This window comes from Caretta caretta, chromosome 11 (assembly GCF_965140235.1).
Source record: "Caretta caretta isolate rCarCar2 chromosome 11, rCarCar1.hap1, whole genome shotgun sequence".
Lineage (NCBI taxonomy): Eukaryota > Metazoa > Chordata > Testudines > Cheloniidae > Caretta > Caretta caretta.
Genome location: NC_134216.1, coordinates 30,351,825 through 30,928,540, shown reverse-complemented (window position 1 = coordinate 30,928,540; position 576,716 = coordinate 30,351,825). Strand labels below are relative to the sequence as shown.

At 40.9% G+C, this 576,716-nt stretch overlaps 3 protein-coding genes, 2 long non-coding RNA genes and 2 other non-coding genes across 13 annotated transcripts in view; 5 read left to right on the top strand and 2 right to left on the bottom strand.

Moving 5' to 3' along the window:
- GPD2 (glycerol-3-phosphate dehydrogenase 2) overlaps positions 1-32,261 on the bottom strand; it is a 122,289-nt gene extending 90,028 nt beyond the window's left edge. Inside the window, exons 1-2 of one of the 5 annotated variants that reach the window (XM_075117843.1) lie at positions 32,161-32,261; positions 5,891-6,000 (exon numbers count right to left, since the gene is read on the bottom strand). In XM_075117843.1, coding sequence (XP_074973944.1) covers positions 5,891-5,992 — 102 coding nt within the window. In that variant the 5' untranslated portion in view covers positions 5,993-6,000; positions 32,161-32,261. Of the gene's footprint in view, positions 1-5,890; positions 6,001-30,988; positions 31,008-31,158; positions 31,401-31,710; positions 31,821-31,860; positions 32,084-32,160 lie in introns of those variants that run through there. The other 4 variants (XM_075117841.1, XM_075117845.1, XM_075117842.1 and 1 more) reach the window with 4 other exon arrangements.
- A 19,242-nt stretch (positions 32,262-51,503) lies between these two features.
- TRNAG-GCC (transfer RNA glycine (anticodon GCC)) lies at positions 51,504-51,574 on the top strand. Its single transcript has one exon. It is a non-coding gene; the product is annotated as a tRNA-Gly (tRNA).
- Positions 51,575-51,862: 288 nt separating this feature from the next.
- TRNAA-CGC (transfer RNA alanine (anticodon CGC)) lies at positions 51,863-51,934 on the bottom strand. The gene has a single exon. It is a non-coding gene; the product is annotated as a tRNA-Ala (tRNA).
- Positions 51,935-96,606: 44,672 nt separating this feature from the next.
- NR4A2 (nuclear receptor subfamily 4 group A member 2) lies at positions 96,607-104,471 on the top strand. 3 transcript variants are annotated; one of them, XM_075117839.1, is made up of 8 exons: positions 96,607-96,966; positions 98,613-98,734; positions 99,179-100,044; positions 100,838-100,967; positions 101,342-101,430; positions 102,250-102,452; positions 102,689-102,867; positions 102,986-104,471. In XM_075117839.1, exons 3-8 carry the CDS (start codon positions 99,181-99,183, stop codon positions 103,240-103,242), a joined length of 1,722 nt encoding a protein of 573 aa, XP_074973940.1. In that variant the 5' UTR covers positions 96,607-96,966; positions 98,613-98,734; positions 99,179-99,180; the 3' UTR covers positions 103,243-104,471. The 3 variants fall into 3 exon arrangements, with proteins under 3 accessions (XP_074973940.1, XP_074973941.1, XP_074973939.1); XM_075117840.1 differs by having other exon boundaries at positions 96,608-96,966; positions 99,357-100,044; positions 101,342-101,505; XM_075117838.1 differs by having other exon boundaries at positions 96,608-96,966; positions 101,342-101,505.
- Positions 104,472-111,397: 6,926 nt separating this feature from the next.
- Positions 111,398-443,077, top strand: LOC142068446 (uncharacterized). The gene is made up of 3 exons (XR_012664277.1): positions 111,398-111,517; positions 331,923-332,011; positions 443,003-443,077. It is a non-coding gene; the product is annotated as an uncharacterized LOC142068446 (long non-coding RNA).
- Positions 443,078-463,066: 19,989 nt separating this feature from the next.
- On the top strand, positions 463,067-497,364 carry LOC142068445 (uncharacterized). Its single transcript, XR_012664276.1, has 5 exons — positions 463,067-463,163; positions 486,635-486,774; positions 487,648-487,725; positions 488,036-488,158; positions 494,987-497,364. It is a non-coding gene; the product is annotated as an uncharacterized LOC142068445 (long non-coding RNA).
- Positions 473,547-479,218, top strand: LOC142068489 (uncharacterized). The gene is made up of 3 exons (XM_075117634.1): positions 473,547-474,197; positions 474,786-475,163; positions 479,214-479,218. The coding sequence occupies exons 1-3, from the start codon at positions 473,615-473,617 to the stop codon at positions 479,216-479,218; spliced, it is 966 nt and encodes a 321-aa protein (XP_074973735.1). The 5' UTR covers positions 473,547-473,614.
- Positions 497,365-576,716: the final 79,352 nt, after the last annotated feature.

Sequence of the window (576,716 nt, the reverse complement as noted above, 5' to 3'; positions counted from 1 at the left end):
ACCAAATTGTATGGATGGTTGAATGAGTCAGAAATGTATCCATTTCTAGCTATCCGCTACTATTTATATTCATGTCTCTACAGTACATGCAAGTTTGTTTTATTTTTTTAATTCAAAAATTGCCCCTCATTAAATTAGTTCTATACAATAGACAAGGTAAGATCCTTTAACCATTATCACCCTCCCTTCACCAAAAGAGTTGTGTCAATTTCAACATGTTCAGCTGGACATAATATTGCCAGAAAAACAAGACTCAGCACTCAAAGGGCGACAGTCAGTGTGTACAGCTGAATATTTTCACAGCTATACCCAGGTAAAAGAATAGATCCTTTGATATAAAGTCCTAAACAGATACCGTATTAGTGTACATACAGCATGGTGCCTGGCTCACTCAAAATTGATATTGATTCATCTTGCTGTCAATTAAATGGGAGACCGAAGGAAAGCTGCATACAGGGATTCCATCTGCAATAATGTTATTCGTTTGGCAGCAAACACTTGTGTTTACCGAAATAAGCGATTGCTGTTTATATCTACAATTTCTCGGGGAAGAGTTCCTTGAATGGTTTTGATTATATTCTTTGGGAGAACAAATTTAGTTTGGTGGCCTGAATTTGGAGTTCTAAAGTAATCTGGTAATTGTAAAGTAAGCATTTCTGATGATAATTTGCCCTGTATTATCTCTAGGTAGGTTTACATCATCAAACTCATAGGTTTGGTAAGATGCCATCATTTGGTAAGAGTAAGATTAAAAAAAGAATCTGTTTCCTTTTCCAAGCAAAATATTCACCCTAATAGAGTGACCCTATTAGCCCCATCCAGATTCACATACCCTGATAGTGTAATGGTCATTGTTTATTACACATCAGCCTCTGTGCCAGCTCGACAGAGAATGCAAGTCTCTTACAAGTCATACATACAGGGCCTTGGTCTTTAACTCAAGCTGCAGAAACTCATGCTTTTAGCTCTGGGATCCCTGGTGCAACCCCAGTGCGTTGACCAAAATGGCAGACATCACAATAGCAGAAAGAACTGCTTTAAAGGACGGAAATGTTACCATGAAGGCATGAGAAAAAACAGAGAGTGAGCCAGCCACAAGGAAAGAAAATCTAGTCAATATCTTCAATACAGGCCACATCTGTGGTTCCATTTGTGACCATCAGCAACACAGTTACAAGGTTAGCTGCACCTCTACCTCCATTCTGGTCTCAGAGTACAACCCCCTCAGGTGTCAGGCCTCATGCATCTCCCTCTCCTAGGGTTGAATTCTGCAATTCTCCAACTCTCAGACTGAGTCCTAGGCTTCAGAACCTAGAATATCACCTGTGCATAACCAGTGGGTGCAACTGGGTTCTATGCCAGCAGCTCTTCCCTTCAGGAGTCTATTCCCAGTGGTGAATACAGTGACCAGAAGTGTTCTGAAAACAAAGTATTGTTTCTTTCCAATAGCAGGGAAAAACATAGGATGGGGAAAAAAGGATTTTTTTAAAACAGTCTACATGCATGTCTATCTTACCTATATAGACTCCCCATCTGCGGACAGTAGCTAAGGCAGGCCTAGCTGCTTCAGATGTCCCAGCAGATGCCTGCCTTAGTCTGAAGAGCTCCCCAACAACTTTGCTCTCTAGAAACAGGCTGTTTTTATCCAGCCCAAGTTCTATGTCCATCAGTTCCTGAACTTTTGGCCCTGCTTCTCCAAACAAGTTTGGTAGGCTGCACAGGAGGTTGAGCCAGTATCCTCTGAGCCAATGGCTTTCCCACTGTCCTGTAACAACCTTTAAGTGTTTACTTGGTGTGCCTTATCTTGAGCCAGTGTCCTCCCTCTTGTTTCCTCAGAGCCTGCTATTAAACTAAATCAATATATTCATACAGGAAATATCCTAGTGACCAATATTCAGAAATTATTACAAAGCAGCTCCATGTCCATGAGTTAAGCCTGGTGATTAATTTGTCTTTTGCTGCACAAATCAATGCTTATACAGTGATGGTTTGAAAAAGAAGAGGGAATCACTTGCAGCAGCTTTTGGTGCAATTTTCCCAGGACCACAGGTATTCCGTGATACTACAGCTACAGAATTTACTCCTAATACCATTCTTTACTGGGTAATTGTGCTCCAGAATCTGACAGGGGAGGGTTAAATTATTTTTCCTATTGCCAATGGTTGTGAAGAAAACCATGAACAGCACATAAACCACTGAAGAATTTCTTCGTGAATCTGTAGGCAGTCTGTAAACATAGTTGAGGTTAACTGCCTCATTCATGTTGACTCTGAAACCTAATTGTGCTAATTTAAGTGCCAAAATAAACTACCATTGCAGATTATTTTTAGCAGAAATTTTAGGCAGCTAATGTGCTCATTAAGAATTTAAAACGTCCTCCCACAACTTCTCAAGTTCCAAAAGCCCCAAATCTCCCCAACCCAGCTGCCAAAGCCTCTAGCTTCCACCTGACAATTTCTATGGTGCAGCTGTGTGATTTCAATACAAAAATTTGAAACACTGAATGTGGGAAACAATGTAAAATGAATTACATTTTGTATCAAAATTAACAAGAGCTGCTGTACTGATTGTCTTATTCCTTTTCATATTAAAGACCTCAATTTGTTCATGTTCAACTTGATGCTGGCTGCCGCAGACATTTCAGTTTGCCACATCAGAGTGCCACAGAATCCCGAGTCCTTGCCATAGCACTGAGGTACAACTTGCCACAGAGTAAATGAGGTCATTCTTACAGATAAGGGGAAATCCATATGCATATTAATTTAGGTTTTCTGTGACTGTGTGATAAATTCCATTTTTGAAAAAGCCACAGATTTACTACAATGTGTAGCCAATTAGTATGCGTCTTGGGGCAACATCTTTTCCTGGCTCTTGTAGATGGAAAAATCCTTCGCCCTACCATATATTTGATTGGCAGGCATTATTAAAGAGAGGACAGTTTTGCTGTGGGATATGCTCACAGCTTAGATATGTCAACACTGTAAATGAGCTGTTCTCCATTGTGTCAATCCCTCCAGTTATGTCCCACCTGCTGCCCTCCATTGGGTGTTTAAGGAAGTAATTTTTAAGGACATCACAGAGCAAATGTGCAAGTTACTACAACATGGAAGCATGAAAAATTATATGTTGTTCACTTGCCACACTCCTTGCTTATAAATATGCTAGAATTTTTCAGAGAAGTTTTTTAGGACAACCCCACAGTTTGCAGTAGCTTCACAGATCAGGTCACAAGCCAATGTTTCACTTGGCCATTAGGGTCACATCCATCCCAGAAAATAGATTTCCATATGATTTCGAGTCTTAATGGAGAAGGGAGCAATTCCCTGAATTTTGGGACATCAATTTCATAAAAATCCATGTATGTAATTAATCTGTTACAATTAGAGCTGAGTAAATAATGGATTTTTTGGTCTGGTTTTTCTTCCAAAATGGGGCAGTATATATATAAAATAAATTAAATAATCTCATTCAATTTCAATAGAAACGAAATTTTCTTCTAAACTCAGAAAAATTGTTTTGAATCCAACAAAATTTTCCAGTAGACTCAGAATTAAATATTTTAGATTTTCTAGTCAATTTGATTCTTTGAGTGTTTTCTACATTTGTGTTCTGTTTGTTACTGTCAAACTTGAAAACACTAAGTTGTTTCAAAATGAAGAATTAAAATATATCAACTTGGGGGGTGGGGAGATCAATTTTTTTTCCTAGTGACATTTCTCTGCCCAAAAAAATTTGCCTGGCTCTAGTTACAATCCTAACTGGTATTAGCATCCTATGTATTTGGTTCATTTGAAGTTTATTTGAAGCATCCTATGTATTTGGTTTATTTGAAGGTCTAAGCTTTAAAATGTTACAGTATACTAATTCAGGCAGACTCCTGATAAAGACCCCAGGGAATCTTTGGAATAAACACCAACTAGTATAAGACAGATGCAGCAGTTGAACTGAACATACGATCCAAATGTGCTATTTTACAATACACTTCCTGTTACGTTATATCTGAAGTTACAAGGATCCAGGACTATCCTTTTTCCAACTTTACTCATGTCATGGGGCACAATCTCTTATTCCTGCATCCATTCTACTATTTCTTTATTTTTTTATATATATATATACATATACATATATATATACACACATACACACACACACACACACACGCACACAGAAAAGTTTCTGGATTAATACAAAGTATTCCTGGTACTAAATGAAAGCTGTCTACAGTCAACTATTGTTGCTCCTGCATTAGACCATTAAAACCAAAACCATATCTTATTTTATCATTCAAATCAAGCAAATTTAAAAATTAACATACAGTAAAAGATGAGATGTTAATTGTCCATGGCAAGCTATTATATTGCAAGCAGGTTAAAGCAAGCAGCTGGCTACACATATATTGTGAAAAACAATATACAAATTTAGCACCCAGTCATCTTGCTAAATGAATTGGATATAATCCAAAAGGATTTCTAGGGATCAGGCTCTATTTTCAAGCCCAGACTGGGGCTAGTGGGATCAGAGAGCTGCCCACTCTACCTACTCAGACTGAGCAGAGTTAACAGAAAGTTGGTGAATGGCAGAGACTCTGAAAAGGGGAGCTGCCAGGCTTGCAACCCGCACTAAGGACAAGCCCACTAGGCAAATTTCTACATCCACAGATGCCCAGGCCAGGCCAGAATATTTATAAATCCATAGCACTGCACAAAGCCAGTTACTGTATACAATTATCTGCATAGAAGGCAGAGTGGTGAGTGGATTGTGCTGACTGGTACTTAGTCACCACCAGCTCTGCTGAAGACCAGTCCAAACACCCCATAACCCCTCTGTTCACACAAGCACTCCCATACTGGCTCCACTCCTGAGCCTCCTTGGGGAAAGAGGGAAGAGACCAATAGCTCTGCTCCTCCTTTTAGGAAAGGAGAAAATACAACCATTTCCTACAATGTTAGGAATCGATCCACAAAGTGAAACCAGCAACCCACTGGGTTGTTTTGTTTTTTTTAATGTCTCTGTTTTGTCCAAAAGTACCCTTACAGACAGCCTTTCCCATTCTAGGATTTTGTTTTGTCAACATTTTAATTAACGGGGGGAAAGGAGTCTGTTCTGCCTCTTGGATTTTGACAATGACCAAAGTTTTCAAAGATGGGTGCCTAAATTTAAGCACCTAACCCTGGAAGTCAACAGAAATCTTTGTATTAAGTTCAGTGGGAATTGGACCCAGTCCCCAAAGTAAGTGGCCTGATTTTCAGAGGTGTTGAGCAGTCAGGACTCCCATTCTGAAGCAAGAGAGAACTGGGAATATTCAGCACCCATGAAAATCAAACCACTTAATTGCTTATCTGATTGCTGAACAGGGCTCATCTACACACATGGGGTAATGCACTCTACAGGGATGTCATTTCTAAAGTGCACTCACGAGTTACACATTAATTGGTCCACGTAGATCCTGCTGGTGCATTTTAACACAGTGCTGTTTTAATCAGTACTACGTTAGAGCGCACTAGGGAACCTTTAGTGTGCACCAGGGATCATGTAGACAAGCCTGAGTTTGAAAATATTGGCCTACTCTATTCTGTTACCCGTACTGGTGAAGAAAAACCTACCCCACATGAACTCAACAGGAGATGAGGAAGTTTTCAAAAGCATTTTTATGGGAAGTTTAAAGCGTCAATGTTAAAACGATTACAAGAATAATGTCCATGTTTTCTTACTGTTCAAAGATTTAAAGCAATGAAACGTCATTAATACAGTACTCTAAATTAGTTCCAACCAAATCAAGCTCAGAGGCCCTTGGAATTCATATCCAAACAAAGCTATTCATATAAACCTAACATATGCTTTAGCAGATTTTAAGTTTCATATTTTATCAGAAATCATAATTAATACTTACGTGTTTGTTTCTATACTGAGAAAATTGAGAGAGGCCAAAAACTGTTGCTATGGCACCTCCTCCAATGAGAACAGTTCCTTTTACTGCCTTACGAAATGCCATTTTTTACTCTATAAAAAAGAAAAGAGTAAAATTAATATGTTTCACCCATGTTAGAATTTAGACTGTCTAGAATAAAGCACTAATTACAATTAGAATTGGTGCTGAGCATATAATATTTGGGGATAACAATATATTAGATTAATGATTTTGGTTGTAATATTATCAGTATAGAAAGTCGGGAAGAAGATAGGAGCAAAAATCCTTGGGAAGTGTGTGTGTTAGAGGAAAATAAGTGAGGAAAGTGTATAGAAATATTTAAATGTACTTACTAATTTACACACCTAGTACCTATCTCAACTGTAGGCAAGTACTTATGAGCAGAAGCAGCTGCTTTTGCCATAAAACATCCTAAGCACAACTAAAACTTCCCACTACTACTGGTTGACAGGTAAACTCCAGCCCAGAACTAGCCACTGAGTACACTTTGCAAACAAATTCGCCTTTTTTTTCCCTTTTTGCAAAGACCACCACTAGCGATCCTTCCTCGTTGTCCAGCTCCTTTTTACAACCCCATTTGCCCAACAGGATTGCACTCTAATCTGCCACCCGGGGCATAAATGAGGGCAAGGAGGCAGAGCCGGGAACCTCGGGGACCTCCTCTACCATAGGCTATCACAAATTCATGGTCTCTCCAGACTCTCCGGCATGGAAAGAGGGAGGAGAGGGGACCTGGAGATGGGGAAGGTGGCTTCCTCCTCGGACTGCAGCCCCTGGGACTCTCCTGGACCCAGCTTCCTGCTTTCCAGAACCCAAGGCAACCATCTCCTCATGCTGCCTCTTCCACTTCCGTGCTCACTCCAGAAAGGGATACAGCAGCTCAATGAGGACATGGAAAGTAACCTTCTTAGGAAAATTCTGATTGCACCCCCCGATTGCCACCCAAGAATGATAGGCAAGAAGAATAGTGGCCTAACAGACAATGAATGCTTGTTATATCAAGCCATGCTGCAGAGAGGGGTCACTAATGGTCAACAAACCACCAAGGGGAGGCAGTGGTAAAGGCAACAGACAAGACACAGTAGTTCAAAAAGAAGTGAAGAAGGGTAGATTTGAAGTGCAGGACTCCACCTCCTAGATGTTGAGACAGAAGACTAGGACTGTGTGTCAGACATTCTTAGAGAACAATGTTTGAATGCAGGACTGTCTCTAAATCCTAAATAGGCGTAGCCTATCCATTTTTCCTCAGGACCAGCAGAGCATCACTCACAAAAGAAAAAATATGGGCTGAGTGAGAATGGAGCAGTAACTAGAAGTCAGTCAAAGTTGTTTGGATAGGAAAGTGTTCTTTGTCCATGCCCTACATGAATGGAACTGACTCCATAGTGAGATTTGGAATAGTAAAAGTTTAAAGCTTTGTATGAAGTCACAATTTTCTGCCCTTTTAGGAAACTCGGCAGGGTATAGTGAATGACACGATATTATAATCTAGTAAATCTTTTCCTTCTCCAACTACGATAGATCTTATGATCTCAATGTCTGTTCTCTTAAACTGAGTATATGTAATTGCTTTTGATAATGACAACTTTCTTGTCAAGCACCTGCAGAAATAATCCTGAGTGACAGAGGACTGTGATTTGTATAATCCTGTAAATATGATTAGACTAGACATCTAAAAAATATACTGTACATCTCCATTTACATGTTTGTTTATTTCCTATCTAGCCATCTGCTAGACCAGGGGTCAGCAACCTTTTAGAAGTGGTGTGCCGAGTCTTCAGTTATTCACTTTAATTTAAGGTTTTGCGTGCCAATAATACATTTTAACATTTTTAGAAGGTCTCTCTCTCTAAGTCTATATATTGGATAACTAAACTATTGTTGTATGTAAACAAGGTTTTCAGAATGTTTAAGAAGCTTCATTTAAAATTAAATTAAAATGCTGATCTTACGCCGCTGACACGCTCAGCCCGTTGCTGGTCTGGGGTTCTGTTCACCTAGGGCAGCAGCAGGCTGAGCGGGGCCTGCAGCCGGGACCCCAGACTGGCAGTGGGCTGAGCAGCTCAGCCCACTGTCTGTCTAGGGTTCCATCCACCGGCTACTGCCAGCCAGGGCCCCGGTTGCCGGCCCCCGTCAGCTCACTGCCGGCCTGGGATCCCAGCCCTGCCCACATAGAGTGGGTACCTACCTTCTCCCTGGTTCTAGCCATTCTCTTCCTCTCTCTGCACTGAGATGAGGGTGGGAGTGTGCTGAGAACAGGGCTGTGAGTGAAGGAGAAGGCTGGGGGTTGGGGTGCAGGGTCTGGCCAGGAGCTAGAATGAAGGAGGGGGCTCAGGGTTGGGGCAGGAGGTTTGGGTGTGGAGCGCTTACCTGGGTAACTCCCATTTGGTGCGAGGGGTGCAGTTGGGAATGGGAGGGGGGGTGCAGGAGCTCCCATTTGGTGCTCAGGGTGGGAGTAGGGATGTGGGGGGTGCAAGAGTCAAGGCATAGGGCATGGGGGTATGTGTGGGGAGTGCAGGAGTCAGGGCTGGGGTTGGGGGTGTGTGAGGGGGTGTAGGGGTCAGGGCAGAGGGCTGGGGATGTGGGCTGGGGTCGTGGGGGTGCTCCCAGCCCCCTGCCCTGAGCGGCTCACAGCAGGGAGCTGGAAGGGATATGCCCCGATTCCACCCCCCTTCCCTAAGGTCCCCGGAGCAGAGAGAGAGGCGCTGCGGCTCCGCTTTTATGTCTCCCCCACTTTCACCTCTCCCCCTCCGTAGCAAGGGCCATCAGCTGATTGGCCACAGGGAGGGAGAGGAGGGGCAGGAACGCCGTACTGTGAGGGAAGAGGCAGGGGGAGGGGGAAGCTTGCCTGCCCTGCAAGGAGATCGCGGTGGGTGGAAAAGAGCAGGCCGGGCCTGGCAGGATTTTTAGTAGCACGCTGCTGTCTGCCTGGGTCCGGCAGGCAGCAGCGTGCCATTAAAAATTGGCTCATGTGCCGTGTTTGGCAAGCGTGCCATAGCTTGCCGACCCCTGTGCTAGACAAAGGTACTTCAGTCTCTTCAATAGTATGGGAGAAGGACACGGTACAGATGTTTTAAAGACATGTTGAATAAGGTCACTCAGTTCCAAATCACCATGCCTCCTAGTTCAACTTGACAGGGAAGGATAGCTCAGTGGTTTGAGCATTGGCCAGCTAAACCCAGGGTTGTGAGTTCCATCCTTGAGGCAGCCACTTAGGGATCTGGGGCAAAAATTGGGGATTGGTCCTGCTTTGAGCAGGGGGTTGGACTAGATGACCTTCTGATGTCCCTTCCAACCCTGATATTCTATGATATATTGAACTGAGAACTAACGGTCAGAAAGCCATTTTTAAACAAGCATTGGTCTTTGTGTGTGTTCTAATGATAACAAACATCATCTAGATACATATTGTAAACAAGAATATCATTCTCTCAACAGTATAAAGGAACATGGAAAGAAAAACTGCAAATCTAAGATTAGAAGCAAAAAAGTTAAATTATTTGCCTGTTTCCTCCAAGGTGGGCCTATATGGATGGGACTCTCAGGAGTTCAGAAGAAAAGTCACCAACAAGGCTGGGTTTCATATCTTGGTGTCTGGGCTCCTCTGCAGTGCACATATTTATAGAGGTTTGACTTTATTATAAAGGTTGGGTCCCTGTAAAAGCACTTACTGAAAATCAGGCCTCTTTACGGTGTCTCAAGTTAGGCACCTGAAAACTGAGACACCCAAAAATCATTAGATGCTTTTAAAAAAAAAAACACACTTAGTCCAAATTATTTACTGACTGCATGTCAAATTAGTTACAGTCAGCTTCCCTGACCCTACCTCAACAATAGCATGATGCATTTCATTCTGCATTTAGGATGAAACAATACAGAAACAATTTTGATAAAAATCACATAGCCACTTCTTTCTACTTAACACGTCAGAGGGAAAGGCTATGCAGTAGACAGCTCCAGGAACATTTTCCAGAAATGCTCTTGAAAGGGTTAAAACAACCCTCAAGAGCACTGCTCAGAACTTCGGTCCCAATAATCTGGGAGTCCAATTTGGCCACTGCTGTCACAAAGTCTGCGATATCTTAGTCCAGTTCTGGGGACACACCTATAGGTTATGTTTTCCCAGCAGAGTTAACTCAAGAGAGTATCTGTACTCCAATTACTTCGAGGTAGCCTAGTCTGAGTAAGAGGGATCATGCTGTGAAGTAACAGTTAAGCTGCTGCATCCACACTGACTTCTGGACCATATCCCATGGTTCTTTGCAATGCACTAAGATGAGCTACTTTAGGAATTATTTCCCAGTGAACTGCAGGAGAACTTGTCCGTCCTTTCTGGGCACATGGTAAGAAATGTGGGAAGGCATTGGAGGAGTACCAGCACTCAAGCAGAACTGGCATCCACACTGCAGAAAAGTCATGTTAGCAACTGACAAGTTGTGCTAACTTGAACTGTAGCCTGTATCCCTTGATAGGCCAAGTAACTTGAGTTAAAAGCACCACCACACCCAAAGGTCTGTGTGTGGACAAAACTCAAGTTACGAAAAACACTTGAGATATAGTGAAGATAAACTCGGATTCCATAAGAGTAGTACACATCAGTGGTAGCATACATCCATGCCAAAGCATCAGGTCTTTATGACATGCATCCACTAGTAATAGTCTAACTCATAACATTGTGTCAGTGTGAGAAACAGCAAGAGGATAAGTCACTAGATCCATCTATGTACTGAAAGAATGAAAGAAAAAGGCAAGCAGAATACTCTTGGATGACTCAAGTATATTACCTCATGTGAACAGCTCCTGCCAATAAGGTTTATCAATCAGTTTTGCAACATATTTGTGGCAGAGGCAAGGGGAAAAGTAAGTAAGTGAGTTCATCTGTATTGAAATACATGCCAAGGCATGCCTCCTGACTTGATAGATTAAGAATTTCCTGAACCACAGCCTAGAAATAAATGACTTCTCTCATAAGGATGGACAGAAAAGCAGCAGATTTGCTTTTAAAAACTTCCATCAGTGATGTTGCCAACCTCTTTAGTGCAATTAGTCTATCACTTGTTCTTTCATTAAATTCACATATACTCCCTCAATGTGGCCACGTAAAGAGCAGCCCATCTTTCTCTTTCACCACAATGCAGGAGAGGAGGCATAGAAAACAGTTAAAGAAACATCTTAGAGGAAAAGTAAGTTGTTTTGTTAACTAGAAAGAAAAGTAGGGTGCAGAGGTGTTGCACTAATGCTCAGATGCTATGGAGATAGATAATATAGACACCACAAAAACCTGCTGAAATCTTGAAGCTAGTAACCTCTAAAAGGTTCTGCCATGCATTCAAATCACCTCATTTTCTCCAATCTTAACTACCCAATTAAACAAAAGAAGTCCTTGAAATCCTTACTTGTGTATCACTGAAGTACAATTGCCTTCACTACCAGACACACCACCTTACTGGATTTGCTATTTCCAGTTATAGTTTTGGTAAACCTAATATCTTAGTTCATAGTGGTTTCAAAATGTGACTGCTGCAGAGAAGTGCAGGAATTTTGGAACGTTTTATGATGGAAAGGAAGAGAAACAATCAACATAAGTAAAACATCCAATACTCAAAAAGAATTAAGGTGCCCAACTAGAAAAATTATATTGCCATCATCAACATATCTTTTGTTTGTAGGGAATTACGAAAACGGAGAATTCAGCTTCAGTGAATGTATAACCATTATCAAAGCAGTCCATGTACTACTACTCCTACTGTAAACTTTCTTCAGTAGCCAGAATAATTAAGCATTCCGTTTGTAAACTAGTAGTCCCACGTTAATGTGGAAGCAGTTTCACACATTTGATGCAGCAGGAGTGAAATCACTTCAGAAAACGTAATGAATCTCTAACTTGTAAATGCTTGTTCTGGGAACACAATATGTTCTAGAATCCAAGTGAATTAAAAAAAGAACAAATTAGCATCTTCCAACACCAGGCAAAAATCAGCCTACATTGTCTGAGAATGAACTGACCATAAAGAGAATAAATGGAAGCAATTCCTTATGCTGTTGTTATATGGTTTATATTTTTATGTAATTGAACACATTTTATAAAATGTGATTTATTTCTAAATCATGAAACCTATATTTTTCCCATTCATATATATTCAAGTAGTGTATATCAAGGATCGACAATTTACTTGAGAATTCAGCTCAGTGCAGTAGTTTATGGTAAATAAATAGTAGCTAGCTACCAGTATCACCCTACAAGATCCTTAGCATCCCCAATACCCACTGCTTCGAATGAGCTGAAAGCACGCTGTGGCTTACAGAATCAGACATCTACATCTTTAGAGGAAAAAGCACAGAAAACTAGACAATGCAAATCTTAACACAATGCAAATCTTACTTTTTAAAAATGATACATTTGCACTAACAAAAGTATTCCACTTAAGGTAGTTATATCACATCGCTACACAAAGTACTAGGGAAAACTTTGCTTATGGTTTCCCCAGAGCAGAGGGCGTCAACTTCACCAGCAGGCAAAATACACCAAGGGTGAAATCCTGACCCCACTGAAGTCAATGGCAAGACTCCCACTGACTTCAATAAGGCCAAGATTACACCCAAAGGGTGCATACAGAATAGAACGTGGAAGAAAGAGAAAAGCAGTTTGGAAACAGAAGTGAAATGGAACCTATGTCGGACATTTAAATATACTGGCTATCTAAACAGAGTCAACCTTTCACAAGTGTAAATGGTAAACTTCAGAATATTAGTCCATGAGAATTCAGTAGTTTTAGTTATGAAAATAGTGCCTTATGCATGGTCTTCCTGTAGCAATGTCCCTTCTAGCATGTAAGTGAACTCTTTTTATAGATACTGAACAGCCTCGTTCGTTTAAATTGGAATTCTCGTGAAGTTAATTGAGAACAAAAGTTGTTTAAAAAGTCGATTTATATTAATTAGTTTTTAACTGTAAGCTGAAAATGGAACCCCCTTAAGAAGGCAACATGCAGAATAAGAAAATGTGTCATTTATCAAGATCATTTTGAAACAAAGATTGTGCACATATTTGAACTGACATTCTGCACACCATTTTCATTCAATAGAATTAAAGGTAGAGAAATTTGAGCTGGAACACTAACGAACACGCTGACAAAAATCGTAATGCCCATTTCCACATCTATGTGCTAGTCAATTTAAAAAACAGTGGTTTCCAAGGCAACTTTACCCATTATATTATTTATCAGCGGTTTCTAAACTTGAGAACCATAATCTTAAAGAAGCACATTCTATTAGGGCATTTTAACAAATATTTTCCCACTATTTTCAGAAAAGTCTAGTTTTTCTAGGTTGATAGCAATAACTTACCTATTGGTTTTGTTCAACTGACCTTTACATTTTCTTCATTATGGATTAAATAATCCTTTGTGCATCAGCCTAGAGCTAAAATTTTTCCTCATCACACAGAAAGTGTCTGATACATGTGAAGAAAAAAAAAATCACAAAGTTCTCTATCAGTATTTTCTTTTTTCTATGCTAGTTTTCTGCGGCTTGTGTCTGCAAAAATGCTACATAAAAATAAAGAAACAAAATCAGACTCAATTAACTGTTCAGATACACACCTACACACAAAAGTCACAACAAACAGCCAGACAAATCCAGCTACTATTTAAAATGTAAAAACTAAGGGGATGAGACAGTCATACTGTTAATACCTCTACAAACATTATTTCTTTCCTGCCCTTACCCAGCATATGCTTAAATCAGGAATGTTGTAGGTGCTATGGGAATCACTGGGTCGCTAGCATTGCTCCTTTGTGAATAGCAGCATACTGACCAAGATCTGGAACCACCACACCGGTATGGCTCTGGCCCAAGCACCCTCTCCCATCAGCTTCCTGACACCACTACCAGAACCACCACCACCACGATAATAGTGGCTTAGTGCACCAAAGTACCTAGTGCTGATCCTGGAGCACTGGCATCTCAACACAGCTCCTTACCGCAGATTCTTGAATGCACTGAACGGCCAGATTTTGTGAGAATTATCACATGCTATCCAATAAAGCAAATTTCACTCATCTATTATTTTACCCAAAAAAATGCATCTTCACGTATTTAAGAGAATGAATTTTACCACTGATTTATGAAGAAACAGTCCTGCAAAAACAGTATACACCCAAATCTGAAAGATTGTGAAGCCTTTTCTAGTATCACCATCAACACCTTCATACAACTTGCTCCATAACTATTTAGTTCTTAAGTTAAAAGCTTATATGTATTTGGAAAAAGGATGATTTTAAATGCTAATAAAGGACCACCTTAATTGCTGCAGATACACATTATATGTAAAACCACACTGAAGCATCCAATTATGATTTTTTGCTTGATATAAAACAGTGGTTTTCAACCTCTGGGGATACACAGGCTATGTGGAAGATTTCCAGAGGGATCTGCACCTCCAGTTTTCTAGGGGTCTGCAAATGAAAAACGGTTGAAAACCATTGCTACAGAACTACTGGTGTGAGAAATTTACACTTTGTATATATGTATGCTTCTTAAAGATACCTTGATATCTCAAACTAGGCTGCCAACGAAAGACTACCTTTTACTTTCATGGCAATTAAACTCTTTTGTATCAACACCCCTAAATCACAGTGCAGATTACCAATTTACATGTAATTAGGGACCAGATAGCAGGTGTGAAAAATTGGGACAGAGGGTGGGGGGATAATAGGAGCCTATATAAGAAAGAGCCCCAAATATCGGGACTGTTCCTATCATATCGGGACATCTGGTCACCCTACATGTAATACTTCAGGGAACAGAATACTCCTAGAAGACCAAATACTGAAATAGACTGTATGGGCTTCTCCTCACTGCTAAAAATGCTGTTTTTAAAAAAAACCTTGGGGTAACCAACATGCATGAGTTTTCCTGAGGTAAAAGACACAGTGAAGACCAGGCACTTCTGTTTTACTGTGAGGTATATTCATGGAGGTCAACCTTATACCCTCAACCTGGAGCGGACCTCTGCAACTTTATCTCATGGTAAAACAAAAATGCCTGATCTTCACTGTGTTTTTCTTTTTTTCCTCAGGATCACCGCAATGTCTGAAAAGGAAGGGGGGGAGGGGAAGCATTTTTTACTCCTGAGAAAGAAAGGCAAGCCGTGTGTGTGTGTGTGTGTAACAGGAACAGAAATTGTTTAACAAACTATGATCTTAGCATGATGCCCTGTCATTAGCAATCGGCCAAAGGAAGTAACAATGCCCTATAAACACCAACTGAAAGCAGAGTGGTCTATATAAGGGTGCACACACAGACACAGTAAACAGTGTTTTAAAGTAAGGGCCATCATGGGCCCAGATAGGGGCAGATGACCCAAGAGGCATGACATGAGAAATACAAGCATTTATTGAAATCAGAAAAATAAACTAGGCATTGCAAAGAATCATCTGACAGTAGATAATGTATAAAGTTTTGTACACTTTTCTAGCATATACATATTAAAAAGACATCTATTGCAAGTTCTGAGAGAAAATTTTATTCCTCTCCAAGTTTGAGATCGTTAAAAAAGTTATTGACGGCACAAACAGTCTATCTGTATTAATTTTAAAGGACTACAAAAATAAATCAGTTACTATGCAAGGCACACATTGCAAAATGGACATAAAGTTAGGTAGTCAGACAGGTTTATTCCACTATATTCCAAATATTTCAAACAGTTAATAGCATGAGCATGAACCTGGAGTGCTGTAATTTGACTAAAGACTTGAAATCATAAACCGCCACTAAGTGTCTTGTTCTTAATCTCTTATCCAAATGCAAATTATACCTGCATAACAGAACCACCCTAAGATCTATGATCTTGATCCAAAGTCCAATGTGGTCAATGGAAGTCTTTCCATTGACTTCTACAGGGCTTGGATCGTGCTTAAAGAATAACCGAGGAGCACTGAAATTCTTCAGAGCCAGGCTGTAACTAGTTATTTGTATTATGGTACACAGTTCAATCTGTCACACAAAGGGTTAAGCAAAACATGCAGAATGTAAAGCATCCTGCTGAGGGAACTAGTTTAGGATCAATAAAAATTCACAGGGACAATAATTCAAACTTACAGCTCCTGGTAGAGCGCCAAATATATACATATATATTAACATTTACAAGGAAATAAAAAAACAAAACAAATGAACATAAAAGGGAAAATATATTCAGGTTATTTAGCATAGAGGACAAATTTATATTTTTAACATTCAACTTCCAAAAATAAGGAGGTGAAATAATGTAACTTTTTCCAACAGAAAATAAAGTAAACCAAAATACTTATTAACCTTTCAGCAGTGCAAAAGATACCAGCTGAAGCTGAATTCCACTTTTGATTCTTCTTTAACATACTACACTGAAAAATTAAAGATGTCCCTCTCTGCGATGTAGACATCTCATTTAATAAGGCTAGCATCTTCCCAAGTGGTTCAAAATGTATAAGATATCACAAAGCTCTCTGAAACAGCATGAGAAATTGTGTTCTGCTACCAGTAATAATAATACCACCTCTCTCTTCTACAGTGCTTTTCAATATATAGATCTCAATGCGTTTTACAAAGGAGGTCAGTATCATTATCTCTATTTTACAGATGGGGAAACTGAGGCATAGAAAGCCTGCCTACGGTCACTGAGTAGACTAGTGGCAGAGCCAGGAACAGAACCCACATCTCCTAAGTCCTCTACTCTATCCATCAGGCAATACTGCCAAGACAACTGGGGATGGAAAGTTCTTGTTTTGCCTTCACTTTCAAGGAGCACTACGACAAGTAGCTTCAGAACAAAATAAGATATATCAGATTTATTTTAATTTGTGTCTTTGGGTCGGAGGCGCCCTCTTTCATGCACATATGTACTTCAAAATGCAAAGACAGATCCAAAATACATAGGGGAAAGTTGTCAAACTAATTAACTACCATTGTTTACTAGCCTTGTACACAAAAAGCCAATCAAAAACAAAACACAAATACAAGTTTTCTACATTTTCTTTCATTGACTTCAAACTTCTTCAGGGTTTAAGTAAGCAAGTCCTTAATGAATGCATTGTTAACAGGGATGATTCTTCCAAGTGAATCCTTAAACCATGTGATAAAAACCAGACTGGATGCAAAGAGAAGAGAATCTTTCTTCCCTATCTCAGGATCTATTTGCAACCAAAACTCCCTCCCGTTTTATTTGCGCCTTTCCCCATACCTCAGCCACAACAAAGCTACTGGAGCTCCTTTAATGGATGAGTTCAAGCCCTGCTATTCTTAGCCACTTGAACAGCTACACATGAATGAAGGGGAAGGAGTTAAGTGAGCTAAGCAGTGGCCTCAGCTCTGCTCAGCAAAACCACAGCAGGTCTGCCATCCAGAAAAGAGGCTACACACCATGTCCACAACAACTTCAGCAACATGAGACAAGGCCAGCCTCTTGAACTCGGCCTCAGTTCTAATCCAGCTCATTCTTTCTCCAGCCAGTTAGGGCAGTATCTGGTAGTCCAGAGCCGTGGTTCTCAACCAGGGGCACGTGCACCACTGTGGGTACTCAACTCATCTAGATCAGTATTTCTCAAACTGTGGGACTGCAGTCCCCAAGGAGGTCCACAGGATGGGTTTAGGGGGGTGGCAAGCAGGGCTTCAGCCCTGAGCAACAGGACTTGGGCTTCAAACAAGGCTCACCAATTAAAAACAGACTCAATTATCACACTGACATATAAGTACAAAATTTACATTCCAATTAATTTATTTTATAATTATATGGTAAAAATGAGAAAGTACGTAATTTTTCAGTAATAGTGTGCTGTGACACTTATGTCTGATTTTTGTAAGCAAGAAGTTTTTAAGTGAGGTGAAACTTGGGGTATGCAAGACAAATCAGACTCCTGAAAGGGGGACAGCAGTCTGAGAAGGTTGAGAATTACTGATCTAGAGGCAGTGAAGGACTCAGGCTAGATCTGGCCATGCAACTGGCTAAAGCACTGAGCAGGAACTGAGCTAAGGCCCTTACTCAAATTTGACTCTAGCCACCCAGCTGCACTGTAGAATGTTTGTGCCCAGCAAGCATTGCACAGGCCACTTCAATACTGCATGATCCCCATGAGAGTGCAGCCAATTTAACACTCAGTAGTTAGTGAAATCTAGCTCCACGGTGTTTAGTGTCTAGATTCCGCCTTTGTCTTTCTTCTGTGCCAACATTTTCCATCTTCCCTTATCGAATAAATAATTCTGGTCTACAAGGGTCAAATTCTGTCCTCAGCTAAGAATAAGAAGCCCCCTTTGAAGTGACTGGCAGCTGGGGAGAATTCAAGACAGTAATTAGTTTCTAGTAAATGTACACGAGTTCAGGGGATGATACCACTAGCACAAAGGTTTTTATTTTAGGTCGTGAGAGGATTTGAGGTCACATCCACAACTAACAGGACACCAGGACTTCGATCCTTAGGTTCAAACTGCTTAGTAGCTCGAGCACTTGCTCTTCAGAAAATAAGATAGAAGAAGACTCTACTTAAGTAGAAGTCCAGAGACTTCAGGCTAACAGATGGATAAAGTAAACAGTAAAGCTTGGTAGTAAGTGTGAAATGCTCTATACACTGCCATCAGACAGTGTTTGAGATGTAAAACCCATGAAGAGACGTAATCCAATCTGTGATGTTTTGTATTGAAGAACTATATGAGGCTCTTACCATGTAATCAGGTTGCCTTGCATTCCATTTTAAATCAGCATAACTAATAAAAAGTGACAGGTTTCAGAGTAACAGCCGTGTTAGTCTGTATTCGCAAAAAGAAAAGGAGTACTTGTGGCACCTTAGAGACTAACCAATTTAAAATAAATTAAAAAATAAAATAAAATAAAAAGTGAGTCTCCCAAATAGATGACTCAAAAATAGACACAATCCATGTAGACTGTTGTGATAATGATTGTTACTATAAATTGTCATTGGTTTTAATAGCTGTGCCTATTTTTTAATATTGTTTTCATTTCCTTTAAATGAATGTTCAAGTGAATTTAAAATGGTGAGAAATTCCAGACTGATGTCCCTATAGACTGATCAGACAGACAGTGTAAGCTTTCTCACACTGCCCTGCCAACATGCTTCTGCCCTGACCTGGAGTTACTACCCCAGGTTCCCTGCCTATTCAGTCTTTAGCCTTTCCAATGAGACCGCATTACTATGGTGCCAGTTGTGATAGTGGACAGGCAGGAGTGAGACAATCAACCTATGACTGTTTTGTCTAATTTAATAGAAGTTTAATGAAGTATTATCATGACTCAAGGGTAATCCTACATATTAACGGCTGTTTGCAGTCATCCCTGTGAAGGAAATACCCAGCAAGTAAAAAGGGGGGTTAAAAAATAATCTATTAAATGTGATAAGAATCACATGTGATAAGAATCAAATGAATCGATAAGAAAAAATGTTTATCAAAAAAGTTGATCAAAACATTATTTTACATTTAAAACTAACTGATTTATTAAACAAAGGAACTATTATCTGTAGTTAATAAACTTAACTGATTATTTCTGGTCACCATGTCATTCAAGATTTTAGAACCAGTAGATTTTCATCATCTCATACCTTGTTTTTATTCATAGATTGGAAGATGAAAACAAGCTTTCCTACTTTTTTGAGGGGGGGAGAGAGGATTCTTAACTTGAATGAATGAGTCAGTTAACTGAATTAGTTGAATAAACTGTAGTGAAGAAAATATTCTCTCTACAATTGCTGTCAAAAGCTAGCTTAGCACTTCATACTCTAGTTCCAAGTGCTTACCAAGTGCCTTCCACCAGGTCAGTGGTTTGACTCTCTTTAAAACTTGGCATCAAATATGTACTACTAAATTATTTTTTGCATTTAATTTAAATTTTAATAAATAACTAATAGTTAAATAACTATTTAAATTAGATTTGAAATGACAACCTATTAAATAATTTTTAATAAAGCTGTATTTGATTTCAATCTAAAAATCTCATTTTTTATTTTTTTTATCCACCCTGATTACTATGATCCTAACATTTACCCTTTAGCATCAGCCATTTTTTCCAGCCAAATAAACATTGTAGGAGGAAGTTGAGAGATACAAAAATTGTCTTGTTTATTCCAAAACTGGACATAGATCTGCACAGCTAAACAGACACCACCCTTTCAGTAATTTCACAAGAAGTAATTTAGGCATGTCAGGGGAGGATTTCAATTTTCTAAATTAGTTCCTCATCTGTAAAGCTGATGAGCACCTGCAACTCCCATCCAAGTGAGTGGGAGCTGCAGGTGTTCAACATCTTTTGGAATCAGACCCTTAATTAGCACATATGGGCTCAGTTTATGAAGCTAACACTAGTCTGATAGCAACATGTATAGCAAGATAATTTTCTAACAGGGCAAAAACAAATCAGGATGTACGTATATGTACTCTGTTTGGATAGGCACCCAGTAAATAAACTACAATTAAAGGTGTTCACTGAAGTTATTAACATTAGCCTACACTTTCTAGGTGGATGATCACTGGACATCTTGAAACTGCACTGAGAAAAGTAAGTGTTTTGTGTGGTGATGTTTTTTAAAATCAAACCAGTTAAACTGGATTAGGAATTGACTACCTTAGGGACATCAATACACATTTTCAAGCCACCCCTTTTGTTGCTTTATTGTAAAATTTTAGCTAAATGTAACTAGTTAACTTGAAAATAATTTTTTTGGTGTGAAATAATGCCTTTTGGTATTTTGGAAAAAAAACAATTATTTGCAGGGATTCAAGTGAGATCTGAGGTGCACTCTTCATTGCTGTGAACTGAGGGCAGAAGCCATGCAGTGACTTTTTTTCCTTTTTAATTGAAAGAGGGTTGCACTTGGACACTAGGGAGGGAAGCAGCTTGACATTCAGCTTTGAAAGAAAAGCCTGAGACTTTTTAAAGGCAAAATTACAAACATTTCCCTCCTCACTCCACATCCCCCACGAGTAAGACCTGAAGTAGTGGGAGGGATTATTTCGCATCAATGTTGGGCTCTTTTTTGTAAGTTCAGAATATTTCTCAGTCTAAAACAATATCTTCTTTTAAATGTTAAATTCACTAAAATGAATACAAAATGTTAATTTATTTTTACTGTTATGTAGATTTTTCTATAACTTATTTTCCTGGGCTCATCCTTCATTCTGCTGAAATCTGTTCCGTCTTCCTCTTTGACAGCATGTTTTTCCCCCCTTTTCTCTGATCTGCCTCACGATTAGGTTTTTTTTTTTCAATCTTTCATCTAATGTTTGTTTTATTTCCCTCCCTTCCCATGTTACCTTTTCACTCTCTTCATTAAATTGTTCCCCATAAACCTGAAAATGTAGCAGGGGTTGGGGGTCAACAACTTGTGTCCAGTTATTCAGGGCTATACAATGCATGATTGTCATAAGAGCCCAATCCTGCATTTGTATTACATGAATGGTCCCACCAATGTCACATCCCGATGGTCCCCTCCCTCAAGGGGTCCCCTGGGGAAGGCAGATCAGCATTGTATATTGCTAACGCTGTTGCAAGCATCGCAAAGCATTTTGGGGAGGGTCAAAGGTGTGAGTGAAGAGTGAAAGATTCTTTTGCAAGCTGCAAGAGGCCAAAGGGGGAAGGAGAAAGAGAGCAGAGAATGGATCAACTCAACACTGCAGCTAGCAAGCTCAGTCCAACGATAAGACAATGGTCCCAGCCCAAGGACACTGCTCACAGCTGAGACTTGGCTGACAGCCAAGAAAGACGGGGGCGTGAATGTGCCCGAGCAGCCATAAGAAAGAAAAACCCAACTGCACAGACCTACAAGGCAGCGAGGCCAGCAAAGAAGAAAACAAGGTCTAAGACCGCAGAGATTGAAAACACCAGCGAGACGGCAAGAGGGGGAGCCGAGCCTTGCATCCCTGGAGCCGGGGTGTTTTGAGAAAACTGAAGACACCATGGAAAGCTGGTTTGGACTGGCACAGAGGGCACCAGGAGCAGAAGTCCCTGAACGAAGCACCAAGGAGCCCAGGAATTAAAACCCTCCTGAGAGCTGGAGCAACTTGGAGATCACCATGGACCTGGATGACCTGTAAACACAGGACAGAACTCCCGTTCACCCTTCCCCCTCTTTTTCTTATGTTACACCCAGGCCTGGCCAGCCTCATGTAGTGCGTGTGAGAGTATGAAAGTGGGTTAGGGCTTAGGGCACCAACACTTTCTTCCTTCCTCTAAGTGATGTGGGGAACCTCCCACCCAGCACTCTCCACTGTTATATTATTTTATCAATAAAGCTTTAAAATTTAGACACTTGCTGTGTTATGTCATCTCCTCCCTTAACGATCCTGTGGCCTCAGCCTGATCACCTGACGCCTCACGCAGATTGGTAACAGAAATCTGTCACACCAACTTCAATGGCACACCCATGTGCGTAAGGACTAGTTACATAAGAAAATATAGTAAGATCTAAACTCATCTATACTAATAGACTAGAAGACCTATCTTTTTAAGGAAAAGAGAAAGTAGACAAAAGCTCAGGAAGAGGCAAAACAAGAATCTCTGGAAACCTACCTACCAGCATTCAAATAAACACCACAACAAGCCATACAGATAAAAGTAAATAGCAAATTGTTGTTTGAGTTGCATGAAAACCCTTGCTTTGAAACAGCCAAGAAAGACATTTACATTTGAAAATAGGAACCAACTTTCTAAGCTGATATTGAAAACAGTGGTATTCTTCAACTATACTTATGAGAGAGATTTTAGAGGGTAGAAACCAGAATAGCAAAGAACTGTTGTTTGAGTGGAAATTAGATAAAATTTACCTAATGTTTTCATATAGGAAACTGATCTACCAAAAGATGGCTTACCTTGGTCTCCTCTACCCCTAAAATTTTCCAGCTCCCTTCTAATCCCATCAGCTCGCCTTGCCTTCCCTTCCCTCCCTACCATTCTCTCCCCTGGTCACAGACACAGAAGTCTCATCAGCTCTCCTCCTCTAACCTCTCCACCAGCCTAGTGATCCCATCCCACCTCCTGTTCTCCCTCACACTCATTCTCATCACTTGCCATGCAAAGCTCCTTAATCATTTACTCTTCTCTGGTTCTTCCCTTCCTAACACAAACATGTTTTAGTCTATCCCATCTTAACAAAAAGCCAAAAAAATAAACAAAACAAAAAACTTGATTCTGCATGACTCCACAGCTACCTTCCCATCTCCCTTTCATCCCAAAGCCCCTTTCGACAACTGCAGTTTGGAGTCCCTCTCCCCCAGTTCCATTCTAGATTCTCTACTAACTGGTTTCCTCACCTTGCTGTCAACTGAAACTGCTCCTTCCAAAACCTCTAATTACCTCTTTTTAGCTAAATCTCCAACCCAGTACTCCATTCTCCTTCACCCATCAGCCACCTTTGACACAGTCAACCATATCCTTCTTGAAATCTTGTCCTCCTTTGGCCTCTATGACTCTGTCCTCTCCCGGTTCTCCTCCCACCTCACCAATTTCTCCTTCAGCATGTCCTTCAGAGGATCTTAATCTCCCTCCCTCCCCCGCTCCCCATTTTTTGTCTGGATTCCACAGGGCTCTATTCAGGACACCTTTCTTTACTCCCACTACACTTTATCTCTGAGTAATCTCATCCATAAACCAATTCAACAACATCTGTATGCTGACAACACACAGCTCTCTCTCTCCATACCAGACTGGTCGTCTTCTGTCCAAACTAAATTTTCAGCACATCTTTCTAACATCTCCTCATGGATGTCTAGCTGTCAGCTCACACTCAGCATGACTAAACCAGATCTCTATCTTCCCATCTCCCAATCCCTTCCCAACACCAACATCCTGCCTGTCACTCAGCCCCATAACCTAGACATTATCTTCTACTCAGACCTCTCTCTAAGTCTTCACATCCAGGCTATATATAACTCTCTCACATTCTTTCTGTATAACATCTCTAAAATATGGCCTTTCCTATCCATCCGCACATCTAAAACTCATCAGGTCACATTTCTACAACATCCTTTTCTCTGGCCCTGACAAATGCAACCTTGCTCTGCTCATATCTTTTCATAATGCAGCTGCAAAGATTATTTTTCTAGCCTGCCACTTGACCACATGATCCCTCTCTTTGCATCCCTCCAGCAGCTCTCGTCTCTATCCCAAACATAAGCAACTTATTTTCACTTTCAAGGCCCTTCACAGCCTATCCCCTCCCTGCCTATCACCTCTCATTCAGTATCAAGAGCTAGGCGATTGGCGTGCGTATAGCCCAGTGGTTCTGGCCGCCACTTCCACAGCTCCCATTGGCCTGGAGCAGCGAACCGCGGCCACTGGGAGCCACGATCGGCCGAACCTGTGGATGTGGCAGGTAAACAAACCGGCCGGCCCGCCACGGGCTTTCCCTGCACAAGCAGCGGAACAAGCTTGGGAACCACTGCTATAGCCTATCGTGCTATTGTCTTACTGTTTCCTTGTATTCCCTCAACAGTCTCTATAGGTATCTGTTGTCTCGTCTTATACTTAAATTGTAAAGTCTTTGAGACAGGGACTGTCTTTTTGTTTTGTGTTTGTACAATATGTAGCACAAAGGAGCCCTAGTCATAAGTCAAGGCCCCAAGGTGCTATGATAACACAAACAAACAAACAATGATAGATTGATCCTGAAGACACATTAGTGGTTAGCCTTCCATGGAGCATTCAGTACATTAATTTTCAGGACACTAATTCAGAATGCTAACAAAGCAATGCAGCATATCATTATTATATAAATGGGAACATTTTTAACATCTTTATAGAAATTGTACAGTAATAATCCAAAACACAGAATTCTGTACCATTACAGTAGTACTCAAAAAATAGATTTTTCATTTATATATTTTATTATATAAAGACAGGAATTTACTATTAAAGACATAATAGTTTAGATGACACTAAGTTATTAGGAGGGCCTACTTCAAGAATCATAAAAGTAACTACTGTGCTTACACATGTACGAATATATATGCAGCAACTGGAGCTTATCTGAGTTTTAATCTGATATGAAGATAAAATGGACAAGGGAATGCATGAAAATATAGAAACAAGGACATAGACACTTGACTGTGTCCTTAACTGTCAAACCTAGATATCACACACTAAGTAAAAGTTAACTAATCTTCAGTCATTGCCCCTTACTGCTGAACATTTATGATAATATATTACCTTTTCCATAAACCACTGAGATATAGCACAGCTCTGTTTGGCTAATACTGGCTAATATTTTGGCTAATATTATAATAGTATAATAAAAATATACTATTGCCATTGAATATACTATATGCCGAATCTGTTCCTTAATTAGTATGTAGAAACATGCCCCATTTTGGCATGGCACATTCATGGTCCTGCATGTGTTGTCCTCCTGGTCTTCCACTGCTCTGCCCAGCCTCCAACTCTTTCCCAGGTGAGGTGACACAGCCCTCCACGCTAGGCCACACAACAGCTCCACTCCTTCTCAAGTCCAAAATGCAGCTGCAAAGATCTAAACACAGCGTCTACCCAAAAAAGTCCAGTACAAGAATTCCACCCGCTGAAATCCACAATATACATGAAAAAATAAAATAAAAACTCATCCCTTTACCTGGAAAGGGCCCTGTTAAGAGCAGTCTTCCCAGTTCTTAGCCCCAGCCAACCTTCTCTCCTCACAGAAAGAGCTCAAAGTCTGTTCTCCCTCCCACTAAGACAGCACCTGAGCTGGGTTCTCCCTTTTTAACTCCTCCCTCAAAGAATGACACCAGCTTCAGATGCCACAGCATGGGGCTGATTTGGCCTCTATTAGCCTAACGAACCCTTGCTGCCTAATATGATATTTGTACACCCCATCATCACATGTTGTCATACAAATGAATATGTAGCTCTCCAGGTACTGTACCTACTGTTTTAGGATTTATCTAGAATTGGGAAATTTGCACCAGTGTGACTACATCAGTGTACAGGTTTCAGAGTAGCAGCCCAAATAATGTAGATAAACTCCATGAGTGCATGCCCCATCTTACATTGGTGCTGTATAGCTACATTGGTGCAAAAAAGCCCTGCATAGAAAGAGCCTGTGATGGAGTGTTCACCCACACCAGTCTTTAAGGGGTTAAGGTATGCTAGATGGGCCAATTAACCACATAGGTTGCTTCTGGAGGGGAGCCAAGGATCAATAAGGCTTAATTAAGGATGAAGCTTACCTGGGCAGAAACAGGCCGGGATTCAATAATACTAAGAAGCAGAGAACAGAAGGGACTTGCAGGGGGCATAGGGGCTAATTTCACAGGTGCTACGGGGCTACAGCACCCACCAGCAGTCAAGCTCCCCGCCCCAGCTCACCTCCACCTCCTCCCCTGAGCATGCAGAATCCCTGCTTCTCCTCCCAGCACCTACCACTGTGAAACAGCTGTTTTGCAGCATAACAAGCTGTGGGTAGGGGGGAGGAGTGGGAACGCAGTGCGCTCAGGGGAGGAGGCAGAGAAGAGGCAGGGCTGGGGCGGGGACTTTGGGGAAGGGGTTGGAATAGGGGCAGGGTAGGGGTGGAGTCAGAGAGGCAGGAGATGTCAAGCACCCACCTGCACCAGGAAAAGTTGGCACCTATGGCAGGGGGAAATAGTCAACAGGAGGGATGTTGGTTAGAGATTACAGGGTTGGAGAAGTAGCTACAGAGCAGAGGAATCTCTGACAGGTAGTAAACGAGAGGTGTGAGAGGACAGAGAGAGGAAGTAAAACAGAGCTCCGAGACGTAGCAGCTAAATCTAGAAGTAGATCATAGTTGCAGAGCATAGGATCTCTGGGCTAGAACCTGTAACAGAGGGAAGATCTAAGTTTCCCTACCAGAAAAGTGGCACAGCCTTGGATGTAGAACAGAGAATTGACTGGAACAGCAGAGGGACAGCTTACCTAGAAAGACACTAATGGCCATCCCTCCCATCCCATGAAGTGGAGAATTAAAGTGACCTGGATGGAGGGACAAGTAACAAAAAAGATTACTACCAAGAGTCCTAGAAGGTGATATTAAAACAATGGGCTGAGCAACTGCTGGAAGGGACGTCTGATCAGTGGTGAGCTAATCCCCAGATAAGCCATGAGTCAGTGCAGGAAGTAGTGAACCCTGCTATAAAGCCTTATGTACATGCAGAGCAAACATCAGAGAACGTAGCTCTCCCACTCAGCTAGCTAATGTTATATTATTTGAATCGTTAGAAAACTGGGGCAAATGTGGCAGTATTAGGTCCATAAATGTGCAACGTTTCAAATATAACCTCAGTGGGGAAAAAATCCTCCTGCAATGTAAGTTTTTAAAAAATTAAATAATACGTTCATTTTTGTGGTTTAAAATTAATCCTCATCTACACATTCACTGACATCAGAAGCAGAATTAGACAAGCATTTTCGCCCCGACAATAAACTTTTATGTACAAATGAGTCTTTTGAAGGCAAAAAAAACTTGGTCATTGAAAATTGCATAATGAATATACTTGGTTATATAATTATGGATGATGCAACTTGAGGCCATTTTTGAAAATATGAACCATGAGCCAAATCTTTAGCTAGTGTAAACTGGTAATTTAAGCCAGTGGAATTATGTTTACACCCATTGAAGATCTGGCTAGTCTCTTCATAGCTATATAAATAATCTGACAATGTTGAAGAATTCAAGGATCTAATAGCATAAAAATGACTTATAAATAAAGAAAATTATAGTTCTTATCAGCTTTGTCACTCTCGGTGAGCAGAAGAGATTTTTTAAAGAGTGAAACAAAATTAAAACGGTTGTATTAAAATGTGACTGAGATACTGTTTATCGGGTAAGTTGTCTTCTTCCTCTTTCTTGCCATTTCCCTATCTGGAGTCAGCAACTTGTATAGCCTTCTTCCAAAACTCATGCTTGTATGCCTGGCTGTTATACAATTTGTCTCCCTAAGGTCCATTGATATCTGGTCAATGTTCTGAGACTTTAGCCTTCCCCTTAGTCATCTTCCATCTACGATCACTACCAATATAACTCCTGGGTCTCCACTAGATATGCCCATACTAACGTAGCCTCACCTCTCTCAATTTGTCTTCAGTCAAGACAACCCACATTAGGTCCCCCACAACCTCATTTTGTTTCCTATCACAGAGTGTCCAACCATTTGACCATCTCAACATCTTCATTTCCGTGTTGGAGAGCACACTCATTTCTCTTCTTGTGGCGGGGCAAGTCTCTGTTCTATACATATAGGATTGGTCAAGTTACAGTTTTAAACACTCTTCCCTTTTAACTTTATTGGCATCTTTTTATCACAGAGACATCTCCTGCCATTTGTACCAACCAGAGTGGTACAATGCTGGGCATTACTCGGGAGGGTACCATATTCAGCAACCTTTGATCCTAGGTATTTAAATTCACTTATCTGATAAGTGCTATCTATAATACTACCAATCAGTACTCAGAAGATGGGCCTAACTAGCCTAAGATGACAAACCATATAGCCCCTGTGACAATCAGCTAAGTTGAATCTATACATATTCACACATGGGATCATGGAATGAAAGACCCAGCAAAATGCACAGAGCCCATGAAAGTAACACAGTTACAATTCCAGTGGAAAGTCAAAGTCTGAATTTCCTGACCTCAGACAAATTAAATCTCAAATCTGTTGCATTCATTATTTTAACATACACAAAATTAATATATAGCATCAATGATACCTCTTATATGTTCAAGAATTGTCCTAGGATGGACCACATCTAAATAGAGAGACTATCTCGTGGACAAACTCTCCTGCCATTTGCAATCAAACACCTCCCCTTTCATTTATAATCACATAACTGTCTTGTAGCAACTACAGTGATCATTACGCGGGAAAGTAATATTAGGAAAGTATTTAATATAGTTTAGCTGTTTTTTAAAGTGACTTCGTAGCTGGAAATAAGGAAAGCCAGCACAATATGACCAGCCAGCTTTCTGAAGACTGCCAGCAACTATTTTCAAACTTTGATCCAAAGAGTGTGTGTATGCGTATATATGTGTTGAGGGGGGAGAGAGAGGGAGAATATAAGAAAAGCATCTGTGATAAATATGGGTAAGAATCACAAAGTAGAATGAGTCTGAGACCAGTGTCACTACTGCAATAATATTTGTACAAGAGGTATCCACGGCTTGACAATTTCAGTCACCAGAGACAAGGAAACTCTCCCTCATAAATTAGGAACCATAAGAATTAAGATTCTATATAAAAATAACCTGCCCCTTATGGTCATGAAGATGAATTTCCAAATGTAACAGTGTTGTCTGAGTCTACAAACAGAACTCCAGTGCCCTGCTACTTATTCAGTGCTTTTTCAAACAGCATTAGTGTGAAATTGGTATGAGGATATTGAGTAGAAGCAGTGCAAATGCCTAGTCTTGTCAATTTCATTCTGTTGCTGCTTAAGAAAGCTCTAAGCAGCAGCAGTAGGCACTGGAGTTGAAAAACAACAACAAAAAACAGGACAGAGGATGGAGAAAACGCAGCTGCTAGGGGAAAAGAAACAGAATTATTTTTGCCCCAACAGTGGAGAACAGTGAGAGTCCAAAGACAGAGACAGATCCTACTTCTTATCAGCAGCCCGGGGTACAGGGCTAGCTTCAAGTTTATCTTTAGTATCATCCTCTACATAGGTTTAGTCCTAAGGAAGGTAGATCTGATAAATTTTTCAAGCCTTGGGAAATAGCTCATATAATTGAGGGTGTGTCCTAATGGCCTTCACACAAGACACTTCCCTAGCAGCTAGTGGCTGGATAGAAGAGAGAAAAGCTCAAGGAACTCCACCTGGTCATTAACTATACAGAAATACCCAACTCAAAAGATTTTATTCCATAAAAATCTTTTTTAAAACTCAAATTAAAAGTAATTCCCTTTATTTTCAAAAGTTCAGCAATGTTACCATGAATATGGTATTCTGTGGCCAGTATCCATCTTCCTAGAAGTTAGATTTGTATGGTATCCAATAGGAAAGCAAGACTCAATCAATGTTCCGCTATGTTTATTAGTTTGTTATAGAACATTTACTTTTTTGTCAATTAGAATTTTCAAAAAAAAAGGTGCAATATATAACAGACATTTTCAGTAGTGACACCAACTTAACTATAGTAGAATGCTTCATTAGCAGAAAAGTTAACCAAACAGATTCCACAATGTTTAGGGAATTGTCTGAAATGTCACTATATAAAACAAGAGCTTCAAAATACTAAGAAATACTCAGTGTACTTAACTACTGGATGAGGTGATGCAAAAAAAGAGGTAGCTACAAGGCACCTTACACAAGTTTGTAATGTATCATCAATTTTTAAAATTTAAATGTAAATACTTTCAACTCTTAAGTAACAACTGGAGTTTCTGTTACAGAACACATTCCACTGTGAAATCCCTGTTTAATCGTGTGATCTGAAAGGATGAGTATCCCCAAGAAATGTATAATAATCTGTTGGGGTTGTAAAAATGAGAACTTTTGCAAGTATGGGTAAATGTATAAGGATGGTTTATATAACTTTGAGTGATTACACTTAGTTTCATAACAAGTATATTACCCTGTTCATGGTTTGTTTTTAAAACCACTGAGCAACACTTTGCAGTGTTTCTCCCTCCCTCCCTGGATCCACAACTGTAAATATAAACTTACATCAGAATTAAATGCTGAAGCAAAAAACGTCACTTGCCGCCTACAAAAGTTTTGACAAGTCCATTACAATTTTATCTACGAAGCAAGAGGCAACGCAATCCATCGGAGTTATGACACAACAAAATTTAGTAACTGAGTCCTGAAGAAGTTGCCTGGCCGTAGTTTGCACAAGTTAAACCCTTCCTGCCCCTCATGCATAAAAATGCCTTTTGATGATGACAGCTCAGAAAGGAAATGTTTTCACCCTAGCTGTGCTCTTATTTGATTCTGCCAAATAACAAGAAGGTGAGGTGGAGTAGTTCCTGCAGCCCAGCCAGGGCAGCAGCTGCTTGACAATATCAATTGTGCTGCCAAGCCTTGTTTTATTATTTTACATGTACATATAATATTAAATTATTTATCAGATTACTTACCAGTGTTCCGATGAGTGCCCTCTCAAAAAAGCTCTGCCAGCCCACTATATTTAAATGGAGTGAGGTGGTATGCTTCAATTTTTCTCCCCCAGTATCCCTGTATATTATATTACTGACATGAAGTCAACTTAAAGCAAAGCAGCTTTTAAAAAAATAGCACGGACACTTACAAAGAGGGAATTTGCTGGCAAGGAGCCTAGTCAGGCTGTTGCTCCCTGAAACACGAGGCACTGCCCCGTAATACTAGCCGATGCTTCCAGCAAGGTTTTTACCGCCTAGGATGGAAGAGAAGGTGGATGCAGCGGGGCTGATGCAGCTTCCAGCCAGCAGCCTCGGTACCTGAGCGCTCAGCAGCGGCTCACGGGCTTTCTAGGTACCAGGACGCGCGGAAGTCCACGGGGGTCGGGCCGGGGCCGCCGGCTTAACTGGCGTCTCCTTCGCCCAATGGAACGGCGAGGCGCGAGCAGGCGGCGGAGAGGATGAGCTCCTTGCGGCGCTCTGGCGCTGGGCCCGGGCTTGCAAGGAGCACGGCGCAGCCTGTGCTGACAGGCTGCCGGTGCCCTGCACCGTGCCCGGAGGAGCTAACGCCACCGAGTGCAGATTAGGGCGCCAGCAGGATAGAGCCGTTACCCCTTGCACTATGGCCTGAGCACTCACTAGTGAATCCCCCTTAACACCCCCCATTAGGCCCAGACGCAACCTGATTCTGTGACTATTTATACCTCCCCCGTCGGCCTGTCCGCGCACTGCCTGGAGCTGTTGCCTAAAGGAAGCGACTCTTCCCCGAGCAGGGAGGGTAGGCTCCCCACTCGGCCCTGTGCAGCACTGGCCCCCGCTGCTCCGGGATGCAGGAATCCGTGCATCTCCCTTACCGTGCTTCTTGCTGCTTCCCAGAAGCTGCTTTCCCTGCTGTACTTGCCCGTCCAGCCCCCAGTTCAACACGCTTCCAGGCAGCACGAGGCGTGTCTTCTGGTAACCAGACACTGAGAAGTAACCTCCTCCTGCTGCTGCTGGAAGGAGCGGCGAGGGGAACAGCGCAGAGCTGTCCCTGCTCTGACACTGGCCGCGGCGGCTGCTGCGGGCGGGCGGCTGGGTGCGCGCGCTCTGATCCCCCCCGACCTCCTACCCTGGACCAGGGTCTCTGGCCACAGCGGCCAGTCCTGCTCCCCCACCTTGCGCTGTTTTGTTGGCTCGTCGCTGCTTTTGTCCCCTTGATGCAATTTGGATTTGCTGCCTCCCCCTTTGGGGCGGGGGGAGGGGGGGGCGCATGCCTTGACGCCCCTTCTCTCCCCTCTCTCTGCTCTCATATGCCCAAGAAGATCACCACCCCCCTTCTTGGCAACTGAGGGCCTCCTCTCACCGTTTGTTTCCCCTCTGCCCACCCGTGTCTGCCCCTTCCTGAACACTTCTTTCCCCTCCTCCACCTCCCATGTTTGCCTTGAGCTCTTCTCTCTAGCCATCCCCATGCGGCCGGGAGGGGCAGGTCACTAATATTCCCCTGGTTCCCCTGGTTCTTTTGTTTGGACCCTCCTGCCTCCTAGGAAGGAGGGCGGGCTATCGTTTTTGTTAACTGCCCCCATTTTTCTCCCACCACCGTGGCAAGCCCCCACCCTCCCCAATAAGGCTTCTGCCCCTTTGGCCCAGATGAGTCAGAGGCTGAGGGGGAAAGGGGATTCCATGGTCAACACTGTTGTCCTCTCCACTCCATGTCATCAGCCTTCCCTTCAAGGACAAAGTTTCCACTGTCAGCGCTTTCTTTTCTTCTAAGGGCAAAGGCAAGGGCCGACCAGAAAGAACTCTTGATCACAGCCACCCCATCTACGGGGGCTGGGGTTGCGTCTATCACCACCACCTCCAGATTTTCCACCCACTCCATAAGTCCAGGAGTACACAGTCCTAGGACCATGTGGCTGCAGAGTTACCATCTGCCGGAGCCACTAATTACCAATTACCAATTTTTCTCTGCCTAGAGCAACTGATGCCCCTTTCTCAACCTTGACAGTAGGACCAGGTTCTGGCTTTCTGTTCCTGGTGGTCACCTAATTCTCGGTATGGGCATTGTAGGCGGAAGGCAAAGCCAAAGCACGAGTCTCAGACAAGTGACTCTCTACAGTTTGCAGCAAGCCTCCCACTCACCATTCAGAGACGATGTTGTAGCTGCCTCTGAAATGCTGCCCCCTAGGACAGTCCAACAGATGGAAATGGCTGAGGAGGTAGCAGAAGGGGACAAAGTTGCTGTCTTCCTTTCTTTGGAGTCCTTGGTGGAATAGGCCTTGGGTGAGATCCCCCCGCCTTTAACACCATTCCCACCAGTTGGTGCCAAGGTCAAATTCTCCTCAGTGATTTATAGGGGGAACTCTGTGGACTTAGAGGCCATCTTTGAGGATATTGAGGCCCTGGGCTGACCCTAGTCATCCCATTGTAGTGCTTCCTCCTCTCCCAGTCCTTGACCCTGGTTCTGCCCCTGGCCTAGACTCTGGCCCAGTGCTTGACAGTAGTAGCCTCTTCGCTGTCATGACCAGTTTGGTGGGTAACAGAGCTTGGTGGCCAAACTTTGGGCCTTCTGGGATGCCATTAGATGGAGCAGCTTGTCCCTGAGCTCCTTTGAAACTGCTCAGGGACTCTGAGCCTGCCAAGGGGAATGTCAAAACCAAGTCAGTGGGTGCTGAGTCCATTGTGGCATTGCCAGTCCCTGGTGTTAAACTCATAGACTCCAGCCACAAAGATGGGTTGGAGTTCCTTGTTGATACCTTTACCAAGATTGCTGTGCTATTGTTGATCCCATCGTTGATCTAGGGGTGTTGACTAACCTCCCATATTCAACAGCCCTGGGGTAGTCCTCTCATTCTGCAAGGGACAGTCACCAGGAGGCTATATTTGTTTTTCTCCTTCTCCCATTCCCTCTGTAGCTGCTTTGCTCTCTCTGTCTCTAACACCTATGTTGAGGGACAGGTTGGCCTATGTGGTATAGGTAGTGCCAGGCCAAGCTGTTGTCACTGTGGAGAGGGGAGTTGTCCCCACAGGCAGAGCAAAAGTGATGAAAGTCTGACAGAGGATGACTGTGAGTCAGTGAGCTTAATTGAGTCCACAGACTCCTTTGTCTGCGCTGTTCCACAGGAGGACTTATACCCCATTTTCTGGAGCAGGTGCATAGCTTGACGAAGCTTGCTTTCCAGGAATTTTGGAGTTTCCACTGCTTCCTCAGTTCTGTGAGGGCCCTATTGAAGGAAGCAAGGGAATGGGAGTGGTACTCAACATAGTACCAGGGGGCCCATTGCTTCCACAATTCCCTGTTCACCTATGAAGCAGAGCACAGTGCAGCCCCCACTGTTGCAGGAGGTGCTAGATACTCTCCTACTTTTGGATGGGGGAATTTTCTATGATAATCATGCAGAAGACTCACAGCACTGTGCCTGCCCAGTCCACTTGGTTGTTGGAATGTGGGAAGGAGGGAGAATAGTGTGCACTTCAGTCACCTCACCAGGTTATCTGGCAGGGTAGCTTCCCTGTTTCTCCTGGACCTATCGTCCAAAGAGCTGAGGGTCACCAAGATTGTGCTGAGTCATCTGCTGCACTTCCAGGAGCATACAGTGGGGCGGGATTTGAGGACATCTATGCCCCCATAAGCCAAAATTAGTGCATTTATATCAGCAAGCATCTATCGTGTTTAGCTATCTTTGATCCTTTTGAGTGTCTAGTCCAAGAGAGGGATTTTTACATCAACTTTGAATTGTGGGGCTATATGAAGAGTGAGAGGTACTAGGTCACCACTGACATCTTCATTTTGGCCCATGAAGGAGCACTTACAAAGACCACAGTGTGGTAAGCCAGCTGTAGGATACTGCCACTCTGTCATAGTGGGCTTCATAGAACCCTCACAGGAGTTCTGGCTGGCCTGGCAAGGACAGAAGGGTGCTTTTACCATGGAGAGAAGGAGATGGTGGGATGCATGCACAGTTCTCTTGCTGCCACTACAGTAAGGGGACCAGTTTGTGGAAGGATGCAGCACTGGGATAGGAAATGATAGAGTTGGAGAGGTGCCTGGTCACCAACACCAATGATCCATCCCTCTGCAGACTGGAGAAATGCAGGAAGTTTATGGCCCTTGGTGACCACCATGCCTGTGATACATTCATTCATATGGTCATGTGCCAAAGTGCTTCAGAGAATAGATCATGTGGCTCTTCTATGCATTACAGAAGAGGAGGGTTTCCAAAAACTTTCTCTGCCTCCTGGCAGAGGATGGCGTTCCCTTTTATAGATCCAGAGGTGACTGGGAAAGAGAAAGGGCTTTTTACACTGATCTGTTCTCTCTGGATCTGACAAATGATGAAACTTGCGAGGTCCTTTGGGATGAACTTCCAAGTGTCAGCACAGGTGACTAGGTCCAACTGGAGCTTCCTCTCACTCTGTCTGAGCTGTTGAAAGTCCTCCATAGGATACTCTCCAATAAATGTCCAGGTATTGATGGACTGACCCGTTAGTGTTCTGAGATGTCCTCATTCCAGACATTCTCCGTGTCTCAACCCGAATCCATAGGGAGTGGAGCACTCCCCTTTCATGCAGATGGGCAGTGTTAGCTCTTCTGCCAAAGAAAGGGGATCTCAGTGATGTGAGGAATTGGTGCCCAGGATCACTATGCTGCACAACCTGAGCAGGCTACATACCACGCAGCTGGTCTGTCGCTGAGCCTTACCCAGCGAATATCTGCACACATTCCTGCTCCACAAGGTCATAATGAAGACCATCTTACTGTGGCTGAAGGTTGTGCTGGCAGTATTGATCCACCCCAACCAGACCTATGTCGTCTCAGGTCAGAGTATTTTTGATAACTCATTTCTGGTCTGGGCTGTGCTACATCTGGTATGTGTGGAGTGGTCTTCTGGCCAGGGAAAGGGTATCCCATGGAAACTCTGCTGGTGTTCAGATTTGGTCTCTGCACTGAGGGGTTCTTTCAGGTGCTGCACAGCTCTGTGAAGTCTTGGGTCAACCTCAACAGGGACCTGACCTAACTTGTCATCATCCAGGGAGTGTCAGGGCTCTCCTCTGTCCACACAACTTTACACCCTTGCCACTGAGCCCCTCCTCTGTCTCTTCCTTGGCAGATGATCAGGTAGGTGCTTCAGGAGCCAGACTGATAGTGGTAATGTTGGCCTATGCAAACAACATGCCCCTTGTGTCTCAGTACACAGAAAATCTGGTGAGAGTGTATGCCTGCATGTTCATCTACAGAGCGACCTCCTCCAGCAGTGTCATCTGGGTCAAGAGTTTTCCCCTGATGGTTGGGAATGGGTTCCCTCCCACCTATGCTTTGTACTATTCAGTGGGACACACATCCACTACTTTCTCTCATTATCCATATTTCTGTCACTAATCCCTCCCCACTTGTCAATTGGACTGAACTGGAGTCCAGGATATCTGACCGGTTGCAGTCAGGGCCTGGACTTTTCCAGTCTGCCTCTCAGTGGTAGGACACTGGTGATTAAATAACTGATCCCATCTATACTTTGGCACCAGCACAAAACCCTGAGCTCACTCCTGAGTAATGTGGCTAATACCAGAGGAAAGTCTTGGATTTCTTCTGGCCAGAGAAGCACTGGATCTCCTCAGTTGGTCTCAGCCTCCCTCTGGGAGAGCGTGGAAAGGGCCTGGTATGTGTACAAAGCTCTCTTACATCAACTGACAGGTCTCCCTTGACACCTCTCTGAGCTGCTGGTCTTTTACCAAGACTTGGAAGCTGGTCTATATAACAAGGTCTATTCAGGCTGTCAGGGGCAAGGGCTTCCTTGCCTAACCCCTCATACCCAACCCCTACCTTTGTGTGCAAGTGATGGAGTTTCCTCTTAGTGTTCTAAAGTTTGGTCCTGGTTGGCATCACCAGAGTAGGGTCGTTTCTACACTGCAGCTGAGAGTGAGCCTCCCAGCCCAGGTAGACAAACTCTCACTAATGGAGCTCAAGTTAGCATGCTAAAAATAGTAGTGTGGATTTTGTGGCTCGGCTGGAGCTTGGGCTTTCAAGCAGAATGGGTCAGGAGACTTGAGAACCCAAGATCCAGCCTGAGCCACAGTGTCCAAACTGCTATTATTGCACACTAGCTCAAGCCCCATGAATGCAAGGCTGTCTACATGAGCTGGGAGGCTTGCTCCCAGCTATAGTGTAGACATACCTATAGAGTTCAGTTGGTGGAACTGGGTGGACTGAACTGTGCTTGTCCAGTACGTGGGACTGCTCATCCCTTCATCTCCCACTGTGCTTCTGAAAATGAAGCTTCCCTGTCCCACACCTCTTGCTTATGTTGAGCAAGTCTTGTGAGAGAGTGCTCCCCACCAATCTGTATCCCCTGGCCCTCTCGAGCTTGATGTTAGGCCACTGTCAGGCCTCCAGCACCCTACCCAAGTATGAGATCCAGAAAGTCTGTCTCTGTGCTACACTTTGGGAATATCGATACATACTCATGCTCCTCACTGTATTTACAGCCCTCTAATCCTACCATGATCCCAAGTGTCAGGATCTGTCACCTCTATATAAGAGCTAAGGTCTCTGGTGGGCCAGCCTGTATTCCACTTTGGTTCCACAGTGTGCCAGGGACATCAGTTGGTGGCTCCTGTGTGGAGTGGGGTTGTGAGCACGGCCATGGATTTGATGTGGTTTACAGATTTCCCCTGCTCCCTGAATCTTGCTGTGGGAAGGAAACCCTGGCACACACTTATCTACAGTGCAACAAGTTGCAGCCTCTCTTCTGCTGACACCTCCTCCAAAATGTGTTACTAAAATTTGGCTGCACTTTTTCATACCCCATCCATGATGTCCCTACAAATATTCAGGGTCTCCTCCTCAGCCTCCTCCTGGCACTGGCCCAAATGACCATTTTGCAGGTCTAGGAGGAAGACGAATGGAGGGGCTCTCCCTGTCACTCTGGGGCCTTTCTCTGAGCACTCATTCTAGCATGTATCTGGGCAAAGTTCCTTGGAGGGGGATCCATTCAAAACCTTGATTCCTTCTTAGAGCAGTGGGGATTGTCTGATGTTCCCTTCTGGATCCCTTGTTTTGACCCCCCTTCTTTTCCTGTATTAATTTCTCTAGCTATTTAGCTGAATATTGTGCCCCCCCCTTCTGTTGATGGGGAAACCTCGTTGTTTCTCTGCCCCCTAGGCTGGAGGAGGAGGTGGTGGTGGATGCACTGGAGCCGATTCAGCATCCAGCCAGCACCCCCAATACCTGTGATCTCACAGTACACAGCAGCAGCATATGGGCTTTCCAGATACTAAGAAACGCACAAGACCAAGGGGGCCCGGTCACTGTTGCCTGATTAACAGGCATCTCATTCACCCAATATAATGGGAAAGCCCAAGTAAGAGGAGGACAGGCGCTTGGCTCCAGTTTGCAGGAAGCACTGCCTGACCCTTGCAAACTGGCTGCTGCTGCCCTGCACTGTGCCTGGGAGGAGCTGAAGCCATTCAGTGCAGAATGCCTGCCAGCGCCGATGCTAATCTTTAGCTCTTGCAGTGGGGGTCTTTTCACTAGGTGAAGTCCACTTAAAATCCCATGCTAGACTCAGAGGCAACCAGATTCTGTGGCTATTTATATACACCCAAGCTCCCTGTCAGCCTGTCTTTGTCCATGCACTGCCTAGATATGTTGCTTAAGGGAACTGGGATCTGAGAGGGCAGGATTGCCCAAAAGACCATGCATTTTACTGACCCCTGCTTTCTTGGGATGAAGGGAGCAGTGATTGCCCCTTACCGCATTTCTTGGCTGCGTCCCAAGAGCTACTTTCCTTGCTGTACTTCCCTGTTCAATGCCTAGTCAACATGCTTTCTGTGCAGGACAAGTCATGTCGTCTACCAGGCACAGAAAAATAAACTGCTGCTGCAAATCGATGATAGGGCCCATCTCCTGCCCTCACATACTGTCCTTAGGGCATGCTCCAGTCTCCTGGCAGCCAGCTAAATGTCAGCAGCAGGTCCCATCTGAGGAGTCCACAGAAATCCAATCCTTCTCCCGTTGCACATAAACATTAGCTCTGATATAACCAGATGAACTAAATTGGAAGCTGAACTAATAATATGTGGCTGTCACATCTCTAGAGATCACTGAAAAGCAGTAAACACTTTCCCCATACTCAGTGTTGGCTTTCAAAAATTTTGCAAAGTAAGTAATAGTCTTTGCTTCCAATTTTGGCAGCCTGAATATCTCAAATAAAATAGAGAGACGGAAATACTTTTTAAAAGGGGGGGGGAAAGTCATTGGCGTGAGAGTTGGAATTTTTCAATACCCTAGAACATCAAGTTTGAATTCCCTTAGAGCCAGCTCAGCCCTTTGCCCTTCTGGGGTAGATAAGCTAGGCACCATACAGTTTGCTTTGGGGGTGGAGATCCTTCAGATGAGAACTTAACAACCAGGAGCTTGTCTTCTCTGTATGTACAGAGTTAGACCCAAACCAAAAGCTCCGAACTTTACATGGAGGTGAAGGAAGTAAGGCAAACAGTAGGGTTCAAAATCCAAACCTTGATGCGTAATTTACAAATACCCCATGATATTATAATAGGTAAAAACAAAACTCCAAACTGAACATATACATCAAAACTTTGCAGAGGTTGTAAACTGGATCTGAAGTTTGCAGCTTGGTCCATCTCTTGTGGACACTAAAACCCCTAATGTATTTTTGTATCTTTGTCAGTATCTTTGACTAAAATTCTATCCTCTCACTGTGGTGGAAGGTTGCTGCATTTCAGTGGTGGTGTATGAATGCATATAGTTTGTCAAGTGCTTCTGGGTCATTCAAAATAAAAGGCATTATATAAATCTAAAAGATAATTATGTACATTTTTCCCAAGTGAGCACATTTTGAACTCTGAACCTTCTGTGTTTCATGAACCCTCCAAAACCAACAAAATCATGACTGAGTGGAAAAAAGTAGGGAAAGGGGCAGAGTTGCTCTTCTGAAAAAAAGCAAATCCAACAGTTAGTGAAATCTGTTTAAATTATCACCTTTATTAGGCAATATCCTTGCTAAACAACCCAAATAGCTAGAGCCCTGAAAATCTGCGGATATCCTCTTTATATCCGCGGATATCTAGATGCAGATATCCATAGACCATGCTTGCTGATCGGATGCAGTTACAAATTTTGTGTCTGCACAGGGCTCTACAACTAAGCCCAATGTACAAGGTATAATCCTGCCCCACCTTAATTAGAAAACTTCTGTTGAGCATCCAGTTTTTGTCAAATCCTTTTGGCTGTGCTAAGGACAGGTTCATAAGTTAAAAGGTACAGGACCGAAACAGTATTAAAACAGATTCTTTTCACAGTTAAACAGAAAATTAGGTGCCCTAAAATATTTTTTTAAAAATCATCCCTTTGAGTATATTGTTTTATTTAATGTCTAGGTTACATTATTATCTCCCAATTCTTCATGCAGTTTGCTGCTTGGGATGTACGTCAGGACCAGAATTTCAAATGGCCCAGAATCAAGTGCTCAGCAGGTATTGGGTTAAGGAAGAGTTCACCTTTTGTCCTTAAACCTTGAGGCAGTTTCTTTTTGTTAGCAAGGGAATACTGAGAAAAGTATTATCAATTCTTGACGATATACCAAAGTTTTATATCATAAGTAGGGCTCGACTTAAATTGCGGAGAAATCACACAATTTTCATGGGTTGGTCATGGCATAAATAGCAAAATTTTGCAGCTCTGTTACACATCCACAAAATTTGCTATTTATGCTATGACCAACCCATGACAAACATGGGATTTCTCTGCAGCATTTCTCAAACTAGGGGCCTGCACCCAAGGGGAGGTTGCAAGCCTATTAGAGGGTCATGGTATTGCTACCCTTACTTCATTGCTGCTGGAGGACGGCATTGCCTTCAGAGCTGGCACCCGGGGCAGCAGCCCCCACTCTCTGCTCTGCCTTCAGAGCTGGGCGGTTGGAGAGCAAATTTCATGAGAGAGACCAGATTTCACGGTCTGAGATGCAAATTTCACAGCTGCAAATTTGGTGGACCCCTAATCATAAGAGCTCCATTCTTGAAGACAATCTGTCCATACTGCTACTGTTTTCTTCAACTAAATTTATTTATTTTTCATTCCATTTTTGAATAATAACAGCAGAGAAGTAGAAATATATAGTGAGGAAAGGTTTCAGAGTAACAGCCGTGTTAGTCTGTATTCGCAAAAAGAAAAGGAGTACTTGCGGCACCTTAGAAGTACTCCTTTTCTTATAGTGAGGAAAATAGCAGCAGAGTCTGAACGCTGAGATTTCTTCAAGAGGGCTCTATTATAATTACTACCTTCAGAGAACAAAAGTACTTAGTCACAGCTATGATTAAACATTTAGAAATGTGTTTTCCCCCTCTCTGGCTGCTGCTATCAAGTATCACTTGATTATTCAGAAATCCAGTTGAACGGCTTTACACTAGGCACAGGTTGCCAATATATTATCAGGGAGTTCCTGCAAAAATGTTCCCCATTAGAGCGTGATAAACCTTATATTCCAGGGGTGTAAGTGCTTGAGGAGAAGTGGGGAATCCATTCATTTTCCCATTAAAAAATGCATTTTAATCATAATTAAGGCTTCTTGTTGTCATGTTAAAAAACATGGCTTAGTCAGCAAAAAATGCAAAAGTCACGATTTAGGTTTTAAAAGTGTATAGTCACCGGTCTCATTATTTGATGCAGAACACACAAAATAATGTAATGGCCAAGCCCAGGCTCCTAGAATGGGAGCACTTCACCATCTGCAGGAGGCAGGCAGTGGGAATAAGTGGTGTCTGACAGTGCAGTTAGCTCTTGAGCAGTATTTTTATGCAATCTACAGATAAGATGCTTCTGGCAGGGATTATTAATCAATATCTAGAAAAGAGACAACCCCTGCTAGAAGCAGGGGAACTCACCTCAACCTTCCCTTTATTTTGATGTGGAATGTTAACAATGGGCTCGTGAGGGCCTCTCCTAGCTTCCTCTCTAGCACAACACTGAATGGCAGAATTTGCCATGGTCAGATTTGTCAACCTAACGGGGGGTCACATGCAAAAGTGTCATAGTCAAAGCATTGCTAGGTGCTCTAATATCCATTCCTTATTAAGTGGGTTCTAGCCTGTGCCTGCTGGGGGGGAAGATACCAGCAAAAGGAGGACACTCAGGCCTAAGAATAGTAAACTATGCTTTATTGAAGGAAGGAAGAACTTACGCTCCAATCTGCCTGGGGATCCCCTAGGACGCGCAGAGGGGCTGCAGGGGATTCTAGCCGTTCGGGACAGCTGACCAGGTAGGACTCCGCCAGGGGGGGGAGTCCTCTGCAGTGCTATATTCTCCACGCTTATCTCGGGGTTACATGGGGTCAACAGCTGGCTGCATTCTTATATGTACAATTTATGCTTATTACATAAACTGACTCTTTTACAGGCAAAAATATGCTGAGCTATGCTACAATGTCTTTTGGCAGGGTCTGTCGGACAAAGTTCATTGAAACTGCCTGCATTCTTCGCTTACATCCAGTCACATACTGAGTCCACCACTTAGCTCCTCGCCAGTCTTCCGCAACCTTGCTCCTATATAGCCCACAAAAGCTTATGCCCAAGTAAATGTGATAGTCTCTAATGGGCCACAAAGACTCATCGTTATTCCTTACTCTGTTACACAAGACAGTCTCTCTATGCATTGCATAAATGCAAATTGCATCTTTCGACAACCAGAAGCTAAAGGTCTCAACAAACTCTCAAGTGCACACTCTCCCGTGAAACCAAGGCACTTTCATGAGCTGTGATCCAATGCAGTCCCTGCCAGAAATACACCCACCCTTCCAATAATTTCAGTAGACATATTGCAAATTTACACTGCTGCAACTGATATCAGAATCTGGCTCTGAAAGTCCAGTGAATGCCCACTCAGCCATTCCTGCCTGCTTACGTGAGTTTTCTGCTTCTCACATGATGATAATGATAGAGGATCACAGAGTTGTTTTCATCTAATACTTAACAAGGAAATTTATTAGAATAAGGGAGCCATTACTGTCCCTAAAGCTACTCTGTCTCTCTTCCCCAACTTCCTCTTGAAAGACCTTGCCCTTAGAACAGCATCCTGAAAAGCGGTTGCCTAGGGTCCTGCTGATTCATGCACAGTCAGAGCCTTAACTACGAAGCTTGATAAGGGCGCTAGGACCCAGCAGAAACCAAGGCCAAATTAGGGAAGGAACTGTTTGTTCCTATCACCCTCCTCCTCTTCCTTGTGGTTGCTTCCCCCACCCTGTCTGCAAGGCAGAGAGAGTAGCTCCTCCCTGCCCTGGATATGGCTCAGCTCCTGTATAAACTGAGCAGCTTCAAGGAGCTGGGGAACCAACCGCAGCTTCCTAGAGCAGTGCTGTTCAAGCTCCAGTCCCAAGTATTATGCAAGCAGGGAGAGGGAAGGGAAAAGCCCACCTCAGCAGCAGCACCATCACCACCTCCTCACTCAGGACTAGCAATCAACCCCACTCCACCATCACTCCACATACACACTCTGCAGGTGTACCACTCTGTGCCCCTAGTGCTCACCCACAGCACCCCTTGACACCATCAGCCATCCCCACATCCCCCACCTTGTAAAATCTGCATGTAACAAAATATGGCCAAATAGTTGTCTCATGTTCTAAATCCCACAATTCTTTGTACTCAAAAGGGACTGTGGGAGATGATGGGGCACAAGATTTTTTTGGTGCATTTATGGGTTGTGGACCTAAAAGGCATGATCTTAACAACTTCCTGAGTCCCCTGCTGCCTGGTTTCCCATTACAGTTTTAAAGAAACAGTACACACAACCTCACACAGCCACAAATTCGGTGATGCTGATGTGCAGGGTGGAATGAGACTGTGGATTTTCCTGCTTCTTCATCCTTGTTATTTTTTATAACATTGCTTCCTTATATCACCACCTTAGAGTAACTGAAACATATTATCTCACATATAATCAAGATAATAAGCATATTCTCTCATTTAATGGCTTCTGTGCCCTGGGGGGTGGAGGAATGAGGGAACAGGCCAGCAATGGGATAAAGCCTGTGCAGCAGTCATGGAGGCTCAGTAGATACAATAAATAAGGTATAAAACGGGAATATTTTTGCTGTCTCCAGGTGGCTAGCAGCAGCCCAAAAGTCTGGGAATGATAGAAAGTGCCTTGCAGCTCCTTTTTAAAACAAAAAACAAAATAAAAATTAAGATTGGCTTCTAAAAATCTCCCCAAATAAGTGGAAATCTTATTCCAGTTTCTGGAAATTATTATAAATGGTGGTGGCAAATCTTTTAAAAAGTTAAACATAAAAAAGAAGCTTACAAGAAGTGGAGGATTGGACAAATGACCAGGGAAGAGTATAAAAATATTGCTCGGGCATGTAGGAATGAAATCAGGAGGGCCAAATTGCACCTGGAGCTGCAGCTAGCAAGAGATGTTAAGAGTAACAAGAAGGGTTTCTTCAGGTATGTTGGCAACAAGAAGAAAGCCAAGGAAAGTATGGGCCCCTTACTGAATGAGGAAGGCAACCTAGTGACAGAGGATGGAAAAAGCTAATGTACTCAATGCTTTTTTTGCCTCTGTCTTCACAAACAAGGTCAGCTCCCAGACTGCTGCGCTGGGCAACAAAGCATGGGGAGTAGGTGGCCAGCCCTCTGTGGAGAAAGAAGTGGTTAGGGACTATTTAGAAAAGCTGGACGTGCACAAGTCCATAGGGCCGGATGCGTTGCATCTGAGAGTGCTAAAGGAGTTGGCGGCTGTGATTGCAGAGCCATTGGCCATTATCTTTGAAAACTCATGGCGATCGGGGGAAGTCCCGGACGACTGGAAAAAGGCTAATGTAGTGCCCATCTTTAAAAAAGGGAAGAAGAAGGATCCTGGGAACTACAGGCCAGTCAGCCTCACCTCAGTCCCCGGAAAAATCATGGAGCAGATCCTCAAGGAATCAATCCTGAAGCACTTACACGAGAGGAAAGTGATCAGGAACAGTCAGCATGAATTCACCAAGGGAAGGTCATGCCTGACTAATCTAATCGCCTTCTATGATGAGATTACTGGTTCTGTGGATGAAGGGAAAGCAGCGGATGTATTGTTTCTTGACTTTGGCAAAGTTTTTGACACGGTCTCCCACAGTGTTCTTGTCAGCAAGTTAAAGAAGTATGGGCTGGATGAATTCACTATAAGGTGGGTAGAAAGTTGGCTAGATTGTCGGGCTCAACAGGTAGTGATCAATGGCTCCATGTCTAGTTGGCAGCCAGTATCAAGTGGAGTGCCCCAAGGGTCGGTCCTGGGGCCGGTTTTGTTCAATATCTTCATAAATGATCTGGAGGATGGGGTGGATTGCGCTCTCAGCAAATTTGCGGATGATACTAAACTAGGAGGAGTGGTACATACGGTGGCAGGTAGGGTTAGGATACAGAGGGACCTAGACAATTTGGAGGATTGGGCCTAAAGAAATCTGATGAGGTTCAACAAGGATAAGTGCAGGGTCCTGCACTTAGGACGGAAGAATCCAATGCACCGCGAGAGACTAGGGACCGAATGGCTAGGCAGCAGTTCTGCAGAAAAGGACCTAGGGGTGACAGTGGACGAGAAGCTGGATATGAGTCAACAGTGTATCCTTGTTGCCAAGAAAGCCAATGGCATTTTGGGATGTATAAGTAGGGGCATTGCCAGCAGATCGAGGGACGTGATGGTTCCCCTCTATTCGACATTGGTGAGGCCTCATTTGGAGTACTGTGTCCAGTTTGGGGCCCCACACTACAAGAAGGATGTGGAAAAATTGGAGAGAGTCCAGCGAAGGGCAACAAAAATGATTAAGGGTCTGGAACACATGACTTATGAGGAGAGGCTGAGGGAACTGGGATTGTTTAGTCTGCAGAAGAGAAGAATGAGGGGGGATTTGATAGCTGCTTTCAACTACCTGAGAGGTGGTTCCAGAGAGGATGGTTCTAGACTATTCTCAGTGGTAGAAGAGGACAGGACAAGGAGTAATGGTCTCAAGTTGCAGTGGGGGAGGTTTAGGTTGGATATTAGGAAAAACTTTTTCACTAGGAGGGTGGTGAAACACTGGAATGCGTTACCTAGGGAGGTGGTGGAATCTCCTTCCTTAGAAGTTTTTAAGGTCAGGCTTGACAAAGCCCTGGCTGGGATGATTTAATTGGGGATTGGTCCTGCTTTGAGCAGGGGGTTGGACTAGATGACCTTCTGAGGTCCCTTCCAATCCTAATATTCTATGATTCTATGATTATGTATGATCAATAAAGCTGGTTGAAATTTTTCGATCGACATTGTTTTTTCACAAAAAATTGGGTTTTCGACTAATTAATTTTTCACAAAAAGCATCTGTTTTCCATGGAAAATTTCATCAAATTTTGAAAGTTTCTTCAAAAAAAGAATGCTTGAAAAATGAAATAGTTTGACAAAAGCTCAAAATATTTAGGATTTTGGACAATATTTTTGGTATGGAAATTTCTGCAAAAAATTGAAAATTTCCATAGAAATTATCAACAAAAACTTTTTTTTCATTTACAGTTTGCAAGACTGTTTCAGGATTTTTTGAATGATTTAAGGATATTTCTTTTCCACTTTTTCATAATTGTAGTTGTGCCACAAAGTAACAATACCTAATGAATATTCTTTTCTTTTTGCCAGAGGGAGAAAGGAAGGACTTGTCAACAGGCTTTTAGGAATCTGTAGTTCTCAATCCACACCCGTGAGAGATTGTCACTGCCTGCCCTGTAACCTTGGGTTCTTTGTCCAAGTTATCCTCTTCATATTATGTATTATATTGCTCTGCTGCTGTAGCTCCCTTGTCTGGACACTCCCAGCCAGCACACAAGCATGCATAGAGTGTCTGTGTGATAAGCAGCCCTGGACCAGCAATTCTGATCCCAGTAACCTGCTTGTTACATCCAGCTATACTCTGGTATCCACCAGCTTTTTGATTACACCTCGCAAGATGATCCCAATACCCTCCAGTCCTGACTTTTCTCAAAATCATGTACTCTGCAACATCCTGCCCTTTCCTGGACCATTCAGAGGAATAATAAGGTTCATTTGCTCCTCTAAAGAGACAAAATGCACAGCTTATCTCTTTAACTGGCGTTCACAATCACTTCAGTTCAGACCCAGCATTGAGTTAGTTGAGATTAAAAGTAAAACAAGTTTATTAACAAAAAGAAATAGGTTTTTAAATGAGTTCAAGTACAAAGGATAGAGTTAGAAATGGTTACAAGCAAATAAAAGTGAAAAATGCTTTCTAGAGACTAAGCCTTGACAAAACCACAGTCCTGGTTCAAAGTCAGATACTTACCATACTATCTTCCAGCAAGATGGCTGACCACCCCTCTTGGCAGCATCTCCCACAAAGTCCAAAGTGCTCAGTTCCTTTGTCTTGCAAGGTGAAAGATAACTTGGGGTTCTTTGCCCTCCCTTTTATAGTTCAGTGAACATTTGAAATCAATTCTTCTGAAGGTTACTCCCCAAAATAAAATTCATTCAAGCTGTGAGGAAGGATACATGGAGTCTGCTTGTGAAGGCAATTCCATGTTGGTTTCCTCCTGCACTGGTGTTTACTAAAATGCAAATGAATGGCCACTTGAAGAGATTGCTAATCAACTCTCATTACACCTGGCTAGAGACATTGGCCTGTTCTTTGTCTGGGAGAAGCCTGTTTACCCACTGCCCAGACTTGTCTGGCAAACATATTTTAGTTCCATGTTTCCTTCATATTTGTATGGTCCCTTGGGTGTTTACCGTACGCAAGAATATTAATGTTCAGTGTGTTATTAGTTTTCCAATGAAACCTTACATGATACATTAATGAACTGGGGCACACTGAGCTGGACAGGTCAACTGAAACTCACTACCAGATATCAGTGAGTCCCTTTCCCTCTTGCATTGAAAGTGTGCTGCAGTCACCTCTTCAAGTTGTAGCCAAAGAGTGGTGAGTACCAGGGTGGGGCTGTTGTGTTGTAGGAAGGCTGGTGGGGTTAAGGCGCTGAAGCAGGGCTGAAGAGCACACACAGACTCAGGATACTGCATGTTGGTTAGCTGGCTGTTGGTGTCCAGGTTGCGAGCCACAGCAGCCAAGCAGTTAAGGCACCCTGGGCTACAGGGCAGAATCCCTTACTGGTTATGGGTTGTATCCCAGAACATGACAGAAGCCTACTTGTTTTTTCTATAGGGAGACAATAACAGACTAGATTCAATGCCAGCAAACATGCAGGTTTGCTACTTTGTCCCTAAACTTTCTCCAGCAACAGTTCAAGTCATTAGTAAAAAATCTTAGAAAAATTATCTAAAGACACGTCACAGTATAATACATTTAAGAAGTAAACACGAGATTTGAATCCCATGTTGTCCAAGTTATATTCTTCATATTACAGATCAGTTTTCTCTTTAATTAATTAATTAATTAATTAACTTAGGCATTTGGATAATATTTAGATACAAATGCTTTCACAGGAGCCTATACATTCACAAGGAGCTTATGCAGGTTGCTAGCTATGTAATCAATAGCTGTCTACTGAAATAAAATTAGTTCAAATTATCTTATGTTTCTTGTAAATGTTTGTTTAGTAACCTTTTGCATTGCAGAACTATGCAGCTGAAAATAAAGGGAAATGAGGAAATCTGGGAGTTTTCATTTAGCTAAAACTGTACATGTGTTTCTGAGGAGACAAAAAAATTACCAGATATAAATGACCAATAGCATATTAATCTTGCTGATTGTATTTCGTGTTCTCAGCTCTTTTTCAGCAATATTTTTTGCAATGCCAGCCATCCAGTAGGCTCCTCAGAACATTTAATTAGACTTTTTTTCTACATAAATATTTTCTTTGTATATTAAAATAATTAATTGGGACAGGCCCACTGGGGGTTGAGATGAACTTAAAGGAGGCAGATATGTGTGACCAAGTGACCTTTTCCTGTCCTACAAGTCCCTATGCTCTCACTGTGCTTGAAGGGACACTGTCAAAATAGCTAGGCCTTAAAACTTTAACCCGCATTGACAAGTTGTTCGACATAGTAAGTCTTACCTTAAAGATTACAGCAATTGTTTTGCTTGCTTTGTTTAAACAATCTTTGCTGAAGGCTCTACAATATATATTTATTCTGTCTATGTAGATAGCTATCTTTAAATGCCCACTGTACTCTATGACACGTTAAACACAAATTGATGTGCACTTGCTTTCCTGGGAAAGAAATTAGGTGGTAGGCCAAGTTTTCTTCAGTTTCTAGAGAGCATGAATCCATAATACAACTAAGTAATCACTTTACAGGTTTATGATTAGTGTCCACTGTTTTTGGCCCAGTCATATACTTCTATTTCAGTTGGTGATATTCAGATCTGGTGTATTACTTAAATAAAAGGAACAAGAGTACGAACTTTGTTAGTCCTACAAAAGGGCATGGTTTTACATTTGTTTCATAGTTTTATTGTTTCTCAGAATAATGAAGAATTAGTCTTATTCTTAATGCAATATAATACTATTGAGCAAATGCTCAAGAAGGAGTGTGAGTCTAAGCAAACAGTACAAATATGTTTGTAGTCAGAGACAACCTGTGCCTGCTGATAGTGGGAGGCAGAGTCAGGGCAGCCAGCTTCAGCAGTGTTACTGAGCATGCTCAGTCCGTATAAGCATGTTCAGACAAGCCAAACAGCAAATCTGGGGAGGCACATGACCCTGCATGCCCCTCTCCTCCACACACATCACCTCTGTTTGTAGTGTGATCGTTTCTTTTTATTCACTCTAGTCTGGTTTACTGTAAGAAGTGTTTCTGTCAAGAAGTATATACTGTTATATATAACAGTTTTCAAAACTCTGTTAATTTAGCACTCGTGGGTGCGAATGGGCTTCATTTGTGCTCGGAGAATGACCAGAGGGTTAGTTGCTGATCGCACAAGTCTTGCTAACCTGTAAGGCATTCCGGTGGCAAGTTCCCCTGCATAAAATCAATCTAAACATTTTCTTGACGACTGCAATTCAACATAAATAAAACCTGTCCCATTAGTCACCTAAACCCTAATCCTACAAAGAGAACCACATTGGGGAACGCTTGTGGCTGTTTAGCGCTCTGCTGATTTCAGCGGGACGTTGCATGAGTACAGACATCTCTGACCCCACGTTTCTGGATCAGGTGCTGGGCCTTCGAGGTGTACTTTACCTTTTGATGCTCAAAGGAAATTCCTGCTATTAGATTAATTCCTACAATTAATGGGAGCTGAGTGATTAATATTTAGCAAATAATTTATTTGAACAAATGTTGCTATATTTCGAAATAATGTGTTTGCCTTAGTATGTAGATCTGAGTGAATAATTTTCAAATATAATAATTTGTCTGGAACATTTCATTGTTATTTTCTAAATAAAACATTCCTTTTTTTTCATTATTTACCTAACTCTTGGGAAAGTTAATGCCTATACCTGTTCTGTGGACAAAGTCTCCAATAATCCAGGGTGGGGGGGGGGGGAGATTTCATGCAGCCTCTCTTTTTACATGCAGAGAAAACTTGCACATTCACCCATTTGCACATGCTAAACATGCACTTATGAATGTACATAGGGTAGTCAGATCCACAGTTACAAGACTTATGTGCACAAATGGCCATTCGCATAGGCAAATTCATATTTTGACATAAATATTTTATGAACTCACAAAGCAGGAGAGAGCTGAAAATGTCCCTTGGTGTTAAAATAATTATTTTATTTTTTTATTCGAATCTAACAGATATCTGTTTTTAAATCTTCCATTAATAGTGTTTATAATTAATTATAGGCTCATTCTGGTTCAAATTTATTCCTGTGTGCCTTCTAGGCTATATAATTGCAGACACTGTTCTTACTTTCAGGTCTTATTTTCTCTTGATATGACTCACAAGTTGTTCTTGTTTTCCCTTGAAAGTCTTGCTTGCTATGCATGACAAGTCTTGAGAGTCTGTCCAACAAGACAAACTAAGGTGTCAAGACTTTCTATCATTTGTAACAACATTACATTGCTGCATCACAGTGCAAGTGATGACATTACACTGATACCTCATCAGTTCACAATGCTTAATTTTTAATTAAAATATCACTATACATCATATTATATCAAAATGCCAAAATATTAAAACACAATGTTGCAAATCCAGTCATGATGCATTGCTTTGTGGGAGGATAATGTGAGCCCTGGAAGTCTAAAGTCATGGTCCCTACAACAAAATCAGGCAAGCTCAGGATAAATAAAATGAAAAAAGATAACCCTAGTTTGCTACTTCCATTGCACACATTACCAGGCAATTTCCAGGACATTACACAAATCTTCATGTTTATTTATTATTTTTGCTATTTATTATTTTTGCATCTCAGAGACTATTTTATATAACCCTAATGTTATTTAGCAGAAGGTGGATTTAAAAAGTATAGTTTGTTTTTAAACAAATATTGCAACATAAGAAATATAAATTCTGATCTGAAGTACAATTAAGAAATACACATCAGATACATTTTAATAGGATGTATTTGAGGATGTGTTTACAGTAGTGCATTGGTGGTTCAGTGGTAGAATTCTCGCCTGCCACGCGGGAGGCCCGGGTTCGATTCCCGGCCAATGCAACTGGCCTTTTGCCCAGGACTAAATTCAATTTTAAAACTGTAATTAAAATCCACTCGTTCGCTCTGTTTTCACCGCTGTCTCCCTACAAGCGGCACCTCACCGCCAAAAACCAGACCTCACCAGAAATTTTTGCTACGATATTTTCAATATCCCCATTATTTGGCCTGGACTGGGAAGGACAGACACCAGCTCGGGGGGTTTGAGGGAGCCCGAAGGCAGCTGGGGGGGAACTGGATCAGCCCGGTGCTTGGAAACAATTATTTTTAATAAGGAAAAACAAAAACGGCTGGAGATGCCGGGGATTGAACCCGGGACCTCACACATGCGAAGCGCGCGCTCTACCACTGAGCTACATCCCCCAGCTGTCCTCGTGAGTCCCGCCAGGCCTATGCATCGTTCCCAAGGCCTGGCTCGCCCTGCACCAGCACCAGGCTCCCCCGCCCCCCCCAGGCTCGTGCCTGGCCGCGGCTGCTGCGCTCGGCGCGCCCACAGCGTCGCTGCCCGCCCCCGTCAGCGCTCGCGGCAACGTCCCAGGCCAGGCGCGGGAACCGCCCGGGCGGCTCTGTCTGCAGCTGCGCCTTTGGCCCAGAGTCAGCGAGCCCCGCTCGGCCCCGGCGACCCCGCCGCTCCGGGGCTGCCCAGCGCTGCGGGCTCGGCGCTGGCAGGAGCCTTCCTAGGAGCGGGGCAGTGGCGCGAGTGGCCCCAACGGACCCTGGGGCAAGAAGGGGCGGGCGGGGGAAGCCCTTCCTGACTCTGAAATCCGTCCCCGCAACCTGCCCCACCTGCCACCCATCCCGTCCCCACAGCCTCAAGCCGGCCCCTCCAGCTCCCCACACCCCCTGGCCACCTGCCGCAGTCCAGACCCCCCCTAACCTCTGGCCACTGGCCCCAATCCTCCCCCCTCCAGCTGCCCCACAGCCCCAGTTAGGAGAGGGGTAGACAAGAGCACTGTATAAATCCATGGAATGCCCAGGGGGCTCGAACCCCTGCCCTACAAGGAGGGAGACAAAAGAGCTGGGCGTTCTGATGGAGGTTTATAAACTCTGGAATGGCCTCCGGAAAGTGAATAAGGACGTATTATTTACCCCTTCACCTAACAAAAGAGTCAGGGGTCACCCAATGAAATGAATAGGCAGCAGGTTAAACACAAACATAAGGAAGTGCTTCCTCACACAAGGCACAATTTGTGGAACTCTTTACCAGGGGATGTTGTGAAGGCCAAAAGTATAAAAAAGAAATTAGTCAAGTTCATGGAGACTAAGCCCATCAGTGGCTATTTGACAAGATGATCAGGACTGCAACCCCATACTCTGGGTGTCCCAAAGCCTCTGACTGCCAGATGTTGGGATTGGATCACAAGGATGTATCACTTTATAATTGCCTTGTTCTGCTCATTCCCCCTGAAGCATCTGGCACTGGGCACTGTGGGAAGGCAGGATATTGGGCTAGATCAGTGGTTCTCTAACATTTGTGCTGGTGACCCCTTTCACATAGCAAGCCTCTGAGTGCGACCCCCCCCCCTTATACATTAAAAACAATTTTTAATATATTTAACACCATTATAAATGCTGGAGGCAAAACGGGGTTTGGGGTGACGGCTGACAGCTCGTGACCTCCCTGTAATAACCTCGCGACCCCCTGAGAGGTCCCGACCCCCAGTTTGAGAACCCCTGGGCTAGCTGGACCATTGGTCTGAGGCAGTATGGCCATTCCTATGTTCAGTCCAGCCCCTCCCAGTTTTCTACAGCGCTAATCTAACCGCCATCTTCCCTAGCTCCTGCCCAGCCCCTTAGCTCCAACCTAACTCCTCTCCAAATCCCCTGCACCTGCAGATCCCCAGTTCCTGTCTAACTTTACTTCAGGTTTGGGTTGCCAACTCTGAAGCTATTCTGGGAGATTCCCAGACATTATGTAATGTCATTTTCTTAAAATATCCTATTAAAATCTCCCAGATTGCTTTCAATAGTCACTGGGAGATGGATGCCGATTCCGGGAGACTCCAGCCCCAGGCCAATCCTGGAGGGTTGGCAACCTTACTTCAGGTCCCTTACAGCCCTTCTCATTCCCTTCCAGTTCTGATCCAGCTCCTCCCCCAGCTCTCCCTCAACCCCCTTCCAGTTTCCTTCAGTCCCTAGCCTTCAACTTCCCCAGCTCTGATTAAGTCACCACTCCAGCCCTTTTTAGATCCTCTCCTGGCCCCCATTCCCTGATCCAGCCCCCTGCTCAATTTCAGGTCCCTACAATTCCCCTTCAGCTTTCCACCATAGAGCTTTTCTCTAATCCCCAGATGCTCTCCCCATTCTCCCAGCTCTGATCCAGACCCCCTGAGCGCCACTCCAACCCTGTTTCCCCACCCTCCAGCTCCAATCCAGCAGCCCTGCTCTATCCAGTTGTGCTCCAACTCCCTCACCCCAGCTCCCTCTTTTTCCTCCTTTCCCAGTTCCTCTCCCGCCCCATGCAAAATGGCTGATAGTTTTGCCTTGTGCTTTGTCTTGGGATGGGGGTGTACCTGTCCTGTCTCTACTTCGACACACACACACCGTGCATATCCCCCAGTACTGCAATCCCCCCAAACCTTCTCCACTTGTCCTTGCCAGTTGCTCATGTCCAGTTGCTCATGGGGTTGTTCCAGCTAGAAGGACTCCCCATCCCAGGCACTCCCTGCCCCAGTAGGCCAGCAAGCCCCGCTCTCCACAGTGACTTCTCTCCACTGCGGTGTAGCTCATCTTCTTCCAAATTGGCAATGGCATGGACAGGGATACATGTCTGCAGCTAGACCCAAGCTCCACTGTTAGCAGCCCCCTGCAGCATCAGCACAGACAGCACACTCACACCCCAATTGCTGGACGCCTGGTTCTATCCACTGGAGGTAATCCATACAAACAATCTGGTTACATCTCCCGGCAGTGGGTGCACAGGCTTCCCGATACCTGCATCCCATCTACTACACTAGTTGGCAGTGCAATCCACTATATCACCAGACATGAGACAGTACCCTCCACCCTTGTCCTTCTGGACTCCTGGGTTCTAAAACAAACTCATAACCTTGTGGGCCCTGGTGCAACTCCACCACTTGCACCATTGTAGCAACTGAGCATGGGCTTCAGCCTCTAAAGACAGGTGTGCCTAAAGCTCTCTGGTTAAGTACCAAATAGCCTATGTTTCCCTTTGAGAAACTAGATCCTGAAAAATCCCTGCCAATATCAAAGAGTACTAGAGCATGTTGCACTAGAGGAGGCAGCCCAGACCAGCTCACCCCCGGGGAAGATTTGTTTCTTGTGGCATCCACAATGGCAAGAACTCGCTACTTCCTTTTACCCACATAGCCTTCAAAGTCATCCCAAGAATAAGGCACAGTACTGGGAGAGATGACCAGGGAAGAATCCTGCAGCTCTTAAAGAGTTTCCCCATTCTCTAGTCCAGAGCCTTGACCAATGAGTGGCCAAATGATTTTCCTCCCACTCCATGGTGTGGAAAGGAAGATGGAAGAAGGAAGTCAGAACTGTACACAGAGGGAAGAGCATTTGCCACCTGCTAGTGAGGTGAGATAAAATTGATGGCATTCACGGTCATGTTGTCCAAAAGCATAGTACACATTACAGCAAATCAATGGAATTAAAAGCATGCCTTGTGTAATCCTGTACTGTAACTAGGCTATGCCTATGCTTAAACCCCCACAGTGGCAGCAATGCAGCTGCACCTCTGTAGTGCTTCAGTGTAGACACTCACTACAGTGACAGGAGGGGTTCTCTGATCACTGTAATTAATCTAAATGCCAGAGAGGCGGTAGCTAGGTCAATGGAAGAATTCTGCTTATGAGGGGAGGATGGAATGGGGAGCCCAGACAACGACCAAAGCATCGGATGATGGAGTGGCACATAGAGCCCTGGGCATGACAGAAGGGATGGGGGGAGTTGGAGAGAGTCCTTGAAATAGACAGGAATGGGAGGGTAGCACATAGGGAGCTTGCTGGGGGAATAGAGGAATGCAAGGAGCCCCTGTAGGCAATAAGCTTGGCCTACAGAAGTTACAAGTGTGAAACCTCCACTATACATCTGTGAGAGAGAGACCCCTCTAAGGCCTGATCTACACTGCGGGGATAAGGGGCGGTATCGATATAAGTTATGCAACTTCAGCTACGTGAATAACATAGCTGAAGTCAACGTACTTAGATCTACTCACCGCGGTATCTTCACTGCGGTGAGTCGACAGCTGATACTCCCCCATTGATTCCGCCTGCGCCTCTCGCTCCGGTGGAGTACCAGAGTCGATGGAAGAGCACTCGGCGGTCGATTTATCGTGTCTAGACTATAATCTTTAACATACAAAAGGAAATGTTAATGTGGAAAACTTCATCCATCTCCCTCAGTTTTCTTCTTTTTCTTTATTTGCCTTCTCCTCTTTCTGCTCCCCACATCTTCTTTAAAATGTACTGTTACTAAGGACACTGAATTAGAGTTCCTGAAACCACGCCAATTCAGTTCCTAAATCATAGTTATGTTAAGTGGAGCCCAGCTATTGGGAAAGGAAGCAGCAATTTTCCTTTGAAGGATTTCCTAGTGTAGAGCTAGCAAGGGCACTGTAGAATTAAATTACTACTTGCTTGTGAACCCAGAAACAACATTTAACAAGTGGCAAGGCTCCTTTTAACTTTAAAAATTAACTTTTTAAAAATAGTCAACTATAAGTGTATTTAAAATAAGAAAGAAAAGTTGTTTATAATATTTCCCTTACCATTTCCCTTATCTTTCTGTTATTGGTTTCATAATAGAAGGATTATGTTACAGGAAACTCATACCATTGGATTTTTGCAAGGGTTTTGGTTGTTTGTTTGTTTTTGTTTTTTTAAAGGAAGAAACAACCTAAGAGCTGAGAATGTTGTAAGAGAGCTTTTCCTCTAGCTGTTTTCTGTGAACTCACCTGAGGGGCCTAATCCAGTCGGCAGCCTCTGAATATGCCTGCCTGATCAGGCCCCACACACAATTCACGTAGCTGAACATCTGTCTTCCCTGTTTTATGACTTGCTCAGGGCTTAGGTGAGAGAGGGTCCCTGGGGCACCTAGAGCGGAGCAGCAGTGCACACACTCAGCGGCAAAAACCTAGGTGCCAAGCTGCCTACAGCAGGGGTTCTCACAGCAAATTTTTTGGTGGCCTCAGAGTCCAGCTACCAGCTGTCACTGGTGGCCGCACTGACACTTTTTCCTAAAATACTTCATTAACTTTAGGAAAAAGAGTTAAATATGGACAGAGACACGTCCAAATCATTATAATTGATATTTGTAGAGTTTTTTGGCAGACTCAGAAGTAAAAATAATGCTGCCTTCCCCTTCGGGAGTGATATCTGTATATTTGTTAATATCACAGCGTACTTAGTAGCTACCTGGGAGGCTAGGAAAGGTGATATTAACAAACATACAAGTATCACTTTTCACAGATAGCTAGTAAGTCTGCTGCGAAAAGTGATACTTGCGTGTTTGTTAATAACACTTTTCTCAGCAAGGCCCAGGACCGATTAAGCCCTGGATCGGGGAACCGAAGGGGGGGCAGCAGGGGCCAGAGGTGATGGTGGGATGGATGTGGGCCCAGGGAAGGCAGTGGGGCCCCGAGGCAAGGGTGGGGATGGATGCGGGGCTGTGGAAGGCAACGGGAGCCAGAGGCGATGGGGATGGGTGGTGAGTCCCACTGTTGCGTGGCCAGAGCCAGGATCTGGTGTCTGCTGCCATGTGGTTAGGGCCTCAGTGCCTGCGGTCAGAGCCCAGAGCTGGGGACAGGAACTGCGTGGCCGAAGCCAGGGATCGGAGCCTGATGCCGTGCAGCCGGAGCTGTGGGGCAGCGCCTGGGGCCAGTGTCTCCCACCACACGGCCAGAGCCTGGAGCTGGATGCCGGAGCCTGGGGCTGTGTGGCTAGAGCCAGGAGTCAGTGGCCGGCGCTGTGACTGGAGCCAGTGCTCGCAGCTGCGCGGCCAGGGCCAGGGGTCAGCACCTGGGGCCAGGTCCCCCCACCACCAGGTGGCCAGAGCCTGGGAACAGAGCTGTGGGTTGATGCCTGCTGCCGTGCAGCTGGGGTAGAGGATCAGCGCCAGGTGCTGGGGCCACTGAGTAGGGATGTAAAAGTTTAACCGGTTAACAGATAAGTTTGATGCTTATCAGTTCCAGTTACCGATTAAACTCCGCTGCCCGCCCCCCGTGCACTTGGCATCCCAGCTGCCAGCCCGTGCGCCCGGGGCTCTGCTGCTGGCCTGCTCACAGGGCTCGACTGCTGCTGCGCCTGGGGCACTGCTGTTGCCCCCGGATGCCGGGCACCAGAGGTAGCAGATCCCCAGGCATGGCGGCAGCAGAGCCTCAGGTGCGGGGCTGGCAGCCGGGGCCCCAGGTGCGTGGGGGGAGCTGGCATCCTGGGTGTGGCAACAGAGACCCCAAGCACGCGGGATGGGGCAGTGGGGATCCCGGGTGCGGGGGGGAGCGGAGCCCCATGTAAACCTGCACCTCTAGTTCCCCATTAAACTTTTAACTATTTAACCGATTGAATTTCAACCGGTTAAACGGTTACTTTTTTTACCCACTGTTTACATCCCTACCACTCAGCCGGAGCTGTGGGTCAGCGCCGTGCAGCTGGGGAAGAGGATGGCTGGAGCCCAAGGCCAGCACCCGCCCCTGCATGGCCGGAACTGGGGGCCAGAGGCCAACTGACCCTCTGGGGCCGGAGCTGGGGGTCAGCACCTGCTGCCCTGTGGTTGGAGCTCACTGCCGTGCAGCTGGGGCTGGGGGTCATCGTTGCCAGGGGCCAGTGCCTGCTTCCACACAGCTGGAACTAGGGGTCGGAGGCTGAAGCCCCACAGCTGGAGTCGGGGGGTGGGGTTAGTACCCACTGCCCCATGGTCAGAGTCTGGCGCCGCACAACCAGGCTCCTGAAGTCCTGCCGCTGGAGTCTGCCACCCAAACCCTCTTCCCCCAGTATGGGTCAAGAACTCACCTTGCTCCTGCAGCGTTGTGCCCCACGTCTCGCCAGAGGCAGTATAGGGCCACGCATCCAGGAGCAACATGGAGGGAGTGGGAAGGGCTGGTGCTTTACCCCCCTCCCTCCCCTCATCACCACCCAGGAGGCTGTCATGGCTGCATAAAAAGCCCCTGGTGGCCGCATGTGGCCACGGTAGCCACATTTGAGAAATGCTGGCCAGTAGCTGAGCAGGAGTTTTGTGGATCGTAGTAATGCCTAAAAATGTAACTTAGGCGCCTGAGTACCTTTGTGGATCACACCCTCATAGCCTTTTTGTGCACAACCCAGTTGTGAGTTTTTTGCAGTAGTAAGGCAATCACATGAACCAAATCATTCTGAGTGGATGTTCCCTACTATAGTTTCCTTTTCCAAACAAAGCAAAGGGCTATAAAGTCAAACTTAAATACCTCCCCTTTGTTTTATGGGCTGAGTAATTCCATCAATTTTGTTAGAAATGTGGTTAGAAACTTTTCATATGTGTAACTGCTCTTTGACCTGTGCACTGTGCTTTTGCTTATTCTGGCTCATACAAAGATGATGGTGTTAGACTAATAATTTCAGAGTAATACTCTGTACTGTCCAGGAAGTAGCTTGAGAAGCCTTCAGTATGACTTGACCAGACTTATGATAAAGCATGAAGTATGCTATCAGATCATCTCAGACTGATTGATTAATTGATTAATACTCCTTCCCACATTAAATGATATTTCTGTTACTATGGCATTTGGGATTCCTAAGGGCAAAGGAGAAAAAAAAGAAAAGAAAAATGCTTGGTCTTAGCATTACTCCCTGTTCTTCAGTTCTCCATGGGTCATAACATAGTCTGGCTATCAAACTTTGAAATTTGAAGAGTGAAAAAAATACAGTCATTTTTAAATGCTCTGGGAAACATAAAATTAATTGATGATATAAAGTAAGAGTTTGTCCTCAAAGACTAATTGTAAAATGAACTATTTGCACCGACCACTGGAAGCCGAAGAACCACACCTCCGTCCTGAGAAAATCTTCCTGTCGAGGTAACTGAGCTGGCTTTCAGTTTGACAGCATCCCTTTGACTTTATTAGCTATTTTCCAAAGAATTCATTCCAAACATTATAATAAAAATATTCTGTTCTTTCACTTAAGATAAGATGTTAGCCAACTTCTCTCTCTTCCTAGCGTCAGTAACATGTTATGATCCCTTCACTTATATTCTCCCTTTAGATATTTTTTCTCCTTCTCTCTCTCCTTTTTCCAATGAACCTGTGACTCCGATTACTAGCTGCTCAAGGCAGTTTTTCTTCTTGCCCATCATGCATCTGGAATAATTTTCATTATTTTACTGAAGGAAGGTCTGGCTGGCCTTGTTTAAACAACCAGCAAACCATCTTTGTTGTCAAATAAAATTAATACATCTCCAGCAAGAAGAAACTGATCTGGAAGAAGCATCCTGACGCCTCATTATCATGTAGGCATGGTCCGGCACCGGACTATAATGTCTGATCTTACAAAGCTTATCTGTTCAGTATGTCACTTAGAAACAACATAAAAATCAGCTTGAGTAAAATTTATGTCTTTTAGAGTAGTGTATTTTCTCATGGGATAAGCTTTACTGACATTAAACTCCAATTATAAATGAAAAACCAGCAAACCCTTGTGTGAGCACTCCCACTGAAGTCAACAGCAAAACTTTGATTAGCTTCAGTGAGAACAAGGACTAGTCCCTTAGTTTCTACTCAGGTGTATTTCTTGAATCTAAGCAATATCTACCTCATCATAATGTAAGCTATTTTGCCTTCAGTTTGTATGCATTTATAACAGATGTTAACATAAGGAGTTGTATGTACCCATTGGTGCCAGCACACCCCCCTGAGTTGATGAGGATTCTATGCCTCTTAATAAAATTATTATATTCCTCTAGTATTTGAGGCTTTGAATTCATATATTTGGTGAAGGTGTTCTTTCAGACAGTCTATCATATCATTTTTCCATCCTATAAGAAGTAGTTATGTTCCTGAAAAATGCGACTTTAAGCGAAACGATGTTAAGCAAATCCAATTTCCCCATAAGAATTAATGTAATGGGTGGGGGTTAGGTTCCAGGGAAACTTTTTTCGCCAGACAAAAGACTACATATATATACATACACATACACAGTATAAGTTTTAAACAAACAATTTAATACTGTACACAGCAATGATGATTGTGAAGCTTGGTTGAGGTGGTGAAGTCAGAGGGTGGAGCAGCACATGGCTGTTGAGGGAGGGACAGTTGAACTGCCGGCAGTTGTTAGCCTGCTGGGTAGCTACCCCACAGGGAACTTAGGGGAGCGGGAGCTAATGAGGGGGCTGCTGGTCCACCCTGGTTCAAAGCCCCCACCAGCTAGCTCCAACGGGCTGCTCTTTCTGCAAGCAGTGGACAAAGCAGGGGGCTGCCAAACAAAGTTATAAGGGAGCATTGCACAACTTTAAACGAGCATGTTCCCTAATTGATCAGCAACGTAACAATGAAACAATGTTAACCGGGACGACTTTAAGTGAGGAGTTACTGTAGTGTACAAATAATTTGACATTGTCTTCCACACTTCAGACACTAACCACCAAGCTTCCAGAAATTAGTGAATTTGCTTTTGATAATTAATACAAAACACAAAATAATTAATTTAATCGTCAACAGAGCACAAAATAATAATTGTGTTTAGCACTAAGAGAATCGGATCTAGTCAAGGGAGGTGAGAAGCCACATTCTCCCCTCATTCACCTTCCTGCAGGGGGCGGGGTCTGAATAATGCATGATAAATGCATAGTATCCCTGTATCTTTAAGGAAAGCCTGCTTTGATGGACTGTCAGTCAAATTGTGAAACTTCCTGTTTGGGAGGCAGATCAAGACACCGTACATCCATGTCACTGAGGAGAAACAGATGCGGATCTCTAGAGTACCAGCAAGTATTTAATTAATGTTCCTTTTGTCTTACAACGTAAGAGGCTGTTTGCAGCTTATAATAAAGTGAAATCATGCTTCTGACACAGCCCAATTTAAATATCTCCCAGAGCATCCCTTAATAAAAGTAGAGTGAATTGAATCACTCAAACAAAACACTACCCTTGGGCTATACTCAGAGAAATAGATAGATTTAGATTGATCTATATAATATATTTTGCTTTCTTTACATAACTATAAATCTGTTCAGTACAAAACTCAGATATTCCCATCTACTGAATGCTTTTAAAACTTCAGAAAGCAGAAATCTAACATTGTTGTTGTTCCCATAACATTATGCAAAACTCCAAATGTTGCCACATACATATCTCATCTTTGTTCCAGATATCCTCCACGTCAGGCTTGTCCAGATGTCTGGAAGCAACCCATGGTTCCAGGAAATACTGTGCAGAACAATTTTTTAATTTTGCTGGATACCACAATGCAAACTTAACATTCAGCTTACTCAATAGCTCTCTCACAGGACTAAATTCACCTCTTTGTGTTTGTGTTTCTATGCTGACATCAGAGAAAAACAATGTCACTCTATTATATAGTAGTTTCTCTGCATTTCTCATTAAGATTAACTCATTCCTGGTACCTCAGAAATGTTGTACAGTAACTCCTCACTTAAAGTCGTCCCGGTTAACATTGTTTCGTTGTTATATTGCTGATCAATTCGAGAACATGCTCGTTTAAAGTTGTGCAATGCTCCCTTATAACATAGTTTGGCAGCTGCCTGCTTTGTCCACTGCTTGTAGGAAGAACAGCCTGTTGGAGCTAGCTGGTGGGGGCTTTGAACCAGGGTGGACCAGCAGCCCCCCATCAGCTCCCTGCTCCCCTAAGTTCCCTGTGGGGCAGCCACCCACCAGGCTATCAATTTCCGGCAGTTCAGCTGCCCCTCCCCCCACTGCCATATGCTGCTCCTGCCCTCTGCCTTGGAGCTGCTCCTGGGAGCCTCCTGCTTGCTGTGTGGGGTGAATGGAGGGGCTAATGTCAGGGTGTCCCCCTCCCCCCTGCTCCTGCCCCCCCACTTACCCCATCTCCATGGGGGTGGGGGACAACACAACGAGCCTCAGGACGGCGGGAGCTTGGCGGGAGCTTGCTGGCAGCAGCTGCTGTCTCAACTTGCTGATCTACTTAAAAAGGCAATCTACTTAGAGTGGGGGTAAGCGTACTTAAAGGGGCAATGCACATCTCTCTCTTTCTCTCAAACGGAGTTTATGTCTCTGTCTCTGTCTGCCATGCTGTCTCCCCTCCCTCCAAGTGTGCTGCCTTGTAGAGTGTGAGGCTACATTAACAACGTCTTAACTCTTGAGGGCTCAGCCGAGTGCTAGTTCATCATTTAGCAGCAAGGCATTCCCTGGGAAATATCCCACCCTCTTCCACCCTCTGACTTCACCACCTCAACCAAGCTTCACAATCATCATTGCTGTGCACAGTATTAAATTGTATGTTTAAAACTTATACTGCGTATATATATATATAGTATTTTGTCTGGCAAAAAAAGTTTCCCTGGAACCTAAGCCCCCCATTTACATTAATTCTTATGGGGAAATTGGATTCGCTTAACATCGTTTCGCTTAAAGTCACATTTTCCAGGAACATAACTACACCGTTAAGCGAGGAGTTACTGTACTTGTTCAAGAAAGGGCTTAATTGTCCCTGGGGATATGATCTCCAATGCCATACCTATGAAAGACTAGCAGCATTCTCTGTCCCTTAAAATATGGGTTCTCAACATGGCAGTCACAGTAGCCAGGGGGAGTTACAACCACCCTCACTTTCTTTTAAGATGTGAGGGGGAGTCCCAGAACTTTTCTTCTGTTTTAATAGAGGGTCACAGTTGGAAGAAGTTATTATTGGAACCACTGCCCTAAAATATTCCTAAATACAAAGATTAGACCACGTGAAAGTTTCAAGTTTTTCCATTTTACATAAACTCGAATTAGGTGCAGTTCTAAAATCCCTTTGTTACTTTGTAGCAAGGTCTCATTATAGCTTTCTATAATCCGATCTGAAAAGAGTTCAATATCAAATTTATTTAATTTCTAAACATTCATGAGAATGACAGAGGGTATAAAATTCTATAAGATTCAGAAGGTCTTTTCTGAAGTCCAATGGTTAGGGGACCTACCTGCAAGGTGGGAGACTCAGGGTATGTCTACACAGCAAAGAAACCCCGCAGCTGGCCTGTTCCTGAGCTCTGGGACCCTCCCACCCCGAGTCTGGAAGTCTACACAGCAGCGAAACAGTCCCACGGCCCAAGCCCCATTAGCCTGAGTCAGCTGGCCTGGGCCGGCAGCTGGTTTTTCTTTGCTTTGTAGACCTAGTGTCCAGTCCCTCTGCTCCAGTCACTCTTTCATTATTTGTCCACAGTGGAACAGCTTCCAGAGGAGAGTTTGAGGGAGACCCACACCAGACTATCTCTAACTCAGAGGTTACAGCTCTCCCTTAGGTGATGGGCAACCCTGTTCAAATCCTTTCTCCTCCTCTGCTAGGGAAGGGGACTAGAACCTGGGTCTCCCACATCCCAGGTGAGTACACTCACCACAGAGCTAAGAGTTATAATGTGAGCACTGTCTTCTCTGGCTCTTTTGTGTGGAGTGAAGCAGGTACTGAATTCATTCCCACAAGAAGCTACTTAGGCAACTAAGCCGCCTGACTCCAGGAGGCAGGTTTCTGTACATGGATCACTAAGCAGAGATAAGCACCTCTGTGCAGCCCAGCATTAAGTGCCTCAGGTCTGGTCTACTCTACAGGGTTTGGTTGACATAAGCTGCCTTGCATCAACCTAGCTGTAGAAGTGTCTTCACTTAAAGACTTCACACTTCACTTTTGAGTCCCACCAATGTAAGTGCCTTTCTACGCCTATTTAATAACACCACCTCCCCAAGTGGTGTAGAGTCACAGTCAACGTAATTAGGTTGATGCAGTGTGATAGTCAGTGTAGACACTGTGTTGCTTACGTCAACTATTACTGGAGCCATCCCATAATGCCCCACACTGTCAATACAATGAATACAAGCGATCCTGGTGAGGATGCACATCACCAACGCAAGAAGCCAAGTGTGCACACACACAAGCAATTTAATAACTATGGCGCCTGTATGCCAACATATGTTAGGTCAACATAATTTTGTAGTGTAGGCCTGGCCTCAGTCTGTGAGAGGGACGGGTCTTAGTACACATCCTTCTCGTCAGCATCTCCCATTGGTTAATTTAGGTAGCTTGCTTCTTAGCATGCTGGCTTTGTGGATCACCTTCAAAGGTATCTTTCTCTCTCTCCATTCATTGTATAGGGAGCGTAAGAGACTAATTCAGCCTTTTGGATCTCAGTGTTTTTCCTGTGATCTTCTAGGTGACTAAAAGTTAGGCGCTCTGACAGTGTTGCAATGCCAAATCCCTTTGTAGATCCCACCCTAATTCTTTGGGATGAAGATCTTTTCTTCCTTTATGTTTTTATAATGTAAACACTGCCAAGAACAAATAATAAATAATAATCTCTCATGATGCTAGAGCCAGTTGAATAATATCACAGATTTGTGAATAAACAAACAGGTCAAATACATTTGTTTCCATTTATAAGAATATACTGTACATTTTTTTTGTAAATATTCTAGTGGGTCATCACAAAATGTTCATGAATCTTTCACATTTCACCAATTTGTACCAAAGTATATTATTTGGTATTTCCATTCTCCTTGTAAAAAGTTTCCATCAGGGCTCAGAAACAAATTCTTATGACCTAGGTGACTAATTTTGAACAATCCATAGAATGCCAATTACATGCTTGTGTTATTTGTCAAATATTTTAAAATACAGAATGTATTTACAAAATCTGGTACAGGTTTGTGAACAGTTTTCAAAGCCAGCTCTGTGTATCACTCAGGGAACACAGTTATCAGAGTAAATATTACCAGGGAAGATTTTCAAAAGTGCTTAAACATTTAGGAGTATAAGTCCCATTGACTTTCAGTGGGACTTATGCTCCTAAATCCTGTAAGTGCTTTTGAAAATCTGCCCCACTGTCCTTTTACATAACTGATTTTTAATTACTTTCTCTCATGTATTTGATTTGGATTACTCATCTGAGAAAGGTGGTGGAGCATGCAAAAAAGTCTTTGTGTAACTCACATTCATACACTGCATGCCATAAAGACTGACATAGAGTCTAGATATTTAATGTCCCTAACAGGAATAGTCTAGTACACCACCTAAGATTCAGTTATATACAAATATGGTATTTACCATCACGTAATATGGAACAATGAAAGTTAGAGAAAAAAATTGAGATAGAAAGACAGAAAAACAGGATTAATGCTCTGAACTGCAAATTTTGTCATGGTTGAAGACAGATGAGTAAGTAATAGCCCTGTAGAAATTATTTGACTGACAAATTAATTGCACAGAACAATAATGGCTCCTTGAGCCAAATTCAGCCCTGAGGAAGCAGGTACAAATCCTAATGACTTATTAAAAGGAATCTTGACTCTACTTCAACTGAGTAAAAGTAGAATACGGTATTAACATTACTGGATTTTGATGTTAAATAGAAATTTTGTTGTAAAACTTAGAAACAAAGAGTCTCACTTAGTTATACAGATTTACGCAGCTTATAAAGCAGAAGTTTCCAAACAGTTAAATGACACTGCTTTTTACAGGCCTTTAATTTATATTATAATCCCACTTGTGAAGCCATGACAGAAGTTGATTTGGAAACAAACACAGCATTCCAATTAGGATAGATCATTAAACAGGACATTCATATATGATCGGGGTTTTGTTTTGAAAATGATTCATTTTGAAAAGCATCAGCTTATTTTATGAACCTTAGTCCAAGCATGCAGTTCTCCCCCTCTTTCCTCCCACTAGCCTGTGAAGGCCTTTAGAAAACACACATCATGAGAGAGAGAGAAAAATTACTTTATTTGTCTTTTAAGTAGTAGGATATTTTTAAGGAAGAGATGCTAAGGACTCAGTTATTGAAACAAATATCCTCCATACTTTGTCCTCAATTTGGTCACCTATTGAAAAAGTTTTGGTGCACTAAAATGTACATCTTTTGCTGCACTGAAACAAATCATCCTTTTGGCCCATGTAACTGATGATAATGTACATGTGTGTTCATTAGTTCATTCTGAACCAACATGTTATTGCAAATACTAGTGAAGACAGATGCCGACTGCATGAAACTGCTACATGAAAAGTGAAGGCTCATGCTTATCATAGTGACACAAGAGAATGGTCACATCATAAACAGCAAATAGAGGTCTAATTCCAGATACTTCCAGAGAAATTCCATCTCCGCTGTTCCTCTTTCTCAAACAGAATCTGATGCTTCAATATTCTCTGCATTTTTAAAATCAGAGTTACAGATAGAGTCCAAAATTGTAAGTCTTTCCAGAACAACCCCCCTCCCCCATCAGGAACAGTATCACCAATGATGTCACGGCAAACCTGGTGGCTGAACTTTGTGATTTTGTCCTCACTCATAACTATTTCAGATTTGGGGACAATTTATACCTTCAAGTCAGTGGCACTGCTATGGGTACTCGCATGGCTCCACAGTATGCCAACATTTTTATGGCTGACTTAGAACAATGCTTTCTCAGCTCTCATCCCGAGTGCCCCTCCTCTACTTGCGCTACATTGATGACATCTTCATCATACGGACTCACGGGAAGGAGGCCCTTGAAGAATTCCACAAGGATTTCAACAATTTCCATCCCATCATCAACCTCAGCCTGGATCAGTCCACTCAAGAGATCCACTTCCTGAACACTACAGTGCAAATAAGTGATGGTCACACACACACAACCTTATACCGGAAACCGACTGACTGCTATTGTTACCTACATGCCTCCAACTTCCATCCAGGACACATCACACGATCCATTGTCTACATCCAAGCCCTAAGATACAACCGCATTTGCTCCAATCCCTCAGACAGAGACAAACACCTACAGGATCTCTATCAAGCGTTCTTAAAACTACAGTACCCACCTGGTGAAGTGAAGAAACAGATTGACAGAGCCAGAACGGTACCCAGAAGTCACCTACTACAGGACAGGCCCAACAAAGAAAATAACAGACCGCCACTAGCCGTCACCTTCAGCCCCCAACTAAAACCTCTCCAGCACATCATCAAGGATCTACAACCTATCCTGAAGGACGATCCCTCACTCTCACAGACCTTGGGAGACAGGCCAGTCGTCGCTTCCAGACAGCCTCCAAAGCAAATACTCACCAGCAACCACACCACACAACAAAAACACTAACCCAGGAACCTATCCCTGCAACAAACCCCGTTGCCAACTCTGTCTGCATATCTATTCAAGGGACACCATCATAGGACCTAACCACATCAGCTACCAATGTGATATATGCCATCATGTGCCAGCAATGCCCCTCTGCCATGTACATTGGCCAAACCGGACAGTCTCTACACAAAAGAATAAATGGACACAAATCAGACATCAAGAATTATAACATTCAAAAGCCAGTAGAAGAACACTTCAATCTCCCTGGACATTCAATAACAGACTTAAAAGTGGCAATTCTTCAACAAAAAAACTTTAAAAACAGACTCCAACGAGAAACTGCAGAACTGGAATTAATTTGCAAACTGGACACTATCAAATTAGGCCTGACTAAAGACTGGGAGTGGATGGGTCACTTCAAAAACTAATTTCCCCATACTAATTTCCCCCTACTGTTACGCACACCTTCTTGTCAACTGTTTGAAATGGCCACCCTGATTACATTAGCCTCATTACCACTACAGAAGTGATTTTTCCTCCCTTGGTATTCTACTGTTGAGAATAGCCCACTTCCACTTTAATTGAATTGTCTTGTTAGCACTGACTCTCCCACTTGGTAAGGCAACTCCCATCTTTTCATGTATTGTGTATATATACCTGCCTACTGTATTTTCCATTCCGTGCATCTAATGAAGTGGGTTTTAGCCCTCGAAAGCTTGTGCCAAAATACATTTGTTAGTCTCTGAGGTGCCACAAGTACTCCTCTTTGTTTTTGCTGATACAGACTAACATGGCTACCACTCTGAAATTAATAACTGAGAAACTCTTGGGACAATAGTTTTCTGCTATGAACTTCAACTTCAGTTAATATATTCCTATAAGGGCAAGAAAGGGAGAGTTATGAAGTCAGTTTAAAGTTTACTTCCTAGAAGACACTACTAATATATGCCTTGGTGACTATGTCAGTGGGCCCTGAAGGTAAACTTTCTGTGCCTCTTTACATGTCAACATCCACACCTGATGTCAGGACTGTGCAACAGTTCAAAAGAAAAGATGAAAGAAAAGAGGTCATCCAGGAAAAGAAAGCAGAAATAAAGGAGAGAAACATTAATTTACTCTATGAAATCACTGGATGGTGGAGGTATCAATGAGCTTAGAGTGTAAATTAGAAAATTTAGTAATAGATGTCTTTAAAAGAGGCATTCTCCCAACCTTTATCTTCCCACCTCAGCACTGCTGAAAATCAGACACAAGATGTCTCAAATTAAGCACACAAAATTAGAACAGTTCTTCAAATGTTGGTCATAATATGTACAACTTGAATGATATGGCTATTTATTAAGAATGGTTAATTGGGATTTTATTAATTATATAATATTACAGCAAATACTCTATTTCATCATATTTTCCTGACTTACATGATATGGATTTCGCCCATAATTGCAAACACTAATTATAGCACTAAAATCAGGCCTCACAACTAAAGGTATTTTTGGAGTCTTTCTCTGAATCTGTAGGATTCTTTTGTTTGTTGATACAAGTGAAAGTGAATGTGTCAGTAGTTGGTAGATGTGTCTTTATGAAATATTTTGTGTGTACCTTCAGAGTCTACATGCCTATCTTATTCTAGCCCCTCTATCTACAAAATTATCGACATTTATACATTTAGGCATGTGCATTTTTTCTCTTTTTCTCTGATATTCAACTAAACACTCATTCAGTCTCCCCATTATTATACCCAGTCCTGCAAACCGTTACTTCCACAAATAATCTGAATTCCTGATAGTAGTCTCATTTATATCAATGGGATTGTGTGACTAAGGATTTGGAAGACCAGGCTGTTTTTTTTTCAATATAATGCATGTAAGAATAGGCCTATAATTACCTCTGAAAAGCACATAAGATGAGTTTCCAGATGTTAATAGTTATCTGCTACAAGTTTTAGTATATTGGCTATTACAGCAAGTATGCAGAGTTATTATTCTAATAGATGCTTATTTGTCACTTTCATCAAAGAGTTTTGCGTGGTCTAGAACATTTTTGAAGTGCTCCAGGCTTGTTTGCTGTCAAAGGATCTTTAATGTGTAATGAAACAATAATTAGATATACTACTCACTTTTAATTAAGAGTGCGTTAAGCAGGGTCTTCACACAAACTATAATTATTTAAAGTAAATTCTTAACAACCCATAATGTGACCACAAAATGTTTTAGTTAAATGAGGAAGAGTAAATGGTTTCCTTTTAGAAACTTTAACATAATGATTTGGAATTCAAATGACAGCGTGGGATTGATTTAGAACGTTTTCAAGTCAATGATAAAACTTCCCTGGATTACATGGAAGCAGGATTGGATTTTATATTCACAAAAGACTGTGGGCCAAATTCTGCTTTCGGTTACTCTACTGTAAATCCAAAGCGACTCCATTGACTTCATTGAAGATACTCCAGATTTCCACTAGTGTCAGAGAGCAGAATTTAACCCAAGGTGAAGTGGGAAGTGGGCAGAGTTCACAGCTAAATAAAGCAGAACTGCCCATTTCACCTTGAATTGTCTCTTGCAATCTAATCTGTTCCACCCTTGTATTTAGCTGTGACGCTCTGAGTACCTTTCCCAGACCTGAGGAAGAGCTCTCTGTTGTAAACTTGAAAGCTTGTCTCTTTCGCCAGTAGGTGTTGGTCCAGTCAAAGTTATTACCTCACCCATCTTGTCTCCGTAATATCCTGGGACCAACATGGCTACAACAATGTATCCAACACCTTTGAAACTAAATTTCTATTTTAAAAATGTTAAGCTTTTCCACTCCAAAGTGGGGTTATTTTCCTTCAGAAATTATCCTTCTTTTCATGTAAAGACCTAGAAAATGTTGCTGTGCACCATAGAAATACAGCCCTTGCCCCACAGGGTTTCCAGAAACACTCCCATATTTGTAAGGAGCTTTGAGATACGGTGCTTTCCATCTGTAGACAAAGGTTAATTACCGCTAATAAATACTTCTGAAGGTAAAGTTCAGCCTGTTGTTTAGGGAAGCCACACTACCTATGATAGGAATTGCACATTTGTGTCATTTTAAAGCTCAGTTTTGCTCTAAGGAGTTGACTATATCAAAATTGGTCCTTGTTATTCAAGGCGGGCGGGGGGGGGGGGGCATGGATCAGTGTTCCTGTCGCACTCCCCATCAGTACCCGGCCTGGCCTGGGGAAGCTAATGTTACAACCAGTGGGCCAAATTCGGTGATGAATCCTGGCCACGTGCTACCTGAGGCACTTGCACATATACAAAGAAGAAGAAGACACAGGAGATCCTCCTCCCTTTTCAGAGTATCTGCTTACTTTCATGTCAATCATAGTAGCCTGCCTGGTCCTTAACTGATTTTTCAATGGTACACCTCACATAAGTAAGGGGTGCAGTATTAAACCCCTCCCATTAGCACTACAGAATCTATGTATCCATGGGAGAACAAGCCGGATTCTATTCTGATTTGCACCTCATGAATGCAATCGTTAACTAAGGCCCGGATCCACAAAGGTATTCACGCACCTAATTCCTATTTTTAGGTGTCACTGTGCTCCACAAAACCCCTACTCAGCTGCCATCTAACCCTGTAGGCAGCTAAACTCACTCAGCTCCTAGGTTTTTACAGTAAGAAATCTCCAGGTACCTACGTTCCTGTCTCTGGGCTTGTGCACAACTGCCATACTCTAGGCATCTGGGCACCTGTCACCTGCCTAAGCCCAGGAGCAATCCATGAATCAGGGAAGATAGACGCTTGTCCTCCTATTTTGCATGCAGGGCCCAATCTAGTCGGCCTGATCAGAAGCAACCTAACTCCACACAAAGCAGGTAGGGGGGTAGGGCATGCTTCCCCCTCTGCCTAATGAGAAGGGATTTGAACAGAGGATTACCCTAACCGCTGAGCTAAAGAGTTACTCACTCTTTCTCTGCCCCAATTTATAATTATTCAGCAATGGAATTAAAGTGGAACAATTTCAATAGGAGAGACTGATGGAGAGGCTCACCACAATATTCCAAGGCCTACTTGGTTAGAGCACTCAGCTGAAAGGTCCTTTCAAGTCCCTTTTCCTCACCAGATAGAGTGGGGACATGAACTGGGGGTCTCCTACAGCCTTGGTGCTCTTACCACTGAACTACAAGATATAAGGAAAGTCTTCCTTCCTCTCCCTGGATCTTTTTGTGGAGTTAGGTGGCCTCTGATCACACCTGTAGGATTGGGCCCTGCACATGAGTCAGGCAGAGGTGCTCACTAGCAGAGATATGCACCTCCCTGCAGTCTGGACTTAGATGCCTATCTCCATGAGAGAGGCAGGATGTAGGACACACCCATTTTAGGGGTGCTCCACCTAGCATGTTGGCTTTGGAGATAGCACTCTAAGGGTATGCCTACACAGCAATTTATGACCGGGTCTGAGTCTGGGCTCAAGCCAACTCCCCCTTGCATCCACATTGCAATTGTGCTAAACCAGGGCTTGGATCCAGGGTCCCAGGACCCTGCAGGTCTGAAGGGTCTGAGACCATGTTAAGCTGGAACCCATGGTCTGAGCCCTACGGGTTTCCTGTGTATACATGGCCCTGGCTTGACTTGGGTCCCAGGAGCCCTCTGTATGTATCCCACAGCACAGCTCCTGGAGGCAGAGTAGCAGCACTGCAGGCAGCCAGCACAGCAGACCAGAAGCACCATTACTGCCTGGCAGAGCCCGCTCCCTGTTCCTGCTTCTCTCTCAGAAGTGACTCTGGCTCCCCCTTGCTGCTGTGCGGAGCTTGCCCAGAGCAGGGAGCAAAGTTACAAGGTGGAAGGTGGCTCCTGGCCGCTGGGATGTTGGGGGTCATTACTCCCTGGGCCAGCTGAGCCAGGAGCTCTGCCACTCTCCTTCCCTGCAAGGCAGCGCTTGGTCCCGCTCTGCTCTCTCGCCCTTGCTCCCAGGCTTCCACTGTCCTCTCTGGGGCTGTGTGTGCAGGGGCACTCGGGCTGTGTGCACTGTCAGGGCAGTGAGTGGGAGCCAGCCCCAAAACTTCCCTGCAGCCTCCTGGGGTGTGGCAGGGGCAGGGATAAGGGATCGATGGGTGGTGCGAGAGCTCACTGCACGCCAAGCCCTGGGCATGCACTTCATCGCTCCACAGCCAGCAGTAGTCAGGCTGGGGTGTGTGTGTTTTTTTCCTCTGATCCACTGCATTTTGAATACCAGAGCCCTGGTTCAGCACAGGTTAGAAAATTATTAACCAAGAGTTAAAATGCAGTGTAGATGCTCAAGCCCAGGGTTCCCTGACACAGGTCAGGTGACTTAAGTCCCACTAACCCTAGGCTTACTTTGCTGTGTAGACATAGCCTAAGGCAGCTATCTCTTCCCCATTCATTGTATAGGCACCTAGGTGTCTAACAAGCACCGTAAGGCACCTAACCCCTCCTGAGAACTGGAGACCTCTGTTCAAATCCCTTCTTCCCCTATGCCAAGGAAGGGAAATTGAATTTGGACTTACCACATCCCAGGTAAGTGCACTAACCACTGGGATAAAAGTTAAAAGGTAGGTACCACAACATTTTGTGTGGAGTGAGGCAGGCACCTAACTCATTCCCCCAAGAAACTACATAGGCTGCTAAGCCAGGAGCGGGGTTCCTGTTTGTGGATTGCTAGTAGAGCTTGGTGCCTCCTTGTAGCCTGGATTTAGATGCCTATCTGTGAGAAAGGGGCAGCATTTAGCACATCATTGTCTCTCATTGGCTAGTTCAGGTGGAGAGCCACCTGGCTTTTGTTGATCCAAGTCTAAGACGCACATTCTGTTTTAATTTACCAATGTAAATACAAAGTAACTCCATTAACATTGGTGCAGACACTCAAGATTTTCAGCAATGTTACAGAATAGAATTTTACCTGCAGAATTTTATTGTGGTGATGATTCATGAGCCAGAAAGGACTTGCAACTGATACCAGGCAAGGATTACAGGGCTGACAATCTTTTTACTTGTTAAATGAGCAAGTGCTGAATGACTCTAATAAGGATCAGATACTTATTTGATTTCACTGGAATTTGAATGAAATCATTTTTAGTTAGCTTTGCTTTTGGTCTGAATCCCTATCATCTGGAAAACAATATATTTGCATTTACTTACCAATATGTCTATAAGAGCCTACTTCTGTAAGATTTCTTGTTAAATAATATGGACTAATCTAATAGGAATTTGATTGATATAAAATGCTGTTTTGACTTTATTTTCTAATGATCTTTTCTATTGAAATGTTGTGACCCAGAAATTAATGTATTTGTGCTTATTTATCTTATCAATGGGGCTAATTTTTTTGGCTTTGCTGTTGAATAATCTGATAAATATAAAAATCAGTTTTGATTTGGGTCCATATACATTTTTATTTTATCATTAAAGCTCTTGTATCTGAAGAGTAGCATGTTTGTTTTCACTAATAATATTAATGAGGATCAATTTTCATCTTAGTATTAATCTAATTTTTCATATTGAAGAATCAGGTCCCATTTAGCTAAAATACAACAGACAAAAAGTGCAGTTTTTCCTTAGTTATATACATGTGTTAAATTTCTTTAGCCCAAAATGTCATTATTCAGTATTAGTATTCTTTCTCAAATCAATATTTCTTACTTAAGGTAGTCTTAGAGATAACCAATGTGATCCTATTATTTTATTGTGTATTGTTGCCTTAACATTGTAAGGAATATGTTATTCCATTTTAAAATGATTATGTTATTGATCTAATACACAAAATTATTAAAAGAAAATAAACTGAGCAGATTAAGACCCCAGTCATGCAAAGTGATCCATAAATACAAATTTCCCTACACCTGAACAGAGTCCTGTTGAAGTCAATGGACTTTGCATGGGCAGAAGGAACTGCACTGTGTGATTGGAGCCTGGATTTGTAGCTCACTGAGAGACAAGATGTGTGGAACCTCGCTATGTCATTTTAAAAGTGCCACTTGTCAGAGTCGAATTACACGTTACTATGAAGCTGTAATCTGAGAGCATTTAGGGTGGAAATGTTCACTTAGCCATCTTGCAAAAAGAAAAGGAGGACTTGTGGCACCTTAGAGACTAACCACAAGTCCTCCTTTTCTTTTTGCGGATACAGACTAACATGGCTGCTACTCTGAAATTAGCCATCTTGAAAGCTCTTCGTTGTCGTGGAGACATTCTGTCAGAGAGCAGAAACAATATCATGTGATGGAGGTGACCAATCACACAACAGAAATAGTGAATCGCAACTAGTGAATGCTTAAAGCAACAGTCACAACACATAATATGCAAGCAGCTTGTAGGCTGATCTAGGTACACATGAACTATTCATTGAATGTAAACAAAATAATGTGTAAAAATCGAGGTCTCTAAGGAAATTTGTAGATCTTGTCATAAAAACTAACTTTGTCAAATTGTTTGCTGTATGTAGTTTGCCCAGGTCTAGTCTGTATTTACTTCACACAAAACAGTACAAAAATCTGCCTCAATACAAGTAAACTACATTCACTAATGAAAATGCAAATATACATTTCAACTAGTATTCAGTAACACCAATTTTCAGCTTTTTGAAATTGATAATTTTAAAAAGTATAAAATTATTTTATGATCAGTAAATCATATTCAGTTTAATCTTCCCTTTTTCTAAGAGTTGGAAATAATTAACTGTTTTAAATGTAATTCCTTCATATTCTGTATTCAGGTCAGGCATTTAAAAAAAACAAAATGATATTTTAATCACTGTTTTCATAATTACAGATCCCGTTCTCCATTCAAGTCCCTTTTTCAATTAACATCCCATATTAATGGGCTTATTCTCTCTACCTTTTACAAGTGTAACATTCTTTATCTCTAATTATAGTTACATTTACATGTATATGTAAAAGAAAGAACGTAACAAATTTGTAACTAACAGAAGTTTTTTAATTTCCCGATCCTCCAAACTGTTATTTTCAAACTTTCTAAACTGATGGCTAAAGATGACTGGAGCTATTCAGAATTCTCATGTATTCACTCTGAATTTCTTGTCTGATACTTACCAATTGCTTTATACCTTTGACCAACTGAGTTCTGTCAAAAATTAGTTGCTCATGAGTTACACTGTACAAATTTGTAGCGGCTGTAACTCTCAGTTTATGATTAGTATAATACAATGCAAATCCAATTCATTTATGCACCATTCCAAGTCTTCCTCAATTGATTAACTACTCCAATTATTTTATCATTAAAATTAATTTAAAATAAGTCTCTGGTCAGAAAAGTGACTCTCAAAATAGGTTAAAGTTTCATATTTATTCAATATTAATGACTTCCAAATGAAACTTGCTCAATTTACAAATCAAAAATAGATTTGTCAAGCCACCACCTCATCAAGCACAACCCGGTATCGGAAAAATAAAAAATGGCTTTTTATCATCAACCATAAACATTTTTAGATATCAACTAAGGCCTGGATCAGAGCCTAATTTCAGCCAGATCTGTCCGGAGTGGATCGCCGGTAAATATTTTCAAACCCACAAGCCCCTGGCATGCCCCATGGGGCTGAACCCCCGGCACCTCCTGCAGGGCTGAAGCCCCAGGCTTTAGGCTCCAGGAGATACTCAATGAGAATTTAAGCCCTGGCCTTGATCCTGTAAGATGTTCCACATGAGCAGACCCCCTATGCCCTGCAAAGCTTCCGTGGAGTCTGTGTAGAGATAAGGATCCAGTTGTGCAGAACAGCTTGCAGCATCAGGGCTTAAGGGCCCAAACCTGCACTCCCTACACAAGCAAAATTTTCATTAGTTTCAGTGGGAGTTTTGTCTGAATCAGGAATGCAAAGTCAGGTTCTTAGCTGATAGGTTTGTTGATGATGCATGAGAGAAAATGGCTTTTCTGTAAGTATTCTGATTTTGTGGCACTGACTCCAGTAAAACCTGTTTGTCAGCTTTCCACTGAATCTAGGTATCTATAACTAAAAAGAAACCTAGCAAACAGTGTTTGGGTGATCATAACTACACTTTGGGTCCACTCTTGCAAGCCCTCCCTTCACAAAACTCCCACTGAAGTGAATAGGATTTCCATTCATTTAGGGCTAGTGGAACTTAGCCCCTTAATTTAACAATTTACAAAAATATGGATAAAATACGCAATACATCTCCTTTGGGGGTCTTTAACAATTATAACCACCTCTATTACACTTTCAAATCTTCTCTTGAAGCCTTAATGATTGAAAAGACTTATTTCTAGTCCTTACATGTCAATGCAAGAGAAAACATTCAGGACATATAAATAATGCTGTGTTGAATTGGATAAAATAATCCATGGTTTTTGGTATGTAATGGCATTTCACAGATACAGAATCAACATCCTTTATTTTGTACCCCAAGGTAAAGCATAGATAAATTGTATAAAAGAGGAGTCACATTGTCATATTTACTATGGATGTTCACTGTAACTAGTCCCTTGCATATGTTCACCTGTGGACAAACACCTCATTATTTTGGTAATTTATCTATTTGAAGGGGAAATGTTTGAGAGAGGGAGTCTAATGAGTTATTTTTAAATTAAGGAACAAAACAGAGTGTGGGGTCAGGTTTTCTCTCATCATTCATTTCTAATCCCAATTCAATCACTGGTTTGCCATTCTACCTTGAAAAAACCAAAATCTCTGTACTTCAGTTTACCTAAGTGTAAAATACCATAAGTACAATAATACCAATCTCACAGGATTATTATGAGTCTCAGTTAATGTAAACACACTGAGAACCTTGGATGAAATGCACTAACCGAGAATGAAAAATATTTTTATTTCATAATGCTCCTCTGAGTCCATTGAAAATTTTGTAATAGAGTCTTAAATGCCAAAAAAGGGAGAGAAAAAAGTGGGTCAAATTCTGTTCTAAATTAGTTTATCTGGAGTAAGTCTATCATTCTTTTATTAGTAATCCCATTGTTAACAGTTACATCAGTGACAATCTAGAGTAATTCTGTTATTATTACAGTGTTCCCAAATATTTCAATGGGTCATTCCAAAGTGTGAAGAACTCCCTGAAATAAATTGTTCAGTCTGTAAATACACAATTCAGCACTTTTCAGGAGCACTAAATTATCTTTTTAAATGAACCAGAAAAAAATATTTCAAACTCAAGTAATTATAAATCCTTTCATCACCCACCCTCTGGAGGCAGCAAGGAAGGATGGTCCACTGATGAGGGTTGCAGTCTGTGATTCAAGAGGCCCATGTTCAATGTCATGTTCTCCACAGATTTCTGGTGGCTTTAGACAAGTCAATTGGCCAAGATTCTTGAAATCAATGGGATTTAGATGCTGCCTAATTCTGTAGGTGCCTCAGTTCACTTGGTGTCTACATTTTTGCTTTAAAACATCCCTCCCTGCCTAAGTTTCTGCCTCTGGCCATAGGGTGGCCAGTCACACATTTCTGGATAGCAGACATTCTGGTACTTCTGGGAATGGAGTGAGCCTGCCCCCCTCCAGTGGGATCCTGCCTCCACCACATGACGTCACAGGCATAGTGTGTGTGAGGTCACACCCCACAGGAGTGCCTATCTTGCCTGTGGGGCCCAATTCAGCCCCATTCAAAATGCAGCCAGAGAAGAAGGAGCCTCCATTATAATTTTTAGCCCACGGGTTAGAGCACTCATCCAGGATATGGGAAACCCACATTCAAGTCTGTTCCCTTCTTCTCTCTCCCCCCCACCTGATGGGCAGAAAGGATTTGAATAGGGTGCTAACCATCAGGTTATGAGATACTCTGATATGAGTTTCCCTCAGTCTTTCCTGTGGAGGCTGTTCCACTTTAGCTAGGTACTAAAATAGTCATAGGGCCAGAGAGAGAGAACGTACCGGCTGCCGCTTCCCACAGCCCCCATTGGCCTGGAGCGGCAAACCGCGGCCAGTGGGAGCCGCAATCAGCCGAACCTGTGGATGCGGCAGGTAAACAAACCGGCCTGGCCCACCAGGGGCTTTCCCTGAACAAGTGGCATCCCAAGTTTGGGAAACATTGGTATAGTGCTTAGGGCATTCACATGTGTGAAACTGTGGTCCAATTCCCCTACTTCAATGACTCTTTAATAAATTAATGTTTAATTAGTTTAAACTATTTAATTTAATTATAATTAAGCATTGCAACACCTACGTTTCTTTGGAGGGGTCTCCGTGCCTCAGTTTCCCATCTATACAATACGGATAATAGTACTTCCTTGCCTCACAGAGGCATTGTGAGTATAACTACATTAAAAAAAAGATTATGAAACATTTAGATACCATGGTAATGGTACTTAAATACCTTATAAATACCTAAAATGAGATGCTGTGAATTTTACATGTAATCCATAAATATGTGTGGGTGTTTTAAGATTTTTGGGGGTGTGGGTGGGAGAGGGGTGCATTTGTATAGCATATGCTGAGATTCCCAGGCCAGAAGGGACCATTGTGATCATCTAGTCTGATCTCCTGTATAACACAGGTCAAAATAGAACTTTCCCAATATAATTCCTAGAGCATATATTTTAGAAAAACATCCAATTTCAATTTTAAAATTGTCAGTGTTGGAAAATCCACCGTGTCCCTTGGTAAATTGTTCCAATGGTTAATTACTCTTACTGTTAAAAATGTATGCCTTATTTCTAGTATGACTTTGTCTAGCTTTATATTATGCAGCAGAATAATTTCCTTTTTTAAGTTTTGTGATTTTTTTAATGAAACATTTAAGGTGTTTTTAATGGAAGAATGGGAGGGAGGGAATCACAAATACATAGGAAGGTAGACAAAAAGAACAGGAGAAAGGATTTCATATTAAGAAAGAAGGCTGACAAGACAAATTAGGGGATCAGATTTTAGAGGGATAGCCATGTTAGTCTGTATCCACAAAAACAACGAGGAGTCCAGTTGCACCTTAAAGACTAACAGATTTATTTGGGCATAAGCTTTCGTGGGTAAAAAACCACTTCTTCAGATGCATAGAGTGAAAATTACAGATACAAACATAAATATACTGGCACATGCAGAGAAGGGAGTTACTTTACAAGTGGAGAACCAGTGATAACAAGGACAATTCAGTCAGGGTGGATGTGGTCCACGCCCAATAATTGAGGAGGAGGTGTCAATACCAAGAGAGGGGAAATTGCTTTTGTAGTGAGCCAGCCACTTCCGGTCCCTTATTCAAGCCCAAATTAATGGTGTTAAGTTTTCAAATAAATTGTAGCTCTGCAGTTTCTCTTTGAAGTCTGTTTTTGAAGTTTTTTTGCTGAAGGATGGCTACTTTTAAATCTGTTGTTGAATGTCCAGGGAGATTGAAGTGTTCTCCTACTGGCTTTTGTTACAATTCCTGATGTCTGATTTGTGTCCATTTATTCTTTTACGTAGAGACTGTCCAGTTTGGCCAATTTACATGGCAGAGGGGCATTACTGGCACATGATGGCATATATCACATTAGTACATGTGCAGGTGAATGAGTCCCTGATGGTGTGGCTGATGTGGTTGGGTCCTATGATGGTGTCACTAGAGTAGATATGGGAACAGAGTAGGCAACGGGGTTTGTTACAGGGATTGGTTCCTGGGTTAGTGTTTCTGTGGTGTGGTGTGTTAGTTGCTGGTGAGTATTTGCTTCAGGTTGGGGGACTGTCTGTAAGCGAGGACTGGCCTGCCTCCCAAGGTGTGTGAGCATGAGGGATCGTCCTTCAGATCACTGATGATGTGCTGAAGAGGTTTTAGCAGGGGGCTGTACATGATGGCCAGTGGTATTCTGTTATTTTCCTTGTTGGGCCTGTCCTGTAGTAGGTGACTTCTGGGTACCCATCTTGCTCTGTCAATCTGTTTCCTCACTTCCCCGGGTGGGTATTGTAGTTTTAAGAATGCTTGATAAAGACCTTATAGGTGTTTGCCTCTGTCTGAGGGATTGGAGCAAATGCGGTTGTATCTTAGGGCTTGGATGTAGACAATGGATCGTGTGATGTGTCCTGGATGGAAGCTGGAGGCATGTAGGTAACAACAGCAGTCAGTAGGTTTCCGGTATAAGGTGGTGTGTATGTGACCATCACTTATTTGCACTATAGAGTCCAGGAAGTGGATCTCTTGAGTGGACTGATCCAGGCTGAGGTTGATGGTGGGATGGAAATTGTTGAAATCCTTGTGGAATTCTTCAAGGGCCTCCTTCCCGTGGGTCCGTATGATGAAGATATCATCAATGTGGCGCAAGTAGAGGAGGGGCGCTAGGGGATGAGAGCTGAGGCAGCGTTGTTCTAAGTCAGCCATAAAAATGTTGGCATACTGTGGGGCCATGCCAGTACTCATAGCAGTGCCACTGACTTGAAGGTATAAGTTGTCCCAAATCTGAAATCGTTGTGAGTAAGGACAAAGTTGCAAAGCTCAGCCACCAGGTGTGCCATGGCCTCATCAGGGATACTGTTCCTGACAGCTTGTAGTCCATCCCCGTGTGGAATGTTGGTGTAAAGAGCTTCACATCCATGGTGGCCAGGATGGTGTTTTCAGGGAGATCACCAATGCATTGTAGTTTCCTCAGGAAGTCGGTGGTGTCTCGAAGATAGCTAGGAGTGCTGGTAGCGTAGGGTCTGAGGAGAGAGTCCAAATAGCCAAATAATCCTGATGTAAGAGTGCCAATGCTTGAGACTATGGGGCATCCTGGATTTCCAGGTTTATGGATCTTGGGTAGCAGATAGAATACTCCTGGTTGAGGCTCTAGGGGTGTGTCTGTGTAGATTTGTTTCGTGCTGTAGCAGGGAGTTTGTTGAGCAGATGGTGTAGTTTCTTTTGATACTCCTCAGTGGGATCGGAGGATAGTGACCTCCTACTAGTGATAGTAGAGTGTGTGTTGGAGAGTTGCTTGGCAGCCTCCTGTTCATAATCTGACCTGTTCATGATGACTACAGCACCTCCTTTGTCAGCCCCTTTGATTATAATGTCAGAGTTGTTTCTGAGGCTGTCGATGGCATTGTGTTCTGTGTGGCTGAGGTTATGGGGCAAGTGCTGCTGTTTGTTCACAATTTCAGCCCGTGCACGTCTGCAGAAGCACTCTGTGTAGAAGTCCAGTCTGTCATGTCGACCGTCAGGAGGCGTCCATGCAGAATTCTTCTTCTTGTAGTGTTGGTAGGAGGGTCCTGTGGGTCAGTGCACTGTTCAGCGGTGTGTTGGAAATATTCCTTGCGTCGGAGACGGCGAAAGTAGGCTTCCAGACCACCGCAGAACTGTATCATGTGTGGGGCGGTGCGGGGGCAGAAAGAGCGTCCCCAAGATAGGACAGACTCTTCTGATGGGCTAAGTATGTGGCTGGATAGATTAACAATATTGTTGGGTGAGTTAAGGGTACCACTGTTGTAGCCCCCTGTGGCATGTAGGACTTTAGATAGTTTACTGTCCTTTTTCCTCTATAGAGAAGTAAAGTGTACATTTTAAATGGCTTGTCTTGTTTTTGTAAAGTCCAGCCACATGAAAGTTTGTGTGGAAGGTTGGTTTATCTGAGAGTCTCCAGTTTTGAGAGCTCATTCTTGATCTTCTCCTGTTTGCTATACAGGATGCTAATCAGGTGGTTCCTCAGTTTCTTTGAGAGTGTGTGGCACAATCTGTCAGCATAGTCTGTGTGGTATGTAGATTGCAATAGATTTTTCACCTTCAGTCCATTTGGTATGATGTCCATCTGTTTGCTCTTGGAGAGGAAGATGATGTCTGTCTGTATCTGTGCGAGTTTTTTCATGGATGGATTTCCACTTCATACAGCTAAATTCAGTGCTTTGCATGGTATCAAGTATCAGAGGGGTAGCCATGTTAGTCTGTATCCACAAAAACAACGAGGAGTCTGGTGACTTTTTTACCCACGAAAGCTTATGCCCAAATAAATCTGTTAGTCTTTAACGCGCCACCAGACACCTTGTTTTTTGGGGGGATCAGATTTTGTTATTTATTACATTAATGTATCTCCTAAAGAACTTGTTAAGCACGTTCAATAATTTCACTTTGAAGTTCTGATGAAATAAACAATCACTTGTGTCATTTTTGTGATGTTACCAGAACCTCCTAACAAAAGTTGATGGGACAGTATTTCTGAAACGTACAGCCACTTAAAGAATTTACAAAAACAAGCAGTTTACTATGTAGGTATCAGACATCGAGTTTTCACCTTTTTTCTAGAGTGGTTTAAGCCTCAAGAAATATTTTATTTTATTTTGTTTAACATGATGACTTCTTCATAACTAGCTATTGGGGGAATCATGATAAAAGAAACAGAGGCAAACAGAAAATGTTCACTTTCAAATATACTACATTCAGCTTTCTGACCATCTGCAGAAATTTGAATCAGATGTCTGCTGTTCAAGTTATTTACTATCTACTTAAAGCTTCTGGCAATGTTATCAACAGGAAAATAAGAAATGAGGTGGGAAACAGTAAGAGAACTTGGAAACAAAAGCTTAGTGTACTGGATCCTTTAAATGTAAATAGCTTCCTTTATGTCCAGGCTAACCTACTCAGCTAGCCACTTGGCACATTGTACAAAAACTAGGCATACAGACCCCTAATCACCAGCTTCTTGGTGATTGTGTTTTGTTGGTCTTGATAGTCAGATATTACTGTTTCAGCATTATCTTAAATTTAGTTCTTAGCATATAGATTGAGATCTAATTTGTTGGAAACTTCTGCTTTTCTACACGCATCCCATGACCTTCACACATAAATTCATAAAACTTTCAGATTCATTCAGAAGTTCAACAGGAAGCAAGCTCATTTCAAAATCCTGGAAAATCCGAGTTCTAACAATTTACTATCATTTTCCCTATAAATTACCTTTGTGGAGATAAATAGTTTTGGGGTTTTATTTGTAACTCATCTATAGAACCAACCCTGTTGGCTTCATTGTCTGATGACAGAAAGACAAAAAGGAAAAACAGAAGCTATGATCCTTGCTCTAGTCATTCCTACAATATACAGTAGTTACAGTATTATGGTCTTTTCAAAGCATTCAAGGAACTACTATCAGGTTATAAATTATATATATATATATATTAAGGAACACCTTACTTATGTTACTAATTCCACCACATATAATTAAAAATGAAAGATTTTGAAAATCTATTCTCCTGATTCTGCAGTTGGAGCTTCCCATATAGAGCTCCACTGACATCAGTCAAGCGGGAGCAGATCCTAATTTAGGCCCAATCTTTTTCTGCACCATGCAAGAGGTCTGTCCATAGAGAGCAGCCTTGAGGAACAGGGCCATAGTGTTCACCACAACTTGATTGTTTACCTTTGTATTTCATGCCACCTAGATAATAAAAGCAGACTAATTTGTTTCACTTTTGTTTACATATAGTCACTTTCAGTCTGGGGCTCTGGCACACTAGGTCAATGTTGCAGCATTTTTACAGTAAAAACAGCAGGGAGAGATTTGGCTGTAGGAAAAAGTTATTTTCATTTGAATTTTTAGATAATTCTGAAAATAATATGATCTGAATTGTGAACCAAATTTGACCTGATACAGTCCTTTAAATATTAATGACTAGAAAATACTTATATATTCCAAGATACGAAAGTGTGTCATCTCAAGAATTAAACAAAGGGAAAGCTATGAAAAAGCATAACTGCAGTACTAGCTAGGGGTACGTCTACACTATGGAGCCTATGCTGGCCTAGCTATTCTCATATAGCCCCTAGCAGAGACAAGCCTAGGCCTGGTCTACACTGAAGGGTTAGGTCAACATAAGCTGTCTTGTGTTGACCTTGCTGTGGAAGTGTGTTTACTTAAATTTTGCTCCCATCAACATAAGTGCCTCTATAAGCTGATTAGGTAACACCACCTCTCTGAGCAGCAGAGTCAAGGTTGATGTAATAAGGTTGATGCAGTAGACACTGTGTTGCTTACATTGACTCTGATTGGCTTTCAGGAGCCATCCCACAATGCCCCACTCTGACAATACAATCAGTACAAGCGCTCCTAGTGAGGATGCGCACTGCCAACACAAGGAGCCATGAGCACACTAGGGAGACCAGATGTCCCAATTGTGGGGTCTTTTTCTTATTTGGGCTCCTATTACCCCCCACCCTCTGTCCTGATTTTTCACACTTGCTGTCTGGTCACCCTAGAGCACACACAAGCAATTTAGTAACTGTGGTGGCTATATGCTGACATATGTTAGGTTGACATAAGTTTGTAGTGTAGACATGGCCCAAGAGAAGAGTTTGGGGTTTTTTTGGTTGGTGTAGGAACACCACCTCCCCAAACATCATTAGCTACATCAACAGAAGCACTGTCCTCTTGCATAGCTGTGACTACACTAGGGGTTTTGTTGACACAGCTATTTTAGTCAGGGGTGTGTTTTTTTCACACCCCTGACTGATGTAGCTATACCATTTAATGTTGAAGTATAGACCAAGCTTAAAAGGCACAGAGCTGTAACCTTTAGCTGTAAAACTGCAAAATGACTCCCTCAAGGCTACAGCTAGTTAGCTTTCTCAGATTTAAAGGGCCAACTTGCCAGTAGAGACCATACTGGGAAAGGCCCTTCTATAAAATGGGAGCTCCAACTACAGTGCTTATTGATATGGTACCTGCTTTTTGCAGATTATGACCTTTGATGACAAGTATGGCAAAGTTTTCATAACTAAAGTTAGGTGTGTGATCTATAATTTAAATTTATAAAATGTGTTAAGTAGAACACCAACACAAGGAGCTAGGTCTTGATGGTGTGTTTTCCAATCCTGTTAGGTCAATACAATTGAAAAGCCCCCTCAAGATGCAAGCTAAAGTGTTTAAAGCTGTGTTAGTTAGATGGGCTTCAGACTTGTTAGCCTGCATATTGACTGGGCTTTTCAATTTGTGTTAAACTAACTTGATGAGCTAACAATTGAATAACAATCCTTTTTTGCCTGTCAAGACAAGACAGGGAGAAGGAAAGGGGGAAAGAGAAACAGAGGCCCTCATTCACCAAGTTACTTCAGAACTCCTGGAAATGTAAACCTTAATCTCTCTGCGCATCAGTTTCCCCGTGTTAAAACAAAGATGATGCCTACCCCCCCCCCAGGTTTGTTATGAGGCTTCTTCATCAATGTTTATAAAGCACTGGGGGTGCCACAGAATTGGAAGGTGCTCTACAAAGCATGAATCTGCAGTAACTTGTTTCCAAACAATCATTTATGCCCATTCAACTTGATCATAAATCATTATAAACTTTACAACCGAAAGAGAAGCCCCAGGAAGAAGAGGCCAGTGAATGTTCATGGGAAGGACTCATCGTGTGTGGTTATGAGAGGAACTTGGCTGGGGGACCTGAGACCCAACGCCTCGGCCGTGTGAAAAGATTTCACAAAGCCCAGGATTCCTAGAAATGGTTTTCGCTTAATGAAGAGTTTGGGTTGAGAAGTTCCCCTGGCGGTGTTTGTGTTTTCACCGCGCCATCGCAGCACAGCGCCGCTGCTGGGAACGGCAGCGCGCGTTGCCTCCCTGTCCGAGCTCCGCGCGGGGGCTAAGCGGCGGCGGGGGGAGAAGTTCTGCGGCAACTTTGCTGGGAGGGGAGCGCACGTGGGGGCGGAGCGGGATTTCCGTGGCACGGGGGTAATGCCGGGCTCCCCAGGCGGGCCTCTGGGGTCACGGGCGGGGCAGAGCCCGAGCTGTGCAGGCTGGGGGCGGAGCTCTGTGTCAGCCCGCGGCCGCCGGGGGAAGCCCTGCGCCGGGCTGGCCGGGAGCCAGGCCGCAGCGGCGGGCGTTCGGGAGGCTCCCCCCCGTGCCCCCCTGTGCGTGCGGGGAGCGCGCCCGCCCCAGCCATTGTTTCCTATCTCCGCTCCGGCGTCAGTGGAAAATCCCCCCACCTGCCGCGCCCGGCTCGGGCTATTTATCCAGCGGCGCTGCCGTCACGGAGAGCGGCGCTGCTGACGGGGGAGCTGACGCTCTTGGCCGCTACCGCTGGGCTTGCGGCGGCTACAATGGGGCTCTGTGCGGCGCTGGGAACGGGGCGCGGGGCAGGGAGCGCCCCGCCGCAGCCCCCGCTTTCTCCTCCTCCGGGCCCCGCCTGCGGCAAGCGGGGGCCGGGCGCTGCTGCTAGCACCGCCCCCGGGGCGCGCCTGGCCTCGTCCTGCCTCCCCTCCGCCGGCGGCGCCCGGGCTGAGCTGGGGGAGCGCGGCCCGCGCTGCTGGGGCACGGCGCGGCTCTGCTGGGAGGGACGCGCGGCGGCGGACGGCGCAGGCAAGACAGGAGCCAGGTAATGTCGTTACAGGCAGGTGCGGGGGGGAGGCGTGTGCGCGCCGCTTATGGGGGACCAGTCCCGCAAGCAACACAAAGAAACTTCGGCTCCTAGCGCCCTGCCCGGAGAAAGGGAGACTTCTTTCCCCCCCGCCCCCCGGGGCTGGCTGGGGCAGTGGAAGTGTAAAGATGCTCCTTCAGCTGCCTAACTCTCTGTTGCCCCCACGCACCCACCCCACCAGTGCGGGGCTTCCGGGAGAGTCCAGCTGCGATCCCATAAAGTAGCAATCGGGGGGGTGGGGTGGGCGTACGACTGCCCTGCCCGCTTCCCCAGTAAAGGAGCGAGGGTGGGACCGGGGACCCGGCCCTCCGGCGAAGCGTAACTGCTTTTTCTCAAAACAGCCCCCGAATTGAAAGTTGAAAATTAAATTCCAGTAAAGCTTTTGCCTAATTTAACTTAACCGAGGTTTCTGTCGCCCTGGCAGGCTGCCTGCCTGCCTGCCTCGATTTAATGGCGTTAAGCTAGGCTTTTTTTACACAAGTACAATTCCATCAATAGTTTTCTGCACAGCTGGATTTCCGCTGGGTGCAGATGTTGCTAATGGCAGCTTAAGCACGGATGGGCAGATAACATATGGAATGCAACATGTTGCCATATGGTCCGTTTAGCCTTTCACCTCTAAGAATATCAATCAAATATGTTCTGGGAGAAATTTAATGACTCTCTGAACAGGAAGATGAATTGCTTGGTACGATTTATATTCTTTGACCTGATGCTATATAACAATAAGACGGTAAATGGAACTCACCGTTTTTATAATAAGAATGTGACCAAATGGGGCTAGATTTCAAATACTATAAACATTTGCATGTTAGGATCTTGACAGCTGTCAAATTATTCAGACAGCGAAGCGTGCCCCAATAAAAGCATGTCCACAATAAAAATGGACAACCACAGCTTCAACAGTCTTCAGTAAAATTGCCTACATGTATCTCTGGAAACATTTGACAGTATAAAACATTATTATTTATAAACACTCCAATATCCAAAACTATCCACACTTGTACAGCATGAACCAGGAATGAAGAAAAAGGGAGAGGTGCTATGGAACTAAGTATTAGGATTTTCCAAAAAACTAGGAAAATAGATCCTGATAAATTTGTTGCCTCTCAGTCATTTCAAACCGGTTTACATCAGGGACCACATTTGTTTATCTTTTTATGACCTAAAGTTTTTGACTTCAGTATGATTGATTAAAATTTTTGGCAGAAATTACACTTGCATAAAAATAAAGTCGCTAACTATTCTAACCGAAACAGGTATGTATACCCTTTCATTGTTGATCTTATACTTTGATGTAAAACACTTAAGTCCCAATCCAACTCCCAAAAAATCAATGGAAAGCTTCCCATTGTCTCCCAAGGCTGTTGGATTGGTCCCTTAGAGAACTGACAAAGCCTCTAGTATTCTATTTTTAGTGTCACAGGTAGTGTTTTGAAGTGTGAGCAGATTCTAAAGGACCTGCCAACCTGAACCTCTAGGGTGTTTATCTTTTTACATTTGCGCTCACTCTGAGTTAATTTTTCAAAGGCACTTTTACTTTTAATAACTAATGGATTGTATTCTTTCCCTCTGATATTTCATTCAAGATGGAAAGAAAATTAATATAATAAAAGCAGGAAAGAGAGATTTAAAATCCATCATATAACCATTTTGAGTCTGTCACTGATATTTTTAAACCTTAAATTAAATTACTTTACTTATACACAGGTAATCAATATTGATTGCAAGCTCCTTGGGGCAGGGACTTTCTCTTTGCTATATGTTTGTACAATGCTTAGAACTATGGGGCTCTGGCCTCTAGGTGGTATTGTAAGACTAATAATAAATATCACTGTATATCCCTCTATTTTGGGATAAACCTGATAAATTATTAAAAACGGTTGGTCAGCTAATAGAAAATGAGGTTTCATGCTCCCAAAAATATATATATACTATAAACAGGATATGTGAGCATGTTTTAATTAATATACAATATGTTTGGAGGTATGTATGTATCATGTACAAAAATTCTGTTTTTACAGGAAGTTATTTCCTTTTCCCAACAGAAAACCAAACTCTCTCTCTCAGTCTACTGGCGCCATTCTTTTTCCATTGGCTGCAGAAAGAGCAGAATTGAGCCCCTATTCCTAGTACATAATTACAGGAGCCTTTCCATCTAAATATGTGAAGGCAAAGTTTGAGTTGCGCACATATGAAATAACTTATCATGTTAGGCACAATGAGTTATTGCCATTTTGCCAACAAGTATAAAAAATGCTGTAGAGCCAAGACTCTATCATACTACATGCAATAATTTGTTTGACTTAAAAAAAAATGTTGATCAGAATATGCTTAGAAAAAATGGTATTCTGTTAATGCTTCTTGTATTTAACAGGATTTCCAATGGATGAATATTGTGGCAAGTGTCACTGTGTTGTGATATACAACTACTGTTCTCATAACATAGAGAACTAATACTTTTCACTCCAGTGTGTTTGATCCATGCATGATCTTCCTACTTATTGTGCCTGATTGAGAACTTTAAAAACAAATAAAACTGCACAGAATTATAAAGATCCCTTCAAGGGGACGTACATTCTATGAGTCTCTATAATTTTGTTTTGTACTCATTTTCACTTTTAAAAAATGCAAACCTGTTCTACAGGCATTAGTTCTGTTTTTTGGTCTCTGTGAACTGATTCTGTTCATGCATGTCCCACTCCCACATATGACTTGTGTTGAATTACTGTCTTAAAGTCCTAGGTAACATCCATTATAATTTTAACTTCATCCTGTATTCCTAAAGGTGCTCATTAAAGTGAGTGGGGAGCTTTGGCTGAGTAAGGACTATGGAGTCCAGGTCTAAGAAGTGGCTGATTGCCAGAATTAGCCCTATAGAAGGATTGAACTGCATTTGAACCTGTCACCATTATTCTAATGATCTGGGGAGGGAATCACATTGTTATGTGGATCACAATTTTATAGATTGGTAAAACATTGGATTTTAAAGTATTTGTTTAGATATGGGTCTTCAATGCCAAAAAGGCTTCATTATTCACATTCTTATCTCTTAAATTGCCAACTGACTGGAACATTGATTACATAATGGTGCACATACTTCATCTGTGGCAGGAAAGGAGAGGAAATTTGAAAAAATTCAAACATTACATATTGTGGATCCTAAATGCATTAGTTTCCTCATAGTGTAATTCTGATTGCATTACAACCACATTTGCTTATCGTTCACTCTGATGTATTAAAATATTTTGCACTTTTGCTTCTCATTTTGATGTAAGAGCTAAAGCAATATATTACAAACTTTAGAGAGAGTCAACATTATGCTGCTCCCCCCCATGTGAAAGTGTGCCTCTGATTTGTATAATAGTACTACAGTACTTCTTTGGTGGACAGATTGTCTCCCATCTTTTATTTTAAAAAGTCACTTTTTATTACTAAAGTGACCAGTACATCTCTTCTAAAATGGTTCGGTCTATTAAGTTACAAACATGTAGACAATATCACATTGATATGCAGTTTTTAGTTTATCCCTTTTAGTGGGACTATCATGTAAATATATAATGTAAAAGTGCACTTCCTATTTAATACTTTTTCAGATTGACAGTCGTTTTAATTAAATGTGTTCTGGTATTTAGATACCAAAATACAGCATTTCACTACATTTTATAAAATTGTGTTTTTGCATTTATTTAATGTAAGGTTCTTTTTTAAAGCATGTAGTCTTGAATGTTTGTTCTCCCTTTTTTTCACATCATTACTCTGATACTGCTTGATTAGCTCCCTCCCCAGTCATGATTGGTAATTAAAATAGGCATTAAAATTAGTCACTTAGCAATTTTGCTGTTCAATTGGCAATTAAATTACTTAATTGCAATTAAAGTCCTAATTTTAATTGGCAAAATGATAGATGTAGATTTAAGATAATATGTATAAATACTTTAATAAGTGTCTATATAAGGATTACTTAATTACTCAACTTCAAGTTTATGCTGTTAACTTTAGAACTTTTAAGTGAGCAATGAAATTTATATTACATCTATTCTAAGGATATGGTAATTAGATGTATTACTTATGATAAGGGTCTTTGCTATAAGTTATTTCTCTTAAAACTGTTGTGTGAGCTAACCATTGAAATATACACTATTCATCATCTTACAAACTAGTCATACTTTTAGTTTTGTGATTCAATGTGACTTTCATTCAAATGGTAGATTGGCTTACTGAAGTAGTCTAAGGTTATTCTGCTGAACATAAGTGAGATTGAACTACAGTAAACTGGTCATAATTTCAGGTGAGAATAACTAAACCCTATATTTTATTTCAAGTTGGAATTTCCAACTATTTAATCGATATCTGTTGAAATAAAGGATGATTAGAAAAAGCAAACCTGTTTTTAGAAAGAGATTCTGAAGATGAAATTTAAAATATTGCTGTACATGTGAATTTTTACTAACTTTACTTGTGGTCACTTTACCATAACACAGGGTATCAGTGAGACTTACTAAACAAATCTATAGTTAAGAACTTAAATCACATGCTATGAAACGTATTTGCATTATTTCCCTTTATTTCAGTGGGACTAGATATCTAGGAAAAAGCAAGCCGTTTGGGCCTCATGTTTGTATATCCGGTGCTATATTTACAATATAAAAATATTTTTAGCTCTTAAATTGAAAGCATTCTCAGTTTAGACACAATATCATGGAATAATTACTGATTGATACAGATTGCATGTTTTTTATGAGTGCTTTTGGACATGTATGTAAATATTAACTTAATATTTTGGGTGTTGGAATGTCAACTGTCTGCATTAAAAGATAATTTTTAGGGAGGGTTATTTTAAAATATTTCTCTGTGAAGTTTTTTGTTCATTCTAAACCGATTATATTTGCATATAATCTGAAAGATGTCTTTTTTAAGTCAATTTTTGTTAGTTTTATTCTATTTACGTTCATAATAGAAGAATATAATAGTTTTCTACAAGTCAAAAACAAGGCAGAAAAGAAAATTGCATGCAAATTGCCAAAGATCTGGATCATACATATTACAGAAATATCAGCTTACCTTATTCTTAAACTATATCAGTGGAAAAGTATGAAATAAACTGATTTGTGCGGGTTTTTTTTTTTTAAATATACAGACTTAATTGCAGCAGAAAACTCAATTTGAAGACACTCGGCAATTCTCAGAAGTTGCATTCTCACAAGAATCCAATATATGGGACAAATGTTTATTATGAAACTACTGCCAATGTCTAGCTACCTCTCTTTGCTCCTAACTCCAAGGAAGTGTAGTGCATCACTACACTGTTTTAAAGTGGTTGTTCTGTTGCCTTTTAAAATAGATTCCTAAAGTGCTCTTAATGAAAAGATAGTGCTCTTATTTTCACTCTATGTAACTTTACTCTGTAAATTAAGTTTTTGCTTTTTCAGAATTCTGTTCCGGTCACTGATCCCACTGAAGTCATTGGGAGTCTTACTGTTGACATCAGTAGGGTGATGCATACACAATGTTTCATATGTTTTTGAGATGAGGAAAATACTTATTTCATGCAAGCCTTTATTAACCATTTAATTAAAAGTTCCCTGGTTCAGGTTTAATTTCTAAATTGTGTTGTATTTTAAATGTATATACAGATTATGTGTAATATATACAATAAAAATATTATAATTGAGTTCCCTTGAGTGGTATTTTTTTAGATTTTAACACAGTGGTATGTAATTATTATAAAAATGCACATATAACTACTAGTCTTGTGCTAATTTTCAAAGTTATCAGAGCAATAGGACCACTGATCTATTAGTCTAAAAATGTTACTTTCTTTAAGTTTTTTAAAAGATGGCATAAATTGTGGATTTAGAGGAGGGAGGGAACACAGTGTCCAAAAAAACCCCAACAACCCTCACTATTGAAATGTTGTTGGTATGAGGAGAAAAGACACAGTGGAAAACATCCACTGCCATCAATCTATTCTTCTTAAAAACATTTACTATTTTTGAAAATCAAAGCTCTTTTTTAATTTTGCTGAGGCTCTGTAGAACTTTTCATTTATTTTAAAAGGATAAAGAGTAATAATTTTCATATTTTTATTCCCCTCTGTATTTTTTTTCAAGAAGATGGCAGTAACGGAATAACATTTAGAAATACATATACCATGTTTTTTAAGAACTGTATGAAGCCTTCCCATTTGACCACAAATCTTTAGAAGGTTAGTCATTAGGCTTTGGGCCTAAAAAAGGACTGCACATCCTGTCACACTGCCACATCATGTTTTCTCTGTATAACAATTTTGCACAGCTGGAGTAATTTTTAGTATGGGAAATCACTTACATTTAGCCCATTGTTTTACTGTTTATAAATTTGTGTGTGTGTGTGTGTGTGTATGTATATATATATATATATATATATATACACTCTCTCTCTCTCTCTCTCTCCCCCCAGTCAGGAATCCTCTCCTTAAGTTGATTTACTTAATGTTTTAAAAAATATACCTTTGGTTTTCCAAACCTGATTTGAATTTTGTTAGGTGATTAAAAAGCCACTACTTCTCATGGCATTTATGTGGACATAAAACCTCTTCCTTCTGAGGAGTTAGATTCCTAGAATCTGGCCCAAAATAGAGAGAACACCATGCCAATTTATTTAGGAAATTATTTAAAAGCTTGAAGCAATACACAAGTTGTTATAGTGATGGTTTCTATGCTGCTCTTCCAGAACCATATGCCATTCTGTACAAGGAGACAAGGTGGGTGAGGTAATATCATTTAGTGGAACAACTTCTGCTGGTGAGAGGGACAAGCATTTGAGCTTACAGAGGGCTTCTCAAATGTTTGTCTGTCTCACCAGCAGAAATTGGTCCAGTAAATGGTATCCCGCCTTGTATCTTTAACATCGTGGGCCCAACACAGTACCATACCACTGCACAGGCTGTCTAGGTGCGGTTTTGTATTGCTTGCGAAGTGTAGCCCCCTACTGGTGGGATCCCTGAACTGCAGTGGCTGGTGGTTTTGATTGGGCTGCTGCTGCTATACTTCCACCACTTTGGTGGTGGTTTAAACCTCTTCACACACTGTGTCCATGGGTAAACACATCTGGCTGCTGGACATCAGGATTCCTACTTAGCAGAGGAGTAGCTGCAGCCCAGTTTGTCACAACTACTGTTATCCCTTCACCAGAGGCACAAAAGAAGACCCAAAGATGTTAAGTATAGGTGTAATTTTGGTACAGAGCGGTGAGTGAAGAGAAATTTCAGTAATGTTTTGCACGGGTTAAAACAATACCTGCCCACTCTTTCTGAAAAGTAATTGTCCTCGTGGAAACTTGCTTCTCTTGTATTTTAGGAATGAGATTGATGCGGATTCAACATAGCTGCATAAAACCAATAGACAGATCATCATGCTTATCTGCAGAAAGATCATGGGGAACTTGCAAAGTTGCAATTCGGAGAGAGCTATCGCAAAAAGCTACAGTGGGGGGGGAGAGTGTGGTACACCTGTGAGCGCCTTTGAAGTACAGTGGCTCAGGGGAGCTTTTACTAAGAGTTTTGACAATGGCAGATACATTGCTTAACCCCCCTCCCCCCCATTTATAGCTAGTTGCAGGGCTGTTGTAGCCATGCCTGTCGTAGGGTAGCAGAGAGACAAGGCAGGTGCGTGCGGCGCCCCGAAGGAATGTTACAAGTGACTCCCGCTGTGAGCCCGCGGGCACCGCGCCTTGGCGGCTCGCGAGCTTCCGACCGGGGATACTTAAAATAGCCCCGCCCACTCTGGGGCTATAAGCGGCTCCCCGCACTGCAATGGAGCAGGGAGCCGGCCAAGCAGCTGCTATTTTTGGCGCAGCCGGCTGCTTGCGTCAGTAGCGGCGTCCCCTTGCGTCACGCGCCGCCCCGCCCAACTCTCACTTTTTCCCTTTCGTTCGCTTCAGCCCACGGGCGGCGGCTGACGCCGCTGCGCTCATGCTAATGAGCCCCCTCCCCGTCTGCCGCTCGCCCCAGCCTGCAGCCGCCGCCGAGCTTAAGGTGGCTGCTTCAGGTTCCCCTCGCGCGGCGCGCCTGGGACGCCCGGGGCTATTTATAGCGCTGCCAAACATAGCTCCCGTGTGACGCCCGGGGCGAAAGGGGTGGGCTGCCCCCGGCCGCCCAGCGCAGACACAGCGTCCTGGCTGCAAAGAGGGTCAGAGGAGTTGTAGCAGGGCAAGCCCCTTCCCGCTGATGGGGTGGGGGAGCCATCCAAAGGGAGCTGCTTCCTTGCAGCGTGGGCGTCAGGTTAACAGAGCTTTGAGCCCCAGCACAGGGAAGTCAGATGCTGCAGTCGTCGGGGGAACCAGGATAGATGAGGTGCCTCCCTGGAGGTTTAATGAAACCCCATTGAAGACTACCGGGCAGGAGCTGGGTAGGGACACCCGGACGGTCTCCGAAGGGGTCATGCCCTGCAGGGGAAGGGGATAAAACATAAAGCACAGACCATACCCTCAGGTCGAGAGCCAGCTTTTCCTCCGGCAAAAGGGGAGGTGGGGACAGGTGTGGCTCTTGCGGGAACCCTATAATTGTTCCTATTATGTACAGGCAAGTATATCTCCTTTTAGCAGGCATTTTCTGCACGCCTTCTCTTCCTTCTGTGAGTTGGAGTGCCCACTCCTAGCCTATTTCAGTGGGTTAACATGCAAAGCAGAGACAGGGCTGTGTGACAGCTTCTAGTATTACCCTGGTCTGAGTAAAGGGCACCCCCCACCATCACCCTTGCTCTGCACTTTTTCTCTCGGTAGAGCACAGAGGTATTGCAGCCATGCTTTTACATTGCATAAGTTAAAGTAAAATGCGTGTAACTCCGTACAAGCGGGTTCTTTATTCCCCGCGTACAGACAGAGACGTTGTCCACGGCGGGCCAGGAACTTTCCTCCAAAAACAAATATGCATTTCCAATGCCTTTAATTAGCACTTTTAAGTGGTGCAAGCGCTGAAAATATGCTGTGAGATGTAAACCAACCTCCCCCCCCCCCCCATCTTCCTAACAATTGGACAACCTGTTGCGTGAAGCTGTATTGTTTTGAGAGAAAGATGATTTCAAGGCACCGGCGGACTCAGATTTTAAACAATGACGATTGCTCTGCGGCGAGTAATAAAACATTCTCTCAAATAAGCCTGGAGACAGTGAATCTGGTGCTAACAGGCGCTGCTGTTTGTTTTTGGGGGGGAGAGAGGTCCTCATTTCTAGCTGTAGAAAATGCCTCCGTGGGTCACAAAGAAGGGGGGGAAATCTGTATCTAACAAATGATGAAAGTAGCGATGTCCATATGTATGTACGTATGCAAGAAAAATCCCCGTACCGTACTGTGGTATAGACACACAACTTAGCAGACCCCATGCAGACAGAGCAACACACGTTATTATACAGTGTGCCTGCGTGCAGAGAGCCGCAGAGAGATCCTCTAAGGTGTATGACACGGCGTGGGGGGGTGGGGGGGAAATCTAGTTCTTTGTTTACAGTCTAGCACATCTAGGGGGTGTAAGTGCGGGGGGATTGCACCTATTTTGGAAAAGCTGTAACAAGGTGAACCGAGGGGGCTTGTTCCCACCTTAAAATCTGCACTCTTGGTGATGTCACGTCGGAAATTTACCAAAGCAAGAACTGGCCAACTGTGGCGAGAGATCCAGCCCCTCGAATGGCTGATTGGGCGGGCGGCACTGACGTGCACTGACGCTTGGAGACTTTAGGTGCATGTTGGCTGTGGAATACGGAGCCCACATAAACAAAGGCACATTGGAGGGAAGGGCCAGTCTGTCCGGCTTGCTCGCACTGTGCTTTACTAGTACTGTACTTCCCAATAGAGAATAACTAGCAAGTGCTCCGTCATCGGTGGCTTTATCCGCCGATCTGCCCCTGGGAACCTGTTGTGCAGACGGTTGAATGAATGAAAAAGACATTGCTAACAAGTGAGTATTGATTTTTGTAAAATCCCCCTGTTTAATCTTGTCGTTGATTTACAGCCCTGTGCAGAATGCCCTCAGTCTTCACAATGGACTTCAGTGGAGGGGGCTGGGAGGGTAGATGGAAATAGGAGGCGTTAAAATATTGTGTGTGTGGTTTTCAAATGCCACCTTCTTCTATACTGTATTTCCAAAATGTCATTCGGTTAATTCATCGCTCAGTGAGCCTCCGATCTGGTTCTGTAAAAGATGCGAACATGAAATCAACTTTGGTGCAAGAATCTGCCCCTGTCTGTCTGCTGTAACTTTCACCTGTTTGGCAGACCTAGAATGTCGAAGTTGGGCTGTTCAGGTAAACGCGTGTAGCTGGGGCTGAACTTCCACGGTTAAATAGCAGGAGGAAAGTTCTGCTTGGGAACATTTTTCTCTCTCCATCTCCAAGGTTAGCAACGGTGCTGGCGGTATAAGGCAGCTCCATAGAGTTCTTTAGTGTCCTAGCACTTAGTTGCCTTTTTATATTTATTGCTGCCGTGCGCGTGTTATAAGCTTGCAGGGGGTGGCTTGCAAGGCTTCCTGCTAGTTTCATGGAGCGGAGTTATTCTTTTCGGCGGTGATCCTTTCCCCTCCCCCCAACCTGCTATTTACTTAGTGTACACTGACCATCAACAAAGCAAGCCGTCAGGCCAGGCGTTAATTAGTGGAAGAGAAAGGAGTGGATATTTGGATGAAGTGGAGTTGGAATGAAGATGCGTAGTCGCTGTCTGTGGTATCAAGGCAGTCTGGAGATGTTAGGGACGTTAACATGGTTTGTTTCACCCGGCAGGGTGTATATTAAGTTTGTGGTTCTACCACTGGTAATGTGTTACTTGTGTAAGGTGTCACACTATGAAGCAAATAGTATTGGTGGGCGTTTAAAGTCACTCCTGCTTAAAGGAGCCGGGGGCTCTGTTTATTTCACATGTCCCTTTTTGACTTTAGTTGTGCATAGTTAGAAAACAAAGCGAACATATATTAGGCGGCGTTCATTTATTGTTAATCAAGATTTCCCTGGGTAAGCGCATCCACTGGAAGCATTTTACAGCACTGTTAACCAGGTTTCTTTAATCTGAAACTCCTTTGGCTTCTTTGATTGTCTAGTTACCTTATTTAACGTTGTTCATTGTCATCTATGCCCCTTTTTAGAGCTGTCGTTAAAAGTCACATTGGATTGTAGGGACTTTCAAGGGAAGGTGCAAAACGGTGCCTTCCCCCTTTTGTTCTTCAATAACTGGACTCAGCTGTTATTTGGGGAGGGGATATGTGTTAAAAATCCAATCAATTTTCCGTTCCGTGGAAATAATAGAACAAAAAACAATTAAAAATAATAATGTAAATATCAACCTGCTTTCAGTAAGTTTTCTTCCCGATAATAACTCTTTGGGAGAACTAGTTTATATGCCAAAATGCCACAAGGACAACATTTCATATTCGCTCTGACTAGCTCTTTTCTTAAACTATTTTAAGTCTGATTTCTTCATTAAAAGGCCGCACAATGCCTCTTACTAAAACAGGCAAGCTCTTGTACTAGAGAAGCTCACGGTTTTGTGATACTACATTTGTTTCAAACCAGTCCTTAGTAAATCTGAACATAAAGTCTATTGTGTCTGTTTCAGAGAACGTACTGGGCAGTCTGGAGTCCTCACTGATTTTCTAAAATCTTGGAAACTTTGTCTCCATTGAATTCCGACACTGTCCACCTTTAATTCCCTCGAAAACGCCTGTAACTCGGCTGAAGGTTTGTGAGCTTAATTTCTTTAATATTCAAAAGAAACAACTTCACACTGAAAGCCAAGTAACATAAGTAAGACACGTGCGTAGATGTGTTCCAAACAACTTCACATTGTGCAACTCACTTCATCGTGTTTCTTTACAAATGAACTAGCTGAAAATATCATTGTACACAGAAATAAAGCGACTGGCGCTCATTCGGTCTGTTTGTGGGGGCCTGAAAGACATTTTGGGGGTACACTATGCACTGTAAACATTCACAGACATCAGAGCTCTATGTACTTTAGTGTAATCTCTTTTTATCCCCTGTGAACACGTTTTCTTTGCGCAATAAGAAGTGTGTGCGGCTTCCTAATGTGGCCCGCCGTGTTGTAGAAAGCAGGTGTACAAAGCAGGGGAGAAAGTATGCAGTTGACCAGGCTGAGTATATATTACACTGTTTCATTTCCAGCCATGCCCTGTGTTCAGGCTCAGTATGGGTCATCGCCTCAAGGAGCCAGCCCAGCTTCCCAGAGCTACAGTTACCACTCTTCAGGAGAATACAGCTCCGATTTCTTAACTCCAGAGTTTGTCAAGTTTAGCATGGACCTCACCAACACTGAAATCACTGCCACCACTTCTCTCCCCAGCTTCAGTACCTTTATGGACAACTACAGCACAAGCTACGACGTGAAGCCACCTTGCTTGTACCAAATGCCCCTGTCCGGACAGCAGTCCTCTATTAAAGTGGAAGACATTCAGATGCACAGCTACCAGCAACACAACCACCTCCCCCCTCAGTCGGAGGAGATGATGCCTCATTCGGGCTCCGTTTACTACAAGCCTTCGTCGCCCCCGACTCCCACCACCCCCGGCTTCCAGGTGCAGCACAGCCCCATGTGGGACGACCCTGGCTCCCTCCACAACTTCCACCAGAATTACGTGGCCACCACCCACATGATCGAGCAGAGGAAAACGCCGGTGTCCAGACTCTCCTTATTCTCATTTAAGCAATCACCCCCAGGAACCCCCGTGTCCAGCTGCCAGATGCGATTTGAGGGGCCCCTCCACGTGCCCATGAACCCCGAGCCATCCGGGGCCCACCATGTAGTCGATGGCCAGACATTTGCAGTGCCCAATCCCATCCGCAAACAGGCATCCATGGGCTTCCCAGGGCTACAGATTGGACATGCGTCCCAGCTGCTGGACACCCAGGTGCCATCCCCTCCTTCCCGGGGGTCTCCATCCAACGAGGGCCTCTGCGCTGTGTGCGGGGACAACGCGGCCTGCCAGCACTACGGAGTGCGTACTTGTGAGGGCTGCAAAGGTTTCTTCAAGGTGAGCTGGAGGTGCTGAGCGAGCGTGGGGAGGGTGGCGGAAGGGGTTAATTCACAAACTCCAAAGGGATCCCCGTCCTGTGCTCACCCACACCAATGCAAAGCAACAGCCTGGCCAAGAAGCTCAGGCGCAGATCCCACTGGGAGGGAGGGAGGGGAGAACGGCAAACACAGAAGGAGCAAGCAGGAGAGGAGGGCAAATGTCTGCAAATAACGGCGCCTTGTGCTCCTCTAAGCCCGATGTAGTTTTTGCAAAACTCCCCGCTGCAATGGGCCAAGACACACTGGTGTCCGTGGGGCCGGCCCCAAATGGCTGCAGATCCTTGGCGAGAAGTTGCGTGCAGGAGTTGAACAGGAGGCATTTGCATGTGCTAGAAGCTGCCTTCCCCTTCAGATTGAAATTGGTTAGGACAGAGAACCGTGTCTAAGCTAACCAAGTGGAACAGAATTCCCTATGGTAAAATTAAGTGATCTCTTTATTTCACCATCCTGATTGAATAATCTTATCATTTTAAATGGAGAAGGTCTCCAAGGAATGTAAATAATATGAATGCCCACGGATTTGTATTTACTGAGCGTCTCCTTCTCCTTCTCTTGGCATATAAAACACTGCTAGGAGCTGCAAGGTTAGCTCAAATGTTAACGCTATCAATTTTCTTCTGTTAAATGCCCTGGAAAAAAAGGGAGGGGGGGGGGGAATCCCAGCCTTGCAGGCATTTTAACTGGATCAGTTGGGGGCTGCAGAATTTAATGGAAATTAACAAATAATTTGTCATTTCCTTCTCTCCGTGCAGCGCACTGTCCAGAAAAACGCCAAATACGTGTGTTTAGCGAATAAAAACTGTCCAGTTGACAAACGCCGCAGAAATCGCTGTCAGTATTGTCGGTTTCAAAAGTGCCTTGCAGTTGGCATGGTCAAAGAAGGTAGGTCTTCAGCGTCCCCCGGCCCTTTCCTCTCAGCTACACCCTCCCCCACACATCCTTTCTGTTCCCCTCCGCCCACCCCCACCCCCACCCCAGAATGTCTTTGTGTCAGGCCTCAGCTGGGAGCATGATCCCGGAGAGCCACGGCGCTTTTGATTCAAATAGGATCCCCTTGGAATAAGAAATAAAATAAAGCAGCATTTCTTTGTGTTACCCTTCTCGGCTGTAGCCTTGCAGCCTTGGAGATTTATACACATCCAGTCTAGGTTGGTACCCATAGCCGGGGGGGACGAGGGGACGACAGCATCTGTGTGTTTCACTCTCGTGTGTTATAGGTGGGGGGAAGGAACGCTGAACGTCCTTTTCTTTCGCAGTGGTTCGCACAGACAGCTTAAAAGGCCGAAGGGGTCGCTTACCATCCAAACCGAAGAGCCCCCAGGAGCCCTCACCCCCCTCTCCCCCGGTGAGTCTGATCAGTGCCCTGGTGAGAGCCCATGTCGACTCCAACCCGGCTATGAGCAGCCTGGACTATTCCAGGGTAAGCTGGAGACAATACTAACATACAGACGTAGCTGCAAACACGCACACACGTGCCCATATGCAGAGAGAGAGAGAGAGAGAGAGAACAGTGACCGACCCCCCTTCACTCACCACGAGCAAGACGCACACCCTGCAGATGTCGGTCCCATTTGTTCCACAGAGTTTCGGGACTATCGTGACATTGTCAGGCACCCGTGTATACTCTGAGCACATGCTGTTCAGCTTCTACACACCCTGAAAGCCGGTAGTCCATGCACTGAGTAGTGATCCTGTGGCAAACTGGCCTGGGAGTGAGGGAGAAGGTAGCCTAGCAAGAATATTCGGTGTTATTCCAGCTGCGCGGAAATACAGCATCTAATGACGGGGGGGGGGGGTATTAAAATGTATAAAGTTCTATAACTTTTATTAAGGGGTTACCAGGCTTTCCAGGAGGCTAACATCGGGACTGGCATGAATACTAACTTGCTAATTGTGTTGTGCAGATAAGAGTGAACGCTTCTCAATGCAGGGTGACCCTCTGTTTAGTCTGTATAGAAATGGCAATTTACATATTCAAAGCAGCGACCTCATAGCACCATCCCTAATTGAATTAATTGCCCTGGAACATCTCATTTCCTTACTGGTCAGAGAGAGGTTTAATTGTTATAAAAACCTGGCTCCCCTACTAGAAATGGGGTTAGCAATTTCACGGGTTATATATTTTAGAGAACCTCATTAAGTGCTTTTTAAAATGAAATTCCAGTTCCAGGCTAACCCTGACTACCAGATGAGCGGAGATGACACTCAGCATATCCAGCAGTTTTATGATCTCTTGACCGGCTCCATGGAGATCATCCGAGGATGGGCAGAAAAAATCCCTGGTTTCACTGACCTCTCTAAACCGGATCAGGACCTCCTCTTCGAATCCGCTTTCTTGGAACTGTTTGTGCTGCGGCTAGCATACAGGTAAATGGCCAACATTCAAAAGGCAACTTCTAGATTATTATGAAATCAAATCCTTTCATGGTCCACTGATCTGCGTTTTATTAACTCCTGGGTAATTAGGTGCCTCTTAAATCCTCCATTTATTGCTCTTCACGTAATTAGTTGTTTAGCTTATCTTTTCTTTTTTCCCCCTTTCTCTTTCTCGCTTCTTCTCCCCTCTCCCCCCCCCCCCCCCCCACACCTTGTATTAATTGCAGGTCCAGCCCAGTGGAGGGCAAGCTTATCTTTTGCAATGGGGTGGTCCTGCACAGGTTGCAGTGTGTCCGTGGCTTTGGAGAATGGATTGATTCCATTGTTGAATTCTCCTCCAACTTGCAAAATATGAACATCGACATATCTGCCTTCTCATGCATCGCTGCCCTGGCTATGGTAACAGGTCAGTACAGCTCTACCTTCTTGTGTTTTGTGTTTCAACATCACTACACAGCCCAGTTGCCCTGTTCTGGTATCCACATTGTCAAACCTGTGATGTCCCGCATCCTTGTCTTTTGCAGAGAGGCATGGGCTAAAGGAACCCAAGAGGGTGGAAGAACTTCAGAACAAGATTGTGAATTGTCTCAAAGACCATGTGACTTTCAATAACGGAGGTTTGAATCGCCCCAATTATTTGTCCAAACTCTTGGGGAAGCTCCCTGAACTTCGCACCCTTTGCACACAGGGGCTGCAACGCATTTTCTATCTGAAACTAGAAGATTTGGTGCCACCTCCAGCAATAATCGACAAACTTTTTCTGGACACTTTACCTTTTTAAGACTCTTCCCGTGCACTTAAAGTGAACTTTAAAGAAAATAAACTCGACCTGTCTGAAGGGGAATTCACCTGTGCGCAAAGCAGCACCTTTGGATGCCAGATTCCCATCCCCAAAACTGTTGCTAACCTCCTGAAGGCAGAAGGTGAATGGGCATTTTGGCTCTGGGGCATCAAGGATTCAGATGATGAACAAGGACAACTTAAATACTGTGGTATAAGCTTTTTATTATCGGCTCAAAATATTATTAAGAGGACTTCTGATTAAAAAGACGATCATATTTGGCAACGCCGGACTAAGACTCATATGATGACAAAGTACTAAGGTGACCCACAAGTCTCACCCTCTTAAAGACTAAAGTTTTCTGACGTAAAAGAAAGCTGTAATATATACTAAAAACTAAATGTTGCGTGGGTGGCATGAAATTAAAGAAGGCAAAGGCTTGTACATTTATCAGATGCAGTTTGGCTCGTTAAATTATTCTGTGCCTATTTATGAATAAATATTAAAAACCAATTCTAAAAGGAAGAACATAAATGTGTTTTCAAATAAAGAGAATTAAGTAACTCAATGAAATGGGAAAGCATGATGATTCCAGGACGATAATGTTATAGGCACTTGCTATTTCAGTAATGTCTATATTCTATAAATAGTATTTCAGACACTATGTAGTCTGTTAGATTTTATAAAGATTGGTAGTTATCTAAGCTTCAAACATTTTCTCAGTTGTAAAATAGGTGGGCACAAGTATTACAAAACCGAAATCTTGGACAAAGGGGCACATAGTGTTTGTAAACACCGTCCAACATTCCTTGTTTGTAAGTGTTGTATGTACTGTTGATGTTGATTAAAAAAAGTTTATATCTTGATTATTTTGTTGTCTAAAGCTAAACAAATCTTGCATGCAGCAGCTTTTGACTGTTTCCAGAGTGCTTATAATATATATAACTCCCTGGAAATTACTGAGCACTTTGAATTTTTTGTTTTGTTTTTTATGTCTAAAATTGTCGGTTAATATATTATTTTATGTTTGAGTAATATTTTTAATATTGCCATATTCTGTAGTATTTTTCTTTGTATATTTCCAGTATGGCACATTATACAAGTCACTGCCTTTTTTTCTATGGTGTATGACAGTTAGAGACGCTGAATTTTTTTTTCCCTGATAAACTCTTTCTTTGGGAAAGACAATTTTAATGTTTACAACAATAAAACCATGTAAACGAATAGAATTTCGTCTCCTTTCTGTCTAAGCGAGAAGTACCAATACCAAAATCCATTGCAGATAAAGAAAATTGACGATATAGTCATAAAAAGTGAAAAGGAGAACGGATGAGCCGTGTCACTTATTTAGTAATTTGTGGAGCTGAATGTGCAGACTCTGAAGGAGGAGCAAGAGGAACACCTAAGACTAAAAGGTTGGTCCAGATTTTGTTCTTAGGAGGTTCCTGTCCTGGTACTGAGTTCAGGCACTACTTCCAATGGCACAGAAGTCATTTAAAGCTTCGTGTGTATTGTTTTTGTAAAAGCAAGCAACTTTTATGGATTTTATTTCCCAAACCCTGTACTGTAGCTCTTGGGGTCTATTTGGGATGGGGGAAAGTAAAGGGGACAGACGCTGGTGACAGTCCCACAGATGTTGTTTTCTGAAGTCTGAAGATTTTTTTAAAAATGTGTTTAAATTTTGTTTACATGGAAATATTTTCATTTTAGGGATCAGTGGAGCCCGGCTTAGAATACTTAGAGTTCTCTTTGGAGAAAGTGTCTGAATAAATAAGACAGGAATTGTCTGCTTTGACGCCGGCTTGCTATAAATAAGTTATGACATAGTCTCATATTTAGCGACTTCTAAAGTGTAAAGAAAATGAAAGCTAGAAAAGCTAATTTAGCTGTTTGCAGTGACCCCAAGCCTCTTGTATTTCAGTGTGAGACTGAGAAATAGGTCTCTGTTTCATAGCTTTGAACGATGCAGGCTGCAAATTAGTTCAGAAACAAAACATGGATTGGAGAAATTGTGAAACAATATAATGAATTTAAAATGTGGCTATTTGAATGATTAGCGCCAACATGTTATAATTATAGTGCAATGAAAGCTTTGGTACTATATCAGGGGAATTAAGAAAACTTCAGTCTCTTATGCTAGGGAAGGAAAATGTATGTGGAGCTGTATCCCGGAGACTATGCTCATCTATTATTTTCAATCTGTTTTGAATATATTATTTGCAAAGTATAATAAAGAAAATGGATGGACAGATTAGGGAGAAAGAGATAAAACCAGTTTTCCGGGTTTCCAGAAAAGGGGATTTAGGAGCGAGAGATTCTCAATCTCTTTTCAGAGTCTAGGAGCGTGGGAGGTAACAGCCCAAGTCACAGCTAACAAACCTTATTAAAATAAGGAAATTTGCCTCTGGAGTTAGATAACTGGAGGCAAAGGAATGAGAAGGCGAGAGCCAAAGCAGGGGAAGTGCGAGTGCGTCATTTAAACCTGTTCCATCCCATTGTGCGGCTCAAGTCTGCGTAGGTATCGTCAACTAGTTATTTCACTTTTTACCTGTCCAGGCTAACAGTGAATCCAGCTGATACCGTAGGAGGATGTGCTGTACAACGTACAGCCCCGGTATCACTGAACTCCTGTCCCCGGGGTTGTACCGCAGCGACGCCCCGGGATCTTCATTGTCTTCCCTTCGGAGACCGGCTCTCCGACTCCCCGCTTCATCCCCCAGGCTGCGCTTGGGCTAAGGCTGGCAGAGGACTGCCCAGCTCCAGAGCGGAGAAGGGACAGGTCCTGTGTCCAGCTTGTCTGTTGTTTGTCACTAAAGGGAGCAGGGTCGCGGGCTCTCCGCGGTACAATCTGCTCTCCAAGTCTCTGATTCTTTAGCAATACAGGGGGTGTAAAATCTTCCCAGTGTCACCCAGCTGTTTGGGGCCGGGGAACTCAAGGTCTCTGAGCAGGAAGCTTCTGTCGCTGCGGATCAAACTTTGTAAGGTTAGTGCCCTGACCGATCCCTTAAGCAGAGAAAAGGCGAGGGATCAAATGGCAGGGCCCTATGATTGCCTCACGCAGTCCTAGAAATCCAAGCCGGAGTGAGATTCTCCAAAGACCTCGAAACTTTCCAGGGCACGTTTTAGGTTCGGGGTTATTTTACTTCTTATCCCCAAATGCGCTGAAACTATCCCCCCGCTGGGCCAAATTCTGTTCTCTTGATGAAGTTACTCCGGATGTACTCAAGTGTATCTGTGATTATAACGGAGTTACTCCGGCGTTATCCAGATGTGCATGACATCAGAATACAGCCCAAAGCTTTTAACAGATGAATATTTCTCTAGGTAAATGTACAGATTATGCAGGATACACGTCAACAGAGGGACAATAGTATTAATTTATGGAGACACCTAGAGTTAAATCAATTTGGGAAGTAACGTTATTTTTATTTCCTGAGGCTGATCGTCTCTCTTAGCGTCTGCAAACTGATTTCCTCCTTTTCGTGCGCGTCTTCTGAATGTCTTTTCGCTTCTCATTCTCAGGGACTTTGCTTATTACTGGGACTTTGCTTATTACAGTTACTTTAAATGTAAAGATGCTTTTCTGTCAAGAACCACCTTTATATCTAGTTACAGACTCGCATCGGTCTGAAAGCCAGGGCACAAGGACGGAACATGTGTTTTTTACAAGTGATGGAAGAATTCATTTTTGCCTGTGTGACTTACTTTCTCAGTCGCTGGACACAAATAGCTCAGCCTTCCCTTTTAGGTGCCTCCTGCACATCACTGAAGGACAATAAGTGGGTCTTGGGAGTTATTGCATATCTCCCTGTGTATCTAATACACGTAGCTTTACAGAAGAGAGAGATCCATTGTCATATGAACACTTCATGTACACTTCATGTAAATACCTCTAAAAAGAGAGGATTACTTAGCTCCATAATATATAGCTCTGTGCACACAATTAACAATTATGGGAAGAACTTTCTGTGTTTTCTGTGTTGTTACAGATTTCATGTTCCCAGGGAAGTTCTCTGAACTAAAGAAAAATCTCCAGTTAGCCCAAATATGCAGACACTCTTTCACAGTGACCTTTCGTTGTTCACATACTCTCATCCACTCATACCCCTTAATCCAGAGCTCATCTGTTGCCTCTCTGGCATGGAGACGGCTGAGCCAAAGCTCTTTGCAACAAGGCCTAGCCTCTTCCGGGAGGCTGCATACCTGATCGCTTTTGGAGGTCAATAGGGGCAAAATATTGCCCCAGCAGGGGACAATATTCTGAGACAAAAGCCAGAAGGTGCAGGAACAATATTTTGCAGCTTTTAGTTGATGTAATCTTATCTGTTGTATTGCATGTGTGCATTGTTCTAAAATCATAGATCCTGGTTATATTCAACATCTGAAACGCTTCCAATTCTTTACACAGCAAACACTCCCATTTTGTCAGAGCGGTTATTTGATCCTGAACTCTGGTGGACCATTCCATTACCACAGTCAATATGGGGGTGCTGGGGATACACAACAAACAGAACCTATCTAACAGTTGCTGGAGGCCTAATGTGCTCCCAGTCCAACAACCTAACAAATATTACCACGTGGAATAGGGCCAGGGATGTATTTCTTTTTATTATATAATTGACTTTTTTAGTTCTCTCGGTGTGTGTGAGTTTTAAAGAAATCAGTTCAACACCTTTGCACTGACCGGTGGTTATTGGCACATTGTAAACGTCTACTGGGAGTGCATGATTTGTTCTTAGTTCTACAATCATGTTTTGCAAATCATTTAGATAGAAAACAAAAACCCTAGTGTGGTTCCTCATCCCCCCCAAACCCACATAACAGATCATCAGTTTAAGATGATGAGGCAATACGTCTTCGTGGCAATCTTTTAACATGTCATCAACCATTCGCATGCCTTAGCTCGAAGAGACCCCAATCTTGCTCCCATCGAAAGCAATGGCAACCATCTCATTTGCTTTAAAGAGCGTAGGGTCTGCCCATACATCGTTGATGCACCAGCGTGCCTGCAAGTGTGGCCGGACTTGTGAGCACGTGCGCCTCATTCATTGCCCTGTGGATGTTCCATCGCCTTCTGAAATCATTTTTCAGGCGCTATCACAGATCTTAATAGTCAAATGAAGCCTTTCAGGCGTTGAGAGGGGAGGGAGAAGTCAGCTTGTCTCTGGGGTGGCACTCATCAGACAGGAGGTGCCACACCTGTACCCATGCATTGCCAGAAGAGTGAGTATACACACCAACCGCGAAACTACATGCATTTTTCTATTCATTGTTTATAATACACCCTCACTGTGCAAACAGCATCGTTTCAGCTAAGCCTATAGGTCATGTTGCTTCCCCAGCCGCAGCTATGGCATATGTCACAATAACTCGGCTGGTTATTACAACAGAATGGAAAGGATACTGGTTTGCCTGGCTTGGGAAGAGTTTCATCTTCTACTCAAGGCTTATTCTCAGTAAATACCCTTAAACAAACCGGAGGTCACTGACTTTAATGGGAATCCCAGGACTAAAACCCGGAGCACCATTTTGAAAATGTAGGGGATAACCGTTAGTCTCATAATAAAAGAAGCCAGGAAATTCAGGTTTCATCTTGAAATGCCGTCCTTACCACACATATGGGTCTCAGTTTTGTTCTGAGACAGATGGGGCTCATTGCCACGTGCTCTGTAAAATCAGCAGCTGCTGGTGCATGCATATGCACTAGATGGTTTTACGTATATGTGGCGACAGGCACGCACCTACTAGGGGCAAGTATAAAACACATACAATCACTCACGGTTCAAACACCCTTGCAACAAGGAAAGGACGCTAAAGACATGTAAGCATCTATTCTCCTCTGGGTATCACAAGGAACTTCCACTAAAGGGAACGGGAGTAATGCACATATTAAAGGGAGGGTGCCATTTCATGTTGCTACAGAGTAGTTGTTTGAATGTAAATGTTACACGCTAGTATAGACTGGAGTTGATATCTCCGACGCATTTTAATACTACTACTCACATACAGCCAATTACCAATAATTTCTATGCACATTTACTATATTTTATGCGGGCTCACCTATTTTCAGGTTTTTCGGAGAGCCGTATAAGGCAAGTAACAGAGCTTATGAGGCTTCGGGTCAATTCATTATAGTCTTTTAAGCATATTTCTTTAGTGACAGTCATAAACTGGCACGTGCAGCACACACATCGGTAAAATGAGTGAGGATGCATTTATTCACGCACGCACACGTTTATGCAATAGGTATTAAGCTTTTTGTCAAGTCCTACGCATATCGGAAATGATAGCAAGTCCTTAAACATCTGCCAAACGTCCAGCTAAATCCACCGTTGAAAGTTTTTGTTAGGCATAAGAAGCGATCCCATTTTTCAGTAGGGGAAAGCTGTCTACTTGATCAAACGACAAAACCCTTGCAAGTATAAGGAATGGATTACCCCGCCCCATGAATAACAAGAAGTATAAATGCTAAGGTGGAGGAATTATGCCAATCGATTGGATTTCCCCCACTGCTTCTTTATCATCAACTATTATTTCTGTGATCGGAGAAAGAAACAAAGACTGTGGACAATACAGGCGAGCACAGCCAAATTGTGCTGTGATTCGAGCTCTGCTATTGCAGGGCTCTGCTGCTGTGGGGGTGACAAGATATTTGGTAAAGGATTGTTTTACTTCCTGCAGCTAGGGAAAGTGCCTGTCCCACTTCCAGCTCAGAGGGCTCGCACACGGATCTAGCGCTGATGGAGGATTCTTTCATCTTTAGTAGGCAAACGCCCAGCACTCGCGTTTATTATGGGGGAGTCTGCTGTGGTGTGAGACAGAGAGACAGGCAAAATGTAACCCTCCGGTCTGCTGTGGAGAGGGAGAGAGACGAGAGAGAGAGAGAGAGACTGAGCTTGAGTTGGACGGGGAGGGAGATGAGCCGGGCGAGAAAAAGGAAGAGTGGGACAAATGGAGGCTGGGAAAGGGGCGGGGAGTGGCGGAAAGAAGGGACGGGAGAGAGCAGACGGGTAGGTGGCGTGGGAGGAGAGATGATGTAGGGTAATTGAGAAAGAAGAGGGAGAAAGAGCACGGAGGGGGCAAAGAGATGGGAGAAAACAAGAGATCGGGGGAAGGGAGAAGCCAGGGGACTTGTGGGGTGGAGGGTAGGGGAGAGCGCACTGAGTCCTAGGGGGAAGGTCAGGTGGAGCTGGGGAAGGAAGGAGATATGGAGACTGACCCGCTGGGAGTGGGTGAGATCCGAGACAGCCGCTGGCCCTGAGCCTGGGGTGGACTTTTGGAGGAGGCAGAGGGAATCCGAAGTAGCTCAGGGATGTCTGGGTCTGGTGATCCTCTTCCCATTCAAGTTTCCTGCGGACTTCAATGGGAGGATGGAGCCCGGGGAGCAGAGCTGTGAACAGATGTCAGGATAGCCACCAGCTGACAGTGGGTACCTGGGCACCGGGGACTGCAAAGGGGGTATCACCGGGGAGCGGGTCTCATGGTGAGAGCAGGGGATGAGGAGCCGGGAACATGGCTCTGTGCCTGACTGCCACCCCCGCGATGTGACCACTGGGAATTGGCTGCACCCTTCGGTGCCTCCCTTCCCCCCTGCACCCTTAGGTGCCTCTCCCCCCCCCCCTTTTTAGGCTCATAATTGCAAAGAAGGGAACGCTGGGGCCCTTTCTACTGAACTGGGCGCCTGGAGTTTGCCTGGGAAAGGCCTCTCCGGGAGCGGCTGGGGTGGAGGAACTAGGCCGTCCTGCAGGGGTGGGAGAAGTAGACACCCGCGGGAGCCTGGCGGTGGGTCCCTTCCCCACAGCGGGTCTAGGAGCAGGTATCAGGCACATAGGAACCAGCGCGGGCCGTTTGCAACCGAGCCGTTGTCACACGGGCAGAAGTGGGCCCCTGAAGCCCAAGGAAACCCACGGGCCCTAAGGCAGCACCAGGCTGCGGCTCTAGACCCCTGCAGGTCCCTCACATCCCCCCAGCGCCCAGAGGTGGGAGCTCAGACCCCCCCTGGAGCTCCTGTGCCCGCCCACGTGCTGTGCTGGGAGCTGGCCCTTTAACTCTGGCGAAGAGAAGTCGCTGTCTGCCTAGGGCGGCCATTTTGTGGCTGGCTCCGTTCGCCTTCGCCTTGCCTCGCGGCTCCTGGGCGCTTAGGTGTGGTCGGAGCCCGGAGAGCGAGCGGGCCGGTGCGTTCGCCAGGCAGGGGAATGATTCCCGCAGCAGCGCCGGAGCCTGCCGGCCGGCCGGTGCCTCTACAGCAGGGCAGCGGGAGGGAAGCGGAGAGTGTGTAAGTAGCCGGGGGCGGCGGCTGTCCGTCCTTTAAGGCCTGGGGCGGGAAAGAGGTTGGGGAGTCAAGGGCCCCTTGAATGGGGAAGAGAGAGAGAGAGAGAGAGAGAGACCAGCTGCTCCTTAGTTTGGTTTCTCCAGCCCCAGGGAGCCCAGCCGCCTGCAGGTGTAGTTCAAAGATCGCAAACGTCAAGCTGCAAATTGGAGGAGTGACTGTAAAAGCGCTTTACCAATCCGTGTCTGTGGGCAATACAAACATTTTGACTCTTTTTACCCCCTTTTCCAGGTCACTGTCTTAGCTATTGTAGCTCCATAGCTGTTATGGAAGTTGTCTCTCTTCTGGGAGCAAGTAGTCACACGATGGTAGAGGAAGAAGAGCCCCCGCCATGAGCTGGCCCCCAAGCCTCATTTTGTCTTGCACCTACCACTTACAGAATCACAGAGTTGGAAGGGACCTCAGGAGGTCATCTAGTCCAACCCCCTGCTCAAAGCAGGGCCAATCCCCAGTTTTTGTCGGAGATCCCAAATGGCCCCCTCAAGGATTGAACTCACAACCCTGGGTTTAGCAGGCCAATGCTCAAACCGCTGAGCTATCCCTCCTGCTCACTTGAACTCCTTGGACTTGATTCTGACCTTATTTATGCTGCTATAACTTCACTGACTTCAGAGGAGTCAGGAACTCTGTACCCTGATGTGGAAGTGAAAGCAGAACCAGGGCTGTTAGCTGTAGTAATCTTTCTTTAAAAGCCACCCTTCCATTTCCGGTGAAGTCCATACAGCGTTTCCATGTGAAAGTAGTGGATTGTCTTTGCCTCCTTCCAGAGGACAGTGGAACATCTATCTGTGTCTGCTTCGTAAGGATGATGGGGTTGCACAAATATATTAATTTACAAAGTTTATTAGAATTTGCACAAACAAGATATGATGGATAGGGCCAGCTCTAGTTTTTTTGCTGCCCCAAGCGCCGAGAGCGCAACTGCCCAAGCGAAGAAAAAAAAAGAGTGCCACCGATTGAATTGTGCCATCCCAAACACATGCTTGCTTTGCTGGTGCCTAGAGCCGGTCCTGATGGTGGATTTAGGTCAGGTGTTTGCTTATACAATTAGATTCTGTTCCTTTTTAACATTTAATTTAAGCTTCATTTGTCTGAGGGCCTGGGTAGTATGAAAGTATGCTTTGCATGTATTATGCTGAGTCCCATAAAACTATACTTGTCTGCAGTTATTCTGAGATAATTCACAATTGGTGACTTAGGGACAAGAAAGCTATGCAACATCTTTTGAAACTGCCTTTTAAAGATGAAGTATTGAAAAGATAGATTACTGTAGGCAGACTCTTACAGGAGCTTTATTAGTTTTGGAATGCAACCAGCAATGCTTGCTTTATTAATCCTTTACTTAATTACCATAATTGCCTGTAGAATGTACAGTTAGAAATAAGTCAGTAGGAATTCATGTTTGATGTAGTCAAAACTTGAAAATCCCTGTTCTGTGTACTTCCTCCTGTGCCCTCTCAGTTGTAGGAATCCCTGGCCTGGCTGCATACTTCAAAACATATTTGACACACCTGTGGCTCATTTTTAAGTATAAGAAAAATAAAATCCATAACTGCAAAATCTGCCTTGGCAGGGGTGTTAGCCCTAAATAACCTTTACAGCTGGTTATGGTGTGGTGGGAGATACTGGTATTCATTAATGTTTTGACATGTTTGACATTTTGTATATGGTGTGCTGCTTTGTCTGTCTTCCTGATTCTCTCTCTCTCTCTCTCTTTTTTAAGTAAAATGTAGGTTTTGCCAGGTTGGTGTGGTGGGCTGGGTTGGAGGCAGGGAGCTGGGTCTGCAAAGAAATGTGTGGGATTTTGTTTTTGTTTTATGACACAATCGTAAGCTGAGCAGTTCTTGTGATGAAAGAGGTGATTTGCGTTTTCTTTCAAAAGAAAGACCTGAAGGCAATGGATTCTGCATATCTGAAGCTTGATGTAGATGCTCTATAAATGTGGTGTGCTTATTACCGAATATCAATTTAAAGTAGGGAGTGCTATTGTAAATAGATTAGGATGATAATACTCACAAAAATTATGGGTTTGTCAGCATTTGAATCTCAAATGTAATGTTTTCTACAAGCTAGGTAGCATAACTGGCCAATAAGTGACTTGTTTGATAGTAAAGGATTGATTGTGGATTACAAACTCACAAGTACACCTTTGCTGAGTAGGCTGCAAATATGGTGAAATTATGTCTAGAGTGGTTGTGTGGTGTATATTCTTTTTATAAGAAATCAAACCTAACTATCTAGGATTACAAACCTAAATTTGTGTAGGATCAGGAGGTTGATCTGTACTCCTGAGTGTGATAGAAGAATTGGTGTGACATTTTTGGCCCTTTTATTTTGATACTTAACATTTATTGTACATTTTAGAGTAAAGGGATCTTTGAAACAATGTAAGAGTGTAGTTTTAACCTTTATGCATCTGCCCATTTATGAGAAAAGATATTTTAATAAAATAACACTTTCCCCCTATATATAGTGCTTTTTATTCACATTTCCTTCACAGAGTATCCATGGCAGACACAGAATCCAGTGCCTCTGACAACCAGTCCCTTGTAATTTTTAAAACATTATGTGGGCATGGTTGTGCATGTATGCTTGAGAGTAGTGCTTGTGAGAGATGTACTTCAGCCTTGTGGGTAGAAGTACTTTATCAAAACAAACAAAACCCCCTCAATACAGTATTGTCACATAATGTGTCCATTCAGTCACACTTAAATGAATAGAATAAATTTTCAACATTAGATATCTACTAGCCCTATTTTATTTTGTTTTCTAAAACAACAGACCCATCTAAAGCTTTAGACAGTCTGTCATTATTTAAAATCACACACGAAATAATACAGTATAATACATTCACCAACTCAAGACCTGTGCGTTGTCAAAATTTAGCTGTAATCCAGTAATAAAACAAACAAAGCAAAAAACCATTGCTTGTGCTCCCACCCTCCACAAAAGCCTGGGCAAACAGATTAAACTTGTGATGTGCCCTAAAATATTAAGGGAAAAAATGATCAGTGGTACATTAGTTACTGAATTATAGAGTTGTGCTATTTTGGACCGAGGGGTAGGTAGGTAAAATATCTAGAATTGAGGGGCTCTCATAGACAAGTCCAGTGAAGTGCAGCAAGGCATACTCTTAGGCTCACTTTGATTTAATATCTTGATTAATGGTTAAAGTATCTCCTTTAAATCAAGAACAGCCTCCCCTTCCAATTCTCTCAAACAATGCCTTCAAAAAGAGCCTACAAGAAGGGGCAAGCTTTGCAGCATGTCTTAAAGGCCAAAAAAGATGGCTGGATGAAGGCTGAAGAACGAATTGCGGAGTTGAGCCCCCCTTTGATGATGATCTGCCTCCATCTTCCACTTCTAGGGAATGTGACCTTGAGAGACTGAGATGTTCTCAGTAGCTGGATTATAACATGGGGAGAGAAGTAGTCTCTAAAATGCACAGCACCCAAATTCGAGAGGGCTTTATAGATCAAAACCAATACTTTGAATTGCACCCAGAAGCAAATTGGAAGCCAGAGCACACATATCATTCATGAAAGAACAATCATTATGTAAGCCCGCAGCCACATTCTGCACCAGCGGAAGTTTCTGAGGTGGGCTCCAGGTACAGACCCAAAGAATAACTATAATTTCGTCTGGCACTCACAAAAGAATCAATAATTGTGACTGCACTATAGTTGTGGCTATGTGAGTTATAGAATGTGGTACACTGTATGGTATAGTATCTGCTGTAGTTTGTGGCTGTGTAGTAGCTGCATGTGTGTGTGTAATATCATGTTTTAACATGCTCATAGGTAACTGCCAGGTGTAACAGTTTTGAATGAAAACTATATGCGGACGCTTATTTCCATAGGTGATGAACGTAAATGGTATGCAAAACCTTTTCTGTGTGCTCAATCTGTGAGATAGGCTTGGCAGAAAGTTCTGCAGGTGATTTAGTAACTATAATATACCACTAATCACTTTTCCCCCTTAACCCTGATGTTGCTAATTCTGTAGGATTATTGTAAATGTTATTCTCTTTAAGAATGTTCCTAACTTTGTAAGGTCTGACATTTTTTTCGTCCCAGATATTTCTCCTGTTTTTATCTCCACTTACTTCTTGTCAGCTGCCATGACAGCTCCTTACCTCCAGGTGGAAGGGCAGGTGAGCAGCTTTCTCTGGAAATGATGTCAGGGTTGGTTTACTTCATGGAGTTGCTAGGAATGGATGCTTTATGAGCAGTTTGGTCTGTACGCTTTCCCTGGAGTCTGAACTCATCATTACTGTGACATGCTCAGCTTCAGTGGCCTGGGGTCTGGGATCATAAGTCCACCCCCAGTTTGCAGTGAAATTTATTGCCTATCTGTATCCAGGCGAGGTAAATTAGTCCATTGGCATTAAAGCAGGGGTGCTGGAACAATTGTTATAGTGGGGGTGCTGAGAGCCATTGAACCAAACTGCAAATGCTGTATATAATGGAAACTACTTCAAGCCGGGGGGGCTGTGGCCGCACCCCTAGTTTCAGCACCTATGCATTAAAGGATCAGTTTGAAAAGTAATGTTCAGAAGGTAGCCTTACAAATTCTGCTCTTTATTATCAGAATGTGAGGCTATAAATTCTGCACACTGGTTTAAAATTCCTTCTAAGTATCAGCATGTCTCCTTAATTACTTGGAGAATTAGGGTAAAAGGTAACTTAGAATCCAAAGTCTCTTCTGCGGGTTTGAAAATTGTATCATTTCCCTTTATATGGAAAGTAATTTTAAGTTACACTAGGAGTATTTATATGCCTGAAAAGACTTCTATTATAAGATTACAAATTAACATGGTCCTAATTTCCAAAGTTAGGGTTTAGGGAATTAAAATAAAAATGTTGAATGCACTGCATTTTCCTGTTTAAAAACATATTGAGCGCACATACACCACTTATAGTCTGTCCTTAACTGGAGCACACGAATAGGATGAAGCCATATCTATACCTGCTTTCTAGAGTGCATTTTTTCTAAAACTTTATATTTTGAACAAATTGACAAAATAAAACAGTATAAGCAAAATGGCATAAATGAAGTTAGATAACCATAAGAAGGTGCTGGTGTAGGTATCAAAATAAACAGGATGGGATCATGGTTATTTAGCATTAACCTGATGTTCATGGTTACCTATTAATTTGCTGATATCTTCTGGGTCATCAAAAAGAAGGGAGCTACAGTTTCAGAAAGCAAGGGGCTGGGTGCAGGCATTTAGTCATTGTTAAGAAATTTTTGTATCCCTGGAAAGGTTTGTGTCATGCAGATTTCTTTGTAAATTTTGATTCTGGAATAATAATCCCTTTGTGAACAGAATACATACATGCCATTTCTGGGAACATTTATAGTATGTTTTAGATGCAGGTGGACTAAGTACTCAGTTAGTATGAAAAATGCAATATTTATTCAGGAAAGTTATGTAAATAATATGAGATTTTTTTTATATGGAAGAATCTTGCCAGTCAAACTCAATCATTTTTTATAATTATTTACAAAGTTAGTGGATGAAAGGAAACACATTAGATGTAATATATGTGGACTTTTGATACAGTGCCTCACAAAATCTTACTTCAAAGATTAATTCAAACTGGCTAGGTTAGGATACGAGCACTTTCACGTGAATGAAAGCAACTGAAGAGCCATAAATAAAATGGTAAGTAAGATAAACAACAATGTATCGAGTTGTTAGAGATGTAGAATGGAGTGCTACAGTGATCAGCATCTTTATCATGATTTGAGAGAGAAAGGTGAACAGAAAGTGAATTTAATTTGTAGATAATAGTTACGTGGGAGGAGTTGCAAACATCAGTGAGGACAGATAAATAATACAAAGGAGACACTGAGAGCTTAGGAATATGGATCTTGCTCTTGTAAGCAGATCCATGTGGAGTCACACTGAATGAGGTAAGGTGTTCCATATGGTTTGTAAGGGACTGCCTCAGTGGATCTGATTAAGGTCACGGTCAGGAAATAGATTTTGAATTTTTTTTAGGTTGATTCTCATTTTGTTAGCTGGTGAAAAGTAAACACAAAACAGATATTCAGTGGGAGGGAGATATCTGGAAAGTAGTGATGTTAAATCAGAGCTAAGAGTGAACAGCAAGTTTAATTTGCGCTTGTAATGTGATATGGCGACAAAAGAAAAAGGCAAATACGATTCGTAGTTGTATATGCAAAGGCATTGTGGGACAGACCTGGGCAGTGATAGTCCTTATCTATATGAGGAATCTGTACCTGCTGGAATATTGTAGTCTGTCCTGAGTATTTAATTATTAGAAGATGTCAAAAAGTTAGATGGAATTTCGGGAAGAGTAAAATAATTAAAGGGCCTCAATGGCATGCCAGGATCTGTGCCTTGAATGAGTAACCTTAAAAATGGGTTAGTATTATTGTATTTGTGTTAAGGTTGCAATACTAGAATAAATTTGCTTCTACTGCCTTCAGGTGTTTCCTGCCAATGCAGGATTGTTCCTTATATTTTAGAGCTTACTTTCATTAAAGTCAGTGGTTAAACTATTCTCTGCTTCCTTAAAAGCATGTTTCAAACTCTGTTAGACTATAGTAAGGTGCTACTCAGTGCGAGTAAAGGTGGAATAATTGGACTTCTAAAAATCAGATTTGTTTTGGAGTTAAATATAAAAAAGTGATAAAAACAAGCAAATACCTTTTTTTTTAAAGGCATTATCCTAAACCAGAAAAACATACATATTTATTTAACAATTAAGGTCCAAACTCAAGGAGCTTTGCTTGCATGGGCCCTTGTACCTACATGGATACCTATTGAATCAATAGTGCTCCCTGCAAGGGTCTGCCTGCATAGATTTTTTTAAATGTATTTTATATGTTCTTTGGTATAAGGTCTTTAATTAGAAAAATTTGTTTCAGGTTGGGATCATGTATGGCCACGGAGACTATTTCCTGCCAACTAATAAACCCCATTAAAATAGGATTTTTAAATGGAAGTGTTAATACAGCCTTGAATATAGCATTGCAAAAACTGTCTGTATATATTTTCACCTATTGACGTTCTAAAAGACCTGTTTTCAAATCTTGCTAGTCACAAATAGAAATAAATGTTAGTCTCCCCCCAGTCCCTACTGGACGTCTGTCCACATCAACAATAAAAAACCCTCTGCCACATGGTTTGGCACAGCTAGGCACAGTTGGCAGCTTCTCCTCAGCAGCGGGCTGGGACTGGAAGAGCAGATGTGTTGCAAGTCTGCTTTGTGGTGCGTTGGCACAGCTGTGTGGGAAAGCTTGTACAACAATTTAATGCATTAGTTTGGCTCCACTTTGCAGTTCTACAGCTAGATTCTCATGTTTCTAGCAATAGAAGTGAATCTACATTTTTTAAAAAAAGGGTAAGGCAGTGGTATTGTGTGTCAGTGTTGTTTTTTCTTTATGGAACTTGTAAATAGGAACAGTGTAAATAGATGAAACCACACAGAGTGTCTTTAATGAGCATCCATTGCATAAATGTTGTTTTTGGAAGATAGTGAGAAAAAGGGAGCATGTATTAATGGAAAAAGTATGTATCAGTCAAACTGCTAATGAGAGCAACTTCTGTTTGAAGCGATGTTCAGTGTTTTGTGCACATTTGTTGAAAACTGAAGAAAATCATTGCTTGAAAGTAGTTTTTTTTGTTTTTGTTTTTTTAACTTTTTGATGTCCCCGAATGTAAGTAGTGTTCTGCTAATATCTAAAGCCTAAATGCTCCCACAGTTTCTTTGAGTAGAAAGGATCACGGATCTGGACTGGAAAAGAATGAAAGTGAGGAAAGACAACATCATAGCATGCTCCCTTCCTCATTTCTGACCCTTCTAGGGGGTCTGAGACACTCACCCTTTGCAGACTGGGAGGAAGTGGAGCATGTGTTGAAGGGCCAGTCTGGTGCAAGTTACTGCTTCCTAAGGTCATGCTACTGGTGACACTTAGGTCCATGGTTAACTTTAAGCTTGGTGAATAGTCCCATTGAAGTCAGGGGAATTGCTCACAAACGTAAGTTAAGCATGTGCACAAATTCCTCTTCCATGATGTTTAACTTCATGGAGGGGGATTCTAGAGGCAGTGGTTGTCAAGTGAGTTTGCAGTTTGGCTACTGATGGGGGCGGGGGAAGAGAGGAGGAACTGTGAGAGGAAGCAAGGTTTCCACATCGACAAATCCCATGAGATCCATTGATTTAGGGGGCTGAAACTCTTGTTACTTCCATGAGAAGGGGGACCCTGTGCCCATGACAGGAGAATGAGGGGAGTGGGGGGACTTGATAAATCCAAATTTGTAGAGTTTTCTAGCCTCTACATAGGGGAACTTGGAGATTCTTAAGATTTAGCTGGTCTTATTTACAATATTTTAAGTTTGCTACATTAATATGTAGTTTTACATCTACTATAAATAGATTAAAATGTATGATTTTGTTTGTTTCTTACTCATCCTTTCAGCTTGTGGTAGCTGTGAATCATCAGATGACCTTCTTTAGGTGGCATGTGGTAGACAGTGCTGTTAGAGTACGTCTTATTTTTCTGAATCCTCCACAGATAGCTGAGATAGCAAACCTTGGCAATATGCTTGCCTCCTTTAAAAAAAAAAATAAAAAATCTCATTTGGAAGATAAGACATTTGGCTTTCCACTGCAGAGCAAGGGCAGTCTGCCATTATTGGTTTAGACTGTAGGGCAAGTTTAGTGGTATACACACACAAGCTATGGAAAATGTCCTATGTAAATGGAGTGAAACTCAGTGACTGGATGGTTGTTACTGTGACAACACAGCATTTTCTATGCAGTCAAGACAGAGATTTACCTAATAAGGAAAAAGTATGTGAAATATATTTGCCTTTGCTGTGACTGACTGAAATTTTGTCTCAATTTTAATCAAGCAAGTTAACACCCAGGTAAAGTGAAAGCTTTACTTTCAATTGCCTGTCCATGTTGTAATTTTAGGGTTTTTCCTGTATCATGACAGTAGTTAGTCTCATGTGTCAAAGGCTGTTTCCACAATTATGGTTTGCCTAATGGTCCTTTTGTTATGATTCATAGGCTAATAGAAGTCAGAGATGGAAAAGGCCTATTAGATTATTGAGTCAATGCCCTGCAAATGCAGGATATAATCTCCTAGATAGAAGATGTATCAGGTATTATTAAAGAGATTCTACACTTGATCTTAGCTAAATAATCGGTAAGTAGTCATCAGAGTTCCTTGGATAGTGTAATAAGGATTGTTTCATTTCAGATTTTGTATATATTAAATACATATACCATTTAGCATTTTCATATATTGCCTGTAGATCCGCACGAGTGTAAGGGAAAGAGCATATTTCTTACAGACAGCAATGTGCAGAAAGTCCATCAGATTTTGCTCAAAAGCATTTACATTGTGCTAGGTTAAAGCAGTTTTAAATATTCTACTTTGCCTAGTGGGAAGAGGAAAACTGAGGAAGAACAAACAATCATCAGCATGTGAGTCAACACTAGCACTATATGAAACATAGCTGTTTTATTTTATAGGGCTTTGTGCAAACATTTTTTTTTTATTTTGATACAAGTGTGTTGTACCCATCTGAGTTTCAGGTTCAAGTGAGCCTAAAATCTTAAAATAAAAATTAATTTAAAACATCATCCTTCACCTGGTTCTACAATAAAGCTATTGTGAAATTATAAATTTTCCATGATTTCTATGCAAAACCATAACCTTGGCCCAAATTCACTCCAGCCTAGCTGAGGTTTCTTCAAAGCTGAGCTCAGAATTTTCTGTGATTTGGGAGTTCACTGCAAACATTTGCCTAACACCAGTGTTCGTTTGTAATGAAAGAGGTGCTGGGGCTCAAACAATATTTTTACTTTCATAACTGACATGTAAGTCCAGAGGTGCCGGCCTATGAACTATCAAGTCTCAAGGTGTCGGGGCTCAGCCCAGGCAAGCCCCAGCACAAATTAAGTAATGCCGAACACTAGGCAACAGAATAATGTAGGTTTCCATTTTCCCCCTTATGAGGGTAGTCTATTGTCCTCTGGTTTTCCCTTTACATATTTACAAGCTTTTCTCAAGTTATGCTCCCCAAACCTTTATAAACAAAAGAGGGCATGTTCCATAAAATGTCTGAGAGTGGAAAAGAGAATATTGTATAAATACAGCATGATTACTCTGTAAGTGGTGAAGACCCCTAGTGGTAGACTTCGCTTAAACTCACGATTCTGCTCCGCCCAGGTAACAGGAAAGTCCTTTGACCACATGAGAATCTTTGAAAACTTCTTTTTGTTGTCCTCTTTTCACTTCTCAGTGTTTAGATAAATGCTTGATACTTAGCTTATTGCTGGTAAAATCTGCAATGAATACCACCAAAACCATGAAGTGATGATGAGATTTGTTTTAAGAGGCAGTATCTGTCATACTTTCAAAGCATTAGGCTACATCGTTCACCTGCAGTGCAATGACATAATTTATAGCTGATCTGTTTTTTGGAGTCTGAATATTCTCGGACCCTTTTAAATATGTATGTGTGTGTCTATATCTGTATTTGACGGTAGCAAAGTTCCCGAGAAAAAAAGTGATTGCCATTCTGGTTCTCTGTAGCTTTTATTATTTTTCAGGTCTGATAATGTAAATATGCAATCTCTTTGGGAAAAAAAAGGAACATAGATGCAATCTCTCACAAAACGATATATTGTGATCTTTTCGATTAGGGAAATGCATAAAATACTTGTGCGTATGAAAATATTTTAAAATGAACAGATGTCTTTAATGAAGGAAGTTTTTTAGTAACTGCACTTGAGCAAAACATATTTTTGGAAATAAATCAGAATATGTAAAGAACTAAATGTGAGGAAATAATCTTGCAGTGATGATGCTTTGCAGCATAGGCATGAAATTTAGGTTTTGTAAAACAGTTTATCAAAATTTTATATTAAATGGAAGTTTTTTTCTTTGTTTGAATTTAAACATTTCCGTACAGTGTTTGCCACTGTTTGGAAACCAGAGGGGGAAACTGAAGGCAACTTGAAAGGAGAAACAAAATTGTCTTTCTATAGTTAGAGCTGTATCATAAAGTTTAAAGACTCAAACAGCAAAGTAACTTACCCTTTTTAGAACTGAAGCACAATATCATAGTATTCTACATTTAGTGAAGGAAAAGATGAAAGCCGGGAGAGACCAGGAATTTTGAGTCTTTCATGATTATCCAGTGCTGATCATAACTCAGTTTAACTTCAGAGGAAGGTTACAGATACTTTCTGTTGTGGGAGAAGATACATACAGTGAATCACTCATTAGGCATGATTTACAGGGTTTCTTTGGGTTTTCTCAGGGTCTTAATCAGATGTATTCTGCTCATTTTGATTTGGTGTGGGGTGTGAGTGGGAATGTCACCTGACTTAGGTAGGATGCATGTCTCTTTTCAACCTATGAAGAACACATTCTGGTCTTAACATAAAGTATGTAGAGACAAAAAGTAATAGAGGAAATACTATTGTTTGTGTACAGCTGATGAGGAAGTTTGGTCTCCATCATCTGACTTGTGAACAGTGCCTGGTGATGTTCCCAGCTGTGTCTATGTTTTGGGATCAAGGAGTTCAGAAGAGCTATATAAAAATCCCCATCCAACATCTCGTACAATAATATGAAAAGCGACGACAGATCTGTGTGGTTCCCATGGCAAGAAGAGAAGTTGTCTTAAAAATGTAACATCAAAAAGTAGTGTTAAGCATTCTCCATGGAATTAAATAGGTTGAAATACTTGAGACAGAATAGCCAGACTGTTAAGACTTGGGGTCTTCAGTGGTGGATTCTTGAACAAGTGTCTCTTGCATATTGAATATACCCTCTTTGTTGGTCTGCCTCATTTGTATCAGAGACTTATCTTTTTTCTACAGATCTGATTCTGATGGAGGTCTCCACTGGTGGTCAGTATAAATCTGTGAGTTGCCAGCTGGAACAAATTCACAAGTGTAATGGTCCAAAAAACTTGAGATGGGTGTAATAGTATAGTAACGTGAGTTTGAGTGTTGGCAGCCATGAAATTCTGTATGAATATCAGATGTACTAGCTGGAGGTAAGAGACCTTGTCAGAAATGTTCAAATGTCTTGTTGAGCTTCTACACCAATGGGAAAGGAGATATGAGTCACATTATTTAGCTTTTTGTCTGGATTATCATACATAACTAACATTTTTCAGGTTGGTATGAGGTTTTTTTTTATTCCAATGGAAGGGAGGTTAGTTATGCAAAGGGAATAGAAAGATGTATTCTAAAGGAGTTGCAGCTTCTATTTATTTTCAGAACTGTTTCCACCAGCTTTTTCTTCTACTGACTTACTATACAGTGTGTCAATAAAGAGAAGAAGGCTGGTCTTGTGGAGATTTCCTCCTGTGGGTAAAAGGAATAATAATACCTCCTTTCCTCAATGGGTATTGCAAAGCTTAATTAATATTTGAAAAGTTTTGAGATCCTCAGACAGATGGCACTGTAGAAGTGAAAAGTATTATAGTAATGGGATAGTACAGCACCCTATCTCATATGTCTACTTCCTATTGCTCTGTATGTCTCCTAGTTTGGCTATTACTAGAGGAAGTCCTTATGAATATTATGAATTTCTGAAGGTTGGTTTGTTAAGAATTATCCTGTTTTAATGTACATATGTCTCTATATGTATGTTAAATGCTACTCTGGAAAACAAGTCAATTTGGCCTACATTTTCAAAAGTGAGTAGTGATTTTGGGTGCCCACAATGATACTTGCTAGACACCTGATTTTCAGAAAATGCAGAGCATCAACCACTTGTTTAAGGTCTCTTAGGCACAAAAAATTGCTAGTCACTCCTGAAAATGTAGATACTTTTTGCTTTATCTAGATTAATGAATAAGTAGAAAGGAAACCTAAAAGTTTCAAAGCTCTGGTATTTGCTATGTGGGGCAGAGGGGCGGCGGCTACACAGTTTACACTGCAATGTTTCATTCTCATTCCCCTTGGTTTCTAGCTCCTGCATCTGATGATGCGCACATTAGCAACACACCAGTGGGGGTAAGAACAAAGAGGCATAGGGTAGTGACCCCTTATATAAATGGAGTGACATCACTCTCTGGATCACCAGTAGTAATGAATGTTGTCTTTTGATTGTTTAAAAAAAATAGAATGTCCAACAACCCTTCAGAGGGATACAATAGTTGAGACAAAGGGAAATAATTCTGCAGGGGAGACTTCCTTCTGCACAGCATTGAAAGGGTTTCTTATCCTGTGAACACATTTCCCCCTTTAGCGGGTATGCTTATGCAGTTTCCAGTATGCCCTTTACCTGCCAAACTGTATTTGATCTAAGTTTTTCTCCTCAGGGTCTACAATAAGCTTTAAAAACAATGTATGAAATAGGGCCCGAGGACCCCAAAACACTGAAGCCAGGGTTCATAAAGCATTTATAAGGAAAAGCTGATGATCTCCTGAGGCTATCTGTGTTTACCCACTGTTTCTACATGTGTCTGAGAAGCATATTAATATGCCTATTAGTAATGGAAGTCTATTTCATTTTGGGGTCAGACAGCTAAAAGAATATTTCTCTTTTCTTTTTCTGATTGTCCTACCTGGGCAGTAACTAGCTGAACATTTACAATTCTGAATGATATAATGCAATTAAGACTCTCTATAGCATTCTAATTTGCATATCTCATTATATAGAGTGACACCATTAGAAGACATGTGTTGAAGCTTTCAAAATGATTATGATATGTGAAGGCATTAGGGACATGGATATGGCTTGCTGGATCTTAGGATGCCTGCTGCACTGGCATTGTACAGAACTCTCACAAGTATTGCTTAGCCTAGTAGGTATTTTCAGTGGAAAATAATAGATCCTAAAGGGCTAAAGTCAATGGAGTAATCGGCTCTTATTCACACAAAAGTCCCTTTGGCTGAGTAAGGATTGAAGGATTTACCTGCAAGTTAGAATATTAATTACAACTTTATTTAGTGTATGAATAGAAATACAAGTTCAAGTTTTGTTACAAACTCCGAACTCAGACCTTTTTGGTTGAAAGGTTTGTTTTGAAAATTTTGGCTTGATTTTCAGTTTTCTCCAGACCTACACTTGAGTCAGAAATGGAAGGGGTGGAGGAGGATAAAGGTAGCTTTAAGTTACTTAAGTGCTGTATTCTCTGTATTATTGGACCAAGAGGCTCCTCTAACTTAGATTCTGCTTCTTGTGACCACTTGGAAACCGAGAATAACTGTACTGTGGTGCACTTTGGCCAGGACTCCTCCTGTAGGGAGAAATTTTCCTTTGTTGTGTAATATCCCTGTAGCACCATCTTCCCCATAATGCCATCTTGGATTACTGTAACAGCCACTTGGAATCCATGTTTGGTATCCTTCATCACCCCCTGTTGTGTTTTGGCACCCTTTTTCATCTAAGGCTGGGAAACTGGCGGGTCACCTGATTTGCAGTCTGCCCCAGTGACTGGGCAGCATATAAGGCTTTGGTCTCCAGTCAGGAAGGGTTGCCCGTCTGGGAGGTAGCAAGTGCTGCTGTTCACCTTGAAGGGTAGGCCTAGGACCACACTAAGGGTTGTCGGGAGGGCACATACCTGCATTCAAGGACGAGCTATCATCTGCCATCCCTTCTCATACATCCACCCACGATGACGCAGGGAAGAAGAGCTGCAAGAACAGAGCATCCATCAGCCTGTGCCAGAAGGTCGGTCCATCCTTCCTGCCGAGTCATCTGGACCTGGAACCGGAGCCAGTCCCACTGTGACGGTGCCATTGGTTAAAGCTTCAAGATACAGTAGAGACCCAATATCTTTATTTCTACCTAGCCTAATCTGGGAGTAGCCTTGGGTTAGGGCTTCAAGCCTTCCTCCATTACACTCAGTGCCTGTTTTTGTATTTGGCCCCATTTGGTTGTATTGTGGGAGTCCTTAGTGTTTTATTCAATACTTTACTTTGCTATACTTACCTGTGTTACTTAACAAGATAAAAGTAAACTCAGGTAACTGTTTTTTGTCAATAAATTTGTTCTTGTTTTGCACCTTATCCTTTTGTTAGTTCTCTTTGGGGAACAAAAGCCCCTTTGAAAGACACGGGATAGGGGAGACGTATTTGAGACTGGTCCTCTGGCCAAGTTAAAAATCCAGTCAACACTCTCTGCATCTGCTTCTATGGGACATGGGAGCAGAGCTGGGTTGCACAGGCAGCCTTAATTCTGGCATTTCCTAACTTTTGAGTGCTTGACTTTGCAACCTTAATAATTTTCTTTTAAATGTAGTTTTTTTGTGCGTGTGTATAATTTCCTAGGTATTTTAAAAAAGCGAACTGAAAAAACAGAAACTCCATCATGTGACCTCATATTGAAACTCACATGGGACATCAGCAGACATGGAATCTTTGTATCCACTGCCCAGACTTCTGCCACTGGAGCTAAAAGAGTAACTGATAATTAAGGCTACAATTTTGTCATGGAGATCATAGATTCCATGATTTTAAGAGATGTCTCTGAATTTGGGCTTCTGGGCTCAGGGTTGGGCTTCAGCCCTGAGCAGCGGGGCTTGGGGAGAGACTGCCACCTCCACCCCTGACTCACCTCAGGAGGCCACCCAGCCTGTGGGTCTTCGTCAACGCCTCTGCGTTACACTGTAATACTTTATTGTTAAATTGTTACAGTTTTTGTTGTTGCCATGACCATACCCTGATTTTGTACATTTTTACCATGACTGTGAATTTTGCCTAATTTTACTCTGACAAAATCATATGCATACTGACGATACTAAGTTATAATCATGTATGTGGACCACCACTAGAGGGGATGAGAAATGTACTTTGCCAGTGAGTTTCACAGATATTGGCTGATAGCAGAGGAGTGGCTAGACTTGGGAATCTTGAATTCCATTCCATGTTTTGGTGGGGAATATTGTCTAGTGAGCACAGATTCTTCTGCTCATTGTCCTGTAAGCTTTACTACTCCTGGCACATCCCTCCAACCTGTCTCTTCTCCACTGCTGGCTCCTTTTCTCAGTCCCACTCTCCTCACCTGCTCTGTCTCCATTCCTCAGGCTTCTCATCCCAGTCTCCTTGTCCCAACTAGTCCTAGTCTCCCTCTCTGGGCTCACTGTTTGAGTCCCTCTCACCCCCTCCCCAGTCCTAGTTCCCTTTTCCCAGCTCCTCACCTGATTTGTCTCTCCTTTCTCCCCAATATGCTCCCAGTCCATCTCCCTTATTGGGCCTCTCATCCAATCTCCCTACACCCTCATTCTGGCTGTTTGTCCAAGTCTGTTTGCCTGCCCCTACCTCCTCCCACAACTCCAAGTCTCCTTGCACAACCAATCCCATCCTCCTCTGCCCTCTCACTCCCAGTCTTCTTGCCCAGCCAGTCCCAGTTTCTCTCACTCACTCACCCACCCGTCCCAGTCTTGCCAGACTCCTTATCCCAATCTACTCCTTTCCCTCGCCTCAGCATTAGAGTCAGATGGCTTCCTTGTGCACCAGCAAGGAGGTAATTGAGAACACAGGAAAGTTGGGTTTCCTGCTCTTGGCACCTGTGCCCTCTTCCTCCTGCCTTCCCTACCTCTTAGTGGGACCAGCCATTACAAGTAAATTCCTTCTGAGTCTGAGTAGCTCTGGGCTGAACATGCTCATTCTCTCTGTGGGGATGGTGCATGCACAATCCTGTTTGCACTAGGAGTTGTGAGAGGCTTGAAACAGAATCTTTGGAGATTTTATCTGTTAAGCTCTAGCAGGTCTCCACAGACCATGTGCAAAGTTTGATTTTTTTTCAAAATGCTTATAACTTGACCAAGTTTGAGCAGACTTTCATGGGCACAGCAAAAGGCACATCCCTGATGTAAAGGCCACTCCTGTGAAAAATTTCAAGTCCTTACTCCAAAGTACCAGAACACTTCCAAGAAAACATCTCAAGAATTTTTTAACAGAGACAGTACTATGTATTTTTCCCTACACTTGTTCTCAGAAACAGCGTAACTGTTTTGTCTGTAATTTACCAGAAAAATTCAGCCTGAGGTAGTCACGCAGCATGGAAAATTTCACCCCAAATGGTTAAAGTTTGGCAAAGATGTAAACAACTACAAATAGGGACCTTTCAGGCAACCTTAATAGGTGGTGCTGCCAGTCACACCTGTGTTGTCTTGTGTGGAAAACAGTTACACAGATCTATCAAGCATATTGTGAGTTCAAAATCAGAAAAGTAAACTCCAAATAACCAAAGCTGATTTAAAAAACCATTTTCTGTAATGTTCATTTTAACAACCAAGGTGCAGGAAATTTCAGGTAGGTTAATGAATGAGTAAGGTTATTGTGTTTCTGCTATATCTACATCAGCTTCTCCAAGTTAGTCAGATAACGCCTTAATATTTTGCTTTTATATTTGGTCCAAAGCTTAGGTCTCAGTCCTCTTAATGGAAATCAGTAAAAACAAACAAACAAAAACCCCCCAAATCCCTTTTATTGAATTCAGTGGGAAGAAGGCTGGGCCAGTAAGAAATGTGAAAATTTACATATGTAGTTATTTGTTCAGCCATATTCTGAAGTATATATTTAGTCCTTACTCAGACAAACTCCCACTGTCTTCAAGGGGGAGTTTGCAGAATTTTCATTGGCTTCAGTGGGAACTTGCCACAGTAGGGAATAAATAAAAACCGAGCAAGGCTTCTGCATTCTGAATGATTATTTATTAATGTTTCTGAAACAGAGAAACCTCTATCTGCAGCAAGTAAACAGAAAATTCACGACAAATGGGCATCTTCAATTGTAGGCATAAACATCTAGCTTCTTTAATATTTCTTTCTCACAGTCATCCACTCCTCCAATGTCCCATTAAAACTGGTCCCGTCAGATGCTTACTCTGACCTCCCTGAGGAAACTTAAACCACACCCCTTTTGTACAACCACTGATACTGCCTTTACCTCAAGATGAGGTTTCTTTGACTTGATGGCCTGTGAAAAGAACTCCCTCATTATTCTATTTTCCCACTTCAGTGGCAGAGGGTTATTTTTAACTGCTGCTTCTTTAGGTAATGTCTTTCCCAGTTAGCTAAGAAATATGCTTTCAGAATAGATCCAGTCATCAATACCTTATATACAATAGAATCTATTTACAAACACTATCTCTACCCAACAGGTATACAGCATAAAATAGTAAGAACTATGTAATGTTTTTTAAGCAGACCCATATATGGGTAAGACTAAAGTCCACATTTTCAATGGTCTTGTGTCCCTTTAATAGACTCAATTTGTACTCTGAAAAATCTACAGTAGAACTTCAGAGTTATGAACACCAGAGTTACAAACTGACTGGTCAACCACACACCTCATTTGGAAAGGGTAGTATGCAAGCAGCAGAGCGCCCTCTTCCCCCCGCCCCCCACATCCCCCAAGGCAAATACAGTACAGTACTGTGTTAAATGTAAACTACTAAAAAAAAGTAAAGGGAAATAAAAAAAGATTTGACAAGATAAGGAAACTGTGCTTGTTTCATGTAAATTAAGAGGGTTAAAAGCAGCATTTTTCTTCTGCATAGTAAAGTTTGAAAGCTGTATTAAGCCAATGCTCAGTTATAAACTTTTGAAAGAATAACCATAACTTTTTGTTCAGAGTTATGAACGTTTCTGAGTTATGGACAACCTCCGTTCCTGAGGGGTTCGTAACTCTGAGGTTCTACTGTTCTTGCAGTTTAACAGTAGATGCAAATCTTAGGTATTTAAATGTATTACTACTAACTTCAGTTACAAATGAGATGGCTATTGTGGTTGCTCAGCTGCACCTGAGCACAGTTGCTCAGCTGCACCTGTGATCTCTTCCCCAGTTTCTCCTTGGTGCCCTTTCCGAGTAACAGGCCTATTCTGCAGCCTTCCCAAAGTGGAACTCCCCACTTTAAAGTTCACCCCACGTTAGACTGGATTATCCTGCTACAACACCCTCTAGTCCACTGTCCTGCCATAGTTAGAATGAACAATGCCTTATAACCTCTTGCAGTCCCTCACAACAGCATCCCTCAGGGGACAGGTTTCACTGCCTTTACCTCTCTCCGGGTGGAAACCAGCAGTTCTAACAGTCTTAGCCTCTTGCGGGGTGGCACGCTGTCCCTGTACCCAAACATGTTAATGCGATGGGCCCAACTTTAACTAGTACCTGCAAGACACTCCTCTGGGTGCCTGTGACAGGTAGCTGATTTAAAGTAACTCAAAACAGGTTGTTCCAAACAGACATATAGTCTATTCGCCAATGGTACACAGTAAGCACAGGAGAGGGTTAAAACCACCCAAGGTCCACAGGCCTGGGTCTTGCCTAAAGTCTATCACCTCTCTCAAAGCTTAGGCAAAGCTTAGTGCCACGGAACTGCTGCAGAACAGACTCTCCCTATGCCTCTCCTGCATCACCTCTTATCCTCAGCTGCTGCTGCTTGCTCACCACCCCCTCTTTTTTTCTTTCTACAGCAGAGGTTTTAGTGTTCTTTTGATCTTAGGCTCTGGCCTTGGGAAAAGTAGCCCTGTGAACCTGACTGGCAACAGTCAGGTAGGCATTTCCCAATGACCAGCTCATCCATTGGGCACTTAATGACTGTTGGAATTCTCCTAGGAGGTACCTTATCAGACTCGTTGTTTTGTTTCCTGCTTGTTCCCCTATATAACCTCCGTTGATTTGACTCCATCCAGTCAACCAAGATAATATCAAGAAGGTAAATTTAGGTACATAATTTTATGCAAAATAATATATATCTCCTTCATTCTCCACAGGTATCTACTAAGATTTGTGCCCACAGTTAATCGGAGGCAAAAAATGTAGGTGTAAGTTGTGTAAGAAAGTGGTCTCATTTTCAGTTTAAATTTCATATTAAGCTTTTCAAACAAAAGCAAAGAAAATTAGTGATAAATATAGTTTTAAAAAGTGTATTGCATGCAAATATTCTATAAATTAGAAGTTCTATAGAATACCTTAACATATTGAGTAAGAAATTAACAAGATTCTAAATGTTAGTGAAGCATTCAAGCCCATTACAATTTGTTGCATAAACTGTCTTAGTTCTAATCTCTTTCTACAATGTTTGGTTGTAGAGCTATCGTGCGGGAAATCCTACTTGTGTTCCCTCACTCATAAGACCTTTATCCTGAGTTTCGCTTTGCTTGCTAGTCTCAGAGAGAGTCAAGGAGTCACTCATTTCCACACAGAGCTTTGCCAGCTGGTGACTGACTCAGTCTTTCTTTTCACTTAATTATACTGAAAGTCCTTCTTTGAAGTCAAGCCAGTTTTATGAATTAATTTACCTGCTCCCTCAGTACAAACATTTAACAAACATTCAGGAAACAAATATTCAGGCACTGATTGAATTAAATTGAACTTGTGACCCAGACTCAACATGTCATTTGTTCGGTTCCTAGACTGAATAAGTGAGTAGTTGTCCGTCCCTAGTTCTTCCCTCCTGGGTGATTGAGAACCGTTTGGAAAAATGGATTTTTCTACAGATGAATTGGACCAGGAAGATGGCAACCTACAACGTTTGATTCAGAAGAATGGACCACCAGAATGGGCCAGCAAAGCTAAAGACTCTTACCTACATACCGTTTGACAACACTTGACTTGACTTGCTGCCAGGGCCGGTTCTAGGCACCAGCAAAACAAGCAGGTGCTTGGGGCGGCACATTTCTAGGGGCGGCATTCTGGCGCTGGCCATGCCGCCCCTCGAAATGTGCCCCTGCTGCCTCAGCTTGCCTCCGCCGGCTCCCCGAGTACGTCGCCGTCGCTCTGCTTCTGCACCCTCCCTCCCTCCTTCCCTCCCTCGCAGGCTTGCCGCATGAAACAGCTGTTTGGCGTGGCAAGCCTGGGAGGGAGGGAGGAGAAGCCGAGTTGCAGTGCGCTCGGGGGAGGTGGCAGAGGTGAGCTGGGGTGGGGAGCGATTCCTCTACCCCCGTCATTACTTCCTGAACTCCCCTCACCTCCCCTCCGCCTGCTCCCCTCCATGCCCTGTCTCTCCCTCACCTGAGAGGGAGGGGGGAGAAGGGGAGCGGCGGCATGTTCAGGGAACAGGCAGAGAGGAGGTGAGCTAGGGCCGGGGGGGGGAGCTGCAGGAAGCAATGGGGGGGCTGGGGATTTGGGGAAGGGGTTGGGAAAGGGCGGAGTTGGTGCAGAGCTGGGGGTGGGGGCACGAAAAAAAGTGGGGGTGGCCAAAAATTTTTGTGTGTGGCGCAGTAAAAATCCTAGAGCCGGCCCTGCTTGCTGCTCTACCATTGTTCAAAATAGTTGATTCACACCAAAAGACCCCTTCACATTTAAATAATCGCCAATTTAGACAAACTAATACTGATCGTCCCTTTGTTTTGGACTTCTCATATTAAATAGTTTTTACATATTTTTGAAATGAATTGAAATTATATTGATTCCACTGCACACTTCTGCATTACTGCAGTTAGTTGGCTTTTGACAATGCAACACGGATAAACACGCAGGTAGTTCTCAGGCTTCACTAGTGAATATGAGACTTGCAGGCTTTCTAGAACCTTCATTTTCTCAGTCTTCTGTAAGGTTGCACTGAAGCAGAACAGGAACATCTAAAATTATGCCACAAATAAGGCACCATCTGCAAAGTACCCAAATAAACCATAGCTTTCTGGTTGACAGAACACATTTAATATTGCTACTCTATAAAAGATAATCTCTTTTTTAAGGGACACAGAATAAGAAAGGTTCATATGTATGAACCATGTAAGGCTATTCTTACAATTACAAGTAAGACGATGATAATTACCATGGTAATTTGGTTCCTTCATGGATGAAATTTCTTCAAACATATTCAGAAATATCTCCTCCATGTTGCTGTATCTTTTGTGCTCAGTTCTCAGAGATAAAAGCTTCATATCAAACATTTAAAGGAAATCCAGGGGGCTCACAAAAAAAGCTTTTAATCTATTTTTTACAAAAACTATATACAATTGTTCACTATTCATATAGTTGTATGTAAACAGAAATTAGGTTTCGACTTTTCTGTCTCGCATTTTATATAACAGTAGTTCATATTCAGTACATAAGGGAAATTGAATGGCTTAGCAAACTGGCAGTGGGCTATGTATCGCCTTCAGCATCTAGGTTGCTGGTTCAGTTCTAGCCCAGGTTGTTAGTAACTGAAAACTGTTGTTTTTGGATGGCTGTTCAATGTTCACTGTTGAGTTGGTTGACTTTGGGCTCAGTTCAGTTCTAATGGGGGTAAGGTGAACGACATGAAACCCACCTTCATAACCAGCAGACTCTGTGACAGTCTTAGCAAAGAGAACAAGACTCGATAGGTATGGAAACTGAACCATGATATCCTCATAGAGATAATAGAAATGTTGGACTGGAAGGGACCCTGAGAGACCATCTAGACCATTCCCCTGTGCTGTGGCAGGGCCAAGCATACTTAAACCATGTCTGACTGGTGTTTGTCCAACCTTTTCTTAAAAACCTCCAATGATGCCACCTTCCTTGGAAGCCCGTTCTTCACACAAGTGGTGAAAGAGGGAAACAGTGCCTACTTCTAGAACTGAGTGGGCATTTTTGAGATTTTGAAAAATATCCTGTCCCAAATTGGGACGAAAAGGCTAAATCTCTCATTTTCATAAACTGAAAATCCATTTTTTGGATCAGATTAAATGAAACATTTAATTCCAATAATTTTTGAATGCTTTGTTTTGATTTTGACCTTTTTAACTTAAATTTCCAAATGAAAAGTTGTTTTAAACCAAAAAGCCGAACTTCTGTTTTGAAATTGTTTTGAATCCCTTTTTTCCCCCCAAAAGAGGAAATTTGTCAAAAGAACTGATCTTTTCCCATCAACAGCTTCAGTTTTGAGGAATAGGCTTTGTCTGAAGAAAAAAACTTTTCATTGAATAATTCCCAAAGATCTACCTAATACAGAGGCAGCAAGATTTGCTTAGTAAGTTTATATTTATATTTAAAGTGTTTTATTCAGAAGGATCCCAAAGTACTTTGCAAACTGATATATAAACTACAGACAGGGATGACGTCATCCATTGCTGAGATGTAGCCACCACTAATTTGGGAAACAGCAGCTGTTTAATAGTGGAGAACAATATTATGCAATAGTCTCTAGATCAGGATGTGAGTATCTTTTCAAATGAGAATGTCATTACTGAGAATCCAGAAGTCATTGCTCCTATTCTTGTGAAAAATGTAATTAGATATTTGAGATTCAGTAGTTAGGACCTCAGTTTTACATGTCACCCAAAAAACCTGCTCCCCCAGCAGGGTAGTGCCTCAGTATAGTGTGCTGGAGTACTGGCCACCTACAGACACATCAGCACTACTTGATCCTCATAGACCTCTTTCCGTTCAAGCACTGACCCAGCTCTATCCTGGTTTGCTTGAGATCTGATGGTATTGAAGACCATCTGCCGGAATCCTTTTTCTAACTCTCTGGAAAATACCATTGGAACCAAAATGAGAATCAATTTTACCCACACAATGGAAGTCAGTATGACTTAGAGCTAGTCAGTTACCAGAAAAAATGATTAATCAAATAAACTAGTCAGTGAAAAAGGGGCAAAATAAATTGAATAACATATTTTTGACAAGTAGTATTTGATCAGTGGGACTATGGATGCACATGACATATTAACAATAGCTCCACCTCTTAGTTCTTTCTGATATTGCTGTTCAGCTGTGAGGGGAATATGAACTCCAACCACAATAAACTGTGTTGAATTATCACAGTTAAATATGTACTGGCCATATTAAGAAGATATTGGTACTATTATCTCTCATGTTTGTAACCCTTCTGCCCATCAGAGTTGGCAGCAACAAGGGCCGGGTTCAGTATCTAGGGGTTCCATTCCAATAACACAATGCAAAACTGGCTCGAGCCCCCACCCAGTGACCTGGGACAAATATATACCATCCCTGCTGGGCGCCTCCAAGAGGCAATACTTCCCCTCTCGCAAGCACAGAGTCTGAGTGTAGCAAAAAGCCTTTTAATAACAGAGAGAAACAATGTGGCATTATGTTGGGGAAACACCACCAACAGGATTCATAACACAACCCATGAGCAAACACTCACCCCAAGCAAATTGGGGCATGCCCTTTCCCTTTGGTTCTTGAGTCCAGCAACCCCAAATCAACCAAAGTCCCAAAAGTCCAATGACCCAAAAGTCTCTGTCCCTGGTCAGGGCAGCCCCAGAGTTCGAAAGTTTATCTGCAGAGCTTTACCTCCCAACCTGGGTGGAGATGGGAGGGGGGAGAGAGAGGTAAGGGGCACGTTACATAATCTGAAGCTGACCGTCCCGCAGCTCCATAGGGCTTGGCTTTGCTCCGCTCCACCAGCCGCCCCACAAACTTCTTGGCTCAGCTCCACTCTGCGGCCCACAAGCAGCTCCTGCCGTCCCATGAACTGCTCCACCAGCCGGTCCACAAACTGCTCCACTCCGCGGCCCACAAGCAGCTCCCGCCATCCCATGAACTGCTCCACCAGCCTGTCCACAAGGCGCTCCAGCCATCCCACAAACTGTTCCACAATATATCTTCAGGCTCCCCCACTACTTAACACAACACTCAGTGATTTCAGCTCTTAGTCAGTTCAGCTCTTTTGTGAATTCAGCTTGTAGTAGGGGAGCCTCAGTGCTGGTGCATCATTAGCCCAAAGTGAGCTCAGCAGCTTTTAACTAGACTCCTAATGGAATCAAAATTAGCTCTGATATTCCACAGTGGAGAGAGGAGGAAGTGCAATTAGCATGTAAGGCCCTCACCAGGGGGCCCATACCACCAAGTATTAATACCTGTTCCCAGCCTTTCTCCATTCACGGAGTTTTGGAACCCATGACCCTTGCCTAGCGAGTGCTATTTAGTTGATGGCGAGTCCCTCCATCATAACAAAAGGCCAAGTACAGTTCCAAGCACAGTTCCCATAATCAGGATAATAACAATTTATTCTTCCTGCACCAATAACAGAGACACTGGGGATCCCACAGCAGCCAAAGTGACCATTTGGGCAGCTATGGCCTCATTCTAGGCGGGGTGGGTGTGCCTATGCAAATGAGATCGGCCCCTGAAGTCCTTTTCCACAACTTGCCACACCTCACCACCAGATGTCAGGGTGGAGCTCATCCTGACTCTGCTTACATGTTCTATGCAAATAATGAGGATCCCAATTTCTGTATCCAAATCTGGGATTTGACTCATAATCCTCTTGGGTCTTGACACTAGGAGTATGTCTGCACCGGATTGTAGTCCTGGGCTGGTGGACTCAGTGTTTCCAAGCCTGTGCTCGAGCCTCCACATTGCATTGCAAACTTGGGTTTACAATGGCTGTACCCAGGTCTCTTAGCCTTGCTATTGCATCTATATTGCACTATGCCAACCTTCTGTCTCAGTCAGTATAGTGCATCCATGCTACAAAATGGCAGGGCTTGGACCCGAGCCACTCCCCCAAGCAGGTTCCTACATCCTGGATCCTGAATGCCTGCTGACCCAAGTCAGACTGATTTTGTGTGTGAATGGAAGACAGGCTTTGCTCAAACCTGAGCAGAGTCTGGGCTCAGTGTGCAGTGGAGACATTGATAGTAATTTTAAAATCAAATGTCTTACCTACTGGTAAACTTATACTTGTTAATAACAAAAATAGATGTACCTGATGATATTGGAATTAAATTTTTCATAGGCTGAGGGATTTAATAAAATCATCATAATAGTACAGTATACAAAAGCATGGGGGAAGTATCAGTAGGAAAAAAAACAGAACTAAACTATTTTACATAAACCTGGAGATGTCCGTCTTGAAAGAGGTTTACCAGACAAACCTTAAGTATAGGAACCTCAATCATCTTTACCTGTCTTTATAGCAGGAAAAGAGTCATGACCCCGATGTCTGATAATTACAGTATTAATTGCCTTGATTGTACAAACTTATTTGGTTTCTCCCATGACTTCTAGATATGTGGCTCTACTATCAGCTACAGTATATTTTTCCTCCTTTGTTACTAGTCCTTGTCAGAGACGCCTCTTGTCATCTTTATCTCTTATTTGCATTAGTATTGTAATTACTTGGAGAAAGTCCGTAATTTTTTGGGGGGACAAAACAGGCATGTTTGCTATAGATAAGATCAGGTGTAAAAAAAGGTCAAAGGAAATAAGGGATGAGCATCGCTCTATTGCAGCTAAGTCCCACATATTGTGTATCTTGACTCATAGCTGAATGACTGTGATTTTTCACTGTGATGTTTGTAATTTGATAGGTATTCCTTTCTTTAGGTCTGCTGTGTTTTTAAAACAATTTAGAACTTGTTTAGATTTTAAAACAGATTTAGAACTTGTTTCTAATTGTCATTTAAAAATACAAATTTCTGGTAGATTGGTAAGGGCTGATTGTACCTCTAGAAAGGCAAACTGGACAGAAGTGTCTACTTCAATTATGTTATATAAACTGATTTATTTATATGTGTCCTCGGGGTCCTGTGCAGTCCATAAGGCAAACTGTGCAGCTACCTAGGGTACCAAAATGTGATGGATTCAAAATATGTCCCCTCCAAACTCTATTCAGTCTTTTAGTCTTCAGAGCCTCCCCCTCCCATCCACACTATCCAGAACGTTATTTCCTCTTCAGAGGGGACTTCTTGCACAACTCTGCCTTGGGCACCAAACAGCTTAGTCTTAGCCCCACGTGTCCTCTATATTTGGCTGGGACTGATGTTATATTCAGCGTGAGGTAAAATCTTATAGGCAAGGTAAGTAATTCAAAGCAAATATCTAAGTTGCTTCTTGCCGTTGTTTAGTCACAATCAAACAGTTAAGAAAGGATATAATAAATCCAAGCCACTGAGCTACATATACAAGATAATATAAAACAAGATCAAATGTAACTGATAAGATAGATGATGGTTGAAACTGGGTCTGCAGAAAGATATTTTATAGCATATAATGCTTCGCAAAAGAGACAGTGTAGATCAACTGGAATGCTAGGAAGATTAAAAATGATTATAAAATTGTAAGATCTCTGGGGTAAGGTCACTGATCCTGATAGAACAATAGCAGGACATATGCATAAAAGAAGCCTGTTAAAAGACTGGCGCTAGGCTGTACAGCAAAAACACATAGGTGATATGCTTTTGTATTTTTAAATAAATTTATTTTGAACGTGTTTGCACCTATATTGCATTTATTCTCCCTGAATATCTTACTAGATTATTTTACTGGCAGGAATATTTGATGAAATGGCATATTTAAATACATATTTTAGAACACTTATGGAAAATTCATTTTGAATTTGCAATCTTGAGTATCTGCTCTGGAAATCTGATTCGAAAGGGTTCATTAATCCAATCAGGGAACAGGAAACATACCAAGTCACCTGTGTTAACAATTGCGGAATAACTTGCAATTAACTTTTAACAACTTATAGTTACAATTGCGGAGACATGCTCGTCTAAATAATAAAAAACATTGGCTAAATTTGTCCCCCACCTCACGTGCAATGCAACTAGAAAATTTCCTTAACCCACAATATGATTTTCCTGTCATGGGGAATTCCAGGTGACAAAATGTATAATGGCTCCTATGCTGTTCTCTTCCATTCTTCCCCTCTCCCCCAATCTCCTGCATAGGTAATGTTGGTGTGGAAAAGAGGGACATGGATGCTGAGCTGCTAGGGCAGCCAGGAACCAATTGAACATAACAGGCCCTTGGGAATCATTATGAACTGGCACAACTTAGAGAAGCCTTGAAACTTGTCTGAGTTGTGCCTTGGGAAAGAGAACTGGTGCCCAGTGGTCCCATGGCTAGTTTTAGGTTGGGGTAAGGGTAACAGCAGGTGCATAAAGGCTGACCCAAGGATCTCGCCCTTTTTTGGTAAAGTCAGTTGAGAAACTAATGTGATAAATAGTTGTGGGCCTGGAGCCCAGTTCATTAAAAGGAGACTTGCCATATCTATGCAGGCAGAGCTGAGATTTAAGTGTGGCATTTCTACATGATACGTTTTTATGCATGCAATTAACTATTTCTCTACGGTTGTTTGTTTTACAATGTTTGGGTGAATGACATAACCGCGCGCATGCAGTATGTGCAACTTCTTATGCTTTGTGTGTGTGTGTAGCTTCTCTTCAAGGGTATGAAAATGATGTGGAGTTTTCTGAATAATTAGGAAAGTAATAACTGTTTTACTGATGCCAAAATACATAGTGAGATGAAGCACAGATTTTTTTTCAAAGTGAGAGACAAATCCTATGATACACATGATGTTAGGCTGGGTCTCACTTGATCTGTCTTACAATAATATTGTGCTGGTCTAAGTCTTGACTTTCAGCATAATTAATGCTCATCTGTTCCTGTGTGAGATCAAAATCCTCCTGTTGCTTTATATCTGCTTTATCAAATGGCTGATGAAGATAATGATCTGTCTGAAAGGCAGTGGTTCTATACAGTGACAATTGCTCAGTCTGTCATTATAAATAAGCTACTTTCTTATTGGCTTGCAGAATAGACTTGCTATGTCACTATGTCAATCGAAAAACAGCTCATCCATAAGAACGTAAAATATATTGTACGTCTGAGTAACAGTATCCGATGTTCTAACAGGTTGAAACTTTTTGTGTGGTGGCTTTTATCAGTAAATAAGTTAGTTTTCCAGCAAGATGACTGGTTAGATTTCATTTTGTATCAAAACTAAGAAAATTTCAAAATAAAAGTTGAGAAGTTGAAAATTAATTAAGAAGAATCTTGATACCGTGTAGTTGTGCGGATGATTTGTCCTCTGGCTCAGTCACATACCAGGCATACTTTTATGATAGTATTTCGTACAGCAATTTAAGGAATTAATTTTCCCATTGATACATGAACTTTTTTCTATTGGGCCTGATTCTGCAGTCCTTCTGCATGCAGAACTTGATTTGCATAGGAGTTATAAACCTGGAAAGGCTGCAAAATCCTGCCCAATTATTATTACACCCTAAATAATGATATAGTGAGTAACTGTCTATAACAACAACAGCCATCAAATTGTATGATTTAACCCTGAGTTATTTGGTATAAAAGATCCAGGCTTTGTAATGGAATATTGGAGGATAAATGTCTCCAGCTTTGAAAATAAACATCTTGGTTTTGTTTCGACTGATTTCTTCTTTTTTTAATGTAACAGACCAAGACCATTATACAGTGGTAATGTTCTAGTCCATTAATATTATCTCTTATGTTGTTCTTGATGCTATCGTGGCATCTTACTTGACAAACAGTTCCACACTGAAATTTTTAGTATTTGGAAAAGTTTTGAAATCAGTAACAAAAAACCAAAACAAACAAACAAAAACCACCACCAAAAACAAATGCAAAACTTTACTTAGTTGACCATTTTTTCATCATAGAATGAAAACCCCAGATGTTTCATTTCAGTTATGTGAACTTTATATATGTTAAATTAATTTTGTTCAAGTTAGTGAAATGTAAGCAACGCTTGCTTCAAAACAAATCTCTAAACTTACAGCAGGAAAGAAGAACTATTCCCCTTTTCTTACTCAGGTGTGAAATAAAATGATTTAGATGCTGAACCTTACTCAGGGATGTTCTCAGAAAGTATTAACTGCAGTTCCCCTCCTTAAAGGCAAAACCTTAAAAGCAAGAGAGGCAAACCTGTGCTCTTGGTCTTATTTGTGACAGAGAACTGGGGGAAGGGAGACAGGGTACAGCTACCGGATCACACTTGTTATAGCATAGTTTAGAGCAGCCTAGGAGTTGCTCCACATTGCACCAACTATTAGCAGCTCCCAAATGACTGTCTCCTAGCTGGGGATTGCAAGAGCACAGCGCACTGTAGCCGTGCCCTCTCAATGAGCTGATGTACCCTCTATTCCGGGCTAAGTGCTGGCATTGGAGCTAGTTATGCCAGTTCTACACCAGCTGAGTGATTCTTCATGCTGAGAAGAACAAAAATCATACATATTTACGTTGCTTGTGACAGTAACCTACAGGAGTGGTAGTAACCCCTATATTGAGGTTGCCTAACACTTCCCACTATGAAAATAATTCTGAATTAGATTTTGAAGAACTCTAGTGCTTCATTATATTGAGGTCAAGGGGGAGAATCCGTTGAACATGAGTTACCAGTGTGAGACAGTGGCCAAAAGAGGTAATGTGGTCCTGGAATGCATAAATGGGAATCTTGAGTAGACGTAAAGAGGTTATTTTACCTTTGATTTGGCACTAGTGTGACTGCTGCTGGAATGCTGTGTCCAGTTCTGGTAGTCACAATTCAGAAGAACTTTGATAAATCAGAGAGGGTTCAGAGAAGATCCATGAGAAGAATTAAAGGATTAGCAAACATGCCTTACAGTGATAAACGCAAGGAGCTCAATCTATTTTGTTTAATAAAGAGAAGATTAAGGGTGACAAACTATAAGTACTTCCATGGGGAACAAATATTTAATGGTGGGCTCTTCAATCTAGCCGAGAAAGGTATAACATGATCCAATGGTTAGAAGTTGAAGCTAGACAAATTCAAACTGGAAATAAGGTGTACATTTTTAATGATGAGCATGATTAATCATTGGAACAATTTACAAAGGGTTATGGTGAATTCTCCTCCACTGACAATTTTTAAGTCAAGATTGGATGTTTTTCTAAAAGATCTGCTCTAGGAATTATATTCTATGGCCTGTGTTATACAGGAGATCAGACTAGATGATCACAATGGTCTCTTCTGGCCTTATAGTCCATGAATCTCCATAATAGTCTCCAGATGATTCTAGTGTTATAGAATCTTTTGCTGTCGACATTAAAATCTGTTCAGATTTGGCTGAAATATAAGATATTGAAAATTACCATGTGTCCAAAAGAGATTGTTAGGCAAATATGCTGTTTGTATAAGGACTGAATATTTGATTGTTAGGAACTTTTTTGAAATGAAGTCTAACTTACACTTTGCCTTGGAGATGAATCTCCCCAGATGAGGCAGTGATAACCCTGCTGCCTTCCTTAGCCAATGACTTCAGGCTATTTCAGGATCTGGCTAACAGGGTAGCAGACATGCTGCAGATACCTCTCGAGGAGGTAAAAGACACTCATGATAAGGTCTTGGACATCTTGCACTCCTTCTCCAGAAAGAAAAGGAGTACTTGTGGCACCTTAGAGACTAACCAATTTATTTGAGCATGAGCTTTCGTGAGCTACAGCTCACTTCATCGGATGCATACCGTGGAAACTGCAGCAGACTTTATATACACACAGAGAATATGAAACAATACCTCCTCCCACCCCACTGTCCTGCTGGTAATAGCTTATCTAAAGTGATCATCAAGTTGGGCCATTTCCAGCACAAATCCAGGTTTTCTCACCCTCCACCCCCCCACACAAATTCACTCTCCTGCTGGTGATAGCCCATCCAAAGTGACAACTCTCTACACAATGTGCATGATAATCAAGTTGGGCCATTTCCTGCACAAATCCAGGTTCTCTCACCCCCTCACCCCCCTCCCAAAAACCACACACACAAACTCACTATCCTGCTGGTAATAGCTCATCCAAAGTGACCACTCTCCCTACAATGTGCATGGTAATCAAGGTGGGCCATGTCCAGCACAAATCCAGGTTTTCTCACCCCCCCCCCACCCCCATACACACACAAACTCACTCTCCTGCTGGTAATAGCTCATCCAAACTGACCACTCTCCAAGTTTAAATCCAAGTTAAACCAGAACATCTGGCGGGGGGGAGGGGTAGGAAAAAACAAGGGGAAATAGGCTACCTTGCATAATGACTTAGCCACTCCCAGTCTCTATTTAAGCCTAAATTAATAGTATCCAATTTGCAAATGAATTCCAATTCAGCAGTTTCTCGCTGGAGTCTGGATTTGAAGTTTTTTTGTTTTAAGATAGCGACCTTCATGTCTGTGATTGCGTGACTCACCAACAACCACATACCACACAACAGAACCACTAACCCAGGAACTTATCCTTGCAACAAAGCCCGTTGCCAACTGTGCCCACATATCTATTCAGGGGACACCATTACAGGGCCTAATAACATCAGCCACACTATCAGAGGCTCATTCACCTGCACATCCACCAATGTGATATATGCCATCATGTGCCAGCAATGCCCCTCTGCCATTTACATTGGTCAAACTGGACAGTCTCTACGTAAAAGAATAAATGGACACAAATCAGATGTCAAGAATTATAACATTCATAAACCAGTCGGAGAACACTTCAGTCTCTCTGGTCACACAATTACAGACATGAAGGTCGCTATCTTAAAACAAAAAAACTTCAAATCCAGACTCCAGCGAGAAACTGCTGAATTGGAATTCATTTGCAAATTGGATACTATTAATTTAGGCTTAAATAGAGACTGGGAGTGGCTAAGTCATTATGCAAGGTAGCCTATTTCCCCTTGTTTTTTCCTACCCCTCCCCCCCGCCAGATGTTCTGGTTTAACTTGGATTTAAACTTGGAGAGTGGTCAGTTTGGATGAGCTATTACCAGCAGGAGAGTGAGTTTGTGTGTGTATGGGGGTGGGGGGGGTGAGAAAACCTGGATTTGTGCTGGACATGGCCCACCTTGATTACCATGCACATTGTAGGGAGAGTGGTCACTTTGGATGAGCTATTACCAGCAGGATAGTGAGTTTGTGTGTGTGGTTTTTGGGAGGGGGGTGAGGGGGTGAGAGAACCTGGATTTGTGCAGGAAATGGCCCAACTTGATTATCATGCACATTGTGTAGAGAGTTGTCACTTTGGATGGGCTATCACCAGCAGGAGAGTGAATTTGTGTGGGGGGGTGGAGGGTGAGAAAACCTGGATTTGTGCTGGAAATGGCCCAACTTGATGATCACTTTAGATAAGCTATTACCAGCAGGACAGTGGGGTGGGAAGCTATTACCAGCAGGACAGTGGGGTGGGAGGAGGTATTGTTTCATATTCTCTGTGTGTATATAAAGTCTGCTGCAGTTTCCACGGTATGCATCCGATGAAGTGAGCTGTAGCTCACGAAAGCTCATGGTCAAATAAATTGGTTAGTCTCTAAGGTGCCACAAGTACTCCTTTTCTTTTTGCGAATACAGACTAACACGGCTGTTACTCTGAATCCTTCTCCAGAATAGCCCTCCTCATCAACAAGGCCCTTCTGGACCCGGCCAAGCTTATATGGCAAACGCTGGCATCAGTCATGCCTACCAGTAAGAAATATTACGTCCTGGCTAGGGATATGGAATTTCTCCCCCACCCCAATTCTATTGTGATGGAAGTCCTAAGCACTTGGGGTTGTTAACCCCAAGTGAGATCCACCTCCTGTGATAGGGATTGACCTATTCAGGAGAAAGGCCTATTTCTCCACCACTCTGCAATTGAGAATTGCAAATTATCAAGTTCTGACAGCAAAGTATGACTATGTCAACTACACCAAGCTTAACGCTATTATTGATCAGCTCCCAGAGTCGCACAGTGAACAGTTTTTGGCCATTATCAATGACGGACAACTGGTGGCCAAGACAGCGCTCCAATCAGCGCTTGATGCAGTCGACACAGTGGCCTGGTCCATCTCCATTATACAGAGAGCGTCCTGGTTGCACGTATCTGGCATCCCTAAGGAAGTGCAGGCCGCTGTGGAGGACCTTCCCTTTGAAGGCACCAACTTATTTGCCAAGAAGATTAAGTGTATGGAGGGACACCTCAAAGACTCTAGGCCATTCTCCATTCATTAAGGATTTATACTCCTGGACAAAAAAAAATGTAGTCCACAAATTCAGCGTAAATCCTGCACTCCACATTTTCCAACTCAGCGCTACTATGAGCCTTAAAGGGAAAAAATCCAGATTTACTAAATGTTAAACCATCAGGCCTCCATTCTTTCTTATCACAACTATCCAGCTCAAAACATCAGTTTTAACATGTTGGTCAAGGCACCGACAGACCACTCCCCTCAACATCATTTGTGTACCGCCTTGTCTCGTTCTACAACAACTGGGAATGAATAACATCCACCTGATGGGTCCTGGAAATCATCCGCAACGGGTACTCCATCCACTTCAGCTCCCCTCTCCGCAACACCCTTCCCCATCCCTCTTCAGGAACCATTCTCACAAGAGTTTATTACGACAAGAAATAGATCACTTCCTCCACCTAGGAGCCATAGAACTGGTACCTCTGCATCTACGAGGCAAAGGTTTCTACTCTTAATATTTTGTAATACCCAAGAAGAAAGGAGGTTGGAGACCCACACTGGACCTCAGAACACTGAACAAATTTGTCAAAGCTCAAAAATTCAGGATGGTCACACTAGCAGCAATCATTCCATCTTTGGAACAGGGAGATTGGTTTTTGGTCCTCGACCTGCAGGATGCCTATTTTCACATATTGATCCTACCTTCCCATAGATGATTTCTCAGATTTACCCTGGCCCAGGACCATTACCAATACAGAGTACTCCCCTTTTGCTTCTCATAGGCTCTGACAGTAATTCTCCAAGGTCCTCTCCATTGTGGTGGCTCACCTACGCTCACAGGGGATCATGATTTATTTCTACCTGAACGATTGTCTCCTCAGATCTGGCTCCTTTGATGAGGCCCAGCAGGTTACCCAAACTGCTGTAGACTTGTTCATGGAACTGGGTCTACAGATCAACATTAAAATATTAACGTTCATCCTTGTACAGCACTTAGAGTCACATAGGGAATGACCTTGACTCATTAGAGACAAAGACCCTCCTGCCACAGTACAGGTTCCACACCCTGGCCATGCTCATAGAGACAGTACATGTCAGGTAAACACTGCCTCCAATTTCTGGGGCATATGGTAGCAGGTGTGTCCATGATATCTCATGCCAGACTTCACATGAGATGCCTCTAGATGTGGTTCAGCTCGGTCTACCAGCTGAACAGAGACAGACTAGACAAACCTCTAGCACTACCTGCCAAAATCAAGCACTCCCTGGTCTGGTGGAAAGACCCAGCAAATGTCTGCATGGGGATTCCTTTGTGACAAACTTTTCCATTATTACTTCTCACCACTGACACATCTCTCATAGGATGGGGCACACATCTCAGCAATCTTACGACACAGTGCAAGTGATCATCCACTTAGATGTCTCTTCACATCAACCTTCTCGAACTCAGAGTAGTCAAGAATGCCTGCGCCAACTTCCTCCCATTAATGAAGGAAACACACACGAGTCTTGATAGACAACATAGAATGTATGTACTACAATAGAACCTCAGAGTTATGACACGCCCAAGGGAATGGAGGTTGTTCATAACTCTGAAATGTTCATAACTCTGAACAAAACGTTATGATGGTTCTTTCAAAAGTTTACAATTGAACAGTGACTTAATACAGCTTTGAAACTTTACTATGCAGAAGAAAAATGCTGATTCCCCCCCCCCTTTTTTTAGTAGTTTACGTTTAACGCAGTATTGTACTGTATTTTCTTTTTTCTTTCTTTTTTGTCTCTGCTGCTGCCTGACTGCATGCTTTCAGTTCCAAATGAGGTGAGTGGTTGACTGGTCAGTTCCGTACTCTGGTGTTCATAACTCTGAGGTTCCACTGTATATAAATCGACAAGGAGGCACCAGATTGCCCTCTCTTTGTGCGGAAGCACTAAAGCTATGGAACTGGCCCATTTCCCAGAATGTCATATTGTCAGCGGCGTACCTTCCAGGAGCACAAAACTCGATAGTGGACAGTCTCTGTCGCAAGATCCCTCCTGACCACGAATGGGAGATAAATCCAGCAGTACTTCATGACCTATTCAGGTGTTGGGGGACACTGACCACAGACCTGTTCGCCACTTACCTGAATAAGAAATGCCCATGCTACTGCTCCAGGGCAGGAATAGGACAACACTCTTTGGGGGTTGCTGTCCTCCTTCTGTGGGACAGGGACCTTCTATGCCTTTCCCCTGTTCCCCCTACTATCAAAAGTCCTACTAAAAATAAAAAGAGAGCGAGATCAAATGTCATACTGATTGCTCCCACCTGCCTGAGACAGACTTGATACCCTTTCCTGCAACAACTGGTAATGTGCCCACTGATCTCTCTCCAACCCACTCCATACCTCCTATTGCAGAATGAAGGACGCATTCGCCATCCTAATTTGTGGATACTCCATCTCAAGACCTGGCTCCTTCATGGTTCCAGCACATAGAAAGATCCTGCTCTGAGGGGGGTAAAGGAAGTGTTACTACACAGTAGAAAATCGACTACCCGTCATACTTACCTGCAAAAGTGGACCAGGTTTCAGGCTTGGTATAATTCCAGACAAATTTCCCTGTAATCTGATACTCTCCCAATGGCCTTAGATTGTATAATGACTCTCAAAAAATCAGGAGTATCTCTCAGTCCACTCAGAGTTCACCAAGTGGCTACAGCAGCCTGTGGTGTTTAGATACTGCTTGTAATGATTAGAACTGGGAGCACTAGCTGTTGGGAGTCTGAAAGGACAGGAAACAGGAAGCGGGGGGGAGGAGTAGTTGAGGAGGCGGAGTGAGAACTACCGAGGGTGCAGCAGCAGTTTGGTAAAGAGGTTTCCACTTTAGAAATAAAGTCCTGTTGAAGTTTGTTAGTCCCTTGCCTGGTTGTTACAACATTTTGGCGACGAGGATGGATCTTCTGCCTCTGAGGCCATGTGCACCCTTTCTGCAAAGCCCAAGTGAGCCTCCAATTGCTTTTACTGCCTGGATCCATATGTTTGAGACTTATCTGCTTGCAATCAGTGCTACAGAGATTTCTGAGTAGGAAAGCGTGTTCTGCTAATCCACTGCCTTGGAGAGAAGGCATATATTTTACACTTTTCCCCTTGCAGATGATAAATATGAGACTGCACTCACTGCATTAAAGAACTTTTTTGTGCCAAAAGTGAATGTAGTAGCTAATCGCTACAGATTTCGCCAGCATGAGCAGAAAACAGGGGACACTATAATGCAGTATATTGCTTCCCTGAGGAGTCTGATTGTAACTTGTGACTTTGGGAATATGGCAGATGAGATGATTAGAGACCAGCTCATTGAGAAAACAACTTTGCTTTGTGTAAGAGAACACTTACTTCTAGAACCACAATTTACTCTAGAAAAAGCAATAACCATTGCTACTCAGATTGAGTCAGCCACAGCTGAAGCCAAAATAATGAGCATGGATGCAGGAGGCACAGTCCAGGCTGTGACTCCTTTGTAGAAAAGTTCACTATCGCTGCAGACAAACAATTTTCATTAGAGAAAAACGAATGAAAAATCACCAAATTCAAAATACAGTAAAACCATGCTTTTGCTGTCGATCCCCACAACACCTTGCAAGCTACACAGGATGTCCGGCAAAAGTAGCTCAGTGCAATCATTGCAAAAAGATTGAGCATTTTGCTAAAGTATGTCTCAGCAGCCAGTTCAATCAACATAGAATCCTAGAATATCAGGGTTGGAAGGGACCTCAGGAGGTCATCTACTCCAAACCCCTGCTCAAAGCAGGACCAATCCCCAACTAAATGATCCCAGCCAGGTCTTTGTCATGCCTGACCTTAAAAACTTCTAAGGAAGGTGTCATAAATATAAAGGGAAGGGTAAACACCTTTAAATCCCTCCTGGCCAGAGGAAAAACCCTTTCACCTGTAAAGGGTTAAGAAGCTAAGATATAACCTCACTGGCACCTGACCAAAATGACCAATGAGGAGACAAGATACCTTCAAAGCTGGAGGGGGGGACGACAAAATGTTCTCTCTGTCTGTGTTGTCTTTTGCCGGGACCAGAGCAGGAATGCAGGTCAGAACTCCTGTAAAGGGTTAATAAGCAATTTAGTTAGATATCCGTTAGAGTCTGTTTTGTTTAAATGGCTGATAAAATAAATTGTGCTGAATGGGATGTATATTCCTGTTTTTGTGTCTTTTTGTAACTTAAGGTTTTGCCTAGAGGGATTGTCTATGTTTTGAATCTGATTACCCTGTAAGCTATTTACCATCCTGATTTTACAGAGGTGATTCTTTTTCTTCAATTAAAATTCTTCTTTTAAGAACCTGATTGCTTTTTCATTGTTCTTAAGGTCCAAGGGTTTGGGTCTGTGTTCACCTCTGCAAATTGGTGAGGATTGTTTATCAAGCCTTCCCCAGGAAAGGGGGTGTAGGGCTGGTCACCTCCTCCCCATGCTGTGCTGCCCAGTGCAGCAGTCTGGGAGCTGACCTTGTTCGTGAAGACAGAGGCAAAAAAAGCATTGAGTACATTAGCTTTTTCCACATCCTCTGTCACTAGGTTGCTTCCCTTATTCAGTCAGGGGCCCACACTTTCCTTGACTTTCTTCTTGTTGCTAACATACCTGAAGAAACCCTTCTTGTTATTCTTAACATCTCTTGCTAGTTGCACCTCCAGGTGTGATTTGGCTTTCCAGATTTCACTCCTGCATGCCCGAGCAATATATTTATATTCTTCCCTGGTCATTTGTCCCATCGTCCACTTCTTGTAAGCTTCTTTTTTGTGTTTAAGATCAGCAAGGATTTCACTGTTAAGCCAAGCTGGTCGCCTGCCATATTTACTATTCTTTCTGCACATCGGGATGGTTTGTCCCTGTAACCTCAAAAAGGATTCTTTAAAATACAGCCAGCTCTCCTGGACTCCTTTCCACCTCATGTTATTCTCCCAGAGGATCCTGCCCATCAGTACCTGAGATTGTCAAAGTCTGCTTTTCTGAAGTCCAGGGTCCGTATTCTGCTGCTCTCCTTTCTTCCCTGTGTCAGGATCCTGAACTCGACCATCTCATGATCACTGCCTCCCAGGTTCCCATCCACTTTTGCTTCCCCTACTAATTCTTCCTGGTTTGTGAGCAGCAGGTCAAGAAGAGCTCTGCCCCTAGTTGGTTCCTCCAGCACTTGCACCAGGAAATTGTCCCCTACCCTTTCCAAAAACTTCCTGGATTGTCTGTGCACCGCTGTATTGCTCTCCCAGCATATATCAGGGTGATTGAAGTCTACTATAAGAACCGGAGCCTGTGATCTAGTAACTTCCATTAGTTGCCGGAAGAAAGCCTCATCCACCTCATTCCCCTGATCCGGTGGTCTGTAGCAGACTCCCACCACGACATCACACTTCTAAACTTAATCCAGAGACACTCAGGTTTTTCTGCAGTCTCATACCAGAGCTCTGAGCAGTCATACTGCTCTCTTACATACAATGCAACTCCCCCACCTTTTCTGCCCTGCCTGTCCTTCCTGAACAGTTTATATCCATCCATGACCGTACTCCAGTCATGTGAGTTATCCCACCAAGTCTCTGTTATTCCAATCACATCATAATTTCTTGACTGTGCCAGGACTTCCAGTTCTCCCTGCTTGTTTCCCAGGCTTCTTGCATTTGTGTATAGGCACTTGAGATAACTTGCTGTTTGTCCTGCTTTCTTAGTATGAAGCAGGAGCCCTCCCCTTTCGCGTTCTCCTGCTTGTGCTTCCTCCCGGTATCCCACGTCCCCACTTACCTCAGGGCTTTGGTCTCCTTCCACCGGTGAACCTAGTTTAAAGCCCTTCTCACTAGGTTAGCCAGCCTGCTTGCGAAGATGCTCTTCCCTCTCTTCGTTAGGTGGAGCCCGTCTCTGCCTAGCACTCCTCCTTCTTGGAACGCCATCCCATGATCAAAGAATCCAAAGCCTTCTCTCCGACACCACCTGTGTAGCCATTCGTTGACTTCCACGATTCGACGGTGTCTACCCAGACCTTTCCCTTCTACGGGGAGGATGGACGAAAACACCACTTGTGCCTCTAACTCCTTTATCCTTCTTCCCAGAGCCACGTAGTCTGCAGTGATCCACTCAGGGTCATTCTTGGCAGTATCATTGGTGCCCATGTGGAGAAGCAGGAAGGGGTAGCGATCCGAGGGCTTGATGAGTCTCGGCAGTCTCTCCGTCACATTGTGAATCCTAGCTCTTGGCAAGATGCAGACTTCTCGGTTTTTCCGATCGGGGCAGCAGGTAGATGACTCAGTCCCCCTGAGGAGAGAGTCCCTGACCACCACCACCCACCTCCTCCTCTTGTGAGCGGTGGTCGTGGAACCCCCATCGTAGGACAGTTCATCTCATGCCTTCCAATCGGCCGAGTCTCCTTCTGTTCCCTTCCTTCAGATGTATCATCTAGTCCACTCTCCGCATTAGTACCTGTGGAGAGAACATGAAAACGGTTGCTTACCTATATCTGCGCTGCTGGTACATGGATGCTCCCTTTTCTTCTTCTGGAGGTCACATGCTGCCAAATTTCTTCACCGTCCTCCTGTCCCCGCTGCATGGCCTTCTCTGAATCTTCAAAACATTGAGCCCGTAGAAGCATATCCTGACGTTTGTCCAGGAAATCTTCAGTTTCTCTTATGCGATGCAGGGTCGATACTTGTTTCTCCAGACCTTGAACCTTCTCTTCCAATATGGAGACCAGCTTGCACTTTGTAGAGACAAAGTCGCTTCTGTCCTGTGGAAGAAAGACAGACATGGTACATCCAGTGAAGGTCACAACAGCTGAACGCTCCCCATCCATATTACCTTCCTTCTACGAGCTTCCTCAGGAGTTGTAGTAACTACTCAGAGAAGCTGGCAAGATGTAAGCCTCAGTGGGCTCTCCCTGGGCAAACTCTCAGGCAAACTCCCTCTGTTAGCCTCTCTGCTGTTCACCACTCAGCTGCTTTGCAGCTGACTGGCTTTTTATAACAGTCAGGCCCACTCAAGGCTCACCAACACAGCCTCCCTAATGCAGCCCTTAGCGTACCTCCTCTCAGACAGATCCCAGGCAAACTCCCTCTGTTAGCCTCTCTGCTGTTTGCCGCTCAGCTGGTTCACAACAGGTGCATGCAGTTACAATACCAGATGTTACTATGCTGAGCGTTGACAAAATCACTACTGCACATATTCCAGAACAAATAAAGTGCACTGTAAATGGTGCCACCATACCCTCAGGCAAATCACACTCTATTCAGCTAATGCTGGACACTGGCTCATCAGTATCTATACTACCTGATTCCATCGATTTGTAGTACTTTAAAGATATGTCTCTTACTGAACCCAAACTTCACTTACTGTGCTATTTGAAAAACCATATTCCAGTACATGGCTGCCTGCCAGCAATAGTTACTTTTGGTGATTGCTGTGTAACTGCTGAGTTCTACCTTGTCCACAAGGGCACTCCTATCCTTGGCAGAGATTTATTGGCTGCTTTAAATCTCAGGGTAGTTAATGGATGAATTGATCTTCCTCAGCAAAGCACTCTTGCAGTGCACACACCATTTTCAGCTGGGACCCAACACCAGGTGGAGGAGAAACTTGGCTGTGCTTGTGGGTTTCTGCATAACGTTAAAATGAGGAATAATGTGACGCCTGTACGACAGAAATTACGGCGCTTACCATTTTCAATCAGGGAAGCTGTTTCAGAGGAACTGAGAAAACTTGTTCAAAAGGACATTTTTGAAGAGATTGACTCCTTGGAATGGGTTTCACCTATAGTAGTGATGCAGAAGAAGGGTGGAGGCATTCACCTTTGTGTGGAGTTAAGGGAGCCAAATAAAGCTATTGTGATTGACAGCCGTCCTCTTCCTCGCATAGAAGAAGTATTTGCAGAACTCCGTGGAGCAAAGATGTTTTATACTCTTGATTTGCAGAGCGCATACTACCAGGTTATGTTGCATGAAGATAGCAGAAACGTCACAGCATTTATTACACATGAGGGACTATTTCCTTTTAAACGTGTTCCATACGGTCTCGCATCTGCTCCAAGTGCCTTCCAAAAAATGTCGTTGATTCTGAAGAATCAACATGGAGTTCAGTGCTATCTGGATGATATTATCGTGTTTGGAAATACTTCTGAGGAGCATGACTATAACCTGCAGTCTGTACTAAACTGCATCAGCAAAGCAGGTCTCAAGCTCAATAGGTCCAAATGCAAATTTAGACAAACTGAACTCTCCTTTCTGGGGCATACAATTTCACAGGCTGGACTAAAACCTGATCCAGATCATATCCTGGCAATTTCAAATGTTCCTCCTCCAACAGATTTGCAAACTGTACATTCCTTCTTGGATCTTACCTCCTCGCATGCAAAATTCATTCCCAATTATGCTTCTGTCACTGAACTATAATGAGAATTAGTACGGAGAAGTCGAACCTTAGTGTGGACAATGGATGCACAAGCTCGTTTTGAAACTGTGAAAGACTTGATTGTACATAGTCCAGTACTTGCCCTATTCAGTTCTGCATTGCCCACACTTGTAACTACTGATGCTTCTGATTATGGACTTGGGGCTGTCCTCACACAACTTCATGAGGACTGTTGCATTTGCTTCAAGGACACTAAGTAATGCTGAGAGAAAATATTCTATAGTCAAAAAAGAAGCACTTGCTTGTGTCTGGGCTGCTGAAAAATGAAAAAAATGAAAAAACCTGTGGGGCTGCACGTTCAAGTTGTGCATAGACCACAGCCCTTTGATGACATTGCTCACCACGAAAGGACTGAGAAAAACAGTTGAACAGAACCAAGCAAAGTATAAGGCTTTCACAGACAAGCGGCCAGGTGCTAAGGAACCAAAGTTTGAGTGTGGTACCTTTGTTAGAATATGAAAACCTGGAATTTTATGCAAAGGGGACCATAAATTCACAGCTCCTCTTAAAATCATATAGAATAAGGGACTTTACACCTGTCGACTTTCTGATGGGCGGGTATGGAATGCTTCTTATCTTGCACCTGCCTATGCACCAAGAGGAGATTATGCCAACCCCCAGTCTGCATTGGAAGATTTCGCCATAGTATCAACACTACAAGACATTGCACGGGAACTGGGGCTTGAGAGACGGACGGCCTGTCAGACCCAGATGACTACCTGACTGGACTAGAGACTATGTTATGTAGTATCTACAGTGTTTTCAGTGTAATATTTCTGCCAACAGTATAGTGTCTTGTTTCATATTTGTTCCTGTGGTTAGAACAACAATGCTTATTTTAATTGGGAGAGTTTCTTGAGAGGAGGGAATGTGGTGTTTAGATACTGCTTGTAATTATTAGAACTGGGAGCACTGGCTATTGGGAGTCTGAAAGGACAGGAAACAGGAAGGTGGGGGAAGTTGAGGAGGCTGAGTGAGAGCCACCGAGGGTGCAGCAGCAGCTTGGTAAAGAGGCTTCCATTTTAAAAATAAAGTCCTGTTGAAGTTTGTTAGTACCTTGCCTGGTTGTTACAACATAGCCTTCCATCAACAAGTAGAGGGATACTCAGTCCTTTCTCACCCAACCACAAAATGATTCCTCAGAGGTGTAGTAAACCTTTTCCCCCAACCCAGACATCCCACCCCGAAATGGACCCTAAACCTAGTACTAGAAAGCCTAACTAGACCACCCCTTGAACCCATGGTTACTTGTTCATGCTCATACCTGTCGATGAAGATCACTTGCTGAGGAGATTGGGGAAATAGCAGCACTGATGGTACATCCCCCATATACAATAGTCTGTCAAGACAAGGTCACACTCAGACTTCACCCAAAGTTCATCCCCAACGTGACCTCATCTTTTCATATAAACCAACTGATTCACCTCCTGACTTTCTACCCCAGGCCTCACTGTGGTAACAGGGAGGCTATACTGTACACACTAGATGTTAGGAGAACCCTGGCATTTTACTTGGACAGGGTAGAGGCTTTTAGGAAGTTTCCTACGCTTTTCCTTTCCATTGCAAAGAGGTCTAAGGGCACAGCAATATCAGCCCAAAAACTCTCCAAATGGGTCTCAAACTGTATCAAAAACTGCTATCTGGTTTGCAACATAGCACCTCCATCCACAATCTGCACACAGTCCACGAGGTTGGTTTCCTCCTCTCATAGACTTTGTCAGAAGTGACCATTATGATAATCTAGTCTGACCTCCTGCACAATGCAGACCACAGAATCTCACCCACCCACTCCTGCAATAAACCTCTCACCTATGTCTGAGCTATTGAAGTCCTCAAATCATGGTTTAAAGACTTCAAGGTGCAGAGAATCCCCCAGCAAGTGACCCCGTGCCCCACGCTGCAGGGGAAGGCGAAAACCCCCCAGGGCGTCTGCCAATCTGCCCTGGAAGAAAATTCCTTCTCGACCCCAAATATGGAGATCAGCCAAACCCTGAGCATATGGGCAAGACTCACTAGCCAGACACCCAGGAAAGAATTCTCTGTAGTAACTCAGATCCCACCCCATCTAACATCCCATCACAGGCCACTGGGCCTATTTACCACTAATAGTCAAAGATCAATTCTTGCTGACAAGTTTAACGAGTGCCCTCTGCATTCATTCATGAAATGTCCATTAGAAATCCAACTTTCCTGGGATGGAAAGATTCAAATAATTTCCAATGAATAAAACATTAGCGACCACTGCAACACCGAAATAACAACAAAATTTTGATTAAGCAATGATCACATTTCTAATTCATTCCATCTATCTGTTGTCTACATATAAATATCATTTTTTCACTGTATTTTTTTCTTTCAGAAAAGGAAAGCAAAGCAAAGAAGGGAAAAATCTCACAAAATGGATGTTGATAAGATGCTCTACAATGGTACATTTTCTTCATTAACAGTAAAATTCACCATGGTGCACAGAAGCTATGCAAAATCACCTATTTCACTTAAGCCCTCTGCGGAAGACCTATGTGGTGTGGAGGACCTTGTATTTGCTCTGGGGTGAATTCCAACCTAAGTTTTATAAAAAAAAAAAAAAAAAAAAGACCCCATTTTTTTCGCTTTGGTAGTTTCTAGGCTACCAGCAAAATGACCAGTTAGTTCTACAAAAGGTTAATGAGAGAGATTATGTTACTATCAATTATACAGACTGTACTGAGAAAATCTAAGCCTGTACAAAAAATACATTGGATCCAATAGGCTTGGGTTTCTGGACCAGATTTGACCCAGGAGTATGTGGCTATGGATCTTTCAAAAATGAATGTGAAGCTTACTGGGGACTTCAGCCTTCCAAAAAAAATCCCCCCCCACCCCTGCATTTTGTGAATATTATCTGTAACATTATGACTTTTGTTTTTATTTAAAAAATACCATAAATAGTCCAGTAAAAAGTATATGACATTTAGTTTCTCTTGAGTAGTTGCATGTTCTAAGTTTGACTTGGAATTGCCCTTTTATCACCTAATGTTGCCCTCTTCAGGAATTATGCACTACTATGTGTGTGATTGAGAGGCATCCAGTTACATGCATGGTATAAAAGGTCAATAAATCATAAAAAAAAAAGACATACTTTTATGTGGAAAAATGCATTCAACTTTTTTTCCTGAGTAAAGTATGCAGAAAACCTGCTTAAATGGGGCATATAATTTTTAATGAATCAGGCCTTAGTCCTAGGAAATGAACCGAGTATGATAAATAAGATGGAAGCTGGTGAATATCAAGGGTCTAGTAATCATATCATCATGTTTGAAATACACCTGAGGGTTTGTGTGAAAGGTAGTAGCTCAAAAGGATTAGTCTTTAGACTAGCGGACTTTGAGAAATGTAGGATAAATTGGAGAAATTTGATTGTAATCGACTAATCAAAAACGTACTACTGAAAATTCAGAGGTGCTAATAGAAAAATCAGAAGGACATGAACTACATTAATTTCAATAAAATACGAGTCCAGTAGCTTACAGAAAAATACTTTGATTTATTTCTGTGGGATCCATGTATTATTTTCATAGAAATGCTTACCCTGAAGTGTAATTCCTTCTTTCCTGGTTTCCTTTAGTTACCATTTGATCAAACCATTAGGTCCTGAGTCTGCTTTCTTGACCAGTTTTAAACTGTTAAGCCACTGAGTTTAGTTTTGTTTCTTCTGTTTTATGCCAATTTGAGATCAGAATCAGGCCCATGCACTAGTGGCCAGTTTTCACTTCAGACTTGCCTTGTTTCAAAATGAAACACACAATCCAGTAGTCAGCTGTTAAGAATCAGGTGGTCTGTGCAGGCATTTGAAAAAGCAATGGCTGTATCATTTATTTTATTTAATTTGATGTAATTGTTAAGAAATGTATGAACAGAGTTCCAGACATCATGCTGGGTGACAATGTAAGAAGAATGTGTAAATGGAAAGATTGAAAAAGCTGAAATAAATAGCTAAAGGAGGGAAAAAATAATGTATAAGCCCACTGATTTCAGTGCAGGATCAACAGAGCAACATGGTATAAAGTCTACAGGTACGGGGATATTGGAACCTCTGTTTGCTGTGAGCCCTAATAGGTGATATCACCAATATGGTTGATTTAATGTACCCTGTCTACATATACACATACATCATACATAATTTGAAAGCTTATTATGTCTACTTTAAGAAGATGTATGATGTGCAGCTGTCAAGTGGTGCTGTTACCATGCAAAGATAAACAGTGATACCATCAACACGTTAAAATGACCTCTTTGAAATATGTATATTTGTTTTAGTTCAATGACTCTGTGTATTATTTCAAGACATAACATTGGATTTCTTTGTGACCTCATAGCATCACAAAAATCTAAAGGGTAAAACAAAATCTAATAATAAATTTTTACAGGTACCATTGAAATGTAATGGTGCTGGTGACATTTCTAGTCAACATCATTATCATCATCTTGTTCATCATTATGATCTCTGTCAAGAGTGCGTGGGTTACCACAGTCTTCACTGCTTGGGCGTGTACACAGTTCTGTGCAGGGATGATTGTTCTGACTACAGACACAGTTGATTGTTGTTTGCACCTACCGTATAGGCACAGATAACATTTTGTAGAAGCTCATATGCCATTGGTCCTTGAAGAATACAGGAAGTAGTTCATCATCCACATTTTTCTATCCATGCTTCTATGGTGATCTGAATCTGGTTTACCTACGTGTGCAGACATCCACATCTTTGTTTGCCAAGATGCTCTTTTAACATAATCTTTACAGCTGTCCTCATATGCAAAAAGCCTCCAGAAAGAAGAAGTGTTTGTGGTGCGTGTGCTCTTACAATCTCAGGTGCATTTTTGAACCGTAATCTGTTTGTTCACATTTCTTCTTCTTGGCCATTTACCTTTCTTATATTTACTTTGGTGGACTGTTGACTACATTAATATTACCTCTGTTAGGTGGACCCTACTCTTACAAGAGGATATATGTTTTCCATAGAACATGCTTCCTGGGCAGAGATAACATTTAGGTAGAAAATCTGCATAACACAGCAAGTGACATTTGTGCAGAACTAGTGAATGTAAATTTACTGAATCAGTAAATCAGTAAATTTACTGAATATATCAGTAAAATAATTGATTCCTTTTTTAAATACAACATTTAAACATAAACTAAAATACAAGGAACTGGGCATAATTAAGACCCTCATTTTACCTGAAGATAGCAGAGAGACTGAGTTCTTGTTATCCATATCAACTGATCAACAGTGCCTATATGTATCTAAGCCGGATTAAGCCACTGAATGATCATAGACACTAAGATTTTGTGTGTCCCTCTTGCACCATATTCTTAACCTTTGAACCCTGATGCAGCATGATATGGCAAGTTAGGCAGTCAGAGGTCAAAGGATTGCGCCATTCCCACTATGCCACAAACCTTTCTTCTTTTTATAGAGCCAACTCTGCTTACCTGGTTCTGGATTTCCTTATCCATCTTTTCCTCTTACCATCCTTCCACTGATACAACATTTCTCTGCTCTGCATGCAGTTGAATATGTAGTTATGATTAAGGCGTGTTAGTGTTTGTGTTCCAAGATTAGATTAAACTGATTTTTAAAGACACATTAGATGTTCCATATTTTTTCCTCTCATGGTATCTGTATAGGCAGAACGAACGTTGTTTGGGTGCCTAAACAATGTATTTTTGTACCTTAACATGTTTTGATTTCTTTTAAGTGTAACCGTAACTCTGAATTTCTTGAGTTTATAATGCTGGGGTTTAGGATAGTTATAAATCCTTATTTTTTGTCCATAAATTACTAATACAGACTCTCAACCTTAACTCCTTTTCAGAGTAGTTATATGTCTTGGAATTTCCTTGTCTTTTTTATATTAAATATTTTATGTATGAACATGAAACAAGAAACCCAAAGAGAATTTTATTCTACTGATTGGAAGATTTGTAATGCCAATCTTAAATTACTTTTTAGTAATTTGAACATTTAAGAGTAAATTCACTGGTATACCACAGCAACGCAAAACAGGCCAGAGTGCACTAGCTAGTTAATCTGAGTTACATATTGTTTACGTTGCCAGAGCAATGCAAAGCAACAAAAGTGTACTGGTAACTTTTGCACGTAATTTGATATACTGGTTTAAAGGGCTGTGATAGTGACACCCGGGCTATGTGAAAGGAGGGTAGGGAGACCCCAGTCCCTGAGTCCCAGTGGCTCTGTGGTTTAAGGGCTACCCTTGTGCTCCTGTCTCAATTCCCATGGCAGTGCTGCCTTGTTGCACTGTGGAATCAAGATAGCAGTGCCATAGGGGAACCTTTCAAGCACCGCTGCCCAAGCTAGTATGCAGCCACTGAACCTTAAAAGAGCAATGACACTTGCTCAAGTGATTTAGCAAAGAGAAATTTTTACACATGCACCTAGTCTCTCTTGTAGCACTGACTCATTACAATATATAGAATTGTTGCAATCAAATCTTCTGTGGAGGAAGGCTGTTGATTTGTTGAGTTGCCTCTGTCACAACGAGCCATTGACCTGACCTATCTGTAGTCTATGTAATTATAGCAATTAGATACTACAATAAGTTAACAACTTACTTTAATTATAACCCATTTCTTCAAATATAGCCTATGCAAAAGATTTTTTAAAATTCTAATTTATGGAATTGTTCCCATTATTAAGATCATTTGGGACAAACAAAAGACTGACACATACTACATTTCTTAAAGGATGAGTTTTTAACAATTTTTAACTCATAAACTAACAAATTTACAGGTAAATTCTCAGCAAATTCATTATATATCCAAACAATAAGTGCTATAAGTTTGGGGCAGATATGCTGTATTCTTCATACAGAACCAACATTGAATCCCTGCTTCAGGTGCAAATGGGAACTCAGTCTTAACCATGGAGTTGTGACTGGTATCTCCATAATATCATATATTCATCTGGAAGGACTCTTGTAACATTGAAAGACAGATTTCTGCTATTTTGGCTGTTTAGTTTCTTAGGTGTGATTTCCATTTAGACTAATCTTGATGCTGCATCTCTGTGAGGCTTAGCGCTGCCTTTCTCTATGTGCAGATATTAGAATTCTGTCTGAGCATACTCGGCTGACTAAGTTTCATCATCGGCACTAGCCAGCTGCTATACAAGGTCTTGCCGGGAGATGTCAGTTCTTGCTTTGTTCTGATAAGGGCCCCAAAAGTCCAAACTTAAAAGCCTACTCCTATGAGATGTGCTCTTCATGGGAGTGGTGAGAGCTTAGCACCTAAAAGCATCAGAGATCTGAGAGGGAAATGCACCTTTTGAAACTTGACTTCTCCCTCAAAGACCTGAATTGGGAGAAGGCAGCATTTATAGCTCTCAACTTTCTAATGTGCGAGAGAGGCAATCAGAATGTGACCTATGACCAAAATGTCAAACACCTGGGTGGTGTTGCTTGTTGCACCAAAATTGACAGATTACAATGGCTAAAAGTATAATTTATTAGTTAAATGTTTTGTTGCTGTGTGAATGAAATAAAACATTTTAAGAAGAAAGCTGGAAAGAGAGAAATTCCATGATGCACAACTGTAAGGATCTCTTGCATTCTTATTAGCAGGATTAGGACCTTGAGATCCCGAGCACAGACCTCTAGCACTTGAGCTAAAGGAGATCTTTTATGTGGGCAAAGCCAGTGGTTGATAAAGTGACCCAGACTTTGCCAGTGGGTCCACAGCTATTTGCTCGGGAGCAGCAGAATGTTGAGAGTTAGTATTTGTGGATTCTATTACTGCCCCTTAGAAGAGAGGTTTGTCTGATAATTAGAGCCGTGGTTATAGACAGACAGAGTAGTCAAGTAAATACATTTGGCACATTCATGTGGAAAAGCAATGTGATTAAGGCTTTGGTCTACCTGTCATATTAAAGCCTGCCTCTCATATAAAGTATCTGGTGAAAAGCAGTCTAGCACCATTGAACTCAATGGAGCTAGGCTGATTTAAACTGGGGTTGTGTAGGAAATACTTGCCTTCCTCCTAGGGCAGGGACATAGGTCCTTGATCAACAGTAACGGTTTTGAAGAGCACAGAAGTATAAACAGCAGTCATGGGAAGAACTGACCTTGGAACTCACGGCCTTCTGGCTGTAGAGCAGTGCACCCTACCCAAAGTCAAAGGCTGTTTGCATAGAGAAGGTCTGTCTATCACACCCTTTTACTCATGACTGTGTAAGAGGAAAGTTGATTCTCCCGAAGTGCAGAAATTACTGAAAAATCTTGAATGCCTGAGAGGTCTGGTAGCACTTCAGAAAACAAAACCATTTAAATCAACATTGTCTATTTTATCCACTGTTATCAAATTAATGCCGAGATATAGCCAGAACAGAAGTTATTTTATGAGGTTTAGCAAACGGTGCTTATGCCCCAATCGATTCCTAGAATTCTTGGTGGCTATCAGAGGATAATACTTAGTGAGGTCTTCCAACAGTAGCTTAATTTTTGCAAAACAGAAACAAATGTTTCTCAGCTTCACATGTCCTAGACCTGCCATGTGATTCCCTTGACCCATAACCAGAGCACATACAGCAGTGACAGGAGCTGAGGATATGAAGGTGGCAACTTTAAGACTTCAGAAGTAGCAGCGTTGGCATACGCAGTCTGTGCAGATGAATCAGTTCTCATAGAACAGTCCTTAAATTTAAAAAGCTCCTGAGCACTAAGGGCTCTGTCATCTTCACAGTAATCACAGATAATTCTCATCAGCATTAATGGGAAAGATACACACATACGGGTCCAAATCCTGAAGTCAGTGCCATGGTAACTTTGGTTTACTTCAGCGGGAGTTTTGTCTTGGTAGGGACGAGTTTTCATTTAATAGTGAAAAAACATGGGTGAATAATTATTCAAGGAGAAGTTGCCAAAATTTGCTACGCATATTTATTTGCAATATATTATTCAACCAGAACTAGTAAGGAGTAGGTAAATTCTTCAGGATTTGGCTTATGGAGAAGAAAATAGACACTAAAATGCTTTTTTGTTTCTGAACACTGCATAAAATGCACAGGCAGTACCTTCTCTGTTCCTTGATATGGTCCAAAAAGTGACTATCAGAGTGCAGTGGGTGTGACTGATACAATTAAGTTTCATGTTGCCAGTTAGCTAAAGCTTGAATTTTGGGGTTTCATCTGTTGAACTGCTAGTTTGAGCTACAGTCTTGAAATACAGTAGAATCATTCATTCTGGATTATAGGAAACAATGAATGTTGACTTGTCTGTTTAGGTCACAAAAAGTTATCGTTCTAACCAGGGCCGGCTCTAGACACCAGCAAAGCAAGCACATGCTTGGGGCGGTACAATTCCAGGGGCGGCACAGTCCGGCCACACTTCTTTTTGGCTTGGGCAGTTGCGCGCTCAGAGTTTGGGGCGGCAAATTTTTTGCTTGGGGCAGCAAAAAACCTAGAGCTGGCCCTGATTCTAACAACTTACAATCATTATATTTATTTCTTCCTTGAAGTAGTCATGTTGCGTATGTGGCCTCCATTTTGGAGAAATTAAAGTCACGTGAGGTCATCAGTTCTGTTTGTTGGATTTTTAGCCAAGAAAACTGTCAGTGGTGAGTGAGGATGCCACAAGCACCACTAGTGATAGCCATGACCACAAAAAGAAAGGAGTTGTGAGGAGGTCAGGGTCTATCTCAATTAGTATTTAATATCCCTGCTCCATTATGCAATTCATTGTATTCAGATGCTTGTGATGCAATTACATACTTTGGATGGTCTCCCTTGCAGCCAATCCACCCTTCCTATAAATACTTAGATAGAATTCAGAATAAACGTTATATCTGAAATGCAGCCACGGACACTACTACTTCTTACTGCATACATTGTAAATACTCCTGATATATTATTGGCTTGGTTGGTAATTTGCATGCAGGGGATCACCACTGATCACGGTGATTCTAAAATAAAAATAACTTGCATTTCAAAAGAATATTTTATGTCTCATTTGTAATTTTCCCATGCAAGTTATAACAATTCAATAGTTCTGCTTCAGTATGTGTATTGCATAGAAAGCGCCTGAGGTGCATTCATCCCCTATTTATTGTAATTGGCTGCTTTTCATAGGCAGGATGATTGCATTTTCTCTTCTTAGTTACAAAAAGTATTTTCAGATTTTGAACTTATGCTTTAAGCATTTGCCACTTACACTTTTATCTTAGAGTGCATTCACTGGGTTTCTCTTTCAGCATTTTCTAGTATTCTACATTTACAGGAGTGCAAACTTTTCAGATATCATAATCTCACTTTTTTATTATTTCGCATTCCAAGTTTAAAATGGTAAGTTGCTTTAACCCAACCATCTTGTTGAGATTCTGGTATCCTCAGATAGAGAGAAAGTCTGTGCTTTGACTTGTCTCTTGTGACTCTTCTGGATAGTCTATCGTATCTGGAAAGTATCACTTTTAGAAGACGGTGTTTCCAGGAATGACTTTTCAGTGAGGGTAAGGGTGAATTTGATGTCATTCTCAGAAGTAAATAAATATTATTAGTATTTTTGTGGATGGCCATATCTGGGCCAGTCATGGCTCAGTGATTAAGGGAATATTTTCATGGTAGGAAGATATCTGAATGACAGGCCTTTTAGTTCCCACACATCTATTTTTCTAATCCATTCCTTGTTTAATTTAAAAGTTCTCATGATATCCTCAATTATTTGTTAAACAATAACAACAACCTTGCATTTTACAAGATAGACTATCTCATGGGGCTTACAATGGAAAAGATTGCACATTAATTCTTGGGTTTTTTCAGCTTGCATTCATGGAAACTAAAGCATTTGTACAATACACTTATTTAATCTGACTTTAGTGTGTTAAAACTAGAGATGGCCAGAACTCAGACCTCATGTTTGGACTTTATTGAATTTCCTGGGGGTGGGGTTTTCAGTTTTGAAATATTAGATTAAAACCTATCTATACCTTTGTTTCCAGTTTAGATCCCAAATTGGAGAGAACCATTTTCCGTTTCCAGTTTAGATTGATATTACTGGAAATAATATAGCCGCATAAATGTGTACTATACATGCTTTATAGTACAGATAAAGATGGAGACTGTGTCCTGAAGAGCTTGTGCTCAAGATGGAAACAACATAAGGAGGGGTCGGAAAAGGAAGGATGAGGCAGAGGATAATATGATTGAGGTCACTTGGGAGGCTAGTGAGTCTTGAGGGTAACAGTTTATTAAAAAATTATAAGGCTGTAGGTTATATAAGCCTCCCTGAAGAAGCAGGTTTTAAGAAGTTAGAGGAGAGAGATGACCTGTTGCAGATAAGTTATGAAGAGGGCAGCTTAGATGTGGGTGTAAAATGGGGCAAAAAAGAGTGTCTCTAGGTTAGGTGCTTCAGCTGAATAGAGAAGACAAGGTGGTTAGAGCTGGGTGCTAGGAAGCTAGGTTATGGGGACCCTGACAGTGAGAATGAGGAACTTGGATTTGATTTGGAAGAAGTGAGCTAATGAAGGGGATTTTTAGAGGTTCTGAATATGGTTGCATCATTGAGAGAGAGATTTTTACAGTAGTGTTTTGATAGATTTGGAAAATTATGGATTTTTTTTTTTACTTGAAAGGACGATTTGTGAACCTTGATGAAGAAATCTTATGAGAATATGATAGGCAGAGGTAAAACAAGGTCTAAAGGCAGCAGGAATAATGCATTTAAATCTAGTAACTTATTTCCTGAATAAAATTAGAAAGGTTGAGACTTGCTTACTGTTTAGCAGGAAGTTGAATATTCTTTATTATTGCACACAGCTTTCTGCATACTTTTAGTAGGCCGTAATATTTTTCTCTTAAAGTCAAACCTTATTTTGATGTCTTTATTTTCAAAGGTTGAGACATTATGGTAGGTTTCCCTAATCTTCGGGATTGTGGTTTAGTCAATTATGTGTATGACCTCCTGGCCAGAATGTCACTCTGAAGCCTCCTTTTACAGGTAAGCTGTTTTGGTCAGCACTGCCGTAATTAAGCGGACTATTATTGTTCAGGATACACTCCCTGCACTATATATGTGTGTGTATATATATATTTTCTTACTATATGTTCCATTCTATGCATCTGATGAAGTGGGCAGTAGCTCACAAAAGCTTATGCTCAAATAAATTTGTTAGTCTCTAAGATGCCACACGTACTCCTGTTCTCCCGAGACTGTAGCTAAACAGGACTTGTTACAGAAGAAGCTCCCTCCAAAATCCATTGGTACCACTCTGAGATCCAGTTCAAGTGCAACATGAGTGGCTTTCTTCCTCCTAGAAGCTGTGTGTTGCATCCATAGCACTCCATTCTTAGACTCTCTCAGTAGCAGGGAACAATGAAGAACTAAAACTGAAAATGACGAAGTCCCACAGATTCCTTCTGGGCAGCCCTAGATTTTGTCATTTAACTATATGAATTGTTTAATAAGAACATTACAGGAAATGCAAATATAGACTTTTCTCTCTTGGAAGGAGGGTTGAGTTGAAAGCTTATTTTCAAATAATAAATTTCAGTATTGTAGAAACAGATTTAGGAACTGTTCTGTTTAGTTAGTTTGAGCTGGTAACTTTTTTTTTCTTCAGCAGAACAATTTTACAAAAAGAAAAGGAGTACTTGTGGCACCTTAGAGACTAACCAATTTATTTGAGCATGAGCTTTCGTGAGCTACAGCTCACTTCATCGGCTGTAGCTCACGAAAGCTCATGCTCAAATAAATTGGTTAGTCTCTAAGGTGCCACAAGTACTCCTTTTCTTTTTACGAATACAGACTAACACGGCTGTTACTCTGAGAACAATTTTAGTGTCTATCATGAAAGGATGCAGGTGGTAATTTCAAATTTAGTTTGATCTGTATATTCATACAAAACAGTATTCAAAACTCAAAATACCACACAGCTGGGCCCTTCAAAGGAAGGTATTTTGAAATAATCTCTCCAGTACATTCAAATATTTATGAGAATTTGTATTGCAGCAAATCTTTAGAATACCAAAAATTGTAGGGTTTTTGCACACTGTCCTGGGGTTTGCCAGGGAAATAGAACTCAAGTCATTTGAAAATGAATCTGATCCTGAACTCTGCTGCCCCTGAGGCCCCATCACCCCTTGAGGCCTAGGTTATTCATGTTAGACCTCTTCTATTGGAGGTGGCTGTTCATAATTCCCCACCCAAAATAATAAGGTCTTCCTTTTAATTCAAAACCATTTATCATGGTATTTTAATATCAAAACTCATTCTTAAATTCACAGTATTTAAATTACCCAATTATGGGCAAGCACGCCTGCCACACAATCACCACTCAGCCACTTGTGCTAATTTGGCATGTGATGGATCCAGTGATATGAGGTGTCAAAGCTGTCGCTAAAGGGTGGGCAGTAGCCAGAACCATCCCTTTGGTAGCGTGAATTGGGGCAACCACTGCGGGCCCCACGGGCCGGTGCAATGGGCTGGCGTGGTCATCCCAGAAGAGACGAATCCGTCACTTACACCCCGCACCTCCCTAGGGACGGCCCTGGCAATAGCATTGTGGGATTGTAGTGGAAGGGCTGATTGAACTGATGCAGCCGTCTCATTAGCATTTGCTATCTACATTGGCGCTACCATTGTCCACAACAGTTTCACTCTCAACAATGTGTTTGTTGCTGGGCCTTGCTCAGAGTAAATGGAATTCTTATCATGCTTATTCTTATTGGCAGTAATTTTGTGTGCGTGAAGGGCCACACACTATGTAGTACATCAGAATTCCTCAGTGTAGCCAAGATTATACTGGCAATAACCTGTATCTTCTTGTCCCATGCATCTCTACCAGCCTCTAAAGGCAGTTATTGGATACAACCTTGAATACAATCAAAGGAAAAAAATTGGGGGACCAGGAAGAGTGAATTTTGTTCAATGTAGGAAACACTGATTTGGTAAAATTGTAAGATAGCCAGCAAGGGCATGTTCTAGGTGGATTTCTGACCTCACAGCACAGTTTTATCCCATCCTATATTAAAAAGTGTTTGTTTAGTGATGCCTCATTGTGGTGAAGGGGAGCAGACACAATCTGGGGCTGGGGCACTACATTATCCCGGGGGAAAGTATTTGGGATGGCATTCCTTCTCTCCAACCCCTTGATTGGTTGTGCTGCTGAACAAAATCCCAAATAAAAAGCACCAAGTCAGCTAGAGCTTCCCCTGCTTCATTGGAATTCTGTGACTTGCCCTCAACAAGTGGAAAGGCTTTATCTGTTGAAGTAAAGATTAGAACTGGGTGGAGAAGTGGCATTCTATTTGGCAGAGGATTTCAATATTCCAGTTCGGAATGAAAACCAAAACTTTAGAAATTCTTGGTGAATGGGAATGGAGCCGTGGTGTCCAGACTCTCTGCTCTGTGCCAGCCTGCCAGGACTTGAAACCTGGCTGGCAGGCTCCCCTGGTTTCTGTCAGAATTTTGTTGAAATTGAAGCATCTCCACAAAACTTTTTGACTTTGACAAAGCAGCAAATGCCAGTGAAAAAAATTTTTTACCAGAATTTTTTCTTCTAGTTCCGGTAAGGATATTAATAATGACTCTTTAAAGGCAGCCTTTACAGACAGTATTTTAAATTGATAGTACTGGAAGAAATGACCACAATGTTTTCTTTGCTTGGAATCCTAACCCCCTATAAAATAAGTAATTGTAACACATTTGTAGCTTTCAGTGGTTCTGATTGTGCTTTCTGAAGATAATGCAGTGATGAAGAGGGAGGTGTGCTGGAGTATGGGTAGCAAAGTTAGCTCCTACAGCTAGTCATAGATTTGTGAAGAAGGCAAAGGGAAAGCCCATTTTTTAATGATAAATGGGATTTTGATTTTCATGAGGAATTTTAAGCAGGACTTCTATCCCAATGGGGCAAAGGATACATGTCCTTCAGAATCAAAACTGTCAGAAATGGTGTCCAGGAAACCAAGCAGACAATCCTGACTTTGTTAGTCTCTAAGATGCCACAAGTACTCCTTTTCTTTTTGCGAATCCTGACTTTGTAAGAGACCCCAGAACTGCTTCAAAACTTCTGGGTCTTGTGCATATATAATACTGCCCTCTCCTGGAATATTGTAGACCTGCACCATTTTTCTCTCCTATCTGAGGTAGTAAAGCTGTCTTTCACTTACGAGAGATGGTAGCCTGTGGTTTTTGAACCAAAGATCTTTCATTTGAATTCTGAAGTTCTGCTAGTACATATGGGCAGACAGTATAGAGCTTGATGCAGCTAAAAGATGATTTTCCCATTTTCAGCTCTGCGGTAAGAGCAAAGTGTGTTCTCTATGTTGCCATGGGTACTGACTGAATATGGAGGAAGAGAGTAGACAGGCTTCCTTCATCTGTATTATTACAAAACTATATTTTTGTTTATAGGATTAACATTATTAATTTTTCATTGTAACATTTTTGTTACAATCTAGAGCATTTAAAACCTAAATGTACTAGAGAGGAGGGAGAAATCAAATAATGTGTGTTGTTAAAAGAATTATTTGTATTTAAGGTACTGTACTATTAGGTAGACTGAAATAGTATGCCATGCTCTCAGTATGCTCTGGCAAGCTTTCACATGGTTTTTGATAAAAGGAAAAAAGTGTATTTATAGGGGGTGGTATTTAAATTGTAGATCCACATTTGGAACATCCAGAAAATTGCCTGATTTTTTTTCTTGAACATTGTTCCATTGGCAAAGAGGTTTGCAGGCTTCAATATTGGAGGTCCAGCAGTAGTTGAGCAGATTTTGTGCAAATATCATTCCTGTTTTTATTCAATTGACTTTCTATTTCATACCCTGCTTTTTGGGAGATTACTTGTTTGTAATTTTGGAAGTAGAATAGCGGAAGTAAAAGTTGAAGTGCTTAATTTTTGCTTATTCCACATATTTTTTTCAATTGCAGTCTAGTGAAGAGGTTTCTGAACCTGATCATATTGCTCTTTAAAGACAGGTAATTGTGTACTGTACTGCAATGGTAGACTGTTGATTTTCATGAATGAAAAAATACATTCATTACTCTGTGCAAACTTATTACTAGCTTGTATTCCAGGGAACAGTAATTATGTGAAAGGAAGAATTAGTTTTGGCTTTTTGTTAGACCTATGAGAGACTGAGTACACCTCTTATATAAGCAAACTCATTTCTGTTTATTTAGGGCTAGGTTGAGCCTTTAGGCTCAGGCCAGAGTAAGGGATAGCATGTAGCTGCACTGCCCTAGAGCAGCCCTGGGAAGGAGTTGTAATTGAGAGTTGATGCAATTACTTCTCTTTTCCACTCTTGCTCTAGGAGGGGTAGTCAGTTACTGCGACCATTGAAAGATGCATGTTGCATTCCTCCTTGTGTCAGGCCAGCTACCCAGGGTGTGAGGGATGGAATAAAAGATTCCACCCTCTCCCTGTCCTTTCTGTCTCCTTTCTATCCTCACGGGGTGAGTATCTGGAGAACAGGGACTGCACTCTGTACCAGCACTGAAACCAAGAACTCACTAGGTCTTACTCAGCGGGGCAGAGAATGACGAGCCCTTACTATCCCTTATTTCCCCTGTCTGGCCCGGTCAGAGAAAGGCACAACCTGACCTTTACTATTTACAAACCTGTGATACTATGAAATTGAGTGAACTTGGGTCAATCAAGAAATTAAGCAAGAAACTGAAGAACAAAACAAAAAAGAAAATCTGCACTCGAGCTAGAGTAATGGTGAAAGAACAGGCATAAGACTTTTTCTTGTGCAGCAGAAATAGGCATCTCAACTTCACAAATGAAAATCCGATAGAAAGTGCCATTGGCAACTCATGGGAGAGACTCTCAGTCACATTTCCTAAGAGGTGTATGTGGGGGTTTCAGTAATGATTAAAACGGGGATTTTCTAAGAGATTTGGATGCCCAACTCCCTTAGGCTCCTTTGAAAACTCAGCATAAAATGGCAAATATTATGCTAGTGGACGCAAACCAAATAAAAGTATTTAATGAAGATTTGTAGCAGGTACACGATTATTTATTAGGGCATACAATTTTTCTGAATGTTGATCTTCAACCAGAAGAACTATTTAAGGCCTGGTCTACACTACAAAGGGCGATGTAAGGCAGCTTATGTCAAGCTAATTATGTCAGGGTCCAGACTTCGGCTTTGCTTCTGCCGATGTAAACACCCTGCTTACCCTACTAATAAATCCACCTCCACGAGAAGCATAGGGCTTATGTCGGTGTAGTTAGGGTGACTCAGTATCCGTGTAGACACTGCAGGTTACTTACATTGGCTGTTAGCTGTCAGTCTTGTCAATTTCATGGCGAGCCATGAAACTGACAAGAAAGCTCAACCCAGCTGACAGCTTAGGCTGTCACCCTGGGTTGGGTGGGGGCTCCAGCTAGAGCCCAGCTGCCCCCCTGTTCCCAGCTGGGCTGGTGCCCCATCGCCCTGCTCCCTGCAGTGAACCCAGGTACTGTCCAGGCTCTGGGTTCCTAGCCCCACACTCCCCATTGGGAGCTCGGCTGCTGCACAGGCTCTTGACCCGCCGCTTCTTGCTGGGACACTGGCTGCTTCTTGGGCTCTCGCCCCTTCCCACTGTCCCTCTTAAGTTGGTGGAAGCACTCCTGGTGAGGACATGCACCACTGACAGAAGGAGGGCAGTGTGGACTTGAACCACAGCAGTTATTACTGTGGGGCTGTATGTCGACCTAACATAGGTCGACTTAAGTTTGTAGTGTAGATATGCCCTTAGTAAATATGCAAAGAAGTATTAGAAATACGTCTCTAAGGGCCACATTTTCAAATGTTAGAAGCGTGCAAAAAGTACAGAAGTGGGTGCTGACTAATAATTGTGCTTTCAAAAGAAATGCAGTTCTGTGTGCACAATAAGTGATTGTGTGAGCAAACAAATGCAGTTACCCAGTTTGTATGGGCACCTGCATTGTTTACATATGTGCCAGTATTTGAATCTATATATCTTGTATGCAAAATGTAGGTACCTAAATTTGAAAAATTGACAGGAAGATCTAACGAGTCTTTTCCATGTGGCATACCTACCTTGCTGTTCATATTCATGCACAATTTGCAGTGAGGCTCACATCTATTTCTCTTTTAAATTTGGCCCTAAAAGTATATCTAAGCTTATAGAAAAATGATGACATGATAGCAAATTTTTTCTCAAATAATATCATATCTTGTAATTAGACTATGCCGTAATGCATGTGCTCAGTCTATCTTGTCTTTTTAATCTGATCTATAATCTTATACTATGTATAACACTGCAGTATGTGAGTGCTGGTGATCTAGAGAGCACATGTATAGAAAGTAGGGATGGGCTAACCTCAAAAGGTCCAGAGGTTCATTTTAAATTCTTAGCCAAATATTTTTGGTCAGTATTTCCAGTGGTGCAGCTATGATGGCAGGACAATTGTAGTGACCCACTTTTAGAAATCAGGTGATATAATTTCTTGACATGTTTAAAATACACACTTACCATGGTGAATAATCATATTATGGGTGCTGTTTTAGAGCCTGAAATATACACAACATGCTATAGGAACTTTTGTATATTTCACTATATGTAAACGAATGTATTTGTTAGTGAGAAGTGCAGCTAAAATGTTCCTAGAATCACCTGCCTGTTGAGTTTTCCCTGATGAGTGAGTGAACAGTTTTTCTATGCCTGGGGTGGACATGGGTTTTTCCTCATGCCATACATGACTGTCTACATGCAGATTTGGTCTACATGCAGATTTTGCTGCATAGTTTGGGTAGCTATGCACACAAGTAACCACTGAGACAGGTGCAGAGACAATATTTTGCAAACCAAGTAATTTGACCCAAGAACGCAATACCATTGTTCTTTGTCACCCTTGTTGTGTGAAGAAGTTGTTCCTCACTGGAAATGCTATTTCTATAAACTGTTTCAGGATCGGAAATGCTATATTTTCTTCCAGTTGCTGCCAAATGCATTGTCCTCTAATCTAGAGGGGGAATATTTCAAGCAATGTTACAGTTAAATAAAGTTGGTCAGTATTTTTGTGTGTGCATCATCTTATTCCCTCACTGGATATTTTTCTTGCTGTAGGAAATGGTGTGAATTTGGTCTTTCTAAGCAGGAAGGTTTAACAAAACAAAAACCAGAACTGTCATTATATAGATCAAATGATGAAAAATGTAAATATTATTTGTCTCTGGAGGCATCACTAACTTTTTAGTTCTAATGGCTGATTTTTTGCATGTGCGCCATAGGTGGATGAAACCAGTGTGTTTTTGAATTATCATTGACATCAGTACAAGAGCCTGACAGTCTATTGGAACCAGAAAAAATGTTCAATGCGTGTTTGTATTTGCCTTGTTTGGAATGATTTACCAAGTAAAAGAACTTGAAAAACCTAATATAATTAAACTCAGAAGAATGATGTATCAACCTGCCATGGGTCTGAAATCCTTTTCTCAAGGAAGAAAACGTTACTACATTAAGAACCTCAAGATTTAACAAATATTTATTGAATAGTAATGTCCCATTTGATAAGAATCTCTCTCCATACCCGGCATTTCTAAGCCTACAGTGGCAGTGGAGATACTTTGCTTCAGAAAGAGACCCAGTGATTTGTAACTGACCTGCGAGAATTAGAATCTGTTTAACAGGAGCATCCCCTTTGTTAACCAGTTGTTTATAAATTTGAAAAGTGGGGAAGGGAAATATGTTGTCCTCTTCTTTTTGTAATTTGAAAGTCAGGCACAGAACTATCACTGCCTCGGTGCTCTGTGCATTTGTGGCAAAGGATAACATGGCAAAACCCCATGTCTTACAAAAAGTGCCGTCACTGAAAACATTGCGGTGTTTGAAGCCACTGTTGCACTGCAAAGAGGGGCGTTAGTGGCAGTTTCCAGGGGTATTGTGGAGGAGGGAAACAGGCAGGATTCTTCCAGCAGCACTGTGAGAAATGCTTCTAGTGACAGACAGTCACAGGATACCTTATATACTCCCCATTCAGAGGCAGTCCTGTCCAACATCTGGTGCATGGTGGGTGGGTGTGGCCCCTTTTGTGGTTTTTAGGGCGACTGCTGCTGCTAATATATACACACACACTGAGGCAGGGGCAAGGAGGGAGGGTTCCCTGCACTCTTTCCCCACACCTCATGCACTCGTGGGGGTTTGGGTGTAGAATCTGGTCCTTAATACCCATGCAGAATAAAATGTCTGTTTTGAAATTTTCATCCAGAGTTTCTCTATGTAGTAAATTGCACGGAACTCTATTAATTTCTTTCTAAAGAAGGAATGAGTGAGATGACTCTGCTGGTATTTCAACTTGTGGCTTCAGGAACTCTGCGTAATTCAGATCTAATGCTTATAGCTTGTTAAGCCATTCACACCAGGTATATTAAAAATGCAATGTTTGTATCAGTGTAAATTACAAAGGGTGGGAGATTGGTGAAGAAATTCCCTGGGAGATGGGCGGTGAGATAAGGCACCTTTAACTTCTAGGGCATAATAGGTGAACACTGCAAATAATTATTTGTGAATATTCATTTGTTTAATGCCCTCAAATTCTCTTTGAAGGCATCCACAACACCTTACATAGACTTCCATACAATCAAACATTTTGTTCCCAAGCATGTAAGTGGAAAGATCGTGTTATAAATACTTGGGAATATATATTTGCATTAATAGTCATACCAGAAATGTTAGGTGTTTCCCTTAAAAGCTCTTTTTGGTAGGGAGTTATCTAATCAGGGAGCAGAAATAACACTATGGGTGACCACCTCACAGTGCTACTAGCAAATAGTCTATGCACTGCTTACAAGCTAAAATATGTTCACGTAAACTTTTGGTCTAATTGTGAATAATGAACAAATTAATAAAAAGCAAAGTCTTTGCAGATGATTGGTTAACAGAAAAGGGGTCGGCATTTTGTCTAATGGTTTTCTTGGGCTAGTTTGCCCATCGCTGTTTTTGCCATTTAAGTAGCTGGATGGTCTCTGTGGAAGGAGATGATGGCTTCATTCTAGTTGACAGGAATCCACGTTACACAAAAATATCACCATAATTGGCAGACTTGTTGGCAGTGTTAGTAGAATGGTCAGCCTCTATATTAAAAAAAAAAAAAGGGGGGGGGCATGCAGTTATCACTCTGGAACAGTTAGGGCATATGGCAGGGCAGTGTGGAGAAGCTTACTCTGCTGCAGCTGTCCATAGTATACATGTGCTATGGGAAAATCTAGGACTTCACTCTGATTGACAGCACTTCATCTTTCCTGGGCAGTATATTCAGTGCGGGATGTATGTGTGTTTATTTTTAAAGGAAAACAGAGAGCTTTCCGCCTTCTGAATAGGAAAAGGTTTGGGTGTTCTAGATGTTCTGCTATGAGCATGGCCTGATCTTAGAAGCAAATCTGCGAAATGGTGATGATCTGCACAAACTCCTGGAGCAGTTGCCAAAGAAATCTCCGCTGCTTTACCCTTTCTAATTCTTGTGGTGTTCCTTCACAACTTCTCCCTGGTAACACCTTTTGTTACAAAGCCTTATGCTTCAGAGCAGATGCTAAATTGTTTATACGTGCAGCTAATTCATCCAGATTCCGATTTAGCTGTAATCAAATACACTTTATATATCAGGTATAATTAATATTCCAGGACATCCACAGTGCTTAAATATCTAAATTTTGTTAATGGATTCAGTATGCAAGCCTGTTGTGTAAGCACAGGACTACATAATCCTTTGGGGATTACTCTGGGTCTTTCGTTAGTGATCTAAAATACCACCCAGGCTAAAATATCTATTTTTCTGGAGGGCTTCTTAAGCGATTGATTATAAACACAGATTTAACTAACAAATCAATCATAATAGCTGGGATTATATTGCCAATCCACGTTTAGTGGATTTTTATCAGTTAGCACCTGAAACTTCAGCTTTTGGTCTGAACTTTGTTGACTCTTGCTAGACTTTGGAAGACAGGTGGATGTGTTTCAATTAATGATGGGAATACAGTATCTGTAGGGTAGCCTTTAATTCTATTATCTCTGTGTGTGGATAATCTATATATTGTTTTTTCAAAAATAATGTGTTAATTAAGATTAAGGGCCTGTTCTGTAATTACACACACAAACTGATTATAATGAGTTTGTGGTTTAGGGCTCAATTCTGCCCTCCTTACTCACATAGGTCTTGATCCAAAACACTTTAAAGTCAGGGGAAAGATTACCATTGACTTCAGTGGGCTTCAGCCCTCTGCATTATTACTACTCAACATGAGGAAGGGGGCAGAATCAGTATTACTTGTATTTACTTTGAGTGGTTGGGAAATACAGACTTGTTACTTATAAAAAAATCTTGTAACTGAATGTATTCGACTTCCTGTAAAATACAATATAGTACATTGAAATATCTCTGTTCATATGTTAAAGGAATTATGCAAGTGTCTAAGTTAGACATAAGAAGAATGTAATGAATAACAGTGTTTCACAGGGCCAGGTTCTGATACTTGCGAATAGTTTAAGTGAAATCAGTGGGGCTGCTTTTGCAATAAGGGTGCTTCTTCTTTGAGGGCTGTCGCATTTTCTCACTCCTAGGATGTGCTAGCTGGTGCAGCTTGGATGGTGGAACCTTAACTAGCAGTGCCCGTTGGAGCACTTATGCGCCTTTCCTACCCCTCCGCTCTACTTGGTGTTCGTGAGCTGTTTCTGGGCAAGGCTATAACGGGAGGCATGGTGCTTTGGCTGCCTCAGTTCCTTGCAACTGAGACCAGCTGTCTGATCAGGAGATGTTCTGGGCTTTCCCCAGAGCCATCTTTAGTGCTTGGATTAGATAATTTGTTAGCGGTTTTTAGTGCAGTTTTGATAGTGAGTCCCTTTGGATATAAGTAACAGCCGTGGGTGCTTGACAAGTGACAACTTCCATAGAAATGCCTATAAATGAATAAAATCTAAATGTTTATGGACTCTCCACTATCTAGGTGAGGCCTTATCCTCAGGCTGCAGCCATGTAACTATGAGCAACAGGATACATTCACCCATGAGAGTTGCTTGATATCACGCCAGGATGTCAATGCCCCTGCTGCTGTCTCTGTACACAAATGGGGAGATGCAGGGAGAAAGCTCTGTACTGGCAGGTGGCAGCACAGGAGGTGGTAAGTGAAAGCAGCACATCACGCTATTGCAGTTAAAATCTAGAAAGAAGAACGTCACGTGTAGAAATATCTTCCTTGATTCCCATTTTAATACAACTATATGCACATATTTTGTAACAGTTAAATATCACAAAATCCCTCAAGCAAATTATAATGTATAATCTCTATATGTTACTTAATCTATACTGTTTTTTAATAACGCAATTTCATACATGATAGGTGCAGAGCAACTCTGTCAGTATATTTTATGTCACATTATTGAATGTCTGTTTTCTACATTATGAGGGTAAGCAAGTGCCCCACTACTAATTTATAGTATTCTTAATGGATTATATTTTTCTTCTCACAGCTTCCAAGTGGCTTTGCAGATCAATATGCCCCACACACCGTCAAAGTGTGAAAGGAGAATAGTGCTAGAGTTGCATTAGCTTAACTCAGCTTTGGTGTTTTTTGTTTTTAAATAATGCTGAGTAGTGAAGTGGTCAAAAGCGGGTACATAAATATCAGTTCTGTGCATCAGGATTGACAGATGAGATGGGATCCGACCAGTTTGGGGAGAAGAATCATTTTGGATCTTAAATGACCACCTGAAATGGGATGTAGTAAACTAACTGTATTAAATGAAATGTGAATGTTAGTTTAAAAATATGCAGTTTGTAGTCAAACGTACACCTAGAGCCTTAAAACTGCTCTATGATAGCTTCCTACTTTTCAGGGTGAATGTGTTTTGAATTATATTGAATTCCCACATTAAAATCAAATTAAAGATCCTCCTGTATCGAAGGAATGGATGGAATTTTGAGGATGTGGAACTCAATAACTCATAACCTCAAAATCCTCCTTGCTATTCCCCTCTAAATCCTCTCTTATTGGGGACCATAGCAGAATTTGTTCTTAGCATGAAGCACAAGCAGATACAAACTACTATTTTGCATTTGATGTGAGGAAAGACTTTCATGCATGGTCTTGATAGTGCATGGTCTTAGATTCCTGGGAAACGAATTCCAAATAGTGAGGTTCTTGCATTCTTCTCAAAACCATATATTAATCTCTTTAATATCTGACACAGTAGACACCTATTCAGGTGAAACTCCCATTGACTCCAATGAGTAATTTGCCTGAGCATGTGCTACAGTATTGGGCTCTTAATACATTTTTTTAGACACACATGGAAAGACGAGTACGGGAAGAGATTCTGCTTCTTCTGATTCTCAATGCTTGCTCAGAAAAGAGCAATTGAAGGACAAAGTAAAAAAGAAAAAAGTCTGGTTTTTGTGAATGTGCTTTCATATCCATAAGCTCCCATGTAGTCTCCTTGTTGTTTAATGAGCATGTTCCCAAAGATTGTGTTGCCTGGATGTCTCTTTTTCAGTGTGTGCATTCTGCAGCACCTTAAATCTCGGTTCCCTGGAAAGGTTTGATATATTCTGAACTTATTTGAGCAGGTGATTGCTAATGAATGGAGACGACTAGCTTGAATATCTTTGTGTGATGCTATTTCTTCTTATGTCTGCCAGTCGCTTGTCACCTGTTTGTAATGAACAGATATTGATGCAATATCTAGAAGAGTCATGAAATACATAATTATTTTCTTCAGATTCCTGTTGTTTTCCACTGTTTGTTGGTCACTTGAATCTTTGTCAGGAAGTACCAGCAGCAAATAGTATCCTAGGTTTTGTGAACCCAAAATAAGATAATTCTTAATTTATACTCTCTTTTCCCCCTGCTTTTCTCCATAGGTACCAAATAATGTCTGCATTGTATACTTGTATACTTGCTTTGCCTATTTATATGAGCTTTTTATAGTGATTTTGAAGAGGTGACTCTTGTACTCTTTCTCACATAAGAATGACCATGCTGGGTCAGACCAAAGGTCCATCTAGCTCCGTATCCTGTCTTCCCAAAGTGGCCAATGCCAGGTGCCCCAGAGGGAATGAACAGAGCAAGTAATCATCAAGTGATTCAACCCCTGTTGCCCATTCCTAGCTTCTGGCAAACAGAGACTAGGGACACCATCCCTGCCCATCCTGGCTAATAACCATTGATGGACCTATCTAGTTTTTTTTTTAATGCTGTTATAGTCTTGACCTTCTGAGCATCCTCTGGCAAATAGTTGCACAGATTGACTGTGTGTTATGTGAAGAAATATTTCCTTTTGTTTGTTTTACATCTGCTGCCGATTAATTTCATTTGGTGACCCTTAGGTCTTGTATTATGAAAAGGAGTAAATAACACTTCCTTATTTACTTCTCCACACCAGTCATGATTTTAGAGATCTCTATCATATCCTCCCTTAGTAGTCTCTTTTCCAAGCAGAAAAGTCCCAATCTTATTAATCTCTCCTCATACCGAAGCTGTTCCATACCCCTAATAATTTTTTGTTGCTCTTTTCTGAACCTTTTCCAATTCCAAAACATCTGCATGCAGTATTCAAGATGTGAGCATACCACAGATTTATATAGAGGCAATATGATATTTTCTTGAGTGGTAACACCTAATTTAGAACCCATCATTTTATATGTATAGTTGGGGTTGTTTTCCAATATGCATCACTTTGCATTTATCAACACTGAAGTTCATGTGTCATTTTGTTGCCCAGTCACTCAGTTTTGTGAGATCCCTTTGTAGCTCTTCGCAGTATGCTTTGGACTGAACTATCTTTTGTAGTTTTGTATCATCTGCAAATTTTGCCCCCTCACTGTTTACCCCTTTTCCAGATAACTTATGAATGTGTTGGATAGGACTGGTCCCAGTACAGACCCCTGGAGTATGCCACTATTTACCTCTCTCCACTCCAAAAACTGACCATTTATTCCTACCCTTTATTTCCTATCTTTTAACCAGTTACTGATCCATGAGAGCATCTTCCCTCTTATCCCATGACTTACTTTGCTTAAGAGCCTTTGGTGAGGGACCTTGTCAAAGGCTTTCTGAAAATCTAAGTACACTATATCCACTGATTTTCCCCTTGTCCAGACACTTGTTGACCCTCTCAAAGAATTCTAATAGATTGGTGAGGCATGATTTCCCTTTACAAAAACCATGTTGACTCTTCCCCAACAAATTTTGTTCATCTATGTGTCTGACAATTCTCCATGAACAAGTAAATGGAAATGATGTTTTATGATGCCTGAAACTATGAAGATATCTGCAAAGGTTTCAGAAACATGCTCATATACTTGTCCTTAAGTGTCCTTAATTTTTGATAATGAATTCGTGTTCCTGGAAGGTTTATGGCTTTTGGACTTGGTTAAACCCCAAAAATATTGTAGTTGGATGGCTACTACGGATATACTCAGACAACTATGATCCTCCTGGTAACACATTTGATAAATGAATTTAATTACACATAAATACCAATTGATATGATCATAGTGTTTACAAAGTGTGGTTCATTTTTTGTATTGGTTGGAACATTCAGAGGTGATATCCACTGAAACCTTTTTATAACAAAAAACGGTTGTCAAGAATGAATCTGATTACATGTACCATTCCCTGTATGTTAAAAGGCATTGCAATTAACCTACGTGAGTCCACTCCTCTCTGCTCACCTTCTATGGCACATGATCATTTTCTCAAATAGAGTGAAGGTAAAGGTACAGTATGTGGAAACCTTCTTATGTAGTTTCCTTCACAATCTGACATTTCTTTTTCATCTTCCTTGTGGAGAACCTTCAGAAATCTTTACATAGACTGATGGCTCTGGCATATAAGCAGAAAGAATGATTGCTTGGGGCAGCAAACAAATGGAAAAGACAAAGGTTTGGTGATTGTTTCTTCACCGTGTGACTGGTTGAAGGGCTTGAAGAAGCATATTTTTTCAGTTTAGGACAGCAAAACTTTCCAAGCAGTGCTGTCCTTTGTTTTGAGTTCTCCTAGATTTGACAGTGTTTCATTAGCACAGAGTGAAGCTGAATGCAAGTTAGCTTGAACAAATGGAACTTCATTAAATCCTGTGCGTTGCTCTGTCCATGTGGCTGCATTGCTTCCAGTCTGACTCCTCTCAAACCTGATTTCCTGGTATCCCCTCAGTAACAGGTGCTCCAGAGAACATTGGCCCTCTGATTACATTTTCACTGATCACGATGCATCATCTTTGTTTTACAAAATTTTAATGTAAAGATTAAAAACAGATAATTGACATTGAGACCCCAAGTCTGTGTCTCTTTGGCCCGAGTTTGCTAGTGCATAGCCATGTTGGAGTCTTGCCTTTAGGCACAGACTCAACTGGTTGCATATTCTTTAAGATAGTTTGGGATGGGATTTGGCAACTGTTTAACATATTGACACCACAGTGTTACACAACAGTTTATGATAGGGATAAAAAAGGAGGAGGAAGAAGACAAACACTATATTCAATTGAAATAAAGGGAGAAATTAGATAGCACAGAATGAAATATGATCAGGAAAATAAACTCACTGTTGTTTTTATATAAAAGCCATGGGAATTTTAATTACCTTGGTGGATCAGTACATAGGATTTGAGAAGGATACTATGTCCAACTTCTCTGAGTTCCCTGGACACAAGGTAGGGCATTATTTCACTACTGACTCATTGAGAGGACTGCCAGCTATTGAATCTCCAGTATCCCTTCCTGTAGTATCCATTCGGTAAATGTTCCATGGGAGGTCTCCTGTCAAATTTCCCAGCTTGACCCTGCTTAGCTTGTGAGATCAGAAGGGATCATAGTACAAGATGGTATGGCTTCCGGCCAATTGTAAAACACAGAGTTGGGCTGGGATTGAAATACCTAATTCCTGTGGCTATTCACTGCTCTAATCCTCACCTCCTTGAATCCAGCTAGTGTGCTATGTTTTGACATTGCACTTGGAAGCACTGTCGTTCAGAAGCAGCCCTTCAATGGTATGACCAAACCTTGAAAGGTATTTTGTGAAAGGTATTTTGTAAAGCAAAATTCCAATTCTAGTTCCAAAATTCTGTGGTAACTGTACAGAGACCATGCTCAGCCCATTTCTGCTAAAATAGGGAAGTATTTTAACCTCTCTATGTCTCTGTTTCTCCATCTTTAAGATAGAACTAATTAATATCCACTTTTGAAAAGCACTTTGAGAAACCCCGATGACAGGCACTTCCTGCCCTTTGTCCAATCAATAAAAGTCCAATCCTGTGAGTTGTTGAATGCCCTCAGCTACATTTGGTTGCAAAGAGATTTAAGGGTGCTTAGTGCCTTACGGGAGTGGGCACTATATTTTAAAAATACATCAGAAAGGATCCTTAACTAATGCTATTAAGCATTCAGTTCTCCACATTCAAACTGTAAATTGTTTGGGATGTTATTAGATTTAAACTGCCATTCTTTGAAAATATACTTGCCCTAGACAAGGTTGCTGATGTCACTGGTAAGAGTTCACATCCTGGGAGAGGCTTACAATTGAAATGGAGGTGTATCTGATTCAACCTCAAGGCAGAAAAACTGGATGAGGCAGTTTTGGTTTTTTTTCTTTGCCAAGTACGTGGTTTCTGCAATTACATGAGCTTGACAAATAGGGAAGTGCTTATGCTAAATTCAGTTTTTATTCTAAGGTCATGGTGTATCTGTGTTTCTTAATTCTTTGACATAGAAATCCGGGACATTTTATTTTCTTTTGTCCTCCATAAAGGGAATAAACATTTAGAGAAAATGCTGATCAGGTTGTAACGAGAAGAAATTTTAACAACAAAATGTTTTCAATGCTCTGTGTTTGCTATAGAGAGAATTGTTGCCAGTGATAGGTATAACCCTATTAGCAAGATAAAAATTCATATTGAACAAACAGTTTTAATTTTTTTTAACTAACGTTATCAATAATTCTGTTTACTACATAAACAGAACATTTTGTGTCCAGGGTTGAGTACATCTTCCTTTTCAAACCATTGATTAACTACCTGCTATAATATAATTATCAAGCTGCTGCCTGTTGTACCATTCCACTTCATTGGCCAAGTTGCCTTATTTTGTTTAAGTAAGAGTCATTACTCTGATAAAATGAATTTGAATGTATACAAGTGCCATTGCAGGAAGAGAAATCTTACTTTACATAGGTATGACTTGTATTTTTTTTAGTCCCATTTTGATACATTCAGCTAACTCGTGAACTGATACCCTCAGTGAATGTAAATTTCATTAAAGTCCTCTGGGTTTCCTGGCCACCTCTCCACTATGAATGCTATTTTTGTTGTTTCTGCCTGTGCCACTTTATTTTCTCTTACCTTTTCCCCCTTGGTTTTATGTAAATAGTGCTTGGATAATAGAGGGAAATGGTTTCCATGGTGCTGAACAAATATAGGTCACGTTGTTTGGAACTCCTCTGCACTTGATCAGTAAAGGTGAAAATGTATATGATTTTTAATTATTCTATTTTATACACCTAAAATTAAGAAATAAGTTTAGTGTTTTATAGCAGCTTTTTTGTGGACTAGACATGTTTGTTGTTAATTATGAACTCTGCAAAAATTATGTTCCTCTATTGTAATGTAATTTTCATTGTATTTCATACTTTTTGAAATGTTATTATGCATTGTACCATCTGATTAAAGAATCTGCTGGAAAAAATATTACCACAGTGAATATCTGTCATTGACATCTGCCAATATGTACTGTATTTATCTATAAAGAAATCAAATTAAGAACTTGCAGTCAACAGAACTTTTTTGGAAGGGATAAATAGGCCTAAATGTCCTGTTCCCATGCACTGTCCTTCCAGGTCACTATGGTATATAGGTGACCTGAAAAGACCAAAGATATGGGATGGAAAGCTGTAGTGACCATCATGTTCTAAGCCAAACAGAGGCATACAGTGTATAGATTATTAAAATACCACAGTGTTTGTTAAACTTTGTCCCTCTGGAACTGTGCTGTGCTGCAGACAGCTTACTGAATCTGGATTGCCATTGTCTGACACTGTTCAGAGTTTCCTGATGTGACACATTTTTCCCAAAGAGATTGCTTGGATTCAGACTGCCATGGAAGCAGATCCATATCTTGTGGGGAGGGAGGCGGAAGGCTCTGTGTCTGCTTTGGTTGAATGTTTACCACAGGAACATTATGGTGGAGTCCTGATATTACCTGTGAATTGGACCCTTGTAGTTTGTGAACTCAAACCAAGAAGAATATTGTTGGGGGAGGTTGTGAATGTCTCTTAAAGATGACACAAAAAGAGTGAAAAATGTCAGGCTTGTGCACATTTTTGCTTCTTTATAATAATTTATATAGATAATATATAATCAAAGAAGGCCTAAAGTTTTGAAGTTCTTACTTGTTCTTTATTTTTGCTTGTTCTTTTTTTAATATTAGAAACTCAGACCTGGTCTATGATGGCTGGTTAACTAGTGAAAAGATGACATAGAAAGAGCGAAGCAAGGGAAAGTTAAGCAATTGAAAGAGAAAGGGATTTTTAGTCACTGTTTAAAACTTAGTTTGTTTTGTTGGGGTTCCCCCAAGACTGCTTCCACTTGGTTCCCCAAGAACTCAGTTTGACTCCAGTCTCATCACTCAAGTTCCTTTATTTGGTATAAAGCAAAGTTATGCTGAGTTAATCAGGCTCAAGAGTAGGAGGTGAGGATAGGGCATACCACACATCCAAAGTTACACAACAAACCACCTCCTTTACATAAGTTTACACATGACTTTGCATTTACTATACATTGCATCACACGTTTTGGGATTGGCTTGGTCACATTGTATTAACCAATCCCTGTATAGCATGCAGTGCCATGAATGACTTACTCGTTACCTCATTTTAGATTCCAGGCTTATTTTGACCATTTGTAAGTGGTTCCCTGGGTGTTCCCCCTTATCGTAGTTCTAGTATAGACATTCTTTTTACAGACTACTGATCCATTTATGTCCCTAATCCTGTCTTTCAAGATATGAGGGCTTCCCCGTGTATAATTACTCATGTCAAGTCAGGCCTACATTCCACTGCTTTTGTTTTTCATTTTTATATTAGCAGTTGTTTTATTTGCATTATATCCCCATTTTTCTGTGCTTTCTTTAAGTTTGCTACCCAGGAACACATTCTCAAGACTGCAATAGTTGTAATTATTTGAACCATGATTAATATTAGGCTCAAAGTACAAACCAGGGAGTACAAGCTCACCTTCTATGATATAGCCTACCAGGGTATAATCTCATATTATAAGCTTGCTCTGACTTTAAAGCATCCTTTTGTAATGTTAACTTTGCTTTCATTTTAATTACATTAGAAAAAACTGGGACAAAATATAAAAATCGTTGTTTATTACAACAGGAAATGTAGATGTGAAACAGAACAAAGGACAATTAAAATAACATTCCCTGGGTCCATACCAGAAGTGGTCCTTTTCAGTCACCACACAATATTTGTTATCACCAGCATAGGCAGTTTTTACTTCACTAACGTCCTAGCGTATCAGCCATGTGCAATTTTGAGATCATTCCCAGAGAGTGAACCCATATGCCAGCAACTCTGTCTGTAAGACATTACATCTGCACATGTACATGTCTCCCAGGTGCAAACAGCAGTAAAAGTCTGAGGCTTTCCAGATCTTGCATTGTCTTGGAATAATATTTGAGGAGGGAAAACAAACTTCTTTGATACTGTATGGGTTGTAATGACTTCACATTTAATTTCATGGCATTGGACCCTTGTTAATATTTTCTTACCCTGCTCCCACTGGTGTCACCTCTCTTGTATTAACTTTTCTGTTTTAAAAAGAGGGCAAGTTTTCTTGCTCTGTATTGCTTAAGACTGCTCTTACTTTGCATAACATATATCCACCACATACTACACATAGTATTATTGTTAAAACACACTGACTTAATACCATACTTTTTGAAAAGCAATGAGGTTTTTTATTTTGCCTATTTAACGGATGCAGTACTTTTGTTGCTATTTTCTGTTGAAATGCTTGGTTATGTTTTGAAAGCATATTTTTTGTTAACTAGTGACTATGACTAAAGTTAAAGTGTTAAGTTTGCAGAAAGGAAGCGTTTGTTAAAAATTCCCATCCTCATCATTTCAATTAAGATGTTAGATCTCATACCTAAATGTTCCCAAGACCTCCTAGAAGTTCTTCAGCCTAACCAAGAAAGGTCAGATCATAGAATCGTAGAATATCAGGGTTGGAAGGGACCCCAGAAGGTCATCTAGTCCAACCCCCTGCTCGAAGCAGGACCAATTCCCAGTTAAATCATCCCAGCCAGGGCTTTGTCAAGCCTGACCTTAAAAACCTCTAAGGAAGGAGATTCTACCACCTCCCTAGGTAACGCTTTCCAGTGTTTCACCACCCTCTTAGTGAAAAAGTTTTTTCCTAATATCCAATCTAAACCTCCCCCACTGCAACTTGAGACCATTACTCCTCGTTCTGTCATCTGCTACCATTGAGAACAGTCTAGAGCCATCCTCTTTGGAACCCCCTTTCAGGTAGTTGAAAGCAGCTATCAAATCCCCTCTCATTCTTCTCTTCTGCAGGCTAAACAATCCCAGCTCCCTCAGCCTCTCCTCATAACTCAATGAGCTATTCCTGATATTTCTGTGGTAAAAATAAGCACAAAATAATCTTAAAAAAAGCTTTCAGGTGTTTTTATATCATACAGAGGCAAAAATGCTGTAAAACAAATAAAAAAATATTTACAGATAATTTTTAAGGTGAGGACAGGGTGTCAGATTCCTTCAAATGAGCGGTTAGGCCTTTGGTTCAGAAGTCATCTTTGTGTTGCCTGTCTCGCTATCTATTACCCTGTCTCAAATTTGTCATTTTTGACTGAGGGTAAGGAAAAGATGGTGGCATGGCAAATTTGGAGTGATATAGAATCTTCAGATATTCCTGAACCTTATAAATCTGCTGTTAGGCCTGTGTAGAGTACAGCTATTACACTGGTTGAGTTTGCTGTTGGTCTGCTAGCAATGGGCCAGATTAAGATGTCCATGCTTAACCACCCTGGCTTAACCAGGAGATCGTCAATGATCTAAAACTCAAATAGAGTCCTACAAAAAGTGGAAACTCGGTCAAATTACAAAGGATTAACATAAACAAATAACACAAGTATGTAGGGACAAAATTAGAAAAGCCAAGGCACAAAATGAGATCAAACTAGCTAGGGACAAGAAAGCCGTCTACAAATACATTAGAAGCAAGAGGAAGAGCAAGGACAGAGTAGGCCCATTACTCAATGAGGGGGGAAAGACAATAACAGAAAATGTGGAAGTGGAAGAGGTGCTCAATGACTTCTTTGTTTCAGTTTTCACCAACAAGGTTGGTGGCGATTGGACATCTAGTGAATGCCAGTGAAAATGAGGTAAGATCAGAGTCTAAAATAGGGGGGAAAAGGTAAAAAATTACTTAGACAAGTTCAATGTCTTCAAACCATCAGAGCCTGATGAAATGCATCCTAGAATACTCAAGGAGCTGACTGAGGAGATATCTGAGCCATTAGCAATTATCTTTGAAAAGTCTTGGAAGATGGGAGACATTCCAGAAGACTGGCAAAGGGCAAATATAGTGCCCATGTATAAAAAGGGAAATAAGGACAACCCGGGGAATTACAGACCAGTCAGCTTAACTTCTGTACCCGGAAAGATAATGGAGTGAATAATTAAGCAATCAATTTGCAAACACCTAGAAGATAGTAAGATAACAAACCTTGTGGATGGAGGAAGCAGTAGATGTGGTATATCTTGACTTTAGTAAGGCTTTTGATACTATCTCGCATGACCGTCTCAGAAACAAACTAGGGAAATACAACCTACATGGAGCTACTATAAGGTGAATGTATAACTGGTTGGAAAATTGCTCTCAGAGAGTAGTTATCAGTGGTTCACAGTCATGCTGGAAGGGCATAACGAGTGGGGTCCCTCAGGGATCAGTTCTAGGTCCGGTTCTGTTCAATATCTTCATCAGTGATTTAGATAATGGCATAGAGAGTACACTTATAAAATTTGTGGACGATACCAAGCTGGGAGGGGTTGCAAGTGCTTTGGAGGATAGGATTAAAACTCAAAATGATATGGACAACTGGAGAAATGGTCTGAAGTAAATAGGATGAAATTCAGTAAGGACAAATGCAAAGTACTTCACTTAGGAAGGAACAATCAGTTGCACACATACAATACAGGAAATGACTGCCTAGGAAGAGTACTGTGGAAAGGGATCTGGGGGTCATAGTGGATCACAAACTAAAAATGCGTCAGCAGTGTAACACTGTTGCAAAAAAGAGAAAACATCATTCTGGGATGTATTAGCTGAAGTATTGAAAGCAACACATGAGAAGTAATTCTTCCATTCTACTCCATGCTGATTAGCCTCAACTGGAGTATTGAGTCCATTTCTGGGCACCACATTTCAGGAAAGATGTGGACAAATTATAGAAAGTCCAGAGAAAAGCAACAAATATGTTTAAATGTCTAGAAAACATAACCTCTGAGGTAAGATTGAAAAAAATTGGGTTTGTTTAGTCTGGAGAAGAGAAGACTGAGAGGAGACATAACAGTTTTCAAGTACATGAAAGGTTGTTACAAGGAGGAGGGAGAAAAATTGTTCTTAACTTCTGAGGATATGACAAGAAGCAATGGGCTTAAATTGCAGCAAGGGCTATTTAGGTTGGACATTAGGAAAAGCTTCCTAACTCAGAGTGGTTAAGGACTGGAATAAATTGCCTAGGAAGGTTGTGGAATCTCCATCATTGGGGATTTTTAAGAGCAGATTGGACAAACACCTGTCAGGGATGGTCTAGATAATACTTAGTCCTGCCTTGAGTGCAGGGGACTGGACTAGATGACCTCTCAAGGTCCCTTCCAGTTCTATGATTCTATGCAGATATCATTTACCACAAGTTTTGTTAGTTTGTGGATCTTGAAAGGCTGGATGGGATTGCTCTTGAATGGCAACTTTCAGAGAAATTCCCAAGGATGATGGTGGCAGTAGCTTATCAATACCAAGGGCTTTATGGTGCAGGGTTCCACAGGGTTTTGTTCTGTAGTAGGTAGGTAAGGCTGCTATGGATTCCATTTTGAATTGTGGCATCACTATGTAGATGGAAGACAGCTTTCAGGTCAGGCAGCCAAGGGAGCCAGCCAGCCTGGAAAGATAGGGAGCCCTGGGGTCCTGGGGCAGTCTGCATGGTAGAGCTGCTTGAAATTGGCATTCTTGACTATGTCCCAGGGACCAAATTTTGTTTTGGAAATTCTGTGTGTTTCTGAAATGAAATTTGGTCAGGATTTCTGGTTCTCAAGAAACTTTGAAAAAATTGGTTTTGTTCCAATGCATAATGAAATCCAAATTTCAAAATGCTGAAATTTCTCATGAACTACGAATATTGAGTTTCAGCCAGCAGTAGGTATGAAGCTCTAACTACCCTGGATTCTCAGGTTCTTCACTAGTCTGGATGCTCTATACACATATGCTTAGCACAATATAATATAATAATTTCTTTCAGATGTGTACCTTGCCACAACCCTCCATGCCTTTGTCACCTCCAGACTGAATTATTATAATGTGCTGTACGTGGGGCTATGTCAGAAAACCACTCAAACATCATTTGGTGCAGAATGTGGCAATCTGATTACTTAGTGCTGCAGGCGGAAGAGAGCATACTATACTAGTCTTCCAGAGACTGTACAAGGTCCTTATTCACTACCAAGAGTAATTCAAGGTGTTGATTAGAGTTGGATGAACTACTTGAAGTGAACCATTTATTTGACAAATATATCTTCCTCTTCTATTCATGGGTTATCCCCAGATAAACTTCTGTTTCTCTTAATTTATTATTAATCAGTTATTATTTATTCTGAATTATTCAATGAATGGCTCATGTGGTTTATAACATATTTCAGCCTAAGGATTGCTTGTGAAACATTCATCATGACTATTGGCCTGAAAATTAGTTATGCTGTGTGATTTGTCATGTAAATCATATGGTACTGTTTCTTGTCCCTGACTAGCTGGCTTCCAAACTCACAAAATGCTTTAAAATGGCCTTTCTCGTTAGCTGAGGGTTCTCACCTAGCATTCCCTAGATATAAATGTCTGGAGTCTTCTGGCAGGACATTTTCAATGGAGAAACCCTCCATTCTGGAATTGGTCTCTCCAGTTATTATGATACAGCCTGAGAGTTGACCTTCAAGTGCATGGTGCACAACTCATCAGCTTACACAGATTTTTGCCTGATAGGATAATGGGACTTTGTTTTATTTAATGTAATTGTTGAGAATGTTTGGGAATGTTATTTAAGTTCACTTTCCCTTTTGTTTAAAACTTCTGTATATCTTCCTAAAATGCAGTAAGGGGCATGTTTTATAAATGGAAAAATAAATGCTACCTAATTTTAATTATTTTAAACTTTTATTTAAGGGAATTTCTCATTGTCACTTATTTAATGCAATGTTTTATTAGAGTCTTACAATGGGTTTTAAATTTAGGGCTAAATTAAACCAAACTCTTTGCATCTCTCTTCTTTTGATTTCAGTGGAGATGTATTTCCTCTCAGCAGGGTGACTTTGGCTCTTAGGTGCCAACTCATGAAATAAGATAACATCATAATTCCTGTAATCTCTCCTCTACTGTTTTGGGATGGAGAGGAACAAAGCCATATAAAACTATGGCTATAGAGTAGAGCAGACTGTACAATGGAAAGACAGCTGCTTGGTAATAGCTATTCTTGGCCCCACTGGCGGATTTAGAGTTAGTGGGGCCCTGTGCGCAGCTTCCTTTTCGGCCCCCCCTTGGGACCCAGCCAAGAAAAAGAACATTCTCTCTTATCTCCCCTCCCCCCATTTTCATTCTTTTTTTCTTCATCCTCCTCCTATATTATAAGTAATGGGAAGTAAATGAAAATAAAGTGAGGTACCTTGATTGGGGCAGGGGGGTTGGGTGCGGGGGGGCGGTGCGGGGGTTGGGCTTTGGGAGGGAGTTTGGGTGTGGGCTCTGGGCTGGGGCAGGGGGTTGGGGTGTGGGAAGGAGTAAGGGGTGCGGGCTCTGGGAGGAAGTTTAGGTGTGGGCTCTGGGCAGGGGTTGGGGTGTGGGAGGGAGTGAGGGGCGCGGGCTCTGGGCTGGGGAAGGGGGGGTGGGGTGCAGGAGGGGTCAGGTGGGTGGTGCTTTCCTTGGGAGACATGGCTCCCAAAGCGACCAGCACATCCCTCTGGCACTGGCTCCTAGGCAGGGGAGCCCAGGGGATCTCTGCACACCGTTGCGCACAGGTGCTGCCCTGCAGCTCCCTTTGGCTGCAGTTCTTGACCAATGGGAGCTGTGGAGTTGGTGCTTGGGGTGGAGGCAGCCCCCCGAGAGGGGCTGCAGGGACATGCCGGCTGCTTCCAGGAGTGGTGCGGAGGGAGGGAGGCAACGTGGGCAGGGAGCTGACTTAGCCCTGCTGCACTGCTGCTGGCATGTCTCTGCGCACCCCTTGGGGGAAGAGGGGTAGCAAGTCTCCGTGTGCTGCCTGGGGCGGGGGCAGTGTGTGGAGCACGCATAGATGTGCCAGCAGCCGGCTGCTTCTGGGAGCGGTGTGGGGCCATCAGCTACGGAATGCGGGCAGCCAGCCTGCCTGCCTGAGCCCTGCTGCGCAGCCAACCAGGACTCGGGGGCAGGTTGTAAGATGAGATTTGTCCTGCATTTCAGGGGCCCACCTGTCACTGGGGCTCTGTGCCACTGCACTGTTTGTTTTACGGTAAATCCGCCTCTGCCTGGCCCCACACGGTAGCCACTTCTAGCCTCTCTCTGGCTTGGTCTAGACAAGGATTTAAAGGATTGTTGTTAGATGGGCTTAGCTAATGTTTTAAAAGTCTAGTGTAGACAAGGACGTATAGACTTTGACATGTGTTAAGATGGTTGAGTTAAAGCCTGAGTAGAAACAGGAAAAATGGCCTGGATGAGTCAATTAACAGATGTTCTCTCTAGCAGATTTCCCTCTCTAACCTGAAGAAAGAAAAGTGCATAGAGGTAAAGGATGGTATTGCCGTAAAGGCTCTGAACTGGGTAGTACTTATGTGATCTGGGTTCTGTATGACTTTGATTTTGTGCAATTTACTTATTATCTGTGCATCAATTCCCCACTTCCCTATCTCACAGGGTAAATTCATGGTTTCTGAAGTGCTTAAGTGCTACTGTGATAAGCATAATAGAAAAGCTTGCAAATAAATAAAATAAAGTCAATGGAATTATATGCTGCTTTGTACTGGAGAGGAGATCTCTAGGGACTTCATTGTATTTTTCCAGGGACATCCATCCATTATGAGTTCTAGAAGCAACATCTTCTGCATTCAGTTTTATTTTCCTGAAAGGGTTACTAAGCAAAGCAGCCAGAAGCTAAAAATAATAGAAATTTGCAGGTAAATTTTCCCCTCTCACAACTGTTTATGTGAGAGTAAAAGATATAGATCCACGTGTTCACCAGTGCATCCCACAGTGCAACCCTTAAAACACTGTGAGTCAAATTCATTGCTGGTATAATGTCACCTACAAGAGTGGATATATTATGTATCTCTCTGGAAGGACTGATAGTGGAGTGGGTCCAGGGAAAGAGCGGTGTTCCAGACCTACAGCTACTGTGGTTTGTTGAAGTAATGCTTGGGTTTTCTGAAAGTCTTTGAGAACTACTGTCATATATATCAGGCCGAAAAACTGGCTTGTAGAGAAAGTCTACATAATCTTGTCCTGGATGGTGCATCAGTTATGGCAATTAAAGAGTTAAAAAGTGAAAATTTGTCCTTGAAGATATATAAGCCTGCGTAGAAGTGACTTTAATTTAGTTGCCTTGATATATTGTACAGGTCTTGTGTGTCTCTTCAACCTGTTATTCACTAACAAAATAAATACACAATGTAAATAAAACACCAGAAAGTTCCTCTTACAGTGCAGAGAATACTAGAGTAAAGAAACTTATACCTTTTGAAATATTTTAAGTATTTGTCTTTCATTTCTGAATGAGAATTACACCACAGTTCATCAGTAAAAATCTTAGAAACTGCGTTCAACTCCTCATAAGATTTAATAACCAAATAAATTAGACGTTACATCATTTTTCATTATTCAGTGGTTCAGCTGTGTATGTGCTGATACTCTAATATTCTACCACACAGGATATTTTTTTAGAAATCAAACATTTAAAATGTGTGACTAGTAGATTTTAAGTGATTAAAAATAAAATCAAAACAGTAAATATTTGCTTTTGCATCCTGTATTATACAGAATAAGAATATTACACTGATGATTTAAAAGGTTTAAAAGATTATTTTCCCTGACGTTTTTACACATAAAAAGTTTGTAAAGGGAAGTGTGATGTTTATACTAGCAGTACACTATGGCCTGAATTTAGTTACTGATGAAGCAGGAAACTGTGTGAAGTAGTTTAGGTTGCAGCTGAATCAGGGAAACCCACCTTCTTCAGAAATTAATGGATGCTTTCAATCTTGCTGGCAGAGCTACTTTATCATTCATATGACTAAACAGACAATCAATTTAGCAGCAATGTATGGGAATGGAGGGAATGAGCAAATAAGCTATGAATGATGAGAACAGAAAAATCAACCCCCCCCTCCCTTATTCTCTTTTTAATGGCTAATACCAACAGGGACAAGACCAGTAAAAAGAGGTTAATGAATTGCAAAGATCCTTTAGAAAGTGATTGACTGGTATTGAAGCTCAGTCAAATCAGTCATAAATATTTACTTTTATTAGCAACAGTGAGTTGCCTGTTATTTTCAATTGATTTTTAAAGCTGTCAAAAATCTACCACTGTGACTATTATCAAGTGTTTTATTTCATCGATATTTTCAAGTTGCAAACAATTGCACAAAACACAGTGTCCTAAACCCTTTTTCAAATCTATTTTATAAGCACTGTTAATAATGATTAAAAACAGAAAGTTAACATAAGGTTCATGGTACCATTCAGACGAATCATTTAAATCTTTTCATTTTGACATTTAGTCAGTCATATTTTATATAAAAACTGGGGGTTTACTGTTCCCTGGTAATCTCTATTAAACCAGTAATGATTCTCTAACCTGCGGTTGTATTATCTATTTTACCAGTTTGGAATGAACTATAATGGAAGCCGACTGCATTATTTTTATTTCCAGCCAATATAAATGGTATCAAGAATTCCAAGAGTTAACATGACAGCATCCTTACTGTTTGTGGAAACTGTGCTAAAATTTGCCCACACAGAATATTGCTATCTGCTGTAAAAATCAGAATTACAGGACTTCCTAAAGTTGGTATCGAGACAATCTGAAGTGAAAATATTTTTCAAGGTGCTATTCGTTACATTAAAGTCCAATAATTTAATTCAAAGGAACATAACAAAAGGAATTTCCTAGAGATAACAAAGAGTTAACATTTCCCAGGGCAGACAAGTTTCCAATTCAATTAGTTTTAATGAACCTTCTGCTCACTGGTTACTGAACTAGAAAGAACAGCAGTAAATGCCCAGAGGAAAGAGAGAGAGAGGATGTTAAAGGAGGGTTAGTGTATAGTATATAAATTTCCAAGTTGACTAAAAGAGTAGCCTTGATATAGTTTTGGGAACCAAAAGCCACAGAAACCTATAGACCGTCTCTTTCCAGTGAATGATTGTCTCATGACTTTGGCTGATTTATACTTTTTCATGATTCTGTCCCACTTTTGACCCTATCCTGTCTTTGAATGAGTTTATTAAAAGAAAAATAATAATTTGACAAATTTAATTTGATTTGCAACCCATATTTTCAGTTAGTTTGTTGAGACCTGGAAACAGAGGAGAGTAAAAAACACGATCAATTACAATTTTAAGTTTTCAAAAGTCAGGTTTAAAGGAATATAAGTTAATGAAAAACAAAGGAAAAGGCAAATAAGAATTCTATAGATACAATTCTCTGTGGATGAAGTGAGCTGTGGCTCACGAAAGCTCATGCTCAAATAAATTGGTTAGTCTCTAAGGTGCCACAAGTACTCCTTTTCTTTTTGCGAATACAGACTAACACGGCTGTTCCTCTGAATTCTCTGTTGAATATCTTTTAATATAAAAAGTATGCTAGTTTAAAAATGAAACTCTTTGAAGATAAGGGACACTTCACAAGGGTTTTAGCTAAACCATTTCCTGTATTTAGGTGAGTTTATTGGTCATTGAAATTGTGCTACAAAATTTCTCGCCTGTATTTCCAGGATCAAACTGTGTGTCAAATTGTGGTTAAACATGCATACACACAAAATTACATATGTATACATATCCATCTTAGTTAAATATTTTAAGTAAATAATAGATTCCTATAAATGCTCCATACCCTATTATTGTTTGAAGTAAGCACTGTTTGTTATGATTTTTTTCTTTTCCATTCACTGAACTTCTAAGGTTTAAGTTATACCTTTATTACACAGGCTTCCCTTAAAACCCCCAGAAGTATTTCATTGTCTGTTTTCTTGGATTAGTAGTAATAAGTGCAACAATAGGATTTTTAGAACAGTTTTCAACATATGTTTTCACCCTGCTTAATTTATGATATAAAGGATTTAGTAAGAACTAACATTTCACTAAGAACCAGCATTTTTTAGTTTTTCATGTAAGTGATATTAACTATCACTGTGTTAACAACAATTTGCTGCTTGCTATGTTTTCACAACAGTAATATTTATGACTAGTCACCATTGACCATGCAAACTGATTTTCAATTATACATATTCTTAATTGTGTATACATTTCCTTACATCATCTTTCATTTAAATTAAGACTGTCTTGTGAAGTACTGCATCTTTAGTCGATCCCACAAATATATACTGTACAATACGTATAGAAAAGACGAGTTTAAGTTAACTAGTTTTAAGTCTATATCCACAAATCTTACCAGAAGAATACTAATCCTAAAGTAACCATAATCTATAGCTGTTAGAAAAAAGATATTCTATATCAGTTTATTATTCATGTATTTTGTTAAGGTATCAATATCAGTATTAAAAGGAAAAGAATTTTCAAATTGTTCATATTTTAATAATAGAACATATTCAATGTTTTGCAAAGTTAATAAAACATAACCAAGCCATGTAGTTAAACGGCAAATATGGATATTCCTCAGTCTTTAAGGTATTAAAGTAATCAACATTTTATGTAAGGTCTCCAGGTAATCTTTTTAGCAGTGAATCTTTAACCTGAGGTTACAAATATTCACATAATGGAATGTAGTGGAAGATACTCTCACACAGTTCTTAGATGGAGTTTGTTCTCTGGAGGCAGGAGCATGAAGGATAAAAAAATAAAATGCAGAACACTAAATTCTGGTATTAATTTTTCATTCTCTATATATCTGCGTTCTAACCACACAGAAAATTATTCCGAGAATCCTACAGTATATATAATACACAACTGATCTGTCTTTAGTCAGAGAATGAACTTGACAGGGCAAAGTTCTTTGGAAACATAAATATTCATGTTTCTCAAAATGGGATAAGGACAGGATTGAATTTTGAAAATGTAGCACCATTACAGCCATATTTCACTTGTATCAAATGTAATGGCAGCTAGATTTCATGTTGCTTTGGTTTTCTCTTTAACACAGCTAGGGAAATTGTAAGACAGTATGTGATAGTAGAAAGCCAACTTTGGACACTATGTAATAAAAATTTTAGGGAGCCTGAAGATAATATTTAAAACTAGCAAATAGACCTTTAATTGATGTCACATGGAAATCTGTACAATTTCCTGTAGATTCAACTCATTTTACTTCCAAAAGGTGTAACTCCTTGAAGTTATAAATTCAGTAGTGAGCCATATATTTATTTTAGTGGCAAAAACTTCAACACTGGAATACCACAACTCATAGAAAGGTGAGACTTAGAAAGAAACAAACTGACAACTTCCTTTTAGTGTATTAAAACACAATAAATTGGCATAGAGGACTATGGGAAGGGGAACCTGAACAATACAGAAGATAAAATAACTCTGACTTCCAGTTTATTAAATAGCAACTAAAACTCTAGAACTTGCCTCTAAGATATTACAAGAACTTTGTCAAGTAGCACATGAGAAAATAGAGCCCACAGCCATATAGTAAGCAAAAAAATTCTGTTTGAGTATTGACATGACAGTTTTTGAAAGTTCAAGCAGAAAACCAATTATAATGAGCACTGAAAAGCCCGAAGCCCTGCTGTTCAATAAATAAAAAGTACAACAAACTATTTTCCAAAAAGGTTCTAGAGAGTTTCTTCTTGTCCCACTACTTACAATATGATTACATAAATAGTCTCTATTTGCTGTTGAATTGCCAGGCAGCTGTATTAAAGTACAAATCAAATCAAGTCAGGATTAGAAAGTAAAAGAGCATGGTTTAAAGTAATCTATCCCCCAGGAACTGTGCTCAGATTCATCAAACAGAGCTTAAAGTACAGTATATCTTATACCCTTGTGTTTCCATGCTGCACTGCTGCAAAACCAGTTATTATTTTTGATATCCAGAGAATGTTGCTTGTAGCTTTAGGAGGCTCACTTGATTATTTAAAAGTACTATAAACCATATCTGTCACTACTTATTATTTCTTTTGGTTAAGATTCATGAGAAGGACATAAGTATGAAAGACAAGAAGCCTGTATATTGATCATACAATATTTGTCTCTGCTGAATTACTTTGAATATCTTCTGTGGATAAAAGAATAATTAGTTTTTTCTAAGTTTCTGGTGATATACTTTTATAATGTTTTTAAAAACTTGGGAGATCTATTGTACAACACTTCTTACTATGTAAAGCAATGCACTCTCTTTAATATACTTTTATGGCCCAGGTATACAGTCTTTACTTGGGCAAAATTCCCATTGAAGTCAATGTACTAGATTCTCATTTTACCCAAAGATCCCTTGGCACTTTTCTGGTAGGTTAACGTATATGAGAATCATTTGCCAAAGGAAAGACTGTAGGAGTGAGCCCTTACATATGTATATGCCCTTATTGTTAAAGAAGGAGAATTATATCTCATAGCCTAAATTCTGATCACTTTTGTTGTAAAAGAGCACATGGATGGATATGTAGCTGCTGTTACCCTCATCATGGCTAGCCATTTTTGACGCAAGAAAAAATAGCATGAATTTGAGTGTAGAATTAGTATGCTTATCTGATTAATACCTTATTTAGTTTTAGTTCTGAAAACTCTTTACTTTTCTCCTAGAGATGTGACTGGTAAAGTAAAAGGAGGTCAAGCCTAAATTGTCTTATTAACTCCATTAATAATAGCTACATGGGTTTATAAGGTAGATCATTAGGCAAAGCAGAGCTTTATATATAACCACAATGCACAGCTATACTCAATACGTTTAGTTAGAAATGATTGATCTTTACTGGTGTGTCAACTTGACACACTGGACTGAGTTAAGGACTAGGAAATCCCAAATTCTAATCCTATCTCTGATAGGTCTCATAATGATTGAATGTATGGCCTAGTTCCCTAATTATTCTCCCTGTATCTGTATCCCTATGCGCAAGATGGGACTGATAATACTTATCTACCTCCTAGGAATGCAGTGAAGATTTCTTAGTTAACATTTGTACAACACTTTGAAAATTGAAAGTGCTATGTAAGTGTTAAGAATTACTGTTGTGGTGAATGCTTGTTTTTGTAGAACAGACAGAAGTACGTTTTAAATCCGGTAATAATATGGTTATAATCAAACATTTACATTGGAACAAATTTTAATTGTATGTATCGACATGATGGATGTATGTTGTCCTTAGTTAATATTTCTTATGCAGGTGCCTGTGCTTCTAGACAGTTCCTCTGTGTCCCAAATGCCTACCCACATATGGGTATCTACACCTGTATGTCACAATTTGGGAAACATAAGAATAATATTTATATTCTATCTGTTGTTATCTCATTGATTATGGATCACCTTAATGAAAGTCATCCCGGAGGTTTGGGAGTGATGTGTATTTATTAAGAGACTTGGAATATTAGAACAGAGGAAGTCCAAACCAAATCCAGTGGCCCTTGTTCAAAATTCCTATTGACTTTTCAGGATATGGCCCGTAGTCCATTGATGGTGACAATGATAAAAGTGGTAAAGCAATCTACCTGTTATGGTTCCTCTTGCCAGATGTTTCATAGAAAGGTGAGACATTAGAATTCACTATTTCCTCTCAGCCTTACACCAGTGGAGTAACCTCCTGTGTCCTACCCCACTTATTTCCATGGCTTGCATGTCTTCATCACTTTCATTTCATGAAGTTGCTATATTAAATGGTGTAGTACATAAATTATTATATAACATTGGAGACTGGCCTGAGTACAGGAACTGCCCCTCAGGTGCTTGAAGTAGTCTTAACAATTTCTGAAAATCTTTTAATGAAGTATTGATTTAATCAAGCACATCAAAATAAAGGCAAATGTACCATGATGTTGTGATTTAGAAAAAACAAAACAAGCCCTTTCTGCTCACTCCCCGCATCCCCATTATATTACAGGTAAACTAAGACAAATGATTTAAGTGCTCACTTTGTGGAGTAAATTGAAACCATACATCACTAACTTTAATTATTTTTCTTATAAATACTGTAAGGAATATGGGAGTTAATTGAACAGTAACATAAAATTAGTAATAATGGATGTAACACTACTGAGGGGAAATTCTCTCTCTTTTAACGCAAGTAAGATGGACTAATCTCCCTAACAAAAGCTATTTTTTCTATTTCTTTTAAAGTGATTGCAGTGTGATAATCAGGGGACTATGACACCCATTAAATTGCACTTCCCCGATCCTGCATGAAGAAATGAAGGGATCTGTGTTAATTTTAAACCTCCCTTTGATTGGGTGAACCTGTCTCCGTTTTGTGTGACACTGTTGCCACAGGTCATTGCCTGGTGCAGTGTACCATGAAACAAACAAATAGAAAAAGGCACCTTCTGGCACTTTAAGTTTCACTGCCATCTGACTGCAGCCCCAGTGGTTTGAAATGATGAAAAGCATAGCCTTGGAAAAATCTTCCTATGGTTAGATTGGGAAAAATGAGTATGATTATCACATGTGCGGGGAAGGGCAGGATAGACAGCTGAAGTCATCTCAAAACTCAAGAGAAAAGAAGAAGACAAGAGGTCACAATTATATTCTAGTATCACACTCCCTTTCACAGAGATCTGATATATTCAGTTTGTTCTTGTATGGTGCTTAGGGAAGTTCTAATTAAGGGAAGAAAGAATTTTGACACATGTGAAGCAGAGATCAATATTTAGCACTATAATCAGCAATTCGTGATGGTTTGACAATGTCACTATACACATTGTAACTATCCATTATTCTCTGAAAAGGGAGCCAGGCGGAGGCTACCAGGCTTACTGCAAGCTATCATGAATCACATAAAGCAGTGCCTCATTCACTTCTATTTGTCTTGCTTTTCATCTTCATTCATCCTTATAAAGAAGGCTGTACTGCCACCAGCCTTGAAAGCCACCATGCCTCTGAACTGCAGTGAAAAGGAAAACAGTTACTAAAAATGTCTGTTGCATAAAACACAACAGCCTCTTTCTATAGTAGCTGTGAATATTTACTACACTTATACATAGTACTGTATAACATTGACACATCTGTTTGGGAACAGTGTTTGCACAATTGCACATACTTAGGAGCAGTGTGTTCCAATATTTGAAAGTATTACAGAATTGATTAAACGATCTTGCTATTTAGTAGCCCAAACCAAAAATTCTGTCCTATAACAACCAATACAGAGGTAAGGGAAGTGATTTTAAGGGTCTGATCCTGCAGTGAATGGCATTGTTGCCACTGACTTGTATAGCAGATGTATCGAGCCCTAACGGTATAGGAGTAAAAGAAAAGTGGAGGAACAAGCTTAATCTCCAGTTTTCACTAGCTGTACACCTAAACAGTCATTTACCTTCTTTACCAGCTAGACTATAAGAAAAATCTGATTCACAAATAAAGCACCCTGTTTGGTTTGCTATTGTGTGGTCCTATTCATTCTTTGCAAGTACTTGTATAATCACTAGGTATTTCTAGTGTATAATCACTAGAAAATGACTGTGGATATTAAAATTTAACCTGTTTTAGTGTGAATGAATGTTCTGAAAGTTTGTATTTGAATGTATTATTCACTGTTCATATTCACTATTCATCATTTGTTCTTTAGTTTCAAAAAATTCGGCTCATCCAGTCAGGAAGCAGAAACAAGGCCATCTGACTTAGTGACTAGTCACACACCATGAATATTGAATTGTCATGAGTTTGCAGACAACTCCTGAGCTAAAAATTCTCCAAGCTATTTGACTTTACTTGCAGATAATCAAAACATGAGCAGACATGACCATTTCACAGATATTAGTAAATTTGCAAAGAATATATAATTGGCAATGGACAATTCCATGAGCTCTAGTTTTGGATCATCATAATATGGCACACAGTTTTTCGTGGGAGTTTGTGAGTGATGTACTATTTTGATGACAGTGCCTGATGGAACTTGATTCATTCAATAAACTGACATTTCCTACTAATTTAAACTGAAAGCATAATGTTTGTTAAAAGAGTAAAAGTTTAAATGTAAAATTCAACATGTTTTCACATAATTCATAATAGAAAATGTTTGCTGGCAAATTTCCGATAGCAGATCAACATAATAGGGACATAATTTTCCCTCTTTGTCAAATAATCGGTTGTTTACTTAAAAAGGTATTGTAATATATTTCTTATTGATATTTCCGATCCAACACTTCAAATGTTTTTCCTTGCTTTTAAGAAGGACTTCTTCTTTAAATACTTGAAAAATATTCTCATGTGTCAGTTCTCAATTTTTAATTAGCTAAAGGTGATTTCAATGTTTTTTTTTTTTTTAAACTGTTGAATACATTTTTTGGTACGGATGTGAATGTGCACTGTGCTAACTTAAAGAAATAAATACCGTGTAATATGTAATGGAATAATTTGAGTCCATTTAACATAAAGAACATTATTTCAAACATTTCTCATAACATTATCAGTCTTGCAGCGTGCATTGTATTACTGTAGACGGAAGTGAAAAAGACCTGGTGTCCTGCATTTCAGATTGTCATCTGGTTTTCACTGCTCTATTGCAGTTAAAGGGCCCAATCATGCAAAGCGCTGAGTGCATCCTGAGTGCCTGCCACTGCCATTGACTTCAGCAGGAGCTAAAGGCACTCAGCGCCTTGCAGAATTGGGCCCTAAGTGAGATGCTGACACAGACTCTCATCCTGACTATCCCAAGTAGCACTAATTAAGGGCTGTCCAACTGTGCTTTCTGTTGAGCAGTTTGCTCTGGTGGGTGACAGGAAACAGCCTGGGATCTGTCTGTAGAATGACATAACAAAGAAGTAAAAAAAATCAGATCTGGTGGGCTGGAATGAAGAGAGCTAAACTAGACCTAACTTGCATATTTTTGTTGTTATAAATGTGTAGTCTGAGATTAGCACTGAGCTTGCTATGTCATTGCTTTCATTATACATTTATCAAAACTCCTTTGGTTGATATAAGTGATAATTAGACAGGAGCATAAATTAATAAGGAACTTGGAACAATGCTCTCTTTGTTAGGTTATCAATAAATCTTCCTTTTTAAAAATGGTGGTCATTGTTGTTGTACCCTAACCTGTAAACTGTGAAATGTAACACACATTTTAACAGCTGTGGAGACAGTGCACCTGAGGACAGTGGGGAAACCAGTGTGTTAACATCCATATAGATTAACCAAAAAAAGTCTGATCCAAACAATTAGAATTGGAGATACAGTAACCCAACGTTTACAGAGCACTGTGTTTAAAATCTGCACTCAGTTTGATTGTGATTCAGCTTCTTTATCCCCTCCCTCTCCAAAATAATCCCTGAGCAAGATTTTGAGAGAACTGTACATAAATGACCTAATTCCCCACTATTGTGTTGTTTCATTACTTAAGATGTACCACTATAGCGTAGAAAAGGCAGCATTACTACAGGATTCTGTGAAAACCAAGAAAGGCACCCAAAGTGTTTCCTAATGCAAGACCTAGATCATATCGTCATCCTATGACATGACATTACATTTAAAAAACACAACAAAATGTAGAGCTGTTTTGCTGAAAGCCTGAAGCAATAATGCCTCCTGGTTGCTTCTGTGTGTCTAATAAATACTGTCTGGCCTACTACAATACTGTCCTTTTTACAGGGGTATCATTTAATTGCAAACCAAAGATCAAAGGTCTTTAACTCTTTAACCAAATTCCAATGTCTGCCAAATTCAATAGCTGTCATTCCTTTAGAAAAAGACAGTGTAATATGTGCGTTCTGATCTAATTTTATAGAAAAAGACACAATTTACATACTGTTTATTTAGTTAAGTCCCTAAAATCAATACCTTTGTCTGTAGCTCTTTTATTTAAAATACATCATGACATTGCAAACGGCAATATAAATGAATTTTTCTAAACCACACATGTTGTTAATGTTTTTTTATTGCACATTTTTTAAAAAGTTTGAATCATAGCATTTAATAGATCAACTTAAATGTATTTTAATATTGGATTACTAAAGAATGTTAAATTTTACATTTCTAAAATTATAAATATTGTTTTGAAAGGTCAGTCATTTTCCCAAGATCTATTTACCAAATGGAGGACATATTTCAAACCAAACCAGTACAAGGAAACTGCTCATGCTGAATAGTAAGAAAAACAAATGTACTTTCTTTAAACTGCTTTTCAAGAGCAAAGAGAGAGATACAGCTGCCTTGGGCAACAAGCATCTGAACAAAAATTTCAATATGCAGCAGCAGTATTTCAGAAAAACAGAACCCACTTTTCGTAGGGAAGAAATTTTAAAATAATTCATATCATTTATATGTAGGTTAAAAAGTAATTTGCTGCATGTAAGAGAATACAAACAATGTTTTATTGATGTTATTTGGGCCTGATCCAAATACACTTACTACGGCTAACCTCTCAATGAAGTCAGTGGGAGTTTAGCCTGAGGAAGGAACCCCTCCTTCAGTTGTAAATGTGTTTGCTGTAATGACTTGTTTTGGAGAATTTCATCAAGATGCGAAGCAAATTAATAGTTTCATAACATTTATTTCTGTAATTATTTCTCTGTGTGCTTGACAATTAAATATTTATGGTTTGACAGTCCTTTGGAATTATTCACTCTCCTCATTGTCTTTTGGCATGTAATCAGGTTAGGCCCCAATCCTGTAATCAGAGCAATATACTGACTTCACTGGGGTTCTTTGCTGGCACAGAGGTCCACTCATTTGGATCAAACTGCAGGATCAGGGTCTTAGATAGCAAGGCAGAGGCATGGGTAAGAGTGAATGTCCCCCATAGGTTAGAGATAGTGATGAAGGGCACAGTCCAGTCAGGTTCTGGATGCTCTCAATACCTATAGTTTCAGTGGAACTAGAGGGTACGCACATCTAATAGGATCAAGCCGGAAGTGAAAATTACTTTGTTTTGCTTTGTACGTTATGGTGAGTTAGATAAATTCTTGTAGGAATGAAAGTGCTAATGTTACAAATGCTACCTTCTCCCCATTCCCATGAGTTCCCCAGAGTTCTGCTGGTTCATCTCAGTCCTGACCTACATCAGCCTTACTACTCTGGTCCTGGACCTCTCCTAAGCAGAGGCTGCCAATCATGCTGAATAGAGCTAAAATGTTTTTTTTCACTTTTCAGAGGGGAGAGGTTAATTCATTAACACAATCTGCTCTAGACAGAAACCAAAGAATAATTGCTTAGAATTATTTATTTTTGGCTAGGCTCCTTAAGGTCATATCCTAACACAATTGCAATCTAGTTTGTTCCCCAGTGCTCCTTTTCAGGTGAAGCTCTACAAAGTGGGCAATGAAGTCCAGCTCTTAGGAAGCCCAGATAAAACCTATTTGCCTTTAGGAAAGCTTGTTTTCATCCTTGTAAATTCCTATCTCCAAAAGACACAACAATGGCTTTCCTCCGGTCAGCTGTGTCGCACACCCTTTAGGAGTCCCATCAGCCCTCATTGCTATCAGAGATTCCTGCTCTGCAGCTTTTTAAGGGATAAGTGTACTGTTTCTGCAGCAGCCTTAACCCCTTTTCAGTTTAGGAAGTGCAAGCCTGAATTAGGGTTCATCTCTAGGTCTCCTGCACAGCAACATGTAACATTACTGCTAGGCTAATAATAAAATTTGTGTCATTAGTAGTGAGTATCTGGGTATCTTGTTTATCTCTTTGCAGCTGTGTAAACTTTTAACATGTACCTTTTTTTGTCTTTTGCTTGAATGACTTTTTGCACTTGTCCCCTGAAACCTTAAATACTAAACCCACTGACTGCACTGAAATGGTTGGTAAGGGCAGAGCTGATCATCTGTATGCTTTTTCTGCTGTTGATCTTAGTTGACAAGTTGCTCATATAACTCCAATAGAGGCAGCTGCTTCTAAAGAACTTTAACTGATTACCCTTTCTCCCCTCCCCCACATAGAAAATGCCAGCCACCTTTAAGGCCTCAGGTATTTATCTTTTTATTTTTACCCATAGGCTCTCCCAAACACCTCTAATCACCCTCCATAATGCTTAACCGACAGAATTAATTAGAGAGCTGCTGTTGGTACATATACATAGATATTTGTATGTTCAGTACATGCTTTTTATAAAATGAACATGTGTATTTTGTGTGATATCCTGGTTATTCTGGGATTTTCTTACCTACAGGGCTCTGCGTTTCTTTTATTGGATGCTTCAGCTCATTTCTCTGGAGTCTTCTGTAGCTTAATTGCTGAATTAGCTCTTGCTGCTTGATCTGCAGAAGCAAAGTATCAAATGACTTCACAACAGCAACAATTTTGATTGAAGACTGTATGAAATGGAACAACTCCAGTAACTTCACATTTGAGTCCTTGGTTCTTTTTTTTTTTTTTAAAGTAATATTTTTCATGCTAAAACCTCACTGGCTTTTATGGTGACCAGATGTCCCGATTTTATAGGGACAGTCCTGATTTTTCGGGGTCTTTTTCTCTCATAGGCACCTATTACCCCCCACCTCCTGTCCCAATTTTTGACACTTGCTTTCTGGTCAGCCTACTGGCTTTCTAGGTTTTTTTTTTAATATCAGCTTTTGTACTGAATGCAAACTTTAAAACATTATTGTGTTATTAAAACTGCTTATGGCTTGTTTCCGTTAATCCTCCATTTTTATAGTAGAATGTTGTTCATATAAGGACAGCTATTTGAAGGGGGTAGCAGAATTTCTTACCCACATTGTCTGTGATGTGCTGTTGATATTTGAAAAGTGGCTCCTACAAAATTTTCACCTTTAAGCTGTGATCAACCCCATCTTCCAGAGATGCATGTAAGTGCATAGAGAATGGTGAAGGAATGGGGAATATATTGATGTATTTTCCTCTGTAATAAAAAATGTTTTTTCATAATCAAGGAAGGTGGCAACACCATTTGGCAAACAACATTATTCTGAATTCACTTTGCCAGTAATATTTAGCATGAGTGGCAGTGATTGCTAGAATGGAGGTTGAATAATAGTTTTCCATTCCAACATCTGTTTCCAGTCACTCATAACATTGTTGAAACTTCCATCTTTAGGGCTAAAACTTTCCAGGCTCTTGATCTCTGGCCAAAATTTATTTATTTTTAATTTGTCCTTTTATTAAAAAAAAATTCTTGCAAACATTTTCTTTTGGAAGAGCTCCAAAAGCCAAAATAGGTGGAATAAAAAGTTGATAGTTGCCATGAAATAACCATCATTGAGTGTCTTTCAGTGTTCTGGTGAAATTTATTTTCAATTCAACAGAGTTATGAGACTTTTAAAATCACCTGCTGTGCGCACATTGTACATTTTGCCCAGGTCTTTCCCTGTCTGTTTATAAAGTGTGCAGCTAAAGAAAGCTGCCTGCACATGTATACATGGGTAAGTTGTCTGTAATGAAGAATGTACTGGAGTGTACACACGGAATAAACAAAAGGCTTCTGTATGCATATTGTAAGGTGAGAAAGGGTTAGGGAAGGCGACTTCACACGATCACATGTGCTTAACTTTAAACAGTTTGAGTAATTCCATTGAAGTCAATGGCACTACTCAGTGTGGAAAGTTAAGCAGATAGTAAGTTTTTTCAGCGGTAAAGCCGTTGTTCAATAGTTGGGAGACAGTTTTGTTCTTAGGCATCTTAGGAGCTTCTTTGCAGTTTCCACGGTATACATCTGATGAAGTGAGCTGTAGCTCACGAAAGCTCATGCTCAAATAAATTGGTTAGTCTCTAAGGTGCCACAAGTACGCCTTTTCTTTCTATGGACTGTCTAAGAACTTCTTAGTATTGTCTTGACAAGACGTTTCAGTTTATGGACTTCACGCATGATGTTGCATTTTCACTTTTTTTTCTAGTCAACAAAGCCCTGGTATTGGAGTTGTTGGGAATACAGCATGTCACAACCCATGTTTCGGATCTATGTCCTTCCTGGTTGGTAAAGGCCAGCTGGGAAGACCTGTGTTCTTTTGCTGTCGGTGATCATCAAAGCCTTCCTTAGGAAGATGCTGACTTTAATAAAGCCTTTTTGTGGCTATCACTCCAGAAAAACATTACTTGATGGACAGTCTGGCCAGCTATCCTCCAGTACCTATCTTCCATTTTTGTGTAAGTTTATTATTGACAAAGCCATGATATGAGAGCTCCCAGAGTATCTGCATACTTCAGCTCTCTTTGACCCTTTATCATTCTGAGTACAGAGCTGGATATGGCACAGAAACTGCACTTGTTGTTTTTGTAGTTGCTGTTCTCCTGGTGATTGATAAATACTGGAAGTCCAGGGTGATATTGTTAGATTTATCAGCTGTCTTCCATACTGTTGTCATGGCGGTAAACACTAATGGGGGTAGGCAATTGTCCTTCAGTGGCATCATTTTCCTGTCTTGAAGAAATCTCGGAGGGTAGTTAGGGGCAGCTGCCTTTCTGCCCGTAGAGATCCATCTTATGAGGTACTACAGAGTACCATCTTCTTCCTCCTTTAGTCAGTCTGTGAATGGAGCCATTGGGAGTTTTCGTGATGAGCCATTGGACTATGGTGTTTTCAGTAGGCTGATAACTAGAGCTGGGCAGGAGATAGTTTCTCATCCCATGAGAATTTTTGAGACTTAGAAGAATTTTCTAGCCCTAAATTGGGGGAAAATTGGAAATCTGAAAACCTTTTGTGAACTAAAAAAATGTTCAAATCAGGTCAATCTAAATCAGGGGTCTCAAACACACAGCCCACAGGCCACATGCGGACCGCACAGTTATTTCCTGAGGCCCACCATAGCTCCCTTCACCCCCTACCCACCCTTGTCTTCCCCCCGCCCCAGCGCACCACGTCCCCGCTCCTCCGCCTACCTCCCAGCGCTTCCCGCTGCCAAACAGGTGTTTGGTGGCGCTTAGGGCTTTCCAGGAGGGAGGGGGGAGGAGCGGGGCCACAGCAAGCTCAGGAGAGGAGGCAGAGAAGAGGCGGGGATTTGGGGAAGGGGTTGGAATGGGGGCAGGGAAGGAATGGGAAGAGGCGGGGCAGGGGCAGGGGTGTAGTGGGGGCGGGGCTGGGGAAGAAGGGGGGCTTTTGTATCTTTGTATGAAAAGGTTTCAGTGATGTCGCCCTCGGGCCAATGTACTAGTCCTCATGTGGCCCTTGTGGTGATTTGAGTTTGAGATCCCTGATCTGAATGTTTCACTTAGATTTCAAAATATTTTCTTTTAATTTTGACCTTTTGATTTTTTAAAACCTTTTTTCCTATAAATTAACTCAAATTTCAAAATAAATATGTTTTGACCCGAAAAGCTGACCCCCTCCATGCAAAGAAAGGGTCAAAATGAGACATTTGAAGATTTTCAAAACAGGAAATGTGTCAAAACTGATCCTTTTACAGTTTGTTTTGATGACTTTGGTTTTCTTAAGTCTGAAAATGCTAAGCCGAAACATTCCTGACCAGCTCTGTTGAGGGCCAAATCCTGTCCTACATGAACTCCTTTTTTGGCTGGTCAGTATGGTGAAAAGATAACTTAAGGCAGTCAAAGTGGCAGCTGGTGACTCCCCTAGCACAGAGGAATTTATACCCAGCTCTAAATCATTGCTGCTTGAACTCTGAGATTGATCTAAGTTGTACTAGGAGTGAAAGGGGTAGAATTGGAGAAGCAACCAGACAACGTGGCAATAATTATAGATACTACTGTAATTAAGAGTGTATGTACTCTGTTTGTTACTAGAGTTCTCAGTATTGGGTACTGCTGGATATACAGTTGCTATTAAATGATTGTATAGCAGGAGTGACCAGAATGGCTTTCTTTCGTCTATGTCTGATCAGGATGGCTGTGTCTGTTTCTTTAAGACGTATGCCTTGCTATTATGACCCATGCCTTTGACACTTCAAAACTAGACTATTGCAGAGCATCATACCTTAAATCCATTTGAAAAAACAAGATGGTGCAGAATGCAGCAGCTGTTTGGTAAGAAGAGCTGCCTGAAGTGAGAACATGACACCAGTGCCTTGTGATCTCTACTGACTACCTGATGGTTTCTGCGTAGAGTTGAAGGTATTGGTTTTGACCTATAATGGCTTGGGATCAATCTTTATTCTTGCGAGACCCAGTGATCAGGGAAGGCTCTTGGCTTAAAGGAGGGAGTTGCCAGTGCTGTGTTCCCAATGAGGGACTCTTGACTTTGGAATTCAGTTGCCCAGACCCCCTCTAATCTGAAATACCTAAACTTTGTTAAATTCATGGCACTGAAGACATCTAGTATATCTTGGATAATATGATGATAAGGGCCATATAAATACTTGTATTGATAGACAGTATTTGTGGCTGGCCCTTAAAGACCAGCCCAATCCACTCTTGGAGCTGAACCGACTTGCCCTGAACCCCCAGAAGAGTGATGATTGCAGGTATCTTTCAGTGTTATGTTTCCCTTTGCCCAGTCTCTGGCAGACCTTTTGCCATTAGCGAGAATCTGGCCCAAAAGGTTCAAGACAGAGTAAGAGTGAGAATCTGCTGACACGTGTCATCTAACTAAATTGAGGTTAGTTAACTGTCTTATGCTCTGAATTGTAGCTAAAGAAGGCTGTGCAGTTGGTTGAAAAGAAAATGTATAGTACATGAGGACTGACAAATTTATTAAATTATAAATATTTGAAAAGTATTGATTATATAAAAACTCTAAGTTAGGTTATACTAGGCTGTTATAAATTGTGAAAATAGTGTAATTGAAAAAAATTAAAAGATGTTGCACTTTTCTGAGGATTTAGAAGTTGCTATTACATTGCATTATTTGAGAAATAACATGCAACTGCATAATTTAAAACTGTATAGCAGTGTATATGCGCAAGAGGGCAGAGTTAAGGTTGCACATTGACTTTGTCACTTCCTGACTTTTGGGTTTACACCCACACAGCTCTGTATTTCTCAATGTAATTTTTTTATTTTTTTTTAATTTACTGAAAAATACACCAACTCCATTAATAAGTAGGGCCCTACCAAATTCATGGTCCATTTTGATCAATTTCACAGTCATTAGAATATTAAAAATCTTAAATTTCATGATTTCAGCCATTTAAATCTAAAATTTCACAGTGTTGTAATTGAAGGGGTCCTGACCCAAAAAGGAGTTCTGTGTGTGGGGGGGGGGGAGGTGCACAATGTTATTGTAGGGGGGGTTGCGGTACTGCTACCTTTACTTCCGTGCTGCTGCTGGCGGCGGTGCTGCCTTCAGAGCTGGGCAGCTGGAGAGCGGTGGCTGCTGGCTGGGAGGCCAGCTCCGAAGGCAGAGCTGCTGCCAGCTGCAGCACAGAAGTAAGGATATTACTTACAGTGCAGGGTATGGTAAGTTTACTTCTGCGCTGCCTGCAGAGCTGGGCCCTCAGTCAGCGGCCGCCACTCTCCAGCTCTGAAGGCAGCATTGCAGAAGTAAGGGTGGAATGGTAAAGTTTTGCCACCCTTACTTCTGTGCTGCTGCTGGCGGGGCGCTGCATTCAGAGCTGGGCGCCCGGCCAACAGCCTCCCAACTCTGAAGGCAGCACAGAAATAAGGGTGGCAATACTGATGACCCCCCCCCCCCCAATAACTTTGTGACTCCCCTGCAATCCCTTTTAGGTCAGGCCTCCCACTTTGAGAAACGCTTGTTTCCCCCATGAAATCTGTATAGTAGAGGGTAAAAGCACACAAAAGACCAGATTTCCCTGTCCTTGATGTATTTTTTATGGCTGTGAATTTGGTAGGGCAACGTCAGCAAAATGTCTCACAGCCCGCAATCAGTTACCCTGATGGGCCACAGGTTGCCCACCATTGCTTTAGATAGTCAAATAACTTGTTGAGCTCCCTTAAATTGTCACAGGAGTGTGTGTTTTCATTTAAATATATGGTGCCCAATCAGTAAAGATCAGGAAAGTCACAGTTAAAGATTAAGGCTTTGATTCGCCTATGACTTTACCCCGCTGTAACTCTGCTGACTTCCAAAGAGTTACTGCTGATTTATGTTAGTGGGGGGAAGAGAACTGGGCCCCAAACATCCATTATTTAGTTTTCATGCCCTGTTTTTCCTAGGGCCTGCAGGGAGTTATTCTTCTGGGAAACACAAAAGAAAACCTTTTGATTGATTTGTGTGTATTGGCAGAATTACTGTAATTGCATCAAATGACATAATTGGCGTAAATAGGAGTAATGATGTCATTACCATGTGTGATTGTGACATTTAACAATGTAATTAAAATGTATAATGACATCGTAAAAGTCCTTATTAAAGTTTGTGAGAGAAGCTCTGAAGGTGGACAGAGCAAGATTTTAAAAATTCAATGTCACTGTCATTCTTTCATGTTCTTTTCAAAACAGCTAAAGCAATTAGGTCACATCAGAGCAGATTTTTAAAAACAAAGAGCCTAATCCTGCAAATCCTTTCTCTAACGGGCAGTCTGTACATATAAGGATAATGCCCTTGATTTCAAGGGGACTACTCACATGAGTAAACTCTACTCCTGTAAAATATGCATATTTCAGCGCAAAACCTCTTTCTAAATTATTCATGCAGTAGCATCAGTTTGTTCTCCTTAACGCACACAATGGTCAAATTGATTTTATTTCTTAGAAATTTGTTTTGTTCTTAAATCCCCAATATGAGGAATTGGTATGCCAAGTATCAACCAGGATCAAATTATATTTATATAAATAAACTATGTTGGACAGATTAAAATCCCAGTTTTCAAACAATGATGTCGTTATATGTCATACAAATCCTACATTTAGATGCTCATATTAGCACTTATCTTTAGGTGTATCAAATGGATATTTATGTACCCAAGTTCCTGTCTGAATATACAGATGCAGAGTTTGATCATCATATTTAAGTGCCCAATACTGGAAAACTGAGTTTTTTATTAGACATTTCATGAACAGGACACCATGTTGGCATTATATCTGGCTTCCAGCTCCACATCCGACCTTACATCGTTGTGTCTTTTCAGTATTTCTTGATATTTATATCACATAAATATTCAGCCAACCTGTGTGTTAACTAGTACCCACCTTCTCCCCCCTGCAATTTTCAAATAATCATTTGTGGATTTAACTATACAATACCTACTGATTTTAATGTGAGTCTTATGGCTAAATTCCTATGTACCTCTGAAAATGTGCCTTTATATGGCGTATTAAACAGGATAAAGAAGACAGGCAGCATGGAAGGTATATGAAAGTGCTGGGTTCATTGTTAAAAGAACATAAGAACTGCCATACTGGGTCAGACCAAAAAGGTCCATCTAGCCCAGTATCCTGTATTCTGACAGTTGCCAATGCCAGATGCCCCAGGGGGAATGAACAGAACAGGTAATCATCAAGTGATCCATTCCCAGCTTCTGGCAAACAGAGGCTAGGGACACCATACTTGTCCATCCTGGCTATTAGCAATTGATGGACCTATCCTCCATGAATTTATCTAGTTCTTTTTTGGGTCCTGTTATAGCCTTGGCCTTCACAACATCTTCTGGCAAAGAGTTCCATAGATTGACTGTGCATTGTGTGAAAAAATACTTCCTTTTGTTTGTTTTAAATCTGCTGCCTATTAATTTCATTTGGTGACCCCTAGTTCCTGTGTAATGAGGAGTAAATAACACTTCCTTATTTACTTTCTCCACAGTCATGATTTTATAGACCTCCATCATATCCCCTCTTAATTGTCTCTTTTCCAAGCTGAAAAGTCCCAGTCTTATTAATCTCTCCTCATATGGCAGCCGTTCCATACTCCTAATCATTTTTGTTGCCCAAACATTGTCTATAATGGTTGCAAAAACATTGTCTATTATTTTGATTGCAGCCAGCCTGAAATTATGGTGTAATTGCAATACTGTATTTAAAAGGATATTGTTACCTACATAAAACCCCACACTTCTGTCCACAAACGTTGTTCTACATAGTGCTCTACGTGAAAGAGTAAAGAAATTTTACAATTTTCATTTTGTTTACTTTGTGCATTTGACATCTTTACTATATTAACTTTTTTCTCTGTTTTTTCCCATGTATATCTAGTTTATTACTTTATTAGTCAATTTCCCCTTTGTGGTGTTGATTATAGAACAAAAAAATTGGCCTTGGAACTCGGGGCTGGGTGTAATACCTAGATGTTCTGTAAACTGTCTCTATCACCTATCTATAGATATATTTTAAACTGACTAAATTTCAAGTTGGTGTCCCATATGTTTCAATAACTCATAATTTCAACTGGTCTGTTGTGTTAGCTCACCAAAGCTGTTTTGCATACTTAATGGTTTTTTTTAAAATCCCAGATCCCTATAAAATGACAATATATTCTCATTACTTTGGTGACTCACGGTCTGGTTTCATTAGTAAGATTCAGAAACATTTTATAGACAAAAAATGTGGAAATTTCTGTATTTAAATCCAGCTTTTGTCATTGCTTGTATAAACTATAGAATTGAAAGTTTTGTTTCCCTAGAAAGTGAATATAATTAAGGGAGGAGATACAAAATACCCACCTCCCAGTGTGGTGTTGGAATAGGAAGTGACTCTGTTGTGTTAGGTTCTGTACTAGCTGGTTTGATGTTCAGCTTTGTTCCCTTCTAGAATTCTGTGAAATCATATCACTAGCATGTAGAATTGGTTTTCCAAGGATATTTGCTATGGACAAACAGTACAGTATGTTTATATTTGATCACAAATTAGTTACCTCCGTTAAAAACTTAGACTTTCATAATTGATTATTTTTAAATTATTTTCTGCTGAAGATGCTTTGAGTAAAAGCTTGAATTCAAGATGGAATTCTAATCCACAGGAAAGGTAATTGAAAGTTAAGCTGTTTAATGTTTTAGTTTGTAGAAGCAGTGCTTATGGGTTTCTCCACATATGCACATGCCAACACATTCCCATCCACTCTTTTTGTGTATGGGGAGTGATTGGGATGGGGGAATTTTATGCTCAAGAGCTCTTTTCAGCAGGCTAGGTCAATCTTCAAGACCACGTGAGAGCTGTTTTTATCCCCCTCAGTCATGTTCCATGCTTTTCCTACAACTGCCACTAAACCATGTGATTCCTACTAAAAAACCAGGCAGATTTATGGTATTGTAAAGTAAACCGTTGTGAGCCACATTTTGCCACCCTTGTTCAGGTGTATTTTACTCCATGTACAAATTGTCATGTTGGTCAGTACTTACTCCAAGAGTAGTCTCATTCATTTCAATGGAACGACAAGCACAAGTAAATACTCCGCAATATGGCCCAATGTGCCCTACTTATTGAGCAAGATGCTACTACACCAGCAACTACACACTGCACCATAGTAACTCTAACTCAGGAACCAATCCATGGAACAAACCTCGATGCCAATTCTGCCCACATATCTACACCAGTGACACCATCACAGGACCTAACCAGATCAGCCACACCATCACCGGTTCATTCACCTGCACGTCCACCAATGTAATAAACGCCACCATGTGCCAGCAATGCCCCTCTGCTACGTACATCGGCCAAACTGGACAGTCCCTGCGTAAAAGGATAAATGAACACAAATCAGATATTAGGAATGGCAATATACAAAAACCTGAAGGAGAACACTTCAACCTCGCTGGACACACAATAGCAGATGTAAAGGTAGCCATCCTGCAGCAAAAAAACTTCAGGACCAGACTTCAAAGAGAAACTGCTCAGCTTCAGTTCATTTGCAAATTTGACACCATCAGCTCAGGATTAAACAAAGACTGTGACTGGCTAGCCAACTACAAAAGCAGTTTCTCCTCCCTTGGTGTTCACACCTCAACTGCTAGAAGAGGGCCTCATCCTCCCTGATTGAACTAACCTCGTGATCCCTCGCCTGATTCTTGCTTGCATATTTATACCTGCCTCTGGAAATTTCCACCACATGCATCCGACGAAGTGGGTATTCACCCACGAAAGCTTATGCTCCAATACTTCTGTTAGTCTATAAGGTGCCACAGGACTCTTTGCTGCTTACTCAGCATGAATAAGGCTGGCAGAATCTGGCCTTGCAGTTGTGTGAAATGTACCTGTTTCACTTTGCAGCAGTTTGTGTGGTTACTTTATTTTATATTTTTTGGTTTACATCTGAGTGATTTTGCATCCTCCTTTCACTTCTTGAAACTATTTAAAACAACTAAATTTCACCTGGTTTACTGTCTAAACAATGTAAAAATACACATTACAGTTTTGCATTACAATATTATGAAACGTGGGCTCAGATAAAATGCTTAAGGGACCGTAGCGAACTTCTGTTCTGATTTTCCATTTGTCACAAAACTTGAAGTTTTGAGTGAGTGAGATGAGTTTCAGAAGTTAGTGAACGTTTTGAACAGAATGATACACCTTTGTGGAAAAGTTTGATGGTTATTTAGTTAGAAGAGGAGATCTGTGTGAGAGAGAAAAAAATGCACTTTTCTCTTGATGTATACCTTACACTGCTCTTGTTTTATGTCTTTACGGTCTTCAGTTACCTAGAAGAGACTGCATCCCCTTACACCTTTTCCTCTTAAGGCATATAGTGAAAACTAGAGTTGAGCATGTAACTTTAAAATGAATAATTTATTGAACAAATCCACCCTTTTGTACTGTTTGTGGATGGTCTGCAAACACAATGTAAAATTCTCAGGTTTATTAGCTGTTTGCAGTTAGAGGTGAGTTTTGATCTCAGATTGTTTAGATTGTACAATTGTACGTAAACTTTAAGTGGTATAAAGTAACAATGTATGGAACTTATGCGACTAACTTATGTAAGTGATTTATGTAACCAACAAAACATGAATTTCTAGTTTAATTTATATTTGAACATTTGATTTCAATATTCCTGATTCATGCTGTGTTGATTAGTTACAGAAGTAATCCAGACAGGGAACATAAATGGTACCATGTCACTTATGTACTGAGACAGTTGATAGTGTACTGGACTAGGAGTCAGGTGACCTTGGGTCTCAGTTCTGCTATTAAATATTTACCCTCTCAGTGAATTATCGGTCTATGCCTCAGTTTCTCCATTTCCAATAGGTAGAGTGATACCCACCTTTGAAAAACATGTAAGTTTTGTTGTCTGTGTAAGTTGTAAGCATTATTTCTATTATTGTAAACAATCAGCACAGCATAAAGCACAAATTTTACAGTTGAGTGTACAATTAAAATTTTCTTTCCAGTGAATATTCTTGCTAAAGATTTTCTTTGTGTGAACAGTCTTACCTATAAATCTCGGTTGGTTGTATGTGTCCAGAAAGTGAACTCAGAAGGGTTGTGAACAGTACTAAATGAACATTTACTTTCTATTTTAAACCAATATCTGTGACTGTTTTTCACTTTGATCAGCTCAAGTTTACCCAGATTTTTTTAATGATATATTTCTTAACTCTTCTTTACTGTAACTTTAATTAGAGGCTGGTCTGAGATCTGGTGTGTGACGAACCCCAAAGTTTGAGAATGTTCAGTGCAGATATTTTTGTTTTGTGCCATATAAAGATAGGTCCAGCTATGAAATGTGGATCCGTGTTTGGACTCTGAATCCCTTCGCAAGATTTGGGCTGTTCAGAGCTGTGATTTTTGCTTCAGCTTATTGCCCTTTCCACCACCAACCTCCAATTCTGTTTTTCTTGTTTTTACTTGTTTATAATTTTTTAGACCCTTCTGCTTCAGCCATTAACTCGTTAGCCCCTTATTCCCTTGCTTTTCATTCTTCTTAGATCACCAAGGAGAAGGAAACAAAAAATATTTTCTTTGATACCACCCTCACATTTATTTCATCATCCTGAATCATATACCTTGCCCCTGCCTTTATATCACACAAATTATACTCTCCTTTTAAATATTAATCCTGGAGAAGGCCTCATGGTTGAAACATTGCTAAGAACTGTACTTTCTATGACAGGTTTCAGAGGAACAGCCGTGTTAGTCTGTATTCGCAAAAAGAAAAGGAGTACTTGTGGCACCTTAGAGACTAACCAATTTATTTGAGCATGAGCTTTCGTGAGCTACAGCTCACTTCATCACTCACATCACTTTCTATAATTCTTCTGTGTTGTCATTGCAAACAGAAACTGATGAAGTGCTCCTTGTTTGGTTGGTTTTGAACTTTACTCCTGGGGTCTGTGCTATTTTAAAAATAATATTTAATGATTCTAATTAATCTCTTTATTTCAGCTCTGTATATATTACAAACCTGAAACAACTCTGTATTTTATTCCTATCATTTGTAAAACCAGAGTTTGTTTCTTGTTAGAATTGATGGTACTGGGATGAACGGAATTCGGAAATGATCCAGCTCCAACTGAAGTCAGCAACTGTTTTGCTCATTGATTTCAACGGGAGCGGGATCAGGCCCTTGATTAACGTGAATTATTATTATTGCCTCAGATAACCATTTCAGAGTATGATTAAGGGATCATAATCCATCACTGAGCAGTGCAGAACCGTCTCTTTTTGTGTGTGCATGTACTGTATTTGTGCTGCACCTAGAGCTTTAGGTTGTAAGTGTTTTACCTGGACTGGAATCCTGTCACTCTGGCCAGATTTAATTAATAATCTTATTGATTTTAAGGGGTTAAAACTATTACTTTTTTCCCTTGTGCATGCTCTTGCTGGTGAGCATAGTTAATTCAGTCGCATGAGTATTTACTATTCATAAATTATGAGGCAACCTCTGACTACATTGTGAATTATATTCTCACTAATTTAATCATTGAAAACCATTTTCTCACCTAATGTGTTAATAATAGTGTGTGTTAACACCACATGGGTAATTTCATGTAGAGGGTATGCTTCATAAGGAGCTCATATGAGACCCTCTATCTTACTATTTTCTTAAACTAAACAGTGTCATCGTAATTTATTAGAACCAAAACAAGACACTGGTGCAATTCAAAGCACTTTGAAAATATGTATTTCCTCAGTGGAAAATGTTGTGTTACTTGGAATGTATTGCTCAGTATCTGTCAGAAGAGCATATGACATTATTACAGTTCTGCCCAATATTGAAATCTAATCTTCAAGCAAAAATCAAGATGAGGCCACAGTGCTGCAAGGAGCCCACACTGGCAGTCTTGCATCCACATGGAACCCAACTGACTACACTGTGGCTCTGTGTGGGTGCAAGGGTCAGCTCACGCAGAGCTCATTGCAGTATCGGGGCCCAAAATTGTTTCCTGCGTCTGTGTTTCTTTTGTTCTCTTTTCTGAATGCTACTGTTGGGGCTTCTCTCAGATGGAGCCTGATACTGTGATGGTGCTGAGCACCTCTTGCAAAGCATTGAGAGTGTCCTCAACTCCCATTGACATCAGCGGGGATTGACGGTGTTCAGATTTTTAAATGATTGGGCATTTGATGCCATCTTGGTACAACGCCAAGGCAATGGAAAAACATGCCATTTTTTAGTTGTGAGTTTGTTTCCGTGATGGTCATGATACTGTAGGTGGCCTGCAGATAAACAGCCCTCAAGTGTATATGGAGTACAGTTAATGTTGTTGCTGTGCTGTCTCTGCCCCAGTGCACCGTGAAGTACTCTCCATTTGGATATTGTTCAATGGCTTTTTTTGTTTTAAAATACTATAGTTAGATGGACCTTGATGGCACAGGGTTGTGAGATGTAGACATTTTTGTTTCTAGGTCCTCATTTCAAATCCAGTTTGGTAGAAAGTCAAAGCAGTTACAGTGTAATGACTCTTTGGTGTCCTATGTTTAATCTGCTGGTTTTAGTCTAGTAGGCCTACTAGATAAATGTTTCATCACAACAATAAAACTGATTGACATCCTCGTTGGTAGTCACAAAGACTACAAAGACTAAGTGGACATGGAGAATAAGTTATTCACTCACCACTAGAGGTGATTCTCTCAGATTAGGATTGAGGCACATTGCTAAAGTGGACAGAACATGATACTTTTATGGATAAAGGACTCGGTCTCCAAGGTTGTTGGCTGCATACCTCTCATAAGCACAAAATACATGTGAAACTTTTTTCAAAAAAGTTTGTTTTAGAATAGTCAAATATCCCTGCTAAGAAACCCTTTTCTAAGACTTGGGGACATTTTGTGGCCTATTTGAAGCAAATAAATGATCTCATTCCATATCCTAGTGAAGAGCTTTCCACAGCACAGAAAACAGCCATCAAGAGTTAACAGTAATTGGTACAGTCATCGACAATCTCTGCTAGGAGGCTGAAAATTAAATGGGTGTGGAAAGTGAATTACTTCCTCCCCCACCCCCAAACCAGGCTGCTGGATTTGACTCATTAATAGGGTAGCCTGGGAAAGCATGCGTGGCTGCTGACTGTGCTTTGTGTCCTGAGGATAACCAGGAGACTTCAATCTGTAGGGATATCAATCTGGCACCTTATTGAGCACTAATAGCTCAATAAAAATGGTAGACAATAAATATACTCTGGTAACAAATTTCAGAGCTTTGTTTTTAAAGGCAAAAGAGTAATAATTAACTACATGCTAACTAAGCATGGTAGAATTAGGTAGATGCAAGATTCTGGCCCATTTTGCTGGGCAATGTAAATGCCAAGATTTCCAAACTCAAGCACGTGAAGTATTGCAACCCAGTTGAGTTGTGCAGTGCTGCAGATACACACTATAAATTCACTGCCAAACAAAATAAATTTTACAACACAGAAGGCTCTCTAGACTTGTTCTTTTGACACTTGGAGGACTAAACTATTTGTAAAGATACCCATCACCTGCTGACTTTTCTTCAAAAATACCCTGCTATTCTGTCTACACTTTTGAAAAAAATGGTGCCTATTCAGTCAACATCTGACATAACTGCTGAAATCTAGTCACTCATACAGTAGTCAGTCACACTTCGATACTGTGCCTGTCATCATGTTAAAACAGTCATGCACTGACATATTTTATGGGCACGAACATGTTTTAGAGATGAACAATAAGGGTTGGCCTTTAAAAAGAAGCAAGAGTAGCATTTCCTGTGTGAAAAGACATATAATTTGAAATAATAGTATGTCAATAGTACCTATAGGAAATTGCTGTAAAATGGGAATTTCAGCATCAGCTTTTAGCTGGGCTAAAGTACCGTAGCTCTCTCTAAAACAGCGGGCATCTCATCTGCGTGTGTGGTCCTGAAAATATTTGTTGCACAAAGTGAACATAGTTGTTCTCAACATTTCTTCCGTTAACAAGACAGCTGAGATTTCGTCAAGATTAGAAGTGAACATTGCATAGCATTGTTCTGATTCAATTTGCGTACATTTTGACTGGTAATATTACATAATATTAAAAGTGAGTGAGTGATTGAATGGTGGTTTCAGATTAGATGTAAAAGCTTAGCTACATGATTATATATAATATCTAGCACGTACACTGTGCTTTTTAACTTCATGCACAGTATGTGTGTATATGTATGAATATATGTCATGTGTAAATTAAGCAACTATATCAATTAAACCACAGAATATTAGAAATGGATAAACCCTGGTTATATGGTAGGTCACTGTTAGTTTAGTGAACAATTAGCAGACTGAAGTACGGAATGGTTAACAAAGAGTGTGCTGCCAGAATGTGATCACTGGAAGTCATGCTGTAATTGTTCATTTAACTAATTTAGTAAATCCCAAAGCAGCTACACAGTGGTGTTTATTTAGACTGAGACACAGTATTATTAAGAAGTTTCATTCATGAGGATTTAAGCTCTGCATTTAAGCCTGTACAAAGGGAAGCTGCACTTCTTCTTACAATTTAATCCCCCACTGTATATATTTATAATTAATATTTTATTTTAAAAGAAGAAAAAATTATTCCAGTTCAAGTGTTTGCTAAATTAGAGAGCTGGCCACAGCTATTATAACTGATACTGAGTAGTTCTTGTGCCATATCAAAGTTAAAAACAACCCCGCATGTAAAACATGTTTTTTAGTATGATAGTGAAATTGCATCAAGGAAGGCAGTTGATTTAAGAGGTTTTTTTTTATAATTCAAAAACTGTTTTTATATATTTTATATATTTATGCTATATATTAACTGACTGTAAACATATTGAAATGCATTGTCAGCTGGTTAGCAAACTTGTCTTACTATGTTTATATTCAGGAGGCAATTGTAAGCAGAAGAAACAGAGCCTTATTTGAGTTAGTCTGCTGCTTTGTTCATTAAGCTAATTACTGCATTCTACATTCCTCCTTTTCATCTACCTTGTTTCTGGAGCTTGATCCTTTCCCAACCCTGAATCGACTGTTACTGAACAGTTGAAGCTGAACAGGAAGGAATTGCAGGTGTCAACTCACAGTTTACAAATATGACATCTCCTCTGGCATAGCTGGAAATATGAAATATTGATTTATGTGCAGTAAAAGGTCTTATAAAAATGATCACATACACATGAGAGATTAATGCGCTGGAGATCAATAGAAATTTCATTCTTGACGCTAGACTGTCACCTATGGTGAAATGCTAAAATACAGAAATCAATATTATCTATGAAATGTCAAATTTATTATAATTATGAGGATGAAAGCTGGCCAAGTGGCTCCCAAGAGAGAAGGAAGGATAGGTTACTGTGCTGAAGCATCCTTCATGTCCCTTGTTCACTTGCTGCCAATTTGAAAGCAATAATGGTGCAGGGGGTTTTCAGGCATTATGTATCACTGTGTAGTAACAAATTCCTCCTGGAATATTTAACTCTTGAAACTGACAATAACACAAACGTCTTCACAGTCAAAAGGTTCAGAACTTTTAGGGGTGTTGGTAATAGGGTAAAATTCAGAGAACGTTCCCGGCACAGATCATAATCTGGTATATAGACTACAGTACATTGCTTAGGAAAATTGAGTTTTTAGAGTTGCAGGATTAGTAAAAACCTTGTAGAATTTTACTCAAGCTCATGCTATATTCATAGCAATTAGGAGATGGAAGAAAATGAAATTATCTATTAGCAGTCTTCCCATTTTTTAGAGCCTTGGCTATTACCTTGATTTTTAAGAATTTCCCTTCAATCCCCACTGCTATGCAGCAATTCTTTGAAAGAATATTTATGAGTTTGTGGCAGCCCACCAGCCTCATGGATCAAGTTTAATAAAAGTCTTCCAAAAAGTAACACACAGCTAAAATTTTATGGGCCAATAAGAAAACAATCAAAATACAGAGTGGGTTTTTTTTTTTTTTGAAGAAATCCTATTTAAGAGGGAAAACTCTCCCTATAAGTATTCTCAACGAATACCTGTAAAACCCTATTAAGGAGTCTCTTATCAGTATTGCATTTGTTTCTGATGTTTTCGGGATGGTGTTCACTGTCCCACCACACAATAATGCTTCTAGAGATTAAGGCTTTATGCAGTAGCACCACATCTGGCTGTGATCTTGTCAGATCTGATAATATAGAGAGGACTGAGCCTAACCAGGATTCAGAAAGAAAGCCCTCCCAAGGAAATCTCAGGTGCTGCTAGAAGTGATCCTGGTGACTTAGTAGGTGATGCCCTTCCCTTGGAGTTAGCAATACTTCAACCACTTGAGCAATACTTCAACCACTGTTCTGGAGGGTTATGTTCTATTTGGAGGTGCCAGTGTTTAGCTGTCAACTTGAGGTTGTGGAATATGCCTGGTACTGCTTGCAAGTGGCTGAGTCTTGGGTAATTAAAAACATGGGTAATTAAAAAAAAAAAAACCATGGGTAATTAAATTCTGCCTGCCAGGTTCTTTCTGTAATTTCTGTTGCAGAAGTTATTGTTAACTTCCCATCCTAAGCTGTATTTGAAAGTATTGCAGGGACCAGATAGACTGCATTCCTGCCTACACGTGGGTGCATTTCAGTTGTGGATAAAGGGATCTCTTTATATGCTAAAGTGTACAGTGCCTTTTCTACTTTTGAAGTGCATTGTATAAATTAATCATTTACAATAATTTAGTAACCAGTGATATTCATGCTGGTAGGAGTTTTCTTTTCCTCCTTTGAGTTAGGAAATTTACTTAGCATCCAAAAATTTGTTCTACTCCTTTAACATTGATTATTTTAGCCTTCCTGGTTGTTACTTGAGGTAGCCTATTTCACATTAATTGTTTGCTGGGTAAACAAATCCCTTCTATGTTCCTTTTCTGACTGGCTTTTCTTTCACTTTAGTTAATGTATTGTTCTTGTATTTCATATTAGCTCAAATACCTTTGCAATATCTCTCCCAATATCCCTTCAGTATTTTCTACACCTCTGTAAAATCTCCTACTTTCTAAAGATTACAAGTAGCATTCTCTGATCTTTCTGAATACCTATTACATATGTACAGGTTTCAGAGTAACAGCCATGTTAGTCTGTATTCGCAAAAAGAAAAGGAGTTAGTCTCTAAGGTGCCACAAGTACTCCTTTTCTTATTACATATGTATCTCTTTATCCATCTTTTGGCCTTCTGCTTTACCTTACCTATTGAGGTAATAGCCTTTAGATGATAAGGTGACCAGAATCACACAGTCATTATAATGCAGCCTTGGTTATTAGCACCTATTATTTCTGATAAAGAAATTTCCCTTGACTTATCAACGTTTCCTTTTCTGTTCTGTGTTGAGTGCTGTTAAGCTCTTTACCAAATTTCTTAGCGGTTTATCCATCCTTTCCCCAGAGTCGCCTTCAGCACATGACCACAGAAAGTAATTCCTGGGTCTTGTGTTTCCTTCCTTAAATTCATTATTGTGCATTTATATCAATTTGCAATTAATATTTGTCTGCTCTGAATTTATCAAAGACTTTATAATTATTTTACCTCTCTCAAATTTATGTTTTGTCCACCACCTTCTCCAGGCCCCGATATGCGTACCATTTTTGTGTTATTAGCACACACACATAGTCACTTTGTTTTCACATTCTATTCTGTTCCTTTATCATTTGTTTGTATTTGTCTACCTGGATTTCAAATTTTTCAGGGCAGAGGACTTGTATTCTTATATATCTGTAAAGTGACATGCCTACCAATAGTGTTGTGTAACAACAGGCTTGGATCCAGATCCAGTTCTGAATTTCATGGTTGGCCCATATGTTTGTAACGGATCAAATAAAACCCCAATCCAAGTAGTCCTTGAAGTTTGGGCCCCATTCTAATCTTCCAAGATACAAACCAATTTTCTGTACTAGGGTGCGTGGCATATTGCAGTGCATCTGCTTTCCTGCCTGGGACCTTAACTGCAGTGACTACAGAACTCCTACCGGGTTAATAGGTCTCATTGTAGAATTATCATGTTGGTCTGTGGTGTGGATGATGCTTTTTTGCTCCTTTTCGGGCAGTAGACGAATTGACCGACCAAATCCTGGTTGTCCATCCTGACAAAACTGATTTTGAGGATGAGAAAAGGGAAAACAATCGTTTAAAAAAGGTCAGCAGTAATGATTTAGTAAGTGAAAGTCTCTCTCTCCTGAGCAATGTTACTTCACACGCGCACACACCTCCTTTAATCCAAATATCTGAAAGCTCTTTACAAACACTAATGAACGTAGCTTTTGGCTGGTGTTATTACCCCCATTTTATAGAGGAGAGAAAGATTATGGCCAACATTTATAGAAGTGGCCTCTGATTTTTGGATGCCTGTTTTTGGGTGTCCAATCTAAGTCATTTGATACTCAGAGATACTAGGCACCCACAGCTCATTGATTGAAATCAATGTGAGTTGTTGATCCCCCTCCCCCCCAAAAAAAATCAGGCGCGAGGTGTTTCAAGGTGTGCATCCAAAATTGGAGGCCACTTCTGAAATTTTTTGGCCATGGTGACTTGTGCCAAGGGCAGAGCAAGCCTGTAGCAGACACAGGAATAAAATCCACATCTTTCCCGCCATTATTTTCACATAGAGCTTTTTTCCTCTCCATATAATTGATATGAAAAAAGAAACATTCAGAAATAAAAATACTTGCCTTGATAGGCAGGCTGTGCTGACTGATTATATGTACATGTCCTAAACTTCATTAGGAAGTATCTACTGATGCTGATTACAACAGAATGGACTAACAGATCATTAGCGTGAAATAAAAAAAATTCTCTATCACCTTTAATTGCTAAATAACATATTGATCGTACATCATTAATTTCGTAATACTGTATGCCTCTTCTTTTTTCAGAACCTTTGCATTTTAATGTGTTGCCAGCTAAAAAAGGGAGGACAATATGTTGGCTTAGGTCTGTAACACACACACACACACACACACTTATTTATAAAAAGAAAAGGAGGACTTGTGGCACCTAAGAGACTAACAAATTTATTTGCGCATAAGCTTTCGTGACCTACAGCTCACTTCATCGGGTGTTGAGACTCTGAAACCTGACACTTATTTATTTATTTTTACTTTGGAGGGTGCTGGAGGTGGGAGAGGGAGAAAAAGATTTTTTTTTTATACACTGTAGCATTTCCACAATTTTTCTAAATAAAGATTTGGGAGATTTTCCATCTTTTTCCAGCTTCTTAAGGTTTTCTGTACCTCAAGTGGCCAAAGCAGTTAAAGTTAATACTTAATGCAACACAGTTTAAGAGATAGGCATTTCTTGCAGTCAGGTCTCAATTAAGAGATAAAAGACAAAAAGTGTAAAGCACTTGATAAAGCTAAGAATACAAGGACCCAGCATGGAAGTGCTTGAAGCTGTCCATAGCGATAACTGGATAGTCAGCTGGAATCTTCTTGAAATGAAGTGGGTGCTCTAACTTATCAAATTCCACATATGGGGAAATTACTCGTGCCTACAGGGGTGATTAACACTAACTGAGTGGGTCAGAAACAAGCTGGGATAAAGGTGAAAACTGTATCTGACTATCAACACCAAATACATCCATTTAGAGAAAGATAGTGTGTCTCTCTCTCCTCCCCCCCTCCCCCACCCATATATCTTCAGTTCTGCAGGTTGTAAGGGTAGTCACACAGTAGAAGCTGCAAATATAGAGGGTTCTGTATAATGCACAAATTGCAGTGCACATTAAAATGTAATCTATTTTAATAGGTCATATTATGATTACATTTTAGATAATTGTGTTTATCTTATACAACAAATATTTTCCCTGCTATATATAATATAAATATATATACACACATTCTCTCTCTCTCTCAATTACAGCTATTAACACCACAAGAAAAAGCAACACAGACATTTAAATGATGTTATGAAACAAAATCAACAAAGACTGGAAATTCAAAGTTAGAACTCAGAGATTGCCTGTAAGTCACTCATTGTGCCCAAGATTCCTGAAATAACAATTCATGTTGGTCTCAATTTATCTCTGGGGTAACTCCATTAGCTTCAGGAGACCTCTTTTTGGACTGAATTTGGCCCATTAAGAATTCAGGATCAAGAAGTCATACCAGCTGAAAGTAGGCACTACTTCATTGACATCAAATACAGATTATTTGTTTTCACTTTTCCCTTAACTTTGCTTAAATCAACTTCTCTACTAGATGACTGGAAGATAGCTAATGTAACGCTGACTTTTAAAAAAGAGTCCAGAAGCAATCCTGGCAATTACAGGCTGGTAAGCCTAACTTCAGTACCAGGCAATTTTTTTGGAATTATAGTGAAGAACAAAATTATCAGGCACATGTATGAACATATGCTGGGGAAGAGTCAACATGATTTTTGTAAAGAGAAATCATGCCTCACCAATCTATTAGAATTCTTTGAGGGTGTCAACAGGCATGTAGACAAGAGTGATCAAGTTGATACAGTGTATTTGGACTTTCAGAAATCCTTTGACAAGGTCCCACACCAAAGCTCTTGAGTAAGCAATCATGGGATAAGACGGAAGGTCCTCTCATGGATCAGTAACTGATTAAAATATAGAAAAATGGGTAGGAATAAGGGTGGTCAGTTTTCAGAATGGAGAGAGGTAAATAGCAGGGTCCTCCAAGGATCTGTAATGGGAGGAGTACTGTTCAACATACTCATAAATAATCTGGAAAGGGGGTTAAAAAGTAAGGTGGCAAAGTTTGCAGACAATACAAGATTATTCAAGGTAAGTCCAAAGCTGACTGCGAAGAGTTATACAAGGATCTTTGGGGCAGGGAATCTCTCTTTGTTATGTGTTTGTACAGTGCTTAGTGCAAGAGGGCTGGAGATTGTAGGTGCTGCTACTGCTATACAAAGAAATAATAAAGTAATGGAGTCGCACCCACTCACACTGGGACTGTGCTGTGTGCCTTCACTTTAAATTTTTCTTGTCAGAAATTGGTTTGTTGTCATATAAGCAGGTATTCCTTTTCTGTGTGAAAGAAAACCCTTAATAAAATACAATAGCATTATGAAGTGCTGGCCCCAAAGCCCTGTAGTGGTACAATGGTTCAGGCTCTAGTTCCTGAAGGTTCTGATGTGCCTTCAGTCTGCCTTTGGTAATGGTGAAGTTGGGAGCGACTCTTCTATGTAGCGTGGAAAGCACAGTGTTGTGTATTTATGCACTGCAATAATTCCTCATTAATTCCAAGGTCCAGTTGAAATGAAATAAGAAGCAGAGTATATACTCTTGGGGCTAAATCCTGCTCTTTTGACTCAGGCAGTATTTGCTGCTGAAACCAAAAGGGAGTATTGCCTGAGTAACGAATATAGGACTGAACTCTGTGGATTGTTTCTTTGCTGCTGATCCAGCTGAAGCTGAATGGTTCAGATGTTATAGACAAATTCAGACTGTACAATGAGCAGCCCCTTAAATGTTATAGACAAATTCAGACTTTACAATGAGCAGCCCCTTAAACCAGCCCCTTAAAATTGCACAGATTAAAATGTTTACATACTTTCCTAGTGATATTTCAGCCCATTTCTACCATGTATCTTATAACTCTCCTGTTCTCTATGGTCCCTTAGGCTAATTAACGGTCCTTTTGTATATTACTCTCCCTTCCTTCCTTTTAGCTATTGTATATGGCCCTTTAAAAGAAAAATGAGATTTTACTGATACAGGAAAATTGTGAATGATATATTAGAGAGATGTAAAGAAGTTTGACAGCTGAAGTCTTTCCCTTTCCATGGGAAGAAAGATTGTAATTTTATATACTGCCTATTTCTAGCCTTAAGTGATCATTCACTTTACTTCTAATTCTTCATGTATCCCATTAGAGATGGTCCTGAACCAAATCTCTGAATCCAACCATCCCTCCCTCCCTCTATAGACTTGGGGATGTTTGATCTGTATAGCTTGGCTCCATCTTTAATCCTTATGAGGGAAATTCTTTCTCCTCCCCCACAACTGCACCAGAGCACAGAGGTAGCAAAATCAGCAGTATCACAATCGTGAGTGGTATTCAGGGAGCTGCACCCCCTTTGCACAGCCTTGAAGGGCTCTCTGTGTGGTGTTTAGGTGCCATGGCTGGGTGGGCTACAGGTGGAGTTAGTAGTAGCCTCACCCCTAGGAAGATTTTTCTAGTCATTGTTCCAAAGAAGTGAGAGTACAAGAGTGTCAGGTTTACTGCAGCTTAGTGTTGTAGTTATGGATCTGGGGTCACTCTATGATTTGTTTGAGAGGAACCTCTGTGTCCAAAGTCTGGCTTCTCAAATATGGCACACAGAATAGGATTTAGCCTTTATAGACTATTACTTTCCTGAACCAACAGTTTTGAAGGCTAATTTATTAAGAACCCAAAGTATTTTCTCTAAACTCAATAAAATCAGGAAATTCATAGCTAACACCAAACTGTGGTACAGTGCTCTGCCTTTAACTCACCCTTTCTTGCCAAAGCTAGATAGGCCACGGGGTCAGAGCAGGTGGTGAGGTCACATATGTTGTGTAGTTGGCTGCAATATCCGTTGACCCAAGAGGTTGGGTTGAGGATACTTAATTCTGAACTTCCTTAATTTTCTGTGTGGGAATCAAGTCTTTAGGGTGCATATGTATTGCATATGTGGTTTACTTATTATTTGAATCACTAACTTTTCCTGTGATTACTATTGCTCATTGCATTTGTATTTCTTTCTGAAAGTTGCTAAAATGTTTGTTTTTTATTTTCTACATTAATAAAAGAAATAAAAATAGCAGCAGTTGATATCTAAAACATTACATTTAAAATATGTATAGAAAATATATAGTACTCTAATATTCTAGAGTAATAGTGTAGATCATGGGTTTAAAATGGTGTTACACCTGTGTTTTTGACCATTATTGTAGAATTTCTTAATGTGTGCTTATCATGGTTGGCAAAAGGCAGTGTTTAGACACTGGTGGTTGGAATGTTCTACAGTTGTATATGCCTGTTCCTTAGTGGAACATCACAAAAGTTGGAGCCTGTTGAGAGCTGGAGTTATGGGTGAATACCTCTGTCTTGGGTGTGTATCACAAATGCTCCAAAAGGCCAAGTATGTAACTTATTGAGACCCAGATTCTGCCAGCATTACTCAGGTTTATTATTACCTTACTCTATGAATAGTTCCACTGAGACCATTTGTGGAATGAGATGATACTTACTGCAACTATGTGGCAGAAACTAGACCTCAGAATTCTCCACCCTTTTTGAAATTTCCTAATTACATCCATGTAGATTTTTTTATACCTTTTCACCTACACAGTATTTTTTACTCAAATTGCATTTGTTCAATTGATTACAAGTTTGACATTTGGTCTAATGAATGAAGATCTGATCAAGTTTAAACAAATGGTTTTATAAGGCTTTGTTTTGGCACAATCAGCTGAACAACCATGTGACGAGTTTCATGCACTGAAACGGAGAGTGATATTACACTCTAGTGGGACCTACCTGTCTATGGTCTTCTATTTTTATGCCAGAGATGCTGCCTCTTCTTACAGCGTCACCCTTTCAAGGCCATGGATGCAGAGGAGCACCTCTGATGTCTCCTTTTACCTCAGGACTGTGTGGGGACTTGCAGAGCATTATGTGCCTTTTCTGCCAACCACAGACAACCCCACAAATTCAGGGAGGTCGGGTAAATCTGCACCTTCACCTCCCTGAACTTCCAGTGATCACCACAAGGATATGTCTTTAGCCCTCTCAGCTGCAGGGGACTCAGGACTTCATTTATTGTATGTAACATTGCACCATTAACCCCATTACCTCTGATTTTAAAAAATGTGTCAATTAGCTGGAGCTGATGGGGAAAAGAGTGGGTGGAAACACTGTCTATACTGACAGGTTTCAGAGTAACAGCCGTGTTAGTTTGTATTCGCAAAAAGAAAAGGAGTACTTGTGGCACCTTAGAGACTAACCAATTTATTTGAGCATAAGCTTTCGTGAGCTACAGCTCACTTCATCGGATGTCTATACTGCTGTCCCAGCACAATGCTAATGTGAAGCAATAAAATATTAACATCGGGTTTTTATGGAATAATCAATTACATTAGGCCTAGTAGTTACTCAGCACTCAATGTAAATGTAAAGTTTAGCTGGTGTTGGTGTTTGGGGACATATCGTCCCTCCTCCTAAAAAAAGAGAGAACATCTTTAAGCAGAAAACTGTAACACATGATTACTAGCAATAACATGTTGAGTAAGCCAAGGGTGAACCAAAGTGATAGGTGGCTAGAAAAGAGGTAGGGAGCTTAGCTGTACCCATTCCATTTGTGGCCAGAGCTGGGGGAATCCAAGAAACCTTTTTGATATTACTTCAGACATTTATGAAAGGGAACATTGGTGGTTGCCCATCGGAGGATGTAATTACCCAGCAAATCCATTTGCCATTCACTTGCTGATGCTCTCCAAATTCACTCCTACCCACTTATGCACCCCCATATCTTCTCACCATCCAGTACCAAAAATACTGGAAGCAAGGGAAAGGGGAACTGTCTAGAGTCTTTTTATCCCCAGCATGCAGGAGGTAGAACTCAGGGGGTATTGTAGGGCTAACCCATGTCCTCATCCAACAAAAATGGGTGGTGAAATAGGAAGCCTCCTTCCCTGCAACTGTCCAATTAGTCCAAAACCCTCAGAGTCCTCCAGCTTGGTTTTTCCAGCCCCTCCGCCAGCCCTGCTGTAGTCTCTGATTATGTCCTTGTCTCCCAATAGCGCTCCATTTTCTCCCCAGAACCCTTCCACCTTTGAAGATCTGGTTGTGGATAATGGCAGCTCTGATAGCCAGCCTCCTGCACGCCGGCAACTATTACATTAAAATTTTGCTTGCATTATGCTGCATGAGGCATTGACTGAACAACATTTTAACTGGGGCATTGGGGTCCAGAGAGAAGTTATCAGGCCTACTGGTGATGTGTCCAGAAAGTGGGGTGGGAGGAAGGGAACCGACCTCAAAAACTGATGTGTGGTGTATGGCAGGTTTTGAGGGGAAGGTGAAAGCTGAAGCCCTGTTGAATATTGCCAGGGAAGGGAAGCTGCTCTCAGGAAGATTACAGGATGAAACTCCAAAAAGTTTTCGTGGACTGTTCTCAGTGGTAGCAGATGACAGAACAAGGAGTAATGGTCTCTAGTTGGAGTGGGGAAAGTTTAGGTTGGATATTACGAAAAACATTTTCACTAGGAGGGTGGTAAAGCACTGGAATGGGTTACCTAGGGAGGTGGTGGAATCTCCTTCCTTAGAGGGTTTTAAGGTCAGGCTTGACAAAGCCCTGGCTGGGATGATTTAGTTGGGGATTGGTCCTGCGTTGACCAGGGGGTTGTACTAGATGGCCTCCTAAGGTCCCTTCCAACCCTGATATTCTATGATTCTGTGATTCCTTGTTAGTTATCTGAACTAATGCCCTTTGAAGTCCATCTGAAGAGTATAAATCTCCAAATGAGCCATCAGGACTTGAGTATTTACTAACACCTGACAAGAGATCTTGAAGTGTCAAGTTCTTGTAATCCACACAAGCCAAACACAGATGGTATACTCACTTCTAGCAGTGTTCCATGTAAAGAGAGCATATGAAGTAATGAGTAACTGTGTGCACAAGTGCTATTTTGTGTGCTCGATACTTGATTAGTTAGTACAGATGCATGGGTCATACAATTATTTGCTTTTGCTACATCCACAAAATTTGGGGGAGCAACTTCATCACCAGCCTTTGAAAGTATCTCAGTAATTCAAGTTTCAGAGGAACAGCCGTGTTAGTCTGTATTCGCAAAAAGAAAAGGAGTACTTGTGGCACCACAAGTACTCCTTTTCTTTTTTCAGTAATTCAAGGATCCCTGCTATCTGGGACTCATTGCCACCCATCCCTTGGAGAAATAGTTCCAAGCATACTGTTGACCCTGATGGCAGAACTGAACCAGAACAGTAATGTAACTGAATTAGCGCTATAAATGGCCTTTTGGGAAGGTGTCATGGCCTCGTAGTTAGAGCCTGAGACTTGAGTTCTTTTCCTGATATTGCTGTTGTATGACCTTGAGTCAAAAACATAACTTATCTGGGCCTCAATAAAATGGGGATAATAATTCTTGCCTTTACCTTCTGTAAAGTCCTTTGAGATCTTTGGATGTATTCATGAAAAGAATTGGGTTAATCTGACAGGTGCTGAGCACAATGAAGTCAATAGGAATTACAGGTATTCAATTCCAATAAGAATTTTGCCTAATGTTGTTGTTTGTTATCATAAGGGGAACGTCAGACAGGTTGCAACATGTGATATAGATTGCAGGGCTGCTAGGTGTCTCACGAGCCTGAGACCAGCCCCACTTTCTAGGTGGCAGGTTTCTTTCTTTAACTTTTACTCCTTGGTTTTGATGGAAGTTTATCACTAAAATTAAAAAAATATTCCCCAGCAGATGGAGAAAATAGTCATTTAGTATTTTTTTAAAAGCTAATCTTCCCCGTTAGTGTAACATGCTGTCATTTTTCTTTATCTTAATTATTTATTACTTCAAACAATCTGGACTGGCACTTTTAACATCACAGCTAATATGGAAATCTACACAGGCATTTTCTTTCTTTCTTTCTTTCTTTCTTTCTTTCTTTCTTTCTTTCTTTCTTTCTTTCTTTCTTTCTTTCTTTCTTAGTGTAGGGCAGAAAGACAACTTGAATTCAAGGGCCTGTTTGATAGCATGCCACAACTCAAGTTAAGCAGGTGGCAGGGTGAAATATAAAAGGCATGCTAAACAAAGAACTTTTATTTCCTGGTTTGTGCCTGAAGGGGGGGGAATTATGAAAGCAAAGCAGAAACTTGATAGGCAAAGAGCAGCCACAATTTTTAAATGAAGTGTTTTGTGTTTATTAAAAGCTATGCAAATGAATTACAATTTACAAATAAAAGCAGGCTTTTGCGAGCAATGAACTGTTTACAAAAATTAATAATTCATAAAATACTACAATATACTGAATAAGAGCCTGGTACTTATAATGGCCTGGTGTGCACTGTATTTGACCAAACTCATCAAGTGGCTAATCTTGGTGAGACTGCAAGCTTTTTTCTCAAAAAAGTGTGAAATTATATACAAATAATTTCATCTTCTGAGTGATAAAATATATTTTTCAGTTGCCCATTGTGTTTGCAATTGTATTGAAAATGTGGGGGAACTTTGGGGACGATTCACCTGCTTAAGCTCTTAGTGCCAAAATCAGAAACCTTAGTTTTATATTCTTTCATAATAACCTAATACACAAATCCATAACTGCACAGTGATCTCCAGTGTTGGAGCCACACCATATAAGCAATAAGTACCCCTTGCATTTCTGAAATTAATAAAGTTACTTTGAGCCTCAAATGTCACTTATTTGCTTTCCTGTTTTCATAGGTGATTTCACTAAGCAGAAGCACTTGCTAATCCTACGTTCACATAGATAGAAGGTCAAAGTTGGTCAGTGAGCCAAGAAATACCATATCAGGGTTTCTTTCCTCTCCAATTGAAAGAAGTATAAATTGTGGAATTAGTGTATTGATTGAAGGCTACAACTTCAAGCAATCAGTTTTTCTGGCTTGACAAGATTATTTTATCCTACTTTTCTTTTATTATTATGTGTTGTATTTGAGTCATCCTTCAGGCAGATGAAGTGACAGCTTGATTTAACTCAATAAAATCCACCAGTTAGGAAACCTACTGAGCCGAACAAAAGATGAAAACGACTGCAAGGGGAAGGTGCACAGTTAGTGTAAGCAAGCATAGCACTCTGAAAGAAGAAAATATTAACTGAAATTATGCTCTAATCAATGCATTTCTATGGAAACTTGGGAGAAATTTGTAAGACCTTCTTGCTGGGCCAGTAAGCAGATAATGCCATCTTTCTCTATTTAAAAAAACCTCACCTCTGCCCCCCAATCTTTAAAAGGAGCAAATGTGTAGTGAAAACAACAGTTTCATAATGACTGTGCTTTAGTCTAATGGCAGCAAGTCAGATAGTATTATTTCCTTGGCATGCTTGGAAAGAAAATGCTAAACCATAGATTTCTGATAATTTGGTAATTAAAACAATCATTTGTATATCATGCCTTTTGTTATTGACCCTTTACTTTCCTATAGCTTAACAAACTGGCAGTCTTTGTCTCTAACAGGTACAGGATGCTTCTACATGGGAGTACTATTTCTGGGTCCACTCCTGTGTGTGTGCAATATGGGGAAGGAGGAGAAATTGGGCTTAGGGAATTCTTCCTTCTCGCTCTCCTCCCTTCCAGTTTGCACGCCAACTAAGTACCTGCTGCTTGAGTGTCATTAGCCCAAAGCAGAGTGTGTTGGCACCACCACAGAGACTAGATCCTCCAGTAGGGGCATGTGTGTTGGGATGGGGAGGGGAGGGACATGGGCCCAGCCTCTGCTGCACAGGGATGATTGAGGCCAGTGGAGGAGGAGCACTTTTATCCTTACAGAGTGTTTGTGCCTGTGTGTGATCTCTGCAGTGTGTCTCTGGGGACTGTTTGCCCCTCTGCATGTTTGCTTAACAGTGTGTGGCTGTAAAAGTTATGGTTTTACTCTTACTGTTTGAATGACTTCCTTGGGGTAATTTGGGGTCATTTCAGAACTTATCTGTGAGTTTATCCCAATACACACACACAGAGGTTGCCTGTCTTTTTGATCATGGGACTATGAGTGATGGCCCCCTCCACTGGGCCATAAATTGGGAAGGCTCCTTCTTTGTGTCACATCCATGTACACTTGTGCAGAGCCAGCGCCAGAGTGCGTATATAAGGACTCACTTTACCTGTCACTGAAATTCAGCAACCGTTAGGAAGAAATGCAGAAGCTGTTTAAAGGCTCATGCTGCCAGGTGCTGAACATTCCAGTCATGATCCAATGAAGTGTTTCAAACAGGTGGTTAACTTTTAAGCATGTGAGTAATCTTCTTGACCTCATATCCATCAGAGCCCAAAGAAATACTTTATAATACCTTAGGACAGGACGTGAAGAAGAATACCATATCTAATTGAAACCTCAAGGGAATTTTAGGTAGGCAGAATGTAACTATCTGTATTTGAATTTTGCCAGGATACCAGGGTGAACAGCCCCAACTTACAATAAGTGTTACTGGGTCTTTCATGACCACAAGTGATCAGGAGGAATGGCTGCTTTAAAATATATAAATGTGTTACACATTATCTGATCTATCTAAATCAACTTCTAATGAGCATCTCCTAATCTTGAAATATATCCTTGTAGCTGAGAAATTAGAGCTAGACAGATGTATAATATAATGTAAATTTTCTATCTTTCCATGAATGACTTAAAAAATCATTTTTCTTAACTCTTTGTGAGTTGGGCTTAGTGACAAAATAATGCAGTAAAGGACTAGATAAAGTTATATCCTCTAAATACCTTGCTGGATCAGAATCTTAATTTTCAAATAACTTGTTGAATTGAGAGCTAAATAAATAATGCAATAAATACATAATTTATGTGCACGGGAAACAAACAAGTACTAAAAAGTGGTACTGAATGACACACATCATGATTTAATAGGAGTAATAGAAATTTACTTTGGTGATTCTCACAACTGGAATCTCATTGGTTATCTGTGTGTGGGTGTGTATCTCTGGACAACCTTGTGAGTGAATTGTGGTATATTTGAGCTGGTGCATGCTGCTGAATTCCAATGACATTGCACTGTCTACCCTTTATTGTTGGATATTGCAGTGGGCATGATTAGGAAAAATGTATTGAAGTAAAACAAAAAGTCAGAAAATCTTGTTTAGAAAGACTTATTAAGATAAGACTGTTTGAGACAGATGAGTTTATAATTTTTATCCCATTTGAAACTGTTACATCATGCTTCCAGTGAAGGCCACTAAATAGCTTCCTAATATTGAACTAACAGGATTATTCACTTGGTATTTTTCTCCCTTACTGTGTTGACACCTGTTATCATCCTGTTATCGGCAGGGTAATGTGATTGCTTTCCAGTGGGGTAGTGAGAATAGTTACTTCCAGTTGCCTTTATTTCGTTTAGAAATAATGTCTCTGATAACTGTGACCTGACCACTTCTGTGATTGACATCAGATGGTAGCAGGTAAGATAATGTGTGTTGCAAATGTAGCATTTTATGCTTCTTTCCACTAGCTATTAGCAAAGTGCACATGACCTAATAAATCATAATTGTGGTACACATCACATTCTGCAAGCTTTTCCAGATTGCTGGTAGGTTCCTTAGCAATTGGACCTTGATTTCCTTTGGGATCATGTTACTGTTTGTCACAATTATAGAGATATAAAATTTGGCACTTAACTCATCCTGGTTAGAGGTTTTAGAAAGCAGAAATAAGCTTGCAAACTAAATTCTAACCATTAGCAGAATATCAGTGTCTCACTCCTACCGGGCTAGGGGGACAATGAAATTCTGCCACAAGTTAGACTCAAAAGAACAATGAGGTTTTTTGCTAAAGAACGATAAATAGGAGGGGGCAAAGTTTGCTGTTGTTTAGTGGCATCAGTGGAGTTAAGCTAGGAATGCTTTTCGCCTTGGGTATATAGTTGTCCAAAGGACCCTAAGAAAAACATCTCACAACTAGTAACTTTAAGGTATTAAAGCTACAACTTTAATAAATAACATTAAACACTGCTGTAAGTAATAACTGGTGGGAAGTATGGTCTTTAAAACAAATGAAGGCTATAGCTAAGTGCCCTAATCTTAAGCTACTTTTGTTAGTCTGACACCAGGGTCTGGGGCGACTAATTTAAACCATTCACTCCTCCCACACCTAGATGATTGGCTTGGAGTCCGTCAAAATCTTTACCACCACAAAAGGATTAGAGCAGCCTCTGAGCCAGTCTCTGCCAATGGATATCACTTCCCTGTGGCAATGACTGACCTCAAGCCCCTCAGTTAATTCTGGAGTTAATGACCCACTCCCCCTAATCCTGGCCCCAAACAGGCCTCAACATTTCCCCCATGTAAAGGCTACTAATTAAGTTGGTAGCAAACTTGGCAGAGCACAGGTTTTAGTTCATTTACTCAAACACATAGGTGGATGAGAGGGAAAAAATTGTTACAGCTGCAATGCTAATGTAAAACAACTTTACATTTTCATGGTGGGAGGTGGCAGCTCAGTTGTCTCAGCCAATCAGAGAACTGCTTGGGATCGCATGGTCTAACGCACCTGAGTTGGGAGACAGCCCCCATCCTTTCAGCACAAGCAACCTGACCAGCCATTGCTGCACTTTGTATATTTGAGGTGGGAGTGGTGTAGGTAGGTCAACTTCTCTCTGTTACTCCTGTGCCACACCACTGACTTCAATTTGTATAAAATAAGGTAGAATTTGACTAATACCCCTGGCAAGTCCAGAAGCCCCTTCCAAGGCATATTTTCCCCTCTGTCTTCCGAAGCTTAGTACACACACACTGATGACTACTTTTTTTGGGGTGAGAAACACCAAACTGAAATTGTCATGGATAATTAATTTCATCATCTGCCGAGAAGTTATTTTTCAGAACATATGCCATTTGTAAACAGTTTCTAATTCTCTTACTGCTATTTAGTAGAATAGTCTGCTCCTGGATGCTTAGGTTAAAAATGTTGATGTGTTAAACATAATTAACTGCTTACATTTGATAGAATTATTAATGTTGTGTCTTATATAGTATATATAAATGGTTAGTCCCATGCCAGTAGAAAGATATTACTCCCTCCCTGGCCCTAATAATAATACTTTCAAATCGACTGTAAAACATTCATGTAGTACCTGTTACTTTGATGCAAATTATTTTTGGATTTATGGTTTTCTTGCATGTTTGATTTATGTTTCAGTCTTTAAGGTGATGTAAAATCATGAAAAGGACATTTCTCAGTTAAGAGTCCATAGGAAAGACCAGATTGATGTGTGACCATTTTGAAATTATAGCTTGTAATATTAGGGAGGGTTATGGCCATACATTAACATCTGTGTATAATTTCCCCCCACGCAACACTTCTTTACCATTTAAAGTTGTTTTCATTTTTTGTAGGAAGTGCATATACCATCATGATCTCTTTAAACCACAGTTTGGTAAATGATTTGTTTAAATTTAAGGAAAAGAGGTTGTTAATAAGTGTAGTTTTCTATTACTTCCTCAACTGTCATTTACTTTGACTAAATTTATTTAAACCACCTTAACCTTTCTGAGAAAGGCCAGGAGATGTTTAGAAGAATAATATGTGTCTGACATTCTGGTTTACCAAAAGGACGCCATCATCATTCTGTAGTGCCTCTGTTAAAAATAAGCAAAGCAAAGGAAGATAAAAATCTTTTTCTTTATTTTCTGCTTAATTTCGAAAGAGCAGATGGAGATTTGACCAATAGTGGCATTAAAAAGTGACTTGCAGAAGTAAGCACCAAATCCATTGACTAGTCACTTCACCAAGGTACGCTGAGTGTCCTTGGTGTACAAGTAAAGAGGGACATCCAGCACATTAGTAACTAAGAACATACTTGTTGGGATTATTTTTGTCCTATGATGTTCATCCTTGCCAGGACCCCCATATTGATGGGATACTCTCAGATACGCTATAACACAAAGTCACAGCTACTCTGGGATCCTGCTGGAGCTTGGAACTGGGCATATTGAGGATTATTTAAAACACACAATGGTTTTTGTATTTTACAATTTTTTCATTACTGTTCTTTTATTATTGTATGATGTCAATAATTTTATTATTGATGCATGACCCAGAGCCCTGGCAAATAGAATATATATGATTACAAATGCCTAAAGTGGATTGATAACTGGAACTAATGAAGAGAACACTTTGGAATTCAGCTTGTAAGGTCTTTCTGCAACAAGACTGACTAATAGTTTGCTTAATGTCTTCAGTTAGGCTAGAGATTTTTTTTGTCTACTTTAAGATGGGAATGCAACCATTGTTCTACCAACTTAATAAATACTTTGAACTAGAGTAGCCTGTGCTCAGAACCTTTTCTCTTAATGGATATTCCCAGTTTTCAGGAACTTACAGTCATAAATCCTTGTTCTCTCACTGCTGGAATTGTGCAGCTTCTCTTTTACTCCCTCTGTTGTTCTGGAACAATCCCCCTAGCCCAGCTGTGAATCAACAGAGAGCAGCAAGCACAAAAGTGAAAACCCACATGCTGTGCAGTTATTCAGTCATAAGAGTTAAAGAAAAAAATATTTCAGGTAAATTCAATAAAATTTCCACTATTTTTCTTGTGTTTGGACAGATTTTGGATTCATATCTCATAATAAAAGGAGGGAAAGGTGGTTAAGGAAAAGGAAGGACATTGTTATGAGTTTTTCTGTGGGGATTCCAATGAGTTTATTATCCATCACACTTATAACCAACATAATTGGCAATTTGGATAGCCTGAAGGTGCTCTTCCAAGTGAAAATGCTGCTTTTCTGTAAAAATCCACATGCCATTCCACATATCTTATCTAGATTAGAAGAACATATGTAAGAAAAAAAAATAAACACATAGTTATTAGGGACTGCTTCAATTTGTCTTTGGCTCTGAGTTAGACAAGTGTTTGGTGTGCGGTTACAAAAGAAAACTAACACCTTTTAAATGCTTATTATTGCAGATAGTATTGTTTATAGTGGTCCCACGATATGAGAGAGACAAGGTAAAAAGTTTGAAAGCTTCTCCACCAACAGAAGCTTGTCCAGTAAAAGATATTACCTCACCTGCCTTGTTTCCATTATTGCGGACTGCAGGACAGTTTACCTAATAACGTTGCAAGCAGTCATATATATCTGAATATCCTACAAGAAGATCTGGATGACCTTGAAAACTGGAGTAATAGAAATGGGATGAAATTTAATAGCGCAAAGTGCAGGGTCACGCACTTAGGGACTAACAAGAATTTTTGTTATAAGCTGGGGTCTTATCATTTGGAAGTGACAAAGGAGGAGAAAGACTTGGTTGTGTTGCCTGATCACAGGAGAACTTTGAGCTGCCAATGTGATGTGGCTGTGAAAAATGCTAATACAATCTTAGGATATATCAGGGAAGGTATTTGCAGTAGAGGTAGAGAAGTAACTGCATGGGTCACTTGCAGGTGCAAACTAGTGTAAATTGTGGATACTCTGTAACTTGAAGTCTTTAAATCGTGATCTGAGGACTTCAGTAACTCAGCCAGAGGTTATGGATCTATTACTGGAATGGGTGGGTGAGGTTCTGTGACCTGCACTAGGCAGGAGGTCAGACTAGATGATCATGATGGTCCCTTCTGGCCTTAAAGTCTATCAGACTAGAGGCACTGAAAGCAAAGTCAGATAATAAATGTATCAGAATAGTGGAGTATATTCCTTCCTGCTAAGTGGACTACGTCAAAGGTCTTCAAACTTTTTTCATAATGTGGAACATACTTTAATACTGAGATTGTCCTGTGGACCACCAGCCTCCCCATTCATAAATGAGCAGACCATTTCTTCTGAATAATTATATGATATTCCTACAGTATTTGCTAACATGGAAAAATTCTTATATTTTTAATGGAGTTTAGCAGGTGGAAACAGGAAGGAAAGGTCACTGTGTGACTAGCTAGATCTTCTTAGAGCACCAGTAAGTGCTCTACAGATCACAAATTAGACACTTCTGGGTTAAAATCCCACATGCATGATCCTGCCTCCTGTCTGTTCCCAAATTTAAGCACCAGCATGTTAGTTATGTATTTTAAAGGAGCTAAACCTATATGCAGTGAAAAAGATAAAATCAGTATGTTGAAAAAAAGATTACACAAATAGCACCTATATTCTCTCTCACAGTTTGTGTTTGCATGATAAAATGTATCATCTCCAGGTCCAGTCCTGCAAACCTAGGGCTTACTACTACGAGCAATCCCATTAAAATCAATAGGGCTACATACTAACTAAGTAGACTTTGAGCATGATAGTAAGTGTCTTCAGCATGGGGCCCTCTGATTGCATAATTGATAAAGGCTTGTTGAAGGTACTACTTATTTTCATTTTTGAGATGCGTTTCAGTACTCTTCTGTAGCTGGATACCATCCTGAGAGTAATGGGGAGAATACTGACTTTTCCTTGAATCGATGTTTTGTTGTTATTGCCTTTGTATGGGGGGCGTTTTATACACTGTTGTTCCAAAGGCTCAGCTTTGCACATAACATTTTGATTGTACTGTATTTCTTGGGCAAGAGGTTTTATTTTTCATTTCTTTTATAACATTCAAAAGTCACAGTGATGTCAAAGGCACGTATCCTATCCCATTCATTCAGTTATTTTATTTGTACAGTAGAACTGCTGTAGTGAATTCCTTGATATGGTGAACAGTTTGTGAGGTTCTGCTTTTTCCACTGTGTACCTCAGTGAAATAATAATCCTGTTCTACTGTGAAATCACTGGCCAGAAGGCATTATTTTAATGTACACATCATTTCATACTAAACTAAGATTTCCTCGTGTTCCGCCCTCACTAATAAATGCAAAAGATCACATAATTCATAATTGCATGACAAAAATGAGGTAGAATAGCATGTGTCTGTTCTCTGTGCAGTGCAATCTGTCTCCCTGATATAGTGATATTTTCATTTACTGTAAAAAGGCTTTGCTGTCTTAGAATATATAAATGACTAGCTAGCAGGTGTTTGAATTTGGGCAGAGAAAATGAGTGGGACTCTCAGATGTTTTGTGGAAATGAGATTGGATGTCTATGACATGTGACACAGCTCTCTCTCTCTCTCTCTCTCTTTTCAAGCATTACTATTTCATTATTGTTAATGTAGGGAGAGATCTTAAAAACACAAATAGGAATTTGGAGCCCACTCCCTTGGTACCTAACCTGAGTTTTGTTTCTTCGAAAATGTACATTACTGTAGCAACTTGAGGTGCTGCATATTTATACAGTGTCTCTTTGTCCTAGGTGCTGTACAAATATACTGGTAGGCCAGAGAGTTTACAATCTAAATTGAGCAACATAAAACGTGGTGGACAGGAACACAGCTGCATGCACATTTTTAATATACATTTGATCATATGCATGTACTGTATTTATGTACCCCCCCCCATATTATGGCCATGAGTAAAAGTTCATTTTCATTATGGGAGATATTACAGGTTTCAGAGATGTTCCCAATACTTATAATAGGAGAATACTGATAGCATCAATATTAACTTTTTAAGTATGCCCGCTGTATGTGTCTCTGTGTCTTTCTCTCTCTCTCTCTCTCTGTGCACATATGCACATAGACAATGTTTTGTAATTCTATAAATAAATATTTCATTTCCCAACTCCCCTTAGCCTAGCCATCAAGCATCGACTGATTTCTTGTAGGCCCTATGACAGAAGCGGGTCTTGAGAAGGGATTTGAAGGAGATAATGGTAGTTTTAGGCATAAGCCTAAACCCAAGACCTAAGGCCTTGTCTATATGGGCGGTTTCCTGCACATTGAGTTGTAGCTCCCTGGCTGGTGGACAGTGTATGTGCTGCAGTGATAGCATACACAGCTTAGTGAGGGTGTTCTATGCATGGAAGAAAGCGGCATGGAAGAAAATGTGGAGATGTTTGTGGGTGGGAGGAATGGATAAGTAGAGGGTCAGGATTGATGTCGTTTGTGAAGCAGAGAAGGAAAGGATTATGTCATAAGGGGCAAGAGTGGATAAATAGGGTGGGAATGGATTGTGAAGAACCTTGGAGGTTGACAAGAAGAAAGAGTTTGGTACAGTGGATGAGAGGAAGCCAGTGAGGTGACGAGGTCAGAGTGATTGGCAAGGAAGATGATTTTAGGAGTTGTGTTTTGTAAAGATAAGTGGTGATGCAAGTGACTGGGAGGTCAGAGAACAAAAGTAGGTTACATTAATCAAGGTGAAAAGGTGATGAGGGTGTAGATAAGAGTTTTATCATGTGTAAACGGAAAGAAAAAGGTCAGGTATTAGAAATGTTTGGGAGGCAAAATGGCAAGATTTGGAGGCAGCCTGGATATGAGAGAGGGAGGAACTGAAGGTGACTTCCATATCACAACCTGATTGACAAGAAGCATTGCGGCATTGTTGACAGTGGCAGAGAAATTATTCATGGCACCAGGTGACATGACACATCCTTATCCTTCACTCATAATTTTTACTTCATTCTTTCGGCAAAATCTTGAAAGGGAGCGGAGGTGGGTGTTCTTGCTGTGGACACAGCAAGGATACTGGCAGAATGTAACAGTTTATTGTTGCTTTATGGGTAACATACAATTGTCACTTTTTTATGGTGTAGTACAGTGTGAACTTCAGTGAAGTCCTGGCTTCCTGGTTCACTGACAAAATCTGCTTGTCTGGAACAAAATATCCAAACTTAGAAACAGACTAAAAAGAGGGTGACTATTCACAGAAACTCCTGTGGGTTCTGCTTCTGCATTCTTGTGAGTAGTTGAATCTAGGAGGCTTGGACGACCAGAGTGAATTCGGAACACCCCCAAACTCCATTATGTGCCAGGGCCACAGCTCACCTGGGAATTCCATCGCATGGCCCAGCACACATGCAGTTGGGCCTCCAAGTAACGTTTCAAGCAAGGAGCATGGCAATACAAGGGAAGGCTGAATTATGGTTGGGCGGCCCAGGTACCAATTCCGGAGTCACTGGAGTTACACAGGCTTCCTTGCAGGCTACTAGCTGGCTAAAGTCAATGAGTTACAAGACTGTTGTCTGAAGAACTGTGGCCTTTGGAAGGGACTATGGTGTTCTGTTTTTAGCTTTGCCAGTGACTCAATATCTGTGCCATTTCACCTTTCTCTTCATGCACTCTCAGAGACAATAAGCCTTCCACACTCATAGGAGTGCTGTATTACTAAATAGTACTTGCAAAGTATTTTGTAATATTCAAAAGAAAATGTACATAGATGTGACAAAATAATTTTGGAATTGTCACATATTTTATAGTTCCTAGGTAAAAAAGACTATTTAGAGAGATTGTATGTGCATTTATGTGCGTGGGAGAAGGTCCTATATGGTGCGTGTACATTATGAGTCACGTTACTTCCCTTGCTGCTAGCATGTATCCAGCCAAAGGACAAAGAACAACATGTCTTAGAGCTATTGTAACACCCGGATGAGCCCCCACTTGTAGCGCTGACAGACCCCAGTTGTCAAACGTGGCTTTTAGCTCATGTCGTAGAGGCTCATGCATTTAGCTTCAGAGGTTCTAGGTTCATCCCACTCACCAACGACTGGGATCTGTTGGCGTTACACTATGTGATACCACAAAGGGCCCGAATTCCTAGTTAATTTTCCTATGTGCTGGTTGCAGTTATTTGTTAGTAATTCAATTATGCTTCTATTCAGAATAAGGGTACAGATGCTAAGCAACTCAAGTCAGTTCCTGCAAATGCCTCTCATAATCAGTCTGTCCTCTCTTCTAAGTATTCACTTCTTGGTGTTAGATGCCTCTATCCACAAATTGTATGATGGGAGGAAGATCTTGTAGTTAGGGCATTGGATTGGCACTTGAGAGATTTGCCACAAACTGTTTGTGTGACCTTGAGCAAGTCACTTACTCTGTCTCCATTCTCCGTCCATTGAATGGTGATTAATACTTCCTTGAGCCTACCCTTTGACTGTCTATTTCAATTGTAGGTTGCTCATGTCAGAGATTGTCTCTTACAACGTCCGTGGAGAATGTCCAGGCACAATGTGGTTCTGGTCTCTGAGGAGGCCTCTACACACTACAAATAATTAGTAATAACAATAGTTCCTGGCTCTAGACTCAATGTACACTTCCCTCACTAAGCAAACTACAAGAGTAAAATGTAAAGGAGAAGATTTGAAGACCAAAATCCTGAACCATGAACTTGATATAGGTGTAGTAATAGAGAAGGTGAATAGGGATGAAACTAATAAGGTTCTGTAGTAATTTACAATTTTCTAAAAATTACTCTAAGAAATTATAGAACATAAAAGAAAATGATAAGCTTTTGAAAGGTTTCAAGCCATCCTGTAGAATTCTGTAGAATTTTCTATTGAATTCTGGAGCCTATGGAAAGATTATCATTATCTATTAAATACTATAGAATTTTTTCCAGAAGGGTAATCGGACAGTCAGTTGGTATCACTGTTATTGTGGCAGGACTCCTAGCAGTATCAGAGTTTTTAAAATGCAAGGAAGAAATTGCAGAAGAGACAACACAACAGAGAACACACTTACTAAACTGGGGTAGAAAGAGATCTCTAGTTCATTTACGGTTGACCAGAAATACAAAGACAGCGTTTATTTTTAAAGCCTAATGCTTGAATCAGTTCTTCTAGTGTTTTAACACAGAGCAACACTATAGTGAGCTGAATCTAGTTCAACCAAAACAGTCTCGCATCCAACTTTGGAAGGAGGGTGGGAGTGCAAGAGTGAGAGTTAGAGGTTCAAGCACTGAGACAGTGGTAGAGAATTAGTAGGCTGTGTGCAGTGTCTGTGGGATTACTACATACTGTCAAATGAAAGTAAAAAACTTGTGTGCCTGATATACAGAGCCAGCTGTGTGTGTATTGTGACAAATAGTGCAACTCCATGCAGTATCTTTGGGGACCATTTTATTAAATGTATGAGTGGCTTATGCCTGATTGTGACCTACACCATAAGGGAGAGTTACCACAGCTGCTATAGGAACTAAGGCAGTAGGGGGTGATTACCCCAGAGATTGTAAACAACTCTAGAGAAGTTCCGCCCCTTGGGGTGATTTGCATAGACTGGTTCAGGCTTGGTTTTTCAGAGACTAGGACATAAAGGGCTTCTGGACTAAAAGGATGAGCTTGAGCAGATTTTCATTTTGATTCAGCAAATGGACATGACTCTTTGTCCAAAGGGAGGCTCCAACCTTTCTGAAGGGTTGGAAGGTGCATTGGCATATCTGACTCCCCAGGTGGAAGATGGGTGATTTCTGGTATGTTTTGTGTGGGGTTTAAAGCGGTTCGTTGTTTTTATATGTTTTCTCTGTAATGCTTTTGCCCTATGAATAAATGTGCTTGTGTGGAAGAGCAGTGAGAGTACTGGTAAAAACACCATCATTTTCCTTGGAGAGAAAGCACAGCTCAGGTGCTGGCCTTTAGGAAGACTGGCTTGCTAGGGGTATCACAATGTAAGACAGGGAGCTATGTGACCTTAAAACTGCCAAGGATCTCTGTGCAGAGACAGGTGATAACTGGAGACCTGCCTGAGCATTCCTGGAGTGGATCACGGAGGGCATGTACAGGGGCAGTTGACCTGAAACTGTGACATGTATCATCTCTCTGATCTATCTGCAGAATTGTGTCATTTGCTTTGCATTGAATGGAGAGAGATCACAGCACAGTTAATAAGCATTCTTTTTACTGATCTTTTTCTTCTGCACATTTCTCTTTCATTCTTTTTTATTCAATGGCATTTGTTCTGAGTGCTTATTAGGGATCAGTGATCTAATGGACTGCATTATTCCCATGACCTGCCGGGCAGCTTACAGGAAACCAGAGTCTTTGGGTTCCAGGGGGAGTATGGTTGCAAAGCTGAAATTTAAAGGAATTGACACCACCAGGAGTGGAACCTGTGGCTTAATTTTACTCAACACGGGAAACCTCACCCGGCCCGGACATGGAAAGGATTGACAGATTGATAGCTCTTTTTCAATTCTGTGGGTGGTGATGCATGGCCGTTCTTAGTGGGTGGAGCGATTTTTCTGGTTAATTCCGATAACGAACAAGACTCTGGCATGCTAACTAATTATGCGACCCCCGAGCGGTCGGCGTCCAACTTCTTAGAGGGACAAGTGGCGTTCAGCTACCCGAGATTGAGCAATAACTGGAGAGCTGGAGAGCTGGCTGTATTTCAAGGAATCCCTGTTGAGGTTACAGGGACAAACCATCCCGATGAGTCGAAAGAATAGTAAATATGGCAGGCGACCAGCTTGGCTTAATGGTGAAATCTTAGCGGATCTTAAACATAAAAAAGAAGCTTACAAGAAGTGGAAGGTTGGACATATGACCAGGGAAGAGTATAAAAATATTGCTAGGGCATGTAGGAATGTTATCAGGAGGGCCAAATCGCACCTGGAGCTGCAGCTAGCCAGAGATGTCAAGAGTAACAAGAAGGGTTTCTTCAGGTATGTTGGCAACAAGAAGAAAGCCAAGGAATGTGTGGGCCCCTTACTGAATGAGGGAGGCAAACTAGTGACAGAGGATGTGGAAAAAGCTAATGTACTCAATGCTTTTTTTGCCTCTGTTTTCACTAACAAGGTCAGCTCCCAGACTGCTACGCTGGGCATCACAAAATGGGGAAGAGATGGCCAGCCCTCTGTGGAGATAGAGGTGGTTAGGGACTTTTTAGAAAAGCTGGACGTGCACAAGTCCATGGGGCCGGACGAGTTGCATCCGAGAGTGCTGAAGGAACTGGCGGCTGTGATTGCAGAGCCATTGGCCATTATCTTTGAAAACTCGTGGCGAACCGGGGAAGTCCCGGATGACTGGAAAAAGGCTAATGTAGTGCCAATCTTTAAAAAAGGGAAGAAGGAGGATCCTGGGAACTACAGGCCAGTGAGCCTCACTTCAGTCCCTGGAAAAATCATGGAGCAGGTCCTCAAAGAATCAATCCTGAAGCACTTGCATGAGAGGAAAGTGATCAGGAACAGCCAGCATGGATTCACCAAGGGAAGGTCATGCCTGACTAATCTAATCGCCTTCTATGATGAGATTACTGGTTCTGTGGATGAAGGGAAAGCAGTGGATGTATTGTTTCTTGACTTTAGCAAAGCTTTTGACACGGTCTCCCACAGTATTCTTGTCAGCAAGTTAAGGAAGTATGGGCTGGATGAATGCACTACAAGGTGGGTAGAAAGCTGGCTAGATTGTCGGGCTCAACGGGTAGTGATCAATGGCTCCATGTCTAGTTGGCAGCCGGTATCAAGTGGTGTGCCCCAAGGGTCGGTCCTGGGGCCGGTTTTGTTCAATATCTTCATAAATGATCTGGAGGATGGTGTGGATTGCACTCTCAGCAAATTTGCGGATGATACTAAACTGGGAGGAGTGGTAGATACGCTGGAGGGGAGGGATAGGATACAGAGGGACCTAGACAAATTGGAGGATTGGGCCAAAAGAAATCTGATGAGGTTCAATAAGGATAAGTGCAGGGTCCTGCACTTAGGACGGAAGAACCCAATGCACAGCTACAGACTAGGGACCGAATGGCTAGGCAGCAGTTCTGCGGAAAAGGACCTAGGGGTGACAGTGGACGAGAAGCTGGATATGAGTCAGCAGTGTGCCCTTGTTGCCAAGAAGGCCAATGGCATTTTGGGATGTATAAGTAGGGGCATAGCGAGCAGATCGAGGGACGTGATCGTTCCCCTCTATTCGACATTGGTGAGGCCTCATCTGGAGTACTGTGTCCAGTTTTGGGCCCCACACTTCAAGAAGGATGTGGATAAATTGGAGAGAGTCCAGCGAAGGGCAACAAAAATGATTAGGGGTCTGGAACACATGAGTTATGAGGAGAGGCTGAGGGAGCTGGGATTGTTTAGCCTGCAGAAGAGAAGAATGAGGGGGGATTTGATAGCTGTTTTCAACTACCTGAAAGGGGGTTCCAAAGAGGATGGCTCTAGACTGTTCTCAATGGTATCAGATGACAGAACGAGGAGTAATGGTCTCAAGTTACAGTGGGGGAGGTTTAGATTGGATATTAGGAAAAACTTTTTCACTAAGAGGGTGGTGAAACACTGGAATGCGTTACCTAGGGAGGTGGTAGAATCTCCTTCCTTAGAGGTTTTTAAGGTCAGGCTTGACAAAGCCCTGGCTGGGATGATTTAACTGGGAATTGGTCCTGCTTTGAGCAGGGGGTTGGACTAGATGACCTTCTGGGGTCCCTTCCAACCCTTATATTCTATGATTCTATGATTCTATGATTCAATAACAGGTCTGTGATGCCCTTAGATGTCCGGGGCTGCAAGTGCGCTACACTGACTGGCTCAGCATGTGATGGGGATCGGTGATTGCAGTTATTCCCCATGAACGAGGAATTCCCAGTAAGCGTGGGTCATAAGCTCGTGTTGATTAAGTCCCTGCCCTTTGTACACACTGCCTGTCGCTACTACAGATTGGATGGTTTAGTGAGGTTCTCGGATCGGCCCTGCTGGGGTTGGTCATGGCCCTGGTGGAGTGCCGAGAAGATGCTCGAACTTGACTATCTAGAGGAAGTAAAAGTCGTAACAAGGTTTCTGTAGGTGAACCTGCGGAAGGATCATTAACAGGATTGCGCTTGGCTGGCTCGGGGTCCCCTGATGGTGGCACAGCTGATGACCGAGGCCTCGGATGCCTCCCCGCGTGCAGGATGGGACCCTGGCGGCAGGGTCCTGGGCGCGGGGAGAGCCGGGCGCCCCCTCCGCACTCGCTCTGTCCCCGCTCCCAGGTGGCTGGGAGGGGCTGGGATTGAGGTCGGCGGAGGGGATCTCCTCCATCCACTGTCGGACCACTGTCACGCCTTCCCCTCCGTGCGTGTACCTGAGCCACCCCCTCAGAGATGCTGCCCACCCGTGCGGTCTTTCCCGGTCGCTGGCACCGTCCTCCACGCCGCTTCGGCAACCGACCCTGGAAAGGGAGCTCGACGTGGGTGTGCGGCTGGGATGGCGCGCGTGGGGCGGAAGCAAAAACGGCAGTGGCCCCAGTCCCGTCTGCCTCCCAGGCACACCGTAAATGGAAGGAAACCCTGGATCCCTGGGAGCGAGCGAGGCCGTGGCAGTGGTTTCCCAGTGTGCCTTCTGGGACGATGCCCCTCTCAAGGTAATGCGGAGCCAGCTGGCAGGTGCCGGGCACCACTTTGTGTGCCATCCATCACTCGCTTGCCTACCCTGTAGGCTGAAAGTGGTGGCGGCGGGGGAGGAGGGGGGGAAGATGCCCCAGAGGGATTGGAACTGTTTCCCTCACCCAGGAGCCAGGTACTACCCAGTGCTCTCTGCGAGCCTCGTGGCCTGGGGAAGATGGTGGTTCAAAGACTTGTACGGCCTGAGGTGGCCCGTGGATGCCCATGAGAGGGCCCTGGGGAGGGCGGAGGGGGGACCGCCCAGGAGGGAAGGACATCTGAGGACTCCCATGCCCCCCTCGGTACACCCATGCCACCCATCCCAGCCACCCCGATCCACGGGAAGCCCAGGATGGAGAGGGGCTATTCTGCCTCCCTCTCTGCGTTGGGGCCAAAAGGCCAGGGCCCGTCTTGCCTCTCCCCCCAGACTCCCACCCCATGGTCTGCGAGGGGAGAACGGAAAGGGCTGGGGCTGGGGAGTCGGTCTGCACATGGCTGTGGCCGCCTGGCCCCTCTGAGCCAAGCGAAAAAATTTTTTGGAGGGGGGAGGGATAGCTCAGTGGTTTGAGCATTGGCCTGCTAAACCCAGGGTTGTGAGTTCAATCCTTGAGGGGGTCATTTAGGGATCTTGGGCAAAAATTGGGGATTGTTCCTGCTTTGAGCAGGGGGTTGGACTAGATGACCTCCTGAGGTCCCTTCCAACCCTGATATTCAATGATTCTATGATCTGGTTCAGATAAAAAAAAGAATTTGCCCAAACCTTTGTCCAAAACTTGAGAAGGGAATAATTTACAGATTTTATTATAAACTCACTTCTTGTGGTCATTGTGGAGGAGAGATTTGAATCAGACGGTAGGTTGTCTTTCTAGGGGCATCTTAATGCATGCTTACCCTGATCTACTGTGTCTCTAACCACAGGGACTTTGAGAGGTCAACTCCCCACCCTGATTCTTTGTGTTTCTTTGGAAGCAGCTAATTTCCCACTTCCCTGTTCATGACCTCTCTCTGAAAAACAAAACAAAAAACTCCACTAACCTTGTCCATATCCCTGCTGCCAAGAATAAGAACATAAGAACAGCTATATTGGGACAGATCAATGGGCCATCTAGCCCAGTATCCTGTCTTCTGCCAGTGGCTGCTGCCAGATGCTTCAGAGGGAATGATGGTTCTCATTGCCAGGGAAGGAGTAATTTCACATGTTCAAAGTTTTTTGTATCTCTTGGGGTCCCATAGTATGGTAGGGCTCTCAGGTGGGATGGTCAGAGAAAAAGAGGGAATGAATGGTGCATAGGCCACCTTGCAGCCATCTGAAGAGAATTACCTAATGTAAGGGTAACTCCACTGTAATACATGTGTGAGACGCATAGGTGCTGGTAAGAGAAGAGACTATTCTTCATTTCTGCACCCAGTCACCTGACATGGCTCAGGGTTACAAAAGGTTACACCTCCAGTGGCTACTGTTACACAAGCTATTTTCCCCTCCATCCAGTGACAGTGTAACAGAGAGGGAGGTCTGGGACCTTTTGGCAGAAAGGAGTTTGTGTCAGGAGGGAGAGAGCTGGGTATAGTGGGTGAGGTATTGGGGAGGAGAGGGTGGTTTGGATCATTTCAGTAAGTTTCAAATATGTATTTCCCGTGTTGATGAGAAAACTGTCAAAGGTCTGCATGGTTATGTGAAGTGTCCCATTAGCTGGGGTCTGCAAACTGAGCTGGAAATATTGTGAGAACAGGCTTTATTGTGAAATTTCACAACTTTCTGTTGTTCGCAGGCAATAGCATGCAAACGACCGCACCACACCTGAAGCGGGGTGGGGTGAGATGGGGGGTGGGGATTGTCTGGGCTTGCCAGAGGAAGGTAGCAGTGCTTTATGGCAGAGGTTGGGGAGGGGACGACAAGAAGGAGGTTGGAACCTGGTGCAAAAAGGTGTGTGGTGTTTAGCTTTGCAGTGCTGACTCACCCCCTAGGAATTTGAGGGTGGAAGGCTTTAAAAGTGTAACCCTGGGCATTGGAACCCTTTCTCCACACAGCAGACAAGGCAGAAACCACCCTCCCTCCTCTTGAGGTGTGAATATCAGGTAAGGTTTAGGACCTGCTGAGGGCATTACTGTAGTTGCTCCTTTGTAGGGGGATTGGAAAGGAATTTTTCTCACCACCATATTGGCTTTGGTGGAGTGGGGTTTTTCACTTTCCCCACAGTGGGTGTCAGGGAGAACTTATTATGTTGAGGAGAAAAGTGGTTAGGCTATTTGTCACAACTTATTTTGTAAGTGTGGGGCGAATGTCCAGGTCAGGTACTTCATAGGGAAGGCATCCAGTGGCCAGGTAAATGGCCTGGTAATCGACTTGAAAGGAGGTGCTGGTTAATGGAATGGTGTGGGAGATTTGGGGCTCCTATGATTGGTATGGCAGGGAGCCAAGTCCCCTTTTCTTATAGCCCACCTTAACCCTCCTATGAGGGGGAGAGGTGGATGGTAAGGTCCTAGCCAGTGGTTCCCAACCTTTTTACCGTTGTGGGATGCATCCAATACTACCTGCATGTCCCTGAGGATGTTAAATGGGTTGCAGCTCTGTGCTGATTGGGCCACAGGTTGAGACCTACTGGTCAAAGCCCTGGGCTGGCTGTGGGATAAGGATGGAAAATGACAGGAGCTGGTGGAAGTCCCGGGTAATTATTTGAATGAACATGGAGTTGCTTGCACTGTATACTTTTATCTGCCAGGTAGTCCCAGACATCTAATAATAAAGTTGCCGCCTGTTTAAATCCATATCAGGTGTCTCCTATCCTTGGTTTTGCCAGACAGTAGCTTTCCTCACTGTAATTCAGCAGTTCTTTGTCTAGCCACATTCCAACAGTGCAGAAAAACCAGCAAAAGTGAGAACCAAGTAAATTCTTTCAAACCTCAGAAGAGATTCAGTTTGAGTTTTGGGGAAAAGTTTGGGTCAGTGCTTCATCTGAACCATTCTGCTTCTCTCTAACCTGGATTTATGCATGCTTACTGGCATCAGACTAAACCTCCAGACTCATCACTAACGCTACACTTGGTTCAATCTCTGTATTTAATTTTGAAGAAACTCAGACTGGATTTTTAGCTCCCAGATTAATGTTTGCTGATAATTGGTGACTAGCTGGTTTACGCTGGGGCAAGTTTTGTCCTGTCTTTGTCATCACTGGCGAGTAGATATGTTGAACGTATCTTGAATATGTTTCAACCCTATGTTTGAAAAATGTGTGGATTTAATGAATCTCCATTCATATGACTTAAATTTTCTTTTTCTTTAAAAAATATTGTTTAGTATTCCCCACTGATAAATTAACTGGAAATAGTTCCTTATTTTTCTTCAGAAACATGCAAAAATTCAAATTCTGAACTGGAAACTTCTTGTTTTGAAGACAACTTTTAGGAATGAGTCTGTTTTCTCTCAAAAATTGGCTCATTTCATGGGGAAAAGTCCATTTTCAAGCAAAAGCTTCATGAAAAATGGCAAACTTTTTGCAGAATGTGTTGCTTTTCATGTTCATAATGAAATGCAACCCCCCTTCCCAAAATTAGAAGTATTCATATCTTTTGTTGTGAATTGTTCATACACTTCTACATCAAAACAGTATTGTTCTGGCATACTGGTAGCAACCTCATGACATGGGAGGATCAATGGACAATGGATTGACAATCAGAATCCCTGTGGTCCAGTCCACACAAGAGATCCACTTCCTGGACACTACAGTGCTAATAAACAATGGTCACATAAACACCACCCTATACCGGAAACCTACTGACCGCTATTCCTACCTACATGCCTCCAGCTTTCACCCTGACCACACCACACGATCCATCGTCTAAAGTCAAGCTCTACGATACAACCGCATTTGCTCCAACCTCTCAGACAGAGACAAACACCTACAAGATCTCTGTCAAGCTTTCTTACAACTACAATACCCACCTGCGGAAGTGAAGAAACAGATTGATAGAGCCAGAAGAGTTCCCAGAAGTTACCTACTACAGGACAGGCCTAACAAAGAAAATAACAGAACGCCACTCGCCGTCACCTTCAGCCCCCAACTAAAACCCCTCCAACGCATTATTAAGGATCTACAACCTATCCTAAAGGATGACCCAACACTCTCACAAATCTTGGGAGACAGGCCAGTCCTTGCCTACAGACAGCCCCGCAACCTTAAGCAAATACTCACCAACAACCACATACCACACAACAGAACCACTAACCCAGGAACTTATCCTTGCAACAAAGCCCGTTGCCAACTGTGCCCACATATCTATTCAGGGGACACCATCACAGGGCCTAATAACATCAGCCACAATATCAGAGGCTCGTTCACCTGCACATCCACCAATGTGATATATGCCATCATGTGCCAGCAATGCCCCTCTGCCATGTACATTGGTCAAACTGGACAGTCTCTACGTAAAAGAATAAATGGACACAAATCAGATGTCAAGAATTATAACATTCATAAACCAGTCGGAGAACACTTCAATCTCTCTGGTCACGCAATCACAGACATGAAGGTCGCTATCTTAAAACAAAAAAACTTCAAATCCAGACTCCAGCGAGAAACTGCTGAATTGGAATTCATTTGCAAATTGGATACTATTAATTTAGGCTTAAATAGAGACTGGGAGTGGCTAAGTCATTATGCAAGGTAGCCTATTTCCCCTTGTTTTTTCCTACCCCCCCACCCCAGACGTTCTGGTTAAACTTGGATTTAAACTTGGAGAGTGGTCAGTTTGGATGAGCTATTGCCAGCAGGAGCGTGAGTTTGTGTGTGTGTGTGTGTGTCCCTGGGAAAAAAAGGGGGGGGGGGTGAGAAAGCCTGGATTTGTGCTGGACATGGCCCACCTTGATTACCATGCACATTGTAGGGAGAGTGGTCACTTTGGATGAGCTATTACCAGCAGGAGAGTGAGTTTGTGTGTGTGTTTTTTGGAGGGGGGTGAGGGGGTGAGAGAACCTGGATTTGTGCAGGAAATGGCCCACCTTGATTATCATGCACATTGTGTAGAGAGTTGTCACTTTGGATGGGCTATTACCAGCAGGAGAGTGAGTTTGTGTGTGGGGGGGTGGAGGGTGAGAAAACCTGGATTTGTGCTGGAAATGGCCCAACTTGATGATCACTTTAGATAAGCTATTACCAGCAGGACAGTGGGGTGGGAGGAGGTATTGTTTCATGATCTCTGTGTGTATATAAAGTCTGCTGCAGTTTCCACGGTATGCATCCGATGAAGTGAGCTGTAGCTCACGAAAGCTCATGCTCAAATAAATTGGTGAGTCTCTAAGGTGCTACAAGTACTCCTTTTCTTTTTGCGAATACAGACTAACACGGCTGTTACTCTGAAACTTGAAATATATGTTAACTACTTATGCTAAACAATCTGTTCCACCTTGTGTTTAGCTACCACACTTGGAGTATGGTTCCCAGACCTGAGGAAGTGCTCTGTGTAGGCTCGAAAACTTGTCTCTCTCACTAACAGAAGTTAAGCTGGTCCAATAAAAGATATTACCTCACTCACCTTTTGTTTGTCTAATTTCCAAAGGATCTCATTTGCTGAACTAATTATTTACACAACAAGCAATAATTGCTTCTGCAAAAATAGGTAGAAGTAACTTCAAAAGAGACAGTCTGGACTGTTAGAAGATGAATCCATTATTTTGATTGAACCGTGTTCAAAGGCTGATTTTGATCATGAGTGGGGATGACTGGTTTGTCTGTGGCTAGCTCCTAAGCCTCTGTCTAAATCGCAAAATTGCCAGGTATTTTGGTGTGGTTGGAAGGCTTCTCAGAATAGGCTCAGAATTTAAATACCACAGGTGTTGCAGCTTAGTATAGTGGTGTACTGGCAGAGCTTTGTGTGTGTGTGTTGGATGGGACGGGGTCTTGGGAAAGGAGGTCTGGTCTACACACAGTTTTTCTACTGGTATAACTTTGTCAGTTAGAGATGTGATTTTTTTTTTACTGATACAGTTATACTAGTAGGAACCCAAATGTAGACACTAATATGTGTATAAAGGTGCCTGTTACTGATATAATTTATTTCCCTTCCCCTAAAGGTATAGATTATATTGGTATAAGCACTTTTATATTTAGGTTACTGCATCCACATTGGGGGTGGACACCGCTTTTACAACTTTTGTGTGGTGACAAGCCATTGGACAGTGCCTTCTTGAAATATGTTTAGCTTTAGACAAGACTATTAGTTTCTCATTTCAGAACATAAGAAAACCCTATAAAATAAACCCATCCATCTGTGAAGCGACCCTAAAGGAACTGTTTGAGTCTAGTGATGAGTAAAGTGCAATTGATAATCTTCCATGAAAAGTTTCCTTTGTATTTTTTTAAAAAAAGGCTAAACTGAATTAATGTGTTTTAAGAGTTGTGGGTTTTTGTTAAAGGCATGGACACAAAATGTCAAGAATAAAAGAATTTGAACTTAGGATCGTTACTGGGTCTTTAAACTACACTCTCGCTGTCCCCACTCCTCTTCTCCCCACCCTGTTATGAATTAAGGAGAGAGTGTCAGCTGTGCCTTTGGATTTCCTTGCTTTTGTCAGTTTGTGTCACAGCCTTATATTATTTAAGTGTACTTTTTGTATTTAATATTCATATCCAGGTATTTAAGCTGTAATTTCTGTTAGTAAAAGTGACATTTCTTAAAGTTCATTATTTTTTCACATAGAAATCTCAGGCATTTAAAAAAACCCAGACTTTAAATAATAGAATGGCAGTGTCTTCAGGCTAACAGCCACCCCTATGATTTGTCATTTTAATACTTGAATAGTTGGGAGAGAGAAGTTTGATAATACCTGGGTCATTTAGCATGACTTCTTGGAAACTACAGCCGTCAAAATCACTGTGTCACAGTGGCTTCATAGAGACTTTAGCATCCAATGGAAACCCCGTGGACTTTTTTTCTTGACATTTTTGCCTGGCATTTTCAAGCCATAGTGCACTATATAAACCTCTGTCAAATTTATCCTCATTTTTGATGTCACAGAAATGTAAAGCACCGGCATGCACATAGTTAAGTGACTTATCGATGGAATAGAACCACCAGAATGTGTCACATATCTAGTATTTTGCAAATAAAATATGTGACTGACTCATGTAAGTTAGTTCACATGGATTGTGGCCTTTGGGAGATGCCACAAAATAAATGTTTGTTATTAGTATTTTGCATACTTGAGAAAAGTCAGATAATGTAAGAGGTAGAGGACAAATGCAAGAGGCCTGCACATTACTGAAAGAATATTGTATAAAACTGCAGTACTTCCTGTATTGAGCACTTTGTAGTACACTACAGTATAGCTCTTACCCACTTCCAGATAATACTTTTCTTTTTTCCTTCAAGGAATTTTACTGTTTTTCTATTAATTCATACTTTTCCTCTTCCTCAGGATAAACTTGAGCATTTGCACCTCTAGCTACCTGATTTACACCGGCAACGAGGATCAACTACTCAGATTTGCACTTGTAGATTTTGTGGGTGCAAATTTTGCATGAAAAACAGAGACCACGTTTCTGCAAATTTACCCTAGCATTATCTTGGAAAAAATAATCAAAATGTGACAGTTTTATGTGTTTGTGAAATAGTTTATTGGGGAATTAATTATAATGTGAAATCTACCATAGTTCAGAAAGCCCATAAGGACATCACCACTCTTTGCATAGTTAGCTGGAAATTTTTGCTCTGAATTTGAATGTCCATAGTACTTGATAGCTCTTTGAATAACAAAAGAATCCTTACTCCTCTTCAGAATTTACTTTTCTAACTGTACCTTTATTTTCTCTGTAACTTAGTGTTTGTTTTTATCAAGGGCAGTTCATCTGTTATATGCAGGTTATGCAACTTTATTAAGAACATAAAACCTGCTGTTATAATGTGAGACTCAGTGTCTGAGCTCTTTTATGTTTTCCCTCTCAGAAAGCAGCTAACCTATGTAAATTAACCACTGATAAACCAATATGAAGTGTTCAGAACACGATTACTACTACTGAGTACTAGTGGAAAAGGCTGCATCATCTAGCTCAGAGCATTTTCCTTTCTGTATATGTGTGTGTCAGTTCAGATGGTAACTTCCATACTATTAAATCTGTTCTCCACCCATTCACTTTATTCTGTTTTTCCAGCTCTTTGTCCAGGGAAGGAATTTACTTCCTTCACTGCTGTCCCAATGCATGACAATATTTGCTCCATGCCTACCATCTTTCCTCCTGGCTTATTAACACTTTCTGCTTCTACTTCTTCCCCTCCCTTCTCTCAAGTAACTTGTCCCCCATGGACATTTCTGACATCTAGTTCCTAAAGGAAACCACCTCTCTCTTGATCCCATTTCTTTGTTCTGCTTCTTTCCTGGTTGTTCTCCACATTACTACCATTTTAAATAATTCCTTCACTCTCTCAAATCTGCTGCAAGCAACTCCCTTCTTGAAGAACCATGCTTGATTATTACACTCTAACCACTGCCCTGTTCCTTACCTCAGGAAACAGCCTTCCTCCATCCCCCCAGTATCCTTTGTTAGGACAATAGCATTTAATTGTTTTCAGTCTGAGGTTTGCTGTGGCCAAATCACAGAAATGCGTCTTCTCCATGTAGTTAATGACCTTTCTGCTAGGAAGGAGGCTCCTTCTTATTCGCAGTGCAGCCTTCAGTACTATAGACTAATCCATTCTGCTGGACCCTACTGCCTTTTGTTAAACAACTACTTGCTTAATTTGTTCATTTTTATCATTATTTGAAAATATAAAGTACAATACAGATGCTAACTACAGTCCCTATTGTGTTTTTTGTAATTCTAAAAGATAAATTGTAAGGTTAGAATCTTATATGTCATTTTTAAGCAATCCCTTACACACCTTACAGACAGTGCCTGGATTATTTGAATAGAAACAACTTTAAAAATCTGCTTTACACCATCTATGACTTATGTTTGATTTCCACACTTGATTCAGCTTGTATGATGAAAATAGTCCACTTTCATCTTTGTTTCAAGACTAGACAGCTTCTCTTCCTGGCTGTCATGCACTACCACAGTGCTACAATACTTGGGATTGTAAACATTGGAGCGGAATATTGAAATCTAAAGAAAAACCTGCTTTCATTCATTTCTTCTGTATTAGACGTCGGATGCATATACTGTGGCCACTTCACCTGCCTTTCAGGGATTTTGCTACACTCAGTGGGCCACAAGATAGAACTGTACTAACACTGGGTCAGCAGTGTCATCTGGCAACAGTACACCTTCAGAGAGGTCAGTGAGCTTCCAGGATCTAAAGCAGATGGGACAGAAAGTCGTTCCTTAGGTTCTAGGCTTCTGAGACACTGCGGCGACGAGAACACTGAGTATGGTCTTCAGTGTTTACGATGAGTTAGTGAATGTGATATTTATTGATGAATTCATTATTTCATAAACTTTTTCACTCATCTTTATTAATGGTGGTACATGTGTTGTATGTTTGCTTCAGTCTCTCTTTTGCCTGTTTGTTTATTTTATTGGCTGCAAACATTTATTGGAATATACTCTAGATCAAATATTTTACGCTTTCTTTAAAAGTTCTCTCTGGTAGGATATTCCCTGATGTTCACTCACTGTACATCATTTCCCAAATCTATTATAAAGTTTCTTTAAAAATATGCACCTAATTTAAAATAGGCAAATCACTTAGCTCCTCCTATTATAGGTTCCATTAACAAAGCATTAAAGTGTGTTCTTACGGCCTTTGCTGAATTGGAGTGATAGTTTGAAAGGAGAGGAATCCTGTACAGTTCTCACTTACTAACTCATGAATTCAGTTACTGGCAATTCGTTTGCCAGCATGAAGCGGACGGATGGTGACACACTGCGAGTACAATATGGATATTACAAAGAAGTGGTGCATCTGACTTTTCCAAGACAGAAACCATATTGTCTAGCGGTTAAAGCAGGGACTGGCATGCAGGACTTTGGTGTTTTCTTCCCAGCTCAACCACTGAGTTAGTGTGTGACTTTGAACAAATCACTTAAACTTTGTGTTTCAGTTTAGCCATCTATAAAATGGCATAATACCACCATCCTCACAGTTGGGGAGTATGAAGCTTAATCATCTAATGTGTCTAAAGTGCTTTGAGGTGTTTGGATGGAAGGTGCTATTAAAGTTCAATTATTATTTACTGTTCACAGTATTTTTTTCACAGTGGTATACTCCACCCAGTACCAGAAAATGTGAAAAAATTTAATGAAAAGACTGAAACATTAGCTTGGAAATAAGGGGCCACAATTCTACTGCTGTTAAGAGTTGCACTCTCTTTCTTCAAGGCTGAATGTGTCACCCCTACTTCTGATTTTACGGTCTTAAACCATTCTGTGTCTTTATAAGAAAAGGCATTTTTATATTTAGCTGCCTTTTAAAAAAATATTTTATGAAGTGTTATTGAGAACAACTGTTATTTAGCCATGAGCCATTCCTGTCTCGCAGGTAAATATGTATTTAAGATAATATGCACGTATTTAGGATTAGTGAATTATATATTTAGGCATTTTAGTGGGATATTATTTTGCTGATCAAATATGTATTTTGGCAAGCATGACATATGTATATATTTTGTTTTGCATCTAGTTTTCCTGTGTTCTTTAATAGCATTTTTGGAACCTAATTTGCTGTGTCCCAAGGAGATGGGTTACTCTATTGTATACTTTCTTCCTGATGGGCCATTATGACTTCTCGAAGCTGTTGTGGTTTCTTGTGTTAATCCTGCTCTTATGCAAGAGCATCACATTCACATACTGCAAAGCCTTTTCAAAAAGATTGTTGAAAAAGATGGAACTATACATTTGCTTAAAATCAAATTTCTAAGTGAAATATTTTCAATTTTGTTCTCCCCACAGCTCCGAGTAATTCCTAAGGAGGCCATATAGGAAGGCAGCTATTTTCTCTGATCTTCTAAAGTGGCAAGGAGTGCCAAAAACTTGACTTCTTGCATTGATGTCAGTGCTAATTGTATGGGCAAATCCCTACACATGCAGTTCAACAATGTTGTGTTAATTAATGTCCTACAGTACTGTAGTGTGAAAAACAGCAAAGCTATTTTTGAGTTTTCAGGAGTACAAAAAGCATGAGGAATTGATATTAAATTATGTTAAAGCTACAGACAAAAAATGGTAAATACTATAGCTGGAGCTTGAGACTAGATGTGCCAATGGGATTTTCTGCTAGAGTAGCGTGAAAAAAATCATAATGCTGTTTAAAGTGGCACATGGGAGGGGGAGGAATTCTTGGTTTTGTGAAATTTTATTCTTTAGCTCCGAAAATTGCTTATTCACGTAAGGTGATACATTGTGTGACATTCAGAATGAATACAATTCTAAAAATTCCATCTTTTTGAGACTTCATGAATATCTAAAAGATATGCTTTAGAAAGTATTTTGGAAGTTATATGGCCTGTGTTATACAGGAAGTCCGACTAGATAATCACAATAGTCCCCTCTGTCCTTGGAATCTGTGACTCAGAGGCTCAGGACCTGTTACCTGTTTTTTTGTTTTTAAACCTTGCCTTGCCTACTTGAAACGTCTGTCTGTCTGTCTAGGATTTCCTTAAACCAGATCATTCTATATTGAGGAGATGTTTTGTTTCCCTGTTTGATTCTCTGTGTGGTGCACTTATGCGTGAAAGCAGGAATGGAATGCATTTCTGGCCTCTCTTCCATCTGGCTTCAGGTGAACAAAACACTGTCTGAGGTCTCTGATTCTGATTTAGTAGTGAAATAGGGACCATTATGAAATCAGTACTACCAGCCTCCGATTTAACAGTTGGGACAGATTTATGTATAGATTCTTTAGGTGATCTACAATCCAAACTAAATACCCAGAATAGTATTTTAAAAATTCCTAACTGACTAGATCAGCCCTTCAAATTGTCTTCCTAAAATGAAGTGTCCGAATAGGAAGAAACCCCCAGAACACCCCCTGAATGAAATATATGTACAAAGAAGCATTTGGCTCTCTTTGCAACCTTTAATGCACCTGAGGTCCCTGTGAAAATGAGCTGAACTGAAAATGTGGATGCCTCTCACAAGATAGGAAGGGATGACAGGTAGGATTGATAGATTTTCTGTTATCTTAAGTGAAGACTTGCTAAATATCGCATGATGCTTCTAAAGCAATCAAGTCTCCAATAGCTTGATAGACCTAGAACTCCATCCTCCCTTTTCATGTCTAGTTCCCAGGTAAGCCGAAAACTGTAGGCATTTCCAAGTCACTTTACAAGAGAAATCTATAAAAGCAATCAGCACTTACTAGGTATGTCTTTGAGTTGGGAGGTGTGATTCCCAGCTTGTGTAGATGTACCCATGCGAGGTCTGCTTGAGCTAGTGCACTAAAAATAGGTGTGTAATCAGGATAGCATGGGCAGTGGCAGGGAGTCTGGGCAGGTATATACTCAGGCAGCTAGTCTAATCCGCCACTCGTGCTATCCTAGCTACACTGCTATTTATAGTGCGAGGTATGTCTACGCAAGCTGGGAATCAAACCTATTATCTCCTCAAATAGTGAGGAGTCCACCTTGGCACTTATAAGTGATAATTAAAGATGACAATGAAATTGGCTGGAGTCAGAGCAGTCATATACGATTGTGTTCAGTGAATGAAATCAATTGCTTACCGCTAACTTGGACCATAGTCTCCCAGTTATTCAGCAACTGGCATGAAAAGACTGAGGGAAGCTAACCAGAATGATCAGTCCTATCCTAACCACAGCAGCAGGTTAGAAATATGCTTGGTCAGCAGAGGTGGCTCTCATAGGCAACATCACCCAGATATTTTGTGAAAAAGCTTGCTTCTTCGCATAGGGGTGACCCAAGAAAGAGGTCAGAAGAGGTAATCATGGGAAAGGGGCTGTCCCCAAATACTTACTGTCTGCCTTTAAGGAAAGAGACTCTGAAGATTTCCTACCTCAGTTACCAAAGATTCCTGCACATTGTATTGGCTGCTCTGACCTACTACTATGTTCCCGGTAAAGTGGAACTTGAAGTACAGTACTGTGCATTTAAGAATGAAGCACAAGAGGTGTTGTAGTCATTTGATCAGTGCCCGAGACAAGCAACTGACATGTAACCCAGAGCTCCTTCTGTGAAGTGAGCAAGTGCTATATTAAATGAAATATAGACCTTTCCATTATAGTTATCAATATGTGCATAGGATTTTCTTATTATTATTAGTGTTACTTATTATGTGTATTATGATAGATAGATTGGAGCCCATTGTGCTAAGAGCTAAATACACAGAAAACAATACTTTCCCAGTGAACTTACAGTCTAAGACAGGGACTACAGGTGGATGTAACAAATGAAGGGAGAATGGGGAAAAAAACAATAACACAAACACAATGTTGCATGGCTAAGCACACTGCATACAACTGTTTATAGGGAGCAGCTTTTTAGAAGAGAGAACTCAACTTGGCAGGGTCAGTAGTCCTCGTCATCCACCTGCCTAGCTATTTAAGGTTAAAACTCAGCAAAAAACTGATGCTCAGCCTCTGGGAGAGGGAGATCTCTGGCACCAGAGTCCAGTGGACAAAGGAAATATAGTGCACTCGAAGTCGATGCTCTCCTTGAGGCAGTCATCTGCCTAGGCGTGACCAATTACTCCAGTACCAGCACAGGCACCATTGAGCTCAGTGCTGCCATCTGTGTTGTTGGCTATCCTGGTGTCATCAACTCTGGAAGCTTATGCTGTGGTGAGGGACTTATTGAGTCTATCTGGTACTGGTTTTGCCAATGTACAGGAGTCCTTTCGCCCGATATCTATGACTGCAGATCAAGCATTGCCGACTGTTACGACTCAGCATTTGGTACTGTGGGCCCCTCTGGATATCCTCATCGTTTGTTGTTGTCCAGAGGGAAGCTGTTGCTGATCTCTCTGGTGCCGTCTTCTCTGGACTCTCAGCACCGATTGCTGGAATCAATAAGAACAGCCCCCCTTGGTGGAAGGAAGCTGATTCATGTTTGGACTCAGAGGTTGGCTCATATGTTTCACAGTCTTGTACCTCACAGTTCCCCTCTGAGGGCTTACCACCACTGGTACCCACTGGAGGGCCTGTCTTAGGCAGCCAGTAGGAATCCAGGGCCTGAAAGCAATTGAGCTCCAGGGCCTTACCAGGCTGTTTTGGAACCCTTGGGGGTTTCTGCCTGCCTTCAGGTCGTCTCTTTGCCCTCCCCACTTGGCTTCATCAAGTAGATGTCAAGATCCACGTCACCAAGTACAGCGGGAGGCCATGCCCATTACTAGGTGCAGTACTGAATAGAAGGACATTGCTAGGGTAAATCCTCCCTTGGAAGTGCCCCTTGGAAGCTCTACCACAGCCGATTTTGGCTTCTTCCTTTGATGAGGATGTGGTGTCAGAAGGTTCCTCGCCCCACCTGAACTTGAGAGGACCTAGGGAGAATGTTTTTTTTCCTGGCTGGTCCATGTTGTATCTATCTATCAAAGATGCTCTCTATCAAAGATCTCTCTTCTTTGATAAACTGCTGAGCTCCAGCATGATTAATCCAGTCAAGATGGAGGCATTCTTAGTGAACGGCTGAAAAATGGGAATGTATGGTGGCCAAGTTGTGAAGGGTGAAACCTCAGGAAGTTCTATACTTCAGTCTCTGTAAATATCCAGAAGTACAAATGCTTATGTAAGCCTCTTGGATTTGAAAACTTGTACTGAAAATCTTCTAAGAGCAAGTGTTGTTCTGGGGTTTTTTGGTTCTTTCAGTGCACAGCTCAGTCACAAATAAAGTGGGAACAGACTGTTTTATAGTACATAGGCACTTCAATTTCCAATCTTACTTCATGATGCCAGCCAGGGAAACATACAGATATATAAAACATGGTATGGGGGGAATATAGTCAAACCAAAATTGTATATAATTTTCAGTGAAAAAACATTTTGTGAAAAAAGAAGTTTCACAAGTAAGGGTACAGGTGAGGAGTAATAAACTGGCTAAAAAAATTCATGATTTTTCACGAAACCTTTATCAAAGGCTGGTTTTTGTTGCAACAGGTATTTCTGGTACTATATTTGTAAAGCTGCATTCTGGGATATCTTTAGAGTAGCAGAAGGTACCCAGAGAATTTCACAAAATGGGGAAAAAACTTTAAAAACTTATTTCTCTGCATTATGCCTTCTCTTTCACCCCTTTCCCCAGGTCTCCCCCACACACAGCTTGGCTAATGGGGTAACTCAGTTTTGCTTACAGTCACCCTTAAACAGCTTTTGTTTAGCCCATGTTGCAGAGAATAAGTTGCAGATTCAGAAAGAGATATCTACCTAATTATGTTGTTTATACAGTCCAGATAATGCCAGACAGGTTTTATATTTACTTACTTAGATTTATTCTCATGCTATGTGTACAATGATATTTTTATCTACAATTGACACTGCAGGGACTCCATCACAATGTGTGTCTGTGAACAACACTGTCTAAACATCTTAAATGCTTCTAATATAAATACAGAAGAACTCCATGTACTAATTATGAAAATAACATGAACGTTTTTCTGATTTTAACTACATTCAAGTGATAGGTTTTCCTGCACTTAGCTAAACAATTAAACTAATTCGAATGCCATAAAAAGATTTGCGTGTAATAAGAGAATCCAGGAACCTTGCCAGTTTACAGAGATCAGAAGAAAACTGTCTGGGGGAAAAAAAACCCACACAAACACATGTGCGCACGTAAATCTTGCACTGGATTTGGATTCTAAGAAACAAACCTATTGGAAATTTGTGGCTTGAAACTTGTTAAAGGATGAAAATCTGGACAGGGAATTAGAGAATAGATTGGAAAAAATTAAATTGAGCGACTCTTTAAAAATAGTGGAGAGTAGAAAATACTAGTGAAGGGCTGACAATTTGAAGATTGTTGTTATTTCTTGATTATTTGCATTACCACATTGCAACACAGACCCAGTTTTGCTATGCACTATATAAACATAAGAAATACTCCTCCTTTCCCCAAAGAATTATATATTAAATAGTCAAGCCTGACATTGGGTAGAACAGGAAAAAGAAGCATAGAGAGGTGAAGAGACTTGCCCAGGGTCATACAGCAGGTCAGAGGCAGAGCTAGGAACAGAACCAGGTAGTCTTAGTCCTAGTTTGGTGCCCTGTCCATTAGATCACGCTGCTTGAGATGCAATCCTTTCACAGGCAGAATTCCCATAATCTTTTTTTTGTAGGGATTGAGCTCTAGGCCTTGGATAATTTCCACATTTAAAAGGACCAAAGAGGTTTCACTTGAAAATAAGCATAATTTAATGCAAAAGGGAAGCTAACATCTTCCTTGTTTATATTAGGTAGTGACATTACTCCTTGCTCTATATGGCAACTAGAATTCACTGTGCAAGAGAGAGGAGGGTATTTCCCACGAGAGAGGCTGTGTAGAATAGATAAGTTGCTCAGGACATGTTTTCCCTCTTTATAAAAAAACAAAAACAAAAAATGAGCAAATTTATTGGTGAGGAAACAACATAAATAAATGCTCTAAAAAGTGCTAGGTAAATCCCTGTGAAGAGTCATTCATAGAATCATAGAATATCAGGGTTGGAAGGGACCTCAGGAGGTCACCTAGTCCAACCCCCTGCTCAAAGCAGGACCAATCCCCAACTAAATCATCCCAGCCAGGGCTTTGTCAAGCCTGACCTTAAAAACTTCTAAGGAAGGAGATTCCACCACCTCCCTAGGTAACGCATTCCAGTGTTTCACCACCCTGCTACTGAAAAAGTTTTTCCTAATATCCAACCTAAACCTCTCCCACTGCAACTTGACACCATTATCATAGAATCATAGAATCATAGAATATAAGGGTCGGAAGGGACCCCAGAAGGTCATCTAGTCCAACCCCCTGCTCAAAGCAGGACCAATTCCCAGTTAAATCATCCCAGCCAGGGCTTTGTCAAGCCTGACCTTAAAAACCTCTAAGGAAGGAGATTCTACCACCTCCCTAGGTAACGCATTCCAGTGTTTCACCACCCTCATAGTGAAAAAGTTTTTCCTAATATCCAATCTAAACCTCCCCCACTGCAGCTTGAGACCATTACTCCTCGTTCTGTCATCTGATACCATTGAGAACAGTCTAGAGCCATCCTCTTTGGAACCCCCTTTCAGGTAGTTGAAAACAGCTATCAAATCCCCCCTCATTCTTCTCTTCTGCAGGCTAAACAATCCCAGCTCCCTCAGCCTCTCCTCATAACTCATGTGTTCCAGACCCCTAATCATTTTTGTTGCCCTTCGCTGGACTCTCTCCAATTTATCCACATCCTTCTTGAAGTGTGGGGCCCAAAACTGGACACAGTACTCCAGATGAGGCCTCACCAATGTCGAATAGAGGGGAACGATCACGTCCCTCGATCTGCTCGCTATGCCCCTACTTATACATCCCAAAATGCCATTGGCCTTCTTGGCAACAAGGGCACACTGCTGACTCATATCCAGCTTCTCGTCCACTGTCACCCCTAGGTCCTTTTCCGCAGAACTGCTGCCTAGCCATTCGGTCCCTAGTCTGTAGCTGTGCATTGGGTTCTTCCGTCCTAAATGCAGGACCCTGCACTTATCCTTATTGAACCTCATCAGATTTCTTTTGGCCCAATCCTCCAATTTGTCTAGGTCCTTCTGTATCCTATCCCTCCCCTCCAGCGTATCTACCACTCCTCCCAGTTTAGTATCATCCGCAAATTTGCTGAGAGTGCAATCCACACCATCCTCCAGATCATTTATGAAGATATTGAACAAAACCGGCCCCAGGACCGACCCTTGGGGCACTCCACTTGATACCGGCTGCCAACTAGACATGGAGCCATTGATCACTACCCGTTGAGCCCGACAATCTAGCCAGCTTTCTACCCACCTTGTAGTGCATTCATCCAGCCCATACTTCCTTAACTTGCTGACAAGAATACTGTGGGAGACCGTGTCAAAAGCTTTGCTAAAGTCAAGAAACAATACATCCACTGCTTTCCCTTCATCCACAGAACCAGTAATCTCATCATAGAAGGCGATTAGATTAGTCAGGCATGACCTTCCCTTGGTGAATCCATGCTGGCTGTTCCTGATCACTTTCCTCTCATGCAAGTGCTTCAGGATTGATTCTTTGAGGACCTGCTCCATGATTTTTCCAGGGACTGAAGTGAGGCTCACTGGCCTGTAGTTCCCAGGATCCTCCTTCTTCCCTTTTTTAAAGATTGGCACTACATTAGCCTTTTTCCAGTCATCCGGGACTTCCCCGGTTCGCCACGAGTTTTCAAAGATAATGGCCAATGGCTCTGCAATCACAGCCGCCAGTTCCTTCAGCACTCTCGGATGCAACTCGTCCGGCCCCATGGACTTGTGCACATCCAGCTTTTCTAAAAAGTCCCTAACCACCTCTATCTCCACAGAGGGCTGGCCATCTCTTCCCCATTTTGTGATGCCCAGCGTAGCAGTCTGGGAGCTGACCTTGTTAGTGAAAACAGAGGCAAAAAAAGCATTGAGTACATTAGCTTTTTCCACATCCTCTGTCACTAGTTTGCCTCCCTCATTCAGTAAGGGGCCCACACATTCCTTGGCTTTCTTCTTGTTGCCAACATACCTGAAGAAACCCTTCTTGTTACTCTTGACATCTCTGGCTAGCTGCAGCTCCAGGTGCGATTTGGCCCTCCTGATAACATTCCTACATGCCCTAGCAATATTTTTATACTCTTCCCTGGTCATATGTCCAACCTTCCACTTCTTGTAAGCTTCTTTTTTATGTTTAAGATCCGCTAAGATTTCACCATTAAGCCAAGCTGGTCGCCTGCCATATTTACTATTCTTTCGACTCATCGGGATGGTTTGTCCCTGTAACCTCAACAGGGATTCCTTGAAATACAGCCAGCTCTCCTGGACTCCTTTCTCCTTCAAGTTAGTCCCCCAGGGGATCCTGGCCATCCGTTCCCTGAGGGAGTCGAAGTCTGCTTTCCTGAAGTCCAGGGTCCGTATCGTGCTGCTTACCTTTCTTCCCTGTGTCAGGATCCTGAACTCAACCAACTCATGGTCACTGCCTCCCAGATTCCCATCCACTTTTGCTTCCCCCACTAATTCTACCCGGTTTGTGAGCAGCAGGTCAAGAAAAGCGCCCCCCCTAGTTGGCTCCTCGAGCACTTGCGCCAGGAAATTGTCCCCTACGCTTTCCAAAAACTTCCTGGATTGTCTATGCACCGCTGTATTGCTCTCCCAGCAGATATCAGGAAAATTAAAGTCACCCATGAGAATCAGGGCATGCGATCCAGTAGCTTCCGTGAGCTGCCGGAAGAAAGCCTCATCTACCTCCTCCCCCTGGTCCGGTGGTCTATAGCAGACTCCCACCACTACATCACTCTTGTTGCACACACTTCTAAACTTAATCCAGAGACACTCAGGTTTTTCTGCAGTTTCGTACCGGAGCTCTGAGCAGTCATACTGCTCCCTTACATACAGTGCTACTCCCCCACCTTTTCTGCCCTGCCTGTCCTTCCTGAACAGTTTATAACCATCCATGACAGTACTCCAGTCATGTGAGTTATCCCACCAAGTCTCTGTTATTCCAATCACGTCATAGTTCCTTGACATCACCAGGACCTCCAGTTCTCCCTGCTTGTTTCCAAGGCTTTGTGCATTTGTATATAAGCACTTGAGATAACCTGTTGATCGCCCCTCATTCCCAGTATGAGGCAGGAGCCCTCCCCTCACAGACATTCCTGCCTGTGCTTCCTCCCGGTATCCCGCTTTCCCACTTACCTCAGGGCTTTGGTCTCCTTCCCCCGGTGAACCTAGTTTAAAGCCCTCCTCACTAGGTTAGCCAGCCTGCTCGCGAAGATGCTCTTCCCTCTCTTCGTTAAGTGGAGCCCGTCTCTGCCTAGCACTCCTTCTTGGAACACCATCCCATGGTCGAAGAATCTAAAGCCTTCTCTCCGACACCACCTGCGTAGCCATTCGTTGACTTCCACGATTCGACGCTCCCTACCTAGGCCTTTTCCTTCCACGGGGAGGATGGACGAGAACACCACTTGCACCTCCAACTCCTTTATCCTTCTTCCTAGAGCCACATAGTCCGCAGTGATCCGCTCAAGGTCATTCTTGGCAGTATCATTGGTGCCCACGTGGAGAAGCAGGAAGGGGTAGCGATCCGAGGGCTTGATGAGTCTCGGCAGTCTCTCCGTCACATCGCGAATCTTAGCCCCCGGCAAGCAGCAGACTTCTCGGTTTTCCCGGTCAGGGCGGCAGATAGATGACTCAGTCCCCCGGAGGAGCGAGTCCCCGACCACCACCACCCGCCTTCTCCTCTTGGGAGTGGTGGTCGTGGAACTCCCAACCTCAGGACAGCGCATCTCATGCCTTCCAACCAGCGGAGTCTCCTTCTGCTTTCTCGCCCCAGACATATCATCTGGTCCGCTCTCCGCAACGATACCTGTGGAGAGAACATGAAAGCGGTTAGTTACCTGTGTCTGTGTTACTGGAACCCGGACATTCCGCTTACCTCTTCTGGAGGTCACATGTTGCCAAGCTTCTTCACTGGCCTCTTGGCTCCTCTGTGCAACCTGCTCTGTATCTGTAGAGCTTTGTGCCCCTAGAAGCCTATCCTGAGTTTTGTCCAGAAAATCCTCAGTTTCCCGTATGCAACGCAGGGTTGTTATCTGTTGCTCCAGACCTTCAATCTTCTCTTCCAATATGGAGACCAGCTTGCACTTTGTACAGACAAAGTCGCTTCTGTCCTGTGGAAGAAAGACAAACATGGCACATCCAGTGCAGGTCACAACAGCTGAACCCCCCCCTTCCATATCACCTTCCTACTATGAGCTTCCTCAGAGCAGTTTGCAAGACGTATGCCTCACTGGGCTCACTCCAGGCGAACTCCCAGGCAAACTCCTGCTGTGAGCTGCTCTGCTGTCCCCGCCGCTCAGCTGGTTCTCCGCCGCTCAGCTGGTTCGCGAAGCTCTGGCTATTTTTAAACAGCCAGGCTTCCCTGTCGCAAACAAACAGACACCCTACTGCCCGCCCCCTGCAGGCTAGCAGCCAATCAGACACTCACTCAGGCTCTCACACTGCCCCCCCCCAGCAAACACACGCTCGGATACTTCCTCAGCAAGCAAACACACACACACTCGGATACTTACCAGTCCCAGGCAAACTCCTGCTGTGAGCTGCTCTGCTGTCCCCGCTGCTCAGCTGGTTCTCTTTGTTACTCTTTGTTCTGGTTTCAGAGGAACAGCCGTGTTAGTCTGTCATCTGCTACTACTGAGAACAGTCTAGATCCATCCTCTTTCGAACCTTTCTTCAGTTAGTTGAAAGCAGCTATCAAATCCCCCCTCATTCTTCTCTTCCGCAGACTAAACAATCCCAGTTCCCTCAGCCTCTCCTCATAAGTCATGTGTTCCAGTCCCCTAATAATTTTTGTTGCCCTCCGCTGGACTCTTTTCAATTTTTCCACATCCTTCTTGTAGTGTGGGGCCCAAAACTGCACACAGTACTCCAGATGAGGCCTCACCAATGTCGAATAGAGGGGAACGATCACGTCCCTGTATCTGCTGGCAATGCCCCTACTTATACATCCCAAAATGCCATTGGCCTTCTTGGCAACAAGGGCACACTGTTGACTTACATCCAGCTTCTCATCCACTGTAACCCTTAGGTCCTTTTCTGCAGAACTGCTGCCTAGCAATTTGGTCCCTAGTCTATAGCGGTGCATGGGATTCTTCCGTCCTAAGTGCAGGACTCTGCACTTGTCCTTATTGAACCTCATCACATTTCTTTTGGCCCAATCCTCTAATTTGTCTAGGGCCCTCTGTATCCTATCCCTACCCTCCAGCGTATCTACCTCTCCTCCCAGTTTAGTGTCATCTGCAAACTTGCTGAGGGTGCAGTCCACGCCATCCTCCAGATCATTTATGAAGATATTGAACAAAACCAGCCCAAGGACCGACCCTTGGGGCACTCCACTTGATATCGGCTGTCAACTAGACATGGAGCCATTGATCACTACCCATTGAGCCCGACAATCTAGCCAGCTTTCTATCCACCTTATCGTCCATTCATCCAGAGCCACGCAGTCTGCAGTGATCCACTTAAGGTCATTCTTGGCAGTATCATTGGTGCCCACGTGGAGAAGCAGGAAGGGGTAGCGATCCGAGGGCTTGATGAGTCTCGGCAGTCTCTCCATCACATCGTGAATCCTAGCTTCTGACAAGCAGCAGACTTCTCGGTTTTCCCGGTCGGGGCAGCAGATAGATGACTCAGTCCCCCTGAGGAGAGAGTCCCTGACCACACCACCCACCACCTCCTCTTGTGAGCGGTGGTCGTGGAACCCCCATCCCTAGGACAGTTCATCTCATGCCTTCCAATCGGCCGAGTCTCCTTCTGTTCCCTTCCTTCAGATGTATCATCTAGTCCACTCTCCGCATTAGTACCTGTGGAGAGAACATGAAAACGGTTGCTTACCTGTATCTGCACTGCTGGCACATGGACGCTCCCCTTTCTTCTTCTGGAGGTCACATGCTGCCAGATTTCTTCAGTGTCCTCCTGTCCGCACTGCGCGGCCTGCTCTGAATCTTCAGAACACTGTGCCCGTAGAAGCATATCCTGACGTCTGTCCAGGAAATCTTCAGTTTCTCTTATGCAACGCAGGGTCGATACTTGTTTCTCCAGACCTTGAACCTTCTCTTCCAATATAGAGACCAGCTTGCACTTTGTAGAGACAAAGTCGCTTCTCTCCTGTGGAAAAAAGACAAACATGGCACATCCAGTATAGGTCACAACAGCTGAACGCTCCCCATCCATATTACCTTCCTTCTACGAGCTTCCTCAGGAGTTGTAGTAACTACTCAGGGAAGCCGGCAAGATGTAAGCCTCAGTGGGCTCTCCCTAGGCAAACTCCCTCAGTTAGCCTCTCTGCTGTTCACCGCTCAGCTGGTTCGCAGCTGATTGGCTTTTTATAACAGTCAGGCCCACTCAAGGCTCACCAGCACAACCTCCCTAATGCAGCCCTTAGCGTACCTCCTCTCAGACAGATCCCAGGCAAACTCCCTCTGTTAGCTTCTCCGCTGTTCGGCACTCAGCTGGTTCTCAGCTGACATTGTATGAATAGAGTAGGCACCTTCCCACATATCTGACATTGTCCCAGGCCCTCATCCTTAACATACTTTGTGCATGATAAGTAGTCTCATTGACTTCGGTGGGGCTACTCTGTGTGCTAAATTAAGCATACGCAAAAGTCTTTGCAATTCTGGGGCCTTAGGTGAGCCATACAAGTTGATTCAGGTCGCTGAGGCAAAACATAGTTATCCAGTATGATCTCAAGCTATTTTGTATTCAGACTAAGGCATGCACTCCACACTCACGTTGAAGGGGTTAATGGAGGCTGGATGGGCCAATTAACTTATTAGGCTGCAACCTGGGTGACATTTAGGTAGAGAGAAGCCCTAATTCAGGGAAGCTCCCTTGTCCGGGAGGTGGGGCTTTAATAAAACCAGGGAACTGGTGGTAGAAAAGAGTTTGCAAGGAGGAGTGCTGCAGTCACTCTCCCTGAGATAAGAGAGAGGAAGGGATTTGGACCCAGGAGGATTTGTCTAGCAGACCCAGGAAATGGGGCTCTGTTAGAAGGGTGGAGAATGCGAGCCTGGGAGAGGCAAGATAGGAAGTAGTCCAGGGGAGTGGCAGGAAGGTTTGTGCTACTGCAGACCTTAGCGGTTGGAGAAAGGGCTGTAGAAGGCAGGGCTGTGTTCCCCTACCAGCAACTGAATGAGTGGCACAATCAGGGCAGTGAACTTTAAGGGTGTCGGGGACTGTTCGTTCCAGTCACTGAGGGAGTGTTTCAGCCAGGGCAGTGGACTTAAGGACTTGATGGGACGGCAGGGAAGACGTTGATAGTACCCCAGAAAGGGAGGACGACTGTGACTTGGCCGGAGGTCTAAGTCACAAAGACGAGGTGTAGTAGCTCCAGAGAGGCAAGAGAAGGGCCACAGAGTGAGATAAGGGGCGAACAATTGCGAGAAGAGGGTCCCAGGCTGGTAGAGCAAATCCCCAGGCACAGACAGGAGGAGGTGCTCCAGTAGTGAAAGGCAAAGTACTTAGTTTGTGTATTTAATCATTTGCGCCATTACACTGTCCCGATATGTACTCATTCTCATGTAAAACCTGTGACTCTTTGGAATGAAGTAGAGACCGTTCCCAAAGCTCTGGTATGAAAATGAAGTGGGTTTTTTTCCCTAAGGCATCATAGTTACGTACAGTGCTCCATCACTATAAGGACATAACACCATCCTTGCATATAAAGGATGATAATGTAAAGTATGAGCCACATAGAGTATTGACAATAGAAACAAGAGCCCCACAATGGCATAACTACAATGGTACAAGTGGAGGTGCAGTTGTGCCTGGGCCTACAAAATTATGGGGGGCTTAGCCAGATATGATTTTGGTTGAAACCCAGGAGTCCAGAGAGACAAGGTGTTTATGCGTGTGTCCGTACCCACCGTCCCCTGTGGGCATGTAAGGGCATTGCACTCCGACTGGTACAGTGGATGGGACCCAGGCATCGGGGAGCCTGTGTGCCCACTGCATGGAGACATAACTAGATTGTATATATGGATTACCCCCAGTGGATGGAAACCAGATGCTTGGCAATTAGGGTGAGTGGGGGGCTGTCTGTGCTGCTGTTGCAGTGGGCTCTCACTAGCCCTGGAGAGCTCTCAGTAGCCCTGGAGAGCTCTCAGAACTACCTGCACATGTGTATGCCTTCATGCCTCTGCCAACCCAGCAGAAGTTGATCTGTGCTACGACAGAGATGGGTTGCCATGGGAGAGTGGGCTTTGCTGGCCCCCCAGGGCCGGAGTGTGGCTGGGATGGGGGGCCTCTTTGGGCAGGGTGACCTCAGGCGTGACCAACTGGAAAGGATGCGTGGAGGTGCAGGGGGTGAAGTGGAGATGGGAGATACGTGCTCCTCACCCCAAGATGGAGTGCAAGATATAAGCATTGGCTGCTTTGTGTGTGGGGAAGCCAGATTAGAGCTCGGGCGGGGGATTGAAGCAGAACTGGGATGCTGGATTGGTGTTGTTGGGGAGGGGGGCTGGAACATTTGCTCAAGGGGTCTGAATCAGAGCTGGGGGAATGGAGGGAGTTGAGGAAGGTTGAAGCGGAGCTGGTAGGAATCATGGTGAGGTGCTGGGAGTGGCCTTGGGGGTGGATCAGGGAAATGGGGGGCAGCAGCGAGCTAAAAGGGCCTGGAGGGATGATTGGATTGGGTCTAGGTGAAGTGGTGTCTGGACTGAAGGAAGCTGGAGGGGGGTAGAGGGAGAGTGGTGGGGACTGGATCAAAACTAGAGGGGAGTGAGGAGGGACTTTGGGGAGAGCTGGGGGTTCTGTAGAGGACTGTGAGGGGACTGGAGGTAGGGTGACCAGACAGCAAGTGTGAAAAATCGGGACGGGCGGGTGGGGGGGAGGGGAGGGAGGGTAATATGTGCCTATATAAGGAAAAAAAACCCAAAATCGGGACTGTCCCTATAAAATCGAGACATCTGGTCACTCTAACTGGAGGGATGCCTAGGGAAGAGCTGGGGGATGGGAAGGCTGGATTGGGGTTGGGGGTAGTTAGGCAGGAACTCCGTGTCTAGAGCAGCTGGGGAGGGGTTGATTGGCGCTGTGTGTGGCAGGGCTGGATTGGGGATAGTGCACCAAAATATACCAGTGTGGACGTTGTGGCTCTGGTGGAGAGTTGCGCTAGCTGCCCAGCTCAGCCCCAGTGGGTTGAGTAGACTTGAAAGCCCCACCTGCAAAGTGCACACTGCTATTTTTCGTTCACTAGCTCGAGCCAAGCTAGCGCAAGTCTGTCTAACCAGGCTGGCTCCCAGCTGCAGTGCAAACATACCCTAGTGGATGTTTTAATGGCATGTCACTGGAAAATCTCATGAAATTTAGGTTTATTTTCTCCATAGAGGTGACTGGAACTAAACATATTGTAAGATTATACAATTATAATTGTAATAATTAATCTCTGTTTGAACTACAAGGCTGTATAACTTTGGTAATATTTTATCTGGCAGTTTCCCAGTAAAATTAGTCAGAAAGCTACTAAAAATGGAAAATGTAGATGCGAAGTCAGTGCTTTGATAGCTATGGGTTACAGAAATAATACAGATGCTGACTTACATTGCACAAATTGGTTATTTTGTTTTCATATCTATAACTGTTTTTTAAAAGGAATTCCATTTTTTCCCATGGTGTGCTGTCACCTGTAGGTATCTGCCTGGTAGAATTTAAAAAGTATTTATTATTCTTTTTTCTAGCTTTGTCCAGATGTTTAGCTACAGGGTAGTGTTACTGCATAGATTAGTGCAGCTGGTTAGGAGATACTGTGCTAAATATGGAGAGCATCTGTGGTTTGTCTAGGGAGGTTGAATTTCAATTAATTAAATGTCCACCTAACTTACAAAGATCTTTTGCATTTCAGTTAATCTGACATGCAGAGCAGACATAATGTTTATTCTTGCCTTTTAAACTTATGAAGCAGATCCTCTGTTGGTGTAAATTGGTATAGCTCTATTGACTTCAGTATAGCTATGATAGTTTACACCAACTGAGGATCCGGTCCAAAAGGAACAAAATCACTTTTTCCTATAGCCTCAAACTGTTGTGAATGTGCTATAGAAATAGAACAAGAATAAAGGATTTGTTTAACTTAAAAACCTCCTCATTAAGCTATTTAAATTTTATGTCCTTTTTTTCAAGTATTGCTATAAAATATATTATTGCTTTTCTAAGAGATTACTGTAAAATTAACAAACTGTAAGCTCTCAAAGAAAATTAGTTGAAGGGTTTGTAGTTGACTGCATGTGGGATTGGTGTTGGCTTTTATTTATAAAAATATAAAGAGAGATTTGAGAGTAATCATTCCAACAACATTATACCAACCCAAAATTAATCAGACTTGCGACTACAGTGTACACTCCTTATGATTATGTGTGTGATGTTTAGATTAATTCCCTACCTTAATATTCTGTTAGAAGGTCTTTTGTCATTATTCAGACATTTGGAAAATGGATTTTCTGAAAAAGTATTTGAATTCTGAATGCTTGCAAAACTTCCCCAGAACATCTGGAACAAATTACAGATCCTGGTTTATAAATTGTATGTAATAAATAAGGTAACGTGAAAAGTATAAAACTAAGACTCAACTTTCTTTGGTAAGCTGCAAGTTATTTTATGTAGAATGGTTTTTTAACATCAGTGGTGTATGTGTCCGATATCTACCTGATACATGGGACCAACAGACTGATTGATTAATTCTGGCTTTAAAACACATGTGCCCATGCCAATGCTGGATTGAGCATGGCTGATCATCTTAATGTGTAAAAACTCATTAAAAGGCTCTCCCTCAGAAAACTTCTTTATCCATCTATTTTAACACTGGGGCAATTCTCTATCATTAGAAAAAATCATAAGGTGTGCCAGGTACTTAAAACTCAGGGAAGGGTTTGCCTCAATTCCCTCGACACTTTGAAGTTATCAAGACAACGAAACTTGCCCTTTAAGTCATAAGAGAAACTTCCACATGAATTCATAAAAGAATGAACCAGTTCTCAAAGTCTTTACATACTCAAATCTCCTTGTCTTCACTCATTTGCATTAGATATGGTTAGCCACTAGGTTTACATGTTCCATAAATGTGGGTAAGCCCCTTATCCAATCCCCTCAAAAGGATAACCAGCCATTTTCAGGTTCCTTCAAATAGGTATCAATACCTGGCTTTTACAAACAGGAGAAATTAAACTTCGTAGCATTTTGCTATTTGAATGACCTACTCAGTGGAATTACAGCAGCAAACTAATCCTTTAGGAGAGATGGCTCTATCAATCTTTGGATTTTTCTAATGTGGAAGCTACTCAATTGCATCTCAGAAATCAGGGAGGTAATTACTCATGCAGACAGCACAAAATGAAAGAAAAAAAAGGAAGTTCTGCTGAGTATCCCTTTTAGAACAAGCAGTGGAACAAGGAAAACAGCCTCTGTAATCAGTCAAATTCTTCCACTAATTTTTCAGGTGTTGAAGGCTATAGTGAGGATACATGCTATGAAAGTTAACAAAGCAAAGTGGCTTTAATAGAGGGTTTTTGAAGAGAAAAATGTCTCTTATTAAGCAAACATACTATTTTTTGATGTAGTTCTCTAAGTTATTACATCATTGTTTTAAATAAACTAGTTCTAGGATAAAGACATTTAGAGATCTCTTCCCAGGCATTTTCCGAAGGTGACTACATTTTAATTATTTAAGGTAATATGTACCATATTAGGGTCTGATCCTATGTGTTGATGAGTGCCCTCAACTCTCTTGTGAATTCAGTAGAGTTGAAGGCACTCAAAACCCTAGAAGAGCGCTTAGCCTTTATAACCAATGAGATCTGAATTTTGAGGAATTTGGTTTTCATTCCCAAGGTACAAAGTACAAAGCTATTAGGAACAAAGCAGAGAAGAGTATTAATATAGAAATGTACTGATTAAAAGATACCGGTAAGAACCTAGTAATTAAATAAATCTTAGATTACTTCTGAATGCTTTTAAAATCTAGAATTTAATAGAATTCTGATACTTTTACTTGGGCAGAATGTGCTTTCTCACTTCAGTGGTCCCATTAAAGTAAATGGAATTCTTTGTGGAGTAAGAATAAGGGTATCAGAGTAGGGCCCTTAATACTTCAGTTTAAAGCTCAATATTGATCATCAGGAAACACTGGAATCTAAATAGTTAAGGGCCAGATCTTTGCTCTTATGCAGATTGAGTATTCCTACACTCCACTAGATGTCCCATTTTCTTCAGATGGATTATCTGCAGAACAAGGTACTGCCCAATCTGAGTAAGTGTGGCAGAATTAAGTACTGATTTAAGTGACTTTAGCTTTATCTTATTAAAGTGATAATGTCCACACATAGTGGATCCAATTCTGTTGTCCTTATACTGAGTAGTATGCAAATATTCCTATTAATTTCCACGGACCCACTATCAGACTAAGGCACTACTCAGTGTAAGTAAGGGGAGCAAAATCAGACAGTGAAGTGGGAGATCTGCTGGTTTTGGTGCATTTTAATTGACTTCTGTCATTGTATGTAATATGTGAACATGGATTTCTCCTCCTTCCGCCAGTATTGAAGGTCCTTTGTCCATCAGTGTCATGTTGCTAACCAGAGTTAAATACTCAGGAATGGTACAAGATGTGATGCATCCTATATAATAATATGGAAAAAATCATTTTAAGATGTTTTACATTTTCTTTACTGATTTGCCTTTCTCTGCTTCAGTGTGTCCCTCTGAAGGTAAAGAAGGGCCCTTGTTTTCACTCACACCTCCATTCATATTAGAGGTAATGAGCTGAAAACCAGAAAGAGGGAAGAAGGCTAGTAATTGTAGCCGTGCCTTTTATGGCCTTTGGGAACTGAACAATATTCTGCACTGAATTTCTAGATAGCTCCCAGAGAACGGGACAATGTGCCAAACAGCAGGTAGACATTTTTCCAGAATCCAATCGCAAACTCACTAAACCATTTCCAGAATCCTAAAAAAATGGAAGCCCTTCTCAAAGAATAACACATGCCGAACATTTTGGGGATAGATCCCAGTCTTCTGGAATTAAGGAATGCCACCTGGATGAAGGACCCTGCAGGGTAACCAAGGGATGCCATTCCTGACACAGATATTACGTTACAGTGGGATATCCAAGAGTTCAAATAATGAAGAGATATATGCATGTTCTAGTCAATAATGAGAAGACATCATCAAAAAACAACATCAGGATAAAGTAAACCATTTGTCACTCAAATTGGATCAAGCCAGCATAAACTGTAATGCTCTCTTATCTAAAGGCCAAATTTAGACCTGATGGTAATATTGTGAATTCTGACACCAAGTCTGCCTTTGGACCCTATACACTTGCCAGTTTACTCCACCTCTATTTGCAGGCTCAGATATACCTATTGCTAGAACATTTCAAGCCAACATCTGATTTTTATGCAAAAAATTTGTATACAGTGTTTTCTATGTTTCCTCCTTTTATCGGTTTACATTATGCATGGATATCATTTCAGTGCATAACCCTCACATTGCAATTTTAGTGCAGCTGGGATACAACAATAGTCTTGATACTTCTGTTAAACATTAATCCTTATAATGTACTGAAAAATATCCAGGGCAGTGTTTTAAAAATGAACCCTGAAATGATGTATTTCAGATCTCATAGTGAGAAGATTAGTTTGCTGAGCATCAGTCCTCTCTGGCTATTTTTTCTGCCTCTCAGAAAATGTCCAACTCTTATTTATCCATAAACATTGTGGTATCTGTTGAAGGAGAGAGACAGAAAAATATGTATGGTCTCCAAAGTGAACTCTCAGTGCAGCAAGGTAGAGCAACAAAAAAATCCAGCCCCATCAATTTCATTCTTGTTTTAACAGACACAAATGCCTTTTGATGCTAAAGTAAAGCAGGGCTGTAATCTAGATAGAATAATATTCTTCAGGCTCAAAAGCTGAAATCATACTTCCATACAAACTGAAAACAGTTTAGGACTTGCACATTGCACAAAGAATGTACCGTGTACTATACACGGTAATGTCTGATTGGCCCTCTCAGGAATACAACTTCCTGATGTGACCTGTTACAAAATGAAATCAAAAGTATTTATGCATGCCCCTTTGTAGCCCAGTAGAAAACTATTTTTCGTCCTCTCAGATGTCCCTAACAATCTTGGGCTTGTTTTCAGGGTTTTAAACATTTCAGTTTCTCACTAAGTGTTAAATTTAGTAGTATGAGGAATAATTAGTGACAGTGGCAAAGTACAAAAGTTTCTAAAGTTTGAGTCAGTTTGGATAAGTACCTGAAAGTCTGGAGCCAAGATTCTCCTATCTGCTCAGCCAGTGTAAATCTGGAGCAACCTTATTTATAGTTACTCCTATTTATACCAATTTGAGAACACAATTTAACCAAACCTCCAAAATTTATGACTCTTCTTGTTGAAGTTGTTCTGCTTTTCCTAATGGTATGCAGTTCTTGATGGTCATCAATAAAGTTTTATTTCTGAAGTTAGCTGCAGGTCTGAAAATCTAGTTAGAAGTGTGTAGGAGTAGACTAATAAATCAGTAATGTTCCTGGATTCTCCTACAAAATCTGGAATATTTTACTAAGTATGTTGAGATCCATTTAGGAGGAAGGAGGATATTTTAGGTTGGAAAAGGACTTTAAGGGTTACTAGGTGATTGGGTGTATTTTAAATTCATTGAGGTGAAAAAAGGAACAAGAATAGTGGAATAAGGACATCATGGATTACAAACAGCTTTGTGTTTCTGGAACTTTATTGTGGCAAAATGGAAAAGAAACTGAGATTTAACTGTAGATTAGGGAGAAAGGACTACAATTTAGATTTTGGGGGTGATGGTGAAGGGAATGATGTATAAAATAGCCTGGGGAAAGCTGGGACATGCAGTTGTGTAAGAGTTTGGTGGTAGTTGGGAGGTTCTGGGGACAGGTGAGAAGTCAGTTGGGTTCCTTAAATTGAGAACATGCATAGTGGCTGTGAGGTATAGGGCAAGAGATTGAGTTATAGGGTTAGGGAAGAGACAGGGTCCCACATGCATTGTGTGTGGACACATTTGGGCCAGTCGAGATATAAGGTGGTGTTCAGGAGTTTGTAAACAAAATGCATGTGGAATTGTAATGTAATGAAATAAATTATAAGAAGCATAGATTTTATTAATACCTTACAGTTGCACAATATATTAAATTACATGTGGTAAAAATATAATATGCACTACATTTTATGTAACATTTCTGAAGACATACAGTAGCCATTTCACTTTATCAAATATTGCTCCTTCAGGGTGTGCAAAGAAGAGACTGCAAAGAGATTGCAAGCTGGCTTCTAAAGTAATGTCTAATCGAATAGGGACCATGACAGTGCATGAAGCCCAAGACATATTAGCATGTAACCATCTCCATGTCCACTTTCACATTTTCTAAAAGATTTAAAATATGCTCTTAAGTTAGACCAGGTATCCTTAAACAATAATAAGAGATTAAGCATATACAGAAAGGACAGCATTACTGTATTGTGATGACCAACAATAGACAGGAGACTTTTATTAATGCTGGTGTGGGCACGTCATCTGGTGCAAAGTTTTCTTCAAAATTATATGAAGTCAAAAGTGTATAAATTCAAAACTATTAGTATTAAAACAAAAAGGAAGCACGATGAGAAAGAAGAGGGTAGTAGGGCTGTTTTCAACTGTGCTCCTTCCAGTTATATAACAAATCAAAGGGACATTTCTGAATAGATGTGAGGACCCAGAGGGTCTCTTACACACATTATGCCAGCTGCTAATACAGAGGTGAAAGTACATTCCATATTTTAACATGAAAAATTTTAAATAGCACAGATCCTAAATTTTATGGAACTCAGTACAGTATATTTGTTGAACTGTAGTTTGTCATGATGTTTGAAAATATTGATTTAGCAAACTTAAATACAGAGGGCCAGATTCTTAGTTTAGCTAAGCACAGCAAAGAAGCAATTAGCACAGCTTCATTGACTTACACCAGCTGAGGATATGGTCATGAAAGGTTACAAAAACGCGCACAAACAAGTGCAACCACCTTTTTTGTTCAAATCTGTCATTTACACATGTAGTTAGGCTTAGGGACAATTTTACATTAGAGCAAGAATTCCTGGAGCCACATCATATGGTTAATAACTGATCAATCCATTTTATTCTTTAAGCAACGTTAAGGAAACAATTACAGAAATATAAAAATTCCCAATTTACTAGGTCCCTGGGGAGATGTTACCTGAGTTCATGTCTCACTAACTCTGCCAGATTCTCAAATACAGGGTCTCAGTGTTATGTCTCTTACCTCAAAGATCCCCAACCAAGTTATCCTGTAGTTGACTCCTGCTGTTCTCCCCAAGAACTCACTCTTCCTATGCCCCCAGTCTAGTCTGGCTCCTCTTATGAGGGCTATGGTCTTATCCAGCCTGTTGTTCATGGGTATCTCCAGTCTACTCTGGCTCTTCTTAGGACAGAAATTTTTTTCCTAGCTCAGCTATTTGCAGTGGCTGCTTTACCAGAATGTTATGGCAAAAGTCCCCTTATGGTGGCCACTTTCTGCCTTCCATTTGCAGGACTCAATAATCAGCCTCTACTTCTTCAAAAGTTTGGCTTTGATAGATAGCAACAGAAGAGACGTGATGAATGTAGCAAATACAAGATTCATACTGAAAGGGTCTTCTGCTTGGTGGATGGTAGTCTTCTGAAGACTAATGAGTGCTTGGTAGCATTTTTGGCCATGGAGGCCTTAGCATACCTCAGAAATGTATTATTCTCAACCTATAGTCATGCTGTTAATCCCTTAATTCTCTCAACCTAAGAAAGTTGGCCTGGACTGGGATAGTAGTTGAATGGCAAGCCTCCAGGCAAAACTTGGATGGTGCAAGAAGTGCTGCTTTTGTTTCAGTAACTGGTACTATTCTCTCTGAATCCATGCTGCCCCAAGATGGTGCTATGATGCACAGCCCAGATGGAGGTGTTGTCTTTTGGATGACATGGAAAACCAAAGTCCAGACCATAAAACAAGCACTTTCCATAAGAACAGGGATATTAAAATCTATGGCCAAATTCTAACTCAAGCAAAGGCATTCCACCTATCTAAGCTGCTCCTGTGTTTTCAGTTGAGATGGCTTGCTTCTTTGCGTCCTGTCCTAAACTGTTACTGTGTGTAATGCAAAAGTTACTGTTTTGCAGTTCCCTGCATATTCCTTACCTAGCTCACAGGGTGTTTTAAGGCTTAATTATTCAATATTTGTGAAGCACTTTGAGATCTTCAGATGAAAGACACCCTAGAAGTGCAAAGTATTATTTTTATTACCATTTTCTCAGAGAGAGCATGAGAGAGAGAAGCTTAATCTGATAACATTAAAAGCCTGGTGGGCTTGCCAAACTTTAATATCATCTGCTAAACTCAATATTCGTGGGGTGTCTCTGAGTTCATGCAACTGTAGTTCCATGTAGATATAATTCATGTTCATTTCTTGTTATAGTTAAAACTCCTCTTACAATAATATTTCACCGTCGAGGTAGGGAGGGGAAAACATTTTCACTGACATTTTCAGTTTCTTCTGATTTTTGTCTGTTCGGTGCATCCTTGAAAGTATTCAGGCCGAGTGGGGTTTTTCTAAGGCTTGGCATGAGTACAAATTTTATTTTTAAAGCATCATAAAAAAAACCCCAAGCTGTAGTTAAACAAAACATTTGTCAAATTAGATGGGCATATTCCCCTCTCCAAGCACTGCTGTTGGAGAGCTGTAGTCTTGCTAGGTAAATAATGCATATAGTATATGAATATGTAAAAAAAATAAACTCTTTTATTACATAAAATCTAAACAAATGCAAATAATTTTACAGAATTCCTTGAGAAACCAGATTAACAACAAGGATCAATGCTTAAAACCTAATGTTCTGTTAAGAAAGATCACCTCTTTAACACTCTCTTGTATTTAACACATATGTGCTTCAATATATTTGATTGGGACATTAATAAAACCTTATTGCTTATATTAGCATCCACTTGTATAAAACAATTAACAGGGAAGAGGAAACCAGGCACAGTACATTCATTAATCATTTATACAAAACCAGAAAAATTTAAACAATTCTTGAAGATGATAATTTTGATAAAACATGAAAATCAGATGGAACAGTCTTCTGATAATTAGCCCATATGTATAAAAAATAAAGTAAGAGGAAAAAATATCCAGAGCCAATATATTTGGAAGGGGATTCTTCCATCCCCAATCACATTCAAATCTTGGTTATGCTCTGTGTGTTGGTAAAAGATTCATGTCTTCATTATAATGATCTATAGTGTATTTAAGAGACTGGCCATGTTTAAAAGTGTTTGTTTATTTTTAAAGAACATTGCATATTTACTGTTTTAGAGTTTTTTAGATTGATCACAGATCACCATAGGAGGAAGCAAACATAGGGGAAAGGAAACAGCCCCAGTGCCTGAAGAAAAAGCTTTGATTTAGAAAAAGGATACTTGGCATGCAAGCTGGCCACTATGTGGTTCCTTTTGTGTTTTAAATAAATGCATCAGAAAAAGTCTGCCACTTTTTCTCATTCTGATCTAAGTTGCACAATATGTCAAAGCTGAATCTATGCCTTTTTCTTTTCTGCTGGTCAAGCTAATGTGCATTTTCTTAGCTAGACTCTCAGTAAATCTAATTGTCAGCATTTCCATCTCAGAAAACTGTATACAACATAAAAACAATATAATTTTATGCTTTTTAATGTTACTCCTATATTTCATTTTCAATTTTGCATTATGTTCTAACATCCCAGTCTTCTCGTTCCTAGAATCAAACCAGTAAAAAGAGTTTTCTGCATTTGTTTGAAACTGGCAAGCCCCACAATATTTATCAGTTTGGCTTTTGTTGAGTTCTGAATAGGCTTAGGCTGATGACAGTGCTGTATGCTAGCTGCCTATCATGGCAGTGTCTGATGCTTACCCTCTACAAATTCAGTGGCAAAACTTACACTGAGTTCAGTGGAAGTAGGATTGGGCTTTTTGGGCCTGCTACTTATCTGCAGAGAGAGTGCATACATCTTTTATTTCTGCAGTTTCAGCTGGATCAGAAGCTGAGAAGATTAATGACGTTTGACTTGATGTGATTATACCTGGAACAGATTAACACTGGGTAAATACATTGACACAGACTTCTTAAGGCAGAAGGATCATCATGACCATCTAGTCTGACTCCTGCAGGCCACAGAACCTCACTCCCACTTCTGTAATAGACCCATAACCTCTGGTTGAATTACTGAAGTCCTCAAATCTTGATGTAAAATTTTCAAGTTACAGAAAATTTACCATTTACTTTAGTTCAAACCAGCAAGTGACCCATGCCCCATGCTGCAAAGGAAGGCAAAAAACTCCCAGGGTCTGTGCCAGTCTGACCTGGGGAAAATCCCTTCCTGACCCCAAACATGGTGATCAGTGGACCCTGAGCAAGTAGGCGAGACCCGCAAGACAGACACCTGGGAAAGAATTCACTGTAAAAACCTCAGTCTAATTTCAAGCCTAATCTTGTTGTTGGGCAGTTGATATCTATTTGTTCTTTTGCCAACATTGGCTCTTAACTTAAATAACTCCTCTCCCTCTCTGGTATTTGTCTTTCTCATATATTTATAGAGAGTAATCATATCTACCCCCCGCCTTCATTTTGTTAGGCTAAACAACCAAAGCTCCTTAAGTCTCCTCTTGTAAGGTAGTTCGTCTGATCATCTTAGTAGCCCTTCTCTGCACTTGTTCCAGTCTGAATTCATCTTAAATATGAGAGACCAGAATTCCATACAGTATTCCAGGTGAGGTCTCACTAGTGCTTTGTACAATGATGATATTGCTTCTCTATGTCTACTGAAAATACTTCACCTGTTGGATTCTAACATTGCATTAGCCTTTTTCATGGCCACATCACACTGGTGGATCATAGTCATTCTGTAATTGACAAATGCACACAGGGCTTTCGCTTTCTCTGTTGCTTCCAACAAGTAACTCCTCAGCTTATACAAAAAATTCTTGTTTTTTTAGTCCCTATGTTCATGACCATGCACTTTGTGCTATTAAATTTCATCCCATTTCTGCTACTCCAGTTTTCAGGCTCATCTAAATGTCCTTGGATGATACTCTGGTCCTCCTTCATATTGGCAATACTTCCCAACTTTGTGTCATCTTCAAATTTTATTAGTTCACTTCCATTTTTTTATTTTTTTTCCATTTCATCACTTTTAATTTCTTTAGTCTATCTCATCATTAATATACAACGTTACTCCACCACCTTTACCTTTACTTCTGTCTTTCCTGAACAGCACATACCCTTCAATACCTGTACTCCAGTCATAACTACTATTCCAACATGTTTCAATTATCCTTATAATATCTGCACCAGTAGTTACAGTTCTTCCATTTTGTTACCCAGGCTCCTTGCATTGGTGTACAGACATCACAGTTGTTTCTGCTTGGCCTTACCCAGATTCCTTGCCAGTCATTAGGTACAGTCATTTTACTGCTAGTATTGCCTACTTGACTGTTACTGTCATTGGTTTTGGCATTGTATTTCATCTTGTCCATTCTCCTACACTCTATTGTTCCTTTCTCCATTGCGGTATCCTCTTTTACTTGATTTTCCACCCACTCAATATAAGAATCAAGTGTGGCAATTACATGACATCTCCCAACCATCTCCCCTGAATTCTAGTTTAAAGCTCTTTTAATCAGTTGCACCAGCCTCTGTTCCAGAAGTCTATTACTCTACCTCTTCAGGTTGAGTCCATCCAATGAGAACAGTGCTCTGTGAATGCCTGTCAGTGGTCAAACATTCTGTAGAATTATTTCTGTTTACACTAATCAAGACATCAGGATCAGTGCCTCTAAACTTATCTAAAGTTTGTTATTCTGATGTCTCCAACTTTGGAGTAGTGCTGTGCACCAACCATCAAACTTTCATATTTTTGTAAATGAATTTGAAGACTGATCATGTAAATTCAGACTATTCTTTAATTCCCCTACTGAATTCAAGGGCTAGGATTTCACGAGAAGGTTGTCAGCTTCACAATGGCTGTATGAATCAGAGATCCACTCGGTGGTGGTAGGATTATGTGTTACCCGCACAAAATTCTCTGTTCCTCTCACACTCTCGGGACACCCACCTTTACCCAGTTCCTAGGGTTCAGGCATAACCCTCTTAATTTAGGCACCCACCCTCACCCTTCTGTGGGCTCAGGTGTAACATTACACTCTAGGGCACCCACCCTTACCCTGTTCCTAGGTCTCAGGCGTAACCCTGCAGATTTGCAGGACCTTTTAGCAGTGAAAGAGCTTTACACAGTAATATACTACATAACGTTTATTTATTAACAATCACCAAAAGCAGATGGCACATACTACACATACAGTGCTCACCACTCCCAATAAGACAGATGAACTTTTCCCTGTTAACCAGAGAGAATCAGGTCCATCTGGGGGACTCCAGTTTCTGTACGGTGTCATTGGCAGAGTGTTGCGGTCTGGCAGCTCTGATCTTGGGGCTGTGTCCTGGAGTTGGTTCCCAAAGAACTTCCTTTTGGACCCCAGTTTATATAGTGAAATTTGAGTCTTTTTTAGCTGTACCTTAACCAATCATTGTACTAAAATTTTACTAACCAATCCTAACATAGTGTAACAAAATTCTCTAACCAATCCTACCCCACCACCTTAATTAAATTACACCTAGCAAAATTAATTAATTAACAGACAAACAATTAAAGGACCAGACAGAGACCATACAGATAAACAATAGGGAAGTAGGGACCATAATGACAAAACAATAAAGAAATGAGGATTTCACAACCACAACTATTTCTTGACAGACAGGATGCTATCAAACTAAGTTTTCTTTAACCATCTTAAGATCTGTTTCTTTATCTGGTGATAGTGGGTGCTATTAGGACAGGGTCTCCTCCTTAACAGCCTGATATTACAGTGTTGTAATTTAGATGGAATGCGAGGATGTGGCTTCCTGCTTCTTCCCTAATGGCTGCTGCTCAGCTGCTCTTTTAATCTGGCTGCAGACAAAGGCCTTAGGCTTTAGGCCTTACAATATGCCTGCACACAAAGGCCTTATCCTTGCATATGGAGGGTCAGGGAGATAAGTTTGTTACACTCATCATCCCCCTGGCACCGGTAAGGAATCTTCTGGAAAAGGTAGTATAGCCTAAGCCTGTAGCATCACTTCCACAGAGCCCTTCAATACTGCACGTTGCTATCCATTTAGGGAGAGATACTGTGTCCAGCAGGGAAGGCCCTGTCAACATATCTCTGGGGCTGTTCTTTTCGAGGAGAGTTTCAGGAAACTAACTGCTAAGCTCTGGTCAGGAGATGAGTAACTGTGTCAGAATGCCAGAATGTCAGGGTCAGGCACCAAGTTGCAGGCAGATAGCAGGGTCAGGGCCGGCTCTACCGTTTTTGCTGCCCCAAGCACTGAAAAAACCTGTCACCGCCGAATTGCCGCCATGGACGGCAGGAGAGAGAGACGCTACCACTGCATTGCCGCTGCAGCCGAAGGAACGGAGATGCTGCCGCTGAATTGCCGCCGCCGTGGAAACTCTGCCGCCCCTGTCTGACTGCCGTCCCACGCACTTGCTTGGAACGCTGGTGCCTGGAGCCGGCCCTGGTCGGGGTCACGCTGGGTCAGGATACCAGGAAGTCAGGGTCAGGCAAGCAAATAGCAAAGTTGAGGACAAACCAGAATCGGAAGCCAGAGTCTATGGTCTACAGTAAGCAGAGTCCGGACCAGATAGGCAGTCAGTCAGTCTGCATTCTTGCTCAGACAGCTCCCCACAATGGCTTCCTGGTTTAAATACTAGCACCAGCCAATTAGTGGACTCTGAGGAGCCACCACATATGCCCTGCTGGGTGGTACTTCCTGCAGAGCCTAGCTTCACAGAGTCTGTCAGTGGAAACCTGGCCTAAGCTTCCAATGTTGGTGTGGAAGCATCAGTGGCCCAGAACCTCCTAGGTTCTAGTCCTGCATGTTCTTACACTAGCAGACTGTGAAGAGGCATAGGGCTTCCATGCAGGTTGCCTTGGCCTCTGTTGTATTTTTAAAATCTGCCAGTTCTGGGGGCTAAGCCCCCTACATATTCCACCTTAGATTAATCTACTGGAATCTTTTCTATGGATTTTTATGAGTTTTTGATTTGCCTTACACCTCTCCCATGAGTTTTTCTATGAGAGGAAATGAACTGACTCAAAATTATAATTATAATGTTCTTTTGTGTTGGGAATTAGTATCAGTTTATCACAATTTATACACAGCCCTCAGTTACTGAATTTCTCCTGCTGCTGTTTTGAAAACATTGAAAATTGATAATTTCACAGGCATTTGGCACACCCCATAAATTGGCCTAGTTGATCAAAGCTAGTCCCAAGAGTATTTGAATAGATCACAGATTTTAGAGTGAGTCCGGCTTTTGTTCTGAATTTGTAACCGAGTGAGCCACACTTTACTTCGTGTAATGTTTGCAATGAAAAACACTGGTCTAACAAATAACGACTTTTACGTTTTCTTCTCCAGTGACATAATTCCTTAGTTAACAAAACATATTGCTCATATTGTAGCACATTAGTACTTGTCTACACAGACAATGCACGGCAAGCTGGGGTGTAAATCTACAATCTAAGTCTAGCCTGCCATGCATTAAATGGCCATGTGGACTTGGCTGTAGCACATGAAAAGTTCTGTGGTGCATTTTGACGTACTGCTGTTTCATTTAGAACATTTAGTGAATGGTAGCAGAGGCCACGCGGCCACTTAGTGAATGTCAGGGTAGAGGACTGTAGATTTATACCCTGTCTTGCTGGGTGTTAAATCTCTGTGTAGACAAGCCCTTACTGTTTTTCACTTGAGTTACAGTTGCAGAAAGTGGGCCAGATTCACCTCACATCAGTTTCACTGTGGCGTAACTACATAGAATTCAATAGAGTTACTCTTGATTTACACTAATGCAAGAAAAATCAGATTTTCCTTTCATTTCTTTTATAAAATTCACCTTAAATGACAAATATATGGAAACTTTTTGGTGATCCAATAACTTCCCTCCTCTTCTCCTTAGGATGAAAAGTTTTTTATTTATGACTGTATCCCCCATCTGCCCTTTACCCGATGTTCAATCCATTTTGTGTTACATTTATGTCCATTCCGCTTCCTTCCTTTCTTTAGACCTCAATCTCTGTACAAAGACCTTAATCTCTGATGTGGAACTTTGTCAAACACTGTCTGAATGCAGGCTATCCACTGCACGGGGACAAAGTCAAAGACCTTTTCTAGAAGCAGAGGTACTGCTGGGCATGGAAATGACCATGTTTTGCTTCAAACAAAAGCTCCACAGCAAAATTAGTTGATTTCAACACCCTCCCCCACCTCAATAATTTATTTTAGATATTGTTGCCCATTTCATGTAAATTACCCATCATTTGATACAATTTTGTTGTTCTTTTGGGAGTTTGACATTTATCAACAATACTATTAGGCTAAAATTGAATTTAGAAGGGGTGTTTGGCTCAGTGTTTAATAGGTGTCATGGCTAAGATGGTTGTAAGACCTATCACAGATGTGTGACAGAGGAGAGGAAAGTAAGCAATAGTGCCTCTTGCCCTTCAAATTCACAAAGGCCAAAATAGTCAAACTTGACTATCTGGTATTAGGCGCCTGAATCTATATATAGGCATCTAAACAAGTGGCCAGCTTCTCAGATATGCTCACTTTGGCTAGGAGTGAAGTTTTTTGCATTATCTTTCAAGCTTAGTCTTTTGTGTCAAAATATTGCCCTATGAAAAAGTGGATGGTTTAACTATTTTTAATATTCTTTATTTTTATTGTTTTTATATAGAAATATAAAGATGCAGAGATACAACAGGATGGAATAGACATTGCCATTCTCCAAATATATTTGGTGAATATTTACTGATTACTTTCTTATTTTTAATACTCTTAAAGTTTTTCAGAAGTACGCTTGGAGAGGAAAGTTAAATTTGGGAGGGACTGAATTAAATAATACTGAAGTTATTTTCCTCTTTACCCTGAATTTACCCTTCTTTAGGAAGCAGTATGGTCAAAAGCATAGAGTAAGGAACTTGGTGTTAATGCTCCTATGGCCTGTTCTCAGCTCTGCCTCTCTGTAACCTTTGGAAAGTCATTTAACCTTTTGGTGCCTCAGCTTTTACTCATTTATGAAACAGGTATAAAAGGTGAGGTTGGGCTTAATTAGCATTTATGAAGCACTTTGCGGGCTTTGGATGAGAGATGCTATAGAAGTGTAAAGAATATTAACTGGCTTTTCTTCACAACATTTCCATTCTTTTCCTTCTCCTCTATGCCTGTTCTGTGCTTTTTTTAAACATTTCTCCTAAACAATAAGGAGAAATATAATAAACAATCCCTTTCACAGGCCTCCACTTCATCACACCCTGATTCCCTTCCCACACGCTCAACCAAACAAAGACAAAACTTTGAGAAGCTGCCTTTTCCAAGACAGAACAACAAAAACTATGAACCAAAAGAAAATGAGGCAATGTAGAACATTTTCATTACTCATCGAGGAATGGTTCTTTGCAGTATTTCCAGCTAGTTTTTCTTCCACACCTACATGAGCTTGCTTGTTCTCTTTCCAAATCCCCCCTCTTGAATCTAAATCCTGCTGATGATCAGGGTATTGATTCAGCCCACGAAAATATGTTGCAAGTGGAATTTACCCTTTGACCTTTAGCTCCCCCTCTCCTATGACCAACAAGTATTGTTTTCACTTGTTTTCCCTTTCCCTAGTGAAAGCTGCTTTTCGCTTATTTAAAAGTCTCTTGAGACTCTAGCAGAGACAAGTTCCCTCCCTCCCTCTTTCATGAAACCAAAGAGAAGAAAAATATGCCATTTTTCCCTTCTCCCCTTTTGGAGAGAAGGTTAAAAACCTCTCTCCAAAATCCACTCAAAACTCCATTCCAGGCTTTCTTTGTGAGTGACTTGCAGTACAGTCTGGTGAATGAAGAATGCATAAGGGACTCCCTAAGTCTGAGCCAGTGACATCCTCAGTGAGGATTCCCCACCACACCCAGAATTCCAGGAAACAGTAATGCATGACATTTTCTGCCTATCTATGTACTTATATGGCCATCAACATGGTAGTGTTTGAGTGCCTCACAATCCTTAATGAACTGTGTCCTCATAAGACCTCTTTGATAAAAGGAAGTACTAGCCCCTTTTACAGATTGAGGCACAGGATAGATTTTGTGATGTGCTTGCGGTGGGAATTGAACCTAGATCTCCCAGTCTAGTGCCCCATTCACTTTTCCCTTTTTCTTTCTCCATTATTGGGAGACATGACTGAAGTATTTACAGCTATGAAGGGCAAAGTAAAAGCTGCTCTGTCTCACCTTTCTTACCTTGTCTCATAATACGAGGAAAAAGAAGCATTTGAAATTAAAGTGCAGTCAATTTAGAACAGATAAAAGGAAGTGCTTCTTTGCATATCCAGCCTGTAGAGTTCACTGCCACAATGGGTCATCAAGTCAGATACAGTGGCTGGATTTAAAAAAGGGCTTGGATAATTTTATGGCCACTAATAAAATTTGTAGCCATACAAGCTAAAGTAATTATAACGGTAATTAAATCTCATGCTTCAAGATATAAACTGATTGACGGTGGGAATCAGGAAAAAATATCCCTCTTGTACAGCAGAATGCAATTGGCTACTGTATTTATATTGAAACAGTTACTGGTCACTGTAGGAGGCAGGATCTGGAATAGATAGATAAATGGTCAGATATGGTATACGGGCTCTGATTTTTTTTATGTTGAACTACTTTGACCAGACAGGGCAGTGATACTTAATGCAACTGAATGCCTCCTGCAATGGGAGAAGAGGATACTCACCATCTAGCAGTTTGGGGCATACTGTTTTCACCCCTTCTGCCTCCCCCATTCTTCCCTTTTTAGTCTTTTACAAATATTCTAAGTCTGTCACTGCAATTTATTTCCATTTAAAACTTCTGTGGAGTCACACAATAATGCACTGAAATAGCATGTTGCAATTCTACTGTAAAATTAGACTGATGTTCTATAAAGCTGTGTGAAATACTTCACGTACACAGGAAAAAAATGGCTTTTTAACCATCACTTTTGTAATAAGGTGGGGAAAAAAGCCTTTTTCATCTGATGTTGTTTTATCAGTGTTGTGCAGGCATCAGAAAGTGGGGGCTGTGGGAAGAAAACTATAAAGTGAGGAAAAGAATCCACAGAATGAAAGGAAGAGCTCAGCTAAATGTTAGTGATGAGCTGGGGATGACAATTTTGCCTGACCCCCTGCATGATTGAATTGGGGAGTGAGGAATGCTGGTAAAAGGGCATCCTCATTCCACACCCCCAGCACAGCTCTAATTGTCAGTCAGGATCTAGCTCTTTGGGAACAGTATTCCTTGAGCCATGCAATGTCCAACATGATAATGCACTGCTTAGGGGCCTTGACAACTTGAGTGCAATTCCCTTGTGTTCAAAGATGTTTATGATTGGTGTTGAGCTAGTTTGTAGGTTGTAGCAGGACTCAAAAACCTTTATTATTCTTTTACACCTGTTAAGAAGTTTGGTTTCAAGAGCAGAATGAAAAAGTGGTATGGCATCAGAACATCCCTGTTGTCCTTTTCATTATTCTCCATCAGCGGTCAATGTTTCTGGCTATTGTCTGAACTTTATAACTTCTGAATTTAGACATGTTGGATCAAAGTAATGAAATGATTAACAGGTGACCAGATTAACAGGAATGTTAATTGTGTTTGTGTGCTCTTTAATTTATTTATGTTTGAATTTTAACCCTAAAGTTCATTTTATGAATGTTTTAACTATATATTTTTGAAGTATGTTTTTTTCTAACAGTATTAAAAATAAAATAAAACCAGACATCTGGTGTGATTCCAAAATTGTGTTACTGTCAAAGCTAGCTTTGACAGTATGGCTACATAGCAATTGGGAGGTGTTATTGCAGCATGCCAGGGCTAGCTTGGATCTAGCTGGCATGCTAAAATTAGCAGTGAAACTGCGGCAGCATGGGTGGTGGCACAGGGTCCCAGGCAGACTTGTATTCAAGTCACTAGCTTGTGCTGCTGCGGCTTCATTGCTCTTTGTAGTGAGCTATCTAGCTCAAAACTTGCTCAGATATACACCTCCTGATTGGTGTGTAGACATACCCTCAATTCACACACCATGAGAACCATGCTACACCATTGTATTTCTGCACCAGTGTAACCCCATTGATTTTTACACTGGTGTAAAAACAGAAAACTGTGGTAATGAATCAGATCCTGTGAAGCAGAAAAATAGCGGTTAGAAAATGTTCATTAATGTTCTACAAATGAAATAATATATCCAGTAACTCTTATGTGAGCACTACCTATTGTTTGTAGGGTAGTGCGGTATTTTGACTAGCAAAGCACCATTTTAATGTAGACTCAATTAGTTTACAAACACTAAAAGTAAGAGTTTAAAAATCAGTGGCTTTGATGAGATGGAAGTGCAGTGGGTTTCAGAAAACCTTAAATGTGATCCAATTAAAAATCATCCTTGTCTACCTTTGGGAGTTGTGCATGAAAATGAAATATAATTCTGGATCTAATCAAACCAGACGGCAGCAACAGGTGAAAAATAAATGGGATAATACAATTTGCCATGCTGTATTTTCATGTGCCAATATTGCTGAGTTCATATCTCATTCTAATAGAGCTTTAGCCTGTTTCTCTTTCTTTTTATATCACTTTATTATAGAAGATGCTAGCCTGTATTAGCAACTTACTAGATAAATACAGGAAAACTGCTTGCCATTTATTGGTTTATCCATTATCTCAAACATAGGATAGAGTAGTCTGATTTCAAAGTGACAGCTGGTGGTGCCTCTTCCTGATACATGTTAATCCAGTTTTTATTATGGAAAAATTGCCTGTGCTTTGAGACAGCGAAAGGGAGTTACTAAATATAATCACTGAGGAGGGAACCTTAAAATATCACATGTAAAAGTCTAAAATTGAACAGTTTTCTCACAATGGGATGGTATAGTGGAAAAATAAAGAGGCAGATAATTTATAGACATGAACATAGAGCACTGTGCAGTTGTTTTTAAAATATTGTGCTTCCTTTACCATTTAAAATGTAAATAAAAGCAAGTGTCCAATGCTTTGATCAGTCTTTTTGTTGGGGTCAGCAGTTTTTTCGGATTGGATAAAAGGGCACAAAACGTTAGATGCAGCGGAAGAGAATCTGGCATAGCCAAGGAAGGGAGGGTACATAATGGTGCTCCATTACTTCTGAGTTCTCTCTGAGCCAGGCTGGTTGCCAAGTACAGGTGAGAGCAGCCTAAAGGAACCTTGCACCATTGGACCCTCACAAAGTGTTTAGTGTACAGCCCATGTTTGGGACCCAGGGTCTGGAACCACAAAGGGACTTAGTTGCCTACACCATAGATTTAGGCATCTAAATGCCAGTTTTAGGTACCACAGAGGATACACAAGCTCCCTGCTCCTCTGCCACATATTCCTGTCAGTGCCTAAATTCACTTGATGCCTAAATTTCTGCTGTAAAGTTCTCTCGGGGCCTAAATTTCTACCTCTGGACTTGTGGACTGCTGCATCAGGCAGGTGTCCAGGCCCCTATCTCACATTTAAGCCCCAGTGCAGCCCTCGGAGCAGGTGGAGATAGGAGGGGCAATAACTATCTTTGCCTGCAGGGTTCTATGTGGTGTCATGCGCAGAGCATGTCCAACTTCACACAAAGTGGCCCAGGAGTGGGAGGAATGAGGGTTGTTTTCTAAGTGGTGGGGAAACCCTGTTCAAATGCTCCTCATCAGGCAGAGGGGAATTTGAACCAGGGTCTCCCACATCTCAGGTGAGTGGCCCTAACTCAGTGAGAGGGTCAGAGCTTAGAACATATCCCTCTCGTTGGCATCTGCTATTGGCTGGATCAGGTGGCTCCCTGCCTAGGGTACTGGCTTTTGTGGATCCCTTTTCCAGGTGCCTGTCTCTCCCCATGCATTGTATAGGGAGCCTAGGCACCTAACTCTTGGTTTGTGGATTCCAGTGATTTTTTTCGAGGCGCCTACGAGTTAGGCATTGCAACACCTAAATCCCTTTGTGGATCCAAGTCCAGGTATCCTCTAGATTTAGTATGAGATTTTCACCAGGTATCAGAGATTTTCTGTCATGCTCAAGAATGTCCTGCAGCACAGACATGGAGAAATACTTAATGTCTTTCTTCATCAGTGAGGGATTCTGATCTCACACCAATATGAGTGAACACCTGCACTGAACTAAATAAGGTGATATTAGTGTAATCCTAAGAATCAGGCCCTGAGCAATGATGAGGGTAGGAATTTTACAACCACTAATAAATATCTGCATTTTGTATTGGGACCTTAGGCATTTAAAAGAGTTTTGATCCCCATCCTCTCTGTCAAACCCCAAATTCTGACAATCTAGATCCTGCTTGTGGAACAGAAATAAACAGCTCTGGAATTTTAACTCCTGTGTGTCAAATAGAAAGGCCACCCAGCTATTTCATTATATCCTAATTAATAATACACCTCAAAAATTATTAATGCAATCACTAAATAATGCACCAGCATTTCAAATCTCCTGGTAAATATTAGCTTTTCTACAAGAAAGCATTCTTTTTTTCCCCTTTGGAAATACAAGATTTATATTATTCTAACTATCCTAATCAATCTTTGATTTAACACAAACATGCCTGGACTAAAAATCTGAATTGCAGAAATGTTAGTGCTGTGTCAGCCAAACTTATATTCACCTACTTAGGAAAAGCTCTGCCAAAGATCTCACAAAGGATACCAGTTCCTCAAATGTGCAATCCAAAAGGCTTTGTAGACACTTTCCATTCATCATTTGGAATAAAAAACATATTCACAAATGGAAGATAGTGTATCCTAGAGGTTGGAGCATGGAAATGGTAATCAGGATGTCTGGGTTCTGTTCTTGTCTCTGCCTCTTATCTACTCTGCTTTGCACACGTTATTTACCCTGCTTATGCTTATACTTTGGGAAGACTGATATAAAGTAATAACTACCTCAGATGGTTTTTGTGAGGCTTAATTGTATGGATTAATTGCTTGTAAACATGTGTGGTTCACAGAAGAAAAGTTTTATGTAAATGGTAATAAAAGAGGTAAATACTCAAAGTACTGGTGATCAGCTAACTGATCAAAATAAAATGATGGTTTGGGAGTTTTTCTATGCTATAGTTGGAAATTTAGGACCATCTTCTGCTTTTTTTCCACAATCTATGTGATTCTAGTCTACTCTTGTGTCAATTGCTTATCTCTTGGTAATGTCAATGGGAACTAGACACAGAGATCAAGTCCATTCAAAGTAGAGTTCAAGTTCATCTAAAAACAAGGCATTTGTCAGGATCCAACTCTGACTCCACTTACCACAAAACACTGTACGTAGATTAAAGGGATCTATGAAGTTGTATATTGGGAGTCAAATTCTGCTCTCGGTTGCACCTGTTGTTTTTATTGGGGTCCATGAGTAATTGAGGCACCTAAAATATTTGGCAGAACATGTCATAAATAATAACATTTGATTTAATTTCAGATCGCTTGTTGCTGCCATGATGCACCATTGTTCATGCTTGCAAGGAAGTATATTACCTAGTGGCATGAACTCTACTACAATCCCCCAAACTTCCATTTCCCATGTTGCAGTTTTTCAGCATTGTATTATTAATAAAAAAAAGATTTAAAAACATGCCACATAGAGAAATAAAGAAGTGCTAAATTAGAGATGTGGTAAATTAATATTTAAAACAACCATGTCAACCAAGACAAATCCATTTAAAAGGGTGGGGAGAATTTAGTGAATTAATATAATGCATGCGCATTTATGTCACTGTTCTGTAAAGTGGAGCTCCACTTAAGAACTCAGGTGATCCCCTATACTTTTTGAAAAGTGACCAGAGATGGAGGCACTGATAGAAAAGATATGATTTTAATGTGTCTTATGAAGAATGGGTATTCTACTCTATTGTATTTGGAGCTAATATGATTGATGACCTAAAATCTTGGCTCGGATAAGATTTTTTATACCTGGGGTAGTGCAAAGCAGCCTCAAAATTTGTTTATCCAGCAACACATGGATTTCCTTAGCACAGGCATAGCCGGTCCTGTGCCCCACTTAGGGTTGCCAGGTGTCCGGTTTTCAACTGGAGCACCTGGTTGAAAAGGGACCCTCCCCAGCCTGGTGAAAATGAGTGAGTGAGGGTGGGGGAGAACAAGTGATGGAGGGAGGGGGAATGGAGTGAGCGGGGGGGGGGCTTTGGAGAAGGGGCAGGGCAAGGGTGTTTGGTTTTTGGCCAGGTGGGCCAGTGCAGCTGGGCATAATTTATAACAACTCTGTGAATAGAAAGCCTTCACATCCTCCCCTCCCCCCGCCCTTAACTACACTGAACAGAGCTCTGATGCAGCTGAGAATCTGGCCTTGGGATGTTTTAAAATATTTTTATTTATTTTTCTATTCATTAGTTGGTTATTGAAAGCATTTGGGATGCAGTTTGTATGAAAGATGCTATACAGAATTAAGGCCTGATCCTGCAATCCCTTATAAGTCTTAGCAGTCTTTACTCACATGAACAGTCCCATTTACTCCTGAGATGAGTAAAGGTACTCACATGACTAAGGGCTTTTAGAATTGGGCTCTAAAGTTGTGCTATAATTTGTTTTGCTGAATGAACAGTTAGTTTCTCAAATACAAATATGATGTAGAGTATTTGATGTCATTTTTTTTAAACAAAACCCCTAAACCTCAGGAAAAATGCATGGAAATATACTGAGGGTCCGATTTAAACTCCCAAAAGTAAGAAAATGGAGGCTTAGCTGATCAAAAAGTTGCAGACTTATCTCCATTGTTTCAGAGGCTCCTAATTAGGGCTGATTTCACATATCAGAAGTTCTAAGATACCTAGACACAATAGGGTGAGTTAAGGATGGAGTTTTAGGCTAAACTGAATTTCCTGGCTTTTGTGGATTTAACTTTATTTGAACACAGTTTTCTGTGGTTCAATATAGAATTATTTTAGGGTAAAAATTGGTAGGAAAATAGCTGACACCCTTTCTGCTGCTACTTCCCCATTTAAAAAAAAGCTTTATCTTAATTAAAGTTTAATTAAGGATCATGTTTGGCAGTACTTTTCACACCGATCTACACCAGCAGATTTTCTAAGGCTTAACTTTATCGTGCAGAAAATCCTCTTTTATTACTCCCAACCTGTTGTAAAAGCTGTTGGCGCAGAGCGATGGCTGCTTCATTCAGTGGCCTTGTTTGCCGCTGGAAAAATCCCAAGTCTCTAGAGATAGCACCACAGTGGTTCAATTTAATATCTGTCCTATCACTACAAGACTCTAGCTCATTATTAATGATACTATTCATTAATTTCTTGTTGGGCTGATGTTGTTATTTATTAAAATATTAAAGAAAGCTCCTGAGACACATACATAATGAGGGACACCTCTGTTTCATGAGCTTTACCAGCTGAAAGAATGAATATACTGTAGATTTACCCACACCACCAATATCTCCCTCCCTCATTAGTCCTGCTACATCTCTGAGTGACACTGTAAATTCATTTTGTGCACTGTCCAATCGGAGCATAATACAAATGGGGGGCTCTTTTTTAATGAGCTATTCTTATGCAAAATGAATTGACTACTATCTAACTCACCTAATCTGCCTGTATTTTGGGGAAGAACTAAATTGCCTATATTTATATAGGAAATAAATAAAAGTTGACATATTTTTCCCTTTTCAGTCTTGTATTTGGGAAATTTCAACATAATACATTTTAAGAACCTTCCACCTTAGTTAACTAAATCCCAGCGTGACATTTAAAGGTGTGACAGCTGTATTTAAAAAAGCCTCAACAAGCAGTGTGTGTACTGCAGTGGTCATTTGATGTGCATTTGCATGTGCATTCAGGTACAACCTATAGAAATTCTAAGGACACAAGATGTATTACTTACCCTTTTAATATAGAGATATTTTACATCACATCGGCTTCAAACACACTTAAAATATATACAGTGATATAAAGAAACACAACATATGTCAAAATAAACCAAATAAAGATGTAATCTTTTTAGGCACTGTATCACCGTTTTGTTTTGATTATCTGAGAGGTAAAAAAGCCTGTTGTTGTGTGTCTCTTTTGCCTTTTACTGAATGAACATGATGAAATCTGCAGAACCATTGTGGTAGCGTCTGAAGGTAAAGATTTAATTTGTTCTATATGGTGGTTATTTTCACCCCTGTACAAATAATTACTATGGAGAAGAAATGCCTCACTGTTTTGAGGGGATTAACTGGGCATAATTGCAGCCTGTTTTGATCCCTCTTTTAATAATGGATCCTCTCAATCCATATCCAGTATAGCCGCTTTGTGTGGATTGAAGGCTAATTTCAAAGCATTTATATATACCTAGAAGGTCTTTGTACTATGAATTCACAGTCATTTGTTTCTGAGGAGAAAAATGCATTACATTTGTACTTTAGTGTTCAAAATATATAACTCAGCATCCTTATTCATAGTTAAGGACCAAACATCTACTGATGTCTAGCACAACGAGTTATAACTACATAATCATGGAGACACGTACAACACTGAATATGTTGATTATATGGCAATAAAATTATTTTAGAGAATAAATTTTTGGAATACATTGTTTTTAGTTTCTGTTCCACATGTGATGAAATATGACCACTGTAACGTTGTGATCTGAAATAAAGAGAACCCCTGTATTCAGTGAAGTCATCTGTGGTATGTAACCATGAAGAAGAAAACTATTTCATCATCAAATATTTATAGCAACAAGCCTAAATAGTCTCCATTGATGCTTACCGACCATTTATGAAAAATTAAACAACTTGAATATAAGTGGAGCATTTGTTTTATTTTAATTATGTGTTTTTAAATTTAGAAATGCCACTTCCTTGTTTAAAGAGAGTAAGTCCTTTTGCACACGTGTGGGCTGTGTTCCACGGTACTGGTATGGTCAGGATATATGAATTTCTTCTTTGCTTTTGACTTCCTAACTCAAAGTTGACACCCTTTTAATATATTGTAATGTATATTTATAGATCTAATTTTTGTGCATTTAATGGAATATTATTATTTGCAGGGAAATGTATTTATATTATACTCTTGAGTGCAGTAGATCTGTGATTCCATAGATCAAGGTTACAGAAAACTTGAGTTGGGGATATTTACCTCAGCCCTGCAACCATGAAATTCAAACAGAAATATTCTTTAGAATAGTTTTGTGGAATTGCTATCTTTTACTGCAGTTTGATAATCCCATGCAATATGTTCGTGCAGTGACCACTTTGACAAGGTTACAAAAGAGCATTTGCTAAGAGCTAGATTGTAAATTTATAATCTGCTTTAAGTAAAGGAAAAGTGCATAGCTGCCCTGCCCCTAGACTTTGAGAATCACAGGTCTCTCCAGGCTCCCCCCCGGCCCTAGGGGTTGCTACTGGCTTATACCAGTAGCAGATTACATCCTCCTTCACCACTGCAGCTGTTCTAGCCAGAGTGTTGGGAAGGGAGAGCCAAGTCTTGGTCTGTTACCTCCCCATGCCTGCCCGTCCCCTGTGTGGGAGTAGATGTAGTAGCCCCATAGAAGCTGCTCCCTATTCTCCCCTCCCCCCCCCCACTGCCCAACCCCAAGCACTGGCACCGGCTGTCACAAAGCATGTCACAGGGGTATACTGCTTTCATACGTTTACCCCAAAGGAGAGGTTCCTTTGTAAAGCGCTTTGAGATCTACTGATGAAAAGCACTAAATGCAAGCTAGGTGGTATTATTATTAGAGATGCTGTTTTATCTTAATATCATTTTCTCAAATGTTCTTTGTTTTGTGATTTTTATTCTTTATGTTGGATTTTGAACAGGCATAAAAAAGAGGGCCATTTTCTTTTGTTTGGTCGAATTGTTAGTCCTAGGTATGGCCAGGAAATAGCAGTTGCATTTGGAGTTTGCAACTCTGGAGGAAAACATTAGGAGTCAAAATTCTGCTCTTAGTTAAACTGGTGTAAATCTGGAGTGACTCCACTGAAGTAAATGGGAATTACTCCAGAGCCCCAGACCATGGAGGCCAGGCACGCCGAGACTCAGGCAAATACCTGGCTGCCCATGGAGGCCCACAAGGGAAGGAGTCATTGGGAGCTTTGCTGGTCAGCTACCCCAGAGATCCAAAGGACCTGTGGTCTACAACACAGGAAGACAGTAGGAAGTAGCCCAGGAAGCTAGATATTGATCTGATTGTGGAACTGGGGTTTGGCCCAGTGTGTTTTGGATGGATCCCCAGTGACCCAGCAAGGGGTACACTTGCCACTGATAGGGCTCTAGGCTGGAACCTGATGGAGTAGGGAGGACCCGGGTCTCCCAGCTTCCAACCCACCCCTTGGTGGCAGCCCACATCCTGCCTGACCACCAGGCCATACTGCTCTGCTTAGAAGGGCAGTCCTATTCACTTCAGTACCTAGACCCTACCGCCTTGCCTGGCATAGCAGGGCTGCACTATTGACTCTGGCCAGGCTGCCGCAGGTTGAGAACCACTGATTTAGTTGCATAAGAACTTCCTTGAGGAAGTTTTTAACCCAAGAACCCCACAGTTTTTAACCCAAGAAAATAAACATGCAGAATTACGTATTTTTGACAAATAGTTTTGGTGCTCTTTGTCTCGAGTAGAATTGGGTATAAAATTGCCATGTTGTTGTACTTACAGAGCAAAGCACAGGACTTGCAACCTGGCTGTAGCCCATCTCTGTTTCTGATCTTGTTAATAAAGTACACAGGTAAAGAAGGTTAAGGGGAGTTACCGATAGGGAGAGATGGACAGAGTTTTGGTTTTGAATGGACAGGGAGAGAAAGGTAGTTCTGATCAGGGAATGTCACATTTACTTTGTATTGGGTAAAAGAAACACATTTAAAACTGTATTTCAGAGGAGCTGCATGTATGTACATCTGTGCTGAACTTCCTTGATTACAGTAAAATCTGCAAATATTTTGGTAAAAAACCCTATTTTTTCTCTGTATGATTCCTCCTCAGAAAGGTACTCATGTCATAGGCATCAGAAGGCCTAGATGCAGCATGTGAGTTGCTTAAGCGTGGTGAAAGGTACTGACCCTCGACCATTCCTACTCTGCATAGCCTCTGATGGACCAAGCTCAGTTTCACATTCAGGATCCTTGCATGCTGCTGCTTAGGTTCCTCATGTGGTTCTTGAACTCAGGTCTGTGGCATGGTACACTGTTGAGCTCAGCATTTGTTGGCACGGGGTAGAACTACAGTATGGCCAACCCCCAAATGTTAAAGAATAAATGAATCAGCCACCCCAAAAATACTAAGATTGAGACTTTAAAAATACAGTAATATAGATAACACATTGGGTTCTTTTTATTTGCCTTATGGTGTTTGAACTTTTAGGGTACACTTGTCATATTTTCAAGCTTTTCTTCTGAATCATGAGGGCTAGAAACATTTTTTTACATGAAAACTGAGATTCTCTCATATTTGCATGACTCCAGGACTGGAGCTTTTAAAAAAACACCAAATATTGTGAAACTGGTGATAAGATCATGTGAGTTTGCAATGCTGAAACCATTAAGACACAATTATGACTGGTCTTGCATCAGAGCTGTTTGCACTCTGAAACTGTCATGGTATGCCAAGGTTCAAACTGCAATATTCAAGACAAATCCTGGCAGCAAGCAGGTCAAGGGGGCAGCTTCTTACTGTTAAACCCAATATCTATTGTTTTCCCTTTCAAGTGTATAGGGTAGTTGGATGTTGTAATAAAGGTTTAATCAGAAATGAGCCTTTGTGAATTATTTTATAAGAGCCCAATGCCTGCTCTGTAGTCATAACAGTTACATTTTTTACTGTAGTTATAACAGTCACATTTTTTAGAATTAAAGCTACTGCCAATTAACTGTTAAAGTTGTAAATCCCATAAGTTTGTTTTGTGACCTAAATGCTGCTGAAAATATTTTGCCAAAATAAATGGAAACATGATCATTATAACTGGATGTGATTTTCAGTAAACTACAATTGCTTGAGGTCTCTGAGACTCAGTAGGGAGGGTTAATAACTCTTTGAGAAAGGGGGAAAAATAACGCATTTTGTATCTTCTGCAACCTGCAAGACTGTGAAATGTTTCCAAGTGTAATTTTCTTGAAGTTAAAGTTAGGGTTATTAAGGTTCACTTAACAGATAAAGTTTGCCACAATTTTCTTGGTCTCTATGATGAGATGACAGGATTTCTAATTTATAAAACCAAGACAGCATGTTGGGGGCTATGAACCATGCTCAAGGGATATGTTGAGGTATTTCTAGCTCTTCCCTTTCACATATTTCCAAATTTCAAAGAAATTTGAAAGCAGTGTGCTTCAACTGCAGCAGTAACCCATCTGAATTGTCTTCATTTTTTTCTATTTGCAAATAATCTGTGGAATTTGAAGTGTGTGCTGACCACCTCTGGTGTCATTAGTTTTAATGGCTTCATGTGCTGGTGAGTTGCTTAAAATACTTTATTTTTATTCTTTAAGTTTAAATGATGATTCTAATTGAAACTGCCTGACTGGCAGTTTTACCAGAAAAGAAATTAACTGTTAATATTAATGTAAAGGAAGATCATTTTACTATGTAGAATTTGGGAACTTCTTGTACTTTATTTTTCATTATTTACTGGGTATTTTACAGACAAATAAGATATGGTCCTGTCCCAAGGAGTTTACAATCCAGTTCAAACACAAACACATGGTAAAGGGACACAGTATACATGGCAGGCTGGTGCATGCTGGAGATGGCATAGGAATCTTGAGTTTATAAAATAGCACCCCATGTAAAAACAAAGCAAAAACATCAAACGCCTGGCTAAACAAATAGTTTGTAGACTATTGCCAAATTTGGAGCCAGATTCCAGAGGTGTGAGCTCTTCATTGAGAATGCCTAGCTGATAGCTATATAAAGTATAAACCTGAGCACCATCAACATCAGCAACCCAGCAGATAGTAATCGCTATGGCAGAGTTAAAACCCTATAAAACATTCTAGTTATCAAACAGTTATTCTATGTTATCAAACAGATCTATAAACATATAATATATGTACTGTTTCAAATTAATTCAAAACTCAATAATACAAATTCTCCTGAAAAATTTTAACAAGCTATATAAATTCTCCTGTTCTTTGACTAGTGTCCCTATGGGTGCTCAGGCACCTCTCGAGCCCTTGATTGGAAATTTCTAGCTAGCAGTGTCCATTCAGCCCAGGCATATGTCCTGTGCTTCCTAGCGGCAGGCATTGAGGTTATATGAGGGTGCGCAAGCGAACTCCCCTCTGTTCCGTCTCTGCTGCCTTGGCCTGAGATGGAACACTAGTGTTTCCACTTAGCGTGAGCTCAGCCTTTTCTCTTCTCTACAAAGTTAGTTCGTTTATAATTGTAGGTTACTGTTTAGCATTTAGTATAGTTAGTTTTAAGTGAGAGGGCTGTTTTACCCTCTGTTTTCCCCAGGGAGACGTGTCAACTCCTGCTGGTGTGTGCCTGGTTCACCAGGCTTCTGCCATTGCCTCTCTTGCACAGAAAAAGACGTAAGTAAGTCAGTAAGTTCCAGAGGAAGAGGACTGCCTATCTGCCCCCCTGCAATCACCTAGGTGTCCTCTAAACTGTAGTTTTGATGGGTTGGTCGAGGGTTCGAATCCTCCCACTCCTCTGAATTTATAGTTACTCCCTTTAGCTCACCTCCCACCCTCTGGGGACTGCCTTATTCACTTCCACCAGGCTTAGGAGTGGATCACCACAGACCAGTGGGTCTTGGATGTCATAACATTGGGCTACATTATGCAATTTTTGTCACTTCTTCCCTTCCCCGTCCCTCTTCAGGGATCCCCCCCCCCCCACAAACTTCTACTAAGGCAAAAGGTAGACTCTCTCCTCTGACTAGGAGCAGTAGAACTGGTCCCTCCCCGTTACAGGGCATGGGGTTCTACTCAGAATGCTTCCTAGTACCAAAAGAGGACAGAGGTTGGAGGCTGAACTTAGACCTAAGACAGCTGAACAAGTTCATGAAGCCTCAAAAGTTCAGGATAGTGACTCTAGCAACTATAATTCCTTCACTTGAGGAGTGAGGATTGGTTTTCATCCATCATCCTACAAGACATCTACTTCCATATAGGTATACACCCATCTTACAGGTAATACCTATGATTTAGCATAGGTCAAGATAATTTCCAGTACCGAGCGCTCCCCTTCAGTCTGTCCTGGGTCCCGTGGGTGTTTTCAAAGGTTCTAGCTGTAGTGGTGGCTTACCTTCGGCAGGACTGCTCTTCTGAGACAGTGTTATCGTCCACACAGAAAGCCCTTGTTCTGTCTCAAGAGTTGGAGCTACAGCTGAATGTAAAGGAAACCACAATAGCACTGGCACAGTTTACAGGGCTGTGCTTGGACTCGGTGACATCCAGAGCGTACCTCCCTTTAGACAGATTTGTCAGGACTGGTAGGGGCAATTCAGGAAAGCCCATCCAGATGGGCCACAGTGTCTCCAACTTTTGGCCACATGGCAGCTTACACCTTTGTAACAATAATGCAAGGCTGAACCTCTGCTGCTTCCAGAGTTGTCTACGAACTGCCTGTTCTCCAACCATGGACACCTTTGACAAGTGTGTGACGATCTCCTTGCATGTAAAGAACTCTCTAAACTGGTGAAAGGAGCAACCCCACATCTATCCCTTTCTATCTCCAAACCCCATCATTTACCCTAATGACCGACTCATTCGTGTTAGGATGGGGGGCCCACCTTGACACCCGCACGGTTCAGGGCAGATGGACAGTCCATGAAACCAGTTTCCACATCAACCTGCTGGAGCTCAGGGCAGTCATGAACACTTGCCTCTGTTTTCTGCCCTTCATCAGAAGCAAAACAATCAGGGTTATGACGTGAAACATGTTTTTCCTGTTTTACAACAAGCAGGGATGAGCAAGATCCCCCTCCTTGTGCACTGAAGCGATAAAGCTGTGGAATTGGCACATAACCATCATATCCAGATTTCAGCAGTCTACCTTCCAGACAGCCAGAATGCCACAGCCATTGCCTTCAGCACGCACTTCTGTGGGGACAATGAATGGGAGCTGGATTCTCAGGTTCTCCACAGCATGTTCCAGAGATGGGGACTGTCAGAGATCAGTCTTTTTGCCACCTCTGAGAACTGGAAGTATCCTCTCTTCTGTTCAAAGCAGGGTGCTTTAGGTCACTGCTTCCTGAGGGATGCCTTCCTCCTATCTATTCTGTGCCTTTCCCCCAACACCCGTAGTTCTAAAGATGATGAACAAGATCAGGCAGAACAAGGCTTCATTGTACCTACCTGACCGAGACAAGCTTCGTACCCTTATCTGATTCAACTGTGTCCAATTGCCGATCAGCCTCCTGACTGTTCCTCATCTCCTGTATCAGGATGTGGGTTGCATGTTTCACCCCAACCAGGCAGTTCTATGCCTCAGGGCATGACTGCTGGGTGATTCTCAGCAACAGAGGTTTCCTGTTCTATTGAGGTACAGCAGGTGTTATTAAACAGTAGAAAGTACACTACTTACTTGCAGAAACAGAAGATATTTGTCCATTGGTGTAGTCATTGTTAGCTCCGGCTAGAATCAGTTCCTCTTTCCCTCATCCTAGATTACCTGCTGAGTCTAAAGACATCCGAGTTATCCGTCAGTTCAGTCAAGGTACACCTGTCAGCCATATCAACCTGTCATTCCCTGGTTGAGAGATTCTCCCTTTTTGCTCACCTAGTATGGTCCAGGTTTATTAAAGGTCTACATAATCTCTTCTCACACATTAGACACTCCATGCTGTCTTGGGGTCTCAACCTGGTTCTCAACCACCTCACAAAACCTTCATTCGAATCCAGCATGACCTGCTCCATACTTCATTCATCCATGAAGATGGCCTTCTTAGTTGCCATCACATTGGCCCATAGGTTTGGGAGACTGGACCCTTGATGGCAGATCCCCCTTTACCATTTATTTAATGATAAGGTTTCTCTATGTCTGCATCCTAAGTTCCTCCAGAAGGTTACATCGGATTTTCAGTCTATCCATATACCAGTATTTTTTCTGACGCCTTGTAGTTCTCAGCAGGAATCCTATTTCCATACCTTGGACATTAGGAGGGCATTAACCTTCTATCCAGATAGACCCAAGCATTTTAGGAGATTGCCTAGACTCTTTGTATCCTTCGCAGATAGATCTAAGGGGGCTCCTATTTCTGCTCAAAGGTTTTCAAAATGGATATCTGGTTGTATCTCTACCTGTTATGAGTCTGCAGGTGCTCAGTCTCGCGGTGGGTGAGAGCAGATTCAACTAGATCCCAGGCAACATCTACTGCATTTTTGAAGAATGTTGCAATATCTCAGGTACGTGGAGTTGCTACATGGACTTCAGTCCATACGTCTTCAAAGCAATACACCCCGCTCCATGTTGTCAGGTCTGATGTGGAACTTGACTGTGCAGTATTGTCTTCAGTTCTGGACCCTATTCCAAAGCTCCCTCTTCCTTCTAGGGATACTGCTCAGATGTCACCTGAAGTGGAACACCCATAGGGACACTACTTGAAGAAGAAGGAAATGTTACTCCCTCGTGCAGTTACTATAGTTCTTCAAGATATGTGCCCCTATTGGGGCTCAACTACCTGCCCTCCTTCCTCTCTGCTTTGGTTGTTCCCTAGGGGATGACCGAGTAGAGAAGGAACTCGAGAGTGGTTCATCTGTGCATCCCTATACAGCCTTGGTATCTGCCACGAGGAGGCAGAGGGTGCATGTGCGGGCCGAATGGACACTGCTAGCTAGAAATCTCCAGTTAAGGGCCTGAGAGGTGCATGTGCATCTGAAGTAGAACACAAGGGGGTCACATCTCAAAGACCTACAGTTACTGCACAGGGTGAATAACATTTCCTTCTCCCTCGTTCTTCATAGATATTCAGATGGGATGCTATACAGATAACAGTGAGCTACCGTATAAGGCTGCCTGCGTATCTGGGGGAATTGATTACATCTTGGTAGCTACAATGTGAAGTTTCAGTGATTTGTGATGTTATCAGATTCCTGAGATATGGGTCAAACTTCCTCAGTTTGAGCTTTTTAGTATTGAAGTTTATATCAATGCTGAATGACACAACATTTTAACTGAAGCTAATTTGTAGGCTGTAAGAACAGAAGGGACCATTACAATAATTTAGTCTGACCTCCTGCATAACACTGGCCACAGAACCACACCAATAATTTGTGCATAAAGTCCATAATTTATGTTTGAGCTAGAGCATATCTTCAAGAAAGATATCCAGACTTGATTATAGATTTTCCAATGATGGAGAATTCTCCATGTTCCTAGATGAGTTGTTCGAATGGCTAATCACCCTGACTGTTAAAAATGTACATCTTATTTCTAGTCTGAATTTATGTAGCTTCACCTTCCAGCCATTGGATGTCATTAGCCTTTGTCTGCTAAATTAAAGACCTTTTACTATCCGAAATCTCCTCCTTATGTAGGTACTTGTAAACTGTGATCAAGGCGCCTCTTAATCTTCTCTTGGATAGAACCTAAATAGATTGAGCTTGTAAGTCTCTCAATATAAGGCATGTTTTACAAATCCCAAATCATTCTCATTGCTCTATTCTGAATCTTGTCCAATTTTTCAATAGCCTTTTTGAAGTGTGGACAACAGAGCAGGACACAGTATTCCATTAACGGTGTCATTAATGCCATATACAGTGATAATACCACCCTTGCACTTCTACTTGATGTTAGTTTCATGTCACTGATACATTTTATTAAGCGCTATATATAGCACAAAAAAGGAACTTGCAATTTCTTTAGTGCCTGAAGAGAATAGCTGAATTTTTTTAAGATTCTGTTTGTCGTCTTAATGAGGGGAAAATAGCAGCCAAATGTCTATGTTCTGGCAATTTCTGCAATATCCTTTTAAAACTTTATTGTATTAAGCTGAATTGCATGCAGTGTCTCCAGGTTGGAGATGTGATAGATATTAGGTCTGGGAGTTCCATGGACTACATTGAACAACATGCCAGAAAAAAATGGACTTTGGAACAAAACATGTTAAAGTGGTTTCATGTGGAATATCTAGGGGGAGGTGAATGCAAATGCCGCACCTCTGGTTATGCAAATACCCTGCCTTTTGAAGCTACATTCTGAGGAGTGGGCCATTTTCTGCTGATCATCTGTTACATGAGGCCCAAGCTGTATAAGGGAATGATTGAACTACTCATGGTGTTCTGGTTCTGAATCTGAGACCGTTATGAACTTGTAACCACAGGGAAAACCCAGTTGTGGTTTTTACAGGACTGACACCTAGCAGAGCCCGAGGTTGGAGTTGAGATGACCTTTGGTAATCTTTTTTAGCATGTGTGTAGGTTCTTTACTAGTTTTAATGTTTTTTCTGTAATGCTTTCATCTTAGGAATATATGTGCTTGCTTAGAAAGAGCTATGTGGTAACTTGTAACTGCAGGCAATACACTGGGCAGAGCATCTGGAGAGAAAACAAAGTGCAGATACTGGCCTGTTTAGGCAGTCTGGCTTGCTGGGACTATCACAGTGTAAGGCAGGAAACTCTTCAGCCTTGAAAACTCTCAGTCATGAGAGAGAGAGGGGCACAACTCTCTGCCCAAGAGAGGTATGTTCTGGGACCTGGAAATCTAACTGTGTGCCCCCCGGTGGACCACAGAGGGAAGGGGGAATACGGTGTAGTTGCCCCAAAGCTGTGTTTGTTTTATTAATGAGGAGAACAGAGCAGCCAAATGGCCATATTCTGCCTCAAGTGGGGCTCCCGCTGATTCCAACTAAAGCCCCGTTCTCATACCTGAGCACAGAATTCAGCCCAAACTTTGTAGATGTTCAAAATGAAGGCTGTTGGCCTATTTTTTGAAATTCGGCACCAAATTTAGAATTCCCAATATATATCCTACATTATGACAGGTTTCAGAGGAACAGCCGTGTTAGTCTGTATTCGCAAAAAGAAAAGGAGTACTTGTGGCACCTTAGAGACTAACCAATTTATTTGAGCATGAGCTTTCGTGAGCTACAGCTCACTTCATCAGCTGTAGCTCACGAAAGCTCATGCTCAAATAAATTGGTTAGTCTCTAAGGTGCCACAAGTACTCCTTTTCTTTTATCCTACATTAATCACCCAAGTCTGAAAGCTCTGTCCACGGTTTGATTTCACAGAGAGGTGGGAGAACATTTTAAAGCCAAGTAATAACCAGCCTGAACTTGAGCCTGAACTGGATGGATTGTAGTTTCCTCAGGAAGTCTGTGTGTCTCGAAGATAGCTAGGACTGCTGGTAGTGTAGGGCCTGAGGAGGGAGTCTATATCAAGAATTATAACATTCAAAAACCAGTCAGAGAACACTTCAGTCTCTCTGGTCACTCAATTACAGACCTAAAAGTGGCAATTCTTCAATAAAAACACGTCAAAAACAGACTCCAATGAGAGACTGCTGAATTGTAATTAATTTGCAAACTGGACACCATTACTTTAGGCTTGAATAAAGACTGGGAGTGGATGTGTCATTTCACAAAGTAAAACTATTTCCCCATGTTTATTTTCCCCCCTACTGTTCCTCACACTTTCTTGTCAACTGCTGGAAATGGCCCACCTTGATTATCATTACAAAAGGTTTTTTTCTCTCCTGCTGGTAATAGCTCACCTTACTTGATCACTCTCGTTACAGTGTGTATGGTAACATCCATTGTTTCATGTTCTCTGTGTATATAAAATCTCCCCACTGTATTTTCCACTGTATGCATCCGATGAAGTGAGCTGTAGCTCATGAAAGCTTATGCTCAAATAAATTTGTTAGTCTCTAAATACTGGTAAGCCACAAGTACTCCAGTTCTTAAACTGTTTCTCTGTTGTGAGTAACATCACTTTGGTCATGCCCTGGTTTAGTCTGAGCCAGTTGTTCTTCATCCAGCTGATCCCTTGCTGGCATTTTGACATTGTGTGATAGCACTGGTTGTGTCTGTGGAATATGGACTTAACAGCTGAGTGTCATCTGTGTGTTGTTGGTAGAGGAGCCTTTGGTCTCTCACCATCTCTCCAAGTAGATTCTGAGGTAGATGTTGGAGAGCATTGCATGCATTGCCCTTCTCGGTGAACATTTGTTACTGTGTTGTATTAGAGTAGTTAGTACATAATAATATGTCAACTGTGACCCATTGAGACTGAAATCAATACATTTGTAGTTATTTCAGTGTCTGTGCAGCATACTTGTCTTATTAGTAATATTAATATTAATTGCTAGTATTGTTTATAATGTATTAATTTGTATTCTGATAGCAGTTACAATGTGAAAGGAGGACACAGTCCTTGCCTTGAAGAGTTTATGATCTAAGATGACAAGCAACTTATGAAGGATGGAGGAGAAGGATACAACCAAATATATACATTTAAAAATATAAATATTCTCTTTTGTGTCTGGCCATTATTATTTGGCAAATATCTCGCAGATGTTACAGAAGAAGTGAGTCTTGAGGAATGGCATTAAGTTTCAATTAAGGGAAGAAATTCTTTAGATAAGTCACAGTGGAAGAAAGCCCAAAGACAGCTCAGTGTCCCATATAGCACTTAAAACTTTTAGTTAACACATTAGTCTGCAGTTTAATGTTACCCTTTAGAACATTACAATTTACTTAAATATTGAAAAACAACTGACAGGTTCTCTTTGCTTCTGCAGAAATCAGTGACAGGAGTTTTGGGATCAAAAAATAGCAGTTGAGACTCTCGAGGGTAGGCAGTGCCTACCTCGTTTTTAATCATATACATTAGAATCTTTACATGCTGCTGTAAATTGACTCTGAGTGCCCCTTTATGTTTAAAATTTTCCTTCCCATTTTCAGATGTTATCGGTCTCCACTGGAATTTGGACATCCTTGAGAATATGCATGTGGTTTTATTGCCCATGTCAAGAAATTTACACAACACACTAATATAAAATCAAATTCATTTTGTCATTTTTTTCTTCCCTTACCAGGACAGTGGGGTTTTTTGTTTGTTTGTTTTTGTTTTTGTTTTCATTTTAAAGCAGGAACATGAACCCCTTCTGCTACAGTTTAAAGTCGTCTTGAGAGAATCAATAAAATAAGCTTATGGCCTCCATTTCCAATGAATGATTGAGTTGCAATCAGTACAGTTAGAACCTGAGTTCAGGAGAAGGAGAGAGACGTGACTATGTTAATATGTTCTAGTTTTTTTTTTTTTCCCTTCCAGAACTGTAATATGTTATCCATACTTAAATTGGTAGGCGGAAATAAATGGAGCCTCTTAGTGAACTCTAATCTTCCTTAGTTGCACATGCCCTAGAGAATGCTCCACTGCTTTTCAGATGATAATAATTACAGCCAAAATGATGTTCTGCAAGCTTCCCTTATCTTAAATTAGGATAAGATTAAGGTCCAAGAATTCTATTTATGTTAGGTTTTTGGAAATAATGGATGTCTGGTTCAGATTTCTTCAGCATTCTACAATATTTATTTCTTGTTTTACTTCTGTTCTCACTGACCACTCATGCTCTTATCTTTCATGGCTTAAAAAAATTGAAAGGTAAAAAAATGAAATCCTTGTTCCTTAAATTAATATTTTGGTTGATAGGTTTTCACAGTTTGTGGATTTAACACACAAGAGTCCCTGTTACAAATAGAACAGATTTGCACAATATTTTAACAAACCCATGAAATATAAAGGAAAACTTGCCTTTCTTTGCTTACAAGTTATTATTCAGTAGTTCTGAACAGTCCTAGGAAAATATGTAATGGGTTCAGATTTCGAAAACATACCTATTATAAACTGGCATTTCATGTTATCAAACCCGTATGCTTTCATGAATCTAAAATTGTACAAAAAAGTGTGTAAACGTTTCAGAAAGTTATAACAAACAAAAATAGGGCTATGCTCATTTACACGCTAAAAATAAAATAGATTGAGAGTGATTTATGTATCAAACTCATTTCTATTCCCTACTTTTCAAGCTCGCAATGCATATGTTTTGTGGCTGTAATTATGATCCTCAGGGTGTGCAAGCCAAAAGGTGGCAGAGTCAGACAAAAAAACATTAGGAGATTGATGACATGGTATTTTGCTAATACAATGCAAAATGCGCTAGCAGATTATGAAGCTCATGCTTACCCATTCTGCTAATATGATCTAAATTTTGTTTCCTTACCAACTTCTGAACTGATCTCTCACTCATCTTAACTGTCTTTATGATAAAAAATGAAGAAAAACCCCTAATAAAAATGAAAATAGGAACACAAAATAATCTCATCATCATCTGCTCCAAGATCTTTTTTAAAAGGTTCTCAGAATGTTATTTTTCATCTCCAGATTAGAGATGTGTTTCTTTTGCACACACGGTAGGTTAATGCTATCTAGAAAGATACAGAAGGGAGATTTAAGATATGCAGAGAATTAACACAATCACAATAGTGTTCTAACATACTTTGAATCAGGCATAATGCATAATTGCCTATCAATTTCCTTAGGAACATAGTTCAGTAAAAACAGTTAAAAGTAGATTTTAAATGTGAGTAAAGTATTTTTGGTTAGTTGTGACAAATGGACTGTAGTAAACTTTATCTGGCACTTATTTCTTATGCATTAGTTATGGGCTTTGCAACACAGAAATAAAGACAAGCTGGAACTTCCAGAGATATTAACTTTAAAACAAACAAAACCTCTTCATCATCTCTCATGATCATTTCTCTCTCTTACTGGTTGTTGATGTGGGGATGATGTCACAACCTGCCCCTTCCTGGGCACACATCTTGTTCAGCACCATGTCTGTGAGTCACTAGTGCAGCCTTTTGACTCCTCTAAGCTTCTCTCTCAGGACACTTGCCTGTAAATATTGGGCAATCCTGGCTGCCTTTCCTTACTCTCTTTTCAAGCTCCGCAGATCTCTTCAAAACTCACTGATTCATTATATCTCTGACCTCAGGGTTTGACAAACCACTAAACTTTTATTTAACTAGATTAAACATAACATACATCGCAGTAGCTTTCAGTAACCCTTCTAACTTCTTACTCCAAGAAGGAAAGCCTAATTTTATAAGATCCTGGCAATACTTCCCTCCCTCACCACAATCTAGCTCTCCAGTCCCCTCTGTGAATATGCTCCTCTCTCCTTTGGAGCCAGCCCACGATGATTCTTCCAACTGAGCCCCCCATAAAGTTTCAAGTGGGCAGGCTGGATGGAACTTCCATCCAAGAGTCCAAGCCCTTGTGCGTCAGTGCACTCAGCAGCATGTGTTCTTTCTGTTGTTGGACAATTACCCTTAACAACCTTTATCTTGCAACAACATCATATATCGTACGATTCAAGTTAACCTAGTTCCTTCTGCACTGTGGGCCGTGTGACAGAAGATAATGTGTGGGATTAGAAGGTGAGATAGCGGGCACCTTGTAATTGGAAGGTCGTCATCCATGGACCTCTCCTCCCTTTCCCCTTACTTTCTGTCTGCAACATACTTTCTCTCTGTTTATTCCCTATCACTCCCTTCTCTCAGTCTTCCCTCATTTTACCGCCAAGCCTCCTCCCACCAACCAATCATTATAGCTACTTGCATTAATACTGAACCCCGCAGTGACTTTGTATGCTATGGAGTGTGGCAAAAATAGGGATGAAAATCTGGACCTTTTTGTGTATATGTCTGTGTTACACATACAAGTCACTTTATTAAGTGATATGTTTCTAAAACTTCTTTGCATTTTTTTTATTTTCTAAAGGAAAAATCAGTAGCAGATTGTGAGCAATAACAAGCTGCAGGTATGCATGATACCAGAAAAGCATCAGTGAGGAAGCAGATTCAAGATTTCAAGAGACTATTCTAGGCCACAGTAAATAATGATTTCTGATTAAAACCCTGACATATTTTCCTTTTATGGTTACTGCAGCACATTCATTTGGAAAACATGAATCTTTGCTTTTACATTTCCAAATCCTGTTTTTCATGTACTAAACATAGTCCATGTATTAATTTAAATAACAGGAAAATTAGGGCTCTGATAGACTCCCATTGAACTAAAGAGAAACACTCCACTAGGAAGAAGAGTGAAGTTGGGCCCTTAATTCATGACAAGTATTCTACAAGAGCATTCATGTATGTAACAAAACAGCAATAAGCGAAATTCACAATTTAGGGTGAAACATAACATGTAACGACCACTGCTGAAAGGTGGTGAGTTAAAATGGAGCTGGACTGACATCTCTCATGAATCTCCTACTCATTTCAGCAAATCGTGTGAGATACCTGGCTCCTGCAAGATCTCATTTTGTATTGTCCTGTTTTTCAGTATGTGTCCTTCCAATCAGGGCGAGTCATATGCATGAGCAAAATAAGTGATGCAATAAACTGCTTACTTGGCAATTTATGTGCTAGCCTGATCTCTTCCTCCTACAGAAAGCACCAATGTGGGGAGGCAATGCCTGGCCTAATTCTTTAATTCAGCAGTGTGAGACCACATTCTTGTGTTGTGTCTTACAAATCAAAAGGCTAGCCTTGTGTTCAGAGGGTGGTACACCTTTAAATTACTTCACGCGGCCTTACTTTGAAGATAAAAAATGATAAAATGCTAAGTATTGTGTCCTGTCTCACTATACATGGACACTGATACACAGGTATCAAGGGTAAATAAATAGGCTTTAGTGTGCCCATTGTGCTTATTCAGATTTTGATGTAGGTGTTTGTCATAAATATAAAGGGAAGGGTAAACACTTTTAAATCCCTCCTGGCCAGAGGAAATACCCGTTCACCTGTAAAGGGTTAAGAAGCTAAGATAACCTCGCTGGCACCTGACCAAAATGACCAATAAAGAGACAAGATACTTTCAAAGCTGGGGTGGGGGGAACAAAGGGTTCTCTCTGTCTGTGTGATGCTTTTGCCGGGACCAGAGCAGGAATGCAGGTCAGAACTCCTGTAAAGAGTTAGTAAGCAATCTAGTTAGATATGCGTTAGATTCTGTTTTGTTTAAATGGCTGATAAAATAAGTTGTGCTGAATGGAATGTATATTCCTGTTTTTGTGTCTTTTTGTAACTTAAGGTTTTGCCGAGAGAGATTCTCTATGTTTTGAATCTGATTACCCTGTATGGTATTTACCATCCTGATTTTACAGAGGTGATTCTTTTACTTTTCCTTCAATTAAAATTCTCTTTTAAGAACCTGATTGCTTTTTCATTGTTCTTAAGATCCAAGGGTTTGGGTCTGTGTTCACCTATGCAAAGCCTTCCCCAGGAAAGGGGGTGTAGTGCTTGGGGGGATATTTTGGAGGGAGAGACGTTTCTAAGTGGGCATTTCCCCTGTTCTTTGTGTAACACTTTGGTGGTGGCAACGTTTAACCTAAGCTGGTACTTCCCCACATCTGTACCCTAGAGTTCAGAGTGGGGAAGGAACCTTGACATGGTGGCAGAGTAGTGGGATTAATTTGAAATCATTTTGAGATTTTTTTTTGAACCAGAAGCACAGAAAGATTTTAAAAGATTTTAAAGGTTTTTGTAAAAGGGGACAAAGCAACAAGCATAACAAGAGGGAGCTTGCTTTTGTGAGCTTTAACTTCTCTAACTAAAGGCAGGGTAGTTAACCTCCTGCAGGGAAATTCACAAGTTTTCACAGACCTGAATAGGTTTTTTTTTTTTTTTTTTTTATAGCTAAAAGCAACTAGAGTGTTTTTCTGTCTATTTGCCTGGAGACAAAGTTGTTAGTTTTTTTTTTTTTTTAAAGGATTTTTCTGTAGGCTGACAATCACGATCAGAGAACATAGGTATCCGGTTACAGCACAACCTATTTTTTTTGACAAGCCAAATTTATTTATTTTGTTTTGTTTTATTTCTAACTCTCGGGTGTAAGTTAGTTAAAAACAAACAGGCAAACATGACAGAGCCCAAGGCAGAAGCGGCCAAAGAGGCTGCCCACAGGAGAGAACTGGAGGCAGTGAAAGAGGCAGAAAAAAACCAAGAGGCTGCCCACAGGAGAGCTATGGAGGCAAAGGAAAAAGCAATGGAGGAGAAGGAAAAAGAGAGGAAGCATGAACTGGAGTTGGAGAAGGTAAGGGCTGAGCGGAATCTACTGGATAAACCTAACCATTCTTCCCCAACAATCCACAAATGGGAGCGACTATGTCCACAGTATGATGAATCCGGTGATATTGTTGAATATTTTCTCACCTTTGAGAGACTGTGCACTCTCCATAAAATTCCTGAAGCTCATAAGATGACCACATTGGTCGTAAAATTAACTGGAAGAGCTCTGGACATATTCAATAAGATGTCTATTGATGACGTTTCTGACTATAATAAGTTCAAAGATTTGGTTTTAAAGCAATTTCAAATTACATCTGAAACATAAAGAGTAAAATTTCAAACCCTTAAGAGAGGGCCTGGATGAAGTAACATGGCTTATCTAAACCAGATGAAGGATCTGTTAGATAAATGGGTCCAAGGAAGAGGTGTCACTAGGTTTGATGGAATATGTGATTTGATAGCTCAGGAGCAATTCCTGAATATGTCCAAGGAGGAAATAAAACAGTGTTTATGGGATAAGGAAATGGACTCAGCAGAAAGTCTTGCTTCTTATACTGATCGATATGAGCAGTCCCAGAGAGCTGGGACAAGCCAGAACAAAACGGGAGGAGAGAGGAACAACCCTGGTCACAGTTGGAGCAGATACCAGAAGGGACACCCTCAGACCACACCCTACTACCGGGGGCAGCCCAAGGCCCCAACTACAAATTAAGGAATACTCCAGACACCTTATCGTCCTGCCACACCGTTCTCCAGCAACCCATCTCACCCCAGTGACCCGTCAGCTGGGCGATGTTTTAAATGTAACGAGCTGGGGCAAGTAAAGGCCAACTGCCTCAAGAACCCCAACCAATTACAGTTCATTGCATCGGAATCACACCAGAGGTCCTCAGGCCCAGATACCTCCCAGATACCCTTGGAGCAGAGGGAAACTATGAGTGTGGGCGTGAAGAAGGTCACCGCGTGGAGGGACACCGGAGCACAAGTGACAGCTATCCATGCTTCCTTAGTGGACCCCAATTTAATCGACCCAGAGATCCAAGTGATAATTCAACCCTTCAAGTCCAACACTTTCAATTTGCCTACAGCCAAGTTGCCTGTCCAATACAAGGGCTGGTCAGGAACGTGGACTTTTGCAGTCCATGATGATTATCCCATCCCCATGCTGCTGGGGGAAGACTTGGCCAATCATGTGAAGCTAGCCAAGCGGGTGGGGATGATCACCCGCAGCCAGGCTAAGCAAGCTGTCATGCCTAGCTCTGTTCCGGAAACTTCTACCAGGACCTGGTCAGAGGTGATGGAACCGGACGCCATGCCAACGTCTGCAACAGCAGTAGTGGATCCAGTCCCAGAGACCCAGACAGTGCCAGCCCCAGAACCGGAACCGGAGGAACAACCAGCACCAGACCCATTGCCAGCACTGAATCCAGTACTTGCAACCCCAACACCAGAGGGCCCCACCAAACCTGAATTGGCAGCAGCTGATAACCCTACACAAGAGGCTCCGCCGGAGCCTGAACCCCAACATAGTGCATCAGCGGAGAGCGGTTCACAGTCAACAGAAACAGCCCCATCACTTCCAGAGGGACCAGGCCGAGGTCCACAATCCAATGAGGAACTGATGTCTCCAGCATCAAGGGAACAGTTCCAGACTGAACACAAAGCAGATGAAAGCCTCCAGAGAGCTTGGACGGCGGCACGGAGCAACCCACCGCCTCTCAGCTCTTCTAATCAATCCAGGTTTGTTGTAGAAAAAGGATTTTTATACAAGGAAACTCTTTCTTGTGGACACCAGGAATACTGGCATCCTCAGAGACCGTTGGTAGTTCCAACTAAGTCGCGGGTAAAGCTCTTGAGCTTAGCCCATGATCATCCTAGTGGCCATGCTGGGGTGAACAGGACCAAAGACCGTTTGGGGAGGTCATTCCGCTGGGAGGGAATGGGCAAGAATGTTTCTACCTATGTCCGGTCTTGTGAGGTATGCCAAAGAGTGGAAAAACCCCAAGACCAGGTCAAAGCCCCTCTCCAGCCACTCCCCATCATTGAGGTTCCATTTCAGCGAGTAGCTGTGGATATTCTGGGTCCTTTTCCAAAGAAGACACCCAGAGGAAAGCAGTACAAACTGACTTTCATGGATTTTGCCACCCGATGGCTGGAAGCAGTAGCTCTAAGCAACACCAGGGCTAAAAGTGTGTGCCAGGCACTAACAGACATTTTTGCCAAGGTAGGTTGGCCCTCCGACATCCTCACAGATACAGGAACTAATTTCCTTGCAGGAACTATGGAAAGCCTTTGGGAAGCTCATGGGGTGAATCACTTGGTTGCCACCCCTTACCACCATCAAACAAATGGCATGGTGGAGAAATTTAATGGAACTTTGGGGGCCATGATATGTAAATTCGTAAATGAGCACTCCAGTGATTGGGACCTAGTGTTGCAGCAGTTGCTCTTTGCCTACAGAGCTGTACCACATCCCTGTTTAGAGTTTTCACCATTTGAACTTGTGTATGGCCGCGGTTAAGGGGCCATTACAGTTGGTGAAGCAGCAATGGGAGGGGTTAACACTTTCTCCAGGAACTAACATTCTGGACTTTGTAACCAACCAAAACACCCTCCGAACCTCTTTAGCCCTTGCTAAAGAAAACCTACAGGATGCTCAAAAAGAACAAAAAGCCTGGTATGATAAACATGCCAGAGAGTGTTCCTTCAAAGTAGGGGACCAGATCATGGTCTTAAAGGCACTCCAGGCCCATAAAATGGAAGCGTTGTGGGAAGGGCCATTCATGGTCCAGGAGCGCCTGGGAGCTGTTAATTATCTCATAGCATTCCCCACCTCCAACCGAAAGCCGAAGGTGTACCATATTAATTCTCTAAAGCCATTTTATTCCAGAGAATTAAAGGTTTGTCAGTTTAGAGCCCAGGGAGGAGATGACGCTGAGTGTCCTGAAGGTGTCTACTACGAAGGGAAAAGTGCTGGTGGCGTGGAAGAGGTGAACCTCTCCATGACCCTTGGGCTTGTGCAGCGACAGCAGATCAAGGAGCTGTGCACTAGTTACGTGTCGACGTTCTCAGCCACCCCAGGACTGACTGAACGGGCATACCACTCCATTGACACAGGTAATGCTCACCCAATTAAAGTCCAACCTTACCGGGTGTCTCCTCAAGCTAAAACTGCTATAGAACGGGAGATTATAGAACTGCCCCTCTGGCAATGCATGGGTATCTCCAGTGGTTCTAGTTCCCAAACCAGATGGGGAGATACGTTTCTGCATGGACTACTGTAAGCTAAATGCTGTAACTCGCCCAGACAACTATCTAATGCCACGCACAGATGAACTATTAGAGAAACTGGGACGGGCCCAGTTCATCTCTACCTTGGACTTAACCAAGGGGTATTGGCAGGTACCTCTAGATGAATCCGCCAAGGAAAGTTCAGCCTTCACCACACATGTCGGGCTGTATGAATTTAATGTACTCCCTTTCAGGCTGCGGAATGCACCCGCCACCTTCCAAAGACTTGTAGATGGTCTCCTAGCGGGATTAGGAGAATATGCAGTCGCCTACCTTGAAGATGTGGCCATATTTTCGGATTCCTGGGCAGAACACCTGGAACATCTACAAAAAGCCTTCCAGTGCATAAGGGAGGCAGGACTAACTGTTAAGGCTAAGAAGTGTCAAATAGGCCTAAACAGAGTGACTTACCTTGGTCACCAGGTGGGTCAAGGAACTATCAACCCCCTACAGGCCAAAGTGGATGCTATCCAAAAGTGGCCTGCCCCAAAGTCAAAGAAACAGGTCCAATCCTCCTTAGGTTTGGCAGGATATTACAGGCATTTGTACCGCAATACAGCCAAATCGCCGCCCCACTGACAGACCTAACCAAAAAGAAACAGCCAAATGCCATTCAGTGGACTGAAGAGTGTCAGAAGGCCTTTAACCAGCTTAAAGTGACACTCATGTCTGACCCTGTGCTAAGGGCCCCAGACTTTGACAAACCGTTCCTAGTAACCACAGATGTGTCTGAGTGTGGTGTGGGAGCAGTTTTAATGCAGGAAGGACCGGATCAAGAATTCCACCTTGTAGTGTTTCTCAGCAAGAAGCTGTCTGAGAGGGAAAGCAACTAGTCAGTCAGTGAAAAAGAATGTTACGCCATTGTCTACGCACAGGAAAAGCTAAGCCCATATGTTTGTGGACAGCGTTTCAACCTGCAAACCGACCATGCTGCGCTACAGTGGCTTCATACCACCACGGGAAATAACAAACTTATTTGGTGGAGTTTAGCTCTCCAAGATTTTGATTTTGACATACGACACATCTCAGGAGTTTCTAACAAAGTGGCTGATACACTCTCCCGTGAAAGTTTCCCAGAATCAACTGGTTAAAATCATCCTTGAGATGTGAAAAATATTGTTAGTCTTTATATATTTGGTAGTATATTTAGAGGTGCATGTGTCTTATTAACTCTGTTTTCTCCTAGAGCTCTAGGAAGAAATCCCAGCCAGTGTTTCACCCTAGCTGAGATTTGGGGGGCGTGTCATAAATATAAAGGGAAGGATAAACACCTTTAAATCCCTCCTGCCCAGAGGAAAAACCCTTTCACCTGTAAAGGGTTAAGAAGTTAAGATAACGTCGCTGGCACCTGACCAAAATGACCAATGAAGAGACAAGATACTTTCAAAGGTTGGGGGGAAGGGAACAAAGGGTTCTCTCTGTCTGTGTGATGCTTTTGCCCGGACCAGAGCAGGAATGCAGGTCAGAACTCCTGTAAAGAGTTAGTAAGCAAACTAGTTAGATATGCATTAGATTCTGTTTTGTTTAAATGGCTGATAAAATAAGTTGTGCTGAATGGAATGTATATTCCTGTTTGTGTTTCTTTTTGTAACTTAAGGTTTTGCCGAGAGAGATTCTCTATGTTTTGAATCTGATTACCCTGTATGGTATTTACCATCCTGATTTTACAGAGGTGATTCTTTTACTTTTCCTTCAATTAAAATTCTCTTTTAAGAACCTGATTGCTTTTTCATTGTACTTAAGATCCAAGGGTTTGGGTCTGTGTTTATGTATGCAAAGCCATCCTCAGGAAAGGGGGTGTAGTGCTTGGGGGGATATTTTGGAGGGGAAGACGTTTCCAAGTGGGCACTTCCCCTGTTCTTTGTGTAACACTTTGGTGGTGGCAGCGTTTAACCTAAGCTGGTAAGAATAAGCTTAGGGGGTCTTTCATGCAGGTGCCCACATCTGTACCCTGGAGTTCAGAGTGGGAAATGAACATTGACAGTGTTTCATGTTGTCATCTGGTACATTTTGAGTTTAGTTATAGATTTCCTTGGTTATAACTCAGTGTTCTATTAATGCAGTAGTTTTGGATTTTCGTGGCCTTATTAATTAGATAATACAGTGCATTAAAGTTTTAACCAAATAACAAATTAGTTTTTTTAAAAAAACTTTAAGACACCTTTCATAGTTTAGGGGCTTATATTTTTGTGTGTGTCTCAGAAAATGAGGCCGGTGTTTACCTGTAGGGTGGGATGGAGTGAAGGTGGACTCTCAGGTTCAGCCAAGACTCTGAAGAAGTCTAGCTGACAACTGGACACAGAGAAAGTTGGTGGGAAAGAGGGACTGTTATGTCAGGGAAGGAAAACTGGAAAAAAAAATTGTACTGTACCTTTGACAAATTGTTTTTGTGCTGTTTGTCTGTATCTGTGTGTCTGACTTATATTTTAGATTGTCAGCTCTTTGGAGAGTGGGGTTGTCTTCTGTTCTGTGTGAATACAATGCCTAGCACAGTGCCACCCCAGCTCTGGTTTAGGCCTTTAGGCTCTGCCAGAATACAAATTATTAATAGAAGTAATAATAATGAGTGAATCCACAGTGAAGAACAAACCTTTGGTAACTCTTTTTGCACAGAATCATTACCATCTCCTGGGAGTAAACATAGTGGGTCATTTAATATCCAAGACACTAATTAACCTTGGCAAAATGTTGGAGAGTGATGGCAACTGTGATGTGCCTGATAAATCAAGAAACTGATAAATGCAAGTGCAAACCTGTGCTGTTTTTTTTTCTTTTTTCAAAACACATTCTTAATGCTTAGAGAATAGAGCTACACCAAACTCTCATTTTCTGTTTCACAAATATTCGCATGTGAACACAGGTTTCCATGTGCATTTACAAGACTTTGGTGGGTTGATCATGGGCAGAATGTTACCACTTCCACTAACATGGTTCTTTGTACTAAAAAGAGAGGAGGGACAAATCTGAAGGTTTTCACGCAGTTGCTCAGTGGAAATTTACAGAGACACATTGAGGTATTGTAGCAGAACTAGCTTTTTCCTGGAAAGAAAACTGCATTTCATTGATGTGGAATGCAACAAAAAAGTGAGTCAAAATTTTAAAATCACCTGCCCCCTCTTTTTTTTTAAAAAAAATTTGTTACTTGTGTTACAAAACTAATAAAAGCATGCTCGCCCAGCTGCTTGCTGTGGAAATGTTTTCTCCGCGTATGGAATGTTTTGGTAAGAATGTTCCTGGCATTCAGCTATGTGTAAGCGGGAGAATGGTCCCGCTATTGTGGGGAACTTTCCTGGCTGATACACGACCCCAGTGAAATAGGCTAGCGAAAGGATCTGAGACCTCGCTCCCACTTCCCCTGTCCAGAGGCCTGCCTGACCTCAAGGGCTCCCCTTCCACTCTCCTGTGTGGCAGAGTCCTCATAATCCCAACAAGGCTGGTCCCAGGATTCCTGAGGGGCTCAACCCCCAACCTTGTTGTGGTCACTTAGGGCGGGGCTAGGGTGTCCCTACTCCAGGGTGCTCTCTCTGCACTGGATGCTTCCCTGACCGACTGATCATTACATACAGTTCAAAGCAAATAAAATTTATTAAACAGTAATCAATTTAAAAAAAATAAGGAAAAAATTGGAAAGGTTAAAGGAAAACACATAACCCCACTCTGTGGCACGGGGACATCACAAGCAGCATCTCTGGAATGTAAGGGAAGTTCATAATCTGTTCCTCACAAGTCCCAGGCCTCCTTCTCAGGCCCTTGCTGTGCTGCAGGGATGCTGTGGGTCGGACACTTGCTCTAGCGGTGGCCACACACCTTCAGGCTTTAGGTGGCAGGACCCTTCTTCCCAGCGTTGCCCTCACCCCATTGGGGTTACAATCCCCTTCCGAGTCTGGTCTGCAAGGTGTCTTGGCTGGGGGGATCTCCTTGCACTGGGCCCACTGCCCAGGGTCCCCCTTGCTCTCCCCAGTAGCTCACTGCACCCGGCATCAGACTGTTTCAGCTCCACTCTGCCTCAGCTCCAGCTCTATTCTGCCTTAGCACTGCTGCTGATCAGCCTCCAGCTCCCTGGGCTGCTTCTCTGGTTGATACAGCTCTCCTCCCAGCACAGGTCTGCTCTGTGGCTGCTTCTGTGACTCTGCTCCCAGCACTGACCTGCTCCCTGAGCTGCTTTTCTGGCCCTTCTGGATCTGGCACAGCTCTTCTCCCCAGCTCAGCTTGGGCCCCTGCTCTCTCCTTAGCTCGGCACCATGCTGTCTGACCTAGGCAATTCCAGCTCACATGGAGGATGGGACCCACCATGGCTTCCTGACTCTGTGATTAGCCTGTGATTAGCCTCTGTGATTGTCAATCAGGCTGACCGGGAGCATTGGCCTCTCCCCATTGTTCCTGGGGACTGTCAGTCTCAGGGTCCTGATTTCCCATCAAGCCTTCCCCTTCCTTTTGGTACTGGGAGTTAGCCAACTAACTCCCCCCTCCCCCCCCCACTGAGTTTTACTAAGGGGCCAACAGTCCCGTTACATATCGAGCAATGAGACTACATGAGCAATCTGCTTGTTATAAGGCCTTCTTCTGACCTCACTCTCACTGTTTTTTCACCATTGTAACAGCACTGATTTCAGTGGAATTACTCCTGATTTACACCAATGTAACTGAAATCTGAATCACCCCCCATGTATTTTTCAGCTGAACACAATCAAGAAGTTCCTGCAGTTTTGAAAAAGTGATAATGAAATAGCTGAAATTTGCTAATATTTCTGCGTTAAACTAGCATTGTAGCAAGTTAATACAATATTACACATATCTAGCAAGATGGGAAACTACTAGCTTTTCGTTTGACTATAAAAGCTCCATTGTTGTTTATTCTGGGTAGGTTTCATTGATGCCTCTAAATTTAGGTGCAAAATAGACACATCTTTGTACTAAAAGACATGCATGTGTTTGAGTGAAGTCCTCAGACTGCACAGTTTGTATGTGCGCTGCAGCCTTGGAAAAAAAGTAAGCTGTGGTAATGCCCTTTCTGATCAGAGACCATATGATCTCATTTGACAAGCCACATAATAGAGCTACTCATTTGTGTTGCTATGAGAGTCACATTCCAAATACTTCATCTAATAAAACATTTCCCCTTTTATTCAATTATGGCTGTAGTTTATTTCCCCCACCCATTCTGCTTTTCTCCTTTTCCTCTTAACCTTCCCTCTTGTTTTCAGAGTCCTTTTCAATGATGCTTTCTGACAGTGCTTCACAAACAGACCTCTGCTATTACTGAGTTAGCAAAACACTGTTGAGCATTTAGCACAGCAATAGAAGCAATTTCCTCCAGTAGCAATATTGCTGTAAAGACTCTGTCCCTAACTAAGTGGAATGTATTGAGTTGGAGTGGAAGTGTGTAATGGGTGGTTCAGGGAGTGGTGTTAGGACTGATCTTATTTAGCATCTGAAAGAGCAAGTTAATGACACACTAATGAAATTCTCACAGGAAGCTATATTGTGAAGGGATTTGTGAGCAGAGAACTAATGCAAGGGGACCTAGAAAGGAAATACCAGAATGAAATATGAAAGCAAGTACATATGGGAAAAATCATTTGAAACAGTCAGATTCAGCTGAAGGAAGAAACCTGACAAAAAAGTAATGGTGAAAAAAACCTTGTAGTGATAGTGGACAGCAAATTAGACATGAGTTTTCAATTATGGCTGCAATAAAATCAATATAATTTTAGGCTGCATATTACAAAGCAGATTTATGTTAATGATCCCTCCTGTTTGCCTGTAATTATACCACACCTAAAATATTGCATTTATTTCTGTACATCTCTAATACCAGAAAATTTTTGTCTGGCCTTCCTCCAGTTTGGCAATATAGATCAGGAATTAAAGGGATTAGTTGATCAGGAAAGATTAAAATATCTAAATCTGTATAGTTTGCTTTGGCAGTTGCAGAATAGGAGGTGTGATGATAATTGTCAAATATTAAAAGGGTATAAATACCAAGGCTGGAGAGAAATTATTTCACATTGTCCAGGGGTTATAACTAGAAGTAATGGGATGAAATTAAGAAAGGGAAAATGTTTAGGCTGAGAATCATATATTTTGACAGTGAGGTGTAGTGGTTTGTGAAACTGTGCTATGAGAAATGGTGGAAATTCACTGCTTGGGCCTTTCAAAATAAAACTGGGAAAAGCACTAGGAAAATATACTGAAGAGAACAATCCTGCATTGAGAGGGAAATGATTGCATGATGCAATAAGGCCTTTTCTATCTCTAACTATGATCCAAATATGATTCCATGACCTAACAAATTGAAATTCAGGGAAACGCTTTCCCATAATTGTGCAAGAATAATGATTTCCTTCGTAATTTCCTTGGTATTGTTGAAAATATAGTGTGCTTAATTCCATTTCAACTAATAATAAATGAATGTCCCCTCATGGTATCAAAACACTGAGATTTCCCACCTATTTAGTGGGTGTAAGAGCCGCTAGCGTGTTTAACAGAATGCAAACTAATGTTTACTTTGGATCTCCATTCGGGCAAAACCCACATTGACATAGGTTTTTCTTTTTCAATGGAACTAAGCTGATTTACACCAACTGAATATCTGGCCCATTATGTAAACACCAAGGGCAATAGGAAGCACAGATTGGGTAAAAATGTTGATCTTAAGGAAACGATACAAAACCTTTTTTCTTGGTAAACCTTTGTGTTGATTCTGCCTTACTAGTTGTTCCTATTGGAAAATGAAATGATTTTACTATATGTTACACGTTTCATCAGAAAAAATTAACACAAAACTAATTTTCCTAATGGTATTTCAAACATTTAATGATGTTACTAATCAGTTTGTTAATAATTGTTTCATTTTTCTTATACTAGTGTGAATACCTACTATTATCTTGTCCCCTGGTCTGTGTGAATGGGGCAATGATCAAATACTGAGTAGCATTCATGGTCTGTTCCCCATTTTCAGTTACCATGAAGTGCAGCCCTCTGAAATAAAGAACTGGCATGGACATGTTCCATGAACACAGGGCTTTCAAGATTTTTTGATATGAATTAATTTCTTTTTTTCCTAAGAAGCAAAGAGGAAATATACCTGATTTAAAATGTAGACTACACATAGCATGAGCCGCAGAATTATGAAACCAGTATGCACCTACATGAGAAAACACATAGTTTATTACAAGTAACTGTGTAACATGACTTCGCAATATTCAGAGAAATCACTTAGGTTCACTAGACATGTGGCTACTGTGGTTTTGACTGATATGATCTTTGACAAATTGGCATCTTGGTACACCTGGCAACAAAGGCTCCATGTGTCTAGCCAAGCCATCTTATTTTGTGATCTATTTGTTAAGGTGCTCTGTTAAATTAAATAGAGTATGCTTTATTAATATTTGAAATCTTGCTAATTTTTCAATGCACTTTTCATACATTTCTCACATTTTTTGTGGAACATTGTATTGTATTGACCATAACATTAAAGTTAGGCATTCTTATTGTCTCTTTTATATTCCCTCAGACCCCTCAGAGGTTTTAAAAATCTTTCATTTGATAGTGAGTTCCTCCTGCAAGTGTCTATATTTCTGATTTTGTACTAAAAGAAATTCCTTTGCAAAGTCTCAGTAACATTGCACCCAAAATCTCAATGTCATTATTTTGGCTCAGAGTTTGATTAGGGCTGCTGCTATTTATTACAGATTAAAATCACATTCAAAGTCTTTACATTTGGAGATTTACACTCAAGCAAAATCACTATCTTCTCCCAAATCAGAACACTTCCAAAGCACATCTAATTCTGTACACCTTTTTCCCCCTGAAGCTTTTTGCCACCTGCTTGGAACTCATGCTATCTGATTTTATACATACATATATATGTGTGTGTGTGTGACTGCCATTAGACTGAAATGATTTTTCTTCAGTTTGCTCAAAGCCATATTTAAAGTCAGGTCCCAGAGGTAACAGGAAAGTCGATCCCCTAAGCTACTCAGTCATTGTTTGCTTTTTTTACATGTAATATCCTATTTCTAAGCCAGAGTATAATTTAAAATACAACATGCACTACATAAATATGTCCTTTGGAAATTTTGTAATATGACATTTAATAGAAATTAATTGCATTTATTATCATGTTTGTTCTAAACCTCCACCTCTCCCAAACCAAGCCATAACAAAAAATACCTGAAAAACTGATAAATCTACTTGGTTATTCAAAAGCATTTCTCAGTCTTATTCTCTTTTTCTATAGTTCCATGCTTTAAATCAATGCTGCTACAGTAATTCTGCTGAACTCATTAAAAAATATACTCATGGATATGTAATTTACAGTACAATAGTTCACCTAAAATGAAATCTGAACCGCTCCCATATTAGTTATGTTTTAAAATCACTTAAAACACACAGATTTGTAGGGAAATCCAAATAAGATCTTCATATTTACTGTAGAGCTCAGAACAGCAAAGGGTTATTCTAGCCTAGGCATTGTAAGTACAAGCAACAGGACTCCATTGGCTTTAATTTGTCCATGTCTTTCATTTGATACTACCGGTATTAATAGCTTCGCAAGGAAATTCTGCAGTCATTAATCATAATAATTAATCAGATCCAATTATATTGCATATAAATGCGAACAAATTGCTGAAAAAATAATGATCTATCACCAACATGTCACAAGGAAAAAGAGACTAAAATAGTAATTAGAAGCAGGGATTTAGTTGTGTACAAGTACTCTGCAACTGATTTTAACAGTGTGATGATCTGATGATGTAATTAGTGGAAAGTAAGTCTAGCAGGCTTCTGCAGCAGACTACCTAATGATTTGTGCAACCAGAAAAAATGAGTATTTGCATTAGTGTCCACTTTTACATTAACCACTACTTTCTTGTTTTTAGACAAAAGTCAGAGTTTGGAAATATGTAGATTTCAAACTCTTTAAACTAAGTTTTGCCTTTGTGTACTTCAAAAATCTTTAAATGTTACTTCTTGGGATTTTTTTGGGAGGCAATGATATTTGTTAACTGAAGATCACTAATAAAAAGACATAATTTAATAAAGATAAATACAGTAAATATATGACTTATATATTAGTAGTGGGTTTATAGAAGTTACACACTGTAATTTCTCTGTGTGATCATGGATGTGCGTGGATATCCGCACACGTGTATGTATATATATAATATAATGAAAATGTTACTTATGTTCACTCAACTTCTATCTGGTTTATGGAAATATTCTGTAAAAGGGACTAACATTTTCACTTCACTTTAGTACATCATGTACTATTTGAAGCAGCAGTTGTTTTTTCTTTTTAAATCACAGTTGTACGTGACATAGGATTTTATTTTGCAATGTCTGAAACCTGGCCCTCCAACTCCAAAAACAAAACAAAACAAAACCCAACCCTATGAATTATAAATTAATCTCCAAAATTATTTCAACACATAGCTTTTTTTCTTCAATGTAAGTTTTCAGTTGAACTAGTGCAGTATAGCTTTACACTGTGTTATGTACACTGGTGATTAGCACACTTTTACTGAGTACCAAAATGTTCTTTTTATTAAACTCCCCCCTCACCTTAAAAATGTTCAATGTTAGTCCAATGGATTACACTTGAAATAGTTAACTGAAGATTGATGAGCATTTTTATGATAGATTTGCTACTTGAAAATAAATGTTAAGTTCATCATAGTTTTCAATACTAAGCACTGCACTTTACTGTCTTTGATCTCAATGTTGTGACTACTACAAAGAAATAAAACCTTATCTTACCTTTTCCAGCATCTACTGCAGAAGACCTCAATAATGCATAAGAACATCTGGAAGTACGGTAATTTCAGCTATCAGAGATAAGAATTGACACAGAACAGGTAAACCCTACAAAGTCATCATGTTGAAATGAGCTGATTAAGGTTTGGTAACATAAAACATCATGTATAGTATTTTCATGCTTGCTACATCTCGCTATTTCATATAAAAAAGGAATGTCAATTATTTAATCCCTTTCAGTATATTTAATAGGTTGATTAGCTGGGAGCTATATTATATTTTAGATAAAGAGACAGAAATGACTGCAAATCTATTGCCATATACATCTATTTAGAGTTAACTGTGAGTTCATAGAAAATACATGGGCATAGTAAACAGGGTTTTGAAATGACAATTTTTTACTGGTTGCAAGTGCTAATTGCTAGTTTCTCAAGGGTATAGAATTAATCACCTGCTAGATTTACAGTCTCTAGGTTGAGACCTGAGGATGGAGGCAATAAGAAAAGCTCTTGAGGGACATATCATATGGTGATTCTAAATATCAGTCTCTATGCATATGTAAATTGGCAACAAAGTTTTTTCAAAGCTCAAGTATGCTAATTTCAAACAGGCAAGACTAAAGCTAGCTTTTAGCAGCTGTTTAACGTCTGCCTGTGGGTGGTAGAGAGAGCTTAAAATACAAGCAAACAGTGGTGCATAAGTAATTAAGCAACATTTTGCTGGGCATAAATAATTCTGTTTATATTGCTCTTTTGAAGAGTATAGAATACAAAATAACAGATCAAGTGCACCTTTGGTCACCAGAGGTTAACTGTTCTTCCTCTTTACCTTTCCTTTGGTTTCACATTTTAAGAAAAAATTAACTGTGGGTTGATGTTCTGTCATTCGTATATTCAGGAACTTCATTTATCATTAAAGTAAAACTAATCCTTTAAAAAAGTTTTTAACATACCATATTTGCAGCTCAGCAGCATCATTTTTATGCTACTCTCAAATAACGTACCTCTCTGGAATAAACTTTCTTTATAGTACAAAGTATATCAGAAGCATACATTTATGTATATAGACAGATCTGCTTTTTCACAAGGCTAGCCAAAGTTGATAAAATTATGCTAGATATGTGCTTTTTTGTTAAGTTGACTCACTGATTTTTACAATTTAACTATTTTCAAGGTCATAAGGCTGTTGATAGTCCGTAAAACAAAATAGCCTGACTTTTGCAGTTCTTATCATTTAAATTATTACATGCATTAAAATAATAAGACAGTTGTCATTATGATAGTCTCATAAAAAATAAGAGTTACTGATGTGGCTGAACGTAGAATGGTCGCCTAATTTTGATAGCTTGATCTAGACTAGTAGAAGTGACTAAAAGCTTGAAAAACCAAGTAGAGAGGTTTAAAGAATGCCTTATTTGATTCAGTAAAAACCTTGAAATTGACCAGAAGGAAGATGAAAGATTTAACATGATTTGGAAACATCTAGTCTGGAAAAAAGGATTATAGGTACTAACTGTGATAAGAGTCAGGGTTTTAAAACTTGGTTTTGATTAAATGTTAATGATTTAAGGAATTAACCATTAAAAGAATTAATAGTTAATAAAGGAAGCTTTCAGTGGAAGTATCGTATGTTACTGTAATGAAATCAAATACATATATACCATTTATACTGAGGACTGTCACTACTAGTTTGCTGTAGAAGGAGGGGGCTATTTAGGGCGAGGAAGGAGGTATATTCAGAAAGGAGAGCTGTCAGTTCAGTTACAAAATTGCAGTTTGCACTTGCAGAATTTACTTCACTTCATTGTGTGTAATTGGAGTTTGCTCCTATGCATAACTAGCCCACTAAACACGAGTATCCCACTATAGGCAAGGCCAAGGCTTTATGCAGGCCCTGTGCCTTTGAGTTGTCTCCTGGCTCCTTCTCATGGCATGGCAACACAGCTCCATGGATTTCCCTTTCCCCGCCAGCTACAGCACTCAACACCTCTCCCATTCAGAGGGGAGGTAACAAAGCAAGGACTGTGGAATCACTGTGAGGTGGCAGTTTAGGGTGACCAGATAGCAAGTGTGAAAAATTGGGACGGGGTGGGGGGTAATAGGTGCCTCTGTAAGAAAAAGCTCCAAAAATCGTGACTGTCCCTATAAAATCAGGACATCTAGTCACCCTATGGCAGTCCTATGCAGAATGATTGTCCCTCCTTTTCCCAGCCCCTACCCACTTCATGTGTGTGGATTCCAAGCCTTGTAGCACTCCCACATAGATGATTTGGCTCCAAGTTTCTAGTAATTAGGAATTTTTCCTTCACTCAGGATCACCTACCTCTTCCCCTCAGTCTTTTTGGACATTTTAAAAAATTATTTGTTTTCTAAATCACTTGCATCTGTTCTTTTTTTCTTCTTCTGGCTTTCTCACATAGTTCTGATGGTAGTGCTTCCTCATATACCTCCCTGGGCGGGGAGGAGGGGGGAGCGGGAGCCTGCTTTCCCAACTTCTGTGGTCTTCTCCACTCCACATGAAGCCAGGAAGTCTGTTTGGTAGCTGTATGTCTGCAGCACTAAGTAAAACATAGTAATTTATGGTGTTTTTTGAGGGGAAAGTTGTTGCTATTGCTCATTCAGTTTAAGAGACGATAGTTTGTGACCACACTGATTTCTTGCCCTAGGAGGTTATAACATAATCCTCAATCGTCTGTTTTATAGCTGGGAGTGATCTTGTTCTCTTGGGAATATCTGAAAGACTGTGAATTCTTGGTTTACCACAGTGCCTCTTCCCAGTTGACAGGCATCAGGCTGGTATCTCAAAATCTGGCCTCTGACAAATGGCAAATTAACACAACCACTTATCTCCTTAGAGACTTGTTCATTTTCTTTAGTCCACAGAATTGTAGTGGTTTATTATCTTTAGTAGGTCTGTTAAAGCAGTAATTAAAAAAAATATAGGGACAAACCATCTGTAGTACTTTATCTGCTTCCCTTCCTTCCAGCTAGAAAATATTAGCTCTTTCAATCCAGGCAGCTAGCCAAATTTGGGGTCTTGCAGGTTGTTCCAGCTAGGAAAAATGGATGAGTGAGTCATGTTTCTTCAATTCAATTCTGTTTATTTACAAGATTAAATGTAGAAAGTTCTGTTTTCCTGAACATAGGAGGAATCAAAAGAACCAGAGGGTGTCCCTGCTCAGTGCACCAAACCTCTTTTTGCCAGCACCCCCAAAAGCTTGCTCTCTAGGCCTTGCTGCAGGATCCTGCTACAGTGCTTGTCAGGCTATTGTTGTAGAAACCAGGCAAGGTACTAACAAACTTCAACAGGACTTTATTTTTAAAGTGGAAACCTCTTTACCAAGCTGCTGCTGCACCCTCAGTAGCTCTCACTACACCTCCTCAACTCCCCCCCCCCTTCCTGTTTCCTGTTCTTTCAGACTCCCAACAGCCAGTGCTCCCAGTTCTAATAATTACAAGCAGCATCTAAAAACCACAGCTATGCTGGTGCTTTCTGCTCCTGCTGTCTCATGGTGCTTCTCTTGAGCTGTCTGTCTGTCTGTCTCTCTCTCCTGCTCCCCCCATCCCCTTACCTAATACCATACTCAATGAAGCCCTCACAGTTCTAATTCCTGGATAGATGGACTGACATATGCCTTGATTTTCAGCAGGGACTGCTAGTTTAACTGCCTCTTAGCTATCTTAAATGAGAGGCTGTGGTCACACCCACCAGTTTAAATGAGGTTTAATCCAACCTATAACAATATTTTGGTTACTGTTTCACTTTTTCCTAGCTTCCTTTCCATTCTGCGGAGGTGGCTAATTTGCATACTTCCCTTTCACCTGGGTCTGAAATACAGAGCCTGTTTGGAAACTCAAAAAGTGAGATTAATTTATTGTATTTTTCTTATGCTTCTGCCTGCACTTCCTGCATTCAGCTAGCACTATAAGCAGAGGAAGCAAAATATTTCAAGAAGCACCATTTTTATGATGTTTTGGTCCTTCCACCAATTGGAAAGGTCTAGAAATCTTGAGATAAAGACTAATACAATGAGATTTCTGGCCTGATGTACTTTCCTGGACCTGGAAGCTTTAACTTTCCAAACTCAAGTAAACCTCTGAAAAACTTTGACAGGTTTCAGAGTAACAGCCATGTTAGTCTGTATTCCAAAAAGAAAAGGAATACTTGTGGCACCTTACAGACTAACCAATTTATTTGAGCATGAGCTTTCGTGAGCTACAGCTCACTTCATCGGATGCATACCGTGGAAACTACAGCAGACTTTATATATACACAGAGAATATGAAACAATACCTCCTCCCACCCCACTGTCCTGCTGGTAATAGCTTATCTAAAGTGATCATCAGGTGGGCCATTTCCAGCACAAATCCAGGTTTTCTCACCCTCCACCCCCCCCACACAAATTCACTCTCCTGCTGGTGCTAGCCCATCCAAAGTGACAACTCTTTACATAATCAAGTCGGGCTATTTCCTGCACAAATCCAGGTTTTCTCACATCCCCCCCACCCCCATACACACACAAACTCACTCTCCTGCTGGTAATAGCTCATCCAAACTGACCACTCTCCAAGTTTAAATCCAAGTTAAACCAGAACATCTGGGGGGGGGGGTAGGAAAAAACAAGAGGAAGCAGGTACGTTGCATAATGACTTAGCCACTCCCAGTCTCTATTTAAGCCTAAATTAATAGTATCCAATTTGCAAATGAATTCCAATTCAGCAGTTTCTCGCTGGAGTCTGGATTTGAAGTTTTTTTGTTTTAAGATAGCGACCTTCATGTCTGTGATTGCGTGACCAGAGAGATTGAGGTGTTCTCCGACTGGTTTATGAATGTTATAATTCTTGACATCTGATTTGTGTCCATTTATTCTTTTACGTAGAGACTGTCCAGTTTGACCAATGTACATGGCAGAGGGGCATTGCTGGCACATGATGGCATATATCACATTGGTGGATGTGCAGGTGAACGAGCCTCTGATAGTGTGGCTGATGTTATTAGGTCCTGTGATGGTGTCCCCTGATTAGATATGTTGGCACAATTGGCAACGGGCTTTGTTGCAAGGATAAGTTCCTGGGTTAGTGGTTCTGTTGTGTGGTATGTGGTTGTTGGTGAGTATTTGCTTCAGGTTGCGGGGCTGTCTGTAGGCAAGGACTGGCCTGTCTCCCAAGATTTGTGAGAGTGTTGGGTCATCCTTTAGGATAGGTTGTAGATCCTTAATAATGCGTTGGAGGGGTTTTAGTTGGGGGCTGAAGGTGACCGCTAGTGGCGTTCTGTTATTTTCTTTGTTAGGCCTGTCCTGTAGTAGATGACATCAAAACTTTGATGATTGCTTATTGACATTGACAAGACCTATGACCCACTGAAACTGGCAGTGGCAGATAAAAACACCCTTCGCACCTACTTAGAAAGTATGAGGGGTAAATGGCATATTTAAATACTTTCCACATCTTCCTCTGCAAAGCACAACTTTATAGCTGTGTTTTACTCTCTCATGTATGCATGGCAGTTCCTCTGGGATCAATGGGACCCTTCCATGCATAGCTGAGAGTAGAATTTGTCCCTTAATATGCCTCACAGTAAAAGAAAAAATCAGTTATCTGCATCTCTCCCATGGAGACAGCACTGGATCTCTGGAATACTATATTTTAATAGTGAATCTAGAGAACAACATCCTTGAATTGATTTTCATTGTATTTGTTTTTCTTCATAGCTTTTTTATTTATATTATATGGGTTTGAGTCCACCTATAGCCATTTTCTTTCATCTTATAGACACTAATTTGCATAGTAACCTAAATTTGGGTAGGAGATAACAGCAAATATTTGACTAGTCCATGAATTTTAAAATTGTTTTCTCTAACACAGGAAAAATATTTTTGCTTAAACTTTGCATTTTTCCTGAGTTTTAAACTAACTCCTTTAAAATTAAAAAAGTGGGAATTTCATATTTCTCTTATTTTGAAAAGTATTTTACATTTGCTTGAATAAATACTGTCCTATGGAAGGAATCTGATTAAAGGAACCTGACCACTAACACTATTAACTCTTCAAGAATATTAAGGTATTAGAAATACACATCCAAGAAGGCAACAGGTACATCCAGTTAGTTTCCACCTATGCTAGAAAGATTTCTTTTAGCTCCACACATATTAAAATCCCCTTCAGCTGTTATTCTAGTGTGGCAGAATTTAGTTTTCTTCTGAAGAGCTTACTTGTCCCATGAGTATAAAGACAATAGTACACTATACAGAGAGCCAATAAATCAATTAGCTTTAACAGACAGTGTTCAGGAAATGCATTTATTTTCTTCACTGAAAACACAGTTTTTACTTGTAGCCATACTTCATACTGTTAAGGTCAATTTTTCATGTGGAAATTAAATCCAGTGGCTGTAAAACTGCTTGTAAATTTCATAAAGTAAAAAAGAAATGTACTTACTAATGTAGGATCACAAGTTTTTGTTTTGTTTGTAATTATCCATCTTTAGCATAATTGAGATTTGAAACAGCAGCTAACAGCCCAACTGTCTCAAATTACTACTGCCTGTAACTTTACCTTGCCAAATATCAGTGAGCTTGTCAGTTGGAACACAACTCCTAAAGTCCGGGTCATTTTCATGCAATTAATTGAAAGAGGTGATTAATAGCTTAATAATGGGTTGTTCTGTGTTTAAAAAGTGCAGGGAACATGTACAGGAAGGGAATATGCAATTTTGTATCCCTAAAACATACTGTAATTGAAAAATGAGCAGCTAGTTTTCCTTACTAGTACTTTACATTTGCATTTTGAGACACTCGTTTGATCTGTTGTGAGAAAATGTGAAAATCTGTATTTTTAATTAACTCCATGAGTACTGCATGTTGAATGAATTCAAGGATAAGGTGTCTGGTGGTATCTAGCAAATATTAATAACACTTAGCATTGATATAATGTATAATATGTTCAAAGCTATTAATTTTTTTAGTACCACACCCCTGTGAGGTAGATGGCTGAATAGTAGTAACCTAATGTGATGGGGCATACGTGGCTTTTACAGCTCCTTATAGGAGGCCTCACAATCCTCCTACACCCACCCCAAGAAGCAGCAAAGTGACAGGAAAGGAGCAGCAAAGGTGGGTCCCTCCAGGCCTGCCTAGAAAGGCCTCATGAAAGCAGCCAATCAGAGCCCGGTAAGCTCAGATAAAAGGAGCTGCAGGATTTCAGCAGGTTAGTTCCTGGCTGGGACAAGATGGGTAAGGAAGGATGCTCCTCTCTTGCCAAAGCAGCTCGAAGAACAGCCACAGTTTGTTTAAGCTGGATTTGTAGGGAGAGAGAGAGAGAACCTAAGGCCTGGTCTACACTGGGAGGGGGGGGGTCGATCTAAGATACGCAACTTCAGCTACGAGAATAGCATAGCTGAAGTCGACGTATCTTAGATTGACTTAGAATCACTTACTTCGCGTCCTCGCGGTGCGGAATCGACGTTTGCCGCTCCCCTGTCGACTCCGCTTCCGCCTCTCACCCTGGTGGAGTTCCGGAGTCGACGGCAGAGCGATCAGGGATCGATTTATTGCCTCTACACTAGATGCAATAAATTGATCCCCGATAGATCATCACTACCCACCAATCTGGCGGGTAGTGTAGACGTGGCCTAAGACCTTAACCGTGAGGCAAGGGTGATGCTAAAAGGGGCCAAGTAGGAAGAAGCCCAGGGAAGAAGCAGCAACAATCTAAAATCAAGCAATGTGTAACTACTGTTTATAGGGCTCCTGGATTTTAACCCTGAGCTGTGGGTGGGATCAGGTCCTCATACTGGCCACAGTGGAATAAACTCCAAGAAGGGGACAGGGTTTATTTGAGAGCCTGAACAGAGTGCTGAATTTCAAGGGCCCAAACCTGAGGCTGAACTTCAGGGGACTTTTCATTTATTGAACTCTTTACTACCCTGGAAGGAATTCATTTGGACTTTGTGACTTGACTGGAGGGCCAAGCCATGAAAGACCCACCAAGATTGGCCAGCAGCCTGCAAGGTTGCCAGGGCAGGGGGAAGAAAAGAACTGTAATATCACACCCAGCTGCGAGGAGGCCCTCAAAAGGTGAGTGCCCACCATTACACCCCTTGTTACAGATGGGAAGTTGAGACAAAAGATTATGTGCCTGAGGCCACACAAGTCAGTGGCAGAACAGGATTAGAGCTCCTAGTCCTATGCTTGTTCCTCCATATCATGCTGTCTTGCAAACTTCAGTGTAGCACAAGAATGTATGGTGCATGTCTCTAGGGTCATACAGATGATGATGTCAACAGGAACCATATTATGAAGGCACAGAAGAAAAGGATTAATTAAGACATGAATATAAATGGAGGCTGTTCTCCAAATGCTGACAAGGCCCCTAGATTACCATGTAAACTAAGAGTTGTAGCAATCTAGAACGGGCTGGAGCAACTTTGGTCAAAGCTGGCCGCTATTCTAGCTGGCAGGCTCAGCTCCTTCCTACTCTGTTCTTTCTCTCACCCTCTACTGGCAAAGTGTGTCCCTCATAATTAGCTCTGCCCTTTACGTCGTCTGCCAGGAGGAGGCAATTCATCTGTCTGTCATACTGCTGTGCCCGAGAAAGCGAAATCTGGTTCACCTTCATGTTGTCTGCATTGACTGGGTGCAGGGGAGGGATGTAAGGATAGGTATCGAGGTTCAAGTAAGGCAGTGGCTGTGTTACTGTCTGTGTAAAATTTCTAAGTATCTGTTGTGTAAACTGAATATTCTGGAAGTATGAGCTGTGCACACATGCAGTTATTAGAATAATGGTGTCTTCTTTCTTGACAAACGTGAGTGTTTATTAAAACATTGCATGGTGTCAGGAATTGCCTCAAACCAGAGATGGCACAATTACTTCTTCCATATCCACTGGATTTACAAGAAGACTTCACAAAATAAGCATCAGGTTGGCAACAGTGTGACATTTTCACATCACTGGGTCTGCCTAGGAAGCACCTAATATGCAAAGAGTAGTCTCTCTCCATCTGGTAGGCACCACATTATTCTAGGTACATAATTCATTTACACAGTGCAGGGTAAGAAGACTAAGGCATTTGTTATCGGTTATGGATAAAAACATAAGAATGGCCATACTAGGTCAGACCAGTTGTTCCTCTAGCCCACTATCCTGTCTTTCAACAGTGGCCAGTGCCAGACATGTCAGAGGGAATGAATGGATCAGGGCACCCTTGTCCATAAGCTTGACAGCTCCCTGAAAGAAGTCCCTACTAGATTGGCTGAAATTATAGTAAAGAACAGAATGATCACACGTTCAGATGAATATGACATGTTGGAGAGGAGTCAGCATGGCTTTTGTAAAGGGAAATCGTGCCTCCCCAATTTGCATGGAATGGAAGTTAGTCTTACCAGCCCGTTAAATGCCAGAATTGCCTCTGGAGCCTTTTAAAAAAATCGGCATTATGTTAGCCTGTGTCATCCAGTCGTCTGGTTCAGAGGCTGTTTAAGTGATAGGTTAAATACCACAGTTAGTAGTTCTGCAATTTCTATTTGAGTTCCTTCAGAATTCTTGGATAAATACCATCTGGTCTTGTTGACTTATTACTGTTTAATTTATCAATTTGTTCCAAAAACCTCCTCTATTTGACACCTCAATCTGGGACAGATAAATCAGAGAGATACTGTAACCCCAGGAAAAAAAATTACTTACTGAAAATCATTTGTTTGTAATAAGAGCAATGTGAAGGAATTGATGCATATGTAACTAACTTAAAGCCTACCTCTAACAAACAAATTGGGTGTACGATGATGATAAAAGAGAGCCTTGTGAAATACAATGACTAAATAAGGTGCATACTGCTGTGGGAGGCTAATTTAGCTCTAAAGCTCTATGTTTATAGAGCTGGTGAAATGCAGGTCCAGGCTTTTTGTCACCTGGTACAGAATGAGCAGTTAGCACATGTGGTGTAGTATTGCCAACCCTCCCAGTTTTGCTGGCAGTGTCCCTGAATCGAGCTCTATCTTCCGGAGGCTACTGAAGCCAAACTGGGAGATTTTAGGCCTCTAAAAGTCTGGTGGCGCAGCGGGGCTAAGGCAGGCTCCCTGCCTGCCCTGGCCTGTGCTGCTCCCAGAAGGCCGGCACATCCCTGCGGCCCATGGGCGGGGAACAGGGGGTCTCCGCGTGCTGCCCCTGCCCCAAGCGCCAACTCTGCAATTCCCATTGTCTGGGAACTGCGGCCAGTGGGAGCTGCGGGGATGGTGCCTGCAGGCAGGGGCAGTACACAGACCCCACTTCCCCTTCCCCCCTCCCAGGGGGCCTCAGGGATGTGCCATCACTTCTGGGAGTGGTGCAGGGCCAGGGCAGGCAGGGAGCCTACCTTAGCCCCACTGCGCCACCGACTGGGAGCTGCCCGAAATAATCACCACTGGGCCAGAGCCCGTACCCCTCACACCCTCCTGCACCCCAACCCTCTGCCCCAGTCCTGAGCCCTCTCCTGCACCCAAACTCCCGCCCAGAAGTACAAAGAGGTTAAGTGATTTGCCCAAGGTGAGTCAGTGACAGTCAGGTATCAAATCCAGATATCCTGACTCCCAGACTCTAATCACTAAATTACACTTTAAGATTTTTAAACCTGCATTGCTCAGTTGATCCATGTCTGGAAGCAGACTTGACTTTCCCAGTCAAGATTGTTCTTGAGGAACTCCTTTTGGAACAATCCGTGATAGCTGAGGGGAGCCATTAGTGTCAGTTTCAAAAGATAAGCTGCTCACATCCTTCTCTCTGGGGTGAAAGCTATTTCCTTCTTTTGCAGCTGAAGTTTTAGTTGAGTCTCCATGATTGTCATTAACAGTCTAATCTAGACGTACTGTTCCAAACAGGTTGTTCAGGAACCTCTTAGAAGGCAGTAGTTGGTTTAAAAAAAAAAATTCAGTGAGGGAGAATAGAAGAATGTAGCAAAGTGAAAAGGTAAGCTGTGGTGATAAGACCAAGCAGAAATAGTTGGAACTGCTTTCCTGACAGTGTAGTGAACTGCAGCAATGGTGGAAATGCAAAAATAAAGATAAAGGTCTGAAGGGAGGAAAGAGGCGTGAAGATATGTGAATGAAGATGTGAAAAATGAGTGAGGGGTTGGCCAATGCCTGCTCAAAATACCTGCTTTTTGCTTTAAGGTTTACTCTCCTGAAGTCAGAAAATGTTATAAACTGAAAACTTCACATTATATTTTCCTGCTTTCATCCCCTGTCATTACTTTGCTATTTGATAGAATTTCAGTAACATTCTGTAAACTTTGCTTCAGTGTCACTAGCATCCTATTGCAGACATTCGAAACAACATTCAAAGGTTCAGATCCACACCTGATGTATGCCAGTGTTCCTCCTTGAAGTCAATGGAGCTATTCTGATTTACACTGGCTGAGGAGCTGGCAGAGATTCCCCCCTCTCCCTACAGTGTTTATTTCTGTAGTGAAGGAGCAGTTTGGAACTAAAAGCCTTTTACCTGGGTATTGGTCAGCAATGCAGCAAGCAAGAGAGGAAAAAGCACTATTTTCCTCACAGTGAATGCAACTTTTTAATTGAGTCATGGCCTCTTGAGGGGAGACCTCATATTCACTCACATATGCTAAGCCAAAACCTGCTGTTGCTAAACTGAGCCATGCAGTAGGAGATGAGACTGGAAGACAGTTGACTATATGGAAGGTTCCAGAATTGTCGTTTTGGTTTCCGGAGGGCCTGGCACTCTGCATTTTTCTTTATTGATCCCTTTTCTACCTTCAGCTCACTACCTCTGAATAGTAACATTCACCGTTACATAGGTGCTATCTGGGTCACTTGGATAATTAAAACTGACTGTCACTTTTATTTCATAGAAGCAGCAGTGGTGCAGTGCAGCTAGCACAGGTATGGGAATAAGGAGATTTTACCATTGACTTGCTGTTTGACCGTGGGCAAGCCATTCAACTTCCATGTGCCTCCAACAGACAAACTTCTACCATAAACCAAAATGGGCCATATGCTTTTGCTGACTTGCTTTTGTAAAGCGCTGAGTTTTTGAGAATGTTGTTTATTAGTGTATATCTACACTTCCAGCTTGAGGAAACTGTGTGCGTATGTCTCTTCAAGCTGGAAGTTACAGCTCCAGCACGAAGTTTAGACATAGCCTTAGTGTTGTGTACTTGGAGCACTATTCAGTAGTAGGAGCAAGTAAACAAATTAAAAACTCAGCAATTAGATTTGACACATACTGCCCAAATTCTGAATTTGGCTTTAAGCTGCATTTCCAATATACACAGAAAATGACCTATGTGTGAAAGTCCAAAGGCAACAGAGTCTACTGAACACTAAGGTAAGTTTAAGACTTTCAGAGTGAGTTGCTGCAGTGAGAGTCATGAACGCTCACACGTACACAAATAATCACTCTCAGATCCAGTCTCAAACTAACTTTATTAACAAACAGAAAGAACATTCTGTGACTTGCTCTATCTATAGACATACCATTGGGGGAGTTCTATTACTTACTCCAATAACTTACTTTCCTTCATCTAAAATCACTAACTTTACTTGTTTTTACTTTAACACTGTCATACATCAGTGATATGTCATGTGTAAGTAACCTTGCATCACAAGTGTGTAAGTTTAATACTGCACAGACCTGAATGCAACAACGCCTTTAAGTTTAATCTCAGTTTATTGGATAACAAATTATCTGTCTGATGGGCAGGCATATTTATCTCTCTAAATGGGGGGGTGGGGCTTTAAAAAGTCCTTGAGTGATTTGTTTGTGATTCTTTGGGTGCAGTTTCTTGACCCTGCTGAACTGTGATATCATAATCAAATCAAGATATGTCTGTAGTTGGGTCTTGCTCCATTTCCCTACTTAATACTAATACTAAATACTAAAACGACAAAGGAGGAAAGAAAAGGAACAACACTTCAGCGAATAACTATATCTCCTCCAAGATTACACCTGTCACTTCTGTGGGAAAATCTGCAGGGCACGAATTGGGCTCTTCAGCCACCTAAAAACCCACCAATGAACCCCCTTGGGGAGACATCATCCCCACATTGAGGGATAGCTGAAGAAGAGAGAGACTAAATATCTCTACAGTTCATCAGATAGTGTTACCGGTGTTAATTCTGGAATTTTCATAACAAATTAATTAGAGTTAGGTGTTAGTTTTGCTACATGTGACAGATTTGTTTCTGCACCGGATTTTGTTATCTCTATCGTTTACTGTGTAAAGCATCAGACTTAACTGTGACTGACCCATTTTTGGTCTCTATGAAAATCTCTTTTCCATTCTCTTGCTGTAAGATGGTATATTGCTTATTGGGAGCTTGCTTCTTACAAAACAGGTGGTGCCTCTCCAGCGCTGCCACAAGAAGCATTTTTTACTTGTTTTTACTTGTTTTTTGTTGACCAGTAGTTGACCAGTTTTGTTTTCTGATTGCCCTTTTCTCATTTCATAGGCTGAACTCCTCTCTCCCTACATTTGAATAAACCACTTAGTCAGGTCATTTTGGGATGGATTGTAGGTGGCCATGGTTAGATGTGTGATTCCATTTAACTTTATGAATTCTTGAAATTCTGATGAAGAAAACAATTGAACATTCTTACTGGAAACCCCTTGTAAATAAAGTGAGTAGGACTTCAGTTAGATGCACTGATGTAGATGACAGAAAATACATGCAGCCATTTTGAGCAGATATCAGTTACAGGAATGCATTATTTAGCTCTGAAAAGGTCCCATGAAATCCATGCATATGCACTGTCATTAAATCTATATATATCCTTGACTATTCCCAAGGGTGGGTTGTTGCCTTGTCGGGTACATTCTGTAACATTTGATACACAGTACATTATTTGGACAACTTTTCTATTGGGCTGTTCATGTTTGGCCACCAAACATGGGTTCTTGCCGAAGTTTTCATTTTAACCATCTCTTGGTTTCAGCACTTGTTGCAGCTTTTACAGGTTGACTGCTTGAATGGCCCCACGTAGGGACAAGTTTTCTGTGTCCTCAGTTAGTAGAATGGGAGAGAATACAACTGTGTTCAGACCTCCATTTACTCACTTCAACATTGCAGAGATGCCTGGTAAAGTCTCTATTTAAGATATGTTAATTAAATCCATTGAATGTATTCTGCAAACTGATCCTAGACTATTCCATGGTGGTTGGGGCAGTCCATAGGCATCTGAATGCTTTGCTGGGTTCCTATAGCCAACTTCATATTGGTACTTGCCAAGGAACAAAGCCCAGCATTGCAAACATGCAGAAGTCATTATTGGGAATACCTTTTCTGGGACTGAATAAAGATGTCAGCCTGATGGTCTGTTATTGAGGTAAAAGGTCAACTATGTAAATACCAGTGAAATTCCTTACTATCCCCCAAACCAAATGGAGGGTCTCTTTATCTGTTTGCATATAATTGTTTTCAGATGATGTTAACAAACGAGATGCAAATAAAACTGGTCTTTCAAAACTGTCAGGCAGAACGTTACATAACTACTCCTGTGCATTGGGGTGAGGCATCACCAGCCAATCTCTGGGGAAGTGCTAGGAGAATTCCTATCTTCCTTAAATAGTTATGCACAGGTTAGCTGCTGCTGTATTTAATCTTTCAGAAACAGAGCGTTCAGGACTGTTGCAAGTTTTGGCAAAAAATGCTTGCAATTTATTAATCTCCAAGGAATGCAGCTGTGCAATGTTTGTAGGACATGGGACATTCTTTACAACAATAATTTTATCATCTAACTTATGTAGGCCCTTTTGATCCACCACATGGGTACAGTTCTCAATTTACTTTACATTTAACCTTGTTTACTCTGACCCCATGGCATGTCTAACCTCAGCAACACAAACAATTCCAGGGATCTCTTCCAGTGGATCTTCGTTATAGCACAGAAGCTAATGCTACTCTAAAGCAGTCTATTACATTGAAAAGGTCCATTATGGGTGTACACAGTGAGGCATGATCTGTAAATAAGCATGAACCGAGTCCGTCTTTACCCACCTGCTAATGCACAATTCATAGTAAAAATATCTCTTGTATGTGATAAGGGGTATTTGCCTACTTTTAAAATAGGATCAAGTATTAATTTGGTAGCAACAAAGATCTCTACAACCCTTTTCTTCTTGGGTGTAGCTGCAATTGACACTACCCATTTACTGTGATTTGCCTTATTCACGGTTCCTTCAAGCTCTAACTTCTCTAGTTCTGGTTCATCTTTTGACCTGAGAGCATGTGGAACTGGGTAGGCTGTCTTAAAATTTAGCTAGCACGCTTCTTCCATTGTTACTAATTGACCCATGCCACCATTGAAACCTATAACAGCTTTTTTCTGGAAGTCTTGGTAAGTCATTTCCATGACTGTCAAGTGCATGTAGTACTGATGCTTTAGTACCGTGCCTAAACCACCTCCTTACCAATAGTGGATGACAACCCAGCTCTATAGCAAATAGCCATAAATAGCTTATCTTTTTCCAACTTCAAAATGCAGGATTGCCATCAACTTTTTCTTCTGTTTGTGTGTCTGAAGATACTGTAATATTTAGCCTGGCTCTACATAACTCTTGATGATCCTTATAGGAGGAAATGGCAACAGCAGACCATGTCCTGTTCCATTTGTAAAGGATTCCCAGCCACTTGCAGTTCTCCTCAGATGATATCTGTGGATAGTCACCGTCACTATCGCTAGCTCAGGATCTCAAAGCACAGTTTTAATTCTTTTATTCTTTCTGATGAAGTTGTCACAGATTTTCACATACAACATATATATGTCTTGTCTTACGGGACTTTAGATACAACTTTCCCTTGAAACAGCATTCATATGGTTAAAGGTTTGTTCGGCCACTGTGAGAATATTTAAAATTTGTTTGCTCGGACCAATGTTTACAGAATCTGACATTAATCTGATGTGCATCATCCTCACTTTGGGACAGTTTCTCTGTGTGTTGTGCTGCATTCTCCATGCAGTGTCTATACCTTGTGTATATGTCAGGTCAATCTCTCTTAGCAAACATTTCTGTATGGCTTCATGTGTGTCATAAATATAAAGGGAAGGGTAAACCCCTTTGAAATCCCTCCTGGCCAGGGGAAAGCTCCTCTCACCTGTAAAGGGTTAAGAAGCTAAAGGTAACCTCGCTGGCACCTGACCAAAATGACCAATGAGGAGACAAGATACTTTCAAAAGCTGGGAGGAGGGAGAGAGACAAAGGGTCTGTGTGTCTGTCTATATGCTGGTCTTTGTCGGGGATAGACCAGGAATGGAGTCTTAGAACTTTTAGTAAGTAATCTAGCTAGGTATGTGTTAGATTATGATTTCTTTAAATGGCTGAGAAAAGAATTGTGCTGAGTAGAATAACTATTTCTGTCTGTGTATCTTTTTTGTAACTTAAGGTTTTGCCTAGAGGGGTTCTCTATGTTTTTGAAACTAATTACCCTGTAAGATATCTACCATCCTGATTTTACAGGGGGGATTTCTTCATTTCTATTTACTTCTATTTTTATTAAAAGTCTTCTTGTAAGAAACTGAATGCTTTTTCATTGTTCTCAGATCCAAGGGTTTGGGTCTGTGGTCACCTATGCAAATTGGTGAGGCTTTTTATCCAACATTTCCCAGGAAAGGGGGGGTGCAAGTGTTGGGAGGATTGTTCATTGTTCTTAAGATCCAAGGGTCTGGGTCTGTAGTCACCTAGGCAAATTGGTGAGGCTTTTTACCAAACCTTGTCCAGGAAGTGGGGTGCAAGGTTTTGGGAAGTATTTTGGGGGGAAGGACGCGTCCAAACAGCTCTTCCCCAGTAACCAGTATTAGTTTGGTGGTGGTAGCAGCCAGTCCAAGGACAACGGGTGGAATATTTTGTACCTTGGGGAAGTTTTGACCTAAGCTGGTAAAGATAAGCTTAGGAGGTTTTTCATGCAGGTCCCCACATCTGTACCCTAGAGTTCAGAGTGGGGGAGGAACCTTGACAATGTGTCAGACCATAATCAAGTGATTCTCCAAAGCGTCTTCAAAATTAATTCCAAATTCACAGTACTGGGTTAAATTTGGCTATTCTTTGTTGGCAAAAGGTTGTAGAGATGAATGCCTTATATAGATATTATGGTTATTTTTAAAATTCATCTCTTTTTGCTTCACTGGTGCTGTGAATATATGAGGCAGTCCATAAGATTTACATCTTCTGTGGCTGACAAAGGGTATCTTTTTATTATCTGCTCATTATTAGTGTAGCAAAATACCTCAATGTTTTCTGTATAGAATTCTGAGCTATCACAGCATTCATCATAGGGATCCATGTGTCCAAAAAGCTAGAAAGTATTCCTATAACAGGTCAACTTGGATACAAGAAATGTAATGGCTTCTGTATCTTTTCCAAGAATGGAAAAGTAAACCATAAGATACATAATTTGTAAAAATTTTGACAATGCAAAGAGTGCTACATGTAAATCATTTGGACAATTTGCTATTTAATTTAATTTAATTTAACAATATTAAACCAATAAAGAAGTACATCACAGGCTTAGGTCTAACTAGATGAGTTGGGACACACAGAGAGAGAAATAATACACAATACAATCTGTAACAGAGAACCGATTATTGCAGACAACATTTTAAAAAAGTTATAGACACAAACAGTAAAATCTGCCTTTGTGTACCTGCAAGTCATGACGATGACACTTAAATAGCAAATGAAAAAAGTCTCAATAAGTTTGGCAGCTTTACAGTGTGATTTTCTTTAAAAGGATGAATCATTTAGTATCTCCTATGTATGAATTACAGACTGCCCACATCCATCATGCATACTGAAAATTTAAAACCTGCACCAAATAGAGAGGATATTGAGCACCAGCTTTTTGGAAATCCAAAGTACAAGGATGGCAGAACTTGTTTAGAAAAAATTCGTACTTACTTAATCATCTTGGATTCATAATTTTTCAACCAAACACGTTGAGCTTCACTGTCATGTAAAGGTAGGGCTCCATTAACGTTGATGGTGGTGTCAAATAATTCTATTTTATTGGCTGGCATCACAAAAAATATGTGACAAGTTGAATGTGTGGGGATTCAAAAAGGCTAATGTGAATTGAAAGGGGTGAGGGGGGAAGAAAATGGGTCTCGAAGCAGAGAGAAAGGGATTATTATATTGGGGTGTAGGCAGGAGCAAGCAGCACATGGTACAATGATAGCAAGTGCTTTATTGGTTAATCAGTACTACTTCAGGTGTAGTGGAACCTACAGTAACAACTGTTTAAGTGCCTGCCAGATCTGTAATGGGGAGAGAGTATAGAATGTATGGGATTTTCAGAAGTGTTTAAGTTAAACCTCACATTGACCTAACTCTGATCCCATTGAAGCCCATGTTGAGCATTCTTTAAATGCTCACCTTTGTCACTCAGCTAATACACACACTAGATATAAATAGGCTTTGAGAGAGTTTGTGTCTGGCCAGCAGAAAGAAAAGGGGCTGGGGCTCCTTTAAAGGTCCTGTTGATAATTGGAAGGGTTGGCATAATACTGTGCATCTGGCCTACAGACAGCTAGTGAGTTCCCTCTGGAAGGTAACTGCTGGGCCTCAGTGGTGAGGTAGCTCTGACTTGGTATGGATGAGGAGCACTCTACGGGGAGCAAAGGAACAGGTGCAGCCTGTGACTGTGGGACCACTGTGCCCCCTTAACTCTCTCCAGCTTGGGCTGTCTCTCTCAGTGCCTTGCTATTGACCAGCAGCAAACCCCTTCAGGCGCTGTTATCACTCAGCACAAAAGCATGTGGAGCCCCACACCCAGCTAGATTGCATGAATGCTCCCAGAGCCACTCATGAATCACATAGAGAAAGGCACCAGAGCCTAATCTCCCCGGCTTTGTACCTCAGGATATACTGTTTTGCAATGCTCAAGATGGGCAGTGCGGATTTATGAATTGGTTCACCACTTCAGCAATGGAAAGTAGTTATACACCAGCCTTTGTCAAACCTGAGCAGATGTGCCAGACACTTCATACAAACTCACTGGTAAAGAAAAACAGTTAAACAAATGTATTGACTATAAAAGATAGATATTAAGTGATAGGCAAAAAGTCAGAGTTAGTTTCCAAAAGAAATAAAATATAAGCACGAAATCTAAACTCTCAACCCTATTAGACTGGGCAGCAACTAGATTAAGTAGTTTTTTTCACCCCGCTGGATATAGCAGTCCTTAATATCCAGATTTGTTCCTTAAACCTGGGCCAATCTCCTGTGTTGGAGTCTTGTCGTCTTCTCAGTGTCTTGGTTGCTTGCAGCGTAGGTGGGGCAGGAGAAGGGCATAACTTAGACCCCCTGGGTTCAGTTTTATACCCTCAGTCCATGTGCCGTAGAACACAAGTCCAGGCATGTCTGGGGGGCATTGCTGATTCTCCAGGCAAAGTTGAGCAATCCCCCAGTGTGGCCATGTGCAGGTGAGTCGTTGAATTTTAGCTCCCTTGCTGGACAATGGCTGTTGATGGGGTTGTTTCACACCCCGCCCGGGCGTTGGTTACTTTCCTTGCTGTTGCCTCTGGGGAGCTAATATTTGGCTAATTCCCCAATTTGCAGCATGTTTTAGGGTATGTCTACCCTATGAAATTAGGTTGAATTTATAGAAGTCTGTTTTTTAGAAATCGTTTTTATATAGTCGATTGTGTGTGTTCCCACACAAAATGCTTTAAGTGCATTAAGTGCATTAACTCGGCGGAGTGCTTCCACAGTACCGAGGCTAGCGTCGACTTCCGGAGCATTGCACTGTGGGTAGCTATCCCACAGTTCCCGCAGTCTCCGCCGCCCTTTGGAATTCTGGGTTGAGATCCCAATGCCTGATGGGGCAAAAACATTGTCGCGGGTGGTGCTGGGTACATGTCGTCAGGCCCTCCTTCCCTCCGTGAAAGCAACGGCAGACAATCATTTCGCATCTTTTTTCCTGGGTTACTTGTGCAGCTGCCATACGACGGCAAGCATGGAGCCCGCTCAGCTCACTGTCATCGTATGTCTCCTGGGTGCTGGTAGACATGGTACTACATTGCTACACAGCAGCAGTACATTGTCTTGTGGCAGCAGACAGTGCAATAGGCCTGATAACCATCTTCATCATGTCCTAGGTGTTCTTGGCCGCCTCGGTAAGGTCGGTCAGGAGCGCCTGGGCAGACATGGGTGCAGGGACTGAAATAGGAATGACTCAACCAGGTCATTCTCTTGAGTCCTGCCAGCAGTCCTATTGCACCATCTTCTGGCGAACAGCCAGGAGATGAGGATGGCCAGCAGTCCTACTGCACCATCTGCTGCCAGCCAAAGATGTAAAAGATAGATGGAGTGGATCAAAACAAGAAGTAGACCAGATTTGTTTTGTATTCATTTGCTCCCCCCTCCCTCCCTCTGTGAAATCAACGGCCGACAATCGTTTTGGTGAGGTCTATCAGGGGCACCTTGAAAAGTTTAATGGAGATTCAGTCCTGCCTGGAATACTGTGGGGAGGGATAGCTCAGTGGGTTGAGCATTGGCCTGCTAAACCCAGGGTTTTGAGTTCAATCCTTGAGGGGGCCATTCTGTGTGACAGTTGTTTTTGTTTCTCCTTGATGTAAAGCCACCCCCTTTGTTGATTTTAATTCCCTGTAAGCCAACCCTGTAAGCCATGTCGTCATTCGCCCCTCCCTCCATCAGAGCAACGGCAGACAATCGTTCCGCGCCTTTTTTCCATGCAGACACCATACCACGGCAAGCATGGAGCCCGCTCAGCTCGCTTTGGCAATTAGGAGCACATTAAACACCACGTGCATTATCCAGCAGTATATGCAGCACCAGAACCTGGCAGAGCGATACCGGGTGAGTAGGCGATGTCAGCGCGGTGACGTGAGTGGTGAGGACATGGACACAGACTTCTCTCAAATCACGGGCCCTGGCACTGTGGGCATCATGGTGCTAATGGGGCAGGTTCATGTCATGGAATGTCGATTCTGGGCCTGGGAAACAAGCACAGACTGGTGGGACTGCATAGTGTTGCAGATCTGGGATGATTCCCAGTGGCTGCGAAACTTTTGCATGCGTAAGGGCACTTTCATGGAACTTTGTGACTTGCTTTCCCCTGCCCTGAAGCGCATGAATACCAAGGTGAGAGCAGCCCTCACAGTTGAGAAGTGAGCGGCAATAGCCCTGTGAAGGCTTGCAATGCCAGACAGCTACCGGTCAGTCAGGAATCAACTTGGAGTGGGCAAATCTACTGTGGGGGCTGCTGTGATGCAAGTAGTCAACGTAATCAAAGATCTGCTGATATCAAGGGTAGTGACCCTGGGAAATGTGCAGGTCATAGTGGATGGCTTTGCTGCAATGGGATTCCGTAACTGTGGTGGGGCCATAGACAGAACCCATATCCCTATCTTGGCACCGGAGCACCAAGCCGGTGAGTACATAAACCGCAAGGGGTACTTTTCAATAGTGCTGCAAGCACTGGTGGATCACAAGGGACGTTTCACCAACATCAACGTGGGATGACCGGGAAGGTACATGACGCTCGCATCTTCAGGAACTCTGGTCTGTTTCAAAAGCTGTAGGAAGGGACTTTCTTCCCAGACCAGAAAATAACTGTTGGGGATGTTGAAATGCCTAGAGTTATCCTTGGGGACCCAGCCTACCCCGTAATGCCATGGCTCATGAAGCCATACACAGGCATCCTGGACATGAGTCAGGAGCTGTTCAACTACAGGCTGAGCAAGTGCAGAATGGTGGTAGAATGTGCATTTGGACATTTAAAAGCACGCTGGTGCAGTTTACTGACTTGCTTAGACCTCAGTGAAACCAATATTCCCACTGTTATTACTGCTTGCTGTGCGCTCCAAAATATCTGTGAGAGTAAGGGGGAGACGTTTATGGTGGGGTGGGAGGTTGAGGCAAATTGCCTGGCTGCTGGTTATGTGCAGCCAGACACCAGGGCGGTTAGAAGAGCACAGGAGGGCGCGGTGTGCATCAGAGAAGCTTTGAAAACCAGTTTCATGACTGGCCAGGCTACGGTGTGAAAGTTCTGTTTGTTTCTCCTTGATGAAACCCCCCGCCCCTTGGTTCACTCTACTTCCCTATAAACTAACCACCCTCCCCTCCCCCCTTCGATCATGGCTTGCAGAGGCAATAAAGTCATTGTTGCTTCACATTCATGCATTCTTTATTAATTCATCACACAAATAGGGGGATAACTGCCAAGGTAGCCCAGGAGGGGCGGTGGAGGAGGGAAGCAGCGGGTGGGATGGTGGAGGAGGGAAGGCCAAGGCCACATAGCACTTTAAAACTTATTGAATGCCAGCCTTCTGTTGCTTGGGCAATCCTCTGGGGGTGGAGTGGCCAGGTGGCCGGAGGCCCCCCCACCGCATTCTTGGGCGTCTGGGTGAGGAGGCAATGGAACTTGGGGAGGAGGGTGGTTGGTTACACAGGGGCTGTAGCCGCGGTCTGTGCTCCAGCTTCCTTTCCTGCAGCTCAACCATACGCTGGAGCATATTAGTTTGATCCTCCAGCAGCCTCAGCATTGAATCCTGCCTCCTCTCATCACGCTGCCGCCACCTATCATCTTCAGCCCCCCACTTACTCTCTTCAGCCTGCCACTTCTCCTCGCGTTCATTTTGTGCTTTCCTGCACTCTGACATTGTCTGCCTCCACGCATTCGTCTGTGCTCTGTCAGTGTGGGAGGACAACATGAGCTCAGAGAACATTTCATCGCGAGTGCGTTTTTTTCGCCTTCTAATCTTCGCTAGCCTCTGGGAAGGAGAAGATCCTGTGATCGTTGAAACACATGCAGCTGGTGGAGGAAAAAAAAGGGACAGTGGTATTTAAAAAGACACATTTTATAGAACAATGGGTACACTCTTTCATGGTAAACCTTGCTGTTAACATTACATACATAGCACGTGTGCTTTCGTTACAAGGTCGAATTTTGCCTCCCCCCACCACGTGGCTAACCCCTCCCCCTTTCCCCCACTGCGTGGCTAACAGCAGGGAACATTTCTGTTCAGCCACAGACAAACAGCCCAGCAGGAACGGGCACCTCTGAATGTCCCCTTAAGAAAAGCACCGTATTTCAACCAGGTGACCATGAATGATATCACTCTCCTGAGGATAACACAGAGAGATAAAGAACGGATGTTGTTTGAATGCCAGCAAACATATGCTGCAATGCTTTGTTCTACAATGATTCCCAACTACTTGCTACTGGCCTGGTGTGGTAAAGTGTCCTACCATGGTGGACGGAAGGCTTCCCTCCCCACAAACCTTTTGCAAAGGCTTTGGGAGTACATCCAGGAGAGCTCTAAGGAGATGTCCCTGGAGGATTTCTGCTCCATCCCCAGATATGTTAACAGACTTTTCCAGTAGCTGTACTGGCCGCGAATGTCAGGGCAAATTAATAATGAAACACACTTGCTTTTAGACCATGTATACTATTTAAAAAGGTACACTCACCAGAGGTCCCTTCTCCACCTGGCAGGTCCGGGAGGCAGCCTTGGGTGAGTTCGGGGGGTACTGGCTCCAGGTCCAGGGTGAGAAACAGTTCCTGGCTGTCGGGAAAACCAGTTTTTCCGCTTGCTTGCCATGAACTATCTACAACCTCATCATCATCATCTTCCTCGTCCCCAAAACCTGCTTCCGTGTTGCCTCCCTCTCCATTGACGGAGTCAAAGCGCACGTTTGGGGTAGTGGTGACTGAACCCCCTAAAATGGCATGCAGCTCATCATAGAAGCGGCATGTTTGGGACTCTGATCCGGAGTGGCCATTGCCTTTCTGGTTTTCTGGTAGGCTTGCCTCAGCTCCTTAAGTTTCATGCAGCACTGCTTCAGGTCTCTGTTATGGCCTCTGTCCTTCATGCCCTGGGAGATTTTGACAAATGTTTTGGCATTTCAAAAACTGGAATGGAGTTCTGATAGCACAGATTCCTCTCCCCATACAGCGATCAGATCCCGTACCTCCCTTTCTGTCCATGCTGGAGCTCTTTTGCGATTCTGGAACTCCATCATGGTCACCTCTGCTGATGAACTCTTCATGGTCACCTGCAGCTTGCCATGCTGGCCAAACAGGAAATGAGATGCAAAAGTTCGCGGGCCTTTTCCTGTCTACCTGGCCAGTGCATCTGGGTTGAGAGTGCTGTCCAGAGCGGTCACAATGGAGCACTCTGGGATAGCTCCCAGAGGCCAATACCGTTGAATTGCGTCCACACTACCCCAAATTCGACCAGGCAAGGCCGATTTCAGCGCTAATCCCCTTGACGGGGGTGGAGTAAAGAAATCAATTTTAAGAACCCTTTAAGTTGAAAAAAAGGGCTTCGTCGTGTGGATGGGTGCAGGGTTAAATCGATTTAACGCTGCTAAATTCGACCTCAACTCCTAGTGTAGACCAGGCTAAATGACAACCATACAACACAAATCTCATAACTTCACATGCATTAATAATATACATATATGGATAGATAAATTACTTTCAGCAGATCGTATCCTTTCCCCTGATACCTTACAAGGCATGCTTTATATGTAATATCACAATTATATACAGATGAGGACTATGCGGGGTTACAGGGTGCTCCCCCAAGGTACAGAACATCACAGTGGGATCCCAGCAATGGACTGAGACCAGGCTGGGAAGGGGAGGGATGATGGTGGTCCTTCCAAATAAGTGAAAATGATTAAGGAAAGAATGATGGCCTGGACTGAATGAGTTATTGCCGGCTGTTCCCAGTTCAAGTGTGGCATAATTTTGCATCTTGTCTTTCTTCCTGTGTGACTGGGACAATGAGAAAGTGGGACATATGGTGAGGATATGCAAAGGTTCTGAACTGAAAGGAATGTGAAATGCTAAAAGAGCACTGAATTGAGATTCCAATCTACAAGTTGTGTTCCAACATGGGGCAAAATTCTTACTTAACTTTCACTTAGGCAACTTCCCACTGACTTACCCAACATACAGTGCACAAATTTGCTTTAACGTGTATGCTGATATACTCTTTCTTCCTTTCTTTCCTTAATTGAAGACTTGAGCCATTTACTTCAGAAGGAGCTGAATTTGACTCTAATTGCGAAGAGTTCCATTCTCCATTTGTGATTTTCTTCATGCCTCACTCTTACGTGGAGCAGTTTCTGTCTTATTGTGGAGGATCCCTACAAGCCTTCAATACTATAGAACAAACTGGTGGTATATATTTATTCTATATTTTCATTGTAGTTTGGCTTCTTTTTGGAGCAGGGATGTGTGAAAAAGATGTTGATTATTCTCATGTTCTCTTACTAAAACCAAGAGTTCTTCTTTGAGTGATATTCCATATTGTATTCCACTGAGGGTTACACATGTGCCTCATGCACCCAGAGTTGGAGAATTTGAAAGCAGTGTCTGTTGGTCTGCACATGTGCCCTGACTCTCCTCGTGCTTCTGTCTGAGGCCATAAAGAGCGGGGTGGACCAACCGCATCCTCAGTTCCTTCTCTCTGTTGCATGGTCTGGGTGGGAACCTTCAGTTTTCTCATCTCTGAGGAAGTTTTCTTTCTTTTGATGAATCCCATCTCTTCAACCAGAAGACAGAGAAGCAGGGCCCTAACAAATTCATAGCCATAAAAAACATGTCACAGACAGTGAAATCTGACCTCCCTGTGAATGGCCGTTGGGGAGGGATGCTCCTACCGTGTGCTGGGCTCCAGCTACTAGTCCTGACCAGGCTGGGAAGAGTCAGGACTTCCTCTTGCCCTGCAGGGCCACTCCCAGATCCACCTCCGTGAACCTCATCCAGCTGCAGGAAGTTCTGCGGTTGCGCTGCCTTCAGAGGCCACCTTCATTTCTGTACTTCCTTCAGCACTGGGCTCCCAGCTAGCAGCCCCAATCTCCTTCACATCATCCTGCCCACCAGTTCCCCTCCTGAACTTCCCATGTCCCATCTTTCAGCAGGCTGTGCTTGCAGACATTGGGAACAGACATGAAGAAAGCAGCCTGGGAGACAGAAGAGTCAGCATCAAAACCACCATTGTGGCCAATCATGAAGGGGGGGAGGGGTGGGTTACATCTACCACCATTTGCCTAGCAACCTAAGCCATTCCTGTGCATTATTCAAAAGTGTAGTCTGCTTGTATGTTGCTAAACGCTGCAGTGAACCTTATGCCTTTTTGACTAGCATTATTTTTTTTGCATCGTTCAACATGTTCTTGTTTTTTACATAGTGCAGAATTTAGACAGCTATGTCAAAATGCTCTTAGGTATTTTCTATGTCCAGAGGCTGAGTGACATGCATACTGTGTACCAATTCTACCATGTAGATCTACCAGAAAAGAAAAAAAAAAAAGACATGTAAATAGAAGAATCAGAAGAGTGCCTGAAGTAATGTATCTGTTTTCTTTTTTAAATTGTGCGTGCATACCTGTTGATGCCTGCTGGAATATATAACATTTCTGAGAAAGCTGTATGCAACATAGTAGAATAATAGAAAGTCACAAATTGGCCGTAAAAATTAAGACAGAAATGTTTTGTCCTGTCTACTGTCATATATTGTGTTTTCTTTGTGAACAGCCATCAACTGAGAGAAGGAACCCATATTCAGAAATATACCTGTAACATGTTGGAAAATAACCTGTTCCTATGTTCCTTGCATATTCAAATCTGTTTTTATTATGTGCAAAGAATTCAGGATCATGCCTGTAGTCAGTAGCAATATATTGTAGCATGTGAAAAGTAACCTATCCTGCTGTGTTGGTTTAAAGTGAAGTTGACACTATTACCTTTACATGACTAGGATAGCAGAATGGATAGTCTGATATCAGAGAACCAGGAACCTGCCTCTACACACACTTTTGGAGACCAAGGGCATCACTCCCCTAGTATATCAGTCTTCACAAACCAGTCCTATATTTGATCCAGGACTCTATGCTGTGTCAGGCTACTGGCTGAGATCATGTGTCCAAACTTGCAGATTGGCTGCTTTTGTCATGTGCCTTTTTGGTGCAATGACTCCCATTGTGTAAGTTTTTTTTAACTGTCACAGCAAGTTATCAGAGGTTAGAACAGCTGAATGTCCCATAAAATGCAGAAAGCATTTGTTTGTCCGAGACTGAGTCCATCAGGTCTGCTGCTATCTCACCTGTAAGCCAGGAGAGGGGTTTTATTTTAGCTGACATCAAATAATATTAAAACATATCTAGGATGATGAGTTGCCACAGCTGAATCAATGAAAGAATGTCTGTTTTTTGCCACGAATTTTGATGACGCTAAAATTTGTAGAGAAATTTAAAATCCTTGTTGGAGTGAGTTGATTAGTGAGATTTAATTTTGCTTTTGGCTCTCTGATATTGTTGTAAATATTTTTCATATGTTATGCATAACAAAAAAGTACATTAATCTGTCAGAATATAAATGATTTTCTTCTGGCCACCAGGGCTTTAGGGAATTATTTGAAGTCAGTTGTGCTATTTTTTGCCCCCAGGATGTGTAATATATATTTTAAGGGAATGTGGATTACTGTAAGACACCTATATTATTTGTGTGATTAATATTAGTGTTACAGTGAATGAGGTCTTGTGGTCCTACTTTGCTCTTATAGTGACTTAATCATTTCTCACAACAGCAAAGTCATCTTAATAAAACATTCCACACACCAGTTTGTTTTTCCACAAATGACAAATGCAACTGTAGTAAGATGTGAATTTTCTGTTATTAAATATATAGCATCATAAATTTAATCTACTGTACTACATGTACATGATAACATTATACAGCAGAGCTGAATCTGTATCCAAACCCATTTCTCCTAGCTTGTGGGGGTTGAAAAGTAGATTGTGGCAAAATAGTACATTTAAAGTTCAATCCTCAGGATAATAATTCTGTAGTTTTGGTTATGGAATTGTAAACTGTGAAAAAGGTCAGCTTTTTGGAAGCATATTTAAAGTTTAATGTTTATAATTTGTAATGATATGTGTAATTACTTGATCATCCCTGCCAGATAATAATGATGCCCAGATTTTCAGCATTGTATTCTGATTTTCTGTTTTGTTTTGTTTAGTGACAGGTTTGTACTTACTCTGTAATGACAGTATATACAGTACTTATTCACATGGCTTTTTTATCTATAGAAAAGTTGCAATATGAGGAATATGAGTTCCATAATGTGGAAGAACAGAATTCAGTTGTACATGTATGTATATAAAACACAGTATAATCAATGGTGAAGTGGAAATTATGCTAGTACTTTCAGATGAGTGTTGCTTTTTAAGTTGTGTATTGGCAATTGCATTACACAGTGAAAGTCCCACTGTAAAGGCGTGATCCTCAGAGGTGCTGAGCACTCATAGCTGATTATCGGACCTTAAGGGTGAAATCCGCCCCCGTTCTGAAAGCCTATGCGTCCCTTAAACCTTTTATTGAGGGTTAGGTGGGACTTAAATGGTGCTTACGTGTTGGTCCTCTGTATGGATGAATGTTGCTCTGAACGCTTGACTTACATTGAGAGAGAAAAGAAAATATCATTCCTTTAGTGCTGGGCACCTGTACAGTTTTTAGCATCTTTTAAGCATATTTGCTACCTTTTTAGTAGTGTAGTAAAATATTGAGTACATCAATATTAAAATTGTTACAATATGTTTCTTTAAAAGTATTATGTTAGTAAGGTATGTCAGAGGGCAAGAATATACGGTACACCGATAAAATGCAGTATATGTCATTACGGCACAAATATTTTGAGTATCTATCTGAGTGAAGACACAGTACGATACTTTCTCATTAGTCAAGGAATTAGTTTGTTTATTTTAAGACACAAAATGTTCCCTTCTCACAATGACTGGGTGTATATACAAAAATTTAAAATAATATACACAATGTATTGACAACCGTGATCACAGATAAACTCCACCACAGAACATACATTCCCCAAAGTCACCCCACTTGGGCAAACCCTGAAGAAATAGATGGGCTTTACACTCTGTCCTGAAGGTCAATGAGTTCAGGCATTGGTGGGACAATGGGAGGTGTGAATTCTAGAGCCAAGTGCCCGTTTCTGAGAACACCAGGCCTCCAGTTGCCTTATGTTTAAATTTGAGGATTTCTGGCCAAGGGCTCCTTAGCTGATCTCAATAGTAGCAAGCTGGGAGAGGTGAAACTGTCAGTTCCTTGTCCTTATGGACAGTGTTGTTTAGTGATTATGGCAAGGAATGGGGAGCCAAGTATCCTGGGTTTTATTCTCAGGTCTATATTCACATGCTTTGTGATCTCAGGAAGTTACTTGCCTTTTCTGAGTCTCAGTTTCCCATCTGTAACTGGCTATACTTACCAGGCAAATTGCTTGCCAGGACTTATTTTGGGCCAGTTGGGCTAATGTGAGTATTATTGAGGGCACGATTCGACCCGTTTATGTGCACTTTTCATAAGACATTCTAAGTCTCAAAGGTGCCATATTCATGTGGATACTTTATATTGCACCTAAATGTTTTAAGCAAAATATCCTTGTTTTGTTCTATTCACTATTACTGTTTTGCTAGCTATGTATCCTCACTGTTATATTATGGTGCAACAAATGATATTCAAGAAAGCAGAATACTGTAGTCAAGGCCTCTGAAAACAGTTCACATTGTATACCCTGTATAAAGAATCGCAGTAAAATCCCAGTAAGATGCCACAAGGGGCCACAACAGTGGTTCCCTTAACCCACCCAGCAGTATTGTTAATCTATCCAACTATACTCTTAGCCCAGCAGAAGAATCTGTCCTATCTCGGGGCCTCTCCTTCTGCCCTTCCACCCCCCCGAACATGATACAGTTCTGTGGTGACCTAGAATCCTATTTTCGACGTCTCCGACTCAAGGAATATTTCCAACACACCTCTGACCAACATACTAACCCACAGAGACCTTCCTACCAAGACTACAAAAAGAAGGATTCTGGGTGGACTCCTCCTGAAGGTTGAAACAACAGACTGGACTTCTACATAGAGTGCTTCCGCTGACGTTCACGGGCTGAAGTTGTGGAAAAGCAGCATCACTTGCCCCATAACCTCAGCTGTGCAGAACACAACGCCATCCACAGCCTCAGAAACAACTCTGACATCATAATCAAAAAGGCTGACAAAGGAGGTGCTGTTGTCATCATGAATAGGTCGGAATATGAAAAAGAGGCTGCTAGGCAGCTCTCCAACACCACTTTCTACAAGCCATTATCCTCTGATCCCACTGAGGGTTACTAAAAGAAACTACAGCATTTGCTCAAGAAACTCCCTGAAAAAGCACAAGAACAAATCCGCACAGACACACCCCTGGAACCCCGACCTGGGGTATTCTATCTGCTACCCAAGATCCATAAACCTGGAAATACTGGATGCCCCATCATCTCAGGCATTGGCACCCTGACAGCAGGATTGTCTGGCTATGTAGACTCCCTCCTCAGGTCCTACGCTACCAGCACTCCCAGCTATCTTCGAGACACCACTGACTTCCTGAGGAAACTACAATCCATCAGTGATCTTCCTGAAAACACCATCCTGGCCACTATGGATGTAGAAGCCCTCTACACCAACATTCCACACAAAGATGGACTACAAGCTGTCAGAAACAGTATCACCGATAATGTCACGGCAAACCTGGTGGCTGAACTTTGTGACTTTGTCCTCACCCATAACTATTTCACATTTGGGAACAATGTATACCTTCAAATCATCAGCAGTGTTATGGGTACCCGCATGGCCCCACAGTATGCCAACATTTTTATGGCTGACTTAGAACAAGCTTCCTCAGCTCTCATCCCCTAATGCCCCTACTCTACTTGCGCTACATTGATGACATCTTCATGGAAAAGAAGCCCTTGAGGAATTCCACCATGATTTCAACAATTTCCATCCCACCATCAACCTCAGCCTGGACCAGTCCACACCAGAGATCCACTTCCTGGACACTACGGTGTTAATAAGCGATGGTCACATAAACACCACCCTATACCGGAAACTACTGACTGCTATATTACCTACATGCCTCCAGTTTTCACCCAGACCACACCATACGATCCATTGTCTGCAGCCAAGGTCTGCGATACAACCACATTTGCTCCAAACCCTCAGACAGAGACAAACACCTACAAGATCTCTATCAAGCCTTTTTACAACTACAATACCCATCTGCTGAAGTGAAGAAACAGATGGACAGAGCCAGAAGAGTATCCAGAAGTCACCTACTACAGGACAGGCCCAACAAAGAAAATAACAGACCGCCACTAGCCATCACCTTCAGCCCCCAACTAAAACCTCTCCAACGCATCATCAAGGATCTACAACCTGTCCTGAAGGACGACCCATCACTCTCACAGATCTTGGGAGACAGGCCAGTCCTTGCTTACAGACAGCCCCCCAACCTGAAGCAAATATTCACCAGCAACCACACAACAGAACCACTAACCCAGGACCCTATCCTTGCAACAAAGCCCATTGCCAACGGTGTCCACATATCTATTCAGGAGACACCATCATAGGGCCTAATCACATCAGCCACACTATCAGAGGCTCGTTCACCTGCACATCTACCAATGTGATATATGCCATCATGTGCCGGCAATGCCCCTCTGCCATGTACATTGGTCAAACTGGACAGTCTCTACGTAAAAAAATTAATGGACACAAATCAGATGTCAAGAATTATAACATTCAAAAACCAGTCGGAGAACACTTCAATCTCTCTGGTCACTTGATTACAGACCTAAAAGTAGCAACTCTTCAACAAAAAACTTGAAAAACAGACTCCAATGAGAGACTGCTGAATTGGAATTAATTTGCAAACTGGATACAATTAACTTAGGCTTGAATAGAGACTGGGAGTGAATGGGTCATTACACAAAGTAAAACTATTTCCCCATGTTTATCCCCCACCCTCCCCTCCACCCTTTCTCAGACGTTCTTGTCAACTGCTGGAAATGGCCCACCTTGATTATCACTACAAAAGGTTTTCTCCCCCCCCCCCCAACCTTGGTAATAGCTCATCTTAAGTGATCACTCTCCTTACAGTGTGTATGGTAACACCCATTGTTTCATGTTCTCTATATATATAAATCTCCCCACTGTATTTTCCACTGCATGCATCCAATAAAGTGAGCTGTGGCTCACGAAAGGTTATGCTCAAATAAATTTGTTAGTCTCTAAGGTGCCACAAGTACTCCTTTTCTTTTAGTAAAATACTGGAATTCATACATAGCAAATATGTATTGTGCATATTACAGTTTTAAAAGTACTTAAAATTATCATACTCCTAATGAAAGTAGTCTATAGGGAGAAAGAATGATGTTGGTAATTACACTAAATTCAGCTAGGATACGGTGGACAAGAGCTTTAAAAACTTCAGAAACATCAATTAAAGCCCAAGTTCTGTGCAATAAGCATCAAAAATTGATAAAAACTCAAATTTAGGTTTTTAGATTTAGTGTTTAAATCAATCAACTGCAAACAAGATTTAATTAAAGAATATTATTTCAAAGTGTAATTACCTACTGGGATTAGAATGAACCTCTATTGCCCATAATGTTCTCCTACTGTGATCCCACACTGAAAAATGTTGAGTTTTAGATTAATATGCATCTTGTAAGTACAAGTCCTAATCTCAATCTTAAAGGACATTTAAAACACACTTGGAACCTTCTATGCAATCAAGCACAGTGTGACTACAATGTCCACCATGCTAAATTTGTGATTACATTTTTTATGTGCATGATTTAAATCGCGTTAGCAGCCGTCCAGGGAGCATTTTACCCTGCATATTAATTACACAAAGGCTTTGTCATGTGAGGGTCTCAGTGGTCATGGTCTGTAATCCAGCTCATTTGAACTGTGAGTACAGTTTTTGAGCATGCTGTGCACATTAAACCCAACTTTAAAGCTAGAATATGCTGAGATGGTTAACAGGTATGGTTCCTGCTTAAGGAATGAATGCCATTTATTTAGTGACATCTGCAAGCTAATTGCTTAAAAATCTGAAACTGAAAAAGCATACTCAGGAGGCTGTTATAAATACACAATGAAATACAGTAGATAATATTCTAGCATTGTCTGTCTCCAAAAAGCAAGACGTAAATGATATCACTTAAATAAAAAATCACAATTCGTATATCCAAAAGTGATTATAGTATTTCTTGTTTTCTTTAATTTATCAGTAGTTTTGAATCTGATAAGGTATTTTGACCTTTTTTTCTTGTTGTTCAGTAGAATACTATTGCTTCTCCGTAATTTATCCCATGTCTTGTTTGTTTGTCTGTCTTGGGTTATTTAGATTGTAAACTCTTTGGGGAGGGGAATGTACATAAATGTGCTGGGTAAGTATGTGGTGCTATATAAATGATTAGGGCCCTACCAAATTCACGGTCAATTTCACAGTTATAGGATTTTTAAAATAGTAAATTTCATGATTTTAGCCATTTAAATCTGAAATTTCACAGTGTTGTAATTGTAGGGGTGCTGACCCAAAAAGGAGTTTGGAGGCGGGGGTGGGGGTTGCAAGCTTATTGTAGAAGGGGTTGCAGTACTGCTACCTTTAGAAATAAAGATGGCATAGTATGGTATTGCCACCCTTACTTCTGTACTACTGCTGCTGGTGGGGCACTCCCTGCAGAGCTAGGCGCCCACCACTCTCCAGCTGCCCAGCTCTGGATGCAGCGCAGAAAGGTGGCAATACCTCAACCCACCTGAAATAACCTTACAACCCCCCTGCAACTCTCTTTTGGGTCAGGACCCCCAATTTGAGAAACACTGATCTCCCCCATGAAATCTGTATAGTATAGGGTAAAAGCACACAAAAGACCAGATTTCACGGGGGGAAATCAGATTTTACGGTGTGTGACATGTTTTTCATGGCTGTGAATTTGGTAGGACCCTATAAATGATAATAAGAATATAAAGCAGAACTGAAACATAATTTAATCAAGGCACATATTTTTTGGTAGCATCTTAGAAAACTTTTATAAAATCTATATCCTTAATTGTCTTAAAGTATCTGTCTTCATTGTATGTATAAAAGAATAATTATGTTTAAAAAACTTAGGACCATTAACAATGAAAAGTCCTGTTAGATCATTGAGTGCCTTATTGTATTTAAGGATTATAGGGCCAAATCCTGCTTGCCTTTTTCAAGTAAGCAGTCCTATATAGGTCAGTGGAATTCTGTGTGAGCAAGGCGAGTAGGGTTTGACTCTTTAGTTTAGTCTTGGCCTAGGCCAGTCATTCTCACAACAAATTTTTTGGTGGCCTCAAAAGTGCGCCCATCAACACTTGCTGGTAGCTGTTCTGAAAATTTTTCCTAAAATACTTAATTACTTTTATGAAAAACAGATAAATATGCACATACACCTGTCCAAATCATTGTAATTTTCTTATGTAGGTTTTTTTTTCCGACTCAATAATAAAAACAATGTACCGTTGTCTCTCTTCTTTACTGGACCTAACCAGAATACACAAATAAGGTGTTTTGCATGTTTTGTATTTGTTGTTGTTTCTTTTGCTTTTTTGGTTGCTTTTTTAAAGACTTGCTAACTGGTAAGTCTGCTGCTATGAAATGTGATGCTTGTACGTTAATATCACTTTTCTCAGCCTCCCAGCTACCTACTAAATCTCCTGTGAAAAGTTATGTTAACAAACATAAAAATATGACTTTTCACCGCAGATTTACTCAGCCCTGGCAAGCCCTGGATGGGGGAATGGGTAGGGAGGCAGCAGGGGCCGGGGTAATGGCGGGGATGAGTCCAGGGAACAGAGCCCGGAGCCCTGCAGGTGTGGTCCGCGGCCTGAGCCCAAAGCTCTGCAGCCAGAAGACAGAGCCCACCACTGCTCAGTCGAAGCCAAAGCCCCACGCTGGAGCCTGCTGCCTGCCACCCCAGGGCTGATGTCTGATCCCACCACCTCTGGGAAGGTGGGGAATTCACTGGCTGCCTGCTCCTCCAGCATTTGTGTCTCCAGAGGATGGGGACCATGGGTAGGGGCCACTGCTTTTCCGCTCACCCCGAATCAATGCCCAGGAGGCTGTGGCTACAAGAAAAGCCTCTCGTGGCCACATTTGAGAAATGCTGGGCTAGACTTTGCAGTCCTTAATTACTTCTCACTCAGGAAAACTCTCATTGAAGCCATTTATTTGAAATTATATAGGCAATACTTTTATTATAATAGATGTGTAGGACTAATCAAATAATGAAGGTAGCTTGGGAGCTTCTATTCTCCCAGTCTCTTAACATGAGAACAAGATACATTCAATGAAATGAAAAAGTGGGAAATTCAAAACTGTTAAAAAGAAATGCTTTTTTCCATACTGTGGAGTTAGACTGTGGAACTCACTGTCACAGGAAGCCATTGAGGACAAGAATTTAGCAAGATTCAAAATGAGATTAGACATTTATATGGCTAACAAGGATGTCCAGAGTTGTTCCAATTAATGCTAACAAACTTATGGAAAGGAAGTTGAACCTTATGCTTCAGGGCATAAGCTGATCTCAAACTACTAGGGGTCAGTATGAGACCTAACATGAGGAGAATTTTATTCCCCCATCTACCCATGGAGGAGTTCTGACACCTTTCTCTGGTGCATCTGGTACTGGCTACTGTTGGAGACAGGATACCTGACTTAAGCGGACCTCAGGTCTGATCCAGTGGGGGTGATTCCTGTGTTCCTAAATGAAGAAAACTATTACAGAAATAGATATGTCAGATTTATTTCAGTGATATATTTGGAAAAAACTTGTCCTACATGAATATCTAATATATACTAATGTACATGTTTATGCATTTAAAAAGGTCTCTGGGTTACCTGTGGAGTGCATGTTGCTAAATGTACAAAACGGAAAGGGAAAAGGTGTGCACGTTAAGTATTTCCACTCATGACCATAACACAATGTAGATGGTAGCCTCTTGCTCTACAGACAGTTCACTCAACACACAGCTTCCCTTGAAGAAGTAGGACTATGCTGTGATGTTAGAAGGGAAGTAAAAATGAAGAAGACCCTAAAAACAAATAGTAGAGGATTCTAAATACTGAGGATTATGTTATACTTAAGTAGATAAAAGATGCAAAAGAAATCCAGCTACACTTTCATTCTGGAGAGAGTGGAAAGGAAGAAAATATACTATATATAACAGTGGCTCTCAACCTTTCCACACTATTGTACCCCTTTCAGGAGTCTGATTTTTCTTGCATAACCTCAAGTTTTCACTTACTTGCTTACAACTACTACTTGCTTACAAAACTACTTGCTTACAAAATCAGACATAAAAATACAAAAGTGTCACAGCACAGTTACTCAGAAATTGCTTACTTTCTCATTTTTACCGTATAATTATAAAATAAATCAATTGGAATATAAATATTGTACTTACATTTCAGTGTATAGTATATAGAGCAGTATAAACAAATCACTGTCTGTATGAAATTTTAATTTGTAATAACTGCTAGTGCTTTTTATGTAGCCTGTTGTAAAAATAGGCAAATACCTAGATGAGTTGATGTACCCCCAGGAACACCTTTACATACACTCAGTGGTAGGTGTACTCCTGGTTGAGAACCACTGGTATATAATAATCAGTGAAATCTGGAAAGGAGGATTAAAGTGACCCCTAGTATCTGAGCACTCCTTACTCTGACTGCAAATTGTCATCATCTCTCTAGTTCTTCAATCAAGATTACTTTTATATTTTTTTGCTTGGGGGAAACTATTGACTAAAATATACTTTCTGTACAGCATTTATTACATTGTCTAAATATATGGGAGAACAAGGGAAAAACTCTGGCTGAGGACTGGATTAAGACAAACTAACAGAATTTCATATGGTAGAAGTTTTCAGTTCCTCAAGGGCTTACTCTCTCCTCTTGTTTTTTAAACTTGTTCACATTGAACGTCCCGCATAGTAAATGCTTTGGCAAGTAAACAAATCATTCTGAGTATGGATGGATTCATTCTTTTTAGGCTAAATGCAAGGAAAAGAGATTTGTTTGTTCTTAAACCAATCTTTTTAAGTTTATGGGCCTGTTGTGCATATTCCGGCTTTCTAAGTCACGGATAAAAGGGACTTGCTGTGGAGACAGCGGCAAAATGAGGACAGGCACATGCATCGGATTAAACGGCAGGCCACAACTTTTATTAAACTTTAACAACAAAGGAGGGACCCATCCATCACCCATACTGTTCTATACCAGGCATTTAAGTGGTTCCAGTGCAGTGGTTACAGAGCACCTTACCACATACCCTGTAACTGGCACCAGGGTTACAGGGCATCTTACCATATAACCCATAGCATGGGATAGGCTCTCCTCAGCCTATCCCACAGGACTCAGCTCTCTCTGAGTCCTAGTATCCTCCCCTGCATGAGGGGGACAGAGTCTATGAAGTAGGATGGGGACCTCAGCCCACGAGGGTCATAGAGTCTTACCTCAGGCCACAAGGTCTCACCCTATCACATAAGCCCCAAACCCATCATCGAAATCCCAAGTCTTTTGCCTCTGGGAACCATTAATTTTAATCTCTTAGCACCAAGTTGCGATGAGTAAATGCCACAAATGCCACCTCGGTTAGATATCATGTGCATTCCTACTTAACCCACTTTGCAGGTGCTTTGAGGAAGGCAAAAAACTCCTGGTCCTCTGTCAATTGGCCCAGGGGAGAGAATTCCTTCCTGACTCCCTAAACAGGTGATTGGGTAGATCCTGCAGCATCTGTCAGGCCATGTTCCCATTCCTGGTTCAGATGGGTAGGGTGGGCTGCTGGAATAGAGCTGAAAGAAGCTCCACGTGGCCCCTGTGCTGGGCTAAATCTTGGGAGTGGGGAAGTGCTGGTCAATCAGCACCCCTCTCCCTCAGCTGGCCAATGGGTGCCAGAGACTCACAGCGGGAGGAGCTATCTATTGTCCTTTGGTGAGTGTCTCCCTTCCTTGCTGCTGAGACTGTTCCCCTTTCACTCCAGGCCCATCAATTTTCCCCACGTATTGATGTAAGTGGGTGGCATTTTCCTGAATTTAACTGCCATAGCTTTTGATGTAGGTCTTTTGTATGAAAAGACAATAAAATGTCACAAAAATCTTAGGTTTCTGTGGATTTGCCACAAATTCACCAGGCCATGTGAAGACATAAGGATAAAGATATATACAAATTGCATTGAATTGGATATCGTTCTGAATTTCTCATCTAGAGGCTTTTCACGGGGTGTTTGATTGAATAACTATTGAAATACTTAAGGATTCCTGAATAAGACCTTACCTTAGATTTTAGTCCATGCCGTACTTTGCTGCACATTGGGCTACCATCCTTGCCTGTCAACTGCCCTTCTCTCCAAATCTTCCCATTTCGTGTTGAGTTGCTTGATGTTGTTCAGAACTGTTCGTTTCCATGTTTCTGGTCTTCCTCTTATATTGTAGGCAGTCAGCGAAGACATATTGGGCCATTTTCTGTCCTCAGTTATACCCACTAAAATCAGGGAGGTTGCACTGGTGTAAATGAGAGCAGGGTTTGGACTGTAGAGCTGCAGGTGCAGTTTACTTTTTATAATTTTCTCTGTTCTCAAACAACGTTGTTGTTTTTTAAGTTGTGCTAAAAGACTTTAAAGGGAAAATGCTATTTCTGTGCTAATGTCTTGCTTCTAATATTGCTTTCTAATAGAGATGTACGGTAATGAAATATATAGATTGAAGTTGTGAAGCTATTTTTCTTGAAAATCCACCCCAAATCTGTGGCCTTTTACATTAAATTTTAATCAGTCTTGAATTTTGAAATCTCAGCATAGAATTGTTGATATGGGTCTCCTTTGATGAATTATAAAGGTAAACTTTAATGAACAGTGAATAGGATCACCTTTACTACTTGGGGTAATAGAATAAAAAAGCAAACAAACACATTTTTCTTACTGCCACATGCCTCTCCTTAATAATAAGTTTTGTCTTTTCTGCAGAAATAGATGCTGTATAAAGTCTCATTAAATTAGCTGACTGATGGAATAAATACACAGCCTATGGCTCTCCAGTCCATAGTAAACTAAGCAAGGGTCTTGATATCTTAGAGTTCTGCTTATTTACACATGCCTTGGACTCTTCTCACAGATATGTAAATTATTCTGGTTAAAACTAAATGCTAAAGTCTACACCATTAGTCTTCCACTTCATGATCTCCACATGGGGCTGTTAGAGGGATAATGTACCATACAATACACGGTTTACTTTTAATTAATAGAAAAAAAATGTGGAATGAATATTAAATGTAGCTTAATGTGAAAGAAAGCTCAAAGCAGTATGTTTATTTTTTTCAGCATTTGAAACTAAAAAATGCAGCAGCAAACTAGAAATATCACTAAAGCACTGGAAAAGAATGAGAAACAGGTGAAGGCATTAGTAAAACAAGGTCAGTTTTATCCCAGTTGACAGGAAGGGGGGATACCTGTGTAGTGGGTACATGGGGAGTTCTGGTGATAGCCCCGATGAACACTGAAAGGAGTTATAATAATAAATTCCTGGGCACCCTGCTGAAATTGTACCCCACCACGTAATGCATGAATTGAAGAATCTGGTATTAAATCTTAATATAAAAAACTCATCAAATAGAAGCATTTAATTAAAACACAAGATTTGTTTGTCTGCACAATAATTCAATGTGTCAAAATTAATGCCTCTGTTTTTAATAAATAGAATTACCAATTCACAAACAGTTTATCACACTGTTCTCAACAACAGAATGGAATTTTAATTATATACCGTTATTTATTGCAATGAAATGAGCATGTTTCATAATATTTGCCAACAGTACAAGTTAGGATTTAAAAAGAAAAGCTCCATTAAATAATGATTTTCTTCAGTGGCGTTCCCCTTGTGTCATTTGGTTCACCTAGGATAAGGTAAGAATCTCAGAATAAGACAAAGAATATGAACAACTCTGTAGAGGCTTTAGGAGATAACAAAGTGCTCACTGAAGGCACTTATTTGTAAGATTAAAGGGTTTGTACTAAAGCCTGAAATTAGTAACTTTTCATCCCCCTTTACCAAGACAAGCTGGTGTTTTGTAATAAAATAAAGAACTTGTGTTTTAAAATTCCTTGAGCAGGGAAAGTGTGAAACTAAATGCTACTCATTTTTAAATTATTCATACATTCTTAATTGTGATGTTATCCTTATAAATGATACTGTTTAAAGTCTGAAAACCAGCAAGCACCTGTCAGCAAAAAGGGTTCATTTAGTGCATGGCAGCTGAATCTTTAAATCAGGGGTGTAGATGAGAAGGCTCTGCTGGCAGTAATACAGTAAGACACTTGAGTTTTCCAATGGGAGATTAAGGGACCTGATATCACTGCTACATGCTAATGGGAAGGGAAATTCCAGTTCTCGATTCCAGGCTTACACTCAAGCTGCAAAAAAGCCTGTAAAATTCCATCAAACTTAACTTGGAAGCAGTTGAACTATAAATAAATGCTGTCTATCTTTGTTTGGTGGATGCCCTTGTTTGTTAATAACTCTTGTTAAGTATAGGTTTCAGAGTAGCAGCCGTGTTAGTCTGTATCCGCAAAAAGAAAAGGAGGACTTGTGGCACCTTAGGTGCCACAAGTCCTCCTTTTCTTGTTAAGTAGTCACCCTTTTACCATGAAAGCTGCAGGAGAAAGTGATGTGGGTAAATCATAGAATCATGGGACTGGAAGGGACCTTGAGAGGTCATCTAGTCCAGTCCCTTGCACTCATGGCAGGACTAAGTATTATCTAGACCATTCCTGGCAGCTGTTTGTCTAACCTGCTCTTAAAAATCTCCAATGACAGAGATTCCACAATCTCCCTAGGGAATTTATTCCAGCTTTTAACCACCTTGACAGTTAGGAAGTTTTTCCTTATGTCCAACCTAAACCTCCCTAAATGTCTTCTAATGAAAGATATAGGGGTTCATGTTCTGCTCTCAATTACACCAGTGTAAACCTTAGACTATTAGCATTGTAAATGAGAGCAGAATTTGGTCCATGTTGTGTTTTCCTCCTCAGCTGTAGGATGACAAATGTGAGAACTCTGATAGAATGCCCGATCCCATAGAATCCTTTTTTCGTGCACATTTTCTGATCTGGGATTCCCAAATCTTTCTCTTTACTTCTGTCACCAAGAAAAGATGTTTTTGTAATTATTTGAACTCCATTTTAACCCATTCACTATAGGGCTGGATGCTGCATGAGTTTAATAAATAAATGAATTTTTGAACAGTTTTAAAAGAGAGGCATGTTTTGTGTTTTTTAAAAGATTTTTATTATGACTGATTCTTTAGATTTGATATCTCTGGATCATATTACTACCCTTCTTTTTACTGACCTTATGTTAAAATAACTTAGCTTTCATACTCCTATCATTATGCTCTCTGTTAACTTCAGTGTAAAGGAATAGTTGCATTGATAAGTTTTGTTAAAAACTTCAGTCTGTTGTGGTGAGAGTAGGAGAGGGAGTTGATCAGTTGGGGAATTGGCAAGGAGATATAGAGCATTAGCTCACCAGTTCAAATCCACTAGAGATGAACAGAGACTGAGCCCCTTGATTACATGGTTTTAGCCACCATGTGGTTTACGCTAGTGCAGTTTGCCCTAAAGTAAATTCCACCAGTGGAAATTGTGCTGCACTAGTGCAAATCATGTGTATAGTAGAAGCTAGCACTGATGTAGTTGCATAGGTGACTGAAATCCCATTGTAAACAAGGCTTTACAGTTTTTAACCATCTGATGGTTGTTTTGTGGCTCTGTGAAATAAGGTTTGGTGATCTTAGTCCAGTTCCCTAGGGACAGTCATCCACATTGCAAAGTCATCTACAATTGTCAGTAATTAGCAGTCTCAGAGAGACCAAAATTAGAATGGCCCTGGATACTGAACTTCCCTCTTATATTTAGATCAATGCAGAGAAATTTGCGCTGCTGCTGCCTATGCTGTCGCTATTATGTGCATAAATGAAGGGCTTCAGTCTCCAGGGCACTCATTCCAACACTCTTCATGAGCCGTAAGTTTACTTAAGGAGGAAAGAGAGGGTACAAGTTACAGAAGAAAACTTGACCATTTGTTGACCTGGTCACCAATCAAGAAACAGAATTTGCAATGGTTTGGGAGGCAAGTTAACTTTTATATAACTGAGACCTAAATGTAGTGCAGACCCAAATGAGATGATGGTGAAATAAATAATGTTCCTATTTTAGAGTTAATTCTGATCAATGAATGCAAGGTATAAACTATGCTTCCCATTTTGAAGCTTTGGTTCATTGGACTCTAGGTCAAAGGACTGTTTCTAAGTGGTGGAGGAAGTATCGTTTCCTTTCCAAAGTAAAATCCACGAGGATAATATATGACTATTAATCATATATCACCAGATGTGTTTTGGTGCTTTACAGAAGTATATGTGCATTATAAAAGACCCTACCCAATGGACCTTGTAGTCTAACATAAGCAGTTATTGTCACTATTTCTTAACTTATAAAAGCTCCAAAATATTTCACTGAGATATCAATGCCTGTCAATAAAGTTGCTGTGTTTTCTTGTGGGAAAGGCAGAACTATAACAACTAGAAGTTCCTTCCTGCCTTTTATGCCCTTTTAGAGTTCCTACATTTGTTTTGCTAAATCTGTGTATGTGAGGCGTCCGCTCCAATTTACTACTTCTCCTTGAAATAACTGCCACAGATTTCCATAGAGCAGCTAAATGACCCTCATAAAGGCAAAAGTAGATGGCAACCGTGAGAAAGATGAGGAAATATCTGTTCTGTAAAGCTTTGTCCAAATGACAATAGATAAGATATTATTTTTCCACGGAACATCTGTAAATTGTTTATAGTTCTATAATTCCTTCTAAAAAGATACTATCCGTTTAAAACTTTTTTGTTTTAAATAGAAATTCTTTATTAAAATGGAAAAAATTAAAAATCTAATTTTTAAAAATTAGTTTGTTTACATCCTGCATTTCATTCAGCTTTGACCAAGGAAAATAGATAAATCATTTTCACTTTGGTTTTACTTTGACTCCCATGAAATAGAACAAAGTTGCATAGAGAAAGATGAGCTAATGAGATGTGGGTTGGGTTTCTGGTTGCACTGCTGGCTTACTAACTGACCTTAGGCAAGCCATAAAATATGCCTCTGTTTCTTCATTGGTAAAAAGGGAATAATGAGGTTTACCCACCTTTGTAGAGTGTATTGAATTCTGTGGAAGAGAGACTCTGTGCTTATTATTAATGTTTAAAATCCAACTATAAAGCTGTTCTTATAAAAACAAATTTATATTAATGACACAATTCTTTAGATGTTGGATTTTGTGAAAACCTGTCTACTGTGGTGATAGGTGCTTTAGGAAAGCTTGCTTGTTCCATTTGACAAAACATGCATTTTAGGCCTGAATTGAGCTGATACTGTCCTTTTAGTAAAACAGGACTCCATCTGCTAGCGAATAATTTTACTGGTTGCTCATATGGCACCTCCGATTTCCCAAGAGGCTTTCAGGAATGGGCGCTGGGGCTGTTGTGTGCTTTATGGGAAATTTTGAGTGCTTTCATCTGCCACTGAAGTTAACATAAGTTGAAGATCAGCAGCACTGAGGATTTGGCCCTTTTGCAGTAAAATGAGTATATGTAAGACTGTGCTGTAGTGTGGATACAAAAATATGCCTGCTTCTTGGGCTAGTCATGATGGAATCCATGTTTGTCTTTTTCCTCTTCCACTGCATCCAAATTCCAATCAGAATTGTACCTATAATTTTTAAAATTGCATTTTCAATTTAAAAAATGATCTAGAGAGAGGCTCTGTCTGCTAAAATTTTATCTGGATCCTGATCTGTATTACTAACCCTACAAAATTTGGCATGCTGGGCCTTGGGTTTTGGTTTGAGCCCATCTCTGAAATAAACAGACCAACCCCCAAAGTGACAAGGACAGAAGCAGAGTCTTGGTTGTGTTCTGGATTAATATAGTAGAATTTCACTTCTGGGAATTTAAATTCACAGGGTCACACTTGACAATGAATAGGATGGTATTCCATGGGTGTCCAGGTATCCGGTTTTCAACCAGAACACCTGGTCGAAAAGGGACCCTGGCGGCTCCCGTCAGCACCGCTGACCGGGCAATAGCACTAAGGCAGGCTAGTCCCTACCTGTCCTGGCACTGCGCTGCACCTTGGAAGCGGCCAGCAGGTCTGGCTCCTAGGCAGGGGGACGGGCCACGGGGCTCCGCGCACTGCCCCCGCCCCAAGCACCGGCTCCACACTCCCATTGGCCGGGAAAGTGAGTGATGCGGGGGGAGAATGTGCAGGGCCTTGGAGAAGGGCGGGGCCTCGGGGAAGGGGCAGAGCTAGGGTGTTCAGTTTTGTACGATTAGAAAGTTGGCAACCTTAGGTCTTCCGCTAGTCTCTCTCTATGAGAATCACAGCATCATCATGTAGCTTAGCATAATTCACCATAATGGGCAACTGACTACTCCATGTGGATCTTGAAATGGAATAGTAGGGATATTTCAGGTTAGGACTGAAATATGTTGGCAGAGCTTTGGGGAGAAGCTTCCACAGTATCTGACTGCCCTAGCTGAAGCCAATACTGTAATTAGTCACTGCAAATCACAATTTTATTCAGAATTTAAAAAGCAAATCCCAATGGACTCCTCATTGAAACACTTTATAGGATTATAAAACAAAATTTAAAGATAAACAATACAGGAGATAATTCTATGTTTTCTAACAAACTTCTAATAGGAAATTATTAATAGTGTTGTGTTATAGAAATACACACAGCTTTATGTATAATTAATATGTAAGCAGGGCTCAAAAGCCAAAATACATTTATTTACGGATGGGTATGTCCCTGTGCTGTAACCAATGTGGTGAATTCTCAATGGAATTTCTTTTCTTCGTTTGATTCAAAGCTTGATTCACAGATAATTTCCTGTATGGGTTACGCCTCAGGGCCTTGGCATTAAAAAATGGAATACTAGATTAATTTAGCCAAACAATCTTTGTTTTATGTATTTATTTTTTTCTATATTTATGTGCCTGGTGGACTTCAATTTCTAAACAACAGTGCCTGAAACTTTGCCTTCCGATGTGTCTTAATACAATTACACTTTAGAGTTTACTTTCCTTCAAAAAATAACACAAAATAAAGAAACTTCCTCTTCCAACTACTGTCTCAACAAAAGAAACGAATACAACATAAACCCTACTGAGAAATATATTTAAAATAATTAAAAATCAATGTAAAATTATGTTTTGGGAGAGGTAGAAGCAGTTCATACACAGGTTAGTGGATATAATAATATTTAGGACTTCATCTTTTTTTATCAAAAAATGAATACACAATTTTAAGTCTTCATCTGTAAGTACAAGGTTTGAAGCAGGAATCCTGCTTCTTGCCAGTTATGTCAATTAAAACTAATTACAAGGAGTTGAAAACAAAAACTAAGCACTTAGGTGCTCAGTGAGGCCAAATTCTGATCTTGTTCACATGGGAATTCATTGACTTGAATGGAGTTACTTTAGATTTACACGAGTGTAAATGAAAAGGGAAATTGTCCCCACAGTCTTAATTTCCCTTGACTTCATATATTAAAGCCATTGTTATAAATGAAGGTACATGTTATGTACTAGAGCTGTAAATTTTTTTCTCTGTTGAAACAATAGATATATTAAAAAAAAACAAAACAAAAAACCCCACAAACAGCCACATCTCTAATCTCAAGAACAATGATTTAGTAAATAATTCTGACATACTTAAATCTACAAATAGTAGAGTTATTTGCAAATAAACGATCCTCATAGTCTAAAAAAATTATTATTCAGGATGTCTCTCCCCTCTCACAGATGAACTATGAACTAATAGTTCTTTTTTGCATAGTTCACTTGACAAAGAATTGGTAGATTTTCTGTGTAATTTGCTATTATCCTAAAACTCAGAGCAAACCAAAATGCCAGCCTCAGTTTTAAAATGTGATATGTTTGAAAATGGAAATTTGACCACTCCAAATAGCGAAAATCTTCATTTCCATTAGGATTTTATGAACTGTCTGATTATAGATCAGAAAAATCTTATACTACTCTGTAGCCCGCTACCATGCACTAGGCAAAATGATGAAAACAAAGACAATTATTTGTACTGGGAATGGCATATTTCATTAAATGTTTTATCAGTGAATATAGCCACATTGGAGGCTATTACATTTTCAAGGATTTATTTATTTTAAAAGGCCACAAATCTCATTTACGTCTTATATTCTTCCTTCCATTCCATGGAGAGCAAATGGGAGTTAAAAGGGATGTAAATTTTCCTCAAAGCATTGGGGAGGGGTGCATCAGCAGTTCTACAAAATGTTTCCTCATTTCTGGGAGCCCACAGGAGTCCGTCTGCACTAACTCAGCGCATTTGGGCTTTGAGTGTGTCTCTGTGGGAGAGATAGGAAAGATTTGCTACATGCTCCTCTCTGAATCAAATGGTATTCCTGCCAGAATAACTAGCAGAAGTTAATGCTGTTAACATAATTGTCAAAACGCAGTGAAAATGTAGGGTGCAGTTGCAGTGGGGCAGCCAATGGCCGCACAATGCTTGACTGAACCGTGTTGTTGGGATGGACCAGGGGTGGAGAACAGTGCAAAGGAACATCTCTAAGTGGATGACCTGGGATCTGAAAAGTTTGGAAGCAGCACCCGCCTTTCTGTGAGGGACAAACCTCTCTTTGCAGAATTTCTGTTGCATGTTTCTTCTGAAAAGTGAATCATTTAGGATTTCTTGAGTGATCTTTTCCCCCTTCCATGGCTTTTACAGTGGGAGTGTTAGTTACAGATGCACTATGTTCTCAATGCATGAGTAATAAATAGGAACCCATTGTAATTTGGTGCATTTACCTTTCAAATTGCTGACACATTTTCATAGATATCACAAAAATATAGGCCTGAAAGGGACCTCAAGAGGTCATCTAGTCCATCCCTTTGCACTGAGGCAGGACCAAGTATATCTAGACCATCCCTGACAGATGTTTGTTTAACCTGTTCTTAAAAACTTCAAAGGATGAGGATTCCACAACCTTCTTTGGCAACCTATTCCAGTACTTAACTATCCTTCTAGTTAGAAAGATTTTCCTAATATCTAACCTAAATCTCTGTTGGTGCAAATTAAGCTGCTTGTCCTACTGTCAGTGGACATGGAGAACAATTGATCACTATCCTCTTTATAACAGCCCTTCACATATTTGAAGATAGTTATCAGGTCTCCCCATCCATCTTATTTTCTCAAGACTAAATATGATTAGTTTTTATATCCTTTCCTTGTAGGCCAGGTTTCTAAACCTTTCATCATTTTTGCTGCTTTCCTCTGGACCTCTCCCATTTTGTCCACATAGTTCTTAGTGTGGTGCCCAAAACTAGGCATATTACTCCAGATACGGCTCACTCCAGTGCTGAGTAGAGCAGAACATTTACCTCCTGTATTTTATATACAACACTCCTGTTATTACATCCCAGAATGTCATTAGTCTTTCTTGCAACTGTATCATGTTGGCTCACATTCAATTTGCGATCCACTATAATGCCCAGTTCCTTTTCAGCAATACTACTGCCCAGCCAGTTATTCCCCATTTTGTATTTGTGTGTTTGATTTTTTCCTTCCTGCGTGTAGTACTTTGCACTTGTCTTTATTAGATTTCAGACCAATTTTCCAATTTATCAAGGCCATTTTTTTTTAATTTTAATCCTCTCCTCCAAAGTGCTTGCAACTTCTCCCAGCTTGGTGTCATCTGCAAATTTTACAAGCACACTCTCCACTCCTATATTCAAGTCATTAGTGAAAAACATTGAATAGTATCAATACCCAGACAGACCTCCAAGGAACCCCACTAGCTGTGTCCTCCCCATTTGACAGTGGACAGCTGACAAACTACTGTTTGAGTATGTCTGGGGTTTTTTCAACCAGTTATGCTCTCACTTTATAGTAGTTTAATCATTTTGTTGGGGTTGAACAGTAACAAGGTTTAAGATGGGAGCAATGGCATAGTGCACGCTTGATCAATATCCATTCCTTATTCTTTACTAAATGTATGTCTTCCTCTGATCTAGATGCACAGTTCTGTGTTAATATGCTTAAGGATCCATTTTAAAATTCACTTCTTTCCACGGTCACTACTTCTTTTCCTTCATTCTGTTGCACTGCTGTCTCTTCTGATTCATAGCCCACAGAGCATACCTGAGAATGCACTATTGCCTAAATCAGTCTGGACAAAACAGAAGCTGCAGTTCATAGCAGTGCATTATCAACACTTGCAAATTTGCAGTACAGCTGGCTGAGGTCTCAAAAGGCTCATTTGTAACCTATTCCATCTCTACTCTCCCTAGGGGTTGAGCCTGTCTTTGGTGTACAAGTAATGTCACAGTAATGATGCCAAGCCTGGAGGTTAGTATACCTGCTAGCTGTGCAATGGAAACCACAAAGATTGCTTCAGGATCACTATACACTTTCTTACCAGATTCCAGCATCATGGGCAGACTGCAAAATTATGATGTATGTTAAAGCTGCCAATATGCAGAGACAGAGTAGCAGGAGGGAAAAAAAACAGTTCTGTGCTACACTTGCAGCACATCCTACATGCAGCATTCATGCAGAATTGTGTTATAAGAGACTTGTTCATTTATATGTAGATCTCCTCTCATTGCTGCTCACCTCTCATTACTGCTCATACACATGAGGTGCCCAGACTGAACTAACGTGCATAGCTGGAAGGTTTTTAATTTATCAGAGCTGGATTTTATCTACTGATTTTTACTCTCAGCATCTGAACTGATTCCATGAAGAAGGCTAAATACGTGAATTCAGATTATATTTGATTCAAAGTTAACATAACATAAATGCAAAGGTTTTGGAGGGATACCATTGTGAGTGAAAAATGAAATACCCTGGGTGGGGGGAACCTATCCAAAATGATAAGTACAGAGTTTACAACAAATATCTGTGCAAAACAAGTAATTCTAAAATAGTCATAAAGAACTGATTCCGCAGTCTATTATATTGTGACAAATCAATGGCTAACTAGGAACCTCATGCTTGTCGTCATTCTGCAGGCCATGATCACTCAACTTCAAGAGGGGATGGAACTCATATGTGTCCTTTTGCTTCAAAACTTCCTAAGCTACAAAAGAATCAGGATTAGCTCTTAGAAGAATAGGGCCAATGACATACAGTTGAGCAGTTCTGATTTTATCCACTAGAAGGAAGCATTATATGCACATGTACACACTTCCTTGCCAATGAGCATAGTCTGAAGGAATATGACAATATTTGTGTTGAGGAACTTCATTACATTGGACAATATGTTTTATAAGCTCCAGCTAGTTCCTTAAGGTTGGCAGGCTACTGAAAAAACTGAAGGGGAAAAAAAATTAAACAAACTTCTCAAACTTCTAGTTTCTCAAACACCGGCTGCCTTGAGATTTTGGGGGTGTGGGAGGCTTTTCTGACCGTCTCCTCCGAAGCTTGCCACTATATGAATAATTAGCAAACACCACATTATTATTTTATGTCTGCATTACAGTTGGTCAAAATGGGGGTTTGACTGAACAAAAATGTTTTGTGGGAAGTTTCTACTTCTACAAAAAACTTCAACTTTTTGTTGAAATAACAAACACCCTAAAAACCAAAAAGTTTTGTAGTGTGACTGACTCTCACTGTGCACCTTAGCAACTCAGCAAGAGGTCTGTGATACATCATGGGAGTTGGAGTGCACTGCATTTCCAAATTGAAATTTTCATTTTTTGGCAGAAAATTTTCAGCTTTTGATTTTTCACCAAAATTGAAAATTTTCATAGGACATAGAAACGCTTGAATGGAAAAGTATGATGACATAGGTTTTGAGATAATAAGGAATATTGGATGGATAGCCAGACATTAGAATGAAATGCTCATGCATCCCAGCAAAATATTGGCATAATCTTTATCGGGGAGAAAATTGTTCCACTTACAATAAGCTACAGAATCTGAACCAAACCTGAATTTAAGTGACATGATTTATTCTTGGAAAATTGAAGCAGTTTCCTTTTAGTTGGAAAGCATAGTTAAGCACTGCCTTTTTAGAGATAAAAGTCTTTGAGTGATATTTTTAAATTTATATTGTTATACATTTTCTTTTGTATAACAATTGGTAGTTTTGTAAGAATTGGTTTAATATAATAAAAAAATATAATAAACATGATTCTATTAGTCTTGCTAAACATATCAATACTTTTTCCCTAGATCATTTTCCAATGGAGATATATTAGTAAAGGATTTTAGCAGCTATAGGATTTAATAATAAACATTAGGTCTGTCAAGGGTTTAAAAAAATTAATTGCGATTAATCGTGCTGTTAAACAATAATAGAATACTATTTATTTAAATATTTTTGGATGTTTTCTACATTTTCAAATATATTGTTTTCAGTTATAAAACAGAATACAAAGTGTACAGTGCTCATTTTATATTTACTTTTTATTACAATTATTTGCACTGTAAAAAAAACACAAAAGAAATAGTATTTTTCAATTCACCTAATACAAGTACTGTGATGCAATCTCTTTATCATGAAAGTTGAACTGACAAATGTAGAATTATGTACAAAAAACCTGCATTCAATAAAACAATTTAAAAAAAAATCCTGCAAGTCCACTCAATCCTACTTCTTGTTCAGCCAATTGCTCAGACAAACAAGTTTGTTTATATTTGCAGGAGATAATGTTGCCCGTTTCTTTTTTACAATGTCACCTGAAAGTGAGAACAGGCGTTCTCATGGCCTTGTTGTAGCCAGCATCACAAGATATTTTCATGCCAGATGCGCTAAAGATTCATATGTCCCTTCGTTCCTCAACCACCATTCCAGAGGACATGCGTCCATGCTGATGATGGGTTCTGCTCGATAACAACCCAAAACAGTGTGGACCGATGCATGTTGATTTTCATTATCTGAGTCAAATGCCACCAATGTAGACTGATGCATGTTGATTTTCTTTTTTGGTGGTTTGGGTTCTGTAGTTTCCGTATTTGAGTGTTGCTCTTTTAAGACTTCTGAAAGCCTGCTCCACACCTCGTCCCTCTCAGATTTGGGAGGGTCAAGTTCTGTAGCTATCTTTAGAAATCTCACATTGGTACCTTCTTCTGCAGTGAAAGTGTTCTTAAAATGAACAACATGTGCTAGGTCATCATCCAAGACTGCTATAACAAGAAATATATGGCAGAATGCGGATAAAACAGAGCAGGGGGCATACAATTCTGCCCCAAGGAGTTCAGTCAGAAATTTAACTAACACTTATTTTTTTAACAAGCGTCATCAGCATGGAAACATGTTCTCTGGAATGGTGGCTGAAGCATGATGGGGCATATGAATGTTTAGCATATCAGACACATAAATACCTTGCAATGCTGGCTACAAAAGTGCCATGAAAATGCCTATTCTCACTTTCTGGTGACATTGTAAATAGGAAGAGGGCAGCATTATATCCTGCAAATATAAACAAACTTGTTTGTCTGAGCTTTTGGCTGAACAAGAAGTAGGACTGAGTGGACTTGCAGACTCTAAAATTTTACATTGTTTTGTTTTTGAGTGAAGTCATGTAACAAAAAAAATCTACATTTGTAAATTGCACTTTCACAACAAAGAGATTACACTATGGTACTTTTATGGGGGGAATTGAAAAATACTATTTCTTTTGTTTACCATTTTTACAGTGCAAATATTTGTACGAAAAAATAATATACTCTTTGATTTCAGTTACAACACAGAATACAATATATATGAAAATGTAGAAAAAACATCCAAAATTTTAATACATTTCAATTGGTATTCTGTTATTTAACAGTGCAATTAAAACCGCAATTAAACACGATTAATTTTTTTGGGGTTAATTGCGATTGACAGCCCTAATAAACATCAGTTTTAAAGCATTGTAGTGATGCTCAAAAGTATGTGAGTGAGTGAGCTAGACTAGATCAGTGGTTAGGCTGATTTTTTTTTCTAATGATCTTGGGAGATAAAGTCCACATACATTGGGGAGCTTAAACGTCATCAAAATACGCAAACATGATGGTCACAGGTTCACCTAGACAGAAAGACTGACCTGGTCGTTCTATGTGGCTCTCTAGCTTCCAGACTGACTAAGAGAGACAGTGTCTCCCTAAATCCTGGTCTAGAAAAGGCAATGATGGAATACATTCCTTCAGCTGACTCCAGTACACTGCTTATGTCTGCTCAAGTGCAGCAGTGGATTTTTCGGACATATAGTCATGCATAGGAGGCATTTCTAGCCCTACATCAAGACACACATTTTCTTAAAGTTCTGACTGTCTTCCAGCTCGGATGAACAACCTGATTCGGACAAATCTTGAGCTAACCGAAACCCTCATCAAAATCTTCAGTGAATCCTGAACATTTTTGGAGGTAAGAAAACTTTAGATGAATTTTTCCCTATTTGTTGTTTTCATATATCTTTTTTTTCAGTTGGGCTTGGAAGTGCTACAATACTGAGAGGGTGATGTTCTCAGAATTTCTGGCTTGAGAAGTAGGAAGTAACAAATAACGAGAGAGCCATTTCCCTCCTAGAGGAATTGGCTTTGGCAAAGTGAGAGGACTAGCTTCACTAACTGTTGGGGAGAACCCAGTGAGAAGCTGGCCGGAGAGCGTCCTTCAACTGTCCACTTTAGACATCACCACTGATGTCCAGAGCTGTATAATGTTTCTGCTACATGCCCTATTGCTCGTTTGCAGGCAACAGCAGGCACCATTTTTTGTCAAGTGATCCTGCTTTAACCAATGGGATTGCAGGAAAGAAATCCCAAAGGTTAATCTATCCATTATTATAAATATTTATAAATGAGTTGGATAAATCATACACTGTAATTATCTAGCTAACTAGTCAAGCCATTAGGACATTAAATAGCACAAATCAGAACTAATTTGGTTCATCACTAGACTGATATTGTTATGAAACAGCTGAGCAGTGCTTGTGAGCCTTTATTGGAATTCCAAAGGAGTAGAGTCAGACAGGAACTTTCTCTCCAAGGTGTGCTGTTCTTTAAAATGATAATAATTCAGATTACCTCAGTCTAATTAAAGCCATCTAAGTAAAACAATGATGCCATAAGCTCTCCAGGAATAAGGCAATTTATTAATGTCTCTTAGCATTATTAGGTTGAGTGCCAACGTGGATCTACTGTATGTTAGAACTCCAAACCCAAATCAAACAGAATACCTTATGAAAGCTAAAATATAGCTCAGACATGAACATCCATTAAACCTCTCATCTTTATCCTCTGTTCTATATCTTGTGGTGGCTAATTTTAAAGTTAACATTCATTAAAAACAAAGCCTAAATGTAATTTATTGTGTAATTTAACTTATATCATTTATAGTTCTCTGACACCAACAGGTACTGCTAATAAATTTCCAGATTTGATTTAGAACCCTTCACAAATAATGTTACAACAAATATGATTGAAATCGATGATGACTTGTCCTTATTACTAAAATATTTTCATGAGTGGTAATTTGGTAAATAGTAGATATTACAGATATCTCTCGGGATTACTTTAAGGTACCAGGAATGGTTGCATTTTAACCTGAAATTTCCAGATTTTTGTTGAAAAGGATAAGGTGTTTTTTTAAAATAGATTTATAAAAATAACCCTTCCCTGTGCAATCAATAACACCTTAGATACTAAATTAGAAATATTTTTATACTCTGATTTATTTTTACCATTTATACTTCTACCCTTTTGCATGTCACTTAGTCTGAACAATGAAAACTAGACTGATAAATCACACTGTAGTGTCAGTTATTTTCAATTCCACTAGAACAGTTATGTCATATCAGATTTCTTATCACTTCAGGGGAATGTTTACATTTAAAAACAACAACAAATAGCCCCCCTTTTCACTGGACATCTCTTCCATCGATTAGGAGATCTGGAAAATCTAGGATTGGTAGGCATGGAGGAAATCATGTCATTTCCATGGAACTCCCAAGGTTAGTGTCTCCCAATCAGGTGGGCTCTTTGGATTATGAAGGGTAGATGAGATGCAGGAGGAGTGAGCTAGAGTATGTACTCTCTTCTGAATTGTCCCCCTCCCTCCCACTACTTGAAATACATGATTAATATAGCCATGTCATTGTCATCTTTCTTAGTCTTCCTTCTATATTCTGAATACCTCCCTGAAGGAATAATCATAAGAACAGCCATACTGGGTCAGACCAATGGTCCATTTACCCAGTATCCTGTCTTCCAACAGTGGCCAATGCCAGGTGCCCCAGAGGGAATGAACAGAACAGGTAATCATCAAGTTATCCATCCCCTGTCGCCCATTCCCAGCTTCTGGTAAACAGAGGCTAGGGACACTTCAGAGCATGGTTTTTCATCCCTGCCCATCTTGGCTAATAGCTATCGATGAACCTATTCTTCCTGAAATTATCTAGTTCTTTTTTAAACCCTGTTATAGTCTTGGCCTTCATAACATCTTCTGGCAAAGAATTCCAAAGGTTGACTATACATTCTATGAAGAAATACTTCCTTTTGTTTGTTTTAAATCTACTGCCTATTCATTTCATTTGGTGACCCCCAGTTTTTTTGTTATTAGAGGGAGTAAACAACACTTCCTTATTTGCTTTCTCCACCATTCATGATTTTATAGACCTCTATCGTATCCCCACTTAATCATCTCCTTTCCAAACTGAAAAGTCCCAGTCTTATTAATCTCTCCTTATATGGAAACTGTTCCATACCCAAAATCACTTCTGTTGCCTGTTTCTGTACTTTTTCCAATTTCAGTATATCTCTTTTTGAGCTGAGATGACCAAATCTGCATGCAGTATTCAAGATGTGGGTGTACCATAGATTTATAGAGAGGCAAATATGATGTTTTCTGTCTTATTATCTATCCCTTTCTTAATGATTCCCAACATTCTATTAGCTTTTTTACTGCCACTGCACACTGAGTGGATGTTTTCAGTGAACACTCCACAATCACGCCAAGAGGTGGTATTGTCTGGTCGTTAGTGTTTCCAGAGTACCCAACACTTACCTGGGAATGTCCTGAAACTTCAGCTTTCAATTAGTTTCAGGAAGAAGTATTAGATTGACAGTAGAAGCACCCAGCACTGCATGTCTCAACAGAGGGAAGAAGAGCCTGGGGGTACGGGCAGCTGACACCCCCCAGGCCATCTGTAGCTATACTACTGTGATCTGAAGCAATAACTTCGAAATACACACTACTGAGCAGATTTGCTGTTTTGTATACAAAATGGAGAAATCATTTTGCTATGACATTTAAATAACAATGATAAAAGAAAGCAGAATTTAACTCCTAAGTAGTATATTTTCCCCTTGTTGCGGGCATGTAACTCTTGCTGATATTGATGGGAATTATGCAGACACATCTGGGGAAGAGTAAATCCTTTAACATTGTGTATCATATCAGAATTTCTCCTGAGGATACCAGAGCAATTGGTTGAGAATGATATATTTGAAAAGTTATTTGCTTCACCTGTATAGCAAACTTTTATTTATACTTTTATTTCAGCTCTGTTGTGGTGCCTGTTCCACTTCTGGAAATATACTGTACAATAACCACACTCAAATCAAATTATATTTCATACAATGCCTAAATACATTTACAGAAATGAGATTCAAACAATTAAATGTGTCTTCTGTGATTTTCCCTCTGTTAGTTCAATGGCCTAATAATTACCTCAATAGCTTTAATATGACTTGCACTATATTGTCAATTTATTTAGTTGGAATTAGTTTTCTATTTCTTTTTGTAAGTGTTGCTTGTTTACTTAACAATATTTGGCTTTGCCTAATGATATATACAGAAGACAGGGCTAAGTGGAACATCAGCTGTTTACATCAGCTCCAACAATTAATGCATGTTAATTTTTAATTACACTGATTGTACTAGAGGCAGTATGTATGTTTTTTCACAGAACAGATGTACTAGTCAGCTTTGCTGGTGAACATGCATATCGATTAGATGTTGATGCTGCCAGCATTTTAGAGGGAGTCAGCTTCTAATATACTTAGAAAAGTACAGCTTATAGTCCTGGGGCAGTTACGTATTCTAGCTAATCATATGTATCATACTACATGCAAAACACTACACTGAAAGAATGTTAAGGCTGCAAAGTCACACTCAGGTGTTAGAAAATTTCAGAATCCAGGTGCTCCTCCAACGTTAATGTACCCCCCTTGTGTCTTGTGTAACCACAAGTATTTACAACGCAACCAAGGAATGTTGGGAATCAGTAATCTTGACTTCTGTTCCTGGCTATGCAGGGGGGATTGTGGTTTAATGATTATCGATTGCAAAGCATATGCATTGTACACATTCACTCTGAAAGACAGTGTGATTAAACGGATGAGACGTGGACTAAATACTAGCCCTGCTACAGTTCTTGAACAGGAGTGGCACACAGAACACAATTATTAGCACTAGTCAGTGGAGGATCTGAGTCCAGGACTCACGGCATAGGCACCGACTCCATGGGTGCTCTGGAGCTGGAGCACCCACGGGGAAAAATTGGTGGGTGCTCTGCACCCAGCGGCAGCCAAGCTCCCTGCCCCAGCTCCCCTCATCTTTGCCTTCGCCTCCTCCCCTGAGTGCGCTGCGTCCCTGCTTCTCCTCCCGGTGCTTGCTGCCACAAAACAGCTGTTTTGCGGCGTAACAAGCTGTGGGAGGGAGGGGGAAGGAGCGGGAATGCAGCACTCTCAGGGGAGGAGGCGGGGCGGGGTGGGGATTTGGGGAAGGAGTCCAATAGGGGCAGGGAGGGGCGGGGACTTTAGGGAAGGAGTTGGAATGGGGGTGGGACAGGGGTGGAGTCTGGTCGGGTCGGGGGAGGGTCGAGCACCTACCGGTGCCTGGAGAAGTTGGTGCCTATGACGCATGGCACCCAGATTACCTTTGTGGAAGCAGCTAGTCCTGCTGTATCCTCTGCCTATCAAAAGCTCTAGCTCGTGCTTGGAAGCAAGTTCAGTGTGATTGGCATGTTCTGAGATTTTAGCAGCAGGCCTTTAACAAGCTCTGTAGAGCATGTGTAAATGGTAATTTTCAGTCAAATCTGGATGGATTTTCATGAGGACAACAAAAGATACCTCTCTGACCACAGGATGGTCCCCTGTCTGAATTCATGTTCCTGCTCCAAACTTTGCATGCACTAGACCTCTTCAGAAAAAAGTTGGGAAAAATACTTAATTTTGGCAAAACTACCATTTCCCCTCATCTTATTTTCAGAAATGGCTATACTGGTATTTTGCTGAAACTTAGAAAACAAAGAAAGAGACAACAACAAAACCAGATCAAATCACAATGATTCTCTCTATCACTTGGTCGCACGCACGCAACCTTCAGCCTCACACATGAAAGCAACCTTCAGCCTGTAGCGGAGAAAAAACATGATCAGCAACTGAAAACAGGGACTTATAATGGGAAGAGTTAGGAAACATTAACGAAAGGTGTCACTATTAGGTCACTTTTTTAGTATCCAGGCACCTGGTGATCAACTGGTTCTCTGTTTGAGACTGAAGCTTGTTACTATTGGTCACATGGTGTTGTGAAGCTGTGTCTGTGTGACTTCTTTCTTTTCTTTGAGAGGACCAAGAAGGGGATGGTATTTGATGACTGTTGGTTTACCGTGAGATCTCCCTTATTCAAATGATTATAAGGGTCTTTTTAGGGAGCCCTCTTGTTCTTAAGCATATGTGAGGTTACTTGGAGAGCTAGTTTTGAGTGCTGTGCCATTGATGTATTGATGTTCTACATCTGTTTTATCAGATATGAAGGGTGCAGTCAACCCTTTTTTACCAGTCTCTGGCTGAGACTGATGCTTAGTTGCAAACTGGGTGTCTGAGGTTTAGCTCAGATAAGACACAAGTGATGCTGGTAATGAAAGGAATTGATGGAGGTGATATTTGAGGAATTACTGCCTGTCCCTTGCTACCAGTGTTCACAATCTTATGGATGCCAGTAGCAGCAACCCAGAGCACTTATGTTTATCTGCACTTAGCGAGGAAGTTGAGACTGTTCCTGTTAGATATGGATGGTGCCACAATTATGCTTGCCTTTATCACCTACGGACAGGATTACTGCAATGTGCTCTGCTTAGGGATACAGTTGAGGATCACTCAAAGACTTCACGGAGTGCAAATGCAGCTTTCCTTAGTTGTTTTGTTTTATGGAATATTACTTAGTTGTTTTGTTTTATGGAATATTTTACATTAATACTCCAGAGTTTACCCTGACTTCTAATTGGGTTCTGGTTAGAATTCAAGATGTTGGTTCTGATCTATAAAACCCTCATGGTTTCAGTCTTGTGTAGCAGATGGGGTGCTCTCGCTTCATGCTTTAATATTCTGGCACTTGCAAATTCATGTAGGAAGCTCAAACTAAAATCCCCAATGATTTGTGTGTGAAGGTGTTGGAGGCAAGATTTTCTCAGTGGAGGCCACTTGTTGCTAGAACTAGCTTCCACCCCACCTTGGTGCATCAGAACTGGCCTTCATTTCCTACTGCCAGGTTACATATTACACCTGTGAAGTGAATTGAAGAGGAGAATGGAGTTGGGAGGGCCTAGATTTTTCTCTGTGTATGAGAGTTGGGGAGTACTTTTATTGTCAATACAGCCCGTCCCCTGTCAGCAAATGTGAATATGTGGGATAGGATCACTGTCATGGGGGAGGCCCTCAGGGCATTGAGGGCTCCATGGCTGTTAGTCATGAATATGGTTATAATATGCAGGAGTGTCAGACCCATTGGTAGTGCACTTCTTTATACTTCTAAGGATAAGATATGGAGAGGTGAATAGAGAGACATATTATCACTGCTGCACAGGGAAGCTCTGACAGAAAGTAAGCCAGGACAGGTAATGAGAGGGAGTAAGCAAGGGAATGAGAAATCCAAAAGAACAAGGTTGGCTGGAATCTGGGAAAACTAGAAAGTCACTTTTTTAAATCTGAAGGTGTGATGTCAGAGAAATACCCAAAGAGAGGTCCAGCATTGTTCAAACATGTGGACCTAATCCAGCAGGGATATGCTACATTCAGGGCCATGGCTTGGTTTAACAATGATGATTTTTTTAAACTAAGAGTGCAGCTAGAAATTTGGTGGGACATACCACATTGTACACTCAGCATTTGAAAAATTCAACACAATGCTAAAATGGGCAGTGGTGCAGGTAGTATGCTATTTAGATGTCGTCTTTGTTTGCAGGTACGGCAGATTCTGAGGAGTGTACTAGCCTGGCTGCTAGATTAGGAGTACCTCTTGAGAGATGAAAAAAACAGATGTGCCCTCTAGTGAGATGACTTACCTGTGGATTGAGATAGACACTCAGGGTAGTATAGTTACACTCCCCGAGGATAAACTGGGGAAACTTTTAGAATTGACTATCAGGCTTGAGTAGCCAGGAACATTAAACTGTGGGAACTGCTATCTAGTTTTAGCATCTTAACTTTGCACACTGAGCTGTGCTGCTGGGGTGGACATTTTGCACCCATCAGTTGCCACTGCTGGAATGTCACGGCCCAACCATTTTATGAGAATTAATAAAGAAATGAAGAGGTTTTGAATAATTTTAATGGAGGGTGTCTTTTTGGATGGAAGAATAGATGATAGAGGCAGATTTAAAGATTCACCCAGATACATTGGGATGAATAGGCTTTGGGATATTTTACTAAGGAGGTGGTGGTCTCAGAAACGGCCCACTGGTTGGTTACAAAAAGGGATTAGTAAAGGGTATAATATTTCTGGAATTCTTTTCTATTTTAGTTGCAGTGAGTATTTGGGGAATGGGTTTTGCAAATAAGTGTGTTTCTGTAGTGACAACAACATGGAAGTGTTTCGTGTTATCAACACCAGTCCCCCAGATTGCCCAGGGTTATGAGTTTGGAAAGGTCATCTGTATGCAGTGTTTAAACTTTAATCTATATATATATGTTGCCAAATATTCTGCCTGGGATTGATAATGGCATAGCCAATGCACTATCTCGATTGCAGGGCGACAGATTGCAGGACCTGGCACTGGGAGCCAACAAGGAACCTGAACAGATGCTGGTGGCCCTTTGTATCCATGGCATAGGATGGCTCTCAGAGCAGTACCGAGATTGGTAGTGCTGCAGACATTTAGGGTTTATGACAGGAGTTTTAACGATTTTCTGCAATTTCAGAGAAATTGCCTATGATATGGTCTATTCCACAGGACCAGATAATTCATTACGTGGTGTTGCAGGTAACCCATGGGCTGGCATCATCTACCATCTCTGGTTGCCTACTAGGCCTTACAGTTGTTAGTTGGATGAGGGGTTACCCAGATCCTCTTTGCAGGCTGTTAGTTCAGTGGTTCTTAGTGGGATGGTCTCGAGACATACACCCTAAGGAAGATCCTTGACATCTCATCACTGTTCGGATGCTTAGGGATTTGGTGCAGGTTCTAAACAAAATATGCAAAAGTGGACAGGAGGTGGTCCTGCTCAAGGCTGCAATCCTGGTAGGTTTTTTTGAGCTTTTAGAGTCAATGTCAAGTGAACTAGTGCCTGGTTCAGTGAAGGATACTTTGGGAAGGGCTTTGGAATAGAGGGATTTACAGTGGGAGGAGTGAGCAGTCATCTTGACACAGAGGAGGTAAAAAACAGATCAGGGAGGGCAAGGTGAGTCCATAATGCTACAGGAGGGCAGTGAGGCAGGGATTTGCCCAAAAAGGGGTGTTAAGAACTTATATGGTGATGAGACCAGTTGGGGAGGGGACACTCTTTATTCATGGTGACAGATGACAATTTCTCACAGTTGTGAGAAAGGGGCTTACAAGGTCAGGAGCTACTGGGACATGACTCATTCTGACTCATTCCGGATCAGGGCAGCAATGATAGAGGCCCAACTAGGGCAAAGACAATTGAAGCAATTGGACGATGATATTCAAATGCGTGTAGAATATATGTGAGACCCCAGGTAGATGATCGGAACTAATTTTACTATTTCCAGTTTCAGGATCATGCAAACAAGTCAAGCAAATGGTGGTGTGAGACTGTGGGCTCAGTATTATACACTGGGCACACAGGCAGGCTGCTAACTCATCAAGAGGTTTACAGCTGGGCCTGCATGATGAGATATATCTGAGCTCGTGTGGAAGGAAGGGAATTGTCTGGCACAGCTGATGCCCCTTGTATGCTCTGGCAGCTTGGGGGCAGGCACTGACTGTGATTATTTTTCATCTCAGTGAAAATAATTTAGGAATATGAAAGGGGATCAACTTGATGATCAGAGCAAAGAGGATTTTGGTTAGACCCAGGATTTTTTCCTGGGAGTGATGATTATTTGGTCTGAAATGTTACAGTGCAGGGCATAGCAGAAAAGTGTAAAGCCTCTGTGGGTTGATAAGGCCAGAAGGTATGTGAATAGGGAGGTGGACTGGTCATCACTCATCTGGAAATATCTTATTGGGCACCAGAGGCAGGTTGGGGTACACTGTCCATATGAGGAGTGGATATATTTTTGTCCGATATTAGGGAAGAAATTGGTAAAGATTTGGGAACCTGGTAAGGGAAGATTCAGCCAAGCTAGTTGTCGGTGTCTTCTTGTGGCAGATGTTCAGTGCCGGTACTCATTATGGAAGGAGTACTGTGATCTGATAAATGGATTGGAAGGGAATTTAGAGAAAAGACTCCCTTTAAAGAAGCTGAGTAAGGACGGTTCGGGGCTCCTAATCTCGGGTGTAGCAGGGAGCCAGCTCCCTTAACCCTCAGACATGGGGAGGGTGGTGGTATCCTAGCAATGGGCTGGCTGGAACCAGGTTGAGAAGAGGAAGGGTTGACAGCAGCCATCTCAAGTGGGGGAAGCAATTAAGGAAATAACGACCTGCAGTGTACAATTTTCTTCCAAGGTACTCCCAGATATTCTAAATGAATAAAGTTGCAGCCTGACTAAATTACGTACACTGCTTCCTGTTTTTTTTTTTCTGGCATGACTAGACAAACTTGACTTCCAGAGGGCTCCAAGCCATTCTGTAAACAAGCATTCAAGATCCCCCAGATTTCACTATCAAAATAATCATAGCCATATATCTGTAGCACTGTAACCAACCACACATTCTGAATCTTACCCTGATGTCTACATAATCCAGTCGGTGAAGAAAAAGTTTGAGGGAGGTTGAGTCACATTTTCAAAACATTTCAAACATTTTGAGGGCTTAAATTTTGGGGTGGCCAACTCTAGAGATGAGCACTCTCAGCTTTATATTACTTTCGCTAGTATCTCTAAAAATTAGCTATTACATATCTCAAATTGGGCATCAAAAATCAGAGGGCACATTTGAAAATTTGGGCTTAAGTAACTTGCCCAAGTCCACAGAGAAGTGAGTGTCAGAGCAGGACTGTAACCTTGTCATGTACCTGTGATGAGAGTCTAGTCGTATGGTTTCTCTGTGACTAGGGCCATTGACTCTGCCCCTTCCCTGTCTGCATGCTTTGTGAAGCTGCACCAATAGGGCTTATGCAGTTGGTGGCAGCTGCTAGGATCTCTCATCTTCCTTACCCATAAAGACAAATCACCATCTCAGAGAGAGATCACGGAAATATAATACAGCCCAGGCTCCCGTCTATATTAGGATTTTAAATGACCAAGCCATCACTATAGGAATCCGAGCTCTATGTGGCCGTGGGTAGACGTTGCACAGTCATCCTTCCTGAACTAACCACCCTACTGCTACCCACTCATGGATCACCAGACCTATAGAGAGCAGAAGGGACTGAGATTATACTGCCACTGCACACCCTGCTTTCTGTGCATGAGTGGGAAAAGCTGCCTACAGAACGGCTCCTCCACAAATGGATTTTGTGGCCACAATCAGGCCTTGTGTTATATCTATGTGTTAGCTCTTGTCTAGCTTGTAAACTTAGTTTCTACCTTTGTAGAAGGAGCCTGGGTATACAAGGGTTCACTTCACCCTGCACAAAAATACAACCACCTCTGGAGGGAAACGTGACAGCTTTTTAACAGCATGCAGCCAAACAACACGAGTTAAGAACAGAAAGTATAGGATGACTTATCAAGTGATAACTACAGGAGAGTTTTAGGAAGGCAGATTGCAGTTACTCAATAGAATATTATATTTGCCTTTCTTTTAACATAGCTCATATCTTATTTATTCCTTGGTACTTGTGCTATGGCCCATAGCTAAGAATAGAATGTTCAATGAAAGCAACCAGCTTCCAGCATCAAGGAGTTAATGAGAGCAACTCTAGATCTACTAGCAATCATCTCTATTAGAAAAGAGTGCTCAGTAATATGCAATTGGCATTTTTTAATAAGCACATTTGATTACACAATAAATACAGCTAAGAAAATAAGTATTTCAAGGTTTTGTCTTTTTCCAGAATGCTAGTATAGCTAAATATTGAGAAAATCGAAAATGAGTTAGTTGTGCTTATCAATTCCACTCAATCCATTTTTGGCAAAATATACAGAGGTGGTACAATGCTCATATATTTCCTGGACACTGTTCAGAAGAAAAATGCTGAAGCACACATAGCTGACTGACCAGATGGACTAGAATGGCATTATTCACAGCAGACAATTTCCCTCCTTTTGTAAATTTCCACAAAGAGAATATAGTACTCAGGGAGGGGTGTGCCATTCACTAATTACACTTAAATGGGGATGCAGTTAAACAATGACAACAACAAAATATATGAGAGAGAGAGAGAAAGAAAAGCCAGCACTAGTATTTTGGAATATGGTGCTTTGTTCATTATAGGGCGTACAGCAAAATAGAATATCATCTAGGCCGGCAGACAGTACTATTTAAAAACCCACCCTATTTTTAAAAGTGTCCTCAAATTTTCAAGCCTACAGATAATTTTTTAACGTTACTTGTTCTCACTTTAAAAGATCTTCATTGTCACTTCAATACTGCTTCAAGAGGCCACCATTGCTTACTCCAGTATGTCCCAGCAGGAGTGATCAGACTTCAACAATGACACACTCCCACCAGCTCCTTCAGTTTGATATTTTTTGCATTCACACCTCCCAGCTTTGGAATTCCATCCCAGATCTGTTTGAGACTACCTTTCTGATAGCAACCTGTCTTAAAAATAAAAAGCCTCTCTCTGCACCTTGCAGATTATCATCCAGTTCCATATAGAGCCACAAATTAAAAGTAAGTATCTTTTTCTCTTTTGCCTTCCCTCTCTACCTCTGTCTCCTATCTCATTCTTCCTTTCAGCGTCACATCACAGCAGTCTCATGCACAACACTAGCCACTGCCAGAATCTCTTCCAAACTATCACCTCTTTGTATAAATTTCATCTCAGTACCTAGGGGTAAAATGATTCACGTGTAATCCTAATAGTGAACTGCGTACACACATATTTTAGGACAAGCTATATGGATTGTTTGCCTTTTGGGTTTACTCCAGGTTAACAGCCTGCTGCAGATCTAATGGAAAAAAAACCAACCAAACATCTCTCCAAAAGAAGTTTCTATTAAAAATCACTGTATGCCAATTATTGGTAGGATGGTAGAGTATCATGGTCGGTTTGTCAATAACCTAGTTAGGTCAGTCATCTTGTACAGCAATTATATTCAGTTATTTCCCCCATCTCCTCACCTCTCCTGACCTCTTTTTGACCATTTGAGTTAATGTTTTTGTTGTGTTTTGTTTTCTATTTAAACAGTATCTAAAGTAAATTATTTTGAACAGCTGATAGAGGCCATTTCTCATTCAGAGCAAATTGTTGTAGTGGTGGATATGGCACACTGTACATCCAGCAAAGGGGCACTTCATGCCCTGTGGACATATGCAGCAGCATGCCATAAAACAATCAGAATAATAATTTGAGCTCTATCTGAATAAGGGCTGGCTCAAGAGATGGGAAGGGCGGGTAGTCAGTGGGTTGTAGGACTCAAGTGGACAGTATTTATATCATGCAGGTTTACTAAAAAAAAAACACAAAAAAACCCCTTCTCCACTGACGTTTTGAAATGTAAATTAAAGCAATTGTGTGTGGATATTTGCAGCAGGTAGAAGCAGCTAAAAGAGATAATATCCTTCGCTGTTTATAGAAATGCGTATTGCACTGCTGCATATTTTTACTAGGCTTCTATAGCTTTCTAAGGATTTCTAAACATAGAAGTTAGTATATCTACTAAACAATTTACTTACTTACCTAAATGCCACCAGCATAACAGGCACACACACAATAGGTTGAAATTATTACTGTACCTTGTTTTAGAATCAGAGTAGATTACACATAAAAATTGTGGTGGTCTATATTGCAGATAAAATCACCTTTTTTGACATATGCAAGCACCAGTATCTAAAACTAGTGTTCAATAATCTGTATTTCACTAAGACAGAAAATATATTAGCCCAAAGGGAATGCATCATTTTAAGTGAAAAAAATCTATAAATAACAGTTTTGGTATTTTTTAATGTTAAAATATGTTCCTTTTTAATTAGTCATTATATATTGATTGATGCCTACTGTACTTCTGATGCCTTTCCTTCAGGGCTTTGTGTATTTCATAGATTGTAAGGTGTAAAAATACTTTAAATCAAAGCAGTAAAATAAGCATAGTTAGAGGGAGAACATGAGGGTTTTTTCTTCATTTACATTCATTACATATTATGAGTTTAATTACCTCCCTCAAATAATACCGGTATGAAGGAATGATGCTAAAGAAGGCGTACTTCTAGGATGATTTTATTGATTGTGACTGATGGATGGCATCAACATTTCATAGTGAAGAATCATGGTTTTGTTACATCAGGAAAATTAAATTGGGAGAGTTATTTTCTTTCCCAGTGATAGTGGCAGTTAGAATATTTCACCTGTAATGAGATGTGTGCGTTATGTGCCATAGTGAACCACTGCTGAGCCATTAAATATATGTAAATGAAGAGAAACACAAGAGAGCCTGGGCATAATAACGTGCAGAACAGAGAAATGGATCCTGGAAAGTGATTAATTTATTTGATGATGCCTCAAGTGAGGAATTTTAGGTCACAAATGAAGTGACAGAATGACAAATTACCATTTTAAAGAATTTACTGGGCATCATTACTGAACAATTGTCAGGTAGTTTATGGTGGCTGAGAAGATGGTATAAATATAGATCTTTTCCTTATCTGAGATGAATTATTAATCACCTTTTAAAAAATCTTTATGAGTGATGGTTGGCTGTCTGATTGGAAATAATGTGTTCTACAATTTTAACTAAATTCTAATATGATATGTAACAGGAATCTTTACAATTAAAGTCTCAGTGGAGAGTGGTAGGAGGTTTACAGTCAATTGCAGTTTTAATGTGATAGAAGAGGATGAATTCACTAGCATATTTCAATAGGTTTCCTTAGGTATATTATCCCTGCTGTGATGTTATTCAAATGTTTACAGTTTATTTTCATTTGAAAAATGACATTCAGATACTTAAATTGTTTTCCTTGGTTTATTAGTTAATGAAAATGAAATTCTTGTAATTACTATATTTTTGCTGCCTGCCACATTATTTAAAGTGAAGTGACTCCCTTTGTCAGCTGGATTGTAAATGCCGTTGTCTTGTATTTTGTTCAGTTTCTGTTTGCTTTATGTATGTCATGTCCCTTCTCTGGCTATGTGTCACCGCCTGTGCTACTCATAATGACCGGCGTGTATGGAGAAAAGGTAGAGATTGGAAATTAAAAGGAAGATGATAATGCTTTTCTTTAAGTTTATTTCATCTGTCACATATAAAAAACAACTTCATTTTTGTGTGTGTGCAGAAGTTGGGTAAGGTTTTGGTCCATACTAAGAAATTTGAACAAATTTAAAACATGAGGCATTTGTAAAGATTTCTGATGATATATGTGTCCATTGTATGTTGTCTGTTCATATTAGGTGTATGCACACACACATATTAATATTTTATAGACATATGTACACAGAAAAGGAGTATTTCTAAATATACAGTAGGATTTCACTGAAGTGCATAAAAAACTGGTAGTGACTGTCCACCTCCCAGCAGCGATTTGCTAGCAAGCCCATTTGCTAGTATATTATGAAGTATTAGCATATGTAAAACTAAACTAGCACAGACTAAAGGAGCAAAGTAGATTTTGCAATGCATTTTCCTTGCTCTTAGTTGTATGTGTTCATTTACTCACCAGTGTGCAAAATTAATGTGAGATATTGAGGGTCCACAGTACAGTGTATATAAAAACCTTTATTTGTTAACTTTGCTTTTCAGCGTGGTGTTTGAAACTATTGAGAACAATCTCTAACAATTTCCCATATACTGCCGTGAAAAACTCACAAAGAAAATATGGTTTGTATTGTGGAGGATGTTGGGGTGGGTAGGTGGATCTAACATTTGGAAAGGACGCCTCCTAATCTGCTTACACATCTGGATGCTTTCTACTTTAACTCATTCTCATGATTAACACAACATTTCATAACTCCTATATTTTTTTTAATTGAATGTTTTGTTCTCAGGATTTTTAGTTATAGGTGCAATTGTAGATTATTGTAATCTAGATTAATTATTAAAGCAATACTGCCAAGTAAAATCATAGTTAAAAAATTCCTGACCCTTGATACTAATACGTCAGATGGTTAATACTGAAATAATTCTAAGAGTCTAATTTATTTTGAACTGCTGATGTTTATTTTCTCCACTTCCCTTATACTAGATAGTGAAAATCAACTGGCTTGCTTATTTTACTTTCCTATTATACTCTGTTTTCTTTTTTTACTTCATATGTCACCGCAGTGCTGTTGTATTTGGGCCTATGGCAATATAAAGGGTGTTTTAAATAAAAATAAACTATTTTTACAGATATTTTTAGACCAAATATGAAAATATTTTTGCATTAGATGTGGTGAAATTTTAGCTTCGAATTATTAAATAATGTCCCTTTGAGTACAGATATATTTTTTCTAACATTTAACATTAGCTCATGTTTTAAATTGTACTAATATAAATGCAGAAATATATATATATATATGTATAACTAAATAAAGAAAAATAGCTGTATTGTACTTTACACTAAGAAATCAAATGATCTGTTATAAGGCTTTGAATCAGTGTTTGCCATTAGCTCTTATCCCAGATCAGTGTTCATCCACAAGACTGTTCTATGGCAGTAAAGAATATGAATATTTTTGAAGCTAGTGACTGTTGCACACTTTCCATACATCAAGAGATACCTGTGCATACGTTACAATAATAGATGTGAATTATTTGTGTTATGGTGAAATTAGATGCATTAGTACCTCAAAGCTCTCACATTTAGTGACACATTTAAGGAATCTTTTCATTAACTTCAGTGGATTTTGGATTAGACCCTTAAATAGTTTAGGTGGCTGGCTCTTGATAAAGAGCAAACCCCTCTCACATGCACATCTGTTTTTTTTCATGTACAACCATCATGCCATTTTTAATTTTTTTTTACTGCTTCCTATCATGGGGTTATCATCGGGGATATACTTGAAACCGTGATCAGCAAACTGGATACTTTGGCTACAGACAAAAATGGAGGGAATTTTTTTAGATGTTTTTCAAAATAGCACAGTGGAGATCCTCTCTCGTAGTGTGGGTCTTTGGGGTGCTGTGCAATAGACATATATAATAATAATATTGATTTTCTATTCTTCTAAAGATCAATCCTGCAAGAGTTGAGTGCTCTGGGGCTGATCTTGCAAAGTAATAAAAAACATACTTAATTTTTAAGTATGCAAATAGTCCCTTTGGCTTCAGTGTGGCTATTCATATGCTTAAAGTTAAGCACAAGCTTAAGTTGTTAAGAAGTGGGCCCAGAATGCCCAGCACTTTGCAGAATCAAGGCCTTATGGCTCTGGACTAGTTCAACTACAATCTAGTTAAACGCATTTTAATGTACAAACTCCAATTTACATACAATACGCTGCATTTCATGTGTATATGACATTCTCAATACACAGTGTCATAAAATATTTTACATTAGAGCCAATTATAAGTTTAGGAGAAAGTTTAGGGGGTGATCTGAAGAGAAAAGTGACTCAGAGCTTGGAAGGAAAAGAGAAAGTTCTGACAGAGCAGCCCAAGTTAATGCGTGGACCTCCACCACTAGAAAGTTGTGAAGAGGGAGCACAGGCAAGACTAAGGTTTGAGAAGCAGAGTGAGTAGGCAGATTTAAAAACAGCCCGACACCTAAAATCATAAATAGTAGATTAGAAATCAGAAAAGCAGAGTGGAGCAATTCCATTGAAAGTATGGAGTAAATAGTATGGAATTTGTTATTTGGAGACAAAAACCGATGAATGTAATCTGCTGATAAGCAGAGCTGGTTTCAAAATTGGGTCTTTTTATCTGCAGAAAAAATTAGTTTTGGCAAAAATTGAAAACTGAAATATTTCTGTCTAAACCTGAAACATTTCAGTTTGAAATGCTGACGTGATGCCACATGCTCCCATTCTCCTCTATTGGCAGGGCTCCCTGGTTGGGCTACTTGTCTTACGGTGCACCAGTGTCTCCCATGTTGATGAGGGGAGATGGTACATCATGGCAGTCACATGGCTATGATACATTATCGGAGATGATGTCCGCTGGGAATCTCAGCTCATAGATGAGAGTGGGATCATAATATACTACCAGCTACCAGAGCTACTATTCCCATGAGGTCCCAAGGAGGCATTTCAGAATAGAACTATTTCAGTTTGGGGTCATTGTTTTTTTCTCTCAAAAAACCCTGAAATTTTGCAGGGAGAGCAGACACTTCAGACAAAAAATTGTTTATTCGACAACCCAATTTTCTGTTGAAAAACAGTTTTGATGGAAAATTTTTGACCACACCTAGCAATGGGGCTGGAACTATAGTGTAGTGTTGAAAGTGTCTGTTAATGTGAATAGGTACCATGTATCACCAGAGTCCCTGAGAAAGACTGCTGAAAGTAACTAGCGTATGTCTTAGCACTCCACAGTCAGGCTCAGCAGTCAGCCAGCTAAATATTTTTCACAGTGGTCAGGGAACTCTGATTTTCTCTGTCTCCCCAAGCACCATTTGATGGACTTGAGTTTACAGAGGCCACCAGAACTCACGATGGTGGGTGAGTGGTGTGGTGGTTTGAAGGATGACACTGGAGACTTTCAGGCTGATCTCTGGAAAAGCATGTATGTTTCGTTAGAAGGGTTGTCTCAGTAAGTTCATTTTAATGGCTGTTTAACAGCAAAGAGTAAATAGTTATATAGTGTCAAGGGTATTCATGTATGCTGCCCAATGGAGACACAACAAAATATGTAAGCTATTTTAGTTTACAAATAGTATTAGGAACCCCATTTGTGCTTGCGTTCTATTGAGACCCAGACCAGACCACCTCCAACTTATATATAGTAGAAGATGAAATGTAAAACACACTTCCCTGCCCCTGGAAGCATATTTTATGGAAAAACATGTGGCCTACTTTATTTGACTTAAAAAAGAGAAGAACTGGTGAAAATGGAAATTTATCTTAAATGAACATGCAATATTCTCCCTTTCAGAAAACTCACAATAACCAAATGCCATGGGTATGATTTGCTGACAAAGGTTTTTATGAGTTTTTTATTTCAGAATGTACCCACACTTGAAATGTCTTAATATTTGGTCAGCTAACACTTCACAGAATTCTAAGAGGTTGCTGTTTTAAAACAATAAATGTACATGCAAGGGAATTACCAGAATATTGTGTAATTTGACAAGGTATAGTAAATACCATCAATTTTCTTCCTGTATTCTTTCATGTTAAATGCCCTTATTGTGTCAAATCTGGCCTACAGAATTGCTCCATAAGGCACTGATCCTGCAATGACTAACATACATTCTTAAAGTTAAACAAGTGAATATTTGCAAGACTGGAGCCTACATTTTTGCATGTTCAAACTAATGGTACAATTTTGGAAGCCTTTTGAAAATGCTGTCTCTGTATCATGTTCGGATACCACAATGATGGGCATATGATAACATATAAGTTGGTCATTTAAAAAAATATCCTCCAGAAGTGTTTGCTCATGTCCACCACCAACCAGCCTTTCCTCTAGGTCCAGTCCATAGACTCAGCAGCTTCCAATTATCTTCCTGAACTCCAGCACCATTTTTTCCAGAAGAATTTAGGCCATGCAAAATGAGAAAGTGTGTCAAAAGTTGGGAGCACCAGTTGAACAATGATGAAGGCTTGTCATAAAGAACAGTGTAACTGTGTGTTTTAAAATACATTCTGGAATTCAAATCCACATTCATCTTGAGATGGCAGCTTCAGCAGAAGAGCTGAAGAATGGGATCATGGATCTGTGATTTTCCATAAACTTTCCTTTCCCCTTCCATTCTGCTTGCCAATGCCAGGAGGAGTCCATGCATTACGTTAGGATTATCAGAGAACAATCTGTTGTGCCACAGTCAATTTAATTTAGGTTTGTCGCTTTCTGCTTGCAAAGTTCAGAGAGAGAGAGGATCCACTGTGTAGCGATCAAATTAATGCCTGAAACCAGCTCAGTCTAGATATCATAGGCAGTGAAAAGAGATTTCAGGAAATTGGAGAGTGTTGTTGAGGGAGAAAAAAGCAATGAAACAAAGAACCAACATTGACTGGAAGAGATAGGAAAAGGAGAAAGTAGTGGTTAAAGTAGAATTAAACTTCTCTTCCAATTTTGATCTAGTAGTTAAGTTAGAGGTGTTGTTTTGGTGGTGAAGTAACATTGCATCCTTTCATGTGAACAAAATGTGTGTGTGTGCAGGGAAAGGGGATAGCAGTGTCTGAAAGGAATCCATACCCCCAAAAGGTCCGTATCTAGCCAAACAAAAGTGTGTGTGCATGTTCATTAGAAGTACTGGTCTTTCTGTAGAAGAAAGGAAGCATATAATGGATTTTCAGCTTGGATAATTCTTCTCTGATCAGGTAGCCTTGGAGAGCTATAAACTCCCCAGAAGCTGCTTGCTAACCCTGTGTGTCAGATAGTGAAAAATGCCCCTTGTATAGGAATAATTGTACAAGATAGCTTACAGGAATCCTGTGCACGAGGGTAAGGCAGGCTAGTACCTGTGCTTTTGGATTCTCTGGGGGATAAATTTGTACATCATATCTGCATGTTTGAAATAGCTCCACAGCATGACACCTCCAAGGAGGTGCTACAGGAAGCAGGATTGTCTAGTGATGAGAGCGCTGGACTGGGAGTCATGAGACCTGGTTTCTGCTCTGCTGCTGTCATTAATCTTTAACATTGGGATAATGGTACTGTTTAAAGAACCTTTGAAAAGCATTGGATAAGAGATAAGCTAAGTCAGGGGTTGGCAACCTTTGAGAAGTGGCTCACCAAGTCTTCATTAATTTAAGGTTTCGCATGCCAGTAATACATTTTACATTTACAGGCCCCGCCTACAGAACCCCAGACTGGCAGCAGGCTGAGCGGTGCCGACGGCCAGGACCCTGGCTGGCAAGGGCCGGCAGACGGAACCCCAGACCAGCCGCGTGGGCGGCAGATGAAATCCCAGACCGGCAGCGGGCTGAGCAGCTCAGCCTGCTGCCAGTCTGGGGTTCCGTCTGCCACCCGCACTGCCGGCTTGGGGTCCCAGCCGCCAGCCCCGCTCATCCTGCTGCCGGCCTGGATGGACAGAACCCCGGACCGGCAGTGGGCTGAGCGGAGCCGGCGGCTGGGACCCTGGCTGGCAGATGGAACCCCAGACCGGCAGCACGCTGAGCCACTCAGCCCGCTGCCAGTCTGGGGTTCCATCTGCCGGCCCCTACCAGCCAGGGTCTCGGTCGCCAGCTCCGCTCAGCCCGCTGCCTGCCTGGGGTTTTGTCCATCCAGGCCGGCAGTGGGCTGAGCGGGGCCAGTGGCCGGGACCCTGGCTGGCAGCAGAGTGCCACTAAAAATCAGCTTGCGTGCCGCAAATTGCCGACCCCTGAGCTAAGTGATTAAAAAACAAACTTCTGAGACCTAATTAGCTGAGTGGTGCATGCATATAGGTGGCGCCATCCAAAAGCAGGAGAGATGTTAGCGATAAAACACAGGTCTCTGGAAAAATACCAAGGGAACCAAAGATTAGATTTAGACACAGTTGCAGCTAACATGGTTCTATGGATAAGGCTAAACTTAAAATATTCAGCAACCAGTGTGGTAGCTAATATCTAGTAAGATCTATCAAAATATAGTATAACCTTGATTATCTGAGCTTGGTGATCTGTTATCCGAAATGGGGTCATGTTCCCATAAGGGAATTTCTTCGGTTATCTTTGGTAATCCAACCATTTCCAATGCTGCGGCTGCTGCCTCCTACCCAACATTTGAATAATGGGTTTTACTTGAAATTTAACATGACATTCTGTCTTTGATCCATGCCTCCCATCATGATGACACGAAGTCCAAACTGGAGCCAACTCCCATTCTAGAGGGTGAATGAAATCCACCATGCAGCTTGGAGGAGGTTTATGTGACATTTTAAGTTTGAACTAGTAGCTGAATGCCCTTGCTCTTGCACGGGTCTAATTTGTAAAGTCACATGTGTATTAAAAAAGGGGGGGCAGCCAAAAATTGGGATTCTTGTTTCTGTGCTCTGTGTAGTAGTGAGCAATGTTGCTGTTTGTATATGTTACCCAAAGGTGTGGACACAGCTGCCCCTTGAGTGGAGGTAAAAGCAGCTCTTTGTTATCCCACATAGCTGTTACTTCCACCTTCTCTGGTCAACTGTCACATTTCAACTGCCACAGAACCTATAGACTTCAACATTCCATCTGGTTCTCATAGGGCACAGTGATGGCTGAACCTGGTGATATTCTGAACAAAAAGAGTTCTCAGCCCTTCTTGTAGCTCTTTCTACCACTTCACACTGGCCCAACAGACACCCTAGGCTTCAGAGTGGCACACAGAGAAACAATACTGGAAGATTTGTGTTGATTTGTGCAGGAGACAAATGGGATGTGTGTGCTGTGGTGAGGGGCTTATGTGTGTTTGGAGTGTATACAGTGGTTATGTTATTGTGTGGATGGTTGTGATGATTTGTGGGGAAGACAGTTGCGTGCACAGATATGGCAGTTGGGGCCACGTAGTCCACCACCTGTGTAGGCTCCCTCATACAACCAATGAAGCTGTTGCATGCAAATTATCTGGAAAGTTAGGGTAGTGATTGGTTGCACCACCATTGATTTCACAAAGATCTAAGACTCTTCATGTGACATAAATAAATTCCTTCCTGTAGCTGTACACCACATGGATGTAATTCATAAAATGGAAATGCCTGAGAACTTAAAAATTGGACTGCAACAGACTTCAAATCCTAGTGATTATTCAACCTGCTGATATTCTGCTTATACCTGTTTCCATTGCTCCACACTCACTGTACAGACATTTTAGGCTTTGAAGTGACACACAGAGGTCAGTCCTGGAGTCTTGTTATATAAATTGAGAAGCTGAGGCTTTTGTCACACACCAAGGTATAGGCGGTGCGATTTAGCAAAATCAGAGGGCAGAACCAGTCGTGGTCAGGAGACAAACCAGTGGTTTGAGACAGGAATCAGGAGTTCAGGGGGACTGGAGTGGAGCAGGCAAGAATTGGAGCAAGGGCCTGACGGGAAGCAGGTCTGACACAACTGCAGGCATGGAATGAATTGAGCAGCCGTTGTGCTGCTGTTGCTACAGGGTTTAAATGGGGATCTGTTGGCTCTTCTGACCAATCAGGGAGCACAGTCACTTAGTAAGGGTTTATTGGGCCCAGCCAAGCTCACTGGATTGCTAGGCAACTGAGGCCAGAAGTAGCTGAGTTCCTGACACCTCTAAGGAGATATCTATATAGCATCTGGAACAGTGCTTCCCAATGCAGGGGGACAGACATGTGTTAGCTCTGTTCTAACTAGTGTGCTAAAAATAGCAGTGTGGCATGGTGGTATGAGTGGGTGCTTGGGTAGCCACCTGAGTATGTTCTCAGGGGGTCAGGTTTGTACTCGGGTGGCTAGCCTGAAATGCTCCTCTGCCTCTGCGGCTACGCTGCTCGAGCTAGTACATATTTGTCTATCCTAGCTGGGAAGCGTGCTCCCCGCTGCTGTTTAGACACATCCTAAAGGTTTAAAGAAAAAAATTCAGAAGACAGAACAAAGCCAATACAATTATTTAAATTTCATGATCTTTTAAAGCCAGGCTTATGGTTTTTTTGGTGGTGTTTCTTGTGATTTTGTCAATAATGTCAATTGTCTCCCAGCAAAAGTACTGTAGTAGGTTAACAACAACCCACTGGCCTTCCCCCCTGCAAGAAGGAAATGTTAGGTAGAGTTTGTTTGGTTGATTACATGTTGTGCTTGGTGAATGTGGTACTGAGTAGGGACAAAAGACTTTGAAACCTAATTGGTATCTCCATAGATTTTTAAAGGTATCCCAACCCAAACTGAAACCTTTGACTTTCTCTACCACTAGATTTATATCTAATTCTGCAATGGTGCGTGCTATTATGTGTAACTTTCCACTCCTGACTTTGTTCTAAGCTTGGCAGAATTTGTTTTTTATTTTTTCATAATTTTGATGAATAATATCAATGTTTATTTATCAATTTAAATTTTCACAGTTGTGCAAAATTATGGGTTTTAAGCATTTTCTTAGTTTTTTGCCTCATAGCACTAGAAACTTGACACAAATTATTTAAAGAGGAAAAAGAGATTGTTTCAATATGCAATTCACCATTTAACATGAGAAAATTGTAACCAGCAGAAGAGAGTGTATGTAGACTGTGCAATTACTCTGCAACTCTTCATGTACTTGGATTGTGTGTTCAGTGCCGAGTGTAACATTTCTGAGAGTGCAGAGGCTCAGTAAACCATTGATTTAACGTTTACAGCAGTGAATAGGGAACCAGTTTGGGGACCAGGGATGAAAGGTGTAACTTTGTTGCAGCTCCTTCTTTAGTTTCTTACTATAGTTCTGTAGATCATCATCAGCACTCTGTGACTATACTCCTCATAAGAGTCAGTACTGCTTTGGGTACACTGTATGGCTCTGGAAAGGAACTGACAACCTTGGCTTCTGTTAATGAAAATTATTCTTGAACATGAACATTTGTGTCTACTTCCCTAAAGTTACCCTGTAATTTTGATCCTGATGCCAAGTGATCTTAATCTTTGTCCTGTCTTCCTGATTTATATACCATTATACTTTACTTATAATATTTTATTCATTATTATTATTAATTAATTATTGCACCTATAAACCCCAGGTGAGGATCAGGGTTCCATCCTGTTAGGTCAGGGTTTTCCATACTTCATTGCACCGTGACCCCCTTCTGACAACAAAAATTGCTACATGATCCCAGGAAGGGGGACCGAAGACCAAGCCCCTCCGCCCTGGGCAGGAGGGCCTGAGCCCTGCGCATCATACACACAAACGGATGAAAAAGTATTTCCATCAGTAATCATTGAAATTTACAGATAGGCAAAGTAAGAAAAATTCTGCTTGAGGACTTATTAGAGTTTGATTCAGGGATATTTATTTGAAGATTTTGGCATGTGGTATTGACAATTTATGTTTTAACACTTCTAAAACTTTAGCTTTTTTGAATCTCAGTGTCTACTGTCATTAAATAATTCTTGTCCAGTTCCCCCAGAATTTCCCACAACTGTGAAAATTTTAAATAGATAAAAATTAAAAAATCTTGAAACTCATAATTTTGCTCAGTTGTGAAAATTTAAATTGATAAAACAAAAAATGCTTACAAATAAACATCAATATTATTCATCAAAATTATCTAAAAATCAAATTCTGTCAGTCTTATAAGAAAGTCAGGAGTGGATGAAAAGTAAACAGTTAAACTTTGCAGAATCCTTATTCTGAGAAAATTGGTTTATTGAAGAATCTCCTATTTCTTGGTTATAGTTTTCATACCAATATATGTAGTCCAAGTAATGATCAACAAGAGACTTGTAAATAGGTAAATCTAAGCACCCCAGTTTGTTAGAATAATTTAGAAATTGTCTTGGATAATTTTTACAAGCAGTGTACTTCCAAGGTAATTGGGTACTATCTAGCAGATATATTAGATTAGTGTTTAGGGCATATAGGACTCAGTAAATCCAAGTAAAAACAGGTTGAGGATGACCTATTTCAGGCACAAGATCAATTTGGTGTGTTGGGCAAATAAACAAATGCAGTCTTACTCCATGGGAAGAGTAGTTGAAAGGCTCTGATGGCGAGGAGCCCAATTTAAAGGCCTCCTGACTTCCAGAGCAGCCCGACTCTCTGTTTTCTGTTCTGTAGTCTTCCTAATCTGCTCCGGTTACACAAGGATATACAGTAGGAGTACTTACTATAATTTATGGATAGTTTCAGTGGAGGGGAAAAGGGACACGTCTGAGATTTCTTGGTTTTTTTTTTTTACATGTGTTTGGAAGAACTCCCCCCACAATTAAAAAAGGACCACTGAGGGTTCCCCAGACTTCAGGTATGGCAGTCTCCACTTCCACATTGTTGCTGTGGCTAGTGCACATGGTTGTTGGGTGACCTCTCCCACGCAGTACACTAGTTGTGAATAGGTGACAGTTTCTGTGCAAAATATTCTGCTAGTAATGAAAGAGGTGCTCTGATTACTGTCAGAAAGTGCAAAGGGCATCCTCTTCTATTTTCCACTGCTTGCTATTGCTTTTTGGCCTCAAATGTTGTTTTCTTCCCCTGATTGTAATAGTTGTCAGGCAGGGAGGCTCACTTTGGGCTGTACAGTCCCTTGAAGATTGTCACGTGGAGAAGAACCCGTTTTTCCCTACCCCATCTATGAGGTCACCTTTCTAATTGCTGGTAACTGGACCCCAAGGCTCTATCCCTGCCCTGCCTCTTCCCCCAAGACCATGTCCCTGTTACTTTCTCCTCTCCCTGTCACTCGTGGGATTATCTCCACCTCCTTTGGTAAATCTGGCCTCCCTCTGCTCTGGGGCTGGGATGGGTGCTGCTGTAGCCTGACAAGGAGCCTGCCTGCAGGTAGGAGGCAGCCCTGGCTGAGTAGGGACTGGTGTGGATTAATGATCCAGGGCCTCCCGCCACCTCACAGTAACTGGGCTTTTGGTGTCTGGTCAGTACAACTGACTGGACACTGCCAGCTCCCCTTTTTGACTGGACTTTCTGGTCAAAAACCGGGCACCTTGCAACCCTGGTGAGCATGCACAATCCGCTCCCCCACAGCTTGCATTTCTAGTTTTTCAGGACAGCTACTAAAATGTCATGCAGAGACACCACCCTGCTCTCAATGCAGTGCACACAGGTTTAGTATCCAGACTCATGTCACCCTCAGCCTGAACTTCCTTCTGACATGGTTGTTTATAAGGATTTACTTTGCAAGGTCTCCTGTCTCATCACCAAGCCCCTTGAGACACAAAACCGCGTCTTTTATTCCCTGGGGTTGGAGCTAATGAGACCCTCCTGGTCAGACAGCCAGGATGAGTCAGAAGAACCATGCATCTTGATGCAGGGTCCTAAAATCCTGTCATACTATGTCTTAGTCTATTAATTTGAAAAGTACCATGCACATGCATAGCACCATATAAATGTTCAATAATAACGTGAAAGTCAGGTGGAATGGAGCCACAGACCCCATCCTGAGAAAAAGATGGATTTGGGTAGCTTTGTGACTTAGACTACATGAAAAAAGAACAGGAGGACTTGTGACACCTTAGAGACTAACAAATTTATTTGAGCATAAGCTTTCGTGCATCCGATGAAGTGAGCTGTAGCTCACGAAAGCTTATGCTCAAATAAATTTGTAAGTCTCTAAGGTGCCACAAGTCCTCCTTTTCTTTTTGCGGATACAGACTAACACAGCTGCTACTCTGAAATCAGACTGAATGGGTGCTCTTCCCCAGATGCTTATGGAGCTTTTGCAGAGACAGTTCTGTTTTGAATTGACAGAGCCTTGTATACAGGGCAGGAAAGCTTTCTAGAATGATCCATTGTGACCTGCTATACTGTATCAGTTAAATTTTTTTAAAAGCCTTCCTCCCTGAGTCCCTTCTTGTCCCAGGAAATATGCTGTAACAAAACTGCAGCCTTTCCCTTTTTCAATGAATGACATTGTGGAGTGTTAATTTGATTTCTGGACAGTGGGGTGGGTTGCATCAATGTAATGAGGAATTATTGCAACCCACGAACGCTTTGTTTGTACTGTAGATAACTCAAAAGTGAGTAATGCTGATTTTCCTTGCTTACTAGTTTATAAAAAAAAAATGTGAATAAAAGTAGGGTGCTTTTTTTTTTTTTTGGAAATACTTGCTGCAAGGCTAGAAAGAAAAAATTAAATCCTTTTTATTTTCTACTCACTTCAGAAGAGTTTTGTTTGTTACTAAATATTAAAAGAAGCTGAGCTTTGAAGAATATATAGCAATTAAATCTAAGAATATATGAATGCAATATAGTACACTGTAGTACACTGATTAAAAAAACAACAACCATGCAATGCTGGGAGAATTGGAGGAAATCTGAATGAAGAACTACAGGCACCACACAGACTTAAGCATTGGAGGTAAAGCTAAGCAAAGTTCACTGTGAATAAAAATATAGCACAATAGCTGCTGTATTTGGGCTCACAAATTTTAACCAAAGCTAGAGCCACTGTGCACAATTTGGCCTTATGTGAACAAGCCCCTTTGAGTTCATGAATATTAACTTCCTGCCTTTTTGCCTGACAGCTCTTCATGTTGAGACTGGAAATGCCCAGCTGGTTTGCAAAAAAAGAATCAGGGCAAAGACAAAGTGAAAAACTGTGTCATTGAGGCTGCAGGAAACTTAAACTTGCGCAAATGCAAGAGCCAAGAGAACTGATGAAATATGAAGTCAGTTTCAGAGTGAGATCCATGTGTAACAATCTTGTCCTGAACATGGGTTTTCATAGTGGAGAGAGGGAGGATATTTTGTGAGGTGAGCTTGGGTGACTGCTTCTGTGAGACAGAGAGGATTGGACGAGGAGTAGTAGAGCAGAGTTCAAGAGAAGACGGTGTTAGCCTATTTGTTGTTTTCAAAAAGGGTTCAAGAATCTAGGAAATTAGGAGGAAAAATTGCATGATATTTGAAGTTTGTTTTTTCCATGTTTTTCATTTCCATTAAGAAGATTGGGGGGCAGAGAGAGAAAAAAAAATCAAACATTGCTCTAATTTTCACTGGTGTAAATATGGACTAACTCCATTGACATCAGTCATTCATCAGACATTCTGGATTTATGTCAGGGTACTGCTAGCTAAAATCAGAATTTGATGGGAATGGGGTGGTACAGATGGAAGGTGGTTTAATTTATGAGACTGAAAGTAATAAAGAGAGATTATGCTTTTGTTTTCCATAAAGCATTCCACAAAATGCAGAAGGGAGAGTTATAAAACCACTCAGAAGTTTTGACCAACTCATTTTTTAAAAGATCAGAGCACCATGTAGAGGTGATCAAATGAAGTCATCCTTGGCGTAACTCCATTGACCTTGATAGAGTTACACGAGGGATTAATTTGGCCTGATGTGTCCACAGTAATATACTAGAATGTGTGTGAATTGAGGGATAGAGGTTGTTTTGTTTTTTTTAAATTAAAGTTACTTGGAGTTGGAAAAATCCACTAGGCAAAGCATCTTACTTTTTTTTATTATTTAATTTTTGTTAAATGCCTTTGAATTTTATAGCTATAACATTATAGAAAACATACCTCAGTAATACCCCATTTATTCAACCCTCACTTAGCCAGCACTCCCTCTCGTTTGAATTATGGTTAATATACTTTTTGCTTGAATTGTTTACCCAGTTGCTTCCCCTGATTATCCAATCCCCCATTTATCTAAATGTTTTAATGTCCCAGAATCAATTTAGATAAGAAGTTATACTGTATAAAGAATGAAAAGTTATAATATGCTATAATCTTAAAGGGAAATACATAAAATAGATATGCTATGTGTATGTGTTGCTGTAGATGTAATTGTACATTATGTGAGAAGTAAAGAATGTATATTTTTAAGTAATATCTATCCAGATTTATCAGCATTACTGTGTTTATTATCTATTTATTTGAATACATGTGAAGAGTACTGATTGGGGATATTTAGTAATACAGTATAATACATTTGACAAATATCTTACCTTTATACTGTGCCTTTCTCTTGGGAGATCCTAAAGTGCTATACAGACACCAAAAGCTACACATACAGATTTCTACATCCTACACTGAAGTACATCAAATTAATTAACAATTAGTCGTAGTGATCTATGGAGGGAGACCATATGGCATTAATTAACTTGGTTTATCCTGTAATTTAGTGGATACCCTCTTTTGAGCTGCTAAATCACTTATTGATACAGATTATTTTATTCTGGATATCCAAGGACAGTACCATCTCTGTCATGAATTCCTTTGATATTCCTGTGTACTTCAATGGACTTCTTTCACAGCATCACTCATTTCATTTTAAAGCAAAAGGAAAGAAAACCTCTCCCAGTTTGCTGGGATTGCTAAATGTCATTCTGACATAATCTGTCAGCGATACTTTTGAAAGCTACCAGTTGTAGTAACCTACATGGAACCTAGAGGGAGGAGCACAGGTTGCGAGAGGGAAAAAGTTAAAGGAGGTATCAGAAAGCCAGTGTGTGCACATAGCTTGAATATCAGCTCTATTTGTAGCACCTCTGTAAATAGTTTTCTCAATGAACACCCAGTTTAGTTTTAGAAACACGGAGTCCTCTCATGTTATTGCCCAGCACATGGTACATGAAATAGCAACAGCCATCTTCACTTGCCTTCTTCCCCTGCATCCGCCCCCCCCCTGCACTTACCTTTCCTCCAAAAATGTTCCTTTTGTGTGACTACCCATACACTAATCATATGAAGGTAACTTGCATTTTGAAGTGTTTGCCTGATTGAGCTCTATAACGGCAAGATGAACTACTGTATTTATTTATTAATTACTATTATATCTTTGTATTGTGTTAATACTGAGAGGCCTACGTCAGGATCATAACCCCATTTTCATGGCAATATACCTACAAAGAGCAGAAGACCATACCAGTCCCATTTTATGATCTAATCTATTTGTTGCAAAACTGGTGAAAATAGGAACTAAGAGACCTTTTTTAATTTGTGTTGTGTATCATGATAAGTGCTGCAGCACTGAAGGGCAGAATTGATGTTAGTGGACAAACCAACAGTATTTGGGGCAATATTTTGGTGTTTCTTACCAATAGCAAACAGATGGTGAAGTGCAAATATTCCATTTCTGCTCAGTTGTTAAAGGAATGGATGAGTGAGATGTGATATTTCCTATCCCTGACATATCCCATCAATTGCATCATTGATGACCCTCTGGTTTCTCCTTGGACTCTGTTCAGTTCTTTTTCTTTTCTTTTTTTCTTTTTCTTTTTTTACTGCTTGGTTTCTCCCCACACTTTGGATTCCTTGAAATGCTCATTCCTGGCTCCCCAAACTAACAAATGTGAGCTCTCTTTTTCAGCATTGTTTAATATAAGTTGTGTGTGCCACTGTGTATTTGTTTTTCTCTGCTTTTTATTGTTCTGGTAAAGTGGGGAAGTTTGACCTGTCATTCACTCTTCCTCACCCAATCACATAGCAGTTGATGGTCAAGCAGGGCATGGGAAAGGGGGAGAAAGTATCAGGCAGGTTTTGTTAGAAGTGTTAGTTGAGACCAGTTCAATAAAGCACTGGGAGGGGGAAAGTGTGGCGGGTGGGCTGGGCTGGAGGAGACAGGGAGGCCTGGCAAGTGAGCAAGAAAAGGTCTGGAATAAGACAGAGAGAGAAAACCAGTAAGATAAGGAGGGAGACTTGGAAAACGAAACAGAGAATACTTTGTTCCTAGGGATGTGTGACAGTACTTGTAGCCACAGACAGACCCCAGTGATAGCGTTTAATGTATTGTTATATAAAATAGAGAAATACATTTTTTAAAAAGCATATACTCTTTCTTTTACATAGCTTCATGCTGTGGTAAGGTGTTCTTTCAGGGATTGGTTAACAAAAGTTATAAAGGTCAAGGTTTGGTAGTATCATTCTTAAATGCTCCTAGCTAACAGAGCTGACTAGTTATTCATTGTGAATATCTTAGCCCACAAGTGTTTGTATTTTACATCAGACAAATTATTTGTTATTGGACCAGCTGTACTTTTAGCAGTTGCATGGCTCTTTAGAGTCCATGGCTCTTCTGTGGATCTCTGAGCTCCTTGATGCTATCCTCCCAGAAGTCTGCATATCCTGTGTTAGTCCAAGGCACACCTTTCTCTTTTTTGGCCTATATCTACACTACCGCTGGATCAGCGCTCCGGTGATCAATGCACTGGGGGTCGATTTAGTGGGTCTAATGAAGACCCACCAGATTGACTGCAGATCACTCTCCGGTCGACCCCTGGTACTCCACCCCGAATGAGAAGAGTAAGGTAAGTTAATGGGAGACACTCTCCCATTGACCCAGAGCGATGTAGACACTGCAGTAAGTCGACCTAAGCTACGTTGACTCCAGCTACGTTATTCGCATAGCTGGAGTTGTGTAACTTAGACCGACTTACAGCGGTAATGTACACATAGCTTTATTGGTTGTTTTTAAAATCCAAATCTGGGTGGAAAAATGGGATTGCTTAGATACTGTGAATTGAACTCATTTTGTAATATTTCTGGCATAATATCAAGCAGAATGTACTGGAAATCTCATGCCAGACCCTGTACTAGTGAGATTTCCATACTGGTTCTGATGGCTCGAGGATTGTGGATAGTTCATATGAATATCAGAACTTCGGTGGTTCTTTGAGTGCTTGCTCATATTCATTCCACTGTATTTGTGTGAGCACTTTGTAAACAATTGTGGGGGAATTTTTCCTTCAGTAGTATCTGCTGACATTGCCCAAGTGCCCTCTGTCACCATGCATCACTGTGTGCTGCAATAAGAGGGTGGAGCCATCCCTGACTCTTCCTTCAGTGATGGTTGTTGGAGCGATTGCAAACTTGCTGTGACAAGTGCTTCCCTCACTCTTTTGTGGACACATCCTCTTGTTAGTTAGTTAGTTATGCTGGTTTTTAGTGTTAAGTTTTCATTATAAGTCTCTTTTGACCACTTTTTATCTTTTCTTACTGGGATCAATATTGGAATGATGCCCTGCGTGCCAGGGTTTAAGTCCTGCCAGACTTGTGCTAAACCTATGCCAGTCAATGACCCACACCTGGCTTGCTTAAAAGGTTTGGGAGAATCCCACATTAGTGACATTAGTCACATTTGGAAGGGATTCAGGCCCTGCACAAAGAAAGATACGGTGGCAAAGTTCGAGTACTTATTTATGGAGGCAGCGCTTCGCCCTCCATCAGAGTCATCACATGGAGAAAGCGCTTCAAGTGAATCAGCTTCGGTGCAGAGCTCCCCACTAGAGATATCTGTGGCTCCTCAGTCCCAGTCACCAGTATTGAAGAAAAGACTCAGGCCTTCCTCAGGTTTGGTACCTCAGTTAAGTGTGTCAGTACTGAAGTCACGTAGAGGCAGAGACTCTGCAAAGTGTTAGTGGGAAAGGTTCCCCTTGGGGCACTCATCGCCTAGGAAGACGGGATCACCGCCTCTGAAACTGTGCCAGGTCCGCTGAGACCATTGCATGGAAGATCTTTGCAGAGCCATCAGACAGTGCTAATCCCAACCAGCCAGAGGCATACACAAGGGACCTACTTAGCCTCTGGGTACCGGCATTGCTGGCATAACAAGGAGGACTACAGGTGGTAGTGAGTTTTTCTACCTCATTGCATCAAATACCTGCTGTACCATTACCACCTAAGCTTCCACAAAAAATGGTGCAGTTGATAGGCAAGCCTCTGATGGTATCCCCACTACTACCATCTCTGGGCTTGAGCTGCTGCTTCACCTACCCTTCCATTTTCTGAAGTGTCAGACTCTTCTTCTTTGGACTTGGAGGCCAGGTGTCTGTATTCCATCCAAATGAGGAACATACAGCCCCTTCAGAGTCTTTAAGACCGTGGCCCATGCAGATGCTAAACACTGGCATCCTTCTAAGGAACAGTGGTCCTGGCAAGAATGGGTCCCTAGCCCATATCAGTGGCTGTTTGGGTACTGTGGGGCCTCACCCCTCCAGCTAGGACCTCCCCTCAACCATCTCGCTGTCTATCCTTGAGAGCATTTTGGGGGTATTAGCACCAAGGACGTCATTTGCCAGTACTGAGATTGGTACCAACCAGCTAGAAGTCATTCGGGCAGCTTCTCCTTTGCAAGTCATGAATCAGCCACCACTTCAGAGACCTGCAGCTTTCTCTTCCTTATCACCAGACGAGGCTTATTGAGCCAGTGATTGATTTACCACCTCCAGAGGATCACAGAGCTTGTTGAGATCTTTTGAGAAGGGTGGCCTCTGTGCCTTAACCAGCTCCATAATGGCTAGGTTAATTGGCAGAGCCATGCTGGCAAAGGCCACCAGTACCAGAATGTCCACCAATTTGTAAGCACTTTCACGTACCTCCTCTGCCGGAATGTCAAGCACAGAGGTCACCCTTCTCAAAAGATCTCAACAAGCTCTGTGATCCTCTGGAGGTGGTAAATCAGTCACTGGCTCAATAAGCCTCGTCTGGTGATAAGGAAGAGAAAGCTGCAGGTCTCTGAAGTGGTGGCTGATTCATGATAACCTAGCCATTATGGAGCTGGTTAAGGCGTGGTGGACACCCGCCTCCTTACTCACCATGGCAAAGTAAGCTGAGAGGAGGTACTTTGTCCCCTCTAACTATTTCTACTCTCATCCTCCCCTGGGTTCGCTTGCTGTGGTAGCTGCCAATGAGTGGGAGAGAAGGGACAAGTAGCATCAATTCCAAAAGGGAAAGATTCAAAGATAATGGATCTGTTTGGTCATGAACTTTATTGCTCAGGAAGTCTGCACCTTAGGATTGCAAACTAAGAGGCACTCCTGAATCACTATGGTCTCACTTTCTGGGAAAACATTTTAAAATTTAAAGACAAGTTACCAGAAGGCTGTATGCAGGAGTTTGCAATAATGGTGGAAAAGGGTAAGCTGGTCACCAGGACTGCTCTCCAGGACAGTTTAGAAAGCACAGACTCAGCTGCCCCAACCATGGCATTAGTTATTACTATAAGAAGATGTTTGTGCTTGCAGTCATCTGGGCTGCCCCTTTCCAAGGTCCTTTGTTGTAAAAGATTACAGGGTGACATTAGAATCTGTTGGAGTCTATACTCCAGCAATGAAAAGGAAACAATTTAATCTGCAGCAGCATACAGGCACCAAGTTTTTACTCCCCAGTCCCGAGATCCACCAAAGAGAAAGGCATAGGGTTATACGGCGTGTCCTCCACCACCCTTCTCATCAGCCAACCCATTTTGTACAACCTTATCCAAACAGGCATTTTGATGGGTTGGTTGAGGGCAGGGTACCAATTACCATAGTTCCATCTGTTTCCAACCTTTTGTTTACCAATCACTTATTCCACTTCGTAAGTGCTTGGACCCACATAACATCAGATTGGTGGATCTTAAGCACAATGGAACTGGGATATGCCCTCCAGTTAATTTCTACCCCTCTTCTTCCCCATCCATCTTCATGGACCACTCTCATGAGATACTCCTTCAACAGGAGGCTCAGTTTCTTCTTCAGGCAGGAGACATAGAAGAAATCCTGTTGTGCCTCAAGGGGAAAGGCTTCGATTTCTGCTACTTCCTTATTCTCAAAACAAAAGGGAGTTTCAGGTCTATTTTAGATCTAAGAGAGTTGAATAAGTTCCTGAAGAAAATAAAATTCTGCATGGTTGCCCTGGCTGCAATTAGTCCCTCCCTGAAACAGAGGAACTGTTATGCTGCCCTCGGCTTAAAAGACACTTATTTCCATGTCTCAATATGCCACAACAACAGAAAATGCCATCAGTTTTGTTTCCAGGGAGGTCTCAAGCCAGGATGACTGACAGATGCTTTTTTCCTGTCCTGGAAGAATCCCCTCTGACATGCCTTCCCTCTGATTCCTTTGCTACCCAGGGTCTTGTCTAAAGACAAGCAAGACCATGCTTGTCTCATCCTTATAGCGCCAGTGTGGCCTTGTCAACAATGGTACTCAACTTTAATAATTAATCCTTTGCTGTCTCATCCATTCGACCGAGATGTAATTTACCAGGGCCACGATTGTCTTCTCCATCCCAGTCTCCAAGCACTTCATCTAACAGTGTGGATACTTCATGGCTAACGCCCTTTGAAAGATCTTGTTCGAACAACATTCAGAAAGTGCTTCTGAACAGCAGAAAACTCTCAGCAAGGAGCACCTGCCTGGAAACATTTCTCCATTTGGTCCCACCAACAAGGTATATCTCCAGAGTGGGCTCTCCTGGACCTTGTACCAGACCATCTTCTATAGCTAAAATAGAGTTAGTCTATTAACTCTGTAAGAGTTCATCTGGCAGCTATTTTGACCTTCCACAGCTCAGTGGATGATAGATCCCTTTTTTCCAACCCCATCATCACCAGATCCTTCAAGGGCTTGGTCAGACTGCATCCACCCATGGAAGATCCCATCCCTCCCTGGGAACTGAACTTGGTTCTAGCAAAATTGATGGGACTATCCTTTGAACCCCTTGCATCTTGCTCTCTGCTTCACCTCTCTATGAAGGTGGCCATTTCTTTGGCCAGAGGTGTGGGTGAGTCAAAAGCCCTAGTGTTAGAGTTCCACTATGCAGTTTTCCACAGCGATAATGTTTAGCTTCATCCTCACCCAAAATTTCTCACTCAGGTTGTCTTTAATTTTCACGTTAATCAGACAATCTATCTGCCAACTTTCTTTCTGAAACCTCACAGTCACAGAGATGAGGAGAGACTTCATTCATTGGATATGAGAAGGGCTCTAGCTTGCTATCTGGAACGTACTAAGTCCTTTAGAACAGTGGCTCTCAACCTTTCCAGACTACTGTACCCTTTTCAGGAGTCTGATTTGTCTTGGGTACCATCAAGTTTCACTTCACTTAAAAACCACTTGCTTACAAAATCAGACAGAAAAATACAAAAGCGTCACAGCACACTATTACTGAAAAATTGCTTACTTTCTCATTTTACCATATAATTATAAAATAAGTTGATTGGTATATAAATATTATACTTACATTTCAGTGTATAGTATATAGAACAGCATAAACAACTCGTATGAAATTTTAGTTTAACTGTCTTCGCCAGTGCTTTTTGTGTAGCCTGTTGTAAAACTAGGCAAATATTGAGATGAGTTGAGGTACCACCTGGAAGACCTCTGCGTATCCCTAGGGGTGCGTGTACTTCTGGTTGAGAACCACTGCTTTAGGACATTGACTCAGTTGTTTGCTGTGATCGTGAACAGAGCTAAGGGTGGACGAGTGTCTGCTCAGAGGATTTCATCCTGGATCTCTTCATGCATTCATCTATGCTACCAGTTGGCTAATATAGTCCCACCAGCTAGAATATTGGTGCATTTTACTAGAATGCCGGCAACATAGCGGCTTTCTTGGTAAAAACACCTATCACTGGTATTTGTAAAGCCAAGACTTGGTCATCTGTCCAGATCTTTGCTTCACATTATTCCATATCCCATCAATCCAGGGACAACGTCAGTTTCGGAAGGTTGTCTTACAATCACTGATCAGGTAGACTCTGAACCTGCCTCCATATTGGTCTGCTTGTGAGTCACCTACAGTGAAATGGCCCCGTGCAAGCACTTGAAGAAAAAATGGTTACCTATCTTTCTGTAACTGTTGTTCTTCAAGATGTTTTGTATGTGTCTATTGCATGACCCATCCATCTTCCCCTGTCTATCAGCATCTATCTGATCTGAAGGAACTGACGCTTGTTGCGGGTGGCTCTGTCCTGTTATATGAGCATGCAGTGGTGCGAAGTGACAAAGGGTGCTTGGGCCACCCCAATGGCTACTGCTGAGGGAAAATATTCTCCAACAACTGTGCATTAGGTGCAGGAAAACCTACAGTGGAATGGACGTGTGCAACACAGCTTGAAGAACAACAGTTACCGAAAGGTAAATAACCATTATTTTCCTTATCCAAATTGCTAAACTGTAAGAGAATTATACATCACTATCTCATATACATAGTCCCTCTTCAAAGTGAAAGCCTATTTTCTATGGTTTTTCATTTCTGAAATGGTTTTGGGAAAAGACAACTTTCATGAAAGTTTCTCCCTCTATCCTTTATTTCTGCAAGGATATTTCTTCCTCCTGTGTAGCTCTGTTTTCATATGGATGGCTCCTGAAATCCTTTCCATTCAACTAGAAATATTTCAAGTAACTAGCTTCAAGGGTTGGGGGGTATTTCTTTGAATTCTGCCAAATGGGCATTCCAAATTGTGCTCATGCACTCCACTTCAAGGGTTCATTAAAGGTAAGAGGGCACTCCTGCCAGTTTCCCAAGGCAAATTTAGTTACATAAAGAGTGTTGCTGGAGGTGAGGGATTAAAAATATAGGGCCTTGATTCAGGAAAGCATTTAAGTATATGCTCAAATTGTATTGACTTCAGTGGGATTTAAGCACATGCTTAAAAGTAAGCCTGCACTTTAGTGCTTTCTTAGGAGAGGAAACTAGGCCTTTCATGAAAATGTGAAAGATCTTGTTGATCTCTACGCTGCCCTGAAGTTTTCTATTTCTGTTCTGGTGTCATGACCGGCACATGGGCAGTCTGACCTAGTGGTCAAAGCAGGAATCTGGAATCAGGCCGGGTCAAATATTGGGAGGTCAGAGGCCAAGACAGGCCAGAGGGCAAACAGTGTCGAGTGTCAGGAGGCAGGCAGGGTCAGGTTACCAGGAGATCAGAGGTAGGAAACAAACTTGAGAGCAGACCATGGATCAATAACCAGAGTCACACTTTTCAGAGGAACAGCCGTGTTAGTCTGTATTCGCAAAAAGAAAAGGAGTACTTGTGGCACCTTAGAGACTAACCAATTTATTTGAGCATGAGCTTTCGTGAGCTACAGCTCACTTCATCAGATGTATACCGTGGAAACTGCAGCAGACTTTATATACACACAGAGAATATGAAACAATACCTCCTCCCACCCCACTGTCCTGCTGGTAATAGCAGGCCCACCTGTTGATCACTTTAGATAAGCTATTACCAGCAGGACAGTGGGGTGGGAGGAGATATTGTTTCATATTCTCTGTGTGTATATAAAGTCTGCTGCAGTTTCCACGGTATACATCTGATGAAGTGAGCTGTAGCTCACGAAAGCTCATGCTCAAATAAATTGGTTAGTCTCTAAGGTGCCACAAGTACTCCTTTTCTTTTTTCAGAGTCACACTGGATCAGAATACCAGGAAGACAATCCAGGGGAACAGGAAGAGAAAGCACAAGGAACACGGTCCAGAGCAGATTAGATCCCAGTGGCATGGACAACTTCCTGTTCCTGTGCTGGGTTTAAATAGGACTTCATGCTTCCGTCACCATTCCAGAGGACATGCTTCCATGTTGATGACGCTCATTTAAAAAAATGTGTTAATTAAATTTGTGACTGAACTCCTTGGGGGAGTATTGTATGTCTCCTGCTCTGTTTTACCTGCATTCTGCCATATATTTCATGTTATAGCATCTCGGATGATGACCCAGGACGTGTTGTTCGTTTTAAGAACACTTTCACTGCAGATTTGTGGCTCATGCTTTCAGAAGTCTTAAAAGAGCAGCACTCCGATGCAGAAACTACAGAACTGAACCACCAAAAAAGAAAATCAACCTTCTGCTGGTGGCATCTGACTCAGATGATGAAAATGAATATGAATCGGTCTGCACTGCTTTGGATTGTTATTGAGCAGAACCCATCATCGGCATGGACGCATGTCCTCTAGAAGGGTGGTTGAAGCATGAAGGGAAATATGCATGTTTAGTACATCTGGCACAAAAATATCTTGTGACGCCGGCTACAATAGTGCCATGCAAACACCTGTTGTCACTTTCAGGTGACATTGTAAACAAGAAGTGGGCAGCATTATTTCCTGCAAATATAAACAAACTTGTTTGTCTGAGCAATTGGCTGAACAAGAAGTAGGTCTGGGTGGACTTTGTTTTATTTTTTAGTGCAATTTTTTTTTGTACATAATTCTACGTTTGTAAGTTCAACTTTCATGATAAACAGATTGCACTACGTTATTTGCATTAGGTGAATTGAACAATACCATTTCTTTTGTTTTTTACTGTGGAAATATTTGTAATCAAAAATAATAATATAAAGTGAGCACTGTACACTTTGTATTCTGTGTGGTAATTGAAATCAATATATTTGAAAATGTAGAAAACATCCACAAATATTTAAATAAATGGTATTCTATTATTGTTTAACAGTGCGATTAATTGTGATTAATTTTTTTAATTGCTTGACAGCCTTAGTTCTAATACCTGTATTGTTTGGAGCAGGATTTTGAAATTCAGAAAAGACAGAACTGGGGGAGCAGAGAAGTGACTTTGTTGTCTCATGAAGTTCTGTTTAGGTTTGGCTGAGTTATAAACTTAAACATTGCCATTTCCCTTCTCTTTTTTGCTTCTCTTGCCAGCATGACAAAATAATAACTGAACACGAACATTCTAAAGACACAGGTTCAGGTCCCCAACAAAGCAGCAGCATGCACTGTACTGGGAACACCTGGGAGTTGCCATGGCAGCTGTTGCAGTGGGATGAAGGGGAGACAGACACTAGACTCCCCTCTCTCTGACCACCCTCTCCTGGGCAAGGAACAAGGCTACAGTGGTCCAGTCTCCTCTTTGGTGGCACCCTATGTGTGAGAGGGAATGTTTGTTTGAAACAAACCCTGAAACCACTCTCTGGACCCAGCAGTCCATCATTATTATAATTCCATACTAAAAATCCTATGTTAAAATAATGTTGTTTAGGTTGCATAGTCAAGCATTTGAAGTAAAAACATGACAGATTTCCATTGCATGTACTACCATAATTCTGTTCCTGTGCAGGAATTCCCCATATTTGCCCAGCTCTATATTCTGCGATCTCTAGTAGAATAAAAAGCGAAGTCATTAACAAATCAAACAGATAAAGAAAAAATTAAGGAGAGTGAGGAAGAACCCAAAATCAAAAAAATTTAAGCCTGGAACTCTAGAAACATTTGTTAGGACAGTTGTGAGTTACTAACACATAAATAGGTAGAGCCATACCTTCTCCTTGCCTGCAACCAATGTTTATAGACAATTTTGACCCTTTTTCTTTTCTCTCATTTGCCACTGCAGCTACAACCTTTGTCCCCCACTCCAAAACCCCAAAAGCCAACTTCAACTCCTCAATCTTATTTGGGGTTGTGGATGCTCAGCCCCTCAGAAAAAGAAGCCATTAAAATTATTAAACAAATTCTGATGCACAGAAGTTGTGCTGTTCTACAGAACCTTGCTTTCTTTATAGTCAGCCATTTTTGGCTGTATCCTTCCTTTTAGTAGACAAACATGCCTGAAACAGGAGCCTGGGATCATGTGATACCTGCTTCTTAAACAAATTTCTCTAGGGGCTTTACTTTTTCTTTTTCTAGGAACGTACAGCTTTTAAAATTATGGTTGAAAAAACAGTTTTCTTAGAATTCTCTGTTTTCACATTGTCACAACTTTCTGTAACATTCTGGTTTTGGGCTACAGTTTGCGATCTTTGAGCTCCACCTCAAAATCCCTTAAGCTGTTTATCAGTTACGGAAAGTGATTTTTTCCTCCATTATGTAAAATTCTATGTAATTTGTTAAGGGGACACAGCAAAAACAGTTGAAGTCTGAAACTTGAAATTTTTTTTGAGGACTAGCCTCTTTCCTTGATTTGGGGGAGCTGGGTAAGTAACTGAAAACTTCTGAGTACGCTTTACAGATGAACATTTGCTGTGAATATTAAATGAACTGTGTTCGCACTTCTTTTGCATTTGCTTTCCATAAAATTTCTACCAAATGAGACTATGGGAAGGGAATGTTAATGAAAACAGCAAATTTTATGTGAGTATTGTGGATATTTGCAGGATGTAGATTCATAGTCCTAAGTATTCATGCTGAAAACCTGATTCTAGAGCTGCATTTATGAAATGAACAGGGGACAATGTGGCCAATGGGTCCAGTCAATACATCTGAAATGTTGAATAGCAAATACTTGCATCGTACTGCTTGCAAATGAACTCCAACAGAAATTGTTCTGTAAATAACTTTGAAAAACAAATACATTTGAGAAATTCTACAGTTTACAATAATTTGTGAACAAAAAGAGATAAGATTAGTCAAATAAGTTGATTAGAGCTAGGCAAACAATTCACACAGACAACTCAGAGAGAGACCCAAGGGTAAGTTCACTTAGTTCTTCCCCCATACCTCATTTTCTACATACTTTGCTATGGCTAATAGTAGTTCTAAATATTTATATTAGAGTAGTGCCTAACTGGGTGCTGTTTTATGGTTGCTCATGTACAGACACTATGCAATAGGGTAACCCTAAAGTAAGAATCCCCTTTTGGTTTCCCCCATTCTGATTGTCATCTGATTGGCTTATTTCACAATTACAAATACAAAACAATGGCAATTCAGGTACTGAACAGTTGTTTCAATTTGACCAAATCCTTCCTGCTTCTGCAGAGCTCTTTACTTACCTTAAGCAAAGAATGGATGTCAATCTCAATTGAAGGGACCTGACACCATCACAGTGGGCAGTAATACCAATTTTATACTGACTGCTGCACAAAGGGCCTTTTTAACCCATTCAGTGCTTCATATCTTCTGAGTTGTGGCAGCCCCCTTATATTACTTATTATTGGATATATTCTCTTTTTCTTTTTTCTTCTCTTTTTATACAATACATCAGGATTACAGTTTGTCCAGTCTTATCTATCTGCAATCTAATTTGCATCAAATTTTAAAAAGAAAACACATGTTTTGTATTTAATTTATAGTTTGAATGATTAGATCATTTACATTAAATCTTACTGTGATGTTAATTTACCTTAGCTCTTTCAGTACTAGATTGAGTACTATCCATCAGATTTACATGTAATGAATTTTTGATAAACAGGTTAAATATAATTACGTTTAGAATGTAGGGGATCTTCAGAGGGCGCAATGAGAAATGCTGCAATATCATTCCTTAAGGAACACGATTGCCACGGAGAGAGAGAGACTGTCAGACATGTCAAGATCATCCTTTATGATACAGCTGAACTTTTGCTAAAGAGTTGATAAATGCAAGTATATTTAAGATTTGTTGTGTCTTTATTTAGACAGAATTGATTTTTTCCTTCTGAGGCCACTTGAGGCAATCTGCACTTAACAAAACATGTTTGGAAGAAAATTTAGAACAGATACATTTTTCAAAGTTTTTCCTAAGTGGAACTTTCACATTAAGAAGAATTTCTTATTAATTCAAATTTCTTTCCTTTAGTCCCTCTTATTTATTTGTATTTTAGTAGCATCTAGAGGCCCCAACAAGGGTGGGGTCCCATTGTGAAAATTTTATAATATATATTTTAATCGTAATCTATATGTTACAGATATCTGATTATCTGCCTTGAAGAGTTTATAATCTAAAGACCTGATCCAAAGCTCTTTCATGTCAATAGGAGCATTTCATTGGCTTCAGTAGGCTTTAGAATAGACCCTAAAAGACAATACCCAAACCAACATAGGCAGAAAATGAATAATCAATTTTTCAAAAGTTACAGTATAATTTCTCCCTCATGCCACTTGCATAACAACCTCCCTCTCCACCCTCCCCTCTCTCCAACCACCAGTCAGTCTCCTTTACATCCTTTATTGGCCCCAAGTGCCCTCCTTCCTCCCTACCCATCTCAATAGAAAAATGCTCATTGTAATTCTGCTTTTGCCAAACTTGTCAGAAGGTATGCTACTGACCACTTGCATTCCTGCGAAGGGGGAAGAGACAGGGGACCCTGTGGTCTCTCCCTTTCCCCCATGTATTTGTGTAATGCCCAATAGTTGAGGTGGGCTAGGGGGCATTCCAGAGTAGAAGTCCAGTGTGCTTTGGTTGTGGGTAGCTGGGAGGTCAGTCAATGTCAGAGTTTTCACAGGAATCAGTAGCCAGAAGATCCAATCCAAGGGGCTGGATCAGTAAATTGGGGAGATGAGGTCGGGCAAGGCAGGGTGAAGCAAGGCATCAGGGCAACAAAGCAGGGTCAGGTGAGGCAGCAAGGTAAGGCAGTCTAGGCAGTGATGGTCAGTCAATATTCTGTTGCTCAGATACCTTCCTCTTCTTGTTGGGGCCTTTATATAGTTCACGCACCCAATGAGAGTACTGCCTGTCCATCCAATCAGGGGTCTGGATTGTGGCTGCTGAGAGTCTGTAGGCCATAAGCACTAAGGCTGTTGGTCAGGGGCAGTTGTTCAATGTGTCATCATGGCAGAGAGGCTAAGGATGCTGCCTAAGGACCTGGCAGACGTGGGTTTGATACTGGAGTCCTAACACCACCCCACTCCTTTGCAGTAATATTGGGACACCAAAGGCCCAGGCTTGTCCAAATGGGCTCTGTGGTAGAGTCTGACCTTTCTAGGAGTCTGCACTTAATGGGCTGGTTCTGGGGATTGCTCTTCCGGCCCATACACTTTCCAGTCAACAAGGTACCGTATCTTCCCTCTTCATATCTGAGAGTTTAGGATGTCATGGACCCGGTACTCTCCTTGGACTTGGGACTGGCAGAGGTTGAGGTTCAGGAAAGGAATTGTTGTAGAATTGTTTAAAGAAGGAGACATGGAATTCAGGGTGCACCTTCAGGTAGTCTTCAGAGTAACAGCCATGTTAGTCTGTCTTCGCAAAAAGAAAAGGAGTACTTGTGGCACCTTAGAGACTAACCAATTTATTTGAGCATGAGCTTTCGTGAGTTGAAGTTCAAAGATTACTGGGTTGATTTGCCTGCAGATCTGATAGAGTCCTAGGTACTGGTGGTCCAGTTTACATACAAGTCTACATGTCTTGACATGTTTGTTTAGCTGATAGTCAGATCTGATAAGGCCTCAACTGGAGTAGTGTGTCTAGTTCTGGGCACTTCACTTCAAGAAAGATGTGGAAAATTTGGAGAAAGTCCAGAGGAAAGCATCAAAAATGGTTAAAGATCTGGAAATGTGACCTCTGAGGAAAGATTGAAAAACTGGGTTTGTTTAGTCTGGAGAAGAGAAGACTGAGGGGGAACATGGTAACAATCTTCAGGTATGTAAAAGGTTATTGTAAAGAGGAGCGTGATAAATTGTTCTCCTTATCCACTGAGGACAGGACAAAAGTAATGGGTTTAAATTGCAGGGAGATTTAGGTTAGACATTAGGACAACTTTCTTAATGTTAAGGGTAGTTAAGCACTGGAACAAATTACCTATGGGGGTTGTGGAATCTCTGTCATTGGAGATTTTTAAGAACAGAGTACACAAACACCTGTCAGAGATGGTCTAAATAATACACCGGACGCTCGCTAGAACACGCGTCTTAAAGCGTGAATTCGCATATAACGCGGTCGCGGCCATGGATCCCAAATTTAATTATTTTAATTGCAATTCATTTTAACGTGATACCGCGCATGGATTCCAAATCCCGCGTTCTAGCGAGGGTCCAGTGTGCTTACTTCTGCCTCACTCCAGGGACAGGACTGGATGACCTATCAAGGTCCCTTCCAGTTCTACTTTTCTGTGATTCTTTTGTCTTACTGTAAATATAGGGCCCTCCTGTCAGTGACAGTGAGCATGATGTTTGTATGCTGTCTTGGCCACATTTAGGTTTGTTTCAACTCTTTCCGTGTCTGACAGATTTGATGAACCAGGTCTGAAGCTGCGGGACCTGTGGGTGCTGTGGGCAGTGCAGGGTGAAAATGAGGGTTGAAGCCATAATTTGCAAAAAGCTGAGTTCTCTTGTTTGAGACATGGTGTGCATTTTTGTACACAAATTCTATATATGGAATCAATGAGGTCCAGTAATTTTGGTGTTAGTTCATGAAGCGTCACAGGTATTATTCCAATACCTGGTTCACTCTTTGTAGCTGGTAGTTGTTTTCTTGATGATAGGAAGTCGATACATGGAGATGCACCTCTAGGAGATGGAACTATCTCCTGTTGAAACTGAGACACAAACTGGAAAGGCCGGTGTGAAGTGATATGGTCTGGGAAACTGTGGAGGTGGGACACATGTGATGAGGAAACAAGCGGTATTCTTGGTGATAGGAAGATGTGCACAGAGAATGAAGGGTGCCATCTTTGTTAGACGATCCACTACTCTCAGTATGGTATGGGATCCCTCAGATTCTACTAACTTGACAATGAAGTCCATGGTAATGTTAGCTCATGTCTTCAAGGGGATCTCAGCGAGTATTAACATCCCAGCGGATTTAGTTTGGGGAACTTTGATACGGACGCAGGTGGCAAAAGACCTGACATAGGCCTGAACTTTGGATCACAGTTTTGGTCACCAGAAATACCCACGTGCCATGAGAGTGGTCTTTGCCTGGCCGAAGCGTGCAGTCCAAGACACTTCAGGTCAAACATGTAGGGCCTTCAAACAGGGACATCCTTGAGGGATGTAGATGCGCCAGTGAATGAGGAGGAGTCCATCCTTTTGTGTGAACTTATGCTAGGGGTTGGTGTTGGAAGTTTGGAGTGTCTGGGCACAGGGGTCATTTGGTAGGGTAGAATATATGGTCGTGAACAAATCAGCAGTGATCCTCAGAGGCAATGATGTGGTTTCAGAATGCAGGGAGGCTCTTCTTCAGCACCTTTAGAATCATTGGCATATGCCCCTTCACAGGACAGAGCATCTGCCTTACCACTGTGGGAGCTAGGGCGATATGTGATAGTTTTTTCTAAACCTAGAAAAAAAAAAAGAGCCCACCATAGCTTTCATTAGGTCAGGGCTTTGGCAGAGCATGGGTATTCTAGATTTTTGTGATCGGTGAACATCTGAACAGGGCGAGCCCTTTCAAGCCCTAATCCCCGGAACGGCCCCGGGGCTGAAGCCAGGAGGCACAGGGCTAAATCCCAGAGCCCCGAGCTCTGATGCTCCCTGTGGGGCAGAAGCCCTGAGCCCGTGGGCAGAGCTGGGGACATGGAGGGCATTGCCTCTCTCCCCCAACTGCAGTGCAAGATCACAGCAGTCCCGGGGGGTGGGGGCAGCTCCACAATTCCTTCCCCGCATCTCCTGTCCCCACCCCCTGGTCAGGTCAGAGATGGGAAGGTGGAGCCGTGCAGTGTGGGGATGCTGCTGCTCTGGCTGGTGTCATGGAGCAGGCAGTGGCAGCATTCCCTTGTCTCCTGCTGGTGCCCCTGGTTGAAGCTGCTCCTCAACTTCCAGCCCCCTTTGCTCCTGAAGAGGCAGCCCATAAGAGCTGCCCGGGTTAGGAGACTCGGCTTCGTGGCTGGCAGACCCCTCCTGAAACAGGGTCTGCAGGGGAACCCTCCCAGCCCCTAATACTCCTCTCCCTACACCAAGCTGTGCCCTCCCTGCACCAAGCTATGCCCTCTGCCCGCACACAGTCCCAGCTACCCCCTCCCTGCACCCTGAGCTACCCCCCTGCCCGCACACAGCCCCGGCTACACCCTCCGTGCACCCTAAGCTACCCCCTGCCTACACACACACCCTAGCCACCCCTCCCTGCACCCACAGCCACACAGTGTTTGCACACAGCCCCAGGTACCCCCTCCCTGCACTCTAAGCTGTTTTCAAATTTTTGAGTTAAGCCCCCCACCTTTGAGTTATAATTTTTGGTTGCGCACCCCCACCCCCGAACCCAGACGGGCTGGTGGCCTGCTGAGGTGAGTCAGGGGGTAGAGATGGCACTCCCTCACTGGACCCCACCATGTGGAGGTGGCTCGAATCCCGCTGGCCCCCTCTCACATAGAAGTCAAACTACACCTATGCCCAAGGCCTCTGCCCCACCAGGCCTTGGAGTTTTTATAGCATGTCGAGCGGGGTCTCAGAAAGAAAAAGGATGAGAGCCCCTGTTCTAGATAATTCCTCCAGGTCTTGAAAGCCACTTTGATGGCAAGTGGTTCCTTGTCTGAAATTTCATGATTGTGCTTGGCAGGAGTGAGCAGTATGTAGAGGGGCCGTGTCTGGGACAGCATCACCGCGATGGTGAGATTGGATGCACTGGGTTTCCAAGATTAACGGCTGACTTGGGTTGAGGTATGTGAGGATGGGGGCAGAGGTGAACGCTGCCTTTGGATGACTGAAGAATTCTTGGGCTTCTGGTGGCCAAGCAAACTTGGCAGGAAGATTGTTACAGGGAGTAGTCCAGGGGTGAAAGTAAAATGCAGATCTTACCAGTACGGGGCTGCTCTGGCCCCTCCGGAAGGGGCGGGGCCTCAGGCAGAAGGGGTGGGGCTGGGGGGCTCAGCGTCCCCCAGCCAGTCCATCTGCACTCCCTGGCCTGCACTGCCTGGGGCTCCAGCAGCGATTTAAAGGGCCCGGGGCTCCGGCCATGAGTTATTGCAGGGTGTGGTTTTCTGCCTGAAGCTGATCCACTATGGCCTGTATGGCTTGGTTTTCCTCATGTAAGCAAGCAATCTGCTCCTGGAGTCTCAGTGTCCCCTTGAGTGCCTGTGGCACAGTATCAGGGGTCAGCAACGTATCCGTACATGGACACAAGTGTCCATGGTAAACATTTTGAGGTCTGTAGTAATTTTCAAAAAATTGAATATCCCTCCCAATGTCCGTCACTAAGTACGGTAATTTTGTCAAGTGTCCGTCGCGCAACATGGTGGTGCCAACCCCTGCAGAGAACCTGTGGTTCCATACCCTTTTTGGGTAGGGCGAGCCTAGGTGGAGACCAAAGTGAGCAAACTGTGATGCCCAGTGGCTGAAGTGGGCTAGCGTCAGTCTAGAACAGAAGTCAAATCTATGTGAGTCATTGAGTAGCTGCAAGGTCAATTAGTGTCAGAAGCAATCTGGGGCAATGGTTGAAGTTCTTGCAGGGTTCAGTAGCCAGAACGTCTAGTCAAGGGGGTGGGATCAGTGGGTTGGGGAGGTGAGGTCATGCAAAGTGCCAAGGCAGGGTCAGGCGAGACAGCTGGGCAACATGATAGGGTCAGATGAGGCAGCAAAGCAAGGCAATCTAAGCAGCGATCGTCAGGCAATGGTCTGTTGCTCAAACAGCTTCCTCTTCCTGTTTGGCCCTTTATATAGTCCATGTATGCAATGAAATGGCAGCCAGTCCATCCAGTTAGGGGCCTGGAGTGTGGCTGCTGTGAGCCTATAGGCCATTAGCACTAAGGCTGTTGGTCAGGGGCAGTGGTTCAGTGCACCATCAAGGCACCAGCAGCTAAGGTGGCACCCTAAAAATCCAGTAGGCCTGGGTTCATTCCTGGGATCCTGACAGTTTGGCAGCAACCCCAGTTCTGAGCTGTTTTTCCATCCTCCATGGAAGATGAATTTATATCAGTTAACAACAACAAGCACATATTTCCCATTTTCTTAATCTGTAACATAGACACCTAAACATAGGTAAGTTTACAGTACATATTAGTGATTATTTTTATGTAAAAGAACAAAAAAAAAGAGCAATTTAAGTGTTGATTTCTATTCTATATACGTTTTTAAACCACACTCATCACGGTGTTATCTCAGCTCCTTTTAGTAGTGCATTAGGCAATGTAACTACATCTGTTATGTATTTGCTCTCTCATCCTCTCCCCAGGGGGAGAAGTGTGTGCAGTGAAGTGTTTTGTTTTGGATTTTATATATATCTATACCTATATATCTGTATCTCTATATATAACAAACACGTTACTATATGTTTATGTTGGGGAAGATGAGGTCAAAGAAGTGCCCTTTGCAGTTAGAATGGAAGATGGTGAGGTTTACGATGATCCATACTTCCTATGGGAGTCCACCCCACAGTCTTGGGCTGGCCTCTGAGAACGGTCTCTGACTCGTAGATTCAGGACCAAATCTTTTAAAGTTGAGCTATGCTAATTAGTGATGACTGAACACTGGCTGGAAATTTTCTCTTTAAACAATTTTTTACTATGAAAAACTGGTAACATATTTGTGATTCCCTCCTCCCCCTACCCGTTCCTTTGAGCACATGCTTCTAGTTCCTCATAGGACCACTTGCTACCTCTTCCTTTTAATGATTATAGATATAACCCAATATATTACTTTCATATAGCAATCTAGAAATGCATCATCATTAATATCATTATTATTATGATTAATTATAATCATGTGGTTACATTTTATTGTCCACCACAACACATGGGATGACACTCTGCCTGGTACCTGAAAAAAGACACAATGCATGCTATAAGCAAATTCATAAATAAATAATGCAAGAACACACACACACACACAGCTTTCTTGCATAATCTATTCCTACTGGAGAGTAGGAGTAATCTGCAGTCTGTAGAGGCCATTGTTGGGTTAGCGAGTGTATGCAGCTAAACTCAAACACCATTGATGTCTTGTCATCATTAATGTCTGTGATTTCTGTTGAAGAGGACCTGTGACGTGGTGGCCAACCTTTGTTCCATGTTCTTGCTGCTGACTTTGGACTTGTAGTGTATGCTTATGCTCAGCAGCAGCCAGAATTTTGCCGTTTTGTGTTTGTACCTACTATACCTCCCAGACATTTTATTAAGACTTCTAGTGAATAGTGTCCATACGATCTTCACATGAGTTCTCAGTACCAATTATAAATGTTTCTATTTCTTCCAGCTGATTACAGGGAGAATTGGCAATATGTATAAGGCAAAGGCAGACTAAGACTATGTGAGTGAAGTGAAGTAGGCCCCAATTTTTAAATGTCCACAAATTTTGGAGCCCCATTGTTTAAATTCTGAATTGGAGACACCTAGGCCCTGATTTTGAGTTGCTGTACGTGCACATTACAGGTGGTGATAGTGGTGGTAGGAAGGAGACTAAGATGTAGGGCCTGCTCTGATTCAGCAAGACAAATTCCAGTGGAAGACCCCTGCAAGGTTCTCTACACCCTCATCCAACCTTCTCCACTCATGCAGGCCCGGCCACAATCTGCCCCTTATCTTTCTCTCTCGGTTTCCACATCTGTAATTGAATTAATGATACTACTTCTGCCACACAATAGTGAAACGATTATAAATTCATTATAAAGTTTTGGAGATCCTAAAATGGCAGGCGCTATATGATTGCAAAATATTATTCTGCAACTCCTTTTTATCTACATAGTTTTTAATACCTTATTCAGAATGACAGCTTGTCCTAGAGTTGGTTAATTGTTTGTTTGGGTTTTTTTTCCCATGAAGCCTGCTTGAGCTGAATACCATAAATACACTGTGATAGGAAAGACTCTAAGGAAAGTTTAAAATATGTCAATGAGAAAATTATGTGCAGAAGTGCTTGACTGTTTCTTTCTAAAAAGAACAACCCAGTAGAAAAATGACTCTCTCAATTATTTTGTATGTGAGATGAGCACCATTAAGAAATGGTTTCAAGTAAGAAGATCGCTCCTCTCAATACATAAATATTTTAGCTATTTTTTTTAATATTCAGGCAAGAAGGGCCTACAGATATTTACATGTGGTTGATTTTTAAACCAGTATAGAGTAATAATTAGAATTTGAAACTTGCAAGATATTTACTAGCTAATATACATCTTAAAATTGTAATATTTTATAAATCACATCTTTTGTTTACATAGTCTTCACAACAGGGTGGGTAAGAGGGTTGTCGTGAAGAGATATTCTTATCTGGGTTTCACAGTGTGAGGGCACCCTGAAGACATTTTCCAGTGTTTAAACAATTTGTGCCTTGCAACCTGTCATTTCGCAGTGCCATTTGGTAAGTGAATATATTTTCCCCTTAACACTATGTAAAACAAAGAAATTCATGTGACATATATTCATTTGTGCATTGATGGGAAGGCAATCTGTGGATCAGAAGAAGCAGATAGTATATACCATGTGTACTGGCTGCACAAGTTTGCTAAGGTACTAAAAAGACACTTTTCTTAATGAATACCAAATTTAATAGGCACATGACAAGTCTGTTACTACTGCCCTGAGGCAGTCCAAACTTATAGATCTTTTTTTCCCCTTGTCTGGCTGAGATTCTTATTTCTTTCCAAGTGCCAAAGTGCAGTGAAAGGACAGAGACGTGTTTGGAAGTTTAAATGGCCAAAACTTTATTTATACAGCAACAGCATATAATCATGTCACCGTACAAGTAACCCTTGCCAAGTACTGAAGTGAAACCAGTGATGATGGTTCTCTTTGTGGCAGTTCTGCTCCATCATAGGAATTTGGCAATGTGCCTGTGATCTCTGGTCCTGCAGGTGTGTGGCACTGCTACTTCCATTGCAGAATATCAGCAAGCCTTCCAGAGGTACTACTGTCCTTTCTACAGGCCCTTTACTGCCCAGCTGGACCCTTCGATCACTCACCACAGATGTTGCTGTCTCCTACCAACCCCAAACCTGGGTCTGGCTTGACATTGCCATAATTTGTTAGGCCATAACTTAGGAGATATCTCCACTTGTTGAAGCTGGCTTTGTCAATAAGAACTACCTTGCTCAGCTGCAAGAGTGAAGAGACCACACAATAAGGATATGCAGGAAACAGTCAACAAGCAAGTGGTATGAAACATTAAAACACTGTAAAATCCAAACCAGTAGGCAATTAAATAAGATATAGGTGGCTAGTGACTAGTCAACACAAGGGGACTCTTCCCTTGAATGCATGTCTGTTATTGAACAAGCAAGTATGGACCTTCCCTGAGCTTTTAATAGCTGAACCAGAGTGCAGTTGGCTTCTCTTCTAACCATGTTGTCCAGCTATTGATTGACTGTGCTGTTTGAAAATCACTTTTGGATGTCTGCCAGGCAGCTACCAGATAAACCGTTTCCTCAGAAGAGGGAGCTAAAATTGATGATTGATGATACAGATCACAAATGGGACTCAAAATCTAGCCAAACAGAGAGGGCAACTGCCAGTGACTGACTGACCGTTCAGGAAGAACTTGACTGAATGTGTTTATGACTCTGTATGTTTTTGTCAATTTGAGTATCTTAAATACACCATGTTACATATTGTAGAAATGTCAAACAGCCATATGTGCAGCAGAAAAGGAGGTTTAATTACAGAAGTAATTTCTTTTTACTTACACCCCTACCTTTATTTATAATAATAAGTAATATAATTTATTATATAAATGATGCGCTGGGAACCAGATTTTCAGTTATAGTTGTCTACAGTATTCTCCGTGTTAAGATAAATGTGGAGCCAGGTGTGGATTACTAGTCCTTATAATATTTGCCTTTAATTTTTCATGTAACAACTAAACTGAACTGTTTCTCTTAAATGATAAATTGTGTGAGCTGTGACTATTACAAACAGAAGTGCTCCAATCATGGTTTCACTGCACATGTCTTTCATCCCTGCCCTTCCACAATAATGAGGAATAAGAGATAATGACTTAAAGAAAAAGTGCTGGATTAAGTGGGACAGTAAATTAGGCATTTATCTCTCTCCATTGGAGGCCTGTTTCCAGTTCCATTTTAGGTCCCAGCTGAGCTCTAGTTAAAAGTAAACCACATCATATTTCACAAAGCCAACCCATCCCACAGAATTCAGCATATAAGCATTCCCATTAAATTACCATATTACCCAGGAGGTCCTGGTTTCCAGGAAGGTCAGAGTTGAGATGAATTAGCAAGGAAGAATGGGGACATACCATTCTGAGTTATCGCTCTGTATCTTGCCTGTGGAAAAAAATAAGATTATAGTCCCTCTAGTTCTCACTTTTTTACTTTAAATTCTGCTTACTTTAGGTACATAAGAAGAGAAAAGTACAGCGACATTATATACAGAAATCACTTTTCCCATTGCTTACCTTGTAGACAAAAAGGACTCTATGCTATTAGGTAGCCACCACAGTATTTTATTAAAAGTAAAATGTGCGTGTAATAATATGTTAATCTATGTTCAACTCTGAAAGTAAAGTATTGAAACATTTTTATGTGTGGTAACCTGTTTTTATTTAGAAAAATATAGCAAAGGTGGTGCCTTTTTAATGCTTAGTGGTATATAAAACATAAGAGGATGACATGGCCCCAGGCCCAAGGAACTTAGTGTAAATAGTTTACTTATCTATTACCATCTACACATCTATATAATTTTCTAGGTGGCAGAAGTTACACAGCATGGTCTTGATTTAGCCCTCAGTTATGTTCTCAGGGCACAGAGCCCTCGAAAGAACACCGGAAATAGGGGTGTTAAATGTCATACATTGCCCATAGCAGATTAGAGCAGCCACAAAACTGGCTGTGACCAGAGAGGGAAGTGGTATGTGCAGTCATGCTGATTCAACAAATGGCCCAGCCTCTGGATTCAGGTTCACATTCTATTTGATGATCAGCAGCTGAACTCAAACACAAGACATCTCCTACTTATTTGAAATATGTTTGGACTGAGCTGACTTGTATAATTTGTTTTTCTGAATGAGACTTACTCCAAGGCAAACCAATTTTAATATTAAGAACAAGAGCCACTTGTAGAAAAGAATCAGGATAGAGAACTGATGGATGCTGAAAAATTTTATAAACTAAATCAACATTTAAAAAAATCCAAACAACCAAAAGAGTGCACAATTCAACTCCACCAAGTTATGGTTCACTATACCACAGTTCGGCTTAATAGTCTAAAACGTCTAGGCTTTTTGGAACGACGGTTTCTAGCCTCAGCAGCATTGACTCATTTATTCATTTGACTTACATAAATTGATTTCCATACACTTTACTGTGTGGATTATTGAGCTGTTGGGAGTTGAGGGATATCCTGTTTTATGAATGTTTGGGTTCATATCAGATGGAGATCTTTATTTCCTCCTTTAGGGAAGACAAACTGTTGACAGTATTTTCAATCACCAATTACTGCCCAGTCTCTAATCTCGCTTTTTTGGGAAAGATTAGTGAGAAGACAATTCCAGCTGCACCTGACTTTTCAGTCTACTGGATTTTTGTCCGCTGAGCTTCAGACCTGCACATGGCACTGTGGAGAAGGAGCTATGTTGATTTTTAAATTGTTTGATATGAGATACTGTCTTAGAATAAACGTTTAGTGAAATTGTATGATGGGGTATGTTAGGGAAGGAAGACCAAAAAGAGCACACGCTGCTGGGTGCATGGAGACACAGGGACCTGGGCTTCTGGGTGGATTGCTCATTTAGAACTTTGTGGAGGGGGGTGGTTGAATTTGAAGGATCAGTAGTTCCTGGGAAGATGGAGGGAAGGTTTGTTGGTTGGCTGCTGTGAGGAGAGGAAGAACTGCTGGGCTCTTCTAAGCTTAGGCTGTTCCTATCAGAGTATAAAGTAGGAAGGTTACTGAATGTTATTGTTTTGTTTTTGTTTGTTTTGTATTGAATTATGTTCACGTGGGTTAAATAGAAGTTTAGGGTTTTGTCAAACCAAGGATTTGGAAGGCATTGTCAATCCGTGGGTTTTGAAGAGCTCTACAGGAACCTTGAAATAGAGTTAAGAAAAACAGCCAGGATTGCCCGATTATTTCAGCAAGTGTCCTGAGAAGAAGGGTTAAAAAAGGCTGCACTAGTGACCCGAGGACATCGGTGGTGAATACGGCTTGTGCCCCATAAGGTGCAGGTCGTGACAGGCACAAAGTCAGCATTAGCTGTGATATTAGGTGATCTGGGGGCAATGGATAGTTCAGATGTCAATAGTAATGATTAGATTTGTCACTGGACCCCAGTACTATTAGTTGAGGTATTGCTGACTCTTTTTAATGTGGTGTCACTAAGATGGCTTCATGTATTACTTATTGGACAGATTCCACAAGTCTCTTCTCCTTTCTTCAGGACTTTTACTAGTGGGTCAGTCTTGTCTTAGCCCTCGTATTCAACAAGTACACGAGGCTTAAGGAAAGACAGAGACAAGGTGGACTGTCATCAATGTGCTGATTGATATTATACCAGTGTTGTACAGTGGTTGCCAGTGCTTTTTGGTGATTTGATCAACACTTTTTAAAGCCCTAAATGATCTAGCTAATTCAGAATAGTCTTCCCATGTGTTCTTCTGCAACAGTTATGGACCACAGAGATGCTTTAGCTTTTGTTCATCAGGGTTGAACTTATGGGGATTTGGACTGGTAGTTCCCAGTAACAGGTCCTCATCTTATTAACTGCTTATTTTAGAGGTCTGTCAGAACCCAAGACTTGCCAGTTTCCAGGCACAAAGGAAAATTTGAGTTTTTGATCAGGCTTTTCCCAACTATTTATTGGATTTCCACAGGCAGTTGGTCTCCTGGTTAATTACCACATCTGGATTCCTTTAAGAAATTTGTATTAGGTGATGTGTGTGTTGAGTAGAGCAAAGGGGGAAGAACCTAAAGAATTGTTCATTATTTTGATATAAATTGTATTAATTATGTAGTAAATATTTTGCATTTAATGTTTCTATTCTACACAATGCTCTCTGCTGTCTTGTTTTTTATGAATATCATATCTAAAACTGGACTCCTTTGTTTTATGCTGAACATTGTAAATGTAGATCAAAACTAAAGCAGAGTCACAAGGACAAATATTCGTAGAACTTTTCGGATATTAGCTAATATCTGATAATTAGGAAAAGGAGGTTCGCCTGTTACCACGAAAATATCCACTAAACAATTCTAATAGCTCGAAATGCAAGTGCTGGAAGTCATCTATTAACAAACTCCACAGTTTCTAGTTCAGCCCCAAGACATTTATAAGGCATGGTTTAAAGCAATTTATTAGGTTTGCGGCAGGATTTGTTCTGTTTTGTTCTATAGTTTGAATAACTCGTAATTTTGAAAGGCAAGAATAATGTAGTGAACAAGCTTTAGAGTAACCAAGCACAGCAATTCCCAGATACAACAGAGCTGGCAGATAACATTAATGCTGATTCTAATGCATTGATGTCAAGAAGTCCATAAAAGAGAGGGAAAGATAGAGGGCACAGGGGAGAAAATCAGTGTAAAAACGTATATCATAAACTGCAAGTGGTTCATGTAAAGGGCTGTAGATTATGATTGTTTTCCAAAGTGATATAAGGAGAGTTTGATTTTTAAGGTGCTAGTGAACGGAAAGGGGAAAAATGTGAAGTACATTCTGTACAGTGTAACTGCCCATTGTATGAATTCCCCTGATGAGATATTTAATTTCGCACTTTAATACGGCCCATTTTGGAGTGCAGTCCCCTGTTGTGTTTTTCCACACTGTGGCTGGTAAAACTGACCTGCATAATAATGCATTGACACAGCTAGAAGCAGCACTTCATGCCGATCACTTCCAGGAATACGGCTCCCGCTGCCAGTGCTGAGTCAGCGTATTAAGGCAATACGTTGGCAAGAATTAAAAATATACATTTTTAGAATGTTTCTTGTTTATTAAAGTGTCTGTGATTAAAAAAATGGAACATGGATGGCTATAGATTATGAGGGGAAAGAGAAAAAGGCAGAGGAAAAGAGCAAAGAAAATTGAAGGGGGAAAAGTGGCTAATGGGAGATTAACAGGGGAAAGAAAAGTGAAGGGAGTGGAAAAAAGAAAGGGAGAGGGAAGAGAAATACACAAGAAGAAAGGAAGGCCAAAAAGAAACCGAGAGCAGAGAGGTACCTCCCTAACCCCTTTTCCCAACTCCTCACTTTCCTTTTACTCCCTAAACTCCAGTTTTCCTACTTTAATGCCCCTTTTCTTCCCCCTTTCCCTTGAATGTCGCATGGGCAAAGTAAGGTGGTAGCTCTCCTGCTGCCAGTCCACACCTCAGCCATTCCCACATCCTCTAGGTAAGTGCTGAAGATGGGAGCACACCAGCTGGAATTTGGGGATCTCCTTGCCCTCCTGGCCTCTCTGTAATGCGTCATGAAAAGAGTTTTAAATTCTGTTTTAAATTATGTTCAGCTGTTTACAAGAGCATCTCAGTGGGCAGATGTGGTTAAATTATAAATGCTGCACCATTAATTATTTTAATACTGTAATCAATGCCAAACTTTATTCAGATCATAACCATAAAACAATAACAGACATGACAGCGTCTCTTTTCACTGGGTAAGAGTCACATCCTTACAGGCAGTTTCCAGTTGGGCCCTGTAATCCATTTTATCCGCCCCAGTGACCCTATCCCCATGTTTTGAGGCTGGCCAACAGGAGATCCTATCATCCAACTCAGAGTGGATTCCAATCTCTGAACTGTCCAGGGTCAGTCATAACAGTTATTTGGGGTTACCAGGAGAGCCAAATACTTCCTCCTTCCTAATGCATTCATAAAGTCAGAATACTTACTAAATCACACCACTATGGCTGATATTCATTTACTTCACACACAGGAAGAGGCATAGCTGCGCAGGAGTGTCTGCATTTATACACAAGAAGATCCTTTTTTTTTTTTCCTTTCTGGATTTTCTGTAGTCTCAAGAATTGACTCCATTTCCTGTGTGCACTGAGATTCATAAACTGCCTATTTGCCAAGATTTAAATACCTAACCTTTCTGATGGCACTTGGGATTGAACTATGGTTCTTGAGAGAGGTTATTAAGCCACTGTGCCCATTATGCTTAATTTCTGAGAATAGGAAGTAAAGTGTGCACTGTAGCCAGAATTCCTTTCTTTGCTCAGCTCAGCATATTTTTAATGTCAACAATTAAGAATTGCCATTAAAGAGTATCACAATCAAAGAATGTCTACAGTTCAGGAGAAATTAATGAGGTACACTAAAAATCTGTACCAGATATTCTTCTTCCTTGTGTACATTTTTCCTTCTTTAGTAAAACCACCTGAGATCAATGTCCCTCAACCTGATTACTTTAAATATAGGTATTCAAATATTACTGTATTGTAACAGGCCATGTGGAAGCAATGTGGATAGAACTGGGACCTGGGCCATGCAATCACATACTGACCCACGATGTTCAAATTTGTTCAAGTGAAAGCCACATTTGCAACTTCCTTGTGCTGGAAGGACACACGTAATTTGAATAAAATCGCATAGACTGTGGCCATCCTCATGCCAATACAAAACAGCCTAGAGAGGTTTACAGTTCTTAGTATTCAATGGTTTAACTGGATTTCAGCAGCCAAAAAGCTCAAATCAAAACTTATGATGAAATCCTGGCACCATTGAAGTTAATAGATGTTTTTCCATTGATTTCAATAGGGCAAGAATTTCATTGCAATGGTCACCTCAGGCTGCCTGTCTATATTAAATTAACTGACCATGGGATTCCACAAGGGTCTGTCCAGAGTCTGGTACTATTCAATATTTTCATTCTTGACTTGGATAATGAAGTGGAGAGTATGCTTATGAAAGTTCTGGATGACACCAAGATGGGAGGGGTTGCAAGCACTAAGCGGACAGCAGACAGCACAAGAATTCGGAACAACCTTGACAAATTGGATAATTGGTCTGGATTAAACAAGAAGAAATTCAATAAAGACAAATTCAAAGTAGTACACTTAGGAAGGATAAATCAAATGCACAACTTCAAAATGGTGAATAAACTGGCTATATGGTAGTATTGCTGAAAAAGGATCTGGGGGTTATAGTGGATCACAAATTGAACATGAGGAAAGATTGTGATGCAGTTGGGAAAAAGACTAATATCATTCTGGGGTATATTGCCAGCAGTACTGTTGAGTTGTTGATTTTTCCTTGGAGGACATCCTTTATAAAATTGAATGAGTCTATCGATTTTTAATTATATTTAGTTTATATATATAATAATTAAAAAAAGCCAAAACAGCAACCCAAATGTGTTGTTCAGTGCTGTTTTGGAAGTCTCAAATTTCACTTTTCATTCAGTGTTGGCAAAATGGCAATTTCCACATTGGAACATAAGACGTATTGCTGTTTCAGTTTGAAAACTGATTTGTATCAAAATGAAAATTCAAAATTTCAAAAATGTTGCCATTATTTCTTGAAAATTAGGATAATTATGTAGGATTTTTTGCAAAATGGAATAATTTTGTGGAAATTTAAAATGTTGAGGTTTTTGAATTTCACTGTGCATATATTGTGAAGTTTAGTGTTTTGCACCATATACAAAGATTTATTTCTGTTAGATTTGACCCTGCAAACATGTACTAATGAGTGTAGTGCTTATCACTGAAATAAACACTTCTCTCTATAGTAAATGGTCTCCTATAAATAGGAACGGGCCTATTATTTTCATGGTGATCTCAGGAAATTCTTTCCAGAGCTTGGACTTTACCATTGGATTTGGAGATGTGGTCGTTACCATATTTTTTTTAAAAAACATTTGTACTTTGAACTTTACACTTGAATTCTGTTCTACAATCAGGTGAAGGGAAGATGCTCACAGGATTATATTTTTCACTCTTCAGAAAGCATTGGCAAAAGGGGAAACATTGCTTAGGTAAGCAGATTTAAGGTACGTAGCAATTCATGTTTAGGGTACCAGTTCAAATTTAGCTCCGGTCAGAGGTAATCAAGATTTTGTTTGTTTTGTTTTTAATGATGACACTGGTGGTGTATGGTTCCTATTGAAAAGGTGTCCAAAAAATCACAAAATATCACAAAAGAGTTGAAATGAATAAATTTGAATTACATTATTATTTTGATCCGAATTAAGATAAAATAACAGGGCATCATGGAGAGCGCTGCAGATGCAAGTAGCATTTATATAGATGTGAACAAAGATTAATTAATTTTCCAATTTTCTGCCTGATACTTTGCATGTTCACTAAATTCACTTTGAATGTTGAAAAGACAAATGCAAGCATTCACTGTTGTCAAGAAATAGTTACATGTCCCTTTCTACTACTTGCTAGTAGAGCCGGGCAACATTTTTCCAGCAAAATGTTTTCAGAGAAATGCAAATTTGGTGACGCTAAAGGATTTTTTGATTTCATGTCAGATTCTCCCAATTGTTAGTTTTGGGGAAACAAAAATTGTTTCCTTTTGACATTTTTTAAATGAAACATTTTTGTTTCAGGGGTCAAAATTTTTCTTCAATTTCATTAAAAGAAAATGCACAAACATTAGGAAAAAAGCACAAAATGTTAAACAAAATGTTTCATTTTGGGTTGAATTAAGCATTTAGTGCAACCCAAAATTAAATTTGTTTTCAGTTTTTCAGCACAGTCAACAAACCAAAAATTTGTTGTTTACACAGCTCACCTTGCTAGTTCTAGGTAGCATGATTCATGCCACCTCTTTTCAAATTTCTCATTGGCTTCTTGTAGAGTATTTATTTTTTGTGCTACTGTCTGTATTTTTGTCAAAGCACTTTGAAACTGCCATTGTGCTCCTTAGTCCTTTTTTGTGTTGATGTTCACTCAGCTTGTTCTTCAGATGCCAGCTAAGGGTGTGTGGTCTCATCTTAGTTTTGAGGGCGCAAGGAACGTAGGATCAGTCCCCAAGATAGTACATTAACTACAATATTATCGGAAGGGATCAATGGGATGGAAGTGCAAGTTATACATTTTGTTGTGCTTTGTATCTGTTAATTGTTAGTTTTTCTTCTATGAAATGATGAAAACAAGTATTTGTTAGCAGCTAACTTTGAATAACAATCAGATATAAAATAATCACAGAACAGTAGGAGTGTCATGAATTCTTGCATCTGCTAGGTTGTGAAAGTTTGCAATTAGTTTCTATTAATTAAATTTTTAATCAGATTTTGAGTTTATCGCATTTTAATGTACAAAATTCTAGTTTGATCCTTTTATAACCTTCCTATCACAGTATAGTCCATTCCAGTGTTAAGACGACAAGTACCATAAAATGGGGGAGAAGAGTAAGTGGCTTCTTGCCAGATTATTTTCATTTGGTGAGATCATACCATATGTGTGGTTTACAGTAAAGGCAGAGAAGAGGTCTGGAGTTGAAGGACTAGGGGTATTAGGATCAAAGGCCTAATTGTCTGTTTTCTAGAAGTTAGAGTTATTGGCAGCTGCCATTATACCATCTAGTCTGCTGTCACACAGCACAACCAACCAGCATGCACTAATTGCGGTGGCCTTTTCATCAAGTAAGATCATCCAGCTAACCACAAAGAGCTGTCTCTCCATTAGTACAGACAGTAGCTAGCTAGATCAGCGAGGCTACTTGAGTATGATTGGACTGTCATATTGTTATGATTTGTTCAAGTTTAGAGCATTTAGCAGATACCCTTTGCACCTCTCTTTGTACCTGAATACTATAACCTGACTGCCCCTATCATTTAAGAGGGTACTATTGCTTTTCAAAGTTCAGCAATGCACAATTGCAAGCAGGCAACTGGTCTCTGACAAGAGATCAATACTGTCCTTCCAAATGCTGGAGTCAAGCTGCTGGGTCTGTCAGAGGGATGTGTGCTGTAATTGGATCATGGATGCAGCGAGTCATCTGAGTCTCCCTTCAGCACTGTCACAGCTGTCAGATGTCATCCCTTTGTACAGCTGTCACTGCGGGAGGGTTGTGGCTCTTTTTCCGTTCTAACCCAATGCAAATGTCCACTTAGCAGATGAATATTGAAGATATTAGACACTTCTTTATGCCTTTATGCAAAATAAAGATCTGTGTCATCTGTGAATTTCATGGAAATAAGTTGCAATTTATTCACTGTGAGAAAAGTGAAGTGAAGCCTGTAAAAAATGAAAAATTATTTGGTTCAGGCTATTAAAAATAATATTTTTGAGAATAAACAAAATATGCAGGTTTTTTCTTGAAGGGGAAAAACTCTCAGCTACGTTCTTTTTTGTGAGACTAGGATAGTAGTTTTATATTAGAGTATGTATCTATACTCAAATGTATCTATATTTCTATATACTCATACTGAGAGAGACCTATACAATTAGAATAAACTTTGATTCCTACCAAAAATCATTACATGTTATTGAAAATATAATCCCAGTATTGGTTTTAAAATAGCAAGATGATGAAATTTCAGGTGCACACTTATAGTTAGAATTAGATCTTCCTGGTAAGTTTTTAAGACAAAAAGAGATGAGCTTGGATAAATAGAATAAGTTATATAAAATTATGTTATATAAATCTTTCTCTGGAATGAAAAGAAAAACATCTCAGCTGCTGAACAGAGATGTAAGTATTCAGTGGAATGTGTGATGTGCTTTTCAGGTGTTTTTGTTTTGAGAAAGATGTAGATGCATGTGCTGGGTTTCTTTTTTTTCTTTTTCTTTTTCTATTTGTACTGCAACTTACACATGTAATTGGCATAAAACCTACCATTGTGCCTAACTTAAAAGACAACCTGGCTCAGTGAAATAATAGAAACCGTCAATCGGTTCGGAGTGAAACACTCTCATTTATGGTTACATTCTCATGTAGGTTAGGCAGTAGTCACACACTGTCGTTATTTCCATTAAACTTGTAGTAGTTTACATGTTGTAGAAGAGGCTCAATACTTCTTATGCTATTATTAAAGAAAAAAGAAATGATTTAAAATAATTTTTCTTTTTTTTAACTGCTTCCCTCAGCTGATTTTAACATCATCTTTGGCTCTCAGACAGGGTTATTTTTGATCTGGGTGGCTGACTCTTTCTTTTTTTCTTGGAGAACAGACCACACACAACCTCTCTGTCAAGCTTGTGCAGGCCCACTGACAGAGGAGCGTGAACCTTATTTCCAATATATGACCTTAAACTTCAGTGAACCACCAGGGGAACCACTGAACCAGGCCACAAAATATCTCGGATACTTGTATCCATGTGACTCTAAAAGATGAAGCCAGCTCTGTTATTGTGGCCATATAGAAATTCCACTTAAAAAAAAAAGAGAAAAAGTAATATTGGTGAAGAACAGCAGAAAATCTGTTTGTGGCTTTTGCAAGCAAAGGCAGATTATATAAGGTTGGTATTTTTAAAGATGATACTGGGCCCCTTCAAGTCAGTGGCAAAACTTCCATTAATTTCAATGGCAGCAGGATCAGGTCCAATTTTTTTGTAGTTTGCATTGTTATGAAATGATTAAAATATCTGAACAAATCAGGAACTGACCACAATTCCTCTCACCTCTACTTTCTTCCAAAACAGTATAGTTACAGCCAAATAAATATCCCAGCAGTAATTAAAATGAATGATCTATTTTAAAAAAGAGTATTTAGCAAACCTGCCTCGGTTATCGTTACCTGCACTATAAAATGCATCAAATAATCCTCAGAAATTATCTGGTCAGAAGAATGTAGTGATCTATGAAGTTGCTCCATTTCTTAAGTTTATGTTTCTATGATAGAGCATAGGCAACTCTATATGCAACTCCAGTTACTATACTATGTACTTTTTTTTTTTAACATGGTTTATGGCTAATTATGTCAGAGATCCCAAACAGTCGTCCTTGCATTTGCATTAATGAGGTGTATCATATGATCCAAACTGAAGTAGAAGTATACATCAAAGGTAGATTAAAGCTTAGTTAAACATCAAACTATGTTCCATATATAAATTTATAGCAATGATATGCTGTGGAAAGATAGCTTACCCTCTATTTCTCTGCTACTAAATAAAATTAAAAATTCACAACTCTGGTTTATGGGATTTTAAATGAATTTGATCTCTCTTTTGGGCAGGGCAAATAAGTGTTTTGTGATGTATTATTTTACAAAAAAAAAAAAAAAAAAGAAAGACCATCGTTCTGGCTCATTTAATTTTGCGAGTGAATGATCTAAGATTAACTACAGACTAGTCAGTGCAGTTTAAAAGCTGAAAGCAATTTTCAGCCATAGATGGTAATGCCACATTTAGTCCACAACCGAATGACTCTAAATGACTAAGCTGCAAGGTCTTTGTATATGACCACAGGGCCTGATAAAGCCATAGGAACACAGTAAAAGCACAAAAATAGTTCCAATTTATTTGGTGCCATCACCTTAATGAGATTAATACAGACGTGTTCATGTGCCTAATTGGTGATTTTGTTTTAACTGGTAATGAAGGATTAAATCTTCAGGCAACAGGCTACTTATAGGAAAGGGGATCTGAGAGAAAAGTTTTTTAATTATGAAAGGCAGCTAGTGAAATATACCACTACAAACTTGTTAATACGTTTTTAAATAAAAAATATTTAGATTATATTGCATTGCCATTTCACTGTTTGTCTGAATTGTTTTAAGGATTATTTATTTCATTGAGGACCAAGTTATACCTTAAATAACAGACCAGTGACATCTTTTGGAAAAGGGGGAGACATGTTGAATTAGAAAAACTAGACACATAGAAGGTTCTCTTCCCAAAACCATGCACATGGAAAATCCATATATTCCACAAAATCAGGATGTTTCTCTCATTTGTATTGTGTTCTCCAGAGTTTCATTTACAAACAAAATTTGGGGTATATCCCGCTCTTGTGGAATTGGTAGCTTCCTTGTTAACTCTGAAGAAGTCTGACAAACAAAGGCACTAACAGAGGTGTGAACTTCACCCATTTATTGCAATGGGCTGCTCCCTTCAAAGTCTAATTGTGACCATTTAAATGCTAACACTATTAAACATGCTGCCAAAACACAAACACTCAGCCTAAGTCATTAAAATTTAATTATAAAGGGGCAGCTGAGCCCGATTTGAGTTTTGACTCTGAGGAATCTTTCAAAAGAAAAAAAAATGCATGAAAACAAAACAACCCAACCAAACCCTGTACTCAGCTGTCCATGCCAATCCAAAGGACGGGGTAAAAATAATAATTCCGTGTAAATATTTTAAATTGCTCTTCGTAGCCTTTTAACTAGGCTTAAATATTTTTGTAGCGCCTTACAAAAAATAGGCTGCTTAGCATGGGACACTGTTTTTAAGCAGATTTTCAATTTAAAACAGGGATGAAATCTGCTTAAAAATCAATGGCACAATATAGTCTAGTCTATGACTTTTGAGTGTACGTTACTTTAATTAGAGTGTGATTCTGCCAGCTTGCATTTTTATATAAGCTAATATTTGGGTTTATTCTGCCAAAATAGCAAAATATATCCTTGTTTTATTCTCTTTCCTTGTCTATCACTCCTGAAACCAGGACAATATTCTCTAAGATATCCTTCTTTTCCCAAAGATTTTGCTCTACCCCAGTATTAAAATGACTTATTGGTGGAACAGTTTAAAAAACAAACAAACAAATGTCCTGAATGCCTATAATATATTTGGTCTTTGATGTTACATTACAAACCACTTTAAAAGGACCCCGGGTAGTGATATTGTACACTGCAAGAGCTACCTTCCCAGAGAATGAAGACAGAAATATATTTTACATTTTTTGTCAGATTGAACTTTAAGACATCTTGACTGCTTTCTCTATAATTTAAACATCACAGCCAAAATGGCAACACGCTTTGTTCAGTTCCAGTTGTGTGGAGTTTTAGTGCTTCATTGATTCAGAGGAAGGCTATAGCTGGCACATACAGTAGGGCGACTGAATCACACTTTCACTGCAGCATGTCAAACCATTATACTAGGGACCAGAATGTCACAGTGGTCTCAATGGTTCGTCAACTGAAGGATATGGTTAACAAATGTAAAACCAAACTTCAGAGGAGCTGCTTTTTTGTGCTAAGTGATCTGTATTCCCTCTGAATTTACTTTCCCCTAACCCCGTGAAATTAACAGTACTTTCTGACATTCGACCCCCTGACCTCACATATAATAAGAATTTAAAAAGCACCATGCATGAGTGTGTCCGTGTAATGCAAAACTGGAAAAAATGACCATGTCACAGTTTTATTATACAAAACCTTCTCAATCTCCATTGCATGCTTCATATATGAGTGCTCAGTTTAAAGTTGTTATAAAGAAAAACACAGCTTTAACAGTAATAATTCACTGTTCATGATTTTTATAGATAATAAATTGTAGCAAATATATATGGCTACAAAAAAAAGCGTCGTACTCCATTACTGCAGATATTTACCAAGCGAAGTGTTAAAGATGGTTCAAAGGAAGTAGCTTCTAGGGAGCTGGTTGCCAAGGGTGCAAGTGCATGCACAATGTGTAGGTCTCAAGGTTTAAGAGGCAGAAGTAGAAAAGTGTTATGTGGAAATGATTTTGCAGTTATCAGGCTCAGGGGATGACAGCATACAAGAGTAAGAACAAGGTGCTATGTGGCTTTTTCTTCACTGTGAAGTAAAGATTGGCAGCTGGAAGTAAGGCTTACAGGCAGACCTGCACACAGGACCTCTTCACCCTGGACTCATAATCACTACTCAAAGGAAAACGCATTTACCAGTAAAAAGCGGCTGTAGCCATCAGAAGTGTGCTTAAAACACCACTTAAATATCACTTTATACACTATTACTTGCAAACTGTGGCTTGGTATTAAATTATACTTGCATAGGCTTTTGCTTGGGTGCTGATAATGCTTTTGAGGTTGCATTGGTGAAGAAGAATTTAGGCTGCTTTACAAGAGACGTGACTAGAATATCCCATCGTGCTGACAGTGACAGGGTGAAAAATTGCAGAACTGTACTTTCTTTCCCCATATAGATTGTAATTTTAATTGTCATTGTGGCCCTTCTGTTTTAATTATGGGACTTCTTTGATATATACCAGGACATCGTATTGAATGAAAATATGGTGCTATAATAGTCTCTTTATAATTAATGACCACATGTAGATCTTGGTGCATAAAAGGAAAGGAATAAATGAACAATTTATTTAACTAGGTTTTGGATTTCTTTCTGTCTTCCAGTGAATATAAAATGATCCTGGGGCTTCTGAGGCTGTTTGATGTAGGAACTGCCCTGAATATCTAATAACATTACATTGGTGTAGATTACAAAACATATTATGTGGTTTTATTTTAAAATGTTCCCATTACAAATGGTACATTTCTTCTGTTTACAGTTTTAGTCTTCAGTCATTTTAGGTTTTGAAACAAATGATCATTATTTAATTTACTTGCAAGTGTATTTTTTTAAAAAAGAAAGAAGATTTTACTTATGAAACTAGCAGTTTTGCAGGTAAGATCTTATAATGTGAACAATAGCAAAGATCTCTTTTTTGAAACTTAATTTATGTGCTTATTTTAAACTGCAAATAACAATTCGTCCCCCTAACTTTTGCTTTCAAAATATGATGGATTTATCTTATATTAGTCTCTGACTGAAGAATTCATCCTGGCTTTTTAATCTTAAACAGGAACAGTTATAGGCAAAAACAACTAAAAACATAAATGAGAAGTAATTTTAATGCTCTGTGTAGTTTACAGAAAAACATTGAAAATGCATTGTAGATGTAATCTTATCCTGGAACTAACACTTAGATTTTTTACCATGCAGGAATACACTGACTTGCAAATGCAACACTCATATACATTTCAGGAGAGTACAAACCTCAATGGATTTCTGAAAAGCAGACATATTTGTCCAGTGTCTGTCACTGTAAAACTAGAAAATATACCCTGACAAGCTTCTGCTAATTTTATTGTGGCATGGAGGAGTGTGCATACATCCTGTATAGTATGACTGCAGTTCAATTGCAGAGCACGATAAAATTGGATCGGCAGAGACAGGGACTACCCTGGGGTCAGCTGCGACCATGCCACTTCGATGTGATGTCTAGTTGGGGTGATGGTGTGTAAATAAACGTAGAGAATTGCAAATCTTGTCATGGCCACGCAGAACAGCTCAAGCATTTAAAGATGGTTGCCCGCAAACCTAACTGGAAGGTGGTTGCTCTGTGTGGTGGCTGAAGAAAAACTCAATTCTTCGCCGTAGTCTTCTCCTTCTTGACATATCTGAGAGCACTGACCCAGCACTTTATTGCTGAAGGGATTAATCACTAAATTGTTTTTCATTTTAGTGGAAAGTAAAGAAACCAACTAACCACATTCTAATATTGTTCTTTTAAAGCTGAGCTGCACTGATGCTAACAAATGCTTTTTATTTATATTCTCTCACTTGATTTATTTGTTTTTTAAAATGAGGTGAGGAATCTTAATGCCCCACTGTTTAATGAATTTGGCACATTAAAGTTCCATGAGGTCTTTTCATTATTATGAACTTTACTAATGTTAGAAAATAAAATATTATAGAATTCACATTTTCTTCTTATGAATCTAATTTTATTTAAATACTACTTACAATGCTCATTAAAATATACTTAAATTTTGCTACCTTCGACCAATAAGATGTATTTTTTACCAGTTTTACATTTGCACATATCTGTTTTTCTGTTACTTTTCCCACATGACAATTACCTTTCATTACAAATTTATAAAATCATTTACATTTTAGCAGTTTAAATGTTTCTGCTGACATTTTGTAACTATTACCCTCTTCTAGAATGGCATATGTTCAGGCAGTTAATAAAAAATTAAATGGAATAGCACTAGACAAGGTGAAGCTTTGTATCAGAGTGTTCTGCACATTTCTGAAAATACCATCTTTGTGTTGCAAACTGTGAAGTGAGGTTAGGGCTATGCCAATATGTGTATTTGTCATAACTGTCACAGAGTCCATGAACTAGCCAATCATACTGCTCCTAATTAGACAGTTACATTTTGCTTTTTAGAAAGCATCCTCATGTAAAATGGTGTCTAAGACTGAAGAAAGGTGCTTAGAGCTAAGAGGGCAGAGAATACCAGCATTAAAACACTTTTTATCTTGAAGAAGCAGAATTTTTAACTGGTGTGTGACTTCTAAATGAGGGTATATAAATTGTGTATTATCAAGAATCTTCCTTGAATTTAGAATAGAGGAAATGTCCTATTAGACTTGTTGAAGAAGAAATCTAAGAAACTGCTAAGATGTAGAATATTTTGTTTGTGTGCGCATATATAGTACAAATAAATGACTATCCATAAAACGAGCATTCCATTTGCTTACTTAGAGCATCTACAGACTATACTTGGGTCATTTGTGCTGATATCAGGACAGCTGGTTTGTATAAGAACCATGTCTTTTATTAAGCACGGTTTCTGAGCCTCACATATCTGTTCTGACTTCAGGAATGCATTTATAGTACATTGCATTTTACAACTGTCAGAGTTAGAACCATCCTATGAACACTATTAGAAATATATGACTAACTTGGTTTTATATTTCAAATCTTTCAGTTTTTTCCAGCTATGCTAGGAGGTATTTAGAAAAAATAAATACACAAAAAATATATTCTGTGACTCCAAAAGAAGTACTATTACTCTGCTTCTTTTACAAAAAAGTGTTTGTTTAGAGCTATGCTATGAACTAATATTTAAATATTTAAAATTTAGATAGTAAAAGATCCTTTATTTAAAATATAGATATTCATTTACCTTAGAAGAATACAGACTAAGTCAGGTTCATCTAACAAGTACCAGTTATCCAATAGGGCTTGTCAGCATTTGCCACTAAATTTACCTTAGGATAAGAATGTGATGAATTTCTCAGTTCCCTATTTAAGCAGAGAAGCACCACATTAATTCAGAATAAAGAATATTCCAGATGCAAATTCAGATTACTACCTTTTACTGAGGACTCTGACCCTCCCACCCCCCGGCATAACTGTTCCAGTGATGTTAAATATTCCTAATATGTTAAGATTTGATGATTCATTCAATTTAGAGCAGATCGTTCCTTGTGGGATCATCTTGAAATAGGCTGTTGATAGTCTTCAAAATCTCCACTGTTGAATGGCATGTCACTAGGAAAACAAAGAACCCTTTGTGAAGTTAATAAACTCTAACCTAGATAGGAGATTTTCAGTTTGTTTTTTACAGTGGAGATTTTATATGTTTCATGGCAAAAGAAAGAAACACAATTTGGGGTAACTTGTATGGTTCATCCTATTTTAAATCTTTATTCAATAGGCATATCATAGAAGTTTTAACAGTCATAGCAGATTAACCTTGCCTGTGCTTTTTGAGGCTAGTCATCTGATGAATTTACATGCAGCTGGATGAAAATGCTATTTGGAGAGAGATTGAGAGTTTATTTGATTAAATCCCTTTCTCCACTACCTTGACCTCTTTCTTGTGAAATAATCAGAACTGTTTAGCAAGAATATTCAGGCATTAATAATGAATTGCTTTTTGCACTGGTTTCTTCTGCACTGCAACAAACCCATTGGTGTCTGTGCTTTTTTGGGGGGTGGAGAGGCTGTTAAGTGCTTTGTATGAAGAACGCACTGATTCTTGAAAAACATATCATTTATAGTTTTTGTTTTATAATTTGCAAGCCAATGTATTATTTAGGGCACACTCTGAAGCACTAATTGTTTTTTCTGACTTACAAGTGAAAATGAAATGCAGCATAAAAATTAGGATCAAATGTCCCGATTTGACTGGAGGATAAGTTTTCATTTACAAAGGCAATGTAGAATGACAATTTTTAGCTTTAAAAAAGTAGTATTGTGTCATCCTTAACAGTTCTATTGACTTTGATTCTGCACTTTTAAACTTGTATACTGTTATGTATTTGAAACAGTTTCGACACTCAGATTTGCTTTATGCCCAAAATTCACTCTTTGTGTATTATTTGAATACTAATCAGCTTTGTATTTATTATTTTGTAAAAAGCATTTGTCAGTCATGATCACAGAATGTATTTGAAGCTAAATTGATGACATTATACTATTACTTGACTTTAAGGTAATGGGATCGCGTGTGAGCCTTAAAAGGTACAGCACTATCACCTATGTACATTTGTGCCACAATACTTGAGCCACACACAGGTTAGTGTAATAGCTCTGTCTGATCCCTTACTCCACTGTCAACCATGATAAGGCTACAGTATCTCTTGTCTTCCAACTAAATTAAGCTTCATTATAATTTGTTTCTTAATAACATGCACTTCATTGTAATATGTAAAATGCTTGGCTCTCATGAACAACTATGGAAAAGCTATACAGTATCTCATTTGCATTTAGCAATTATATTATATCACAATAAATTAAGCTGCAGAAAACCTAATCTAACATCATAATTTAAAATCATAATTTAAGTACTTTACATGGAGCATACAAGGCAGGTTACAATAACACATGCCTTTTTGTATCATCCAGTAAAATTATTTACTCATTTATTATTTAGTTTTCAAAAATGTTCTGTACAAATTTTATTCCTTATCTTCAGGAATCATATATATTGGTGATATAACAGAAAAGCCCAGTTTCATACTATCAAAGTAGACTGTTATGTTATTTTGTATCCATGAGTGAGTGATGCGTTTTGTAATAACCATTGTGATTAAATATTTGGATTAAAGGGATGTGGTTTTTGAAAAGGAAGGTTGTTCAAAGAAGTCTAATAGGTATGACTCAAACTCAAACATCTGTTGCAGTTAAAATCAAATGTAATGAGGAAGAATCACTTTTAAAGGCCTTTATACAAGTTGTGACACAGCATTTGATGAATCATTTAATATGCTATACGCGATGTTGAAAGTCTAGAAACTGCTTCTGTTTCAATTTTTATTTGTAGTACAGTTTGGTTGGATTCAGAAAAACTTTAGAAAACATCAAATTTGAATAAAGTCTCAATATTTCTAGTCACTCAAATGTTCTGAACAAACATATTAAATATATGTAGTTGATCTAGTATTAAAAATAATATGGGTTACACTTTACTTAATAGTTAGTACTAGTTTGGTATTGGGTGTAATTGTATCATCTTATCATAGTGAACTATATAACTGGTACTGTGAAATTAGTTCAGTCCAAATTGTGTCTGTGAATATCGCAGAGTTTCTTTGAACTCTATCGCAGAGTTTCTTTGAACTCTATCGCAGAGTTTCTTTGTGCTCTACAGATGTGGAGGGTGTTCTGAAGGCTAAGGAGGGATTGTTTCTTTACATGCAGATGTATAATATCAAGTTTGCTGTCTAGTCTTTTGATGCCACCCTGCCTGATTTCTCTATTTGACAATTGGCTTGAGTGGAATTTCATCAGGGGATGTGCAGATCATGTTTAATACATCCCTGGAACCTGGAAATGCTAATAGGAGAACAGATTTTTGTTTAGCTTTCAGCCGGTTATGAAAGAAAATTAAAGAGTGCTGCCTGGCCACTAAATTACAGCTCCCTGGCTGACACTTTTGTTAGGAAGCCAGGGCCTATCTTCACCTCAGTGAAAATATAAAATGGTGGGGGAGGGGTACAAAGAAGAAGGAGGTTATTTCCATTAATAAAGTAAACCCCTTCTGCAAAACAGATTTGGTATAGATACATCTTACCGCAATGTGGTGCAAACATCCTTTTTCAAATGACTGGGGAAATCTAGGTGTTATTTTTCAATAGAAAAAAAATCATAATAGAAGGAGGTCATGGGACCTTTCTGCTCTCCTATGCTGGATCCACATATGCCCTTAATAGTAAGAGACCAAAAATTAGGAAAAGTGTGTTTGGGGCTGGAACAGGATTCCCACTCCTGAGCAGCTACCTGATTCCCAGATGTGTACAAAGTTTTGTTTGTTTTTAATTTTTGCTTTGCTCACTGGGATACCCATTCATTTAAGTGTAATGCAGTTTAAACACAGAAATACTTTGCACTGCTTTTAATTCCACTCTCTATGGTTAGTCTTTCTATAAATAAGTGGTAATGTTGTGTGCTAGATATGTAGTTGTCAATATTTAAAAGAAAATCTTCCAGGAACAGTTCTCCCAAACAGCTGGGGACCCAAGAGCTCTTGAATATATGTTATTGTTATATTTCACATCATGCAAACAGAAAAACTAGATGAAAACATGAAATACTTTTGCTGGAAGACTGCAACACTATTTCTTTATTTCTTAGTATTTAGAACACACAAGAACTCCAAAATGAAGTGAAATAAAACAGTCTGTTCCCTAAAACAGAGAGGCACAACCCCACCCCCTTTTACTCTAGCTGACTGACCACAAACTTCAGGTTTCAGAGGAACAGCCGTGTTAGTCTGTATTCGCAAAAAGAAAAGGAGTACTTGTGGCACCTTAGAGACTAACCAATTTATTTGAGCATGAGCTTTCGTGAGCCACAGCTCACTTAAAGTCTGCTGCAGTTTCCACGGTACACATCTGATGAAGTGAGCTGTGGCTCACGAAAGCTCATGCTCAAATAAATTGGTTAGTCTCTAAGGTGCCACAAGTACTCCTTTTCTTTTGACCACAAACTGACTCTCATAGGCCCAGATCACAGGCTTCCCTTCAGAGTCCCTTAGCCTGCAAGATGGACCAGAGTTTAAAGTGGCAGCTTGTAATTTCTACAATTTCAATACACCACAGTTATATCTCCTTGTGAACTTCAGTTTATTTTGAATTACTCTTTTAATTATCATAGCCTCAAAATGCATGTGGTACAGATACACATCCACTCCCAAACAAAGTCCTTCTCACAATAGAATTCTCCTTCCTGAAGGTTGCTTGCTGGGAGCAGGATGCCCAGTGACAGAGATGGATTTAAGGATTAGGGCTCAGTCAGCAAATGAATTAAGATGGCCCAATGAGACAGCCAAGCATGAAGCTTGAGGGGGAAGAGTGCCCTGGGAGTGGGAGGGAAGAGTGGCAAGGAGCTTGAAGTTAGGATCTGTCAATTCAAGGGAGAAAAGAGAACGTGAGATGGTAGAAGGTTGGTGGAGTATATAGCAGTGTTGGAATGAGAGTGCAGGAGGTTTTGGTAATCGTTTCAGTTGCCCACAAACTCAGACTCCACTATTTGTCACACTCACGTGGATTCATGTTTGTATAAATATTTCAGCATGAAATTTCCAATACCAAAAGTAATGAAAATTAACTGTTTACTACGTCTCCCTTTTAGCCTTTTCCCCCCTCTTTCACTTTTCACTTCCCATCTCCTTTCCATTTTCCCTTTACTTCTATTGTATATCTTGGTGTATCCAATCCTTCATCTTTAAGGGTTCTCATTTTAGGCACACACAACACATACACTGCCAAAAACTCTGGGAGCTAGGCCACCGTACGGTTTTCTCCTCCCAAGTCCAAGGGAATGAAAGTTCATCTTTAGTCCAACTTCCAGATGAAAGAACAAGGGCCCCTCAATTTTTCCTCCCTGTACCCTATGCCAAGGAAAGAGGGTACACTCTTCTGACCCACCCCCTTGATCTCCCCTCCCCCCAAGCTTGGTCTGAGACTCAGGTAGGAGGAAAATCTGTACTGGCCAGCTAGAAGAAGCTGCAGAGTGAGCTTGTTGGCTGGGAGGAACTGGGCTAGTTGGTCAGCCAGCAGTGAGGAGGGGCCCAGCTCTGCAAGTGAGCATAGGAGTTAGAATAGGCCTCTGTTTACATTAGGGTGGGTATTAATGGGCATTTGTTGCCTTTTGGAATTCCCTGCCCAATATTTTGCACATATTTGTGATAAATGCATGCTCTATTTTGGTACATACAAAAAGGCCTCTAACCTTGTCCTTTAACAAGCAAAAGCAGGCTAATTAAGTTCTTGTTCCGTTTCTGCTTCTCAATCTCTTTTGATCTTAATAGTAAATACAGTAAATGGGCTAGCCAGCAGTACATTACTTTAAAGTATATTACTTTATCCCAGCTTGTCCCATTTTTTTATGGGAAAATTTAGCAGGGGCCAGCTGTTACAGTGGAAGAAAAGGGGAAAGTAGGAAATCAATGTGGAAAAATACAGGTGTTGCTTTTTGGATGGGCAACTGAGGGGTGACCAAACCATAATCAGAAGCTTCCCCAATGGCAGAAAATCTTCAGGGAAGGAATAAATGATTCATCACTCTTGGGGGCCCAGCTGGCATCAGGAGGTGTCATTTCTACTTCCTTGTGCCAGGCTCAGTGAATCTGGCCTATACCCTGTAATGTCCCGTTGAAGTCCCATAATTAAAGGTTGTGTGCATACAGGATACCTCTTTATCTACCTTAAGACTTCTTTGTAGAACCCATCAACATAGGATCAAAATCTAGTTCAATATTACATTTTTGGCAGAAATGCCAGTGTCCTTCCTGTGTTGCTGTGGAGTGTAAACATCTGTAAAAGAGAATAAAATTGTGTAGCATAAGAGACCTGAATAACCCTTAGCAGTATATATACAACATATACACCGTATTAGCGTTCCAATACTAGTGAAACCATGGAATAAAATCAATAAAATCATTTAGTTTAGGCTGTTATCCTAATACATGCTAAAGTGCACCTAATGAAATTTGCATCAAAGGGAGAATTACAGTATCGTTTGACAAGATTATATAGTGGAAATTTGCCATTCCAAGAATCTTGGTCCAATAAAAGCTTTGTTTCCCTGGGGCTTGTGACTATATTTTGAACTGCCTTTGGCTCTCAGAAAATGTCTACATTATCTTTGTATTTAATTCTGAGTGTTGCAGGAAACAGTATGTTGACGTCTACTTGTTTTAGAGCTATCGGGGAAGCGTTCTTCAACCTTACATACATTGTCCGTGTTTTTCTTTATAACTTCTTAAATTCACCAGCTGGCCAGTGGTTTAATAAGTAAGATGTTTCTAAAGTTATTTGGTCACGCTTTATTTTCCTAGAGACCTGGAATGTACTATATATTCAACCCAGGCCAGAACTGCTTCTATGTCAAGGTTCATTGAGTCTAAGTTCATGTAGTATACATAGACCAGTGAAAGCTTTGTATTTCTCTGATTTTGGAAGCCCTGGTATTAAATATTATATGGATCAGAAAGAATGTTTACATTTCAGTTTCATACAGTCAAACTTCGTTAGATTTTACCATATCAGAGTGCTTATTCCAGGAATTTGTATTATCTTGATTTCTCAGTCTTGCAGCTTTGTTCTCTGTTCTCTTTTTGATGGTGTCTCTATGTGCCCCTGAACGTAAACTAGTCAAATGTAAACAGGTCAAATTTAATATCAACAGTTGCTGCAATCGTTTGGATCTTCCTTATTTCCTACAGAGACATAAGCAAAGAATCTGCTTCTTCTTTCTCTGATAAAGGCATTGGAGTTTACATTGTTGCTGTGCTAAACTCTAAATATTGATACTTCAGATCTCTTCACTAACACATTATTTCACCACTATTTTTAATTAGGTAGGAAATCCCACACCTTATAAATATCTGTAACATACTAAAAGACAGTCAAGCCCAAGGAAATAAAAATATTCCCAGTAAAGTGTTCTCTTCAGCTAAGGATCCATTATTACATCATCCTTGTGTATTTAAATTTGTAACCATAATAGAAACAGTTTGCATATATAATCTATTCACTCACACAAATTTCAGCGCACCTTTGTGTGACCCAAAAACTCTTAATGCCAGCCAGCCAAAGGGCACTGGCGGGGTGCATAGAGGTTCCTGAGTCTGGCATGTACATTCTAGTTCATCAAAAAATGTCATGTAAGTTATCAACGGAAAGCCGGTTATAGATATCATTGTAAAATTTATTTATGTACTTCTCGGTAAGGATTCACTTATATATGCTGGAAGTATATACTGGAAGTATGTTCTTATAGTTTGTATCAAGATGTTAATCCCAAGTAGAAGTGAAAAACAGGTTTCCTGCCAGACCAGAGGTGTTTATCCATCTATCTGTTGAAATGTAAATCCAGTATTGTCTCATTCACCATCACCAGTGGGAGCTGAGATGAGGGATTGTGAGATTTCACAGGAAGAGAAGAACAGCAGGGGGAAGAGAGCCTTCTATGGGGTGCACTTCAAAGGACTATAACCAGGTCACAAGGAAAGACTGTTATCCTGCACCAAGGAAGTAAATGGACAGTGTGTTTACATTCATGAAAACAGGACCACAACCAGCCTCGGTTGGAAATGCTGCAAAAGTCTTTGAGTGAGATAAGACTGCTCTAGACAGGAGGTTAGCATGTTAAGTTTAGTCTCTAGAAAGCGTGTATTGATTTTGTTTTATATGTAACCATTTTTTGTTTCCAATATTCTTTCTGACTACTCACTTGAATCTTTGAATCTCGGTTCTTTATTAATAAGCTTATTCTTGTTTTCACTACAAATACAATAGAACCTCGGAGTTACAAACACATTGGGAATGGATGTGGTTCGTAACTCTGAAATGTTTGTAACTCTGAACAAAACATTATGGTTGTTTTTTCAAAAGTTTACAACTGAATATTGACTTAATACAGCTTTGAAATTTTACTATGCAGAAGAAAAATGCTACTTTCCCTTTATTTTTTTAGTAGTTTACATTTAACACAGTACTGTACTATATTTTTTGTGGGGGGGGGGGTCTCTGCTGCTGCCTGATTGTGTTCCAAATGAGGTGTATGGTTGCTGCTCAGTTTGTAACTCTGGTGTTTGTAACTCTGAGGTTCTACTGTGTAGCTAAGTGATGTGGTATTAAGCAAAGCAGTTATTCTGAGTTGACTCATACAAGCTGGTGTGTATTTGTCCCTTTGGAGATGGCTAAGTTGGTAATTCTGTGAGGGTTCAGTGGAGAAGGGGCTGGACACTACAGTGGAATGCTTCAAAGGGTCTCAGGAACTGGGGTACACCTATCCTTAACCTGCAAGGCAAAGTAAGGGCTGGATATTCCAGAGGAAATTGTTTGGGGGGGATAACAGGCTGGTGGTGTCAGGGAGCTTATACCCAGTTAAGTACAAGCAAGTCTGCCTCTTGTTAGAGGTGGGGGGTGGGTGTAAAAGGTGACTCCCAATCCTGGGCACCCTGAGAACCGTCAGAGTTTCTTTGCTCCCTGAGCTCAGAGAGAATTCTGTATTGAAATGACTACAAGCTAGAAGTGCATTTCTGGGTGCAATTATACAAATAAGCAACATGTGAAATGTTCATCCATCTCACAGCTGTTTGATAGTAACACTGCCTGAGCTATAGGGACAGAGCAAACTGAAAGGGTTGAGTGTCTTGAGTCAGAATTATGGTCTGGAAGGCTTTCACCTCCTCTAGCCTTCACACCTGAGAATGTGTGAAACAAAACAATACAGAACAGAACAAGTGTAGTGCTAGGATAATGCCACTCCCTGGTTGCATTGGGAGGCATGTGATTAAGCACCTTCAAATACCTGACACATGGTGATGTTCGGCACCAAATTTTCTTTGTTATGTATTACTGCAATCATTAAATATACAAGTGACATTTTTCTTTTCTTTTTAAAACTGTTTTGGTGTAATGGTTGTTTTATTGCTGCAACTCCAGAGAAACCAATCAGAGACAGAAAATAATAATTAGTATGTCATAGAAAACTCTTTTTCACTGGCTGTACAGTGTATTTGTTTTTTTCCCCCATGGGTTTCTTTCCCTGTATGTTAAGGGCCTCCTTGCTATATGGCCTGTGTTATACAGGAGGGCAGATTAGATGATCACAGTGGCCCCTTTTGGCCTTGGACTCTATGAATATGACAACATAAACATATAATTCCACTTAATAAAGACATCGAATAATATTTTGAAATTAATGTAACCATTTCTCCTCCTTTCTTACATTATTTGGATCTGACCTATATCTCCAGCCCTGTGTCCTTTCATCCCCACTTTGCCATCAATTGAGTCACCTGTGGTTTAAGTTTGAGATGTTAGCTCTGTGTGGTGGGGGTGGAGACGAGGAGGGGGAGGATGTGTGAGAAAGAGAGAGAGTGTACGAGAGAGATTTTGTGCTTGAAAGGACTGTGACTGTGTAGCCAAAGGTTCCCCAAAAGAGGGAAACGGGGCAAATTTTCAAAAAGGAGCAGTTTAAAGCATTTCCTTTGCAAACAGTAAGTAATTTACTAAAAAAAAAAAGACACAGAAAAGTCAGTTGTCCTCTGAAGCATAAGCGCCGACTCCATGGGTGCTTCAGCGGCGTGCAGGAGGTGCTGAGGGGGAAGAGGGAGGAGTGGGGTCAGGAAGAGGTGGGGTGAGGGCGGAGCAGGAAGAGGCAGGGGTGGAGGTAGGGCGGGGTTGGTGATTTGGGGGAAGGGGTGGAGTGGGAGTGGGGCCTGGGGAAAAGCAGCGGTCACACCCCCGCCCCCTCTGGGAACAGAGGAAGTTGGCACTGTTGGGGAAATGTTAAATGATGGAAAATAATCTTGGCTGTAGCCAGCCCTAGGGGAAGACAGGCAGGGCTGTATGAAGCTTCTGGCTAGATGAAAGGACTGCTGGATTTAAAGACCGTTTGTTGTCATCTCGTTCATTCAAATATCCCTGAGGCTATAATAAATATACACATTACATACACTCCTTGCATATATAATATGTATATCTGAAAAGGAGTACTTGTGGCACCTTAGAGACTAACCAATTTATTTGAGCATAAGCTTTCGTGAGCTACAGCTCACTTCATGGGATGCATCCCATGAAGTGAGCTGTAGCTCACGAAAGCTTATGCTCAAATAAATTGGTTAGTCTCTAAGGTGCCACGAGTACTCCTTTTCTTTTTGCGAATACAGACTAACACGGCTGCTACTCTGAAACATGTATATCTGAGTGCCTCTGTGTATAAACGGCACCACCACATTGTATAAATGACTTAGTGAACAATCTGCCATCTTATTACGGAAACCCTTCTACCTCTTCCCTCCTCATTTTTGTTCATTTGTATATTTCTCTTGCTTTTTGCAGTTAAATTTACATCCTGGCACTGTAGCTGCATCAGTGTCTGGACCCCTATGCCAACAGGGAGCCCCACTGAAGTCTATAAAGAATGATATAAAAGGTAACATTTTAATTTAGCATACAAAAGTGAGAAAATCAAAATTAGTATTCATAGTATGATTAAAATATTTGTTGCATTTCTAAATGACTTTATGTCTGACCAGACAATAAATATATATCTTACAGATATAATACAAAACTGAGGTCATGGTCATCTATGATCATTAAAGATTGCAGGACACTTTTTATAAGGGCATGGGTGTTTCTCCCTTGTATCCTAGTCCATTTCAGATGTGTATAATACTAGGGCCCTACCAAATTCACGGCCATGAAAAACACATCACGGACTGTGAAATCTGGTCTTCCCCCATGAAATCTGGTTCTTTGTGTGCTTTTACCCTATACTATACAGATTTCATGGGGGAGTCCAGCATTTCTCAAACTGGAAGTTCTGACCCAAAAGGGAGTTGCGGGGGGGGTCACAAGGTTATTTTAGGGGGGTCGTGCTATTGCCAACCTTACTTCTATGCTGCCTTCAGAGCTGGGCGGCCGGAGAGTGGCGGCTGTTGGCTGGGCGCTCAGCTCTGAAGGCAGCGCCCTGCTAGCAGCAGTGCAGAGGTAAAGGTGCCAGGCCACCCTTCCTTCTGCGCTGCTGCTGGTGGGCTCCCAGCCAGCAGCCACCGCTCTCCAGCTGCCCAGCTCTGAAGGCAGCACCACTGCCAGCAGCTGCACAGAAGTAAGGGCAGCAGTACCGCAACCCCCCTACAATAACCTTGCGACCCTCCGCTCCTTGCCACAACTCCTTTTTGGGTCAAAACTTCTATAATTACAGCACTCTGAAATTTCAGATTTAAGTAGCTGAAATCATGAGATTTATGATTTTTAAAATCCTATGACCATGAAATTGACCAAAATGGACCATGAATTTGGTAGGGCCCGAATAATTACCTAGTAATTATTGCGATTCTGTAACGTGCTGAGCACTTCTTGAAAATGCTAGCACCCTCAACTCACATTGATTCTGAGGGCAGTTAGACCTGCAGAATCAGGTCCTAACTACTGAAGGTAAGTCCATGAACACTGAACAACAGTTTGCCACTGGAAATGGAGAACAAATTCCACATTTGTTTGAAATTTCATGATGAATTTAAGTAGTAAAAATTTAGTTACCCAAGTTTGAATTGGGCTAAGATACAGAGGATGCCAACCTCACTCTTATAAAAAGTGCTATCAGATCTTTAATAACCACTGGCAACCCAGACTTAAAGTATCTGTATAAACTAAAATGTTAATGAGAACAACAGTAATTTGGATTTTCTTAATTTTGTGTGATTTTTCATACATTCTCCTAAAGTGCACAGAGATAGAGACGAGGCTAGTCATTATGTGAAGATGACACAATATTTTTACAATAAGTTATATAGTGCCTTTCATCCTTAAGAATCCCAGAGTACTTGAAAAGATAGGTGTATACATCACTTTTTAAATGCAGTCAACTATAGGGCACAGGGAAAGTGGGTGAGTGGGAAGTGGCACAGCACAATAAGAGGGAGAGGAAACATTCTGGCTAAAACTCAGGGGCAGTCTCCTTCATGGAAGACAGGTGCCAAGAACAGGGTCTTCTTTTTGAGTTCATCTGAAAGACCCTAACACAGTGAACTCTATGGATGAATTGGTCCACTTTTAATAGTTGGAGAACTGTGTCACTCCACCCGAGGGTTTGATCCTGCGCTTCCACAGACACTAGATATTTCAGACTTGATATGTAGACCACTAAGCTATCTCTTATGGCTTTTTACGAGCGCAGAAGCAAACAGGGTTTCTAAATGCTGTCTTAACATTCCCATTGAATCATGTACCAGCATATTAATTCTAGAACATTTTAAATTACAATGTGAGCAAAATCCCTTTTCCCTTGTCAGTGTAACATCCCTTTTAAAAGTATACTTGGTTGCTAGATTTTTGTAATAATTTAGAGCTAATTCTAACAGAATTCAATGAAGTAGCTTAGAGCTACTTAGAATAGTCTTGTTTAGGGACAATCTTACAAAGAAACACATCCATCAGAGAGGCTGCACTCTTCACTGAAGTTAACTGCCATTCCTCATAGATTTTAAATAGAGATTTTTTACCTGTGTTTTCTCTTCCGTATTTTATTTTATACTTCCTTCCCATCATTTCTTTATCCATGCAGTGATCAGCTCTGATATATGATGAGGGTTTTCACTTGAAGAACTGTGCATTTTTAAAATGTCTTCCCTTTATTCTTCCTAGTTCTTACACATGTAATTTCCTCTTTAATTTGACATCATTTAACGGCACATTACACGTCAATGATGTGATCTGTGAATATTTACAATGTTCGTGTCATTTTTATTTTCTAATCCAATTTAAGTAGCTCAGCTTTTTATGACATCATGAATTCTTCAGTCTTTTTAGTCTTTTTGGGGACTAATTATTCCATTAGTTCTTTTAAACTAGCTCAGTGTTGTCAGTCATTTTTTTCCCTTTTGATCGTAAGACCTTTGCTGCCCTCCTTTGCATGTGCAATCAGATCCTTAGGAATATGTGACCAACGTTAATAACTAAAGGCTTCAGTCTTCACATCCCTTCCCTCAAAGAGTTTTTACCATTGAAACAAAATTATAAATAAGTCTTTTACATTTACCAAATTGGATAACTTTTTCTGGCTTGAACTTCTATATCCTTGCAGCAAATTGTGCACTATGCCTGCCTTGAAGTTGTAATGGAAACATAGTTTTGGGGTCTTTGTTTTTGTTTGTTCACTCGTCTGTTAAGAGACAGGGTGAAATCAAAACAAAAAATTCTGAGTATAAACCTCAAAAGAAAAAACATTAGACTTTATTTCACTTGCTACCATATGGTCTGATTCATATGTTGTGACTCATGGTTTGTGCTTATTTTTTAAATCTGGATTTGATATATTGACAGAATGAGTCAGGCTTAACTTGTTAAACAATCCAGGCTTCCCTAACCCTTTCCAAATCCATTTACCTATTAACATCTAAAGAAGGATTAAATGTATAATAAACAATCTTTGACTTCATTCTAGCTAAAATTTCTGGTCTGCCTAAAGGATGAATTTCTCTTTAGCTCCCTTGTTTACTAGAAATGTTTAACATTTCCTCTGTAATGCTAAAGAACTCTGTTGTCTGTTGCTGCCCTCTGTAGTAATGTGGTAGAGACCACAAGATTTTTCATATGCAATAATATTCAAAATCTGTTTATTAACTACTGTAAAGATACTATAAAATTACAATACTAGTGAGTCTAACATCTTAATTTTTCTTCTTTTTTTGGTTTCTTGTATGAATATATAATCTGTGTGAAATAGATCAGATTTACTGAAGTCTATATGAAGTGTCTTCAAATTATTTTTATTTCTCTTTGGTTGAATTCATATTTAGAACACTGTCAAGATAATAGTTCTAGCACACTGAATTGTTTAAAGTAGTGGGAGTATCTCTCTCCCCCCCCCCCCAAAAAAAAACAAAACAGAAAAACACAATAAAAACTCAGGTGATATTTAAAGATCTAGAAAAGGAAAGGATCAGGTTTCTAGATTTCAGAATAGTTTTTTTCCAGAACAAAGGGGGCAAATTCAGTGAAAAATCACAGAGGTTAGTTGTTAGGAGGTTATCCATTTCATTGTCCCACTTCTTCTTAGTAACTTAGATAAAGCAACTTTCTGGTACAGTAGATTACTAAATGTTCCTTGCAGTTTGTGGATAAAAAAGAAATATTAAAAGCCCTGTCTTTTGTATAACACCATAGAAGCGCAGGCAAATTTCTCTTTGGGACAACATTCACTGACAACTACCAGTATTGTATTATAGCACTATGGATAATATAATATGCTGTTGCTGAGAAAATAATTTTAGCAGGAAGAGCCATGTTACTGTAATTACCCTAACTGCCCTTAGTATTCTTTTTTCTTTTGCTAGAAGATTAAACTGTTTAACCTTTAAATAGAGAGCAGTTTATAAGATTTTTATTAAAATTAAGAAATGTGTGATACACAGAAATTGTTAACACATTTCAGTTAATGGAGGAAGGACAAGCTTTACATTACAAGTTGTTTTATAATGAATGTATCATACAATGAACACAAAGACGGCTTTTGGTATGTTGATGGGTGTGGGCTATAGTTTAATTCTTGTATGGAAGAAAATTGCTAGAACTGCAAGAAGCAATTGTTAGATCTGTCCTCTGGCAGGTGTAATATGCTTAATGCTTTGGAACAGTATATTTTAAAAAACTTATGGTGAGGTATTGTGATGTTTGGAATGGAGATGCCTCATTTTGAGTTCTACTCTTGCCTGTGTTCAGTGAGATATTGTGTTTGCACGTGGGGATTAGATTGATCCTATTTTGTGTGTGTGCACACTTGCCATGTGCAATTTCAAAGGTTTCTAAGTGTGTGCATGTATTTTGGGAGGGATCATCACGGCTGGAGAAGCCATGGTTAAGGGAGTTCAAAGGGAGGGGAGCTGATCAATTTTGGTGTTTGACATGATGGGTCATATGGTGATTTAAGCCGATACCACTAAAGCTAGTGAGCCCCAGCATCTAACACTAGAACGGATGTAAAATCCTATCTGTAAGAATAGTCTCATCAACTGCAAGTTCTCTTAAGCCACATCCTCCTGTCTTTTTTCCTGACATCTATATCAAACATTACTGTTTATTTTCTTTGTAATACTTTGGTACTTGAATTTCTATACAAAAATACATTTTTAGTCACTATGTCTCCTGAGTTTATTGTTTTCTCTTCTTTTCCTCCCTCAATCCACTTTTTTTCTTTACTTCCATCTCCATTTTTTACTTAGTCCTTCATTTTCCATATAATTAACTTTATTCTTCCCTCACTCCATCTGAGTTTCCCCTCTGTTCACCAGCTTCTCCATTCTACTCCCTTCTGTATTCTCTCCAGTCTTCCTCTCTGTCCCCTTCTATGCTCCCTCTTCTATCCTTTCATCCTTTTCTCACTCCGTCCCAACTGGTTATGCATTCTCCACTTAACCTTCCTAAATTAACTCTCCGTGTGGCTAACTCTCATGATATTTGGTGTTTTTTCTTAAAGCCCCTGCTCCTGGAGATATGAGAATACATGAGAATCTCAGCTTTCATTTAAAAAAAAATGTTTCTAGTCCTCATGGTTTCAGAAAAAAGCTTGAAAACATCATCTTAGGTTATGTCTATACTACCTGCTGGATCAGTGGGCAGAGATCGATCCAGCGGGGGTTGATTTATCATGTCTAGTCTTGATGCAATAAATCGACCCCCAAGCACTCTCCCATTGACTTCTGTACTCCACCGGCGCGAGAGGCGCAGGCGGAGTCAATGGGGGAGTGTCAGCTGTCGACTCACCGCAGTGAAGACACCGTGGTGAGTAGATCTAAATCGTTAACTTCAGCTATGTTATTCAAGTAGCTGAAATTGTGTAACTTAGATCGATCCCCTCCTCCCTCTTCCAAGTGTAGACCAGGCCTTAAAGGCTCAAAAACAGAAGCAAATGAAAAGAACCAAACTTAAAGACATCTCATGATTTTAAAGCTAATGTCACATTTTTAGTGTGTATGTAGCCTCACTCATGATTTGTTTTATGTTTGAGCAATATCCTCCTTTCCTCTGCCAATTGGAATTCCAAAGGACAGAGGGAAGTTTTGGGTGAGCATGGAAGGAGAGGGATGATGCCTCTTCTATCTCCCACTCTCCCTAAAACTGACAGCAAGAGGTCTCCATCTCCCCCATTCTCCTGGAAAGAAGGGAAAGCTAAAAGGGGAATAGATCTTTGCATAGTGGAAGGAGAGAGGAGACACCTTCCTTATCTTATGTGTTGCTGCTGCTCCCTTGACTCTAGGAAGGCTGCTAGCCTGAGAAAGGCACCAACTTATTCTACTCCCATTTCAGATTCTCCTGCCTGGTGTGTATTCACTTTATAAACTACTGAGAAGGCGGGAGAGAAGGGCAGGGAAGGGAGGCCTCCTGCATTTAGTGTGCAGTTCTACGTTGAACAGTGTGTGTAAAAAATGGTACGATATTCCATAATTGTGATTTCCTGTTGTAACCCAATGTGGAATGCTCTAACGATAAGTAAGGACTACTCCTGTGAGTCAAGATTTGCAGAATTGGCACCATTGTAATTAAATGGGATATAACGGAGACTTCACAATGCCCTTATGATTCAAACACACAGTATAGAGTCTGTGTGGGTTGTGTCAGACGTTCAAGCTCTGTGCTAGCCAGAGCGGGAGCTAAAATCCTCTGTTGGAGCTGCTATCCCATGTGCACCTTAAGATGTCTGCAGACCCTGAGCCTTTCTATGACCAAAGCCTGAGTTGCTATGCACGTCTTAGGATCTGTGTAGCCAGCAAAAGTTTCACAATCAAATTTCTTTATTTTGATGCATGAATTGTTTGATTCAAACTTATTTCATTAAAACTTTAAGCTGATTTAAAATTGTAAATATCTGTCATTTGCTTACTGGCCAAATTCCCACAGAGAACTTCACAGTTTTCTCAAAACCCACTAACTTTACTAAGCATGGAGATACCAAATTATGCATATACTTAGAACGATCCCACCCCAAACAATGGAGAATCTGGGAAGTTGAGTTTATCCATACAACTGTATTTTTGCCTCTTTTCCCTATTGTTCTTCAACTTATTATTTGTACTTTACTAGTGCCTAGAGACCCTAACTAAGATCAGGGTCTTATTGTACTAGATGAACTATAAACATATAATAAGAGACAGTTCCTGCCCTGAGGAGTTTGCAATTTAAACGGACAGAACACATGAAGAGTAGGAGGGAACAGAAGCACAGAGAAGTGACATGACTTGCTTAATGTCATACAGCGGGATAGTGTCAGAGCTGAGATTAGATCCCAGGTATCCTGACTCCCAGACCAGTTCTCTGTCCAGTAGAGAATGCTGCCTCTTGTGTCTTTACACTTTGAAAAGTTATGGAGAACTCATTGCAGAGCAGCGAGTTAGAAATGAGGTGCTAGTTTTTTAAAAATGAAAATGACACCTATCATTTTTGATAAATTTACCTTCAATCCAGAAAATAATTTAACAGTATTACTAGAGAAAATCTGTAAGCAACTAAAGGATAATGAAACTGAGATGAATGAACAGCATGGATCCAAATCATGCCAAATAAATTTAGGATTAAATAAAAATAATTAGTTGCTGAAGAAAGTTGTTTTTAGCAAATCCTTTGAGATGGTAACAATTAAAATCTCACTGAAATTAGATGGGACCTGAACACTGGCACATGGGGAGAAAACTGGTTAATAATAAACAGCATTATACTGAGTTGTGGAAAATGTTTAACACCAAACAAATTGTAAGCTGTTTGGGGCAGGGACCATCTCTTTGTTGTGTGTGTACGGTGCCTAGCAAAAAGGGGCCTCTAGCCACTACTGCAATAGAAATAATACATAACAATTATGTGGAAGAAAGAAAAAAACGCTCAGAAAGTGTCCATTTCTCCACCTATAGAAGTCAATTGGAATTTTGTGGTTGACTTGAGAGGGAGCAGAATCAGGCCAAATCTGTGAGGATGGTACTAATTTGGGAAGTGTGAATACCAGCAAAGAGAGAGTAATAATGGAGAGAGAGCTAGAGTTTGAAAACGTGATGCAATATGGCAAAGATGCAAGCTATTTACATGGGAGAAAAATAAGCAGGCATAGCTATGGAAAAGGAATACTTGAAAAAGCACCTACAGGTGGTGGTGATTGTGAGCTTGCAGTGTAGCCTTCGTGAGGGGATGCGGTAGACGATCTAAATGGATCTTTTTCATTTCTTGTTTTTATGGTTCTGGGAAGATAACACCTGCAACAATTCCTAAGAGATACATAGAATATTACAATCAATTAATTTTTTACATATAATATATAATTATTAGACATATTTTTGCTCAAGTGGAAAAGTCTCTCTTTTGAAGGGAGATTCTAGTATGTTTTGCCAAAAAGTGAATAGCCACTTTGAAGCTACTAGGAAGCTACCTTCTGAAGACTGCTGCTTCTGGAAGCTTGAAAGAGGGCCACAAAATACCCATTTATTTTGCCACTGAACAGGGGAGAGAACCATAGTATAGAGTGAGGTCTTTTTCTAGTTGCTGCTGCTGAATGGAGAAGACTTTGCCACAGAGGGGAAAGAATAGCGATAGTGGGCAGCACCTGTGTTAACTAAGTTACAATTTCAGAATCTTTATTGGTGTTGATGGTACATGAGCCAGAAAGACCTCACTTTAACTCTTCAATCCCAGATTATTTGCTGGGCTGATGGGGAGGGAAACGGGAAGAAACATGTTTTTACATGTAAACTGAGAATATGTGGTCTATAGTCATTTAGATGCAGTATGTGAGGAACCCTATCATGCCATTTTTGCAGACACTGCTTAGTGTAGAAATGCACACTGAATATATGAGGAATTAAAAGAGAAAAAGACTGTAAACATCTTATGCAAGAGCCTATATTCAGAGAGGTTAGTCTACCTCTTGCATTCTAACACCCACCACATCACTGCCCTTCCAACAGAGTTGGTCAAAAAAATCAATACAAGGTTTCACAGTAATTTTACATATTATCACTGTTTTCCTTTAAGTTTGAAAAGTGTTGAAATTTCAGTAATTGAAAATATCAACTAATTCTATAAACCTGAATATTTTGATGAGCGGGAGGTGTCAAAAATTGGATTTTTGACAAAACATTTCAGCAAAATTCAGAAAATTTCAACTAATTCTGTCTTCCATGCTAGTGAAGGTGAAAGGATTGCACACATGGACCTGAAAACTTCACTGCTGTTGTAACTTTACATGACCAAGTACTTCTCTTGACTTCAGTGAAGGTACTTATGGTTGTAAAATTACACATGTGCTTTAAGTCTTTGTAGGATCTGGTCTAACAGTTCATGTTGTTTAATATTTTACTATTTTTTATTTTATATTATTTTATTACAAATGCAGTTATAGAATACTATGGAGTTGTAGAAATCCAGCACTTCATATAAATCAAATTGTATTTATATTATCTGAATATCTATTGGTTTCCAAAGAATACAGGCATTTAATATTCTTTACTATGTACATTTTTGTATGTGTCATTGAACTATGTGTTACTTATCTACCATATATATTTTATTAAATATTTATTTATCAAATATTTATTATTTATTTTATTTTATTTATATTTATTATTCACCAATGTGTGAAAAACAAACCATCTTTCTGCCCCTCTGTGCTTTGTTAGAAAGTCAAATCCCCCAATAGTTAGGCTCCATCATCATCCTTTTAGTCAACAATTCTCTGTATGATATTAGGCTGCCCCTAGGTTTCAGATATATATACCATTCAATACCTAGGTCATATTTTTTTTTTCACTCCTAGTGTAAAGTCGACAGACCCCGGTCATCGTCAGGCAGGATCAAACCTGGGACCTCTGGAGCTTAGTGCATGAGCCTCTACAGCAGGGGTGGGCAAACTACAGCTCACAGGCCGAATCCGGCCCATCAGAGTTTTGGATCCGGCCCTGCCTGCTCTGGCCCCGCACCGCTCAGTCCACACCACATCCCTGCGGCTCCTGGGAGAAGAAGGGGGCAGCTCCCATTGACCAGGAACAGGGCACTCCTGCACTCCACATCCCAACCCTCTGCCCTGAGTCCCCTGCTGCACCCCGCACCCCTCCTGGACCCGAACCCCCTGTCCTGAGTCCCCTGCTGCACCCTGCACCCTTCCTGCACCCCAACCCTCTGCCCTGAGTCCCCTGCCACACGCCACACCCCTCCTGTACCCCAACCCCTGCCACGAGCCCTCTGCTGCACCGCACACCCTCCTGCACCCCACCCCCCTGCCCTGAGCCTCCTGACACACCATGCACCCCTCCTGCACCCCAACCTCCTGCCCTGAGCCCCCTTGTACACCCCACACCCCTCCTGCACCCCAACCCCTTGCCCTGAGCCCCTTCCTGCACACCACACCCTCTCCCGCACCCCAACCCCCTGCCCCAGCTGTACATTCATGGCCCTGCATGCAATTTCCCCACCCAGATGTGGCCCTCGGGTCAAAAAGTTTGCCCACCCCTGCTCTACCGCATGAGCTAAAAGTCAACTGGCTATTACCTTAGCCCTGGTCTACACTAGGACTTTAGGTCGAATTTAGCAGCGTTAAATCGATGTAAACCTGCACCCGTCCACACAATGAAGCCCTTTATTTCGACTTAAAGGGCTCTTAAAATTGATTTCCTTACTCCACCCCTGACAAGTGGATTAGCGCTTAAATCGACGTTGCCGGCTTGAATTTGGGGTACTGTGGACACAATTCGATGGTATTGGCCTCCGGGAGCTATCCCAGAGTGCTCCATTATGACCGCTCTGGACAGCACTCTCAACTCAGATGCACTGGCCAGGTAGACAGGAAAAGAACCGCGAACTTTTGAATCTCATTTCCTGTTTGGCCAGCGTGGCAAGCTGCAGGTGACCATGCAGAGCTCATCAGCACAGGTGACCATGATGGAGTCCCAGAATCGCAAAAGAGCTCCAGCATGGACCGAACGGGAGGTACGGGATCTGATCGCTGTTTGGGGAGAGGAATCCGTGCTATCAGAACTCCGTTCCAGTTTTCGAAATGCCAAAACCTTTGTGAAAATCTCCCAGGGCATAAAGGACAGAGGCCATAACAGGGACCCGAAGCAGTGCCGCGTGAAACTGAAGGAGCTGAGGCAAGCCTACCAGAAAACCAGAGAGGCGAACAGCCGCTCTGGGTCAGAGCCCCAAACATGCCGCTTCTATGATGAGCTGCATGCCATTTTAGGGGGTTCAGCCACCACTACCCCAGCCGTGTTGTTTGACTCCTTCAATGGAGATGGAGGCAATAAGGAAGCAGGTTTTGGGGATGAAGAAGATGATGATGAGGAGGAGGTTGTAGATAGCTCACAGCAAGCAAGCGGAGAAACCGGTTTTCCCGACAGCCAGGAACTGTTTCTCACCCTAGACCTGGAGCCAGTACCCCCCGAACCCACCCAAGGCTGCCTCCTGGACCCAGCAGGCGGAGAAGGGACCTCTGGTGAGTGTACCTTTTAAAATACCATACATGGTTTAAAAGCAAGCATGTGAAAGGATTACTTTGCCCTGGCATTTGCGGTTCTCCTAGATGTAGTCCTAAAGCCTTTGCAAAAGGTTTCTGGGGAGGGCAGCCTTATTGCGTCCTTCATGGTAGGACACTTTACCACTCCAGGCCAGTAACACGTACTCGGGAATCATTGTAGAACAAAGCATTGCAGTGTATGTTTGCTGGCATTCAAACAACATCCGTTCTTTATCTCTCTGTGTTATCCTCAGGAGAGTGAGATATAATTCATGGTCACCTGGTTGAAATAGAGTGCTTTTCTTCAGGGGACACTCAGAGGAGCCCATTCCTGCTGGGCTGTTTGCCTGTGGCTAAACAGAAATGTTCCCCGCTGTTAGCCACAGGGAGGGGGGAAGGTTGAGGGGGTAGTCACGCGGTGGGAGGAGGCAAAATGCGACCTTGTAACGAAAGCACATGTGCTATGTATGTAATGTTAACAGCAAGGTTTACCCTGAAAGAGTGTAGCCACTGTTTTATAAAATGTGTCTTTTTAAATACCGCTGTCCCTTTTTTTTTCTCCACCAGCTGCATGTGTTTCAATGATCACAGGATCTTCTCCTTCCCAGAGGCTAATGAAGCTTAGAAAGAAAAAAAAACGCACTCGCGATGAAATGTTCTCCGAGCTCATGCTGTCCTCCCACACTGACAGAGCACAGACGAATGCGTGGAGGCAAATAATGTCAGAGTGCAGGAAAGCACAAAATGACCGGGAGGAGAGGTGGCGGGCTGAAGAGAGTAAGTGGCGGGCTGAAGACAGGGCTGAAGCTCAAATGTGGCGGCAGCGTGATGAGAGGAGGCAGGATTCAATGCTGAGGCTGCTGCAGGACCAAACCAGTATGCTCCAGTGTATGGTTGAGCTGCAGCAAAGGCAGCTGGAGCACAGACTGCCACTGCTGTCCCTCTGTAACCAATCGCCCTCCTCCCCAAGTTCCATAGCCTCCACACCCAGACGCCCAAGAACGCGGTGGGGGGGCCTCCGGCCAACCAGCCACTCCACCACAGAGGATTGCCCAAAAAAAAGAAGGCTGTCATTCAATAAATTTTAAAGTTGTAAACTTTTAAAGTGCTGTGCTTAAAGTGCTGTGTGGCATTTTCCTTCCCTCCTCCACCACCCCTCCTGGGCTACCTTGGTAGCCATCCCCCTATTTGTGTGATGAATGAATAAAGAATGCATGAATGTGAAGCAACAATGACTTTATTGCCTCTGCAAGCGGTGATTGAAGGGAGGAGGGGCGGGTGGTTAGCTTACAGGGAAGTGGAGTGAACCAAGGGGCGGGGGGTTTCATCAAGGAGAAACAAACAGAACTTTCACACCGTAGCCTGGCCAGTCATGAAACTGGTTTTCAAAGCTTCTCTGATGCGTACCGCGCCCTCTTGTGCTCTTCTAACCGCCCTGGTGTCTGGCTGCGCGTAACCAGCAGCCAGGCGATTTGCCTCAACCTCCCACCCCGCCATAAACGTCTCCCCCTTACTCTCACAGATGTTGTGGAGCACGCAGCAAGCAGTAATAACAGTGGGAATATTGGTTTCGCTGAGGTCTAAGCGAGTCAGTAAACTGCGCCAGCGCGCCTTTAAACGTCCAAATGCACATTCTACCACCATTCTGCACTTGCTCAGTCTGTAGTTGAGCAGCTCCTGACTACTGTCCAGGCTGCCTGTGTACGGCTTCATGAGCCATGGCATTAAGGGGTAGGCTGGGTCCCCAAGGATACATATAGGCATTTCAACATCCCCAACAGTTATTGTCTGGGAATAAAGTCCCTTCCTGCAGCTTTTGAAACAGACCAGAGTTCCTGAAGATGCGAGCATCATGCACCTTTCCCGGCCATCCCACGTTGATGTTGGTGAAACGTCCCTTGTGATCCACCAGAGCTTGCAGCACTATCGAAAAGTACCCCTTGCGGTTTATGTACTCGGCGGCTTGGTGCTCCGGTGCCAAGATAGGGATATGGGTTCCATCTATAGCCCCACCACAGTTAGGGAATCCCATTGCAGCAAAGCCATCCACTATGACCTGCACATTTCCCAGGGTCACTACCCTTGATATCAGCAGATCTTTGATTGCGTGGGCTACTTGCATCACAGCAGCCCCCACAGTAGATTTGCCCACTCCAAATTGATTCCCAACTGACCGGTAGCTGTCTGGCGTTGCAAGCTTCCACAGGGCTATCGCCACTCACTTCTCAACTGTGAGGGCTGCTCTCATCTTGGTATTCATGCGCCTCAGGCAGGGGAAAGCAAGTCACAAAGTTCCATGAAAGTGCCCTTACGCATGCAAAAGTTTCGCAGCCACTGGGAATCGTCCCAGACCTGCAACACTATGCGGTCCCACCAGTCTGTGCTTGTTTCCCGAGCCCAGAATCGGCGTTCCACAGCATGAACCTGCCCCATTAGCACCATGATGCATGCATTGGCAGGGCCCATGCTTTCAGAGAAATCTGTGTCCATGTCCTGATCACTCACATGACCGCGCTGACGTTGCCTCCTCGCCCGGTATCGCTTTGCCAGGTTCTGGTGCTGCATATACTGCTGGATAATGTGTGTGGTGTTTAATGTGCTCCTAATTGCCAAAGTGAGTTGAGCGGCCTCCATGCTTGCCTTGGTATGGCGTCCGCACAGAAAAAAGGCGCGGAACGATTGTCTGCCATTGCTCTGATGGAGGGAGGGGCGACTGATGACACGGCTTACAGGGTTGGCTTCAGGGAGCTAAAATCAACAAAGGGGGTGCCTGTACATCAAGGAGTATTTCAGGCAGGACTTCACAGAGGGTTCCAATAAGAAATGGTGCACCTAAGTTATCGTTCTTATTGGAACAAGGAGGTTAGCCTGGCCTCTGATTGATACATGGCTAGATTTACCTCGCTGCACCTTCTCTGTGAGTGACTGCAGTGTGATCTAGAGGAATGAGTCCCCTAGACAGGGGAGGAGGCAAATGAGTACAAAACAAATCTGGTCTATTTCTTGTTCTGACCCACTCCATCTATCTTTTACATCTTTGGCTGGCAGCAGACGGTGCAGAAGGACTGCATGCCATCCACATCTCATGGCTGCTCGGCAGAAGATGGTACAGTACGACTGCTAGCCATCCTCATCTCTTGCCTGCCTGGCAGAAGATGGTACAGTACGACTGCTAGCAGTCCGTATCGCCTGCCCGCTCACCATAAGACGGTTCAATAGGACTGACTGCAGGACTAAAGAGAATGACCTGGTCAAGTCACTCCAAATTTAGTCCCTGCACCCATGTCTGCCCAGGCGCTCCCAGCCGACGTGGCCAGGAGCACCTCGGACATGACGATGACGGCTACCAGTCGTACTGTACCGTCTGCTGACATAGGGTGACGGTTACCTGAGCGGGCTCCATGCTTGCAGTGGTATGGCGTCTGCACAGGTAACTCAGGAAAAAAGGCGCGAAATGATTGTCTGCCCTTGCTTTCACGGAGGGAGGGAGGGAATGGGGGCCTGACGATATGTACCCAGAACCACCCGCGACAATGTTTTAGCCCCATCAGGCATTGGGATCTCAACCCAGAATTCCAATGGGCAGCGGAGACTGCGGGAACTGTGGGATAGCTACCCACAGTGCAACGCTCCGGAAGTCGACTCTAGCCTCGGTACTGTGGAAGCGCTCCGCCGAGTTAATGCACTTAATGCACTTAGAGCATTTTCTGTGGGGACACACACACTCGAATATATAAAACCGATTTCTAAAAAACCGACTTCTATAAATTCGACCTTATTCCGTAGTGTAGACATACCCTAAGGCTGTACAGCAGATTCATTTAACTCTCTCTCAGGGGTCTCAATGCCACTAGATGGGATAAAACACTGCACCCGGGAGGAGTGTGGGTCACACTAGCACCGGTGCAAAGAAGGACACGTGGTGCCTTACTCCCCCAACTCCCTTTCTGCCCCTGCACAAAAGCAACAGTATGTCTTGTGCTTGGGGGAGTGCAAGAACAGCTTCCTCCTAGCAGTCAAGGAGGTGCAAATTACCTCAAAAGAAAGGGGGGAGGGACAGACAGAAGACAGATCCATGCCTTCTGCTCATATACCAGTCCATATGTCAGAAGTGGCTTGGGCACTCAGGAGGTGTGGGCTGTACCAGCCAAAGAAAAAGTGCCATGTGTACGCTCTGTCTGCCTGCTGGGTAGCTGCGGGGGGGCGGATGGTGTGCATTTTGATGCACAGTCTCCCTAGGAGCTCTGCCTGGGCCAACTGAATACCCCACTGCTCCCAACTCAGGACATGTAAAATTTGCAGTCTGGCCTTATATATTGATACACTGGTAGCACTCCAATAGTTGAAAAGCTTAAGATGGAGTTGTAACGACAAGGATACAGTCGCAAGAATAGGGGACTCATGCAGCATTTTAAAATGTATACTTTGAAGATAATCACACTTTGAGTGATTTAATCATTTATGACCGACAAGATTTATTATTTTCTTTTCTAATTAAATAAATCCTTTACCATCTGGTCTGTGTGCAGGGTGCAGGGTTATAAAATAGTCTTGAAAGTTTTAAGTACATTTCATTGCAGTTTTCCTCAACTATAAAATGTATCAAATCAACAGATTCAACACTTTCAGCTTCAGGAAACGCTTGAATCTCAGAAAAGCATATAATTGAGCGTACCTGTGGTATTGGACAATGTCTAATCAGTCATCTGTATAGGTGGGTAGTGTCAAGTGCCATTCATCTGTTTCCCCTGAGATCTCTGGAAACAAGAAGGAGGGGTAGTGGTAAGACAAAGATATATAACCATGTTGACCACTGAAGTACATGGTTAACAGCTTAATTATCTGGGTTCAGCTATCAGTCAGAAACAAACCTGTATAATTTAGACATACTTTATAATTTACTATAGAAATGGCATAATGATAAGGACAGTGTTGCTAGAATTAGAATCTGCATTAGTGTGTTTAATTCAATTTTTCTAATTATATTTCTAATAGCTTAAATATGTGCACTGATAAAATGGTTAGCCACCTGCATTTAAATGCCACCTGATGCGTTTATTTTGGAACAGTAGCAGATTGATATAATTTGAGCTCAAGTTCCTCTGAAAATTTATCTATTAATGGGTATTAAATTATTCTTTGTGTCTGTATTGCACATGATAGACCTACTATCATTGTGGGAATCACTGTTAAATGTTTTAAATCTGAAAACACCTATCGTATTTTTGAACTCCATTTAAGGGGTCTATTTAATTAAAAATTTAAAGTTGCATTGACATTTTTCGATGGAGCTTTTATGCTGGAATAGTGCATTAAAAAAATCCATTAAATTTAAATGTTTGCATAGCGTATGTGGGGAAGGTTAGGTGAGTATGCAGTATATGTACAGGGTATGTAAAAATCCATCAGTATTTTTATTATAGTGTAATTTTCATATGATATTTCATAGGTATCATCTTACTGTTGATTTATCACATAACCTTAATAGCAAACAGTATAGATAACTGTAAGTTGCAACTTTGATAATATCTGCTTGTTTTCAAATATTTAGAACTTTCTGAAGAATTTCCTTTTTCAGCTAAAATTTTATACATTTGGGGTTTTATGCTTTGCGGTTTACTTTGCATCATTCAAAAATGGTTTGGAAACAATATGAAAAAACCCTCTTCTTTGAACACAGGTAAATGAAAATTGGCTTAATTTTTAAAAGTTGATGCTTTCTGAGTAGCTAATCACATGAGGACATGTTTCCAGACCAGTTTGCAGTAAGAAATATGTGAAAAATAAAATGATTTTAAAAAACATTTTTTTAAAATCAAACTGACTAAATTTCATGAATTCAGACCTATGCTATTATTTACGGAGCTACAAAAAACATAAATCCATAAAATAAATGTTAGATAGATGTTTATTTGGGCTGCCATCTTACAGTGTATTTCCAGAGTCACATGTGTGTTTTGACCATACAGCAGTGAAAGTACACAGTGAATGCAACAGTGTTTATCTTTTTTCTTTGAAACAAAGAGAAATTAAGTGTAAAACTCAGACTAATGTAATATTTATTACAATTTTAAACACTCAAAAATCAGGAAAAGATAAAAATAGGGTTTTCATAGGAACCTTAACTTTCCCAAATTTTTCCCTCGTTTATGTTATTTCAGTCACTCAGATTATACAGATTTCATTGTACAAAGTTTTCCCTCCTTTATGTCATTTTAGTCACTGCGAGTGTACAGATTTCATTTTGTCCAGGGACTATTTTTGGATTACTTTTCTAGTTATGCTGTTAAATATATATTTTACCCTTAATTCACAGTGGGTGGGATTTTCAGAAGTATTTCAGAGTAACAGCCGTGTTAGTCTGTATTCGCAAAAAGAAATGGAGTACTTGTGGCACCTTAGAGACTAACCAATTTATATGAGCATGAGCTTTCAGGAGCTACAGCTCACTTCATCAGATGCATACTGTGGAAAGTGTAGAAGATCTTTTTATACACACAAAGCATGAAAAAATACCTTCCCCCGCCCCACTCTCCTGTTGGTAATAGCTTATCTAAAGTGACCACTCTCCTTACAATGTGTATGATAATCAAGGTTCCTGGGTTAGTGGTTCTGTTGTGTGGTATGTTGTTGCTGGTGAGTATAATTTGGGGACAATGTATACCTTCAAATCAGCGGCACTGCTATGGGTACCCGCATGGCCCCACAGTATGCCAACATTTTTATGGCTGACTTAGAACAACACTTCCTCAGCTCTCGTCCCCTAACTCCTCTACTCTACTTGCGTTATATTGATGACATCTTCATCATCTGGACCCCTGGAAAAGAAGCCCTTGAGGAATTCCACCATGATTTCAACAATTTCCATCCCACCATCAACCTCAGCCTGGTCCAGTCCACTTTAGATAAGCTATTACCAACAGGAGAGTGGGTTTGTGTGTGTGTGTGTGTGGGGGGGGGAGACCTGAATTTGTGCTGGAGATGGCCCAACTTGATTATCATACACATTGTAAGGAGAGTGATCACTTTAGATAAGCTATTACCAGCAGGAGAGTGGGGTGGGGGGAGGTATTTTTTCATGCTTTGTGTGTATAAAAAGATCTTCTGCAGTTTCCACAGTATGCATCCGATGAAGTGAGCTGTAGCTCACGAAAGCTCATGCTCAAATAAATTGGTTGGTCTCTAAGGTGCCACAAGTACTCCTTTTCTTTTTTCAGAAGTATTTATCGTTGGCCTAAACTCTACTCCTAGTGAAGACAGGGGTAAAACTCCCATTAACTTTCTGGGAACAGAGTTAGCCTAATGCTTAGTGCTTTTGAAAATTCCAGAATTTTAAATTTAATTTTTAAAAATGCAGACGTAAAACCTATAAGTGCTTGCAGTTAGATAGCCTCAGTATTTGTAGCATTGACTGCACTATCAAGAGTAAATATAGGAAACAAAAAAAAAATACTGCCAGAGCTTGAGTAACCTCTTAACAGCTATAAATAACTCTTTATTTTAAGAGAAACTAGCAAATTTTTAAGGGCCACCACTGTGAGGGTTCTATAATGTGTATTGGTACAGATCTATGGTTTGCAGTAGCTTTTGGTGTATAAATAACTTAGGTCAGTATGATTGTTAAATAACATCTTGAGCTTGAATAATAGTGGACAGCAAGATAAAGAAGCATGAACTGATGGATGATGGTATGAACCTAGAATGTTTGAGGGACTGTGTAATACTGTGAATAAAATATGTTCAGTCAATCAAGAGGCATCATGGGAAAATAAGTGACTAAGGATATGTCTACATTGCAAAAAAATACATGTAGCAGCATGTCTCAGAACCAGGTCAACTGACTCGGGCTTGCGGAGGTTGTGCTGTGGGGCTAAAATAGCAGTGTAGACATTCAGGCTTGGGCTGGAGCCCAGGCTCTGAGTCCCACCTCTTTTAAGGGCTACGTTCTTCATACTAATGTTAATAGGAAGCAGGACTCTCCCAATCTGACGTACTAATGATTGGTTGACGTACTTTATATGTAAAGAAAAGTGCACTAGGGGGATAAAAGTATATGGCTAAAGTGTCTATGCGTGTGTGTTGTATTCCCACTAGTTTACTTTGTTAGATCCTAAACAATATAAAACTAAGTCATTAGACACATTCCACAGTCCTTTGTAAAAACTGTCATGCCTGCTTGTTAAAAGATCCTATTTCTGCACATCCTTGACAAACACTTTTATAATGCTTTATTATAATAGGCATCTTGAAGACAAGTGAGATGTGCAAGTACAAGAAAATGAAATCAGTATTTAATTACTAAATTTTCTACCTCTAAAATAAAAAAGCTTAAATAATTCAGTTTGATTTGGTCTAATTAGCCTGATTTCCTAGTATTTAGCCCTAATTATGTGATACATAAGCCCTAATTATGTGGTACGTATACAGTGTGCTCTCTAAAGTTAAAGATCAGAACGGATACTGTCTTAAATGATAAACTATGTTAAATTATTAATTATAATTAATCTTACAAAATAGGCATAATTAGCTTAAGTACTTCAGATATTATACTTAACACATTACACATTATATGAAAGGTTTGAACATTTTAAAAATACTGTACCAAAAGGAGGATATTGGTAAGTGCTATGATTTTATTGAGTATAGCTTAACTGATGTCTCACTGTTGTCAAAACATATCTGGCCTTCATTGCTGTAAAGGTATGTTTGTTTTAACTTGTTAAATGCCATACCCCATGTGACTTGATGAGTATGGCTTAACCATTTTTACTTTTATCAGTTTTTCTTCTTAATATACTACAGTGTATAAGTCATTAGAGATTTTTTGTTGTATTCATTAAGGTCATTTTAGATTTGATTGCATCTAGCTGATACAATGAGTGCACCTAGAACTGAGCACTCTAAATATGTTTTTACTGTAACAAAATTGTCGTCATTTGATATTTAAGATTTAGGTTTGGTTCTAAATTAAGAAATCCTGAACTTACCAAAGCCCAAATGCTCTCTGTTTCTACTGCTTTGAACGAAGGCACATTCTGTGTGTACAACAATTTCTGCCAACAGAATATAGTTTGCTAATAGACCAACTTTTTAATTTTCTGCAATGAATGATATTGTGGAAGGGAAACGGATAAAACATCCATTTACTTAAAGCACATTCATAGGATGGAAGTGAGCAGGTTGAGGAACAGGAATATGTCTTATTGCTTCGTTGTTGTCTCAGTTTATGTTAATATGTGTCCCTGGCAGAATATGAGGAAAAAATCATTTTAAAAATATAGTATTTTCAGCTTTCAGCTTTTTGTCTCTTCAACTATTTGTCTGAAAAATAGCACAATTTTCAGAAACGTCATGAAATGGCTAGGTGGTACAGCCTTAAAGTATATTTTCACCTGGTCCACATATTACCTAATTAAACTCATACGTTTGGTGGTCTCAGTCTTCTGTAGGGTGGCCAACTTTCTAATTTGTGAAAACTGGACACTGAGAGCTGGAACCTCACACGGCCCCTTACTTCGCCTCTTCCCCCTAAGGCCCCACCCCTGCTCCACTTCTTCCTCCTAAGGCCCCGACTGCTCCTCTTCCCACCACATCACTCGCTGCTCTCTCCACCTCCCTCCCCACCACCACCTAAGCAGGGCTCTGGGAGTGGAGGGGTGACTGGGGCAGGACCCTGGTGGCAGGGCACAAAGGAGACTGAGAGGGGGGGCCCGGCTGTGAGTCTGGCCACCAGCCCCACTCCTCAAATACCTCATGTACTTCAGGATCCCGCCCCCTGGACACCAGCCACTGGTACCTCTCTTCACCAGAGCTGGCAAGTTCCTGACTGCTCCTCCAGCTCCAGCAGCAGCTGCTATTCCCGCCTTCCCAGCAGTGGAACAGCAGCCAATTGTGGTTAGTTACTCAGGTAACCAGACTTTTGGTGTCAGGTCCACTTTTCAACCAGACTTTCCAGTTGAAAACTGGATACCTGGCAACCCTAGTCTACTGCTCAGTGGATATTTGAACACAGCAGAAAACCACTGGTACCTGTCAGTCTCTGTGAAGGAGATGCTGAGGCCTGGAATAATGGTGTTGAAGAATAGGATTCAGGTGTATATGCAGAAGTGCAAGTGTCTTGTACTACAGTTTGTCTATGTTTTGCCAGGTTCTAAAACTAAATATTTAACCTTTTAATTACTGCAGGACTAAGTTTGTGTCTTTGCAAGCAGTTTTAACATGCTGTCTGTTGAAAGCAGTAGAAATCTACTGAATGTCCATATGCATTGGGGTGAAATTCTGGCCTGACTGAAGTCAGTGGGAATTTTGCAATGGACTTCAATGGAGCGAGTATTTCATCTCAGATGTGTTGTAGCATTCAGCTGCTTTAAACAGATGTTGAGTAAAACTTAGTTGAAATACAGGCAGGAGTGAAGAGGTTAAATGGTGTTTTGTGTCTGTGAGGAATACCTCTTAGCAATTTGTGTTTTTCTTAGCTTAAAGAAGATACAAACAAAATTAATAAGGTATACATGTTGTTCCTTTGGAACATGCACTTTAAAGAGATGAAGTGTAGCAGAGAGTTTGCAAAGTTAGGCTGAAATTATTGTGAGATTTCTTGTGCTTCATGCTTCTGATTAAAGAGGAAGTCTCTGCCCCCAAAAGCTCACTATCTAAATGTATAGACAATAGGTAGGTAAAACATATGGGAAAAGTGCAAGGAAACAATGAATACTGATCAGCATGAAAAACAATGGTCATGGCACAGCAGCTGCTCACCATTGTCAAGTTTTTGTAGGCATCACAAATAAGGGGCAGTATGGGATGGCGCATATTTGTTAGAAAAAAATTTAACATGAGCAATCAAGATTGACATTATTTGAAGGGGGTCAGGATTCAATATCTCAATACCGTATAAGAGATAGTTAGGGTAGGGATAGGCCATGAAATGTCTCAGATGTGAAGATGGATAGTCTGTGTGTGATGCAGTGGAGAAGGTGGGAGAGAGGGTCAAGTATGAGATGACACTCACTCAGATTACATGCCTGAATGGCAGGGAGGGTGATGACTGAGAAAGTAATGTGGGGGTAGGCCTTAAGGGCAGAAATTGAGAGCTCCATTTGGGCATGTTTAGCTCATGTGAGTAGGCGTTAGCCTCACAAGTAGACCCACTGGAGGTTAAAACCAAAAAGTTCAGGTATTTAAAAACAAAGAGACCGCACTCCAAGGCTTCAGTCTTGCAATGAGTTCTGCATGGACAGAACTTTCATTGGGACTTCACATAGATGCAGATGTGTGTCTGTGTGGAGCTCTTTGGAGAACTGGGACCAAAATTATTAATACTTCTAGGCTTCCCAGTGTGTCCTGTGTTGTTTGTTTCTGACTATACAGTAAATTTTTTGGAGCAGGAAACATCTTATGTCTTTGCAGATGTTAAATAAAAATTTCTGGGTAGGGTTTTACCACAGAACTTATATAATGCTAAGGCTGACAGAAAACAATAATAACATTTTGAGCTCTTTTAGAGTGGTAGCCATGTTAGTCAGTATCAGCAAAAAGAATGAGGAGTACACCAGACCCTCGCTAGAACACGGGGTTCGGGATCCATGCACGGTACCGTGTTGCCATGGATCCCAATTTAAATATTTAAATTTGGGATCCATCGCCGCAACCGTGCTATATGCGAATCCACGCTATAGCGATGCATGCTCTAGCGAGGGTCCGCTGTACTTGTGGCACCTTAGAGACTAACAAATTTATTTGGGCATAAGCTTTTGTGGACTAAAGCCCACTCCATCAGATGCCTGCAGTGGAAAATACAGTAGGAAGATATATATATATACACAGAGAACATGAAAAAATGGGTGTTGCCATACCAACTCTAACAAGACTAATCAATTAAGATGGGCTGTTATCAGCAGGAGAAAATAAAACTTTTGTAGTGATAATCAGGATGTCCCATTTCAAACAATTGACAAAAAGGTGTGAGTAACAGTAGGGGAAAAATTAGCATGGGGAAATAGTTTTTACTTTGTGTAATGACCCATCCACTCCCAGTCTTTATTCAAGCCTAATTTAATGCTGTCCAGTTTGCAAATTAATTCCAGTTCTGCAGTTTCTCACTGGAGTCGGTTTTTGAAGAATTTTTGTTGAAGAATTGTGACTTTTAGGTCTGCAATTGAATGACCAGGGAGGTTGAAGTGTTCTCTGACTGGTTTTTGAATGTTATAATTCTAGATCTACCAATGTGATATATGCCATCATGTGCCAGCAATGCCCCTCTGCCATGTACACTGGCCAAACTGGACAGTCTCTTCGTAAAAGAATAAATGGACACAAATCAGACGTCAAGAATTATAACATTCAAAAACCAGTCGGACTGGTTTATTATTTATTTATTTCACAAAGAATAAATCTTTCCTTTACTTTGTCTTTAGAAACTAACTTGAAGATGTTAGAAGATTAAATTGATTTAGTTGCTAGTTGGGTTCCCAAACCTCCTAGTTCGTGCAGTGCAAACAGTAGCATTAAGCATATCACCATACCCGGATTATGGAAATACCATAGCTCATGCACAGTGAGTAAACATTGAATCATTTTATACATGTTCAGTTTCTAGTTAAGTTCTCAACCAAACTCTTTTTTCTTTTTATTGTACTGGTGGCCTTCTATCTCTGCTCCACGCCACACTTGCTGTTTTCTCACCTTGTAGTGATTGTACGTTTGCATAATGGAACAAACATCTTAGATGATATTGTCTTCAAATATTACATGGAAACATAGGATTTGCTATTCTGGAACAGACTATAGGTCCATCTAGCCCTAAATCCTGCATCTAGCAGTAGCCAGTAACTGACACTTCTTAGCACCATGTTGCTTCTACCGCCAGTTGTGCAATGCCATTCTATTATGGACAAGGAGGAGGGAAAGAAAATGAAATGCTTTCCAGGTATATGCAATAATCACCTCAGTTATTTTATTTCCTGTTTTCTGGGTGATGTTTTGACACAAAATAGATTTTTTTATCTAATTAAACAGTTCTTACAGTGAATGTTTGATCTGCTGGGGGCTCTGATGGCCAACTGTGACCAAGTGGCTCTTCCTATTTTTCACTACTTTCATGTATACATTAAAATTAATAGTTTATTTGAACTGGAAAAAATGCCTCTCCTGGGCTCTCATCAGTTCAACCCTTGTGTATACATTGTGTTATCAGGTAGGTGTAGTGTGCATGAGATAAAGAGATAAGGACTTTTATATGTAGATTGATGTTATTGAGGAGTAGTGGTTGGAGAATCTCAGGTTTTACGAATTTGGTCTGAATGTTTCTTCTCTCTCTCTCTCTCGCTTATTGCAATGGTATAATCCTTGAGATTTTCTCTGTGTCAATCTCTTTTCGTCATCCCAGCGTACCCCAGATTTTTATCACACTTCTTCCTTTACTCCACAGCTTTCCAGACCTGATCCACAGCCCTTCCTCTAGATATTGGTTGAAAACGTCAAAACAAAAAATTCAAATATGGTTCAGGTGCGTTCAGCTGGTTCTTACCTAGATGAGATTGTACTATTTTTCTATAAAATGTTTTTCATTATAATCCTGCTATATAATGTAGATTTAACATACTTCATTTACTGAAGGTAGTTATACTGTGTTGCCAAGAAGTGTATTTTGCATTTTGAAAGCTTTTGGAATAAAAATCTCTCTCAAAAGTAGCCATAATTGCAGAGTAATAAATAATCCTCAAGGGATGCCATCAGTTAGAGTTTAGTTTGGGCAAGAACTGCTGGATTGGGTTATAGGTCTTCAATATTCATATATTTTTTGTTTTTCTCTTCAGAAAGAGCCCTGGTAGAAGGAGGTGGTCTCATGCAGAGAGAATCAGTAGAATGATCATCATGGGACAATACTAAGACTGTATCTTCTATTAATGTAAACACTGATAGAAGCTGTAAGTTTATCGGTACGTTCATCCTTGAAGATACTAAAAATGTTACGTACTATACATTTTCTGACACATTACATAGTGTTAATTTACTAAACACAATGGGTGTACACTGGGTGTACACTGTACAGAGTCATTATAAAGTTTCCGTACTAAAATTATATATGGAATGAGACTGTGCTTTAAAACTCCTCTGAAATCAGTGATAGATACACTTTTATTGACAGCTTCTTACTTATGCTACCCTTACTGTAAAAAATAAATGACCCTCTTGTTATGACTACTTCATACATAAGATCCCTCTTCTGAGGAAAATACGGTGCAAAACCTTGGCCCTGATTATGCAGTCTGCTTTCTGCAAGTTGATCCCCATGTCTGCATTAAGCGCCATTGAAGTCAGTGGAACTCCACATGAGTGCTGGGATCTGCCTTTGCAGAGCAGTTTGTGGAATTGGTACCACAGCTTTAAAGGATCTGTGGGCTTTTTCCTTTTTAGTGCAAATATTGTATTGAATTTTCAAACATACAGTAATATAAACAATATAAAAATACATATGCACAAGATAATGAAAAGCAAACATTATATGAAAATACAAGTAATAGGGGTATATTTTCAGATCACACAAATCCTTCCTTTCTTTTTCATTCCTCCCACCCCATTTATGATATGTGCCTATTGTTCACCTCTGGGCTTGATTAAAAACAACACAGTGCATCAGCCAAACTATGGCCCCAGTCCTGCAAGATGTTGCATGTGGTCAGACTCCCTCAGCACAGGAAGCCCCATTGAAATGAATGTCCCTATCAGGGCATGACTCCACTGAGTGGAGTGGGGCTCCATGTGATGTAGGAATCTGCCTGTATGAAACAACTTGTAGGATTGTGGCGTGGGGCCTGTGTTAAGTAATGCAACATAAACATCTCTCAGTTACATCTGGGTATTGTGTTGCCTGGCATGTTCTGTCATCTGTGGAGTCATGTATTTCTGTGCCTGTTCAAAGATACCTATAACTTATATAGGAAGACTTCATACATTTTCTATATTTGGTTGAACAGTAGAATATATGACCTGCTACCTTTTATATAAAATGTATATGTCCTTTTGCCACTATGGTGTCTTCCTAGGATTCCATAATATAAAATTTTCACAAGTTTCTTGATTTTTTTTCCAGTGTGTATCTATTTTTTATGTGTATGTGTATTGCTGAGCAAGGTAATCAAAAGACTTGATTTGTCCTGTCAATTAAGCATAACTAGCTAAGTGGACATTTGTTAATCAAATGTCTTAGAGTCTTTTCATAAGCTTAGGTAATGATTTAACAGTGCTAAGGGTTATATAATGTAGTGAAATATCAAGTTTTAGCTGTAACACTGTGATTGTTCTGCATACTCTCTCTCTCTCTTGTCTCTCTAAACCAAAAGTGAAATGTTGATATGCAGAACAGCACCATGGGTTGGAATATTCCCTCAAAATTATTGGAGGACATTCATAGATCACAGTGAACAATGTTCACTTTATTTAATTTTGCAGGAGGCCAGTTGGCTCAGTGCTTCTTATACTGTAATATATGGACCTTTTAGTTAGGTATGATGTAAAATGGGGACATATGCAGCAGTTTGGGGCTGTTTAACAGTGAATGGGGACAGAAGACTAGAATTGTTCAGAATGAGCATGAGTGTTTCAGAAATGTGGAGCACTGAAACTCCAGTTGAAGTTAATGGGAACAGTGGATGATGCTCAGCACTCTTATTGTATTAGGTCACTTCTGGAGTCCATGGTCAATTTTTCAATTGCAGGGGTACATTAACAATGGGTCACATAGTTGCAGAGAACATTCTTTGACATTATGGTGTTTTAATGCTTTCTAATTTCTGCCCCAAAACTATTTTTAAAAGGAAAATTAGTTGCTGTTATATCTTTGAAAACTGAACTCAAAGTGTATTAAAGGAAATCCATTTAAAGCCTAGGGCAGTACCTGATACAAACTTTTTTTTTTTTTTTTTAGGATGGTTCATTCTCATGATGCAGTTGCTAGCATAGACATCAAATGGGAGTGCAAAATTTCAAAATAATTTAGGTTTACATGAGAAAACGGTAATTCTTTATAAATAACCAGCAGTTTCATTCTGTTTTAAGAAATAAAGAAAATAAAATTCTGCCTCCCATCACTTTTAGCTTCCTGGATTTTAAAGGCACAGATTTATTTACCTAAATATTTTTCGTGTATATTTTTTGTGTTAGATTATAGGCTTTATGATCTCCTCTTTGTTCCCATGCAGTATTGCACTGCGCTACCATGTTGCATTTAATCTGTTGTTTGTTGTATAAAATGATTGAATATAACAAAGATTTTTCTGGAACTGAAACTACACAAGGAAAATTATATCAAGTAATACCCAAAGGAATTTTTAAAATCTTAGTTTAATTTTTTTTCTGCATTACTACATTAAAAAATCTGTCCCTTTGTCTGACTAATGTTAGTTTGATGATTATACTAATATTAACTGCTTTACTTGAGTAAGCAAAGAAGTAGTAAAATACCAGTCAGACCAGCTGCTAATTCACAGTGTAGTACTGTGGTTATTAAAAATACCCCAAAGATGTACCTTTGTGGTTCAGTCTTTTGAATTAGAATCAGCATATTAATTTAGGCCTGAAGCATGATTAAACATTGGAAGGCCCCTTAAGAATTTTCTCCAAATTTTCTTGGATTTCTCTTTATTGGGTCTTCCTGGACTCTGTTTAGCTCTGTAATTGCTTTGCTCCTTTGTTGATAGGTTAAAGCACAATGTGATTTTCTCCACACCATAATATTTAAGAGAACGGCTCAGTGTGTTCCACATGTATCTGTGCAGCTGAGACACAGAGAGACATAGCAAGGGGAGTGGGCTTTTTTCCCCCAGTGTATAAGAAATTATGCACCAGGAAATAAACATGGCCTATCCATGAAAAAGAAAGGCAGCCTGAATAGAAAGGGTTTTCTCTGAAGAAACTGTACTGATGCATAGTGTAGTTGAGGGAATTAATCACTAGTCACATGTATTTCAGGTCTTTATAACCTTCATAGCCAGCTGGCTACTTCTGTATATTGCATGCTGCTAGAATTCCAACATGGAATTTGGCCCCTATGGATTTGCTCTGTGTGTGATCCAGTGCTTCCAACACACACTCTTTTCTTTTCTGTTCTATGATGTGATGGGAAGACCCACCATTGAGATTCTTGCTCACCAGAGGGGTAGCCGTGTTAGTCTGGATCTGTCTCCTCCCTCGGTGTTCAACTGCTAGAAGAGGGCCTCATCCTCCCTGATTGAACTAACCTCATTATCCCTAGCCTGATTCTTGCTTGCATATTTATACCTGCCTCTGGAAATTTCCAGTACATGCATCTGACGAAGTGGGTATTCACCCACGAAAGCTTATGCTCCAATATATCTGTTAGTCTGTAAGGTGCTACAGGATGCATTGCCGCTTGTTCACCAGAGTTCGGGCTGGCAGTGCAATGGTATTGTTATGTTTATGGTACTCTTGGCCTTATGTGCTTGTGTAAGTGGCTAAGATTTTGGCTTTAGACTTTATGTAACAAGAGGAGATATGCCTATTTTTTTTTCAAAAAAGTACATTTGCCTCAGAAGGTATGGATACCTGCCAGCCAGAAGTTTTATTGATAAATGGAAGAGTTTTGTTAAATAGAGGGGTTTTTATTTAACCACTAGTCGTCTTCCCCTCATCTCCACATTTATTCATAGTTGCCAATTATTCCATTTTCCCAAAAGAAAAATGCTTTCCAAATTTTTAAAAATAAAAATAAAGAAAGTTTTAAATGGGGCTGTCAAAGTATTCCCTTTGTACATGTACAGACAAAAGTATCATCTGGCATGGCACGGAGAGAAAAAAGGCAGGGGTCAGAAATCTGATCCTCTGCACAAAAAAATGGAATACTGAGCCCATTCCTGCAGTAATTACTTAAGCAAAACTCCCAGTGAAACATATGGAAATTTTTCCTAATATCTGCAAGATTAGGCCTTACATTTTGTTTTTTCTATGGTGGCATGAGAAAGGACTACATAGGAAAAAAAACAGAGAAGTTATGGTCATCCCTCCCAAAACAATTTACCCAAATAAATAAATAAATAAATAAATAAAATTAAAAATTGGCCAAGAAGCCTAGTCTGAAAATTAGACATGTGGGATTGAGAAAAGAAAAGAGACAAGGGCTAAACCTGAGGTCAGCAGTGCAAGCAACAAAATAGCAGCGGCAGAAGTAGTTTTGCACCTGTCAGAATTTCAGTTGAAAACTTGGCTAGACGTTAGTACGATGCATATGTATTGCATATTTTTATGTTGAGGACAAATATAAAACTAAATGATGATATCATTTCAACTTTTAAGGAGATCTTAAAAACACATATTCTAAAGTGAATGTGCAGCTCTCATTAACAATGATGAGAGATACGCACATGCATTACTTAGAGTGATATATAATAGGTCTGAAATGCATACTTTTTTGCTGTGGAGAGATAATTTATATATGTCACTACTGGTAGTCTAAAATGTTGGCCAAAATGTCAATGACATTTAAAATTGCGTATGATTCAGAGATTATATAATTAATCAGGAAGGCGATAATCTCTTTCTACATATATCTACCATAGTATCTGAGGACCTCACAATCTTTAAACCGCCCTGTGTAGTACAGAAACATTATTATCCCCGTTTTACTGATAGAAGAACTGAGTCATGAAAAACTCAAATGGGGGACTGAGACTTCAACTTGCCCTAAGTGACTTGCCCTATGTCACACAAGAAATCTGTGGAAGAGCAACGAATTGAGCCTTGCTCTCCCAACTTAGTGTCCTAACCACTGGACCACCCTTCTTCTCCTCGTACATGATGCTTGTAAGATTGTGCTTTGAATATTATGTACAATTAAAGCAATGAAAAGACAGAGAGACTGATTTATAAGAAAAGTTGAAAAGAACTAATACATTATCTTTAAAATATACTCTTATGTCTTTGTCTAAACAACTCTAAAGAGAGCATATGATAATTAGGTACAAATACTCCTCAAGCAGAGGAGGAATTGTTAAGGAGGGACCAAGAGGGCATAATCAGGAGTAATGGGATAAAATTGAACAAAGGGAAATTCAGGCTAATTATAATTTACTAACATGAAATTTGCATGGCTCATTAGGATCAACCAATCATTGTGAGGTGCACCTGCCATGGTCTGATTGTTTTGTAGAGGGTTACACTTCACATATTCATTTCAATAATACATTTTTGCTACAATATATTTAATATAAATTACCATTTGCTTGGGACATTTATTGGAAGGCCTCTTCTTAGTGGCCAGCTTCTGAACTCTTATTCACATTGAGTATTTTCTTACTGCTTGAGTGGTCTCACTGACGTCAGTGAGCTTATCCCAGAAGTAAGGTGCTACTCAATGTGAATAAGAATATCAGAATTTGATCATAAAGCTTTGTGATAATCACATTGAGATGATTAGAATAAATTTCTGATTTAAGTCCAGAATTAATAAGATCAGTAAAATCTTTAATAAGATGTATGTGATCTCAGCAACAATCTGAAAAAATATTGTATTTGACAGTCTTTAATTGCAAATTCCAACAGGAACTGATGAGCATAGCTAGGCTAACCTGAAATGAATCCAGTGCTGAGTGTCACTGTGATGGCAGAAAAAAGAGCAATAAGTACTAATGGTATTGAAGTGAAGATGCATATCATCAATATAAAGATTGATTGGTGACAAATTGTTTCACAAAAGTAGCAAGGACACACACACGTGCATGTAATAGATGAAGGATGCAGCACTCAGGCATGTCAGAAAAAACAGTACGGAGACAGTAGATTTAAATCCTTCCAGAAAGATAGAGCATATTACAACTGCACAAAATATACTTAGAACCGAAAAGGAGAATTGATCTGAATGGATACTAAAGATTCTAACCGGACCTTTACTAGGTCCAGCAAGATGCAACGGTCCATTGTATTAAATACTATACTGAGATCTAGGCAAAAGGTCATTTAATATTGATGAAAAGACTGTCTAAACTGTGAATGAGAATTTCCATGAGTACCCTTGGAAGATAAATGTGAATGGATCTGGTAGGCAGACTGTGAGCAAAAAGGCAAAGAAAGGTTTGATTACCATTTGTCATTATTACATTGTAATCTAGGGATATTTTTTTCTTTAAAATGTAGTAATAGTTATTTGATTTTGAAGAGGCAAGATAGAGAGACTGATGAAAGAGACTGTAAATAACAATAATCAAAGGTAAATGATTAAATTTTGAAATAACCCAAGAAGTATAGTACTGAATAGTGTAGCTATTCATTTGTCAACCAGATTGATAATAAGATAAGACAGATAAGATTAATAGTGCTAAACTCATTCAAATTATTAGAGATGGACCCAGAATGTACCAATTGGCAGTGGGATTTGAAATTGACAATGTGTTTTTAAAGTATAACAGATGTATTATTAAATGTACAAAACAATATTGCAGTTTTGTAGTCTACTGTAAAGTTTGCTCAGAAGAAAGGTTTGAGGTTGTGAGTTCTTTCTAAATGGAGAAATCTTATTTGAAGCAGGCAAAACCTGGTCAGCTCATCACACCTTCCACAGTTGGTTAGCCATGTGGAAACCTCAAAGAGTGTAGAGATTCAGTTCACTTAAATATCCCAAAGTATTGTTGCTGACCCGAACATCTTTGATCCTGAAATCAGATGGAAATCTTATAAAACTAGGCTTTTTCACGAATTATATTATTTTCACAAAGCTTATGCATTTTTGAGCAGTTATGTTTATCGTTCAAAAACAGGGCTAGAGTCTGCACATGGATCCTGATATTGTGACCACAGCAGTGCGCCCAAGTGCAATGAAGTGTAGGATTGGGGATACCCGGGATATGCCACCCATATAACGATAGCTGTGAACATCCAATCAAGGACAATGTATTGGGATCAGATTGTGCCTATTGGACATAGGCATGTGTTGGTGTGAAGCTGTACTACCCAGCATGAACTTCAGGAGACATTGTATCTCAAAGGCATAATGCTTCCTAGAACTCCTGGAGATTAGTCACCGTGCAACCCTTTAGGAGGCTTCAGCATGTTCCTCTTTGTGGCTGGACAATCAGCCTTTCTGGCAGGTGAGTACTGGGGATGGCGTTTCCTCTCAGTGTGGTCAATAAGAATATTTCTGTTTTAATGGAAAGTGTGAATTTTGTAATAAGGTTGGTGTTGGAATGCCATATGTGATTTCAAATTTGATTTCCGTAGTTTTTAATGCTTAGAGTTTTAGTGATGAGGGTAATTGTATTCCTTGCTCTGAGCTGAACTTAGCAGCAGCCTTAACTTAAGTTAGGAACATTTTTCTTTTTTTGGAATGTACACATTAGTGGTGGAGATGTTGAAAACTCCGGGATATGTGTTTTGGGTCACAGTTAAGCTTGTGAAATGTGTAAGATGATTTTTTACATGTTAGTATTATCCTTAATCATTTGCACAAATCATAACGAGCTCTTAAGTGGCTATTTCCAAGTTTTCAAATGCATAGGCAGTTTATATTTGACTATACAATTGTTAGTCTTTTATTTACAATCACATAATTATAACCAATTTGTAATCATCTGAGGAACCTTAACAAGAAGTTAACTAAATTTTCTGCTGCCCTAAGAGAAATGCATGTTTTAGAAATGACCACCGCATGCCATGGGCCATAAGTGATTTGGAGAGTCTTGAATGGCTTTATGATAACCAAGCTGAATTTCACCCTCACTGAGTAATGAAACAACTAAAAAATAACTTCATCAATTGAGTCTTAACAGAATGCACATTTTGAAAAAAAATTTAAAATACTTCCAATGTAACAATGTGTTGTAAATTCTGTTCTCTTTAGCAAAGTGCATAAGCATACACCTAACATTAAGCAACATAAACTTCAGTGTATTTAAACACCTTGATGGAACAGCCTAAATGCGGAGTATAAACTGTACTCATTAACCTGACTAAATTTTTTTTGTCAAAAACATAAATCACATATTGGGCTAGATAATGCATTCCTTGTACACCCAAACTTTGCACTGACCTCTCTTGGAGTTTGTATATACAAGGAATACCATATGCAGCCCCTTTTGTCCAAATTATTCTTTATTACAGCAATAAAATGTTTTGCTCCCATGGATGTATTTGTGGCCAAATAGATTTCAAAACAATCATAAAGTCAAAATGAAACTGGCCCAGTGAAAGAAAACAGTAACTGGATAGTTTTGAATTCTCAGTGTAGTCTGAAAGCAATGTTTATGTAGAAAATACAAATATAATGCCTTATGTTCAAATGCAACTACAGCATTTAGCTGTATGAGTTTTCTCAGCATAACGTCTCTTACTTTCTCATTTCCTTTTCTCTACTGTTATCCAAACTAGAAGATATATTTTGGCATGACTTCCAGGGGTCTCGTAGGCTATTGCTAAAGAGAGAAACTTGGACAGTGGTGTGGCAGAGCTAACTACTGGCTGTAATGACTTTAGAAAGTTGCTTGATATAATTGTTGTTACATACTTCATATAATTCCAGTGGTTATTTTTATTCTGCATGTATAAATATGGTTCCATTGTGATTACCTGTACACGCTTTCTTCATGTATTCCATGTGATTACAGTGTATTTCATTCAAGAGTAAAATGAAGCTTACTTTGAGTTTCATCCTGAAAGGACAATGACCACGCTGTAACTTTAGGCGGGGGAGGGAATTTGGCTGGCTGACCGAATGAAGGGAACTGTGCTTTATGGCGTGGGGCAGAGTGGGGAGAGGTCAAACTGCTGCAGAAGGGGACAAGCAGCCAGTGTGATGACACTGACTCATCCCCTAGGAACTGGAGGGGCAGAAGGGTTTAAAAGGGGCAGCCTGCATGGTGAAGCCCCCTTTTACATGGAGCATGCTGAGACAGCACCCACCCTCCCTTCCCTTTAGGTGGTAAAGAGCCAGGTTTGGTCAAGATCTGCTGTGGGCATTGCACTAAACAGCCCTTTTTAGGAGGGCTGGGAAGGATTTTTTTCCCTTGCTATCAGATTGACCTAGGTGGATTGGGCTTTTTTCACCTTCCGCCCCATGGGAAGTAATTGAATGAACATGGGGTTACCTGCACTATAGACTTTTATCTGCCGGGTAGCCCCAGACATCTCATAATAAAGTTGTGGCCTGTTTAAAACCATATCAAATGTGTCCTGTCCTTCTTTCGGTATAACCGGACAAAAAATGAACAGCATATGCTATGAAGTCTAGAGTATTTCTACAGAGAGTAAATAACTCATAATAAGGTTGAATCTTGTTGTTTCTTTTATTTAATCCTTCAGTACTTGATTACTACAAATTTAATTTTGACTGGAGCTGTTTAATCAGGTCCACATTAACTAGCTAAATAGTTGATTTTTTGGCATTCATAGCATGCTATATAAAAGATTAGGATGTTTCACAAGGATACAGACAATGTTACTGCCTTTGGGGAAGCAACAACTTGATTTTCTTTTTTATTATTCAAGATTATAAAATTAATGATGAATGTTATGAATGACAATACTAATACAATAATTCTGGAGTCTCACAATCTTCTCCTTCATACATTATCATTTTTCCATATGTGAACTGGAAAATCATTTTGAATCTGTAGAAGCAGATAAGTATGCTGGTCCTAGGCATCTTCTCGAGATTATTTACCAACTGCATAGATTTGAATCACTAGATCTAATTGACTGGTAACAGTATGCAGCATCAGTATGATTATTTTTTGAGTTATCTATATTAGGCTTGCTGCAAAGAAGACAGAACGTTATAGATTGACGGTGACGTCCCTGCCGCTTCAATTATGGCCCAGTGCCTTACTTAAGATGTATCTTTCCTATTATATCCTTATTTCAGTTAGCGTCAGCGCAGCATGTCAGTGGTCAAATAAGGGAGGGAAGCTACAAGCCAGGCCTACTCAGCAGGGGAAAGTCCTGCAGGCCTGGAGATGCATGGCATCCTGCTGGGGAAGGTGTCAGAGAGAGGTCCACTCCAAGGACCACTGCTGTCACTCAAAAACCTTCTAGAGGGTGGCAGCTCTCAGTAGGGGTGTAAATTGAAACAAAATACACTTAGCTGGGTTTTTAGTTTTAGAGGAAGAAGGATTTGCAGCTGTATTGTAGAAAATCTGAACAGATGCAGTCATTATTCAGAATCCTAATAACATCTGTAATATATTTAATCCTTCAAATTATTAGTTTTCCTAATTTTTTAATCTGATTCTGCATAGTGAAAACAGCTGTATATGATGCTTTAAGATCACTTAGCTCACTTTTTAAAGCAAACTGCAAATTTCTAGGAAACTAATACTCACATATTTTAAATTTTGTTAATGCAAAAATGGTGTGGGTATATGGTACTGCCTGGGAATGAAAGGTACATGTTAAATATTTTATTATGCCAAGCAATCTGTTTATTTTTATGATACATTTCTGTTTGAGTTCACATATGTAGTTTGCACATCAGTGTGCTCCCTCTCTCTCATGTGTGCACATGGTCTCTGTAACCATGGACTTGATTTAATATTTTCAAATAATATTAAACTGATGCTAGTATAGAAATAGGAAGATAAAGCTTGCAGTTTGCCATCTCTGCTTGGTAGAGACAATGGAGCTATTCTATTGTTGGTAAAACAACCAATGATTATCAGCTACTATCCAGAAACTTTCTGGGTCATACAGAGTGTAGTATTCTTGTCTATCCAAATGTAATTATATATCCCTTTTAAAGTACAGAAATAATGCTTACAATTTTAAAACATGCTTTTTTCTAATACATTTTTCTAACTCTGTCTGCTTCTCTTTCTTTGTGACTTTCTCCAAGTAGCTATTGAAATAATGATCTATTAAGTATTCACATGATTAATTTAAAGGAATGGATGTTTCTGTTATTAACAGGCAGAACACCCATTGAAATGAGTGGGAGGTCTGAAATAAAGCATAGATTGAAAAAATAATTAATTGCTCACCTTTGGCCTGACCCTAAAGGTGCTGAACATCTGCAGTTGTTTTCTTACTGTGGGCCAAATCCTGCAGTTTCTACACAGAGAAAATTCTAACTGAAGACAGTTAACATACTATTGAGAGGTGCTGAGCACCCACATCTTCCATTAATTTCACTGGGTGTTGGGGGTGCTTTAGCCTCTTTCAGGATTTGGCCACATGGGAGTTTTGCCTGAGGGAGGGCTAAGAAGTGTGAAGGAGGATTTAAGGATTTTCAACAAAGTAATTAAGCACATGCTTAAGTCCATCCCTGTTGAGCAAAGCATTAAAGTATGGGCTTAGTTTACAGCACATGTTTATGTCCATTGAATTTAATGGGGAATTAAGCACTTAGATCCTTAGCCTTACAGGGGTGTATTTAAGTATGTGCTTAAGTGCCCTGCTCAATTGCAGTTTTGGCCTGATCTCTGCAGAACAAATTCTATATATCTAAAATGTTAGACCTTTTATATTTGTTATACTGTTCAATATGCACTGTAATGTATTTTAATCACTTAGGGTGTCAGCATTCCGCTACCAAAAAAGAAGCGGAATCTAACCGAGATGCATATGTCTACAAACATGCACAACATCAATAATACTAACGGGAGTTACATGCAGATCCCTGCATGCTTGGTGGGGGAGAGATACTTGTAAGAGTTGAATAATGCACTTTATTATGAAATATAATATTACAAATGTCACATTTTGGAGAAAAAATTTAAACCAAATAGTTCTTAAACTAATAACAATCCAGAAAATCTAGTTTCTCTGCCTTTTAGATGCCCTTCATATTGTTTTTGTAATCCTTATATAAATATAGATTTAGAACATCATGACTGGAATTCCTAGGGGGGATTTTTGTGGCACTTTAGAGCAAAATGTGGTTGACACTTGTTCCGTGTTACCCTTGGGCTACAGTTTTGATCACAGACTGAATGGATTTATTCTTGTCAGCACAATGAATTTTACACTCATGTCACAGGTAAATTTTACAATCCTTTTTCATGTGCAAATGAAGCACAACTGAATTCACTTATTTTTTAATATTTCAGCCGAGTTCTGAAAATAAAAAGAAGCCTAACAGATAAAATACAGACTGGGGAGCAGTGCCCTTCTGCTCTTAGGCAGTCCTGGGAAATTTATTGCAATACAAAGCATTGATGCTTCTTTGAAATGAAACAGTAGTTGCACAAAACTCTAAACCATGATGACTACATAACAGGTGCAATGATAGAGTACCCTTCCATTGGGTTAATTTTAACAAAGCAATTAGTAATCATTTCATGACCTCTCTGATTGTAGTTAACAGGTGTTGAAGAACATCATATAGCCTCTTTCAATTTTAAAACATTTTAAAGCGTTCAAGCCCTTTTGCCCTGGTATTGGACACCAGTGACAGTTGCTTTGAATTTAAAAAAAAATTGTATTTCGATCATAGAATCTCAAGAAGGTTAAACATAAATTAGTCATAAAGCCTATGAAACAGAGAGGAAATGATTAGGCTTTAGTATTATCTCAAAATTTCAGTGTTTTAATCCTACTAGTATTTAATTATGAAGAAAAAGAGCTAATTCCGTTTTCCTTTAAAAACAAAAACAAAACTGTCACTTATAACTTCAAACATTAAAGTGCAATGTGCTATGTAATGCTGCAGATCTGAGCAATGTTTAAGACAACAAAGTGCTATTTGATAGTCTAGCCTTTCTGTGGAACAGCTCTTCTTCCTGTCTTTGATGTGTGGATGGTTTATTTAATCAATTATTAATCAAAGTTATGGCATTTTTTCTTATATATTTAGGTAAAACTAAAAGATGCCTCTCCTTGCTTTCTTGCTTAAATAAAAGTTTAAATAGCTTGTGGAAATACTTGATTTTGAACAAGAAATATATTGGAGAGATTCCAGTTTTAAAAGCCCTACTGTGTTTGAGCAGTGTAGTGTATGTTTGAAATAAAAGGGAAAAATTGGAATTTCTTAGTCCTCTACCAGGTGATGAGCTTAGCCAAAGAAACCACAACACTTTTGTTAACCTGCCTTTCTATAACAAAAGCAGTACAAATAATTTGATTAATGTTTTCGTTGCACAGATGTTAAACTAGACAAGAAACAGTTGAAAGACGCACCGTTCTGGAGCAGGGTGGGCAGCTGGACACTTTGTGCATGGAGAATCTTGAGCAGTTGGTAACATTTGGCAATTTAACATAGAAAAAAATCACTGCTAGGAAAATCTCAACTGCTGCTAATTAGCAGCAATGAACTGTGGGTAAGGACAGTACATTTTAATGTGAGAAGGATTTTACTGTAACCACCACACTGAAAAAAATATAGAAAGAAATGCTCCCTAGCTGACCCTTGTGGCAATCTAAGCTGCATATTGCAATAATCCTGTAAATTACTATGCTTTCTTATACAGTAACTTGGAGTTAATTAGTAATTTAACATTCTTCTACACTATTAAATGTCTTTCTTGCATTATATTATGTTGTTTCATGGTCTTACCTTAACACTAATGGGGTTTTGTTATATTTTCTCAAAACAGTAACAGTAAAATAAAACTGAGCTGGAAAATTAATTAGTTCTCTTTTACCTTTGATTTACCTGTTATTAACAATTAAGTGGTGAAGCACGGTTTCAGAGTGGTGCATGAGGTTACGCAGAGATGAATAGACTTCCAGAGAATATTGTTGGGGTGGGGAAGTGAATAAAGATGAGTAGTGGGCAGAGCCCTGGAAACCATACAACAAGTTCACAATGTAATGCAAACACACTTAGAATTCAAAGTTGAATGGGATGAGAAAAAGACAAGGAGGCATCATACTTCAATATCACAACATGCGATATTTTCTCTTTGCAATGTAGGTGCTCATGTTTAATGATACAGCACTGCTGCCTCAGGAGCTGTCTCACTGAAGGTTGGGAGACTATAGGGAAGTAATATACTTGTGAATCTGGACTTTAGTCTCATTGGCTTTTTAATGCTTGAAATCTGTGCATATTCTGTTCTTTTGCAGTTTAAGAAAAACATGTGAACTAATTAGAGGAAGCAACGATAATGAAACATGCAATCTGGGTGAAAATACAGAATATAATTATGTGTGGGCATATGGTGAGAGTTTCTATTCTAGATTACTCCAACACAAATTAAAAGTTGGAAGAGCTTCTTACTCAAAAGTCATTTTCTCACTTGCAATATTTGCTTCATTTTTAAAGGAGAGTTTAAACAGGTTTCTCACTAGATATTTTCAAAACTTAAGCCATTGGAACTGATGATTCACTGTTACTTTGTATTTTAAAGATAAAGGGAATGTTTTCATTTTATATCCAAAAGATCAATGTGAATGCTACAATGGAACAATTCGGTAAAAGCAGAGTTTCCCTGGAAGGGAAAGCAAAAGATGTATGCTTGGAAAGGACTGAATTCAACACAAAACATTTCCAGAAGATTTTGTCTCTAGGGGCTACTGCTAAAAGAAGTGCTGCTACCATTTAAAACTCCATTCTTTGCAGCTGGATTTGAACATTCCATAAAAAATTCATCCATGCTTTAAGAGATTTCTGCTTTTCTGTCCTCTCTATTGTTAGACAAATTGAAGTGTGCACTCTGAAGGAGTGTGGCAGTGAACTGAGAATTTATTTACTCATTCGATTCTAATATTGAGAGAATCTACTCTCTCCGTTCAAAGGGTAGAGCAACAATGCAAGTGACATCAGGTCACCCGGCACTTCATAGCTACCTGTGAGATAGAATTGTTCTCATGGCAGATAGGAAGTGACTGAAACCTCTTTTTCTCATCAATGTCTATTATGATTGATAGCTCTATGGTCACACTGAATATGCCCTTTTTAAATAATTTACAATGTCATCATCATAGTACTAGTTTATAACTAGCCTGTTATTTTTACCTTTGTTCATTCACTATCAGAAGGTTTGCTAAATTAAGTACTGTGGATTTTGGTGGCATTATAACCAATCAAATCATACTTAAAAAGCCCACCAAAACCAAACCTGCATGTACACAGCACCAAAGAGTTTTAAAACATCTACCATCTCAATGTCTTTAAGTACAATAATTCCTAAATGAATACCTCTCCAACTAAATGCACTCACTTTGTTGTTGTTAATTAAAATATGAATGTGCCAGCAAGATGTTACAGTTAAGGAGTTTCACTGAGTTAAGATAGTTTGCATTAAATGTTTTTATACTTCAACAAGAAAATATTTTAAAGATGATAAATGTTCATTAGAAGTTGAGGATAACTGGTTGTTAGCCCTTAAAGCTGAATGTTATAGTTATGAACACAACGATGCTTGTTCTTTGAGTGCATTGAAAATAGTTTTATAACCTTAGATTAAATTATTAGCATGTTACACAATAGTTCAAATTAGATATCAGTTATTTTTAACAGTGATTAATGCACAAAATATTTAATTGAGGAATGTATAAATCAGTTTTTAATTGTTTAAATCTGAAGTTGAGGTTTAATAAGGCATATTAGAGAGCAGGGTAGTAATTATCATCTTTCATTAAACTGCAAAGATGCTGCCAATAATTAATGGAAAGGGCTAATAATAATCACACCTGTTTCTTTGCATAGTCTTTATAAATTGCAAGCTTTAAACTATATCTTACATTGTTTTAATTCATTTTAAATTAATTACTCAAATAAAATGTTTTATTTCCAGTTACTTGGCATCCCCCTCCCCCCCCGCATATTCCTTTCAGAATCTCTTCTACATTTGGGGCTCTATCCTGCATTCTTTATGCCCAGAAACTCCTCCTGACTTCAGCAAGAGTTTTAGATGTAAAAGGAAATACAGATTTACATCATGATTCAAGTGGAAGGGAAAAAAATGTATCAGGGCATTTAAAGACTGTGTCTGCCCCTGCACAGATGGCCAAGGGAAAAGAGAGACCACAAGAAGCTTCTCTTCTTCTGTGACTTGTGCAGTAGCAGTGTGCCTGCCTCACAGAGCCTCAGCGTGCTCCTGCTGCATTGGTGCATCTCCAGACTGGCCCCATGAGACCCGTAAGGGCACCAGTATGGGCAAGAACTTACAACTCTTCATGTTCAAGATTCAGATTTATATTTGTTCCCTTTTTAAGTACCTTCTTGAGAGTTTTCACATTTGAAACAGACAATGCAATTTTTCAAATGTGTCTGAATTAACCAAACAAAATGTAACATATTAAAATAGAATCCACCTTAGATTCCTTGTGAAAAGCTTACATCACTTATGTACCACTTGAGGCTTTTTATCTCTACGTACTTGATTACTGCATATGTGCTTTTTTTGGTCTCTGCCTGGCTCAGGACAAGTACATTGCTGCATGGTAATCAGCAAAAGAACATCCACCACATGTGGTCACCTCCTGGCATCTGGCTGGAGTTAGAATGACTGCATCTATTTTACTAAGTATTTAGAATCTACATGCGGGAAATTCAAAACAGCTCCTTAGTATTGTGAAGAACAAGGAAATACTCTTTGTGCACAGTTTTATGCTAGTCTGTGATGCAATTGCTGCAGAAAACATCCTTTTTGCAATGTGTTCCACTCACAGATGTAGGAGTATAAAACCAGAAGATCTGCACCTATACAGCATTCTACAGCAGAATGAATTCAACTGACTATAGGCTTCCCTACAGTAGAAGTTCCAGAACATTTAAGATGATATAAATGAAATATGTTGGGTTTTAGAAATAGCTGTTAAAAAAGAAAACAACCCAAAGCTACCACTGATTCCTTGATTCCTTTTTTCAACGTAAAGCTCTAATGTTAAAACATTGAGTGGAAATTCTTTGTTTCTTTAGAGGTATTCCAAGATTCCTAGCATCTCATAAGCTATAGAATCATAGGAATGTAGGGCTGGAAGGGATTTCAAGAAGTCATCAAGTCCAGCCCCCTGCACTGAGGCAGGACCAAATAAACCTAGTCTATCCCTGATAGGTGTTTGTCCAACCTGTTCTTAAAAACCTTCAGTGATGGGTATTCCACAACCTCTCTTGGGGCTTGTCTACATTATCTGCAGGATTGATGAGCAGCAATCAATCCAGAAGGGGTCGATTTATCGCGTCTACTCTAGACACGATAAATCGACCGCCGAGCACTCTCCAGTCGACTCTGGTACTCCACCGGAGTGAGAGGCACAGGCGGAGTCAACGGGGGAGCGTCAGCTGTCGACTCACCACAGTAAAGACATCGCGGTGAGTAGATCTAAGTATGTCGACTTCAGCTACGTTATTCACGTAGCTGAAGTTGCATAATTTAGATCAATTCTGCCCCCCCCACCACCACCAGTGTAGACCAGATCTTGGAAGCCTATTTCAGTGCTTAACTACCCTTACAGTTAGAAAGTGTTTCCTAATATTTACCCTACATCTCCCTTGTTGTAGATTGAGCCCATTACTTCTTGTCCTACCTTGTCCCTCACCAAAGACTCTTAAGCAAATTAAGCAGTAATGGGAGACGGAAAATCCTCTCATGGATCAGTAACTGGTTAAAAGATAGAAGACAAAGGGTAGAAAGGATAGAAGACAAATTGGTCAGTTTTCACACTGAGCGAGATAAATAGTTGGGTCCTCCAAAGATCTGTACTGGGATTGTGCTGATCAGCATATTCATAAATGATCTGAAAAAAGGGGTGAGATGAGGTGGCAAAATTTGCAGATGATACAAAATTACTCAAGATAATTAAGTCCACAGCTGACTGTAAAGAGTGAAAAAGGGATCCCACTAACCTTGGTGACTGGGTGACAAAATGACCAATGAAATTCAGTGTTGATCAATGCAAATGCACACTGGAGAAAATAATCCCAACTATACATACAAAATGATGTGTCTGAATTAGCTGTTAGCACTCAAGAAAGAGATCTCGGAGTCTTTGAGGATAGTTCTTTGCAAACAGTGTGCAGGGCAGCCAAAAAAGTAAATAAAATGTTAGGAAACATTAGAGAAGGGATAGCTAATAAAACAGTAAATAGCATAATACCACTATATAAGTCCATGGTACACCCACACCTTGCATGCTGGTCACTCCATCTCCAAAAGGTTATATTAGAACTGGAAAAGATGTAGAGAAGGGCAATGAAAATGATTAGGGGTCTGGAACAGCTTCCATATGAGGAAAGATTAAAAAGACTGGGACTGCTCAGATTAGAAAAGAGATGACTAAGGGGACATATGAGAGAGGTTTATAAAATCATGACTGGCATGGAGAAAGTGAATAGTGAAATGTTATCTACCCTTTCATATAACACATGAACCAGGGGCTACCCAATAAAATTAATAGGCAGCAGGTTTAAAAGAAACAAAAGGAAGTACTTCATCACACAACTCAGTCAACCTGTGGAACTTGCTTTGCCAGGGTATGTTGTGAAGGCCCAAAGTATAACAGGTTTAAAAAAAAAGGGGATTATATAAGCTCATGGAGTATAGGTCCATCAGTGGCTATGAGCTAAAATGGTCAGAGTTGCAACCCCGTGCTCCACGTTTCCCTAACCGTCCAGCTGCCAGAAGCTGGGATTGGATGACAGGGCATGGATCACTTGAAATTGTGCTGCGCTGTTTATTCCGTCTGAAGCATCTGGCTCTGACCACTGTCAGAGACAGGATACTGGGTTATCTAGACCATTGGTCTGACGTAATATAGCTGTTCTTGTGTACTGTCACTAGACACATAAGCACTGACTCTGTGGGTGCTCTGGGTCTCGAGCACCCTTAAAAAAATAGTGGGTGCTCAGCACCCACTGGCAGCCCCATCCATCAGCTCCTCCCCTTCCCCCCCACAATGCTTCCCGCCACCGGCGGGCCCCGCTGATCAGCTCCTCCCCATGCCTCCCACCACCGTGATCAGCTGTTCAGGAGGCACTGTTGGGGGTGAGGGCAGGGCAGGCTCAGAGGAGGGAGCAGAATGGGGCAGGACGGAGTGGGGGCAGGGTCTTGGGGGAAGGGGCAGAGCAATGGTTGAGCAACCCCGGGGAAGGGAGGAAACCAGTGCCTGTGATTGAGCATGGAAAACAACAGATCGCAGGCCTCTTTAATAACAGTCCTTACCATATTTGAAGATTATTATCATGTCCAGCCTCAGTCTTACTTTCTCAAGACTAAATGCGCCTTTTTTAAAAACCTTTCTCCTGGTCTGTTTTTCTAAACATTTTATTGTTTTTGTTGCTCTCCTCTGGATTCTGTCAAATTTATCTACATCTTTCCTAAAGCATGGCACCCAGAACTGGACACCATACTCCAGCTGAGGCCTCACCAATGCCAAGTATGAGTATGAGACGGTCATGTGGGACAATATCAAACATCTTACTGAAATCAAGTTATATTTTGTCTACTGCTGCTCCCAGCCACTAGGTCAATAACCCTGTCAAAGAAGGAAATTAGTTGGGTTTGGTATGATTTGTTCTTGACAAATCTATGCTGGCTATTCCGTATGGCCCTTCTAGCCTTTAGGTTCTTACAAACTGATTGTTTAATAATTTGTTCTGGTATCTTTCCAGGGTATCAAATTTCGGCTGACCGGTCTATAATTTCCCAGGTTGTCATCCTCGTTCCCCTCTGTAAAGCTAGGTACTATGTTTGTTTGCCCTTCTCCAGTCCTCTGGGACCTCACCCGTCCTCCTGGAGTTCAAAGGTAATAGTTCAAAGGTAATATTTTATTGACTGGGCAATAAAATATGTTTATGAAATGTTGCTCCATAAAATTTGCCATTTTTCTTCATTTAAAAAAAAGTTAAGAAAGAAACAACACTCTTAATGATGTGAGTTTTTAGAGACTTTCCAAGATGCTTCCTCATGGGAATGAAATTGATAATGCAGCACTTAGACTCCTTCTAGAACACCTTGTAGTAATTAATAAGAAATTCTCAGCTAACTGTGACAAATTTGAAAGCTGTGAATTTGGAGATAAGAGTGAAAGGTCACAGTTTACTTGTTACTGAGGCTAATAAGCACTTAGAGGCAAAAGGGACCACAAAAGAGACCACAAAAGAAAAAAGTAAGGGGGAAGAACATTAGAGTAATTGTGTTTTCCTATTAGTATATGGTCCATATAGTGAGACTACCATAGGCTTGTGGTCCCACTATCTCCGTTAGTTTCTTATTGTTGAAATCTCTTCCATTGCACATTAAAATATCCAGCAACAGTCAACACAGTCTTCATGTTCAATAATAGTTCCTAATGTCCTGGTATGTGATTGTAACAAGATCCAAGGAGCTGCAAGGAGACAGCATTTGATCCATTTTATGAAGATGTGAAAGTTAGATAATTTTTTTCCAACGATATGCACTGCATGAACCATAGAATGTTTGGAGATTAATTTCAAACTAGCATCCAAAAGTTTGCTTATTCAAAGCTCAGCTGAACTTTTTGGGTCTGCAAAGTTAGATGGAAAAATCATTCAAACACAGGTTTTCTTCTTCAAATTTCCAGTACTTCTTCCTTTTGATCTAGGAAGGAGCCTGGAAAATTAAATGCAAAATAAAAATCAAAAATGAAGAATGATTGTAAAGCTCAAGAGTGAAGTCCTGGCTCCATTTACATCAATTGCAAAACTTCCATTAACTTCAGTATGATCAAGATTTTACCCCAAAAGTTTGGACATAATTTAATGTGATTTTTGAAAAGAGGATTGGGATCTAGGCATTCTTATTTTATCCAAATCTGTTCATCTACACCTAGTGACATCCCCAGCACTTCTAAGAGACTCACTTAACTCTGAGATGTAAAGCAGAACTTGAGGTTTTTGGTCACAGCTCATCTTATTTTTCCCTGGCAAACTCAGTGTTATTTTGAGGATGCACGCAAATAATGTATCTATAACTGAAGAGGCTTTTTCATCAGCTGATGCTAGGGAAGCCTCTGATTTAGCACTATGGCTTCCCAGTGAAGTAATGTACCAATAAAGCATATTCCTTTCTTTTGCTCCAGTACTTGTCATTTTGATACGGTTCACGTTTAAGTTTGTTGAAGCCTATTTCATGTTGACCCCGTAGATGACTTTGTAGCTACTATGATTGTTAAATTGGATTTAGGTATATTTTATTTTCTTGTTCTTGGGTTTCCTTTGATGTAGCACAGGGTTTAAAGTTCAATAACCTAACAGGGGTAGAAGAGTCAATTCAGAGGGAAGGGAATAAGGGACCACCTACCATTACTTTGCCAGCCTGTACCAAAGTACCCTTTGTTAATTTTGTTTGTCACAATAATTTCTTTCTACACAACAGGTGTCCAGAATAGTTTTCTAATGGTCTGCATTTTAGTGTTCTGTGCTCTCTTATGTTCCATCTGATATTATGTGGGGCATTGGTTATATTTATCTTTGATCCCAGGCAGCTCTGAAATTATCTTAACTTGTCTCTGCTAGGCAGTAAAATGGAACTGAGCCCAGGTATCCTTGGACTTAGGGCTGTGAAAGGTGATGCTCTCTGGTCTAACAGCTGGCACAATGCCAGTCTTTTGAAACGCATATTGTAACTGTGACTGCATTCAAGTACATGCTTAGTTTGTACTATCAAACTGTAACCATCTCTGGCTACAGGGGCAGGTTTCTATGCTTCTAATTTTGAATACTGTCTGTGAAATGAAAACTGATAATAGGTATTGGCAACAATGGTACACTAATAAAATCAATCCCTCCATGAAGATAGAAGAGTCCTGTTACATAATGAACTATACGTAGCATGGGGCTGTCTGGATGCTAATTACCTATAACAGTTCCTGCTTATTAGTTCTACAGAGAACTTAAGTGTCACTTCCTGAAAACTCAAGGGAAAATCCATCTCTGTGTTATGTGAATGCAATGGGTGGAAAGAGTACATAGGGAGTGTTGCCAGCCCTCCAGCCCCAGTGCACCTGTGCAACAGCAGTGCAGAAGACAGATCCAGCACACAACAGTTTAGGAAGGGGTGCCCAGATACCATACCCCCATGGCACCTCCAAAGTGCGATGTAGGTAGCTAGGAGTTGTGGGCTTGTCTCCAACCACCCAACAGATAAACTGTGGTGTGGAACAAATGTAACCTGGGTGAAACTGCTCTTTTTAAAAGGAGCAGGAGTTCCATCGCTCCCTCTCCTCACACTCCGATAGGTAACAGAAGGATTTAGACCTCAGACTTTAATGTCAGTAGAGACATTAAAAGATAATTTGTCTATGAGGCTCTTTAAATAATTTCATTGGAAGTCAGTGACTAAACTAATCTCTTCCTAGCTGTCAGAACCTCTTAGGAGAGTGTGATTGTCCAAGGAGGAAACAGTTATTAACAAGGTGTAAAGCCATCTGGTAAAACAGTGTTGATTTTAAGCAGTGAAGCTATTTAGTGTTTTGTGCCTGTCTCTTTATGTCCTTCCTCCTGATTACAGTGATTCTCTGATCATGTGCAGGCTTCTGTAGCCCAGTGAGCAGCTCAGAAGGGCAGCAGAAGAGACTGTACCCAGCCTGGTCTCCCATGCACAAATGCAGGGAGTGAAAGGGAGGTAAGAGAGTTTCGTGTTTCTTCATTTTGGACAAAGTACTGTCAGATGAACATGATCTAAGAGAACATGATCACTGTCTTCTTGCCTGAGGCAGGTAAAGATTGTATGAGGACTGTTTACCCATGTGAGGTAGCATTAGGAATGTGGAGACCACAGAGATCACCCAGAACAACTGAAAGTAACAGGCATTTTCAAATCTATTGGAATTCTATTAAAATATATTGAAAACATGGGAGGGAAAATTATGTATGCATTTAAGCCCATCAATGATGGAATTATTGATGCATAAATCACAGGCTTGATTTTTTTTTCGCCCCACACTGGCAATCTAATCCAACTAACAATAGATTTGCATGCAATTTCCAGTAATATTGTCAAGAGATATTCAGATCCAAAATTTGTAACTATGCCACATGGAATGTGTCCTGTAGCAAAAAACCCAAACCAGAACAAAAACCTTTTTGAGTACTTGGGTTCTGCAAGATGCCACAGCTGTATGGCAAGCTGTAGGTCCTGCTCCGATAGACCTGCTAAGAATTCAAGAAGTGTGATTAGAAATAGCATATAATTGCTACATAGAAGACTTAGTGGAGTATAAGATGTTCCAAATGCAATTGGTTAATCAATAATAATAGTGATCTGCACTCCTGTAGGGCTTTCCATGAGAGGATCGCAAACCACTTTACAAACACTCATGAATTTAATCTCACATCATCCATTTTACAGGGGAGAAATTGAGGTGCAGTGCTTGGGCTACTCCTGACCCTCAAATCACTGGATCCTCACAGTCTAGGACCATCCACAACCATGTCCTCTATGTTTGCACTGGCTCTGGCTTCCACAGTCTCTTGTGCACATCGCTTCCACAAGAGCCTTTTTTTCAAGTGCTTGCTCTCCCTTCTACTTCCTTAAGGTTGGCACTCAATGTGGGCAGGTTAATGCATCAACACTTAGCTAAAATCCTGGAGGCTGGAAGGGTACAATGCTGCAGCCTCGCCCTCTCGCACTGCAGCAGAGACGAAGAAGAGAGGCTTCGGGAAGGGCGTAACTGTTCCAAAGATAGGGCAATATCAACTCTTCTGCCAAAGTGAGAAGGAAAGAATATGAGAGAGTCTGGTGGGGAAAGCACTAAGTGACTTGTCCAAGGAAGTCTGTGGCAGAGGAATGTACAGAACCAGTTTCACAGTGTCCAGAAGGCCACCTGGGAACTGTTACTACTTCTATCCTAGGGAGACTGTTATCTAGGGAGTTCTTCTAGATCACCCATGTCAACATATAACTTATCCCACACAAACAATATTCTTAATACTGCCTTCAGTTTACTTTTTTGCAGTTGCCTAACCATGGCCCAACTGACTGCAAGTTCCTGGCTCAGCCTGGGGATTTCCTGTTTGAACCAGCCAATATAGAACTCTCAGTTCATTTCATACAAGTGTGCACTTTAGAGGTCATTTACAAATATCAAATTTACAAAATATTCACTTACACAGTAATGACATCACACTTTTCACCCCGGTAAGACACCAGACAGTGTATAGCTACAGGCTGAGACCTGTAATATGATAAAGGAAAATTAATGGTATGTTTTGTTGTGTATAATTTGGAGTGCAAATTCACTTTGTTGACTGTAAGATATAGGTGTTGTGTCTAAAATTAGTGAGTGTGCCCTAAGGAGGGATTTATCGATAAGAAGAGATCTGTTTAATGAAGATTAAACAAACATCATATTGCTAAGAGATTTTTTTTTGTCTAATGCAGCTGAAAATGTTATATACACACGTGGTGCAGACATCTCTTGATTGATAGCACTCAAAACTATAGGTTTTCCATGCTTATTGGCTCATGTGGCAATAACCACATGGCACTATCTCTCTTAGCAATTACAATGGGAAATGGGCTGGCCATTTTCCTCCTCTTCTAATAATGCTCAGTCTTGCAGTCACTGTGAATGGGGATCCTCTCTGCTGCCATGAGGAATTCAAAGCCCAAGAGTTCTGATCATTGACATAAAAAGAAATGAAGATGAGGGTAAAATGACTTTCAAAGTGCCCATTCCATTAGCAAAACAAGACCATGTATGACTGAGTTACATAGCACACTGTAGCATTTGTTACACAACCCATCTTATTTACAGCTAACCCAATGGACACTTCTGTGTAAATCGGGTAAAGACCAGTCCTTGTATAACAGGAAAATGGATTTATCAGGGCGAGTCAACTGGATGATTTCTGAGTGTTAGAATTCCACACTGATTTTGGTTATAGACTAATGGACTGATTCACTCTATAACAAAAGGAACAAAATACTCTTATCCATAAGAAACACTCTTTATTGTAGAGACTTGTTTTCAAAAATCCATGTTAGATGGTATTGTGGCGTCTGAATGTAAGTCTTTGGTTTATGAAAATTATAATTATTTTGATTTTTGTCCACAGGCAGCTTGAAATGTTGCAAAACTCTGCAGGTGCTTGCTGTTATAACAAAACCACAGAACAGATGGTGCAAGGTACCAGGCCAGCTCAAGGGATTAAATGCAAGGCTTTTGAAATTTTAAATTAAAGCTGGGTGATCTTGGGAAAACGTGCCTGCCAAACAAGCTTGCTTTAAAAAATAAAGTTCTCCAACTTCTCCAGAGAAGCTGATGTAAATTAAAATGAGACAAAAATTGGGCACTTATAAAGTGTTTAGTAGAGGCTGATAAACACCTGGTCAAGTCAAAATATGATATATTCAATTATTTATAGTTGTGGGGGATGTTTTGTATATGGATACCTTCTCTTTAGTTCTAAGTGTCTGTAATGCTTAAATGGAGCGATAGGGTTATTGCTTTACAACTCTTTTACAACTCTTTACATCTCTTTTCTGAGTTCAACTACTAAATGACATCATCAGTGAAGTGAGTTAAGTGGTCTCATTGTCATCCCCTGTTTGTGCATATCTCAAAAACTATCAGACATTTTCTCACAGTTGATGGTGTAAATTAGAGATGATTGTGAACTTCAAAGTTAGTATGCTTATTTAATTCTGAATTTCTCCAAAATTCAGAATACCTGGATGTATACATTCATTCTTGGTTTAAGGGCATAGGACTGTGAGATCAGGAGGATATTGTAGATGAGAGTTGAAGTGTGTATGGCACAGCTGTGCAAGGGGTGATTACATAGCCCAGGCTTCTAGTTTCTTGCTTCCATGAAAGCTAAATTAATTTTGAAATTTATGAATGAAAAGGAAAAGTGTTCTTTTCATTGTTTTGAACTCTTGTGTGTGTTTCCTTTCTCACTCATGCAGAATAGTCTGGTCTCACATTCCTCTCACAAACAGCAAAGAATATTAGGTTCAGAATAAAATCATAGTCCTTGCACTATGTTGCAGATGTCACCTTTGTTTCAGTAATGTTGTGACTTGCTTATAGAGCAATTTCAATTTCTCATTGGCACAGGACATTGTTTTCTGCATTTTTTAAAAATCACTCTTAATCGTGAGCCTAATGGAAGCATTTAGGCTCACAATGAAGAAAAAGCCTACTGGGTGAAAAGCAGCAATCTCACAAGCTTTGATGGCCTTGTTGGCCAGAATTTGGAACTCCAGTGAAGAGTTTGCTATTGCTCTATTTAAAACCAAAACGGCTGGCAAATATTGTAATATTGGACTCTGTTTGCAAGAGCCTTTGTTAATGTGTTAGATAACCTATTAATCACAACTTTATATTCATATGCAAAATGTGCCTGGAGGACAATTTAATCATTTATTACAGGCACTTTATATATTTACTTTCCCTTTCCCTTCCCATCCTATGAGCTATGTTCATTAACCAAATATGTTACAGTCAGAAGGATATGATGGACATAGCAAAATCACTGTATGTACTGAGATCAAGACCATAAAAGGGTTGTCCAAAATATGAGCTCTCGGTGATGTGGAAAGAAGTGGGTGAAAGAGTGATAATTGTAGAAACTTTTAGCAGGTGCAATATTTTGATGTGGATTTGAAAGGCAGTTTGACTGTAATAGCTGAATGACACTCTTTCATTTTCTTTTCATATACCTGTCCAATCTTGTCAGAGTAAAGATTTTAAAGACTTTAATTAGGTATATTGGTTACAGAGAAGAAACAGAGCAAACCTTTCCACATCAGACATATGATTGAGGATGATCTATTTGGCAGGTACAGGCTGGGAAGCTGAACTGATATAAATTAACTAGAAAAGGTTAAATTAAAGTAAAATGAGGTTTGCAGACAAAGCTATAAACTAAAGTAAATTCTGAGCTATGGCCTCAGTCTGCCTGTTGTGCTTAGTCATGGCTCATTATAGATGCCCCCATGACAAAGACCAACATGTTTATTTTGATAGTTTCTTTTAAAAGATGAGTTCTGATACTAAGGCTGTAGGGAAAGTGCTTATACTATTGATTACACACCATGGACTACCCATCCATGACTAGGGCTCCTAGGCACTACATTATTACAAATAAATAATAACAGTACAAGACATAGTTATTTTGTGTAGCCTCTTTTATAAAAATTATGTCCAAAATACTTTACAGAGAGCTATGGTATAAGACAATTACAAAGTGAAAATAACACATGATGATAGCAGAGGTAAAGGCAATAGACAAGGGAAGCGATACATTGTTCGATGCTTTTTAGAAGAGAGCTGATGAAGAGATTGTGCTTGACTATTATCCTGATGGATGCCAATATAAGAACCTAGAGAGGTATAGAGAAGAGTGATAGCGAAGTAGTTTCAAAGGTCAGGGGTTGCACAGTAAAAGTCTCTCACACCAACTATCATACTATGTAAAGCAGTGATACTCAATTAGATTTACTCATGGGCCAATTTGCGAATTTCATGACAAGAGGTGGGCATTTGCACAGAAGGCTGACAAAATAAAAAACAAAACCAAAAAACTTCAGCTGACCTAGATTACAACATAAGTATTAATGTTTTTATATTTTAACAAAGTTTATAAATCAATATTAGCACCTGTGTTTGTGGCAATCTCTCATGGGAGAGGTGACATCAATGATCTCTGGCAAGCTTTGTGAACAGTGGTTTGTAGGAGGACAGGGCAAGGCTCATGCACTCGTGAAGATGCTCATCCAATGCACCGGTGACGTGGTGTTGGTTTTCTATAATGTTCACAGTAGAAGACCCAGATTCACAGAGGTATGTTGATCCAAACATCATTAAAAGATAGAGGGCTAGATTCTGGCTATTCTGAAACCGGTCAGCATATTGAGCCCAGAAATCACAAAGTCCCACTTCTCTGAATTTTGCCTTCAAGACATCTATGCTTTGGAGCCTTACAATTTCTAATTGAAAGGCATCTTCGTCAACTGAATCACAAATGTCCTTTGCTTCAGAAGGGGAAGGTCCATCGCCACAGACAACAAACACATCGCAAACAAACAAAAGCAAATTCTTTGGAATTTTTAAATTCTCAAATCGCATTTTAAAATTTTCAACGAGATTGATTAGGAATTCTTGCTTCATTTTAATAGAAGTTTCATCTGTAGCAACAACACACAATGAGGGAAAGTTCAACATCATTCCTGTTAAGTCTGAAAGATTTTGAGACTCCTCTGAAAGGCACACAATTTTTCAAACAGATTCCCAACGTTGCTTGCATGGCCTTGGAGCTGCAAGTTGAGGGAATTCAAGTGACCAGTAATATCACACAGAAAAGCTACCTGTGACATAGAGGGGACAACATTCATAAATGCTAGGAACTCACAAGCCTTGTTGGTGTTGTGATATGAAAGGAATTCTATTATTTCTTTTTGAAGTGCACTAAACCTCTCTAACATGCGCCCCCTACTTAACCAGCGAACGTCACTGTGTTCGGCTTTAAAAAGACGATGTTGCAAGCTAGACATTGAGCGTATGTAGTTCACTAATCTCATCATAATACCCATTTTTTTTTCAAGTCCCCAGACAACTTACCGCACAGGACAGTCTGGTGAATGATGCAGTGAAGTGTATTTAATGAAAGTATATCGCTGCCAAATGTGAAGCAAAGCCCTTCTCTGTCCCTGTCATGGAGGAACTTCCATCTGTAACAAGCAAGTTTACTTTCTGCATATCTAAGCCATTTTTTTCAGAAAAGCCTTTTACTTTTTCAAATGATCTCTCCTGTGGTGTAGGTTTCTAATGGTATTAAGCACAAAAATTCTTCCTTGAAAATTTCATCGTCATAAAATTTAACAGTGATAGTCACTTAAATCACTTGATTTGTCCACTGCAAGAGACATGAATTTGGCATTTTTTAAATTGGAAAGCAGTGCTGACAAACAATCCTTGAAAATTACCTTCAATCTTTGCCCTGTTGTGGAATTAGAGAGGAGAACTTGCTTCACACAGTTCACAATGTCATCTTTGTTTTTATCTCACGCAAAAAGCTGCTCCAGCATTCACATCATGCACTCCTTCACAAGCTTGGCATCCAGGAAAAGCCTTTTCTTTTTAGCTAGTACCAGCATTGTCCGAAGAGAAGCAGCAATTGCTTTTTCCTGTACAGTTGCTGATGTGAAAATGACATTTGAAGTGTGATACGAAGACTTCAGATTTTCATGTTTTGTAACACTGCAAGGAAGATAGGCCGCATTTAAGTTACTGTGCTTTGATTCAAAGCGGCGCCTCACGTTGCTGACCTTACAGACAGATACAGTGGTTGGCATATTAAACACAAAGGTTTTGCCTTTAAATGAGGTGGCATAATAAAAAGAAAATCCACTGTCCAGTTTGAGTTCAAAGCTCAAAGCTATCGACTTTGTGATGTTTACTCCCATGTGCATTCATTTTTTACTCCATTTAGGCAGCATCCTAGCTCAATCATAGCTGATGCTATCGCGAGAACTTAAGATCCAGTGAACAGTGCTTAATTTGTGCCGGGGCTTGCTGCTGCTTTCCGGCTGCCCAGCTTTGAAGACAGCGCCGCCACCAGCAGCAGTGCAGAAATACGGGTGGCAAGACCATACCGTGCCACCTTTACGTCTGCTGTGCTTCAGAGCTGGGCTGGGTGCCCGGCCAGCAGCTGCTGCTTTCTGGCCACTCAGCCAGTACGTAATTTGTACTGGAGCCCCAGCACCTCTTTCATTACCAGTTAAGCACTGCCAGTAAGTTACTTACTAAGGAAGTCATAAGCAAATGATAAGCAGCTCATTGGCTGCCTATTGATATCACTGGTGTGAAGGGATGAAGAAGAGGCCAATCCTGGAGAGAGAAGGTTGGTGAGGTATTCTGAAGGAACACCATAGAGGGTGTTAAGTGGTGAAATCCTGACCCCATTGAAGTTAATAGGAGTTTTGTCATTGATTTCAGTGGAACCAACTGGAGGGTCTCATGAGACATTGTAGAGGAGGTGAGGACAGGCTCATTGCAGACATGGGAGACTCAGACAGATTAAGAAATCACAGGAATAAGATTGTATCAAAGCATCCCATCATACCGGATGAGATTTTCAGATTTGCCAAATTCCTTTTAAAACAAATGGAAATTTTGTGTTCAAATTCCTTGTTTGGGTTTGAAAAACCTCAGCCATTGGACAATAATTGCCTTATATGAACATTGGTTTTACGGTGGCAAGTTAGCTACACAGAATAATGATGATGTATAATTTAGTATGTAGCAACTGTTTGTGACAGAAATAACTGGTTTAAGTAGAAGTCATATGAAAATAGCTCACTGTGCATATGACAATCTTCCCCATTTAAAAACAAAATTGCTACATCATCAATGCGAAAAGCCCCATTGACCTTTCAAGTTCAGAGGCCCAGACATGCAAGCATTACTTAGGTGAGTAATCCATACATAAGTAGTCCCAATGAAATCAATCATATTATTTTCATGAGGGAGGGTTTCAGGATTGGGCCCCAAACACATGCCAAATTTCATATTTTAAGCTTTAGCCTTTTGTCCCCTATTGAGAAGAGTAAATCATGAACTAGAAATGGGTGGGGACTGAGGATTTGGGAGCCAAGTCAGATCTCCATTACAGGGCTTATATCTGGGGAAGATCTTGTATCAGATTGGAGGTATAATATGAAGTATAACTATATGCAATACAGCATAACATGAAGCCAGTATGGACTTCAAGGTTAAGGGTAGCATAATTATTGGCTTTTTATGAGTCAAATCAATTGATGTCTTTCACGAAGGTTAGTAAATAAATATGATTTGCTGTATGTGAAATGTGACACAAATTTTAATTAAGAAAAATATTAATGTTAATTTTGGGTAAATTTTAGAGAGGTTATGTGGTACTCTGATCTGGCCATTATCTTGGACAAAATTAAATTTAAAGTAAGCCTACAAATTATATTATTTTTTATTGGATAGATGTTCCACTTCCATCAGAACTAAAGTGGTAGGGATGAGTGAAAAAACTGATGGATTTGCAGTGAAGCTATTCTAGCTTTATAGTCAGAAAGGATTCAAATCTAAAAATATAGAAGGCCAAACCCAGAGGTGCCACATATAGAGGTGGAAGTAACATGTTACCGTCATCCAGTGGAAACCCCTTCCCGCTGCTCCATGTGGATTAGGCTGTGATGATGTTAGGCAGTATGGTAGGAGAGAGGAGAAGAAAGTCACTCTCTGTGGCATTCACCCCTCCACAGTGGAGTAATTTCCACACTAAGGGGACTGTAAATTACACCTTCTCACACTTTCCTGTTTGCTTTCTTGCTACAACCCTGCACTTCCTCTGCTTCTTACACTGATTTTATGAATTACTTATGCCATCTTTTCCGTGTCCCCTGAATTCAGCCCCAGATGTGTAGGTTAGGAATAGAGCCTTCCAGGTTGATGCTGGAGACGTCTGAATTCAGTGCATGATTTCTCCCCATAAGTTTTAGGAATGTGGCTTGACACACGTATTCCAGGTTACAGTGGTACATATTGTAAAACTGATGATAATCTGAATATTGCAGTGCTGCCAAACAACAATAGTATTTCTTCAAAAGACATTTCTGCTATTAAAGCCTTTTCCTTTGGAAAAGGAATGTGACTGTGAATATGCTTGATCTCAGCTAAAACGTCTTTTTTACAACACTGGAAAGATACTGGAGAAGGAGGGAATGGTTCACTCAATTGACTTGATGACCTCTTATATTTACCGTTTTGGTGGTTGATAAGCTACAGGAAAGACTTGGAGTGCATTTTTGGAGTTTGTAAGCAACGCTGATGATCTGCGAGATCAGAATGTGTGACCGAAGGAATCACCCCATTGCCTTTTCAGCAGAGCAAAGAGGTCTTACAGCTGCCATAAATGGGCAGTTGAGGATTCCCCAGGCATAGGGAAATCCCTGATTGGCATAACAGGCTCTATGCCATCTCCTCACAGGACTCCCTCCTGACCCATTCCCCTTTAGGAGACAGTGCAGAGAAGGTAGATGGAGTATGCTGCACTTCAGTGATCCTCATATGGTGGAATGGATCCTAGGAAGATGTTAAAAGCCAGCATAAATTAGAACGTTTTTGAGGGTTATTCAAGGAGGTGGACGCTGGTCGAACTACTGCTGGAGGCCAAACTAGCTCTGCTTTGGAGATTGGGAAAGTGCAAGCATAGCATAAAGCCTTCCCATGGGCTGCAAGTCCTGCATGGCTCAGAGCCTGAGGATCAGGGCTGTTGGTTCAAGACCGCTAATGCTTTAAGAGGCTTGATTCAGTGTGTGTGGTGGTCTCATGTTGGACCTCAACAGACTAGACTAGAATTACGGCAACCATTTCTTCAAGTAGGCATGCCAATTAGAATTTTGATGGTTAAGGGACAGATTTTTAAAGGTAGGCACCCAACTCCCATTGGCTTCAGTTGAATTCAGTGGTAATTAGGTACCTAAATGCCTTGTAGCTCTAATTGTTTAAGCACCTAAATTTGTGTCCTAATTTACAAAAAGAAAAGGAGTACTTGTGGCACCTTAGAGACTAACCAATTTATTTGAGCATGAGCTTTCGTGAGCTACAGCTCACTTCATCGGATGCATACCGTGGAAACTGCAGAAGACATTATATACACAGAGACCATGAAACAATACCTCCTCCTGCCCCACTCTCCTGCTGGTAATAGCTTATCTAAAGTGATCATCAAGTTGGGCTATTTCCAGCACAAATCCAGGTTTTCTCACCCTCCGCTCCCCCCCACACAAACTCACTCTCCTGCTGGTAATAGCTCATCCAAAGCGACCACTCTCCCTACAATGTGCATGATCATCAAGGTGGGCCATTTCCAGCACAAATACAGGTTTTCTCACCCCCCCACCCCCCACAAACTCATTCTCCTGCTGGTAATAGCTTATCTAAAGTGATCACTCTCCTTACAATGTGTATGATAATCAAGGTGGGCCATTTCCAGCATAAATCCAAGTTTAACCAGAACGTCTGGGGGGGGAGGGTAGGAAAAAACAAGGGGAAATAGGCTAATTGCATAATGACTTAGCCACTCCCAGTCTCTATTTAAGCCTAAATTAATAGTATCCAATTTGCAAATGAATTCCAATTCAGCAGTTTCTCGCTGGAGTCTGGATTTGAAGTTTTTTTGTTGTAAGATAGCGACCTTCATGTCTGTGATTGCGTGACCAGAGAGATTGAAGTGTTCTACAGACTAACACAGCTGTTACTCTGAAACCTGTCCTAATTTAGGTGCCAAAGTTTGAAAATTAGAGCCAAGTCTATAGAGGTCTTTAGCTCACTCAGAATTAAAGATGCTATGCAAATCTAAGTTATTACTGACTGAAAGAATACAAGTGATGTACAATTTACCAGTGATGATGAAATATTCTTTACAAAGGCTTTCCTTTCTCCTCACTGATTTTTTTTATTATTATTTTATTCGTGCTGATTTCTTTGCTCGTAGCTTTCTTATTTCTTATTTATGTGCAGGCATTTCTATGGCTCTCATTCCGTAGTATCTATGCTTCGATCTCCATAAAAGGTGAATAAAATGAGTTTTAAAGAGGCTTCTTATATAAGCAAACCACCACACAAAAGTCATGGAAATATTTTAGGAAAAGCTCACCAAAGACACAAGTCTAGCATTGACCCTAGAGTCTTACGTGCTGCCAATGAGTGCATTGTCAACAAGCCACAGGGGTATACTGTATGAACAGGCAAGAAGTGATTGTGATTTAGGTTCGGAATCCATTGTAGATTCACTCCAAGGTGACTTATGCATCTTTTGTGTATCAGAAATGTTTAAGCAAGTCAGGATCTTTCTCCCATCATAGAAAAGAAGCTAGCAGAATGCCTGTGATTAGGGATAAGCAAAAAACAGGACCTCTGTGTCTCCCTTTCTCTCTGTATTTATCCTGGTGAGATAATTTGTTCAGCCCAGACTGGAACCATTTATACAAACACGTGGCCATTGTGCTTTGTGAGGTTCAGATTAAACAGTGTTGGGAAGCAAACTACTCTTGATTTTGTAGAACTAAACACAAAAAGCATCATTTTGCAAAACCTGCAAAAATCCTGGTTTTGCCCATCTATGATAGTCGGTGTCCTTTTCACAGGACCAGTAAATACAATTAACACCTTTTACCGCACTGTGGGTTATACCTCATACTTTAGTGCTTGTGGGTAGAATACCCTATGGCCCCATATTATCAAGATACCTAGACAACTTGCCAAACTTTAAGCACAAGTGGTCTCATTTAAGTCAGTGGGACTGCTCATGTGGTACATGCTCAGACACCTTGTTGAATCAGGGCCTAACATTGTATGCTGACCACATGCATATTTCTTGTACTGTTGATTGAAAAATGGCTGCTTAATGGCTGTATAACATAGGAATTTTGATGCATTTAAATTATAGAATATAGATTCTTCATATTAATCTTGAATTTGTCTATTTGAACAGTATAAACAATCAAGTATTGCACCTATCTTTACCTGGTTAATAAGCAAAACTAGATTTTCTGTTTTAACAGCACAACAATTTTTAAATCACTTGTTCTCAGGTATTGTTTGAATTAATGAAATGAAGATCTCTCTGGCTATAGTTCATCTTTTCTCTGAGATACATCATCGCTGTATCTAATCTGTACTCAGCTATGATGCTATCACACTGCATAAAATAAAATCTCAAAGGGAATTTTTTATGGAACTTTGCAGTATTTGCAAACTGAGAAACTCAATGTTCATGACAGTTTTTGTATTCTGCAATATGCATTGCTCTAATTCATATGTTAGTAAAGTCTTCAAGGAGAAAGAATCCCAATCAAGGTTCCAAAGTACTATATAATAAAGCTATACAATTTATTAATTGGTAAAAAATGTTTAATTTGTTCAATAATCTTTAATCTACCCCATCTTTAGAGTGGTTAATATTGAAGTATGTTTTCAAGGACTTTCTAGCTGCCATAGATATTTTATTCTATAATAAGGATTATATTGCATGTAATCCTATGAAAAGATACTGTTATTAATTTGAAAATTGCTACGGAGTTGTCAAGTATTTAAAACCTAAATTACTTATTGTCTTTCTTTCTGTTTAGCTAATCAGATATAATATCTTTGAAGGGAAAAGGAGGGAAGTTTTCACTGTAAGACAACAAACTGTTAATATCGGAGTTGCCTTTCTTTTAAAGTTCTACTATGTCTGGTACTTTATGAAATGATAAATTAATGGCTAGCACAAGAGGCCTAATTTGTTGAGGAGAATTCTCAGATGCAAGGAACTTGTTCTTTAAAGCTCTAGAGAAATACAGTGCATTTATCAGCTTTGAGTGGATATCATTGTGTTTATAACAGAGTGGAGGCACCATGCAATTTTGCTCTTGAAATTGGTTTATATAGATGACTGGTTGCTGTGAAGTGTATGTCAGAGTTCCATGCAGCTGTTATGAAGTAGTACAATTGTCATTGCTTCTTACATGGTTGTTGAGAAGAGCTTGAGAGCCCAGCTCAGTCAGCTGTTGAATAGATAACCCAACACAGTTAACGTGGCATACATTGTAAAGAATTACATGCCTGCTACAATGAGCTTTGGGCCTTTGGTCTAGATAATAATCCTGGTGGGTGTACCATGTGTAGTGGCTGTCTGATCACTCAGATATGACTGACGAAACATAAAGAAAAATGTCAGTCGACTGAAAAAAATGCTACTGTAAGTTTGTTTAAGGTTCATGTAAACGGCTGTGGTTTTTTATTTAACCCCATGTCTACCAAAGACTTTGCTGTCAAGCTGAATGTGTATCTATATGTAAGACGTGGATGAAATTCCATTTCAGATTACACTGAGATTTGTCAACTATGATAAAAGCATTGGCCATCTCTTCTGATTACAGTGGCCTTGTCTTCTCATTTCACAGCAAACAAAGTCCTTGTGTCAGTTTACATTTGCAATGTGTGAACCTAACAGTACTAAAAAGGATAAGCGTTCACGACTTTTTAAGTGCTATGGCATAATTCATTTCATTGAATTGCAGCAAACTAAAATAATCAAAGTGGCAATATGGACTGAACTGGAGAAGCAGTAATTAATACTGCTATCAAATTAGAAAAAAATGAAAACAAATAAAGATGTGCAGTGTAAAAGCTAGACCACTGTTTGCCATTCAAAGGAAGCTCAAACATTGGAAAGATTAATACATAGAAGTAAGGTTTAGGTGGCCTTAAAGCAGTGACAAATGAACAAAGTCAAGGAAATTTAGAGCTAAGGTTGATGCTACTCAGAACTCCTGAAGTTGTGCCCAGTTAGTGAAACACATATTGCAGGATACTGTTTTGCACTAATTGAATACTATAACTCCAAATACTTTGTCTAGCTATAAAAGATACAGCATCAGCCGTAACTTTGATTTGTATCAGGGATCCAGTTTTTCAAAACGGTGTTCCACATTTCACTTATTAATCCCTCATTTACATATACTGCTAGCCCCTTATGAATGCTGTCACCTATTTTTTATTGCTGATGAGAAAAGGAACAAAAAAACCCCAAGCCCTAGTTTTTAAAGAGAAGTGCTGTGTGTAGTCAGGGGCCAAATCCTGTTAATTGTACTCCCCCGAGAAAGGTCCCAATCCCATTGAGTTCTGCTCATGGGCATGAGGTGAGTGAGCAAGATAGAGTCCAGGGAGTTTTCATAACTTGTGCTATTAGTAAACTGTAATAGCTCTGTTCATGTAATTGTGTACTTAAAGCTCTCTCTTTAAAACATCTCTGTTGTTGAGTTTTTGAAATGTGAGCTGTCTGGGGGACAAAGAAGACTCATTCACAGATGTTTTTAATAGTGTGTAAATATCAGTTTAGGAATATATTTTATTTGCCTGATAAAGTGAGTGCAACATATAGTTTAATAATATCATTTGAGTTCTCTTTTCCCTTTTTATTACTCACTTGAAAGATAAAAGCCCTTGGAGAATTCCACATTTCAGAACTTCTAAGAAGGAGGCATTGGATGGAATTGGTTACAACAACTCTATTGAAATCATTTATGCATGATAGTATGGCACATTCAGTGCCATGTGTTATAGTGGACACAGGACTGTCTCTGGATTATTTAGAAAGAGCAGTTTCTGTGAAATTTAAATCTCCCTTTAGTAATGCTTTGCTTAGCTTTGCTTTGCGTAGCTTTCTTTTCTGGTAGTCAACAGCTGGGGGGTTATTTCATATACCCATAATCCTACCCTGCAACATCTGGATATGACACTTGCATTTCTACTTTTATTTTCATTTATTATTTAAAAATTAAACCAAACTCCTAAAAATTTCCCAAAGCTTTGGAATAAGAATTTGTAGTAGCATCCATGTCCAATTTTATTGCTTTAAAGACAATTTAGAATTGAGTTAAAAGAGGAGAATCTAAATACTGAAACACTCCTAACTTTGCAGTTCTTACATCGACAGGGTCCAAAAACTTTGCTCACATGACAAGTCCCACTGAAGTCTATAGGATTACATACGAGAGTGAAGCATCCAGAATTTAGCCCTGCACAGAACAGTTCACATTTGTTCCCTTCTCCCCTACCTCCTCCAGGGCTCTGCTATCCTTGAGAAACACTGCTCTGTCTGACCACAGAGTCCCATCCTGGGACTTCCATTCCCTCATCGGTCACTTCTGCCGGGTCTCTATCCTGGCTGTGTTGTCTAGGGTTCCTATTGTTTTCCCCTTGAGGTTGTGGTGACTCCCCTTTCTTAGGGTCCACCCCCATAGGGCCTTGCCCTCTCCCTCCAGGTTCCTCCCTCTTACTTTCTCTGTTGGTCTCCTCCCCGTGCCCTCTTTCCCCTTTGGGGCAGGGTTCCAATCCAACCCCAGGATCACAGTGTAGGGCAACCCCTCCATTACTCCCACTCGCTTCCAGGCAAACCTTCCCTGAACCTCCAGGGGTACCTGGGCCATGGGACAATACTCCCCATCCCTGTCGATGCATTCCACCAGCATCCTTTCTCCAGGTATAAGCCAATGCGACTTTACCAAGCGCCGCTGCATGAGGGAGCGGGCTGAGGCCATGTCAACTAGTCCCCTCTGGGGCTTTCTCCCAACCTGCATGGGGAAGGTGGCTACCCCATGCCTCTTCTTCTGCCCCATAGTCTGTCACCGGGCAGACATGGCTCTTATGCCGCAGCTGTCCACAGCGCCAGCATACAAGCTGTCTCAGGCGGCTAGAGGTTCCCTTGTGCTCCTCCCGTAGCTTGTCCACCAGCTTCCCAGTGGGGTGTTCACGGGGTTTCTTGCTTCCCTCTGCATCTCATGAAGTCCGATGCTCCCTCAGGGGGAAGTCTGCCTCTGCATATTCTTCCGTCATTTTGACTGTGGCTTCTACAGTGCCAGGATGATGTCGCCGCACCCAGACCCGCATGCTATCGGGGAGGCACTGCACAAACTGTTCAAGGATCACCTGATCCATGATCCGCCCCACTGTTTGGGCATTGGGCTTCAACCACCGCGTCGCCCAGTCTGTCAATTTCTGGGCGAGGGCCTGGGGCCGCATGTCCCCTGCCCACCGGGCCGCCTGAAACTTTTGCTGGTATTTTTCCAACGAAAGACCCAGGCGGTCCAAGATGGCTGCCTTCACCATGTAATAATCTCTATCCTGGGCATCCGTCAGGGCCAAATACGCCGCTTGCACCTTCCCAGTAAGATATGGGGCTAGCCGCAGGGCTCAGGTTATCCTGTCCCATCCCATGCCCAAGGCCACCCTTTCAAAGGTGCCCAAAAAGGCGTTGGGGTCGTCTGTTGGGGCCATCTTACAGAGGCTGAGGCCCAGGGGGCCGGTGCCATCTCCTCCTGCAGGACTCACTATTTTCCGCAGGAGCTGCTGCTGCACCACTGCCTGTTCTTTGATAAAGTCCTGCAAAGTCCGTTGTTGCTCGGCCTGCCAAGCCAGTAGAGCTTGCTTCCAGCTGGTGGGACTGCTGAAAGGCCTGCAGTGTCTTCTACATCTCCCTGTGTTGCCCCGTGAGCCACTGCAGAGTGCCCTCCATCTCCGGGTCGCCAAACTGTGTCTCTGGTAAAGGATCCCGGACAAGCCCCCATGTGTAACAGGGTCCATGTCTTTATTTACTTAATGTTGTCCCTCCACCAGTGTCCATCTATATACAAGCTTTACAGGTTTGGTTACCTCCTTTACAGGCAGAGTCAGCCTTTAGCTAGGATGCCTCCAGCTCCCTCCCTGACTGACTTCTCCCTGGCGGCTCCTTTCCTTCTGGCTCCCGCTATAGCCCTTGGCTTGTCAGGCCAGCAGGTGTTGCCAATCCTCAGGCCGGCATCAGGCCTTTTCCATCAGCCCCAATCTGCTTCCCCTGATTGGAGCTGACCAAGCAGGGGCTAATTAGGTGCTTCTGCACCAGTACCCTGCTACAGTGCTCCAGTGAGGATGAGGAGGGAGAAACAACAATCATTGTTAAATATGGGAGAGAAATAAAAGATATAAACTGAAACAGATAAATTAACTTTTTTTTGCCAAGCCTTGTTTAAAAAATTAATAAGGCTGAAATAGCCTTATAATTATATTAGTGTGGTACAGATGGCACCACCAATATAATCATGTATGGAATAACTGATTCTCTCCACATGAGTTAACATCTACACTTGTCACATACCATTTGTTTCTCAAAGTATACATTTTGACAGTTATTTTTATTAAAAGGAAACAGATAATCCAAATGTTCCACCTCGGCTGCATTTCTGAGCAGTAGGGGTTAAGTCTAGATTGAAATACAGTGTGTTTGTCTTTTCTTCACAAAAGGTAGAATCTTGAAGTTGTAAGTTTAGCATACAGTTTTCCCTTTTCAGACTAAACATCTGAACTGAAAATTGTCTCCTCTTGCTTTGTGAAGAAAATTTGCAGCTGTACGCCAGAAAGGTGTCAGAATATCTTTTGAATGAGGAAAGCTAGAAGGATCTTGACCTCTTGTAATTTCATGTATTAGTCAATTCACTTTTTTGTCACCTAAAAACAATCAGCCAGACTATGCCCTCTTTTACAAGATTTTTGGGAAAGTGCAAGGCACCTCATTATGCTCTGCACTCCTATGAGAGATCATGCATAACAACAGCACCACGCACACTCCGGAGCACAGGGACCGATCCCTCCTGGTACCTTCTGGATCCATGCCTTCCCCTACCACACACACCCATGCAGGTGGAAGCACCTTGCATCCTCTTAAGAGAGAAAGCAGTAAACATGTTCTGCTTATGTATTTGGGAGCTCCAATTAAGACCATAACTCACTGTGGCACAATCTCTTCAGGAGTTACCCTGGGCAATACAACTCTGTGTAGTCTCCAGTGGGAGTCCAGATCTAACAGGCGCAATCTGCTGCAGTGTATTTTCTGTAAACCCCATCCCTACATATATGCCTCCAAAACAATAATCCTCAGTAACATTGCCCCCAAAATATTATGGAACTGAGATTGTTGCAGGAGATAAATTACAGTCCCAATACAGTGCACTCCCTTATACATGGCAGCATCCAAGGGCTTGCAGCCTGTTTTTATTTTTTCTCTAACTCTGCAGATCAGCTTTTATTTATATTTTTAAAAATATGCATTTATTATTGCCATAGATCACAGTATGTGTGTGTACTGTAGTATATGTGGCTGCTCAGATTTAGGCTGGAAACTGTATCTCTAATACCAGCCTTAGTTTTGCCTAATATAATTAGCTTTTTATTACATATTTCAAACGCTAAATATTGGAAAATGAGACATTGGAAATAACGTCATTCACACTTAAAATTCTAATTTTGAGGGGAACTGGGTGGATCTGTAGATTTGTAATTGGTTGACAAGCCTTTAACTTAAAGACCACTAATTCAAATGCATACCAGATCACTTTCCTCCTTGTCCTCTCACTTACCTCGCTCCTTCCCCTTACTATACAAGCATCCTCTAATCCCAGCTGCTTCTCCATCTCCCTTCACTTCTAAAGTTCCAGAATGCATCTACAGCTGCTGACTTCCATAAATTCATAGAGTCCAAGTCGGAAGAGACCATTGTGCTAATCTAGTCTGACCTACTGTATAACACAGGCCATAGAAATTTCCCAAAATAATTCCTAGAGCATAATTTTTAGACAGAACATCCAATCTTCATTTAAAAATTGTCAGTAATGGAGAATCCACCACAATTCTTGGTAAATTGTTCCAGTGCTTAATTACCCTCACCATGAAAAATATATGCCTATTTCTAGTCTGAATGTGTTTAGCTTTAACTTTTAGCCATTGGATCATGCTATACCTTTCTCTGCTAGGTTGAAGAGCCCGTTATTAAATATTTGTTCCCCATGTAGGTACATGGAGACTGTAATCAAGTCACCCCTTAACCTTCTCTTTGTTAAGATAAATAGATCGAGCTCCTTGTGTTTATCACTATAAAGCATGTTTTCTTTCCTTTACTCATTCTTTTGGCTCTTCTCTGATCTCTCTCTGATTTATCAACATCTTTCTTGAATTGTGGGCACCAGAACTGAACACACTGTTCCAGTAGCGGCTGCCCCAGTGCCAAATACAGAGGGAAAATAACCTCTCTACTCCTATTCAAGAGTCTCCTGTTTATGCATCCTGGGATTGCATTAGCTTTTTTGGCCACAGTGTCACACTGGGAGCTCATGTTCAGTTGATCATCCACTATGACCCCCAAATCTTTTTCAGAGTCACTGATTCCTAGGATAGAGTTGCCCTCCATCCAAAGTATGACCTACATTCCTTGTTCCCGAGGTATACATTCACATTTAGCTGTCTTAAAACACATATTGTTTGCTTGCTCCCAGTTTACCAAGCGATCCACATCATTCTGAATCAGTGACCTATCCTCTTCATTATTTTCCTTTCCCCCGATTTTTGTGTCATCTGCAAACTTTAGCAGTGATGATGATATGTTTTCTTCCAGGTCATTGATAAAAAAATTTAAGTAGCGTAGGAACAATAATCGATTCTTGAGGGATGCCACTGGAAACATACCTGCTTGATGATGATTCCCCGTTGAGACCTATCAGCCAGTTTTCAATCCATTTAATGTGTGCCATGTTAATTTTATATTGTTCGAGTTTTTTAATCAAAATATTGTGCGGTACCAAGTCAAATGCCTTGCAGAAGTCTAAGTATATTATGTCAACACTATTACCTTTATCAATCAAACTTGGAAATCTTCAAAAAAAAGATACCAAGTTTGTTTGATAGGGTCTTTTTTCCATAAACCCATGTTGATTTGCATTAATTACATTACCCTCCTCTAATTCTTTATTAATTAAGTCCCGTATCTGCATGCCCATTATCTTGTCTGGGATCACTGTCAGGCTGACAGGCCTATAATTACCTGGGTTATCCCATTTTTCATTTTTTAACATTGGCACATTAGCTTTCGTCCAGCCTTCTGGAACCTCCTCTTTGCTCCAAGACTTATTGAAAATCAACATTAAAGGTCCAGAGAGCTCTTTCAGAACTCTTGGATGCAAGTTATCTGGACCCGTTGATTTAAAAATGTTTAACCGTAGTAGCTTCTGTGTAACATCCTACAGCAATACTAGTAGAATGTTCCCTGACCTCCCTTCCTCCTCCCACCACCCCCCAGACTCCATCCTAGATAGAATCCATCTATTTCTCACTGTCGCCTCTTAAAACTTCCCTTTCTCTATTGACCTCTTCTTGGCCAAATCTCATGGTCTCAATCTCCTTGATCCTTCTGGTGAGTCTCACACTTTTGATCACCATCTCTAATTTTTGCCCTTTCCGGGTTTTTGTGATACTGTCGTCAGGTGATTGCATCTGCCCATTGTTTCATCTACCCTATCCATATTGATGACTCTCAGATCTACCTGTCCACTCCTGAATTGCCCCTTGCACCCAGCTGTGCACCTTCCCATTCTCTGTCCCTGTTGACAACACCACAGTATCCTCCTTGTCAGCCAAGCCTATAACCTGGAAAGCATGTTCAACTTTTCCCTTTCCCTTGACGATGCACCGAACCATATCCAAATCCTGACTCATCATTAAGATATAACCTTTTCTGTCTCTTCAACTAAAACTCTTACTCAGGTCCTTCTTATTTCTTATCTTGACGACTGCAATGTTCTCCCCTCTGGCATCCCTGATGCCCACATTGTCTTACTTCAGACCATACAAAATAATCATTAAGGTCCCTGCCCCTTGTTCTGATGACCCCACCTCCCTTTTTTGAATCCTTCCACCATCTACTCCTAGTGTATCAAGTTCAAGCTTCAAAGACCTGCATAGTTCTACCCCTCCCTGCTTATCATCCACTGTGCACTGATGTCTTTTTCTGTCACTCTACGTCTCCTAGTGTTGCCTGCCTTGATGCAATGTTTTTCTGCTTCACTAAACTTCTCCAAGGGTTCTTGAGTGCTGCTCCCTGTACATGAAATGCCCTTCCTGAGCTGGCCTACAAGGCTACCACCCTCTCCTCACTCAAATCCATTCTAAAGATCCACCTGAACTCTGACATGTATGAACTACTGAAATGACATGATGGGGTTTGTGTGCCTTAATATACAGAGATAGACTGATATGTTTATTAGCCTTGTCTCTAGATATCTTTATCAAAAACCTTATTGTGCCATATCTCTTTGCATTATTGGGATGTGGCCAATGGTCACTTGGCTATCTTGTTTTTTATTCTCTTCTCCCCTGCTCTCCACCTCAGTCTGTATTTTCTCTTTTCAAGAATGTGAACTTTACAGGGCAAAGTGTTATTTTTGTTTGGAAAGCAGTTTGGGAGCATACTAGAAATGACACTGGGGATAGTTCATCTTTTACTTGCACTAAATAAGTCAGGTCCAAAATTTTCCAGCAAAGATTTTTTTTGACAAGAAAAGGGTTTTTGGTTGCAGTGGAAATTTCATTGAAAATGTCTGTTTTCAACTAATTTTTTGAGGTTTTTGTTGAAAAACTAAAAAATTTCAGCTGAAAACCAAAACATTCTAGTTTTCACTTTCTTTTTTTGGTTTTTGAAAAAATCTAAAAAAATTCAAAGAAAATTTTTTTCTCGGGAAGAAAACGTATATTTGCGGATCAGCTCTACACTAAACTTCTTTGACAGATAATTAGTGCTTATTTATAATAATAATAATAGTAATAATAATAATAATAACAACTAAAGCAAGAAAATGCCATTTTGAAGTTACAAGGTAAATCTACTGTTTGTAGTCACAAAGGGCCACATTGACAGTCAGTGAGATTTAGGATCCTAAATGCCTTTTGAAAATGAAACTTAGGCTCCTAATTATTTAGGAGTTTCCATGGTGAGTACCGCAATGCCTAAATACCTTTAAAAATCTGGGCCTAAGTTACAAGCTGATGTAAGGAGTCAGAATTTAGCTTCCCCTAATCTTAAAAGTAAGTTTGTCAGAAACCACTTTTCCTCTCATGGTTATATAATAGAGAACATCAGAGTCAGTCACTTCCTCTCATTTCAGGTATATTAAGGTATCCTTAACAGAGGGCTGGGGGTAGGGGAGGACATGGAAAATTACAATAGTGTCATGGGATCAACAACAGGAAATCAGTTGGGGAATCTGCTCAGCACTGGAATATTGGTTTAGAGGGCTATAGCTTGTACAGGCAGGATAAAATGAGAGAGGGTGGTGCATTATACATCAAGAATACATATGATTGTTCTGAGGTCCAGAAGGAGGTAAAAGGCAGATCAGTTAAAAGTCCTTGGATGAAGTTAAACGGTGTAAAAAATAGGGGTGAGGTTATGGTAGAAGTCTACTATGGACCACCAAATCAGGAAGAAGAGGTGGATGAGGCAGTTATAGAACAAATAACAGAAATACCCAAAACACAAACCCTGGTAGTAAAGGGGACTTTAACTACCCAAACATCTGTTGCAAAACACAAAATTTCCAGTAATTTATTGGGGACAAGTTTTTTTTCAGAAAATGGAGGAAGTAACAAAGGGAATAATAATTTTCGACTTGACTCTGGCTAAAAGGGAGGAATTGGTAGTGAATCTGAAGGTGGAAGGCATTTGGGAGTAAGTGATCATGATTGTGATTTTAAGGAAAGGAAGGAGTGAGAGCAGCAGAATAAGGACAATGGTCATCAAAAAAGCAATTTTAACAAACTCAGAGAACTGGTAGGTAAGGTCCCCTGGTTACAAAATCTAAGAGAAAAAGGGAGTTGAGGGGAGCTGGCAGATTTTCAAGGAGACAGTATTAAAGGCACACATGTGAACTATCCCGATGCAAAGGAAATATAGGAACAATAGTAAGAGGTCAATATGGCTGCATAAGGAGCTCTGTAATGACCTGTAAATTAAAAAGGAATCCTACAAACATTGGAAACTTGGACAAATGGCTAAGGAGAAGTACAAAAGAAGAGCACAAGCATGTTGCAACAAAATGAGAAAGGCTAAGGCACAACATAAACTGCACCCAGCCAGGGACATAAGAAGCAATAATACGATCTTTAAATACATTAGGAGTAAGAGAAAGACTAAGTAAAGTTCTCTACTTAATGGGGCAGGAGAGCTAATAATTGATGACATCAAGAAAGCTGAGGTGTTTGAGGCCTATTTTGCTTCAGTCTTCACTAAAAAGATTAACAGTGACTAGATACTGAACACAACTAATACTAGCAACAAAAGATAAGGAATGCAAGTCAATATAGGGAAAGAAGGGGTTAAAGAATATTTAGATAAGTCAGATGTATTCAGATTGACAGGGTCTGATGAAATTCATCCTAGGTTAAGAATGTAAGAATGGCCATAATGGCTCGGACTATAGTCCATCTAGCCCAGTATCCTGTTTTCTGACAGTGGCCAGTTCCAGATGCTTGAGAGGGAGTGAACAGAACAGGGCAATTGTTGAGTGATCTATCCCCTGTCTTCCAGTTCCAGTTTCTGGCAGTCAGAAGTTCAGGGACACCCAGAGCATGGGGTTGCATCCCTGACCATTTTGGCTTATAACCATTGATGAACGTATCCTCCATGAACTTACATAATTCTTTTTTGAACCCAGTTTTACTTTTGGCCTTCACAACATCCCCTGGCAACAGGTTCCATAGGTTCACTGTGTGTTGTGTGATGAAGTACTACCTTCTGTTTGTTTTAAACCTGCTGCCTATTAATTTCATCTGGTGACCTGTGGTTCTTGTGTAATAGTGTTGTTCACTTTCTCCATGCCATTCATGATTTGATAGATCTCTCTCCTATCCCCTCCTTAGTCATCTCTTTTCTAAACTGAACAGTCCCTGTCTTTTTAATCTTTCCTCATATGGAAGATGTTCCATAGTCCTAATCACATTTATTGTCCTTTTTTGTATATTTTCCATTTCTAATATATCTTTTTTTTTTTAGATGGGGTGACCAGAACTGCATTCTGTATTAAAGTGTGCGCATACCATGGATTTATATAGTGGCATTACAATATTTACTGTTTTATCTGTCCCTCTCCGAATGGTTCCTAATACTCTGTTAGCTTTTTGATTGCCACTGCACATGGAGTGAATGTTTTCAGAGAACTAACCACAATGACTCCAAGATCTCTTTCTTGAGTAATATCAGCCATTCTAGACTCCATTTTGTATGTATAGTTGGGATTATGTTTTCCGGTATAGGTTATTTTGCATTTGTCAACACTGAATTTTGTCTGCCGTTTTTGTTGCCCGGTCACACAGTTTTGTGAGATCCCTTTGTAACTCTTCAAAGTCACCTTTGGATTTGACTATCTTGAGTAATTTTGTATTGTCTACAAACTTTGCCACCTCACTGATCATTTAGGTAGAAGAGCACAGAGTCTGACTACAGATCCCTGGGGGACCCACTACTTACCTCTGTCCATTCTGAAAACTGACCATTAATTCCTACACTTTGTTTCCTGTCTTTCAACTAGTTACTGATCCGTGGGAGTACCTTTCTTCTTATCCCATGACTGCTTATTTTGCTTAAGAGCCTTTGGTAAAGGACCTTGTCAAAGGCTTTAGGAAATTCCAAATATACTATATCCACTCGATCACTCTTGTCCACATGTTTTTTGACCTCCCTCGAACAATACTAATAGATTAGTGAGACATGATTTCCCCTTACAAAATCCATGTTGACTCTTCCCTAACAAATCATGTTAATCTATGTGTCTGCTAATTCCACTCTTTACTATAATTTCAACCAATTTGCCTAGTTCTGTACTGTAGTTAGTCTGTAATTGCCATGATTGCTCTGGAGCATTTTTTTAAAAACTGGTATTACAATTCAATACAAATATGTGCAAAGTACTTCACTTAGGAAGGAAAAATCAAATGCACAACTACAAAATAGGTGGTAGTGGGAGAGGAGGGTTGAAAAGGATCTCGGAGTTGTAATGGATCACAAATTGAACATCAGTCAACAATATGATGCAGTTGTGAAAAAAGTTAATATCATTTTGGGGTGTATTAACAGGAGTGTCATATGTAAGATGTAGGAGGTAATTGTCCTGCTGTTCTTGACACTGGTGAGACTTCAGTTGGAGTACTGTGTCCAATTCTGGGCACCACACTTTAGGAAAGATGTGGACAACCTGGAGAGAGTCCAGAGGAGAGCAACAAAAATGATAAAAGGTTTAGAAAACCTGACCTATGAGGAAAGGTTAAAAACAAAAGACCATGTTGAGTATAGAGAAAAGAAGACTGAGGGAGGTCCTGATAATAGTCTTCAAATATATTAAAGGTTGTTATAAAGGGGACATGGTCAATTCTTCTCCATGTCCACGGAAAGTAGGACAAGAAGTAATGGCGTTAGTCCTGCAGCAAGGGAGATTTAAGTTGGATATTAGGAAAAACCTTCTAACTATAAGGGCAGTTAAGTTCTGGAAAAGATTCCAAAGGAGGTTGTGGAATCCCTATCATCAGAGGTTTGTAAAAACAGGTTAGACAAACACCTGTCAGGGTGGTCTAGGTTTACTGTGTCCTGACTCAGTTCAAGGGCAGGACATGACTTCTCGAGGTCCCTTTCAGCTGCCCTACATTGCTATGATTCTGTATCCTTTTTGAAAACCTAGAGTATGCTGTTTGAGAGAAGCTTACTTCAGTAACTTTTAATCCCATGAATTTACAGAACCAGGCCTCTACTTCCAGGAACTCCTTACTGTTTATTCTCAGTGACATTGCCATCAAATGTCCAAATCTTTGTCCCACTGAAGTCAATGGCAGGACTCCCATTGACTTCAGTTGGGCCAGGATTTGTCCAAAAATGAGAGTGGCTATCACATAATTATTAGATCAGTAAATAATTGTGGGTGTTTCTTGTACTAACTTAGGGTCAGATTTTTCCACTGTTACTCTCTTTAAGTGGCACCTTACTTTGTGAATAAACTAAATGATATTGATAGGTGTATGTACTATTCAGTGGCAAAACTGGATCCTTAATTTTCTGTTTTTATTTTTTTCTTAGTAAAATTCTATGATGTTCTAATCTTAAAACATGCAAGATGATTTCTTGTTTATAAGGGGTCTCAAACTACTCAGTTAAAATTTCAGTTTTTATGGATCAGATATTAATTTGAAGTGTGAACAAAGTAATATGTGTGTTCAATAAATTCACTATTTTTCATTTTCTCTGTCTGCTTGATTTTTATTTTTTTTATTTTGTCTTCTGTGAAAAATCCAAAAATGTTTATCTCGTAGCTGTTCCCCAGAAATCTATCAGGAACAATTAAAGCTATTCTAGAAAGATATTTATTCTTTTTAGATAACATTTGTTGAACTACATGCTACCATTCTGAATAATATTGAAATTACACTAGGAGTGACCTGTCTGCCACAAAAAAACATTTAAAAAACAGTTGATTTCAAAGCTCTAAGTTGAGTTAGGGTGCTTTTCTAAGCCAGCACTTTCTCAAAGTGGTAGCATGCTGTGCTACCAGCCAGAGACGGGAGTTCAGAAGCACACTCTGGATTCAACTCCAAACCCAGCTGAAGGTAGGGACTGTTCAAAGCTGATGTGTTAATGCTCTAAAGGTTGAGCTTACCAGGTGCTTTGTGTCAGAGGGTATAAAGTTTGCTTTTAAAAATGTACCCAGTTTTGTCTAATGCTCAGAGTTCCTCAATCACCCTCCTATTTGGAGTCACTCTTATGGACAGGACTGTTTGGTAAAGAGATGTGGGGGAAAAATGATCATACTTGAAATTATTTTTTATAAAAAAATGCTGCTTATACAACTTTTCATTGTGAAGAAGGCTGCAGTTTCAGTCCTGATCCAGAAAGTAAATGTACTATACTGATGCCTTATACAACCACGGCAAAGAGTCCTGTGGCACCTTATAGACTAACCGATGTATTGGAGCATGAGCTTTCGTGGGTGAATACCCACTTCATCGGATGCATGTAGTGGAAATTTCCAGAGGCAGGTATAAATATGTTATACCAATAAAATAAAAACCAGCAGGATCTTATTAAAGGGGAAAAGGCAAAATACCACATTTATTGTGAATACAGAAAGAATCATAGTAAGCAGTTAGTTACAGCTATAACATTCCATTCAATCTCATATTTATTCACACATTCATTCATACAAACACACACACACAGGTTCTCCAAGGTTGTTATCATAGTTACCAGCCTTAGAGTTGCTCATACCAAGCCACTGGCCAGGTGGCCTGGACATGAGGAGGGAGCAGGGCCTCATCAGATGCACATTTGAAGCTCCTGGAAGTTGGTCTGCAGAATCAGACCCCAAAGTTCTCACTTTCTAGAGTCCATTTTTATAGGAATTTCTTCCTATGCCAGTCTATGGGAATTGCTTCATCATGCTGTTGTTGAATCAATCAGCAGATAGCACATTCCTGATGGCTCCGTGCTGCTAGATGTTATCTTGTTCTTTGATTATTCCATTCTTGAGGCTGTTGGGTGGATTCCAGTCTGCCCTCCGGGGTCATCTGGTTGTCTCCACTCTCTGCATTCTTCGGCCGATCAATACTGAGCTCCTAGTCTGGCACCTCCCTGATCATTCAGTTATTATCCACACCAAGCATCCATTCACATACATCCTCTATCTCTATTTTAATCACAATTGTTAACAAAGCAAGATGAATACAACAAAAGGGCGGGGAGTCTCTGGGTGCTGTTTCTGTTGTTACAGAGTATTGCCTTGAGTCTCTCTCTGTGTGAGTAGTTGTTATTACAAAGAATTGCTTTGAGAACAGACTCTGTCTTAGAATGTACTAACGCAATTAGCAGCTTGCAAGTTTCACACATAGAGGGAGAGAAACAGTACCAAAAACCAAGAGACCTCTTAATTAATAATACCCTGGAATTTAAACTATGGGGAATCAAACTCATTTGTGATTTTAATACAGAACTTCTTTAATATGATCCAACAAATATGCAAGCAAGAATCAGGCTTAGGGATAATGAGGTTAGTTCAATCAGGGAGGATGAGGCCCTCTTCTAGCAGCTGCGGTGTGAACACCAAGGGAGGAGAAACTGCTTTTGCAGTTGGCTAGCCATTCACAGTCTTTGTTTAATCCTGAGCTGATAGTGTCAAATTTGCAAATGAACTGAAGCTCAGCAGTTTGTCTTTGAAGTCTGGTCCTGAAGTTTTTTTGCTGCAGGATGGCTACCTTTACATCTGCTATTGTGTGTCCAGCGAGGTTGAAGTGTTCTCCTTCAGGTTTTTGTATATTGCCATTCTTAATATCTGATTTGTGTCCATTTATCCTTTTATGCAGGGACTGTCCAATTTGGCCAATGTACATAGCAGAGGGGCATTGCTGGCACATGATGGCGTATATTACCTTGGTGGACGTGCAGGTGAATGAACCGGTGATGGTGTGGCTGATCTGGTTAGGTCCTGTGATGGTGTCGCTGGTGTAGATATGTGGGCAGAGTTGGCATCGAGGTTTGTTGCATGGATTGGTTACTGAGTTGAAGTTACTATGGTGCGGTGTGTAGTTGCTGGTGAGACTATGCTTCAGGTTTGCAGGTTGTCTGTGGGCCTTCTCTACGTACGATACATTGATGACATCTTCATCATCTGGACCCATGGGAAGGAAACCCTGGCAGAATTCCACCGCGATTTCAACAGCTTCCACCCCACCATCAACCTCAGCCTGGACCAATCTACGTGGGAGGTCCAATTCCTAGACATCATGATGCAAATAAGTGACGGTCACGTTAACACCACCCTATACTGAAAACCCACCGATTGCTAAGCCTACCTTCATGCCTCCAGCTTCCATCCCGCACACACCACATGATCCATTGTCTACAGCCAAGCGCTGAGGTACAACCGCATTTGCTCCAATCCCTCAGACAGAGACCAACACCTACAAGATCTTCACCAAGCATTCTCAAAACTACAATACCCACATGAGGAAATAAGGAAACAGATCAACAGAGCCAGACGTGTACCCAGAAGCCTCCTGCTGCAAGACAAGCCCAAGAAAGAAACCAACAGAACTCCACTGGCCATCACATTCAGTCCTCAGCTAAAACCTCTCCAACGCATCATCTGTGATCTACAACCCAACCTGGACAACAATCCCTCACTTTCACAGGCCTTGAGAGGCAGGCCAGTCCTCGCCCACAGACAACCATGTCCATACCTTTAAAAATAGCAGTTTAAATAGTCTTTTAAAAGTTATAGTTAGTGTTAGTGATAGTTTTAGTTAAAAAAAAAGTTTACTTTCCCAGTTTACCCTTCCTGCACTCGGGTTGGTTAACCATCAGAGATGCCTGGCTGCCCAGGCTTTAAGTGATGCGACTTTTGCAGTGAAGCAATGCCTGTTTCGGACGGACACTCTGTGTGTGTCCCATGTTTTGGGGAGATACATATCCCGCAAAAATGCGCCCACTGCAGTAATCTGAAAGCGAGAGCCCAGCATGACCAAGATCCGCTTGAAAATGATACTGATAGAGAAATCTCTCCAACCAGAGCCAGACCAATCCTCCTCTTTGGGCATCCCTCCTGCAGGGACAGGAGACATGCCTTCCTCTAAAAGACCAAGGAAGAGGGTGCAGACGTCTTCGCAGAGAACACCGTGGAAACATAGGTGGTCTCCTGCCAGGTTGCTACTCCTGATGCTGACACATGCTGGGCACTTCCAGCACAGTTGAATCCTGAGCGAAGGAGATGGAGTCAAGGCACAGACAGCAACATGCCTCCTCCACAGCACCGAATTCACCCATAAGGGACCAGGTACCGAACATCTCCTCAGGCACCATGCGTCCACCCCAGCATGGACATTGCAGTTGGCACCGGCTCAGAAAACTAAGTTGACACCAACTGCACTGACTAAATCAACACCACATCTGATGGCACCAATGTTGGCACTGATGAGAGCATCCCCGTCAGCACCAACATCAGAACTACCACATAATCTACTGCAACAGAGAGACTTGGCTCCTTCATCAGCACTGCAGTCCACACTACTCACTACTGAGGGCTCTCCTATAAGTTATAGAGGTGATCCCCATACTTCTCATGGCATGGTACTCTCGTCCAGTGATGGCGATGATGATGTGCAGGAACCATGCACTTTCTCGTTGCACCACTCATCACCAAAAGACTTACAACCACCCTGGAGCCAGACGGGTCCTAAATACCCTTATAACCAGCTGGCTCAACTGTGGTAAGGACCACCATGGAGGTATCCACCTAAGGCCTTTCCAAGGCAATGGGCACATTGTGAACCCTGGGCAACTTACCAGGGCCCCCACACTAGGCCACCCACGGGGTCCCAGAGCAGAGGTCTAATTCCATGTCTCCCACCCCGCAGGCTCAGGATGTTGGGGATGACACAGAAACAGCAATTGATCAGGAAGCAACAAGAGGCTTGACCTCTTTGGATGAAAATTTTACTCCTTGATGACATTACAATTCCTTGCTGGCCAAATACAATTATGATATTTATGGGAAACTAAGCTCATTCACAGCGAAGCTCCCCGAGGAGAAACAATCACAATTTCAAGCCATTGTAGACAAGGGTCAACTCATAGCTAAAACAGCCCTCCAAGTGTCTTTGGATGTCATGGGCACAGTAGCCAGAACCACAGTCATGGCTGTAGTCATGCACTGGGAAGCCTGGTTACAATCCTCTGGCATACCTAAAGCGCTCCAAAACAAGATCAAGGACCTACCTTTCAACCGAGAGAAGCTATTTTCGAACAAGACAGATGAGGTACTCTACTCAGTGAAGGATTCTCAAGCCACTCTTCGCACTTTGGGGATCTACACTCCGCCTGTGAAGAGAAGATAATACCAGCCTTATCAGAGGAAAAGGGATCCCTCTTCTAACCGACAGCAACAACACCGGCAATACGAAAACCAAAGACATTGCCAACAGTTGCAGTGATGGAGAGCACCTCAAGTTCAACCATCGACTTCTCAATCAGCTCCACCCAAGCCACAATTTTGAAGTTTTGGTCCAGGGTCTGGACGACCTCCCTCACCAGGCAGTACTTTCATCTGATCCATCTGTTATACCAGTAAAATAAAAACCATCAGGATCTTTGTCATAAATATAAAGGGAAGGGTAAACACCTTTAAATCCCTCCTGGCCAGAGGAAAAACCCTTTTGCCTGTAAAGAGTTAAGAAGCTAGGATGACGTCGCTGGCACCTGACCAAAATGACCAATGAGGAGACAAGATACTTTCAAAGCTGGGGTGGGGGGAGAAACAAAGGCTCTTTCTGTCTGTGTGACGCTGTTGCCGGGAACAGAAAAGGAATGGAGTCTTAGAACTTAGTAAGTAATCTAGCTAGATATCTGTTAGATTATGTTTTGTTTAAATGGCTGAGAAAATACGCTGTGCTGAATGGAATATATATTCCTGTTTTTGTGTTTTTTTGTAACTTAAGTTTTGCCTAGAGGGATTCTCTATGTTTTGAGTCGGATTACCCTGTAAGGTATTTACCATCCTGATTTTACAGAGGGATTCTTTTACTTTTTTTCTTCAATTAAAATTCTTCTTTTAAGAACCTGATTGCTTTTTCATTGTTCTTAAGATCCAACGGTTTGGGTCTGTGTTCACCTATGCAAATTGGTGAGGATTTTTATCAAGCCTTCCCCAGAAAAGGGTGTTTAGGGTTTGGGAGGATTTTGGGGGTTAGACGCTTGGTGGTAGCAGCAATAAAGTCCAAGGGCAAAAGGTAAAATAGTTTGTACCTTGGGGAAGTTTTGACCTAAGCTGGTAAAAATAAGCTTAGGGGATCTTTCATGCAGGTCCCCACATCCGTACCCTAGAGTTCAGAGTGGAGAAGGAACCTTGACAATCTTATTAAAGGGAATAAGGCAAAATGCCACATTTATTGTGAATACAGAAAGAATCATAGTAAGTTAGTTATAGCTATAACATTCCATTCAATTTCATATTTATTCACACATTCATTCACACACACACACACACACACACACACACACACAACGGTTCTGCAAGGTTGTTATCATAGTTACCGGCCTTAGAGTTTCTCGTGTCAAGCCACTGGTCAGGTGGTCTGGACACGAGGAGGGAGCAGGGCCTTGTCAGATGCTCATCTGATGCTCCTGGAAGTTGGTTTGCAGAATCAGACCCCAACGTTCTCACTTTCTAGAGTCCATTTTTATAGGAATTTCTTCCTATGCCAGTCTATGGGAATTGCTTCATCATGCTGTTGCTGAATCAATCAGCAGATGGCACATTCCTGACAGCTCCGTGCTGCCAGATGTTATCTTGTTCTTTGGTTCTCCCATCCTTGAGGCTGTTGGATGGATTCCAGTCTGCCCTCCGGGGGTCATTTGGTTGTCTATAACCACTGAGTCTGCCAAAACTGCTGGCATGCTGCTGTCTGTATCCATCTCACTGTAGCGTGTCTGGTGAAGATGCTCTATGCCAACAGCAGAGAGCTCTCTTGTTGACACAATAAAACGACTTCTGCGAATGGTGGTAGCTATGTCGGTGGGAGAAGATCTCCTACCAACATAGCACTGTCCACACCAGCACTTATGTCAGTGTAATTTATGTCACTCGAGTGGGTGGTTTATTCACTCCCCACCCCGCCAAGTGACATAGGTGATGCCAACATAAGCTGTAGTGTAAACACATAGCCTTAGACTGTAAACTCCTTGGGGTGGATATTGTCATTTTGTTGTGTTTGGACAGCTCCTAGCACAATGGGTTCCTGATCCATGACTGAGACTTCTAGGCACTATGATAATAGAAGTAATACAAAATAATACAGTATGTGACAATTCCAAAAAGGAGGGACTGAGTGATTTGAAAAAATACTGAGTGATTTGAAATCATAGGAAACTACTATGGTTGTATTTTTTTAAATGGATTACCAGACTTTTTTAATGAATAGAAAATTATGAGTGGGAGGAAGTAACTGGATAATTCAGGGAATAAGGGTCTATATCCTATTACTTTGCTATTTGGGTCACCAGTTTAAATCTAGATCAGGTAGATACTGGTATTTTTTTAATGCCTAAGATTCCTTATCATCCAGTGTTCAAATGAGGAGCAATGGGAGGAGTGGTTATGCCATATCCTTTCATCTTCAGTTGGAAAAAAGACAAATTCAGAAATAAACTGCAGTTTGAGAAGTGTATCCAAGCCTGACAGTGTCCTTTATCCCAATCACCACAAGCATAAGTGACCCCTCAGAATAGGATTTCTGTGGTTGATTAGTTCAAAGGCTGTTCTGCAGGTTCTGTAGCTTAGCACCCAGAGATAAAAATGCCATTCCTTTTGACTACATCCCGAGACTTTCAAATTCCATCCATTTATGGGATTATGTAGAGTCACTTCCAACCAGTGGCCATATTAGGAACTCAGAAAAAATGATGGGAGGGGAGGGAAGGGATAGAGATGCTTAGGGCATCCTTTGAGATCTCTGCATTGTGCAGAAGGATTCTCTGTGGGTAATAATCAGCAAGCCCTATTACAATGAGCCTTGGCATTGTGAACAGTGTAAGAAAAAGTTACCTTTAAAAAAAAATAAAAAATCTTTTATAAAGATTTATCTTTTAAAGCATGTTGATCAGAAATCACAGTTGTACCTCTGCCTCCTTCATGGCCTCCTCAAGGGCACCCCTTTGGGTCTCAGGCCTCTAGCTGTCTCCTCTTTTAGGTGTTCCTCTTCCTTCAGACCAGACTTTTAAGGCTGCATCCCCCTTGCAATTCACTGTACTTGTCCCAGCAGATCTGACTTTGGGTCAGTGCCTGTGGTTCTGATCTCTCTTAGGGACAATGACAGAGGTAACCGGTGACGCACCAGCTTTCACAAAGCACAGTATGTACATTTATTTAGAACAAAAGCATTACAGAGAAAACTGTCTACATGCACATTAAGCTTACCAGGTACTTCCCATCATCTGCACGGGATCCTGGTAGGTCTTCACTTAAGTCTGACAGTTCTTTGTTCCAAAATGAGTCTGAGGCTAAGGGCATGGCTACACTGGAAACTTCAAAGCGCTCCCACGGCAGCGCTTTGAAGTGCGAGTGTGGTCGAACGTGAGCGCCAGGAGAGAGCTGTCCCAGCGCTCCTGGTAATCCACCTCCACCTCGGAGCCTGTCCACACTAGTGCTTTAAAGCATTCAGACTTGCTGCACTCAGGGGGGTGATTTTTTACTCCCCTGAGCCAGCAAGTTAGAGTGTTATAAAATATAGGTTTCAGAGTAACAGCAGTATTAGTCTGTATTCGCAAAAAGAAAAGGAGTACTTGTGGCACCTTAGAGACTAACCAATTTATTTGAGCATGAGCTTTCGTGAGCTACAGCTCACTTCATTGGATGCACACCGTGGAAACTGCAGAAGACATTATATACACAGAGACCATGAAACAATACCTCCTCCCACCCCACTCTCCTGCTGGTAATAGCTTATCTAAAGTGATCATGAAGTTGGGCCATTTCCAGCACAAATCCAGGTTTTCTCCCCCCTCTCCCCCACACACAAACTCACTCTCCTGCTGGTAATAGCCCATCCAAAGTGACCACTCTCTTTAAAATGTGTATGATAATCAAGGTGGGCCATTTCCAGCACAAATCCAGGTTTTCTCACCCCTCCCCACCCCCCTCCAAAAACCACAAGCACAAACTCACTCTCCTGCTGGTAATAGCTTATCCAAAGTGACCACTCTCCTCACAATGTGTATGAAAATCAAGGTGGGCCATTTCCAGCACAAATACAGGTTTTCTCACCCCCCCCCCCAACTGCACCCCCTTTCCAAATGCAAACAGATGGACATTGTACCAAAAGGACTGAAGGTAAAAAATCCATTACAATCTACATACCACACAGACTATGCTGACAGCTTGTGCCACACGCTCTCAAAGAAACTGCGGAATCACCTGATCAACATCCTCTACAGCAAACAGGGAAAGATTAAGAATGAGCTCTCAAAAATGGATACTCTCATAAAAAACCAACCTTCCACACAAACTTCCTCTTGGCTGGATTTTACTAAAACTAGACAAGCCATTTACAACGCACAGTTTGCTTCTCTACAAAAGAAAAAGGACACTAAACTTTCTAAACTACTACATGCTACAAGGGGCCACAGCAATGGTTCCCTCAACCCACCCAGCAATATTGTTAACCTATCCAACTATACTCTCAGCCCAGCAGAAGCAGGTGTCTTATCTCGGGGCCTCTCTTCTGCCCCTCCACCCCCACGAACATGATACAGTTCTGTGGTGACCTAGAATCCTATTTTCGACGTCTCCGACTCAAGGAATATTTCCAAAATACCTCTGAACAACATACTAATCCACAGAGGCCTCCCTACCAACATTACAAAAAGAAGGATTCTAGGTGGACTCCCCCTGAAGGTCGAAACAGCAGACTGGACTTCTACATAGACTGCTTCCGCCGACGTGCACGGGCTGAAATAGTGGAAAAGCAGCATCACTTGCCTCATAACCTCAGCCGTGCAGAACACAATGCCATCCACAGCCTCAGAAACAACTCTGACATCATAATCAAAAAGGCTGACAAAGGAGGTGCTGTTGTCATCATGAATAGGTCCGAATATGAACAAGAGGCTGCTCGGCAGCTCTCCAACACCAGTTTCTACAAGCCATTACCCTATGATCCCACTGAGAGTTACCAAAAGCAACTACAGCATTTGCTCAAGAAACTTCCAGAAAAAGCACAAGATCAAATCCGCACAGACACACCCCTGGAACCCCAACCTGGGATATTCTATCTACTACCCAAGATCCATAAACCTGGAAATCCTGGGCGCCCCATCATCTCAGGCATTGGCACCCTGACAGCAGGATTGTCTGGCTACATAGACTCCCTCCTCAGGCCCTACGCTACCAGCACTCCCAGCTACCTTTGAGACACCACTGACTTCCTGAGGAAACTACAATCCATCGGTGATCTTCCTGATAACACCATCCTGGCCACTATGGATGTAGAAGCCCTCTACACCAACATTCCACACAAAGATGGACTACAAGCCGTCAAGAACACAATCCCCGATAATGTCACGGCTAACCTGGTGGCTGAACTTTGTGACTTTGTCCTTATCCATAACTATTTTACATTTGGGGACAATGTATACCTTCAGATCAGCGGCACTGCTATGGGTACCCGCATGGCCCCACAGTATGCCAACATTTTTATGGCTGACTTAGAACAACGCTTCCTCAGCTCTCGTCCCCTAAAGCCCCTACTCTACTTGCGCTATATTGATGACATCTTCATCATCTGGACCCATGGAAAAGAAGCCCTTGAGGAATTCCACCATGATTTCAACAGTTTCCATCCCACCATCAACCTCAGCCTGGTCCAGTCCACACAAGAGATCCACTTCCTGGACACTACAGTGCTAATAAACAATGGTCACATAAACACCACCCTATACCGGAAACCTACTGACCGCTATTCCTACCTACATGCCTCCAGCTTTCACCCTGACCACACCACACGATCCATCGTCTACAGCCAAGCTCTGCGATACAACCGCATTTGCTCCAACCCCTCAGACAGAGACAAACACCTACAAGATCTCTGTCAAGCTTTCTTACAACTACAATACCCACCTGCAGAAGTAAAGAAACAGATTGATAGAGCCAGAAGAGTTCCCAGAAGTTACCTACTACAGGACAGGCCTAACAAAGAAAATAACAGAACGCCACTAGCCGTCACCTTCAGCCCCCAACTAAAACCCCTCCAACGCATTATTAAGGATCTACAACCTATCCTAAAGGATGACCCAACACTCTCACAAATCTTGGGAGACAGGCCAGTCCTTGCCTACAGACAACCCCGCAACCTGAAGCAAATACTCACCAACAACCACATACCACACAACAGAACCACTAACCCAGGAACTTATCCTTGCAACAAAGCCCGTTGCCAATTGTGCCCACATATCTATTCAGGGGACACCATCACAGGGCCTAATAACATCAGCCACACTATCAGAGGCTCGTTCACCTGCACATCCACCAATGTGATATATGCCATCATGTGCCAGCAATGCCCCTCTGCCGTGTACATTGGGCAAACTGGACAGTCTCTACGTAAAAGAATAAATGGACACAAATCAGATGTCAAGAATTATAACATTCATAAACCAGTGGGAGAACACTTCAATCTCTCTGGTCACGCAATCACAGACATGAAGGTTGCTATCTTACAACAAAAAAACTTCAAATCCAGACTCCAGCGAGAAACTGCTGAATTGGAATTCATTCGCAAATTGGATACTATTAATTTAGGCTTAAATAGAGACTGGGAGTGGCTAAGTCATTACACAAGGTAGCCTATTTCCTCTTGTTTTTTCCTACCCCCCCCCCCCCAGATGTTCTGGTTTAACTTGGATTTAAACTTGGAGAGTGGTCAGTTTGGATGAGCTATTACCAGCAGGAAAGTGAGTTTGTGTGTGTATGGCAGTGGGGGGGATGTGAGAAAACCTGGATTTGTGCAGGAAATAGCCCAACTTGATTATTATGCACATTGTGTAAAGAGTTGTCACTTTGGATGGGCTGTCACCAGCAGGAGAGTGAATTTGTGTGGGGGGGTGGAGGGTGAGAAAACCTGGATTTGTGCTGGAAATGGCCCAACCTGATGATCACTTTAGATAAGCTATTACCAGCAGGACAGTGGGGTGGGAGGAGGTATTGTTTCATATTCTCTGTGTATATATAAAGTCTGCTGCAGTTTCCACGGTATGCATCCGATGAAGTGAGCTGTAGCTCACGAAAGCTCATGGTCAAATAAATTGGTTAGTCTCTAAGGTGCCACAAGTACTCCTTTTCTTTTTGCGAATACAGACTAACACGGCTGTTACTCTGAAATCTCCCTACAATGTGCATGATAATCAAGGTGGGCCATTTCCAGCACAAATCCAGGTTTTTTCACCCCCCCAGCCCCATACACACACAAACTCACTCTCCTGCTGGTAATAGCTCATCCAAAGCGACCACTCTCCCTACAATGTGCATGGTAATCAAGGTGGTCACTTTGGATGAGCTATTACTGGCAGGAGAGTGAGTTTGTGTGTGTATGGGGGTGGGGGGTGAGAAAACCTGTATTTGTGCTGGAAATGGCCCACCTTGATTATCATGCACATTGTAGGGAGAGTGGTCGCTTTGGATAAGCTATTACCACAGGAGAGTGAGTTTGTGGGGGGGAGGGTGGGTGAGAAAACCTGGATTTGTGCTGGAAATGGCCCAACTTCATGATCACTTTAGATAAGCTAATACCAGCAGGAGAGTGGGGTGGGAGGAGGTATTGTTTCATGGTCTCTGTGTATATAGACAGGTTTCAGAGGAACAGCCGTGTTAGTCTGTATTCGCAAAAAGAAAAGGAGTACTTGTGGCACCTTAGAGACTAACCAATTTATTTGAGCATGAGCTTTCGTGAGCTACAGCTCACTTCAGAAGTGAGCTGTAGCTCACGAAAGCTCATGCTCAAATAAATTGGTTAGTCTCTAAGGTGCCACAAGTACTCCTTTTCTTTCTGTGTATATAATGTCTTCTGCAGTTTCCACGGTATGCATCTGATGAAGTGAGCTGTAGCTCACGAAAGCTCATGCTCAAATAAATTGGTTAGTCTCTAAGGTGCCACAAGTACTCCTTTTCTTTTTATTATATACACAGAGATCATGAAACAATACCTCCTCCCACCCCACTCTCCTGCTGGTAATAGCTTATCTAAAGTGATCACTCTCCTTACAATGTGTATGATAATCAATTTGGGCCATTTTTGCACAAATCCAGGTTTTCTCACCCTCCCCCCCCCCCCAAACTCATGTGTAGCTAAGCCCTGAGTTACAGCAGGTTGATTCTTTTTACAATTTGGAGGCCTTTATCTCCCAGGCTGCCTGAAACAAGTAAAACCAGTCAGTGTCATTTCCCCCGGGGGAGAATCTTGAAAGGGCTGTGTATCTACATAACCAAGACTAGGAATTTGCATTAATTACACACACCCAATGATTCCAGAGTCCACAGGAAACCCACCCAGTGAGCCAGAAACACAAATATACATATACTGCTTATTGATATAATAGGTTACGAATATCCTATGTGCCCACAGTATCTGGCACATCTCGGTAAAATAGTCTTTAAAGTTTTCATGTTTGCAAGGTCTCACATCTATCATGACCAGAAACATGTCATCGGCCCACCAATGCTCAGTCAGTATTCTCACTCAGATATAGGCTCTTAAATGATACATGAGTAAAGAGAAAATACCTTCCAGGCTTGCCACTTTTCTGCTAACAGCTAAGCTGAGTGCAGAGAAAAGATCCCAAAACCTCTATGATCTGTTAATGATCCATGACCACAGAGGCTACAATCATCAGCCAGACACATACATAAATGAGAGATGGTACTAATAGCCTTTGCCTCCAGAAAAACAAGACCTCTACCCATTTAGTAAAGAAGGATCTTCCTTTTGTGCCAGTAGTTAGTAACATTTATGTCCTTTTCTCAGGCCTCTGGCCACTAGAAGACATCATAATTAAAAACCCAATGTTCACTTCAGCAGGCTGGATATTCGACATCCAGAAGGGAGCAGTGCACACATACGGTGAGTGCACATGGCAGCACACAGCACTGCGGGAGGCAATGGATTCTAGTACAGTGAACGTACTGAGAAGTGAAATAGTCACGAAGGGCCTGATTTTTTTAAAAGATTTACAGTTCCATTGAAGTCAATGGGGCCACTCACATGGTAAAAAGTTAAGCAAGTGTATAGGTCTTTGGAGGATCAGGGCTTAAAAGACCACTTCAAATGCTTTGTCTTTTAGTCCTAGTTGTTTTGCTTAAGCATATGTGTTTTGGAAAATAATGTTCACTTTTGAGATAATTGAAGTGCTCAAAGAGCCTGTTTAAGCAGTATTACCAGGGTTATAGATACTAGGTACAGTGTGTGTAAGAGAACTTGATGAAAGAAACTCACCCAGCAACCCTCATTTACACAAAAAAGCAAATCCTTTAATTTTCAAGCATCAAAAGGCACTTACAGTTTTTGAGGAAAGCACTTCATTTCAAAACAAGCACTCTGCTTCAGAAAGACGGCTGAAGTAGTCCAACATTTTGAAGATAAATTTTCTTCTGCTCTTTATTTTCTCCTGACAAACTTAAACCAAAGTGTTTGTGCGTATTTGAGACAAGTCTGCCTGCCTATTAACATTGCCTTCTGTTAGTTAAGGTATTCTATTATTTACTTAGAATTTTTTTTACTTTAAATACATCAGGGGGTAGCTGCAAAAACTAGTATGTTTTATTTTTGCCCCTTGTTGAAAAGCACACAGTTCCCCAACAAACTGAACCACACATCAGGCAAATGCCTGAGGAAAAGTATGGTTCTTGCAGCATGCTATAGAGGCAAACTTGGTTTCTGCTGGAGACAGCAAATTCAAGAGTAACGTTTGACTATGAATTTAATTTAATTTCTCTGACAATGGCCAGCTTCCAGCCTCTGAATTTTAAAGCCAATTTTAAAGTGGGAACAGCCCAGCTAACAGCAAACGCTGAGTGTTTACATGGGGGAATATCAGGTTCTCAGGGAGCCAGGATGGTTGGAATCCTTCTGTGAATACTACTGGAAATTAACTAGAGGTTGGCTAGTGCAACAAAACACAATAGTTTTGCCCTGGTGTTGAGCTACAGAGTTGCACCTAAACACATTAACGTGGGCCTGATGCAAAGTGTAATGAAATCAGTGAAAAAATTCCTGCTGACTTTAGTGGGCTTTGGATCAGGTCCACTGTGAGCCAAGCATTTCAATTTGCTTCTCTGTATATTGTATGGAGGGAGAGGAACTATACTGAACCATATGCATTTGCTTGAGACTACAAAGAAACTAAACTATTCATTTCATTTCAGGCCTGATTGGAGTCTCCCTTGACTTCATAGGGATTGGATCAGGTCCTTCAACACCATTCTAATTTCTGTAAATCATGCATCTCTTGTGGGTACAGCTTCTCAGGTGTAAAGCCAGTTTGTTGCTACAGTAATACAATTAGTTGCATAACTGTTCAGCACATTTGTTTAAATGGTTTATAACTGGCAAGGCACAGAGCTTTGGGCTTGATCTGGCCAGGTGCTGAGTTGCCTCCACTCCCAGTGGCAGCAGTGGGAGTTGAGAGATCTCAACACAATGAAGATTTCTTTCTATCTGTCTCATCTACCTGTTTATCATTTTATATCACATTCATTGCCATGGTGTTGGGAGAGTCTTTTCCTTGCTAGTTCTTGTGCAATAACACAAAACTGTAACGTTAGGGCTGTAATTACCAAAGAGGAATGCTTAAATCCCCCCAAAATGTTGATTTTACTGAACACAATAAACACAAGAGAAAAGTTTTAATACTTGATTCTGTCAACCTTTCCCTCGGCCCAAAACTTAAATTTGAGGCCTAAAGTATGTGTTAATAGACATGGTTAAATAATGTTAAAAAATTTCAAAAAATATGGAAATTTCAAAGTTTTATGTGATATATTTTAACAAACTTTGTACTTAAACTTTTATTGCAATCATTTCCAAAATAATTTCTGTATCAAAAAACAACACTTCAGTGAGAAAATATAGTTTTTTGGCAAACAAAAGTGTTGTATCATGCATTTAAAAATTATTTTAATAAAATTGTTGATGAAAAGTTCAATAAAAATATTACAGAAAATGTGAAAAATGGAAACTTTCAACAATTTTGTTTTTTAAAAAAAAGGCTGGGATTTGGTTTTTTTTGTTTTTTTTTTTACAAAAAATCTTTTTGTATTGCAAAATTTCAATCAGCTGTATCTGACAGTTTCTTTTACTCTGTTGAATATAGTTATAGGGCATGTGCTCTTCTTGTCTTTTGTTCATATTACAGGTACAGATAGGATGCACCAAAACCATATACATCAATTTACATCAATCTGACCACATCAGTGTATATTGCATGTATTCATGGCTATACTGCATGTATATGTGGCTATAATATCATACTCAGAGAAATGCATATGAGCAGAATTTAATTGACAAGATAACAGCCTAAAAATAACTAAACTCTGAAATATTTTCCACCTGGTGCTAAACAATTAGCTTTTAACATGATAATTATGCAGTAGGTACTTTCTCGTGCAAAGATCAGGTAAATGAAAATATCTCTCTCCTGTGAGAAACCCACACGTCAGCCTTTTTAAGTTCTTTTGTTACCATTTTTAAAATTCTTAACTCTTGCATCATTGATTTAAATGTCCTCTGAAATGTGTAATTGCAAAAACATTTTGAAAATTAAAATACTTACATACTTGTACTGATTCATTACTATTGAGGTGTTAAAATAATTTATTCCATTATATTAATGGTTGCTTGATGCATCAAAAGATAATTTGCCATGTAATTTTGTTAAACCTGAAACTGTAGTGTATTTTCTTGATAATACCATTAATATATCAAGAGTAAATAAAATGTTTAGTGGTAGGCACATTAATTATTGCTTTCATCTACTGGTGTTTAAAACTAAGAAATAATTAAATGTGCTTTAATAAGATATGGTTCTGGGAAAGCAGGATCATTTATGAATTGCTAGAGGTGCATAGAGCTGCCTTTCCCTTGAGAGACGGAATTTATGCCGAACACCCCGCTGATTGTTCAGGAGGTAAAGAACCAATAGCTGCATGTACAGAGGTTTAATTTAAAGTGTGTTTCTCACTAGGCTGCTCACAACACTTAATTAAACTCTGCTGTTTTGGCAATGACAAATGCTGTAGTGCAAAAGGAACCAGAGTAGCAGTGACTGAGAAGCTTTTGTAATTTCTTTCATGTGCACTGGCAGCAAGATTCAGGTCAGAAAAGAAAGGAAGAATAAAAGAAGATTTATTTAAGGTGTTTGATGAAAGTTGCCACTTTTAAGCATCTGTTTTAAGCACCACAGAATGTATCTTTACTTGCGGATTTAATCAAACAATGTTTATGGATATTATGGCATGTGGCCATAGAAAACAGTCTGCATCTACTTCTCAGCCTTTTCATCTGAGGAAGATCCTGTTCATCATCTTTGGCTTATACTTAAAAAAGTTAAAATAATACAAGATTCCCAGACACTTACATTCTCCATTAATTACTTAGGCAAAATTTTTGTTGACTTGAGTTATGGGCACATCAATAACATGTTTATGAATTCTGCACTCTATCTAAATAATGTATATATTATAATATAAATAATTAGAAGCAATAGACCTCTAATCACAATTTTTTTGTGCTTTACTATTCAGAAATGTTTGTTAATTGACATAATTTCACTCATTATGAAATTAAAATCTGTTTTGCAGATTTCTGCTGTTAAATGGAAGGTTAATATATTAGAACATACTTTACAGATATATTAATCATCTTCCTCCCCCCAGTTTGTAAATACATGAATAATATATGGTATTGTATGTTACATTACACTATACTGTATTTAATAATTTATTCCATATATATATATATATATACATACAACGTAACATGAGAAATATAATGTGTATCACCAGTATATAGTGCCTTTTTATTGAGAACAACAACAACAAAAAATCTGTGAAGCAGCATTCAGTGACAATACAAAAGGTTTTCTTTTTCACTCTTACTAATCATAGTTGAGTGATACATTCATAGAACAATAAAACACTTTTTTGAGAATTTGTTTCACAATTTCTGAGAACACCAAGCAGTACTGTGTTTAAAAGCCCATGAGGTAATAATAAACTATAGTTTTAGAGCTTGTTAAAATAGGACTTAAGGTATTTTTACACAAAATATTACATCAAGGCAGAAAACTGGTTTAGAAATGTTCCCGGCAAACTTTGTTTTGATTGCTGACAATGAATGTGTTTGTGGAGGTAGAGGGGGAAAGGTTGGCCACATTTAAAACTTTTCCTGAAATAGAACTGCTCATGTCAATAAAGTTAAGCAAGAGGATACATCATTGCAGGATCAGGGCCTAAGTAATAATCCCTCTTATGTATATAGGGGCTGGTAAGGAAACTGCAAGATAAAATAGTGGTATTGATTTCCTAGTTCTTCATGTGCTGCTCTTGCTCCCTCTGAGAACCTGCTGTTCTTGAGCAGAACAGAAAAAATTTCATTTCCCAATACTTCTGTGAAACCGTTAGAACTTCTCAAAAAGAATGCAGATATTTATATAAAATCATATAATTTTAATTGTTTTTCCCTCAAAAAGATAGTCTGAGAAATCCAAGTGTTAACATTTTTTTTCCTAATTAAGGTGACATTACACTTTTTAGTTGAACCTAAATAAAATCTCATATGAATCTCCTATGGATGGTGATACTCTTTGATTTATGTGTACTGTTTCTGTATCTGTCTTCTACAGTTTCTCCTGCCTTCTCTTTGCTGGGAGCAGGGCTTTTACTCTGTGCAACTACCATACTGCTTTCTATGAGGTCCTAGAGGACCTTTTCCTATCCTAATTCCAATTAATCCCCCAGGTGACTCCATTCCAGGTAATGGAGGCACAGCAGATATTAATTTGGTCCTCTATATTTACCAAGGACCTCTATTCTACAAAATTTCACTGATTAATTCTCTGCTTTTCCCAACCTTTTCTTCTCATCCTGCCAATCAGCGGACGGATAAAATCCAACTGGCTGGCAAGAATGTCACCCATGCTCTCCTTCTCCCTCACCAGCATTACCGGTAGGAACGTAAACCACAAGAAGTTGCTTCATCTGGAAGCTTCAAACCCACAATGTTCAATCACACGAATCCAACTTCTTGCTCTTACGCTTTCTTTCTTCTTATCCATAGTGGTTCTTGAACACATTTGAAGTATTAAGGTAAAACTCTATATAATGCCCTTTACTAGATATGGAGCAATTCAGCCAGGGCCTATTTACCCTACACATTTATTTTAAAACTCCAACAATAAAAACCAGTCTATTCTAAATGGTAGATAAAAGGCAATGAAATTGATGAATGCCTTTTGGCAAGTACAGTTGAGCTGTCATGGGGTTTTATACATTATTGACACTGTCAGTGATTTCAATGATTGTGGCTACAGCTGGGGTGTTATTATTACCATGTTACAGTACTTCTGTTGGGAGGCTATTGCATAGTCACAGCTGGAAGTGTTAGTAGCATTTGATGTTCATGACCTGCAGTAATTGTACCATTTTATAACAGAAGTTTAGGAAATCCACAGTTAAGAATTAAACAGTCCCCAGCCAAGTGACTTAAGTTAGTAGGCAAGAGAATGGGTCTGCCAGAGTCAGAATTCAATTGCTGGCACTAAGATTGCAAAGAGTGGGCATCACGAGGATAGAGTTCAAGCAGAGTAGCCCCGATCTACTTGGAAATATGTGAATGATGTTTTTGCATTACTGTGCATCATTCACTGTGTCCATTTGGACTGGATGCCAGATATCTCATATTGATGTTTGCTATCTGGTCTGCAAATAAAAAGCTCTTGCTTTTACATGGTAGTAAATGTTTTGTTAAGTCTAGACTTGTGTGGGTAGCAAATTACTTGTTCAATTGTAATAGTTCCAGTTAGTATTAAATATAGAAAAGATTAAAAACATATTTTTTCCTGAGTGTTGAAATGATGACAAATGAGCTGTTAAAAACAAAATGGTAGTTTTCACCCCACAGCATATGCTTTTAAAATGTGCAGGTTGCAGCATCATTCCAGTGAAGCACACTGATATCTTGATTACTGATTATGCTGATTACGCTGATATCTTAATGAAATTGAATGTGTTTCACAAACTCGTTGCAGCACGTTACTGTGATCAACCATTTGCGCAGAAATTTTTCAGATGTAGCTGTTGTTGGAAACCACTATCAAAAGTATTTTCTCTTAACAGTTTGGATGATGAAGCATTTAAACCTTTGGAGAGCAGTGTTAAAATGTACATACGTCTAACAATCCACAATTGAGAAATTATCATAATAGCTTCCAAAATGGACAGAGGCAAACTCTGCACCAAGAACATTACCAGGGCTCCAATTCCCCAAAACACTTAAATCATGTTGCTCAATTTTAGGCATGTGAGTTTTCCCACCCCTATGCAACAAAGCACTGTAGCACACACATGCTTAAAACTAAGGATTAGCTGAGTATTTTGCTGAATCACGGTTCAGGCTCCTGTATTCTTATTTTAATCAGACCTCCAAAGACTTCCACAATGCAAAGATTATCCCTGCTTATACAAGAAATCTGCAGGGAGTAGTAGAAAGAATAATCTAAGGGTTATAGGAGCTTAGAAGTGTGTAGGTGCATCAATATGCAAATCCTTCACCCATGCTACCTAAGAACAGTCTTCCACGGCTCCTGTTACAGAAGTCTTTTGGAGATGCCTCTCCATAGGTTTTGAAGGAAGCCAGATACCTCTGTTTTGGCAATTCTCAAAACTTCACCAGGTAACTTCATCGAATATGGGCTTTATTCATCAATATTTAGCTAGCTAGCTAGATGAGCTGCTCACAAGGCCCCTTCCTATTCTACCTATCATCTGAGCCCCTTGTATGAGCATAGTCTCTTTTTTAATGTTTTTTTTTTTCACATTTGGTAACCTGCAGAGCCTTTAGAAATAGTAGTCACCTGCATCTATGAGGGGCTGACAGAGGATCCGTTTGAATAAGGATTGTAAATCTGAACACCAGAGGCTGTCATGTGACCATAATGAGAAGCCTAATAAAACACCAAATACAGTATTTGTCAACAAAGAAAAAGAGCCTCTGGAAAGGCACAGGGATTGGAAACAAGCTGAGTTTGTCACCGAGATGTAGTGCCTGGAAACAGTCTGCTCATGCTGATACTACTGTCAGTGTCAGTACACACTGAAATGGTTTAGCCTACCCATGCTTGGGGCTAGTGGTGCCAAGAGTCACAATGGAGTATGAGGTGCTTCCTGCAATTTCTTTGGAGAAGCAGAAAAATCTTCTCAAAAGAGACCCTAGCTCGATTCTTCCTACTTCCTTCATAGGTGCCCAAAGAGAGACCGAACCTCTTCTCTCCTCTTCACCAAACTGGTGCTGGGCAGTTACAGCCCTGGGACACACCTGAGTGGATGGGCTAGTGCTGCTAGTTGCTCTACTCTTATAGAAAAGTCCTTTAGAATTTAGTAGGCTGAATCCCAGAGGAGTCGATACAAATAATGCTGAAAACCTATAGAATAATGTCCTTTCTATATGTTTGTTTTGAACCACTTTTATAGAAAGGCTATAATTAGCTATTAAATCTTATGGGGCCAGTTATTAAAACCTATAGAAAAACATAATTCTCCGTTAAGTTCTATAGGACTTTCCCCTAGTTACCTTAAAGGGCCTTGAGTTGGCCATGGTGATAGAAGAGTGCGCTTCTCCCCTACTGCCTTTTTGGTGAAATAGCAAAAGTATTCCTTTGTGGCTTTGTCTACACTTGTGGCTGCAGTGTGTAGCTACACATGGCAGTAAAAGGCTCTGGCTGCAGGGAGGGAGTCAGGAAAGGCTCCAGCAGTAAGGAGACCGCAGGACACTACACTGCTGAAAATAGCAGTGTAGACATGGGAGGCACAGGCTGGGCTTGTAGAGAGCAGTGTAGGATATCCTAAGGCTCTGCCATGTCTTTACTCTGCCTAAACAGTGCCTTGTTGTCTACACTGCTAGTTATACCATGTCCATAACATGGGTGGACAACGGAAGCGTTATAAGGACTTACTTAAGGACAACCTAAAAAAGTGTAATATTGACATTGACACTTCAGAGACACTTGCCTAGCATCACTTAAAATGGAGTGAAGTCCTACGTGATGGTCCCCTGCATTTTGAACTTGCTCATTTGACAAGCTAAAGAGGACAAGAGGTGCAGAAGGAAGGACAGACTGACTTCCAGTCATGGTCAACAGCCTCCTGCTGAGCCTGAAAACATCTGCCCCCATTGCAATAGAACTTGTGGTTCAAGGATTGGCCTTATTAGCCACCTGAGGATCCATAACTCCCATGGAAGATGATCATACTCGGTAACGAGTGATCGCCCATCATCATAGTATGTGAGGGGGCATACAGTGTCTATACTCTACACAGTGGCATAATCACTGCTGCTGATACCAGGATCAGGACATGCCGGGCCCTATCATCAGCACTGATGCTACTGTGCTGGCCTGAAATAAAATGCCCGTTAGAGCTTCATTTTGGCAATGCACATCCACATTGCCCCCAAAGGCTGGCTGGGACTTCACAATTGACCCCTACGTGCACACATGCAAAAAGTATCACCCCTTGCTTTATGGCACAAAACGTGTGGAAGAGAGAGATTGTCAGTAAAGAGAGAAGAGTGCAGTAGTATTCCATATTCATCAATATTTTAATTTATCTTAAAAGGAGAACTCATCCCAGCAGGAAGTTGTTTCCCCCCTCTTCATCTGCTGCTGTTCATTTCCCCTTTTGGGAAAGCACTAAACAATTTAACAGAAAATGATACCCTTTGTAAGACTTTTTTTGGACCATCCAATATTTAATAGATTATTTTCCTGCTGTAGATTTCAAAAGGATTGCTCAAATATCAACAGAAAGGATCCTGTTCTCTTTTAAATTCAATAGGTTTTTAGAGCGACTTCTATAGAGCCTTATTAAGTTTGGCTTTTATTAAATCCTATTGGTTTTATTCCCTGTTAAATTCATAAGAGGTTGTATAGTGTTGAAGATCCACACAGTGCTGTAGAGAACATAGAATTAGACAGAAACCCAGCCCCAGAGATGGTGCATTTTAACTGGCTATATATGGATGAGACCTAAAATCTAATTTTGGGTCACTAGTAGTGAATATAGCACTGGTGATATAACCATTCCTTCAGTTTCAACTGGACATGGCATATTTGCTTAGCTTCTGTCCTGAACTACTGGTGCTGCTGTGTACTGTTTAACAACTTCACCATTTCAGTGGTGGTTTGAAGTTATTCCTATACATCTCTTACCTACTTCACAGATGTGCTGCAAGGCATTATCATTGTAATAAATGTTTATAAAGGCCCAGGTTCTGAAAGATGTAGTCTCATAATTGCCTGTCACTTTTGAAAATGAGACGTATGGTCCTAAATCAGTTAGGCATTGCAAGGCTGAGCAGAGCAACACCTAAATACCTTTAAAGATCTGGATCTAAGTGCTTTTAAGGTTTGCCTTGAAAAGTGTTATAATTGTAATAAAAGAAAACATGGGAAACAAATCCTTCATGTTGTGGGAGATCATGTACAGGATAAGCTGGTGAAACTCCTTGTCTGGTGCATTTTGGGTGGTTTGTGAGTCTTCCAAGTGTTACTGCTAATGAAATTTTGAGACCCCCAAAATATTTTGTGGCAGAGGCTATAGTTAAAATGAGCATCAGCATGGATTGTTACTAAGGCTGATGATTAATTGCAGTTAACACATAATTAACTCAAAAATTAATTACGATTAAAAAAATTATCACATTCATATGCTTTCAGAAGTCTTAAAAGAGCAACACTCCAATGTGGAAACTATGGAACCCGAACCACCAAAAAAGAAAAATCAGCCTTCTCCTGGTGGCATCAGACTCTCATGATGAAAATTGAACATGCGTCAGTCCACACTGCTTTGGATAGTTATCGAGCAAAACTCATCAGCATGGACTCATGTCCTCTGGAATGGTGATTGAAGCATGAAGGAACATATGAATCTTTAGTGCATGTGGCACATAAATATCTTGCAACACCAGCTACAACAGTGCCATGCGAATGCCTGTTCTCACTTTCAGGTGACATTGTAAACAAGAATTGGGCAGCATTATCTCCTGCAAATGCAAACAAACTTGTTTATCTGAACGATCGGCTGAACTTGTAGGCGCTAAAGTTTTACACTGTTTTATTTTTGAATGCAATTTTTTGTACATAATTCTACATTTGTAAGTTCAACTTTTAAGATAAAGAGATTGTACTTGTATTAGGTGAATTGCAAAATACTATATCTTTTGTTTTTACAGTGCAAATATTTATAATAAAAATAAAGTGAGCACTATACACTTTGTATTCTGCATTGTCAGTGAAATCAATATATTTGAAAATGTAGAAAAACATCCAAAATATTTAAATAAATGGTAGTCTGTTATTAATCATGATTAACTTTTTTAATCGCTTGACAGCCCTAATTGTTACACACGCACTGTAAGTAGTAGCCACACAAGTTAAACTTGTTAGTTTAATATGTATCCTTGAATTTTTAAAGATTTGCATTTAAATGGGTGTGCTGATTCCTTTCCCTCACTCCTCCCTCTTTCCACTTTATCTGTCTCCTTTTTACGTGTACACTCACAAGCTATTTGCCAAATATTCCACAGTACAGCAAGGAATCCATGTTGATAGATCCCAAATTCCTGTTAGTTCTTAACGTTGGAAGAGGTGCGATAGGTAGCCCAGAGTATGAAGCTACATAAAAATCCCTGGGTAAATGCCAGGGAAACCATTCAGGAATAGAGCTTTTAATCTTTAGATTGTCTAAAAGGAGTTTGGTGACATGAGGTGGTTTACTGAAGTCAGCCAATTTCAGTGACTGTTATATTGTTGTGTAGATGCCTCATATCAAATTGTTCTTTTCATGTTCTGTTGGGGGGCAAAAACTTGTTATTACTTGTGATATCATTAGTTTGATACTCCTCCTTCAATTTCTTTTAAATCCTGGATGTTAAAAATTATTAAATTAAGAATTTTTAAAAATAAAAATGTTTTACATAGAAATTCCAATTATATATATATGCATTTCTATTTTATGTATGAACTTCAAGGGCTGAGCGTACTTCTAAACATGCAGTGTGGTTATTTGGACAGGCATAGGCCCGTTTTTTTGGTGCTTGTGAGGTCACTGTTGTGCTGATTTAATATCCCCCAAAGCTTGGCTATTAAGAAAGCATGCTGTGTGGAATAACATGCTGTCTGGCTTCTTGTAAAGTACCACTTTTAGAAATACATTATAAGGAACCTTAACTCTCACTCATGAACTTTTAAAATGTATTCTTTTATTATCTTGATGTTAGTACCTGAATATTTTAAGTGACACTGTAAATTAGGGAATACTTTTAAAGGACGAGATTTTCAAAGTTGCTTTGCACCCAGCTCCTACTGAAAGTTAATATGGTTTGTGCCTTTGAAAATCTGCCAATGCCCCTCCCCCAATATATTTATTAATTAATAGGGTTTATTTTGGCAAATCATTTATTGTCCAGCTATGTCAGAAGAAAGGCAGGAGGCAATGGATGTCGTTTAATTAGGCCACAACTTTATTCACCTAAAATATCTGGGAGTACCTGGCAACAACTCATACAGTGCAGGTCATCATTATTTCCTTAATTGTTTCCATCTGTTTGGGGGGTGCTGCCCTCTCCCTTTTCCAAACTGGTCCCTGCCCTTCTGTTGCTGGGACCCCTGCCTGCCCATTGCTGGGTCCTCACTGCCTTCTCCTCATATAAGGGTTAAAGGGCTGAAAAAGAAGGGGGGTTGACTTCCCGCTGTATTAGACATTAGGAGCCCCCAAACCCCCTTCCTCAGCTTTCTCAAGGGGTGCTTTCCTCTAAATCCCCTTCCAATCCATTTTATTTGACCACGTTCCATAACAAGTACCTGCACTGCCCACCCCACTGAATTCTGGACACAAAGGTGGATTAGGGGGTTGTGGGGCTCTGGACCACAGCAAGTGGGGGATCTTCACCATCCCTTCTGCCTGTAGTTCCCCCCTCCCCTCCCCCAGAACTCCTGCTGTGGAAATGCTAATCCGCCACTGCCTGGACACACTGTGGGGAAGGTGAAAAAACCCATCCTACCTTGGCCAGCTTCGGAGTGAGGGAAAAATTCCTTCTCAGCCCCAAAGGAAAAAGGGAGATTAGCATACTGTTTATAGAGAGTCATGAAGAAATCTGGTTCTGCTGAGTTCATGGGAGGGAGGGTCGGTCTTTCCAGCCCAAACCCAGTTAGTGAGGGCTTCCCTGGAACTGTCCAGTGTATAAACACCCTCTGCCCCCGAGTCACCTGGAATTGCAGTGACCCTACTTCACCTGGTGTGGTCACTCCCTGTTTCTCCTTGCCCTGTCCAGGTAAACCTTCTCCTCCATCCTAATTACAGAAGAGCCCTTATAACAACCCTTTTTCCTTCTAGCCAGCTGGACAAAGGACCTGCTGCATAGAGTTGCGGTGAGCACATTATTACTATATCTTGAAAATAATTTTGCATATGTAGTTAAAATAAGGAAAGTGACTAAAAGCTGTGGATTTATGGTAAAGTTATGAAAGTATTGTGGTCTTGCATTTGAGGCTTGTTCACTATGTATCACTAATCTGTATCTTTTTTTATATTGTTACTTTTTCAGGTGCCTTTTTTCATGTTGTTTATAATTTGAGATTACTGATGAGAGAATAGTATTTACTTTGTGCCAAGTTAAGATTATTATGTTGGGATGAAATATGTATTTCTTTGTACTGAAAAGGGATAATTAATATATTTGGGCCTGATTTTGCAAACAGTTACACACCTGCGGTCAGTTCTGTATGGGGGTATTTGCAGGATAGGTCTGTACATTGTTGTCAGCACTCTTTCATAAATTAACTTTTTTTGCTTTGGGGATTTGCAAGGATATTTGTTTGTGTTCTTTTTTGTAATTTTTTTCTTCTTACATCTTTCAGTTTTCTTTTGTAGGTAAATAGAGATACAATTAAGATCCTCGGTGTAAAGGATGCACCTTCATGGAGTAATGGTGAATTAAAGCAGCTGAGGATTTGACCGACTCTGTGTGTGTGTGTGAATGTGATGGAGGGGTCACCAACTATGTCCTTAAATAAGTAGATGAAGGTGACCAAGCTAAAATGATTGGAAACTCTGCCAATGGTAAAGATTGATAGAGGAGTCACTTCTAACACCAAATACAGAACACTGATTACCCCTAAAGCTACACAGCTTCTCTCCCTACTTCTCTGTAGAGCCTGAAACTTCCCCTGCTCCTAGATTTGAAACTTCCCTAATGCTCCCCCGATTGGCTTTCTGCCATAGACTTAAAGAAATGGTACACATATCCTCATAGAAATCATATTCTCTAGCAGTTTTAAAATTCTTGTTGTGGATAGAATCTGCCAGCAAAAATCAACTGTCTACAAACAATACATCATCTTCAAATGTTTGTATGGATTGTGGAAAGTACTTGTTGATGGGAGATGTATACAAGTAATACATCTTTGCTGTGGCTGTTGAAATAAGTCTTAATTGACAGAGACTGGCAGAGAATATATTCTCCATTGGCTTCCTGTTTTCTCCATCAGTTCCAATGAGGGAGATTCATGTCTGGTTTTCAAGTAATTACAATTTCTTAAACATTTTACTGTGTCTGACCTTGAAAACTGTCTGTTGTACAAGCCAACTTAAAAATCGCTCCAATCAGTCTCTCAGCATTTATAAAGCACTTATCACCCTCACATAGTACCTGAGCACTGTGCAGGGATTACAAAATAATAAGGCTGCCTGTGGATAGTCAGTAAAATCTGATGATGATTTGGATTTTGTGTTGTGATTTCATTGAGCTGAAAGCAGGACACAAAGACATGATATGCTTCAAAACATTTCAAAATGGAACCATTATGTAGTTTTTTAAATCCTAAAATGTACTCTACCAAAATAACTAATAGATAAGCCTTAGCTAGAGGCAGGATTTATGCAATTATTTTCATTTAAAAATAACTTGGAAAACTACACACACAATTTTGAAAGTCCTTTATATAGTAAACACCAATTTTGCGAGAGATCCTACTCTCTACGCTGGTATACCAGTGGAGAAAGAGGGTGTAGAGACCTCAACTCCCTCTCCCACTGCACAGGTAGCAGGCTAACACTTCTCCATAGCACTCCAGGAAGCACTGGAAGGGAAGACCAAGTATCTTGCTGACTGTACACCACAACTTTAAGGAGGTGTGGTCTGCTGGTAAGGGGCATGTCGAGCTCCCAGCCAGAGAGTATGTATGCTGTAATCTGCTGCATATGCCAGCCAAGAACAAACACTATACCTTCCCAGTGTAAGATTTAGCAGAATCCTATCCTGTCTACATGGAATCTTGTAGGAGAGTGAATATTTGTCACTATCCCTGCCCCATCTCACAAAGCCAGCCAGGGGACAATCTGACCACTACGGTGGTAAATAAAACTTCCTATATTTTCTTCACAACCGGTTCTTTCTAAAACACGCACACACAGGACAGACAAACAATAGAAGGAAAGTAAATGAAAACATCTACGTGGAATCTATAAGGCTAAAGTTCTGTTTAAGACAAATTTAAAACCGATAGCCTGTCTTTAACAAATATCACATTTCATGATTGAGATAGTAAGGAATGCTCTGTCAAGCTCAATTTTTAGTGTCCTGAATTTTTCCAGGCGACATTAGACTGTCTAATAGTTGTTTGTGTTTAATTTACTCTGTAGTGATGGGGAAAGATACAACCCATTGCCAATAGTATGGATTAAGATTTAAGAAAGGAAAATTCTTTCTTTCTAAATGAAGAAGATTTTAGCACCATATTTACCCCAGAAATATTTCTGTGATTTATTGATATCAGTTATGGCTATAAATTATTAAAACTAAAAGAGTGAACACCAGCTGGGTGTAGAACTTTTCTGAATTTCGACATGAGAAGTGGGGAATCAGCTGAAGGCTATATAAAAGTGATATGCATTCATTGTCAGTGGGCTTCCTGCCCTTATGCTATCACTGGGAACAGTATCAGTTACATGCTATGGGCTTGATCAACTCCCACTGAACTCACTGGAAAGACTCCTATTGGCATTAACAGGAGCGTGTTGGAGCAGACCCTGTGGGCAACATTCACCATAGTGCAGAGGACTGGTGTAAGGCTCTTTTCCCACTTAAGTCCTATGGCAGGAGCAGGGAGGATGAGTGGAGTGGGGCATAAAGGGAGCCTTGTACCCTAGCATGCTGTGAAGAGGAGCTCTGCACTAACACTGAATCTTCTGGTGCTAAGGATGAGGGATTGATAATGTGCCAGGGGAAAGGCTGGGATTACACAGTTCCAGTGAACAAGAATCCCTTCCCAAAGGTCTGCCAGATGCTATTCTGACTCATTGACTTGAGCAGCATCCAGAAAAGGGCTGCCCCACAGCTCTGGGGCCTGCCACTACGTGGGGCTGGAATTTCTCCACCTTCAAACCAAGCACTTCAGAGCTGCATAATGCCAGATTACTCACACTTTTGGTGGCACCTGAAAATTTCACCCCACATGGGTTGCTGAGAAGGGAGTAAAGGCCTCAGTGTAACACAACAAGTTGGTTCATTAAAAGTAAATAAAAAGGACCAGCCTTCACTTTCAGCTCAAGCAGCTACATGTGACTATTACTTTGGCACACCATAAAGCAAGTAGTTGTCGTAGCAACTGCCACCATTTCAGGGTAGTTTATTCAAATGCTGTGGCACAGAACACTCTTGTCAATCTCTCTGTGAGAGAAATGTTTACACATTTCCACAGACATAAATCGGAGTTATTTCCCTACATATTTCTGCATTCATCGTGTATGTGTATATATGTCCAATAATGCCTCTTCTCTCAGGGACTAATTTATTGACATAAGACACAAAACAAAACTCAGTCCTGGGGCTTCTCTCCTCCCCCTCAGTCTGCTCTGTGCAGCTCTTCCCCCCCTTGGCAAGGCACTCTCAGCCCTACCTGGCTAGTCTTTTCTTACTCCCATGGAGTCAGCTATTCCTGGGCCTCAGTTGTCTTCAGCCCGATGGCTCTGGCTTCCAGACCCAAATCCTACCCTTTGGCCAAGGATCTTGTGCAAGAGCCTTCTGCTCACTGCAGCTGTTCTGTAGTCTCTGCCACAGCTCCCTCAGATTGCCTCTCTATGCTCACCCTCCCCATTTGGTAGCTTCCTCCTGCTCTTATAGGGAAAGCTACTGATCCCTCCTCAGGTGGGCCACCTTAGTAACAAAGGTTGGCTGGCTCCAAGCCTCTAGCTGTTAAAGGGGCCAGGCACCCTGTTACATGGTGATAAAAGCACAACACATTTTTTTCTTTTTAAAAATTAACTATGGATATTTTAAAAAAAAAATAAACTTTTTTTTTCAAGTTTTGCTTTATTAGTTGTTTGGGATAAATTCTGCTTCTTCCACAGCCAAAGGGGGCCCCAGATGCCATTCCATTGCATTGAAGAGGCCAATTCTGGGGAGCCCACACTGGGGGGGGGGGTGATCAGTAATCTGTGTGCCCTCACATTCCAGCTCTGGGATATCTCACTCTGCAACACTGCTCAGAGTTTTAATGGGGGATGGGTTGGGGAGGCCAAGACTGCACCAGGCTAAGCCAGTGGAGGTAAGGGGTGGGGCTGGTGTATCTATGGATCTATTGGCCTTTATTTCCCACAGGCCAGTGGCACAGAAATCACAAGAGTTGCTGCATCCTCAGAGTTCCAGGAGCAGCAGCGGAGGACCAGTGAATGGGGTAAGGATTGTCTCTCACTATGTATTTGTTCAATACTAGTATAATGAGCCCCAGTCATGATTTGGAATCCTTGATTGCTACTGTAATACACATAATAAAAGTAATGAGACTACAAAAAGTTGAAGAAGTTTTCATGGCCACTTCTGGAAGGCACTGAAAGGATTGAACATAAATACTGACTTTAGTGGGACTTTTGCATACAAAAAAAAAATTGAGCACTAAGTTTGCAAAAGCGGAGCTCAATCATTGATTCCTTATCAGGACTTGAAATAAATGGGAGGGGAGTCTTGCCTGAGTAATGAGTGCAAGATCAGGCCCAGATGGAACAGTAAAGGGGTGAACCTGAGACGGTTCAGACATTCAGCTCACCTAAACTGCCTCCAATGCTTCTCCAAACTGCCTTGGCTTTAGAAATAGGACTGCAATCTTGAATTTACTCAGACTTAACAGTTTCAGCAGGAGACCAGCCCTCCTCACAGGTTTCAGTACTTCAGTTTCATGCTGAAAGCAGGAAAGGCAGTGGCATATGTGATTTTTCTTTTATTAAGTTTACCAAATTTTTTTGAAACTCAGAACTCAATCAAAGTTCATATCTGGGTTCATTCTGAACTTCAGCATGAGCTTCAGGACAGTTCTTATTTTACTTCAACTGATTCACATTTTCCTGATCTGAAAGATCAGGGTTTATCAGGTAGTCAGATGGCTATTAAGTTACGGCTCATGTGCCTATCAAAGGCAATGGGAATTTTACCACTGATTTCAGTGGAAGTAGGAGAATGCCTTAATATATTAATTGCACATCCAGACACAATTTAGGGCCCTATTCAGCCATCTTTCTGCATGTAGAATTCCCACTGAAGTCAATGGAGGATTTGTGCAAAAATTGATAAGCTGTAGATTGAAGAGGAACAGCTGAATTTTAAACCCAGCTCTGGCACTGATTTACAGTGTGTGGTGTTGTGAAAATTACAAAACCGTTTCTCTTAATTTCCCCAACTGCAAAACAGGGATAAAATACATGCCTCAAGGGTGCTATGAAGAATAACTGGTTAATTTTTATTCAGTGATTTGAAAATATAAGCACTATTGCTAAATGTGGCCCATATAATATACACGCAAGGTAAAATTCACTTTACCCATACAAAGCTCCAGTAAATCCATGAAATCCACATACCATCAACGTGGATGCTGGGAGCCTCAGATGGTGGTTCCAAGCTTTTCAATCTATGTGCTGTATTATTTATTATTATCATTTATCCTTTTGAGAGGACTATGCAACAAAAGTTAACTTACCTTGTTCCACAATAAGAACATAATTTGATAAAATTAAATTTAAACAAGATAAAAATTATAGAAACATTCTTCACATATGGACTTTTAAATGGAAATCATATAGTTCAGTGGCAAAATATACCTTATGAATGTTAACTATAAAGCACATGAAAAGAGGAACTGTAGTTCCTCAGTTAGTGTGATCTTCAATGTGAAAATAAATATGGATATATTTACATTTTGGCAAAACTAAAACCACCTGATACATAGTAATATAGCACTGCTCTGAAAAATTTAAATAATAATAAATATTGCTTGCTGAACAATATTTTTGACAGTGCTTCCTGTATTTTCATTGAAGTTAATAAAGAAGTCACAAATGATTCTGCCCACTTTTGTCCCAAAGAGGATCATATTTAATGCTCCATTTAATTTGCTCAAATGTCAGGGAACATCAAAAGAGGAAATTTATTGTATTAGTCACTGAAAGAGATATAGTAGGAGCATGATGCTATCTAAAAATGATTAATAAAAAGAATGATTGATTTTGCAAAGTCAGTAAATCCAGCTGTTCAATTGATGGTATTAGTAGAAGGAATAGTTAACAAAAGAGACACTGCCTTGAGTTTTTACTCATCTGGTCTGAAAGATTGGGATTGCTTAGACAAATTTGTGCTCTGAAAGGGTGTGGTATTTTCAATAACCCAGTTAGGGCAGCCATTCAGGTAGCATATAGTTTCTCTCAGCCTCTTTCATGCAAGAACTGTCACCACAACTTCTTAAACAGATGACAATGTATGAATTGTTGGATGGAATCTGATACATATTAAAACGTCTCAGGCCCCAATTCTGCAACTTGATGCACAGAAGTGGCCGCCTGCACCTACATGGAGTGCCTGTGAAGTCATTCGGGCTACATGCAGGCGCAAGAGGTCTGTCTGCTTCAAGTCATTTGTGGGATTGGAACCCTAATCTTTTTATGTGGTTTCATTCTATTTAATGTTTCTTATGTTGTATATTTTTAGTCTTGTAAACAATGTTAATAGTTATATTGTAATTATAATCCTTGTTGACATTACCATATTGATGGGTGTATCCTCGAAGAATGTCTCCTGGAGGCATGTTACACGAAAGAGAAGTAAGATATTATGGACAGAGTTGATCTGACTTCCTTAGTCGCACAGGCAGGAGAATGATTGAACCACAGGCTGAGAGCATAGAACGACCCTTGTTTTGTTTGAAGATGAGGACTAGGAGAATGTTCCATTGCAATGTGCCCATGAGGTTGCATGCCCGTAAGGTTTCAGGTTATACAGATGAGCTGAATGGCTATAAGATTGAGACACATGGAAGAGAAATCTGTGATTGTGCATGAATTGGGTTGAAAAGAGAATTGGGAAGGAGATATCTAGAATTACATATAAAGTAAATAATGAAAACAAAGGCTCACATGAGTGAGTTACATACTCCATCTATTAGAGATTTCTTTTTTAAATTAAAATTGCATTAGCCTTCCACCCCCATGAACAGTATTTGTTGTTGGCATTTATTATTGTTGTTGCTTTAATATTTTGAACTTATATGCAAAAGCAATTTTCACCTGAGGATCTCAAAGCTTTGTCCCTGTGAGATGAAGAATGAGCCACAGAATAGTTAAGGGATTTGTTCAAGACTACATAATACATCAATGTTAGCACTGATAATACAAACTTGGTAGCACTGAACACTCCCTTCTTCCCTTTTTTTCCTCCTCCAACTACTAGACAACATTCTCTCCACACTCAGTCATACAGCATATTCTTCTCAAATCTCCCTTATAACTAGTGGGTTATAGTTTCACATGGTTTAGCATGTCTAACAATTTTTCCAGTTTTAGGCACAAACAGATTTTCCCTAGCCTTTCATCCCAACCATTTCTTTTCATCTGCCCATTTTTTCAGTGAACATGGGCAATAAAAGAAAAAACAAAGAAACTCCCCTTCCCAGTCATGCTTACAGTGCAGCAGGGCAATGAGGTTGTACTGTGACGTTTTGATGAATGTTGGTGCAGAGGAAAATATCGGAATCACTTTTAAAGGAACAAAATCCAAGGCTTGTGATGTTTATAAGACAAAGATACTGTTTTTATTCACAGGTTGATGCTCATAATAGCAAAGTCAAGTTCTACAACTTACTATATTTGTCACACAGTGGCATGACTAGTAACTCTGTTCAATAGTTACTAAGAAACCTAAAGAAATATGGTATTTGGAATCATAAAATGGAAAACACTAACTGATCTCAACACTTTCTAAATTCTCTCCTTGAGGCCTGAGTTTAATACTCTAATTTCTCATGTACAGTTGTGTTATTGATAGAAGAAATAATTAAGAATACTCATTTGAGTTTTTAAAAGCTTTCGCTTCAGCTGTGCTCATTGCCCCTTTTGTGGTTGCTTTCTGAGCACTGACCAGCTTGGCTTAACAGTGAAATCCTTGCTGCTCTTAAATACAAAAAAGAAGCTTACAAGAAGTGGAAGATTGGACAAATGACCAGGGATGAGTATAAAAATATTGCTCGGGCTTGCAGGAGTGAAATCAGGAAGGCCAAATCACACCTGGAGTTGCAGCTAGCAAGAGATGTTAAGAGTAACAAGAAGGGTTTCTTCAGGTATGTTAGCAACAAGAAGAAAGTCAAGGAAAGTGTGGGCCCCTTACTGAATGAGGGAGGCAACCTAATGACAGAGGATGTGGAAAAAGCTAAAGTACTCAATGCTTTTTTTGCCTCTGTCTTCACGAACAAGGTCAGCTCCCAGACTACTGCACTGGGCAGCACAGCATGGGGAGAAGGTGACCAGCCATCTGTGGAGAAGGAAGTGGTTCGGGACTATTTAGAAAAGCTGGACGAGCACAAGTCCATGGGGCCGGATGCGTTGCATCCGAGAGTGCTAAAGGAGTTGGTGGATGTGATTGCAGAGCCATTGGCCATTATCTTTGAAAACTCATGGCGATTGGGGGAGGTCCCAGATGACTGGAAAAAGGCTAATGTAGTGCCCATCTTTAAAAAAGGGAAGAAGGAGGATCCTGGGAACTACAGGCCAGTCAGCCTCACCTCAGTCCCTGGAAAAATCATGGAGCAGGTCCTCAAGGAATCAATTCTGATGCACTTAGAGGAGAGGAAAGTGATCAGGAACAGTCAGCATGGATTCACCAAGGGCAAGTCATGCCTGACTAATCTAATTGCCTTCTATGACGAGATAACTGGCTCTGTGGATGAAGAGAAAGCAGTGGAAGTGTTGTTCCTTGACTTTAGCAAAGCTTTTGACACTGTCTCCCACAGTATTCTTGCCAGCAAGTTAAAGAAGTATGGGCTGGATGAATGCACTATATGGTGGGTAGAAAGTTGGCTAGATTGTCGGGCTCAACGGGTAGTGATCAATGGCTCCATGTCTAGTTGGCAGCCGGTATCAAGTGGAGTGCCCCAGGGGTCGGTCCTGGGGCCGGTTTTGTTCAATATCTTCATAAATGATCTGGAGGATGGTGTGGATTGCACCCTCAGCAAGTTTGCAGATGACACTAAACTGGGAGGAGTGGTAGATACACTGGAGGGTAGGGATAGGATACAGAGGGACCTAGACAAATTGGAGGATTGGGCCAAAAGAAATGTGATGCGGTTCAACAAGGACAAGTGCAGAGTCCTGCACTTAGGACGGAAGAATCCAATGCACCGCTACAGACTAGGGACCGAATGGCTCGGCAGCAGTTTTGCAGAAAAGGACCTAGGGGTTACAGTGGACGACAAGTTGGATATGAGTCAACAGTGTGCCCTTGTTGCCAAGAAGGCCAATGGCATTTTGGGCTGTATAAGTAGGGGCATTGCCAGCAGATCGAGGGATGTGATTGTTCCCCTGTATTCAACATTGGTGAGGCCTCATCTGGAGTACTGTGTCCAGTTTTGGGCCCCACACTACAAGAAGGATGTGGAAAAATTGGAAAGAGTCCTGCGGAGGGCAACAAAAAAGATTAGGGGACTGGAACACATGACTTATGAGGAGAGGCTGAGGGAACTGGGGATGTTTAGTCTTCAGAAGAGAAGAATGAGGGGGGATTTGATAGCTGCTTTTAACTACCTGAAAGGGGGTTCCAAAGAGGATGGCTCTAGACTGTTCTCAGTGGTAGCAGATGACAGAACAAGGAGTAATGGTCTCAAGTTGCAGTGCTGGAGATTTAGGTTGCATATTAGGAAAAACTTTTTCACTATGAGGGTGGTGAAACACTGGAATGCATTACCTAGGGAGGTGGTGGAATCTCCTTCCCTCGAAGTTTTTAAGGTCAGGCTTGACAATCTCCTGGCTGGGATGATTTAGTCGGGGATCGGTCCTGCTTTGAGCAGGGGGTTGGACTAGATGACCTCCTGAGGTCCCTTCCAACCCTGATATTCTATGATTCTATGACTTGAACAATTAAGTTTTACTTGCAAAAATGTTCACCTAAAATTTGCAGATGAACAAATATAGATGGAGTGATAAATAATGAGGACAGGATACTTATGCAGAGTGATCAAGATCACTCGCTAAACTGAGCCCAATGAAACATGTGCTTTGCAGTCAAATGCAAGAGTTTGGACCATACATATAAGGTAGCTGCTGGATCATGTAAAGCAGCAACTTCAAAGAGAACTATGGGATTATGTTAGGTAACTGACTGAACCTGAGCTCCTAGTGTGATATTATGACCAAAAAGGATAGCATAGATGTATGAATAGAGGAATATAGAGTAGCATTAGGGAAGCTGTATTACCTCTGAATCTTGGTAAGACTGCTTCTGGAATACCATGTTCAGTTCTGGTGTCCACACATTCAAAAGAATGTTGAAATACTGGAAAGGGTTCAGAGAAGAGCTGAAAGAATTATTTGAGGTCTGTAGAATTCATTTTACAATGAAAGGTTGAAGGACATCTTGTTTTCAGTATCATCAGACAAATAACATATATCTGTCATGAGAAACAAAGGCCCCAAAACTGAACTCTCAGATACTCACATAATGATCCCCATAAGCCTGTCTTGACAAACCAAAAAGGTGTATTTATTCCAATTTTTACTGAGGTAACTTAGCACAAATGAAAAGGCCACCAAGACAGAGGCTAACACGTTTGAAGCCATGTTAAGCAAAGAGCCTAGGCTAAAACACAGCCAGTAAAAATGGCTGCAAATATGTTAACCTGCAGCTTGACAGGGCTCTTCAATCCTGTTAAGGTAACATAACGAGAAAACACATCCCTTTGCCCATCAAGACAGGCCTCTTCTGTCTTGAAGAATCCCCTATCCTAAACCAGTTCTGTGTCTTTATCTTGGGCATTAATCTCCAATGTGGAACCTTGTCAAATGCCTTTTTGAAAATTTAAGTATACTGCATCCACTGAATTTCCCTTATCTATCATGGCAGTAATATCTTCAAAGAACATGGACGGATTAGTTAAACATGACCTCCCGTACTGGAATCCATGCTGGTTATCCTTAATCACATTGTACTTTTCCAGGACTTCTCTCACTGCCTCCCTTAAGAGAGTTTCCAATATTTCCCTGCTCACAGATTTAAGCTTGCTGGTCTACGGTTTCCTGGCTTGTCTATTTAAAATAATTGACTTATGTTTGGCACTTTCAAATCCTCTGGAAGTTCACCCAAAGCTTGTGAATTCTTTAAAATGTTCATTAAAAATTCACCAATTTCCTTGCTTTTTGTTTGACATTACATTTTCATTAGCTCCTGACACATGTGCTCTAGTCTCATTTTTAAGTTTCTAAATCAGTTTTTAGATTTTGTCTGTTGTGTATATATAGTGGTAAAATCCCACACTGTTGACTGAATTTTTTTCTGCCAGAATGACAAGTGTGATCACTGGGGGGAAAAGGTGTACACTGTACTTTGCCTTGCACTGTATGATTTGGAGGGCTGAGGTCTCGCCTGCTGCTAATGAGCTTTGTATTGCCACAAGGAGTCATAAGCCCATTTCAGGAGAACCCCAACTTCCTCAGCCAGGTTGTCACATATCTTTTTAAAGAAATCTATTTATTCAGCAGACTTCATTAAATGCCTTCTGAAGCCTTGGATATCATGTTAGGTTTATATGCCCTCAAAGTTGTTTTAACTTGTTACATTTTTCATAGCGTAATTCTTTGAGGTCTGTCTCTCTCTGTGTGGGTGTTCAGAAGCTGACACGCTGCCAGGCAATCTTGGAAAATCTACCCACCTTTAGAAACATCAGACAGCTCCCACAGAATGTTCACTGGAACCCCTCCTGACGTCACTGCTAATTAGATCATATACTAGATATTGCCATCAGGGAGAAGACTGAGCTAGAGGACCTGTGTGTGTGTTGGGGTGCCGGGGGGAGAGGGGGGGGGATTTGTGGGAAGTAAAGTGAAAGGCCAGAAATACTGGTCTGTTATACCATAAAGCAGATAATGTCTCCTGAATCAGTATTAGTCTCAGTGGGCACTGAACCGTGGAAGCTTCTAAGGCAGGCACCCAAGGAGACCTAATCTGGTGGAGAATAGAGACATTAGTGAGCATGTTTCTTAATAAAGGTGTTCTTATCTCAGACCTTGCATGTGTACTGTGGGTTTCTGCAATACCCATGATAAGTAGTACTCCTTGTTTCATTGAATAGCACAGTAAATAGTCACATAAAACCCAGATAATTTGATGGCTTGTAAGTTAAAGCCCCAGGCAACCTTATCCCTTCTTTTGTCATGTCCCTTATACTTCTAGGGCAAGTCCTTTGTCAAATAGTGCTACATTTTAAACCCTAGGCCAATGAAAGAGGTAATGTGCACAATTTCACCATGCCTGCATCCTTTTTTTTTTACACTTTGTATTTCATTATTAACTGAACTATTTTTTCCTTCCTTTTTACCTTACCCTGTGGATGCACTAACAGCAAATCATTTCACCAGCAAAGTCATCTATTTGATGAAAGCACAGAGGAAAACATCCATGTTTGACTAACTTTAAAAGTGAAAGTGTTAATTATTCAGCAGTAGAGCCGCTCTTACTTTAATACTGATGTTTAGGCAGATACCATATTTATCTTAAAGTACCCCAGAGCGAGGAACCTGTGAAGAAGACAGTTACCTTCGGAACCATATTTATCAAGTAAATAGCTCAGAAAAGGATACTGCCACTTACATCTTTAAAATACAAAAATGCATGCATTTCACTATTTTGTAAATGCCAGAGAGATGCAGCATCCGTTAGAGTTAACGGTGCGGCACTTTTGTGTTCAGTAGCATGAATCATTAATCATGAGACAGGCCATATTCTTGTACTGCTTCTGCTTTCATTACTTGGCCTAATTAAACAGTTCTCTGAACTGGAATCTCAGATTCCTCTGTTACAGATTATCATTAATTATGGTGAAAGTGCTCAGAGATGTTGGACTCAATTATATTCTGCTCAACTCTGGCACTGTGTGATTCATTGCACAGCCTGCTTTGCAGATGTACTCTTTTCTTATCTTGCACTCCCACTTTTGTAAATTGGGCTCTGCCAGCCAACAAACTAAGAGTTATGTGCTGCGTTTTCATTAAAAACATGTTGCAGAAGCACAGACCAATTAAGGATTTTGTATTTTATATAGAGTGATGAGATGAACACTGGATTCTGGGAGAATCAGTTTAGCAAAGAAGCAATCTCAGTTTTCCATTGTATTGCTAAATTTGTGTACTTCGTTGTTGTGAGTTCAGTTGTTTAAGTCTTTGGTTTGGATTTTTCCTTGTGTTTCTTTTACATAACTTCTAATAGGAAAATTTAAACTCCATCTTTATTAAAAAAAGATGACACTTCAAAGATGACAACTGCAATCTCTGTTGTTTTAAAATATTGACAAAGAAAACTTTCAAAAACAATTAACATATTTCCCCATATATAAAACCACAACATAGAGATTTCTCAGTTAGTGAGTACCATATGTTTAGCAGTATTTACAATATGAACAGCAATAATACTGTGTAGTGTTTTGAAATTTTTATTGTAATCAGTCAGGTAGGGATTTGTTTTTAGTTGTTTGTTTGTAGTATGTGCTTTAAAAGTAACATTAATAATAAATACGTCCAGTTCATGTTAATAAAATACTGATATCAACAACTTTTAAATCTATTATTTGTGTGATATAGCTTAATGAATTAATACTATGAATATGTTTGTCTCTTTTGTTTTTTGCTCTAAGCAATCATGCCAAAATTTAAAAATAGTGAAGATTTTGTGAACATTTACAATAAAAAATATGATCTAAAACGACACTGCTCTAAAACATAAATAGAAAATAACATTTTGTTTTTATTTATACCCATTTTGGCTTTTGGTATGTTTTAAAAAAAACAGTGGTCATGCGGGAAAACTGTACCTCATGAATATTTGTAAAGTGGCATAGTGGTAAATTAAGTCCCATTCCATTGGGTAAACATGTATTATGTAAAAATGATGCAATGTGACCTATAGATG

Bases quoted from the DNA above. Each gene is read 5' to 3' on its own strand.
- NR4A2 (XM_075117838.1), top strand. From the start codon at position 99,181: ATGCCCTGTGTTCAGGCTCAGTATGGGTCATCGCCTCAAGGAGCCAGC. The intron at 100,968-101,341 runs GTAGGTCTTCAG...TTTCTTTCGCAG, and splicing joins AGTTGGCATGGTCAAAGAAG to TGGTTCGCACAGACAGCTTA. The intron at 102,868-102,985 runs GTCAGTACAGCT...TGTCTTTTGCAG, and splicing joins TGCCCTGGCTATGGTAACAG to AGAGGCATGGGCTAAAGGAA.
- LOC142068489 (XM_075117634.1), top strand. From the start codon at position 473,615: ATGCAGAGCTCATCAGCACAGGTGACCATGATGGAGTCCCAGAATCGC. The intron at 474,198-474,785 runs GTGAGTGTACCT...TTTCTCCACCAG, and splicing joins AGGCGGAGAAGGGACCTCTG to CTGCATGTGTTTCAATGATC.